At 44.1% G+C, this 576,716-nt stretch overlaps 8 protein-coding genes and 1 non-coding gene across 22 annotated transcripts in view; 3 read left to right on the top strand and 6 right to left on the bottom strand.

Moving 5' to 3' along the window:
* Nucleotides 1-22,051, top strand: part of STEEP1 (STING1 ER exit protein 1) — a 25,091-nt gene extending 3,040 nt beyond the window's left edge. Inside the window, exons 3-7 of one of the 3 annotated variants that reach the window (XM_059049695.2) lie at nt 12,607-12,648; nt 15,942-16,080; nt 16,938-17,027; nt 17,628-17,720; nt 18,932-22,051. In XM_059049695.2, coding sequence (XP_058905678.1) covers nt 12,607-12,648; nt 15,942-16,080; nt 16,938-17,027; nt 17,628-17,720; nt 18,932-18,994 — 427 coding nt within the window. In that variant the 3' untranslated portion in view covers nt 18,995-22,051. Of the gene's footprint in view, nt 1-12,606; nt 12,649-15,941; nt 16,081-16,937; nt 17,028-17,129; nt 17,226-17,627; nt 17,721-18,931 lie in introns of those variants that run through there. The other 2 variants (XM_059049696.2, XM_067023275.1) reach the window with 2 other exon arrangements.
* Nucleotides 7,094-7,168, bottom strand: TRNAK-UUU (transfer RNA lysine (anticodon UUU)). Its single transcript has one exon. It is a non-coding gene; the product is annotated as a tRNA-Lys (tRNA).
* Nucleotides 22,052-66,371: 44,320 nt separating the features above from the next.
* Nucleotides 66,372-69,284, bottom strand: SLC25A5 (solute carrier family 25 member 5). The gene is made up of 4 exons (XM_059049694.2): nt 69,055-69,284; nt 67,526-68,012; nt 67,185-67,325; nt 66,372-66,790 (listed from the first exon to the last, which is right to left on the bottom strand). The coding sequence occupies exons 1-4, from the start codon at nt 69,163-69,165 to the stop codon at nt 66,633-66,635; spliced, it is 897 nt and encodes a 298-aa protein (XP_058905677.1). The 5' UTR covers nt 69,166-69,284; the 3' UTR covers nt 66,372-66,632.
* Nucleotides 69,285-87,209: 17,925 nt separating this feature from the next.
* Nucleotides 87,210-123,323, bottom strand: SLC25A43 (solute carrier family 25 member 43). The gene is made up of 5 exons (XM_059049693.2): nt 122,964-123,323; nt 116,219-116,460; nt 112,456-112,628; nt 88,767-88,901; nt 87,210-87,943 (listed from the first exon to the last, which is right to left on the bottom strand). The coding sequence occupies exons 1-5, from the start codon at nt 123,236-123,238 to the stop codon at nt 87,743-87,745; spliced, it is 1,026 nt and encodes a 341-aa protein (XP_058905676.1). The 5' UTR covers nt 123,239-123,323; the 3' UTR covers nt 87,210-87,742.
* A 1,974-nt stretch (nt 123,324-125,297) lies between these two features.
* On the top strand, nt 125,298-376,071 carry KIAA1210 (KIAA1210 ortholog). The gene is made up of 11 exons (XM_067023153.1): nt 125,298-125,341; nt 341,578-341,648; nt 347,592-347,763; nt 354,153-354,279; nt 354,615-354,740; nt 358,470-358,625; nt 366,269-366,377; nt 368,117-370,801; nt 371,930-372,087; nt 374,089-374,191; nt 375,896-376,071. Exons 2-11 carry the CDS (start codon nt 341,621-341,623, stop codon nt 376,069-376,071), a joined length of 3,840 nt encoding a protein of 1,279 aa, XP_066879254.1. The 5' UTR covers nt 125,298-125,341; nt 341,578-341,620.
* LOC131747690 (A-kinase anchor protein 17B-like) lies at nt 200,284-235,409 on the top strand. 4 transcript variants are annotated; one of them, XM_067023144.1, is made up of 6 exons: nt 205,385-205,554; nt 223,718-223,780; nt 223,918-224,686; nt 226,033-226,163; nt 227,557-227,824; nt 230,865-235,409. In XM_067023144.1, the coding sequence occupies exons 3-6, from the start codon at nt 223,934-223,936 to the stop codon at nt 232,545-232,547; spliced, it is 2,835 nt and encodes a 944-aa protein (XP_066879245.1). In that variant the 5' UTR covers nt 205,385-205,554; nt 223,718-223,780; nt 223,918-223,933; the 3' UTR covers nt 232,548-235,409. The 4 variants fall into 4 exon arrangements, with proteins under 4 accessions (XP_066879243.1, XP_066879244.1, XP_066879245.1 ...); XM_067023142.1 differs by lacking the exons at nt 205,385-205,554; nt 223,718-223,780 and adding an exon at nt 200,284-200,355; XM_067023143.1 differs by lacking the exon at nt 223,718-223,780 and having other exon boundaries at nt 205,371-205,554.
* Nucleotides 237,560-246,206, bottom strand: PGRMC1 (progesterone receptor membrane component 1). The gene is made up of 3 exons (XM_059049697.2): nt 245,092-246,206; nt 241,573-241,728; nt 237,560-238,840 (listed from the first exon to the last, which is right to left on the bottom strand). Exons 1-3 carry the CDS (start codon nt 245,414-245,416, stop codon nt 238,737-238,739), a joined length of 585 nt encoding a protein of 194 aa, XP_058905680.1. The 5' UTR covers nt 245,417-246,206; the 3' UTR covers nt 237,560-238,736.
* Nucleotides 376,072-430,827: 54,756 nt separating the features above from the next.
* On the bottom strand, nt 430,828-470,018 carry LONRF3 (LON peptidase N-terminal domain and ring finger 3). 8 transcript variants are annotated; one of them, XR_010838745.1, is made up of 14 exons: nt 468,919-470,018; nt 466,161-466,279; nt 462,901-463,023; nt 458,959-459,114; nt 456,702-456,969; nt 455,925-456,015; nt 447,810-447,924; nt 445,470-445,591; nt 443,280-443,438; nt 442,510-442,690; nt 441,371-441,520; nt 438,208-438,362; nt 432,072-432,207; nt 430,828-431,878 (listed from the first exon to the last, which is right to left on the bottom strand). XR_010838745.1 is itself a non-coding variant. In XM_067024053.1 (13 exons), coding segments are annotated over exons 1-13 (2,457 nt in total). In that variant the 5' UTR covers nt 469,736-470,018; the 3' UTR covers nt 431,850-431,877. The 8 variants fall into 8 exon arrangements, 7 of the variants coding, with proteins under 7 accessions (XP_066880154.1, XP_066880152.1, XP_066880153.1 ...); XM_067024053.1 differs by lacking the exon at nt 432,072-432,207 and having other exon boundaries at nt 431,850-431,878; XM_067024051.1 differs by lacking the exons at nt 430,828-431,878; nt 432,072-432,207 and adding an exon at nt 432,237-432,643.
* Nucleotides 470,019-572,024: 102,006 nt separating this feature from the next.
* On the bottom strand, nt 572,025-575,391 carry ZCCHC12 (zinc finger CCHC-type containing 12). Of its 2 annotated transcripts, none has more exons than XM_059049690.2 (4): nt 575,064-575,391; nt 574,659-574,710; nt 574,288-574,428; nt 572,025-573,861 (listed from the first exon to the last, which is right to left on the bottom strand). In XM_059049690.2, exon 4 carries the CDS (start codon nt 573,750-573,752, stop codon nt 572,541-572,543), a length of 1,212 nt encoding a protein of 403 aa, XP_058905673.1. In that variant the 5' UTR covers nt 573,753-573,861; nt 574,288-574,428; nt 574,659-574,710; nt 575,064-575,391; the 3' UTR covers nt 572,025-572,540. The 2 variants fall into 2 exon arrangements, with proteins under 2 accessions (XP_058905673.1, XP_066879354.1); XM_067023253.1 differs by lacking the exon at nt 575,064-575,391 and adding an exon at nt 574,892-574,983.
* Between the last annotated feature and the right edge of the window lie 1,325 nt (nt 575,392-576,716).

A 576,716-nucleotide genomic window follows, 5' to 3' on the forward strand; every position in this document is an offset into this window, starting at 1 on the left:
TAGTTCTGAGGAGTATAAATACCCCATCTAGCGTGGAACAGGTCATCCATTTGGGGCCCAATACTTTGACATTTGTGGTGGGTCTCTAACTTCTGTTAATGCAGCCATATCTTTATTGTGCTTTGTTGAAGTGGTGCTGAGGTGTGATTCTGTTGCCATTTGATAGCTGTAATTTGGAGTTTTTTGCAAGTAGAATGAGTTCATTCAACCTGTAATCTCCAGCACACCAGGTGCCGGGCACTGAGCTAGGGACTGGATCTGCAAAGATAAATAAGGCACTGGTCCTTACCATTAAAGAGCTCATGGCTCAGTGAGGGAACAGATTACCTATTGTGATATGATAAAATACTGGTGTGGTGGACAGAAACCTATGAGGAAACAGACGGCAGCAAATCATCTTGCCTGAACGGTGGTCAAGAAAGACACCAGAAGATGGTGGCATTTGTGTTTGGCCTTGAACTAGGATTTCACCAAGTAGATGGAGGAGCATTCCAAGTGGAGGGACGCTGGAGGCATTAAAAGCATCAAATATGGTGTGCCTGGGAAATTTAAGTAGTCCCTTGTGGCTAGAGCCTAAGTTACTTTACAGGAAGGGGTTCATGCCTCCTGGGGTGAGGACAGAATAGAATGCTAAAGTAGAGAAGTTTGGACTTTATCTTTAGGCAATGGCCATCTTCTTTTTTTAAGTAGAGGAGTGACATGGTTAGATCTGTTTTAGATTTGGGAGTCCTTGGTGTATATGGGGAATTGAAACCTGGGAAGGGGTACAATTACATGGAAAGTGTGTGGAGCAAGAAGAGAGGATTGAAGACATAATCCTGGGAAACATTGATGTTTGAAAAGCAGACAAAATAATTGGAACATAACCAGGAGAACCTGGTGATGTGGAAAACAGGAGAGGAGAGAATTTCAAGACGTGAGGGAAGGGGGTGGCCATCAACAGGTGCCAAATGCCACAGAGAGGTCATCCTGCTCTAAGTCCATTCATTCATTCAGCAAATATTTCATTCATTGAGCTCCTGCTGTGTGCCAGGTACTGTCCTAAAAGTCTGGGATATACTAGTATATTCGTTTGTTAGGGCTGCTATAACAAAGTACCGTAAACTAGGTGGCTTAAAACAACAGAAATGAATTGTCTCACAGTTCTAGAGGCTGGAATCTGAGATTACTGTGTCGGTAGGGCCATGCTCTCTCTGAAGGTTCTAGGGGAGGAGCCTTCCTTGCCCCTTCCTAGCTTCTGGTGTTTGCCGGCAGTCCTTGACATTTCTTGACTTGTAGATGCGTCACTCTAGTCTCTGTCTGCATCATTGTATGGCTTTTTCCCTGTGTTTCTGTCTCTGTGTTTCTTCTCTTCTTATAAGGACACCAGTTATATTAAATTAAGGGAACATTCTGCTCATCTCTGTGACCTCATCTTAACTAATTATATCTGCAATGACCCTCTTTTCAAATAAGGTCACACTCTGAGGTTCCTGGAAGGACATAACTTTTTTTTTTTTTTTTTTTAGGACATAACTTTTTAAGGGACACTATCCAAACCAGTACAACCAGTAAACAAGCAAAGAACCTTGCCCGTACAGAGCTTATATTCTAGTGTTGAACCGGAAGAAGCTACAGGCTGACATCTAGTTATGTTTATTTAAGAAACCAAACTGTTATCAGCCCACACTAATGAAAACAGTTAGAAACTATTGCTAGGCGACATTCAGTACCAAATCAGGCACCACTGTGACAACTGGGCTTCTAGAATTATGTAATTGAAGAGAAAATTGCTTATATACAGGATACAAGTGGGGACACAGATTATAAAACATATGAAATTCACAAAGGCAGGCCCTCCAGGTAACATTGGGGAAGTCCTCCATTGTGGTATATAGGAAGGTTTATAAATAACATGCCCCATCTAAAGCTAATCCATTCTCTTGTGCTTTTTCTCCCTCTATTAACCTTTATTTAGGTTTCTGAGTTTGGAAATTCTCAACTGACTGTCTTTAGGATTGCTAAAATATTTATTACATGTATCATAACTATATATAACAGTTCTAGATAATATGTATTAAATGTATATATATATTAGTAAATACAGAAAGTAATCTAACAACACAACTAGGCCACAGGCTCCTATGGCACTATAAGGCAGTTGCTGTCACCTGTAGGCCAGAAAAGTGGGAGGCCCTAGACTGAAGTGGCAACCCTGGAATCCAGTCAGCCTGATCCTGGAAGTGAGCCAGCTTTGGGCCCAGCCTTAATGCCGGGTATTGCACAGGCCAGTGGCCTCTGGCCAAGTGACTCTCTTGGGCCACAGAGTTCTCAGAGTTTACCAACACGGCATGGTAGACTTCCCCCTTGGTTGACATAGTTCCTGCTCTAATCATGAACAGTCTTTCCAAGGGCCCACTTTAGCATTCTCCTTTCTTATCAGGGGTGAAATTTCAGTCTGATCTTACCCCTCCTATTCGTTAGCCAGATGAGTGTGGGAGCCCCAGTTACTGAAAATATGGCAGTCTGCGTAATGCATGCCCTGGAGCCTGTCACTTTCCACCTCCAAGTCTTCCATTCTAAAGTACCTCTCGGGCTTCCCTGGTGGCGCAGTGGTCGAGATTCCACCTGCCGATGCAGGGGAAGCGGGTTCGTGCCCCGGTCCGGGAAGATCCCACGTGCCGCGGAGCGGCTGGGCCCGTGAGCCATGGCCGCCGAGCCTGCGCGTCCGGAGCCTGTGCTCCACAACGGGAGAGGCCACAACAGTGAGAGGCCCGCGTACCGCAAAAAAATAAATAAATAACTAAAAATTAAAAAATAAAAATAAAGTACCTCTCCTTTGACTCTGTTGTTCCCTGGTACCTTCCTTCCCTCATCCATTGCTTCCCCAGTTGCCCATCCAGTGGGTGCTTTTCTATCTGGATCTTTGTTGACCATGCCTCCCTTGATGCTATCTCCTTCCTTGACTTCTGTGAAGCTACTCTTGTGATTCTCCTTCTACTTCTTTGGCTTTCTCAGTCTTCTGGATTCTTCTTCCTGCCCCTTAAATGTTGGCATTCCCCAGGGTTCTGACCTTGATTTTATCCCCTCTCTCTATATATACTCTCCTTGGCCATTCTCACCACCTCTCATGACATCAGTTACGCTTATATGCTGATGACTCACAAAATCTAGATCTGCCTCCGTTTGTCTCTTGTGCCCCAAACTGTATATCTAACTACCTGTTCTACCTCTTCACCTGATGTTCTACCTCAGATACAGCATGACTAAAGCCAAACTCATTTCTCTAACGTGGAAAATCCCACAGATTGGTTCACTCAGTGCCACTCCAACACTCTTCTGTTTTACCTGCCTATATACCAGTGCCTGTAAAGATAGGGTACATATTCCAGCTTCTCCCCACTCCAAAAACCCCCTAAGATTCTGAATGTGACTTAGCTTTTGCCAAGTAAAATAGACGGAAGTAGAAGTTGGTGGGTGGGGCTTCCAAGGAAAGTCCTTTTTACGCTTCTCATTCCTTCCTGCTTTTTGGAAAACGGGCGTGATAATTGGAGCACCAGCACCCATCCTGGGACTGGAAAGGGAAGGCCACAAGGATTGCAGAGTTTTTGCCATGCTATCCTTGGGTCTCAACCGTTACCAGGAACCGCCTTCCTCTACACTTATTTTACGTGAGCAGAAACTCTTGTGTTGAAGCCACTGCAGTCAGGTCTCTGAAGGTGTCAGCTAAACACAATTCCTTCTTTCTCCTTCTCCTACGATGACATCGCCATTCATGCAGAGGCCCAGGGCAGAAATCTGGGAGCCAGTCCTTTGTCTCATCCATCCCTGCCCCCCACCATCCCCTGCACACATCCAGTCACTCACCTTGTACTGTCGATTCTACCTTCTAGTCTGTCTTATGGCTGCCTCCTCCTGTTCAGCCCTGCCACACTGCCATCATTCTGGTACCTAACATCACTTGCTTGGGCTATCGAAGTGTCCTCTTACCTCCCCCCACCCCCGCTCTCCTCCAGTCTATCGTCTACTGCCTGGACGATCTCACATGCACGTTATGTCAGTTTCCTGCTTCAACTCTTTCAGTGACTCTTCATCACCTACAGCAGTGCCTTTCAAACGTTTTTAAACAATGAATTCTGTCTTCAAATGAAATTTTTACCAGAAGTATAAATAAGCAAGAAGCTTCTCTGATTGGGGAAGAGTTGAGCCCAACCCATTAAGGACTTCTCCCCTTTCTCCTATCCGATTTCATTTAGGGATCATTGTGGAGCGCAATTTAAAAAATCCTGGCTAGCAGGATAAAATCCAAGTCTGAAGGCTCTGTATGATCTAGCCCTAGCCTACCTGTTCATCCTCGTCTCCTGGTATTCCTATGGTTTTTTGTTGTTGTTGTTTGTTATTTTGAACAGTAAACATTGATTGTCTCATAGTTTCTGTGGGTCAGGAATTTAAGAACAGCTTAGCTGGATGGTCTCTCATGAGGCTGTGGTTAAAAGGTCGACCATGGGTACAGTCATTTGAAGTCTTAATTAGGGCTGGAGGTTCCACTTCCAAGGTGGTTCACTCACATGGTTGGCAGCTGAGTGCTAACTGTTGGGAAGAAGCATTCGTTCTTTAGAACAAGGATCTTCCATAGGGCTGCTTGAGTATCCTCGTGACATGGCAGCTGGCTTCCCACAGTGTGAGTAATCCAAGAGAGAGTGAGTTGGAAGCTATAATGTCTTTTATGACCAAGACTCAGAAGTTACACACCATCATTTCTTCATTGTCTTATTGGTGTCACAAGTCAGCTGTGTTCATTGTGGGAGGGCATTATACAAGGATGATTGACATTATTATGTCAATACCAGGGATCGAGAATCATTGGGACCATCTTAGATGCTGCTACCACAACCAGGGAGAATGTTTTATTTTGTCTTTGGCCTTTCCTATGTCACATATTACTAGAGATTAAGGACAAGAAAGAAAATAAAGGTCCATAAAGTCCAAATATCTAGCTCATATTAATCACTTCTTTATAATTGTACCACTTAAAACCCTTGTCTTATTTGTATTAGAGTCTCAATATCTCAAGAAGATGAACTTTTTTTCTTTTTTGGCTGTGCCGTGCGGCTTGCGGGATCTTAGTTCCCCGACCAGGGATTGAACCCATGCCCTCTGCAGTGGAAGCATGGAGTCCCAACCACTGGACTGCCGGGGAAGTCCCTGTAGCTTTTTGTGTCTGGCATCTTTCATTTAGTATATTTTTAAGATTCATCCATGTGTAGAATGACTCAATAAATCATTCTTTTGGGGGGTGCTGCATTGGGTCTTCGTTGCTGCGCGTGGCCTTCCTCTAGTTGCATCCAGTAGGGGCTACTGTTCATTGCGGTGTGCGTGCTTCTCATTGCAGTGGCTTCTCTTGTTGCAGAGCACGGGCTCTAGGTGCACGGGCTTCAGTAGTTGTGGCTCATGGGCTCAGTAGTTGTGACACACGGGCTTAGTTGCTCCGTGGCATGTGGATCTTCCTGGACCAGGGCTCGAACCCGTGTCCCCTGCATCGGCAGGTGAATTCTTAACGACTGCGCCACCAGGGAAGTCCTGTGTTGTTGTTTTTTTAAACTAACTTTTAAAAGTATTATGGCTAATGCTGCTGTAAACATTTGTGTGCAAGTTTTTGTGTGAACATGCTTTTGGTTCTCATGGGTGGATATGTATGAGTTGCTGGATCATATGGTAACTCTGTGTTTAACCTTTTGAGGACCTGGTAGAGTGGTTTCAAAAGCAGTTGCACCATTTTACATTCTTGCCAGTAGTATATGAGGGTTCCTGTTTCTCCACATCCTTGCCAATAATTGTTATTGTCTGCCTTTTTGATATAGCTATTCTAGTGTGTATGAGATGGTGTCATTGTGGTTTTGATTGCATTTCCCTGATGGCTAATGATGTTGAGCTTTTCATGTCCTTATTGGTCATTTATATATCTTCTTTGGAGAAATGTCTAGTCAAATTCTTTGTTCAGGGCGTCCCTGGTGGTGTAGAGGTTGAGAGTCCACCTGCCGATGCGGGGAACGCGGGTTCGTGCCCCAGTCCGGGAGGATCCCACGTGCCGCGGAGCGGCTGGGCCTGTGAGCCATGGCCGCTGAGCCTGCACGTCCGGAGCCTGTGCTCTGCAATGGGAGAGGCCACAGCAGTGAGAGGCCCGCGTACCACAAAAAAAAATAAATAAATAAATAAATAATAAATTCTTTGTCCATTTTTGGGCTTCCCTGGTGGCTCAGTGGTTAAGAACCTGCCTGCCAATGCAGGGGACACGGGTTTGAGCCCTGGTCCGGGAAGATACCACATGCCGCGGATAAGGCTGTGTGCCATGGCTACTGAGTCTGCGCTCTAGAGCCCGCAAGCCACAACTACTGAGCCCATGTGCCACAACTACTGAAGCCCGCTCGCCTAGAGCCCATGCTCCGCAACAGGGGAAGCCACTGCAATGAGAAGCCCGTGCACCACAATGAAGAGTAGGCCCCCCTTGCCGCAACTAGAGAAAGCCCACGCACAGCTACAAAGACCCAACACAGCCAAAAATAAATAAATAAAATAAATAAATTTTAAAAAAATTCTTTGTCCATTTTTTAAATGGAGTATATTGTTGTAAGAATTTTTTATTATGGATACTAGTCCCTTATCGGGTATATGATTTACAAATATTTTTTTCCCATTCTGTGGGTTGCCTTTTCACTTTCTTGATGGTATTCCTGGAAGCACAAAAGTTATTCATTTTAATTGTCCCATTTACCTATTTTTTCTTTGATTGCTTGTGCTGTAGGTGTCATAGTTTTAAAACCGTTGCCTGATCTAAGGTCTTGAAGATTTATACTTATGTATTCTAACAGTTTTATAGGTTTGATTGTTACCTTTTTTTTTTTTTTTTTTTTGCTGCACCTTGGTATATGGGATCTTAGTTCCCCAACCAGGGATTGAACCCACACCCCCTGCACTGGAAGCGCAGAGTCTTAACCATTGGACCACCAGGGAAGTCCCAGTTCTTACCTTTAAGTCATTCATCCATTTTGAGTTAATTTTTAAATTTTTTATTTATTTATTTTTTGGCCATGCCACACAGCTTATGGGATCTTAGTTCCCTGACCAGGGATCAAACCTGGGCCCCCTGCAGTGGAAAAGTGCAGAGTCCTAACCACTGGACCACCAGGGAACTCCCCATTTTGAGTTAATTTTTGTACATAGTGTGAGGTAGGGATCTAAAGTAATCCTTTTGTGTGTGGATATCCAGTTATCCTGGTACTATTTATTGAAAGACTATTCTTTCCCCTATTGAATGGTCTTGGCACCACTGAAAATAAATTTACCATATATGTATGGGTTTATTGTGGACTCTCAGTTCTGTTCCATTGATCTATATGTCTGTCCTTATGCCAGTACCACCCTGTCTTGATTACTGTGGCTTTGTATTAAGTTTTGAAATTATGTACGAGTCCACCAACTTTGTTCTTCTTCAAGACTGTTTTGTCTATTCTGGATTCCTTACAATTCCATGTGAATTTTAGGGTCAGCTTGTCAATTTCTGCAAAAAAGCCAGCTGGGATTTTGATAGGGCTTGTGTTGAAGTTGTAGATTCATTTGGAAAGTATTGCCATATCAACAATATTAAGTCTTCAATCCATGAACATGAAGTGTCATTCCATTTACTTAGGTCTTTAATTTCTTTCAGCGATGTTTTGTAGTTTTCAGTGCACAAGTTATGCACTTCCTTTGTTAAATTTATTCCTAAGTATTTTATTCTTTTTGATGCTATTGTAACTGGACTTGTTTTCTTAACTTCGTTTTTGGATTGTTCATTTCTAGTGTATAGGACTACCATTAATTTGTGAATATTGATTTTATATCCTGCAGCTTTGCTAAACTTGTTTATTAGTCCTAAAAGTGTGTGTGTGTGTGTGTGTGTGTGTGTGTGTGTGTGTGTGTATGTTTTAGGGTTTCTATATATAAGATTATATCATCTGCAAATAGAGATGGTTTTACTTTTTCCCTTCCAATCTGGATGCTTTTTATTTCTTTTTCTTGCCTAATTGCCCTGGCTAGAACTTCCAGTACAGTGTTGAATAGAAGTGTTGAGAGTGGATATCCTTGTCTTCTTCCTGATCTTAGAGGGAAAGGTTTCAGTTTTTCATCATTAAATATGATGTTAGTTTATGTGGCTTAGTAGATGTGAATTTTTCATAGATGCCCCTTATAAGGTAGAGGAGGTTCCCTTCTATTTCTAGTATATTGAAGGGGCTTTGAATTTTGTCAGATGCTTTTTATGCATCTGTTAAGATTATCGTGTGTTTCTCTTTTATTCTATTATTATAGTGTATCGCATTGATTGATTTTTTTGTGTGTGTGTTGCACCAATCTTGCATTCCTGGGATAAATTCCACTTGGCCATATGGTGTAAACCTTCGTTATATGTTGCTTGATTCGGTTTTGCCTGTATTTTTTAAAAATTTTATTTATTTATTTTATTTTTGGCTGCGTTGGGTCTTCGTTGCTGCGTGCGGGCTTTCTCTAGTTGCGTCAAGTGGGGGCTACTCTTCGTTGCGGTGCGCGGGCTTCTCATTGCGGTGGCTTCTCTTGTTGCGGAGCACAGGCTGTAGGCATGCGGCCTCAGTAGTTGTGGCACGTGGGCTCAGTAGATGTGGCTCGTGGGCTTAGTTGCTCTGCAGCATGTGGGATCTTCCTGGACCAGGGCTCGAACCCGTGTCCTCTGCATTGGCAGGTGGATTCTTTTTTTTTCCTTTCTTTTTTTTTTTTTTTTTTCGTTACACGGGACTCTCACTGTTGTGGCCTCTCCCGTTGTGGAGCACAGGCTCCGGACGCGCAGGCTCGGCGGCCATGGCTCACGGGCCCAGCCGCTCCGCGGCACGTGGGATCTTCCCGGACCGGGGCACGAACCCGTGTCCCCTGCATCAGCAGGCAGACTGTCAACCACTGTGCCACCAGGGAAGCCCCTGTAGTTTTTTGTTTGTTTGTTTTGAGGATTTTTGTCTGTATATTTTAAACAATATTGATCTCTAGTGTGTTGTTTTTGTTGTTCTTGTGATGTCTTTGTCTGGTATTGAGGTAATACTGGCCTCTTAAGATGAGTTGGGAAGTGTTTCTTCCTCTTCTGAAGTTTGTGAAGCATTGGTATTAATTATTCTTTGAACTTTTGGTAGAATTCCCCAGCGAAGCAACTGGTCCTGGACTTTTCATTGTGCAAAGTTTTTTGATTACTAATTCAATCTCTTTATACTTGTTATAGTCTTTTCACATTTTCTATTTCTTTTCCAGTGAGTTTTGGTAGTTTGTGTCATTCTGTCATTCTAGGAATTTGTCCTTTTCATCTAGGTTATCTAGTTTGTTGGTATATAGTTGTTCATAGTATAATCTTAGAATCTTTTTTATGTCTGTACTATCAGTAGTACTCCCTTGATTTTTTTAGGTCCCAAGAACATTAGACTATTTGTAATTCTGTGAATATGCTGTACTGTTTTGCCTTTTGCACATAGTTCTCCCTCTGCCTGAAATACCGTTTTCTATTAGGACTGTTGACTTAAACATCACCTCCACACGAAGCCTTCCATGACTGCCTCAGACAGACTTGGTGCTCCCACCTCAGTGTTCCCATTACACCATATACATTCCTCCATTTAAGAACTTACCTCCATGGTTATAGTTTTCCTCACTAAACTTAAATTCTTATAAGAATTCATTTAGTCAATATTTATTGCAGTACTGTGCTTAGCTCTGGGGATAGAGTGTGAGACAGGCATGGTCTCTGCTGACCTCTGATCTCATGGACCTTGCAGTCTAGTGGGATGCCAGAAAAGTAAAGTAATTATGATTATGGAAAGTCATATGAATGAAACAAAGGGTTCATACAGAATCACATGAAAACCTCTTTGAAAAGGTGTTCAGGGAAGGCCTCTATGTCTAGGTGATAGTTGAACTGAGACCAAAAAAGATGAGAATGCGACAGGCTTGGCAAAGTGGTGAGAAGAGCATTCCGTGCAGAGAGAAGAGTGTGTGTGAAAGTTCAAAGGTGGGAAAGCACTTGTTTGTTCCAAGAACAAAAGAAGGCTGGTGTGGAGAGTGCACAGTGAGGTGGGGAGGGAATGTAGGAGATGAGGCTGGGCCCCATTCTCTGCTCAGTCAGTGCCTAGAAGGCCATGGTAAGGAGTTTGCATTTTATTCTAGCTGTCTTGGGAAGCCACTCTTGCCTCTATTTAGAGGATGATTTAGAGTGAGATGGTAATGGAAGAAGGTTCTAGAATAAGCGATCAGAATTTTTATTTTAGATATGAATTTAGAGTGGAGAAGGCCTAACTATCATACACACGATTGATTTGACCACACAGAAATCTCAAATTTCCACGGGGGGAAAAAGTCAAAGACAACTGTCAAACTGGGGAAGAAATATTTGCAAGGCCCCTTAACGTTTGCAAGTCTCCATAATATAAAATAAAAAGACAATTCAATACACAAAAAATATGAACTGACAATTCACAGAAAAGAAAATACAAATGCCTCTTCAACATATGAAAAGGTGCCTGACTTCACTCTTTAAAATTATGAGATCACATTTTTCACGTGCCAGATTGGCAATAATACATTTTAATAACATACTGTGTCGGTGAGACTGTAAGGAAACAGGAAGTCTCACAGGGGTGGTGGGGGTATAAATTGCTTCAACTTCTCTAGAGAGTGATTTGGCTGTATCTATCAGAATTTAAAGTGGATACACTCTACGAGTTTATCCAGCAGGTAAAAGACATTTTGGTTCATTCATACAAATGGATGGAATGCAGCCCTTAAAGAGAATGAAACAACGCTTTATCAATAGATGGGGAAGGATCACATATATTTTTTAAGCAAGATTTTAAAGTGTGACAGAAAGATAGATAAGATGAAAAGGCAGAGGGCTATGTACCAGATGAAGGAACAAGATAAAACCCTAGGAAAACAACGAAATGAAATGGACATAGGCAATATTCCAGAAAGAGAATTCAGAAAAATGATAGTGAAGATGATCCAGGACCTTGGAAAAAGAATGGAGGCAAAGATTAAGAAGATGAAAGAAATGTTTAACAGAGATCTGGAAGAATTAAAGAACAAACAAACAGAGATGAACAATACAGTAACTGAAATGAAAAATACTCTAGAAGGAATCAATAGCAGAATAACTGAGGCAGAAGAACGGATAAGTGACCTGGAAGACAGAATGGTGGAATTCACTGCTGCGGAACAGAATAAAGAAAAAAGAATGAAAAGGAGTGAAGACAGCCTAAGAGACCTCTGGGACAACATTAAACGCAACAACATTCACATTATAGGGGTCCCAGAAGGAGAAGAGAGAGAGAAAGGACCCGAGAAAATATTTGAAGAGATTATAGTCAAAAACTTCCCTAACATGGGAAAGGAAATAGCCACCCAAGTCCAGGAAGTGCAGAGAGTCCCATACAGGATAAACCCAAGGAGAAACACGCCGAGACACATAGTAATCAAATTGGCAAAAATTAAAGACAAAGAAAAATTATTGAAAGCAGCAAGGGAAAAACGACAAATATCATACAAGGGAACTCCCATAAGGTTAACAGCTGATTTCTCAGCAGAAACTCTACAAGCCAGAAGGGAGTAGCATGATATATTTAAAGTGATGAAAGGGAAGAACCTACAACCAAGATTACTCTACCCGGCAAGGAACTCATTCAGATTCGATGGAGAAATCAAAAGCTTTACAGACAAGCAAAAGCTACGAGAATTTAGCACCACCAAACTGGCTCTACAACAAATGCTAAAAGAACTTCTCTAAGTGGGAAACACAAGAGAAGAAAAGGACCTACAAAAACAAACCCGAAACACTTAAGAAAATGGTCATAGGAACATACATATTGATAATCACCTTAAACGTGAATGGATTAAATGCTCCAACCAAAAGACACAGGCTTGCAGAAAGGATACAAAAACAAGACCCATCTATATGCTGTCTACAAGAGACCCACTTCAGACCTAGGGACACATAGAGACTGAAAGTGAGGGGATGGAAAAAGATATTCCATGCAAATGGAAATCAAAAGAAAGCAGGAGTAGCTATACTCATATCAGATAAAATAGACTTTAAAATAAAGAATGTTACAAGAGACAAGGAAAGACACTACATAATGATCAAGGGGTCGATCCAAGAAGAAGGTGCCCTCAACTGTAAAATGGGAATGATAACATGGCCTACCTCACAGGGTTGTTGTAAGGATCAAATGAGCTAGTACACATACAGTTCATAACAGCCCCTGGTACATAATAAAAGCTATACCAGTGATCGCCACTCTTGTTATTGTTGTCTCTGTTACTGTGACCCCAACTGCTGCTGTGACCACAGCTACTGCCGCGCCTCCTCCTCTGTCAGGGAGGTGCCTGCCCCATTTTAGGGGCTCAGTAAGTGTTTCTAGAAGGAAGGAATGCTTTAAAATGAATACATGTGTAAATAAGCAGCTGAGCTATGAAAGGATAACTTTTGAAAAGCCCTTTCAGCATTTGAAGAAATGAGCTAGTGAGGTTGGTAGCTTATGAGATTTGTTCGTATCTTTTTTTTTTTAACTTCCATTTTCTGTGCAGGCCTGAAGGCATTGAACGACAGTACAGGAAGAAATGTGCAAAGTAAGTATTAACAGTGTGGGTTTCTCCAAGCATAAGCAAGTAGAGGCAATGATGTGTTAGGAAAAGAAACATTTGGAGACAATTATCTGTTATATCTTTATCCCTATAATCTTACCTGCCTTCAAACTTCAATTATGCAAATGCCAATATGCTTCTTAAAGAGATGCAACTGACCAAGTTATGTCTCTGACCAGCTGGCCACAAAAATGGGTTTTTAAACGTAGCATTATTTTTTCACTGAGGTGTAACTTATATATAATAAAATTTGCCTTTCCTAAGTGTACAGTCTGATGAGTGTTGACAAAAGCATAGAACCATGTAACATCACCACTCCTGTGACATAGACGTTTCCAGTGCTTCTTTGCAGTCTCCTTCCTCACCCCTCCCGTCGCCAGCACTGATCTGCCTTCTGTTACCGTGGTTTTACCTTTTCTAAAATGTGATGTAAATTCTACAGTATGTGTTCTATTACCTACAATATGTATCTCCTACATCTGGTTTCTTTCATGTAGCATGATGCTTTGGGGATTCATCTGAGCTGTTATGTGTATCAGTAATTTGCTCCTCTTTATCGCTGAGTAGTAATCATTGCACCACAGTTTGTTTACCCATTGACCTGTTGAAGGGCATTTGAGTTGTTAATGGCTTTGGCTATTATAAATAAAGCTGCTATGAACATTCTAGTATAAATCTTGTGGGAACATGTGTTTTCTCTTGGAGTGGAATTGTTGGGTCATATGGTAAATGTAACATAGTGTAATTTTTTTTAATATTTATTTTTTATTTATTTTGGTTGCACCAGGTCTTAGTTGTGGCAGGCAGGCTCCTTAGTTGTGGCACGCGGACTCCTTAGTTGTGCCATGCAAACTCTTAGTTGCAGCCTGCCTGTGGGATCTGGTTCCGTGATCAGGGATTGAACCTGGGTCCCCTGCATTAGGAGTGCAGAGTCTTAACCACTGTGCCACCAGGGAAATCCCAACATAGTGTAATTTAATCCAAACTTATTTATAAAGTCTGTTATAGGACTATAGACCCAAGACCTTTAGAGACTATTATTTAAAGATACAGATGATTTCCAGCTTTAGGTTGTTAACAGTGAGAATATTAAAGTATAATAAGTTTAATCTTGTTGATGAATTACAGTTCAATCTTGGCTCTCCAAAGACTCAGACTAGAATTAAAGCAGGGAAATGGCTAAGAAGGCATTTTAGTTTACAGCCACATTAGATTTGTTAGACTACTTTAATCGTATCTTATGGGTATGGGTCTACTTCACTTAGCTGAAGAAGTATAATAGAAGTGACCAACCAGGATTTCCCTGGTGGCGCAGTGGTTAAGAATCCTCCTGCCAGTGCAGGGGACAAAGATTCAAGCCCTGGTCCGGGAAGATCCCACATGCCGCAGAACAACTAAGCCTGTGCGCCACAACTACTGAGCCCGCATGCCACAACTACTGAAGCCTGTGCACCTAGAGCCCATGCTCTGCAACAAGAGAAGCCACTGCAATGAGAAGCCCTCACACTGCAACGAAGAGTAACCCCCACTCGCTGCAACTAGAGAAAGCCTGTGTGCAGCAACGAAGACTCAAACCCACCAAAAATAAATAAATTAATTTTTTAAAAAAAGAAATGACCAACCAAAGAAAGTATGACGATTGCTACAGAGCTTAGTTGGCGGACCACTGCAGTGGAGCCTTTATGCTCCTTCTTTTTTTAAAAAAATATAATTCATTAATTAATTTTTATTTTTGGCTGAGTTGGGTCTTTGTTGCTGCGTGTGGGCTTTCTCTAGTTGCGGTGAGTGGGGGCTACTCTTCATTGCAGTGCACGGGCTTCTCATCGCGGTGGCTTCTCTTGTTGCAGAGCACGGGCTCTAGGTGTGTGGGCTTCAGTAGTTGAGGCTTGCGGGCCCTAGAGAGTAGGCTCAGTAGTTGTGGCGCACGGGCTTAGTTGCTCCGCGGCATGTGGGATTGTCCTGGCCCAGGGCTCGAACCTGTGTCCCCTGTATTGGCAGGTGGATTCTTAACCACTGCACCACCAGGGAAGCCCTATGCTCCTTCTTGACACTGCAAAAACAGAACTAGACAGTATCCCCAAACTAGTTACCCAGACTTCTGGGAATAATGGCAGTAGTTTTAACTGGAAAGCAATCAGTAGCAAGAGCCAGCGTTTCCCAAACTTCTCTAATTATAAGAATCACTTGGGATGCTAAGACGGATTCCTGGGCCTCACCCCCCCAGAGTTGATGAATCAGGATCCTCTGGGGGAGGGCCCTCAGAATCTGATGATCAGCAATTTTAACAAGCAACATCAGTGATTCAGTGATTCTCTATTATTTTTTTTTTTAGGGACAGTGTGTGATGTTCTGATTTCCCCCCATCGTTTTATTTATTTATTTTTTTAAACATCTTTATTGGAGTATAATTGCTTTACAGTGGTGTGTTAGTTTCTGCTTTACAACAAAGTGAATCAGTTATACATATGTTCCCATATCTCTTCCCTCTTGCGTCTCCCTCCCTCCCACCCCTCTAGGTGGTCACAAAGCACTGAGCTGACCTCCCTGTGCTATGCGGCTGCTTCCCACTAGCTATCTATCTTACGTTTGGTAGTGTATATATGTCCATGCCACTCTCTCGCTTTGTCACAGCTTACCCTTCCCCCTCCCCATATCCTCAAGGCCATGCTCTAGTAGGTCTGTGTTTTATTCCCTTCCTACCCCTAGGCTCTTCATGACATTTTTTTTTTTAGATTCCATATATTTGTGTTAGCATACGGTATTTGTTTTTCTCCTTCTGACTTATTTTTGGCTGCATTGTGTGTTTGTTGCTGCACGCGGGCTTTCTCTAGTTGTGGCGAGCGGGGGCTACTCTTCGTTGTGGTGCACCGCGGGCTTCTCATTGCAGTGGCTTCTCTTGTTGTGGAGCACGGGGTCTAAGCACGTGGGCTTCAGCAGTTGTAGCACGTGGGCTCAGTAGTTGTGGCTCGTGGGCTCTAGAGCACAGGCACAGTAGTTGTGGCGCACGGGCTTAGTTGCTCCGCGGCATGTGGGATCTTTCCGGACCAGGGTTCAAACCCGTGTCCCCTGCATTGGCAGGTGGATTCTTAACCACTGCGCCGCCAGAGAAGCCCAACCGTCAGTGATTCTTATCAAGTAGTTTTGGGGAACACTGGGAAGAGCTAATCATCAGTTTATGCCACAAACAGAAATATTCCGAGTGTAAGCACGCTTTGTGAAGCACCGTTTTGGGGATTTGGATTCTGAGGCCTCTGTGAGATTCACTCTGCTTTTTGCAGGTGCGGGCTGCCACTCTTCTACCAGTCCCAACCGAAGAATGCTCCTGTGACCTTCATTGTGGATGGAGCAGTAGTGAAGTTTGGCCAGGGTTTTGGGAAGACGAACATATATACTCAGAAACAAGAGCCTCCTAAGAAGGTAATTATCAGTGAAGGAGACAGATGGGTTAATATAGCTACAGATTTAGCCCTAGAATTTTACATAAGATTATGGTGCATGAGAAACTGCCCTTTATGGGTGGTCTCTTTATTAAGAGAATGCCATTTTTGTGTATAAGCAGATTCTACAAAATTGTAACATCTATTATGTGTTCTCTTTTCTTTCCTACATCTGCTCTATGAGTAAAGTTAGAAATTGTATGGTTTTTATTCACATTTACTTCCTTTGAAATTTCTTGTTTTTCCAGTGTGAACAATTAAAAATTGAATGAATAAGGCTAGTCTTTAAATATACTTTTAAAAACCCTTGATGGCAGATACTATAAAAATATAATGCAAGTTAAAAGATGGACACTTTTAGGGGCTTCCATGGTGGCGCAGTGGTTGAGAATCTGCCTGCCAATGCAGGGGACGCGGGTTCGTGCCCCGGTCCGGGAAGATCACACATGCCGCAGAGCGGCTGGGCCCGTGAGCCATGGCCGCTGAGCCTGCGCGTCCAGAACCTGTGCTCCGCAACGGGAGAGGCCGCAATAGTGAGAGGCCCGCGCACCACAATGAAGAGTGGCCCCCGCTCGCCGCAACTAGAGAAAGCCCACGCACAGAAACGAAGACCCAACACAGCCAAAAATAAATTAATTAAATTTAATTTAATTTAAAAAAAATAAAAGATGGGCACTTTTAGATAGGCCAGCCTGTCCCAAGGAGGTCCCCTGCCCCGAGGAACCAGGCTTGTACACTTGCACACAACACACCCACTCACACATACACACTCACACACACACGACTCACAGAGCCTCTTGAGGTGACCTAGACTGATTCCTCTTCCTGCAACTCCAGGTGATGATGACGAAACGGACTAAAGACATGGGCAAGTTCAGCTCTGTCACTGTGTCTACTATTGATGAAGAGGAAGAGGAGATTGAGGCTGTAAGTGCTTCTGCCCTCAGGGGGATTTGGATGCGGGGCGGGGAGAGGGGACTCTCAAACCAGAGCGCTGAGTAGTACAATAACTAGAAACTTCGCTTGTAGATCTTGCTCTGCTACTATGAAACGCTGTGATACCGGGCTGGTTCCTGTGTCCCTGGATCTCAGGGATATCTCTGTAAGATAAGGAGCAGGGAGTTGGACTAGGTCAGTCATTTTTTTCATACTGTTTTTTGAGATGCCTTAGGGGGCAAATCCCTCCTCATCCCTCTTCAGTTGAAAAACTGCTGGGCCCAGCAATTTCAAGTCCCTTCCAGTGCCGCTCTGTTGCTGTGGGAGTCTGTCCCTAGCAAGAGCAGCAATTACCTTTATGGTATTTCAGTATAATGATGTTTACAGAGAGATGTTATCTGTTATTTAAACGTGGTTTCCATTGAAACCTGACTCTCCCAGATTATGGAAAAGCTGAGGAGTTGAAAGGGAGCAGAGTCTTGCCATGTCAGTAATAATTTCATAATTCGAGGAGTATAAACTTCTCCCGGGGTCTCTGTTGCTCCTCTTTGGTGAGACCGCTGGCCTAAGGGTGCTTCTTTCTCCCCGCAGAGAGAAGTCGCTGACTCGTATGCGCAGAATGCCAAGGTGATTGAAAAGCAGCTGGAGCGCAAAGGCATGAGCAAGAGGCGGCTGCAGGAGCTGGTGAGTGGCGGGGGCAGCGGATGGCAGGCGCCGGTCTGGACTGTTTGCGTTCCTTGGTCTGAAAGGCCCTCCGGCAGGCAGGGAGATCCTTTCCGAAGCCTGTCCGGGGTTATGGTGCGGCTGGCCGCCAGGGGTCTAACCGTGGGCCGTGGCTGTCAGTACATACCCTACTCTGGGATAGTGACCACAGGATCCAGGCCCCAGATGTTAGTTCTTGTTAGCCAACCCTAACGAGAATGATAAGTTAATCTGCTACGTGTGGTCCAAGGTCAGGAGTTCAAGATCGGGGCTCATGGGCGCTCTCCCAGGGTATGAGGCATACAGTGGGGCTACATTGGGGCACCAGGACTGGGGCTGGTCGCTGCTTCTTAAAGCACTGCTTCCACCACCACTATCTGCACTATTCCTGGGCTCTCTGTTGAGCACACACGTCTATATGTGATGGTGCCTATGTTTCTGTTTTCCCGATAATAAGTTACATATGATATTTCTTTCAAATCAGACATCCCAGCATTGGTGCCTCATCGAAAAGTATACCAGTCTATTCTACTGACTGTAGAGGACTTCTTGGTGACAGAGGCAGTGGGTCTTGAGAGCTGCTTCACCTTGCCATAGTGATCTAGAGCAGTGCTTCTCAGATTTTCTGAGGTGCAGGACCAGTGCTTGCTTCTTGTTTTAAAATTTGTCAAGAGTAGATTTGTAATTTATAAAATGCAATAAAAGTGAATTTGCCTGAATTCTTCTTATGAGATTATTTTACTTTATTATTCCTCTGTCAAATTTCTATAAAAGTTTCTAAATGCTTACTCTCAATTTTTGTGTGTATCTTCATGGACCGCACAACTTTAAGTAGCACTGTTCTAGAACAGTGTTCTTCCTCCTGTTCTGCCACAAATAGGACACTGATATGTCATGATATTGATTCCTCCAGTCCTTCAGGAGTCCTGGAGCTGTGGGATTCCCTACACTGATAGACCACAGCCCTGTGTGTTTACCCCATTTTACCATACAGATATTATCATCTTCAATGTGTGTCATAACATCAGAAAGGTTGGAAAGCACTTGCTAGAGTTTCCTCACAATTTTAGAAACACGGTTCTAGTTTGTATACTAAATGAGCATGAGGGGATAGTGTTGGGGCAGTTAGAATAAGGTAGGAAAATCAGAATTTTATGTCATGTGTCAGGACATATACTTTTCTTCCTTTCCAGGCTGAACTGGAAGCCAAGAAAGCGAAAATGAAGGGAACCTTGATCGACAACCAGTTCAAATGATCAGGACCTTTCTGTGACCCCAGACTGGAGGCAAGCATTTAGATCAGGAGGAAAACGAGTGTTTTCTTGACTACATGGAGTGGTTCCCACCTTTATGCCCCAGCAGAAGGCTTTACGTGGCTTCCCAGTGATTCTCCTACATTCAGTGAGGTCTTTGAGTCCATCTGACCTGCTTTCTAGAGATGAATTTTTATCAATCTTTCTGTGTATAGGTCTTCTGTACTATTTTTTGTCCATTTGATGTAAACGTCTTCGTCTGTGTAGAAGCTCTGTGAATGGATTAGGGCTTCAGTGTGTCTAATTTCTAGAGGAGCTATTCTTATTCCTTCTTCAAAGTTAATAAAATGGTTAAAGATTTTTGAAAAATAATATGATGTCATAGAAAAAAGTAACATGAATTACATTTTTTTTTTTTTTTTGGTGGTACGCGGGCCTCTCCCTGTTGTGGCCTCTCCCACTGTGGAGCACAGGATCCGGATGCGCAGGCTCAGCGGCCATGGCTCACGGGCCCAGCCGCTCCGCGGCATGTGGGATCTTCCCGGACCGGGGCAAGAACCCGTGTTCCCTGCATAGGCAGGCGGATTCTCAACCACTGCGCCGCCAGGGAAGCCCCATGAATTACATTTAAAGTTACAGCAAGCCAGATTCTTTTAAGTGGCTCTGTCTCTGTTCTTAGACTGGCAGGTATTGGCTAGAGTTTGAATCTCTCTACTGTCAGAGAAAATCCATAACAAGCCAGAATCTGCATAAAGTTTCCTTTACCTCAAATGTTAAAACTCTAGGCACGCCAACCCTTATCAGATGTTGTACATACAGAAGGAGAAGCCAGATTCAAGTGAGGGGGTAAAGGGAAGAGATATGGGAACATATGTACATGTATAACTGAGTCACTTTGTTGTAAAGCAGAAACTAACACACCATTGTAAAGCAATTATACTCCACTAAAGATGTTATAAAAAAAAAGATAGCTCTGATCCGAATGAAAATGGGGGCTTGGTAAGCAACCCAAGGGAGCTACCATCCTGTCAAGCAGCTAAGAGCATTGCTTCCATGTGTGGGCACGTGGGAGGGAGACATGGTAGAGTAAGAAATGACACCGAGATAAACAAAAGTTATCTGTTGACTGTCTTTTCTTTCACCTTTGCTATTTGTGGAGGAGTGTCGTATACATAAATATTTAATGTCACACTGCTTCAGTGACATCAGTAGGTAGTGTTTGTACCCATGTTTTTATCTGTTCACCTGTATTGCAAGGTGTTGGGACAGGAAGAGTGTTTTAGCCTCTTTGTATTATTTACATGGCTTGGGTGCTTAGTAGGCACCCAAGGCATGTATGTGAGGTGCTGCTGGGAAACAGTAGGACATTTTTCTTTGCTTTTTTCCCCCTGATTTCTGAGTTTGGAAGGAAAAGTAGGTTGGAGTGGGGGTAGGTGTGAGCTAGCAAGAACTGGGAGAAAGAGGGGTGGGGAGTCCTGGGAAAGCCCGGTGTGGGGCTGTGTGACCAGCTTCCCAGTTACTCTCCTGCATCCACTGGGGGCTTTGCAACTGAGTCTTCCTCTCCACCTCATTTCCTGGTCCTCATGTTGAGAGATAATTAGGCATCATGTGGATAAGCAACCATAACCTCCTCACAATTCCTTGACCACAACTCCAAACAATGACCTTTACCTTCACCCCCCTTTAGCCACAAACTCCTTGGATATCATCTACACCACCTGTGAGAGCCAATACTCTGCTCTGACCACAGCCTCCTACCATTGCTGCTCTTTCATACTTACTTCCACTAAACCTGTTTTGTTTTGTTTTTAGATTTGAAGAGAGATTATTATTTTTTCATTGAAGTATGGTTGATTTACAATATTGTGTTAGTTTCAGGTGTACGACAAAGTGATTTGGTTACACATACATATGTGTATATTTTTTCTATTCTTTTCCATTATAATTTCTTACAAGATATTCAATATAGTTCCCTGTGCTATGCAGTAGGACCTTGTTGTTTATCTATTTTATGTATAGCAGCGTGCATCTGTTAATCCCATACTCCCAATTTATGCACCCGCCTGCCCCCCTTTGGTACCCATGAGTTTGTTCTCTGTGTTTCTGAGTCTGCTTCTGTTTTGTAAATGAGTTCATTTGTACTATCTTTTAGATTCCACATATAAGTGATATCATATAACATTTGTCTTTCTCTGCCTGGCTTCACTTAGTATGATAATCTCTAGGTCCATCCATGTTGCTGCAAATGGCATTATTTCATGCTTTTTTATGGCTGAGTAATATTCCATTTTATATATGTACCACATCTTTGTTATCCATTCATCTGTCGATGGACATTTAGGTTGCTTCCATGTCTTGGCTATTGTTAACAGCGCTGCAATGAGCATTGGGGTGCGTGTATCTTTTCAAATCATGGTTTTCTCCAGATATATGCCCAGGAGTGGGATTGCTGGATCATATGGTAACTCTGTTTTTAGTTTTTAAAGGAACCTCCATACTGTTTTCCACAGTGGCTGCACCAATTTACATTCCTACACCCTCTCCAGCATTTATTATTTGTAGACTTTCTGATGATAGCCATTCTGACTGGTGTGAGGTGATACCTCACTGTAATTTTGATTTGCCTTCCTCTAATAATTGTTGAGCATCTTTTCATGTGCTTTTTGGCCATCTGTATGTCTTTTTTTTTTTTGATTGGGAACAGATCACACTTTTATTCTGAGCCATCAAGTAAAGTGCAATGTAAAGACCCTTGCATAGAGGACTCCCTGTAGCAAATGCGTGGTTACCTTTCTACATATTTTCTGAAGTATTTGCCTTTAGATGATAATCCGGAACCATTTCAACATCTGGTTCAACTTATGTATTTTATTTCCTCTTTAAGACTGCAAATTGTTATGTTGCTAGCACCAAACAAGCATGTGCTCTTCATTGTGTTTTATTCTTTCATGTTGAAATAGTTATTAAAATAACATGACATAGTCTCTCTACTCTATTTAGTTGTACTGTTTTAGCCATAAACGCAGTGTTTAAGAGTTAGTATAAAGAGCCATATTGAAATTTTGGAGAGTCTTATTCTATTTTTTGTTTGGTTTTGCAAATTATTGACTGTGATAATATAGTAAAATGTTGCCACCACAATAACTTTACATTTGGAAGTGTAATTTTATTGTTTAAGAGAAATTGAAAAGCTATTTATTTATTTATTGGCCACACTAGGCAGCTTGTGAAATCTTAGTTCCCTAACCAGGGACTAAACCTGGGCCCTGGCAGTGAAAGCCTAGTCCTAACCACTGGACCACCAGGGTATTCCTTGAAAAGCTTTTTAAAAACTAGCTTGTGTCAATCATTTCAGGAGCCTTACTGCTGCAGACCACCTCCTTTTCTTAAGGGAAAATATGCCCTTTTTTATTCCTTTGATGTTTTATTCTGCTTCTTCACCTGACTACTCCTCTTTTTCCCTCAGTTTTAACAAAGCACAGTCCATTACACTTCAGCTTTTAATCTTTTATATTCCTCCAGGAAAACAAAAAGCAACACTTATGGTGAACTCTACCTGTTTTTATTTTGTATTATTTATTTATTTATTTATTTATTTATTTATTTTGGCTGCACTGCATGGCTTGTGGGATCTTAGTTCCCCTACCAGGGATTGAACCCAGGCCCTCAGCAGTTAAAGCGTGGAGACCTAACCACTGGACCACCAGGGAATTCCCTCAACCTGTTTTTAAACTTTATAGAACCTTGATCCTCCCGTTTTCTCCCAGTATTGCAGTTCTGTCCCCCTCTTTCTTCCTTTTGGCCCAGCCTGATCCTGTGATTGATGATCAGAATTCCTCTCATGAGCCCCTTTAACTCTATTTTTTATTTATTCTTTTGGCCACTCTGCGCAGCATGTGGGATCTTAGTTCCTGATGAGGGAACCCATGCCCCCTGCATTGGAAACATGGAGTCCTAACCACTGGACCACCAGGGAATTCCCACCTTGATTTTTCTTTTAGATTTAAAAAAATCTTTGGATAATTTTAGATTTACAGAAAGTTCCAAAAATAGTACAGAGTTCCTTTATACTCTTTACTACAGTTCCCCTAAGATTAACATCTTATATCAGGGGTCCCCAACCCCCAGGTCAAACAGCAGGAGTGAGCAGCAGGCAATCGATTGAAGCTTCGTCTGCCACTCCCCATCGCTCGCATTACCGCCTGAACCATCCCCCCGCCCCATCCGTGGAAAAATTGTCTTCCACAAAATGGGTCCCTGGTGCCAAAAAGGTTGGGGACTGCAGTATTATATAATGCTATGAGCCGAATTTTGTCCCCCTCCAAATTCACATGTTGAAGCCCTAATCCCCAATGTAATGATATGTGGACATGGGCCTTTGAGAGGTAATTAGATTTAAATGAGGTCATGAGGGTGGGACCCTCGTGACAGGATTAGTGCACTTACAAGGAGAGACCAGAGAGTTCTCCCTCTCTGTCTCTCCCAGTCTTTCTATTTCTCTCCACCTCTCTCTCTCCCACGTGCAGACACAGCAAGAAGGTAGCAATCTGCAAGCCAGGCGGAGAGCTCTCACCAAGAACTGAATCAGCCAGCACCTTGATCTTGGACTTAGTAGTCTCTGAAACTGTGACAAATGTCTTAAGTTACCCAGTCCATGGTATTTTGTTATAGCAGCCCTAGAAGACTAATATATATAAAACCATAGTACATTGGTCAAAACTAAGAAAGTAACATTGGTATAATAACGTTAAACTACAGACTTCATTTGGATTTCATCAGCTTTTCCACTGTGTCCTCTTTATGTTCCAGGATCCAATCCAGGATCTCACATTACATTTAAACGTTCATGTCTCTTTAGTCTCCTCTGATCTATGACAGTTTTTCAGTGGTATCTCATGCTTTTAATTTGCATTTCCCTAATGTCAGATGATGTTGAACATATTTTTCTTCTTTATTATGGTAAAAAAACACATAACATAACATTTACCATCTTGGGGGGAGATTGGTTCAAGATGGCGGAGTAGAAGGACGTCCTGTAACTCCCTCTTGCAAGAACACCAGAATCACAACTAAATGCTGAACAATCATCGACAGAAAGACACTGGAACTCACCAGAAAAGATACCCCACATCCAAAGACAAAGGAGAAGCCACAATGAGACGATAGGAGGGGCACAATCACAGTAAAATCAAATCCCATAACTGCTGAGTGGGTGACTCACAAACTGGAGAACATTTATACCACAGAAGTCCACCCACTGGAGTGAAGGCTCTGAGCCCCACATCAGGCTTCCCAATCTAGGGGTCAGGCAATGGGAGGAGGAATTCCTAGAGAATCAGACTTTGAAGGTTAGCGGGATTTGATTGCAGGACTTCGACAGGACTGGGGGGAACAGAGACTCCACTCTTGGAGGGCACACACAAAGTAGTGTGCTCATCAGGACCCAGAGGAAGGAGCAGTGACCCCATAGGAGACTGAACCAGACCTACCTGCTAGTGTTGGAGGGTCTTCTGCAGAGGCAGGGGGTGGCTGTGTGTCACCATGAGGACAAGGACGCTGGCAGCAGAAGTTCTGGGAAGTACTCCATGGTGTGAGCCTTCCCAGAGTCAGCCATAAGCCCCATCAAAGAGCCCAGGTAGGCTCCAGTGTTGGGACGCCTCAAGCCAAACAACCAACAGGGAGGGAACCCAGCCCCACCCATCAGCAGACAAGTGGATTAAGTTTTACTGAGCTCTGCCCACCAAAGCAACAGCTAGCTCTACCCATCACCAGTCCCTCCCATCAGAAAACTTGCACAAGCCTCTTAGATAGCCTCATCCACCGGAGGGCAGACAGCAGAAGCAAGAAGAACTACAATCCTGCAGCCTGGGAACAAAAACCACATTCACAGAAAGATAGACAAGACGAAAAGGCAGAGGGCTATGTACCAGATGAAGGAACAAGATAAAACCCCAGAAAAACGACTAAATAAAGTGGAGATAGGCAACCTTCCAGAAAAAGAATTCACAATTATGATAGTGAAGATGATCCAGGACCTCGGAAAAAGAATGGAGGCAAAGATCAAGAAGATGCAAGAAATGTTTAACCAAGATCTAGAAGAATAAAAGAACAAACAGAGATGAACAGCACAATAACTGAAATGAAAACTACACTAGAAGGAATCAATAGCAGAATAACTGAGGCAGAAGAACAGACAAGTGACCTGGAAGACAGAATGGTGGAATTCACTGCTGCAGGACAGAATAAAGAAAAAAAGAATGAAAAGAAATGAAGACAGCCTAAGAGAACTCTGGGACAACATTAAATGCAACAACATTCGCATTATATGGGTGCCAGAAGGAGAAGAGAGAGAGAAAGGACCCGAGAAAATATTTGAAAAGATTATAGTCAAAAACTTCCCTAACATGGGAAAGGAAATAGCCACCCAAGTCCAGGAAGTGCAGAGAGTCCCATACAGGATAAACCCAAGGAGAAACACACCAAGACACGTAGTAATCAACTTGGCAAAAGTTAAAGACAAAGAAAAATTATTGAAAAGAGCAAGGGAAAAATGACAAATATCATACAAGGGAACTCCCATAAGGTTAACAGCTAATTTCTCAGCAGAAACTCTACAAGCCAGAAGGGAGTGGCATGATACACTTAAAGTGATGAAAGGGAAGAAACTACAACCAAGATTACTCTACCCAGCAAGGATCTCATTCAGATTCGATGGAGAAATCAAAAGCTTTACAGACAAGCAACAGCTAAGAGAATTCAGCACCACCAAACCAGCTCTACAACAAACACTAAAGGAACTTCTCTAAGTGGGAAACACAAGAGAAGAAAAGGACCTACAAAAACAAACCCAAAACAATTAAGAAAATGGTCATAGGAACATACATATCGATAATTACCTTAAACGTGAATGGATTAAATGCTCCAACCAAAAGACACAGGCTTGCAGAAAGGATACAAAAACAAGACCCATCTATATGCTGTCTACAAAGAGACCCACTTCAGACCTAGGGACACATAGAGACTGAAAGTGAGGGGATGGGAAAAGATATTCCATGCAAATGGAAATCAAAAGAAAGCAGGAGTAGCAATTCTCATATCAGACAAAATAGAATTTAAAATATAGACTGTCACAAGAGACAAGGAAGGTCACTACATAAAGATCAAGGCATCAATCCAAGAAGAATATATAACAATTATAAATATATATGCACTCAACATAGGAGCACCTCAATACATAAGGCAACTGCTAACAGCTACAAAAGAGGAAATTGACAGTAACACAATAATAGTGGGGGAACTTAACACCTCACTTACACCAATGGACAGATCATCCAAACAGAAAATTAATAAGGAAACTCAAGCTTTAAATGACACAATAGACCAGATAGATTTAATTGATATTTATAGAACATTCCATCCAAAAACAGCAGATTACACTTTCTTCTCAAGTGCGCATGGAACATTCTCCAGGATAGATCACATCTTGGGCACAAATCAAGCCTCAGTAAACGTAAGAAAATTGAAATCATATCAAGCATGTTTTCTGACCACAATGCTATGAGATTAGAGACGAATTACAGGGAAAGAAACGTAAAAAACACAAACACATGGAGGCTAAACAATACGTTACTAAATAATCAAGAGATCACTGAATAAATCAAAGAGGAAATCAAAAAGTACCTAGAGACAAATGACAATGAAAACACGACCATCCAAAACCTATGGTATGCAGCAAAAGCAGTTCTTAGGGGGGAGTTTATAGCTATACAAGCCTACCTCAAAAAACAAGAAAAATCTCAAACAGACAATCTAATGGTACACCTAAAGGAACTAGAGAAAGAAGAACGAACAAAACCCAAGGTTAGCAGAAGGAAAGAAATCATAAAGATCAGAGCAGAAATAAATGAAATAGAAACAAAGAAAACAATAGCAAAGATCAATAAAACTAAAAGCTGGTTCTTTGAGAAGATAAACAAAATTGATAAACCATTAGCCAGACTGATCAAGAAAAAGAGGGAGAGGACTCAAATCAATAAAATTAGAAATGAAAAAGGAGAAGTTACAAAAGGCACTGCAGAAATACAAAGCATCCTAAGAGACTACAACAAGCAACTCCATGCCAATAAAATGGACAACCTGGAAGAAATGGACAAATTCCTAGAAAGGTATAACCTTCCAAGACTGAACCAGGAAGAAATAGAAAATATGAACACACCAATCACAAGTAATGAAATTGAAACTGTGATTAAAAATCTTCCAATAGGGGCTTCCCTGGTGGCGCAGTGGTTGAGAGTCCACCTGCCGATGCAGGGGACGCGGGTTCGTGCCCCAGTCCAGGAGGATCCCACGTGCCGCGGAGCAGCTGGGCCCGTGAGCCATGGCCGCTGAGCCTGCGCATCCGGAGCCTGTGCTCCGCAACGGGAGAGGCCACAACAGTGAGAGGCCCGCATACCGCAAAAAAAAAAAAAAAAAAAAAAAAAAAATAGGATTTGGAGAGAGGCATTCATAGAATCGTTATCAGTTAAGTTTGGAAAAGACCTTAAAAATCATGTGCTCTAATAATTGTCGAGCATCTTTTCATGTGCTTTTTGGCCATCTGCATGCACTGTCGTGGCCTCTTCCGTTGCGGAGCACAGGCTCAGCGGCCATGGCTCACGGGCCTAGCTGCTCCGCGGCACGTGGGATCCTCCCAGACCAGGGCTCGAACCCGTGTCCCCTGCATCGGCAGGCGGGCTCTCAACCACTGCGCCACCAGGGAAGGCTTATCTTTTTATATAGAGAAAGTAATTAAAGCAATGTGATATTGGCCCAGTGATAGGCAAATAGATCAATGAAACACTAGAGAGTCCAGAAACATCTGGACACATCCTGTAGAGATATAACAGATATACAACAAAGGTATCACTGGGAAAGGATTTAAAAAAAAAAAAAACTTTGCTGGGACAACTGTCTATCCATATGGCAAAAAGAAAACTTGACCACTACCTCATATCATCCACAAAACTCAATTCTAGGTAAATCATAGATCTAAATGTGCAAGGTAAAATATAAAACTTCTAGAAAATAATATAGCAAAATATTTTCATTATCTTTGGGAAATGAAAGACCTTTTAATTAAAACACAAAAGTACTAATCATAAAAGAAAAGATGAGGGACTTCCCTGGTGGCACAGTGGTTAAGAAGCCACCTGCCAATGCAGGGGACACGGGTTCGAGCCCTGGTCTGGGAAGATCCCACATGCCGCGGAGCAGCTAAGCCCGTGTGCCACAACTACTGAGCCTGTGCTCTAGAGCCCGCGAGCCACAACTACTGAGCCCGCGAGCCACAACTACTGAAGCCCGCATGCCTAGAGCCGGTGCTCTGCAACAAAAGAAGCCACTGTAATGAGAAACCCGCCCACCACAACGAAGAGTAGCCCCCGCTCGCCGCAACTAGAGAAAGCCCGCGCTCAGCAACGAAGACCCAATGCAACCAAAAGTAAATAAATAAAAAGTTCTTTAAAAAAAGATGGATACATTTGATTACATTAAAATTAAGAGTTTCTGTTATTAAGAGAGTGAAAAAGCAAGCCACAGAGTAGATAAAGATATCTGTAATGCAGAAAAGTATATACAGAAGCTCATAGCCAAAATATCTAAAGAACTGCAAATCATCTTTTAGGTAACAGAGGGTTTGACTTTCGACTCTTTGGGGACAGCGCAGGCCCCAGATCCCCAAAGGGAAGCAAGGCCACTTATTCTTTTTGCCCCTGAAGGTAGAGCCAGAGGGAGGGAGGGAGGCGGGAAAGCAGGACTTTGAAAGAGAATTTGCTATCTAAACACCCTAATTGAGAGTTTCTTTCCCCCAGAAGAACCAGAGGGAATAGGTGGCCACACCCCATCATGCCCTTCATTATAGCATCTCAAAGGACAAATGAGTGGAGTATTGTCTGGAGGTAGAAGGACGGACTGCACAAACTCTAAAGGTGAATTCTTTTTTTTTTTTTTTGCGGTACGCGGGCCTCTCACTGTCGTGGCCTCTCCCGTTGCGGAGCACAGGCTCCGGACGCGCAGGCGCAGCGGCCATGGCTCACGGGCCCAGCCGCTCCGCGGCACGTGGGATCTTCCCGGACCGGGGCACGAACCCGTGTCCCCTGCATCGGCAGGCGGACGCTCAACCGCTGCGCCACCAGGGAAGCCCTAAAGGTGAATTCTTAATCTCAGCTCAGTCCTGCTGGCTCAGCCCTAAACTCAGACCGAGGAGGAGGAGAACTTTCAAGAAAGCCCCTGTCTGTCCTCCCGGTGATGCCTTTGGAATGGAGCTGCAGAGAGCGTGAGTTATTAATAGGCATTCCTGTGGGGCCTCCCCTGTGAGTCCCAGCAGGGTTTGGAGGGCTGCCATGCCGTGCAGCTGGTTCGCTTCCCCCGCTCCTAGGCACCAGACGCAGTCTTCACTACTTGCTCCTTCATTGGGACCTCAGCTCCTCAGATCCCCCTCAGCTCAGTCTCCTCCAGCCACAGCGGTCTCCTCCCTGGCCCTCAAACCTGTCAGGCACATTCCCGCCCTGAGCCCTTTGCATTTGTTGTTCCCCTGCCTGGACCACTTTTCCCTCAGGTATCTGCATGGCTCATTCCCTCCCCTGCTTCAGGTCTTGACTTAAATGTCATTTTTCTCAGAGAGCTCTTTGCTGCCCGTCCTATCTAAAATTTCATTACCTTCTCCCATACCTCCTATCTTCCTTCCTTGCTTTCATTTCCCCCTAAGACCCTATATTTTTTTTGTTGCTCATTTTGTTTGTTTATTGTCTGGCACTCTCACAGTGAGGATGGATTTTGGGGGGGGGAGGGGGTTACTTTTGCATCCCAGAGCCTAGTAGTTCCTGGTAATGCAGGAGATGCTCGATAAATATTGGTTGAATGAATGAATGAGGTGTGCTAATTAGGTGTGCCTGATTAGCACCTAATGAATTAGGTGTGCCCAGCCTGTGCCGGGCACTGGGGGTAGGATGGGGAAAGATTCACGCCTTGGCGTTGCCCTCAGGGAGCTCGCTGTCTCTGCAGGGAAAGAGCAACAAGGGAACAGGTCTGTAGGGACACCCCAAACAGGAGGCAGGACACTTGTTTGGTTCCTGCGCTCCTGCAGTTCCTGATGGGAACCTCACTCACAGCGGTTTGCTTTCCAGGCTTCAGAGTGGGAGCTGGACCCACCACCAGAAATGGGTCCCCTCCTTCTTTCTGTTTGGCTCCTTTGAACCTGGGCCTGAGAAAGGAGTCCCTGTAACCTGTTGGCTGCTGCTCTGGAGCACAGCCATAGCGTCCCCACCCTGATCGAGGAAGTCGTCAGGATGTCCTCTGATTGCCTGTCAACTGCTCTGGGGCCAGTGCTAGAAGGTAAGCAGCTTGGAGGCGGGACCAAGTCAGTGCTGCTCCGGGCTCCAGCCTCTGTAGGTGTCCACTAGCCCAGTGCCTGCGGCACACTCGCCGCAGAGCATGGGCGCTGAGGGCCAGACTGCCTGAGTCTGAATCCCAGCTCTGCCACTTAACGAGCTGTATAACTTCGGGCAGATCACTTAATATCGCTTGTGCTTCAGGCTTTCCATCTGGAAAATGGAGACAATAGCAGTGCCCCTCTCATTGTGGTGTTCCGAGAATGAAGCGGGTTAATATTTGAAAAGTGCTTAGAACAGTGCCTGGCGTATGGTAAGTGCTTGGTCAGTAGACACATGCTAAATACTAGCTGTTGCTTGAATGAATGAACTGCAACCGCGGTTGCCCCCCACTGTGCTGAGCTCAAATGAGAATCCCACATCTCTCTGCTGAGAGCTCTGAGCTCTGGGACAGCTCAAATCGACTGCATTTCTGGTAGTGGAGGGCACACCGCAGCACCCAGCCTGGCCGCCCTCAGAGCAGGTTTCTGTCCGTGTCCTCTTGTATCCTTTCCTGACTTGATCTCCAGTTCTGACCTGTAGCAGTGTTGGCATCACCCTTGACATCACCAGTTTTCATCTGCTCTGCCGGGGAGCTTGATTACCCCCTCCTTCTCTGTTTTTGCATTCAGAGCACGGTGCCCTGATCTCTTTGTGAAAAGTCTTAGAGCTTTCTTATCATCTGTGAGCCAGGGCTGGGCTAGCCCACCAGAAACTTCATCCTGGTGCAGCGGATGGCACTGGTCATGGTACCAGGGAAAATGTGAGGTCACAGGTTACAAAGCCAGAGCATTCTGAACTTCAGCTGTGAGAGTAGCCCCGAAGCAGTGGACACGTGCTCTCCGGGAGGAAGCTGGGGGCCTGCTGAGCTAGGTTTGGAGTCTAGGGCAAGCTGCTTCCTGGACTAGCCTACAGCAGAGCTTCTTAGCCTGGGCTCCATAGAGTTCAGGGTGAACTTCAGAAAGTCCTGGAACTCTTTGAAAGTAGTATGCCGTGTGTATACGTGAGCAGGTGGGCGTTTTTCTGCAGAGAGGATTCATTCGTTTCACCAGATTTTCAGAGGGGCCCAAGACGACAGAACAGTTAGCAATCACTAGTCTAGTCCTCAAAATGTGGGAGGCATCATAGCATTCTGGGAAACATACAATCTTGCCATCAGATTGTTTGGGTGCCGGCTCTGTCATGTATTCCTTGTGATCTTGGACGAGTCACTTTACCTCTTTGTGTCTCAATGCCCTCACCTGTAAAGTGGGGATAATGACACTACAGGCATACTTTGGAGATATTGTGGGTTTGCAATAAAGTGAGAGTCACATGAATTTTTTAGTTTCCCAGTGTATATAAAAGTTATGTTTGCATTATACTGTAGTCTCTTAAGTGTGCGATAGCATTATGTCTAAAAAAATGTACATACCTTCATTTAAAAAGACTTTATTTCTAAAAACTGCTAACCACCATCTGAACCTCCAGCGAGTCATAATCTTTTTGCGAGGGTAACATCAAAGATCACTGATGACAGGATACAATAACAAATGTAATAATGAAAAACTTGAAATATCGTGAGAATTACCAAAATGTGACACAGAGACATGAAGTGAGCAATTTGCTCTTAGAAAAATGGCACCAATAGACTTGCTCGATGCAGGGTGACCACAAACCTTCAATTTGTGAAAAACACAGGACTTCCCTGGCGGTCCGGTGGTTAAGACTCCACGCTTCCACTGCAGGGGTCACGGGTTCGATCCCTGGTCAGGGAACTAAGATCCCTCATGCCGCGTGGCCAAAAAAAAAAAAAAAAAAAAAAAAAACCAACACAGTATCTGTGAAGTGCTGTAAAGTGAAGCACAATAAAACAAGGTCTGGTTTTCTCCGGTTGTATGCACAGGAGTGGGATGTACCCCAATGTTCATAGCAGCACGATTTACAATAGCCAGGACATGGAAGCAACCTAAGTGTCCATCAACAGAGGAATGGATAAAGAAGATGTGGTACATATTTACAGTGGAATATTACTTGGCCAATAAAAAGGAATGAAATTGGGTCATTTGTAGAGATGTGGATGAACCTAGAGAGTGTCATACAGAGTGAAGTAAGTCAGACAGAGAAAGACAAGTATCATATGATATTGCTTATAGGTGGAATCTTTTTAAAAGGCTACAAATGAACCTATCTACAAAGCAGAAATAGAGTCACAGATGTAGAAAACAAGCTTATGGTTACCAGTGGGTAAGGGTGGGGGAGGGATAAATTGAGAGATTGGGATGGACATATACACACTACTATATATAAAATAGATCACTAATAAGGACCTGCTGTATAGCCCAGGGAAATCTACTCAGTACTCTGTAATGACCTATATGGAAAAAGAATCTAAAAAAGAGTGGATATACGTATATGTATAACAGATTCACTTGGCTGTACAGCAGAAACTAACACAACATTGTAAATCACCTGTACCCCAATTAAAAACCCAAACCAAACCGCCCCAGAAAAAGCCAAGGTCTGCCTGTACCTACTGTGTAGGGTTCTTCAGAGGAAAACATGAGGTCACGAGGGCAAAGCCCTTAACAGACAGTCTGGAGCATGATAAAGTAGGCATCACCATGTGCTGTGCATGTGTGTTTCTGAGGGATGGGGAACAGTGGCTGGATCTCCTGGGACTCGTGCCTAGGTCTGCCAGGCTGCTGCAAGGAGCTGGGGGGTGATATTTGCTGGGAGCCAGCCAGCCCTGGAGGCTGTGGGCAGCCCCATCTCTTTTCTAAGGTACAGCTGGAAGCAGAAGCAACTCCCCTTGCATCTAGAATGATTTTAGGGTGCGGCAAGGCAGTGCTCCCCTATCCGTCTGCCATTCTCCATGAGCTAAAATTTCTACAATTAGAGAGTCGCTGATAGCTTGGGCAAAAAACATATGCTCAGCAGCAAATCTGTGCGGGGAAGCAGGGCGAGGGCCCCATCACAAATGTTGACTTTGTTCTTGAATTGGCTGTGCCATTGATTTCCCGGGAGCCATATTGCGACTGCCAGTGTTGCTACTCACCCACAGTTACTCATGGATGAGAAGCTGGTTTCCTGAGCAAGGCCCAGTTGGTTGCCTAGACCACACTCTAAGCTGAGTGAATTTTCATTCTAACCACTCCCCCTCGTGCGGGGACCCTCTCTTCTCGGAACAGCAAAGCATCGTTTTTGAATGACTATCCACATACTTCCTGTATGGATTTTAAAAGCTCATTTCATTGGGCAGTGTACTCGTGTTTTGTCACTCTAGTACCCGAGGAGCCACCTGTTCTTGATTTCATCATAGCAACGGTTTTTCCTTTGTGGCTTCATAATTAATTTTCCTTGCAAATTTCCTACATTTTGGACTTGCCTACTAATTAGGTTTCATCCTGACTCCTGTCATTGTCGTTCATCTGCTCATAGACAAGTGTTTATTTATTGTCAGATTGTTGCCATTAGCATAAGTAACTGTTGTCATAACAAAAATGAGTTAGAGGGGCTTCCCTGGTGGCGCAGTGGTTGAGAATCCGCCTGCCGATGCAGGGATCACGGGTTCGTGCCCTGGTCCGGGAAGATCCCACATGCCGCGGAGCAACTAAGCCCGTGAGCCATGGCCGCTGGGCCTGCGCGTCCGGAGCCTGTGCTCCGCAACGGGAGAGGCCACAACAGTGAGAGGCCCGCATACAGCAAAAAAAAAAAAAAAAAAAAAAAAAAAAAAAAAAAATGAGTTAGATACTGAAATCCTTGAATTTAGTTCTTGTTTAGGAAATAGTTTAGGTAAAAAGTTTGTGAGTTTAGGAACATGGTACAATAAAATATTCCTCTAAATAATATAGACGTTCTCTGGTACAAACTAGCTAAATCGGAGGGAGGGAGGACAGATCCACATGGCCGAGGATGAAGGAGCTTGAAGTCTGAACGCTATTTGGGCCTGCCAAAATGATCCCTTCTCTGGTTTCAACTAAAACCCCAACGCCACCTGGCAATCCTATCCTATGTCCCTGGGCAGCTCCTCTTCCGGGTCCTGAAGCAGCCATCCACTGCCATTCCACTTTCCTCCGGCCCCCAACTCCGGCCAGCCCCCCTTTTCAGCAGAAGGGCTTGTTTCCATTTCGCAGAGCGAAATTCAGGCCAACAGTGTAAACTTCAGCTGCAGCCTGACTGGCCCACAGATTCAACTCAAATGCAATGGCGCCCCCTTCCTTGCTGTCTCGGGCACTGTGTGTGCTTCCCTGACCCCCTTCAGGACTGAAGGACTCAGTGCCTAAGGCCACAGCCCTCAGCTGTCAGGCCCCCTTGGGGATTGCCTCAGCAGAAGAGAGCTGCTTTGCCCAAGGGCAAGCCAACTTCCTAGGGCAGCCCGTATCCAATGAATGACTGGTGAGGGGTATAAAGGCCCAGCCCCTCGTCCCAACGCCTGGCTTCAGAGCTTCCCATGGGGCTGGCTGAGGCCTTCGTGAAACCTGCACTGTAGCCCAATCCTGCTTGCATTCCTTCCCTTCCGTGGGTGGTGATCCTGGGAGCACTCCCTCATAACCCTCCTGCGTGCTGATCTCCATCTCAGACTCGACTTCTCAGCAAACCCAACATGCAACACCCTCTTCCCTACCCCCCACCCCTCCTCCTGCCCACAGCCAGGAGCCACCTCCTGCAGGTACTCATGTCCAGGACCCTGGCTTCCCCTTGCGTCTTTTAAAAAATTTATTTATTTATTTGCATTTGGTTGTGCTGGGTCTTAGTTGCGGCTCACGGGCTCCTCAGTTGTGGCACGCGGGCTCCTTAGTTGTGGCATGTGAACTGTTAGTTGCTGCGTGCATGTGGGGGATCTAGTTCCCTGACCAGGGATAGAACCCAGGCCCCCCTGCATTGGGAGCGTGGAGTCTTAACCACTGCGCCACCAGGGAAGTCCCCTCCCCTTGGGTCTTGCTCCATCACTTATGTCCTCTCTCTTTCCTGTAGCTTCAACCTCTCCCTCTCTCTCCATCTCTTCGCCTCAGCCTGGAAATTTGAACAGATACCTTCAACAAAACTCCCTCTGACACAGAGCCCCCTTCTAGCTTTGGTGGTCTCTTGCCCTTCACAGCCTAAGCTTCTGGAACCAGCCCTCTGCTGTGTGGCTCCTCCCTCCATCACGCTGCTGAAATGTCTCTCCTCGCGTTTCCACTCTCTTATTTGACGTCTCTGGTGCATCTGGCTCTGATGGCCAGTCTCTCCTCCCTTCATTGCTAGGACACGAGGCTCTTTCCCATTTTCTTTCCATTTCTTAAGTGCTTGTGAGCTCCAGAGTTCCGTCCTTTGTCCTCTTCTCATCTCATTCATGACCTTGGCTTCAACTCCCCTTACATACTGAAGACGTCCAAATTCGTATCTCCAGCCAGACCTCTGCCGCCGAGCGATGACACTTTTGTATCCAACAGGGTCTTAGACATCCCCACCTCGACGTTCCACGAGTACCTCACAGCCAGCATATCCACAGTGGCGCTTGGCTCCCTCCCCTGCCCCAGCCTGGTTCCTCCTTGTGTTCCCGAGCTCAGTGACTCAAGCCAGAAACCTGACACTTCTCTTGTCACGACCTCTCTCCCTTATCACCTACTACGTTCTGTTGGTTCTGCTTATTTAAGGGCTCTCAAATCCCTCCTTTATATCCTGCCTGCCAATGTCCTAGTTCAGGCTTTGGACCCATGTAACCCAAACGACTGCAGCGGCCTCCTCAGCAATGTCCCCGCCTCGACAGCCTGCTCTTCCCTCTGCTGCCAGAGCAGCGTTGCTTAATGGCGACTTGGATCGTGGTGCTCGCCTGTTCAGAGTGCCCCAGCGGCCCCCCATTGCCTTCAGAATGAAGTAAAAAACTCCTTTCGTTGGCACCTCTCTGATCTGGTTGCCGCCAGCCTGCCTGGCTTCATCACCCTCTACCCCAATCCCATCCGGCACTTTATACTCTAGCACAGCTGGACTCCTTGAAGTGCTTTGAACAGTGCCTCATCCTCCCCCATCTCAATGCCTCCTTTGTACGCGTCCTTCTCTCTGGAAAGCTGCCTCCTTATGCCCCAGTTACTCTTCCCTTCCCCACCCCCCACGTACTCTTCAAGTGTCCTTGCAAACTTTTTTGAGTCCCTGAGGCTGTCTTAGGCCCTCGCACCTTCCCTCCTCTTTCCAGGCACGCCCTATGCAGCGCCCCTCTTTCCGTGTCTGTCTTTCTACCAGACTGAGTTCCTTGAAGTCCACAGTTCCATCCTGTAGTCCTAGCACTTGGCATGGGGCTTGGCAGTCGGCTGCCACTCGTGAAGGGCTTTGGGGGGTCAGTGAGTCAGTGAGGCCTGAGTGTATCAGGAGGAGGAGAGAGGAGCAGCTTGCGGGACGACAGACAGCAGAGGCCCCGGCCCCACAGATATTTGCTCAGACTAGACACTGTGTCTTCAGTCTCTGCTCCACCCAGACTATCCCCAGGTGCAATCTGCTTTGGCCCAGACATCTGTGGGGTGGCTGTGATCTCTTCGCCTCTCTGCACCAGGAAAGGAGCACAGGTAAAGCAGAGCCTTCAGAGCTCTGCCTTGAGGCCAAGGCAGGCATATAAGACCCTTGCCCACTGCTCAGTGGCCATTCCCACCTGGACCTATGGTCACTACAGGGCCACCCACCAAACCCTTTGCTGGCTGTCTTGTATGGAAAGTAGGGAAAGAGAATCCTGACAAGGCTCACCACTGCTTCTGCGACAGGAACGCTGAGATGTCGACGCTCTCGGGCTTTGGGGGAGCTGGGCCGAGAGTGGGACAGCTCTTCCTTTTTATGCCAGTGTGCTAGACAAATGTCCTCTGTGTGCTGTGACATGAAAAAGGGTTGATTCACATTGTTAAGTAATATCTAATCGTTCTGGTCAGGTGCCAAGAATTTCATGCGTGCCCCCCTGGGGCCTTGGCATCTTAAATCTACCCATCCATTTGCTGCCAATTACAGCTTTTTCTCGGCTTTTAAAGTATGGCGGGGGCCTTTGTTTATCCCCATTTTACAGGTGAAGAAACTGAGGCACAGCGAGCTCAAGACCTACCCGCTTCAGTACTGGCCTAGACAAATCAACCTGGTAGGGGTAGCTGGCTTCCCCCAAACAGGAAGAGGTGGGAGCACAGCTTGGCTGAGGGCCAAACCCTCTAAGGCTGCCCAGCCAGCCGCGGTGCAGCTGAATTCTGCCCACAAGAGGTCAGTAGGTTCCATAGAAGCAGAGGGGGGTACCTGCAGGTGGCCGCGCAGCGGCAGGTGGAGCCCTCCTCCCTGGTAACAGCCCGGGCTGCGTGGCAGCTCCCTTAAAGGAAATCGTTCTACCGCAGAACTTCCGGGGTGTGCTCCGTCCCAGGACAGATCAGAGGTTGTGCCGGGCCAGGGGGTGTGCCTATCCCGGGAAGGCTGTGGCAGTTCCCAGGGGCAGCCGCCTTATCTTACGGCCAATCCTCAGGATACGATGAGCCACTTGTGGTGGGTAGTGCTTGTAGTTGGGGCAGCTGTCACATGTGCCCTCCGTCGGGAAGGCTGCAGCCATCTCCACGGGAATAACTCGAACCAAAACTATCACAGGGCTGTGTTTACTGAGCCAGAAGCTTCCTGGGCGAGGGAGCTTGAGGGGAGACTTGAAGAGCCATATACGGTATAAGCATCCCCAGGATTTAGAATCAGACAGACCTGGGTTTGAATCCCGACTCGTCCTCTTATTAATCATGAACTTGGGCAAGTTACTTAAATTCCTTAAACTTCAGTCTCCTAATTAGTAGCATGCTCATAATTAATAGCATGGGGAATAAAAATACCTGCTTTTCAGGATTATCCTGACCACTTATTCATTCATTCATCTGACAAGTAGCAGAGGTCCTATCCTAGATTTGCTACTAGGATCAGGGGATACAACGCTTAGACTCAACGCCTGGCACGCTGTTAAGTGCCGAACTGATGAAAACTTCTCTTTAAAGGTCAGGCCAGGGCTTCCCTGGTGGCGCAGTGGTTGAGAATCCGCCTGCCGATGCAGGAGACACGGGTTCGTGCCCTGGTCCGGGAAGATCCCACATGCCGCGGAGCAACTAAGCCCGTGAGCCATGGCCGCCAGGCCTGCGCGTCCGGAGCCTGTGCTCCGCAACGGGAGAGGCCACAACAGTGAGAGGCCCGCATAGCATACCGCAAAAAAAAAAAAAAAAAAAAAAAAGGTCAGGCCATAATTTGGACTCAAGATAGCAGGCAGTTGGAGGCATTCTGAACAGAACGGTAGCAGGAGAAAAACACTATTAGGGAAGGCTCCACTCTTATGTGCGGTGTGGGGCAGAATAGAAAAAGGCCAGCCTTGTCATTTCTACAGGGTTATTATGAACATCATAAAGTATAGGCAGAGCAAGAGGCCTAGAGCTGACTCATCAGGAGTTGAGCCCAGACTGCAGTTGGGGACCAGAAGTAGCAAGGCGGGGGAGGGGCCGGGAGGAAGCCTCCTCTTGGCCTCCAGGAAACTGCCGAGCTTCGTTTTCAGATCACCTTGCCTGTCTTTGGGCAGTGGTTTCAGGATGTGGGAAGAAGGTGTGGGCACGTCTGTGCCGCAGCGAGGACGTGAGCCAGGGTGTCTGAAAGACATGAGAACACAAGGGTATAAAAATGCCACCCTGCGGGTGAGGACCCCATTCCTCTGACTCAGACAAGGGCATCGTGGGATGCAAAGACCCGAGTGTCGTCCTTGAGTCCTTCCGTAAACTGTCAGCCACGGGCTTATCCAAGCCTTTCGGAAGCTGTAGTATTTCTTTTCAGCCTCCCTCACCAACTGGGATGTTTTCGATACGCTTGCTTACTCCTAAAGAGAAATCCTCTTCTTAAAAACACACCTTTCCCGGGACTTCCCTGGTGGCGCAGTGAGTAAGACTCCACGCTCCCAGTGCAGGGGGCCCGGGTTCGATTCCTGGTCAGGGAACTAGATCCCACATGCCGCAACTAAGAGTTCGCAGGCCACAACTAAGAGTTCGCAGGCCACAACTAAGACCCGGCACAACCAGATAAATTAAAAAACAAAACCCCCCAAAACTCACACCTTTCCCAAGCTTCACATGATGCCCTTCTTGTGTATCAGCCTTCCCCGACTCACCCACCCACCACTAGGCCTGGGTCTCCAGTCAGGGCCCTCTCTGCATAATATCTTGAGGAAGAAGCTAAATCAAAGTTAGTTGGCATAGAAGAACCATTCATTTCTTTTCAAGAACTGACTGAGCACCTCCTATTGCCAGGCACTCGCTAAGCACCCAGGAGGCCACTGTGAATGAGACAGGCAAAGTCCTTACTTTCATGGAGTTTAAAGCCTAAATGATGTTTTAGAAAAGATTTTTCTTTGTTTGCATTAAAAAAAAACCCAAACAAACCACGTAGATGTTTTTAGTCACGTGTCTGTCCTCTACCAGGTTTTGGACAGGGTTGGAATACCTCTTGGACCCTTCAACCTTGTGTTTCTGGCGCCAAAGAAGTTCTGAACCTTGGACCTTAACCAGTGGTGGGTTGGTAAATGTTTAACAACGGGCTCTCTGGGGGGAAGCGTATATATGTATATATGTACATAAGTTAATTATAGATTGTACTGATATAAAGGATGTAGAGCACACAAATTACACATAATAAAATATACAATATAATAAATGAATTATACGGTTCATATTCCTATTAATTAATAATATTAAGTGTATTTATTAATCAGTAGCCAACTGATTCCCACGGAATGCTTTCATTGATTTTTGCCACATTCTTATATCTGTAGCCAGCCTGTGGTTGCTTGCATCTGATGAAAAAATGTAGTTTTGACGTGAATGTTGGTTGATATTTTCACTTACGTGTGAAAGAACAAAGACATGTCAGAACCTCATTAATTTGTCAGTAATGTGAGTGACTTCTTTGTAGGTAGGACAATGGTTTTCAAACACTTGAAGATTATTTCCTCACTTCTTTTTGTATTATTCACAATGTAACAGTTACAGACATGGGTCACAGTTGAGTTTAATCTGCACTATTAATGTTTTTCCCCCTCACTTTCTTAGGTTTAGATAACCAGCGAAACAATAACTCAAACCCTGATTCATAGCATTTACTGATTTCTGAGTTGTAAATACTCTCACTCCGCCTGATTTCAAGCTGCCAACTTCACTGTGATGTTGGGAAGAGGTGCAGTTGCCATTTTGTTATACAGGATTTCAACCACACAGATATGATAGAAAATATATAACCTCAAGGGCACAGATAAAGTAACATGTAGTAAAATGAATAGGAAGTGATGAGTTTGAAGGTACTTGTGACCTTAGTTTTTGATAGAATTTATTTCACTGTAAGTATATATGTTTCTAAACAATAGCTGTGCTTAACAAGCACAGCGTTTCTGAAAATGTAGCGTTTGGCTCTCATGGGTCAGAAGGCGGTGGCTCCAGCAACCCCCTGGGCCTGACTATGCTGCCAGGTCCTGAATGACCCTCATCTCTACTACCCACTCCCCTCTGCCATTAATTCAGGCCCCCCAGCTGCAACCTTGAATGAGGGCCCTGGGGACAGATTGACAACAGTGGCTTTTCCATGAATGGGTGGCCTCTCTCTGCCTGAAAAAAAAAGCAGGGGTGGAAGAGAGCCAGGGACACTTGCCATGAGCCTGGAAGGCACATCTGGCAAGCACTCAACACTAAGGGGAAGAGGAAGGATGCAGGAATGAGGGCAGGGGAGCTGTGGCCCAGTCTCTTGTCCACTTGGCCCTGCTCCTAGCTGGGCTGTAGTTTACTGTTTTTTTAAAAAATAATTTTTTAAAATTAATTACTTTATTTATTTATGGCTGCGTTGGGTCTTTCTTGCTGTGCACTGGCTTTCTCTAGTTGCGGCGAGCAGGGGCTACTCTTCGTTGCGGTGTGTGGGCTTCTCATTGCGGTGGCTTCTCTTTGTTGTGGAGCTCTAGGCGCACAGGCTTCAGTAGTTGTGGCACACAGGCTTCAGTAGTTGTGGCACATGGGCTCAGTAGTTATGGTGCGTGGGCTTAGTTGCTCCGCGGCATGTGGGATCTTCCCAGACCAGGGCTCGAACCCGTGTCCCCTGCATTGGCAGGCAGATTCTTAACCACTGCACCACCAGGGAAGTCCCGTAACTTACTGCTGAAGGCTTTCCAGAAAGGTTCGTGACACTGGAGACTGTAGGCTGGGGAGGGGGGCCGAACCCTTCTCTCCTGCCTCTAGGATGTCAGCCAGAGTCCTGGAAGTGACTCCTGAGGGTGGTCCGGGGTTTGCCCTTGGGGTCTACACTTGAGGCCCTGTTTTCTTTTCAGCAGAAGGAGAGGGTGGCAGGGGGACTTTGGGTGTGGGATTGGGCCTCTTGCTGGCTGGCTCAGTCTGCTTTGGAACATGACCCTTTCTGGTGGAAGGCCCACCCAGGATTCTGGGCCATCCTCTGTGTGCAGGCCACGAATGAACCCTGTCTGCTTCCGGGCCGCAGGCACTTGTCTCCACTCCCCAGTTCACCCTGGGCAACTTAGCAGGCACAACTGCATCCAGCTGGTGCCGTGCTGGGATATTCTGCTCTGATGTCATTGCATGAATGAGTGTTCTGTGCTTGCACCTAGGCTGGTGGCTCTCCAAGGGCACAGTCCCCAGCCCCACTCCACCCAGCACTCAGTACAAAGACCAGCCCTCAGTGACTGAGTGAATCAGTGAGTACAAGCCTGGCTGCCATTCAAGATTTCTTCCTGGTGAAACGAGCTCATCGTGGACTCCTGTGTGGGAGTGCTCAGCGTGTCACCTTCTACCAAGAATGTCCTTTATTATTCCTAACACTTGGAGGGAGGGGAAAAACCCCAATCCCCCCCCCCCCACTTCCCCAGGCACACACAGGTTTCTGCTAGCTAGCTGTTCTATAACCAGGAAGTTCAGACGCCAATTGTTTCTCTTCCAAACTAGGAGAAAAGTCACCTCTGCCACCTTCCTCCCCCTCCGTCCCCTGTCTGCCCCCTCCCCCCCTCCCTCCACTGCTCCACCCCGTGCCTACCTAGGCCTGCGGAAGTGCTGACTGGGAGTGACTTGTTCTTGGCCTCAGCCTGAGAATATCCTGTGCAGCTGAGAGTGCGGTGCTGCCCTCCCTGTAGTACACAGGACGGGAACGGGACATGACGGGCTCACTAGGCTCCAAAAGGGGAAGGATCAGACAGATTTACAAGTATTCCTTCCCTGCCAAGCACCTAACACCCACCCCAGCATTCCCACACATCCTCCAGCCCATGCCTTCTGACAACACCATTCACAGAAGTTGAGGGGAGGCCTGCTGTGTAGCCTGCAGAGAGGCATGACTCTGGAGTTTCAGGACTCAAATGTCTCCGGGCCACTATTACTGTTGTCCTTATGATTACCCACAATGACTATTAAAGAGGCATTGTAAAACCACCGGGCAGGCAGCAAAGGAAACCATAAACAAGACCAAAAGACAACCCTCAGAATGGGAGAAAATATTTGCAAGAGAAGCAACTGACAAAGGATTAACCTCCAAAATTTACAAGCAGCTCATGCAGCTCAATATCAAAAAAACAAACAACCCAATGCAAAAATGGGCAGAAGACCTAAATCGACATTTCTCCAGAGAAGGTATACAGACTGCCAACAAACACACGAAAGAATGCTCAACATCATTCATCATTAGAGGAATGCAAATCAAAACCACAATGAGGTATCACCTCACGCTGGTCAGAATGGCCATCATCAAAAAATTTACAAACAATAAATTCTGGAGAGGGTGTGGAGAAAAGGGAACCCTCCTACACTGTTGGTGGGAATGTAAATTGATACAGCCACTATGGAGAACAGTATGGAGGTTCCTTAAAAAAAAAAAACTAAAAATAGAACTACCATATGACCCAGCAATCCCACTACTGGGCATGTATCCTGAGAAAACCTTAATTCAAAAAGAGTCATGGGGCTTCCCTGGTGGTGCAGTGGTTGAGAGTCCACCTGACGATGCAGGGGACATGGGTTCGTGCCCCGGTCCAGGAGGATCCCACGTGCCGCGGAGCAGCTGGGCCCGTGAGCCATGGCCGCTGAGCCTGTGTGTCCTGAGCCTGTGCTCCGCAACGGGAGAGGCTACAACAGTGAGAGGCCCGCGTATCAGAAAAAAAAAAAAGAGAGTCATGTACCACAATGTTTATTGCAGCACTATTTACAAAAGCCAGGATATGAAAGCCAGCTACGTGTCCAGCGACAGAGGAATGGATAAAGAAGATGTGGCACATATATCCAATGGAATATTATGCAGCCATAAAAAGAAACAAAATTGAGTTATTTGTAGTGAGGTGGATGGACCTAGAGTCTGTCATACAGAGTGAAGTAAGTCAGAAAGAGAAAAACGAATACCGTATGCTAACACATATATATGGAATCTAAGAAAAAAAACAACAAGGTTCTGAAGAACCTAGGGGCAGGACAGGAATAAAGACACAGACATAGAGAATGGACTTGAGGACACCGGGAGGGGGAAGGGTAAGCTGGGACGAAGTGAGAGAGTGGCATGGACATATATATACTACCAAATATGAAATGGATGGCTAGTGGGAAGCAGCCGCATAGCACAGGGAGATCAGCTCGGTGCTTTGTGACCACCTAGAGGGGTGGGATAGGGAGGGTGGGAGGGAGGGAGACGCAAGAGGGAGGAGATATGGGAACATATGTATATGTATAGCTGATTCACTTTGTTATAAAACAGAAACTAACACACCATTGTAAAGCAATTACACTCCAATAAAGATGTTAAAAACAAAAAACACCGTGCAGCGACTCTCTACACCTTCTTCTGTCAGCTTGCCCTGGACTGAACGACCTTGGGAGTATACCAGGTTGGAAGTTCTGGAGAGTGTGTGTGTGTGTGTGTGTGTGTGCGCGCACACGCGTGTGTGTTAAAATATTAAAACTTTCTGTTTGCAGGCCAGACTTTGCTTCTGTGCTCCAGACCACACACTGCCCCCTCAATCCAAATGGCTCTTGGCCAGCCCCACTTGGCTGTCACACAGGCAGCTCAAATTTGATAGCCCCAGGGACTCCCCTGGTGGCACAGTGGTTAAGAATCCGCCTGCCAATGCAGGCGACACGGGTTTGAACCCTGGTCCGGGAAGATCCCACATGCCGCGGAGCAACTAAGCCCGCGCACCACAACTACTGAAGCCTGCAGGCCTACAGCCCGTGCTCTGCAACAAGAGAAGCCACCGCAATGAGAAGCCCGCGCACCGCAACGAAGACGCAATGCAGCCAAAAATAAATAAATAAATAAATTTATTTTAAAAACCGATTTGATAGCCTCAACCGTACTATCATCCTTTCCTTTCCCCTCACACCCATGGTCTGTCCTGTCCGATGATGCCTTTCTGAATAAATGGCACCACCACTCACCTACATGGCCAAGCAGGAAACCAGGGCACTCCCTCATCCCACATCTCCATAGGTCCAGGCACCAAGTCAGGCCTGTTCCATCCTGCACACTTTGGCTTCAATTAACTAGCCCTGCACACCCTGGCAAGACTTGAGGTCAGGCCACCGTCTTCTAGATGTGCAGCCACGGCTTCTTGATGTGCTTTCCTGCCTCCAGCTCCCCCATCACCTCTACCCCACCCCCCTGCATTCTCCAGCCTGTCTATAAACCAGTCCTGGATGATGTGCCGGCCTGACCAAACAGGTCTTTCTCTCCAAGTCTCAGGGGCCTGAAGTTCTGGTCAATTCTGGGGACATATGCTGGCTTAACATCTAGCTTACTGTTGAACACAGCCCAGCTTATCTGATTTATCCTACTGACGTCAGATTTTCCTGGACAGAAAGGAAGGAACATGAAGTGAAAAGGAAGTTTTGACACCGATGAGAAAGTCGGGGGCAGGCCCAGGGCAGGATAATGTGCGTATCCACAGGGCCAGAGGGGATTCCTGGGATTTGGGGAAGTGGCTTCCAGAGAAGGGGTGGCCTCGGTCCTGCAGGCACCACCCAGAAGGAAGACTGCCCCGAGGAAGGGCCCGCCCTGGGGACAGAGAGGTCTCAGGTGACCAGCTCCCGTGGTGACTGGGGCTGTGCTTCCCTCCCTGGGTCTCTCTGGGGTGGGACCAATGAAGATTTCCCAGAGGTAGGATGCTCAGATCTCCCAGAACATGGGCTGGGATCTTCCTTCCAGAAAGGAGGGAGAAACCAGGGAGAGGAAATCGGGGGTGAGGCTGCAGAAGCAGCTCCCATTCTCCCCACTGAGACCCCTGGCCTGAGGAGGCGACAGCCCACATTTCTGCTCTGGTTCTGAGTCTGAAGGAGGCTTTTCAACTTGCTTTTGGTAATTCTTTACAGAACAAACATCTCTCTTCCCAACCCCCACCCTCTAGGCCAGCTGGAGAGACAGCCCCCCGAAGTGACAGCCCCGCCAGCCCCCCATAGGCCAGGTTGAAGCCCAGGCCCTCTCGTGGCTGCCCTGAGAAATCCAGGACACCACCCTGCCAGCCCTCCAGCAAGGTGACACCAGCGGACTTCTTGGGAAGGGACCATCGTGCTCATCTTTGTACCTCTAGGGTGAAGTGTCCTCCAAACATAACAGGCACTCAGAAAATTAGCCCTGCGCCCCCCTCTGCTCAGCCTGCAACGTGCTGCCTTTCCTCTGCATCCATGTACACCCTCTGAGGCCGAGCCCTCTCCCTGCACTCAGTTGAGAGTACGCCTTTACCGTCCCTCCCACACCTGTTATATGCACTGCATGTGACAGCTGTTCCAAATCTGTAAACTACCAAAAGCTACAAATTAGAAAACCAAACATGAATCACCACTGTGGTGCAAGGTCTTTTTTAAAAAATTTATCTGTTGTGTGTATCTCATTGTACTCAGGATAAAGTCCAGACTAAAACTGTGATGTTCAAGTCTCTTCAATATTTGGCTGCTGCCACATGGGGAGATGTTGGTCAAAGGGTACAAACCTCCAGGTATGAGATGAGTCAGTTCTGGGGATCTAATTACTGCATGGTGACTATGGCTAATAATAGTGTATTATATACTTGAAAATTGCTAAGAGAGTAGATCTTTTTAAAAAAATTAATTAATTTATTTATTTTTGGCTGCGTTGGGTCTTTGTTGCTGCGCGCCGGCTTTCTCTAGTTGCGGCCGGGGGGGCTACTCTTCGTTGCGGTGCACGGGCTTCTCATTGCGGTGGCTTCTCTTGTTGCAGAGCACGGGCTCTAGGCGCGTGGACTTCAGTAGTTGCAGCACGCAGGCTCAGTGGTTGTGGCTCGCGGGCTCTAGAGTGCAGGCTCAGTAGTTGTGGCGCACGGACTTAGTTGCTCCGCGGCATGTGGGATCTTCCCGGACCGGGGCTCGAACCCGTGTCCCCTAGCATGGACAGGCGGATTCTTAACCACTGCACCACCAGGGAAGCCCCCTTGCTAACACTTTTAACAGAATGAATGATCCTCATGTTGTTTGCCTGCTGTTTCCTCACGATTCGACTGGGGATATGCATCTCTGCTGGCACGCGGCTGCGTAGCTAATATGGTGTCTAATCTGGAGGCACTCAGTGGAGGTCTGTCTCTCATTGGTGATGTTAATTTTGATCACCAGTTCAAGGTGGTGCCCGATTTCTCTGTAGCTACTTTTAAATGTCTCCCTTGCATATAATAGTCTGTGGGGAGATACTTTAAGACCATGCAAATATCCTGCTTCTCATTAAAATCTCCACTAATTTAGCATCCATGGATGATTTTTGTCCAATCTAATCTTTACAATGACGATAGCCATAAAATGACGAGTTTCCAACTCCCACTCTCCCTCCATCCACACTTACCAGGGTCAATTGTATATATAAAAGGTGTGTGTGGAGAGAGAGAGAGAACCCAAATGATAAAAGAACAGGATCAAATTTTAATTTTAAAATTTACCACTCTAGCCATTTTGTGCCACTTTTGGTTCGTCACGCCTATTAAGCACTCTTGGCTAATTCCTATTCATCCTTCAGCCTGGGCTGCTGCAAATGGCGGTACACAACTCCAGGGGGCGCCATTTACATTGTAGCCATGCCAAGTGGCAGCCGTGGGTCTTGGTTTATCGGAACTGCCTGTCTGGAAGCTTTCCCAGATTCCCCAAGTGTGGTGAGGCATTCCTGCTCTTTGCTTCCAAAACTCTGTCTGCTAGGGCTTCCCTGGTGGCGCAGTGGTTGAGGGTCCGCCTGCCGATGCAGGGGACACGGGTTCGTGCCCCGGTCTGGGGGGATCCCACGTGCCGCGGAGCGGCTGGGCGCGTGGGCCATGGCCGCTGAGCCTGCGCGTCCGGAGCCTGCGCTCCGCAATGGGAGAGGCCACAGCAGTGAGAGGCCCGCGTACCGCAAAAAAAAAACAAAACAAAACAAAACAAAAAAAAAACAAAACTCTGTCTGCTGACCCCATCAACATCCTTGTTACATTATATTATCATTCTCTTCTTACTTCTCTGCCTCCATCATGAAGTTATAAGCTCCTCAAGGGTAGGACTTTCTCTCTCTTCTTCTCTGCTGTGCCCTGCCCAGCATATGTATTCAGCAAATGTCAAATCAGTTAAAGAGGTGGGTCTCATATTTCGGCTTGTTACCTATATGGCTGGCTTCTCCAGTAGAGGACAGTCTTTAAGGGCAAGGACCTCACTTAATTCATCTCTGTATCCTCTTCCCCTCCCCTCAGTGCTTGGCACAGGGCCTTGTTCATAACAGGCACTTGAACCTTTGCTGAATGAGTCCATACGTGTATACTGGTCGTTAAGGAAATGCTTTTGTTCTCTTTCCACAGAACTGCACTAAACTCTGTGGGCAACACCTATGCGCCAAGTGGCGTGCCCTTTGAACCCCTGCTGTTCTGGCACAGCTGGGCCCAGCCCCGCCTGATCACAAGGCACAGGACACGCAGGGGTATGTGGTCAGGGTCATCAGGGTTCCCATTACTGAGTGCGTCTCTGAGAGTGACCAAGGGCTGTCCAGGACCCATCCTGAGGCCTGAAGCCTTCCCAGACGACAGTCCCTGGCTCCTCCCATGAAACCTTCCCAGGAGCTCCTGGCTGAACTATACACACTCGGTGAGCTGACTTTGGATGTCTTTCAGGTGCTAGATCATTTGGAAGGCACGCCGCTCTGTGTCAGGCTGATGCAGAAGCAGGGGAGACCTGGCGAGAAGGCCTAGGAGGAGCTGTGCTGACCACCCCGCCCTCTGAAGAGCATGGGGCACCCCTGTTGTCTGGAGCATAGCCTGCCAATCCGGTAGAATGACCTCTGATGACTGCCAAGATCTGGACCTGGATTCCAGGCTGTCTTCTTGCTCTGCAGCCCCTCGGGGCCGAGGCCCATTGCCATAACAGCATACACATCTTTGGGGAGGCTGAGCGCTGCACACAGCTCGGCAGCCAGAGCAACTCTTCCCGGAAGGCACTGGCTGGGGAAGCTCTCGAGAGGGCTCTGCTCACCCTCTAGAGGCAGACAGGGGCCCCAGAGCAGCCCCAGGCAAAAGTCAGCATAGTGACACGACCCTGCCCTTATACTGAACATTTAGCCTTCAAAAGGGCTGTTCTTTCGGTTTTCCTCTCTAACACAGCATTCGGCTTTTTCCCAATAGGAAAATAAAAATGCACCAAGGGGCCCCAGATCAGTAAGTGAAACCCTGGAAACTTACAGCTAGGGAATGGCTAAATTCAGGAAAATAGATCTAACACAGGAACCACTAACATTAAAAGTTTTATTTTTATTTCGAAAGCATTTATATAGCATTTACCATATGCCAGGGACGGTTTTAAATGCTTTACAATCTAATGCATTAAATTCTCAAAACAATCTTTTAAAGTAGGTACAGGTATCATCCCCATTTTACGGTTGAAGAAAACTGAGGCACAGAGAGGTTAAATAACTTGCCTAAGGTCACACAGCTGCTAAGTGGCAGACTCAGGACCCCAGCCCACGTAGTGTGACCCCAGACTCTGTTCTCTTTACTCTTCTGCCCTGCTGCCTCCCTAGGTTTGCAAACATTGTGAGAACAGAGCAGGACAAGGAGTGGCCCTTCTCCTCCCCACTTTCCTTTCTTCCTTAGGTGCTTTCATCCAGATCAAGTAGAGTCCAACCTGTCCCTTAGTCACATGAGGAGGAGAGAGAGAGAGCAAGAGAGAGAGAGAATGCGAATGAGGGCACTGTCTGAATGCTTGGATGCTTCTGGAAAAGCCAGCTCTGGCAGGGGCTGAGGCATACCGCAGTAGTTCAGAAACTCCTGCACTTTATTTCCTGCGCCAAAATCCTGAGCTGAATGAGACTACCCGAAGATGAGCATGACATCAAAATCTCTTTAACCCTAGCCTCAGGCAACCACTACCACCAAAGAGCAGCCAGAGCTCAGCTTTGGCTTGACACCAAAGACAGCAGGGAAGAAAATGAATGCACCAGGATGGCGTTTCCGAGTTCTAACGTGAAAGATAATGAGTCGTTTATAGTAAGCAAGGCGCCAGTGGCCTCTTTGTAAATCTCAGTCCTGAGAAAGTACAGCCAGAGCCGCGAGCCCAAACAGGTAACTTGCTGATAGGCTCGTGGGAACATCAACCGGACAGTACGGACACCCAGGGCTGGGATGAGGGCAACAAACTTTGGAGCAAACAAACATGCAACCAACATACTTTTTTTGGAAGGCCCATGCGTTTGGCCCTCTGCTGGGCACCGGAAATACAAACGTGAGTAAGAATGCTACCGTTTGTGGGGCTTCCCTGGTGGCGCAGTGGTTAAGAATCCACCTGCCGACGCAGGGGACACGGGTTCGAGCCCCGGTCCGGGAAGATCCCACGTGCCGCGGAGCAACTAAGCCCGTGCGCCACAACGACTGAGCCCGCGTGCCTAGAGCCCGTGCTCCGCAACAAGAGAAGCCACCGCAATGAGAAGCCCACGCACTGCAATGAAGAGTAGCCCCCACTCGCCGCAACTAGAGAAAGCCTGCTTGTGCTGACGTATGTGTGCTTGTGTCTTCATAGCTGATCTCTGGAGGGGACCGGCGGAACGCGGGAACAGAGATTACATTACCCAGGGAACAGTGTTGGGAGGGTGACCACGTTGCCACCGCAAACCCTTTATGCCTTGTGAGTTTGGTATCAGAGACACGTTACCTGTATATCACCTCTGCGAAAAAGAAATGACGTAAGAGGGAAAGACAAACGTGAAGACATGTAAATGGGGAAATAAACAGGATAAGGGCTCACAGAGGCATGTTCAAAGAGCTTTGGGTTGTGGGCAATGGAAGAATCAGGACATAAAGACTGAACTTACCAATTTGTCTTCCTGGCTTGGGACACAGGCCAGGCTTTAGCCGTGCCAGTTATCTCCAAGAGGTCTTTTTACCATGTCCTCGCTAGGAAAAAACCCTGTATGTTTTCTAGGCTTTTTTTCCCAAACATGTCACATGAGGGAACTGCTAACCTGAGAAGCATTCGGAGGCAGGTGAGGCCGGCCCAAGGCAGAAGGGATTTGGTCTCCTTCCACAGGCTTTGACCTCCCCCTCCCCTCTTCACAGACAAAGGTGGCCGTGTGGATAACGACCATTCACCTGGCAAACACGCACCTGTCCCCAGCCGGGCCCGCCCCGGGCACAGAGAAGTGCTTCCCAACAGGCTCGGTGTCCAGCTGGTCGCCGGCCAACACCGCCTGCTCACCCTGACCTCAATCGGCTGAGCAAATGGCACAAGTCTGAGAACAAGGGTCGAGAAAGCAGGTTGTGGTGGTTTTCAGGATAACAAGTGGACACAGTCAGTTTTCTAGTGTGGAGTGTTTTTTTCTGGATTGTATGCTGACAGTTTTTTTTTTTTTTGCGGTACGCGGGCCTCTCACCGTTGTGGCCTCTCCCGTTGCGGAGCACAGTCTCCGGACGCGCAGGCTCAGCGGCCATGGCTCACGGGCCCAGCCGCTCCACGGCACGTGGGATCTTCCCGGACCGGGACACGAACCCGCGTCCCCTGCATCGGCAGGCGGACTCTCAACCACTGCGCCACCAGGGAAGCCCTGCTGACAGTCTTTAATCCTGGTCTGACGTTCCCTCACATGCCCGTCCCCCAGGATCCCTGCCGGCTTCCTTTCTCCAAAGCCCAACGGGTCTGCTGGGAGAATAATAATAACGTGAAGATCATTATGATCATCACCCTTACGGAATGCTTCCGTGGGCCAGGCTCGGGCTAAGTGCTTTACATGCGTTGTATTTCATGCAGTCTTCACAAACACCCAGGGAGGAAGGGACTCTGGCTCTCTTCGTTTTACGGATGAAGAAACTCAGCTTCAGAGAGACAAACAGCTAGTAAGTGGTGGTGACCAGACAGTGTGGTTATGAGCCCGTAACCACGGTGCTGTTAAGGCTTTTATGCACTGAGGTACTGCCTCTCATAAAGTTCATCTTATTTTCTATTTTATTTATTTATTTTTGGCCGCATCTGGTCTTCGTTGCTGCACGCAGGCTTTCTCTTGTTGTGGCGAGCGGGGCTGCTCTTCGTTGTGGTGCGCGGGCTTCTCGTTGCGGTGGCTTCTCTTGTTGCGGAGCACGGACTCTAGGCACGTGGGCTTCGGCGGTTGTGGCATGCGGGCTCAGGAGTTGTGGCTTGCGGGCTCTAGAGCACAGGCTCAGTAGCTGTGGCGCACGGGCTTAGTTGCTCCGCGGCGTGTGGCATCTTCCCGGACCAGGGCTCGAACCCCTGTCCCCTGCATTGGCAGGCGGATTCTTAACCACTGTGCCACCAGGGAAGTCCAAAGTTCATTTTAATATTAGCTAATCCAACCCTATTTAGGAAGGGAAATGTGCCTGCCAAAAAAATCACTTCTGATACCCTAAAGCTAAATATAAAAGGCTTTTCTATTGTCTCTTGTTCCGGGCTATTTAGGCCAAGGCTTCCCTCCAAGGGCCTAGGTAACCAAGGGTTATATGGGTGCATACCATTTGCGCACACAGGAAATGAGCCCAGCTCAGCTGGCCCTGAGTCAAGGCCTGAGAAAGATCTGCTTATAAAATCAGCATGGAAATGAAAGCCTTAGGCCAGGCCCTGGGATTTAAAAATGCCAAAAACCTCCTGCCAGTTTACTGCCCCTGGGGTGGGAGTGGGGAAGGTACCACCTGGGATGAGCATTTTGCAGCTAATAGCTGAGAGTTTTGTGGGTAGAAGCTGACTTCTAGGTCCCATTGGGTCATCACCTTGGAATTGTTGATACCTGTTTAGGGTCCAGAGCAAAGAAACTTTCTGACTCCCTTATTTCATACTCTCAGTTTAGTCCCACCGGGGCTGCCCCTGCAGGGAGAGAGCCCTGGGGCCCTTTTCTTCCTTAGCTTGCTGTCGTTGTTCATTTTGTGTCGACTAGGCTAAGGGATGCCCATTGTTTCTGGGTGTGTCTGTCAGGGTGTCTCCGGAAGAGATTCGCATTTGACTCCGTTGTAGAAGTAAAGCCAGTCACCCTCCCCGATGTAGGCAGGCATTATCCAATCTGTTGAGGGCTCCCCACCCCAAAAGAACAAAAAAAGGCAGAAAAAAGTCAAATCTGCTCTTTTTGCTTCATCCATCTTCTACTTCCCTCAGACATTGCTGCTCCTGGTTCTCGGGCTTCTAGACTTGCACCTGGACTTACGCCATCGGCCACCTGGCTCCCAGGCCTTCAGACTCCAACTGAGTTACACCACCAGCTTGCAGGTGGCAGGTCTTGGGACTTCTTGGCCTCCATAATCACATGAGCCAATGCCTATTTTATGTATACATTCTGTTTCTCTGGAGAACCCTGACTAATACACTTGCTCTCATGGGTTTGCTTTCCTCTTCTAACATGCTGAGGCTGCAGACCAAGAGGACTTCTCTAGCAATAATCACTGGAGGCACTCCCTCATATCACTTCCCTGGCTTCTTCATGCTGAGGTGAGGACTCAGCTGCCTCACATGCCTGGCCCACAGGTCCTGCTGCACCGGCCCCATCGCAGCAGCCTCCGTCCTTGCCAGTGTAGACCCGGCAAGCCAGCCGCATGAAGTCACCCGCCAACTCTGAAGACATCGGCTCTTTCCTTTTGCCTGGAATGCCCTCCCCACTCTGCTCTCACAACTCCTGCCTCCTTACCTTCAACAACTCAGGGTAAAACCCACCTCCTACGCACCTGCCATCGTGTCGTCCAAGTTTTTTCTATATTCAATATGTAGCGCATTGCTTTATTGTTACTTTTAACAATAACGAGGACTCCAGCTACCGTTCATTGAGTGCTAGTTTGTTAGGCTCTCTCTCATTTACACATTATCTCATTGAAACGCCACAACTGCTCTGTGAGGTGGGTGCTGTTATTACTCTCCCCATTTTCCAGATGAGGAAACTGAGGCTCAGGGAGGTTAAGTGGCTTGCCCTAGGACATGGAGCTAAGAAGTGGTAGAGCTGGGATCTGAACCTAGGCTGCTCTGATCCCAGAGTCATTCTCTGAACTAATGTGGATTCAGTTCATTAAAGGAGTCCAGGGCTTCCCTGGTGGCGCAGTGGTTGAGAATCCGCCTGCCAATGCAGGAGACACGGGTTCGTGCCCTGGTCCGGGAAGATCCCACATGCCGCGGAGCAACTAAGCCCGTGAGCCATGGCCGCTGAGCCTGTGCGTCCGGAGCCTGTGCTCCGCAACGGGAGAGGCCACAACAGTGAGAGGCCCGCATACCGAAAAAAAAAAAAAAAAAAAAAAAAAAAAAAAAAGGAGTCCAGAAAGCACTTGTATCCTCACTCTTTGCAGTAAAACCCACTTGGGAAGTCTCAGCATCTTTCTGACCTCATACTCGTCTCCCCTTTTATTTATTATTATTATTATTTATTTACTTACTTACTTACTTTTATTTATTTATTTTTGGCTGCATTGGGTTTTCGTTGCTGCACGCGGGCTTTCTCTAGTTGCAGAGAGCAGGGGCTGCTCTTTGTTGGATGCGCGGGTTTCTCATCGCGGTGGTTTCTCTTGTTGCGGAGCATGGGCTCTAGGCGCGCAGGCTTCAGTAGTTGTGGCACGAGGGCTCAGCAGTTGTGGCTCAGGGGCTCTAGAGTACAGGCTCAGTAGTTGTGGCGCATGGGCTTAGTTGCTCCGCGGCATGTGGGATCTTCCTGCACCAGGGCTCGAACCCGTGTCCCCTGCATTGGCAGGTGGATTCTTAACCACTGCGCCACCAGGGAAGTCCCTGTTTCCCCTTTTCGTTTGCAGCCATTTCCAGGCAGTCTCCTTTCAAAAATAACAAGTCCCCTTGCTTCTCCTCTTCCCATCATCCCTTTCTTTCCATTTCCACCGCCACCGCCCTAGCCCACCCTAAACCTCTCCCAGTTACAGCAGCCTCGCACCTGCACCTCCTCTCCTCTTGCCCTGCAGCCCACACCTCACCCCACTTTTTGCATATGAGGCTCTCGCTGCCTACAGGGAAAAAGTTCAAAGTCCCCAACCTTCGTCTCAGCCAAAAATACTGACTGATGGACTGCTGTACACAAAGCACTCCTCCGAAATCTGTGATCACAATGGCTACCGAGTGTCCCTGTGAGTTGCTGTGGGTACTTTGTACACATTCTGTCATTGAATCTTCAGGACAGCCCTGCGAGGTGAGTATTATCATCAGAAGGGAAAATGAGTCTCTGTGTCCCTCTAGTCTCCATTCGTCTGATTCGTGATTCATGGGAAGCTTTGGTCTCAACTTGGCCAAATTAATTCATCTCCCTCCCTCCCTTTCTCCCCTCCCTCCCTCCCCCCTTCCTTCCTTCCTTCCCTCCACAAATATTTATTGAGAGCCTACTACATGCCAAGGACTGTGGATATGATAGCAAAAAACTACCCGCTGGCACTTGCAGTGTCCAACCATTCCTTCCTTCCTGCCTCGCACCTTTACTCAGGCCATTCCTCTGTCTAGATGGTCTTCCCTGTGTTTCTTTACCAAAATCCAATCCAGTCCTCGAGGCTGATCTCGAGACTTGTGCCCGTGGTGGGGCCTCCCCTGACCATCTACCCACAGTGATTTCTGGAGTCATTCATTCGACACTTACCATCTGGATAACTTAAGTGTCTGGACAAGTCACTTGGCACATGCCAGACCTTCTTGTATCCTTAACTTCCATGTTTATGTATGGATCTTGTAACCTGGAGTTAGCTGCTCACCTCATCACCTGGGAAACATTTTCATCCTCCTCAAGAAGCATTTACCCGAGTGCCTACTATGTATTTTTAGCAGTGGAAAAAGTGATGAACCTTTGTGGAGCCTCTTCAATTTAACAAAAAGCTTTCATAAATATTTTATCATTTGATTGTCACAAAACGCTACCACTTCCACTTAATTTTTTTGACTTAAAAATGTAATATAAATTACTCAGTAAACAAATATATTCTCCTCATGAAAGTGGAAAAGTTATAGGTCTGGCTACAGTAGACGTTGATCACCCCTACTCCACCCCACTCCAGACCCTCTTAGAGATACGTATGAAGACACTGAGGCTCAGAGAGGCGACACGATGTGCCCAAGGTCACACGGCTAGCATGTGGGAATTTTCTGACTCTCCATCTCTTGTTTCCATTTTTCCACGCTGCCTCCCATGAGGGCAAGGACCCTGTTTATATCTCTGTGTCCCGGGTGCCCAGCACAGGACTCTGTACCTGAAGCCCGGGCTCGGCAAATGTTTCCATATCCGTGGGCTTCCCTGCAGACAGGTTTCCTCTGCACAAGGCACTGCCTCTGGAGGTGGGCTATACCAGTCCCACCCGGTTAGTGAAGGCTCAGGTGTCAAGGGAGGCCATGCAGGCATCCCGCTAGGCGCCCCATCTGCCAACCCTGGGCTCTGTTGGCAGACATCAGGGACCCCGAGAGTCTCCCTGGAGACTCATTACAGCGGGACCTCGTAGAGGCAAGTCAAGTGTTCGCTGGGCACTCGCTATGTGGCTACCGGTGCGCCAGGGGCCGCGTGTGGTGCGGGGGGGAGAAATACAAGGTATGATATGTCGTGAAGCCAAGACTTCCCAATACATCCGACACAGCGAACCAGCCAGCACATATCCGAGTTCTAAATTATGCAAGCGCGGATGATGCTTTAGGGGGTCAGGGGAGGAAGACTGTGGTCGCAGTGGTCAGGGCAGGCTTCTTGGAGGAGGTGGGTTGGCCCGAGATGGTTGGAGAGCTGCCTGCGTTTAGGGTGCCGCACTCGCAGCCGCCGGGCAGCAGCGCCGGGCCGAGCAGAGAAGCAGCGCGCCCTCTGCAGGCAGCTGCGAGGAGGCGGCTGAGCCCGGCGAGGCGAGTTCGCCATCGGCGGCGGCGGCGGCGGCGGCGGCGGCGGCGGGGGGTCTCCTAGCCTGTATCTCTCATCCAGCCTTGAGCTTCCAGCGGCTTTCAGTCGCCATCAAACCCACAGCAGCCGCGTTTTCACCTCCGGGTGTGCCCGGCCCTCCTCTCTCCTAGGTAGTTGCCTCCAGTCGCCCCCGTGGCGGGAGGGGACATATCTCTCTCTGCTACTCCTCCCCCACTCCCCGTCCGCAGCAAAGACTATTGTAGCTAACATGCCGAGAGCGCCCCCTACAACGTTTCCCTTGAAAAAACCAGCACCTCAAGGGACGAGGCCGGCGGTCTCCAGAGAGCCCCGACGTCGTTTAACACTTCAGCACATACTCTGTGCTAAGCTCTGTTCCATGCGCCTCGCGAGTACTGACTCATTTAACCCGCACTACAGTGCTCTTTCTGACCCCATTTTACAGCTTAGCAAGCGGAGGCACTGAGAACTTAGCACCTTGTCCACCGCCTGGCCTCACAGCTGGAAAGAGGGAGAGCCATCTTCTAAGCACTACACCAAGGCCTCTCCTGTTGCTGCAGACCACTCTCCTTCATCGGAACTCCCTGGTCATTTTCCAGGAGCCACATAATCCTGCAGTGCTTCCTGGCCCTCTCTTAAGTGGGGTGGGGGGCTCTGCTTTCAGGATTTTCAGCTGCAGGTGCTCTCTCTCTCTCTGTATATATATATATATATATATATATATATATGGCTTGCCTCAGTTATCCACATCTGGAAAATGGTAATCATAGCACCTGCATCATAAAGCAGCTGAAAGGATTAAATGAGAGAATCCCCGTACACAATTAGAAGAGTGTCTGGCCCACAATACGAAGCTGTAGAAATGACAATGGGTGAGCAATAAGAGAGCAAATCCCTGGGGGCTTCCCACCCACCTTCAAGAGAGAGCAAACCCACTTGCCTTCAGAGCAGATCAAAGAGGGTCACATTCACTCTAGGGTTCTCATCGGCTTTCTGTGGCTGGGTCTGTCTTAGAGGCTGGGAACATCAGGCCCAGGCACAGGAGTATGTCTGGCCTAATCAGCCCTAATAAGTCACGTGGGTGTGCAGTCGGTACAGCTCTGATGGCAGCGTCCTCAGGTGCCCCAGTAACATGCCTATTCCTCTCCCCGTGCGGTGGCCTGAGTCATCTTGTGTGACTGTCAGTGTTCAGCGTTGTCACCATCACAACCAGATACCCGTCAAGCACTTACTATATGGAGGGATCCATGTTTGGGGTTCGTGACTGAATAGGCAGCATATGTCCACAGGTTGCTAGGAGGACTTGCTGTGGAGTCATACCTATTTTTCACACAGATTTGGGGAGGGGGGTTTCTAAGACCCTGGCTCTAGCATGGACAATATAGCAGCAGTATGGGAACCCGGTGATTTCCAAACCCCTGCTATATCCAGAGCCTCCTTCTAAGCCCAGGAGCTGGGCAAACAATAGATGCCAATCAAGAAGGCCCTGTGCAATTGATTACTGCAGAGTCGTTCCCAGGGAACAAGACATAGCCCCTCATGGAGACAGACAAGTAAATACTTAGTCATCATACAATGACACAAACATTATAATTCATTTGCTTAATGATTTCTTGAATAACTACTATGTGCCGGGCACTGTTCTAGGCACTGGGGATACGACCATGAATTGAACAGACAAAATTCCCTGGCTCATGGAGCTCACATAAGTAGACTACTTTAGCAGTTCAAAGGAGAGGGCAGCGAGCACCGGCTAGTGGAGTCTGGGAAGGCTTGCAGAAAAAGGCGTGATGGCAACTGGGTCCTGAAGGACCGTGCCTCGACAGAGAGGTAGGGAAGGGCAGGTGGGGCAGGGGGCAGGGGGGTAACTGCGGACAAAACCGCCTGCCATTCTAGTAAACAAAGAATGTTGCCCGGGAGCCACTGCAGCTGCACCCCCAGCCCAACACGGCGCACCCTGAGGGGGAATTCAGAAAGGAGAAAAACAGGATACCGGCTATAGATAGTTAAGATGCATATCTAAGCAATGATTTCAATGAGCCCAGATTCTTGCATCTTCCCATATGTAGAAAAGTGCTAAAATCCTTAACTTGAGGTGCTTGTTTTTGTGATTAGTGGTAATCTTTTGATGTTCCACCACATTTGTTTTTCAGCAAAAACTCCTCTATATCCTGTCTCCTCCCTCGCCTCTTTGGAACAGTTCCTCCGAGCTGTCTGAGAGGCTGTGTCCCCAGGTGCGGTCCTCAGTAAGGTCCCCGAATAAAACATAAATCACAACTTTGAGGCTGAGCGTTTTTCTGTAGTCCCCACGATAGTGCAGCAAAGCTTAGAAATGTGAACAGGAGTGCCTGGTGTGGCAAGCAGCTCGGTTTGGGACTTCGGAGCACGAGCGGAGGAGTAGCACAAGAGGCGCAAGTTACTGTCTCTCCATAGCTGGTGCAATCAGCTAAAATAGACCACCGGCTGTCAGCATTTTGCTGAGACGCCCCCTCCCAACCCCTAACCCTGGCAAGAGGTGAGGGGGCGCCAAACACCACGTGGTCATGTGGTTGTGTTAGTTGGGTTGGGCCTTACCCAATGGCCCAATAACCCAATAACCCCAGCCTCAGGCAAATAACATTTAGAAGGGCGCTTGCTAAGCGCCTCTTTTTAAAAGGAGGGTCTGGGGGCTTCCCTGGTGGTGCAGTGGTTAAGAATCCACCTGCCGGTGCAGGGCGCACGGGTTCGAGCCCTGATCTGGGAAGATCTCACATGCCAAGGAGCGACTAAGCACATGAGCCACAACCACTGAGCCTATGCGCCACAACTACTGAGCCCGTGTGCCACAACTACTGAAGCCTGCACGCCTAGAGCCTGTGCTCCGCCACAAGAGAAGCCCGCGCACCCCACAAAGAGTAGCCCCCGCTCGCTGCAACTAGAGAAAGCCTGTGCATAGCAACGAAGACCCAACGCAGCCAAAAATAAAATAAATAAAATAAATAAATTTAAAAGGAGGGTCAGTCCTGAAAAAGCTAGGGAAACTTGAATAAAATCAAATGTAGCTTTAGGTTCAAGTAATTATTCTTAAACAATAATTCTTAAGTTGGCTGGAATAGTAAATAACCCATACTCTAAAAATGAACTCTGTAAACAGTGCTTTGGTTATTACAATTTCTATTTAATTGAATATTTGTCAGGTGGATTTTGTATGTTGTTGAAACTAGCCAGCTTTTATATTTTAATATATTTCGTGACTGAAAATAAGTAGTTGGACAGGATAGCCTTGAAGTTCTCATTGAAAGTCAAGGACAGCTCAGAGTACGTTACCTCACCTCTTTAAGCCTCAGTTTCATCAGCTGTAAAATGGAGCAGCTAATAACAATACCTACCTCTCAGGGCTGTTGAGAGGGTCAGGAGAGTCAATCCGTGCAAAGTGCTTAACACAACATTGTCATATAGGACATCAAAATAATTAGCTATGATCCTGATCCTGTAGTTTTCGAGAAATCATGGTATTTGGTTGTATCAATTGTTTAATCAGCAGAAGCAGGCTAGATCTAGAAATTCTGAAAAGGGCCACAGTCCTCGGTAGAAGACTTAAGAAATGATATTGTATCTGATTCTGTCAAAAAATTTATATATGTGTGTGTGTATAACTGAATCACTTTACTGTACACCTGAAACTAACATGACATTGTAAATCAACTACATTTCAATAAAAATTTAAAAAAAAAGAAACCAAATGGTATTGTAACCCAAACAAGCAAAGTTGATTCCCAGTCTTCCTGGTGGACAAACTGAGGCACTAACCCAGGATGAGGTGTGATGTGACCCAAGACAGACAGAGAAACATGGAGTTGAAGTGGGATTACAATTTCAATGGCCAAACTCCCAGCTTTTAAATCCTAATTGGCAGACAGAATGCTTTTACCCAGAAGTGCAAGCACTTTTACCCCCTGACCTTCACTTCTAGGGTAAGCCCACTACAAGGCTCAATTTTTGTAACAAAGGGACTCCTGATTCCTGAACTTAATTGCAAAAGTGAAAGGATATCTTTGGCTTCCAAAGGTCTTGGTGTGTTGACTCTCCCCAGCAGCTTCTTTCCCTAGGGAGTCACGTCATAGACTTGGGTAATCAGGCCGGGACCTCATGGACTCCTTGAAATACTACAAGAGCAAAGGGAACCCCGGTGATCACACAGTGCCCCTGGGCCAGCAGGGCAGTGGGGTCTGGGTATGAGGCAGGATGGATTTATTTTTGGCCTTTGCTCCCTTGAATAGTCAGTGTTGTAAAACAAGTGCTCTAACTTAAGAGTTCAGGATTGCCACTATAACCATGTTTCTATTCAGTCCACTCCAAGTGTCCTTTTCTTTCTTTACAACCTTTGCTTTGTTCGTGTGTGTGTGTGTGTGTGTGTGTGTGTGTGTGTGTGTGTGTGTGATTCACTGTCTATAGGACATGTGGCATTTTCTTAAGACTGTTTTAGAAATCTGTAGGTCAGGGATAAATCCATTATATCAGTCTCCCATGAATGAAACAAAAATCATTTGAAGCATTCCAATAAAACACTAACAGTCATAATAATAGCAAAACTGTGTAAAGCAGGTACCCACATTGTTCTAAGCACTTTACACATATTAACCTTGCTAATCTTCACACTATTCCTATAGGGTAGGTACTGTTGTTATCCACAAATGGCAGATGGGGAAACTGAGGCACAAAGCAGTTAAGTAAAAATTGGATAGCTGTCGGGAAGTCCCTGGAAGTCCAGTGGTTAGGACTCTGTGCTTCCACTGCAGGGGGCACGGGTTCGATGCCTGGTTGGGGAACTAAGATCCTGCATGCTGAGTGGTAAGGCCAAAAAAAAAAAATAATAATTGCACAGCTGTCAAGTGAGAAAGTTTGGTATTTGAAAATGAGACCTCTAGTCCAAAAGAGTCTCATGAGCGAGTCCTGAGTGGGAAGATGGGGAGCAGTGGGGAGACCAGGTGACAAGGAAGTCCCAGACCTGGGTGACGCCTCTGCCTGATGTACAGGGCTGCCTCCAAATTCCTTTATCTATTCCAGCTCCACCAGCAGGAGTAGATGCAGGTTTTGTGGGGATATCAGTGTATATAGTTATGTATAATCTGGGGGCCCTCTTTTAAAAACCACAAACCTATCTTTTGAACATTTTACAAAACCAGATGACCAAAGGAATATGTTGCCACGGTGCCTCCCAGGGCTGGAAAGGGGCCCGTGCAAGGGGTGGCTCCAAGGCCGAAGTGTCATTACGTTCGCGGCATGTCTCTCTCTGCCATGAGAGAGTACATTTGCTCCTCGCCCAGCAGGGCATTGAAGCTCATTTAGACGGAAGACTTTCCCTTTTCACTCCCAAACACAAGGCCCTCGGAAGTTGATCTGTCAAGAGTGGTCTAGCACAGACTTTGACCTGGTTATGTCTTTATGGCCACAACTATCTCCGCTGTGGGAGCGAAAATATTACAGACGGTGAAACATGTCGGGAGATTAGATCCCACAAGTTCCCTTAAATCTCAATAGTGCTAAATTTCCTCCCTGCATTACAAAAGTCACACAAGGAAATGAAATCCCAGGATGGACGCTCACCATCAAAATGAGACCTCTCTTCGACTGACAGTCATGGAAAAACCATGGATTAATACTCTTTTCATGTCACTCAGTTGTGTCTCCGAAGAGGGAACAGTGAAAATACTGCCCAGTCTGTCACTTGAACATTGTTTATATTTGTTGCCGGGATACTGAAGGCTCTTTTAAGCCTTTGGCTAAGAAGAACACCATGCATCTGAACTTGTTCACCTGCACTTAAAGCAAATGGCTGAAATGATGGGAAAGCTCCTCCAAACATTTTTTTTTTTTTTTTTTTTTTTTTGCGGTACGCGGGCCTCTCACTGTTGTGGCCTCTCCCGTTGCGGAGCACAGGGCTCCGGACGCGCAGGCTCAGCGGCCATGGCTCACGGGCCCAGCAGCTCCGTGGCACGTGGGATCTTCCCGGACCGGGGCACGAACCCGTGTCCCCTGCATCGGCAGGCGGACTCTCAACCACTGTGCCACCAGGGAAGCCCCCTCCAAACATTTTGAGTGGACCGCAAGGCATTTTTGTGTGTGTCCAGAAATTGTAGCATCCAATGTTGTTCCAATAAATGTCCACCTGCATACCGAAGTGCACATTACACATAATAAAATGAGGCTCTGAAAAGACCGAAGTTAATTATTTTGAGGTAAATCAGACCACCTTTGACCCAAACTCTGAGCTGTAATTTTGTTGCTCAGCTTCTTGGTCCCGAAATTAATGTAAATGTTTACATTCGTAATTTTATTTGCCAACGCCAACCCACCCACCCAGTCTGCAAATGACCGTTCTGAGTCAGAGACTATTCACTTACGGACTGTGTTAGATATTTTAAAATGTTCTCGGGAAGGATTCAATCACCTAATCCCAGTCCTTCCACAGATTCTGCTTTATGTAAAAATGATGGACCCAGAGAACATCTAAACTGGAAGGACTTTAGAGGAGAAATTAAGGTTGTGATGTGAAAAGTGACTTGCCCCCGCGTCACTCAGCGACCAAAGCTAAAAGTGCAAAGGAAAGTACTGGCTTCCTTTTAAGGTTTGAATAAAGGGTCACACTTAGAAATGCTTGCTCAGAGTCCAGAAGCTACCCTTTCCCTGCCTTTCTGCCTCTGACAGCGTCGGTGGGTCCTGATGCCCACAGACAGGTCATGCAGCTCAATAACAAAAAAGCAAACAACCCAATCCCAAAACGGGCAGAAGACCTAAATAGACATTTCTCCAAAGAAGATATACAGATCTCCAACAGACACAGGAAAGAATCATGCCATTTTGAATCCAAGCAGTCAGAATATGATTCAGATGAAAACAAATCAGCTACTCTTACAACAAGATGCATTACATTTTTTTTTTGATGGATAGACAAGAAACTGTTCATAATGGTTACTTTTGAGGAGGGGGATTAGGGATGGGAGAGGGAGGACGGGGAAATGTTTGCTTTTCATTTTATATCTTTTCTTTACTGCTCAACTTTGATGACCGTGTACAGATACTAGCTGTGTTGAAAACCTAAAAAACCAATTAGAAATACTATGCTCACAAACTTCACAGGAGAAATGAAATTTACCACAGGAACACGGACGCTTGAAAATCTAGCATCCGGTACAGCAATACTTTAAGATTTTTTTTCTACTGAAGTATCCATAATGGCAGAGAAGGCTGAAGGGTTTCCCCCTGGGGTCTGAGGGCAGTGCCAGAAATGGTCCTCTATACACAAGAACTCTCTTTGCAGCTTTAAAACACATTCAAATTGTGCAATAGACTCTCTAACATATCCGCATCTCTTTTAATACAAAAATAATGGCTTAAATGACTTACCATCCACGACAGCTGCCCCTGTGGGGAGGCACCCCTGGTTTCTTTCTCCAGCGGTTGGAGCACCCGGAGCACACTGCCTTCAGTGACTGAGCGGAGTGGCCCCGGGAATGGGGAGCACGGCTGTGTGCGAGCTGACCTGTATTCTGGCTCTCTCACCTGGAATCAGGCTTCACGGATGCTGTTAGGCTTTGAATAGTAACAAAACAACGGCATAAATTAGGGGGTTGCTAAGATTGTGTACCATCAATGTTCGCATGAGCATAATGGACATAATGAATTCTATAGCACTATCCTGCACAGCTTGGAGAGATTAAAACCACTTTGTCTTTAAATTAAATTTCAAAAATCATTGAACAACAAGAATAGAAAGAGAGAGGGAAAAAAACCACCTCATCTGTCAGCCACCCAATTGTAGGAAGCACCACTTCTTTCTTTCTGATCATTAATGCTTGGTCCTAGGTTTATTTTAATAGCTGCCAGCTCAGTGAGTCCACATCTATTGTAATAACCATAAAGGGGGCTTGGGTTCTCTTGTATTGTGGTTTGCAGCCGTAAGTGGAGAGCCTCTTATCCCCTTTCAGGAACAAATTCTCTGAAAAAGACCTAAGCTGAAGTTTATTTTATATAAATTCTGCAAAAAATAGTATGTGTAGGCTGTTGCAGAGAAAGAAAAGTGGATTTGAATTCATTTGTAAGTAGTGCTCTGCTTGGGCAGATCTTCATTCAACAAAATGGATGTCTGATTATGAAAAACTCACATCCGAGTGCTTACTAGATGCCGGGCGCCATGTTGATTGCTCTACATGCTTTATGTTACTTAACCCTCACTCTCAACACCCCTAGGAAATATGGATAGCACTATTACATCCCCACTTTACAGATGAGGAAACTGAGACCCAGGATAAGTGACTCGCCCAAGGCCATACAGCTAAATAAGCAGCAGAGCCAGGATTCAAATCCAGGTACTTCCGATTCTGGAGTCCCTGAAATCTTAACTGTCTCATAATGATTATCACAGTTATCATTTATAGAGTGTTTATTATGTATGTTCTATGGTACATGCTTTGCATGAATTCTTTAATCCTTGAAACAACCTTTGGAGGCAGGCATTATTATTATTCTCATTTTATAGATGAGGAAAACCGGGGCTTAGAGAAATTAAATAACTTACCCAACAGCAGAGTAAGTGGCAGAATCCAGGCCTGATGCCAGTAGAGTTCTAGGGTTTTTTTTTTAAAACAACTTTATTACCACACCTTTTACACGTAGACACTGTATATATTTAAGGTATATAACTTGACGATTCAATATATATATTCATTGTGAAGAGTTCTCAACAACTAAGCTATACTACAATTAAGGTGCTTAGCCAGGGGGCACATAGCAAACTCTACGGTCCCCTGGGCACCAACGCCTGTGATGCAGACCCCTTCTGAGTGGCACTTAAACATGCCACTGTGCGAGATGTTCCTCAGGAATGTTTTACCTGTGCACGTGGACAACCTATCCTATCACTTGCTACTTTGACATGTCGTGGCTTGACAGCCATGGTGCTTTATTCTTCATACAAATCTCATGTTACAGGTAAGATCCACTGGATTCCTGAGGCCTTATCACGAGCTACAGAAATTGCAAACACACTCTCACATGGATCCCAAGTTAAGGGTTTATCCAAAAAAAACAAACGTCCTCCACTGACTAGGCTTATTTGCATGTTAGGCAAGATGCAGATGCTCCATTTCCTCTTTGCAAAATGAGTTTCGAGGTCGTGGCAGCTCTCTGCATAATCTTTAACAGCACTGCCGTCTCAGCACCGTGTAACTATGCCAGCTCTAATCCTCTGCTTTGAACAGGATTAAATTAAAATGACTTGAGACTGGTGAAGATAGATGAGGGAAGGCAACTGGACAAAAGTTGCTAGCTGTTACCACCTTATATTTTACAATACTTCTGCTGAAATGAGGTGAAATTCATAGAACCACCATTCTAAAGTGAACAATTCAGCTTATTTTTCTTGATTAATAACCACAAGATAGGAAAGGTGGGTACAGAGTACTTTTTAGAGAAAGCTCATCAGCTATGACTGTCCACAGGCAATGGACCAATGGTTTTTTGGATGCTTTGGGTCTGAATTTCACTTTGCTAATGTATTGGGAATGTTGATGGGTCACACAACTGAGCTATTCTTTGCTAAGTGGATGGCTGAAGGTTGGCTTTAGAAGAAAGCTCTTCATCTTAGGAGATACTGTAGCATTTATTAAACATGTAGCATTTTACTCAAGCACAGCACTAAATTATAAAATGTACTTTTATATGAAAATAAACCACAAACAAAATTATATTTCATGTATTTTTTATTTCTTCAAATTTGTCATTTTATCAGGAGTGACTAAAATAAAAAACATAATTGGGTCCCATCATCGTCATGGAAATGGCTTTAAGAGAAAACCGGTCAGGTGAATATTATTGCTTCCCATTTTCAACCAGTAAATAGTTGCCATTGATAAATAGACAGCCAACAGTCTGTCAGGAATGCTCAAGATATGTTATATAATACAACATGCCTGTTCACAGAAGAAGAAAAACTTGGAAATAACTTATGTGAACTTCTTGATTTCATCATACAAGACAAGCACAAAAGCACCACCCATGCCTCTGAGAACATTGGACCACGCGCCCTTGAAAAAGGCTTTGGCTCCTTCGTCACGAGCAATCTTCCTCCAGCAGTCAAGTGTGCCTGTGTACATGATATCCGCTGCAAAGGACAAAGACAAGGAGCTGGTGACCTGGGGCTGATGAAAAATCCTTAGGTTTAACTAGACTAAACCAGAGCCCCACCTCTAAGAGTTAATGTCAGTTTTTAAAAATCCAACACTGACACATTCGTGTGGACAATACTGAAATCTTAATCTGGTGACTAGAGAACAACAGGGATACGTAGACTACCCGCTGGTCTTAACCTCTAATACCATGGAAGCCTCTTGGGCATAAGCACCCAAAGGGCCCACTCAAAGGCAACTGTGCAGTAGACACAGACCAACCAACCCCATCTGCGATCTCAACAGACTGCCATTTTCAAAGACAGGCATGGCTAGTTTGTGCCCACGCTCCATGCCCACAACTTCGTCTTCTGCTCAAGCGGAACTTACTTCCTTTGCGCCCTGACTGCATCATCATGCGGCGACGCACTGTGTCAAACGGATAGGAAGTCAACCCAGCAACCGCTGTGACGGACTGTGCGATCATCCAGCTGATGAAGATATGTGTATTCTTGGGATCTGGAAGCATTCCTGAGGATAGTAAAGAGACACTTTTACCAGAAAGCAGAGTCCTCCTGACTTCTTGTCTGCCACATCCTCTCATCCCCAACATCTCATCTGTACACAAAGGGCTGTACTGGGTGACCTTGGCTTCCGGAAACTTAGGATGGCACAACGATCTTATAAATGATCTGATGAGAACACAGTTTTGAAGCACACAGCAAACTTACCCTTCGCAGTGTCATAGATACCGAAGTAGGCAGCTCGGTAGATGATAATACCCTGCACAGACACGTTAAAGCCTTGGTACAGGCCCTTAATCCCGTCAGATTTGTAGATCTTAACCAGGCAGTCACCAAGGCCTCTGAATTCCCTTTCAGCTCCAGCTTTGCCCACATCGGCTGCTAGACGAGTACGGGCAAAGTCAAGAGGGTACACAAAACACAACGATGTGGCCCCGGCGGCACCACCTGATGCCAGGTTCCCTGCGAAGTAGCGCCAAAACTGGGTCCTCTGGTCCACACCACCCAGGAAGATCTGCTTGTATTTATCTTTGAAGGCAAAGTTGAGAGCCTGGGTGGGGAAGTATCTGATGACATTGGCCAGGTTACCACGCCAGAAGGACAGGACTCCCTGCTCCTTGGGGATACGAACCACGCAGTCTATGATGCCCTTGTATTGCTTATCTGCAGTGATTTGCTTGCTGGCGTGCTGCACCTGACAGACAAGGAGGAGGCCAACAGGGAGAGTTATGACCATGGAGAAGGGAAAAGGGAAGAGAATATATCATCTCAGTGGACACCCTTAAAGGTTAGCTGGCTCCCACTTTCCCCAAATCTAGTCTTCTATGTCACACAGGCTGGACCCCCCCCCCCCAAACCTCTGACGCTGTCACAGGTGGAAGAGGTGATCTGCATCCTTAGAAGCATTAAGCCTCCATCCCTTTGGATGGGGAGGAGGCACCCTCAAGCGGACCCGTGACCTTTAGGCCTGGGAGAAAAGTCATTACCCTCAGACCCAGGTTCAGAAGCATCAGGGCGAGGCCCACGTCGGGCGCAGTCACCTTGCTGACCGTGGCCTACGCCTCAGGGTCCCCGGAGCGGCTTCCCTCCCCCTCTGGCCCCCCTCCTCTCCTGGAGGTGACCCGTGGGCCACCATCCCTACGTCCGTGCAGGCGCGCCCTCTAGAGCCGGAGCGGGAGAGCGCGCCGCGCAGGACGCCAGGCCGCGGGGACGCGCCGGCGGCTGCGCGGGGGAGGACGCAGAAGGGACACGCGCTTCCCGGCGCCGGCTTCCGGCCCGGCTAGGTCGGAGCGCGGCAGCCGGCTGCGAGGCAGCTCCACCGGTCGCACGGCCTCCACGGGGCTGCTATCTCCTTGCCGCGACCTTGAGGTCTTCGGTAAGGGCAGGTGTCCCTCTTTTCAGTGCCGGCTTTCAGGCTTAGCCCTTGACCTCAAGGCCCGGGAGCCAGTCACCCCCGGGCTGTCCCATCCGAATTCGCTGCCTCCGGGATGCCCAGGCCCTGGGCTTCCTCCCCCGATCCTCCGCCCCTGACCCTTTCCTAGATCCTGAACTTCAGGTCACTAAAGCATCTCCCTCAAGTCTGCCTTTTGGTCCGACCCTGCGGCCACCCCTGCTCCCATGCTGCCACTTCCCTGGAATAGTCCGGAGGGTTCGTTCTCCCCAGGCCCTGGGGCACCGCTTCCCGCGCGACCCCCTCCCCCCACTTCCTGGTCGGGCTCTCGGATTCCGGGACGTACCTGCAGCAGCAGCTTGACCCGCTCGATGGGCGCTACGGCGGTCTTGGAGATGGCCGCGGCCACTCCACCTGCCAGGAAGTCCTTGGCGAAGGACACGGCGGCATCTGTCATGTTGGAAGGAAAGAGGAGGCGGGCGACTGCGGGAACAGCGAGAAACCGGCTTGGACTCCGGGGCTCTGGGGCGGAGCGACACAAATGGCCGATTTATATAGGGGAGGCCGGCGCCCGGGCGGCCGGCGTCGGGGGCGGGCGCCGAGGCCGCTGAGTGGCTCAGCGCGCGGAGGGAGGAGCCTTGGAGTCGGGCACAGGCCGCCCTCCGCGTCGACCCGGCTCGCCCGCAGCGCCTGACCCGGCCCGAGGAAGGGGTGGACCCAGAGAGTACCGGCCCGGACGCGGGACCCTGGGGGAGGCCTGGGGGCGCGGAGAGAGGTGGAGGTCACGACGTGCCTGGACAAGGGTGAGGCGTGATATTTAAGGGGACTCCAAAGAACAGAGAAACACCCCCCCAAACTTGGTAGTCAAGATAAATAATATTTAATGCAATATTTTAAAGAAAGATTCGTGTAGACAAAGTATGGCGCTCTGGCCGGTCGCCTGTTTTTGTAAATGAAGTTTACTTGGAGCCCCAGGGCTGGAATGAGGGTGAGGCAAGTGAGGCAGGACCCTACAAGTGCAAGATGGGAGCCTGTCTTTATTATAAATTTCGAAACGTTGTGCATCATAGATTTTTGTATTCCTTTTGATATTTAAAAATAGTGCATTAAAATAATCATTCGTCTTGATTACTGAATTGTTTAGCGCCCGCTTACACTTGGTACCAAGGCAAGTGCCTCACTGTCCTCACCCTAGACCTGCCCTGGAGCTTGACTGGTGAAGCTAGAGGAAACTGGGGAACAGCAAAGCTGGGACACTGTCAGCGTGCCCCAGACCCCGGTTTGCAAATGCAGTTTAACAGAGATCTTGCCGGGAATTGGCAGAGGAGAGTCCAAAGAACTCGGTGGGGGTGGGGAAATTATTTTAGCCAGAAGCCAAAGATAGAGGTTATACCGTTAAGGTTAAGAGGTTGTGTGAATTAGATTGGTATTTGGGTTCCTGGACCCCAGGTAAAGTGCTCTTGAGTTGAGTAGATTCCTGAACTCCAGAAAAGTTTAGAGGAATCAATAGAACTAGATTGACACCCATTGTGTCAAGGGACGAGTGCTTACTGAGTCCCTTAATCTCTTCACTGGGGGAGCATTTGCCACACATGTCCTTAAAAACCTACTTGTTAGCTTGAGTACACTCCCTCAGATTCAGAACAGGAGCTGAGAGTGTCATCACAAATCCTATGTAAGTAATCACAACCATGTTTATAAAAGTAAGGATAACTTGAAAACTCAACTGCAGCTGAGCCCTAGGTACCCAGCACACTGAAAACATAGGTGGCATACCCCTCACTTTACTTTCTTGCCTTTTCCCACCTTCTCCAGATCTGCCCATTAAAGGACCCAATTCTAGGATTCCTCCAGGAATGTCAGGTCCTTCCTCTAAGTATACTTTGCAATTCCTTAGTCGTCCCAAGAACCCCAGCAATCCGAAGTGTTGAGCACACACAGCAAGTGTTCAAAGAAGAGAAATTTTCACTCCAGCTTTGTTGATCCTGGGGGCTATCTTTGACCTGTATTCTTGAGAGGCCCCTACGCTCTTGTTAGCTGATTATAATAGAAATGCAGCTGGATACAGAAATGACCTTGCTGTGCAATTTCAGTGACAGAGTGTGTTCTCTGAAAGCGGTAGCCAATCCTCTACCTCTACTGTTGAGAGAATGAACAGCTAAAACAAAATATCTCTGGAGCATTTTGTTTAGAGGGAGGTGGGTTTTAGAATGCATTTCAAAATACAATTCAAAACCTTTCTAGTCTGAACTCTTGACATTCTGATGAATGCATTTTTATTCAAATATTAATTACTCTGACCCACCTTACCATCACTTATGTACCTTTTTCTACCTTTCATTGGCTACATCTGCTACTCCCTTTGAGCATGATGTCCCTACTATATTCTAGTCCAAAGCTCATTTACTGTTTCAAGCACCTCCACATTTATTGTTCTGTTAGATTTCTCTCTCTCCACAAAAAGATGATCAAATAATTACATAGAATTTGTCCCTTTTCAGTCTTTGGGTGCTTAAGTGTAGTTTTACTGAAGATGAAATACATTTAAAAGCGAGTCCATGTCATGACTTAGTATTTTGCTAAATCTACTGTGAGCTGGAGCTCTCCTGGTTGCCAATGACCAGGTGTACCTCAAGGAGTCAGATGTTCTCAAAAGTGTCAAGGTCATGAAAGACAAAGACTGAGGAACTGTCACAGATTAAAGGAGACTAAGGAGAATGACAGGCTAATGCAATGTGTGATCCTGGATTGGATCCTGGACCAGAAAAAGGACATTGATGGTACTATTGAAATTTGGATACATATCTATAGATTAGTTAATAATAGTCTACCAATAGTACTTTTAGTTACAGCGGTTATGTAAGATGTTAACATTTAGAGCAGCTGAGCGAAGGATACATGGAAATTCTTTATACTGGGTTTTTGGGGGCAACATTTTTATTTTTGAAAGTTAAAAAAATGAAAAAGTCGGGCTTCCCTGGTGGCGCAGTGGTTGCGAGTCCGCCTGCCGATGCAGGGAACGCGGGTTCGTGTCCCGGTCCGGGAGGATCCCGCGTGCCGCGGAGCGGCTGGACCCGTGAGCCGTGGCCGCTGGGCCTGCGCGTCCGGAGCCTGTGCTCCACAACGAGCGAGGCCACAGCGGTGAGAGGCCCGCGTAACGCAAAAAAAAAAAAAAAAAAAAAAAAAAAAAAAAAAAAAAAAAAAAGAAACCAGTAGCAAGAGTCCGGGGAAAATAGAGACTAATGCCAATGGTAATGATGTTGACAATGATATGTGGCTAGTCAATTCATCAAAAACAAATTCCTCCAGTGAGACATAGTGGGAGCTCTGTGTTAGTAACTATTGTGTTCTGGAAGTTGTGTAGAATACATGTATAATTAAGAAAGAAAAACTAAAGCTAAGGCAGTGCCTAGTAACTCTCAGAAAAAACAAGGAAGAGGGTCAGAAATGATACTTAAGGCCTCAGTTATCTATGTACTAACACACCCGGAGTGTGGGTAATAAAGTGAACATAAAATGTCAATACAAGCAAGAAAACACAATTTTATAGGTATTGTTCAAACTTGATGGAATGGGACTTCTGTCTGGCATCAGGAAAAGGAAGGGTAAACCTGGTTCAGAGAGATACCATATAGAAGGAGAACCATTCATTGGCGGGAGGGTGAAAAGCATTCCATGGAAATGAAAGGGAGAGATGAAAGTGATTGTCATTGTGGAAGCATATCTAGAGATTGCATAGGTAGATAAAAGCTATGAATAGTACTTCATAAAGCCATCACCTAGACTAGAAATGTTGATCAGGGACAAAAACCATCTGAATATCTGCTGTTGGTTTCATTATTCTGAGAGCAACACACTGGATAAATTCTTTACTCTCTGCTAATTACAGTTCTCAGAACACTGAAGAAGCAATGAGGTAAATTGCTAAACTAGGCTTAATCCTGATAATAAATAAGGAAGATCTGGTTAGCAAAGTAAAAGTGACAAGAATCTAAGGGAAACTGACCAAGACTGACTGGTCTGGATCTGTCCAACAAAAGAATGCTCGGCATAGTCAGATAGGTTAACTAACCTGTGGATTGTGTGTGTTAGACTTCAGAAGGATCAGAGAAAAGATAAATATGATCTCTTGGCCAAGCTCCAAACAGAAAGATAGCTCAGGAGGGTGAGAGATTCCCAAGATAAAATTCAGACCTGTACAATTTGGAAAAATTCCAATGAGAAATTAAAAAGGGAGAGATATCTAATAAATTAAATGCCCTTCCAGGTTATCCTCTGATGAGCTCAAATTTTTAAAGTACATAAATAGATGACACGGTGAGGACTAGACTTCCAAGGACAAAGACCAAAGAGTATCACAAACCTCTAGGAACTGAGTCAGAAGGGCTAAAGTCCAGAATAAACCCAGGCTTATAAAATGGGAAGGACCACAATAAAGGTTTCTAATGTTCTATTTAGTGCAGGACTTTTAAGGATAAGGAGCTAGACCATGTGTGTAAAAGAACTGAGGGTCTTACTTGACTATGAGTTGGCAATGCCAACAAATGCTAATGAGTCTTGAGATGGGTCAAGATGATGGTCATCAACAGGTCAGGGGACTTTTAGTCCCATTTGGGCCTCTGCTGGTCCACCCATAGAGCTTTTTTTTCCCCCAAGTTTTTATTTTTTTTAACTGTTTATTTTATATTGGAGTACAGTTGATTAACAATGTTATGTTAGTTTCAGGTGTACAACAAAGTGATTCAGTTATACATATACATGTATCTCTTCTTTTTCAAACTTTTTTCCCCAGTTAGGTTGTTACAGAATATTGAGCAGACTTTCCTGTGCTATACAGTAGGTCCTTGTTGGTTATCCATTTTCTTTTATTGTATATATATTTTTAAACATCTTTATTGGCGTATAATTGCTTTACAATGGTGTGTTAGTTTCTGCTTTATAACAAAGTGAATCAGCTATACATACACATATATCCCCATATCCCCTCCCTCTTGTGTCTCCCTCCCACCCTCCCTATCCCACCCCTCTAGGTGGTCACAAAGCACCGAGCTGATCTCCCCGTGCTATGCGGCTGCTTCCCACTAGCTATCTAGTCTACGTTTGGTAGTGTATATATGTCCATGCCACTCTCTCACTTCGTCCCAGCTCACCCTTCCCCCTCCCCGTGTCCTCAAGTCCATTCTCTGCCCATAGAGCTTTGTGCTTACTTCTGGATGCCATGTTTAAGAGGACATTAACAAACTGGAACATATTCAAAGAATGCAGTCAGGAAAGTGAAGTACCTGCAAATCACGTCATATGAGAAATGGCTGAATGAATGAGAGAGATTTAACTGGGAAAGAGCTTTGGGTGAAGGAGGGCCATCATGACTGTTGTCATAATTGAAGGGCTGTCAGGTGGAAGAGAATAAGACATTCTATATGGAATCAACACCGGCTGGTACAAGTGTCACAAAGGTAGACTTCAGCTGAACAAGAAATAACTTTCTAAAATATGAGCTGCTTGGGAATTCCCTGGTAGTCCAGTGGTTAGGACTCTGTGCTTTCACTGCCAAGGGCTTGGGTTCAATCCCTGGTTGGGGAACCAAGATCCTGCAAGCAAAACAAACAAACAAACAAATGAGTGACTTAAAGGTGGAATGGGTTGCTTTACGATGTGGGGAACTTCTTGTCACTGGAAATGTTAAGGGTTGGGGTAAAATGGCCACTTGTTAGGGACATTGTAGACGAGATTGCTATGTTGGCTGGGGAGAGAGTTCTGCACCCGTCTAATTCTAAGATTCTGTGGCTCTATTCCTTTGTATCTATAAGATTGAATGGATTGAGCATTTGAGTTTGGGAATCTGGGACAAAGTAAGAGAGAGGTAATTTGGCCCAGTGGTCAAGAGGGTGGGCTCTGCAGCCAAACCGCTAGAGTTCAGATACTGGCTCTGCCACTTGCTGTCAGGCCTTGGGTAAGTTGCTTAACCTCTCCAGACTTCCATGACGTCAGGTGTAAAATGGGAATGATAATGGTACCTGTACCTTGAAGGACTATAGGGATAATTAAATGAGATAATATATGCATAAACAGTCTAGTACATAGTAAGCATTCAATACATGTTAGATTTTATTAATACTAAGAAAAATACTGGGCTTCCCTGGTGGTGCAGTGGTTAAGAATCCGCCTGCCAATGCAGGGGACGTGGGTTCGAGCCCTGGTCCGGGAAGATCCCACATGCCGCGGAGCAACTAAACCCATGTGCCACAACTACTGAGCCTGCGCTCTAGAGCCCACGAGCCACAACTATTGAGCCCGTGTGCCACAACTACTGAAGCCCACGTGCCTAAAGCCTGTGCTCTGCAAAAAGAGAAGCTACTGCAATGAGAAGCTCGCGCACCGCAATGAAGAGTAGCCCCTGCTCGCCACAACTAGAGAAAGCCCACGTGCAGCAACGAAGACCCAACACAGTCAAAAATAAAATAAATTAATTTTTTAAAAGCCCTATAAATATATATATTAAAAAAAGAAAAACACTAACTTAGGTTGACTAACTCTGAGTTTTAATGAACAAATCACTCCATCCCTGCTTAAGTAGGGTGGTATGCCAGTTCTCTATCCCAGGTAAGGACCCTACTTATAATCTGGTAACCATATCAGAGACCATTTAAGGAGGATTTGAGTCTCTAAGACATACCCCAGAAAAATCACTCACTTTTTAGACCGGGCTTGCTGCAGTGTGGAAGCCTGTAACATCACACTTGTGTTTGCAGTGTAATCATTGAGGGGAATTCCCTGGCGGTCCAGTGGTTAGGACTCCAGGGCTCTCACTGCCGAGAGCCTGGGTTCAATCTCTGGTCGGGGAACTAAGATCTAGCAAGACACGCAGTGCAGCCAAAAACAAACAAACAAAGAAGCAAAAACCAAAACAACAACAACAACCCCCCCACACACACCAAACCCGTGTAATCACTGAGGAGAAAACAGTGCCCCTCGTTTGCTGGCCAATCTTCCTGTCTCTAGTCTCTCATTTCTATTTCAGCTTCTGGAACAATCTTGCTCACATCCAGTTTTCATCACATCACTGGTTTCCTCAAGAAACCAGTGATTCCCTTTTGCTTAGTGGATCAATCCTAAATTCCTCAGCTTAGCATTTGAAGCCCCCCTGCCCCCCAATCAAGGACTTTGTTTCTGACCCCTTTGGGCAGACTTAGAAAGCGTTTGATGGATTCCATCCTCGGGTAACTGCTTCAAACAAAACAAAATATCAGTCTTATTGAGGTATAATTATATATAATGAAAGTTACATAAAGTATAAAATTTGATACTTTTTAACATACATATGCACCTATGAAACCATCACCACAGTTAAGATAGTGAACAGTATCCATCACCACACTAAAGCAGCCACTAATCTGCTTTCTGTCACTATAGATTAGTTTGCATTTCCTAGAATTTCATATAAATGGAATCATATAGTATGGTACCCTTTTTTGGGGATGGGGGCACCTGGCTTCTCTCACTTGATGTATCAATGTATATACTCTGAGATTCATCTATGCTTTTTGTGTGTGTCAATAGTCAGTTCCTTTCTATTGCTAAGTAGCTCCATTGTATGGCCGTATCACATTTTGTTTAGCCATTCATCAGTTGATAGACCTTCAGGTTATTTCTACGTTTTGCCTATTATGAATGACACTGCTATAAACATCCCTGTACAAGTTTTTGTGTGGACATATGTTTTCATTTCTCTGGGGTAGATACCTAGGAGTGGAATTGCTGGGTCATTTGGTAACTCTGTGTTAAAACAGTTGAGGAATGGCCAGACTGTTTTCCAAAATGATCCTACCATTTTACACTCCCAACAGCAGGGTACAAGATTTTCAGCTCCTCCACATCTTGAGGCCTTTCCTTAGCCACCATCTCCTCAGTGTCATTTCTTGTTGCTTCCCCCTCTCCCAGGAGTTTCTTTCCATCCACTTCTTTGGTTGTGTCCTTCGGTTGTCTCCTTCAGTCTCTTGGCTTAAAGGCTATCTATCTGCTGACCACACCCAACTTTCTACCTCCAGCCACCACTCCCTCCTGAACTACAGACTTGTCCTGTTCAGCCAGGACAGTATAGGTTTATGCCTATTACCCTGACATCAATAGTGTTCTGGTGTACTAGTTTTCTATTGCTGCTGTAACAAATTATTGCAGACTCAGTGGATTAAGCAACACAAATTTATTATCTTATAGTTTTGGAGGTCAGAAGTCTGACACAGGTCTTACTGGGCTAAAATCAAGGTTTCTGGAAGGACTGCAACCCTTTCTGAAGGCTCTAGGGGAAAGTCTGTTTCCTGGCTCATTCAGGTTGTTGGCTGAATTCAATTCCTTGTGGTTGTAGGACTGAAGTCCCCATTTCCTTGCTGACAGTCAGCTGAGAGTTATTCTCAGCTTCTAGAGGCCACCCCCATTTCTTGGCTCCTGGCCACCTTTGTCTTAAAAGCCAGCCAAGTCCTTCTCATGCCCCATTTCTTCTGCCTCTTTTTGCAACCTCAAGTCTCTCTTCCACCTTCCTCTTCCACTTTACCTGGGCCCACCCAGATAAGCCATGATAATTTCTCCATCTCAATATCCTTAACCTTAATCACATCTGATAAGTCCCTTTTGCCATGTAAGGTAAATATTCACAGGTTCTTAGGGATTAGGGTGTGGACACCCTTGATGGGTGGGGGGTCATTATTCGTCTACCACAACTGGTTTGGACAATTACATGAACAGCCTATGCTCCAGTCAACTGTCTACTTGACTTCTCTACTTGGATGTCTCATGGGCATTTCAAATTTAACATGTCCAAAAGAGAACTTTAAATTCCTTTCCCACCAAAACTCCAGCCCTCACCAGTCTTTCCCACATTAGCAAATGGCAACATTATCTACCTTTTTTTTTTTTTTTTTTTTTTTTTTTTTTTTTTTTTTTTTTGCGGTATGCGGGCCTCTCACTGCTGTGGCCCCTCCCGTTGCGGAGCACAGGCCCCGGACACGCAGGCCCAGCGGCCATGGCTCACGGGCCCAGCCGCTCCGCGGCATGCGGGATCCTCCCGGACCAGGGCACGAACCCGCGTCTCCTGCATCGGCAGGCGGACCCCCAACCACCGCGCCACCAGGGAAGCCCTATCTACCTTTTTAATCAAGTCAAAAGAGAAAAACCTAGGTGCCATCCTTGATTTCTTTCTTTTATTCCCTACATTCAATTGCTCAGCACATCCTGCTGAGTCCAAACTCCAAAATATATCTTGAACCCATTCACTCCTCTCCATCCTTATTGTCACCATTCTAGTCCAAGGCATCATTTAAAAATTTAAAAAAAAATGTTTTGTTTTTGGCTGCGCTGCTTGTGGTATCTTAGTTCCCCGACCAGGGATTGAACCCGGGCCCATGGCAATGAAAGCACTGGGTCCTAACCACTGGGCGGCCAGGGAATTCCCCAGAAGCCATCATTTCTTACTTGGTCTTTGTAATAGCCTCTTAACTGGTCTTCCCACTCACTCTTCCCATCTATTATCCACACAGCAGAGGGATATTTTAAAAATGAAAATCAGATTATACAGCTTCTCTGCATAAAAACCTTCAATGACTCCCCACTGCATTTAGAATAAAATCTAACTTTTTACTAAGGGCCAAGTGGCCACATATGATTTGGCCCTCTCTCCAACCTCATCTCACCCATTCTCACTCACCACACTCTGGCTACGCTCACTTCTTTGCTGTTTACCAAGACTTTCCCATTACCAGGACCACTTTTGCATCTTCTGTACTCCCTGCCAAGAATGTTCTTCTCCCTAGTTCTTTATGTGGTTGGTTCATTCTTATTTTTCAGATCTCACCTCTCATAGTGGCTTTCCCTGGCTCCCTGATTTAAAATATTTCCTTTACTCCCTGCGTAATTCTCTGATAAAGCACCCTGTTTATTCCCCTCATAACATTACAATCTGTACTTACCTAACTTGTTGATTAGTTTTTTATTGACTTCCACCTTCACTAGAACGTGGGCAAGGACCTTAGCTGGCTTGTGTGCCACTGTGCCCGGAGTGCAAGCGGTCATTGAACGAATGCACGAAGCCAGTCTTCTCAGCTTATTCCAGATACCTTTTGCTTCCTTCCACCTCTGAGACACCGCGTATACCCTGCCTTCAACCTTCAACCTACTCTCCCTCCAACCTATTCTTCACCAACTATTATCCTCTCACGTCCCTCAAAACTTAGTTCAAGACTCATTCCCTCCCAAACTGCCTGCTCTCACCTGAGATTATCCCTTTAATCGTCGATTCACTAAATATATATGGAGCCCCTCGGTAATCTTGTAAACAGTAGCTGCTGCATTATCATGCCCTTGCTTGTATTTGCTTTGTAATTATAGTCACTTCATATGCGTAGGTATGTTTGTTCCTTAAGGCTGTAAGTTACTCCTGGGTCAATATTGCATCACACAGGCTTCCCTGGCAGCGCAGTGGTTAAGAATCCGCCTGCTAATGCAGGGGACACGGGTTCGAGCCCTGGTCTGGGAAGACCCCACATGCCGCGGAGCAACTAAGCCCGTGCGCCACAACTACTGAGCCTGAGCTCTAGAGCCCGCGAGCCACAACTACTGAAGCCCGCGTGCCTAGAGCCGGAGCTCCGCAACAAGAGAAGCCACTGCAATGAGAAGCCCGCGCACCACAAAGAAGAGTAGCCCCCACTCGCCGCAACTAGAAAAAGCCTGCGTGCAGCAAGCAAGACCCAACGCAGCCAAAAATAAATAAATAAAATAAATAAATTTATTAAAAAAAATAAAAAAATTATATATTGCATCACACATCTGTCCAATCCTCCTAAAGTACTTAGCCCAGTTTGGTGGTGCCCACAGCCAGCCATGAGGAGGAAAAGCAGAACACTTCCTTCATACCTCTGAGAAAATGCAAAGAGCTGGAAGTTCATTTCAGGAACAGAACTAGAGTTTTAAAATAATTTTTTGCAGCTTTCAGAATTTTTTAAGAAGTTGTTCACCTCAAGGAAAATCAAGAGTAACTAACATGAACGATTCACTCTGGGTTAAGAATTTGCTACCCTCTAAACTCTAACAGATTGGGTTACAGATGAGATTTTCATGTGTGAATTAACTGCTCTTCCCCATAAAACACAGTCTGCCCAGCGGTTGGAAAAATGAGTTATTTTGATACATTTCAATAGGACAGGTTTCTGAGAGTTTAAAGATTTTGACCAGTATATATAGATAGCCATAGTTTTACAACTCAGATTAGTAATAAATGACCAACATCATTTTTCTTTGGAAAATAAATTTAATAGGGAAAAATACTTTCAACATACTGCAAGTCTGTGTATAAATTAACAACTTAATATTAGATAGTTTTTTAATGCATAGATAGGCACTATTCAAAAGGTACAGTTACATAAACTTGACATAGAATCCCCAAGGTGGAATAAACCCGAAATTCGATTTTAAAAAATCTAGTAGAGATGATTAGACTGAAGTGTTTTTTGTTGAGTTACAGTTACATTTTGTGTGTGTGTATGTGTATGTGTATACGTCCAATGTTCTATTTGATCCTTTCTAGGCAACTGGGACATGTTGTGAGAATAAGTTGACTAAATAATTTATTTTCAGAGTAGGCTTGTAGTTAAAAAGGCAGAGAATTCAGGCCATTTGAACTATACATGACTTCAACTGAAAGGTCATGGTATAAACTACCTTCCAGAAACACAAGATTCTAAGCCTAGGATGCTTCAAATTAAATAAAGAAGGATGGTTCTATTATGACAGTGGTAACTTTTGTTTTGTTTTTTTGTTTGTAATTAATTTTTTTCTCAGTTCCCCAGTTTTACTTTTTATTTTTTCACATACACACACTGTACTTTATTTTTACAACAGATAGACTGACACCAAGCATTGTAAATGGATGACCACAACAAAAGCAGCAATGATTGCAATTACCAAACATGAAACACACTCATATGATGTCATGATGTTGACATGCAGTCCAGTAATCGGACACTGTAACAGCTCCTTTACTTTGCAGTGAAAATTGATTTGTATATTTTTTGCCTCTGAGTCCTTGTGGGATTTTTTTTTTATTCAAACAGAAAGTCACAAAAATTACAATCATCCTCATCAGTTCACTCAGTCCTATGTAAGTAATTTTTAAAATCTTGATCTTTTGTTAGCACTTTTATGAATTCATCAGTTTTCCATTAGAGTTCTGAAAATGCTTATTCATTCAGTTCAGCAGTATAGTCACTTATCAGAAACCTGTACTTGTCAGTCTTTTCCATGAATTCCTTGAAGATGAAACCCTTCTATAGGAACATTTTTGCAAAAGCATCAGAGTACACCCAGAACTGTCTGTAAATAACAAAAGACTTAAAAATGACCATGGTTAAAGATTTGATGGAAGTTCATAATAATGCAATTGACAAGGAAATTTAGTTATTTCTGAGATATACATTTTAAAGTAATAACTAGCATTATGACTTACGTTATACCAGAACATATAAGATTTTTAAGAATTTCATGTAATGTCTGAAACATTTATATTAACATATCTCCATACAAATAACCCAAAGAGAGTTTAGTATTAGTTGTTTTCTTGGTTTGTTTGTTTGTTTTTTATACAGCAGGTTCTTATCAGTCATCAATTTTATACACATCAGTGTGTACATGTCAATCCCAATCGCCCAATTCACCACCCCACAATCCCCACCCCACCACAGTTTTCCCCCCTTGGTGTGCATATGTTTGTTCTCTACATCTGTGTCTCAACTTCTGTCCTGCAAACCGGTTCATCTGTACCATTTTTCTAGGTTCCACATACATGCGTTAATATACGATATTTGTTTTTCTCTTTCTGACTTACTTCACTCTGTATGACAGTCTCTAGATCCATCCGTGTCTCAACAAATGACTCAATTTTGTTCCTTTTTATGGCTGAGTAATATTCCATTGTATATAGGTACCACATCTTCTTTATCCATTCGTCTGTCGATGGGCATTTAGGTTGCTTCCATGACCTGGCTATTGTAAATAGTGCTGCAATGAACACTGGGGTGCATGTGCCTTTTTGAATTATGGTTTTCTCTGGGTATAAGCCCAGTAGTGGGATTGCTGGATCATACGTAATTCTATTTTTAGTTTTATAAGGAACCTCCATACTGTTCTCCATAGTGGCTGTATCAATTTACATTCCCACCAACAGTGCAAGAGGGTTCCCTTTTCTCCACACCCTCTCCAGCATTTGTTGTCTGTAGATTTTCTGATGATATCCATTCTAACTGGTGTGAGGTGATACCTCATTGTAGTTTTGATCTGCATTTATCTAATAAATAGTGATGTTGGGCAGCTTCTCATGTGTTTGTTGGCCATCTGTATATCTTCTTTGGAGAAATGTCTATTTAGGTCTTCTGCCCATTTTTGATTTGGGTTGTTTGTTTCTTTAATATTGAGCTGCATGAGCTGTTTATATATTTTGGAGATTAATCCTTTGTCCATTGATTCATTTGCAACTATTTCCTCCCATTCTCAGGGTTGTCTTTTCATCTTGTTTATGGTTTCCTTTGCTGTGCAAAAGCTTTGAAGTTTCATTAGGTCCCATTTGTTTATTTTTATTTCCATTACTCTAGGAGGTGGATCAAAAAAGATCTTGCTGTGATTTATGTCAAAGAGTGTTCTTCCTATGCTTTCCTCTAAGAGTTTTATAGTGTCCAGTCTTACATTTAGGTCTCAAATCCACTTTGAGTTTATTTTTGTGGATGGTGTTAGGGAGTGTTCTAATTTCATACTTTTACATGTAGCTGTCCAGTTTTCCCGGCACCACTTATTGAAGAGACTGTCTTTTCTCCATTGTATATCTTTTCCTCCTTTGTCATAGATTAGTTGACCATAAGTGCGTGGGTTTATCTCTGGGCTTTCTATCTTGTTCCATTGATCGATATTTCTGTTTTTGTGCCAGTACCATATTGTCTTGGTTAATGTAGCTTTGTAGTACAGTCTGAAGTCAGGGAGTCTCATTCCTCCAGCTCCGTCTTTTTCCCTCAAGACTGCTTTGGCTATTCAGGGTCTTTTGTGTCTCCATACAAATTTTAAGATGATTTGTTCTAGTTCTGTAAAAAATGCCATTGGTAATTTGATAGGGATTGCATTGAATCTGTAGATTGCTTTGGGAAGTATAGTCATTTTCACAATATTGATTCTTCCAATCCAAGAACGTGGTATATCTTTCCATCTGTTGGTATCATCTTTAATTTCTTTCAGTGTCTTATAGTTTTCTGCACAGAGGTCTTTTGTCTCCTTAGGTAGGTTTATTCCTAGGTATTTTATTCTTTTTGTTGCTATGGCAAATGGAAGTGTTTCCTGAATTTCTTGTCAGATTTTTCATCATTAGTGTATAGGAATGGAAGAGATTTCTGTGCATTAATTTTGTATCCTGCAACTTTACCAAATTCATTGATTAGCTCTAGTAGTTTTCTGGTGGCATTTTTAGGATTCTCTATGTATAGTATCATGTCATTGGCAAACAGTGACAGTTTTACTTCTTCTTTTCCAATTTGTATTCCTTTTATTTCTTTTTCTTCTCTGCCATGGCTAGGACTTCCAAAACTATGTTGAATAAGAGTGGTGAGAGTGGAAATCCTTGTCTCGTTCCTGATCTTTGAGGAAATGCTTTCAGTTTTTCACCATTGAGAATGATGTTTGCTGTGGGTTTGTCATATATGGCCTTTATTATGTTGAGGTAGGTTCACTCTACGCCCACTTTCTGGAGAGTTTTTATCACAAATGGGTGTTGAACTTTGTCAAAAGCTTTTTCTGCATCTATTGAGATGATCATATGGTGTTTATTCTTCAATTTGTTAATATGGTGTATCACATTGATTGTTTTGTGTATATTGAAGAATCCTTGCATCCCTGGGATAAATCCCACTTGATCATGGTGTATGATCCTTTTAATGTGTTGTTGGATTCTGTTTGCAAGTACTTTGTTGAGGATTTTTGCATGTATATTCATCAGTGATATTGGTCTCTAGTTTTCTTTTTTTGTAGTATCTTTGTCTGGTTTTGGTATCAGGGTGATGGTGGCCTCATAGAATGAGTTTGGGAGTGTTCTTCCCTCTGCTATCTTTTGGAAGAGTTTGAGAAGGATGGGTGTTAGCTCTTCTCTAAATGTTTGATAGAATTCACCTGTGAAGCCATCTGGTCCTGCACTTTTGTTTGTTGGAAGATTTTTGATCACAGTTTCAATTTCATTACTTGTGATTGGTGTGTTCATATTTTCTATTTCTTCCTGGTTCAGTCTTGGAAGGTTATACCTTTCTAAGAATTTGTCCATTTCTTCCAGGTTGTCAATTTTATTGGCATTGAGTTGCTTGTAGTAGTCTTTTAGGAAGTTTTGTATTTCTGCAGTGTCTTTTGTAACTTCTCCATTTTCATTTCTAATTTTATTGATTTGAGTCCTCTCCCTCTTTTTCTTGATGAGTCTGGCTAATGGTTTATCAATTTTGTTTATCTTCTCAAAGAACCAGCTTTTAGTTTTATTGATCTTTGTTATTGTTTCCTTCATTTCTTTTTCATTTATTTCTGATCTGATCTTTATGATTTCTTTCCTTCTGCTAACCTTGGGTTTTGTTTGTTCATCTTTCTCTAGTTCCTTTAGGTGTAAGGTTAGATTGTTTACTTGAGATTTTTCTTGTTTCTTGAGGTAGGCTTGTATAGCTATAAAATTCCCTCTTAGAACTGCTTTTGCCACATCCATTAGGTTTTGGATCCTCATGTTTTCATTGTCATTTGTCTCTAGGTATTGTTTGATTTCCTCTTTGATTTCTTCATTGATCTCTTGGTTATTTAGTAACGTATTGTTTAGCCTCCATGTGTTTGCGTTTTTTACATTTTTTTCCTTGAAATTGATTTCTATTCTCATAGCGTTGTGGTCAGAGAAGATGCTTGATATGATTTCAATTTTCTGAAATTTACTGAGGCTTGATTTGTGACCCAGGATGTGATCTATCCTGGAGAATGTTCCATGAGCACTTGAGAAGAAAGTGTAATCTGCTGTTTTTGGATGGAATGTCCTATAAATATCAATTAAATCTATCTGGTCTATTGTGTCATTTAAAGCTTGTGTTTCCTTATTAATTTTCTGTTTGGATGATCTGTCCATTGGTGTGAGGTGTTAAATTCCCCCACTATTATTGTGTTACCGTCAATTTCCTCTTTTATAGCTGTTAGCAGTTGCCTTATATATTGTGGTGCTCCTATGTTGGATGCATATATATTTATAATTGTTATATCTTCTTTTTGGATTGATCCCTTGATCATTATGTAGTGTCCTTCCTTGTCTGTTGTAACATTCTTTATTTTAAAATCTATTTTATGTGATATGAGTATAGCTACTCCAGCTTTTTTTTGATTTCCATTTGCATGGAATATCTTTTTCCATCCCCTCACTTTCAGTCTCTATGTGTCCCTAGGTCTGAAGTGGGTCTCTTGTAGACAGCATATAGATGGGTCTTGTTTTTGTATCCTTTCAGCAATCCTGTGTCTTTTAGTTGGAGCATTTAATCCATTCACGTTTAAGGTGATTATTGATATGTATGTTCCTATGACCATTTTCTTAATTGTTTTGGGTTTGTTTTTGTAGGTCCTTTTCTTCTCTTGTGTTTCCCACTTGGAGAAGTTCCTTTAGCATTTGTTGTAGAGCTGGTTTGGTGGTGCTGAATTCTCTTAGCTGTTGCTTGTCTGTAAAGCTTTTGATTTCTCCATCGAATCTGAATGAGATCCTTGCTGGGTAGAGTAATCTTGGTTGTAGGTTCTTCCCTTTCATCACTTTAAATATATCATGCCACTCCCTTCTGGCTTGTAGAATTTCTGCTGAGAAATCAGCTGTTAACCTTATGGGAGTTCCCTTGTATGTTATTTGTTGTTTTTCCCTTGCTGCTTTCAATAATTTTTCTTTGTCTTTAATTTTTGCCAATTTGATTACTATGTGTCTCGGAGTGTTTCTCCTTGGGTTTATCCTGTATGGGACTCTCTGTGCTTCCTGGACTTGGGTGGCTATTTCCTTTCCCATGTTAGGGAAGTTTTTGACTATAATCTCTTCAAATATTTTCTCGGGTCCTTTCTCTCTCTCTTCTCCTTCTGGCACCCATATAATGCGAATGTTGTTGCATTTAATGTTGTCCCAGAGGTCTCTTAGGCTGTCTTCTTTTCTTTTCATTCTTTTTTTCTGTATGCTGTTCCGCAGCAGTGAATTCCACCATTCTGTCTTCCAGGTCACTTATCCGTTCTTCTGCCTCAGTTATTCTGCTATTGATTCCTTCTAGTGTAGTTTTCATTTCAGTTATTGTGCTGTTCATCTCTGTTTGTTCTTTTATTCTTCTAGATCTTGGTTAAACATTTCTTGCATCTTCTTGATCTTTGCCTCCATTCTTTTTCCAAGGTCCTGGATCATCTTCACTATCATAATTGTGAATTCTTTTTCTGGAAGGTTGCCTATCTCCCCTTTATTTAGTCGTTTTTCTGGGGTTTTATCTTGTTCCTTCATCTGGTACATAGCCCTCTGCCTTTTCATCTTGTCTATCTTTCTGTGAATGTGGTTTTTGTTCCCAGGCTGCAGGATTGTAGTTCTTCTTGCTTCTGCTGTCTGCCCTCCGATGGATGAGGCTATCTAAGAGGCTTGTGCAAGTTTCCTGATGGGAGGGACTGGTGATGGGTAGAGCTGGATGTTGCATTGGTGGGCAGAGCTCAGTAAAACTTAATCCACTTGTGTGCTGATGGGTGGGGCTGGGTTCTCTCCCTATTGGTTGTTTGGCTTGAGGTGTCCCAACAATGGAGCCTACCGGGCTCTTTGGTGGGGCTTATGGCAGACTCTGGGGAAGACTCACACCAAGGAGTACTTCCCAGAACTCCTGCTGCCAGAGTCCTTGTCCTCACGGTGACACACAGCCATCCCCTGCCTCTGCAGGAGACCCTCCAACACTAGCAGGTAGGTCTGGTTCAGTCTCCCCTGGAGTCACTGCTCCTGGGTCCTGATGCGCACACTACTTTGTGTGTGTCCTCCAAGAGTGGAGTCTCTGTTTCCCCCAGTCCTGTCGAAGTTCTGCAATCAAATCCTGCTAACCTTCAAAGTCTGATTCTCTAGGAATTCCTCCTCCCGTTGCTGGACCCTCAGGTTGGGAAGCCTGATGTGGGGCTCAGAACCTTCACTCCAGTGGGTGGACTTCTGTGGTATAAGTGTTCGCCAGTCTGTGAGTCACGCACCCAGCAGTTACGGGATTTGATTTTACTGTGATTGCGCCCCTCCTACTGTCTCATTGTGGCTTCTCCTTTGTCTTTGGATGTGGGGTATCTTTTTTGGTGAGTTCCAGTGTCTTCCTGTCGATGATTGTTCAGCAGCTAGTTGTGATTCTGGTGTTCTCGCAAGAGGGAGTGAGAGCACGTTCTTCTACTCCGCCATCTTGTTTTCCTCCTCAACCGTGGTAACTTTTAAATGTTAAATGTTTTCATGTAGTTTTTGATAAGGCATAATTTACACCATGGTGTGTGCACTCAGAAGTCAGCAAAGATTATGAGTTCCAGGACTGTATCAGGAAGCCTGGAGTGAATCTGGGTGAAACTAGGCTGCTGTGGGCTGGTGTAAGATGTGAGCCTGTGGCAGAGCTCCCGCGTGTTATCTGCCCAGTCACTTCAACTATATGTTGCTCTGAGGAGTCATGGCAATGCCCTTTCTTTGGTGTTGTGTAAATTGCCTACTTACATTCAGAGTGTAAATTGCACATTTCACTACTGCTAGGTTCTGTTGTAAAACCTGGTGGGCTGCCATCCTGCGACGGTCATGTTGGGAAAGCCTCGGTGGCGTAGGTGTTTACAGGGCCATCAGTTTGGAGCTCAGGTATGGCTGAATCTTCTCATTTCCGAGAGCAGCAGACAGGAGCACCCTCTTGTCACTCCACGCGTGCACAATTCTGAGGCTACATTTCTCTCTGATTGCAACACACCTTCAGTCAGTGCACTTCTAGCTCCATCCAGTTTTAAAGAGTTGGTTTTTTAGACTTTAGTTGTCCAGTTTTGAAAAACTTCTTTAATTCCCGTAATTCCTGGGGCTTCAAACTCTGATCCACCCCTGGGGTCAATTTATAGCTCAGAGGAGACACGATGTAACCATTTTGGTAAAGACAGATTCTCTTGCAGAACTCAAAGGTACCAAACATAACTCCAAAATATGGAACTATCTGTTTAAAAAGAAAATGAAAATCATGTTAAAATCTGAAAAGAAAACATCAATGCCCTGTAATCGACTTGGATCAGGGTAAACTAAGATAAAGGCTGTAGACAATACAGCATGGTCGTTCTTTTTTGGAATCAGGGAAGATGGCAAAATGCAAGCTGGCCCAGTGAGGCTTGGGGAGAGGAATGGAAGAACCATTGAAGGGCATACCCTGGCGAAGCCAGGGTCTGGGTTGATATGCATGTTGACACTGCCTGTCAACATATGCTTGTCCTTTTTTTTGGCTGCGCCTCGTGGCTTGCAGGATCTTAGTTCCCTAACCAACGATCAAATTTGGGCCCAGCAGTGAAAGCACCGAGTCCTAACCACTGGACAGCTGGGGAATTCCCAACATGTGCTTCTCTTGATTGGAATCAGGAATCACTTTGCATCAAGGTTAGTCCAAGGTTAGTCCACAGTTCTTAACTTTTTTTTTTGTCATGGAGTTCTTTGGAAAAATGATGAAAGTTATGGATCCTCTTCACAGAGGGATGCACAGATGCCCATATAGACACATTTTTGCATACAATTTAGGATAGGGGGTTAAGTTCCCTTTGGAGTCCATGAACCTACATGTTGGGAACCTTTACACTGAATGCTCAGCTCCTCTGTGATGGGGTGTCAGATGCCCCAACACTGCACAGGGTCCCCACTCTTCAGGGCTGACAACCAGCCTGCATTGTGCTAGAGGAGATGTTTCCACGCAGACTGTAGGGGAAGCGGCAAAGGCACAGAACAGGGTAGAAGTGAAAGAGGCAGACAAGCAGTAGACTCACCACTCCTCTCACCTTCAGTAAGTTGGCTGCCAATCCATTCCAAAGCCCCAGGACCCCTTGGGCTTTCACTATCTGCCGGAAGCAGTCCACTGCTCCTGAGAAATGGACATCTACTCCTCCACAGTGGGGAAGGTAGGAACTCTGAGCCTGGCAGGAAACAGAAGATGGGATGAGGTGATTTAGTCACTGGGAAATAACGGTTCTAGTCAAGTAGCCAAGGTCTCAAGTCTGGGCTCTGGATGCAACATCCTGGCCAAGATGATGATAAAGAATGGCTGCCACGGGGCTCTACCTGTTCCGTGGGCTTAGAATGAATATTAACATGCAGTAAAGCCATGACACCCCATTCACATATTTGTGGCTATTTTTTTCTTGGAAGGAAGCAGCCATTTGGGATGGACTCGACTTCACACTTAACATTGCCTCCCAAACTATGCCCGTTGGATGTGGTAGACACCTCTCAGGCCCTTCATCTTTTTTAAGTGCCTTCTGTTTCCTTGTCTTAACCGATTCCTCCTCTGTGAAGTTCTCAAGTGGGGGCTGCTCATCTCCCCACATCACAGATGTCCCAGGCTGGGGAGCAGAGGGCAGGGCATTCTTCCAGCTCCCTCCTTCTGTTCCCAGACCCTGACTCTGCTGCTCTCATGCTAAAAGCTCTCAGCTGGGGCTCGTGCCACTGAACCACACTCCTGGTCCCTGCTCTCAGCTACTGGCCTCCTGGCCACTCTTCCACTTTCACTGAGGCCGGTGACACCTGGTATCTCCCCATCTTCCACACTCACCACCGTCATAGGGAACTTCGGCACCTGTAGTCACAAGCCATCCCATACCTAGTTTCTGGACCTCAGCTTCAGTGATCCTCACCTTTACACCCCTTTGGCCACCCCATGGATTTCATCATCACCCCCAGTACCATCCTGACTGACCACCAAAATGCCCCATCTTCGAAAGTAACTTTTCTGTCCTGTAGAAAAACAATTTTATGATCAGATGAAATAACTTTTCAGTATACCATCTATATGCAAATGGACTCTATTTGTTCACTGTGAGGGGGACAGCCCCTCATAGCTGGCTTTCAGAAATGGTGACAAGTTTACCTCAAGCTACGCACCTACTTTGGTTCGTTTCTGAAATGTCTAGCTGAGGCTAGTATAGCATTTTATTGCAATGGAATCAAGCTCTTCCATGTGGGAGAGGCAGTAGAGTATACGAGTCGGAAAAGCATAAACTCCGGAGTTGGACAGGCTGGGTTCTAGCCCATGACTGCCCCCCCTTACTTACTGGCCATGTGACCCTGGGCAACTCACCTAACCTTTTTGAGACTCAGCTTTGTTATTTGGAAAATAAGAATAGTATCTGCTGTGAGAATGAATGAGACGTGCATGCAAAGCACTCAGCAGTGTCAGGCACATGGAAAGGATCAATAAATATGAGCTAGTGCTGCTATTACTATTATGTAGAAATTATTCTAAATATCAATCAAATCCCTTACCTGACCTATTAGTCCTCTGTCTCCACTTCTGAAATCTTACACTTCAGAACTGCTTGGACCAGTGTCCTCATCCATCCAGCACCCCCGCCCCCTGATGCCTCATAACTGTCATCATTCAGATCACCAACCCCTCTAGTCACACGCCCTCTCCCTTGTCTCCCAGGCCACCACTTCCCTGCTGGCTTCACAGTCCTCCTTTTTTGTCCTCCCAGCACTTCTTTTTGTTCCTAGTCTCAAAATCCTTTGTCTTTCAGCTGATCTCCATGCCCCCCTCCCCACCAACCCCTTCTCTGCTCCAAGTCGCTGAACATGAATCCACAAAGAGGCAGGTCGGTGCCACCAAAGCTTTGAGCTCTCTAACCTCTGCTGGGTCCTCAGACTGCAGAGCGAGCCCTGGAAGCATCCTTTCCCATTCCTCACAGTGGCTCTTCCCAACCTCACCACATCCCTCAATGCCCCACACGCCACACCGTGTCCTCCGCCCTAGACAGGCGACCCTGCCTCCCAGTTCGTAGGGAAAATAGATCATCTTTTCTCCCCACTGGTGCCCTGGATCTCACACCTTTCAATTCCTCTTGGGCACCTTTCCCAAGAGACCTGATTTCCCCCCCTAGCAGAGGAATAAACTCAAGTTCCTCCCAAATTAAAAATGACTCTTTCCTCCAATGTTTGTTCTATAGACACTGCCCAATCTCATCCCCAAAGTAACATACAGTAAAGTTACCTTGTTTCGGTGTAGAGTTAGTTATACGAGTTTTAACACGTGTATAGATCTGCGTGACCACCCTCACAATCAGGATACAGAACTGCGCCATCAGCCCCCAGAATCCTCCTGTGCTGCCCCTTTATAATCAAGGTCACCCCCAGCCCCGGGCAGCCACTGATCTGTACTGTCCCTATAGTTTTGTCCTCTGAGAATGTCATATAAATGGAAACATAGAGCATGTAACCTTTTGAGACGGGCTTCTTTCACTCAGCACGATTCCTTTGAGATTCACCCATGTTGTGTTCATCAATAGTTTCTTCCTTTTCAGTGCTGAGTCATATTCCATTGTGTGGATGTTTGGTTATCCATTCACCTGCTGAGGCACAACCCTTCCCACCTCCCCACTCACTGCTCTACCCACTCACTGTGGCATCTGTCTCCATGACTTCACTGAAGTCATTCTGACCAGGCCTATGTCTTTTCCCTGCCTTTTAATAGTTGGTGTAATTATTTACTTTCTTTACTGGTCTGCTCCTACCCCCAACTAGAAGTTCAGCTCTGTAGGAGAAGGGATTTCTGTCCTCCATCGGGGCGAAGGGTGAACTTTGGGGTTTGGCCTTCCCTTTGAGGTACAGTAACAACCAGGCACAGACTAGAGTATGAGAAACAGGATATGAAATGAACAAGCTGAGTCTCCAGCCTGGAGCTACAGGAACCAAAATGGTCAGAGGGCTTTGGCAAATGTCTTATTTTAAAGCATTTACCTTAGCACTGTTCCGACTCGGCCTCCTTTCCTTCTTACCCCATCGAGAAAGAACTGCTGTCAAACAGATATTAAGCCTCCTTTCCCTTAGAAAGAATCAGCCTAATCACAAGACTTGAAGCTCCTCCTGCTACTGTAAGACTGAAATATTGAAGAAAGGAGATTATGTTCATGCAGGAAATTAACTGTCTTATTCTGCTATGAGATAATATTATTGATTTGTTTTCTGCCGGTTTCCAGTAAGACTGCAAAAAGCCCCCAGTCATGAGTCAAGGTAATAATTTTGCAACCCGAGACCCCCTACCACAACTAAAACAGAAGACACTAACCAAGTGTCTAACTCATGCATAACTCATATACATGAGTTATATGACAGGTCAGTTATAATCAACTTGTGAGGAATCGGGGGCCATCTGTAGTCAATCTTAGGACCCTAACGATCTTCCAAATGTCTTTCCTTCACTCCACCTTCACCGCCAAGCCACCATCAGTGCTCACGTGGACCACAGCAGCAGCTTCCTTAGTAGTCTCCCTGGGACATCAAAAGTTTGAAACTCCTTGCCCTCCCTCTCTATAGAGCGGCTAGAGTGATTAAAAAAAAAAAATCAACTCATTTTATTCACCTGCTTAAAATATTTTAATGGCTTTATTAAAGCCACTTAGGATAAAATATAAAGTTCTTACTGTTGCCTGTAAGCTGCAGTGGTAATATAGTGGTAAATATTTAACAACTGGTTCTGTGGGCGGGGGAAGCCCTGAGTTGTAGCATTTGCTGACCTCAATGGAGTAAATACTCCCACCGTGGCAGATTGCAGGCTACCAACTGTGAGGTCAACCAGCTCCCAGATTTGCTGCAATTTAATAATCAGCTCTCCTGAGCCAGTAGGAGATGGCTGTAGCACACGACTCAAAGGCTCAAGGCCCTGAGTGACCTATCGCCGTACATATTTTCAGTTTCATTTTGTGTCACTCTCTTGCTCACACCCTACACTTCAACTGCACTGGCCTTCTTTCTGTTCTCCTCTGCCCCCCTCTCTCCTCTGAGCCACAGGATTGTGTAACCAACGATCTACTTGACATCTCCACTCGAAAGTCTAACAAACACCTCAAACTTTATATGTCCTACTCAGAACTCCACCCCAACCCTGACTGTCTGTAGTTGTCCTCAGGTCAGGAAATGGCACTGCCATTGACCTATTTGATCAGGCCCCAAACTGGAGTCACCCTTAAGTTCTCTTCATCTCTCACCTTCTGCTATCTCATCTCTCACCAGCTAGTTCCAAATGTGTCCCAAATCTGTCCACTTTTCTTTCCTCCCGCTATCATTGCCCTTGTCCAAGCCACATCATCTTTCACCTTCACCACAACCTCTGCTAGCTCGTCTACCTGCCCTTATTCCCCACAGAGCGGCCAGCGTGATCTGACCTGGTTACTCCTTGACTTCAACTCTTCAGGGTGCCCCTGCTGCCCTCAGAATGAAGTCCAGACTCTTCCATCTGGCTTACCAGGCCCTCCGTGACCTGGTCTCTGCCTGCTTCTCAGTCTCATCTCCTGCTCCTTCCTGCATTACATTCTGTGCTTCAGACACTTTTCAGTTCCACTGCCAGTACCTCTCATCTCTCTTGAGTGAGGACCAGACTTTGCTTACCCGTCCCTTCGTCTCCAGTCTCTGCCCTCTCCAATCCATCCTGCACACAGCAGCCAAGTACCACTCAAAACTCATCAGATGCTGTCATTGCTTTGCTTCGAAACCTTCACCAACCCCCAATCTTCCAAAGAAAGACTTCCAGAAGGAGTGTTTTCCTAAGAAAATTTAACAGAATTCGAAACTCCCTACAGTTTGGCCCCCACCTGTCTTCCCAGTATCATTTCCCACTATCACCCCGTGATGGTTAGTTTCATGTGTCAACTTGGCTAGGCCGCCCTCAGTACCCAGCTATTTGGTTAAATACCAGTCTGGATGTCACTGTAAAGGTATTTTGTAGGCTTCCCTGGTGGCGCAGTGGTTGAGAGTCCGCCTGCCGATGCAGGAGACGCGGGTTCGTGCCCTGGTCCGGGAAGATCCCACATGCCGCGGAGCGACTGAGCCCGTGAGCCATGGCCGCTGAGCCTGCGCGTCTGGAGCCTGTGCTCCGCAGCGGGAGAGGCCACAACAGTGAGAGGCCCGCATACCGCAAAAAAAAAAAAAAAGGTATTTTGTAGATGAGATTAACATTTAAATCACTAGACTTTGTTAATTTGATAAATTGGGAGTTTGGGATTAACATATACATACTACTGTATATAAAATAGATAACCAACAAGGAGCTACTGTAGAGCACAAGGAACTATACTCAATATTTTGTAATAATCTATAAGGAAAAAGAATCTGAAGACGAAGATATATAAAACAGAATCACTTTGCTGTACACCTGAAACTAACACAACATTGTAAATCAGCTATATTTCAATTAAAAAAAAGAATCACTAGACTTTGAGTAAAGCAAATGACCCTTCATAATGTGGGTGGGCCTCATCCAGTTAGTTGAAGGCCTTAAGAGGCAAAAAGACTGAGGTGCCCTGAGAAAGAGGGAATTCTTCCTACAGTCTGCCTTTGGACTTGAACTGCAACATCTCCGGTCTGCTGGCCTACCATGCGGATTTCAGACATGAGCCAAGTAACTAAAATCCATCTCTCTCTCTCTCTCTCTACATACATACATCCTATGGGTTCTGTTTCTCTAGAGAACCTTGACTAATACCTACCCCCACCCCAGGAACCCTACAAGTCACACCCATTACCTCCTGAACATTACGCATACTTTTTCTGATGGGCAAAATCCTCCTCACCCAGGTCCAGGTCAGATGCCACCTCATCTTGAAACTTCTTGCTGCTGCGATTGGAACTGCTTGTTTCCTTGCTCCCTCTCCCTTTGTCTCCCTCCCACCTTCTCTTGAAATTTACCTCTCTCTGTGTTTTTTGTTTGTTTGTTTTTTGGCTGCGCCATGCGACATGCAGGATCTCAGTTCCCCGTCCAGGGCCTCTCCCATTGTGGAGCACAGGCTCCGGATGCGCAGGCTCAGCGGCCACGGCTCACGGGCCCGGCCGCTCCGCAGCATGTGAGATCTTCCCGGACCAGGGCACGAACCCGTGTCCCCTGCATCGGCAGGCGGATTCTCAACCACTGCGCCACCAGGGAAGCCCCCTATTGTCTTTTTTAAAAACACTTTTTATTGTGGAAAATATCAAACATATACAAAAGTGGAGAGGCTAGTAAAATGAATGGAAAGTTCCACTACCCAGCTTCAACAATTAGCAGTGTACTGACAATCTTTTTTCATCTCTATCCCTTGCAAGACATCATTTTAATTTATCTGTTTAATTTACATTTAGTTATGTTTCTCGAAAATATAATGGCTTCTTCTCTAAAATATAAAATAAAATATATTACATATATAGAAATATATAATACCATTACCACACCTATGATATCTCCTTAATATCATCATGTATCTAATCAGTGTTCACATTTCCTTGATTGCCTTATAATTAGTTTATAGCTTCTTTGTTTGAATCGAGGTTCTTTTCCTGTTTTGTGCTCCCTTAGTTATTGGTTAGACCTCTGCTGTGGTCCAGCCTACCTGGTATGAGTTATCTGGATGCAATCTCTGGGCTGGCAGCCAGCAAGCTCATGGGAGCAGGCACTAGGCCTTCTTCACCATCCTAGCTCTTTGGGGTCTAACACCCTTCATTGCACATACTGGGCACTCATTAAATGTCCAACAAAATTCTGCTTAATATCAGGGTCACTAGTAGTTTTTCCCAAATACAACTGTTTACCTGTGACCAGGCTCAAGTAAGCCACATGGATGGCCAGGAAGTAAAATAATGGCCAATATTTACAGAGTGTTAGGTGCCAGGCATTACACTGAGCATTTGACATGTACCAGCTCGGTTAATCCTCACAGAAGCCCCATGCAATAGGTGGTATTATCTTATTCGCCCAATTTTATAGATGGCAAAATGGAGCCCGAGAAAGGATAAATCTCCCAAACCACAGACTGTATGAAAAAAAGCATCAACCGGGCTTCCCTGGTGGCGCAGTGGTTGAGAATCCGCCTGCCGATGCAGGAGACACGGGTTCGTGCCCCGGTCCGGGAAGATCCCACATGCCGCGGAGCAACTAAGCCCGTGAGCCATGGCCGCTGGGCCTGCGCGTCCGGAGCCTGTGCTCCGCAATGGGAGAGGCCACAACAGTGAGAGGCCCGCATACCGCAAAAAAAAAAAAAAAAAAAAAAAAGCATCAACCTGAATTTGGGTCTGTTCGACTCAGATTCAAGCTCTACCCCACTAAGCTACACTGTTTCCTGATGCCCAGGACTGAGATGACTACCTCAGCCCTCGACAGACTTGTTTCCACACATCGTCCTTGAATGTGGGTGCCACAGCATGCACACCAAATGAATTCTTTATGCTAAGGCTGGATCTCATGGTGTGGTTTGAATAAATGCCTCTCCAAGTGTCATACTAAACAGATACCCAGATCACAAAGGCAAACCATATTGCTGGCTGCCCCTTGGACTAAATGTTTGTGCGTCCCCAAAGTTTATATGTTGAAGCCCTAACCCCCACTGTGATGGTATTTGGAGGTGAGGGCCTCTGGGAGGTGATTAGGTCATGAGGGTGGAACTGTCATGAATGGGATTTGTGCCCTTTTTAAGGAGACACACAAGAGAGATAATGTCTCTCCCTCCACCATGGGGGAAACACAGCAAAAAAGTGGCCATTTGCAAACTGGAAGTGGGTTCTCACCAGACACCAAATCTGTTGGCACCTTGATCTTGGACTTCCCAGCCTCCAGAACTGTGAGAAATAAGGGCTTGTTGTTTAAGCCACCAAGTCTATGGATTTCTGTTACAGCAGCTCCAACTAAAATACCCCCAAAGAAAGAAGGAATGGTAAGGCTAAACAGCAGTGCTTTTCAACCTTTAGCTGCATGTTAGATGAAACAGGGAAGCTTTTCAAAACCATCAGTGATTGGGATCCACCCCCAGAGACTGAGATTTAACTGACCTAGGGTGAGGTCTGGACGTCAGCATTTTTGGTAAGCTCCTCACATGCGTCTGACATGCAGACAGGTTGAGGATCACTGGTGTAGGCCCTCCATAGCACAAGGCAGCTCAGGCTGAGACCTGAGCACATCAATCTGCTGCTGACAGTGAGAACGCCTGAGGAAAGCACATGGGTCCTGAGGCCAGACGGCTTAGATGGAGACCTCACTTTGCTACTCACTAGCTCTGGGACTTTGAGCAAATGCCTTGACCTTCCTGAACCTCAATTTCCTCATCTGTAAAATGGGACAATAATAATAACACGTACCTTATAGGATTGCTGTCAAGATTAAATGAAACATATGTAAGGTGCTTAGAACAGCATTTGACCTATAGTAACCACCATTATCATTATTATTTAGTATTTAAACTTGGAGAGGGCTTCCCTGGTGGCGCAGTGGTTGAGAGTCCGTCTGCCGATGCAGGGGACACGGGTTCGTGCCCCGGTCCAGGAAGATCCCACGTGCCGCGGAGCGGCTGGGCCCGTGAGCCATGGCCGCTGAGCCTGCGCGTCCGGAGCCTGTGCTCCGCAATGGGAGAGGCCACAACAGTGAGAGGCCCGCGTACCGCCAAAAAAAAATAAATAAATAAACTTGGAGAAGAGGGAATTCCCTGGTGGTCCAGTGGTTAGGACTCTGCGCTTTCACTGCCGAGAGTGCAGGTTTGATCCCTGGTCAGGGAACTAAGATCCCGTAAGCTGCTCAGCATGGCCAAAAAACAAACAAACAAAAATATCCCCCAACCCCCCAAAAAATCAAAAACCAAAACTTGGAGAAAAATATGCTGAAGACTAAACCAACCCAGTAGACTAGAACGCTAGACCGCCATTTGCCCGAACCATAGCTTCCTAGCAAAGAGACACAAAACATGTCAGGTTACTAGCTACAAGGCTCTGAAGTTAAATCCTCCCTCCACACAAACCCAGGCAACTATCCCATGGCGTCTAGTTCAGATCTGCAGCAGACATCATCTGAGAAAGCCGGGTCCTGGTCCTGGCTCTGCCACGATCTGCATAACCTTGACCAAGTCCTTTAGTTCTTTGAACCTTAGTTTCCTCACACGTCAGGTAAGGAGATTGGAACTAAATGAACTTGAAGGCCCTTTCTTGCTCCTCTAATCCATGCTGTTGGTCCTACTCAGGGCTCCTTCCTGCCCCTAGGACTTCAAACCTGCCGTTTCCTCTGCCTAGCTAAGTCTCTCTTACTAATTAGACTAAACACCACTTCTTCAGAGAAGTCTCCCCAGATCTCCAGCCTAAGTCAGGAGCCTAGTGAACACTTTGGGTTACCCTGTACTTCTCTCTCCTGGCACGTGACACAGTTTGTAATGATTTAGTGTATAATTATTTCTTTCATGTCTCCCCCCACCTCACAGACTATAAATACCATGAGGGCAGTGACCATGTCTATCTATCTTGTATGTGGTTTTAGCCCCCAAATCTACCAATATGCCAGGCATCCAGTATGTGCTTAATACATACTGAAGAAAAGGGGGAACGAACTTGCAGTTGATGGAAATGAAAGGTAAATTCTTCAAAGCAATGTGCTTGATTGTTTCTGTGATAAACTCCATAGAGGCCTTCCAACAGAGGCAACATTTTAGGTTGTTCATTCTTTCCGTGAGTTCTGAAATAATTAAACAATATTTATGAAGATGTAAAACTCATATACCCTTGACCAAAGCAATCCTATTTCTAGGAATCTATCCTACAGATATATTTGCCCCTGTGGGAAATGATGTGTTACGAGGATTTTTGTTGCAGTATTGTTAGTAACAGCAGCAAATTGGAAATAATCTAAATATCCATCAATAGAGGGCTAGTTAAAGAAACAGTACATCAGACTATGGAATACTATGTCACCATTTAAAAATACGTGGCAGCTCCATCTGGACTGATAAGGTGCCATCTCCAAGATACATTTTTAGGTGAAAAAAACAGTGCAGAAGGGCTTCCCTGGTGGCGCAGTGGTTGAGAATCCGCCTGCCGATGCAGGAGACACGGGTTCGTGCCCTGGTCCGGGAAGATCCCACATGCCGCGGAGCAACTAAGCCCGTGAGCCATGGCCGCTAGGCCTGTGCGTCCGGAGCCTGTGCTCCGCAACGGGAGAGGCCACAACAGTGAGAGGCCTGCATACTGCAAAAAAAAAAAAAAAAAAACAAAACACAAAACAAAAAAAACAGTGCAGAAGAGTATATGTAGCGTGCTGCTGATTATCTAAAAACAAAAAGAACATAAATGTGCACGTTTATGTGTATCTTTGCATAGACCACCTTTGGAACGACCAGGTAAGAAACTGGAAACAACCAGTGTTTTCTCTGCAGTGAACTGGGAGTCCCAGGGACAAAGGTTGGGGAAGGCTTACTTTTCAATGGACACTCTTTGTACCTTTTGGATTTTGTATCATATGCATATGTTACCTATGCAAAAGGTAGAATATTAATTTTAAAAGAGCATTAATTAAGACAATGAGAAGACAAGCCACAGACTAGGAGAAAATATTGGTGAAAGTCATATCTGATAAAGGACCGTTATCCAAAACATACAAAGAACTCTTTTTTTTTTTTTTTTTTTGCGGTATGCGGGCCTCTCTCTGTTGTGGCCTCTCCCGTTGCGGAGCACAGGCTCCGGACGCGCAGGCTCAGCGGCCATGGCTCACGGGCTCAGCCGCTCCGCGGCATGTGGGATCTTCCCAGACCGGGGCACGAACCCGTGTCTCCTGCATCGGCAGGCGGACTCTCAACCACTGCGCCACCAGGGAAGCCCACAAAGAACTCTTAAAACTCAACAATAAGAAAACAAACAACCCAATTACCACTACACACCTATTAGAATGGCCAAAATCCGGAACACTGATAGCAACAAATGCTGGTGAGGATGTGGAGCAGCAGGAACTCTCATTCACTGCTGCTGGGAATGTTAAATGCTACAGTCACTTTGAAAGACAGTTTGGTGGTTTCTTACAAAACTAAATATATTCTTGCCATAGGAGCCAGCAATTGTACTGATTACATTAGATCTTAGTATTTACCTAAAGTAGGTAAAAAAAAAAAAACCCTTATGTTCTCACAAAAACCTGCACACGGATGTTTAAAGCAGCTTTATTTATCATTGCCAAAGCTTAGAAGCAACAAGAGGTCCTTCAGTATGTGAATGGATAAATAAACTGTGGTATCAGACAATTAAATATCATTAAGCATGAAAAAGAAATGAGCTACCAAGCCACAAAAAGACACAGAGCAAAGCTAAATGCATATTATTAAGTGAAAGAAGCCAATCTGAAAGTGCTACATACTGTATGATTCCAACAATATGACATTCTGGAAAAGGTAAAATATGAAGACAGTAAAAAGATCAGTGGTTTGGGGGAGAGGATGAACAGGCAGAGCACAGAGGATGTTTAGGGCAGAGAAAAATACTCTGTATGATATTATAATGATGGATACATATCAGTATAGATTTGTCCAAACCCATAGAATATACACCACCAAGAGTGAACCCTAAGGTAAACTACAGACTTTGGGTGATTCTGATGTGTCAGTGTAGCTTCATCCTTGGTAACAAATGCACCCCTCTGGTGGGGGCTGTGGGTAATGGGGGAGGCCGCGCACGTGTGGGGAAGGGGTATATGGGAAATCTCTGCACCTTCCTCTCAGTTTTGCTGTGAACCTAAAACTGCTCCAAAAACCCCCCAAAGTCTTAATTTTTTAAAAAAAGCATTTAAAAGGAGAGACCAAAGAAAGAAAACAAAACCAAAAACAACAAAAAAAGAGAGTCTGCTAGTTGGAGCAAACAGCTCAGAACCTTTCACTTGTTATTTGGAAACAACTTTTATCTTCTGTAGCCATATGGGACGCAACCTGAAGACCATGTGGTCCACTTCCCAAGCCATCTGAGGACATACATGCGTGGAAGGCAGTTGTGGTAGGAGGCTTTTGTCCTTTGGCAAATCCCCAATAGTCAAACAAGACAAAAAAAAAAAAAAGCCAATGGTATTGAAGTAAAAGGACCTTTATGTCCTGTGAGCCACATGGCCCAAGTTTCTCTTGGCAGAGCTAGGTCCCCAAGAGTTATCCTCATACAGCCGAGAAGCACCCTGGCTCCGTGGTGGGGACGTCCACACAAACGGGTGCAGGCAGCTTCCCTGGGCTTGGCAAGCCTACAAGTTACCCCCCATCCTGGCCGAGGTGCCCGAGGACCTGCTCGGAAAGCCCGCAATGACACGGGGGAAGCGAGTAAATGGACCACAGGTTAGTATTTTGCTTGGGAAGAGAAGAAACAGTTCCCATGTGCCGATTGGGGGCGGGGGCGGGGAAATTAAAAGTGCAACCGGGCCAGAAAGCAATTGAGATGCATGCAAGCGGAGCAGCAGAGAGGCCTGGGAGCGCATGCTGAGCGGCAGTGGCCCAAGAGCCAACTTTTAGTGTCACCTTTTAAAATTTAATTTATTTATTTTTATTTTTTTATTTTTTTTTTGCGGTACGCGGGCCTCTCACTGCTGTGGCCTCTCCCGCCGCGGAGCACAGGCTCCGGACGCGCAGGCTCAGCGGCCATGGCTCACGGGCCCGGCCGCTCCGCGGCACGCGGGACCCTCCTGGACCGGGGCACGAACCCGTGTTCCCTGCATTGGCAGGCAGACTCTCAACCACTGCACCACCAGGGAAGCCCTAAATTTAATTTTTAATTTTTTTAACTTTTATTTTTTGGCTGCACCCCACGGCTTGAGGGATCTTAGTTCCCCGACCAGGGATTGAACCCAGGCCCTCAGCAGTGAGAGCACGGAGTCCTAACCACTGAACCCTAGTGTCACCTTGATTGGGAGTGAGACTGGGTGGGAAGGGTCCAGGAGAAGATTTGGCAGATGCCAGTTTTCTGCAGGATGGGAATACAGACATAGGCAGTATCTGCACAGGGTGGCCTCTAGGTAAACGCCTGTTAAATTAACCCAACGAATGAATGATCCACTCCCCTACCATCCCTGACCACCATTATCTATAGAGACGGAAGATCTTTTGAGGTCTTGCGATGCTAGCTCATTTGTGTGTTTACAGTGATCACAGGAAACGCATAAACACACCTGGCCCGGCTTTTATGGTTCTAATCAGGCCTTCAACGCCATGCGTAGATTCTGAAGAGATGCTTCAAGAACAATAAAAATAGTACCTCGGTTTTATTGAGTATTTATATTGAGTGTTTATCTTGTGCCTGGCTCTGTATCTGCATTAACCCAATTCAGTCTTCTCCATGGGGATATGAGCCAGGCATTAGGCTTCTCCCCGTGTTTTACAGATGAGGAAGACGAGGTTCAGAGAGGCGATGTGGCTTTACCCAAGTTCATGGAAAGAGTAAGGGACAGGGATGGCATCCAAAGCCCACACTCTGGACCAATGAGCTAATCTGCCCATGAAAGCTTTAAGATGAACACGGCTGTCAAAAACAAATGAACAAGGGCTCTGTGGAGGAAAGGAGGTAAAAACTGGTGCTGCGTTTCTAAAGCTGGCTTGAGGCCAGCGGAGGGAAGGGCAAACCCCAGGGCTCATCCCCTGACAGCAGGAGCCGCAGATGACTGCTCACAGCTGCGGGCCTTTCTTGGCTGACAGCAGGCCTTTTCTGGGACCTTTCTTTCCCTTTCCCCTACCTCTCTCTCTTCACCCCCACTCTGGAGGCAGGGGGAAGGGGAACGCCTGTCTTAGCTGCTGTTATTGTTTAGCTGGAGCTCAAAGAAGTCTGCTTAGCAGAGGGTGGCCATTTTGATACCCAGACTTCATCTCAGGTCAAGAGAAAGGGCGGAGTGATTTCACAATGAGTGGGATTAGGAAGGCTCCCCTCTACTCCCTCCTTTTGCCTGCCCTCTAGGGGACAGTCTCCTTTCCATGATCAACAACGGCCATCCCTAAAGTATTTAGGGCACTCTACACCTTTGGCAAAAAACAAAGGGGAGACTTTTCCTTTCCTTACACCTTAACGATGATGCTCAAACGAAGCCACCTGGCCTGAGGGATGTCCAGACATCTACCTGGATCCGAAAAGCATACTTTTTTCTCAGAATGCCAAGGCAATGCTACTGACTTAGGCAGAAGAAGTCAGTCCCCAGAGGGGCCAGCCCCCAGAGCAAGATGACGGCAAGGAGTTAAAAATGCAACGAACTAAAAAGGTAGGTTCTCCTCCTCTCCCATGACCCTGAGAGCTTAGAACCCAGCAGTGTTTGTACTTCAGGATCATCGGGCAAGTCGGCTGTGCTGGGGAAATAGAACTCTATTCCTACTGACGATAGACAACGATGTCAACCAAGAAATGTTGAACTAGGTGGTACATCTGAAACTCGCTTAGCGCTTCCTAGCAGGTGTGATGAGAACGATCTACTTTCCCCTCCTGGGGCTTTGCACCTGCTCTGCTAGGGGCTTGGTGAGCCGGAGGGGCTTTCTTCCCAGTCCGTCCGAGCGGAGTGGCCAGTCTGCAGCAGCCAAAGGTCCATGGCTGCTGAATGTTCTCTGCTTCTCGTTCCAACCTGCCAGCTTCAAGCCTTCCATTGTCAGGTTGCCAGTGACCAAAGAAAGCCAGAGCCGCTGACAGCCTGGTTTTCCAAAGGTTTTTTTTTTCTCCAACTTGAGTTAACCATTCCCTGGCCTGTTTCTGAGCTTGCTCACTACTGTTTTTTTCAACCGAGGAGGCCGAGTGCTCCCAAATCTCAAGGTTAGGTTTCCCTCTCCCTCATCCTCTACTCCCACACCCAGGGCAAGAGAACTGGAAAAAAAAAAAAATAACCGATTACCTAGCATCTAGGACCAAGCCCCTACAGTCCTGGTGGACAAAGCATGGGCCTAAAGGAGAGACGTAGGTTCAATCCCAGCCCCCCGCCCCGCTTGCTAGCTAAGTGACTGTTGGGCAAGTTACACTCTCTGTGCCTCATTTCCTCACCTAGAAACTAGGAATAATAACAATACTTAATAGGGTGGATAAAGAGGATGGAATGGGATGATAGCTGTATCACATGACCAATAAATGGTAGTTATTATCACATTATTACAATTTCTTATTCCCAGGGGGAACTTTCCTTTCGTTACCTCCTCCAGACATATTTTTGTCCCCATCCTTACCCCTGACAAACGCCTCCCCACCAAAGGAGGGCACAGATTTAGACCTGTTCATTCATATCACATTTACTGAAGTCAACAAACTGACGAATACAAGTGCTATGATGCTGATTCATCAGGCATTTCCAGGCGCTGTACAAAGCGGTGGGAGGTTGCCACGAAGAGGGGGGTGTACATCAAGGCTGTTTTACTCTGTCCTTTTAGCATATTTACTTATCTTGAAATGGTAACAGCTGTTGGAGCTGCGATACACAACTGGAGAGCTAAGGTAGGGGGTGGGAGATAGCGCACTTTCAGAGAGCGGATTGCAGGCAGTTTGAGACATGGGACAAGCCGAGGTTTCCCTAGGTCAGCAGGCCGGGGAAAGGGCAGGCTGTTCTTACCTTCAGCAGGGGCAGGGACAAGCACACAGACTTGGGGCTCACCCAGCAGCAGCTAAGGTTCAATTCTGTACTCACAAGGCAGTGAGATCTCAGAAGCCGGCCCTGAACTTCATTCATTTTTAAACAAGTATCGAGTGCCTGCTACATGAGGCTACGTGCTGTGGGGACATACAAATGTGTAAGACATACGTCCCAAAGGCAGAGAGCTCAAAGTCTAGAAGGAATAATGGACACAGAAGATTACGATACAAGGAAGCATGTGACATGGGCCTGAGAGCTATAGCGAGAGGGAGCTTTGGGCGTTCAGAATGGGGAGACTTCTTCCTCTTGAGGAGGGGAGAGAAGGCTTCAGGAGGGGGCTCAGACAGGGTGGACATGTGCTGCAGTGGTGGAGAGATGACAGAAGGTGGGGCACGCGGAGAAATGCTGCGGAAAATAAACCAGCTGGACCAGAGCACACATACCGGCTAAGAGCATCATTTAAAAGGGGCTGTTCACCCACAAAGCTTTTGGAACAAAATATGCCCTTGTGGGTGGGGTGGGAGTGACAGTGAAAACAGCATCTGCAGTTATCGGCAGAGCACCCTGTTAGTTAACCTTGATTCTCCTACCCCCGAATCCCCTCCGAGGCCGTGGGGAACACCCCCATTTGTGGTTCTACAGAGGCAAAACACCTGCCTTTATCCATCACGATAGGATAGCTGTTTGAGGGGTAGGAAAAGCCAACTCCTTTATCAAACGAAAGCAGCAGATGTGTGCTGTTGTACGTCAGAAGAGACAGCCACCACGAGGCAGATGTCAGGTGAGATGGAGGTAGATGCTCCAGGCAGAGGGGACAGGAATGTGTAATACACTTATTCTTCAGGGGGATGGGGGAGGGGGGCTAAGAGAATTTTGATTGAATTGGAGGCTGGAACAGAGCAGAGGTCAGAAAAAGGCATGTTCTGTTTAGCCCTGGCAGGATTTAACAATTTTTATTTGCCAACATTGAAAAATTGGGATCTTACATAAAAATCTGGATTTCAGGCTTCCTTGAAAAGTGGGCCCACATTTCTAAATGGCATCTATCCTTTGGAGAAGAGGAACTTGCTGCAGCCTCCCCTGTTCCACGCTGCAATTCATACTTAGATGCTGGTCACATTTTGCGAGCACAGTGCAGTTGGCGCTCCAGAATGCTTCTGAAAGCCAGGATGGCTCAGACTGCATCGGAATCCTTATTCTCTAGGGGGTGAGTGTTATGTTACCTGGGTTTCCCTACTTTCTCTTTTACCCGTTACTTCCAAGTTCCTGCCGGCATCTGATTTTGCGACTCCTGATATACGGGGCCTCTGTGCAACGAGCGCGGCAAAGTTGGTAAGGGCAGCCTGCCAGGCCAAGGGGCTCAGCCTTTATTCTCTCAGAGCAATAAAGGACATAACGCAGGCAGATCTTAAGAAAATTTGTCTGGCAGAAACCTGGGCTGGAGGGGACTGAAATGAATATTGGCCCTGGTGATAAGTCACATCTCAGGTTCCTCAGTGACTGAGTGCGTGAACCTGGGCAGGTTACAGAACCTCTCAGTGCCTTGATTTTCTCCTCTGTGAAATGGGCTTGATAAGCACAGTGCCCACCTGGCAGGTTTGTTGCCAGGATTAAATGAGATAATGAGCGCAAAGCCCTTAGCACAGTGCCTGGTACATTAGTACCCAATGCTTATGATCAGTTTTAGAGTTAATCCTGAGACCAATTAGAGGATTACTGCAGTCGCCTAGGTATGAGCTGTTAAGGTCCTAGATTAGCGCAGGGACAGTGACAAAAAGAAAGACCAACGTGGGAGCGTTAGGAATGAAGACCCAACTGGGTTCAAGGTTGACTGGGGGAGGGGGAAGAGAAAAAGAGTCAAAGACAACTTCCGGGTCTGCAGCCTGGGTGGCTGGGGCAATGACAGCAGTGAAATGCAGAACCTTGGGAAGACAGTTTGATACATACTTCGAGGTGACCCTGGAGAGGCGACAGCCAAATGGCAGTGTCCGGTAAACAATGAGAAGTGTGGGACCAGGGCTCGGGAAACGTGGCTCAGGGCTGAGGATGTGGAGCCGAGCGGGAGGAACCACGAGAGGGGCGGGGCGCCCTGGCGGGAAAGGATGAAGCTACGTGCGGTGCCCAGTTCAGCATCTCAGGCAGGTTCAAGCATCTGTCTGAACAGCTGGGGCCCTCTCTTCACTCAGGGACCGTGCCTTTTCTGCTCAGTCAGCTGTGCCCCTTGGATACTACCTCTGTCCTTCATCTTATGTGCTTTCAGTTCAAATGCTGACCTGGCCTAATCCTGCTTGCCTTGTGAGCCCTGATGGGGTCGAAGTCCCCTGGGTAGAAAGCAACAGGCTACCACTTGGTTTTATGTTTAATGAAACGGAGACACCTAATACGGGCTGCAGGGAGGGGGGTCAGGCAGAGCTGTGGGAGACTGAGCTTGTGCCTGGTGCCTCCCTCCTGATCCACATGAACTGTCCAGAGAACCATTTGCTCAGGACTCCCTGGTCCTTGTGGAGAGCCCACAGATTCATCAAACTAATCTCCATCAGTATTTTACTGTTCTACTTGTCCTCCCAATACATTAAGTGCTGCAAGCCTCTTTGGTCCCAAGCTCAGGGCCAGGTGTGGGAGAGACGAAAGTGGAAAGGCCGGGTATATACCTGGAAGAGCTCGAGCTGAAATGTGCTGAAGTGTGGCCAAGGGCATTTAGGCAGCGTGTTCCTGGGGGCCATGAAAGCGCCCCAGGTATGGGGGCACCTCATCCTATCTGTGCGCAGGGCTGACTCACCCCCTTCCCACCAGAAACCATCCCATCAAAACATGCACATGCATAATTTATTTACCTCTCCAGTCTCTAGCATGCCAGCCAGGAGCCGGGGTGAGAAAAAGAAAAGGGAATAAAATGAGTGTAAGCACGGTGAAGGAAGGGCTCAGCTGGTTAAACAAGACTTATGATTACTGTCATTAGTGTTCAAGAGACTTCCAACCTGATGCGGCATTCAACGGACAGATTTTGTGTGTGTATGTGTGTGTCTGGATAAAGCATACATTAGGAGAATGAGACATTCAGACAAAGTGGCCAGTCGGTATGTGGGTTCAGGAAATTCCCTGTCCGGCTTGTTATCTAACAGACACCTGACATTGATTTGCTTCCTGATGGACAGTGTAAGGAGGAAAGCCGATGGAATGCAAATGTTACCATTAAGTGTGTTCAGGTCAGAGCAGCCCGGCCGCCCTGCAAAGCTCTCTCCTTTTAAATTCTGCGGGCAAACACTGCCTGCTCCCCCACAGGGGGTGGCGGGGAGACTGTTATTAAAGGTCTCTCTTCTTGGAGAAGTTGGACTGAGTGCTCTGCAGGAACAACAGCCACAGTAGAATTTAGGGTTAGCCTGTTGTTTCTAGGTTCCTTACTCTCCGAACTGAAGATGTATTTTGAGCAGGGATTAGGGGGCTGTTAACTAGTCGGTGATCACCAGCTGCAAGGCTCCCATACCCTCAGGTAGTGCTCAGATAAGCCCCGTTACTGCAGCGACATCTAATGGCCAGAGAAAGTAACGCATGTTTGCATTTAAAAGCAGCCTGTGGTTCTGTTTTGCGGAGTTCATTTTTTTTAAGTAGGCGGGACAAGGTATTACTGAGTGTTTATTAACTCCTGTAAAATAACACTTTGATCGCAACCGTAAGATTTCGCTTCCCGTATCTTTGGATGGCATTTATGTTGTCATTCATAACTGGATGCTGATCATAGTTTGTGAAAACCATGCAATTGCCTCTCTGGATTTTTTTGTTTTTTTTTTTTTTTTTTACAACCATCATGACTTTGCACTTATTTGAAAGCTTCTTGTTGAAGCTCTGTGTATGCATTATGCATAAAGTTTCCATACCAGGGAAAATATGATCAAATTTACCCCCAAATACCCACTTCTAGTGTACAGCAGATTGTTGTGGTAGGTATATATTCTAGGGTAGAATGTAGTGGTGGCTAGATTACCCCATAAGAGGTCATTGTTCTAGATCTCAGGTGGAAAAAGGAAAGCTAAAAGTTTACAGAGAAGACTGAAACCTCCACCCTCACATTTAGATGTCACTGAATTTCATCTGAAACCCTTTGTCATATTGTGATGTATAATAAGAAATATATACTTGGTCTTCGTCCTCATTTCTGGCATAGAGCTTCTATAATCCTTGACATTACCTAAGTGATGAGAGCAATACAGGTGACTTGATATTCATAACAAACCCCTTTCAACCACGTCTGAGTTTATGTTAATACAGTGACTTTTGAAAAGCACCTAAGGATGGGGCCTGGTTGCCAGTAACCTACTTAGTCAACTGGTTTCCTGAGTTCTGTGAGACACTCTAGCTAATTAATTAAATCCAAGGATGGGGCTGTGGGAACCTCTAATTTATACTTCAGAAGCACAGGTGACAACCCGGACTTGACATCGGCATTTGAAGTGGGGGGACAGTCTTGTGGGACTGAGCCCTTGGCCTGTGGAATTTGATGCTGTCTCCGAGTAGAGAGTGTCCGAGTTGAGTGGAATTGTAGGACACTCAGCTGCCGTTGGAGACTTCCTTGGTGCAGGGAAAAAACCCACACACCAGAGTTGGTCCTAGACTCTTACCCTTTCTCACTGACTGCTCCAACCCCAAGGCTCAAAGCCCTGGGTTTGAGCAGGCTTGCTATGGGGAGGAAGTGAACTCACTAAACCTTGAACTCTGCATAAGGAACACTAAATTATAAGAGGTGCCAGAAAGTGCTGGCGAGACGCCTCTGGCTCTACGATTTCAAAAAGCAATCCTCAAAGCACGGAAGCCAGTGATATAAGCAGCCTTAGTTTCATCCACCTCCAGCGAGAGCCCATTCTCACTCCTGACAGGTAGATAAATTCCTAGGGCCAGGATGTTTAAAAAAATGAATAAAAAGCTTGTAGTATATCATACCTCCTTCCCACGCAACCTCACCTTTTTTAAGAAGCTATCTTTTTTAGAAAGAGCATAATTATCATATGAAGAAATCAACTTTTATAAGAGTTAACCATATGAAGTTGCCCTTTGGGTAAGTCAAAAAAAGGTAGGATGTTGGCAATGTCATATGGGTTCAATGTAAAGAAAGAAGACTGAAGCTATAGGGGAGATACACAGTATTCCTGAATAAAGACAGAATATTTTACATAAATTATTCCAAGTATATAGGTTGAACTCCAGTCATAATCACGAGGTAGTTCTAAAGTTCATCAGGAAGAACAAATGACTGAAAATAATCTAGGAAATGTTGAAAAGAGGAGGGGTGAGGGGGGTAGATGCCCTGTCAGACGTTACAAGGTATTATAAAGCTATAGGAATTGAACTAGTGTAGGACTGGCACGAGGACAGGCTGACAAAACTACAGCTCAGAATACACAGCCCCAAGACAGACTCTAGAACATATACAAATATCTAGGATGTGGTAAAAGTCGCAGCACGGAGTAGTGGGGAAAAGAGATTATTCCAAAAATGGTGCTTAAACAATTGGTAAACTATTTTTTTTTTAAAGTCAGATGACTACCTCACATCATACCTCAGGTAAATTCTAAATAAAGTGATAAGTGTAAAAATTACAACAGAAATATTTAAAGAACTATATAAGTGAATAGTCATATGACTGTGGGATGGGGTAGGCCTTTTACACAGAAGAGCAAAGTTAGAAACCCCCAAATAGTAATATATATATATATATATATATATATATTTGCATAAAAATTTAAAAATATGTATAATAACCACATAAACAGTAGTAGAAGCCAACTGTCAAACTGGGAAAAATGCATGCAGTGTACGACAAAGGGTTAATATCTTTAACATATCAAGACTTCTTACCAATTAGTAAAAAACGCTGACTAGCCTAGAAAAATAGGCAATGGACACAGAAAATTTACAAAGAAATACAAAGGACAAATTGATAAATGAAAAACATGCAATTTGCTTATAATCAGTGAAACTCAAATTAAAGTAACGTGCCAGCATTTTTCGGCTATTATTAGGTTCACAAGGATTTAGAAAGTGATAGTCATTACTATTTATGGGAGTTGAGATGGACCACCCTACCCACTGCTGGTGCAGGCGTAAACTTACAGCCTTTCTGGGGTGCAAACTTCATTAGGAGCCTTAGAATTGTTTTTATCTTGTGGCCTGTATTTCTAGGAATACAGCTAAAGGGTGTCATCACAAATGTGAAAAAATACAGGGGTTTTAATGTGGTGTTATCACACTGAAGAATTAGAAACAGCCTGAATATTAAAAAACAGAAATTGTTATTTATGGAAGGATGGAGCCAGAGATAGAAGTTGTATTGCCACAAACCAAGGAATGCTTAGGGCTACCAGAAGCTGGAAGAGACAAGGAAGAATCCTCCCCCAGAGCCTTCAAAAGGGGCATGGCCCTGCCAACACCTTGATATTAAATGTCTAGCTTCCGGAACTTTGAGGGAATAAATGTGTTTTTTATTTTTTTAAGTTATGGCACATCCATATGGTGCAATACATGTGACAATTAGAAAAGATGCTCTTAATACTTGATGGCCTGAGGCACTATCCATTATAAAATAAGTGAAAAAAAAGATATTCATTTTTATATACAGTAGGAATGCAATTTTGTGAAAAATAACTTTCCATATGCATATATTATATACTTATATTTATGCGCACACACATATGCATACACATATGAACATACACAGAAGTAAAACTATTAATCATCATAATGCATAGGTGTTGGGCTTATAGGTAATTATTGTTTTCTTTTTTGTATTTTTCTGCATTTCCCAAATTTTCTATAATCTATGTGCATTCCTTTTTTTTAAATTGTGGTAAAACACACAACATAAAATTGACCATTTTAACCATTTTTAAGTGTATGTACATTACTCTTAAAATGAGGAATAATGGCTTTTATAAATAAGCATGCACTAAGCAAGCTTTAAACTTGCATCTGTGTTAAAATTACAATAACGTGACAATTTAAAAAATGTGTTTGGACAAAGGACAGGAAAGGAACGCAACCCAGACAGATGAAAAGTGTGATGGGTTGGAGCAGCAGAATTGGGTGTAATTGTGATGTGTATTGTTCTGAAGGCAGCTTTTCTCTATAGGTTGAGATAAGTACTTGCGGGCTTTTCAGTGCTGAGGCAAGTGAGGCCTGGCCTGGCCTGGCCAAGAAAACCACGTGGAGAAGCCGGGGGCCACTGAGATAGCAGAGGGACAAGTTAGAGACATGGGGAAAAACAAACTCAGTGGGGACTGATCATTTAAAATTGGATCCAACTCCCCCAAATTAATATCCAAGCAGCTCTTCAGGAATACATCAATTGTATAAATCAAGATTTGCCCGGAAGAGGCCAGGGAGGCAGGCAAGCCTGTGGATGTGGAGTCTGAAGGGAGGCTGGCGGAGAGTGAGCAGGGTTCAGGGCAGATGCGAAGCCTTGCTTGATTCTGAGTCCACTGACTCCCACCCCTGCCCTGTGTGGACCTGCCTGTAACCCCCAACCTTACTTGGACTACTCTGATTTTTCTTGGATCAAAATTGGCTGATTCTAGGCTAAGCCAATTCCTCTCTTTGAGACTTCAGATATCAGGCTTTTGTCTCTGTGGTCTGTAGAGAAACTGTGAGTTTTCCTAGGTAACAATTAGGAAGATGCAGGGCCAATCCCACTAAGACACCGGCCCGTTTCAAATGCAGTTACTTCCTCAGCAGGGGAATCAGGGACTACTGGCCCCTTGTTATTGATAGTTCCTGGCTTATTTTGGTTCTTTCCAGTCTGTTTCACTGAAGTAAGGACAGGCTATGAAGGCAAGGGTGCCCTGTCCTCCTGTGGAGGCCGCCTTGATGTAATGGGCAGTGGCAGCTATGAAGAGAGGAAAGAAAAGTGCTTTATAAAAGACCTAAAAAAGCAGAGGATGAGAATGGGGAGGCGGCTTGGGCTCGAGTCCATTGCCCTGAGGTTAGCAGCAGAAATGCCACGGAGTGAGGGTTTGCAGAGTGTTTGTAGGAGCAGTCACGAGCTCCTTGGAAACCTGGCATCGCTCAGTCTCCATGTTCTTTGCTGTTGTTACCCACCCACAAACACTGCAAGCCATCCCTCCCACATACCCACAACCCCCCCCCCCCCAAACATAACTCTTCACCTGCATCTTTCTCTTCACCGTGTCGAAGGGAAAGGAGAGTGTCTGGGTCACCGCGGCAGCCAGGCAGACATTGGCAAAGTTCTGGAGGAGAGAGAACCGATCTCGAGGTCCATTCCAGATTTTCTCCAGGTTCATGTAAACTAGAAGGGAGCCAGCAGAGAAAGGGAGAGCACCTGAAAAACAAGGCCAGGGAGAGGCTGTGATGTCTCAGGAAACACTGGCTTGAGAACATAAATGCCTGTGGGGAATCCAGAGAAAGTAAACAGGACCGGCTCTGGGCTTGTTAAACAAGTCACTCCAACCGAAGCAGCAGGCACTTTCTTGGGTGATGATAATGTGCTATATTTTGATATGGGTTGTGTCATTGATCAAAATGCATGCATCCAAAGATTCCCTAAATATCTGTGTACTCTATGTCAATTTTACTTTTAAAAGAGCCATAAACAAATATTGAACTCCAGTTAATGATATGCATGTTGAAGGGTTGAGGGGTGAAGTGTATTGATGTTTGCAACTTCCATGGAAATCATCAAAAAATATATGACTGATGAATGGTTAGAGGGACAGATAAAGCAAAAACATTAATTGAAGGAGCTGGTATATGGTAGGTATATGGGTGTTTCCAATTTTTAAAATTATTTATTTATTTATTTTTGGCTGCGTTGGGTCTTCATTGCTGCAGGAGGGCTTTCTCTAGTTGCAGCGAGCGGGGGCTACTCTTCGTTGCGGTGCGTGGGCTTCTCATTGCGGTGGCTTCCCTTGTGGCGGAGCACGGGCTCTAGGCGCGCAGGCTTCAGTAGTTGTGGCTCTCGGGCTCTAGAGCACAAGCTCAGTAGTTGTGGCGCACAGGCTTAGTTGCTCCGTGGCATGTGGGATCTTCCCGGACCAGGCCTCGAATCCGTGTCCCCTGCATTGGCAGGTGGATCCTCAACAACTGCGCCACCAGGGAAGCCCCTCCAATTCTTTTTTAAAAAATTTATTTTAGGGCTTCCCTGGTGGCGCAGTGGTTGAGAATCCGCCTGCCGATGCAGGAGACACGGGTTCGTGCCCTGGTCCGGGAAGATCCCACATGCCGCGGAGCGGCTGGGCCCGTGAGCCATGGCCGCTGAGCCTGCGCGTCCGGAGCCTGTGCTCCACAACGGGAGAGGCCACGACAGTGAGAGGCCCGCGTACCAAAAAAAAAAAAAAAATTTATTTTATTGGAGTATAGTTGATTTACAATGTTGTGTGAGTTTCTGCTGTACAGCAAAGTGATTCAGTGATACATATATATTCTTTTTCATATTCATTTCTATTATGGTTTTTACAGGACATTGAATATAGTTCCCTGTGCTATACAATAGGACCTTGTTGTTTATCCAGGCTGTTTCCAATTCTCTTAACCTTTGTGGGTGTTTGAATTTTAAAAAATAGAGTGTTGGGGAAAAAAATCACTCCCATGAAAAAAATAGTTAGTAGGCGGTACTTAATCAAGTTTTGGAGACTAGGGGGAATTGATCTATAGCTGAGAAGGAAACATTCTGTGAAACCTGAAGAGTGAGATAGTATGAGATGTGGCCATATCAGGGCTCAGTGGGTACCCTGCACTGTATGGCAGCCTCACCTTTCTAGGAAAAGATGGTGAGCAAGTAGTGCAGTAGTTGGCACTTTGAAACTACCAGAAACTTTGGGAGCAATCTGAAGTTTACGCAGGGACTCAATTTCTCCCTCAAAATGAGATTTAAAAGAGGGGCTAACACTAGTGGGGTTGCTCATCTTTAGAAAAATGTAATATTTATTTAATAAACACATTAAAAATGACACACCAACCCTACATTTTCCTTCATTCAGAAAACATCTGTGGAGCTTATGCTATGTGATGGGCCCTATGCCAGGTGCCAGGAATATACAGAGGTGTAAGTAGGCTAATTCCTGGAGATGCTCACCATCTAGTGGGAGAGACAGACAGATGATATATGCCATAGTAAGGGGGCTATACAAAGTACTTTAGGTACACAAGGATCAGAGGGATTAATTTTGCCTGGGGGAATCAAGAAGGACTTCGCAGAAGAGGGAGCTTTTCAACTGGGTGTTGAGGAATGAGTAGGAGTTCATCAGACATTGGGAGAGCAGACAGAGGGAACAGCATGTAGAAAGAGAGTGGTGTTTCCAAGAAATGCAAGTATTTCTAGATGTCCAAAGCAGGAGTGCAGGTAGAACGTGACAGGAGATGAGGTAGGAGGGGCTGGCAGGGCCAGGTCTGAAGGATCTAGTATGCCACAAGGAATCTGGGCTTTTCCCTGTAGCTCACAGGAGTCAGTGAAGGCTTTTAAGGAGGGCAGTGGAAAGAAAGAGGTTGGTGAAATGATCAACTTGCACTTAGAAAGATCATCACACCCTGGCAGCAGGGCACAGGGCGGACTAGGGCAGCAGAGCCCCAAGACTGGGACTAGGTAAGAGCCTCTCGTAAGTGTCTGCAGGAAAGATGATGATGAGAGTGTGACCTATGGCAGAGAAGATGGGGATGGAGAAGGGGGCAGACTTGAGAGTTAAAAGAGGTGAAATTGACAACCCTTGTGATTGAAGCGGGCGTGGAGTGAGAGGAGGAGTTGAAGTTGAAGTGATTCTAGGTTTCTTCTGGCTTGGGCCACCGGGTGAAAGAAAGGCGGTCTTGTTCATTAGGGAATACAGGAGGGGGGCAGGTGTGCGACTAACGAGGCCATCAGGTTTACTCTTGACTTCAGTGAGCCAAGGGAGCATCAAGTGAGGGTGTCCAATAGCAGGCATCTGTACTGCCATTGGGAAGTGGTAGTAGTCAGTGGTTAAGAGAGAGGGCTCTGGGGTTATACTGCTAGATTCTTCCACTTTCTATCTGTGAGCTCGGGCAAGTCACTTAGCTTCCCCAAGCATCTATTTCATCTGTAAAATGAGGCTTAAATGAGGAACCGTATGCCAACCATTTAGCACAGGGCCTGGCACATAGTAGACTGCAATTAGTCATTGTTATTATAGAGATGAGATTGGGAGTCATTAGAGTATAATGATGCTTGTTCAAGCCACTAGCTTAGATGAGGCCACCCAGGGAGGGTATGGAGGGTGAGAAGAAAGCTAAGGCAGGAGCTGGGGGATAGTGACACACAGGGGGCTGGCATTGTCAGATGAGCCAGATAAGAGCGAGCTGCAGAGAGGTGGGAAAGACATTTAGGAGACAGTGGGGTCCTAGAAGCCAAGTTTCCAGAATAGAGTGATCAATCCCATCAAATGCTGCAACAAAGGTTGGATAAAAGGCAGAGGTCTACTGGACTGGCAATTGGGGGTCCTGGTGACCTGTGCATGTGTAGCCCTGGCAAAGGTTCCAAAGACCACAGAAGCTACAGCTGCCACCCTGGTTGTGCTCATATGTGTACTGATGCACGCGGAGACTCTTTCGTGCAGTCAGATGGGGAGTGTGTGGGACTGTCTTCCTATCAATTTGTGCTGAGCCACATGTACTCTGTCCTACTCCCTCCCTGGGATATAACAGACTAGAGTTAGGAGTGGGCTGTATGGCTATGGAATAGAATGAAGCTAATCGACTCTGTGTGGACCGAATCCATATGACCTTGAACTCGGTTATATGGATTTAACTGGTTACAAACAAAGGTATACAATACATTCATATACATATTTATCCCTTGAACTCAGTAAAATGGATTTAACTGGTTACCAACAAAGGTATACAAGTCATTTGCATGCATCAAAGAACACAGTCTTTTCTTGGACAAGGTGCAAAGTTCAATCTTACCTAAAATAGTAAGGGAAACCCCTCGATAAAGGGCCAGGAACCCTTCCTGTTGATAAATAGTAGAAAAAGCATGGAGGATCCCCCTGTAAGATGGTTCCAGCATGTTCTGCACAATTAACCGGGTTTTGATGAGGTCTGTAGGATATGTCACGATGGTGGAAACCATGCCCGCAAGACTCCCAGCCATGATGGACCTCCACTGGGAGATGTGGCCCAGGTCATCTGTAAACAGCACAACAAACCTGGGAGAAAATAGGGAGAAAAGCCCAAGGGAATCAGCCATGGATTGTGCTAGAGTGCTCGATGCCACTTATTGCAACATTTCCCTGCATTTGGAAATGCTTTACAAAATGAAAATTACTAATGTATTAGGATTAATGAATAACACATTCAATTATGTTCATATTCATGAATATAATTCTAATTATAGAAAATTAGCTGTTATAATTTATATAACAGCTATAAGGAAGAGATACCTAACCCTCTTATTTCTACCTACCCTAAGTCCTCACTTCATTTCAAGCATTTCCCCCTTTTATCTGCGTAACTGTCAACACTGGCTTGCCTGTGGGGTGTAAATGAACAGAAACACTTGGTAAATACGGAACTGGAATGTGCTCCTTTGATTCTGTTGCAACGTAAATGAAATTGCTTGAAACGATGACTTTGAGCATCCCCAGTAATTGAGTTTTTAAAAATATACTGGAGGGCTTCCCTGGTGGCGCAGTGGTTGAGAGTCCGCCTGCCGATGCAGGGGACGCGGGTTCGTGCCCCGGTCCGGGAGGATCCCACATGCCGCAGAGCGGCTGGGCCCGTGAGCCGTGGCCGCTGAGCCTGCGCGTCCGGAGCCTGTGCTCCGCAACGGGAGAGGCCACAACAGTGAGAGGCCCGCAAAAAAAAAAAAAATAAAAATAAATAAATAAATAAAAATATACTGGATGTGCCACCCCACCAACTGTCAGGGAAATAACAAATAAACACAATAACACAGTACCACTTCTCAACCAGCAGACTGGCAAAGATTAAAAAGTCTGATAACATCAAGTGATGGTGAGAAACTGTGGAAACAGGAACGCTCACCCACTGCTGTGAGAAGTGTAAATTGGTAGGTCACTTTGCAGTATCTAGTAAAATTGGAAAAATGCCTACTTTCACCCCGGCAATTCCATTTCTAGGTGCATGTCCTAGAGAAACTCTTGCACGGGTACATATGAAGACACATACAGCGTTGTTTGTAAGTGAAATCGAACCATCTAAATGTCCATCTGTAGGGGAATGGATAAATTGTAGAACAGTGATACAATGATACTTTAGTTAAAATGAATGTGCTTAGAACTATGTATTTACACGGATAAATCGTAAAAGCATAAAGTTGAGTGAAAATAGCAAGTTGTAGAGTGACCTATAGTGTATGATAACCATTTGCAGCCATCTCTGTATATCCACAGGTTTCAGGACCCCCTACGGATACCAAACTCTGCAGATGCTCAAGTAGTCGCTCATATAAAATGGCATACTATTTGTCCTCTCATATATTTAAATCATCTCTAGATTACTTATAATCCCTAGTACAATGTAAATGCTATGTAAATAGTTGCTGGAGTGTGGCAAATTCAAGTTTTGCTGTTTGGAACTTTCTGGAATTTTTTCCCCCCAATATTTCCAATCTGTGGTTGGTTGAATCCATGGATGCAGAACCCAAAGATACAGAGGGCTGACTACACTTAAATTAAGAAACACATCCATAAAACCATATATTATACTAATCATGGATAGATATAGATACATATAAAAAAGTATAAAATAGACCCCCAGGAAGGTGGAGAGTAGATGGGACTGGGAATCAGAATGAAGGGGACTTCAGCTTTATCTGTAATATTTTATTTCTTGTGTAAAAAAAAAGATAGTTGAAGTATCTTTTAAACTAATTCTCTTTCATGCTGTCAATTCTGCATGGTGGGTGTATGAATGTTTGCTAGACTATTCTCTGTGTTTCTCTGCAGTTTCACAATTTAGTAAAAAAAAGGGCTTTGGGGGCTTCCCTGGTGGCGCAGTGGTTGGGAGTCCGCCTGCCGATGCAGGGGATACGGGTTCGTGCCCCAGTCCGGGAGGATCCCACGTGCCGCGGAGCGGCTGGGCCCGTGAGCTGTGGCCGCTGGGCCTGCACGTCCGGAGCCTGTGCTCCGCAGCGGGAGAGGCCACAACAGTGAGAGGCCCTCGTACCACAAAAAAAAAAAAAAAAAAGGGCTTTGGGTGGACTTTTCTAAATGCAGAATAGAAAGCCACTCCGTTACAATCCCTCTTTCTGGAAGCAGTGCATCCCCAGTCATGAGGGCCCACCTCGGCAGAAATTGTTCTAAGGGGACTTTTACATGGTGCACGTTCCCTGGCCAGGAAGCAAAGGAATTTTACTCATTCTTGCTGATGAGGACAAATTTAATAAAAAGGCTTGGAAACCAGGAAAAATAATATTTTCTGTCGGAGGGTGGGGAGGGGGAGAAGGAGAGGGATAGCAAGGATTTGAATAAAAAGAAAGTGGACAGAGCTAGGCTAAAATAAAAGTATTGTATCTTTTTAAAAATGAGAGCATCCCCAGTTCTTTGGCTTTCCAAGCTCCAGTGAAGTTGTGTATTTCCCGCTCTTTCAGTTTGGCAGCAGGCCAGGGCCCCCTCTCTGATAAATAAGACGAGCCAGAGTTCAGGTGAAACCACTGAAGGGCTTCTAGGACCGCTCCTTTGCTCCCAAGTAAACACTGATCGATTAAAAACATCTCCTTCAAGCTGTAGGAAAGTCTGGACTTCATTCTGTCACCCTACCTTAACTGCACCAACTGAAACAGTCATTTGAGTGAACCAGCAACCTTTGAAAGATGCAGGTAACTAAGTTGGCATTCACCAGTGGGCCGTCTGCCTCGGTTTCGCTGCCTGCACACTCCCTCGGTCCTCCCTCCTCCCTCCCCTGGCCAATCAAGTGGCAGGGGAACCTTAGCCAGGGGAGGGGAGACAGGAAGTGGAAATGCTTGGCTGGAGGGGTGGTCTGCAGCAAGCGGGAACAATCAAGAAGCAGCAGGAATTCGAATGCCAAAAGAAACACCATTCATTCTCATTGCCTCCTCCTTATTCCCCATCCTGCTCGACACTCCCAGGGCATTAATGCATTAATGCATCCACACTGTGCCAGACACTGCGCTAGCATTCAGCATAGATCTTAAGAGAGTTCAACAGCCCTGCCAAAGAGATGACTGATAGGGGCAACAAGAGAGGCATTAGACCCTTGGTTCTCTGAATGACTTGATGAACTAGGAAGAGGAGTTCTGTCTTCTATGAGTTTGTTTTATAATGTAGGGTCTTGCTATCAAATATTCAAAATTAAAAAGAAGAACCAAAGAAAGTCCTTTTTCTCAGACTTTTACTATACAGAGACTACAAATCGTTCCTCTTACAATCAGAGTCAAGGCAGGGCACCCCTGATAGGCCATTAATTACATCATCCTGGTCCCCACATCTTAAGTGCTTGTCTGATTGGATGCAGCAGCAGTGTCCCCCTTCCTGCTCTTCCTCTCTCTTGTACACACTGTGCAGAAGCTTTTTCCAGCGAAACCGGCTAAGCTGGTGAACAGCAGTAACCCCTTCCTTTCAGGCACATGGATATTATACACACCCTGGATGTATGTAGGTAGAACTGTCAACACTACAACCTAACCCAAGTTAGCAGCCAAACACAAACTCATGAATCAATTACACGATAAGGAAATGGTGTTGGTTATGAGCAATTTCAGAGTTTCAGGGACCCAAACCAGTGTTTATACAGCTAGACAAACAGTTGTGGCATAAAGTTGGGTGAGGGTCTACTATTTGATATATTTGAAAGCCATCCATTGTGTTAGGTTTTATTTGTTTAGCACAAGGACCTAGCTCCTAATAGACTCTGCTGAGTGGATTCTTTTAACTGTAAATCCAAGTAAGGAGACACTTCAGCATCGCAATGTTGGGCAGAGCCCTGCACTAAGGAGCTCGAAGACCCGGTTTCAAGCTCCAGCTCTGCCGTTAATTGTGTTTGTGGACAAGTCACTGAACCACTCCATTTTCTGAACATTCTGGAGGTTTATGCTTAGTTCAAACCCATAATCATAGGCTGTACCATTACCCCCAACCAACTGTTTTGCAAATTCATGGTCAGGAGGTGACAACAATTCCTGCTGAATTGCTTTAGTCACAGAACTCCCCCATCAAAAATCCCCCACAGCTACCCTTGCATTCCAAGTAAAGTCCAAACTCCTTAATCTGGCCCTCTAAGATCTCATTCCAACCTGCTTTTCTGGCTGTATTTCCCATTACAGCCAGAGACACACCTTATGCTCCAGTCACGCTGCATGCCTTCCCACCTCTGTGCCTTTGCTTGTGGCATTATCTGCAGTATCTTTCTCCCCATCTTTGCCAGAAAACTCCTACTCATTCTCCCAACACCAAACTCCGATGGTTTTTCTCCACTGTGACATCTTCACATCTTCTCCTCCTCCTCCGTCATCAGAGGTGTGAATTGCTATGGCACTTTATCCTTAGTAATCACATGCTATGGACACACTAGTCTCATTCTTTTGCTCTGTAAGCTCTGGGGCACAGGGACCATGCCCCTTTCATCTTGCATCGTCCCCAGCATCATGCACACCGTGGTCACTTAATGAAGGCAGAGAGAAAGGCAGCATGAGGTAATAGGGCCTGGGAATTGGAGTCAGAAGGCCAGGTGGTGGAGCTCAGCTCTGTCACTGACGAGTGGCGTGGCCAATCTGAGCCCAACTGTGCATCTGTAAAGTGGGCATAATACTTCGTGCCCTGTGGACCTTACAGGGCAGGAGGCAGGTGTTGTAAAACTCCAACGATTTACACACACACACGAAATGGTAACTAGGTAGAGGTGATAGATATATTAATTAGCTTGATCGTGGCGATCATTTCACAATGTATACATATATCAAAACATCAAGTTGTACACCTTAAACATATACAATTTTTATGTCGATGATATCTCAGTAAAGCTGTTAAAAATCCAATGATATGCAGTCAGCCCTCCGTATCTGTGGGTTCCACAACTAACTGCGGATTGAAAATATTCAGAAAAAAAATTCCAGAAAGTTCCAAAAAGCAAATTTGAATTTGCTGCACATCAGCAACTATTTACATAGCATTTACATTGTATTTACAGAGATTTACATAGTACTTACATTGTATTAGGTATTATAAGCAATCTAGAGATGATTTAAAGTGTACAGGATGACTGTATAGGTTACATGCAAATACTACTCCATTTCCTGTAAGAGACTTGAGCATCTGGGGATTTTGGTTGGGGGGGCGTGTCCTGGAACCAATGCCCTTCCGGATACGGAGGGATGACTGTATATATTCTAGATGGTTAGCAGCAAAGCCTCAGTACTTAAACCAGCCTTTGAAGTTCTGCTTCCCTCCCCTTGGTACACATTCCAAAGGAGGAGTTCCATACTTTGTGGAGAGCAGAGTGAAGTGGGGAGAAACTGAGTCATTAAAATTCAGAGGAGAACTGTTTACAGACTGCAAGCCAGATGTTGCTGAGGGAAAGGGGGCTGGGGAAGAAAGAGAGCCTTGACAGAAATGCCCCACGACCTCACTACCCTCCCTTCCTAGAGAAAGAGAAAGCAACTCTATTCCCAGGCACAGGTGAAATGAGCATTGGCCTCGGGGACTCAGTGATAAGGAAGATTCCATCGGACTTGTTTGTCAGCTGTCAGGTGAGACTGCCAGCTCTGGCCTCCCAGAGCCAAAGGCAAAATGCTTTGACTGTTAGCCTCCAAGGCCTACCTACGTGGTCAAGACTGTGGGCTGTGTTTCTCTAATTCTGAGCCAAGGCCAGTCTTCCGAGTTGGCAGTGTGCCCAGCGAATGAGGAACACGGGGAACATCCCTCCAGCTGCAGAACTACCTGAAATGCCATCATTACCGCTTCATTATTTTAGACTTTGTTTCCAGTTAAAATGCAAGTATCTCTGAGCTCTTGAGGAAGCTTTGAGTCATCTGGCATTACCTCTTTAGATGTTTTCCTAAAATGCAGCTGTTTTGGGGGGATGTGTTAAAAGCCCAAAGAAGGAGTCCAGGGAGCAGCGAGGTTGCAGCTGCTTGCAGTTTGGGGAGGGGAAGCTGCAGCCTCAGTAGGACCCTAAAGTCCAGTTTCTTGGGGGGTGGGGAGCGCCGAACTCCGTGGCCTTTTTGTCGCAGTGGATTGGGCCCTGTGCCCCTACCAAGCACGTTCTTCTGGGGGCTCTGACACACTTCCATACACGCATCTTCAAAAGGGTCTCTCTCCCAAGCCAGCCAAAGCAAAATTTCCAAGTTGGCGGATGGTGGGAAGGATTAGGGGCCATCTTTCCGGAGATCTCTTCACTCCTTTCCCCCAAATCTCCTTTGCCCCCCTTCCACCTCCTCGCCCGACCAACCCGGTCAGCCTCTCTGGGCCAGAGCTGCGTCCCCACAAAACTGCACCCGGCGGGGCAGGAATCCTAAGAAAAGGTGAAAAGGAAAAGGTGGGGACTGCGCTTTGGAGGCCAGAGAGGTTGCCTTCTGGCCCGAGGGGCTCCCACGCGCTCCGGAAGGGGGCTGTGGCGCGCCGCTGGCCTGATCCCGGGCACCCGGGCGGCGTCGGGACGCGGGACCCCCAGCGGCGGCCTCCCGGGCCCCGGGCCCTGGGCCCCGCCCACGCCGCCCGCGCCCGGCTCTTACTTGCGGTAGGCGGCCAGTTGAACGGCGCTGCAGGGGAAGAGGCGCAGGCAGGCCACGGCGTTCCCCTTCCACAGGGCGCGGGGCCCCTCGGCCCGCCAGACGCGGAGCCCCGCGCCCCACGGCCCCCGGGCGCGGCCGCGCACGACGCCGACCTGGGCCAGCACGGTGGCGAGTTCCAGCGGCGCGGTGAGGCTGAGGCTGAGCGCCCCCGCCAGCCCCGCGCACAGCAGCCGCTGGCTGCCCGTAAGACGGCCGTCCCGCCGCCAAGTCGCCATCGCGCGTCCCCGGCCCCGAGCCCCTGGCGGCCCGCAGATCGCGTGTCTCGGGCCTGGGGCTCCCGGCCTCCGGTGCGGGGGGCGGGCCAGGCTCCGCCCGGCGTAGGGCGGACCCGCGGCCCGGACGGGAAGCCGGTCCGCGCCCCGGCCGAGCCGGCCTGGGGCCGGGGCGGGGTTGAGGATGCCAGCTCCGGGCTGAGGCCGCGCCGGTTTAATGTCTGCTCTTCGGCTGGTACGTTTCTGTTTGCAGTTGAGAAAGAGTCACCGCGTTCTCTCAAGGCCTAGCCTGCTCCACTTCTTGCGTCCTGAATATTCAGTGCCCCCCCACCGCCTTGTTTACCTCCTCTTTTCCTTTCCACGTTCCACCTTGCCCCCTTCCTCCCCTCGCCTCTGTTCTCATCCCTCCAACCTTTTTTTCTGCCCCAGGAAAAAGCCTTACAGATTTCCCAGTGCAGAAGGAAAAAAACTTTCTTTAACATACACACGATATCAGACGCTTGAATTAGGCTTTTCATACATTTACTCCTTTAATCCTCAAAACAGCCCTTAGTAGGTGTGTCCTCATTTATAGCTCTCAATCGGAGAGGCTGTAGGTGTGGTGGTTAGGGCCTGGACTCCAACATGCGTTAGAGTCTTGGCTCTGCAGTTTACCACCTGTGTGACCTTGGGGAAGTCACTCAACCTCTCTGTGCCACAGTTGCTTCATCTATAGTTTCTTCCTTTAGGGGTTGTTGTAAGTATTAAATGAAAAATGATGCAGATAACACTACAGATTTGCTAGCCATGATTAGATGTTATTTTACAGAAGAGGAGACCAAGACAGAGAGGTTGACTTGCTCTAGGCACAGCTGCTAGACGCCATCAGGATTCAAATCTAGTTCGATTTTATGCCAACGTCCACTACCAGCTACACTAACATGTCCACGGCGACTGCAGAGTGTCTCTCAAGTAGAGACATTTTCAGTGGTTCTGCGAGCTAAGGGGACAACAGAGGCAAAGAAGGGTTAAGAGTGACTTGGCCAGAGTCTAAGAAGGATTTTGATAAGTTAAAAAATTCCAAACTTCTCCCTGTTTTCTCTTCTTAAAAAGCCATATCAGTAATAATAGTGAAAAGGCAGTCTAGCAGTCCATTAGTAGAAGACATCCCAGGTACACAGTTGCTTTTAGGCTTGTATAGTTACTTTCTACATTTACCAACACATGATGATAAAGGATCCTTTTCTAAACGGCATTGCAGGGTTTAGATCAAGAGGACTTGTTCTACCCATTTATGAAACAAACAGGCAGAGGATATACTTGTGGTTGCCAAGGGGTATGGGGAGTGGGGGAGGGATGGGTCTGGGAGACTGGGATTGGCAGGTGCAAACTATCATATATAGAATGGATAAACAATAAGTTCCTACTGTATAGCACAGGGAACTATATTCAGTATCCTGTGATAAACCATAATGGAAAAGAATATGAAAAAGAATGTATATATGTGTATAACTGAATCACTTTGCTGTACAGCAGAAATTAACACAACATTGTAAACCAATTATACTTCAATTAAAAAAAAAAGAAATGGAAAAAGAGGACTTGTTCTAGTTACAGAAGCCTTGCTCTGCTCTCAACCACTGGGGATGCTTATTTTTCTTGTTTTGTGAATTCGCCTGTCTTGCTGTAAGCTAATTTCACGGCTGTGGGAGGTTGGAGAAAGTAGGTTGATGCCTCTAAAGACCAGAGGACACTGGACTTTAAGAGGGTTTGAATTGGAATTTGGGGACTACAGTAAGGGAATCTTCAGTTACCAGCTCTGTCCTAAAGCACTCCGTTGGACAACAGGACTAGATCCTAAAAGTCCTTCAGGGAGCTCTGCCTTGGGAATGGAACAGTTGATACAATAACCCCATTGTATGGAGATTGGCTCAATTGGGTTGTATTGGTTTTGTTTGGTTTTAAGGCAACTTGTGTGAGCTTTCAATTGCATCCACCTTGGGAACCAGGTATACCCTTTTCTTTAGCACTGCTGTTCTTTTTGTCTTCAGCAGGAATAAGATGTTCAAGTGAGCCAGAGGCAGGAAGAACCAGTTTAATCTTCACAGCTGCGGGCCAGGAGAGATGGTGAGTTGATGGTATATTTTAACCTCAAAAGTAATTTTTCACAACCGGAACCTTGCACAGTAAAATGAGTAGCAGCAAAGTACTTATTTGCTGCCTTCTGTCTTTTCATGATGATGTGCTAACGTAACAAGGTTTGTTCATATTTTACTCAGCCAGAGTCTCATTCATTTGCTAAGCATTGGGAACATTATGTAGATCGATCTTAAACATAAATCAGTCCTTGAGGGTGTCCTATATTTGGATTGTGATTTGTAGACTCAAGCTAATCTCATTACCTCTTTTTCATACTTGTTGAAAAGTCTGTGAAGAACATAGTAAGTTAAGGATCTCCAACTTTGGAAAAGGCACACAATGTGAAACTGGACCGCTGTGTTAAAAATAAATTTATGATAACTAAAAAAAAAAAAAAAGAAAAACAGGAAAGAGGCAGTAAGTAAAGTAATCTTAGAAGTAGTATTGTAATATGAGGAAAAAGGGTGACTGGCTGATTCAGGCCAGCAGGCAGCCTCCTGTCCTCCTCATCAGGCCTTGGGAGATGCTCACAGTTTTTGATTCTCCAACTCTCACTTTTTCTCTTCTCACTGAGTTAAATCTTCTGTTAGTACATTACCTTAGTTTAACTTGCTGATGTTTCTAAGATGATAGTTTATCTTGCTATATTTATGCCAATGTTGGTTGATTCCTGCTCTGTTAATTTATATTTTATTCTTTAACCTTATGGAATTTTGTAAATTGCAAAAGTAGAATATACCTGTCATACCGAGAAAAACAGTATAGAAGTGTGTTAAAGAAAATTAAGTCCCCCTGTGCATCCTCTGAGGTAACGTTAGAGCAACCAACCTTAAGAGCTTGGTGTGTGTTTGTGTGTGTGTGTGTGACTACATCTTTCCTGCAGTCAAATGCTCTACCACTGAACTCTACCCCCCTGCTGTTTGCATCTTTCCTCATCTTTTTTTTTAAGGCTCAGGCAAATATTCATTTGTATGGATTTTCCCCCTCTCTCCCTCCCTTCCTCCCTTCTAAAGAAAAAAGATAATTCCATTGGAAGGATATTAAAAAAACCCTGATAATCAGATTATCTCTAGGGAAGAAAACTGGGAGAGGTAGGAATAGAGGTGGAAGGGAGATTGACTTTTGACTGTGTGCACTTTTGTACTGTTTGCTTTTTCCCCTCTTTTCTTTTTACCACGGGTATGTATTATCTATTAAAAAAAAAATCTCTCCGCCATCATCAATTTTCCCTGAAACTTTCCCATTAGCTGCAGTGTTTCTGGTGATATTTGCCTTGCCATGAGGGAGGTGTTGGTTTTGAAATGTTGAACAACTTTTGGTGAAGTTCTGAATGAAACAAAATACAATCTGCTTTCTATTTACATGGTAATTGCATTCTTGGTAAATTCTGTGTACATAAACACTATGAGAAAAATGTTTTGTATTTTAGAGTTAAGCAGAGTTAAGTTTTCAACTCTGATAATTAAAAGCAGCTTTTCCACCTACATGGATGCCTGGTGGGATCTTTGAAAGCCATGAAGGATGCAGGACAGTCTGGTGCATTGCAGATATGCAACATCCTTGCCCTGCCCATTAAATGCCAGTAGGATACCCCAATCACTCTGGCTCCCCTCTCTCCCCAGTGTCCAAAATGCCCACTAGGAGACAGTGCCATTCCTTTTGAGAACCACTGCTCTATCTGCTCTCTCTGGAAATTTCTTTCCTCAGATATTTGCAGACCTGGTTCCTTGTCATTCCAAGCTCAGCTTAAATGTTATCTCCTGTTAGAGGGCTCGCCTGACCACCCAGTCTACACAGCTCCCCTTCACTCTTCCACATCGCCCCATTTCAATTCTCTGTATAGCATTTATCCCTATCCGCTCTTTTTCTTTTCTTGGCTTATCGTCTGTTTCCAGCTACCAGAATGTAAGATCCATGAGGGAAGGGATGTTGTCTCTTGTTCACAGCTGTGTCCCCTGTGCCTAGAACACTGGCTGGCACATAGTTAGTGCTCAGTAAACATTAGTTAGATGCATGAAGGATGGAAGGAAGGAAGGAAGAAAGAAAGGAAAGAAGGAAGGAAATCTTCTTCAGTTCTACAAGTTGGAAAAGATTAGCAGAACATAATATCTTCACGAAATTATTTATTTAGGTCATATATGATAAATAGCAAAAGATTAACTAGATTCACAAGATTGGTAGATTTATCAATTCCCAGTGAATAATATCAGCTTTGTCAGAAATTGCATGTTTGCCATTTTAAATTTCCAGCCACATCTGTAATTCTAAAGTGAACTGTGATATTTGACAGAGACTCTTTGTCCCCAGTCATCATTTTCACCATGTCTTGAGCAGCAGTTTTGGCAAGTGTGTCAACAATGACTTCAGCAGCTCTGACCTTTACAGTTAAATATAACACTATAAAGTGTGGCTTCCATAGCTTTTGCATTTCTCTCCCTTGGCACACTGTATTTAACTTTAAGCAATGCTTGAATTTCCTTGCATTCTGCTTCAAAATTTTTGATGATGTTGAGGCAGGAAGGTTCATATCAAAATGTGTGAGGCTTTTCTTTCTTTCATTCTCTCACTCATTTATTCATTCCACAAATGTTTATTGAATACTTACTCTGTATCAGGAACTGTGTTGGGGATACATATTTCACATAATGGAATTTAATTTGCTTCCATTACCAGGCTATGGTAATCCAAATTTCAATTTTTTTTTTTTACCTGGATGATAATGTGGTTATTTTTTTTAACATCTTTATTGGAGTATAATTGCTTTACAATGGTGTGTTAGTTTCTGCTTTACAACAAAGTGAATCAGTTATACATATACATATATCCCCATAGCTCCTCCCTCTTGCGTCTCCCTCCCACCCCTCTAGGTGGACACAAAGCACTGAGCTGATCTCCCTGTGCCATGTGCCTGGTAGTCACCTAATACTTTTAGTTTCTTTGCAGCTGGTATTTTTAAAGCACTAAGAGATGGTCCAGGTGATGAAATGATACACCTTTAATATCTATCTGAAGACTTAGGGCTAAACTCATCACATTTTTTTTTAAATTTTGGCCACATGGCATGTGAGGTCTTAGTTCCCTGACCAGGGATCGAACCCGTGCCCCCAGCAGTGGAAGCGTGGAGCCCTAACTACTGGACCTCCAGGGAATTCCCTAAACTCATCACATTTTAATCACCAGCTCAACCTCTACACTTTTTGCCATTTATGTACAGTAAAATTACCTTGTTTCAGTGTAGAGTTAGTTTTATGAGGTGGTTTTTTTTTTTTTTTTTTTTTTTTTCGGTACGCGGGCCTCTCACTGCTGCGGCCTCTCCCGTTGCAGAGCACAGGCTCCGGACGCGCAGGCTCAGCGGCCACGGCTCACGGGCCCAGCCGCTCCGCGGCATGTGAGATCTTCCCGGACCGGGGCACGAACCCGTGTCCCCTGCATCGGCAGGCAGACTCTCAACCACTGCGCCACCAGGGAAGCCCAGTTATATGACTTTTAACACATGTATACATCTGCGTGACCACCCTCACAATCAGAATACAGAACTGCTCCATCAGCCCCCAGAATTCTCCTGTGTTGCCTGTCTGTAGTCAAGGCCTCCCCCACCCCCAGCTCTGGCAGCCATTGATCTGTTCTCTGTTCTCATAGTTTTGTCCTCTGAGAATGTCATATAAATGGAAACATAGAGCATGTAACCTTTTGAGACGGGCTTCTTTCACTCAGCACGATGCCTTTGAGATTCACCCATGTTGTGTTCATCAATAGTTTCTTCCTTTTCATTGCTGAGTCATATTCCATTGTGTGGATGTACCACAATTTGGTCATCCACTTATCCATTGGTAGACATTTGGGCTGATTCCAGTTTTTGGCTATTATGAATAAAGCTGCTATGAACATTTGTGTACAGGTGCTTGCATGAAAATATCTCCTTTTATTACATGAAAGGTAATATTCTATAGATATATCTTTGGTACTTTGCCTTTTTCACTGTATACTGTATCCTAGGGGTTACTCCAACTCAGTTCATAGGTATTGTTGTCACTCTTATTTATAACCACATAGTATTCTATTGTATGGACGTACCATAGTTTATTTAGCCACGCTCCTAGGAACGAACATTTAGGTGGTTTCCAATATTTTGCAATTATACACAATGTTACAATGAACAATCTCTTGCATGTGTATTTTTGTATTGTTGGGGGTTTATTTGCATCCACTGTTAAACTTTAAAATCCCATTTGTAAATGCTGACCTATGGTGAGTTCAGTGGAAAACAAAACAGAAAAGAAGGAAGCACAGGCCTAATTCCTAGTAAATTATATGCGCCTTTACATAATTCCTGTACTAAAGGTTTGTCAGCTTCTGGAAATCATGTGTGGCTGTGTGAATGAAAAAAGTGCATTGATGTCCATGGACCTTCAAGATACAGGGCCCCATACTGCTGCTTCAGATTGTGAAGTGCTCCGCAAAATGGCAGTGATCGCCGGCAACGGGCAGATTGAGGAAATAAGAGGCCAGGGTGCTGGGTGGTTGACGGTGTGAATGTCGAAATCACTGAGAATGATGAGAGAAGTTGGGACAAAGAGGACAGATAGTCAAGAACTAAAGCCTTTATGAGTGAGGGCAGTGACCAGGAAGGTGACAGAAGACTGCCAGCAGGGTGGGGAGAGAGTGAAATAACAGGATGGTGTGAGTCAAGGAGGAGCCAGAGACTTCTCAAGAGTGGGGAGGAACGAAGATCAGGAAGTGGCCTCGGGGAGCAAGGAGAGCTCCAACTCCACCTCTTGGCCCTCTCTAAGGCATTTAGCTGTGGGGAGATGAGAGAATAAACAGCCTGCACTTTAGAGGGGTCAGCAGACAGCCATGGTTTCAGTTACAGCAGGATGTGGAGGGAACATCCCGAGGAGAGGCTCAAGGCCACTGGGACTTAGCCCATCACAGACGGGAAGTTCTAACCTTAATCCAACCCGAACACTAACTTAACCTCATCCTCACCCTAACCTGCTGGGAAGGTCCAGCCGTTGTCGGGGAAAGTGTCCCTTCTAGATCAGCTGGTGTTGGCAGCAGCAATGAAAGCAGCAGCAGCTGGCTGCAATGAGCTGTGTAGACCTTTGCCATTGGGGCACTGGGAGTGGTTTTCATTGTGTCTTCTGGAAGCTCTCCAAGATTGGGCCTGAGAGCCTGGTTGGAGGGTCACAGGGCTGAGCTCCTCCTGCAAGTGTGGCATGCACGGTTCTGGTGTTTAGTGTCCTCAACCAGAGACTAGCCGTATCGCCCACAATATTGCCATGCTGCTGCTATTTTGCATATAATTTGCATGAGGTTTGTTGCATTTTGAAGATGGCAAAGGGAAAAGCTGACTGACTAATCGGCCAGATTTCACAGGCCAGTAGTACCTTGGTGGGAGCCCCTGCTATCTACTCCTTAGCTTTGCGGATCCAGAAATTCACCGTTGTCAGTGTACCCTGCCATAAGCTGATTCTGGGGGCTGACTCTTGATAACTACTGGTCACTCCTTCTCAGTCTTCTTTGCTGGTTCTTCTTCATCTCCACAACCTCTAAATATTGGAGTGCTTCAGGCTCAGTCCTTGAGCCTCTTCTCTGTTTAAACTGATTTCCATGGTGATCTCATCTAGTCTTGTGGCTTTAAATACCATCTATGTCCTGATGACTCTCAAATATGTATCTCCAGCTTGTAATCCTCCCCTGAACTCCACCCCTGAACTCCAGATTCTCATACCCAGGTTCCTCCTTAATAGCTCCACTTGGACATCTAATGGGCATCTCAAGCCTAATGTGTCTCAAACCAAACCCCTGCTCTTCCCCATCAAATCTGCCCCTCCCCTTGTCTTCCCCATGTCAGTAAATGAAACTTTTTTTTTTTTTTTTGGTAACTCAGGTCAAAAATCTTGTAGTTGTGCCTGGCACTCATTTTTCCCTTTAAAATGTATTCTCTCTCCCTTACATTATTGGAATTTCCTCCTAACAGGCCTTTCTATTCCCACCACTGCCCCCTTCTCTGCTTTCTTTTTCTCTATAGAATTTATCACTATCTGACATACTATGTATTTTCCCTAAAAACCCGTCTTCCTTTAGCCCACTAGAATGTAAACTCCATGAGGGCAGGGGTTTTGTCTATTTTGTAAACTTCTGTATTTCTGGGTCTTAGAACGGTGCCATGACACATTGGCTTGTAGGCACTCACTAAATATTTGTTTAATATATGAATGAATGAATGAACCGAGTCATATGATACTGATAATATACATCAGAATGTCTGTTTCTTTTTTTTTTTTTTTTTTTTTTTTTTTTTTTGCGGTATGCGGGCCTCTCACTGTTGTGGCCTCTCCCGTTGCGGAGCACAGGCTCCGGACGCGCAGGCCTAGCGGCCACGGCTCACGGGGTTAGTTGCTCCGCGGCATGTGGGATCTTCCCGGACCAGGGCACGAACCCGTGTCTCCTGCATCGGCAGGCGGATCCTCAACCACTGCGCCACCAGGGAAGCCCAGAATGTCTGTTTCTTAATTGACTGTGAGAAGTATGACTGCTAAGCAGACCTGAATACTCACATTAGATATTCAAGGCACCCTCTTCCCTTTAGGGGAGTATTAATGAGCTATCATACTAGAATGAGAAGTTAGGGGAATATTAGGATAGATACTCTTTACAGGTAAATGTGGTAAACCCATATTCATTGTAGGAATATGCCTTCCTTTAAGACCATAATATTATGGAAGCTGATTTGGAATCACCCCTGCATTGGGCTCTTTGGCTCTCTTTTTTCTGCTTTTCATGTAGAAGAAACAAGGATAACTTCTAAATTTTTGACTTGAGTGGATGGGTGGATGGTGATGCAATTAACAGAGATATGGAAGGACATCATGAGAATAATTTAGACTAGAAGTGATGTATAAGGATAAAGTATGAAGGGTGTTAAAACTGTAGTAAATCCAACTTGAGGCCTTGTTTCAAGTATTCAAGCTGTTACACCAAAAGCAAAGTTCTATTATGGAAGAGATTGTACACCAGTATCCATGTGCTCGTCTGTATTTCCCCTTGGCTTTCCTTTTAGCCAAGTGGGATCATGTGGTTTTGTTCTGGCCAATGGTATGTGGATGGGATTGATAACTGCCACTTCCAGGCCTGGCCCATCCAATAGCCTTCATAATTTTTCATGCTGAAACTCTCTGCTGTTGCCACAGCTGGAAGCAAAGGACTTGAGATGGCAGAGCACAATGCAAGGAACCTGGATCTCATAGGACTTTGTGTGAGTGAGAAATAAATCTTTGTGTTAAGTCAGTGAAACTTCAGGGCTTGTTTGTTACCACAGCAGAGTCTAATCTACCCTGACTAACACATCTATCTACAGACTATTATCCACAGGAAAGCTCTCTCTACCTGAGCTACACATGGAGATTCAAGAGAAGCACTTAATGCTTGTCAGTTATGTTAAGGATTTTCTTCCTCAGCTTTATGAAGAGACGGGCAATGACTATAAATGACTACTTTTGCTCAAGAAAGTCACTGACTTTCATAAGGAAAAGTCATCTCTTGAGTAGTTGAGTGTCAAGAAAAATCTGTGTCTTTCTGGGAAAAAAACCTTCAATTTGAATGATCATAAGCATGACTAGGATTGACATTGAACAACCCAAATTTATGCTTTTATGACAAGCTTCATCATTGTAGTACCATGCAAGAGAAACTGAATGCAGTGATTGCAAAAACTGTAGCTGTAGCACATATGCTTTGATGGAGATTGTGAGCTTGGGGTATTAAATGATTTTCATTGTCTAGATTACCTAGTTGTGAATTCAACTGAAGAACTTGCTGAAAACATTTTGATCATAATGAAGAGACTCTTGAAATGCTTCATTAAGTGTCTTCTGCAGAATTTCTCAAAGTGGATGGCAGTGGTGAGTGGCTAATTGTGCTAATTTGGGTCCTCTAGGAAGCAGATGCTAATATGGAGTTAAGAATACAAGATGTTGACTGGGGATAATGCCTGTGAAAGCTAAAAGGGCAGGGAGCAAGCCTGGGCAAGGAAAACCCTTAGACCATAATGCAGATCTGACACATGAGAAAGGGTTGGGGGAGGAAGGGGAATTGGGCAGAGATAACTTAGGCTGCAAGGCAGATGTGACAAAGTCTTGATCAACCCAATGGAGAGTTCTGGAGGAAAGACGGCCTGTTAGAAGAGTCTGAAGTTGGACAGAAATGGCCAGGCCCTAGTATTGCCACCATGCTCTGTCATTGGCTGTAATCTTCCAAGGGAAAGCATGGTCTTGTCAATGATGCTGCAGCTGATCTTGGAAGGTGCTGCAGCTGGAGGCTATCAGCTAACTTCACTCCTTACAGATATATGGCAAATTCTTTCTTGACGAGTGATCTAAGCCGTGCACCTCCATACCTGCCCTGTTTTCCCGTTGTGTTGCCTGGATTCTCTTCTCCAAAACTGCACAATTTTCCTGTGAGCCTCTCTTTCTATGGGAAACATAGTAGAGGAGGTTAATGGGAAGAATTACACCTTGCTGCAGTTGGTCTCAGGGCTTCCACTGGTTGTCATCTTCTCCCTTCTCCACTATCCATTCTATATTCATATTGATTTTCTGTCTACTTGATCTATCAATTACTGACAAAAGGATGTTGAAGTCCCCAATTCTGATAGTGGGTATATCCATTTCTCCTTTCAGTTTTGTCAGTTTTTGCCTCACCTATTTTGATGCTCTGTTGTTAGGTGCATATACATTTAGGATTGTTATCTCTTCTTGGGAATTGACCACTTTATCATTATGTAATGCTCCTCTTTATGCTTGATAGTATTCCTTGTTCTGAAAGCTACTTTGATAGAAATGTAGCAACTCCAGCTTTCTTTTGGCTAATGTTTTCTTGGTATATTTGTGTCTATCCTTTTTATTTTTGACCTACCTGTCTTCAGATTTAAAGTGGGTTTGTTATAGACAACATATAGTGGGTCTTATTTTTTTATCCGCTCCAACAATTTCTGTCTTTTAATTGGTGCATTTAGACCATTCACATTTAAAGTGATTATTGATATAGTTAGATTAATATCTACCATCTTTGTCAGTGTTTTCTATTTGTTCCATTTGTTATCTTTCATCACCACCCTCTTTTTCTATCTTCTATGGTATTAATTGAGCTTTTTTTTAAAAAAAAAAAAATTATTTATTTATTTATTTATTTATGGCTGTGTTGGGTCTTTGTTTCTGTGCGAGGGCTTTCTCCAGTTGCGGAGGGTGGGGGCCACTCTTCATCGCGGTGCGTGGGCCTCTCACTGTCACGGCCTCTACCGTTGTGGAGCACAGGCTCCAGACGTTCAGGCTCAGCAGTTGTGGCTCATGGGCTTAGTTGCTCCACAGCATGTGGGATCTTCCCAGACCAGGGCTCGAACCCGTGTCCCCTGCATTGGCAGGCAGATTCTTAACCACTGCGCCACCAGGGAAGCCCTAATTGAGCTTTTTATATGATTCCATTTTATTTACTCTCTTAGTATGCCAATTCTTATCTTTTCTTTTCTTTTTGTGTTTCTTTATCTTTTATTCCTGTTAGTGTACCAATTATAATTGTTGCCCTAGACTTTATAATATACATTTTAAAAAACTTACTCCTTTTAAAAAAATATTTATTTATTTGGCTGTGCTGGGTCTTAGGTGTGGCACGCGGGATCTTCGTTGCTGCATGTGGGATCTTTAGTTGCGGCATGCGGGATCTAGTTCCTTGACCAGGGGTTGAACCTGGGCCCTCTGCATTGGGAGTGCTGAGTCTTAACCTCTGGACCACCAGGGAATTCTCTATAATATACATTTTTTTTTTTTTTTTGCAGTATGCGGGCCTCTCACTGTTGTGGCCTCTCCCGTTGCGGAGCACAGGCTCCGGACGCGCAGGCTCAGCGGCCATGGCTCACGGGCCCACCCGCTCCGTGGCATGTGGGATCTTCCCGGACCGGGGCACGAACCGGTGTCCCCTGCATTGGCAGGCGGACTCTCAACCACTGTGCCACCAGGGAAACCCCTATAATATACATTTTTAACTAATCTAAGTCCGCCTTCAAATAATACCATACTGCTTCATGTGTAGTACAAGTTCCTTATAACAGAGTATTTTTGATTCTTACCTCCCATCCCTCTGGCCTCCAGAGTACACTGCTGGCAGCTTATAGTTCAGTGGGACTCTTGCTGTGCCCCTGGTAAGAGTGCGCCCTCTTTGAGGACAAGTACCTCTTACAGTGCAGAGCTCAAAATTATGTTACTGGGAATGACTGTGTATGTGGTGACTTCTGCTTCCACTGCTTGGTTCCTGCACCCATGTACTTCTCCTCTGGGGGAGATGGTGCCATATAGAGGTCTCTGATTCAGCATTTACTTTGTATCCTGGAGGATGGTACCACATCCTTGCAGAGTATTGCTTCTGAGCTGGTGCTTCAGCTGCTGCACCTTCAGCAGGCCATTCCATTGCTTTATCAGGTCAGCTACTTCTGAATGGTGTGGAAGGTAACATGCCAGGGGGTCCTGTGGTCACAGGCACACTCCCACACTTCCTTTGAAGCAAGTCCCTGGTCAGCTGCTATGCTGTGTCAGATTCCATGGTGTGCACAGTCAGGCACTCCTTAGGTCCCTGGATACTGTGGTGGTGGCTGAGTTTCTGTGGGCAGGAAAGTCAAAACCACCAGAGTGAATTTCTGGTCCTTACTGGATGGAAGAGGCCTTGTCATCCCTATTGCTAGTTATGAGAGCAGGTCCGTGTTTGCCCCTCCTACTGTCCGCCCTGGCCTGCAGAGGAGAGCCACATGAACTTCTCAGTGGTGCTTCGCACCAGCACATTCCACATGGCCTTGGTGAACAGTGTGTTCCCTGAGCTGTTCTGTACAATATAATCCTCCGGTGGATATTCTGACCTCACATAACACATCCATTGCAGCATGCCCACCTCCCGGAGCCTTCTAAGCCACTGTCTGTCATGGCGGTTCAGGCATTTCTACCCAAAGTTAATATCAACCAACATGTTTTCTATGCTTCTAGGATCCAACCTTCAAGGTGTGTTTGCACCGTATTCCAGGGACCTCGCCAGGGTGTTAAATCCTGTATCCCAGGAGAATACACCTATATTTACAAACTATCTTTTATCCAAATTTGTGTTCTACCTCCCTATTTATTATTTGGAACCCCTTCCTAGAGAGACACTTTAGATCTCTGGGTATTAAATGTCTAGCAGTCCTCTAAATGTCTCCCCTTTCCCCAGCATACACTCACCGAAGTAAATGGCCATAGATCTCTTTAGGGAAGGACTGGAACTATGATTATGGTCTGTAATTACCATGGTGATGCAGTGTCCTTCCTCCTGGGGACCTAGCCACTTCTTCAGTCAGTGGGTTCTGGGTCTGAAAACTGACTCAGGTCCAGGAACTGGGCAGAGCATCATGGCTTTTTCGGGGGGTGTTAACCCTCAGCCTCTTTTCTATTGCTGCTTTTTAAAAATTATATAATTAAACAACATCCTTATTGGTTGTCCATATATTTGCCCCTAGGGGCACCATACTCTACTAATCCTCTTGACTCCCTGAGGGTCAAGCTCTCTTGGCTGCCCCTCTGACATTGCTAGTCGTTACACTTATTGTGGCCTCCTGGCTTTGGGCAGTTAAACGCAGCCAAGGCTGCGGTCCTTATTACCGTGGCCTCTATTAATGAACCCAACTCTGTGATTCCCTCTCCTAGCATCTCCCCTGGCCTGCAAAGAAGAGCCACCACAGAACTTCTTGGTGATGCTGGCCCCCCTCTCACCAGCGCATTCCTCTTGGCTGTGGTCAGTGGTACGTTTCCTAGAGCCCCCCCCATGCCGCATTACTCTCTGGTGGGTTTTCTGCTCTCAGGTAACATACCCACTCCAGCATGCTTACTTCTTTGAACGTTTGAATTCCTTTCTTTACCATCTACTGTGGCAATTGAGGCATTTTAACCTCACTCAGTGTGGTTTATCACTTTCTCCAGGCTTCTAGGAGCCACCATAGCAGTGGGTTTGTACCTACCCCTAGGGTCCTTGCCAAGGTGTTAAGACCTGTATCCTGTATCAAGTCAATAAACCCTCCCTTATCCAGTCTTAAGTTCTGGACCCAGAACTTGAAACACCCTTGAAATCCAATCCATGGGATCTCTCTGGCTCCTTCCAGCATATGTCGGGAAGGTCTGGCAGCCCTTTTGGTGTATATAGACCCTTTTCTTTCTTACAAAGTCCCGTACATCCCTGGCTGGGTTATACCCTAGTTATTGGCCTGATAACCAGGAGAAGAGGTGAAGGCAGGTCTTGTGCCTTATAGGGGAGAGGCCTTTTTACCGTCTTCCCTAAAGAAGTGAGGTGAATGCTAGCCCTTAATAGGGAGGAATGGGTTACCTCTGCACGCTCTGAGGATTCAGAGAAGTCCGGGGAGCCAAAAATCTTTGGAGGCATCTACTTAGATGTTCTTATGCCATTTGCCAGGATCCTGGGTTTTCCCAGCTAGAGCCCTGACCCTGGCATAACAGATCTGCTTCGGATAAGCATTCAGTTATCTTTGAAGCTTAGTGACTCTAATTATTAAGTTCTAAGTTTTGTCTTTAGATTTTTCTGCTCACTCATTGAAGAAGATAAGGGGGCTTCCCTGGTGGCACAGTGGTTGAGAGTCCGCCTGCCGATGCAGGAGACACGGGTTCGTGCCCTGGTCCGGGAAGATCCCACATGCCGCGGAGCAACTAAGCCCGTGAGCCATGGCCGCTGGGCCTGTGCATCCGGAGCCTGTGCCCCGCAACGGGAGAGGCCACAACAGTGAGAGGCCCGCATACCGCAAAAAAAAAAAAAAAAAAAAAAAGAAGATAAGGACCTCGTTGTGAGTTACCAAAGAGGCACCCTGGCTTTTACACTTAGTTTTCTAATGTTAGTTGCCCTCAGTAGTTCTATTATTCCTCCATAGGGTCTCAATGCAATTTAATAAGAGCCAACCAATTCCACTGTCCTTGCAAACAATGTTATCCACATCTTCTTTTCATTGCATCTGCCAGAACATTTTCTTTCACCAGAACATTCTCCCAACTCACTACCAGTGAAAGTTTTAGCAATTGGGCCTTGGCCCACATACCACTTGGGATGATGTTCTCATTTCATTTCATGTAGTAAATGATCCAGTCCCAAAGCCCCACCTTACGTCTGCTTTCTCAGACCAATCCTAGTACCAGCTGTCGTCAGTTCAGGTCCTCTGGGAAGCAGATACTGAGACAGAGTTCGGAGTGCAAGAGGTTTATTGGGGGTACTACCTGTGAAATACAAAGCAGGAGGAAGCAAGATTGGGCAGGAAGTGCCTCAGACCATGATGCAGACCTGACACTTGTCAACAGAGAGAGGCGAGGCAGGAGAATTAAGAAGGGTGAGTCTCAGATGACAATGCAGATCTGACAAAGTCTAATCGCAAAATGTTAGAATGCTCCAGGACTCAGTCCTTGGTCCACGTCTGTTCTCCAGCTTCGCTTACTCCCTTAATAATCTCTTCCAGTCCCATGGCTTTAAATACCACCTATACTGATGACTCAAAATAAAAATCTAGCCCAGACATTCCCCTGAGCTCCAAACTTGTATATTCAACTGACATCTCCACTTGAAGACTTAGTAGATTTCCGGTTCAACATGTCCAAAGTGGAACACTTGATTCTCACCCTGTTCCAATCTGTTCTTTCCAAGGTCTTCCTCACCGCAGTAAATAGCTATCACTGTTCACCCAGTTTGCAAGTTAGCCATCTTTGATGGTCTCCTCTCCTTTATTTCCCATGCATATCCATTTTATTAATAAGTTCTGCTATCCCTTCTGTTCTTCAGACGTGCCAAGGTATTTCCATATGCAGTTCCCTCTGCTAGCAGTGAGCTTCCTCTGTCTTCATATGGGGGTCCTTCTACTTCAGCTCTCAGCTTGAAGATTCTCTCTCCAGAGAGAACTACCACAAATGCTCTTATACTCTCTCATAGTGCCCTGTACTTTCCTTCATATCACGTTTTTGGTCCCTATATATTTGTTTGTCTCGTGTCTTTCTCCCTCATTAGCACATAAGCTCCATGATGAGAGGAGCCTGCCTGTTTTGTTCACTACTGTATCCCCAATAAGTGCCATATAGTAAGTGTGCAATACTTATCAGATGAAGAGATGGATTAAAAATATTTCCAACAGGGGCTTCCCTGGTGGCGCAGTGGTTGAGAGTCCGCCTGCCCATGCAGGGGACACGGGTTCGTGCCCCGGTCCGGGAAGATCCCACATGCCGCGGAGCGGCTGGGCCCGTGAGCCATGGCCGCTGAGCCTGCGCGTCCGGGGCCTGTGCTCCGCAACGGGAGAGGCCACAGCAGTGAGAGGCCTGCGTACCACACACACACACACAAATTCCAACCACTTGTTGTCTTCTGTCACTGAATAAAATCATTTAAAAAATTGTGGGGCTTCCCTGGTGGTGCAGTGGTTAAGAATCTGCCTGCCAATGCAGGGGACGCAGGTTTCAGCCCTGGTCCAGGAAGATCCCACATGCCGCGGAGCAGCTAAGCCCGTGCACCACAACTACTGAGCCTGCGCTCCAGAGCCTGCGAGCCACAACTCCTGAAGCCTGGGTGCCTAGAGCCCGTGCTCTGCAACAAGAGAAGCCACTGCAATGAGAAGCCTGCGCACCACCACGAAGAGTAGCCCCCTCTCGCCGCAACTAGAGAAAGCCCTCCTGCAGCAATGAAGACCCAACGCAGCCAAAAATAAAATAAATAAAATAAATAAATTTTAAAAATTTGTGGATTAGGGAGATAAAGAAGTACCCTTAAGGACATCTAGTTCCAGTAATATAGTGGACATGGTCAATGCTTCCCAACTGCATTAATAATATTAATATTAATATCACTAACACAGCAGCAGTAACAAAGTACCACAGACTGGGGGCAGACATTTATTGTCTTATAGTCCTAGGGGCTAGAAGTCTGAGATCAGGTGTCAGCAGGGTTGGTTTCTTCTGAGGGCTGTGGGAGAGAATCTTTTCCATGCCTCTCTCTTAGCTTCTGGTGGTTTTTTGGCAATCTTTGGTGTTCCTTGGCTTGGAGGTGCATTGCTGCAATCTCTGCCTTCATCCTTACATGGCATTGTCCCTCAGTCTCAGTCTCTGTCTATGTGTCCAAATTTTCCCCCTTTTTAAAGGATACCAGTTATGTTGGACTAGGGTCCACCCTAATGACCTCATTTTTAAGTTGATTACCTCTGTAAAGGTCTTATTTCCAAATAAGGTCACATTCTGAGGTACTGGGGGTTAAGATTTCAACAAACCATTTGAGGGGCTATAATTCAACCTTTAACTCCAGCCCTTTTGAGGAGGGGGGAAAATATGAGAATATCTATTTTTATCTTTAAATCAGGAAGTAAGGTATTAATATTTAACATGTGAATTTACATCATGAGCATGCTGACTTAGTCTTATGTCTGACAGTTGGTGTCAGAAACAGGATACAAAGTTCGTATCCTGAAACAAGAATGGGAGTTCCACAATACAGAGGGTTTGGCAGTGGTGTCATACTCCTCCTTTTACTTCTAGTGTATTGCAACGTTTTGCCATTTGCTGTGTCAAATTAAGTGAATTCATGAATGATGATCTTGTTTTAATTAACCCTTACAAAATGTAAAAGTAGATTAAAATGATTCCTGTAAAAACAAATAAATACCCCTGTGCTCAACCTCCCCACAAACCCAGCCATAGATTAAAAATAACACTAATACTTCAAGCTCAGAGAAGTAGCAAAAAAGAAAAAAAAGGAAAAATAGGGTAAGTAGAAAGCACAAATTAAAGTCGTAGAAAGAATTCCAATAAACTAGCAATGACAGGTGTAAACAGATGAAGCTTACAAGTTAAACAACATATACTGACAAATTGTATTTTCAAAGATCCAGCTATGCTGTTTATAAAAGATATAACTAAAATATAAGGACACAGAAAGTTTGAAAGTAAAAGACAGAAGAAAATATGCCCAGAAATTTATAACCAAAAGAAAACTGGTACCATGATATTTTTTTTTAAAGTTAATTAATTAATTAATTTTTGACTGCATTGGGTGTTCGTTGCTGTGCGGGCTTTCTCTAGTTGTGGCAAGCGGGGGCTACTCTTCGTTGCGGTGCACGGGCTTCTCATTGCGGTGGCTTCTCTTGTTGCAGAAAACAGGCTCTAGGTGCGCGGGCTTCAGTAGTTGCGGCACACGGGCTCAGTAGTTGTGGCTCGCGGGCTGTAGAGCTCAGGCTCGGTAGTTGTGGTGCACGGGCTTAGCTGCTCCGCGGCATGTGGGATCTTCCCCGACCAGGGTTCAAATGTGTGTCCCCTGCATTGGCAGGTGGATTCTTAACTACTGTGCCACCAGGGAAGCCTGGTACCATAATGTTAATATCAGACAAAATGAACTTTAAGGTAGAAGACATTAGGCATGAATATGGTCACTACATTATGATGAAAGGAACAATCCACCAGGAAGGTATAAAAATTCTAAACCTGTATGTAATCTAATTATATTATTGTAAAAAAGAAAAAATGGACAAAATTACAAGGAGAAAAGGAGAAGTACAAACAAATAGGAGAGACTTTAACATACTTCTCTTCATATTTGAGAGATTATGCAGACAAAAAATTAGTAGTGTATAAAAGATTTGAAAGCACAATTAAGAGGCTTTCTCTACTGGACATATATAGAAACTTACATTTATCAATTAGGTAATACATGTTCTTTTCAAGCACAAATATAACAGTTTAAGAAATTGATCATTAAATTGCAAACTAGCAAATACCAAAGAATATTAATCATGGAAATCATAGTCTCTAATCACAGTGAAATTATGTTAGAAATAATAAACAAGAACATAATTTTTAAAATAAATTTATTTATTTATTTTTGGCTGCATTGAGTCTTAGTTGCTGTGCACGGGCTTCTCATTGCGGTGGCTTCTCTTGTTATGGTGCACGGGCTCTAGGCATGCTGGCTTCAGTAGTTGTGGTGCACGTGCTCAGTAGTTGTGGCTCGTGGGCTCTAGAGTGCAGGCTCAGTAGTTGTGACACATGGGCTTAGTCGCTCCGCGGCATGTTGGATCTTCCTGGACCAGGGCTCAAACCCGTGTCCCCTGCATTGGCAGGTGGATTCTTAACCACTGCATCACCCAGGAAGTCCAAGAGGATAATTTTAAAGCCACATATACTTGGATATTTATAATCACATATCACATGGGTCAAAGAAGAAATTGTACTGGAAACTAGAAAATATTTAGAACTGAATGATAATGAAACTATGAAGTATCAGAGCTTGTGAGGGTGCAGCTAAGGTGGTCCTGAGGGGAAAATGTATAGTTTTAAGTTCTTATATTAGAAAAGGTGAAAGGCTAAAAAGTAACTCAAGAAGTTAGAAAGAAAACAAGAAAGTAGAAGGAAAGAATTTGAAAAAGTTAAGAGCAGAAATTAATAAAATAGAACACCAAGCCAAATCAAGAGGAACAACAGAATAAAACACTAGTTTTTATATAAATATAAAGATGACATATATACATGCTGGATATGCCAAGATAGGGCTTGATCTCATGTGCCTAACTGTTATGTTAACAGATAATTACTCTTGTTAAAGTTTGTATTTCTTCTTGTGTAATTTTATTCTAATAAATGTCATCGATTAAATAGAGAATTAAATGTGACTCAGTCTTTGCAAGTCTATCCTGTAAATGCATTTACAAATCAGAAAAAAATGAACACCTGGTTGTTTGAGAAAGATGAATAAAGCACACAACTCTCTAGCTAGATGAATAAAACAGACAACTCTCTGGAAAAAAGAGAAGGCACAGATAATAAAAACACAAGAGTTGTAAAGTAACTGACACACTAGATAGGATATTGAACATCTTTATGCCAATAAATTTGAAAACTTATATAAAATGGATAATTTCATATAAAACTACAATTTACCATAATTGACTCAGGAAGAAATGGGAAAACTGAGCACACATGATTATTAGTGAGACTGAAACAGTCATTAAAATCTACTAAGGAACCAACAAACAAGCACAATACACAGCTCACCACACACCCAGTAAATAGTTGGTTGTAAGTGTGAGTTCTAGCAAACATTCAAGGAGAAGATCATCTCAATACTATATAAACTGTGGCAGTAAATCCTCTCCAACTCATTTCATAAGGCTAGCATAGGGGCTTCCCTGGTGGCGCAGTGGTTGAGAGTCCGCCTGCCAAGGCAGGGGACGTGGGTTCGTGCCCCGGTCCGGGAGGATCCCACATGCCGCCGAGTGGCTGGGCCCGTGAGCCATGGCCACTGGGCCTGCGCGTCCAGAGCCTGTGCTCCGCAATGGGAGAGGCCACAACAGTGAGAGGCCTGCGTACCACAAAAAAAAAGGCTAGCATAACATTGATGCCAAACCAGGCAAGGCTATTGAGAAAGGAAAATTACAGGCTAACTTCATGAATGAATATACATGCAAAAATCCAAAATAAACTACTAGCAATCAAACAATAATGTATTAAAAAATACATTATGGCCAAGTTGCATTTATCTCAGTAATAGAAATGTTTTCAGATAAGAAAAATCTAGTAAGTCACCACTATAATAGAATAAAGGAGCAAAACTAGCACTTCTATTCAACCTTGTACTGTGGGTTCCAGTCAGTATAGTAATAAAAAGAAAATAAATGAAAAGTATCAAAGGTGAAACAAAGATTATTAACAGATGACATGATTGTCTATATAGAAAATACAAGAGAATATGCAGACTGTTGAAACAAATAAGGTTTGAGGATATAAGAGCAATATAAAAAAATCAACAGTGCAACAGTTAGAGCTTACAGTAGCAACAAAAACTAAAAGACACCCAGGAATAAATCTAATAAAAGATGTGTTAAGGCCTCTATGTAGAAAAGTAGAAATCTTTATTGAATGACATTAAAGAAAACCTAAGGTAATGGAGGGACAAAAATATGTTCATGTATAGGAGGCCTTAGTGAGTAATGGTGTCAAGTGTCCCTAAATTCACTTAGAGATTTAATTAAATTCTAATTAAAATTCTAAATAGGAACAAGAATAAAAAAGACAGTATTAAGTAGCACGAAATACCCTACCAGATGTCAACACTTCTTATAAGCTATAGTAATTAAGATATAGCACAGAAAAAGAAAGAGATCAGTGGAACACTATAGACCAGAAACAAACCCACAGCATAAATGGAAACTTGATACATAGCAATGCGGAAAGGAGGAATTATTTAACAGATGTTACTGGAACCATTGGTTATCCATATGGAAAAAAGTTAGTCAACTTAGATCCTGACTGCCCATTGTTTACAAAAACGAATTCAAAGTGGTTTTATGACCTAAATGTGACAAGTACTTGAAAACTTTTGGAAGATAATGCGGGCAAATATCTTTACAACCTTGTGGTAGGGAAGAATTTCTTAAACAAAATGCAGAGATAAACCGTAAGTAAAAGCTTGATAAATTCCACTACCCTGAAATTAAAAAATTTGTGGGTAAAGAAATGAATCATGAACAAAATGAAAAATGAAAAAAAAAAACAAGCCACAGCCTAGGAAAAATATTTGCAACATGCTTGCTCCTGCCTTAGACCCTTGGCACCTGATCTTCCTCTGCCTAGAACAATCTTCATCCAAATAGAGGTTTCACTCTCTACTTCAGTTCAGTAATGCCTCTGTTCAAATGTCACCTCCTCTATCTGACATTCCATGTCTATTTGCTCATTTATTTATTACCCATCTCTCCACTCCTTGAGAGCAGGGACTTTGTTTTGCTGACTGTCATATTTCTCAGACCTCAAACAATGTCTAGTGCATCGTATATACTAATATATACTTTACTTTTCAGGTGGATAATAAATGAATATAAATGACAAGGGATTACTATTCAGAATATGTAAAGCACTACAGATCAATTAGAAAACTTTGAACAAATGGCTCAATAGGAAAATTGTTAAGGGCCCTGAACAGGCAGTTCACAGAAGAGGACACCTGAAGGGGCAATAAAAATATGGAAAGATTTAATATCATTTGCAATCAGGAAAATGCAAAGTTAAATGATAACTTCACACTCAAGAGACTGGCAGAAACGAAAAGTCTGATAATGCTGGTTGTCAGAATGGACTTAAGGGGAAAGGAACTCTGTTCACAACCGTCCTGGAGAAGAATTTGGGAATATCTAATAAAGATAATCATGCACTTACCTTAAGACCCAGAAATTCTACTCCCAGGTAAATATGCTAGAGGTGCTTTTTCATATTTGAGTCAAGTGACTACACAAGAATGTTTACAGCAGCATTGATTTAATAGCAAACCACTGGATATAAACCGAATATATACCACCAGTAGAATAGACAAACCATGGTATAGTCATAAAATGGGATACTCTATAGCGATAAAAATTAACAAATTACAGCTGGACCTCCATAACCACCGATTCTGCAGATTCAAGCAACCTCGGATTGAAAATATTCAAAACGAAATTTCAGAAGGTTCCAAAAAGCCAAACTTGAATTTGCTGCACACTAGCAACTATTTGCATAGCACTTACATTGTATTTACAGTTATTTACATAGCATTTACACTGCATTAGGTATTATATACTTACATGATTTGAAGTACAGGGGAGGATAGTGTCGGTTATATGCAAATACTGCACCATTTTATATAAGGCACTTGAGCATCCATGGATTTTGATATATATGGGGGGTCCTGGAACCAATCCCCTGTGGATATGGAAGAACAACTGTATAACTACACACATCATTGTGGATGAATCTCATAAACACACAGAGCAAAAGAAGGAAATTGCCAAATACATGTTGTATAATTCCATTTATGTAAAGTTTCAAAATATGATAAACTGTGCCATATGTTGTCTATGTATAGATGGACATGTGGTCAAAGGGTAGTGGTTAACTCTGAAGTGGGAGGGAGTTGCGTGGGACTAGAAGAGAGTACAACAGGGGGCTTCAACTGTCTGTGTTTTTTTACTTTAAGAAGAAGCAAATATATTAAAGTTTGACAGAGATGGGAGGGTAGTGATCCTATCATGACATGACATGAGTAGTAATTTCATTATTCCCTTAGTGTGTGCTTGAAATGATTCATTTGGAGAAATTACCATTAGTTCAGTATCATCTGTGTTTGGGTATGTGTGAGTTAAATGCTTAACCAGTTTGGTAATGCTACTATTTTCCCACCCTCATGGCCTCCTCTTTCTGTTTATACTATCTCAGCTTTAGAGTTATTTGCTGAACAGGGATCACACAGTTCTTGAACTTGAAACTCAGCTTAATTTGGGGCAGGAGTCAGCCAACTTTTTCTGTTAAGGCCTAGCTCGTAAATATTTTCCGTTTTGTGGGCCACATGTTCTCTGTTGCTTCTACTCAAGTCTGCCATGGTAGCTGGAAAGCAATGTGGTGGGCAGAATTCCAAGATGGCCCTCAAGCTTCCTGGCCCCTGATGTACATACACTTTATCCCAGTTGTTCAATTAAACACTAATCCAGGTGCTGCTGTGAAGGGATTCTGGAGATGTAATTCAGATCCCAAATCAGTTGACCTTAAGACTATCCCTGGTAGGCTTAACCTAATCAGATAAGAGGAGAGACTCAGCTGTGAGGGAGAGGCTCTTGCTGCCTTTGAAGATGGGAGATCCATGTGGCAAGGAATGTGGGTGACCTCAAGGAGCTGAGAGCAGCTCTGGGCTGATGGCCAATAAGAGAAAGGAGGCCTCGGTCTTACAGCTGTAAGGAACTGAGTTCTGCCAACAACCTCATGAGCTTGATAAAAGACTCTGAGCCTCACATGAGGCTGCCGCCCTAGCCAAAGCCTTCATTTCAGCCTGGGGAGACCCCGAACAGGGAACCAACTAAGTCCTGTCCAGACTTCTCACCTACAGAAACTGTGAGGTCATCAAATGGTGTTGTTTTAAGCTTGTTAAGTTTGTGAGACTTTGTTATACAACAATAGAAAATGAATGCAAGGAGCCATAGACAATGGGTAAATGAATGAGCAAGGGAGGCTGTGTTCCAATAAAACTTTATTTGTGGGCACTAAAATTTGAATTTCATATAATTTTCATGTGTCACAAAATATTCTTCTTTTGATTTTTTTCAACCGTTTACACATATAAAAACCATTCTTAGCTCATGGCCTATACAAAAACTGTGGTGGGATGAATTTTGGCCTGTCGGTTATACTTGGCAATCCCTGATGTAGGAATTGGTGCATTTTTTAATCAAACCATCTAAACTTTTGATAATTTTTCAGATCTCATTAGAATATGGAAATGAGTCTCTAAAACATTCTTTAAAATTTGAAATGTGTTACATCTTATTTTCTTCACATAGCATCATAAGCATCATAGCTTTTCTCAAACATACGGTACATTTTAAAACAATTTTCTCTAATGGTCTAAGTCTCTTCTAAATATCAAATCTGAACTATAAAAGCATTTCATTTATACATCAATTTCTCACACTCGAATAGGTTCAAAGGAACATTGCCAACTATTTAATGAAAATATTGTAGTTATTTATTTATTTTATACCCCAAGGAAGCATTCTTTATTCTTTTGATTGTGTGATTCTAATTAGTTGATAAACATGCACGGCCTTTCTTAAGACATGTTAATTAGTATGGGCGTTGCTATAACAATCTTCTAGTAATTTACATTTTCTGAATATCTGGTATATCATGCATTTATTTTTAACATTTAATGAAATTACTAAATCAGGAATTTAGAATGCTGTGCTTAAGCTTTCTTTAATTAGAAATAGAGATATGAAAGCAGGTGGGACCCTTGCAAACAATGGTTTGATAGCACAAGATAGACATGCTTTTGGGAAAACTTTCTGGATTAGTTTCCCAGGGCTGCCGCAACAAAGTACCACAAACTGGGTGGCTTAAGGCAACAGAAATTTATTCTCGTACAGTTCTGGAGGCTAGAAGTCTGAAATCAAGGTGTCACCAGGGCCATGCTCCTTCTGAAACCTGTAGGGAAAAAATCTTTCATTCCCTCTCTCCTAGCTTCTTTCTTTTGCTGGCAGTTGACAGCTGGTTGGTGTTCTTGGTTTATAGGTGCATTATTCCAATCTCTGCCTCTAATCACCACACGGCCGCCTTCTCCCTGTGCCTTTCTTTCTTCCTTCCTTCCTTCCTTTCTCTCTCTCTCTTTTGAAGTTCCCCCTCTCTCTTTTTAAAATAAAACATTTATTTATTTATTTAATTTTTTGGGCTGCGTTGGATCTTAGTTGCAGCATGTGAGATCTTTCATTGCAGTGCGCGGGCTTCTCTCTAGTTGTGGTGTGCGGGTTTTCTCTCTCTAGTTGTGGCGCGTGGGCTCTGTGGTTTGTGGCACGCAGGCTTCTCTCTCGTTGAGGCGCGAGAGCTCAGCAGTTGTGGCTCGCGGGCTTAGTTGCCCCGCATGTGGGATCTTAGTTCCCTGACCAGGGATCGAACCCGTGTCCCCTGCATTGGGGGGTGGATTCTTTACCACTGGACCACAAGGGAAGTCCCCCTCCTTTTTTTATTAAACTAAAGCATGTGTTAAAACATCTTATTGGAAATGTTAAAAATTAATGCACTCTAAACTTTATGGTTTCCTTGAGGTTATAATTTTTGGCTGCTCTTAGTACTATTTCATAGAAAAAGCGTATGGACTAAGACCACCTTCCAGACACCCTGATTAAATACACTATATTTAACAATCGGTAGCTTTACTTTCAACTCAGCAACCTAAACCCAAGAAGCAGTGTGATTTTATATACGTTCTACTGTATTAATACAAAGTTCATTAAAGTCAATTAGAAAGTTTGTTTTATGAATAAAGAATAGGAAGTCAAAATTTTCAGGCTGCTATAAAAGAGAATGTTTCAAAATTGCTGTCAAATGCCCAAGAAGTCAGAAAAATAAGACTAAAGAATTTGTTAAAGGTTATTTTTTTCAGTTTGTGAAAATTTCAGGGTAGAAACGTTACTTCACGGTATATTATATTGAGTTTAAAAGGTATATCAAGTTGTTTGATAAGTTTTAAAAGTATTTTTGGATCACATTGATCTGCATGTTAACTTTGATGCTTCAGAAAGTTGTTTATGAAAGCATGATTATGAGTGTAAAAATGGAATGTATCACTTATTTTATGTGCCCATTGACCTATTTTCCCAAAGCTAAATGTTTCCCTGTGTTTCTGTATATCTTCTATTCTTTTTTTTTCTTTTTTTTAAATTGGAGTATAGTTGCTTTAGAATGTTGTGTTAGTTTCTGATATACTTTGAAGTGAATCAGCTATATGTATACATATATCCCCTCCCTCTTGGACCTCCTTCCCCCCCATCCCCCATCCCACCTAGGTCATCACAGAGCACTGAGCTGAGCTCCTGTGCTATACAGCAGGTTCCCACTGGCTTCTTATAAGGACACCAGTCATATTGGATTAGGGCCCACCCTAATGACCTTATCTTAACTTGATTACATCTGTAATTATTTCCAGATAAGATCACAGTGGTAGCAGGGGTTAGGACTTCAGCATATATTTTAGAGGAAACAATTCAACCCAATTATACTTTCCCAAAGAGAAAGACAAGAATGTAAGATAGAACCAGAATGTTAGAATAGGAATGATCTTAACATTTTTCTACAATGACCATTTAGTTTTACATTTGGAGAAACTGAGGCATAGAAAGATTAGGAGACTTGCCCAAGGTCACACATCTAGACAAGGACAGAGTTAGGACTGGAAATCAGATTACTGATTTGGGACAGGGAAATGTACAAAGCATGCAAATATGTTTCTGGGTTAAGCACCTGAAATATTCAAGGTTGGCCCTAGGAAAAAAGTGGAAATTAGGCAAAGTTTATCTGAGTCTTTCTTATGTTTCATTCATTCCCCTCTTCCTCCTTAGCTATACTCTCCTCCAGAAGCAGGTGATATTTACTGAGTGCTTCCTATGTGCTAGGCATTGTGCTAAGTCTTCTGTGGTACCATTTCCTTTAATTCTTGTAACATAGCGGTAAGTGCTATGATGATCCCATTTAAAAATGAGGAAACTGGGCTTCCCTGGTGGCGCAGTGGTTGAGAGTCCGCCTGCCGATGCAGGGGACACTGGTTCGTGCCCCGGTCCGGGAAGATCCCACGTGCCGCGGAGCGGCTGGGCCCGTGAGCCACGGCCACTGAGCCTGTGCTTCCAGAGCCTGCGCTCCGCAACGGGAGGGGCCACAGCAGTTAGAGGCCCGTGTAACGCAAAAAAATAAAAAATAAAAAAATAAAAAAATAAATAAATGAGGAAACTGAACCTCAGAGAGGTTAATTAACTTGTCCAGAGTCTCACAGCTTGCAAGTGGCCAGGCTGAGATGCAAACACAGGCAGAGGCCACATTCTTAACTATTTTGCTACTCTGCACCTTCCTTCTGGCCATTGACCTCTCCCCACCACCATGCTTGCACAACCTTTAGACTTTGCCCAAGGACCCTCCTGGAGGCCCTCCTTAAGCCCACCTTCCCAGAGAGGGTCCCCTATTTTAGGATCATCCCTTGGACTCTGCCTGTTGCATAATGAGGTGGTAAAGAAAGAAACCAGCTGATTGTACAAGCAGGGCCTCCAGGGGCCTAGGGTTTGTTTCTCAGATTCAAGGATTCAGAAACTTTGTCTTGTTGGCATCCCCAGGAGTGTTCAGGTCTAGGGTCAGAATTCCCCTGTCTGAATTTACAAGGGGTTGATTGCTAATCCGGAATACCAATTTGGGAATTTACACTGAGAAATATGCCTTCCAAGTGTTGTAAATATTGCCAAGAGAGCAATATTGGAAAGGAAGAGCTGCTCAGGCAGCGCCTTGCCAGGGGTCCTTTGGTGAGATTCTCATGCCCACAGTCTGGGTCCTGGTCTACCCCCGCCACAAAAGGGACCAGGGCACATGGGGTGGGAGTGGTGGCACAGGCTTGACTTCTGGTAGCAGGGTGTCAGGGGCTGGGTTGTCTCAGGACTTTACTGCAGCCTGAGGCAGAGGGCCAGGCACCATGTGGAGAAGAGCCAGGGTTCTGGCAGGAGAGCCAACATCGTGAATTGAATCCAAAGGATGTGGGAGGACAGAGAGGGGAACATGAGGAGGGAATTTGGTAGCTCAGAGGGACCTGGCCAGCGAGCTGAGAGGAAACACAATGCCAAATTCTTAGCTCAGTCTGACTCTTGCCTCCGACTCTTTGGATCTGGGCCTGGCGGAGGTCATCCTGGTGATCAGACCTCGGCTCTCTCCTATGGGCTTTTTAAAAACATTAATTAATTAATTAACTTATTTATTTATTTTTGCTGCACTGGGTCTTTGTTGCTGCGCGCAGGCTTTCTCTAGTTGTGGCGAGCGGAGCAGCTCTTCGTTGTGGTGCACGGGCTTCTCATTGCGGTGGCTTCTCTTGTTGTGGAGCACGGGCTCTAGGCACGGGGGCTTCAGTAATTGTGGCACGCGGGCTCAGTAGTTGTGGCTCGCAGGCCCTAGAGCGCAGGCTCAGTAGTTGTGGCGCACGGGCTTAGTTGCTCCGCGGCCTGTGGGATCTTCCCGGACTGGGGCTCGAACCTGTGTCCCTTACATTGGCAAGTGGATTCTTAACCACTACGCCACCACTTGACCTGATCTTCAGGTTCTTGGCAGCCTCTGCTGCCTCTTCTAGAAGCCTCACACTCTGGCTCTGGCCCCATAAAACCCAGTCCTCCCCAGGAAGGGAGGATTCAGACACTTAGCCACAAATCTATGGTTTCTAAGTTCCCCACAGCTGCCTTGGCAAGACCCTGCCCCTCTCTACTCCCTGAATCTGTGATGATACAGAAGGAAAATGCAGAGTTCCATGGGTGGGTTGCCACTTTGGCAACCCAGAAAGCACAAGGAACGGCAAAGTCAATTCCATAGTCGGTTCCCAGAGCCAGAAAGGCTTTAGGCAAAAGTTTTACGAGAAACATGTTGGATTTTTTCAAAGTTGCTTGCTTTTGGCATCATTAGATCCAAATTTTCTGCCTCTGACATGTTCTGTCTCACTTTTGGACATTCTTGTGATCAGCATTAACTTCTTATTTTATTGGTGGCCGTTAATCATACACACTTGGTCAGGGCCATATCAGCTGCTCCTGTGGCTCAGTCACTTTGTCTGACTGCTGCCTTCAGCGATCACCCAGGTGAGTGAGCTGCTTTGGATCAGGGCAAGTGCCTGGCATATAGTGGGAACTCAGGAAATATTTGTTGAATGATTGAGGAAATGAACACGTGATTGAATGAATCACTGAAGACTCATTTGTAAACTTTGCTTGTGATGTGATATGCCTAAACATTCACAAGAAAGCAGGTTGTAACTGCTCTTTCAGTAAAGTTATGAGCTTCTTCTGAAACAAATTACACAGGTACTACATGAATACATTCTCATCATAAAAGATTCAAACATTCTAGAAATATACAGAACAAAAAGTCCATGTTACCCTCCCTCCCACCATCTGAATACCAGTCCCTTGCTTAGAGGTAACCACTGTTATCAGTTCAGTGGGTGTAATTCCCACCTACTTTTCATATATTTACATACATGTGATGTATGTGTGTTCATATGAGCATATGACTTTCCTCTTTTCCATAACTGGGATTCCATTATGTTTTTGCAACTTGTTTTTTAGATTTAGCAATATATTATGAGCATCTTTCCACATCAGCGCATGTACTTCATTATTATTAATGACTGTTTAGTACTCCATAACACAGACATACCATATTTTATTTAACTAGCCTTATTTGGTAAGTATTTCAGGGGTCCACAGTTTGTGTCTAATACAAACATTGCTGTAATAAACATCTTTGCTATTTATATATATTACATATGCTTTAATATCTAGTAGACTAGTCTCCCCTGCCCCATTATTTTTCCTTTTCAGCAGTTCTCTGGTTGCTCTTCCTTGCTTATTTTTCCATATGAACATTAGAGAAGCTTCTTGAGCCCCCAAAGTAGGCAGTTTTCCTGGGATCATGTTAAATCTATAAATTAACTTAGAAAGAATGGACATATATATTTTTAAAACATCTTTATTGGAGTATAATTGCTTTACAATGGTGTGTTAGTTTCAGCTTTACAACCAAGTGAATCAGTTATACATATACATACATCCCCATATGTCCTCCCTCTTGCGTCTCCCTCCCTCCCACCCTCCCTATCCCACATATTTTGATGTTGTATCTTCCTATTTGAAAATATGGTATGTCTTTCTATTTAAGTTTGAGGCTTCTAAAAATATTTGGTTTAAACATTATTACAAATTAATAAATGTCTGTTGTAGAAAGTTTAAACCGCTTAGAACTGTATAAAGTAAAAATTAGGGCTTCCCTGGTGGCGCAGTGGTTGAGAGTCCGCCTGCCGATGCAGGGGACGCGGGTTCGTGCCCCGGTCCGGGAAGATCCCACGTGCTGCGGAGCGGCTGGGCCCGTGAGCCACGGCCGCTGAGCCTGCGCGTCCGGAGCCTGTGCTCCGCAACGGGAGAGGCCACAGCAGTGAGAGGACCAGGTACCGCCAAAAAAAAAAAAAGGAAAAATTAAACTCTTCTGTTCCCATCTCCTGCCCCATTCCCACCGCCCATGACTGTTACGACATCAGGTGGTGTTTTAGTCTCCCCTCCCCCTTCTTTTTTCTTTAATTAGAGTTGATTTACAGTATTGTGCTAGTTTCCGGTGTACAGCAAATGGATTCAGTTTTATATGTATATATATATATATATATATATTCAGATTATTTTCCATTATATGTTATTATAAGATATTGAATATTGTTCCCTGTTATACAGTAAGTCCTTGTTGCTTATCTATTTTATGTACAGTAGTTTGTGTCTGTTAACCCATATTCCTAATTTATCTGTCCTCCTCTTTCCCCTTTAAAAAAGTAAGATCATGCTTTTCATGTGATCTGCAATTTGCTTTTTCCACTTTAAATATCTCCTGAGTAACTTTCCGTGTCAGCATATACAATGCTTCCTCAATCTTTTTATTTTTTTATTTTATTTTAATTTTTTTTTATTTTTTTATTTATTTATTTATTTTTTTTTGCGGTATGCGGGCCTCTCACTGTTGTGGCCTCTCCCGTTGCGGAGCACAGGCTCCGGACGCGCAGGCTCAGCGGCCATGGCTCACGGGCCCAGCCGCTCCGCGGCATGTGGGATCTTCCCGGACCAGGGCACGAACCCGTGTCTCCTGCATCGGCAGGCAGATTCTCAACCACTGCGCCACCAGGGAAGCCCTCCTCAATCTTTTTAAATTGCTGCAGCACATTACACTCTGTGGATATACCATATATATATATATATATATATTTAAATGCAATGCAATGTGTTAGGTATTTGGGTATGTCTAAATTTTACTATTATAAACCATTTTATAATAAACATCTTATAAATATTGTTACATGAATTATGTGAATATTTTTGTAGGGCAAATTCCTAGCAGTGGACTTGCTGGTGTCAAAAGGTTTTGTGCATTTAGGATTTTGATTGATGTTGCCAAACTACACTCTCAAACCTTTTAACCAATGGTAAAAGGTTTTTTCAAAATAGTAAGGTTTTTTTCAAAACCTTATAACACTAGGGTTATGAATCTTTTTAATATTTGCTGATCTATAGTTTTCATCTATTTCTGAATTAAGGGTCAGGTTGAGCATCTTTTCATTTGTTTGTTGGCCGTTTATAATTGGTTTTCTGTGCTTTACCAATTTTTGTCCCTTACCAACTTGTCTACTTTTGTTTTGTCTTCTCTTACCTACTTATGGCAGTTCTTTGTGTATTACTAATGTCAGTCATTTGCTTTTCACATTTGTTGCAAATATTTCCCCCAATTTTATGCCCTTTGGCTTTGTTGATGATGTTTTGGCTGTTTACACTTTTAAAAATTGTATATAGCCAAATGTTTAAATCTTTTCCATTTTGGTTTCTGGATTCCAAGATTGTAAAAATATTATCTTATATTTTATTTTACTCCCTGTATTGTTTTATTTTTAAATTGAAACCTTAACTCTATCTGGTATGCATTTTTGTGTAGGAGGTAAGTAAGATAGGGATCCAGCTTTATGTTTCTAAATGACTAATGAGTTAAACATCTTTAGCTGCTAGTAAAGGAGCTAACTTAAGCTAACTAGATGGGAAAAAAGAAAATTTACTATGAGAATATGGAGTATTTCCCTGAAACCCTAGTTCTAGGGTGGAGTTGAATTTCCAAAAGCGTTGGAATCTGGGAAGGGAAAGGTGTCAGGAATGCAAAGAGTACTAGTTTCTTTCCATCTCTCATCTCTGCTGCTCTCTGAGCATTGGCTTCATTCATCTCTCTCTGTGGATTGGTTATCTCTGCTACTTGGTTCTGTGGTGGAGGCTAGCCATACTAAAGCTCAACAATTAAGGTTTTAGGCCTCCTCCCTTCTAGACACCAGCTCTTCACACTGGCAGAGACTCTGATTAGTTCAGCTTAGGTCAGGGGTTCACCTTTGATTTGATCAGTGACATGGGTCACTTAATATAAACATGGCTGTTGTGAACTCAATCCTGAGACCCTGTGGACTGGAATGGAGAAGCTAGAGGGTGGGCGTTCTCTAGGAGGAATCGTTGTGAATTGATTTGGGCAGACACGTCTACTACACCATTTGTCCCAGTGCCTTATTTGAAAAATGTATCTTCTCCCCACTAACGTCTCTCCCACTCTCCTGGGTAACTATATCACGTTCCATTCACAGTGGCAGGTGAACAGGGTTCAATTGCTAAAGGAGACTCACAGGACCCTATGGCAGTGCTTACAGATGTACAGTTTACTACAGAAAAAGGATACAGCAAGGGGTCCTCTTGCCCTCCTCTATAAGTGTGGTGGCCAGACATCTTTTCACTCGGACCAGGAGCCACTGACATGTGTGCATGGAACACCTCAGAACCAGGGAGTCAAAAATGGAGTCTTGTTTGGGGTTAAAAAAATTTTGTTTGCCAGTCATATGGACGTATTCCAGCCTCAACGGAAGAGCCCTGGGAGGAAGGGGCAGGTGTCATACTGAGGCCACGTGCAAACCATTAATCTCACTGTTATCAATACATAACGTGTACAAACCCCCTTACATCTCCTCAGATCCATGGTTACATAGCAACACCATTAATCAGTATGCTTCGTGCCTTGATGAGGGGTCAGTGCCATGCAGGAGCTTCAGTAAAACAGGTCAGGCCTACTGGACCTACTAGACCTACTGGCATTAACCTCACAGCCCACATAATTTTTCTTCTTTTAAGCCTCTGCACCCCCTCTCTCATCTTCTCTCCTTGCTTCCTATTTCACTGAAAAGATAGGAGCGATCAAAAGAGAACTTCCACAAGCTCTCACTGTCACACCTGCCCTGTTACCTACAACTCTGTCTGTATTCACTGCTGTCCTTCCTGATGCTGTAAACCAACTGTCCGTGACTCTGTGTACAGCCCCTCCCTCTGTGTGTGCACTAGATTTCATCCCCTTTCTCCTGCTCAAGGACCTCCCCCCAGCAGCTTCCCTCTCTCTCCACCTCATCAGCTTTTCTCTCCATTGTGTCATTCCTATCAGCGTACAAAGATGCTATTTCTACTCCCCATCTTAAAACTTTCTCTTGAACTCACTTCCTCCTCCAGTTACTTTCTCTGGTCCCCTCTAAAACAAAAGTCCTTCAAAAGTTGCCTGTTCTTGTGGTCTCTAATTCCTTTCTTCCCATTCTCTCTTCAACCCACTTCAGCTCACCATTCTGCTACAACTGCTGTTCTAAAGGTCACTCATTACTTCCCTGTTGCTGAATCCAGCGACCTATTGGTGACATTTGCATCATTGATTACTTCTCCCTCCTTGAACCGTTTTCTCCACCTGGCTCCCAGGACACACATTTTCCCGGTTTTCTTCCATCTCTCCCGACTTGCCTTTTAAGTTTCCTTTACCACTTTTCCTTTACCACCCCCTCCCATGCCATCCTCCCACACCTGACCTCTTAACATTGGGCTGTCCCAGGGCTCAGTTCTTAGACATTTCTCTGTCTGATCTACTCCCATGGTGATCTTATCTGGTCTCATGGCTTTCAATACCACCTATATGCTAGTGACCTCAAATTTATATTTCCATCCCTGACCTCTCCCATGAAATTCAGAGCCGTGTATCCAATCAACTGCATCTCTCCACTCTGATGCCCAAAAGACCACTCAAAGTCAACATGTCCAAAACCCAACTGTAACCTTCCCTCAAAATTTGCACCCCCGGGCTTCCCTGGTGGCGCAGTGGTTGAGAGTCCGCCTGCCGATGCAGGGGACACGGGTTCGTGCCCCGGTCTAGGAAGATCCCACGTGCCGCGAATCGGCTGGGCCCGTGAGCCATGGCCGCTGAGCCCGCGCGTCCGGAGCCTGTGCTCCGCAACGGGAGAGGCCACAACAGTGAGAGGCCCGCGTAACGCAAAAAAAAAAAAAAAAAAAAATTTGCACCCCCTGAAGTTTTCCCCATAACACTAAATGGCCACTCAACCCCTCAGTTGCTTAGGCTAAAATCCTGGGAGTCTTTTAAAAAATATATATATTTATATTTAATTATTTATTTTATTTATTTTTGGCTGCATTGGGTCTCAGTTGTGGCACGCGGGATCTTCATTGTGGTGCATAGGCTTCTCTCTAGTTGTGGCATGTGGGTTTACTCGTCTCTAGTTGTGGCATGCAGGTTCCAGGGTGTGTGGGCTCTGTAGTTTGCGGCACGCAGGCTCTCTAGTTTAGGCACATGAGCTCAGTAGTTGTGGCGCGTGGCCTTAGTTGCTCCGCGGCATGTGGGATCTTAGTTCCCCGACCAGGGATCGAACCCACGTTCCCTGCATTGGAAGGTGGATTCTTTACCAGTGGACCACTAGGGAAGTCCCTGGGAGTTATTTTTGATGCCCCTCTTTTATTCACATCTGTCAGCAAATCCTGTTGACTCTACCATCAAAATATATCCAGAATCTACCACTTCTCCTGACGTCCACTTCTCTCACCCTAGTCCAAGCCTTTTTTTTTTTTTTTTTTTTCTTTTTTTTTTTTTTTTTTGCGGTATGCGGGCCTCTCACTGTTGTGGCCTCTCCCATTGCGGAGCACAGGCTCCGGACGCGCAGGCCTGGCGTCCATGGCTCACGGGCTCACGGGCTTAGTTGCTCCGCGGCATGTGGGATCTTCCCGGACCAGGGCACGAACCCGTGTCTCCTGCATCGGCAGGCGGATTCTCAACCACTGCGCCACCAGGGAAGCCTCCAAGCCTTTTTGAGGCCACCAACACCTCTTCTCTGGCTTATCGCAATAACTGGTCTCCCTGCATCTTCCCTTGCTCACCTACAACCTATTCTCAACACAACAGACTGACTGGGTCTCCGAAAGTAGAAGACATCAAATCACTCCTCTGCTCAAAATCCTCCAATGGCTTTTCATCTCATTCTACATAAAAGATAAAGTCATCACAGTGTCTTACGAGGTCCTGTATGATCTGCCACAGACCACGCCCTCCCCCCAAATATATTACGTCATATTCTACTAGTTCTCTTCCCAGCCCCCCATCCACCTCGATCCTTGACCCATGCTCACTCCACTCCAGTCACAATGGCTTTCTTGCTGTTTCTTTAACATGCCAACTACTCTCCTCAGCCACTTGGGACATTTGCCCTCACTGTTCTCTCCAAACCAGAGGTTCTCAGTTGGGGGCCATTTTGCTCCCCAGGTCACATTTGGCAATGTTTACAGACATTTGTGATTGTCACACCCGGGAGGAGGGTAGCTACTGGCATCCAGTGGGTAGAGGCCAGGGATCCTGCTAAACATCCTATGATGCACATGATGGCCTCCCCTACAACAAAGAACCATCTGGCCCAAACTGTTAATACTGCCCATGTTGAGAAACCTCACCGTATCTGATCTACTCTTTCTTTAGGTATCTACATGGCTTATGCCTTCACCTCCTAGTCTTTGTTGAAATGTCACCTTGTCAGAGACGACTGTTCTATTTAAAATTGCAGTTCCCTCCAACTCGCATCTCTCTTTCCTGCCTGAGTTTTCTCAATAGCACTGATCACTGTCTGATGTACTATATATTTTATTTATTGTTTGTTTGTTGGTTGGTGTCTTGCATGAGAATTTAAGCTCCACTCGAGGCAGAAATTTTGAGTGTTGCATGTCTCCATCAGATGTAGCTCAGTAAATATTTGTTGAGTGAATGGATGCCAACTTTATCACATAGGACTATGTTCTCCCATATATTTAAGTCCCATTTCTGTACTCCATTCTGATCCATTAAACTGTCAGTTCCTGTCAATTCCTGTATCACACTCTTTTAATCACTGTGGCTTTATAATACACTTCACTATCTGGTAAGATTAATGCCCACTTATTACCTTTCTTTTCCAGATTTTAACATATTTTATGATGATTTTGTCAAGTTCTCCATCTCTCCCTTCAGAGAATTCCTTTCTAGAATTTTGGTTGGGTGTGTGTTGGATTTCTAGATCAATTTATGGAGAACATAAATTGTTATAATGTTGAGTCTACCTATTTAAGAATACAATATGTCTCCATTTATTGAAGTCTTATTTTATATCCCACAAGAGTTTTCTTTGTAGAAGTCCTCCTGCTCATTTCTTTTTTTCTTTTTCTTTTCTTTCTTTTTTTTTTTTTTTTTTTTTTGCGGTATGTGGGCCTCTCACTGTTGCGGCCTCTCCCGTTGCGGAGCACAGGCTCCGGACGCGCAGGCTCGGCGGCCATGGCTCACGAGCCCAGCCGCTCCGCGGCATGTGGGATCTTCCCGGACTGGGGCACAAACCCGTGTTCCCCGCATTGGCAGGCGGACTCTCAACCACTGCGCCACCAGGGAAGCCCCCTCCTGCTCATTTCTTGTTTAGTTCTAGATATTTTATGGGTTTTACTACTACTGTGAATGCGATAATTTATTCTATTGTAAGTTCTAACTGGTTATCTATTTTATATGATAATCTCAACCAGCCATCTCAGATAATAAGTATGAGGAAAAACATTTAAATAGAGAACATTCTTTTTCCTAGTTTGCTTCCCTAACAAGAATGCTTGAAGTGTCTGTTTCTGCATTCTGATAGTTTAACAACTTCACAGTTTCTTGTGATTTGAAAGATTTTGTGAACTTTTTTGGGGGGGCAATAATTGAGTCTAGATGCTTTATTTGGTTTTCCTTATTTTGGACACTTATTGAATTCAAAATATACCTCTGAAACACCTGCAGTACTTTGGGAAAGAAACAAGATTGAGGAGTCTTTCTTCTGTGGGTAGTTGACAGCAATTTTTTGAGTTGACTTGTTAATCATTAAGAAAATTACTGTTAACAATTCAGTTCATACTGAAACTCTTTTGTTTCAGCTTTTAGGTTTAAAGAAAGTTCAACTTGCAGTATTCAAATACTGTGGAAGCCACTTGATTTAATGGACCAGTTGTGGTTTCTAACCCATGCAAGGCAAAAACCTCTTACCTAAAGAGCTTTAAAAAAACCCATGATTAAAAAGTATTTTAGAATAGAAGTAGTTTATTTCAAGTGTGTTTTATATACGGAATTAACGGAAATGCCTTCAAACTTAGAAAACGCATTGCTACCATTTTATGCAAATTGCATGCTGAAAATGTTATATGTATTTTACAAAAGAGCTGAAAAAGCTCCTAATAGGCTGCCTTACTTGTGTTTGTTCTTGTGTTTGTTAGAGAAAGCACATGGTCCCATTTGCCCCTGGGTTTTGTGCGGCCAAATACACAGAAGCATTCACTGAATTCACAGAAGTCTCAATTAGGCAGTAGTCTTTGCCAACAACGTAAAGAAAAACATCTTGATTAAAGTTGGGGGTGGGAAGGGGTAATTTTGTCCCCATTACAGATGTCTGATTAGCTATGAAAAGAGAACGTGTTATCTCTAAGCTTTGGGTTAATAATCTTAAAATCTATTTCTGCTGCTCTTGTTAAAAAACAATCAGATGTGACATAGATGGCAGAAGCCACTAAACGAAAACAATGAAAGCTTGGGACACATTACAAAAAATGAAACAGAACCCCCCCCCAGAAAAACCAAACTCTATAAGAACACCATAAATAATTTAAAAAAATTTTTTATTTTATATTGGAGTATAGTTGATTTACAATGTTGTGTCAGTTTCAGTTATACAGCAAAGTGATTCAGTTATACATGTACAAGTATCTATTCTTTTTCAAATTCTTTTCGCATTTAGGTTATTACAGAATATTGAGCAGAGTTTCCTGTGCTACACAGTAGGTCCTTGTTGTTGTCTATTTTAAATATAGTGTGTGGGGACTTCCCTGGTGGTCTAATGGTTAAGACTCTGTGCTTCCACTGTGGTGGGGGCGCGGACTTATCTCCCACCTTTCCCCCGGTAACCATAAGTTCGTTCTCTAAGTCTGTGAGTGTTTCTGTTTTGTAAATAAGTTCATTTGTATCATTCTTTTTTAGATTCCACATATAAGTGATATCATATGATATTCGTCTTTCTCTATCTGACTTACTTCACTAAGTATGATAATTTCTAGGTCTACCCATGTTGCTGCAAATGGCATTATTTCATTCTTTTAATGGCTGAGTAATATTCCATTGTATATATGTACCATTCTGTATCCATTCATCTGTTGATGGACATTTAACACCATAAATAATTTTGCAGGTCAAACACATTTTGGGGAGAAAATATTTGCAACATTTATGACATGTTTCTGACAAATTGATTAAAATAAAAAGAAGACATGCTCAAACAGAAAAATGGCAAAGGCCCCAGTTATAATACAAAAGAAGGAATACAAATGGAAATAAATATGAAAAGCTGTTCTGCTTTACTGGTGATCAAAGACATGCAAATTAAAATAACATTGCTATTTAAAACACCTACAGGGTGGCAAAGATGAAAAGATTATTAGTATGCAGTGCTTTGAAAGGTGTGGGGAAGGAGCAGTTTTCTCATATTACTGATAAGAAAGTCAGTTGAAGGCAATTTTGCAGTCTGTGTGAGACTGCAAATGTGCACATAATCAGCCCTCCATATCCTCAGTTTCTGCATCTGTGGATTCAGCCAACTGCAGATAGAAAATATTTGGGAAAAAAATTCCAGAAAGTTCCAAAAAGCAAAACTTGAACTTGCCTTGCTCTGGCAACTATTTACATATCATTTATGTTGTATTTACAACTATTTACATAGCATTTACATTGTGTTAGGTATTATAAATAATCTAGAAATGATTTAAAGTGTATGGGAGGATGTGTGTAGGTTATATGCAAATACTGCACCATTTTATTAAGGAACTTGAGCATCCCAGGATTTTGGTATCCGAGCGAGTCCTGGAACCAATCTCCTGTGTATACCAAGGGAAAACTGTACTCTTTATTTAGCAGTTTCAGAATTCAGAATCTTAGAGGCATATTTTGCACGTGCAGAAGAATGTATGTTCAGAGATATTCATTATGGGATTATTTATAATCACCAAGATTAACAGCCTGGATGTCCATCAAAAGAGAACTGGAGGAATAAATTATAGTGATCCTTACACTAAAGAACTTTTTAAAATAATGAAATAAATCTATATATGCTAATAGGAAACAACCCCAAGAGCTTTTACTGAGAAAAGTCATTTCCAAAACACCAAGTATGACCGCTGTCTCTAGTTCTACTCCTTCCATACTCTGACTCACTCCAGCCAACTCTTGGCAAATTCTCTGTTACCTTGACCTCAATGATGCTAACATTGAACCTTAGGTCTAATCTCTCTCTCTTTCCTCACTCCGTATCCAATCTCACGGCTTTAAATACATCCCATGTACTGTTGTCGCCTTAATTTAGTTCTTCAGCCAGTCCTCTCTTGTGGGCTCCAGACTTGTATATCCAACTGCCTAGTTGATCTCTCCTTTAGCTGTCTAATAGACATCTTACACTTTTCCTATCCCAAACTGAATTTCTGATTTCCCCCCGAAACTTCTCTTAATCTTCCGTATCTCAGTAAATGGCAGCTCTACTCACCCAGTGACTCAGGCCCAAAACCTGGGCATCATTTTTTTTATTTTTATTTTTATTTTTTATTTTTTTGGTGCTAGGCGGGCCTCTCACTGTTGTGGCCTCTCCCATTGCGGAGCACAGGCTCCGGACGCGCAGGCTCAGCGGCCACGGCTCACGGGCCCAGCCGCTCCGCGGCATGTGGGATCCTCCCGGACCGGGGCACGAACCCGTGTCCCCTGCATCGGCAGGCGGATTCTCAACCACTGCGCCACCAGGGAAGCCCCTGGGCATCATCCTCGACTCCTCTCTCTCACTCCACATCTAGTATTACAGTTACTGTGACGCTAATGAAGCTTAAGCAGCCCCTCACTTGCGGCAGCTTCTTACAAGGCCCCAACAATGGGATAACACCGCTACACGCTTTTGTAAAATTTGCAAAAGTGAAATATTTTAATTGCCATCAGTTAAGATAGGTGTCTCGGGACTTCCTTGGTGGTCCAGTGGTTAAGATTCCGTCTTCCAATAGAGGGGGCGCGGGTTCGATCCCTGGTCAGGGAGCTAAGATCCCACATGCCTCGAGGCCAAAAAACCCAAAACATAGAACAGAAGCAACATCGTTACAAATTCAATAAAAACTTTAAAAATGGTCCACATGAAAAAAAATCTTTTAAAAAAAAAGGTAGCTGTCTCTTTCCACTCCAACTTCCCCTCTGTCATTCTTCCCCTTGTGGTAGGGTTGGTATTGGATGGCTGTGGACATTTTGGGGTCATACAAAGGAGAAGTTGAATTGGGTTTACATTTATTTGGGGTTTGATCAGATATTTTTACATGGCTTGCAGTCACTTCTATGTCACTGCTAGCCATCCCGGCATAAGAATGTCATCCGGGAAACACTCTTATCTCTCACTATGCTGACTAATGGTGTAGAGCCAATGATCATATCTTGGAACTAATGTGTCCTGCAGCACCAGCCCTGGAGATACATGTAGCTGAGAAGAAATAAGGTTGGGAATGTACAGAGCAAAAACCAGCCTGTGGAAAATCCTTCCGCTCACTGGACATGTAAAACTATATATGGAGGATTCAGTACTGCCTAGTCAGAATGGGACTCCTGTCACTCATGTGACAGAATATGCAATAATGTGGCATATGCAACTCAATGCACCATCCATTCTTTTAATTGTGGCAAGAACATTTAACATGAGCTCTTCCCTCTTAACAAATATTTAATTGTACAATACATTTTTTTTTTTTTTTTTTGCGGTATGCGGGCCTCTCACTGTTGTGGCCTCTCCCACTGCGGAGCACAGGCTCCGGACGCGCAGGCCTAGTGGCCATGGCTCACGGGCTTAGTTGCTCCGCGGCATGTGGGATCTTCCCGGACCAGGGCACGAACCCGTGTCTCCTGCATCGGCAGGCGGATTCTCAACCGCTGCGCCACCAGGGAAGCCCTGTACAATACATTTTTGATGACTGTAGGTACAGTGTTGTACAGCAGATCTCTAGGAATTACCCATCTTGTATAACTGAAACTTTATACCCATTGAAGAGCAACTCCCCATTACCCTCTCTCCCCAGCCCCTGGCAACCACCATTCTACTCTCTGCTTCCGAGTTTGACTATTTTAGATACCTCATATAAGTTCAATCATGCAATTCTTACCTTTTTGTGATTGGCTTATTTCACTCAAGGCTCATTCATGTTCTAGTGTGTGAAAGGATTTCCTTTTTTAAGGCTGAATAATATTCCATTGAGTGTGTGTATGTGCGTCTATCTCTTTATCTCTCTATCTACCACATTTTGTTTACCCATTCATCTGTCAATGGACATTTAGATTGTTTCCATAACTTGGCTGTGGTGAATAATGCTGCAGTAGACATGGGAGTGCATATATCTCTTTGAGATCTTGAGTTCAATTCTTTTGGATATAAACCTAGAAGTGGGATTGCTGGATCATGTGGTAGTTTTATATTTAGTTTTTTGAGGAGCTTCCATACTGTTGTCTATAGTGGCTGTACCAACTTACGTTCCCACCAACAGCGCACAAGGGTTCCCTTTTCTCCATATCCTTGCCAACACTTCTTATCTCTCGTGTTTTTGATGATAGCCATTCTAACAGATATGAGATAATATCTCATTGTGGGTTTCATTTGCATTTTCCTGTTGATTAGTGATGTTGAGCATCTCTTCATGTAACTGTTGTCCATTGTATGTCTTTTTTGGTCCAGCCTATTTTTAAATTGGATTTTGTTCTGTTTTGTTTTGGTTTTTTGCTATGGAGTTGTGAGTTCTTTACATACTTCGGATATTAACCCATTATCATATAGATGATTTGCAAATTTCTCGAATTCTGTAGGGTGCCCTTTCATTTTGTTGAATGATTTTTTTGCAGTGCAGAAACATTTTAGTTTGACATCCCACTTGATGATTTTTTTTTTTTTGCTTTTGTTGCCTGTGTTTTTGGTACCATATCTAAAAAAATCATTGTCAAGGCCCATGTCGAGGAGCCTTTTCTATGTTTTCTTCTAGGAGTTTTATGGTTTCAGGTCTTACATTTAAGTACTCCATACTGTTTCCATAGTGGCTACAGCAAGTTTTTCTGGGAATCTTGAAATAGAATTTATCAGAAATCCTGTTTTTGCAGAGCACCAGCCTGTAGCAGTACTACAAATTTGTGATTTTGTCTATGTATGAATTTGCATATTTTATGCATCTTAATATATTGGATCATGTTTTAGTGTATCTGACTCATCTTGTTCTGATGAAGTCTGGCAGTTTCAGATGAAATGGCACATGAAAGTATCATGGACACAGCAGCTAGCCTGAAGAAACAAGTTTTATTGTCACGAAAAGCCAAAACATATTAATCAATAACTCAATGTATGGAATATTGAGTGATTTTTATACAATTACATAACTCAATGTGGTGCAGTGTCAATTTTTAAATACATTCATATCGCTCATATAAATATCTTGTTTTCAGGTGAATTTTGTATTTGTTTTCTGGAATTTTTGTTGAATAAGAATTTAAATATCATAGGAAGGAAGTTAATATGTAAGAAAGAAAGAAGACTCACCTGTCAAAACCTGTCTTATTATTACCACAATGGCAATTAAAAACTCTAGCGATAATAAAAATGAAATAAAAGTATCAATAAAACAGAAATTTTATTTATTATTATTATTATTATTTTTGCGGTACGCAGGCCTCTCACTGCTGTGGCCTCTCCCATTGCGGAGCACAGGCTCCGGACACGCAGGCTCAGCGGCCCCGGCTCACGGGCCCAGCCGCTCCGCGGCATGTGGGATCTTCCCGGACCGGGGCACGAACCCGTGTCCCCTGCATTGGCAGGCGGACTCTCAACCACTGCGCCACCAGGGAAGCCCTATATTGGAGTATAGTTGATTTACAATGTTGTGTTAGTTTTAGGTATACAGCAAAGTGATTTAGTTATACATATACGTGTGTGTATTCTTTTTCAGATTCTTTTCCCATATAGGTTATTACAGAGTACTGAGTAGAGTTCCCTGTTCTGTTCAGTAGGTTCTTGTTGTTTATCTGTTTTATATATAGTAATGTGTATATGTTAATCCCAACCTCCTAATTTATCCCTCCCTCCGCCTTTCCCCTTTGGTAACCATAAGTTTGTTTTCTAAGTCTGTGAGTCTGTTTCTGTTTTTTAGATAAGTATTTATGTCAATCCCAATCTCCCAATTTGTCCCACCCCCACCTTCCTCCCTTGGCATCCATACATTTGTTCTGTACATCTGTGTCTCTATTTCTGCCCTGCAAACCGGTTCATCTGTACCATTTTTCTAGATTCCACATATATGCATTAATATATGATATTTGTTTTTCTCTTTCTGACTTAATTCACTCTGTATGACAGTCTCTACGTCCATCCATGTCTCTACAAATGACCCAATTTCATTCCTTTTAATGGCTGAGTAGTATTCCATTGTATACATGTGCCACATCTTCTTTATCCATTCATCTGTCGATGGACACTTAGGTTGCTTTCATGTCTTGGCTATTGTAAATAGTGCTGCAGTGAACATTGGGGTGCATGTGTCTTTTCGAATTATGGTTTTCTCTGGGTATATGCCCAGTAGTGGGATTGCTGGGTCATATGGTAGTTCTATTTTTAGTTTTTTAAGGAACCTCCATACTGTTCTCCATAGTGGCTGTATCAATTTACATTCCCACCAACAGTGTACGAGGGTTCCTTTTTCTCCACACCCTCTCCAGCATTTATTGTTTGTAGACTTTTTGATGATAAAATAGAAATTTTGATCAACTATGCTAGAAGAGAAAATTATCTTTCTGTTATTTTATAGAAGATATTATAAAATTATCATATGGACAGGTGAATAAATAGTATGCAACAAACTATATAGTAAAAGGCTTTATAGGGGTGTGTCAGGAAGTTAATATTATTTTCTAGACTTTCTGATGTTTGTAGTATTTGTTAGCTTTTATAAATTTGTAATATATTGTGATTTCTTTTCTCCTTTTAAAGAAATATTCATTTTGTATCTAATTTTGTATCCTTCTTCTTAACAGAGAACCCCCCAAATTGTATAAGCTTCAGGCCTCTCAAAGCCTAGATTGACCTCTGCCTATATCCAGCCCTTCAGCAAACACTGTTGGCGCCACCAGCCACATATGTACAGAATCTGATCACCTCTCCCCATCTTCACTGCCGCCACCCTGGTCTCAGCCACCATCATTTCCCACCTGGATAACTGCGCTATAGCCTCCTAATTTTCCTCCCTGCTTCTTGCTTTGCCCTCTTTCAGTCCAATCTCAGCGCAGCAGCCAGAGTAATGTCTTTTATGCTGAAGCCATATCAGGTCTTTCCTCTGCTCAAAACTCTCCAATGATTTCTATCCTCACTCAGAGTAAAATCCAAAGTCCTTTTTATGGCCTTCAGAGAGCCTCCACACTTCTCTGACCTCCGTTCCTACTCCTCTCCCCTCACTTACTCCCTTCCAGTCACCCTGGCTTTTCTCTTGTTCCTTGAACATGCCGAACCTGCTTCTGCCTTGGGATCTTGGCCTTGGCTATTCCCTCTGCCTGGAAAGCTCTTCTTTCAAGATGTCTGCATGGCTCGCTCCCTCATTTCTTTCAGGTCTCTGCTCAAATGTCACTTTATTAGTGAGGCTTTCCTTATATACAATTACAACCTCCCCATGCCTCATTATCTCCCTTCTTTGCCTTATTTTTCTATCATTTATCACCATCTGACATGATACATACTCTCCTGTTTGTTTATTTTCTTTCTTTCCTATTAGGAGTAAGTTCCACAAGGGGAAGGACGTTGTTTTGTTCACTAATGTTCACTAATGTGTTCTCAGCACCTAGACATGTGCTTGGCATATAGCGGGCATTCAGGAAATATCTGTTGAATGAATGAATGATGAATCCTATATGCCAACTTAAGCTGTGGGATTAGAGGGCTATCTTCCCTTTCTTCTTTTATTTAGAAGTTATTTATTTTTTAAATTATAAAGTATACACAACATGCAATTTACCCTATAAACCATCTTTTTTTAATTTTAATTTTTTTTATTGGGGTATAGTTGTTTTACAATGTTGTGACAGTTTCTACTGTATAGCGAAGTGAAGTAGAGCTCCCTGTGCTATACAGCAGGTTCTCATTACTTATCTATTTTATACATATTAGTGTATATATGTTAATTCCAATCTCCCAATTCATCCCACCCCCCTCCCCCCCTTGGCGTCCATACGTTTGTTCTCTACATCTGGGTCTCTATTTCTGCCTTGCAAGCCGGTTCATCTGTACCGTTTTTCTAGATTCCACCAATATGCATTAATTTACGATATTTGCTTTTACCATTTTTAAGTGTACAGCTGATTCGCATTAAATACATTCACATTGCTATGCAAATATCACCACCACCCATCTACAGAACATTTTTCAGCTTGCAAAACTGAAACTCTGAATCTCCTTTCTTCTATATACACTGGGTTAATGCCTGAATTTCTTACAACAAATATTTATCATAATGATGTTAAAAGGCCATTTCCATTTTGGGAACAGACTAATCAGAAATTTATATTCATTTTATAAAACGATTATTGAAAAATGACTGTGTTCCTATTCCTTGAGCAGATTAAGTGTGAAGCTGTCCGGCTTTAAAAATGATTCATTACTGTGTTCCTCTGGGAGTCTGAATATTCAGAACCAGCTGTTTTCCTTATTAATATTTGAATTTAATATTTTACCATAAGAAATCTGATACCAAAGGAACAGTAAATATTTAACTACTTACGATATTATTTTAATTTAACATTCTTTCTTTTACCTAAAGTTTAATTAGCAATATTATCGCAGTTATGCAACATCATTGATGCAGGGAAAGGAGGGAGGAAAGTGGTATGGATTGAGAGCCTACTAGGTGTCAGGGGCTTTGTCGATATGTCAAGTGGCCTCTACTTCCTCACTCCCCACTCACTTGTACATGCACTCAGGCCAGGCTGACTTTAACCATCTATATTTTGTGGACGTGCACTTGACAAGATCGCCTGTTACTTCCGTGTCACTAAATTCCAATAGACACGTACTTTTCAGTCCTTGTTAGCTTGACCGCCTAGCAGCAGTCAGCACAGATGACCACACCCTTCTTATCAAACGTCCTTCTCCTTTTGGTTTATCATCAGAGGTTTCTGATTCTACTTCCTAAATAAAAGGTCTTTCCACTTCTCTCCTATCCATTGTCACCATCCAAAATAGTCTGAGACACCATCGCCTCTTGCCTGAACTACTTCAATAGCCTCTTAACTGGTCTCTTTGCTTCCAGTCTTCACCCCTTTGCCCCCTCCCCCACCCCTGCCGTCACCATCACAGGGCCCCTTTTCTATACAACTGCCGATGATGTCTCTGAACTACAATCACACCACTCCCTTGGTTATAACTCCTCAATGGATCTTCCCTGCTCTGAACTTCAATATCCTTATTCTGGTCTACAGATTCCTTCCCCCTCTGGCTCCTGCCTGCCTTGCCTGACTCCAACTTGAGCCACTTTCCTTTCTGACCTTACTCCTTGAGACTTCTTTGAATTCCTTGAATAAGCCACACATCTTTCATCTCTGGAACTTTGCACATGCTCTTCCCACTCTTGGTTCATTCATTCATTCATTCAACAAATATTTATTGAGTACCTACTAGGTGCTAGACACTATTCTAGGTCTTGAGGATATACCAGTGAGTAAAGTTAAGATTCCTGTGCTCGTGAGCTTGCAGTCTAGGAGGAAAGAGGTGAAAGAGAATAAACATAACCAATAAGTAAACTTCCTAGTGTTTTAGGAAGGGATGAACACTACAGGCAAAGGAGAAGTGGAGAGCAGAGTAAGAGCGACCAAGGGCGCAAAGGAGGGCGGGTGGGCGCAATTTTAATGCAGCGATCAAGGTAAGCCTCACTGAGAGGGTGGTACTTAAGCAAAGACTTGAAGGAGGTGAGAGAAAAAGCCATACGGATGTCCGAAGGAAGGACTTTTGTGGAGGGGTGGGGAGGAGGAAACCTTGTGGGCTGCGTTTGAGGAACAGCAAGGAGCATGGTTTGGCTGGAGGGCAGTGAGCACAGAGAAGCGTGATTGGAGACGATGCTAAATCGGCCACTGGAGGCCAGATCACGGAGGGGCAGGCAGGCTGCTTAATGGAGTTTGCTTTTTCTCCGAGCAAGATACCTGAAGCTATCGGAGGGTTGTAAGCAGAATAGTTCAATAATCGAATTTATGTCATGAAAAGATCCTTCTGTCTGCTATGTGGAGAATAGACTGTCTGGGGTGGGGGAGGATGGGGGAGAAGCAGGGAGGCTGTCAGGAGGCTCCTGCATGCAGTAAGCCAAGTGAGAGACGGTGGCAGCTGGGGCTGGGGTAGTAGCAGTTGAGGTGGTGAGAAGGGGTTGGATTATGGATATATTTTGACAGTGCAGCCATCTGGACTTGCTGGTTGGATATAGAGTATGAGTAGCGCTGCAGTCTATATGTAGGGCTTGAAGCTTATAAGATTTGTGGGACCTTGTTTGTAAAAAAAAAAAAGTACAAAATTAAGTACGAAAGTGAGTATGTATTTAAACTGAGGGAAAAAAAATCACAACAATGAGTCAGGCTTTCTCAAGACAAGACGGATGGGTCACATACTCTAAGACATGATTTTGTGTGCTGAGATTCATCAAGCAAATATCACTTCACACACATGCTCAATGCTTGTGGTACTGCTACAGGTGTGTGCCCTACAAACATAGGGATTCTGGTCCATTTTACTTTCGTGGGATTTCCATCAAAAAGAAAAAAAGAGCAGGCTTCACTTACAGTTGTGTTTGCTGCATTATCCAGTATATAATTAATTAATTAATTAATTAATTTTATTTTTGGCTGTATTTAGTCTTCGTTGCTATGCACGGGCTTTCTCTAGTTGTGGCGAGCAGGGGCCACTCTTCATTGTGGCGCACAGGCTTCTCGCTGCGGTGGCTTCTCTTGTGGCAGAGCACGGGCTCTAGGTGCGCAGGCTTCAGTAGTTGTGACTCGCGGGCTCAGTAGTTGTGGCTCGTGGGCTCTAGAGCGCAGGCTCAGTAGTTGTGGCGCACGGGTTTAGTTGCTCCGCGGCCTGTGGGATCTTCCCGGACCAGAGCTTGAACCCGTGTCCCCTGCATTGGCAGGTGGATTCTTAACCACTGCGCCACCAGGGAAGTCCCTATCCAGTATATTTTTAACAAGACAGAAATTCCATCTTTTTTTTTTTTCTTTTTGGGTTCACGGCAAGTAGGATCTTAGTTCCCCAACCAGGGATTGAACCTGTGCATCCTGCAGTGGAAGCACAGAATCTTAACCACCGGACTGTCAGGGAAGCCCCAGAGAAATTCTGTTTTTTATTTAGACATCAATAAGAACCAAATACTCTGCATACAATTCTATAATTTGGGAGAATTCTCCATAGACTAGGTTCTGGCTGTGTACATATCAAACCTTGTGTCACTTCTATGACCTTTATATTGTCCGTGCCAAGTGCCATAGGACAGATTCCTATTCCAATATGACCTCTGGTCCTCCAGTGTTCTGTCACGACACCAGGTAGTGAATGCAAACCACATAAATGTACATCCCCAAAGCCCAGCTAAATGTGTCCCCATCTTAACTTCCCCTAAGCAGGATCCCCAAAATGTCCATGGTCACTCCAATACCATGCAACACAAGGGGAAATGTGATGGAAGGAAAGTTGGAGTGGAAGGAGACAGTGCTCTTAACTGACCGCAGTTAAAATATCTTTCCCAATTATACAAAAATATATGACAATGTGAACACATTCCTAGGGACGTGTCCAGGGCCTTGGAATGTGAGGGTCCCTGAAACTAAAACTTTTTCAGCTTCAAGAGAAGCTGGCACTGGATATGGGGTGTGACAGAGGGAAACGCCCAGGATGATTCTAAAGTTTTTGGCCTGAGGATTCAGAGGGATGGAGTTGCCATTTCTGATGTGGTGAAGACGGTAGGAGCAGGCTGGTCAAGTGGTGGGGGAAGGGAGGGGGAGACCAAGAGTTTGGCAGGATCGTATTGGGACTGAGATGCCAAAAAATGATACAAGTGAACGTATATACAAAATAGACAGAGACCCACAGACATAGAAAACAAACTTATGGTTACCAAAGGGGGAAGTGGGGAGGGCTAAATTAGGAGTTTGGGATTAGCAGATGTACACTACTATATATAAAATAGATAAACAACTAGGACCTACTGTATAGCACAGGGAACTATGTTCAATATCTTGTAATAACCTAATGGAAAAGAATCTGAAAAAGAAGATAAACAATATAACTGAATCACTTTGCCGTACACCTGCAACTAACACGACATTGTGAATCAACTATACTTCAATCAAAAAAAAGTAAAAAAAAAGAAAATATTATGCAAGGAAAAAAAAAAAGACTGAGACGCCTATTAAACAGCCAAGCAGAGATGTCAAGTGGCAATTCTCTCCATTCCTTTTGTGGCTTACTCCTACTCATCTTTCACAGCTCAGCTAAGTGTCGCCTCCTCATCCCAGACTCACTGTGAAGCTTAAGTCTCCTACATTCTATAGCCCCCGTACCTCTCTTTTTGCAAGACTTAGCAGCCGTGTGATGACGTTTTTAATGGTTGTCTCTCCTGCACTGCACTAGACAAACTGTGTACCACACTGCCTGGTGCTGAGGAAGTCCTCAAGAATTGTTGGTTGAGTCAATGAAGAGAGGCCAAGTAACTTTTCCAACTCACAACAAGAAGATGGCAGAGCTAAGATTCACAGAGACATATTTTTTCAATTTTTAAAAAAGCAAAGCCAAGCACATGGATAGGAAAATGCATGAAACACCAGTGGATTATCACCAGTTGAACACTCTTGGGTAACTAGCACTCAGGCCAAGGAACAGCACAGTGACAATGTCCCAGAACCCCTAGTGCCCCTCTTCTGAACCACTACCCCCTTCTTCCCCCAGATGACCACCATCCTGATTTCTGACATCATAAATGAGTTTTTCTTGTTTCAGAACTTTATACATATATATGGAATATCCAGGATCTATGCTTTTGTGTATGTGTGTGTGAAATTTATAAATGTTGTTGTGAATAGCAGTGGTTGATCATTTTCATTTCTGTATAGCAGTTCTCCAACTTTGTGGTCTTGGAACCCCTTTCCATTTATAAAAATTATTGAGGAACCTAAAGAACTTTTGTTTCTGTGGGTTATGTCTATTGATATTTACTGTATTGGAAATGAAAACTGAGAAATTTAAAAATTATTTAACTAATTAAAAAATAACCAATTCATTACATGTTAATATATATAACACATTTTAATGAAAATAGTTGTCTTTTACAAAACAAAAAAGAATTAGTGAGAAATGTGGTAGTGAGTATGACTGAGAGTCTTGGCAAATATGTCAGAACACTGACACTGGGTGGGGCTGGGAAGGCCTGGCTTCCAGAGGTTCCCTCCCTCTTGGACCTCCCCCCCACTCTCTCCCCCATTCCACACATCTAGGTCGTCACAGAGCACCGAGCTGAGCTCCCTGTGCTATATAGCAGGTTCCCACTAGCTATCTGTTTTACACATGGTAGTGTTACACCTACCGTATAATTTAGCCATTCCACTCTTAGGTATTTACCCAAGAGAAATAAGAGCCTATGTACATACAAGGACTTGTACAAGAATGTCCGTAGCAGCTTTATTTATAATAGCCAAAACGTAGAAACAACCCAAATGTCCATCAATAGGTGAATGGATAAATTGTGGTGTATCCATACAATGGAATACTGCATGCAACAATATGGATAAATCTTAAAATAATTACACTAAGTAAAAGAAGCTAGACCAAAAGAGTATGCACTATATGATTCTGTTCATATAAAATTCTAGAAAATGAAAACAAATCTATAGTAACAGAAGGCAGATCAGTGGTTGCCTTAGGATGGTGTGGGGAGGAGAGAGAGGCGCAAGAGAATGATTACAAAGAGGCATAAGCTAACTTTGGGGGTTTTCGATATGCTCATTATCTTGATTATCGTGCTGGGTTCATGGGTGTCAACATGTGTCAAGACATCAAATGGTATATTTTAAATATGTACAGTTTATTGTGTGTCAGTTATTTCTTAATACAATTGTTTAAAAAAATCCATTAATCTATCCTGCACTTCGATCAATCTTTTGCCCATGCTTGATTTTGTAACATTCTCTATTGGTCATTTGGAAAATATTGTTTCACTCAGGTATGCAGACCTTCCAAGTGTTGACACATTTTACTATATAGATTATTTTAAAAAAATCACATTTGTTAGTATTAGCGCAGATCTCATCAGCAAAGTCTAAGCATTTGGGAAGCTGTCAAGTTCATGGTGGTGGATAGCTTTTCCAAAATTTGTATTTTTATTTGAAAGCAAACACTGTCAGTTAAGTAACAGACTCACCTCGTTCATTTTCCAGGAACTATCTGCCAAAAGCCTTAATCTGAACAATTATAGTTTGTCTGTCAGTCCTCTTTTCAAGCAAAATTGGTGTTCCATGAAAAGAAGCATCTAGTTCAGCTCACAAAAACAAGTACTTTTCCTTTGGGCAATAATTGCACATTGATATGTAACAGATGTGCTTTATGCATGCTTCCCATTTTATCACATGGAAAATAATTTTTAAACGTACTAAATGGTTGAGATTTAATACAATTAATTTTTTTACTGTTTCATCAAGGACTTTGTTTATTGTGAGCATGTGGGGTGAAGAAGGCAGTGAATAGCAGTACAGTTGGTATCACTACCTTCATCTGTGCTAAGGCGCTAGCAGATTTTTTTTAATCTACCTTTGCTTTTGCACCATCAGTGCAAATGTCAATGTAGTGAAATAGGCAAATATCCTTTTAGTATTATTATGAGAAGAGCTTTGACCTTGAGGACCCCCTATGAGGGTTTTGGGGATTCCCCAGGGGTCCACAGACCACATTTTAAAAAAATAAATTTACTTATTTATTTATTTATTTTCGGCTGCGTTGGGTCTTCGTTGCTGCAGGCGGGCTTTCTCTAGCTGTGGTGAGCGGGGGCTACTCTTCCTTGCGGTGCGCGGGCTTCTCGTTGCAGTGGCTTCTCTTGTTGCAGAGCACAGGCTCTAGGCGCGCGGGCTTCAGTAGTTGTGGCACGTGGGCTCAGCAGTTGTCGTGCACAGGCTCAGTAGTTGTGGCGCAGGAGCTCTAGAGCACAGGCTCAGTAGCTGTGGTGCACGGGCTTAGTTGATCCGCGACATGTGGGATCTTTCCAGACCAGGGCTCGAAACTGTGTCCCCTGCATTGGCAAGCGGTTTCTCAACCACTGCGCACCAGGGAAGTCCCACAGATCCCATTTTAAAGAAGAACTGCTGTATAATATTTTATTGTAGAAATATACCACAACTTAGTTATGTTTACTATTGCTGGACATTTGGAATGTTCTGTTTTGAGCTATTACATATAGAAGTGTTAAGAGCTGGACTTCCCTGGTGGCGCAGTGGTTAAGAATCTGCCTGCCAATGCAGGGGACACGGGTTCAAGCTCTGGTCCGGGAAGACCCCACATGCCACCAGGCAACTAAGCCCGCGTGCCACAACTGTGGAGCCTGTGCTCTAGAGCCCATGTGCTTCAACTACTGAGCCCACACGCAGCAACTAATGAAGCCCGCGCACCTAAAGCCCGTGCTGCACAACAAGAGAAGCCACCGCAATGAGAAGCCCGCACACCGCAGGGAAGAGTAGCCCCCACTCACCACTCACCGCAACTAGAGAAAACCTGCCTGCAGCAACGAAGACCCAACGCAGCCAAAAAAAAAAAAAAAAAAAAACGGACCTCCCATATAAAAATCTGGGTTTCTCAATTCTCTTAAAAAATAAGTTCCGGCAGCCCTGGGTCTGCATCCTGCACCTGAGACACGCCCTCTAGATGAGACCTCACCTGTGGGTCACCAGCCCCGCCTGCCACCTTGCCTGGTCCTGGAGGCATTTATCTCCATGACACTTGCTAAAACTTTCACTATAGAAAAAAAAAAAAGAATCATCACTGGATGCTAAGATTAATGGGCAAAGTATGATGAGAAAAAGGATATTTACATAGTCTCAAACTATCTCCCCACAAGGAACTTATTAATTACAAAAGAAAAAGTAGTACCTTCACAATAGAGAAACCTAGCAGACACCCTTTAACCAAATGATCAAAGTGAACATCATCTGGAATGAGAATATTGACATCGTGTGCCTCCTGATATGACAAAGTGAGAAGGGCCTGCCATCACTTCTGTGGTTTTCTTCCCCAAAATGCATAACCTGAACTTAATCACAAGAAAACATCAGACAAACCCAAATGGAGAGCTCTTCTTCAAAATAACTGGCCATTACTCTTCAAAAGTGTCAAGATCATGAAAAACAAAGAAAGAGCGAGGGGCTGTCCCAGAACTGAGGAGAGTAAGGAAAAATGACAACTAAATACAAAGTAGGATCCCGGATTGAGTCTTGGGCCACAAAAAGAGCAGCAGTGGGCCAGCTGACAACTTCTGCATGAGGTCTGTGGGTTAGTCCAAAGTATCTTATCAATGTTAACTTCCTAGTTTTGATAATTGATTGTGGTTCTGTAAGATGTTAACATTTGGGGAAGCTGGGGGACAGGTATAGAAATTCTTTGTTCTTGTTTTGCGCCTTTTATATGTCTGAGATTATTTCAAAAACTGAGTTAAATATGAAAAAAGTATAACATATATTGCTTATATAATCAGGAAAAGAACCAAAAAGGAAAAAAAAGCACCCTATTTTTATTGAGAAAATAAGCCAAAATAGAAATAAGCCCTCAAAATTGAAAAGTAAAATTGTCTTTCCCTTCACCCTCATCCCTAGCTCCATTCCCTGGAGGTAACCATTGTTACCATTTTCTTGTTTATCCTTCTAGAAAACTTGCTTTATATACAAGCATATGGTGTGTGTGTGTATCCCTTTTAAACACACACACACACACACACACACACACACACACAAACACAGGAGATCATGTTATTTATACTACTCTGCTCCTGTTTTTTTTCTCTCACTGAACTGTATATTTTGACCACATATCAACATACATGTAGATGGATCTCTTTCTTTCATCATCTGGTTGAATCTTGATCAGTTGGCCAGTCCCTGTTGATCGCCATTTAGATTGGCTCCTGTTTTGCACTACTTCAAGAAATGCTCCAGTGAACACCCTCATCCACTGGACCACCAGGGAATTCCCTCTTGTGGCACTTTTGAAGTCATTCAGGGGCACGCCACGCACAGAGTGGCAAAAATTTGAGTTGCCAGAAGTGTACATTCCCAGCTGAGGTCAAGCAAAGCAATGCCTTCTTGTTTCAGCTCTCATGTTGTAAAACGAAAATGTCATTTCTGTGGTCTGTTTAGTGCCACATTTTTATTGGTGATGTTGCTATTTAAAATGACCCCAAGGGTAGTGCTGAAGTGCTGTCTCGTAGTCCCAAGTGCAAGAGGGCTTGATGTGCCTTACAGAGAAAGTCCATGTGTTAGAGAAGTTTTGTTTAGGCATGAGTTCAATGCTAATGAATCAACTGTATATTAAATAAGGTATCTTTTTTTTTTTTTTTTTTTTTTTGCGGTACGCGGGCCTCTCACTGCTGTGGCCTCTCCCGTTGCGGAGCACAGGCTCCGGACGCGCAGGCTCAGCGGCCATGGCTCACGGGCCCAGCCGCTCCGCGGCATGTGGGATCTTCCCGGACCGGGGCACGAACCCGTGTCCCCTGCATCGGCGGGTGGGCTCTCAACCACTGCGCCACCAGGGAAGCCCTAAATAAGGTATCTTTAAGCAGAAACACATAAAACAAGGTGACTTACTGATCCACTGATGAATATTCTTTGACCAGAGGCTAGGAGAAACCTAACCCTGTATTTCCCCTAGGGGCACTGGTTCAGGATTCATTAACTCAGCCTGCAGTGGTGACTCTATAGAACATTACAGTACTTCAACTAATGAGAACCAATTGTAATTCATCCCCAGAAGACTTGTTCCATAAGAAATATTAAAGGAAATTCTTCAGACTTACGGGAAATTATACCAGCTGGAAATTCAGAGCTACGTGAAAGAATGAAGAGCACTAGAAACGGTTAATATCTGGGTAAATATAAAAGGCTTGTTTTTCATTTAATGTACTGAAAAGACAGTTGACTGTCTTAAACAAAAAGAATAACAGTGTATTGTGGGGTCTGTAATCTATTTAGAAGTAAAAATGCATGAAAACAATGTTACAATGGGAAGGAGGAGTAAAAGGAAGTGTACTGTTATAAGGCTCTTACATTTTATGTGAATTGGTACAACATTAATTCAAAGTACACTGTGAGGGCTTCCCTGGTGGCGCAGTGGTTGAGAGTCCGCCTGCCGATGCAGGGTACACGGGTTCGTGCCCTGGTCCGGGAAGATCCCACATGCCGCGGAGCAACTAAGCCCGTGAGCCATGGCCGCTGGGCCTGTGCGTCCGGAGCCTGTGCTCCGCAATGGGAGAGGCCACAACAGTGAGAGGCCCGCATACCGCAAAAAAAAAAAAAAAGAAAAAAAAAACAAAGTACACTGTGATAAGTTACGGATTCATATTGTGATGTTCAGATCAACTACTAAAAAATAAAATAAGACATATGGCTAAAAAACCAAAATAGAGTACTAAAAATACGCAGGAGATGTTAAGGAAGGGAGAAAAAGAGGACAAAATGAGCAAAGAATAGGTAGAACAAATAGGAAAAAATACCAAGGTGGGAGACTTGGAAACAACCATATCAATTATTACAGTGAACGTAGTAAGTGCTCCAAATAAAAGCTAGATGTTGTCAGACTGGCAATAAAAAAAAAAAGCCTGCCCTATAAGAAACCCAGTTTAACAGTTTAAATGCTTGGGTTAAAGTAGAAGGACAGAGAATTTCCTGGAAGTCCAGGGGTTAGGACTCTGTGCTTGCAAGCCGCACAGCATAGCCAAAAAAAAAAAAAAAAAAAAAAAAAAGCCAAAGGACAGAAAAATATATATTACACAAACATGAAGCATAAGAAATCTAGTGATTATATTAACATCAGATAAAGTAGACTTTAAGGCAAGGAGTATTACCAGAGATATGGAAGGATATTTCATAACGGTGAAAGGCTCAATTCATAAGGAGACATAATTCTGAGTTGTGAAATATGTGAAGCAAAACCTGGTAGAGTTCAAAGGAGAAATAGACAAATCCACAATTATATTTGAAGACTTTAGCACTCCTCTCTCAGTAATCAATAGAACAAGTAGACAATCATTAAGATACCATCAATCAACTTTTCCTAATTGACATTTTAAATCTCTCTCTCCCTCCAACGACACTAGAAGACACAGTCTTTTCAAGTGCACGAGGAACATTCAGCATGAGAAACCATGCTGGACCATAACGAAAATGTTAATAAATTTAAAAGGATGAATATAATAGAGAGCATGTTCACTGACCATAAAGGAATTACATTAGAAATCGATAATTAGAAAGGTAACTGGGAAATTCCCTGTGTTTGGAACTTAAACTAATGGAGTGATAACTGGGCACTTTTGATTGACTTGACTGGAAGCCAGTTGCTACTAAAGTATATAGTCTCCCTCCTCCCTCTCCCCCAAACACCTATCAGTGTCTTTTTGTATCCACTCATATATGTGGGGTCTTCTGCTTTGTAACCAAGAGAAAAGAGCTTTTGGTGGTGAAGAGGCCTAGACAAACGTAAGAGGAGCTCTGAGGGGATAAAATGGCATGGATTCCTTTTCTGGACCTTTAACTTCCATGGTTAAGCAAATGAGAACCATGAATTGCTGGACTTGCTGGAGGGAGACTTTGAGAGACTGAACGAAAGCAGGGCTGTTTCAAGGCCCAGGTGACAGAGGATGGCACAGAGTTGGGAGGATACCCATCTAATCCAGAACCACTTGGGCACCCCAAGGCTTGCAAGCTTTGGGAGGAGCTACAGAAAGCACTGGTAGCATGGACATTGGTATCTCATCATGGACACTAAGCAGTCAGATTGCTCTAAGTAGCCTTGCAAGCAGAGGGGGTGGAGAAGTGGAAGCTGGAACAGTATAGGAAAAACATCCAACCAACCAACCAGGGTGGGGCTCCCAGAAACAAATGGGATGCGGTGGGACACTTGAAAGTGGTGTGTGGTATTACAGGTCTATGCTTACCTCATAAGCATATATAACTTACTGGGAGCCAAAGGTGGAATAGTCTACTTTTCTGGAATAAGTAACAAGATCCTTCAGGGGCCAGTCTTAGGGACCCTTTTGAAAATCTAAGGTTGTTTGAGGGTCTATGCAGAAAGAGAGGGATGTAGCAACTCCTGATTGCTCTGTAGCCTGGACTGCAACAGATTTCCCTGTGCAGAGAATTACTGTGCCTTGTGGATTCTTGATGAAGAAAGGTCCCTTACCTTCAGTCCTTAGCAGATTAAATTTGGAAAGGAGGCCCACAAGGCCACTGGTAAGTGCAGGAGGCTGGTATACACCTGCATAAACAGTGTTCAAAAGACTAAACACCAGATGTAGACCTGGGACTGTCAAAGAATGGTGAGGTCACCATAAAGAGCTTTTCACAAGTAATGTTAAGAGCAGGAAGATAATCAAGAAAGGGATACAGTTGACAATGATATAGTGATGGATGACAAAGACAGAGCAGAACTCCTCTGCGCTCACTTTGTACCTATATTTCTGTTAAGGAGAAATTTTCATACTGAAAAGTCTAGCCCAGGGCTTTTCAAACTTTAACACGCATATGCATCACTTCAGGATTTTGTTAAAATGGAGATTCTGACTCACTAGGTCTGGGTGGGGCCCAGGAATGTGCATTTCTAATAAACTCCCAGGTGACGCTGATGCAGCTGGTCTTCCAGCCCCTCTCTGAATAACAAGAGTCTAGACCAAACATTGGTAAAGGAATAAAAGTCCAGGATGGATAAAATGGTTATCTAAAGAGCATCTCATCGCTTTGGCCAAGTCCAATTCTCTAGTCTGGACAAATTACATCTCTCGGAGTATTGGGAGTGCTTGCAAATGAGACCCCTAAACCACTCTTGAGGCCACTTTTATTTTCATCAGTGTGGAGACTAGGAGAGGTGCTAGAGACCTGATGACAGGCAGACGTGATCATAGGTTTCAAAAATGGAAATGAGAGAGGAAGTGTAAGGGACAGATCAGTAAGTTTGATGCTGATTCCAGGAGACAATCTAACATGGATTATTTGAAAAGGATGGTTTGTGTTCACTGGACCCAGTGTGACTTCACCGAGAATAAAACCTGTCAGACAAGTTTCATTGTCTTTGGTAGGTTGACCAGAATGATAGCTCAGGGCAGCAAGTGAAATGTAGCAAAGCACTAGCTGAGGACTTTCAAGATGTTATTTGTGCAAAAAAGCACAGCAGTGACTGGCTGTGAAGGCAATGAGGGGGGTTAGTAACTGGTTGATCCCGTCTGCCTGGAGGGCCCCGATTAATGATTAATAGTCCCCGAAGGATAGCCTCTTGGACTGTTATAAGGCTTCATCGTACACCTGGTCTGTTTCAGTAATTTTATCACTCAACTGGCTTAGATCAGCCGTTCTCAAATGTTAGGGTGCACCAGAATCTCTTGAGGGCAGGGGATGCTTGTTAAAATGTTGGTTCCAAGTCTCCAGTCCTGGACTCTGATTCGGCAGGTCTGAATGCATTTTTAATACGTATCTCAAGGTGATTCTGAGGAAGGTACTCTGTGGAGCTCAATTTGAAAAAGCAAACAAACAAACCAACCCTGATGAATAGGAATGAACACAGGCAGCTCAAAACACTCTTTTTTTTTTTTTTTTTTTTTTTTTTTTTTTTTTTTTGCGGTACGCGGGCCTCTCACCGTCGCGGCCTCTCCCGCTGCAGAGCACAGGCTCCGGACGCGCAGGCGCAGCGGCCATGGCTCACGGGCCCAGCCGCTCCGCGGCACGCGGGATCCTCCCGGACCGGGGCACGAACCCGCGTCCCCTGCATCGGCAGGCGGACCCCCAACCACTGCGCCACCAGGGAAGCCCAAAACACTCTTTTTAAAGTGTGTATTTGGGGTTTCCCAATTGACTAAGGGATAGCAAAGCCAAGGGTAGTATTTCCTAAGAGAGAGATCCCTGGGTCCTGAGGCTGCCCATTTTCTTGATTCTGAATGAGGCTGAGAGTGGGAAAGTGGTTTTACCTTTGCCCTATATTGTTTGAATTATTTTTTTAAGTCCAGGACTTCTGCTTTCTAGAAGATGGAATACACGTACTTTTTGCTATTGCTCTGGTGAAATACAACTAAAAATTCTTGACATTGTATATGAAACAAACGTATGAAAACTCTGAAAGGTGGAGAGAAGGCAGATCATCTAGGGATTTTAGGACCCAGGGAATGATCTGGTGGTGAGTTCCTCAGGTTTCCTTTATGCCTCATATAGCCTAGACTTGGAGCTGAAGAGGGTGACAACCCAGAATGGCCTAGGAGGGCAACCCGGAACTGGCAATGAATGCAGGCAAAAAAGCCCCAAGAAAAGTGGGGCCTCTTTAGCCAAAGGCCAGAAAAGGGACAGCCTAGAATGACAGAAAATGTTTAGATAATAACTGCTTTACTCTAGCCAAGCGCTACAGAAAACAATGTGGCCTCGCCCCACCCTGATCAGCAAAGGCCACGTGGGGAGCTGAGATTTCCACCTCACCAGGTTGTAATGAAGCACCCCGAGCCCCTTGCCAGGGTGGTGTCAGAGGAAGCGTGGAGGAGAGTGAAGACTTTCACCGCTGCCCAGCAGTAACGAGGCTGCCTCTTCTCATGGTGTCACTAGAAGCCACGTGGAGGCCAGTGGCAAGGTATCTACACCTCTTGGCCAGGGAGGTATCAGCGGAGCCTGAGTGGGGAGCTGGGACCTCCAGCCTCACTCAGCAGCCCCTCCTCAGTTGTGAAAGAAGGCTCAGGGGTAACCTGGACTTTTACCACCACCTGGCAGGAGAATGACAGTATTTCCTCTCCCCCCGGCCGAAGTGTCACAGGAAGCCAGCTAAGACAGAGCATTTACATAGGATCCAGAGTCTCATAACATAATACCCCAAATGTCAAAGTTTCAGTCAAAAATCACCCATCAGACCAAGAACCAGGAAGATATCAAACCGATTGATTGAAGAAAGACAATCAATAGACACTGGATATCTTTCCCAGGGTGGCTGTACCATAGTATTACAAACTGCGTGGCTTAAGAACAACAGAAACTTATTGTCTCACAGTTTTGGAGCCAAGAAATCCAAAATCAAGGTGTTGGCACAACTGTACTCCCTCTCAAACCTACAGGACTATTTGAACAACCCTATAATTATTAAGGAAATTGAATTTATCATTTAAAAACTCCCAGAAAAGACATCTTCAGGCCCAGATAGCTGCAGTGGAGAATTCTACAAAACATGTGAAGAAGCATTTATACTAATTCTACCAATGCCTTCTAGAAAGTAAAAGAAGAGGGACTACTTCTCAATTTGTTTTATGAAGTTAGTATTAACCTGATGTCAAAACCACAGATATCACACAATAAACAAAAAACTAAACACTGATAACTCTCATAAATACGGATGCAAAAATCCTCAACAAGCTATTATTAAATAGATTTCCACAGTGTATAAAAAGAATCGTATACCATGACCAAGTGGGATTTATTCCAGGGATGCAAGGCTAATTCAATAATTCAATATTCAACAATTAATCAATGTAATCCAGCATATTCACAGAAGAAAATTTACATGATCATCTCAGTAGATGGAGAAGAGACACTTTTTTGACAAAATGCAGCACTCGTTCAGAATAAAAACTCTCACTTCACTAGGAATAGAGAGGGGACTTCCTCAACTTGCTAGAGAGCATCTACAAAAAAATCCCTGGAACCTGTCATCTCAGCTGGCAAAAGAGACTTTGTAGATGTCATTATGTTAAGGATCCTGAGATGGGAAGATTATCCTGGATTATCCAACATAATCACGGGGTCCTTATAAGAGGGAGACAAGAGGGTCAGAGTCAGAGAAGGAGCTGTGACGATGGAAGCAGAGGTTGCAGTGATGTGCTCTGAAGATGGGGTAAGGGGTCACAAGCCAAGGAATGTGGATGGCTTATGGAAGCTGGGAAAGACAAGGAAACAGATTCTCCCCTCTAGAGCCTCCAGAAGGAATGCTGCCCTGCTGGTATTCTGATTGTAGGACTTCTGACCTCCAGAACTGTAAGAGAATACATCTGTGTTGCTTTAAGCCACGAAATTTGTGGTAATTTGTCAGAATAGTGACAGGAAACGAAGGCAGAAATGATGGCCTTGCTAGTGGAGGTTTGAAAGCCTCTCTGGCAACACCCTTGGCTCCTGCCTGGCCTGTTGACTCCTGGAAGACAGAAGTGATGCAGAGCTGAATTCATAACATGTTTTCTGTCTTGTTCTTGTGGCTCTTAGCATTTGTTTCTCTGGATCGCATTAATTAGCCTCCGATTAGATGTGTGCTACTTGTGGACAACTTGAGTCAGCACATCGCACAGGAGGACCTTGTGTGCTTAGCAGTCAGGCAGTACTACTGCTTTGCAATTGTGTATTATGTTGGGGTCTCTAAAAGTTTCTCACGTGGGACACAAGCATCAGCATAAATTGAAAATCTGAGAGCGGGAATCGTAGGAGGTTCTACAGAGGAGGCTGTAAAAGTGACACTGAATGAAGGAGAGAGAATCCTTCCCAACTGGGGAAGGGCCAACTGCCAGGGAAAGGAAATGAACTCTCCTTCCCCTGTAAAACCTGGTGAAGGCTCACAACCTTTCAATCTTATCCTGAAAGCAAGCCACTGGCGATTAAGAGGTGGCATTGGGCTTCCCTGGTGGCGCAGTGGTTGAGAGTCCGCCTGCCGATGCAGGAGACATGGGTTCGTGCCCTGGTCCGGGAGGATCCCACATGCCGCGGAGCGGCTGGGTCCGTGAGCCATGGCCGCTGGGCCTGCGCGTCCGGAGCCTGTGCTCCGCAACGGGAGAGGCCACGGCAGTGAGGGGCCCGCATACCGCAAAAAAAAAAAAAAAAAAAAAAAAAAAAAAGAAAAAAAAAAAAAAGAGGTGGCATTATTCTGTCTACCGTGATTTTCCATCTCGCTGCTCTGGAGAGGCCATTTCTCTTCCTCCTCAACAGACGCCTTTCCCCGTGGCACCTCCCATATGCCCGGTGCTAGGCTTTCTGTTTATGTTCACTGTACGGATACATAAGAAACTTTTGGCTTTTGAATTTGTTGCTTTTCTCTTTTGCTTTTAGTTAGATGAGCCTCAGGATGAAGAAGTTGGCCCCAGTCCTCACTGGCAGGGTATCCCTGAGTGTAAACTAGCAGAGCCTAGGAGGGCTCCTCTCAGTCCTGAGATAGCTGGGTCTCATTCACAACAGAGTTTGAGGAGTGAAGCTGGTGGGTGTTCTGAAGTGGCCTGTCCCTGTGAGCTCATAGCAGTCAGTCAGGCCCTTGGTCTGTACCACCTCTAGCCTGCCCCTCCCACAGTCCCTTCCCATCTCAGTAAATAGCAAGTCCCATTTTCCAGCTTCTCATGCAAAAACTTTCCCCTCACATCTGACACCTAAATCATCAGCAAATCCTGTTGACTCTACCTGCAGGCATATATGCAGCGTCTAACCACTTCTTACATCTCCCCGCTACCGCCCTGGTCTAAGCCGCCATCACCTTTCTCCTTAGTCATGGCATTAGCCTTCTATTTGGTCTTCCTTCTTCCATCCTTGCCTCCCTTCCATTTATTTCCAACGCAGCTGCCACAGAGACCCTCTTAAAAGGTAGGTCACATCATGTTGCTCCTCTTCTTATAGCTCCAGTGGTGCCCCATCTCGTTCTGAGGACAAGGTGAAGTCATGGCCCGCAAGCCTCTGCACACATAGTCTGGCTCCCAGGTCCCTCTCTGACCTCGTCATCTACTCCTCTCCCCCTCCTTCCCTCAGTCCCACCCCCTGGGCCTCCTTGTTCCTCCTTGAACATAATAGATAGGCTTTTACTGTGGGTCCCTTGTTCCCTCTGCTAGGATGCTCTTCTCCCAGATTATCTGCATGGCTCTTCTCTCACATCCTTCAGATCGTTGCTTAAATATTTCCTTCTCGATGAGTCCTTTTCTGGCCACCATTTCCTCCCACCCCCTTTCCCTGCTTAATTTTCCTCCATAGCTCTATTCTCCATCTCACATATTATCTCTATCTACCTAGCTTTACATTATACAATAAATTGTATATTAAGATATTTTGTTATAGAAAGTATAATTTGTTAATTGTCTGCATCGTCCCCACCAAATGTAAATTCTCAAGGGCAGAGTTCTTTCTCTGTTTTGTTCATTGATGATTCCCCCAGTGCTTTAAACAGTGCCTGTCACATAGGAAAAGCTAATAAATACTTGCTGGATGGATAAATGAATGAGTTTTACACGTTCCTCACCATCCAGTCCCCCACTTACTACTTTCTCACCCAGCTCTAGCCTCACAAACTTCCATGCCTTTCACTGAGACAGGAGTTCACTTTGCGTCTTAAAAACCAATGTCCCCCCAGATTAGCCCCACCCTCACTGAGGGAGTTTCAGGTGTTCTAACCAGAAAGTTATCATTCTTGGACGATATCTCGGTTTGGGGACCAGGTGGACCTGGATGTGAATGCTGGCTCTGCCACTTGGTAGCTGCGGGTAAGACCCAGAGCAAGTTGCTTCATTTCTCCAAGCCCCAGCTTCCCCCATGGAGAGTGAGAATATTATCTGCGATCATGGGGTTGCTGGGGGGACTGAAAGTAGGCATGTGTTGCTTGTGCCAAGAGCAGGGCCCGGCACAAAGGTGAGATCATACTGTATACAGTGATCTGCAATTGGCGATCCCTGCACATATCAGTTTTGTACATATATCCTTAGATACTGGTCCTTTAATCCCTACAGGATAGATTCCCAAAGTGGGGTTGCTGACTGCAGTGGTGTGTATGTGCTTTAAAAAAGAGTAAATAAATGGCGCCAGATTATTTTCCAGAAACAGTTGTTAACAATTCATACTCCTGCCAACTGTGTGTGAGAATGCCTGTTTCCCCCCCCCCACCCTTACTAGTACCAGATGTTATCAGTCTTTTTCATTTTTGCCCATCTGATTGGGGGAAAACGGTATCTTGTGTTGATTTCCATTTCCTTTATCACTTGTAAAGTTGAACATCGTTTCATATGTATAGTATTCTGTGATTGCCTTTACTTGTCCAGTCGTCTTTTGAGTTACGTATTTTTCTTATCAATTTATAAGTTGGGGATATGGAGAGTGGCTGCTAATAGGTATAAGTTTCTCTTTGGGGTGATGAAAATGTTCTAAAATTGGGTTACAGTGATAGATCCACAACTCTAGATACACTAAAAAGCTTTGAATTTACACTGTAAACCAGTGAATTTTATGGTATATAAAGTCTATCTCAGTAAAGCTGTTAAATGAAAAAAATATATTTGAAAAGGTGACTTTAATAGCTGCATAAAATTCCCCTTTATGGAATTATCATATTTTATTTAATCACTTCCAATCGCTTCTAATTATTTACAAGATTTTACTCATAAAAAATTCTGATGAATATCTTTGTACATAAATATCTGCTTTTTCTTAGGATACATTCTTGGACAGGAATTACTGGGGGAAAATATATGATTTTTCATAAAAAATAAAATAGTTGACAGTGATTCCATGTCAATCTGAACACTTTAGAGTTTTCTTAGGTTCAGAACGCCATATACAGTACCTCAAAACTGTTGTTGGCAAGGTCCTTCCTGCTATGGTGACACCAAGTGCCACTATAATTGACGCTAGAAAACAATTTCAGGTTCAGTCACACAAAAATATACAGTGTACTTCTTACTTTATGGCCAGTTGTTTAGTTGTTACAAACTGATTGCTAGAAAAACAAAATGAGAAGCGAAATTGCTTTCCCTGGCCCAAATCCATGGGGAACAGAGGCTAATTTTTGCGTAATTTTTGGCAAAAGCAGGAAGCAGTGCCTATGTTGGTTTCATTTCATCTTGTTAACATATGCTGGAGAAAATGTAATAATAATAAGAGTAATAATAATAACGGATACTCTTGACTGGTAACTATAAGGTCCTTCTCTGGGCAGAAAAGAGCCTATCTTCTTGGTTAATTGTGCTTTATAATAAGAAAGAAATTCACCCAGAAGTATCATGAAGGAAAGAGCTTATATTTCCTACCTGTTCTCTAGACCCACCTCAACCCAAGCGCTTTCTCCATCATCGTATATTTAGATTTAGCTGGACAAATTTATTGATGGTGGTTGATGTGTTGATTTCCAGGACATTAGTAATACTTAAGAGAAGAGGCTCTGTGCTGTAATGGGAAGTTTATTGGGCTAGGAGCAAGAATCCTGGATTTTAGTCCTGACTCTGCCATTTACCTGTTACATGATTTTAGGCAAATCATGTGCCATATGTGGATCTTAGTTTCCCATCTCTAGTTGATTTCTAAGGGCCCTTCCAATTCTGACATGCTATGGTTTTAAGGAACAATAGAATTAGATCTCTTCCATTAAGGAGTAGGGCAGGGAACAAATTTGGGAGTTGAGGCCAGAAGAAAGAAATTGAGTCATGTCAGAAACCTAATACGATCTAGGATATTTTACGTTAGGTTCTTAAGATCATCATCAAAAAAAATACGTAAAAAATACATCATTAAAAAATACAACTCTATACATTTACTGAAAATCACAGAGCCATAAGCATACAATGCTGGATTTTGTAATATGTAAACTATACCTAGATAAAGTCTTAAAAATATATATTTGATAGTAATTTTATCTCCAGATAATCATGGGTAGGGTGTATCAAATCATGTGACTTGAGATTCTGCTCATTTACTTGCATGCGTGAAAGTGAGTGAGAGTCGAGGAAGATGTTAATAATCTTGGGAGTTTTGTTGGCCCAGAGAAGCTGCTGGGCTCTCGGGAGATTGATGGAGCTAAAATGTCATTGTCGCAAGGGAGGCAACTATTGATTTCACTGACAAACCATGTAATTATGGAACACAATGCCTAGTTACGTTAATTAGAAGGGAGTGAGAGAGTGGAGCTGGAGGCCCTGCTGGCAGGAGAGAGGAAGAGTGTAGATCAGTCTTCTCTAAGGCGTGGCAGGAGTGAGCAGGGACTGGAGAGGGGGAAGCTGGAAAGTAGGTTGAAGGCAGAAACCAGTTTCAAGGTCTCTATGAAAAAGGTATAAGATTTATTACCTTGAATTACATGTATTTTAAATAAAATCATATATTTAAAAATACTCTAAAATTGTAAAGCACTATATAACTAAAAATATTTTTAACAGGTAATACAGGCATATGGTAAAATTCAGATGGTATAAAGGAATGGCATAAAGAGATAGTGAAAAGTAAGTCTCCACCTACCCTTGTCACCCATTTGTCCTTCCCAGGAACATTCAGTATTTCAATTTTTTTGTGTATCCTTCTGGAGTTATTCTATGAATATGTGTATGTGTGTGTGTGTGTGTATATATATATATATCAATATCACAAATGACAGGGTACTATTCACACTGTTTTTTTGGTCTTTATTTGTTTTCACTTAACAGTATAGCTTGGAAATCACACCTTTATATTGATTTGCCTTATGCTTTTTTAACATCTATATAGTATTTCCTTGTACTGCAATTCATTTAACCAGTCTCCTTTGAAGGACATTTAATTTGTTTCAATGGCATCTGGTTTATTTTCTTAAATTAAAGTTCACTACTAAACAGCAAAACCAGTCCCCAACATGGTGTTATTGATGAACATTTTGGGGTTTTTTTGTTTTTCTTTTTGGTTAATATACCAATTTCTTTTTTTAATTTTTAAAACATTGGAGTATAGTTGATTTACAGTATTGTGTTGGTTTCTGGTATACAGCAAAGTGAATCAGTTACACATATACATATATCCACTCTTTTTTAGGTTCTTTTCTCATATAGGCCATTACAGAGTATTGAGTAGAACCAATTTCTTTTTATTTGTATTTTTTCAGTGAGTAATAGTCTTAGTATCCCCAAGACGTTTTTAAAAAAACTGTATTTTAATGATGCAATAAAGAGCTGCAGGTAAATCCTAGGACAAATCACTTCTAAAGAACTGATTTAGCCTGGCCAAATTGAGTCTGCCAGGCTGGGCAGAGGTTCCTACAGATTCAGGCTCCATTTTGGAAGGGGAGCTCAAGTCTTCAAGAACACTTCTTTGAAAGAGAAGAACCCAGAGAGGTAGCCCAATGTAGTAGAAAGATCTCAGGGTGTGGAGTCAGAAGACTTGAGTCCAGCACCAGTTTTGTCACTAACTAGCTGTGTGACCTTGGGTAAGTCACACCCTGAAAGTTTCAGTTTTTCCCCATGTGTTAAATAGAGGCAGAAATTTCAAACCCATAATGCTGTTGTAAGGATGGGATGAATTAACTGCATTTCATAAAGTGCTTTATAAATATTAATTATATGTATTACCTTAAGGGACAGAGGCATAAAACCAGAATAGCTAGAGCTCCAGTTAGGGAAAATGTGCAGACGTGCACAAATTGCAACCTGAAAGCTAAAAGATGCGCTGAGAAAGAAATAGCTCCTTCTTGGCTTGATATGTACTAATTCAGAACTTAACAAAGGGCAAGGTAACTCATTTTGAAAAAGTTCCTGTAGGTCTACAATTTGAATGTGCATCCTTGTCACAAACTGTTGGAAAGCATACTGCTCTTCTTTATAAACAAATACCTTCTTTTTCCTCCTTTATAGTTCTCTGCATTACAACCCATTGGCCAAGGATGGAAGCCCATAACTGTCAGTGAGCGTGAAAGAGGATTTGCAGGAAAATGCTCTCTATTTAGACATGCCAGTACAGAGAAACCCAGCAGGTGGTTTTAAGAATTGAACCATTTGACATTTCATTGGGATGAGACCTAGAAACAGTACTAGGAAGGAGAAACCAACCAGCATCCTGTGAGATGAGGAAAGGACAGGGTGAGGGAGAGAGACTAGAGTGTAAGTTTATTTATTAACTTAGTTGGTTGCACCGGGTCTTAGTTGCAGTGGGCGGGCTCCTTAGTTGTGGTGTGTGAACTCTTAGTTGCAGCATGCATGTGGGATCTAGTTCTCTGACCAGGGATCAAACCCCGGCCCCCTGCACTGGGAGTGTGGAGTTTTAACCACTGCACCACAAGGGAAGTCCCTTTTTTTTTAGAGAGTAAATTGATGTAAGATTTTTGGAGGATAACTTGACAGTATATATATTAAAAATCAAAATGCACATGCCCTATCCTTTTGCCTCACCTTCCTGAAAAATCCAGTCCTAAAGCCATTGGGTGAGGCAGAGCAAGGTAGGCATCCGTGGTGGGGAGTATGGGGGTGCAGACTGTGGTGTCAGAGACCCAGCAGGGTGAGGAGGTGTCCCTGTGGAGGGAAGATCAGAGTCCAAACAGGTGGATGGAGGTGTCATCATGGAAGAGAGGCCTGGTGTGGGGAGTCAGAGCCTGAGAAGGATGAGGAGGAAATCTATGTAGGAGAGCAGCTGGTGATGGAGAATGAGAGGCCCCAAGTAAGGAGAGCAGACATAGTGTCGGGGAGGGTGACAATGGAAATGGGAGAGTGGTTACTGTACTAGTTATCTATTTCTGTGTAATAATTTACCCAAAACTCAGTGGCTTAGAACAACAAACATTTAGTTTTTATTTTTATTAAAAGAAATTTTTATTTAGTTCTTGGCTGCATGTGGGGATCTTAGTTCCCTGACCAGGGTTCAAACCCGTGCCCCCTGCAGTGGAAGCATGGGACCTTAACCACTGGACCACTAGGGAATTCTCAACAAACATTTATTATTTCAGTTTTTTGTGTTAGGAATCTGGGCACAGCCTAGCTTGGTGCCCCTCGTTTAGAGTCTCTCACAAAGCTACCACCTGAAGGGTCAACTGAGGGAGGATTTGCTTCCAGGCACATTCATGTGGTTGTTAGCAGGATTTAGTTCTTCACGGGCTGTTGACCGAGGGCCTCAGTTCCTCCATGGCTCTTGGCCAGAAGCCTCCCTCAGTCCCTTGCCACGTGGGCCTCTCCATGGGGCAGCTAGCTTCCCTGAGAGGAAGAGAGAGAGAGAGGAAGCACATGAGGAATAGAGGGAGAAAGAGAGAGAGAGAGAATTAGACAGAAGTCTAACCTAATCTTGGAAGTGACATCCCATAATTTTTGCCATAGTCTATCATTAGAAGTGATTAACTAGATCCAGCTCACACTCAAGGGGAGGTGATTACACAAGTGGATGAATACCACCAGGCAGGGATTGTTGAGGGCCATCTTAGAGAAAAATATCTATACTACCCAAAGTGATTTATAGATTCAATGCAATCCCTATGAACATCCCAATGGCATTTTTTACAGAAATAGAAAAACAATCCTAAAATTCATATGGAACCACAAAGGACTGTGAATAGCCAGGCAACCTTGAGAAAGAAGGAAAAAGCTGGATGCATCACACATCCTGATTTCAAAACACATTACAAAGCAACAGTAATAAAACAGTATGGCACTGGCATAGGAATAGACATATAGACCTGTGGAACAGAATTGAGAGCCCAGAAACAAACCCACACATGTATAGTCAACAAGGGTGCTAAGAGTACACAGTGAGGAAAGGATAGCTTCTTCAACAAATGTGTCGGGACACAGGGAATATAGCCAATATTTTGTAATAACTTAAGGGAAAAAAGAAAAAAATTATAAACATCAAAAAATAAAACAAAGCAGTAAAAAATAAAATGTTTAAAAATTTAAAACAACAAGAACAAACCCAAATGGTGTTGGGAAAACTAGACATACACATACAAAAGAATGAAATTGGACCCTTATCTTACAACATACACAAAATCAACTGAAAATGGATTAAAGACTTAAATATAAAACCAGATACAGTAACTGTTAAAAGAAAACGTAGGGGAAAAGCTTCATGACGTGGGTCTTGGCAATCATTTCATGGATATGACACCAAAAGCACAAGCACGAAAAGCAAAAATAGACAAATGAGACTACATCAAACTAAAAAGATTCACCACGGCAAAGGAAACAATTAGCAGAGTGAAAAGGCAATGAATGGAATGGGAGAAAATATTTGCAAACCATATATCTGATAAGGGGTTAATATCCAAAATATATAAGAAACTCCTACAACTTAACAGCAAAAAAAATCAAATAATCAGATTATAAAATGGGCAAAGGACTTAAGTAGACATTTCTTCAAGGAAGATATACAAATGGCCAACAAGTATTTAAAAAACTGTCAACATAACTAATCATGATGGAAATGCAAATCAAAATCACCTCACATCTGTTAGGATGGTTATTATCAAAAAAGACAACAGATAAGAAGTGTTGGCCAGGATGTGGAGAAATTGGAACCCTTGTGCACTGTTGATGGGAATGTAAAATGGTGCAGTCACTATGGAAAACAGTATGAAGTTCCCTCAAAAAATTAAAAATAGAAGTGCCATATGATCCTGCAATGCCACTTCTGGGTATGTATCCAAAAGAATTGAAATCGGGATCTCAAAGAGATATATGTATTCCCATGTTCATTGCAGCATTATTTATAATAGCCAAGATATAGAAACAACCTAAGTGCCCATTGACAAAGGAAGGGATAAAGAAAATCTGGCATATATCTGTATATACATACATGTACAATGGAATATTATTCAGCCTTAAAAAATAATGAAATCTGCCATATGCAACAGCATGGATAAACCTTGAGGACGTTATGCTAAGTGAAATAAGCCAGTCACAGAAGGACAAATAATGCATGTGTCCACTTAGATGAGGTATCTAAAGTAGTCAACTTTGTGGAAAAATAGAGTAGAATGATGGTTGCCAGGGGTTTGGGGAGCAGGGCATATGGAATTGCTGTTTAAGGGTATATAGTTTCCAGTATGCAAGATGACTAAGTTCTAGCGATCTGCTGTACAACATTGTGCTTACAGATTACTGTACTGTAACCGTAAAAACGTGTTAAGAGGGTAGATCTCATGTTAAGTGTTTTTACCACAATAAAAAAAAGGAGAGAAAAAGAATAGTATGGTGCTTAGGAGGTAATCTACATCTTTGTTTGAACCAGGCTTCATTTTAACTAGCTATCCTACCTTGAGCAAATTAGCCTCGCTATGCCTCAATTTCCTTTCTAAAATGGGGATAATCATGCTTGTCTTGCAAGGTATACTGAGAATTAAATAAAATTTTGTCTGTAAAGCAGGTAGAACAGTGCTTGGCACATGAGAGGCAGTCAATAAATAGTAGTTATTATTAAAAAAGAAACCTCCCAGCACAATTATATAAGGGGGATTGATAAAATGAGAAAATATGTTCAGAATATGGAAAGGGAGAAAACTAGAATGAACCCTATGGTGTTGGCTGGGGTATTAGCAGAGTGAGCTCATGGCCAAATGGATAGATAGATAGATAGATAGATATGGATATAGATATAGATATAGATATATTATGTGTGAGTGTTGTGTGTGTATATAAGCACACACAACAATAAAAGAGTATAAAAGAAGCCTCTAGAGGGCCAGGGAGCAGCAACACACCTATAGCAATATCCACACCTAGTGCCCAGATTTGGCTTCTAAATACTATTTTCCATGAAAGAGAACCAAGTCTTCTCAGAAAAATGGCTGATTTCAGGACTGGATAAGTGAAAGTATGAGATGAACCTGGACCATCTTGTGCCAGAAAGTAAGGAAGTGCACAAAAATGATGGGGAAACATTAAAGGGACACAGAAGCCAGGTTGAAGGAGTCCCCACTGGTCAGATCTAGGACAACTTGATCGTCAAAGTAAACAATGATAGTAATGGATTATAACCTATTGAATAAAAGAGGAAGCCATAAGTCTATACTGATATAAATAAACAGGTGAACAAATTGAAAGTTTGATGGGAAATGGAAGATTTACATAGTCTCAAAGGACTTCTCCACAAAATATTTATTAATTACAAAGAATAATTTCACAGTGGAGAAGCCTGGCACATACCACTTTAGTCAGGTGATCAGAGTGAACTCATCAGTAATAGGACACACTGAAATCGAGCTCCACCTGACAGAATGAAGAGTACAGTGTCACTTCTGTCATAGGCCTGCCAAAGGTATGTAACCTGAATCTAATCATGAGCAAACATCAGGCAAACCCAAGTTGAGGGACATTCTCCAAAATAACTGGCTCGTAGTCTTCAAAAGTGTCGAGGTCTTGAAAGTCAACAAAAGACCAAGGAGCTCTTCCAGACTGAAGGAGATGTAGGAGATGTGATAACTAAAAGCACCATATGGGTCTGAACTAGATCCTTTTGCCATAATAGAGCCTTTTGGGACAACTGGTGAAACTTGAATGGGAACTGAGGATTCGATGTTAGTAATCTATTAATGTGAATTTCCTGATGTTGATGGTGGTGTCATAGCTAGATAGGAAAATATCCTTGTTGGGCAAAAAAATACACACGAAATCATTCAGAGATGATGGGGCATCAGGTTGGTGACTTACTCTCAAATGGTTCAGGAAGAAAAATCCAGGACATTCTGTATTGTACTTCCAACTTTTCTGTAAGTTTGTGATTGCTTCCAAAAAATAATAATAAATAATGAAAAGAATGTCATGGTCATGAAAGGCAAGGACAGCCTCAGGAACTGTTTCAGATTAAAGGAGGCCGGATAGAAATGACAAATGCAATGTCTGATCCTGAATTACATCCTGGAACCACCCCCCCCAACAAATTCTTTTTGCTACAAAAAATATTATTTGTACAATAGGAGAACTATGAATATTTTCTGTAGGTTAGATAATAGTATTTTATCAATATTAATTTCCTGATTTTAATAGTTGCACTGTGCTTATGTAAGAGAAATATTTTGTTCTGAGAGATACATGCTCAAGTATTTAGGGTTAAAGGATCATCATGGCTAAAATTTACTCCCAAGTGGTTCAGAAAAAAAAGAAATATGCATATATATTGAAAGGAAATGATAAAGCAAATTAATAAACTATTAACAATTGGGGAAGCTGAGTGAAAGGAACATGGATGTTCCTGCAACTTTTCTGTTAAGTCTGAACTTATTTTATAATCAAAAGTTATCAAAAAAGCACATACACTTTATCCTGGCAATTCCTTTGCTAAAAAAATACCCCACATGTATATAAAGGTACGTGGGTATTCATTACAGTATTATTTGAAATAGCTGAAGACCAGGCTCAAACAAACTGTCCATTGATAGAGGTTTTCCCACATCACAAAACACTGTGTAGCTGTTAGAAATAAGGAGAAAAAATCACCTCACACTCATTAGAAGAGCTACTATTTAATTTTTTAAAAACCCAGAAGATAACAACTGTTGGCCAGGATGTGGAGAAACTGGGAACCCCTGTACAGTGTTGGTGGGAATGTAAAGTGGCCCAGCTGCTATGGGAAACAGTATAGAGGTTCCTCAAGAAAATTAACAATAGAATTACTATACACTCCAGTAATCCCACTGCTGGGTATTTATCCAAAAGAATTGAAAGCAGCGTCTCGAAGAGATATTTATACACATATGTTCATAGCAGCACTTTTCACAATAGCCAGGAGGTGGAAGCAACCCAAATGTCCACTGACAGATGAATGGATAAACTAAAATGTGGTATATACACACAGTGGAGTATTATTCAGCCTTAAAAAGGAAGGAAATCCTGTCACATGCTACAACATGGATGAAGCTTGAGGGCATTATGCTAAGGGAAATAAGCCAGTCACAAAAAGACAAGTACTGTATGATTCTACTTCTATGAGGTATCTAAATTCATAAAAACAGAAAGTAGAAATGGTTGTTACCAGGGGCTGGGGGAGAGGGGAAAAGAAGAGTTGTTGTTCAGTGGTTATAAAGTTTCAGATTTGCAAGTTGAAAAAGTTCTAGAGATCTGTTTCACAAACAGTGTCAATATACTTAAACACTATTGAACTGTGCACTTAAAAATGGTTAAGACGGTAATTTTATGTTGTGTCTTTTATCACAATAAAAAAGGAGTAAATCTAGATGTTCTGCTATGGAAACATCTCCAAAAGAGATCATTAAGTGAAAAACCAAGGTGAGAAATTGCATGTATGCTATGATTCTGCATGTGCCTGCCTGTGTGTGTGTGTTTGTGTGTGTGAAAAAGAGGATATATGTTTGCCTTTGCCCTTAAAAATTCTGGATGGATACATAAGAAGCTGTAAACAGTGGTTACTTCTAGGAGTGAGGCTGGGGCTTAAAGAGGGGAAAAATATTTCTACTTTTTCATTTTACTTTTTATTTTAAAGTCTTCTGCACTTTTTTTTTACCATATGCACATATTATATTTCCAGTAAATGTTTAACATTTTAAATAATGGCTAATGATGGTGCCAGGCATTGCTCTAAGCACGTGCATGGAGTAGCTTATTTAATCTGGAAAGTAATTCTATGAAGTAGGTCCTTTATTAGTATTATTGCCATTTTATAGAAGGGAAACAGAGTCTCACAAGGGTTGAAGAACTTAGACTCTAAATCCCACCATTTTAACCACTACTCTATGCCTCTATGCTTCTTATAAAAAGGAGTCACTCTTCTTCCTTTTGTTAAAGACAAACTATACATATATACATATATGTAATATATATATTATATAATCTTTAACAAGCACAGTACATGATCATTAAATGTAAAAAAAAAAAAAAAAAGCTAAAGTGCAGGGGAAAATCTAACTCTGGATCCTGCCAGCTAAAGACCAGCCTGTTAACCTTCTGGTGTATGGCCATACAGTCCTCAACATATGCACTATTTTCTAGGCTAGTTGAGATTATATTGTACATACAATTTTGTATTCTGCTTTTCTTCCTCTCCATATAATGTCATTTTCCTTTTAAAACATCTCTTCTCAAGTCCTCTTATAAATAGTCATAGTGTTTTTAGAGCTGGTAATGAGGGCCCCAGATTCATTTTAGGGAAGAGGAAGAGTAATAAAATCCTTGGAAAAGAAAAGCATGGAAAAAAGTTGGGAAGAAAAAAGTGTGGGTCTGCAGTTACTAAGAAATGGCTTCTGTTTACTTGTTCATGACTGTGAAAGTCTAGATTCTATTTTCCCTTCTTTCTTTATCTTTATTATGTTTTTGCTCTATTCATATTTGGACAGTTTTGTTGGGGTTAGTATGCCTAAGTGACTGTGTCTGGGGAACAGGCAGACATTTTGGAAAATTTTCAAGGAATCCAGTTTTAGGAAAGCTGGAAAACCATAAGTAGATTATTGCTGTTTTAAGCTACTAAAAAAAAAATAGGATACAATGATGGTGAGTCCTAGAGTATTACAATGTTAGACCCAAAGTACAGAGGTTATCTAGCCCAATTCCCCCTCGTTTTACAGATGGAGAAATAGAGCCCCAGAGAAGTAAAATCAATAACTCTACTCACGAGCGACAACTACTGAGCCCACGAGCCACAGCTACTGAAGCCTGCATGCCTAGAGCCTGTGCTCCGCAACAAGAGAAGTCACCGCAATGAGAATCCCCCGCACCGCAATGAAGAGTAGACCCCGCTCACCACAACTAGAGAAAGCCCGCATGCAGCAACAAAGACCCAACACAGCCAAAAATATATAAATAAATAAATTTATTTAAAAAATTAAAAATTAAAAAATACTTAGGAGTTAACCAAAGATTAACTTATACAACTATAAGTTATATAATTAACTTATACAATGAAAACCACAAAACATTGCTGAAAGAAATTAGAGAAGACACAAATAAATGGAAATACAAACCAAGTTCATGGATTGGAAGACTTAATATTGTGAAGATATCAATACTTCCCAAAGTGACCCACAGGTTAAATATAATCCCTATGAAAATCCAAATGACATTTTTTGGCAGAAAGAGAAAAACAGTTCCTAAAATTCATATGGAATCTCAAGGGCCTCTGAATAGCTAAAACAATCTTGAAAAATAACAGAGCTGAAGGACTCACACTTGTTGATTTCAAAACTTACTGCAAAGCTACAGTAATCAGAACAGTGTGGTACTGACATAAAGACAGACATAGACCCATTAAACCGAGAGAACCCAGAAGTAAACCCTCACATGTATGGTCAAATGATTTTTGACAAGAGTGACAAGATCATTCCATGGGGGAAGAACAATCTTCTCAAGAAATGGTGCTGGGAAAACTGGATATCTACATGTAAAAGAAATGAAGTTGGACCCTTACCTAACACTGTGTACAAAAATTAACTAAAAATGGATCAAAGACCTAAATATATGACCTAAAACTATAAAATTCTTGGTGCAGAAGTTTGAATTAAACTCCTTAGTTCATGTCTCATAAGTTGAGCCTCAAAAGGTATATCTGTTGTTTCATTTGTTTATTCTTTTTTGCTTTATTCCCTGCACCCATAATCAGTTGAATGTATTTAATGACTAACCTTTTATTTATGTTTTTTTAAAAACAGTTCCATTTAGTTTTAATTTAGTTTTAATTTACATTTAATATTCACTCATTTGAAAATATATAATTCAGTGATTTTTCACAAATTTATGGAGCTGTGCAAACACCACCAGAATCTAGTTTTAGAACATTTCCATTACCTCCAAAGGATCCCTTTTGCCCATATGCAGTCAGTGCCCCTCCTATTACTAGTGCCAGGCAATCACTAATCTGCTTTCTGTCTATGGATTTGCCTTTTCTAGACATTTTATAGAAACAAATGACTGCAATATGTAAAAAAAATATCAATCAGTCTAGGCCACACAGCTATTAAAGGCAGAGTCTGCACTAAATTTAGGTCTCCTGATTGCTAGGCCACTGTTTTATAAAACTTCTGAAACCCTTTAAAATCAATTAATTAATCCTTGTAAGAACTCAGTGAAGTAGGTTAGTGTTATTTATTCTGACTTTAGAGCCATTTACTGAAAAAGTGATTAGATGTCTGGAAGCCAAAACTGATTCTACTGTAATTAAACATGTTTTTAATCACTCCAAAAAAAAAACCCAGACTATTAAGTAGGCTTATCATCTTAGGAATTAACTCTCAGTTTCTTGCACAACCAGTTTAAAGATCACCACTCTCACCTGGCATCTTAAATTCCTTTTATATTAGGTGTAAAGCCTGTATTTTCGTGGTAAGATTAGGCAAATGCATAGCCCTTAGATTAGCTGTGTCTCAGTGCTCCTCTAGTCCTCAGCAAATGAGTGAGCGGGGGATGGGGAGTGTGTCACCACTGGACTTGCATAAATTATTAGAATGCATCCATTTGCCTCTTGGTTTTCCTTCCAAATGACTTCCTTCGGCTGCAATTTCTTTTTGGCCCTTTTGCTATGTGGAATAAGCAGGGGACACACAATAGATTTCTTTATGTAATTTATTGTGGTAATTATGTCTGAATATGATAAAATAGTTTGCCAAAGCATACTTTAATTAAGATTTGCATAGAAGATTTTTTTAATCACTAAAGCAAATAAGTTGGGATGTTGAGTTCACAGTTGGAATGGCAGTGGCTGTATTATAGAGCTAGGGAGTAGGTGGGTTTGGAGTTCAGGGCCCCTTGTCTTTCCTTTCTCAGATTGCCTTGCTTCTAGTATTCACTGCTCTCATGCTGTCAGCTTTGGCATTCCACCAGAGCTTGTCCTTTCCAAAATGTATCTCTAGTGCCAAAATTATTTCCTGCCACCATGAAAATGCCCAGGCCCCCAGTTCCCTGATCTCAGCCAGCAGGAGACAAGGGATTAGAGACAGCTGAAAGAAACCTTGGAAAGCATCTCATTTGATTTTATAGATGGGGAAACCGAGGCCTAGAGTGGCATGGTCATGTGTCCAAGGTTAATAGCAGGGCTGGAATTCAAATACCCTGAGGAATGATTTAACCTAGGTGAGTCTTAGCTTCCTCCCCTGTAAAATGGAAATCAAGATATTTACTCAGGTTACTATGAGGATCAAATACAACAAAATAAATGAAAACACTTTGAAAACTGCTGTTTGTACAGGTACCTTAAATTTTTTTTTCCTATTAAGCTATACTGCTTACCTTATGCTAAGGGTTGATAACTAATAAACGTTAGTTAGCATGTGGATCTTCCAAGTGCAATCTGCATTTTGAAAGAGGAGGTCCTGAGGACCCATCTAACCCTAGTGGGAAAAAATGGACAGAGAAGCATTCCAGGTGCCCCTCAAAGCACTTAGCTGGGCAAAGCCATATATTTTAGCGGTAAGAACAAAGCCTGCTTTCAGAGGCCAGGGAGCTAAGAACTTTGTAAAGAACCTGAAAAACTGCCCACACAGTCATTCTAGCATCTAGGGTGGGGTTTGATTACATTAGCTTAAAAGCCCCCTTTAACACTGGAGTTCTGTAATTGTGTGATTCCAGTTGATTCATTTTTACAGCGTACAGTCCTGTTCATGTGCTTTCTCTTCAGACCCAGAAACATGAACACCTATAATATGTCACAAATTGCTGTCCTGATCCTATTGTATATACACTTTTTATTGAGATATAATTAACATATACACATATTGTGTAAGTTGGAGGTGTACAATGTGGTTTAATTTATCCTGATCTTAAAAAAAAAAAGAAAAAAGGACCCAACACACTCACACGATAAGTACACACACACACGCAGAACGCTTTAATAAGCTGGGTTTTTGTAAGTTAATGTAAACATGAAGGAAAAGGGCCACAACCTCTGGCCTTCAAACTGCCAACCTTAATGGAGTAAGTTTGAGTATTACTTAATGATACTTGGCAAGAAAGAAAATCCCAGTTTCAGTCTCCCCCAACCCTTCAGTTATTTGCATGAGATGAAGTCCAAACCAATCATTGCAATCGGTGGCCTGATGTCTGTGTAGCAATGTGAATGGAAGCAGAATTGTTACTTTCTACTTGGAAGTACCTGATGGAGGGATCAAATAAAATTTTTTTAAAAATCACATGTTTATGCCCCCTGTATAAACATGTGATTCAATGAATGAATAAAATACACCAGTGTGATTTACAACAGCGAAGACATAGAAGCAACCTAAGTGTCCATCAACAGATGAATGGATAAAGAAGATCTGGTGTATATATACAATGGAATATTACTCAGCCATAAAAAGAATGAAATGTTGCCATTTGCAGCGACATGGATGGACCTAGAGATTATTAAGTGAAGTAAATCAGATGGAGAAAGACAAATATGATATCACTTATATGTGGAATCTAAAGAAATAATACAAATGAACTTATTTATAAAGCAGAAACAGACTCACAGACATACAAAACAAGCTTATGGTTACCAAAGGGGAAAGGGGGGGAGGGATAAGTTATGAGTTTGAGATTAACAGATACATACTATTGTATATAAAATAGATAAACAACAAGGACTTGCTGTATAGCACAGGGAACTATATTCAATATCTTGTAATAACCTATAATGGAAAAGAATCTGAAAAAGAATATATATATATATATAAAACCAAATCACTTTACTGTACACCTGAAACTAATACAATATTGTAAGTCAACTATACTTCAATTTAAAAAAAAATACATCAGTGTGTTGTAGGTCAGGATTAGGAGGGTAGGAAGCAGGTTATTCCAGACTTTGTATCAAAGGCATAGAAGTGTTGGAGACCATGGCTCATTTGAGAAACAACAGGGAGTTTTTGACCTGAAGTGTAGAGTGCTCTGTGGTGGAGGTTGGAACCACTGGAAATGAGGCTGCAAGGCCAGATCACCAAGGGTTTTATATGCTTTGCCATGGGTTTTGGATCTTATCCTGATAGCAAAGGAGGGCAGAAAGGAAGTAGAAAAGGATTCGAAGCTGGGATGGGCTTTGAAGTTGGAGTGTGGTGGCATGATTATATTTGTGTTTTAGCGACAACTCTGGCTTCTGGTGTAAATTGAATGAGGAGAGGATATTTGGAAGGCCAGCCAGGTGGGTGCAAGGCTAGAGGCAAGCGGCCCGGTTAGGAGGCTCTTTAGCAGTTGTGCAAACAGGATGGGGCCGGAGCAAGGCAGTGGTAGCAAGCAGAGATGGAGAGAGATTTAGGGTAGAATGAGCAGGCAAAGAGGTCTCAGTAGAAGAGAGTGAAATTAGTACCCCCGCCCCCAAGCAAAACCCAATGACATTTACCAGCTAGTCAAATAAGAAAACAGACCCTTGTGGTAGCAGCAGCAGTGAGAAATAGCCCCAGGGTGAGTTGACAATAAATCTAATATGCATCAGCCATGTGATATGGCAGTCAGGGAAGCAAATGCCATCCTTAAGAAGCTAGAGTAGAAGAGTCTAGTGGCTGGACAAGGGACACGATCAGGCAGAAGCGTCTGTGCCCTGGGGTTGGGGCGATGGGGGGGGGAGGTTAGACTCAGTTCCTGCTTTCTACTTTTGAAAGATATAAGGGAATTGGCTTAAACTCGAAGCAGAGCCTTGAACCCAGGTCTTTGGAGCAGACTCTAGTCTGGAAGAATTGTGGGGCTGGAAGACTTGTCTTCAAATTGTTGGACCACCATGGGGAAGAGGGGCAAAGCTGGCTTTGCGTGAAGTTACCAGAGGGCCGGTTTCACTCAGCCTCAAGCCACGAGACAGAGACCCAAGCGGTGGTCTGTGGAGCCAGTGAGTCCTTGTCATTGGAAGTTGTTCAGACTAGAGGGCAGGGACCCTGTACGTGGGAGAACAAAACCAAAAGCCCAAAGCAAAAACAACCAGTGCGAGGATAGAGTCAATCGATGACCTTCGAGGTTCTTGCTGACCCTGTGATGTGTAAGTGCTGGCCAAGCGCGCGTACATTTCTCAGCAGTCCTGCCTCAGGGATGAGGTGGATAACGGTACCTCTCTCGTTCGCTTTCTTATACTACTTTATTCAAAGCAAATAGGTCGTGTGGAGGTCGGCAGACCAGGTGAGTTGCAGCCTCTAAATCACTGTAATTCCGTCCAGGGGTGGGGGGTGGGGGGAGCCTGGCAAAGCCTTGCAATCGTCCAGAGCAACAGCGCCGAGGGATAAACTTTGGCTGGGGCTTTGCCGCACGAGAGGGGCGGGGTTACTTGAATGGGTCCTCAGGAGAAGGCGATTGGCCCCGGGGGAATCGAAGGGGCGGGACTAGCCTATTGTTGCCATTGGTCCTGCGGGCAAGTTGAGGGATGGCAGCGAGGGGGGCGGAGCCCGCGAGAGGAGGCAGTTGACTTGGCGAGAGCCCACCGAGGGGAGCTAGAGGGCCGGCCGGCAGGCGACCCCGCAGCCAGGAGCCGGGAGCTGGGAGTCCGCAGCCTGGAGCCGGGAGTCGGCTGCGCGAGCTCGCCAGGGCCGCAGCGGGGCGAGGGGCGCACGGGGCGTTGGCAGCGGGACGCGCGCCTGCGTCGCCGACTTTGGATGCGGCGGGGACGCTTCTGCGCCCCGTGCGCTCGACGCGAGCCATTCAACAGCTGGCCTCGCGGGCTACAGTCGCAGGGAGCGACTGGGAGGTTTGCAGGTTGAGACTGCGGCGACTGGAAAGAGGCGGCGGCAGCGGCCGTCCGGGTACCCCAGCGGAGACCCGAGTGGAGACACAGCGGCTTCCCAGGCTCCCGGTAAATGCCCTCCGCTCTGCTTGCAGAGCAGCAGCCACGTCCCGCTGCGTCTCGGCCGGCCAGCCGGCCGGCCTGGCCTACGGGAGCTGGGTGCCTGCAGACAGGGCCACTCCAGACCCTCGGCGGGGATCGGGGAGGGGATGCTCAGGAGACCCGGGTCGCTCCGCCAGCCCCTGCAGAGTCAGAGTTTACAGAGAAGCACCTGGGCTCTTCCCCTGGTCCTCTCCCTTCACCCTAGACCTTGCCGCAAGTCCCCTGGTCCTGGCGCCGCACTAGGGGGCGCTCTGGCACCCACTCAAGGGCTCGCTTCGGCCGCTGCTCGCGCCGAGGTCACTCGAGGCATTCCCCTGGGGCACGCTGGCGGTGGCATCCCGCTAATGGGAACTGAAGGTACCCTCTCCTGTTTGGTCCACACGCCACGGGCCGGGCGCTCTTCTTCCCCCGCCCCCCCGCTCCTGTACACTCATCCAATTAATCAGCAGCAGGGCGCCGCCGCCCCCGCCGCCCTGTGACCCGGTCTTTGGCTTCAGGGATTTGTTGAGAGTCTCTCTTGAGGTTTCCAGCGCGGGTGGAATAAAACTGTTCCCAATCTGAGTGGGGTAGCAGGGCTCACCCACGGTCACGGGGTCCTGAGCTTGCTTCCAGGGAGAAACTGCCGTCCCCGAATGCGGGGCAATCAGGTAGTCTTGGTCCTTGGGACTCGCATCTTCTTTACATTTGGTCTCCTGCACTTTGCGATTTTTTTAAAAAGCCAGCCACTACCGGAGAACTTTTGAATGTTGCTATCTCCGAGGAGTGAGATTTATCGGAACACCGGGTTCCAGCATGAGGACTGGTTACCCTTTGGACTTTTTCACTTTCTCTGTATCTTTTCTAGATTGAGAATAAGGTCTCAAAGATCAGGCCCATTTTGTCCTGTTCCTCTGATCTAACTTTGGAACTTCATGCTGTTGAGAGCGTAAACTTGTGCAGGGATAGGGCTCACTCTTCATGCTGAGAAAACCACTCTTGGGGATAATATAGTTGGGGTCTCTCCAGTTCTGAATTTTTTGTTTGCTCTTTAAAGAATGTGGCATTCCAGTAGTAACATTTTTCTGTGCCCTGTTTCTTTGTTTGGGAGGGAGTCCCTCAAAGCATGGAGTGACTTGAAGCATGGAGTAACGGTGCATGAAGATATTTTTACTTTGGCTCTTGTTGAACACAGAGAAAGTGGCAAGTGGAATAGGCCCGCTGGCACGGGTGCCCAAGGGATGCCAGCTATCATGTACATCAGAGGATGGGTAGGGCTGACTGGAGGTGGAGTAACATGGGGGGGGGAGGGGCAGAACCAGCAGAGACCATCTTGGCTCCTGTGATGGGGCATGAGATTTCCATGTAGTCCCAGCCAAAGAGCACACCTGCAGTGTGGCCCATTTGTCTGGGTTCCCTGTCATACAGTCATGCAAAGAGAGTGGCCTTTGACTGGCTTCATGTGCCATCTTCAGCATCAGAAGGAAAGGCGAGGCACAGAGAGTTGGGAATGTGAAGGTAATGGTGGTGGCAGTGGTGGTATGTGTGTGTGTGTGTGAGGGAGAGAGATTTGTTTCAGATGCTGAAGCAGCTCTCTGCCACGGAGACTGGCTATGTGTTTGTCTTCCCAGCATGCATTTCTGCCTTCGCTAGAGAGAGGGACTTTCGCTGAGTTGTTCCAGAGCCAGTGTGGTGGTTACTTGTGCAACTCTCTCAGTGTCCCCTTTGGGCCTGTGTCAGTTTGATGTTATATCGAGCATGCTCCTGGAACTTTAAGATGCTTTCAAGCAAGCGGGAGGCTGAGGTAGACTAATGCCTGGGGCACAGTCTGAGCAGACGTGGACCACATGGAATCCAGTGGTGTTGTGCTCAGAAGAGACAGCGTAAGGGCTGGACCACTTACAGGGAAGGTCAGCCGTAATAAGCTCACCTTAACTGAGCATTTATGAGCATTAAATACTTTCTTGCATCATTTTCCTTAAACCTTCAAAAATTCTGTAAGGTAGGCACTATTATCACCTTCTAAAGCTCAAAGAGGTTAGGGAAATCACTCAGCTGGTCAATGTCAGAGGTGGAATTTGAACCCAGGTCTGGTTGACACCAGCCCTTGAGCTCGAAAGCATTTTACTGTTTCATGTCACAGAGGAGGTTTCATAAATGAGGTGGGATGTGAGCAAGGCTTTAAAGGGTGGGTGGGACTTACATAGAGAGAGAGGACATTTGGAGAGAGGGGGTGGACATGTCTGAAGGAACTCAAGGGAGACTGGCCCAACTAGACTGGGGGGTAGACACAGGACATGATGAACTAACTATAAGGCTGGTGAGGTGAGGTGGAGTCATGTTCTGGAGAGCCTTGAAAGGAACTTGTGACTTGATGTAGTAAGAATGAGGGAGAGGTTGAGAATTTTTGAGCAAAGAAGAGCAAGGCAAAGCCAGTCGTAATCCCTTGGTGTGCCCTACCTGGGTCCCTGAGCCCAGCCCTGCCTTGCTCTTTCTTGAGAACCTTGCCCAGTTTTTTTGTTTTTGTTTTGTTTTGTTTTGTTTGGCTGCATTGGGTCTTCGTTGCTGTGCATGGGCTTTCTCTAGTTGCCTAGTTGCGGTGAGCGGGGGCTACTCTTTATTGCAGCTTCTCACTGCGGTGGCTTCTCTTGTTGCGGAGCACAGGCTCTAGGCTTGCGGGCTTCAGTAGTTGGAGCATGTGGGCTCAGTAGTTGCGGCACATGGGCCCTAGAGTGGGCAGGCTTCAGTAGTTGCGGCACGTGGGCTCAGTTGTTGTGGTGCGTGGGCTCTAGGGCGCATGGGCTTCAGTAGTTGTAGCACTTGGACTCAGTAGTTGTGGCTTGCGGGCTCTAGAGCGCAGGCTTAGTAGTTGTGGTGCACGGGCTTACTTGCTCCACAACATGTGGGATCTTCCTGGACCAGGGATTGAACCCTTCTCCCCTGCATTGGCAGGTGAATTTTCAACCACTGCGCCACCAGGGAAGTCCAGCATTTTTAACTCTTGTTTTAAAATTTCCTGAACCTCTGGGGAGCACTGGGTACATGTAACCAAGAAGAAGTAGCAAGCTAGGGGTCCAGGGTCAAGTTCAGCCCTAGATGGATGTGCTTCAGCCTGTACAATATTTTAAAAAGCAATTGAATTAGGGACCAACGTTGAAAAACCAAAGAGCCCAATAAAAATCAGGATTTTCAGCTTCTCTTGAAATGGCAGAAGATTGGTCAGGGTTTCGCTAGGCAGGGCTGTGCAGTGCTGACTTCTTAGCCGGGGGCACGTCCCCCACATCCTGGGACACATCTGACCCTGTGGGTTCCAGACCCCTACTCTAGGGAAACAAGCCCCCACTCAGGAAGATGCTAATCCAGGATTGGCTTCTTTTCTTACTGTGTAATTAGGGAATCGTCAGACCTGCAGAAGAACTGAATCTGAAATGCAAATAGTCTTAACACACAGGAATGCTGTGGCCATGGCTGGGAAGGGCTACTGGCCAGGAACTGAGCATCGTCCTTACGTGGTACCTTTCCTCTGGGCTGGGGTTTCGAAGCCCACTCTGCTGGGTCCCCAAGAGATAGACTGGAGGGCCTTGCTTGGACTCAGGTTTTCTTTCCACTGAATACTTGGTGTGAATAGGACCTGGGTCAAAATGATGAAAAGAGTTCAGGGGCAAAATCCAACTCAAAAATGATGACCTAAGAAGCAATGTGTTAAAAAGGTTAATCTGGACTTCGCTGACGGCACTTCATATGTTCTAGAGGGACAGGTACAAGCCATTTCTGTGCTGGCATTTGGGGTGAGAGGTCTTCACTGTGCAGATCTGTCCAGGCCCTGCAGGACATTTAGCAAGTCTGGCCCCCTGCTCACCCAGTGACAGCGGTGCCTATCCCTGTGCCAGTTGTGACAACTACAGTCAACTGTAACTATGCACGTCCGTCCCGCCACTTTTGCAGGGCACGGTGCTAACGCATTTGAAAACCACGGAAGTCTAGTCCCAGGAATTCTAACACTCATTTCATGAGGAAGAGTGTTAAAGCCATTATCACTTCTTTGTGGCCCACAGTATCCTGTGCTTCCCATGGCACTCACCATTTTCTTCCTCAGATTGCAGTTGTCGGGCTTCCCTGGTGGCACAGTGGTTGAGAATCCGCCCTCCGATGCAGGGGGACACGGGTTCGTGCCCCGGTCCGGGAGGATCCCACATGCCGTGGAGCGGCTGGGCCCGTGAGCCATGGCCGCTGGGCCTGCGCGTCCGGAGCCTGTGCTCTGCAACGGGAGAGACCACAACAGTGAGAGGCTCGCGTACCGCAAAAAAAAAAAAAAAAAAGATTGCCGTTGTCTTCATTTCTTTCACTTTCTAGACACAGTTCTTTGAGGGTAACTCATCACTGTAGCCCCCAAAGTGTCTTAAATGGAGTAGCTGCTTGGTAGGTGCACTTGACTGATCTCCACGTTCACTGATTAATGTTAATGGCTTTGGGAGCCTTGAAAGAAAAAGCAGCTCTGTATTAGCATTTCACTATTCATCTCCATGTGCTATTATTAGTATTTTCAATATGGGAGCATCATCTTTTAACAAAAAAAATTGAAGTATAGTTTATTTATAATGTTTTATTAGTTTCTGGTATATAGCAAAGTGATTCAGTTATACAAATATGTGTGTGTGTGTGTGTGTATTATTTTTCAGATTCTTTTCCATTATAGGTCATTACAAGGCATTGAACATAGTTCCCTGTGCTGTACAATAAATCCTTGTTGTTTATCTATTTTAAATATAGTGGTGTGTATCTGTTAATCCCAAGCTCCTAATTTATCCCTCTCCCTGCCTTTCCCCGTTGGTAACCATAAGTTTGTTTTCTACATCTGTGAGTCTGTTTCATATGTAGTTGATGAGGAAATTCTTTGTTTCAGGTAAGACTTAGTATTGTTAAGTCCCTACCATGTGCCAGGCTCTGTTCTAGGCTCTGAAGAGAAAATGGTGAAGCAGACAAATACAGTCCCTACCCGCTCTCCTGGAACTTAAAGACTGGGGGGTGGGGTGGGTTTGGTTTTATTTAAGCCAAACATGTCTGCTTTTGATTTTTTTTTTAGGATAAGTGATATATATATATATATATATATATATATACGTTCACTTTTTAAATGTAAATGTTTAAAAGTAGGCAATTTATGTGTTTCCACAACTGACACCTGATGCAGACCTCATTCTTTCCCCCTCCTATTGGTTCTAATAAATGTTGCTTTTCAAAAAAAAAAAAAAGCAGTAAGCAAGGCCAATGTGACTTGGACTGAGAGGACAAGGACAGTAGGGGAAGAGCATACAGGATGGGTTGAAAGAGGTGGGCAGGGGTTGTATTTGAGGAGAAGCAGTTTGGATTTGGTTCAAAGCATGCTGGGGGACCACTGAAGGGTTTGTTTTTTAAAAAAATTAATTAATTTATTTATATATTTATATTTGGCTGTGTTGGGTCTTTGTTGCTATGCGCAGGCTTTCTCTAGTTGCAGCAAGCGGGGCTACTCTTCATTGCTGTGCACAGGCTTGTCATTTCAGTGGCTTCTCTTGTTGCGGAGCACGGGCTCTAGGTGTGCGGGCTTCAGTAGTTATGGCTCGCGGGCTCTAGAGCACAGGCTCAGTAGTTGTGGTGTACGGGCTTAGTTGCTCCGCCGCGTGTGGGATCTTCCCGGACCAGGCCTCGAACCCGTGTCCCCTGCATTGGCAGGCAGATTCTCAACCACTGCGCCACCAGGGAAGCTTGGCTGTTGCAATCATCCAGGTTAGAGACGATGGTGGTGCGGACCCAGGGGGTAGCCGCGAAGACGGAGATGGATTTGGAATGTACGGTCAAGGTGGAGTCGAATGGGCTTGCCGAAGGACTGAATCCGAGAGGAGGCAAGGAAGAACGACTGGTTCTGAGCCTGAGCACCTGAGTGAAGGGTGGCTCTATTTAGGGAGATGGGAGTCACTGGGTGGGGGAAGTAAGTCTGAGGTGGAGGGCAGGTTTGCAGGGGAGGGAAATTAAGGTTGAGATGCAAATGGAACATTCAGCTTGGAGACATTGAATAGGCGGTTGAATATCAGTGTCTGGCTTGGCTGGAGCTTCAACCTACAGGAAAATTAAATGCAAATTAGAGCCACTTTAAGTCACCACTATATACTAACAAAGGTAGCAGAAATCAAAACGATAAGGATCCAATGTGAACGGGGCTGCCAGGAAATCAGGCACGTTCACACTGCTGATGGCATGATAAACTGACTTTTTCTTCCAGGAGAACAACTTGACAATATGTAATGAGCCATATAAACGTATTCCTAGCCTTTGACATGGGAACATATTTTGAGGAAACATTTTTTTTTTTTTTTTTGCGGTACGCGGGCCTCTCACTGTTGCGGCCTCTCCTGTGGCGGAGCACAGGCTCCGGACGCGCAGGCTCAGCGGCCATGGCTCACGGGCCCAGCCGCTCCGCGGCACGTGGGATCTTCCCGGACCGGGGCACGAACCCGTGTCCCCTGCATCGGCAGGCGGACTCTCAACCACTGCGCCAGCAGGGAAGCCTGAGGAAACAGTTTTTTAAAAGATCTGTACAAAGATTTTCATTAGGGTTGCTTGTCCTCATACTAGCAGTACAGAGTGGTAGTGGTACTCTCTTGGAGAGAGTAGTGCTCTTTCAAAAGAAAAAAATTGGAAAACACAAATCCCCGGGAAGGGGGATAGTAACCCTATAGCGTTTCTATAGACTGTATCTCTATATAGAATTTCTACAGAAATTTCCTATAGGCACGAAAAATGAGAAATATGTTGATCACGTCAATATCTGGAATTGTTATTCAGCAGGTGCAGAACCCAGATTGTGATGGTCCATAAGTACCTGTGTAAACCTCACACGCTGTTCGTGCTGAAAATCATAAATATACAGTTGGCTTTTAAAACCACCTCATCTGCTTTTGACTTTGTCCCTCTTTCTCTCTGGCAGCGTTCCGTGGTCAGGATGCCACGACACAGTGGTCCACCATGAAGAGTTCACATGAATTGTGGCTTCTCCAATCTTTCTTCCCTTGATCTCATTTTCGCCAGAAGGTATTGGGTAATATCCTCTTCTGCAGGCCTTATATTCAAATACATTTACCTTGGGATTTTAAAAAGGTTGCGAAATACCGCGGTTCTCACAAACTGCTTAGAAGTGCAAAGTACGGTCCCATGTAAAGGTTGCTTTTCCCCTGTAGGTGGCGACTTGTGGGCAGGAATTTTGCTGGTAATCTTCAGAGAAGGAAAACACTGGTGACTTGATGACATGCATTTCCCACAAATAATACTCCGACTCTTCAGTGAGTGAGGCAAAAGTACAGAAGATAGCCACGTTCCCTTAAATCCCTGATAGCTTTTTTTTAAGGTGAAGAAGAGAAAGCAATGATTCTACTTTAGAAGCATCAAAGTAAATCAATCCAAGGTTTAAAGTGGTATTCCTAGCTGGAAGTGTCCAGAGAGAGGTGTTCTATAACAAAAACGTTCCTGATGCCAAAAAAAGGGGGCAAAAGACCAAAAGATTGGTGAGATGGGTCTGCCGACTGCCCTGTGCATATTTTAAAAAAATAGCTCCCTCTCTTGCAACCATGGAGTGACTCCTGTACTCACTAACAGTTATGTAAATGCAATATGCACAGAAAGGCCTAACACGAACCTTTCTTTAGGTTAATTTATTTTTTAATTGAAGTATGGTTGAGTTATAATATTGTGTTAGTTTCAGGTGTACAGCATAGCGATTCAGTATTTTTGCAGATTAGATTCCATTATAGGTTATTACAAGATACTGGGTATAATTCCCTGTGCTACACAGTATATCCTTGTTGCTTATCTATTTTATGTATAGTATTTTGTATCTGTTAATCCCATGCCTCTAATTTGTCCCTCCCTACCTCCCTCTCCCCTTTGGTAACCATAAGTTTATTTTCTATGTCTGTGAGGCTGTCTGTTTTGTATATATATTCATTTGTATTATTTTTTAGATTCCACATATAAGTGATATCATATAGTATTAGTATTTCTCTGTCTAACTTATTTCACTAAGCATAATATTCTCTAGGTCTATCCACATTGCTGCAAATGTCAACATTTCGTTCTTTTTTATGGCTAATTGGGTTAATTTATTTTTATTAGTCTCAGAAACACTTTGCTTTGACCAACATTACCGCATAAAGGAAACATTCGTATGATCTTTTAAAATAGGGAAACAAAAACAGGAAATTAAGTTGCCCAAAGAGATGACTTAACACAAATCCAGTTTTCTTCATTTCAAGATCAAAATTCCCCATACTAAACTCTACCTTAGAGCAGATTTTCTTTGAGTGCTGGTAGAAGAGATTCTCTCTCAGTAGGACTCCAGTATTTCATGGTCACAAATTTATCATTGCTGCAGGTCTCCAAAAGTCACTCCCTTTCTGCCCTGAAAGCCCCCAGTGCCACAATAAACCCTTTAGGACCATCTTAATTTGGGAATTTCATCCTTTGGGGGGGTCCTATATTGGTTGTATTCCACTTGTTGCGACACTGTGTGCTGCTCATTTTAATGATGGGATTTAAAGATTTTCCAAGATCAGAGCATATGGTCAGCCTCAGTTTTAAAATTGTTTGGGCTAATGTTGTATCAAAACACATGAAAGTTCATCCATGACCTCTTGACTGAAAAAGCAGGGAAGACTTCTGTTTGGTCAAGATTTACGGGGATTCTGTACTAGTTGGGAAGTTTGGAAATTGGTTATGTTGATTTGACCCAAATACATTTTGGCTGTCCCACTGACAATAAATATGTCGATATAACTTTATACATCTTAAATGCTTTCAAAGTGACTTAACTTTAAGGTTCAAAAGCCTGAAGAAAAAAGAAAGGCAGCAAAGGACTACTTCGAAAGAGGATACTGAGTTGTGCAGATGGTCCTGGTTTTTTTTTTTCACTGTTTTTAAAAAACGTGACTCAAATGCCTTTGCTAGCACTCTGAAGCAAATATTTATGAGAGTGAAAAAAAGGGAAAGAAAATGGATGAGGGATACTTTGCTCATGACCCAAGTGCTTTTTTTTTTTTTTTTTAACATCTTTATTGGAGTATAATTGTTTTACAATAGTGTGTTAGTTTTTCTTTTACAACAAACTGAATCAGTTATACATATACATATGTTCCCATATCTCTTCCCTCTTGCATCACCCTCTCTCCCACCCTCCCTATCCCACCCCTCTAGGTGGTCACAAAGCACAGAGGTGATCTCCCTGTGCTATGCAGCAGCTTCCCACTAGCTATCTAATTTACATTTGATAGTGTATATATGTCCCTGCCACTCTCTCACTTCGTCACAGCCCACCCTTCCCCCTCCCCATATCCTCAAGTCCATGCTCGAGTAAGTCTGTGTTTTATTCCCGTCCTACCACTAATCTCTTCATGACATTTTTTTCCCTTAGAGTCCATATATATGTGTTAGCATACGGTATTTGTTTTTCTCCTTCTGACTTACTTCACTCTGTATGACAGACTCCAGGTCCATCCACCTCATTATAAACAACTCAGTTTCATTTCTTTTTATGGCTGAGTAATATTCCATTGTATATATGTGCCACATCTTCTTTATCCATTCATCTGTTGATGGACACTTAGGTTGCTTCCATGTCCTGGCTATTGTAAATAGAGCTGCAATGAACATTTTGGTACATGAGTCTTTCTGCCCAAGTGCTTTTAAAGTTTTCAAGTCATAGTTCTGATCTAAAACACCTGAGGTGTAGCAGAGGCATCTCTCTAGTATCTTCTGAAATGAGAGAAGGTATTGGAGGAACTTTGGATGCAGAGCCCGTAGAATTTATTGAATTTTCACCGCAGGTTCAAACACCTGTTTTAGGCTTGTGGAAATATCTCAAAACTGTTTCCTTTTCTCTAATCTCTTATTGTACTGCTATTCAGTCAGCTTTGCTATTAGGTATAGAGGCAAGAAGATGAGGCGGACCCATGACTAGAGAAAGCAGCCACGTTTCTCTGAGAAGCTGCTAGAAATGTTCTGGCATTGAGAGCTGGTTGAGTGAAATGCTTTGGTAGAGCTATGTACACAAGATACTGCTGGAATGCGCACTGTGTAAACATTATCGAATAGCTCTAATTTTTGAAGGTTAGAGGAGCTCTCGTTTGCCTCTGCAAAGATGTTAAAGAATAAGTGATCTCAGCGGTGTTGCTTTTAATCACAAGACTCGAAGAAAGATGTGTGTATGTGTGAGGGGGCTGGGGAGGTCATAGTGGAACATACTAGAACATGGGACTAGTTGAAAATCTTTATTAAAATTCACCTTTTTGATAATTTATGGAGGCTGTACTTATGACACTCCTTGCCATCGGGGCTCAGTTTACATTAGGCTCTTAAACCTTTGCATATGATAGTGATTGGTAAAAATGATGGGAAAATTGTTAATGAATTCTACCATTACTGTCAGTTGAACCACAGACGTATTAAAAGGGAATTTAGCATAAGGGTCTCAAGGTCCATCCATGTTGTCACAAATGGCAAGATTTTATCTTTTTTTTAAAAATAGGGTATTATGCTATATAAAATAAGTCAGACAGAGAAAGACAGGTACTATATGATTTCACTCACATGTGGAATATAAAAAACAAGCAAACAGAAAACCCCCAAATAAATTAGCAAACTAAACAAAACAAACACGTAGATACAGAGAACAGAGTGTAGTGGTTACCAGAGGAGAAGGCGCAGCCAGGAAGGTGAGATGGGTAAAGGGGGTCAACTGTATGGTGATAGATAGAAACTAAATTTTTGGTGGTGAGCACACTGTAGTGTATACAGAAGTGGGAATATAAGGGAGTTCCCGGCAGTCCAATGGTTAGGATGCAGCACTTTCAGGGCTGGGATTCAATCCCTGGTTGGGGAACTAAGATCCTGCAAGGTGCGTGCTGCGCCCCCCCCCCCAAAAAAAAGTAGAAATATGATGTTATATGAATGGAATTTATATAGTGTTATAAACCAATTTACCTCAATTTTTAAAAAAGGGTATTTAGAGGGCAAATTAGGTCATTCTAAAGAATCAATTTTAGGGCTTCCCTGGTGGCGCAGTGGTTAAGAATCCGCCTGCCAATGCAGGGGATACCGGTTCAAGCCCTGGTCCGGTAAGATCCCACATGCCACAGAGCAGCTAAGCCCATGTGCCACAACTACTGAGCCTGCACTCTAGAGCCCGCGAGCCACAGCTAAAGAAAGCCTGTGCGCAGCAATGAAGACCCAGCACAGCCAAAAATAAATAATTTTTTTTTAAAAAGAATCAATTTTAAATCATATCCTAATAACTTGATCTCAGTAATTTCACCTATTTGGGTAGATATATTTTTATTAATATATATAAATATACATAAAATGTATATCTACTAAATAATATATCTAATTTAAGTAGATTACCTTTTTAAATTGAAGTATAGTTGGTTTACAATGTTGTATTAGCTTTAGGTGTACAGCAAAGTGATTCAGTTATATATATATATATAAAACTGATTCTTTTCCATTATAGGTTATTATAAGATAATGAGTATAGTTCCCTGTGCTATACAGTAGGTCTTTGTTGTTTATCTATTTTATATATAGTAGTATGTATCTGTTAATCCCAAACTCCTAATTTATCACCCCCCCTTCCCCTTTGGTAACCATAAGTTTGTTTTCTATGTCCCTGAGTCTGTTTCTGTCTTGTAAATAAGTTCACTTGTATCATTTTTTCTTAGATTCCACATATAAGTGATATATAATACTTGTCTTTGTCTGACTTCACTTTGTATGATAATCTCTAGGTCCATCCATGTTGCTGCAGATGACATTACTTCATTCTTTTTTATGGCTGAGTAATATATATATATAATGTATATACATATATTATATATATATAAATATATACCACAGCTCCTTTATCCATTCAGCTGTCAATGGACACTTAGGTTGCTTCCATGTCTTGGCTATTATAAATGGTGCTGCTGTGAACATTGGGGTGCATGTATCTTTTCGAATTAGAGTTTTTGTCTTTTCCGGATATATGCCCAGTAGTGGGATTGCTGGGTCGTATGGTAGTTCTATTTTTCGTTTTTTAAGGAACCTCCATACTGTTCTCCATCGTGGCTGTATCAATTTACATTCCCAACAGCAGTGTAGGAGGGTTCTCTTTTCTCCACACCCTCTCCAGCATTCATTGTTTGTAGATTTTTTGATGATGGCCATTCTGACTGGTGTGAGGTGATACTTCATTGTAGTTTTGATGTGCATTTCTCTAATAATTAACAATGGTGAGCAACAGATTACTTTTTGAACATGTTTAAACAGGGTTAAAAACAGAGATTGTATGGGGAGAAAAGCACAAACCTTTTTTTTTTTTTTTTTTTTTTTTTTGCGGTACGTGGGCCTCTCCTTTTGCAGAGCACAGGCTCCAGACGTGCAGGCTCAGCGGCGGTGGCTCACGGGCCCAGCCGCTCCGCTGCATGTGGGATCTTCCTGGACCGGGGCACGAACCCGTGTCCCCTGCATCGGCAGGCGGACTCTCAACCACTGCGCCACCAGGGAAGCCCCAACACAAACCTTTTTAAACCTATTTTTCAAGAGCAAGGTAGGGCCTCGTACAGCTTTAACTAAATTCAAGGATTGGTACATTTAAGCTTAGAGTTGAGAAACTCTCCTGATTTAGAAGAAAGCACCTGTGAAAGTTGAATATTGGACTGTAACTATGAGTATTTTCCAGGAACATCTGTCTGCTTTTGCTATAAATTAAATCAGTTAAGACTTAAACACTCTGCAGCCAAATCAGTGGTCACTGGAGGTGGGGGGAGGATTACAAAGGGGCACGAGGAAACTGAAGGGGGTGATGGGCATTTTCACTCTCTTGATTGTGGTGATGGGTTCATAAGTGTGTAAGGATATGTCAAAGCTCTTCAAAATGTACACTTTTTTTTTTTCCGGTACGCGGGCCTCTCACTGTCGTGGCCTCTCCCGTTGCAGAGCACAGGCTCCGGACGCGCAGGCCCAGCGGCCACGGCTCACGGGCCCAGCCGCTCCGCGGCATGTGGGATCCTCCCGGACCGGGGCACGAACCCGTGTCCCCTGCATCGGCAGGCGGACTCTCAACCACTGCGACACCAGGGAAGCCCTAAAATGTACACTCTTGATACGAAATGTGGTTTATCATATATCAATTATGCTTCAATAAGGCAGTTTTAAAAAATAACTTCTGCAGCCTGTCGTACAGCTAGTATTGAAGTGGCCCAGTGCTCCTTCATCACCCAAAGTCCTAGTCTGATCTCCCAGGCTGCAGTCAGGACTCACACAAACTTGGGTTATGGGTGTGGATGCCCACAGATGCCTGTGGGCATTTACAGTGGTGGCAGACAGAGGGGTGTCTTTGAGGAGAAAAGGGAGTTGCTCCTGTATTACTCTGTTTTGATTCTTTTCTGGGCCAGTTTGTATCAGCAACTGTGAACTGCTTCCTTTCAATAGTTTGTGATTATCACGTGAGTTTCCTCTTTTTAATAAAAAGTTTTAATACAAAATTAGCACGTTTATTGTAAACATTCAAAAATTGAAACAAGAATACTCCTAATCCATTTCCCAGATGAAATGTTGACAATTTGATGTACCTCCTTCCAGACTTTATAGAGAGGTGTGTATGTGTGCGTGTGCACGTGTGCCCACTATGCATGTGTGTTTATATTACTTTTATTACTTTATATTACGTTTACAAAAACAAGGTCGCATTGCACATTATTATCCTGCAACTTTCTTTTTATTTTTTCCTCTAAAAAATATCATGGGCGTCCTTCCATGTCAATAAGTACACACCTACGCCTCCCTCCCTCCCTTCCTCCCTTTCTTCCTTCCTTCTCTCCTCCTCCTCCTCTCCCTCCTCCCTCTCCCCCTCCTACCTGTATTCCTGGTAGGAAGTCTCCTCCCCCTCCCCCATCTCTTCCTCCTTCATTTTTTGTTAGTTTTGGCTTGAGACCTCTTTAAGGAAAAAGCATCGCAATAAGAATTCATAATTATCGTGCACCTATGCGCCAGGCACCATCTGGTTAATTTTCAGTGATCTGGCAGAAATTGCCAATGACATTGCTGTAGCATTGAAGCCATGGCATATATAAAAAGCTTACTTCTTGGTACACGGTAGGTCCTCAATATTAAAAAAAACAATAAGATTGGAAGGTTAGCTCCCTATTCTGGGAGAGTATTCAAAGATGAAATATTCACAAACATTTCATTTTAAAGCCTGTGACCAGCAGGGAAAGAGAGGAGAAGCAATGTCTAATTTGCTGCTGTTGCTGAAGTCGGGAAAGAGGAATTGGAATTGAGGATTTTAAAGGAGGCTAGTTTTTTTTTTTTTTTTTGTAATTTTGAAAACCAGTTGGGTCCTCTTGAGAAAGTCAGAAAATAACTTAAATGCTTCCGAATCGAGGTGTAGAGTCCTGTCACTGGGGGGTCGGGTGAGCAAACATCGACCCTAGAGCAGGGGCTGTGGGCAGGCACGGGCAGCAAGGCCTGCAGGTCTGTTTGTTTACACTTTGCAGTGCTTGTAAATTGTTTTCCTTGATTGCCAGCGTCTGAAAAATCAGATTTCGCGTAAGGACCTCAGTTTCTGGCCTCTCTGGATGAATAAGAGGATGCGGCCACCCCAGGCCCTCCTTCCCTCACGGGGGGTTCAGATGAGGCAGTGGCCTCCACCTCTGTTCAGTGTTTTTTGCTCGCTGAGACTGTCTTGCTGTCCACTGTGATCATCTGAGTTGTAACCTCTGCTGTAGAATTTACTGCTTCTTTTTGCTTCGGTGTGAGGTGGAAGTGATAACCAGTTTTGTTTTGTTTTTAATGTGAAAAATATAGCACATCAAACACTATAAAATACCATCTGACTGGTTTCCCTCCAAATTTGAGGAGAACCTTTATTATACTTCAGGAAAGCGGAGAGATCTGGCTAAAATATAGAAACTGTTTCGCTGTGTGGAAGTCACCCTTGTGAAGGATATGAGGCCTATCTTTAACCTCAAGAAGCTGATTTTTTTTTTTTTTTTTTGGTGGTACGCGGGCCTCTCACTGTTGTGGCCTCTCCCATTGCGGAGCGCAGGCTCCGGACACACAGGCTCAGCGGCCATGGCTCACGGGCCCAGCCGCTCCGGGGCACGAACCCGTGTCCCCTGCATCGGCAGGCGGATTCTCAACCACTGCGCCACCAGGGAAGCCCGAAGCTGATGATTTTTAGTGGGCTTTGTGAGGTTAATCTGAAGTAGAAGGAAAAATTGAGGTTTTTAATAAAATCCATTTATATTGACCATAATTTTAAATGAATGACTACAAGTGCATCTGTTAACACTGTAAGTCAGCAAAAAGCTTCTTAAAACCACTTTGCAAAAAATCATAATGCAATTCTGAACTTCATTCCTGTGTATACATAGTTGTGACAAAATTGTGTCTAAAATGACACTGCAATAAGCAGCTTTGAACATGTTTTTTTTTCTTATTTTTAATTCTTTCCTTAGCATGAGTTTCTAGAGCACCAAAGGGGATGAGCATATTTTATGGTTCTTGGTTGGTTTTGCCAAGTTATTCTAAAAAAAGATGTAATTAATTTTCACTATCTCTAGCAAGATATGAAGGTGCCTAGTTTTTCTTTCTTCCCAAAACTCTCTCAGGAATGAGTTTTTGTAATTTTTATTTATTTGTGTAAAAACTATTAAATGGGATTGTGTATCTTGAAACTAAGTAAAGTTTAGATGTTTATATCAGTTAGCTGTTGTCGTATAATAAACCATCCCCAAACTTAGTGGCTTAAACAAAAACCATTTATTATTTCTCACAAGTCTATAGGTTCTCAGGACTGTTCTGCTGATCTGTGATGGCTGCATCTGACCTTGACAGGGTTTGCTCATGTGTCAGCCATCAGTTGGTGGGTTGGCTGGGGGCTGGCTGGTCTAGGATAGCTCATCTGTCACAAGAGGGCTTTTTCATGTGGCCTTTCATCCTCAAGCAGGCTAGCGCAGGATTGTCCTCATGGTATGGCAGGATTCCAGGAGAGTGAGGGCCACTTGACACCTCGTCTTAGAACTGGCACTTGGACACTTCTGCCACATTCTGTTAGGGAAAAAAAAAAGGCCGTCTCAAATTCAAGGGCTGGGGAAAAATCGACTCTATCTCTTGATAGCAACAAGTCAAAGTCACATTACAAAGGGTGTGGATACAGGGAGGGGTGGAATAAATATCAGGATCATTTTTGCAACTGTTTTACTACAACAGTCAATATTGTCCTTCAAACTTGCCATCTTTCAAAGCTTTATACCTGTTCCAGCAATGTATGCACTAATTAAAAAAAATAATTAGAGCCTTTCTCAGAATCTCCTTGTAAGGGGGCTTATCAGCCAATTAAGAAAGTCAGTTTGTTCTTTATAGTCGTTCATTTTATCCAGCATTCTTGAGTCTAGATAATTTTTGATGATTTTGAAATATCATATGCACGATAAAAGAATTTCAAAATTGACCTCCATCAAGGCTATTTAAAAGAATGTAGCTCAGACTTTGAAATCAATCCAAGCGAAGCATTCCAAAGTGTTTAAAACAAAAGCAGTATCAGTGGAATAAATGGAGAGCATGGCAAACAGGTTACTTTGAAGTGATTAACTATTTTGTGTATATTTTTTCTGGAATATTTTTAAAGCCTTGCTTTAAATTAGGTTGTATAAAAAATACCTCTTGATTACAGATAAATTTGGGGGTTCAGTATATCTTAATTGAATATCAAATTAAATTTTCTCCTAAAGGAGTTTAGTGTTGACTCTTAGTTATGTTGCAAATTGCAGCAAACAGACTGGATTTTGTCTTCATCATGCTCTTTAGATAATGTTTTTGGAGAAGGAGCACATGTTTCTTCTCATATCATCCCGGTTCAGTGTTGCTAACATAAGGATTTCTAGAACCTAATATAAGATACTGCTTTTGGTGGCCTTTTTTTTTTTTTTTTTTTTTTGCGGTATGCGGGCCTCTCACTGTTGTGGCCTCTCCCATTGCGGAGCACAGGCTCCGGACGCGCAGGCCCAGCGGCCATGGCTCACGGGCTTAGTTGCTCCGCGGCATGTGGGATCTTCCCGGACCAGGGCACGAACCCGTGTCCCCTGCATCGGCAGGCGGATTCTCAACCACTGCGCCACCAGGGAAGCCCTGGTGGCCTTTTAAAAAACAGTTTATACAAACTTTTTCTCCTAAAGGGAGTTCATTTGGGTCGTCGTTCAGGGACAGTTATAAAAGAAGTACGTACCTATAAGGTTAACCAAGATTTAGTAGTAAATCTTGAGTTAGACTTTCCATCATCTGGCCATATATGTTTGGGTCTAAATCTCCTTGAAGTTGACATTAATGAGAAACTCAGGTGATACAGACTCTGAATACATCCACTTTTAGAAAAGAAAATAAAGTTGGGAAGTGCTCTTTGAAGTCAGCAAATAGGAGCAGAAATCCCTAATTCCCAGTATCAGTGATATTACTCGCCTTGGGACAGCTTAAGAGAACTTGTTCATATGAAATGCCAGCAAGCACTCATGTTTGGAGGGTTTTCCAGTCCCAAAGTAGAGGGCAGATTCTCTTTGTCACTCACTAGGAGAGGCTGTCTCCTCTTCCCTTGATCTTAGAGTTCACTTTAGTGAAAGTCGACAGACTGGAGGAATGAGAGTAGATATGTCCGTGTGAGACTTGGAAAGCAACCTGGACGAAAGATGCTAGATCAGGTGCCTGGGTTAGAACTGTCGGCTGGGTGTGTGTTCATGAATGTGCTACATGTATTTTACCCTGGCCCTGTTTCTGTGCCACCCGCAGCAGGTTTTTCTGGGACTTTACATTTGAGCTCAGTTGTCCAAGACTGGAGATTTGGAATCTTGGAGTGTCAATATATGGGCAAGTCATTTAATTTTCCTCAGTCCATCTGAATTTCCCCATCTCTAAAACAGGCATGAAAATACCTGCTCACAGGTTGCTTCAGGAACCAAATGAGACAAAGTAGTATAAATAATAGCCATAGCTTATGTTGATTGAGAACTTCCTGTGTGCTGGCCACTGTTCTAAGGATTTCACCTGTACTCACTCATGTACGCCTTCCTGAAATCATATTATTTCTATTTTACAGTTAGGGGAACTGAGACACAGTCTTTGGAAACTCGTTGAAACCTCTAAAACACATTAAACAAACGTAAGCTATTGTCTTAATTCTCGCGATAATATACGTTCCCCTATCAATTTGACGTAAGTCCAGCAAATGGCAGCATTCAAAATCCAAATCTGCGTTTTGCTCCATTTGTATCAAAATGTTCCCTTTCGCCCTCTAAGGTTTCCTGCTGATACCATGACGGTCACGGTGGTGTATGATAACTCAGAGGCAACGGAGCTCTGTGCGGCTCAGCACCTCTACCTCAAGCCCATAGCAAAGTTGATGATCAATGTACTGCTCCCTGAGAGCACGGAACCCACGAGGCCCTTCTCTAACTGGGAAGTTCTTGACCAGCTGAAGAGCCTGATTTGTCCTGACCAGTTCACCACAGTGCGGCTCTCCAAGAGCACTAAGGACTTCATCCGATTTGAGGGGGAGGCTGAAACTCGAAGTTTGGTTCAGATCCTGAAGGCCAAGTTACACGGGAAGATCATCAAGCTAAGCGGTTTGAAAACAGACTTAAGAGTAGTGGCCACAGATGCCCAGGGGGAGTGGGAACACTTCCCCAAAGAAAAGGGGGCGCCGTTGGGTGACGGGTCTGAAGAGCAGGACCACGATAAGAGCCCAGATTCCATATACTTCGAAGGCCTGCCCTGCAAGTGGTTTGCACCTAAAGGTTCCAGCGGGGAGAAGCCGTGTGAAGAGATCCTTCGGGTGGTCTTTGAAAGTTTTGGGAAGATCAAGAATGTGGATATTCCGATGCTCGACCCCTACCGAGAAGTCATGACTGGTGGGAGCTTTGGGGGGTTCAGCTTCGGCTTGCAGACGTTCGAGGCCTTTATACAGTACCAGGAGTCAACTGACTTCGTAAAGGCCATGGAGTCCCTCCGCGGGATGAAGCTGATGCTTAAAGGAGATGATGGGAAAGCTCTGGCATGTAACATTAAGGTAAGGAGCAGCCAGGGTTTTTTAAACAAAATTTCCCACTGTTCAGGTGGCCCTGAGTAAAAGCTAGGAGGAAGCATCTGCAACAAATTTCCTTAGACCCCAGTAGGCTCTGATCAATAGCTAATGTAAAGATTTGTGTTGTTGTTAATCAACGGCTTCTTGGGGGGCATCAAAGGATTCTTCATGGTCCTTATGGAAGTATCTCATATACTTATTCCATTTGACAAGTTGCTGGGAGAGAGGGCGACATGCAGCTTGAAACCACGAGGAGAGCAGTTTACTCCCTCTTTTCTGCTGGGGTCACAATTTATTATACTTTCATGTTGTCTGTCAGGTAAATTGCTAAAACGGAATCCCAACAAACCTGGATCCTTTCCTTTCAAAGTCAGCCTGTCTATCCAGGCATGTCACTTCATCACTGTCTGAATGCCTGGTCACCTCCTTCTTGAAGCCTTAATCCAGCAGAAGAAAAGATGCAGCTAAACGCTCCTTTTTCTCTAAATCAGTCTTTAGTGTGGATTTGGACTTTCAGCTTCGGTAGCTTTGTGTGTGTGTGCGTGTGCGTGTGCGCGCGTGTGTGTGTTATGTGGGTTAAAGTATATATTTGAAAATTATGAGCTATTCACTCCGACAAAAGATATAGCAAGTACTATAATGACCACCCATGTACCACTGCCCAGCTTAAAAAATAAAGCATTACCAGTGATATGAGAACTCTGTGTACCATCCTCAGTCGCGGGCCCCTCTCTCCTCTCAAAGGTAACCATGATGGTGAATTCGGTGTTTATCACTCATGCATATTTAAATAGCTACTTCTGCCTCCTTTTATTTTTTAGGCAAATTTATTTGTAGCACCTCAGTCTGCCTTCCACTTTATTTAGAGATTTGCAAAGTTGTTTAATAATCACTGCAGTCAGATCTTGTATCTCATTTGGTCAGTTTCCTTACATCTTCGCTCTCCCACCCTCCTCCCACCCATTTTTGGACTCTTTTTGTCTCTGGTGATTAAAAAAATACATTAACTCAGTTAATCACTATAACAAACCAGAGGCAATATACTCACATCCCTTAGAACTTGCATCCATCATGGCACTGTGGTGCCGCCTATGGCTGTCAAGTGAGCTCCTCAAGGGTTCTGCCAAAGAAAATTCTAGAGCCCCACAAGGACTGTTTGGCAGGTAACTGAGAAGCAGTGGAACAGTCTGGGTGCTGGGATGCAGAGAAGGCATTTTTAATTCATTTGGTTTGGCATTGCCATGTACAAATTAGTTTTATCTCTCTGGCCTTCAACACACCCAGCCAGCGGGCAAACTTTTCTAATGAAACTTTGAATTGTTTGGGGGCAGGTTATGTTTGATACAACCAAACACTTCAGTGAAGGAGCTATAAGGAGGAGAAATCAAGAAAGGCTGAAATTACAAGAGCTGGAGGAAGAAAGGAAAAAAGAAAAGAAGAGAGAAGAGGAAGAGGCTGAAAGGTGAGGAGACCGACTTCAACGAAGAGGGTTCTTTTAAACTTTTGATTTATGGATTTATCCCTTCAGGTGAATGGCTGCGAGGAGCAGAAATTAGTACAGTCTTTCCACTGTGCTGTTACGAAACCAAAAGAGAAAGCAGTTGAAAGCAAGAGACTTAAAAAGTATGCTTGTCAGGAAGAACAAGTAATGAAGAATAGTGGGACCAGCCAGATTAAGACGTCTGGGAGGAAATGGTCATTAAAGAGAAAAAAAAAAACGACCAGGAATTTTTAGAGTGAAAATTCTAGCAGTTTACCTAAATTTACCAAATTTTACCTTGCCTATCAATTGAAATTTTGGGGAAAAATTCTTTTTAGGTCTGGAAAAGATTATCTTCCATAAAATGATCAATAATCAATCTAACCCATAGGCCAGAAGGCAAGGATTTGTTGAGACTATTTTTCTTGTTGGCCTAAGTTCTCTCCGTGAATTTGAGGAGCCTCTGTATTTACTTCTTTGAGTTTATCATTGTTTCCCAGTTTAGGAGCTTGAGACTCAGAAAGGGCTATTGGATTGCCAAAGGTTTGCTAAGAAGGGACAAATGGTCCAGAACCACAGGGCTCCCCAAACCAGTTTTACCTCCCGGGCTCCTCCCCTTGCATGTTTATTCCTCCAGTCTTTTATGCAAATTATAGCCACTCAGAAGAGGAGTTTAAGAGTACCCTTCCATTTGCCTCTCACTAATTTTTTGGCTGGCGGAGTGCCAGGAGTTACTAGAGGTCACCTCTGTGAAACCTGGCCAGAAGCTGAGCCCCGTCAAGGTAACGATTCCCCCCAAATTTCCAGATTGACCATGCAGTTTAGCGAATCCTCCAGTTTTGGGCTAAGCCCTCCCTCAGGCCACTGTCCTTTTTTTCCCCCTTTTCCATGTTTCCATGAGGGCCTACCCCAAACAGCTGAAATTTGCAGAAAATGGCAGAAAAATAAGGCCGTATTCTTCTAAGCCAGTCTGTTTTTATGGCGGTGTACTCTGTTAAGTAGTGTGCACCAAAGTCCAGTTCTCACCTTTATTTTCTGAGTGCCTTGGCTTACTGTCATTTGCCACCAACTCACGGAAGGTTTTGATCTCAAGAGAAAAGGAATCTTCGCTGTGAAAGCTGGATCCAGTAGCCCCTGCTGAGGGTTTGAGAAGGCGGAGGCTAGAGGCCCCTCCTTTGAATTCAGTTGCCTTCTTCTTCTTCTTTTTTTTTTTTTTTTTTTAATACTCTCTGCAGGAGGTCTCCTGTACATGTTTCTAACTCATCAACTTAGTAATGCGACCTCGTCGGGCCCTGGCAGGGGGACGGGAGTGGGAAGAGGAGCAAATGACTGATAAATACCTTCTGAAGGGTTGACTCTGTTAATCATTATCCAGAAAGAGAAAAGAGGAGGAGAGGAAAGCCCAGGAAAAGAGGAGAAAGGCCAGAGTCAGGAGGCGCGCCCTGAAGGAAAGGGACAGACACCGGCAAAGGAGACCGAAGGACAGTGCCAAAGCGGAGGCCCGTCAGGGGCCCAACTCTTCCGAGGACTGGGAGGAGAGGAAGGGCCTGCTGGCCCGGAGGCGGCTGGAGGCCCTCCGCCTGCTGCGGGCACTCCTGAGGAAAATCGCAGTAAGGCTCTTGCCGCATTGTTCTTCGCTTTGGGTAGGTACTGACCTTTCTGAGACACGACCTTTACTTTTAAACAATGGCCTATCCTTTAAGCAGCACACGTGGAACACTCACTGTATTCATTAGGGTTTATTTTCAACAGGCTGATCTCTAATAACCCCAATTGTGCATTTACCGAAGGGATACCCAGATTTTCTGAAGGCTTCGGGTCTCACCCCCCCCTTCCCCGCCCCTCCCACCCCAACCATCTGGCACGCGCACACTTTGTGTTTCTAAACTTTAGGATGGTTTCACCCGGGGGCAATATAGCTCGTGCATCTACTTTTCTAAGTTCCTAATTGAGATAACAAAAAATGCACGGGGGAAGAAATGGATGGTGGGGGTGTCGGGTTTGTAGGCCTCCGTTCATTTTCATTGGCCATTCATCTGTGACAGGTTTGGATGGGAAGGGAGAACCTTGAACAGAGACCTCTGTGGAGCAAGCTCCTGTTAGTCTAGTCCTTTTTAAAAATATTTATTTATTTATTTTTGGCTGCGTTGGGTCTTCGTTGCTGCGCCCGGGCTTTCTCTAGTTGCGGCGAGCGGGGGCTACTCTTCGTTGTGGTGCGCGGGCTTCTCACTGCGGTGGCTTCTCTTGTTGCAGAGCACGGGCTCCATGCGTGTGGGCTTCAGTAGTTGTGGCGCGTAGGCTCAGTAGTTGTGGCTCGCGGGCTCTAGAGCGCAGGCTCAGTAGTTGTGGCGCACGGGCTTAGTTGCTCCGCGGCATGTGGGATCTTCCCGGACCAGGGCTTGAGCCCGTGTCCCCTGCATTGGCAGGTGGATTCTTAACCACCGCACCACCAGGGAAGTCCCTTAGTGTAGTCTTAAACTATTAGCTAAGGAATGTCTCACATCACAGGCCAATTGTTTTGTTTGGAGAGTTTACGTTTCGGAAGTTTTTTGTTCTCCCACTTACTGGCCTCCTAAAGATAACCAGACTCAGCAGATGTCCCAGAGTAAAGGCCAGAAAGGCCTCCCAAAGTGTTAATTTAAAAAGCCATATTCAGTGTTCTTAAATATGAAAAGTGAATGGCATTCGTTTTATTTTTTAAAAATTTATTTATTTTATTTATTTATTTTTGGCTGAGTTGGGTCTTTGTTGCTGCACACTGGCTTTCTCTAGTTGCAGCGGGCGGGGGCTACTCTTCATTGTGGTGCGCGGGCTTCTCATTGCGGTGGCTTCTCTTGTTGCAGAGCATGGGCTCTAGGCATGCGGGCTTCAGTAGTTGTGGCACACAGGCTCAGTAGTTGTGGCTCACGGACTCTAGAGCGCAGGCTCAGGAGTTGTGGCGCACGGGCCTAGTTGCTCCGTGGCATGTGGGGTCTTCCCGGACCAGGGCTCGAACCCGTGTCTCCTGCATTGGCAGGTGGATTCTTAACCACTGCGCCACCAGGGAAGTCCCGTGGCATTCATTTTAGATAGAGTTCATTGTATGTGTATTTGCCATCTCAGCTTTTTGTTCTCATTGGTGTGGCCCATTAAACTACATGAAATCAGGATCAGAAAAACCTCCCATTTACCTCTACAATAAGGTGAGCTGGATCTTTTTTGGTTGGCTTAGTGACTGCCAAGGGTGATTCGTCTTGAAGAATTTCTCTTTAAATATGTGTGGTGCCTAATTCTTGGCCTCATCAATACCTTACACTGATTATGCAGTCCGCAGGTTCTAATCCCAAGGCCTGGGTAAGCTCTGTGCCCTGATTTGTGCCAGGTGTCAGTGGGAGCTCAGTACAAACTCTCCCAGCGAGGTAGGGCCCATGCGCAGGACCTTTCACCTGCCCTGCAGTCGTGCAGAGCAGAGAGTACCACAGAGAGAACCACTGTCACAGCCTTATTTTCTACTTGCTGTCTTGTTTCCAACTGGGGCGGGTGAGGTGGGCAGCTCAGGGACACCCCCCCCCCCTGCAATTCATGGGAAGAGGCTGGACTATACCCCAGAAAGCCCTTTGTTTATCTTTTACGAAGGCAGCTGACCCTTTTAGACACACATTTCACCCATCAGTCTTTTCTTGTTCTAGGCTTGTAGCCCCAGGGAGGGCTCTAGAGCATTTCTTATTCCTCTTCATGTCTCCAGCCCCTAGCACAATACCTGGAACAGTAAGTAGACTCATCCATTTGTGAACAAAGGAAAAAGGGTCATGTGCTTTTTAAAAAATTTTTTAAAAATTGAAGTACAGCTGATTTACAATGTTGTGGTAATCTCTGCTATGCAGCAAAGGGACTCAGTTATATCCATACAGACATTCTTTTTTAAAAATATTCTTTTCCATTATGGTTTATCACATGATATTGAATCTAGTTCCCTGTGCTATACAGTGGGACCTTGTTGTTTAGCCATCCTATATATAATATTTCATATCTGCTAAGCCCACATTCCCAGTCCTTTCCTCCTCCACCCCCCACCCCCTTGGCAACCACCAGTCTGTCCTCTGTGTCTGTGAGTCTCTTTCTGTTTTGTAGTTGGTTTGTTTGTGCTGTATTTTAGATTCCACATATGAGTGATATCATATGGTATTTGTCTTTCTCTTTCTGACTGACTTCACTTGGTATGAAAATCTCTAGTTGCATCCATGTTGCTGCAAGTGGCATTGTTTTGTTCTTTTTTGTGGCTCAGTAATATTCCATTGTATATATGTACAACATCTTCTTTATCCATTCATCTGTCGATGGACATTTAGGTTGTTTCGATGATCTGGCTTTGTAAATAGTGCTGCTATGCACATAGGGGTGCATGTATCTTTTTGAATTATAGTTTTGTCCGGGTACACAAAGGGTCATGTGCTTTTGAAGGTATGTAAACCAGGGTGCCTTCTAACATAAGGACGGGCACAGACCTAGTAAAAGCAGCTCCTGTTAGACCGAGACATTTAATTTAGTACCTCCTGTTTCTTCAGTGTGATATTTTTCCTAGTTTCAATCTATCCTAGATGTAGTTAGAAACCTCTTCAGATTAATGCTAGAAAGCCCAATTTTCTTCGAAAATTTTAGTCTGTTTAGTTTTTCATGTGAGATTTTTAACCTTTTTCTTTGAAGGGGTCTATACAATTTAACCCACGGGAGGTAGATGTTGCAGGCTCCAAAGCTAACCGTGCTCCGGGGACCACACTGGGAGCTCTGAAGAAAGAAGAGTTAAACACTCAGTATCTTCAAAATCAGGAGGAAATGCCAAGGTATCAGGTTTCCAAGTCAGATAACAAGCGAAAACAAAAAATGAAGAAAAGAGCTACGGCTCACTTACGTAAATCTTCCCACCACCTTGGGGAAAAAAAATTAAGATATTCAGCTAGAAAAGAAAGAACTGGAAAATTATTAACCAGTGAGTACAATCACAGTTTGCTCCCTGATCGGAATTCTTTGCAAATTGCAATGACTGAAGGTCAATCTCTTGAGAAAGAAGACTGCCATGGTTCTAATAAATCCTGTTCTTCCAGATTAGTTGAGAGAGACCATGGCAGGAAACAGAAGATCTATGAAACAGATGAATTTATTGACTATCTTTTAAACTATTATCAAACTCCAAAATATGCCCGTATCTGCCTGGAACCAAGCCACATAACAAGCACATGTCAGTGGCAGAGGGCCGTCCATGCGAAAGGAAGTGGATTTCAAATCAGTTTGAGAAAACATAAGAGTCATTTTACCAGTTTGAGCCAAATGCAAAACCTAGATAGGAGAGAACAGGTGCAAGAAGACGATTCCTGGACAAAGATTTGTACTCAGGATCCTGAGCATAAACCACAAAAGAGGGGAAAAGTGGATTATGCCAAAGAATGTAGAATGTTTAAGGAGTTTAAACATCATTGCAAGGACACAGTATGTGAAGCTGGTGATCGGCCATCCCCAACTTTTGGAAAGAGCCATCTGTTGGAACAGACTCGTGCTTACCAGGTCCAAGATTCCATATCCACAAGTCAAAGCCAAGTTTCCTCGCCCACCAGGTCAGCAGACTTTGATTTGGAGTTGACAGATTTCTTAGAGGAAATTAGCAGTGATTCTGAATGTTTCAGTGAAATCCTTAGCATAAACAAAGAGGAGAAAGAGAAATCTGTGGCCACATGTGATAGCTCCCCAGAAGAGGGATCTCTTGACACTGATGAAATCATCACTTGCGACTCAGAAATTAGGTCAAGTCAGCAAACCTTGTATTCAGAGTGGAAACATGAGGAGGAAAAATACTCTAAATACGAGCTTAGGAAACCAGGCAAGAGGTCAAATTATGAACTGAGATGTTCGTGGCTTGAGGGTGAAAACAATTCTATTAGAGATGAGAAGAGCAACAGCAGAAAGAGGGAAATATTGGCCCCCAAATACTTATTTGATGAAAGCTACCACCACGAATCCAGTGCCAGTGATCAATTAGACACTGTCACAAGAAAGAGGAGGCGGTTTAGTGATAGTACATTTGACCAGAAAGTGAACTATAGGCCCTTTCATGTGCCAATAACATCATCAAAAAGTGCTAATGCTTCCTCTTTGGGGGATTTTCCCAAAAGAAGAGAGGCTCCACGGAAGTCAGAATATAACCAGGATGCAAGGAGGTTTAAAAGATATGAGAGTTCTGAAGATTTCATGCTGAATTCTGATAATTACTATATCAGACGTAACGGTCAGGAGCACATTGACTACGGAAGCTATTTAGGAAACAACCACACTAGTTCTTTATATTTTCAAATGTTTGGAAGGTCTCTTCGATCAGGAAACTCTTACTCACAATAAAAATGTGCAAGAAGAAAATTTCAGACCAAATGTAGCTATGTAGTTAGCAACTACAGAGCAAGAGAGCAACACCTAGGAGCACGAACAAGGTCAGATGCAAAACCTTGTTTCTCTTGCCAAAGTATAAAGCATAGATCTAAGTGTGTGTGTGTGTGTTGCAGGTGTGTTGGCAAACTTTAGAAACACAAAACATCCAGATTCTGAAGGTTGGTAAAACAATGTGCTTGCAAAACCTCCTTATCCAAGGACAGGCATTTCTACAGTTCGATTGCAACTTTAATTTGGTGCCATCAAAGGAGCAAATTAACGTCGAGAGGAGTTAAGATAGCCCTCTATGGCTCTTCCGCTGTCATAACGTTATCATTTAGCATCATTTATCTTCAGAGGGAATGGCAGTGAATGAATAATGATCTTTTTACTTGATCTTTAATTTGGTCAGAACACCATGTGCAGCAACAAACTTTCTTGACTTTTATCTAGAAATACCTATAGATAAAGGAGGAGAGATGACACCTAGAACATCTAATAGACTGCTTCATGACATTAGACAGTTCCATGAGCATCCACTGGAAAGAAATTAATCTTATCAATATGTTCATAGGACTCAAAGAGTTGTCCTTTTAGAAACAAAGCCTTGGAAGAAGAATCTAGAAGGGGCTCAGATTGTCCTTTGAGGTTTACACAGATAGTGGACCATTAGCAGAGTTGTTTTTTTGGAAGAACCCCATGTCATTCCATCCTAGAAAAGCAACAGGATTGAAGCGACATAACGTGGGATTTGCCAAAGGAAATATTGAACGATCCTGGGGCACCAGTAATGGCACTTGGGAAGAGAGGACGTGACAGTATTCCATTTCAGGTTATGTAATCCTTTCACTCAGGGTTGGGTGACATCAGTTTGTAAAAAGCCACTGAATATCCCCAAACTGACTTTTATAAAACAGTAACAAGTGCCTCCTCAATCCTCAATAATGCCATGGAGTTAGGAAGAGTCATGGGTAAAGCCCATAGTTTTCTAGCGGGGGAACAATTGTATGTGTGCCGGATTTGTAAACTCTTAACATAAGCAATTTATCTTTTTACCTACTGGTTTTGGACTCGTTGAATATGTTTTTAAATTGAGATATTTTATAGATTCGTAAAGACATACACCTTAATGCAGTGCATGTTCTATTGAAAGCTCGGCTGATTCATTCTGCCTTATATTGGATTTAGGACCTCAGGGGGCAGTAGATGACTGTTTTTCTTCCAACGAAGCTATAGCTGACATGGCAGTTGAAGACCTCAATGAGATTAGATTGCCTGCAGTGGGGAAAAGGTGATTTTAATCCACTGAAGTAGTGGAAGGCACCATTTTCATATGACATGATTCATTTCAAACAGTCCTAACTTGATAGTCCGTAGAAAAGTACCAGCTGGTAAAGCCAAGGTAGGATGCCAGTCATTGTGGTTGCCCAGAATGACGAGGCACGATGTGTGCTCGTCACCGCCCTCCCGAGCAACCTGATATCTGAAATGGCTCTAAAACCTTCTAATTGATCTAAAGTAAGAGCCACAAGTTGTTTCATTGATCTCCTCTAATCGCATCTAATAGAGGTATGCCAGTACAAGCAAAAGTCCAGACATGAATGTAACATAGCAGATTGATTATATTTATTATCAGTGAATGATTTGTTGGCTCCCTTATATCCAGTTCCACTTGCAAGCCAGTGACTCTGCCATCAAAACCAGGCTTGGCTTGTCCGATCTGAAATCATCGCTCCTAGGGCGAGTGCCTTTTCTCCTCTGAGGAGAAGTACTGTTGTCCGGAGTAGCCTTTTAAACTACTAACAGCTTGTATTTTGTCAGACAACTTTTGGTAACCAGGTATTATTCTCCTCCAATGAGACCCCACCTCCTTATTTTTTCATGTTTCTCGTGCCCTTGAAACAAACAGCATTATGGGTTTGTAATGGAAAGCAGCTATGCTTGTTTTGAAAAAGAAGAAAAACCAACTCAATCTCTTCTGTCATTTGATAATTTTTCTTTGCAGAGATTTTAGGCGTGAAAACAATTTGCTGGTCAGTAACCAGACATAAAAAAATAAATTGCATTTTACAGCATGTGCAATTAAAAAAATTTTTTTTTTGTATAATAGAACTGGTGCTAAGTCACTTCTATATAATATTTTGGTCTTGTTTTGTTTGCTAAATACCATCCTGGGACCTAGAAGAAAGTAAAAATACTGGTTTTATGTTTACTTTCCGTACAGCCTTGGATTTTTATGTCTCGTGGTAATGCGTTCTAGATTTGAGTAAACCTCTTTTTTTTTTGGTGTGCGTAGGCCTTAAACAAGGAAGAGAACAGTTTATCCTGAACTTTTCAAATGAATGGCTTAGTAAGGAATGAAATAGAGCCGAAAATGTTGTAATCACTTTCTGTTAATTAACATTGTTATTCTTTGTTGTGCTGTTGTTTAAGTGGTGCAGAAGTATTTTCTCATTATCTTTTTCCTATGTCCAACTAAGTGAGGGCCTGAACTTTAAGCTGTGTCTTTTAAAATAGGTGTTTTTATGTTTTTCCTTGTACGTGCTGCTAATAGTGCTTTAAGAAAGCTAAAAATCTGTCAGTGTGTTTTTGTTCAATTTGTTTGAATTTCTCAGGTAGAAAGCCATGTAACCTGGTAATTTGGAAAATAAGAACCAAATAAATGTATTTTCATTTGTTGCAAGACTGTTCAAGATGTTAACTTTTAAATAAATGCTGATAATTCCACTTTGGGGGGTTGGGATTTCTACCCGTAGTATGCTGCTTTGCACTAACGTTGCTGATCCTTTTTGTCATTTGCATTGGTAGAGAAATAATACATATTTGATTTTCACATACATTAAAAATAAAGTCGTAGAGTCTTTGCTCATTGACCGCGTGTACTGGCTAGAAAGTTGCACACCTGCAGTAAGATTCTCTATGAAAATATACGTCTGGTTTCAATATTGTCTCGAGGCAACTTCCCCAGTTTATGGTAATTGCCTGTCAGAGCTCACGAAGCCACAGTTGTCTTTTCATCTTGGATAAATTAAAATCATGGTATTTGGACTTAAGACTATTCTCCCTTCAGCAAAGGTTTTATCAGTTCTTTAAAGGTAGCAAAACGGATTCCACAGAATTTCATCTCATCCCTTCAGGCCTTGGTAGAAGTGTTGAAGTTACTCAACATCCAGACACAAGTCAGAGACATGAAGGGCTTCAGTGATTCAGTCTTTGACCCTGCAAGCTTTAGCTGTATTTTCACATGAAATGTACAGCAAACCGCCTCTAAGCATCCCTAACAAAGGCGGACTGTACCTTAGAGAACAACTGGGCACTTTAGAGCTGAAAGGGTTCTTGTTGGGTTCAAAGAGCTCTTTCTGAGACAGCAAGGGCTGTTCTTGCTTGTTCTGGATTGAGGATTTGCATGAAGTTTGGCCCTCTGAGGTAAGGTGAACAGGACATTGTGTAGAGAAGCCACAGAGATGCCACAAATGCGTAGTGAATGCTGCTTCTGACCCATAGATGCTGGGACTGAGAACAGCGTATCTGGGCAGGGGCCGGAAGCAAGCAGGTGGGGAGCAAACAGCTTACCCTTCCCCCACTGTAACCACCACTCCCTCATCTTCTTTTTGGGCCTCTCACTGCTGTGGCCTCTCCCGTTGCGGAGCACAGGCTCCGGACGCGCAGGCTCAGCGGCCATGGCTCACGGGCTTAGTTGCTCTGCGGCACGTGGGATCTTCCCGGACCGGGGCACGAACCCGTGTCCCCTGCATCGGCAGGTGGGCTCCCAACCACTGCGCCACCAGGGAAGCCCCCTCATCTTCTTAAATGGCCTTTTTCATAATATGGCTTACGACTATGCGAACTGGATTTGAGAAGTTTTTCGATCAAAGTCCTGCCTGATAGTAATATCACTTTACCTGTAATCAATACAATGTTGATTTAGTTCTGAATGGAGGGGAATCCGGCTATTTGGGATTGAAGCTTTTAACCAGGCTCTGGATGTTTTCCTCCTGGCACCAGACAACTGTTTAACTTAGTAAAGGGAATAGCCTAATCTTCGCATCTAAATGAGATTTCAGGCTGCAAAGGTGGCCCAATTTCTCTCTCCCTCCCCTTCCCCCATAGCATATGGCCTAACAGGTTGCTTGGCACAAAACAGGCAACTCGAATATTTGTTGAATGAAAACTAGTGGGGGAAAAGGACACATTTAAAAACAACAAAAACAGGCAATATGGTTTGAGAACGTAAAAGCTGGAAAGCTTTTGAGCCCTCTTTGATTCAGGGAGTACCTCCTTTGTAAGAAAAGTCTGCCAATTTTAACACTGAAATGGCAGAACACTAATATCCAGGGTAATAGGTTGTATGTGTTTATACACCGAACTGCACGTGCAAATCTGATATCCTTCTTTCGGCACAAAGTGAATCAACTTTGCTACTATAAGGATTCCTGAACACTTTACTAATCCGATGATACATTACAGCAAAAACAAAACCTGCCATGGCACTCGGTAACAATCTTCACTAGAGTTACTCCTTAGTGACCTTGCTGTAGACCTCAAGGTGGAAGTCTGCCTTGGAGTTTATTAAGTTCTGACTTAAAGAGGCAGAATTTGACAAGTCACAAAAAAGAAATTCCATTTATCTTTTTAACAGGACAAGCTGGTATTTGGTTTGTGGTGTGAGGCCTCTGTAAAGTTCTGCCCCTTTATTTGTCCCTTTTGGAATACAAAAAAAAGTCACTCAAAAGTGAAACTCTTGGAGCTGGTTACTCAGATTAAGGTATAAAAAAAAACAGGGCAGGGCTTCCCTGGTGGCGCAGTGGTTGAGAGTCCGCCTGCCGATGCAGGGGACGCGGGTTCGTGCCCCGGTCCGGGAGGATCCCGCGTGCCACGGAGCGGCTGGGCCCGTGAGCCATGGCCGCTGAGCCTGCGGATCCGGAGCCTGTGCTCCGCAACGCGTACCGCAAAAAAACAAACAAACAGGGCAACCCACCACACTATACTGGGTAAAACCATTTTATTAACTGACCAAAGCACTTCATTTTGTTTTCTGATTTGAGGTAAAACCATTAAACACAGTTCACAAGAAAATACAATGACTATTCAACTACAAGAAACCTCACTAATTGTTCATATAATACTTTTACAAATTCATACAACTGTACAGTCTACTTAAGCTAAGTTTATTGTTAACCAAAAGACCAAGACACTTGACTACTACTCTTGCAGTGGCTATAGTTTTGTAACAACAGAAGAATAACTGTTACTTTATGAATACACTTTAAAAACCACTTGGCTAGTGATGTATATACGGTTTCCTCATCCTTCAGGGGTGTGAAGGCTCCTAGGAGAGCAATCACCTGTTCCTGTTCTGCATGCCCCTCTCTCACGTCCAACCACGTAAACCAGGAACGTGGGGATTGGGAAGATAGTCCTACAATCTTATACATGTATTTTAGGTTTTTAGGCAAGCCAGCTGATTTTTTCCAAAGCTTGCTTTCGAATGTTCACATCCTGTTTTAATCCTCACTGTAGATTACTGTGTTAGTGAGGGCGTCTGAGGGTCCCACGGAGGACAAGGACAATGTTGCAGACTGGAAACAAAGAAAGTAGATTTCTTGCAACTGAGCCCAGCTTTGAGATTTCGTTTTGTTACTGGACACCTCTCTTTAATCAATACCAAAGCCTGTGGAACACTGCAGATTTGCTTTAGAGGTAGATAAAACAGAAATCATGCAGTTAGGTCAATTGAGAAATAAGGGATTTGCTGTCTTCAGAGAACATCATGACTAAAAGTTGATCCTTTGTTCCTTGATGCTTGAAGGACTTCGCACGTTTAACATTTTTACCTGTTCGGGGCAAATACCCACGTCTTACCTGTCTCTCAGGAAAAACAAATTCAAATGCAGCCTGTACTGACTACAGATAGAAGAAAAACAGTAATGACATTTGTATTACAGCACTGCAGTTCACTTTCTGGATTTGTGACACACGAACATATCATGCATTCTAAGACAGAAGTTAGCTTTATCAGTGCCACTAGTGATGTTAATTTAAAAAATGTACAGCAAGTTCAAAACTTTTCTAAATATTGAAATCACCATGTTTTAAAGACAGACTGGGATGTTACAAATGATTCTGCAAAATACAAAAATAGATATGCGTCCACTGCAGGCTTTAATCGTTTTTCCGAGCGCTCTCATCCTTTGGCTCCTCCTCATCTGAGTACACGGTGCGCTCCTCCCCTTCCTTCAGCAGCTTGCCCACGTGATGATACTTGACTGGAAGGAGAGAGGAAGACACAATGGTCACTTCCCACGCCTTCGAGAAAATCATGACATTGCATTTGAAAGCACTTGTGGAGAGGCCTACAGATGACACAATAGCATGTTGGGCTTCTTGAAGGTCGTTTATACTACAGTCCCAGCCAAGTCCCAGGGAGTTAGGGTTTTGTTCAGCAGACAGAAACATAGAACAGGGAGCGATGCCTGACAACAAGTGTGCAAGGTAATGTCAGAATGAGTTGTGTTTGTGCATAGGAGGTTTAGCAGAGCAAGGGCTTGTTGTGAGTTAGGCGGAAGGGTTGCAGAACACTTCGTGGGAGAAGGATATGCTTTGGAAAATGTGTAGAAGGACTTAGGGAGGGAGGGGTTTCCAGAAAATGCAAATACCACACACAAAGGCATGCAGGTGCGACCGAATGTATCTGGGGGAGCAATAAAGAGACCAAGTTGGCAGGAGTAGACTGGGAGTAGCGCTGGCCAAACCGGGTGGGGAAATCCTAAGACAGATGTGGAAAGCCAGCCTGAGAAGTCTGGACTTAATCCCATAGGTGGCAAAGGGCGTTGAAAGTTTACGACAAAGGAATGACAGGGTAAAACAGTGCTGTGGCCACAACGGGATCACTGTGCATAGAGGGCAGGACAGATTACGGTTAGGAGAGCCCAGGAGCAGGGTGACCAGGAGGCCAGCGGGTGGCTCCACATGCGGGGGAACAAGAGCCAGGAGGAGGGGGTGTCCGTGGGGATGGGAAGGGAAGGATATGAGACACGTAAAGGAAGCTGGAGACACGAGTTAATGAAGTGAAAACTGGAGATTCCGTGGACCGAAATGGGGACTCTGGAGAGGGAGCCACTCTGGAGGGGCACGTGACTGAAGACTGACAACAGGGACTGGAGAAGTGAAATTAGTATTGGCAAGAAGCAGGTCCCTGGAAACGTTTGAGAAAGAAGGTTCCGTGGAATCGTGGGGGTAGAAACCATACTGCAGGGAGCAAGGAGGGATGGAGCAATGGTTAGGGACAACCACGGATTACTAGATGGTTGTCTGACAGTGAAGGGAAGGAGTGATAATAGTCTAGTGGGTGAAGGGGAGAGCGGGAGACGGGATTCTCCCCCAACACGGGGCAACAGCTATACGTGGTTAAAGGGAAGTGGTAACAGAGGCCAGAGAGCACTGGAGATGTTGGAGAAAATAGATTTAAGAGGGCAACCAGAACGTAAGGGACCTGAGAAGGCACGGAGTCAGCAGACAACCACCATACTGCCTGTATTATTAGGGCCAAGCTAACGTAGGGTTAATCATCTCAATGTCAGAGGCCAAAAGAACTCCTCTTTGTAATTATCAGTGGGTGTTCGAGGAGTAGCCAATCTGTTTAACCAGGCAACCGGAGCTACTTTGGTGTGAAATAATCGGCAGGAACAATAGGAACTTCCCTATTTGAACATTTTATAAAAGTCCCTAAGATGCTTGGGACTGTGCAAGACAAATACAAGCCAGGTGGCGCCTCAGAAACCTGCCTTAAGGGGAATCCACACCAGCTCTGAGTGTAGCTGAAGTGTCACAACAGTATTTGGGGCAAGCCTTAGTTTAAGGGGTTGGGGGAACCACACTTTTTACCCCACTGATGAAGGCAAGCCCTAGAAAATAGAGCTTTTAAAGTTATGAATTACGACTCATTGGTTTCATATAGAAGAATCTATTGTTACAAAGGCATCCTGAAGATGCAAAAAATGAGGGACTGTTAGATAGCTGAATTATGATTTCAGAGTAAAAAGACCTGCCTCTGGACTTGAAAGCTATTAGTCTGCCTGGGATCCAAACTCTAAAGGTAGAGCCATACCTGGCTAATTATTAATCGGGAACTCTCTGAAGTCAGCATTGTTTTCAAAGAAAATGGTTGGATTTAGCCAAAAATGCCAATAATATTTAACAGATTATAGAGAATGGTAAATAGAAAATGACATTTACAATGAAAAATCCCCCTCAAGGAAATGGTCGCTGTCTTTATATACTGTTTCAAAGCTGGGAAAGATTATTATTCAAATTCTTAGCAGTGAAATATTGCTAAAGTGATCATCAAACACTTGGGTTGGACAACAGTTCCCCAATTCTCAAAATATGAACTTAACCCCCGTCCTTACTTCCCCCCAAAGACCTCAGCCCATACCATAAGCCAGGAAACAAGTATCTCCTTTTTGCTTTCTTCTTAAAAAGGCAGACACCATTGTTGCTGGGCAGATTATAAGCATCATTTGTAGATGAGGCCTATAGTTAGGCTCAATTAGATTCAAAGAGAAGCTGTTTTGTAGAATACAAGTCTCTCATTCTTTAACAGAAATGTGGGTTGCTTTTAAACGGCAAGTTCTACAAGTGAGGGCTTATGAAAATCCCTCTTTCTGTAGCCAAGATGGCCACTCTCCTTTCCCCTGCACACCAAGCACCAAATCCTATTGTGAAATCTATGCAAACCTCTCAAAAATTTAAAAAACAGAAACCCAGGTTTCCACAGAGAACTAGCTAGAAATTGGTATGCAATCACGGCAAGTGACTCAGCACTGCTGCAATTACTTCAAGCCATGAACTTGATCCGTCCAAGATTCAGGAGCCTATCAAAATGCTTCCCAGTTGCAGCCTGCTTAGTAATAACTATTGTACTGCCGTGAATCCCATTAGTGGTAGAAATTTGATCCAGGCACAATTAAAAAAAGAAAACAAAAAAACAACCGCTTACAAGTGAACTGAGAGTCCCAGTCATTCAGGGTCTCCTGCTGGGCAGGAGTGAGGTCAGAAAGGTCATCGTACTCGTCCTTCAGTGCTTCCTTATCCAGGCAAAATGTGGCAAGGCCCCTGGATGCGTCTCTTCCGGCAAAGACCCCGTATGGCCCCTCTTTAAAAACAAAACAAAACAAAACAAAACCAGTCGATTATTTATTAGGCAGTCAATTTCTCTGTGGTTCACACACAGAAAATGGCTTCCTTACCCATTAACATGGAGAGCCCGCTTTTTGAATATCAAATTCCATTTGGAAACCATAAGTGATTTTGATCCTTTGATCATTACCTAGTGGATACTGAAAGACCTGTTGTCATTAAACTTTTAAACAACAAAACTAAATCAAAATGCTATACATTAGCATTCATTTCTTGTGATTTTCAAAGAGCTAATAAAAAAGCCATAAATGAATATCTCCTGGGGGGTAAAGTGTTAGTCGGGAATGATCCAAGATAATAGTGAGTTCGTGGGTCAGAAATCAACTTCTGGACATTGAACCTGGAGCCTGGCTCTGTTCTAGGCACTTGGGCTGCATCAGTGAAAGTTACGGATTCTGAAGATAAGAAACACTAAAGTGTAAATGAAAACATCTTATAAACGTACTCTGATACGATTTAATGAGTCAAAAGCGTCTTATAGAGATCTTTGGTTGCAAGAATAGACTGTATTAAACATTAACATGTGGTATCTGCAGGAGAAATCATTTTATGAATATCAGTGGTTCACAGATCTATCCACAGGTTACATAATCTTCAGTGTCAACAAGGAAGAGATGGCATGGGGCTCAGATCTGTCACCCTGTTTTGGGTGGGCTTGAAGACTGTGAAAATTCTGTAAGATATCTGAATGCTATTATACATAATATTATGCTATTATATATGCTACTAAATTTTTGCCTAAGAGAGCAGTGAATTATTCTGTAGGTACTTAAAGTGGATTTTTAGACATATTTAAATATTGCACAAGTAAATGAAGAGAAGCCAGTGTACTTTAAACAATGTGTTGTTTCCCCAAAGGTGGACTGAGTAGCAAGTCTGACATGAAAAAGTTTGTAGGTAACCACCATGCCAAGTAGGAGAACAGATCAAGTTTCATTACGACCTGGCCACCTGAAACCTCAATCCACCAGGATTCTTTTATTTTTACAAATTAGACAAAATTTATGATCAACTTTTAAATGCACATACAAGTCCAAAGAAAAATGGTTATTTTAAATCATCATTACATACTACCATTTCCACTAGAGAAGGTAAATAGGCCAAGTGTACGGGTTTGGACCTCACCATTTCAGAATTATGGTCACAGAATACTTAAACAATCTGAGGGGAGCATTGAAAGTCTTTGGAGTATATATATATTATTCACCAGAATGTATAGTCACTAGAATGTAAGCTCCAGGAGCAGATTTGTGCCTGTTTTGTTCACTGCTATATTCCCAGCACCCACAAAAGTGCGATGCATACAATAATATCATTAAAAATAATGAATAATTTTTAGGAATCCTTTATAACATCAGGTATAATTTCCAAATGATGTTGTCACATATTCATGGCCTCACTGGACAATTAGTGCAGGTAGAGACTGAGAGTTCTCACAATGGTCCATCCGTATCATTTTAAAGAGGAACAACTAAGGCCCAGAGAGAACAATGCTTTGCTCCAGGTCACACAGCTGGTCAGTGATCCAACCAGGCGGAGAACCCAGGTTGCCTGACTCCCAGTTTCGGGCTCCGTACATAGGCCTACATTCCTCTCAATAACTTTGCAAACTACAATCATATGATGACGCTCCAGGCACATGTTTCAATTGCTTTATGGTGTAGCTCAGTAAGAACAGATATTGACATGATTATGCTTATTGATAATGCCTTTTGGTATGCCACTGTAAGTGACAAATGATGTAGGTGTGGTTTTCAAATTATCTTGACCGTTACATGCCTACAGAAAGTAGGTCTTCTAAAGTCCTCCACGAGGAAAAACTGCTAAGTGGGAGAGTTCCTTAAGAACCTTAGCACATCTGATTTTGATGAGCTGGACTGGGAGAGTAAAACAGACGAGGAGCGGGGATGAAGGCAGGTCACTGCCTGCTATCCTCTTCCTCGTCTCCAGACCAGTGGCCATAGTCCCTGAACCCCCTTAATTTTAGAGGCATCCATATTGGAGGAGCTAAAATCTCTTCTTCCTCCTCCGATCCAAACATTCTATAAAGCAGAACTTTCCAAACCTGGATTCTTCTCGAATTTGCCTGGGGGGTGGGTGTGTTAAAATGCAGATTCCTCGATCTTCCCCCCCTCCCGCGATTATGGAGATTAGGCCAGGAATCGGTATTGTACCTCAAGCGCATCAGGTGATTCTGATCCGCATCCAAGCTTGGGAAAGCCTCATCTCCAAGGCCCCGTCAAGCCTGTCCCCCTCCAACAGCTTAGCAGTCACCCACCCCTCATTTCCCCTCTGGTTGGCTTTTCCTGAAATCCCCACACCCAGCGGCCGTCATAGCCCTACCCGTCTTGTTTCTCCGGATCCTCCCACTTCTCCCTCCCTCCATTTTAATTTTTTTTTTTTTTTGGCTTCTAGTCCTTTCTCTCCTGCTACGGAGTATAATACCGTGTTACCTTCTCGTCTTGCCACATTCCTGTCGTCCGCTACATTCTGCCTTCCTCATCCAGCTCCCTTCCCCCATGGAGCCTCCCTTGTTCACCTCCCAGCTTTCCCCTTCTGCCACACACAGCACGCGCGCGCACACACATACCAAACACATGCCACACACATACCTGACACATGCCACATTCCTAGCGCACGCGCGCTCACACACACACACACACACACACACACACACACACACACGACTGACAAGCCGCATACACTGAATACGCACAAACACATCACTCACCACCACGCACAATGCTCCTACCTGCTGCTAATCCCATCTCCAATTCCCTTCTCCCAGAACCTCACATTCCACCATGGCTACTCCTGGCGTCATCGGCCTTCGCATCCCCTCCAAGGCTGGACCTCCCTACCTCCTCCCGCCCTCCCCCACATCAGGTTTCCCTCGAGACACCCTCATTTCCTTTCTCCAGCCGGACACCATCCCCTCCTTCCAGGAACCCTCAAACCCGATACCTTCGAAACCCCCCAACACTGCGCTCTGATGTGCCACCACCCCCAGCCCCCGCCTTCCAGCCTCGCGACCTCACCCACCCGCCCCCGGCTTAAGCGCTTCAGCCGTCTTCCTCCAGCCCACGCCGGGGCTGGCGGCGCGGACCGGGAATTCTGCGTCCCCCACTGGCCCGCAGCCCTTCTAGGACGCCTCTTGCCCCCTGCCCGCCCGGGGAGCCGCCCTGCCCCGCCCTCCCCGGCTTGCCGCCATTCCGCCCCCACCTCCCCGGGGCGCCCCGCTCCCCCTCGCCTCTCCGGGACCCAGCACCGTGCCGGGGCCCCTTCTTTTGTCTTTGGGGCCCCCGGCCGGCCGCCGTACCAGGCCCGTAGAACTTGCGGCCTTTGGTCACGTCGAACACCTTGCCGTTGATGGCCATGAGTATACGCGGGTCCTGGACGCCGTCGAAGCGCCGCAGCTCGGCAGGGGTGAAGTCGCGCCGCTTAAGGCGGGGCAGCGGGGGCGGCTCGTCGTCGTCGCTGTCGCTGGCCGTCGGCTGGTCCCCGCGCACGATCTTGTAAAGCAGGAAGATGCAGAGGCCGAGCAGCAGCAGGTTGAGCGGCGACGTGAAAATCTCGTGCAGCAGCCCGCCGCCCTCTAGCTCGCTCGGGTCGGCGCCGGTCGCCGCCACATCCTCGGCAGCCATGATCGCTAGAGCAAAGGTTGGGCCGGGATAGGGAGGGCTCCGGAACTGGCTTTCTCCTCCCTCTCCGCGAGCTAGTGGCGCGCAGGGCCCGGCGGACAAGGACTAGCCAGCGGAGGAGGCGGAGCCAGGCGGTGGCGGGGCCGGATGGGCGGAGCCTCTCAGCTCCGCCTCCCCGCGGCCTCCGAAGCTCCGGGCGCTGCTCAGTCGGGCCCAGCCTAGCTCAGGCCCCCCACCTTGCCTCGGGGTGGTGGCTCCCCTCCCCCAGCCGGATCCTGTCTACCCCGCCGCCGAGATTGCGGAACACACCCCTCAGCAATACCTGCGAGGCCTGGCCCCAGCCTCACGCCATCCCCACGCCATCATCCTCTAGCTAACCGCGACGCAGCACGCTGCCCTCCTCCGCACCCCCAGTTGCTCGTCGCACACCGACCCGCTCGGCCTTGCCAGGTTCTGTGTGAGGCCCCGTCCGCCACCTGATGCGAGCCAAACACTCCGACTCCATTTCCCCTGCTTTAAGCTTCTCCCCGCCTTCCAATCCGAAGACTCATCTTTCCCCGGCCAACCCTCGGGACCACGAGGCTCTCTTAGGAGACGGGAAACTCACTCCTTAGCTCCTTTCCCACCCTAGAGACCCAGACTACCCATTTTCACCTTGGGAATCCCCATTCGCTGCCCTTGACGACCTTTCTCCAATCCTCCCCCTACCAGATGCTGTGGGGCAGACACCCCCGGGATAGCTAAAGTCAGTGCACAGGCCTCATCTGACAGCTCTCCCAATATCTGGGGAAACAGATCGGATCGTCCGATTTGCTTTGGGTTCGTTTTTGGAACACTAAATCCTTTTGCAGTCACTGATTTGCTCAATCTCATTGCAATCACCGATTTGCTCTTGCATCAGCTAGCAACATTCTGTTGAGTTTTTTTGTTTGTTTGTTTGTTTTTGTTTGTTTTGCTCAGAATAATGACCAAAGTTTCTTTGTTTGGCAGCGTTCTTGTATTTGAAGTCGGTAGAGCTATCCTTGGCAGTCACAATAGCCCTGTGCTGGAGCCCAGAGGAAGGTGGGAGTTTGGAAGGATCCTAGGTTTGGTCCCTTCGTTTCCTCGGTATTTCATCCGGCCTTTGATGTGCTAACCGGCTGTACAGGAGCGGCCTTACGGAGGAAGCAGAGTCTATACCCTTCAGAGTCCTAATCTGGCCGCCCTCTTTATGGTGGCAGGGGGAAGGGAGCGGAAGCAAGGATAGAGAGAAGGGGGAAAAAATAATTAAAACCAAGCCATGTACACATCTGCAGCCCAGAGCAGTACTTTTCCACCAAGAGTTCTTGCACAAAATTTACTCCCCCTCCCAACAGGCAGGAGACTGGAGAGAATTGGCTTCTTACCTCAGAATTTGAAAAATTTCTGGCACAAACTGCTTCCATCCCTGCCCCCACCCCATCTTCTTAAATCGTTTAAAAAGTGCATATGAACTGAACAATCTTTAAATCGGGCCCACACACTTTTATTCACAGATCTAAATTTAGGATTAGCTGAAATGGCCTTTCCAGATCTTTTGTCAAACCTCTTCAATTTAATCAAGGGGAAACAGGCTGAAACTGGGGGCACTCGGCTGTAGTTAGAACCTAATTATCTAAAAAAAACCTGTGTACGGCCAAGACATTTAAAAAACCAAAAAACTTATGAAAAATATTTACATTTGCAGCAAATATGACAAAGCGTTAATATCTTTTAAGAGCTCATTTCGATTGACAAGAGAAACCTAAGAGTCTAGTCAATGAATGGGCAAAAAATCAAAATAGGGAGTTCACGGAAGAAGGGATACCAATGGTGAACAAGCATATGAAAAATGTTCAGTCTCAGTAGCAATGAAAAATGGAGATGACACTGTCACCTACCACTTTCCTATAGAAAGGATAAAAGACACACACACACAAAAGGTTGGGGTGATATACAATGCTGGCCAGAGAGCTGTGCGCTAGACTCTTGCACACTGTGGGGGGAGTAGAAATGGGTATAACCTTTTGTTATCCATAAAAATATTTTCAATCCACTGATCCCACTTCTGGAAATCTACTCTTTGGTTCAGTAATTCCACCGCTAGGAATCTATCCCAAGGAAACATTTAGAAATGCAAATGAAGATTTCATTACTAAGATGCTCATCAAAGAACATTTGTAATATGGAAATACTGAAAACAACCTAAATGTTCAACTTTAGCTGACTAATCCACTTGGATTGTGACAAAACCATAAAATGGTGCATGATGCAGCCATCCAAATATTATCATGACACAGGAAAATGCTTGTGTTTTAACCTTAAGAGAGAAAAACAGGATACAAAACTATACACAGCATGAACTCAACTATGTAAAAAAAACATGCATAAAAGGAAGCCCAAAAGGAAACATGCTCAAATGTTAACTGTTGTGATTGTTAGCTTCTTTATATTAGTCTACATTTTCCAGAATGAGCACATGTCCCTTTTAGCCTCAGGGGGAAAAATGGTTTACTATTTCTTCTCTGAAAAAATGTAGAATGTATTATAATACATGTTCACTACAACAAGCCTAAACAATATGTAAGTGTATAAAGTAAAAAATGAAACTCGTTTCTTCCCCTCCCAGCTCCCCAAACAATCTTTAAATCCGGCCCACACATTAGCAGTTTGGTCTATATGCCTGCAGACATATGAGACACACACACACAGATTTTGTTTTACAAAACTACGGAAATTTTTAAAATAATAAATGATTCTTCAGGGTTTTTTTTCCTGACAATCAGAGATACAAAGTGAAAAATAAGAGCAAGCCATTAGCTCCCACCCAGATAAACCATGTTGGACAGTTTTAAAAGTCATATTTGTTTGTTATAAAATTCAAACTATGGAAAGATACAAAAGGTAAATTAAATCCCCTTTTCTCACCCCTGGTTCTCTCTCCTCAAAGGTAACCGCTATTAAAGGTGGGGAAAATGTCAGACAGAGAAAGACAAATACTGTGTGATATCACTGATATGTGGAATCTGAAAAAAAAAAATAACAAAACAAAACTAAACTAAACTTAAAAAAACAGATTGTGGAATGATGGTTACCAGGGGCTGGGGGTGGGGGAATAGAAGAGATGTTTAAGGACACATATTTGCAACTAGTAGATAAATAAGTCCTGGAGAGCTAATATGCAGTACAGTGATCATAGACAAAAAAATCATATTATAAACGTTAAACGTGCTAAGAGACTAGATCTTAATTGTTCCCACCACTAGAAGAAATGATAATTATGTGAGGTGACAGAGGTTTTAGCTGACACGACAGTGGCATTCTATAACAATATGAATGTAAGAGATCAATATGTCATACACCTTAAACTTACACAATGTTATATGTCACTTATATCTCAATAAAAAGCAGGGGGAAATGTTTTTATGGAGGGCTAGGGGGGTTAAAAATTTTCACTTATCACAGTCCAGTGTCCTTCCTGCTATACCTCTGTAGCCGGGTACACCATCGGAGGGTTAATGGATTAAAGTCCTACTTCATACAGAGGTTAGAAAATTTGTGCCGTTGAAAACCTCAAGAAGTGATACAGCTTGAAAATATAAATGCTTTCAAAGCAGATTTGATGTTCAATAAAGCGGGCTATTAGGTAAACACTGGGATTTGAGATTGTTGAAGGCAAGCCTCCTACCATTCCAGCTCATGTCACAGCACTCGGTGGGAAGGCCTCGTCCAGAGTGGCAATTCTCAAGTTCTCTGGAAATAAGCCAGCTGCTCCTGACTAAAAAGCCCTCTCCAGAACATGAGAGTCGCATTATATATATTCTTTTCTGCAAATCAGTGTCTAAAGCCTATGTATTTGACCTGAGGACTACTTATTTCCCAAGATATATGTTAAGTCTTTTAATGTTTCCAAACTTCTTGCCCCCTTTAAATTATTTTCAAAGGTTTTAAAGAACTCTTAAAGAAAAATAGGCCAATTGGCTGATTAGCTAGAAAAGGTGTGGGAAGGGATTCAACCTCACTCATAATCAAATAAATCCAAAGGAACGTAATAGCAACATATCATTTTTCATCATTCAAATTATTGGAGCATTCTTTTCTACCTTTTGTTGCTTGAAGCTTAAGAACTTGGTGTTGGCAAGCACTCTGACACAATGCTGACTAGAGTGAAGTTGCTAGGATGAAAGAGTCATCTTGTTCACCAGTATATTTCCTGTCTGCCGTGTAGTAGGTGATCAATAAATATTTGTTGAGTTAGATTATATTGTAATAAAATAGATAACTAATGAGAACCTACTGTATAGCACAGGGGCCTCTACTCGGTGCTCTGTGGTGACCTAAATGGGAAGGAAATCCAAAAAGGAGGGGATATATGTATACGTATGACTGATTCACTTTGCTGTACGGCAGAAACTAACACAGCAGTGTAGAGCAACTATACTCCAATGAAAAAAACTGATTTTAAAGATCAAAAAAGTAAATTACATTGTAAGTGGATGCAGACTTTCTAGAAAGCAGTCTTGGCAATATGCAACAAGAGCCTCAAAGTATTTGTACCCTGTGACCAAAGAATTTATCTTCTAGAAATTTTTCCTAGGGAAGTACTCAGAGATATGAGTAGTGATTTGTCCAGAAAAATCACAAAACCCGATATATGGTAGCAAAGAACTGGAAACCATGTTAAGTATCCAGAGATGCTCTCCATCTCACTCAGAATAAAAGCCCAAAGTTCTTACAGCCGTCTAAAGGCCCTACAGCGTTTGCACCGCCCCACCCTGCCTTTACCTTTAAGACTTTAGGACCTCATTCCCACTTGCTTCCCTGGTCACTGTGCTCCAGCCACAGTGGCCACCTCGCTGGTCCTTGAAAAATCAGGCATATTCCAATTCCTCCGTACTTATGATTCCTTTTGCTGGACTGTTCTTCCCCAGATAGCCTCATGGATCATTCCCTCACTGCTTTCAAATCTCAAAACACTCTCCCCCAACTCTGCTTCCTTCCTTCTCAAATTTGTTTTTCTCCATCGCAGTATCATTTACTCACTTTTTTGGTTATCTCCTCCAACGTGACTGTGAGTTATATGAGAACAGAAGTTTTGTTTATTTCCTTTGCTGCTGTATCCCCTGTGCTTAGACTAGTGGCTGGCATATAGTAGGAGCTCAATAAATATTTGTGGACTTGATTTGTTTTTTTAAATTTTATTTTCATTGAAGTATAGTTGATTTACAATGTTGTGCTAATTTCCGCTGTACAGCAAAATGGCTCAGTTCTGCACATATATACATTATTTTAAAATATTCTTTTCCGTTATGGTTTATCCCAAGAGATTGGGTATAGTTCCCTGTGCTCTACAGTAGGACCTTGTTGCTTATCCATTTTAAATGCAATAGTTTGCATCTACTAGCCCCAAACTCTCAGTCCATCCCTTTCCCTCCTCCCTTCCCCTTGGCAACTACAAGTCTGTTCTATATGTCTGTGAGTCTGTTTCTGTTTTGTAGGTAGGTTCATTTGTGTCATATTTTAGATTCCACATATGAGTGATATCATATGGCATTTGTCTTTCTCTTTGACTTATTTCACTTAGCATGATAATCTCTAGTTGCATCCATGTTGCTGCAAATGGCATTATTTTGTCCTTTTTTATGGCTGAGTAGTATTCCATTGTATATGTACCACATCTTCTTTATCCATTCACCTATCAGTGGACATTTAGGCTGTTTCCATGTCTTGGCTATTGTGAATAGTGCTGCTATGAACATAGGGGTGCATGTATCTTTTTGAATTATAGTTTTGTCCAGGTATATGCCAGGAGTGGGATTGCTGGATCATATCGTAGCTTTATTTTTAGTTTTCTGAGGAACCTCCATACTGTTTTCCATAGTGGCTGCACCAACTTGCATTCCCACCAACAGTGTAGGAGGGTTCCCTTTTCTTTTGTGGACTTGATTTGAACATGGCAACCCATTATGTTAAATATACATGTACAGGAAAAAATATGAAGGAAATACACATAAAAGTTAATAACAGTTATCTCTGGGTTGTGAGATTATGGGTAATTTTTGCTTACTTTTTTATATAGTGAGCATAAATTTCTTTTATTATTATAAAAAGCAATACAAAGTTCAAACTTTTAAGGGATAAATACAAAATTCCAAATCAACTATACATCAATAAAGTTTTTAAAAATTCCAAAGTTGCCAACTATGTCTTAAGTAATAGGAGTATATGGATGCCATACTTTCAATTTCAGAGACCAGAGTAGGCAGCACTTGGTGCTGAGATTCTAAAGAGACCCCAAAGGGGTCTACCCGTCACATCCTCTTGACCATCCTCTCTTGAACTCCTATTTCATGCTAGGCTCTGTGGTAGGTGCTGGGGATTCAAAGTCTTTGCCCCCAAGGAAGGAGCTCACTGTCTAGTAAGGGGAGACAGACAGCCAAAGTGTTATAGATGCTGTGATCGTGGTCTACACACGGTAAGAGGGAGGTAGGCAAAGGAGGGATGGGAGGTCTGACCCAGGAAGCTTTTGTACAAGAGGTGACGTTTGAGCTGAGTCTTGAAAATGTTTGCCAGATGGACAAGGAAATTGAATGAGTTTTCTAGGGAAACCAGTGGTTCTCAAGGTTTGGTGAGGCTCGGAATAATCTGGAGAGGGGAGAAGGTACTTATAGAATGTCTATTCCTAGGATCACCCCTCAAAGATTCTGATCCAGTAGGTCTAAAGTAAAGTCTGAGAATTGCATCTTTAGTAATAGCTAACATTACTTGGGCACTTATTTGAGCACTTATTATGTGCCAGGCAATGTTCTAAACCCTTTGTATGGAATAACGCTTGTGCTCCTTTTTTTACTGAAATATATTTGACTTATAACCTCGTGTAAATTTAAGGTCTACAGCAACGTTAATTTGATACATTTATATATTGTGATATATTTGCCATTGGAGCGATAATTAGCACCTCTATCTCGTTGCCTAATTATCATTTCTTTTTAGTGGTTGGATAACTCTTGGGCTTTGTATAAAACACTCTGAGGCAGATGGCGTGTGGGGCCCTCCCTGCGGGAGTGACTGACGCTGTATTGTGACCTCACCTCAGCTCAACTTCTCCCTCTGCCTGATCCTGCTTCTTGGCCTGACCATTCAGGCACAGAACGCAAGAACACTCACCAATAAATTTCCTTTGCACTAACCTCCATCACGGAGCCTGTTTTCCCAGGGACCCCAACTTGAGACTCTAACCTTCCATGATCTGGCCTCAGCCTACCTATCTCCTGCTTTATGTCTTTCTACTTCCTCCTTACCCTCAACACTCCAACTTTACTGAAGCTAGGACGTGGCCAACATCGCAGCTAACATGTGCATTTATTAATTATTTTTTTGTAAAAGAAACTGCTTTTATTTATTTATTTATTTTTGGCTGTGTGGGGTCTTCGTTTCTGTGCGAAGGCTTTCTCTAGTTGCGGCAAGTGGGGACCACCCTTCATCGCGGCGCGCGGGCCTTTCACTGTCGCGGCCTCTCTTGTTGCGGGGCACAGGCTCCGGACGCGCAGGCTCAGTAGTGGTTGTGTCCCACGGGCTTAGTTGCTCCGCGGCATGTGGGATCTTCCCAGACCAGGGCTCGAACCCGTGTCCCCTGCATTGGCAGGCAGATTCTCAACCACTGCGCCACCAGGGAAGCCCCATGTGCATTTATTGAGTGCTACAAACAGTTAACAAATATTGCCTCATTTATCTCACGACGAATTAGGTTCTACTATCATTCTCTTTTTATAGATGAGGAAACCGATATACATAGAGGTGAAGTTACTTGCCCAAAGTCACACAGTTAGTTAAGAGGCAGAGCTGGGATTTAAACCCACAAGCCTGGCCCAGGCTTTCCATGAGATCATTTCACTTTTTAGAAATATCATACCGGTAGGACAATTGAGGATGCACTGGAGGGGCGAATGCTAGAGCAGGGACACCAGTGAGGGGCCTAGCCGCAGGAGAGCACGAGGGCATCAGTCGAGGCTGTGACAGTGTGGACACACATGCGGGGATGAATAGGATCGATGTTAAGGAGTTGGATGGGACAGAGCTTAGGATTCCTCCTGTACTTCTCCTACTCTCTTGACATCCAATTTATGTCCCCAACCCTTGGTTGGGTGTGTGGACAGAGCTCTATCATCCACCAAGAGGAGGCGTGCGTGGGGAGAGCAAACTTGCAGAAAGGACCTTGTCTTCAGATGGGGGCTGTGTCTTCAAGTGTGATTCGTGGACCAGCAGCGTTGCCTGGGAGCTTGTTAGAAATGCACGATCTTGGGCGGTGTCCCAGACCCACCGAATCAGAATCTCCATTTTAACAAGACTCCACATGAGTCACCTGCACGTTTATGTTTGAAAAGCACCGGCAGATATATTTAAAATAGATAACCAACAAGGACCGACTGTATAGCACAGGGAATGCTGCTCAGTATTCTGTAATAACCTAAATGGGAAAAGAATTTGAAAAAGAATAGATACGTGTATATGTATAAGTGAATCACTTTGCTGTACACCTGAAACTAACACAACATTGTTAGTCAACTGTGCTCCAATATAAAATTTAAAAAATTTTTAAAAATACAAAAAAGAGAAAAGCACAGGCAGAAGGAACATGCTGGAGAGATCCAGTAATGTAGCCAGTGGAGTACTGGGGCTTGGAGCTCAGGCTAGGGGTCTGGACTGGAGAGATAAAGGCAGGAGGGAGCGGGCTGTGAGTGGGAGTTGAAATAAATCACTGGCGTTGAATCGGATCACCAGGGAGAACATAGGGCAGAGGTGCTGCCAAGGTTCAATGCACAGTGTGCTAACCCAAGGCTGAAAATTGTTGGCCCTGTGACAAGAACTGGCTCCAATCCATGCTTATTTGACCCTCGCATTTCTGTTACTTAAAAAAAAATTAGATGTAAACACTTAACCAAAAGATTTTTACGTAAAACCTGTATTTCTGACTTCTCTGAAAAAGTTGGACAATCTGGAGATTCCTTAAAAAACTGAAAATAGAACTATCATACGACCCAGCAATCCCACTACTGGGCATATACCCTGAGAAAACCATAATTCAAAAAGAGTCATGTACCAAAATGTTCATTGCAGCACTGTTTACAATAGCCAGGAGATGGAAGCAACCTAGGTGTCCACTGACAGATGAATGGATAAAGAAGATGTGGCACATATATACAATGGAATACTACTCAGCCATTAAAAGGAACGAAATTGGGTCATTTGTAGAGACATGGATGGACCTAGAGACTGTCATACAGAGTGAAGTTATACCGTATGCTAACACACATATATGGAATCTAAAAAAAAAAAAAAAAAGGTCATGAAGAACCTAGGGGCAGGACAAGAATAAAGATGCAGACGTAGAGAATGGACTTGAGGACACCGCGAGGGGGAAGGGTAAGCTGGGACGAAGTGAGAGAGTGGCATGGACATATACACACTACCAAACGTAGGGTGGATAGCTAGTGGGAAGCAGCCGCATAGCACAGGGAGATCAGCTCGGTGCCTTGTGACCACCTAGAGGGATGGGAGGGAGGGAGATGCAAGAGGAAAGAGATATGGGAACATATGTATAACTGATTTACTTTGTTATACAGCAGAAACTAACACACCATTGTAAAGCAATTATACTCCAGTAAAGATGTTTAAAAAAGCAAAAGTTGGACGATGTGGCATTAGATCCGTGTGTAGCAACAGTTGGCAGAGCCGATTGGCAGCTGCCTCCCTCAGAGGGCACACCTACAGGAAGCCCACTGCTCCCTACTGTATCCTCAATGCCGAGACCAAATATCAGTCATCTTTTAGCATATTTTCTCTGTTTTTCTTAATAGTAAAGAGGATAGTCAAATTTTTTTTGTACCCATGACTCCATTGAAAATGGAAGGTGAAAGATAGAGAAGAGGGGAAGAGGGTTGTTACTATTGCTTCAAAAACAATAAAAGGAGAGAGCAGGTTTCTTTGTGAATTCCAGCACGTACTACATTGTGACGTATCCACCATCCTCGCGTGACTCATTCAAATTACTTGCCTGGCATCTATAGGTTGTTAGCCAGGTGTAGAAAGAAAATGAGGGCCAAGGTAGAGTCTTGGGGGAAGACTGCCATTTTAGGGAGAGGTAGAGGAAGAAGGACCCACCAAGGAGATTGAGATTAAAAACTCCCAGTGATGGGGGGCTTCCCTGGTGGTGCAGTGGTTAAGAATCCACCTTCCAATGCAGGGGACGTGGGTTTGATCCCTGGTTGGGGAACTAAGATCCCACATGCCGCGGAGCAACTAAGCCTGCGCGCTTCAACTACTGACCCCGCATGCTCAAGAGCTCGTGTGCCACAACTAGAGAGCCTGCGTGCCACAACAAAAAGACCCTGTGTGCTGCAACAATAAATCAATCAATAAGTAAATAAAGAAATATTTTAAAAAAATCCAAACAAACTCCCAGTGATGTACAGACGACTAGGAGAGTGTGCTCTGACAGAAGCAAAGGGAGGGGAGACAGTTTCCCGGAGGGAGAGGTTCACAGTGCTGCAGGGCGATCAAGCAAAATGAAGACTAAAGAGTACACTGGACTAGGCCACCTGGAAGTCCCAGGTTACCTATGCCACAGTCCTGTGAGTGTGGGAGCGTGAGACGGACCAAAGCCTGGTTCCAGGAGCCTAGGAAGTGAGTGGGATGTGAGGATTGCGGAGATGCAGCTCTCAAACAATCAGCTTGAGGAGCTTGACTAAAGGGAGGGGGATGGACGACAGAGGACAGTTGGATTTCTTGGTTTGATTTGTTTTTCTGAGAGCTGTGAGAGACTCAGGCTGGAGTCACAGAGCTAGTAGGTGTTTAGAGGTTGAAAAATACAGAAGAGAGAGGATATTAACCAGCCCTGTGGCAGGAAGTGAGACAGAAGAGGATGAAATCCAAGGGGACAGGGGTACGAATCGGAGGCAGGGATTGTACGTCATCCTTTAAGAGGAGGGAGAGAAAGATGTGGGGACCTCAAGGCAGGGGGAATTCACACCTGACAGCCTCAATGTTTTCCATGAAGCAGGAGGCAAGGTCAACTGCTGGGGGAGTAAAGTGGGGAGTGGCGGGGGGGAGAGCAGGGACTTGAGTGTTAGCCAAGATTAATATTTTCACCGTTCCTTCCATAGGGGCTTTTAGAAACAGGAAGAAACAGGAGACATCCAGGCATTATGTTGCCTAGGAAACTCAGTGGTTTGCTAAAGCAACAGTGGGTTGTTTTTAATCTCGTTAACCCATTCGCATCCATTGTCACTTAAAAGAGAACTGGTGAGTAGGGGTAGAAACAGGGAGAGTTCTGCTTCACAGAGCACACAGCGGGCATCCTCTGTAGCTAAGGGAATGTAGAGGGGCAGGAGTGGCCCTGGGACAAGAGACTCCAATAAAATGGGAGGAATCCTCAAATAAGTGGCAGACAGTAGGTGTCAAAGACAAATTTCCTTTATTTCCTTGTGCTTGTGTGTGCCTAAACCCCCCCCCCCCCACTCCATACCTCTGCATGTGTATAGGTGTGATTCCACTATACCACCAACCGGAAATATATAGTGTTAAAATGTGGGAATTATCCCCTCTTTGATTTTTTTTTTCTGTGTGGCAGCATAATCTAACTGTTGCCTGTTTTCTCTGCTGTAGTAGCTTCATCACTACATAAAATTTATTTTTCTCTCCCTTACTCAATCTTGCCACAAAGGGTGGCCAAGGCCTGTGACATGGAGGTCTGGACAAGTAAACTTGCCTCAGGAGGAGAGTGAACAGGCATTTGTTTTCAAAAAGCCTAGGTTATTGAGAGCTTAGAGCCGGATTGTCTGAGGATGGAGGGCTCTGAGGTCGGGGTGAGGCATGAGTGCAGGCCAGCCCCGGAGAGTGCTAGATCCCCGCAGCCTGGCCCCACACTGGGCATGGAGGCAGAGTCCTAGAGTATCCAGGATCTAAGCCCTGGACCCCGTCACTTCCCAGAAGCCTGCAGCAGGAGGTGTGTAAATTGTACTGAGGGAGACTTTCCCCCCAGGCTCAGTTGGCCTCCCCAAGTTTATGCGGTGCCTTTAACATCCACATTGCTAACCCATCCCACACCTCCCCTCCCACTTCCTTGATGTTCTTCAGCTCCAACGACCTTTTCCTCTACCACCCCCCACCATCAGCCACGCTCTCTCTCTCTCTCTCTTTTTTTTTTTTTTGTGATACACGGGCCTCTCACCATTGTGGCCTCTCCCTTTACGGGGCACAGGCTCCGGACGCACAGGCCCAGCAGCCATGGCTCACGGGCTTATCTGCTCCGTGGCATGTGGGATCCTCCCAGACCGGGGCACGAACCCACGTCCCCTGCATCGGCAGGCAGACTCACAACCAGTGCGCCACCAGGGAAGCCCCACCCTCTCTCTTGATCACACACTAGACCTTTTTGAAAGCACAACTCTGGTTAAACCCAATCGTCCCCTTATTCCCTAATTGCACATAAACGACTGGACGTTGTAGCAGAAGGCATCGTACTCTAGTGGCTGGTCTCACTTGAAAAAAATTTGTTTTGGAAAATAAGAAGTAAAACTGTTTTTATTCCCAGATGACACAATCATTTGTATAGAAAATCCAATGGATGCTACAAATAAGCTCCTAGAACTTATGAGTGAGTTTAGCAAGGTTGAAGGATACAAAATTGACAAATAAATCTCAATTTAGGGCTTCCCTGGTGGTTCAGTGGTTAAGAATCCGCCTGCCAATGCAGGGGACATGGGTTCGAGCCCTGGTCCGGGAAGATCCCACATGCCTCGGAGCAACTAAGCCCATGTGCCACAACTACTGAAGCCTGCGTGCCTAGAGCCCGTGCTCTGCAACAAGAGAAGCCACCGCAATGAGAAGCCCGTGCACCACAACGAAGAGTAGCCCCCGCTCGCCGCAACTAGAGAAAGCCCGCGTGCAGCAACAAAGACCCAATGCAGCCAAAAATAAATAAAATAAATGAATTTATGAAAAAAAATCTCAATTTTATTTCTATATAATAGCAACAAACACCCAAAAATTGAAATGAAAAAGTTATCATTTGCAATAGCATCAAAATATGAAATATTTGGGGACAAAAAGGCATACATATGATTCCATCAGTATAAATCTCCAGAAAATGCAATCTCATGTATAATAGCAGAAAGCAGATCAGCAGCTGCCTGCGGGTGGGGAATGGGGAGGGGCTCACTTGAAAAATTTTGACTATAATTCGCAAATGGACAATGCAGTCCACCAGTTATGTTCTACAGTCACAGCCACTCTCCTTCTCCTACTCTCTCACTCTCTCCCGCTCTCATTCTCCGGGAGCGCTATCTCACACCACCTCCACTCCTCAAACCTCCCATATTCCCTCTCTATTCTCATTCTCCACTGATGACCTTGCATTGTATTTCAGTAAGAAAGTAGAAGCAGTTAGATGGAAATTCCATCATCTTCCCACCACTAACCGCCCCATCTCTATCTACATTCTCTGTTTTCCTCGTTGGTGCAGCGCAGTGTCCTTCCTCCTATCAAGGGCCTTCCCTTTGGACTCTGAATCCATTTCCCTCACATACTCTCAAGACCTTGGCTCCCACAGTTATCCAGCCCCTCTTTCCTGCATATACATATCATCCTCTCTACTTGATCATACCTCTGTGCAAATAAACATGCTCTGGTGTTTCTTCTCTTATCAAACCCCTTTCCTTGACCCCAGATCTTCCTTCCAGCTACTGCCCCATTTAATCTGCTCCCTAGATCTCCAAACTTCTCACAGGGGTTGTCTGTTCACACACACCATCTCCACACCCCTGCCTCCCATTCTCTCTTCCACCTACTCCGTTGGGCTTTTGCCCCCATCCCTCCTTCAAAACCATTCTTGTCTACGCTCCCAATCCCAGGGACATTTTTGTAACCTTGACTTAGTCTCTCAACAGCATTTGACAGAATTGATCTCTGCCCCTCAAGATGCTGATGGTTTTTCTCCTTTCTCGCTGGCTACTCCTTCTCAGCCTTTTTTTTTTTCTTTTCTTTTTATGATTTCCACCTCTCTCACGAGATTTTTTTTTAAAGACTTTTTTGATGTGGACCATTTTTTTTAACATCTTTATTGGAGTATAATCGGTTTACAATAGTGTGTTAGTCTCTGCTTTATAACGAAGTGAATCAGCTATAAGTGTACATATATCCCCATATCCAGTCCCTCTCGCGTCTCCCTCCCACCCTCCCTATCCCACCCCTCTAGGTGGTCACAAAGCACAGAGCTGATCTCCCTGTGCTATGCGGCTGCTTCCCACTAGCTATCTAATTTACATCTGGTAGTGTGTATATGTCCCTGCCACTCTCTCACTTCGTCCGAGCTTACCCTTCCCCCTCCCCGTGTCCTCAAGTCCATGCTCTATGTCTACGTCTTTATTCCTGTCCTGCCCCTAGGTTCTTCAGAACTTTTTTTTTTTTTTTAGATTCCATATATATGTGTTAGCATATGGTATTTGTTTTTCCCTTTCTGACTTACTTCACTCTGTATGACAGTCTCTAGGTCCATCCACCTCATTACAAATAACTCAATTTCGCTTCTTTTTATGGCTGAGTAATAGTCCATTCTATATATGTGGATGTGGACCATTTTTAAAGTCTTTATTGAATTTGTTACAATATTGCTTCTGTTTTTGTGTTTTGGTTTTTTTTTTTTTTTTTTTTTGGCTGCGAGGCATGTGGGATCTTAGCTCTGCATTGGAAGGCTAAGTCTTTTTTTTTTTTTTTTTTTTTTTTTTTTTTTTTGCGGTATGCGGGCCTCTCACTGCCGCGGCCTCTCCCATTGCGGAGCACAGGCCCCGGATGCGCAGGCCCAGCGGCCATGGCTCACGGGCCCAGCCGCTCCGCGGCACGTGGGATCCTCCCGGACCAGGGCACGAACCCGCGTCCCCCGCACCGGCAGGCGGACTCTCAACCACTGCGCCACCAGGGAAGCCCAAGGCTAAGTCTTAACCACTGGACCACCAGGGAAATCCCTAGCAGATTTTTAAATGTTGGAGTGCACCAGGTATGTCCGGGGCCAGCATCTGTTCTCACTCTCTCCCTAGATAATTTCATCCATCATCCAGTCCTACGACTTAAAATGTGATTCATAGACTTATGACTCACATACTTAAACTATTTACTCTGGTCTTATCCCAGACTTCAGATTCTTCTATCCACTTAGGTATACCTGACATCAGTAGGCATCAGAATCGTTCCATGTCCCAAACAGGTCTTTCTATTTCATGCTTGTATTAGTCAGAGTTCAGTGGTAAGAAACAGACACTGTTTAGTTATTTTGAAAAAGGAATTCAACACAGGGAATTAAGTGCTCACAAAATCACTAGAAGAGTTGGAGGAATAGGGCGGCAGGAATGACTTCCAGGATGCTGCAGCTACATATGCCCACCAGGGGTGCCTCTGCCCCAGTCAGGGAAGTGGACAATCAGGAAGCCTCTACCAGGACTATTTACCTCAAGAACACAGCCCCGTAGCTGCAATCCAGGGAAGCTGAGCCACTGCCATCACCGCCATAAACTGCTTCCCAACATCCAAGAGACTTGCTGAGATATAGGAACACTGAGTTGGGTTGTCGCCATTATTACAACTTTCTCTTGACCACCATTTCTCTTCCTTTCTCTCTCTCCCCAAATGCATGTGTGCGCGCGCACACACACACACGCACACACACCAGCTAATACTTTGTGTGTGCAAGGTACCATTCTATGTTCTGTCGTTATATTATCCCCATTTTACTGATGAGTAAACAGATAGAGGTTAAGTTGCTGAAGATTATCTAGCTAGTGAGTTATATCTGCAATTATCTGGCCTGCTTTTATCTCTGAACATTCCTTTGTCAGAATTTTCCACATAGCTAAAATGACTGTATAAGATACCATCATATGTATTAACCATAATTTATTTCACCATTCTCCTAGTTGCATATTTAGGCTTATTTCCAATTTTTCTTTATGAATGATAACTCCGTGATGAGCACTATACATACAAATTATTTTGCCTATTTCTGATCATTTCCTTAGGATAAATTCCTTAAAATTCAACTTCTGGGTCAAAGGCTAGGATGAGTTCTAAAAATAGAATTATTGGGTCAGAGGTTGTGAATATTTTTAATGCACTGGGTGTGGTGGTTGATCTTATGTGTCAGCTTGACTGGGCCAAGGGGGGCCCAGATTAAACATTATTTCTGGGTATATCTGTGAGTGTTTCCGGATGAGATTGAATTTGAACTGGTGGACTCTTCGAAGCAGATTGCCCTCCCCGGAGGCAGTGGGCATCATCCAATCCATTGAAGAATAGAACAAAACAGAAGAAGGAAGGATTCGCTCCTCACCCCACCCCTTCCTGCCTGCTTGAGCTGGGACACTGGTCTTCTTCTGCCCTTGAACTGAGATTTACACCATCAGTGCTCCTGGTTCTCAAGCCTTTGGACTCGGACTGGAATTACACCACTGGCTGTCCTGGGTCTCCAGTTTGCAGAAGGTAGATTGTGGGACTTCTCAGCCTCCATAGTCACGTGAGCCAATTCCTATAATAAATCTCTAATATACACATTGGTTCTGTTTCTCTGGAGACCCTTGACTAATATACCTGGGTGTACTAATGCATGCCCCTACTGGCAGTCAATAAGAGTACTTGTCTCCCTCCTCACTCAAACTAGGCATGATTATCTTCTGAAGTTTTTGCTCTCAGTATGCAATATTTGCATACTTATACTAAAAAAAAAAGCATTCTTTTTTTTCCCCTGAATTCAAATTTAACTGGGTGTCCTGTATTTTATCTGGCAACCCTCCCTGAGGTCACTCTCCAAGCCCTCTTATTCTTCTTGAAAATTTTTTTTTTTTTTTTTTTTTTTTTTTTTTTGATATGCGGGCCTCTCACTGTTGTGGCCTCTCCCGTTGCGAAGCACAGGCTCCGGACACGCAGGCTCAGCGGCCATGGCCCACGGGCCCAGCCGCTCCGCAGCACGCGGGATCTTCCCGGACCGGGGCACGAACCCGCGTCCCCTGCATCGGCAGGCGGGCTCTCAACCACTGCGCCACCAGGGAAGCCCTGAAAAATTTTTTTATTGGAGTATAGCTGATTTCTAATGTGGTGTTAGTCAAGCCCTCTTCTTTTTTGAGGTAATCCCTCATTGTGAATCTGGAAAGCAAAGCCTCAACTCCCACCATGGGAACCAAGGGAAGCATATATTGCCTCTTCATCCATACGCCTTGGGGCAGTTAGGGCACCAAAAGGGGACTCAGGCTCTCATCAAAGACTTTGAATCCTGAGAGATTTATACAAAAAGTGGAAGTTTTGAATTTATTCATAGAAACTGCATCTAGCAGAGGCCCCAGCAACCAACGTGGGATCAGCGGAGTCCAGAGGCAGCAATGATTTGTGGTGATGGTATCTAGAAGCAGTGGCCATAGCTGTTGCCAGGAGTAACATGCTAGCCAAGCTGGTCCTGTGGCCTGACCTTAGCTGGGGTCCCCACTGCCAAGCCTCCCTGGCTTTCTGCCCATTTCCTTAGCTTGGTTCATCTGCCTTCCTGTTGTTTCTGTGAAATGCCCAATAATTTGTTTAATTCAGTCAATCTGTTGCTGTTGTTTGCAGTCCACAATTCTGACTGTTATAAATACAAACCCAGATAGACTAGAGAAATATTGAAATCAAGATAAGATATTTCAAAAAAATTTTTTGGATTCCTAAAAATGGTTCTTTTTTTTCCCTTTAAAATATTCTCTCAAGCAAATGACTGTTGCTTAAAGGATAGATGTGGAGTCTCCCCAGATAAGCACTAGATGGCGCTATAAGGTAATACAGTCTTGATTGTGTAAGTGGCCAAATAACTAGGTCTAGGACAGTAAAACCAGTACCAAGGGTACCGCCAACAGGAGTAGCTAACATTAACTGAGTGCCTAATATGTGCCAGAAACCGTTCTAAGTGTTTTCTAGAATGAACTCATTCCTTACAACCGGTGAAGCCAGTACGTTCATTGCCCACATTTTGCAGAAGAGGAAACCAAAACACGTTCAGGTTTAGTAACTTGTCCAAGATCAGAACATTAATTAGTGCTAAAAAGATAAAATTTGAACCCAAGAAATCTGGCCCTAGAGCCTGTAGCCTTTTTTTAATATAAATTTATTTATTTATTTATTTTTGGCTGCGTTGGGTCTTTGTTGCTGCGCTCGGGTTTTCTCTAGTTGTGGCGAGCGGGGGCTACTCTTCGTTGTGGCGCGCGGGCTTCTCATTGCGGTGGCTTCTCTTGTTGCGGAGCACGGGCTCTAGGCGCACGGGCTTCCGTAGTTGTGGCACGCAGGCTCAGTTGTTGTGGCTCGTGGGCCCTAGAGCGCAGGCAGAGCCTGCAGTCTTAACCCATTATGCTATCCTGGCTCTCATAACTATGCTATAGCTGCCATTTACTGATTACCTACTCTGAGTCAGATTCTGGGCCAGGCATTTTGCATAATGAGGTCCTTGCTGCCATTTTACAGTTTAGGGACCTGAGGTTCAGAGAGGCTGAGTAGCTGGTTCATGTTCCACAGACAGAGCGTTTATATGTGTAATTCCATAATGTGGATAGTAAAATTAAGATAAATTAAATAAAAAATAACCTGTCCCTTGAGAGAGTAATTCCACTTTGGAGAGAGGGAAAAGTAGACTTTGAAAGGAGTGGGCATGGTGAACTATTCCTTTTCATTTCAGCTCTTCAGGCAACTGTGGCCAAAATCTTCTTCCCTCTTTAGATCTCTCCCTCTAGGAGGTAAAGGAGGTATGAAAGCTGAAAGCACAATTGGAGCCTGGCTCATGTGGGCTCTTGCTTTGTTCATGATGAGGATGCTGTTTAATGATCGAAGTAGGTGAATTAGGCAGCCCCCAATTCATATAACTTACATGGGCTCTGGGAAGGAACCGGCCCTCCCAACAAAATGTAATATTTTTCTGAAAAGAAAACTAATATGAATAGCTAACAAAAGTTCAAGTCAGAGGAGTAATGCTATCAAAAACATATTATAAAACCACAGAATTAAATAAATAAAATTTTGTTTGTCAAAGTAGCATCATCATTCTCATTGAATTCTTTTATAAGTAAACATCATAAAATTTGAACTAAAAAAGAAATCTAATAACTGTTATATATTTTTTTAAAAAGACAAACAAAAAACCCCCACAGCATTTAAAACAGTGTGACTGTAGTGCAAGAAGAGACAAATCAATGAAACAGAATAGACAGCCCAGAAAAACGAAACAAAAATAGATGTGTGTACATATGTATGCATACATATATATGAACTTATAAGGTAAAGGAAAGATCACAAATCAATGGGAAAGGGAAGGATTATTCAATAAACAGTGCCAGGGCTTCCCTGGTGGCGCAGTGGTTGAGAGTCCGCCTGCCGATGCAGGAGACACGGGTTCGTGCCCTGGTCCGGGAAGATCCCACATACCGCGGAGCAGCTGGGCCCGTGAGCCATGGCCGCTGGGCCTGCGCGTCCGGAGCCTGTGCTCCGCAACGGGAGAGGCCACAACAGTGAGAGGCCCGCATACGGCAAAAAAAAATAAAATAAAATAAACAGTGCTGGGATGATTTGCAATTTTGGGAAAAATAATCACATCAAACACTGAAATAAATTCTGCATGTATAAAAGATAAATTTTTAAGAGGGAGGAAATGAGATTACCCATCTGATTCCTGGGTGGGGAAGTGCTTTTAGGCATACATAGGATAGAAGAGCTCATGAAGGAAGAAATTGATTGGTATGCCTACCTAAAAATTAAGCCTCTGGACACCAAGAAACAGCATATACAAATTTAAAGGCAAACCCCCCCTGAAAATTCTTGCAATAAATACTGAAGATAATTGATAAAGAGACAATACAAATCAATAAGAAAGACACTAAAAGAACAAAGACAAACAAATGGATAAAGAACTGAATAGATGAATTGCATATGAAGAAATACAAATGTGTAATGAAATATTAACAAATTTTGACCCCACTTGAAATTTTAAAATAACAGCTCAGAATAAGATGGCATTTCTCACCCATCAAATCGGCAAAGATGTTTTAAAAATCACAACCCCTAACATTATAAAGCACTTGCATGCACTGATGAGAACAACAAATTGGTCTGACCTCTGGGGATGGCAATTTGGCGAGATGCATTAAAAACCTTAAGGAAAGTTCAGCCTTTTGTCCTAGAAACTCCTTGTCTAGGGATTTATCTTAAGGAACTAGTAATACAGACAGAGATTTTGTACAGAGACATTCATTTCAGCTCTGAATAACCTGTAGAGAACCATTAGGAGAACGGTTAAATAAAACATGGGACAGCCATACAATAGAATACTATGCAGCTATCAAAAATGATACTTACAAAGGACTTTTAATGACACAGGAAAATGTACAATAATGAATTAGACAATCTAGATGAAATGGACAAACTCTCAGAAACACACATATTACCAAAACTGACTCAAGAAAAAACAGAAAAGTTGAACAGACCTATAACAAGTAAACAGATTGAATCAGTGATCAAAAGCTTCCTCTTGAGGGGTGGGATAGGGAGGGTGGGAGGGAGGGTGACAAAAGAGGGAAGAGTTATGGGAACATATGTATATGTATAACTGATTCACTTTGTTGTAAAGGAGAAACTAACACACTATTGTAAAACAGTTATACTCAATTAAAGATGTTAAAAAAAAAAAAAAGCTTCCTCTTATCACACAGGCCACTCCTACTCCCCATTAATACCTTTTATAAAGAAGAGTCATTTTTCAATGAAATGATTTATATATAATTTGAGGTTCAGGTTCTGGACCAAGGCAACACTGGAGATGGATAAATTTCGTCTTCACCTCCCTCTTCACATGCTTTTGGATCATCTCAGGGGCACTATTTTCTCTCTTCAGTGGCCTCTTGGTATCATCACGTTCCCCTCTAGGCAAAGTTTTCTGTAATGCAAAGAGTAAGTAAATGAACTTATACTCAATTGTACTTGGCTTATAATACATACTATTCCCAGGAATATTTGCATGTTGATAGAGGCCAAAGCCTTAGCCGACAGGACGAATCCCTGAGCAGCCTGGCATTCAATGCCGTTCCCTACCTCCTCCCACTAATCTCCTGTCTTGCTACCCTGTGTATGACCTGAGCTATGGGAACAGTCTCTTGCTCTTCCAGCCAAATGGAGCTACTGGCTGTATTCCCCCCAAGTGCCTCATGCAAGCTCAGGTTTCTCAGGATTTCCTTCCATTTGGAAGCCTTCTTGCCCACCTACTCAATTCTTAACCATCTTCTGGGGCCACCTACATCCCACATCGCTCCTGAATTCTTCTTTCATTTATTCATTAGTTCAAAGACTATTTCTTGAGCACCTGCCATCTTCCAGGTACAAGAGATATAATGGTGTTGAAAATACACATGGGCCCTGGCCTCATGGAGCTTAGTTTCTTGGGAAATACTGGCACCAAGCAAATATACAAATATATGTATGATTACAAACTGTGGTGTGTACACTGAAGGAAGAGAACAGGGTGCAGTGAGAGACTAATGAGTTCAGGGGAAGCAGCTTCCCTGAGTAGCCCAGCTGACCCTGACCCATCCCTAATTTAAACCCCAAAAGCCTTACTGAGTGAACCACTCACTCAGATATGTATCTGGCATCCTTTAAGGTGCCAAGCCCTGTGTAATAATAATACCAAGTACCACTGACTGAGCGATTACTATATGCCAGGCACTGTGCTCTCTGTGCACTTTCTATATAGCCTCGCACTTGATCCTTAAAATGACTCCGTGAGAGAAGTACTGTTATTATTCCCATTGTAGAGATGGGGTGACTGAGTCACAGAGTGGGTCAGTTATTTTCTGAAGGTCATTCACTTAGGTAGTGACAAAGCTGGGACTCAAACTTAGGCCGTCTGAATCCTGAGCTCACCCAAGTAATCACAATACTGTACTCTGTAAGGTGTGTGTGTGTGTGTGTGTGTGTGTGTGTTTGGGGAAAGTGCACAATTGAAGAGATGGGTCCAGCTGGGGAGTCCGCGCTGCATGCATTGACCATATCTTGCCATAGCCCCGTCCTCTCCTTGGTGCACAAGGGGACGGGAGGGAAATCCAGTCTGCTGAAGTATGTGGGGGCACGGGTGATCGGGGTTCACAAGATGCAGCGACAGTATTTGAGCGGGATCTTAGCTGAATTTCAAACTTGTCTGTGGAGAAGGGGAAGAGAGTGAGAGGCCTCGACAACAGCCTGTTCAAAGGCACAGACATGGAAAGAACACGGAGTGTTTGAAGCACGGGCAGTCCACTCTTGACCCCGCTCAGGGGCCAGGGCTAGGGCTGGGGCAGGGGAGGGGGAGGCTGGGGGCAGGTGCCATCCTGTCTTCTTCCTTCCATGTTTGGAAATACATATTCTCTTTTCCCAGGGAAGGTGTCCATTTCTTCATTTTGGAGGCAAAGCTGGGCATTGAAGGTGCACGGAGACAGGAGGTCACATGCTACCCCTCTGCTTTCCAGAGAGTGAAAGGTGGTCATTGCAGGAAGCACGATAAAACAGCTGAAGGCACATTCAGTCTCCTACATAAATTACAAGAGATGAGTTATGGTTCTCTTTTTTTCTGGGACAGTCAAGTCTAAACATCGAAAATTTATCCTCAAGCTAGAAAATGAAATCTTACCAGTTGCAAACTATCTATGCTCTCCTTCGGTTCTTGCAGATCCTTTCAGTGACTTTATCCTAAACAACCGACACAATTTTTGTTCACAGAACCATTCCAGATTTTCGGGAATCTACTATCCGGTATCCCCCCCAGAGTCCCTGGAAGAGTGCTGGACACAGACTAGGTGCCTCAATTTCCTCATCTGTTATTACTGTGGTAAAAGCCCCTAGCCCAGAGAGTTAGTGGGAGGATTAAACGAGATATTGGATGGAAATGAAGTTCTTAGCAAAGAGCCTCGCACACTGTAAGCCTCTCCCCCCATGAATGTTACTATCATCTTGAGATTTGTTGATTGCATGTGGGCTTTTCATCTTGCTTTGTTTTGGTTTTGTAACAGTAAGCTGGGGAAAGAGGTATTTGATGAGGGCAAAGGAGTCTTTATGTTCCCCACACTCCTAAACACAGACAACATCTAAGGTCAACCCCTCTGGGGTTATTTTGACCATTATGAACTTAAGAAGTTTCTAACCAGTCACCCAAACAAGCCCCATTTCCCTTGGCTTGCTTCTTAATCCAGGGCAAGCAGAAATACCGCCTCCGGCCCCAGATCATCAGCTTATTTCTCTGTGGAAATCAACCTGTAACTGAATCTGTCACAACTTGTTTCCTCCTGCCCATTTTTTTCTTGGTCTCTGGGAGGTATCCCACTGACTCCCAAGCCTGGTCTCAGTGTTAACCCCCTCCTGGCTGCCCTTCTAGGTTGCTACACCTCATTGGCTATGGTTCTATAAACCGTAAGATGGCCACGTTAGAAAAACCCGTAAAGGGGACTCCCCCGGTGGTGCAGTGGTTAAGAGGCCGCCTGCCAATGCAGGGGACACGGGTTCGTGCCCCGGTCTGGGAAGATCCCACATGCCGCGGAGCACTAAGCCCGTGCGCCACAACGACTGAGCCTGCGCTCTGGAGCCCGTGAGCCACACCGACTGAGCCCACGTGCCTAGAGCCCATGCACCGAAACAAAGAGTAGCCCTCGCTCGCCGCATCTAGAGAAAGCCCGTGCACAGCAACGAAGACCCAACGCAGCCAAAAAAAAAAAAAAAAAAAAAAAATTAATTAATTACTTTAAAAAAGAGAAAGACCCATAGATAACAATTACTCACACTCTTCTCCCTCATTTTACAAAGGAGATGCACCAGAGGGGCAGAGTGGTATGATTTAGTCAAGGTCGCACATTGAGTTTGTGGCAAAGCCATGCCAAGGGCCTGGGAGCTTTGTCAATACAGCCTTGCATTGGTTTTATAAGTTCTTGAGGCAGACGCCAGAGTTGACAGCAGTGTCCAAATGACTGGCCAGGCACGTCTCCTGGGTACAAATTAAAACCACCAAGTCATGACAGTGGTCAAGCACGACTATGAAGTGTCCCGCAGAGTTGTTTCAGGACTCTCAGCCTGACCCAGCAGCAGAGCTAGCCTGGGACAGGAATGAAGCCTGATTCTGGCCCGTGCTCATCATGACTTTCCCTTTTCACTGGAGCATTTTGGCATCCAGTAAACACTGCTCTGGAGAGAGATTGTGCAGCCAAGGGAAGAAGATAGCCTGAGGAGCCATCTTGTTCTTCTGGGTGCCCTGCACTTGGCAGGCACTCAATAAACATTTGCTGAGCTGAATTTCATGTAGCTCTGAGGGGAAATAGTCATTGCAGTGTGGATGAGGATGTATGCTGACCGGGCATTGAAAACACCCTTGATAGCACATTCAAAACGGGGAGGTGAATGAAATGTCAGCCAGATGTTGAGGAAAAACATGTTCATGCCTAGAATCCCGGGGAGATGGGGTGAGCACAGTTCATCCTTATGGCAAGATTCCTCTGCAGTATTGCCAAGGGCAATGAAACCTTAGGTTACCTGAAGTGTACACACTAATCACTTTCACGGGGTTCCTTGGGCTTTGGTTTTGTTGTGGTAGGTTTCGTTTAATCCTTTTTTTTTTTTTTTCCAGTAGTCTCATCATCAGAGAAAACAGTCCTCCACCCACCCACCTTTATCCCATCCCTAGGGTTTCTTAGTTTTAGCAAAGGAGCATTTAGAAAACATAAAAGCAGGGCTTCCCTGGTGGCGCTGTGGTTGAGAGTCCGCCTGCCGATGCAGGGGACACGGGTTCGTGCCCTGATCCGGGAAGATCCCACGTGCCGCGGAGCGGCTGGGCCCGTGAGCCATGGCGGCTGAGCCTGCGCGTCCGGATCCTGTGCTCCGCAGCGGGAGAGGCCACAGCAGTGAGAGGCCCGCATACCGCAAAAAAAAAAAAAAAAAAAAAAAAAAAAAAAAAAAGAAAACATAAAAGCAACGGCTAAATATTAATATAGTATACCAACTCTTAAGAGCAATTTGACAGTGAAAATCCAGTTACCCCTCAGTGTGTATATATATTTATGGGCTTCGTATGTGACGTGAATACAGACGTCTATCTGGTCTTTTTTTTTTGGCTGCCCCGGGTCTGAGTTGCAGCTCGCCAGATCTTCATTGTGGCACGTGGGATCTTAGTTCCCTGACCAGGGATCGAACCAGGGTCCCCTGCCTTGGGAGCATGGAGTCTTCACCACTGGACCACCAGGGTTAAGATGATTTCTTTGAAATAACAGCTTGATTGAGAAATAATTCACCTCTCGTAATGTTCATTCCTTTAAAGTATATAATTCAGTGGGTTTTAGTATATTCAGAGTTGTTCAGCCATCACCACTATCTAATTCCAGAACATTCTATCCCTCTAAAAGGAAATCCTGTACCCATGGGCAGTCACTCTCTATTCCCTCCCCCCAGCCCCTGGCAACCACTAATCTCCTTTCCGTCTCGATGGATTTGCCTATTCTGGACCTTTCATACAAATGGAATCAGACAATATGTGCCCTTTCTTGTCTCATGTCACGTCCCTGTAATGTGCCTCTGAGCACTTTTATGCACATCATCCTCTAGGCAACAAGCCCAGGAGAACATGCCACTCAGGCCATCACGACGGGGGAGTTAGAGTAATGAGGACTTGAAAAGTTGGTAGCATGGAGGGTATCGCTCTCTTTCCCAATCCAGAGAGACCAGAGATGATGGAACCACGGGGCTGCCCCCCGGCCAGTGCTCACCGGGCAGTGTGGTGTAGCTGAGCCCTTCCAAATCCTTCTCCACAAACTGTCAGGAAGCAGCCCCCTGTCTATCCCTCACCTGGTTCAGACTATGAGGCAAACAGAGCTGCTCAGAACCTGTTACCAGGCAGCACAAAGCAACGCAAACCTAAAATATGATTGATGGTAAAAGCATCGTACCTTCCTCACCATGGCAATCCAGACAGCCCCTAATATCAAATCACCATTTAATGACACACGTTCTGCTTCTCCCTCTCTCCTTTTCGGCAGATTTCTTCTGCTGAATACATTGGAGGATCAGAAAACTGCAGAACTGGCCCAGTGTGACCTGCCCTATCTCAGCATCCCCTAAGGCTCAGCAACCTTTCCAGTTGTATTCCTTTCATTTACGGGAATCACTGTCAAGCTACCTACTTCAGTAGGTTTTGCTTCAATTTGGTGTCTTGCTGTCCCAAGGACACAGCTGGCACATACCACCCTATTTTTTTCCCTCCAGACTGAGCCCCCTTCCTTCTTCTCTTAAAAGCAGTATCACAGGTCCCCTGGCTGGAAGCCCTTTGGGCACCCTTAACTCATCCCTTTCCTCTATACCCACCAAGGCACCAGGCCTCAGAATCTGTCACCTTGATGACAGTCTTTACTGGACTCTCTGCCTCTGGTCCTGCCTCTTTCCACACCAGCCCCCACACTGCTCTTCAGTGACCCCCGCTGAGCATTAATTTTGCCATGTCATGATTATGTTCATAATCTGTTAAAGATCCTCCACCCCATTTCCTGCCCTAGTGGTCAACTGGAAAGCTCAACCCCGTGGATTCAGCATCAGCTTCCACATGGACGTAAGGCACCCATCTGGTCTCTCCTGCGGCCCTGTCCCTGCTCGCACCCCTTAGAGCTCATGAACTTAACTGTCAGTACTTCTTACACACACACACACACACACACACACACACACACACACACTCATACATATACACACAGTCCTTGTGGGCCCAAGTTTCATGTAGATACTCCTACAAATAAGTACAATCAATCCACTTTTTGAGTATCCACTTCATGCCAAGTGCTGCATCTTCACCATCTCATCTAATCCACTAAACAAGCCCATGGTAGCAAATGATTATCCTTATATTACAGTGCACCCCATCTGCTCTAGCCATTTATTTTGGATGGGTAGTCTCGTGTCCCCAACTAACAAAGAAGATCCCTCGGGTCAGGACAAAGGCTTTACTCATCTTGGGGTCCTTCACAGGGCCTAGAGCAGGGTACAAAGCATTAGTTCTTGTGGAAGAGAATCAAAGTGCTTAAAATGCACTCCAAGCAATAGCAAGCCATGCAGAGCAGTGCTTTGCAGAGGAAAGACTTGTTTTGTGACCTCTGATTACGAGTGAAGAGCAAGCCCTTCCGTGTTTGCAGGAACAAACTAGAAATGCAGAAAAAAATATTCCCAATCTGAACTTGGAGAGGAGGTAATAAAGAATGAAGCAAAGTGTCAATGGAAGGACATAGAAGGAACTGGTCCTAGTGTTTGCCTCAGGTGAGGGACCCCGAGTGGGACAGACGCAGGAGGGAGGCTTCTCCCTGGATGCTCTTTTGTACCTTTTGAGTTTTCAACCGTAGAAATACTCTCACAGTTTCAAAAGCAAAGGAAAATGTAAATTTTTAAAAAAGAAAAACTGCATCGCTGAGTGAGATACAGGGTGGTATTTCAGCTCTTGTCCTGAAACGGTTTCATTTACTGCACGCTGTGAAACGGAGCCCTTATCTGGCTCCAGGGTCTGAGGCCAGTATCCTAAGGTACAAGGTATATGTCCCAAACATTCCAGGGCATCACAGTCTCCAACTGCTTCCCCCAACTTGACCACAGTCTTTGTTTATCCTTCAGGGCCACTAGAGCACAGAAGCCAGCATGTGGTGGAAGCATACATACACAGGCAGGAATCTGATGAGATACCCAATGAATCTTCAGGGAGATGGATTCTTTTGTCGCCTTAAGAGGTACCTCCAAGCCCCAGGAGACAGAGCTCCTTGGCTACAACTACTTGTATTTGTCTGGGCCTGAGCAGGAGCCTAATGTCTAGGATAATAGTTACTGAATGATCTGAACATGGCAAAGGGAAGAGAGAAATGCATATCAGGCCTTTGTTCTCACTTAGCCACAATCCTTGGAATGTTCCCTGAGAAAATGCTCACTGGGCTGAGAGGTGAGATGGGGCAGGAGAGCCAAGTCAATTTTTTTGTTCCTCTTGCCTGCTAAAACACAGGATGTTCTTGGTTTGAGAAAGCCTGAGATGCATCAGTTAAAGAGTTAAAGTAAGTGACATCGTAAAATGATGCAAGATGAATTTGATCTTGGGGTTATTACATTGCCCCTGTGGGGTAAATAGAAGTTACTTTAACAGGGATTCAGAGCCCCCACCAAACCCTTTTTTTCCTCCCCTCACCCCTCAAGCCCTATAGGGTACGTTTTCTAAGTTCCTTTAGTACTGCGACCAACTTCAAGCGTGTAGCAACCTTTCACCCTTGTAACTTACTCCTTATATCTTACTTTGCACATATCTGAAGTCATGGAAGATATCCTAGGCATCATCATCTGTCTCCAGACATAGTGATACCTAGAAAATCAATGGGTTTTGCATCCTGGAAACAACTCAAATGGCTAAAACCCAAATGGCTAAGGACTGCAAGTACAAATCAATGAGATCAAAAGTGGGCTGAAGGACATGAAACTAAGAGAGAGAGAATCATTCTTTCATGATCAAATGCTAGGTGAATAGCTAGCTATGGCCTTCCTGTCTGCCTACTGTCTTTAAAAAAATTGTGGTAAAATGCACAACATAAAATTTACTATCTTGACTTTTTTTTTTTTTTTTTGCGTTACGCGGGCCTCTCACTGCTGTGGCCTCTCCCGTTTTTGCGTTACGCGGGCCTCTCACTGCTGTGGCCTCTCCCGTTGCGGAGCACGGGCTCCGGATGTGCAGGCTCAGCGGCCGTGGCTCACGGGCCCAGCCGCTCCGCAAGCATGTGGGATCTTCCCGGACCGGGGCACAAACCCGCGTCCCCTGCATCGGCAGGCAGACTCTCAACCACTGCGCCACCAGGGAAGCCCCATCTTGACCATTTTTTTGTGCATAGTTCAGTGGTATTAAATACATTCACACTGTTGTGTAACCATCACCACCATTTATCCCCAGAACTCCTTTCATCTTGTAAAACTGAAACTCTATATCCATTAAGCAATAACTCCCAATTCTCCCCCTCCCCAAGTCCCTGACAACCATTATTCTATTTTCTTTCTTTGTGAATTTGACTACTCTAAGTACCTCATATAAGTGGAATCATACAGTATTTATCTTTTTATGATTGGCTTATTTCACTTAGTATAATCAAGGTTTATCCATGTTGTAGCACCTTGTAGAATTTCCTTTTTTTAAAAAAAGTTTGAAAGATATTCCATTGTATGTATATACCACAATTTCCTTATCCCTTCATCCATCAATGGACATATGGGTCGTTTTCACGTTTTAGCTATTGTGAATAATGCTGCTATGAACATGGGTATACAAGTATCTCTTCAAGATCCTGCTTTCAATTATTTTGGGTATATACCAAAAGTAGAATTGCTGGATCATATGGTAGTTCTTATTTTTAATTTTTTGAGGAACTATCATACTGTTTTCCACAGTGGCTATACCATTTTACATTCCCACCAACAGTGCACAAGGGATCCAATTTCTCCACATCCTCACCAAAACTGCTTTCTGTGGGTTTTGTTTTGTTTTGTTTTTGACGATAGCCATTCTGACAGGTGTAAGGTGCTATCACATTGTGGTTCTGATTTGCGTTTCCCTGATGATTAGTGATGTTGAGCATCTTTTCATGTGCCTGTTGGCCATCTGTATGTCTTCTTTGGAAAAATGTCTGTTTAGATCTTCTGCCCATTTTTGAACTGGGTTTCTTTTTGTTGAGTTTTAGGAGTTCTCTCTATATTTTGTATATTAACTCCTTATCAGATATATGATTTGCAAATATTTTCTCCCATTCTGTGGGTTTCCTTTTTACTCTATTGATAGTGTCTTTTGATGCACAAAATTTTAAAAATTTCATGAAACCCAGTTTGTCTTTTTTTTTTCCTTTTATTATCTGTGCCTTTGGTGTCACACCCAAGAAATCATTGCCAAATCCAATGTGATGAAACTTTTGTCTTATGCTTTCTTCTAAGAGTCTTATTGTTTTAGGTCTTACATTTAGGTCCTTGATCTGTTTTGAGTTAATTTTTGTATATGGTGCTAGGTAAGGGTCCAACTTCATTCTTTTGCAAGTGGATACCCAGTTTCCCAGCACTATTCAGCACTATTAGTTGAAAAGATTGTCCTTTCCCCCATTGAATGGTTTTGGCACCCTTGTCAAAAACCCTATATGCAAGGGTTTACTTTTAAACTCTCTATTTTATTCCATTAGTGTTTATGCCAATACCACAGTTTTAATTACTGTAACTTTTTAATACATTTTGAAATCAGGAAGTATGTCTTCCAGTTTTGTTTTTATTTTTCAAGATTGTTTTAGCTATTTGGAGTCCCTTAAGACTCTGCCTATTGCCTTTTGTCATTGGATATAACATCTTGGCTACTCAAGAAGATGGAGAGGAGAATGCCTTGTGGGGGGGGGGGTCAGAGAGAAAGGAAGCTTTCTGCCCCCTGAAGGGGAAGAGGGACATACAGGTTGCCACTTCCTCTAATCTAGAAGAACTTAGAGTGGGGCCCAAGGATTACTCCTTAGGTAGTTGCAAACACCCCAAAACTGAAGGCATAACTGTGGGTCCATCCCAGGGACATTTTTTTTTTCTGGGAAGGAAGTCCAAAACTATTTTATCACATTTTCAAAAGACTCTGGGACCCACTGATGGTTAAGAACCACTACCTTTGATTGCTTTCTCTTCTGGTCTCCACCTCCCCTTCCTGTACCTGGCTCCTTAGGAGCCCATATCTTTGTTCCAGCCATACTTTGGGAGGAGGAGTGGAGAGATCTGGCTAAAAGTTGGGGTTCTCCATGCACCCCCTCACAATTTCTCACACTGTTGCCCCCACCTTGCTGCTCCCAGGGAAAACTGCAGTTGGGGGTGTGGGGCTGGGGGCTTGTGGGGTCCATGCTCAGAGAGGAGTAGAGGGCAGTGTGCTCCTTGGGGCTGGAACAAGCAAACAGTACATGCCAGGAGGAAATCGTGGCCCTTACTTGTGCTGCCCCAGGGAAGAAAGGAAGGAAGGTGCTGTCTTTGATCCTTTGGCTTTGACTTTCCAGGCTACCTGCACCCCCAGAGAACTGTGCTCAGATGAGCATGGGCATTGGGCTGGGGAGGACCATCCTGGGGTGGAGGCCCAGGCCAGGCCAGGCCAGTTGAGGAACATCTAGGTTTCCTTCATTCCCACCTGTCCTATGGGAGCTGCCAGCATTCTGAGGGCCTTCCCACCAGGCTCCTCCAGGCCCACAGAGCCAGGGGGCAGGTCTTAGGCAAAGCTGTAATAGAAACAATTATAATAGAAACTCCAGTGTAACGCTTCCCCTGCTTGTGCTCCCTTCCCCCAGTCAATACTCTCTTAGGGGCCAACCAATCTCTACATCCTGCTCTGTGGGTGGAAAAGACTTGATCAGCTAAATGTAGCTAATCCCAAGTGCTTCATCCCAGGGAACATGGAGCTTTAGGTCAGTGAAACCATTACATTCTGCACTTGTGTGGGAGAGACTTGGGGTCAGGCAGTCCTTTTTCCTGGTGCCCTTAAATCAGATTTTCAACATCCTCTACTCAGTCCCCAGAGCAGTGGGTCTTAAGTGAGGGCTACATTTCATTTCCCCAAATCTGGTTTAAAATGTTGATGCCTGAGACAAAATCAGCAAGGGTATAGAAGAATTCAACATCATCAACCAACTTGATCTAGTTGACATATATAGAACATTCCACCCACTCCCACAAAATACACATTTTTTTCTAGTGTACATAGAACATGCACCACGATGGGTTGTATCTTGTGTTATAAATAAACCTCAGTAAATTTAAAAGAAATTAAATCATACAGAGTAAGTTCCCTGATGACAATGGAATCAAACTAGAAATCAATAACAGAAAGATAAGAGGAAAATTTCTAAATACTTGGAAACTAAACCACAGATTTCTGAGTAATCCATGGGTCAGAGAATAAGATTCAAGGAAAATTAGAAAATATTTTGAACTGAATGAAAATGAAAGTACAACATATCAAAAATTGTGGGATGCAGCTAAAGCAGTGCTGAGAGGGAAACTTACAACATCACATTCTTATATAAGAAAAGAAGAAAGGTCTCAAATCAATGATCTAATCTTCCTCCTCAAGAAACTACAAAAAGAAGAGCAAAATAACCCAAAGCAAGCTAAGTAAAAAGGAAAGGAAATAAAAAATGAAATTGAAAACAAACAAAAAAACAACAGAATAAAAGCAATGACAACAAAAGCAGATTCTTTGAAAAGATCAGTGAAAATGACAGACATCTAGTAAGACTGACAAAGAAAAAGAAAGAAGACAAATTACTAATATCAGGAATGAAATGGGATACCAATACAGACACTGCAGACATCATAGGAATAATAAGGGAATACCTCCAACAATTCTATCATAAATTTGACAATTCAGGTGAAATGTTCCAGTTCCTTGAAAATCACGAACCACTCAAACTCACCCAAGAAGAATTAAATAGCCTGAATAGTTCTATAATTATTAAAGAAATTTAATTACTAAGTTAAAACATTCCACCAAGAATAGCCCAGTCCCAGATGGCTTCCTTGGTGAATTCTACCAAACATTTAAAGAGAAATAACACCAGTTCTACCTAATTTCTTTCAGAAAACAGAAGAGAAAGGAACACTTCTCAACTCATTTTATGAGGCCAGCATCGGCCTGATAACAAAACCAGATAAAGATGGTCCAAAAATCAATCAATCAAACTACATACCAGTATTCCTCATGAATATAGACGCAACAATGTTCAGCAACATATTAGTAAATAGAATTCAGCAACGTGGGAAAAGAAGAATATGCCACAACCAAGTGGAGTTATCTGATAATGTAATGTAAGGCAGATTCTAATTTGAAAAGCAACCAATGTAATCCACCATACTAACAGTGTAAAGAAGAAAACAGAGATGCCTGGGCCTCAGGTTCAGACCAAGTGAATCAGCACCTTTGGGAGCAGGAGCAGGCAATCTGCATTTTAACAGGTTCCCCAGGTGTTTCTTGGGGGTGTTTCAAGACCTGCAACCCTTCAGGCTAAAGAACGCCCTTCTTAGCTTGGCACACAAGGCCCTTTGTGAGCAGGCTCCTACCTACCACTCTGCCCTCATCTTTTATTTCTTCCCTCCTGAAGCTGGGGAAATATTCAACAACCTGGGGTAACTACTACCTTCCACACACAGACCATGCTATCTCCAACCATCTGCTCTAGACCCCTCTCTGGCCTTGGCTTAGCCCAGCCCAGCCTAGCCTAGCCTTTGTCTTGCTAACTCCCATTCTTTTTTCATAACAGCAATAAATGTCACCTTCTCTGGGGTCCCTTCCCTGGGCCAGGCACCCTTCTCGGGGATCCCACAGTCTCCATGGGTTTTCCTCTCTCAGATTCCTGGTCACACTGTATTGGGATTGTCTGTTCGTTGTCACCTTAGCCTTCTCTTTAACCCAGGGCCAACACGTAGTAGGTGCCCAGTACTTAGCACTTAGCTGGGAGGCAAGGGCTCCCTCCTACAATTGTAGGGTAAAGGGAGTTAAGCAATGGTCACCTCTGAAAATCCCTCAAAGGCCAAGGGGCCGGTGACAGAGAGATGCCTGGGAACCCTCCTCTATTGCAGGAGGCTGATTGGGGGTTTGTTCTGAGCCTCAGTCTTCCAACTGTGCCTTGGTTTTATGTAGCCCTTTCACCTGTGTGGAGGCAGCAATAGGCCAGGGTCAAGACTACAGACGACTCTCCATTGTCTCTTTTAAGTGAGTGGGGAGCGGAGGTGAAAGCGATTAGAAGTGCAAAGCATTTAGCAAGACTCTGGGCTTAAAACATTGATTTTCAGCTGGATGATTCTGCCCCCCAGGAACATTTGCCAAAGTCTGGAAACAATTTTGATTGTTACGTGAGGGCTGGGTGGGGAAGGGAGGTGCTACTGACATCTAGTGGGTCGAAAGCACGGATGCTGCTAAACACCCTATAATGATGCACAGGACAGACTTCCCCAACCCCCAGACAATGATCCCGCCCCAAATGTCTACAATGCAAGTTTGAGAAACCCTGGATTAGAGAGGATTGAGAGGCTCAGGCCTGAATGGTGAAGAATATCACCATCATTATCAAATTACTTGTCTGCCAAAATGGCCTGAATAACTGTTTTGATTCACAGGCCTTTGCCCCACAAATCAACTGAAGAACCCCGAAGGTAGTTGGTCTCACTGTTTCTGAATAATTAGTAGATGAAGGCCCCCTACAATAGTAAAAAGTCCAATTCATAGACTGTTTAAGAATAAGTTATCTTCAAGTAAAACAGGAAACTTAACTAATGCCTAACAGGATATAACTAAGTAGAGGTTAACCTTGACCTTTGCTAATGAATAGGTAAGGTAATTAGCACATAATTGCATGCAAATGATGCTCCTTCCAAACTAGTTGAACTATCTCCAGCCATTTATATTCAGATGATTAATTTTCATAGCTTACTCATTTTTTTTTAATAGTTGGGGCAAAGGTAAATTTCAGCTGCCTGTACTCATGTACTGTGAATTATGGCTCTTTCAATTAATGAGATTTTACTGTTTTTCAGAGGTCCAACCAAGGCTCCATTTTAATGTTAAGTGACGAGTTTAAACTTAAGACCAAATCATGTAGGAGAAAACTATATGTGTGTGAGATACATTTATATCAACATTTATGTATTTCTTTCTGTCCATCTACATATCACACGCGCGCACACACACACACACACACACACACATTCAGCACTCTCCAGCAGCAAGGAGCAGTGTGCCCTATGGGGAGCCATGGCCATCTCAAGAGGAGGGTGTTAGAATGTCCCTACAGGATATGGGCTTGTGTTCTGTGATTTGGGGAGGGCTTAAGGAAGCCAGGGTTTGCTCTAGATGGGGTGCTATTAGGAAGCAGAGCCACTTCTGTGACTGAATAGTTCAATAAATTTTATCTAGAAGGAGGGCAGACTAGAGAGATGCTGAAGCTGTAATTGGTAAACAAGCAGCAGTCACTCATATTAGCCAGGAGAGGGAGATGTTTGGTCATTTCTGTGGTTTGGACAAGGGTCATGTTTTGCCTGGGTTCAGACACGATTAAGGAGTGGTCATATTTCTGCCTTGGTCCATCACTGTCACAGAGCGGCCTTGTCTGATGTTGTTACCGAGTCCAAGCTCGCCCTGCTCGCCGCATGACAGGCCAATAAATCAGAGACGAGGTGTTGAGGCAGGGAATAGGACTTTATTTGGAAAGCTGGCAGAGCAAGAAGACAGCACACTACAGTCTCAAAATAACTATCTTGTCGGGGTTTGGATGTCAGTTTCTTTTATAGCACAGAGGAGATGAGGAAGTAAAATTAAAAGCCCGTAAGATTTGCAGATGTCCCCTGGAATGGCCAGCCTCGGGGAGGGAATGTGTTAATTTCTTCTTTCTTGCAGCCATCCACAAGGGGACAGGGTCCAGATGTTTCCCTGAACAAAGGCACTTTGGTTTAACATTCAGGCAGAGGGGCAGGGTCTCCCGAGGCAGGCCATTATGTATAGACAGTATCCTTTTAGTGAACAAAAGCAATGGGAAGCAAAGGTTAAAGTAAAAGAAACTGATCCAACATGCAGCCAGATTTGGCTCCTGCCTGTTACAATATTACTGTTCATGAAATTGTTTATATTCAACAGGAGAAGAACAAAGCCGAGCTGTGAGTGCAAGGCCAGCTCCTGGATGGTGGGGAATGCTTCTCCCTTTCTCCGTATATCATATCATATCATATCATTATATCATATCATATTGTAATCCTATATTTTAATATATATATACATATATATGTGTATATATGTGTGTGTGTGTGTGTGTGTGTGTGTGTGTGTGTGTGTGTGTGTGTAGAGAGAGCCCGCCATATCCATAGGCTCTCCATCCACAGATTCGACCAACTGTGGATGGAAAATATTCAGGAAAAATAATTCCACAAAGTTCCAAAACGAAAAACTCGAATTTGCCAGGCTCCAGGCAACTATTTACATAGTATTTACATTGTATTAGGTATTATTGGCAATCTAGAGATGATTTAAAGTATACAGGAGGGGGCTTCCCTGGTGGCGCAGTGGTTGAGAGTCCGTCTGCCGATGCGGGGGACACGGGTTCGTGTCCCGGTCCGGGAAAATCCCACATGCCGTGGAGCGGCTGGGCCCGTGAGCCATGGCCGCTGAGCCTGCGCATCCGGAGCCTGTGCTCCGCAAAGGGAGAGGCCACAGCAGTGAGAGGCCCGCATACCGCAAAAAAAAAAAAAAAATAAAAAATAAAAATAAAGTATACAGGAGGATGTGCATATGTTATATGCAAATACTATGACATCATATAAGGGACTTGAACATCCTTGGATTTTGGCATCCACAGAAGGTCCTGGAACCAATCCCGCTCAGGTGCCAAGGGGAGACTGTATATGCATATATATCATATTCCCATAACCTAGCGTCAACTAGTATTAACTTAGTGTTGTTCCCTCTGGTCATTTCTTCAGCGCCCAGGTTTTCATTTGCATGAAGACTTTATTTTCATAAACAAACACTTTTCTTTTCATAAAAGAAAACCAATTTTTATTGGTTTTCTTTGCATAAAGACTTTAAGCCTGCTCTTTGGCTACTTTAGGAGACACTGATTTCTCCTCTGAGACACCCACAAAGTTAGGACACTCCGCCACCATGATTCTTCAGGCCTGCCCTCATCCCAGTATGGTCTTTCTCCCTTCCAACCCGACCATCTCTCTTATCTCCACAACCGCTGAAAGCTTTTTCGTACTTGAGATTCACCTTGAGAACACTGTAGCACGCACCCTCTCCTGGCAGTGGCGGGGAGGTGCATTTTGGCAGCTGAGGGGACCTAGCTGGTCCCTACCCCACACAGGAGAAAACAGCCCTAAACTAAAGGAAGGATGGAAGTTCAGGTTTAGCAAATTGTGTGTGGGGGGAGGAGGCACCCTGAAATTACACCACTCAGATTTTAGGCCACTTAGGTTTCTGGGTGAGGGTTGGGGGATGCCCGACTTGATGGAGCGGGAGGTTTGAAACCAAACATGTAACTGAATTGGGGTCCTGATCGTCCCCTGGCTCTTTAGCTGATCTCCATCTTACAGCCTGTCTCCAGGGAATTGGGAGCCTAACAGCTGTGGATGTGCAAGTACTGGCTGAGTCCCGAGGATGGAGGGGTGTCTGGAGAAGATTCCTTTGGACCCTTTCTCTGGAATGCCTTCCCTGACCCCTCCTATTACAGTGTCTTTCAAAGAAGTTCTTTAGGACCAGACTAGACCTGGAATCTTAACCTGGGTATATCAAGCTTCTTGGCCTCTCTGAAGCTGTTTCTACATCTTTATTTAGTTAGTTAGTTTATACATCTTTAAAGAGATGCTAAAAATAGTATCCTCTTTGTAAAGTTTGTTGTGAAAATGAGAGAAAACGTCTGCATCGTTCCTGGCACATAGTAGACCCTTAAAACATGGCAGCTCAGGCCTCTCACTCCGCCTCGCTGCCCTGAGCTCTCAGCAGTGGGTAAGAAGGGTGAGGAATGCGCCCTGACCAGCTGAGCTATCCACAAAGGCTGAGAAGGGAAGACTTCTCCCCCTTCTTACCTGTATCCTGCGTTCCTTTCTTCCCTCAACTGAGAGCTGGCAGTCTCCTCTGATCAAAATCTATTCTTAGGTAAGATTAGGGCTATAACAGGGAGTCTGGCCTTAAGCTGGAGGTTGTAAACTCTGAGGGGGAAATACCAAAGCATCAAGCAGTGGATGGGAGAGAACCGGATGGGGAGGATTTGCTTCAGTGCCCCAGAAATCCCAGCTCACCCCAGACACAAGAAAAAAGGCTGTTTCCGTCAGGAGGTGTAATTAAAGAAGTCACATGGCCCTAGTAAGATACAGTCATTTCCAGCGACATGCCACCAAGGGGGCTTCCAAATGCTAGGATTGCCCTGACCGTCTGTTCTCAGACTTTGGGTTAGAGTTAATGATCTGTAAACAAAATCATAACTGCAGGCTGCTCTTTCAAGACCTTGAAGGATACTCCTTCTGTAATCCCAACTTCTAATTTGCCTAATTGGTACTTCTAATTTAAAAAAATAGCTCTCATGGATTCCCTTCTCCTCTCTGCCCTCCTCCTGTCGCCTCTATTTAACATAGCCCCAGTCTCCCAGACTCAGAATGTCACCCTAGACACAAGCTCTTTTATTTCCCTGCAGCAGGGCTGAGCTAGAGGCTCCCTGAAAACAGGAGGCAACATCTGGTTTTAATAGTAGCTACATTTCAACAAATGCTTCTACATGCCAGGTACAGTGTGTCTCTTTTTTTTTTTTCAAACTAAAAAACAATTCACAGGAAGTTGTGAAGATTGGACAGAGGGTTCTTGTGTATTCTTCTCCCAGTTTGTCCCGATGGTTAAATCTTACGTTCCTCTACTACAGTATCAAGACCGGGAAATCGACACCAGTACAATGACCACCACCTCAGTCAAGATCCAGAACTGTTCCAGCACCACGAAAATCTCCCTCTAGCTATCCCTGTATAATCACATCCGTTCACTTCCCATCCCCCTGTCATCCCTAACCCCTGGAAGCTACCCATCTGTTCTCCATCTCTATAATTTTTTGTCACTTCAAGAAAGTTATATACATGGAATCACACTGTATGTAGCCTCTAGAGGTTGGCTTTTTCCATTCAACATAACGCCCTTGATATCCATCCAAGTCATTGCATGTGTTGATAGTTTGAATCTTTTTCTCATCGGTGGCTAGTGCTTTTGGTATCTTGTTTAAGAACTCTCACAAGCTCTTGGTTCTGAAGCTTTTCTCCTGTGTGTTCTCACCCACCACTCTAGAGAATGGGAACAAATCCTCCCTTCCCCGAGGCTCCACAGCCGATCCACCACGATGGCCTGTTGATTCTAACTGTGCCTGGAGCCTGCCCACCGCTTTCCAGCTTCACCACCCGCGCGACGTGAGGCTTCTGTCATCACCTCCCACCTGAATGCCTAGAGCAGCTTTCTAACTGTCTCCCCATTTCCACTCTCGGCCACCCCCGAAGTCAAGGCAAACCTGATTCTGTGTCCCCTGCAACCCAATCCTTCTCATGGCCTGTGAGGCCCCGGCTCTCTGGTCCCTCCGTGTCTATCCTCCAGAACTCATCTGAGCCTGTCTTCCTACTTCCCTCAGCCCCAATGCCTGGCTGGCTTTCTGTTCTTTGAGAGTACACGCCATCCGGCCTCTGGGCTTCCATGTGCTATGTCCCTTCCCGCCTCTCCACCTGGCCAAATCCCGCTCATCTTTTCAGGTTTCAGCTTTAAATGTCACCTCCTCTGGAAAGCCTCCCCAGACCCCTCCACAGAATGAGGGCCTCTCTATCAAAGCATTTAGCACAGTTGTAATTCGTTAGTTATTCATGAAAGGAATTAACGTCCGTCGCTCCCATTGACTAGACTCTAAGCTCCCAAGGAGGCCGTGGCTATCCAGTTCACCCTTGCATCTCCAGTTCCCAGAGAAGGGTCAGCGCTTTGTGGCTGTTCAGCAGATTCTTCTTGAGTACGCGGATGAAGGAAAGTCGAACCAACTGGTCCTGAGTTACTGCGACTTTAAAAGACAGGGAGGGACTTTGGAGCTACTGGGAGGCAGGGATTACTGAATGGCACACTGGCTGAACAGCTGGTTGCTCAGGAGGCCTCCTCGCTGTAACCTCATCCTCCTCTTTCTTCCCTCTTCCAGCCTTCCTTTACGGGTGAGAGGCCCTGAGAAGGGAGAAGGTTTTTATGAGGTGCTAGGGACCCATGTCTGCAAAATGTTGGCAGTTTCCTCAGGACACTTAGATTTCAGGTTTGGCAGCGCTAACTGGAAAGTATCCTGGGATCTTGAGGAGGTGGGGTGTGGCCTCGTGGTAAGAGAGGCCTCTTTTAAGTACCCTATCCAAACAAGCCCCCCTGCCCCTCTCTCCTCCACTAGGCTGTAAGCTCCAGAAGGGCAGAGAGCCTGCCCTGTTCACCACTGTGCTTCCAGGGCCCAGCATGTCATAGGCGCAGCATAAATATTTATTAAGTGAAGGAATGGGTAAAGAGTCAATGAATAAAGGAACGAATGAATGGTTAGGTGAATTTCTGAAGGTCCAACGAGTTGCCTGGAAGCCAAAACTGTCTGGCCTGATTATATGCTCTGGTCCTCGTGTCTTCCCTGGGATCTCTGCCCTGTCCCCTCCTCCCAGACGGAGAGCAACCGGAGGGCAGGAGCGGTGGCCTCTGGGCACAGCTGGGGCCAGACCCAAGGGCGTCCTCAGGAAGGGCTGGCCCAGTGACTTGCTGACAGTTCAGGAGTCCTTGCTGCATCTCCCCCTGCCTCGAACCCCCCCCCCCGTTCAAACCTCCCTGGCCTCAGAGCTGCTCGGCTTTCCAAGTTGGCAATCTGCAAATGGATGAACTAATCCCAGAACATAGCTTCCGGTTCTCTGCCTCCCAGGCAGCACGTGCACTTTCAGATTTCAGTTTTATCATCAGAGACCTTGTGGGGCACTGTGGAGAGATGGGGCCCTTGGGGAGAGCATCCAGGCCAGCCCCCAGCCCGGCGGGGGATGGGGCACTGCTACCTCCCCCCAAGGACACTGGGCCTGCGGGGACAGATAAGAAGAAAACATCCTCCCACCTCACTGGGAAGGCCCTGGAGAGCCACCTGTGGGAGACACCCTCTTGGGAGAGACCCAAACCCCAGACTGGTTTCTCTGCCTTTAAGTAGGTCACTGAGAGCTCCGAGCTGGGAGAAAGGGGAAGCCAACCTCCCTGAGCAGCACCCCGCAGAGACCGCCAGGCCCACTGTGACAGCAGCTCCTGCAGATCAGAAGTTGTGGGGAAAGACCTGGGGAGGCTGGCCGCAATTCCCTCAGGAGAGGCTCCAGGTCGGGGTGGGGTGTCTTAGCTTTTCCATCTGGTTCCCCAAACTGGCAGCTGGCCTGTTCCATGGGCCCGGGCTCTCCATCCCATGGCATCTCGGGGTGGAGTTTTGCCCAGGGCAGGGAGCTGTCTACGTGGGATGCTATGAAGGGCCCTTCAAAGTCTCACCTGCTGGGCTCTGAACCTTCCTTCTCCCCCCGCCGCTGGCGCTAACCCCTGGCTTTACCCCTTCTGCCATTATCAGCATTGATAAGCACTGACTAAACACCTCCTGGCACAGTCCCCTCCTCCAATCAGTAGCAATGAGGACTGGAAAGGTGGGAGAGAGGGAGGAAGACCTTCCGTTTTGTGTACTGCTCTACAACTTACCCGGTGTTTTCACACTTTCACTTAATCTTCAAGAGTGATTTACAAGGATGAAATGGAATCTCAGAGAGGCTGAGCAATTTGTCCAAGGTCACAAAGCATATTAAGACCGGGCCTCAAGGTGTCCTGATTTTAAAGTCAAGGCGGTTCTATAAAAAGTTGCCCTTCTGTGATCTCCAGAAGCCCTTGTTGAGATGTAATGGGAGATGGGGATAATTTCAGTGCCCTGACTACCCACTAACACCTCAGCGTGGATTACTGTAGCAGGGTCCAAGGGAAGGGGACAAACAGAGGAACAGAAGGGTCTTTTCTTTTTAAATTAAACTTTTTTTTTTTTTTTTTTTTTGCGGTACGCGGGCCTCTCACTGCTGCGGCCTCTCCCGCTGCGGAGCACAGGCTCCGGACGCGCAGGCCCAGCGGCCATGGCTCACGGGCTTAGTTGCTCCGCGGCATGTGGGATCTTCCCGGACCGGGGCACGAACCCGTGTCTCCTGCATCGGCAGGCGGATTCTCAACCACTGCGCCACCAGGGAAGCCCTAAATTAAACTTTTTATTTTGAGCTAGGTTGACATGCACTTGTAGGAAATAATACAGAGAGATCCCATGTACCCTTTAGCCAGTTTCTCCCTGATGGTGTGGAATTGTCAGTTTGCTTAACCATTCACCTGCTGGAGGACATCTGGGCTGATTCCAGTTTCTGGCTATTATGAACAAAGCTACTATCAACATTCATATACAAGTCTGCTTCCCAGAGTAGCCAAACCAATTTACAGCCTTACCAGAAACATACGAATGCCTCAGTTCCTCTAGATCCTCACCAACTCTTGGCGTTGCCACTATTTTCTTTCATTTTAACTTTTCTGTTAGGTATGTCATTGTGATTTTAGTTTTCATTTCCCTAATGGCTAGTGATATTGAGCACGTTTTCATGTACTTATTGGCCATCTGTATATCCTTTCTGGTGAAATAACTGTTCATGTCATTTTGGCATTTTCTAATTGGATTGTTTGTTTTTCTGAGGTTGAGTTTGAGAGTTCTTTATATATTCTAGATACTAGTCCTGTGTTGGACATGTGCTTTGCAAATATTTTCTCTCTCTAGTTGTTTTTTCATCCTTTTAACAGGGTCTTTCACAGGGTAAAAGTTTTTACTTTGATGAAGTCCATCTTATCCATTTTTGTTAATGGATCATGCTTTTGGTGTCAAGTCTAAGAACTTTTGCCTCGCCCTAGATCCTAAAGATTTTCTTCTACATTTTTTGCCTAAAAGTTTTTTAATTTTACATTTTATTCTTAAATCCATCATCCATTTTGAGTTAATTTTTTTTTTTTTTTGGTCTATGATGCCTATTTGCTCCAGCATCATTTGCACCTTTATCAACAATCAGTTGGGTGTGTTTGTGTATCTAGTTATGGGCTCTCTGTTTTGTTCATTAATCTATGTGTCTATCACTCTGATTCCACCCACTTGTTATTTTTCAACATTGTTTTATCTATTCTATTTTCTCTGCCTTTCCATATGCTGTTTTGAGTAAGCTTGCTGGGTTTTGCATTAAACATATACATAACTTGGAGGAGAAATGACATTTTTACTATGCTGAATCTTTTAATTCATGAACATCCCTATGTCTCTCCATTTATTTAGATCTTTGATTTCTTTCATCAGTGTTTTGAAATTTTCAGCAAACAGGTGTTGTATATATGTTGTTAGATTTATACTTACATATTTAAAATTTTTGAGGGGTTGTAAATGGTATTGTATTTTTAAAATGTTGTGTCCATGCATTCATTGCTAACATATAGGAATATAATCGATTTTTCTATGTTGTATCTTGTGACCTCACTAAACTCACTTATTAGTTCTAGATTTTTTTGTAGCTTGCTTGGGATTTTCTATTTATACAACCATGTAATCTGCAAATAGGGACAATTTTATTTCTGCCTTTTATATCTGTGTGCCTTCCCATGTGGCGGTGCCTTATTACTGTGGGGCAGCAGTGAAATTCCTCATTTTCCACTAGGCCTCCTCTGAGGCCATCCTGGTGGGAGGGTGGAAGTGTGGGATCCCCACTAGGCCTTTGCTGCCTTTAATGGGGATGGGGCCACGGTTTTCCTGTGGTGTCTGGCTGGAGTAGAGTATTTACTTAAAATTTGTTTTCTATCTTACGGCCTCTCGTTTTCCTGGTTCTTTGGCTAGGGAGAGCAGGCTTTTCCTGGGGCTTTTTTTGGACTGCACCTCTTGTCCTTTCTCAGTTGTTGGCTTCTCCAGCCCAAGTCTGAGATATGTGAGGCAAAAAGAAAGTCCAGGGAACTGACCGCTATCGTTGTTCTTCATGTCCTAAGGCCTCTAGTCTGTCTTCTCCTCCTCCTCCTCCTCCTCTTCCTCCTCCTCCTTCTTCTTCATAATGTCCAGTGTTCTTATTTGTATTTAGCAGGGGGAATAGGGAAAAGTACATCCACTCCATCTTCCTGGAAGCAGAAGTCTCCACAGGAAGGTTTTATTTGGTAAGGGAGGCCGGAGAGAGAGAAAGATATCTGGAATTCCGATTTTATAGCCCCACCTAGGTATTGTGGGCCTGCCTCTAGGCCAGGTACCATCATGGGTCCAGGTTAAAGTTATGCCAATGGTCCTGGTTGCCTGAGGTAAGAGGTATTGAGAAGGATGCATAAAGGGGCAGGTGCGAGGTCCCCAAACATGGCCCACACCCAAGTTATCCAAATGGATCACGCCAAGGCTTCAGAAGGCCTGGGCAGGCCCCACAGCAGCCTTGACCAGGATGCCTGAGTGAATCGACCAGACTCCCAGCAGCCTGTAGGTGGCACCTGGCATCAAGGAATTCCGATGTGGGCCTTCCAGGGAGTCCAGTGACCGTGGCCATGACTGGTTGGCCCCAAGTGTGAGCTCAGCTGATTCAACCAGTTCTCCTTCCTCTAAGCCCACAGGGCCCTGCAGTGAGACTGAGCTCCTACCTCAAAATGCTGAGGCTACCCTGGACATGGCTGCTCAGAAAGTGGGAGCTTCTCATGAAGTATTCTTGGGTAACTAGTGGGCAGGAAGCAAGAGCTTTTTATTTAGGTTTTTTATGAAGGTTTGTTTAAGAAAAACTCTGGTTCATTGAAAATTAACTCATCAAGCACCTGGAGCTTTTGGGCGTGGCCGCCCTTCATTCATTCATCAGCTATCATTGTGTACCAGGCACAATTCTAGGCACCATGGACAGAAAACAGACAAAATCACTTCTCCCAAGGAACTTTCCAGTGGAATTATTTTTTGGAAATCTTTCCCTTCTCGGTGAATAAGACTTAGCACATGTCTGCTGAGTGGGGTGATGCTGCAGGCCTTGAGGCCAGGGTTCTGAATGACAGTGGAGTCTGGGGGGTTCTCAACCGGGGCTGCACCTCTGAACCACCCGGCAGGGGGCTCTTGTTAAAAATGAAGCTTCCTGGCCCTTTTCTAAGATCTACTGAAAATGACTCTCTGGGCCTTCCGTCTGTCTGTCCTTCTACCCTGGAGTGAATCAAACACTTTCCTATCTCAGCATGGTCTCTGTACGTGCTCATCCTTCTGACATAACACCCTCCCAATGGCCGACTCCTGTTCACTCAGGCCTCAGTCAAATGTCACCCTCTCAGAGAGGCCTGCCCCGATCACCGGCTCTAAAATCACACCCCCATGCTAGTCTCTCCATATCACATCCATATTGTATCTACCTTATAGCATTCATGGATTTTCGCAATTACCTTTTCTCTTTCTTGCCTATCTCATCCACTAAATTGTCAATTCTTTGCGAACAGGGATTCTGTGTTGTTCACTATTGGATCCCTAGTGCCTATAACAGTGCCTGGCATGTAGTGGTATTCCGTGAATATTAGCTGACCATCCAACTGAGTGACTGGGACGTTGCCTGTTAAACAAGTGTCCCGGTGATTTCGGTGCCACTAAAATTTGACAACCAATGGCCAAGAACATTGTGGATGTGCTCAAAATGTCCCCCACTTCAAACATTTCCCCACTGTCTTGTGATTTGGCCCATTTCCCTATAAGGGGCTAGGGCAAGCCAGGACAAAATTGCTGATTATTTGAAGTCGCTGGTCAAGACAGTTTTAATTCATTGAGGCTCAGGTCTAGCCCCGAGGGAATTGAAATAGTTTTATATTTCAGTCTGAGAGTTTGTTAGAGCACATCTATGCCTTTCCAGTCCATTCCTGACTTACACTCACAACAAAACCAGTGTGATCTCCCTGTGTGCACTGCAGTCAGCAGTAGAGATTTGGGCATCAGAGAGAAGCTAATCTAGAATTGTGTTTTTTTGTTTTTTGGGGTTTTTTTTTTTTGGCGGTATGCGGGCCTCTCACTGTTGTGGCCTCTCCCGTTGCGGAGCACGGGCTCCGGACGCGCAGGCTCAGCGGCCACAGCTCACGGGCCCAGCCGCTCCACGGCATGTGGGATCCTCCCCGGTGGGGGCACAAACCCGTGTCCCCTGCATCGGCAGGCGGACTCTCAACCACTGCGCCACCAGGGAAGCCCTAGAATTGTTTTCTTTTAAAGAAATTGCTTTATTTTTATTCCCCCCCTGCAGTTTTATTGAGATATAGTTGATATACAGCGCTGTATAACCTTAAGGTGCCCAGCACGTAATGATTTGACTTGCATACATCATGAAATGATTATCGCAGTAAGTTTAGTGAACATCCATCATCTTATACAGATACAAAAGTACAGAAATAGAAGAAAAATGTTTTCCTTGTAATGAGAACTCAGGATTTACTCTCTTAACTTTCATATGTAACATACAGCAGTGTTAGTTATATTTACTATGTTGTACATTACATCCCTAGTAAGTGTTTATCTTTTTTTTTTTTTTTTTAGTGTTTATCTTATAACTGGAAGTTTTGACCTTTTGACCACCTTCATTCAGTTCCCCTCCCCCACCCCCACCCTCGCCTCTGGTAGCCACAAATCTGATCTCTTTTTCTATGAGTTTACTTGCTTGTTTTCAAAGTATAATTGACCTGCAGCACTATGTTAGTTCCTGGTACACAACATAGTGAGTTGATATTTCTGTATATTTCAAAATGATCATCATGAGAAGTCTAGTTGACTTCTGTCACCCTACAAAGATATTACATAATTATTGACTAGGTTCCCCACACTGTACATTTCACACCTGTGATAGAATTATTGTTTTTTGTTTTTTGTTCTTTACAAATTGGTCTTTTTAAAAATTAATTAATTAATTTGTTTTTGGCTGCGTTGGGTCTGCGTTGCTGTGCGCGGGCGCTACTCTTTGTTGTGGTGCACGGGCTTCTCCTTGCAGTGGCTTCTCTGTTGTGGAGCACGGGCTCTAGGCGTGCAGGCTTCAGTAGTTGTGGCACGTGGGCTCAGTCGTTGTGGCTCGCGGACTCTAGAGCGCAGGCTCAGTAGTTGTGGCGCACGGGCTCAGTGGCTCCGCGGCACGTGGGATCTTCCCGGACCGGGGCTCGAACCCGTGTCCCCTGCATTGGCAGGCAGATTCTTAACCACTGCGCCACCAGGGACGCCCAGAATCATTGTTTTAAAATTTGTCATAGTGATCTGCAAAGCAGACGAATCCCATCTGCCTAAGGAGAAATGGACTTGGCTGCATTTCTTGCCCAGCTGTGTGCCTTTCCTCATGCTCCCCACATTTATAGCTGGATCCAGATTGCCCAGAGGAATCTGCTGCTTCGCTAACATGTGGGTTTCTTGTTCCGCTCCACAGTGTGGCTACTGCTTTGGCATCTGGCATCAGGCTCGGGGTAGAGAGGCAGGGATATAAAAAGGAATCCAGAGACAATGGACTGTATGGCGGGGAGTAAGCTGGTGGCCGAGTGGCTCCTCAAAAGGCAAAGAGCCCTGCTCTGTTGCCACAGGGGTCAGATGGCTGGGGTGCTGAGCGCCCCTGCTGTAGCACCCTCTGTAGGTGCAGCCCAGAGTGCATATGCCACCATCTCCCATTTGTGGTTTCTCACAGGCTAGAGCCTGCCCCTGAAACCCTGGGTCCTGGGCAGAACAATGGAACTGGGAGAACAACAGGGCCCGTGTCACCCAGAAGGGCTATTGTTGGAGAGATAGTAATAGGCTCTTTGGGCTCTGGCTCCCACACAGTTTGTCATCTGTTGACCCCTGCTCACCAGGCCCCCAAAGCCTGTGGCTCTTTGCAGATGTGGTCTCCAGGGTCCCAGAGGAACATGGCTGTGACTAATGGCAGTGACTGTGGCAGTGGGGTCTGTTTTGTTGTGTAGCTGGACCTGCCCTGAGCTTGCTAGTCAGTCTTTCCCTATAGTTTTTGCTACGTTTCCTAAAGCAGGGTTTGTTTCTATTTTATTTTTTTTAATTTTTTTAAATTTTTATTTATTTATTTATTTATTTTGCGGTATGCGGGCCTTTCACTGTTGTGGCCTCTCCCGCTGCGGAGCACAGGCCCCGAACGTGCAGGCCCAGCGGCCATGGCTCACGGGCCCAGCCGCTCCGCGGCATGTGGGATCTTCCCGGACCGGGGCACGAACCCGTGTCTCCTGCATCGGCAGGCGGACTCTCAACCACTGCGCCACCAGGGAAGCCCTGTTTCTATTTTTAAAAATTCATCCAAGAGACCCTCAAGATTCTATGTCGGGAAAATCAGATGCCCCATGTTGCTTATTTCCTAGGAGTTGCAGAGGTTTCTTTCAGTCTTGTTTGTTAAGCTGGCATTCTTATTAAGTACCACTCCCAGGAAATCAAAATAAGGAGCAGGGTGTATGTGTAAGAGCAGATTCCAGGGCTCCGCTTACAGAATTGCAGACTGGTTGGACTTCAGAGGGCATCCTTAGAGGGTTGGACTGCTTCAAAATGCCTTAATACCATTCTGGATAGAAAAAATTGTTTAAAGAAATAAAGTTATTAAAAACAAAACTAATTATAATTAAAGCAAGAGAATAGCGAAGAAGTAGGTTACAGGATGAGGCCATCTCTTCTCCGTTTGTAGCTAATGTATGACTTCCATTTGGAGAATTCGAGGAAGGAATTAATTGCCATTTGACCACGAGGTGCTGATTCACTGTAATCCATCACAGTTGGTTATTGCACTTGAAGTGCTGGCCACTGGATAGCCCACCCTGAGTGAAGACTGGAGTGTCACACTTTGGTCACTTCCTCTCGGGCCTAGAGCACATCCACATGAGCTCCGGGGGACTGGCTTGTAGTGGAGCCATCCAAAGAAAACAGCATGAATGAGGATAACATTTACTGAGTACTCCCTCTGTGCCCAGGCCCGGTTCCGAGGGCTTTACCTAGATACAGGCACGCCTCAGAGGTATCTCCAGTTTGGTTCCAGACCACCACAATAAAGTAAATATCTCAATAAAGCGACTCACACCAACGTTTTTGGTTCCCCAGTACATATAAAAGTTATGTTTAGGCTATACCATTGTCTATTAAGTGTGTAATAGCATTACGTCTAAAAAACAATGTAATACCTTAAGTAAAAACTACTTTATTGCTAAAAAGTGCTGAGCAAATGCTGTTGGAAAAACGGCGCCCAGAGACTCGCTCGAAGCAGGGTTGCCACAAATCTTCAATTTGTAAAAATCACAGGATCTGCAGAGCACAATAAAGTGAGGCGCAATAAAATGAGATGTGTCCGTAATCTCATGGAAACCTCACGTCAGCCATCGTCATCCCCATTTTACAAAGAAATTACAGTGACAGAGGGACCCATGCTGTAAAACATGAAGGTGTGGCTAGGCCAGCTCTGCAGATTGCTGTATGTTTAGTCACTTCCTCAAGCAAAGGCTGCAGCATTTGGGGGGCCCACGGGAGGAGGCCGCTTCAGGCTTCATAAGTACGAAGCGGGCTGAGCAGACTCTTTGCAGATGTTTGTATATAGGCAGCGGGGTCACTCCTCAGCCCCTCGCCCCACAGGCTTCTGTATAGAAAGCCTGTTGGTGATTACTCTGCGGTCTGTCTTGTTAACAAGTCTCATGGCCAATGGTTAGCTTTAAGAACTATCTTCCTTTATAGAAAAAAAAAAAATCATTCAGGAAACCTCTTTCTTTCTTTTTTTTTTTTTTTTTTTTTTTTTTGCGGTACGCGGGCCTCTCACTGTTGTAGCCCCTCCCATTGCGAAGCACAGGCTCCAGACGCGCAGGCTCAGTGGCCATGCCTCGCGGGCCCAGCCGCTCCGCGGCACGTGGGAGGGGCACGAACCCGCGTCTCCTGCATCGGCAGGCGGACTCTCAACCGCTGCGCCACCAGGGAAGCCCGAAACTTCTTTCTTACTGCAAGCTTTAGACAGCAGGGAAGCAGGCCTGTTCAGGGGATGTCCGCTACATTTGTTTCTCTTTGTAAAGTGCTCGGAACATGGAATGTAAGTGATAATTATTATTATTGTGCTCATTATTAGCAGAGTAACGCCTATTACTAGAGGCAATTAGGTCTCCAGCTTGTGGCCCTTCATATATAGCAACTAGCTAGACACCCTCCCCCCTCATCCTCCCCACCTCACTGTGGCCTGCTGGGGGCCGTTCCTGCCATCTTAGCAAGACCAAGAGATCTTGACTAACTGTTCTGTTGCCTGAAGGAACAGCCAGAGGGAAAGTAAATGTTTCTCTCTTGGCCTTTAGTGTGTCCATTGGCATATTTAGGCAGGTCTAGAACAGTAGGTTAGTTTAAAACGAACAAACAAAAAAAACAGCTTTATTGAGATATAATTTACATACCATGAAGTTCAACTTAACTTTTTATAGCTTTTTATTATGGCCATTTCTTTTTTTTTTCTTTTTTTTTTCTTTTTTTTTTTTTTTTTTTTGCGGTACGCGGGCCTCTCACTGTTGTGGCCTCTCCCGTTGCCGAGCACAGGCTCCGGACGCGCAGGCTCAGCGGCCGTGGCTCACGGGCCCAGCCGCTCCGCGGCATGTGGGATCTTCCCGGACCAGGGCACGACCCCGTGTCCCCTGCATCGGCAGGCGGATTCTCAACCACTGCGCCACCAGGGAAGCCCTATTATGGCCATTTCTAAACTTCGACAAAAGTAGAGAGAAGAGTGGATGAATTCCCATGTACCCATCTCCTAGCTTCAACAGTGGCCAATCTTGCGGCATCCATCCTGACACCCCCCCCACACACACATACCTTGGAGTATTTTTTTTTTTTTACATTATACACCATTGGCTTTATTATTTGTGCTCGCTGTCTATGTATTTATATTTTATGTTTCCTAATTATTATATATAATATTTTTAATCATTTGAGGCTAAGTTACATACATCAAAGCTCTGTACTTTTGAATGCCTCATGTACATGTATGGGCTTCCTAAGAATCGAGATTTTCTCTCTTCATAAGCATGTACACTTCAACTTTAGTAAGGTTAATATTGATCCCATACTTTCATCTACTCCACCATCCATGTTTCAGTGATGTCCTTTGTACCCTGTTTCTCCTTCAATACAGCATTCAGAGTCAGGAGTTGCATTCACTTGTTATGAACCGTAGGCTTTTGAGGTTTGATTCTATGAAGGAATAAAGCACTTCCTTTATAGTTCATCTCCTGGGAGTATTTTAAAACAAATCCCAGAAAACACATCATTTCACCTATAATACTCCATTGTGTACCTCTAACACAGAAAGGATGAAAATAAAATAAAACCACAGGAGCTAATCTGGGTTCAGATTTCTAGACTGGAAGCGTCTGTAATGTGGGGTCCTTGGGCTGGGTGGGTGGTCATGCAGGGGCTTCAGAGAATTGCCGAGCAATGTTGGGCCTGGTGTGGGGGCTTTAGCATTCCGGCCTACATTGTATGCCACCTCAGGAAGTGGCAGAGTGTCGAGCGGGGCCCTAAATCTTCCCAGTATCTCAGAACCCCTTGGCATGGCATTAGGCATGCAGATTCCCAGGCCCACGCTCCAGGATTCTGTCAGTAGATCTGAGATGGGGCCTGGGAATCTGCTCGTGTTTACCAAGCTGTGGCTTTGAGAAGCACAGGTGCGGCGGCTAAGAGCATGGGCTTTGGAGTCCCACAGCCCTGGGCCTGAACCTTGGCTCTGCCTCACATCAGCTATGTGGTCCTGGGCAAGTCATGAAACCTCTCTGATGCGGGCCTACTCATGGCACCTCTGCCCTACGGTTGTAAGAGTTCAGTTAGATAATACACGGAAAGTATGCGAGCGGTGCCTTGCATGAAGGATGGTGCTCAATTGGATGGTAGAACTTGTTCTTCTTTTTCTTGTTAAAATGTCCCAGAGTGACAGACCTTGGAAGGGCTCCCCTTACTCCCCCCAGGATTATAAGGGTTTACTGTCCTTCTCATAGAATTGTCTAGATCTAAAATGTGTCCAAAAGTTTATATGATCCATGGGTCCTCTGGGCTCTACTGACTTCAGCTGACAAGAATGAAGCTCAGGGGGCTTCCCTGGTGGCGCAGTGGTTGAGAATCCGCCTGCCGATGCAGGGGACACGGGTTCGTGCCCCGGTCTGGGAAGATCCCACATGCCGTGGAGCGGCTGGGCCCGTGAGCCATGGCCGCTGAGCCTGCGCGTCCGGAGCCTGTGCTCCGCAACGGGAGAGGCCACAACAGTGAGAGGCCCGCGTACCGCAAAAAAAAAAAAAAAAAAAAAAAACAAAAAAAACAAACCACACACAAAAAACAAAAAAAATAAAAGAATGAAGCTCAGTAAACTGATGGGCTGAGGTATTGTCAAGCTGCGTGGGGCTGGGTGGAACTGGAGTGTTTCTTTCCCTAGGCGCCTTCCTGGCATTGGTGGTCTTGTTATCTCAGTCGTTTGGTAAGTGGTACATCGGTTGGGAAACCCTCCATAGCAAAGCCATCCCGATTTGGTGAATTGGTTTCCTTGGCCACACGGGAGACTCCAGGATAGAATGTGGATGACTCAGGGCTAGACCCTCTCACTTGTAGGAAAAGAATTCAAAGCTCACATCCAGCTGATGGGGGACTGGGGATGAGGGCTTGACATCCTCTCACGTGCACGAGGCCTCAATGGGATGCCAATGGCCTTTTCTAGCTTCCAAACCGTGGTGGTCTCTGGGGACACAGGGCTGGAAGGCATCAGTGGCTGGGTCTGGATTTCTTTATGTGAGGGAAAGGCCCTTCTAGGCTAAACTCTATGAGGACAAGGCCCCGTCTAGGCCTCACCAGAAAATTGTAGCATCTACCCAGCTTCCCTGGGCTTTTAAGGCAGGATGATCTGCTCATGAACCCTGAGGCCTCAACTCAGCCACCCCCAACCCTTTTCCAGGTAATTGGACTTTCTCACTTGCTGCCACCCTTGTTTTCCAAGCCTACCTCCATTCCAGTGTCTACCTGGTGTCTGACTTTTCAGGTCACATCTTTTGTTGCTGGCTCTGCGTGAGCCCTTGGAAATTATCAACCAAACGTGGCCTTTCTCCCGCTGCTCCCCCCACCCCCGCCCCCACCCCCCCACCCCCGCCACCGCCCCGCCCAACCCCCGCAGACCCTCTGCTCTCCCAGGACACAGCTCATATTTTTTTGGGGACTTCAGGTAATTGTACTGCCTCTGGGCCTCCTGCTCAAGGGAGCTTGCCTGGTCACTCCCATCCCCAGGGCAGTGGCCAGATAAGCTGTGGATGTAAATGAGCAGTGATGGGCTCCAGAGAGCACGCGCTGTCCAGGTTGCTGTAAGTGGGTGGCTAGTGAGGGAGGGAGCTCCTGCCTGGGCAGCTGTGCTCACAGATCCAGGGACAGGCCAGTGGCCTTTTGTTAATGGAAAGAACTTTGGGGCCAGGTTGCGGCTCATTCCATGGCTGTTCTCTGATGGCTGACAAGCAGGTAGGCCACTTTTCTTCCCAGGGTCAGTGGAGCCAGTGGGGAGAGAGCCTGAGCTATCTCTGGCCTTCTCGGCAGAGGGAAACCTTGACTGGTCAGAATCTTGGGGAAGGGGCTTTGTGGGAATTTCTGGGAAACTGAGGCTCAGGCAGAAAGCCTATTTTGTCATCCTCCCCGTTGAAAGAGTTACCAAAGTGCCTGAGGCCTTCTTCCTATTTGTGATTAAGCTTCCTGGCTTTCTGGGATCATGGCCTGGGCTGAGGATAGACACCAATAGAGTGTAATATTGTGACCCCAGTAGATGTCCGGGTAATCATGCGTGTGTGTGTGTGTGTGTGTGTGTGTGTGTGTGTGTGTGTGTGTGTGTTTTGGAATGTTGATTTTTTTTCCCTAAAGGAGAGTTAAGGAAAATGTTTGAGGGGGTCCAAGTAATTGACCCTTTGTCCTCCTAGGAAATAGAATCCTCTAACCTGAAATCATTTTGGTCAGGGATGACTTGGAAAATCAGACAGAAAGCAGCATTTGGGGAGGGCTGCCGAAGCCACCTCCTCCTTGGTACCCTCGGCTACACTAAATGCAAGTTGGGTTTCTATGTTTATTTGAGTTTTCTCATGGAGAATAGCCCAGGGGCTTATCACTGCAGAAAACTTTATAGGGCACTACTGTGCTGAGTGTTCTGGGAGACACAGAGAGCTAGGAAGAAAGAGCCTCTGCCATCAAATAGCCTCTTGAGGAAACGCCAACAAACATGTAGCATAGGGCAGTTTGGGGCTTACTCAGAGCCTTATTCTGATTTTATGGGTCCAGGAGACTTGGAATCTCTGGCAAGCTACTGCTCTCGCCAAGCCTCAGGGCCCTGGGAACAATGAGACAGTCAGACCAGATGATCTCCTGGGGTTTCTCCTGCTCTGACATTCTGAGATTCCCTGGAAAGCCAATTAACTAACCGAACAAGCTGGTCTATAATGGGTGCCAGACTTACCCAGGAAAATAGCCTTTCTAGGAGTTCAGAGGAGGGGGAATTCCTTGTCGAATTGGGGCGAGAATGACCTTTCTTCACGGAGAAAGAAGCTCCAGATTAGGCCTCAAGGGACGGAAGGGAGATTTGGAGAGTGTGGAGAAACTATGTGACCAAAGGCTCAAGGCTATGCAGCACTGCTTCTCTGTTTTCCTTTGTGCCTCTTATCTGGGACTGGAGATGGAGGAGCCGAGTTGGGGATAAGAAGTCACACTGAGCACCAGTCAAGGCCAGACTTCAAGTCCCTTGACATTTTTCAGATTCTGTTCCTGCCCAAAGTCAGGGAAACTTCATTAGGTACTGACCTGTTGTTATTGGGGATAGAGATTTAGGGAGGCCATTAATTCATTCCATAAACCTTTACTGAATGCTTACTTTGGGCTAGGCCTTTTTTTGAGGTATAATTGACATATAACATGATATTAGTTTCAGGTGCACAACATACTGATTCACGATATTTGTATATGTTGCTCAATGATCACCATAATGTCTAGTTAACATCTGTCACCACACACAGTTACAAATTTTTTTTCTTGTGATGAGAACTTTTGAGATCTAATCTCTTAGCAACTTTCAAATATGCAGTATGGTATCATTAAGTATAGCTACCATGCTATACATTACATCCCCAGGACTTATTTATTTCATAACTGGAAGTCTGTACTTTTTGATCTCCCTGACTAGGTCCTGTGTTGACTGCTAAAGATACATAGATGAATAAAATACTATCTCTGTCCTGGAGAGGCCTTAGTTTGAGCAATTACAATGATGGGTGTGTCCAAGACCTTATATGGACATTAGTGAGCAGAGAGGCTATTGTTGGGGAGAGGGGACACGGAAGACCTCACAAAGGAGGTAGATAAGATTCACCATGTTGGGGGAGGAAGGGGGGAGCACTTTTGGGTAGAGGTGGTAGAGAAGTGAAAAGTAGTATGGCACACAAGTGATGAATTAGCACAGCTAGGCAGCTTGTAGGGGCCCGCATACCACACACACAAAAAAAGTTTATCAACTTCCCATCGCCTCCCACAAAAGTGTTGCCCTGCAGACGTAAAGACGTGGGGGATGGAATCCCAACTCGCTCGGCTCCCAGACTACCTTGTCATGGAGTCCTCATAAATCAGAAGGCAGCCCTTTCTGCCGGGTCTGTATTTATCTTTGCAGATGAACAGAGGTGCCAAGTTATGGAGGAAGAATCTCTTCTTGACTCCCCTCTGGAATCTGCCGGAGGTTCCCACCTGCCTCCAGTTAGGCAGGGCTTAGGGACCGTGTGGAGAGCTGTGTGGATAGCCCAGGATACGTTATGCCTTGACTCCAGAGGGAGGATTCCGGGTGCTTCCCTCCCTCCTCCCCAGCCCCTCACCCTGGCCTTTTCGCATTCCAGGTCCACAAGAGTTTGCTATCCATCCCTGGCCTTCTGGATCCTGCATTATGCTTATTGGGCTAAGGGCTTGCCTCACTCTCAATGGGCATCAGCAGAACGCACCTCTGATGTATGCGGAGGTGACACCCAAGGGCCATGGGACTGGGGAACAAGTAGGGGTATGGCGGGACGGATGCAGATTGAGTTTCTATGAACCTGTCCCACCTAATCAGAAGGTAACTGTCTTAAGAGAAAAGGGTTTTGAGGAGCTTCAAGACCTAGGGAAACATCCCACTGCTTTTATTTGGGATCCTTAAGATCAGAAATCTGTACTTTGGAAACTTAACTGTATACACTTTTGATTTTTTGTAAATATCTTATTTTGTTCTTTCATTCATTCAACACATATTTGTTAAACTCTCTACTATGGCCAGCACTATGCTGACTACACTGATGAGCAAAACTACACATGGTCCCAGCCCTCATGAAACTTATAGTCTAGTTAATGTCTAGCAAGCTAGACATTAATCACATAATCACAGAAATGAATGCTAAAATACAATTGTGAAAAGTTTTAGAAAGCAGAAGTGTATGCTGTGAGAGCTCATAATGGGGGAGTTCTAATTTGTTAGGAGATCAGAGAGGGCTTCCTTGAGGCAGTGAGGATTTTGCTGAGACCTGAGGGATGAGTAGACTTTAACTAGGCAAAGAATGGAGGGAAAGGTATTCCAGGCAGAGGGAACAGTATATGCAAAGGCCCTGTGGTAGGCCTAGAAGAAGGTCAGTGTGGTGGAGCAGAAAGAGGATTACAGGGATGCATGGTGGGAGTTGAGACAGCAAAGGCAGCAGGCCTTCAAGGCCAAGCCATGCGGGGCCTTGAAAGCCTTGCTAAGGAGTTTGATCTTTATCATAAGGCCATAGGAAGTTCTTGGTCAAGTTCTTTTTGAAAATGTCAGCCTGTTGGAGGGGTTAATTTACTACTGAGGAAAGAAAAGAAAGGGTTGTTTTATTTCTTTGAACATACATGAGTGCACTGACACATAAATAAAGCTCATTTCCTACTTTTTGGGGTTCCAAGAGGAAAAATCTTCCTGAAATGGAGCAGAAATCTTTAGCCTGGGAATAGCCTGACAAGATGATGAGACCTATGGCCTACTGGGATTGTGGGTCTGGCTCTGTTCCTTTAACAGCACTTTCCCAATTGTGATCCTGCTTTTATACTCTGTCAGTCTCCCCTCCAGCCACTCTACTACATTCATTTAATTTTTTCAAAGCTGGGGGACTTCCCTGGCGGTCCAGTGGTTAAGACTTCGCCTTCCAATGCAGGGGGTGTGGGTTCAATCCCTGGTCAGGGAGCTAAGATCCCACATGCCTCGTGGCCAAAAAACCAAAACATAAAACAGAAGCAATATTGTAACAAATTCAACAAAGGCTTTAAAAATGGCCCACATCAAAAAAAATCTCTAAAAAAAATTGGGATAAAATACACATAACATAAAGTTTACCATCTTAACTGTTTTTAAAATGGATTTCATAACTAATTAATTAATTTTTAACATCTTTATTGGAGTATAACTACTTTACCATCTTAACCACTTTTTTTTTTTTTTTTGTGGTACGTGGGCCTCTCACTGTTGTGGCCTCTCCCATTGCGGAGCACAGGCTCCGGACGCGCAGGCTCAGCGGCCATGGCTCACGGGCCCAGCCGCTCCGCGGCACGTGGGATCTTCCCAGACTGGGGCACGAACCCGCGTCCCCTACATCGGCAGGTGGATTCTCAACCACTGCGCCACCAGGGAAGCCCTACCATCTTAACCATTTTTAAGTGTACAGTTCAATGGCATTGAGTACATTCACATTTTGGGGCTACTATCACCACCATCCATCGACAGAACTTTCATCTTGCAAACCTGAAACTCAGTACCCATTAAACACTAACTCCCCATTCTCCCCTCCCCTAGCCCTTGCTAACCACCATTCTAATTTCTATCTCTATGAGTTTGACTGCTCTAGGTACTTCATATAAGTGGAATCATACAGTGTTTGTCTTTTTGTGACTGGCTTATTTCATTTAGCATAATGTCCTAAAGGTTCATCCATGTCGTAGCATGCATCAGAATTTCCCTCCTTTTTAAGATTGAATAATATTCCATCACATGTATATACTCCACTTTGTTTATCCATTCATCTTTTGATGGACATTTGGGTTGTTTCCACCTTTTGACTGTTGCAAATAATGCTGCTATGAACAAGGGTGTACAAATCTCATGCTGAATCACATGATAGCTCTATTTTTAATTTTTTGAGGAACCACCATATTGTTTTCCATAGCGGCTGCACCATTTCACATTGCTACCAACAGTGCATAAGGATTCCAATTTCTCTGCATCCTCACCAACACTTGTTACCTTCTGCTTTTCTGATAGTAGCCATCCTAATGGATGAGGTGGTATCGCACTGTGGTTTTGATTTGCATTTCCCAAAGGTTAGTGATGTTGAGCATCTTTTCATGTGCTTATTGGCCATTTGTATATCTTCTTTGGAGAAATGTTTATTCAAGTCTTTTGCCCATTTTTCAATTGGGTGGTTTATTTTTTGTTGCTGAGTCGTAGGAGTTCTTTATATATTCTGGATATTAATTCCTTGCCAGATATATGGTTTACAAATACTTTCTCCCATTCCATGGGTACACTCTTTTTTTTTTTTTTTTTTTTTTTGTTTTGTTTTTTTTGCGGTACACGGGCCTCTCACTGTTGTGGCCTCTCCCGTTGCGGAGCACAGGCTCCGGATGCGCAGGCTCGGCGGCCATGGCCCACGGGCCTAGCCGCTCCGTGGCATGTGGACTCATTTTTATAGAATGACTTTTCTTAGAACAAGGGTCCCAGTCCTGTTCCTAGTTCCACAATTGACTAAAATGGGGATAACACACCCCGCCCTGCCCAATAACAATAATAACAAACATTTATCAAGCACTTACCAAGTGCCAGGCACTGTTCTGTTTACACATATTAACTCATTTAATCTTCGAACAATATTGCCACGTAGGTACTGTTTTATTTTCATCCTTATTTTATGAATGAGAGAACTTGGTTATGGAGAGTATGTGACTTGCCTAAGGCCAGTAGGTGCCAGAGCTGAGATGCTACCAAACAGCCTGGCCTTAAACCCCACACATTCACCCATTTAGCCAGGCCACCTCCCTTACTCTGCTCTTGTGAGGAAGGCCTGCGAACTGTTAAGTGCTCTAAAGAGACAAGAGAGGTTTTCACTTCTGGGCATATTCAGAGAATAGTGAGGGTTCACTGACGTGGACAGGCCACTTCTGGGGCACACTAGGATCACGAGGAGTCAGGGAGAGGCCTCTGCTAGGCACAGGGCCTTTGGTGCACACAGACCATGGGCTTTGAAGCCCAGCCACAAGACACGAAGAATATGAAAAGATGTGCCCTTCTCATTGGCCTCTCTCCACCAGGACTCCCGTTGTAAATGTGTGTCCCCTAAGAATAGCTCCTTGTATCTACATAACACTTAAAAGTTAAACAGAGCTGGGCTTCCCTGGTGGCGCAGTGGTTGGGAATCCGCCTGCCGATGCAGGGGACACGGGTTCGTGCCCTGGTCCGGGAAGATCCCACATGCCGCGGAGCGGCTGGGCCCGTGAGCCATGGCCGCTGAGCCTGCGCGTCCGGAGCCTGTGCTCCGCAACGGGAGAGGCCACAGCAGTGAGAGGCCCGCGTACCACAAAAAAAAAAAAAAAAAAAAAAGTTAAACAGAGCTTCACACACATTATTCCATCACGTCTTTATAATGACCAGTCAGCCAGGAAGGGTTGGGAAAACTGAGACTCGGAAGGCTTCAGTGCCTTATCAAAAGCCCCAGTTGGTGGCAAAATGAGAAATAAAACAAGGATCCTTGAATCTTTTCATTCATTCGTCACTAAATCTTTCTGCACACTCCTCAAAGTAGGCTATTCCTTCCCCAGCTCGTGGGCCACATGGGCAGGAAAAGCTGGGTGTGCTGAACTCTCTGGGACCTGAGCCAGAGCCTGACCCACAGTTCCCACATGAAAGCTCTGATTGTGTTTCCTTTTCAGCCCACTGGTCAGCAGGGGCGTTTGACTAGGACCCAAGCATTTCTACACCTTTCTAGGTCAACAATGTCTCCCTCCAGAGATGCTTCCACCCCATAGATGTGAAAACCGAGGCCTAGGGAGGATAAGTAACATGCCTGAGGTCATGCAGCTAATAAATGCTGGAGTATCTGGCTTCAATATCAATCTCTTTTATCACTACAGCAAGATGCCAGAAGGCCCGGGGGTGGGGGAGGGGACTTAACCATAAAAGTGCTGTATCACTTCTATGATGTGGTTGTGACATCTCAAGCGTGCCAGGATAGACATTCTGGGCTGCCCTGGCCAAGAGCACGTAGCAGGCTAAAGCAGGTAGCCAGCCATGTGGTGTGACGTTGTGGAAATAAACAAAGACTACCCAAATGAGAACCAAAGACGCCACTGCTTCAGCGCTTACTACACCAGGGAGCCAGCCACCCTCATCTGGCAGAGACTCAGTGGGAGGCAGGGGAGTGGGAAAACTTTACAGTGCAAGAACAGGGAAGGCTTCAGGTACCACCTGATTGGAGGCTGTTGTCATGGGGAAGCTGGAGGCGGGCTAACTAGAAGCAGGGCATCCTATATGATCGGTTTGTGGAGCCTATTTGGCTCCCTCCGGCTATTCCTGAGCTGGAAGGGGTGAGGGGGTGGCGGGTGGGATAGCAGCAAAAATAGGGAATCTGAGCTGATTACTGAGAGCTTGTGGTTTGACTTCCCTGCTGGTTGTTGTAAAGGTGTGGGTCAGAGTTCTATTGTCATATACGGTCTGGCTATTGTCTGTTTGTATATTCAGCCTTGAGTATAAGGGAGTGAAAAAATCACCCTAACTGAAAAATCTATTGCAGTGGCTAAAACATCCATTACCAGAATTAAAGAGAGAGAAATGACTTCCGTAGGTCCTTAAAAATACGTCTTTTCCCACGGGTTTAAGGCACTGTGATTCTGGAGCTTTTTAACACCAACCCTAACAGGGTTTTCAATATTCGATTGATTTTGATTGACCCATATGTGCCTGTCACCATCATGCATCAGAAAGTAGTTTGCTGTGTATGGGAGAAGAGAGTTCAGATAAAAATTTTGGTGGCGGGGAGTGGGGTCAAGGTCTCGGCTTCTGGGGCTCTGCTCAGTCTAATAATACCAGGCTGGGATTGGAGGAGGGCACTCAAGAGTGAGTGCCCCCCAAATTAAATGGGATGGGTGTGAAAGAGCCTCCGAGACATTTTTTCAATTGCAGCCTACCCTCTGCAGCAAATCAGTAGTTTTAATTCCCCCGGTGCCACCCCCCCGCTGTGACTTTTTCCCATTAATTTAAATAATTAATTAGTTTGTTTATTTTTGGTAAAGACTTCCTTTTTTAAGAGCAGTTTTAGGTTCATAGCAAAACTTAAAGAAAATACAGAGCTTTCCCATATTCTCCCACTGCTACACATGTATAGCCTCCCCCATCAACATCCCCCACCAGAGGGGTACATTTGTTACAAGTGATGAACCTACATTGACTCATCATTATCACCCAAAGTCCATAGTTTACATTAGGGTTCACTCTTGGTGTTGTACATTCTATGGGTTTGACATGTATCCATCATTATTACTATCATGTAGAGTATGTTCACTGTCCTAAATATTCTCTCTGCTCTGCCTGTTCATGGCTCCCCCACTCGAATTCTGGCAACCACTGATCTTTTACTGTCTCTAAAGTTAGCCTTTTCCAGAATGTCATATAGTTGGAGTCATACAGGATGTAGCCGTTTCAGATTGACTTCTGTCTTAGTCCATTTGGGCTGCTATGACAAAATTCCATAAACTGGGTGGCTGATAAACATCAAACATTTCTCACAGTTCTGGAAGCAGGAATTCCAAGACCACAGTGCCAGTATGGTTGGGTTCTGGTGAAGACCCTCTTCCAGGTTGCAGACTGCCAACTTCTTGGTCTGTCATCACATGGCAGAAGGGACGACCTAGCCTTGGGGCCTCTTTTATAAGGGCATTAATCCCATTCATGAGGGCTCTAGCCTCATGAACTAATCACCTCCAAAATGCCCCACCTCATAATACCATCACCTTGGACTTTAGGTTTCCAACATATGAATTTGGAGGGGACACAAACATTCAGACCATAGCAGCTCACTTCACTTAGTAATATGAATTTGAATTTCTTCCATTCTTTTTGTGGATTGATAGCTCATTTCTTTTTAGCATTGAATAATATTCCATTGTCTGGATGTACCACAGTTTATTTATCCATTCACTTACAGAAGGACATCTTGCTCGCTTTCAAGTTTTGGCAATTTTGGATAATGCTGCTATAAACATCTCTGTGCAGGTTTTTGTATGGACATAAGTTTTCAACTCTTTCGGGTAAATACCAAGGAGCAGGGTTGCTGGATCATATGATAAGAGTGTGTCTAGTTTTGTAAGAAACTGCCAAACTGTCTTCCAAAGTGACTGTACCATTCTGCATTCCCAAAAGCAACGAATGAGAGTTCCTGTTGCTCTACATTCTTACCAGCATTTAGGGTTCTCAGTGTTCCAGATTTTGGTCATTCTAATTGGTGTGTGGTGTTATTTCACTGCTGTTTTAATTTGCATTTCCCTGAAGACGTATGATGTGTAGCATCTTTTCATATGCTTATTTGCCATCTGTATCTTCTTTAGTGAGATGTCCATGAACATCTTTGGCCCATATTTTAGTCAAGTTGTTTGTTTGCTTATTGTTGAGTTTTAAGTGTACTTCGTATATTTTGGTTAACAGTCCTTCACCAGATGTATCTTTTGCAAATGTATTTTGTTAATCTGTCGCCTGTCTTATCATTCTCTTGATGATGTCTTTGACGGAGCAGAAATTTTTAATTTTAATGAGGTGCAGCTTATCAATTATTTCTTTCATGGATTATACCTTTGGTGTTGTATCTAAAAAGTCACCGCCATACCCATGGTCATCCAAGTTCTCTCCTGTGTTACCTTCCAGGAGTTTTATAGTTTTGGTTTTACATTTAGGTCTATGATCCATTTTGAGTTACTTTTTGTGAAGGGTGTAAAGTCTAGATTCCTTTCTAGATTCCCTTTTTTGCATGTGGATGTCCAGCTGTTCTAGCACCATTTGTTGAAAAGACTATCTTTGCTCTGTTGTATTGCCTTTGCTCCTTTGTCAACAATGAGCTTACTGTATTTATGTGGGTCTATTTCTGGGCTCTCCATTCTGTTCTGTTGATCTATGTCTATTCTTTATCCAATACCCCACTGTCTTGATTACTGCAGCTTCATACTAAGTCAGGAAGTAGGGTAGTGTCAGTCCTTCAACTTTGTTCTTTTCCTTCAATATTGTGTTGGCTGTTCTGGGTCTTTTGCCTCTCCATATAAACTTTAGAATCAGTTTGTTGATAGCCACAAAATAGCTTGCCGAGATTTTGATTGGGATTACATTGTATCTATAGATCAAGTTGGGAAGAACTGACATCTTGCCAATATTGAGTCTTCCTCTCCATGAACATGGAATATCTCTCCATTTATTTAGGTCTTTAAAAAATTTCATTCATCATAGTTTTGCAGTTCTCCTCATATAGGAAACTTGAAGACCTTGTATATATCTTGTTATATTTACAGCTAAGTATTTCATTTTGGGGGTGTATAGATGTAAATGGCCTTATGTTTTTAATTTCAAATTCTACTTGGTCATTGCTGATATATAGGAAAGTGATTGACATTTGTATATTAACCTTGTATCCTACACCCTTAACTATAATTGCTTATTAGTTCCAGTAGTCTTTTGGTCAATTCTTTCAGATTTTAGACCTAGACAATCATGTCATCTGCGAACAAAGGCAGTTTTGTGTCTTCTTCTCCAATTTGTATACCTTTTACTTCCTTTTTTGTCTTATTGCATTAGCTAGTACTTCCAATACAATGTTGAAAAGTGGAGGTGAGAGAGGACATCCTTGCTTTGCATGATCATCCTTGCCTGATCTTAGTGGGAAAACTCTGAGCTCCTCATCAGGTATGATCTTGGCTGTAAGTTTTTTGTCGGTATACTTTATCAAGTTGAGGAAGTTCTCTTCTATTCCTAGTTTACTGAGAGTTTTTACCATGAATGGTGTTGGATTTTGTCAAATGCTTTTTCTGCATCTATTGATACAATCATGTGATTTTTCTTTTTTTAGCCTGTTGACATGATGGATCACATTAGCTGATTTTTGAATGTTGAACTAGCCCTGAACACCTGGGATAAATGTCACTTGGTTGTGGTGTACAGTTCTTTTTATACGCTGTTGGATTCTCTTTGCTAATATTTTGTTGAGAATTTTTGCATCTATGTTCATGAGAGATATTGCTTTGTAGTTTTCTTGTAACTTCTTTGTCTGGTTGGTATTAGGGTGCTGCTGGCCTCATAGGATGAGTTAGGAGGTAGTCCCTCTGCTTCCATCCTCTGAAAGAGATTGTAGAAATCTCTTTCTACAGATTCTCATAATTTCTTCCTGAGTGTTTGGTGGAATTCACCAGTGAACCCACCTAGCCTGGAGCTTTCTGTTTTGGAAGGCTATTACTTCAATAAGTAATTTCAATAATTAATTTCTTTAATAGATATAGGCCAGTTAGATTATCTTCTTGTATGAATTTGGCAAATTGTGTCTTTCAAGGAATTGGTTCATTTCATGTAGGTTATCAAATTTGTGGGCTTAAAGTTGTTCATGGTATTCCTTTATTATATTTTTAATGTCCATAGGATCAGTGGTGATGTCCCTTGTTTCATTTCTGATATTAGTAATTTGTACCCTTTCTCTTTTTTTTCTTAGTTAGCCTGGCTGGTTTTAACTCTCAGAGTTGTCCACATGAAGCCTTCAGTAATTTGTTCAGGTTTACCTACTTGGCCACCGGTTCCTGCAGCAGTTTTTGCCTGTGAATCTTGGCGTTGGGGAGCCATGACTCCCTATATTTGACTCCCAATCTTGGGGGCAGCAGTTTGCCCTGAGTCCTCCCCTCTCTTATGGATCCAGGAGGAGTTGTTGATTTTATAGTTTGTTCAGCTTTTTACTTGTTGTTAGAACAGAGTGGTGACATCCCAGCTCCTTGTGTGCAGAACCAAAAACCAGAAGTCCTACTCCATGATTTTTTCCAGTTATATTGAGATGTAATTGACATATAACATGTATAAGTTTAAGACGTGGGGTGTGATGATTTGATACGCATATATATTGTGAAATGCCTACCACAATAAAGATAGTCAACATCTCCATCACCTTATATAATTACTTTTTGTTGTTGTTGTTGAGAACATTTAAGACTTACTCTCTCATCAACTTTCAAGTATATAATACAGTATTGTTAACTATAATCACTATGCTGTACATTGGATCCCCAGAACTTATTCATCTTATACTTGGAAATTTGTACCGTTTGACCAACATCTCCCCATTTCTCCTACTTCCCAGCCCCTCACAACCAGCATTTTACTATTTCTATGAGTTCAACATTTTTAGATTCCATATGTAAGTGAGATCATACAGTATTTGTCTTTCTCTGCCTGACTTATTTCGCTTAGCATAATGCCCTCAAGGTCCACCCATGTTGTCGCAAATGGCAGGATTTCCTTCTTTTTTCATGGCTGAATAATATTCCTGTGTGTGTGTGTGTGTGTGTGTGTGTGTGTGTGTGTGTGTGTGTGTGTGTGAGAGAGAGAGAGAGAGAGAGAGAGAGAGAGAGATTTTCTTTAGCTATTCGTCTGTTGGTGGACACTTTGGTTGTTTCCATGTCTTGGCTATTGTGAATAATGTGCATGAGGGTGCAGATATTTCTTTGAGATAGTGATTTCATTTCCTTTGGATATATACTCAGTGGGATTGCTGGATGATATGGTAGTTCTATTTTAATTTTTGAGGAACTTCCATACTGTTTTCCATAGTGGTTGATTTCATTTATAAAATAATTCTGTATGATTTTATTTATATAACATTCTTGTAATGACAAAATATAGAAATGGAGAACAGATAAGTGGTTGCCAGGGATTGAGGTGAGGGTTGGGGTGGGAGGGAAGTAGATGTAACTGTAAAAGGGCAACAGGAGGGATCCTTGTAGTGATGAAAATGTTCTATATCTTGATTGTATTAATGTTATTTCCCTGGTTGTGACATTACACTATAGTTTTGCAAGATGTTACTGTTGGTAGAAACTAGGCAAATGGTACATGGGATCTCTCTGTATTACTTCTTACAACTGCGTGTAAACCTAGCTTAAAATAAAACGTTTTTTAAAAATTTTATTTATTTATTTATTTTTGGCTGCATCGGGACTTTGTTGCTGTGCACGGGCTTTCTCTAGTTGCGGTGAGTGGGGGCTACTCTTTGTTGCAGAGCACGGGCTCTAGGCGTGCGGGCTTCAGTAGTTGTGGCTCTCAGGCTCTAGAGAGCGGGCTCAGTGGTTGTGGCGTATGGGTTGCTCCGCGGCATGTGGGATCTTCTCGGACCAGGGCTTGAACCCGTGTCCCTGGCACTGGCAGGCGGATTCTTAACCACTGTGCCACTAGGAAAGCCCTAAATAAAAAGTTTAATCAATAAAGAAAAGACCTTTCTGTTCCTCTGTTTATCTCCTTCTCCTGGGCCCTTGTTTGGGTCAGCACTGATGTATAAAAGCTAAGTCAGGGCTTCCCTGGTGGTGCAGTGGTTGAGAGTCCTCCTGCCGATGCAGGGGACGCGGGTTCGTGCCCCGGTCCGGGAAGATCCCGCATGCCGCGGAGCGGCTGGGCTCGTGAGCCATGGCCACTGAGCCTGCCCATCCAGAGCCTGTGCTCCGCAGCGGGAGAGGCCACAACAGTGAGAGACCCATGTACAGCAAAAAAAAAAAAAAAAAAAAAGCTAAGTCATCTTGAGGCTGGTCGTAATTCACCAGAGCACGGCAGTCAAGCAGGTGGCATACAGGAGGTGGCCTGAAAATCAATATCCTTTCCTTAGTCCACCCCAACTCAAATAGCTTCTGCACCGGACCTGCCATGATACCTAAACCTCCCACCATTGACACCACTCTTTGGGACTGTCTCTTAGCAGGCCTACGCTCTTTGTGGCTTGAGAGAAGCAACACATTTGTTGACATGATTACTGTTATCAGCTATTGTCACCTGCCACACAGCAAGCTACTGAGGAAACAGGACAGACTTTGGGAGTGAGCAGTTCTCAAATTTTCATTCCCAAGGATCAATTGAGAGTCTGTTGGTATGCAGTTATCAAAGAAGGAGGGACACCTCCTTGGCCTGGCAGGGGGAGATTGCCAAGATTGCTTATTAGGTGGAAAAAAAGCAAATGAAAAAGCAGTGTAGCGCGTGATTCATTTTTGTTGAAACAGCAGTGTAGCGCGTGATTCATTTTTGTTTGGTGGCTGTTTTTGTACACAAAAAGAACCAAAACTATATATGCATACGACTCTTTTGTTTCCTGGAAAGAATCCAAGAATGAGGATATGGACTTGTTGGGTATGAAGGGTAGAGAGGGGCTTTCAAGTTTCATCATGTTATACCTTTGTGTGCCGTTAGAATTTTCAACCATTTTTTTTCTTTCTTTCTTGGGAGTTCTTGAAGGCCAGCTGCCCTGGCTACATGCCTTTACTTGTCCAACTGACCAGTCATTTGACTCAGGATGCCAGTGGCCTAGGAGGGAGGATTAGGAGCCCCTTCTCCAGGATGTTAAGTAATGAAGGAAATAAAATGACAGCAGGAGGCTGTTGAGGTCAGCCAGTGTGAATCACTGACTCCAGACCTGGGGGGTCACTTCCTTCTCAGCTGTCCGGGCAAGGAAGCCTTCATTCTTAGCTCTGGGCTAAGTAAACTGTGAGTGATAAACGTGTGTGCTTTCTCTTTCCTGGTGATTTTCAGGTTGGAGATCATTATTTTGCCCACGGGGGAAGCAAGGAAAAAGAAAATTGGATTCCTCCTCCTTCCTGAGCACTGTTCCATCCTCAGGCCCTTGAGGGCTGGGGAGCTGGGGCAGCAGTGGGGGGAATCATTCTAGAGTTTTCACACAGCCAGGAGAAAGGAAATGAAGGCATCCAGCAAGAAACTGGCAAGGATCTCCCACTTGCTTGCACCTTCACTCCCAGAATCATTGGCCCCATCTGAGCTCCAGTTTCCACTCAGGAAAGGGAAAATCTGAGACACAGGCAAACCAAGCAGGCAGGCAGATGGACGGGTGTGCATTTAGAAACATTTCACAGTGGCTATTTACAGACTCTTCTCATCTCTGCTCAGTCAGGAGGGTCCCCTAGGACCACACCTGGAGCCAAGTTTGTGTTATTGGATACAGAGCCTGAAAGTAATAAAACTACATCCTAAACATTCTATAGAATACAGACTTCCTCCAAGTCTGGCTGCTCTCCTCCACCACAAGAACAAGCCTGGAGTGTGGCAAGGGATGGTGACTTTCCTGGTTGTCCCCTCCCCAATCCAAGGTGTCGAGGCAGAAGGAGATGATCAATGGCTCTGAAGACTGCCTGATAGAGGAGGAGAAGGAAAAGGGGGAAGAGAAGGAAGAGGAGGAGGAGGGAAAGGGGGAGGAAGGTTTGAAGGAAGAAGTAGTCAGGACTGCGGTCTACAATTAGCCGATGGCTTTAGAAGCCTCATTATATAGGCATTCCTCCCTTTCAGCCCTCCAATCCCAGGGAGGCATCTTTTCTTCGCCACTCTCCCATCACAGTATCTTATTGGCTTTCTCTTCCCCATTCCTACCTCCTCTGCCCTGAATGTGAATTTGCATCAGACTTGACCTGTTTAAAAATGTTGGGGACTGGGGAGGTCCTTGCCCCACCAAGTGCAGTTTCCCCCAGTTCAGCTCCCTTAGAGATAGCTCTGGCTCTGTTGGTTTTTAATTCCTGAATCTCACTTGCCCCCAGACTCCCTAGGGTGTTGTGAGGGCAGATTTTCTGAAGGTACTCTGAAATGTCTGGATCAATGGCTCCATAGAAGACATAAATCAGCTCTCTAGCTTATCCTCCCAGGCTTTCTGAGATGTCACTCCATCTGGGATGCTGTGATCAGCAGGGTCACATGGATTCAGACACTAAACTGCTTTGTGTTTCTCATGCCTAACCCCTAAACCCACCATTTCTTTGCCGGCCTTTAATGGGAACTCATACAATGAGCCTCAGGAGGTAAGCTGAGGGGAGAGGGAAAGGGGAAAGAGGGGGACAGAAGCCACAAGCCACAGGACTGAGAGGAACCTTCTGGGATGGTTTGCATCTGCTCAGAAGTGAGTCTCACCATTCTCTGTTTCAGGCTCTAGTGATTACAGATTTTTTTTTCAAGAGCCAGATGTTTAAAAGTCTTGGCATGGTTTTAAAGTCAGTCCTGAAGGTTTCAGCTGAATTTACCCTGCATGTTTTAGACTCACTGGAATGACTGATTAGAGCCAGGAAGCTCAGACTCCCTCCAAAAGCAATGGAGGCATTTATCCAAGAATGGGGGCAGTCACTTGCAGTGTTTGCATGCCCCCTTTTGTTGGGAGGGAGCAGTTGTACCCTGCTACCTCTGGAAATCTGCCTTATTGGCCTGGCATCCTAAGGATGTGCCCACCTTGCTTAGTAGAGGCCATCTCCATCCTGAAAGCCAAGTAATGGAATGTATGCCTTTCTGGCATTTACAAAAGGCGATGCTTTTCCCAAAAGTCTGGATGTGCATGAAGGTATCTACCTTCAACTTTAAGAATTAAAAAAAATCTATTCCCCAAAATAGTTGTTTTTGTAGTCCTATCTTCTTACCCAGCTCCCACCATGCAATACTAACATTCTCTTCTACTGGTCTGTCATAGACAACATGCCTTTGGGCATGTGATCATTTTCAAGTCATGTTATGACCGACCTCAGATCCCACAGAACAGTAACCTCAAAGTCAACTCAACAAGGCATTCTGTTCATTACCTATGATTCACAAAGTGCTGTGCCAGACACTATGGTAGATACAAGAAAAATAATGTAAGAAATGCATTTTAGCCTCTGAAAGCTTAAAAACCAAAATTAAGGAGATAGGATATATGCATTTGAAACACCTTAAGAGCAATAAAAAACAGCATATAACCGAATGGTAAATGACAATGGCATGATAATAGCAATTCCGCTCAGTTATTGAGACCTTCCTAAGAAACAGTCACCACGCTTAGGGCATTACATTTGTTATCTCATTTTAATCCTCCTAACAACCCTATGGGGTAGGTTCTATTAATATCTCCATTTTAGAGCTGAGGGAACTCAGATTTGCAAAGAGTAAATAATTTGCTGCTATATATTTGATAAAGGCAGGCAGGCAGAGCTAAGATTTTGCTCCCAACTTTTAATTTTAAAGACACTTCAAAGCTACAGGAAAGTTGAAAGAATAGTATAATATTCATATGCTTCACCTAGATTCACCAACTGTTAACGTTTTACCATATTCTGCTTTATCATTCCCTGTCTGTCACACACACACACACACACACACACACACACACACACACACACACCCCTACACATTTTTTTTCTGAACTATTGGAGCATAAATTGCAGACATCATTCCACTTCACCTCTAAATACTTCAAAGTGTATCTCCTAAGAACAAAGATGTTTTCCCACAAAATGCCAATGCAGTTATCACATCTCACAAACTTAGCCAGAGGCAGCATTTGAACCCAGCTCTCACTCCAGAGTACAAATGGCAAGTTCTGTGAGAGTTCAGCAGAAGGAGCCATCAGTGCAGTCTGGGAATTACAGGATGGATTTTTTGTGGACCCTTACTCCTAATTATTCATAGCAATGGAAGAAAGGAGTTGGCCAAATAATCACAAAGTGTGCATAATCAAAAAACCAAATTCCATGGTTCTCGGATAGTGTTCTATTTGGGTGGGAGGGGAATGACACAGATTTGCCTTCCTAATTAGTTTCTTCTCTGGCCAATATTAAAATTGGTCTTTCCCAACCACCCACTGACATTACAACTGGGGTAGCTACCCCAGAAGTTCTTTGATTAAAACACAATAGCAGAAGCGGGAAGCAGCCACACAGCACAGGGAGATCAGCTCGGTGCTTTGTGTCCACCTAGAGGGGTGGGATAGGGAGGGTGGGAGAGGGAGGGAGACGCAAGAGGGAGGGGATATGGGGATATATGTATATGTATAGCTGATTCACTTTGTTATACAGCAGCAACTAACACACCATTGTAAAGCAATTATACTCCAATAAAGATGTTTTTTTAAAAAGCACAATAGCAGAAAGTCCACTAAGTAGGTAAGCCATATACGAATAATAGAGAACTGACCACAAATTCCAGCTGAAAAGGAATTCTAGCTAGAAATTTTAGCCACAGGTCAGGGTTCAGTATCCACAATATAAATCTAGTCCTTGGTCAGTTATATTAAGAGAGAGTTCCATGCGCTCCCCTGCTCCAGAGGCCCAAGTCTACTCACCCAAGGAAATTCCAGAAGCAGGGTGTTGCCCACTGCAGCCTGAAGGAGAAAGCAAGCCCTGTGCTGCCGATCAGTCAAAACCCCCCAAGGGGCTCTGACCTGGCTTTCTTCTTTCTTTTTATTCAGGGAAGCCGGATTTAGAAAGGCTGTCAGAATAGCCCAGTCCTGCGGTGCTTAATGACCTCGCTGAATGCAGTCACAGGAGAAATCTTGACCTTTAAAAATCCTTGATTTTGCTCAGTAATTTTCAGAAGCTAAAGCCCGCATCTGCATTTGCTTTGCTTTTCATGCTTTCACCAGACACTTCAAAAGTGAAAATCTTGCGAATCTCTGCGTCTCAGATGCCAAGGCAGGGACACCCCTTCATCGAACTGGGACTGGGAGAGATGCCCTACTGGACCTTCCGGGTAGCCAGAGTTAGGTCACACTTTTGCGCTCTCTCCAGACCTTTTGGTTTGGGGCAGACACAATCTGATCAGCAGTATCTCTGAATTCATGTAAGGTGAGCCATGTTACGACTGGGATCCACTGTGTATACGATGCGCAACCTTTGGTGGGGACTTTTATCTCATGGACATCCCTTGAGATCGCACAACTTTAAAGACATTCTTGCTCTTTCTGTTTGTGACCCCGGACTTGCTTAGGGAGTAAGTCGTTTCCCTTGAGATTTAACAGGAACAAACGGGTCAAAAAATAGTGTTCAGGTTGAGGTGGGAATACTTGCAGCCTTGCTATTTAAATTCCCTTTGAGGCTTCACCTCTCTCTCCCTCCCTCTGTTCCTCCCCGCCCTCAGCCTGCAGATCTAAAATGCCAGAAAAAGACTCCTTTACATCTCCTTCCCAGAGCTGCTGAGTGTCCTTCCCCGCCTGGATCAAAGTCTCTAACTCCTCAGGGCTTCCCTTCCAAGTTACCCCTCTCACTCGTCAGTCCTGCAGGGACACAGGGAGGCTAAGAAAGAGCATCTGGTATTTTGCACTAAGGATGCTGTGGTGGCGGGAAGTTGGAGGCAGAGGAAAAAGGGAGAGTTAGTTCCTAACCATGTAAGGAACAAGCTCAGCCCTTTTGGGAACTAGTTCAGAAGACAGCGAGAGGCCTCCGAGAAGAAACTTTATCTGGCTGGTGATTGCACGGGCCGGTGGCTTTGGGGCTGCGTGCGTGTGGGCGCTCGGCGTACACAGCTGCCCGCACGTGGCAGCCCCCAAGGGCAGCCCCACAGCGCGGGCTCCTAGGCACCCCAGGGGACAGGGCGCGTAACTGGCCTCCGGCTGCCTGAGAGGCACCATGGCTGGGTTTTATGCTTGCCTGAAGACTCCAGAGTAAGTGGTGGGCGCAGTAAGCACTGCAACTGGATTGCACCGAGTGCAGAACGCCGGCCGCCGGTGCGGGCACCGCTTCCCGCCCCATCGGGGCGCCCGCCGCGAAGAGGAGCAACTGTGAGCCAGCCGAGGGCGCGCGGCGGGGAAATCGCCGTCTCCGGGGCTCGAACTCGCGACGACGCGCCTGCCACGTGCGGGCGGCCCTCTCCTAGGAGGGCTCGCGCAGGTGTGCGTGCGTGTGCGCGTGCGTGGGTAAGCGGCGGCGGTGGCGGCGGGGGCGGGGGCGCGGGCGCGGGGTGCGCGCTTCCAGGACTCGGCCGGCCCGGAGGGGCGGGGTGGCTGGACCCAGAGGCTCCCGACTTGCAGGCTTTCTGCTTTCCGCCGCTGTCTCCACCTGGCTCACCTGAGTCCCCGGGAGCGTGGGCAAGAAATGGGAGAAAGAGGAGGGAAAGGAGGAGAGAGGGATGGAAAGAGAGGGAAATTCGGGGGAGTGGAGAAAATCACCTCAAATTTTCGGAGTTGTCTTAATTTTCTAAATCTGTTCCAAGCTGTACAAATACGCAGTCTCCCACTTATTTGATGTGGCGTTAGCTCCAGTTTATGCTCACTACGTGTCCACGGAGGTGTTTTTGGATGTCGTGTGTACGGATTTCAAGCAGTGACAACAGGAAGAAGCACAATAGATCTAGTCATATGGTTGATTAGTGGGTGTGCAGTTATTTTCAATTTTCGTTCATGAAGCTAACACTCTTCTCCCTCAGCTATCACAATCTGGAATCATGCCAGAAACTCACCTCACTCATTGCAGGTCTCCAGCAGTCGAGACTTGCACGGGTTCGTCTGGTCCCTGCAGTTCTCTGCCTTCATGGAAAGGCACCACCGTGGTATTCCATGTGATTTTTCATGGCACCTCATTTGAGGAGCCAGAGACGGGAGGTTCATGCATGGAGGTGTGAGTAGGGCTGGCTACCCCTCCGCGGCTTCCTCACCATCGGGTGCCAGAGCGCGCTCCGGCTCTTCCGGTGGGGAATGGGCCTGGACTCTTGAAGCTCGAAAAGCGGCCTTGCAACGATTTTATCCACCCAGCTCCCGGGCTCACTGTTGTGCCCTCAACCTATGGCCTCGGCTGGATGCTGTGGAAATTACAGGCTTTCTCTGCGGAACTCGCCATAGCACCAGATGACAGAGAGGTAGACGGTGAAGCCTTTGGGGGGAGGAGGGAGGTGACAGTTATTACAGTGGGAGATGCTAAGCTCATTGCTGCTGCTCCCAGGTGGTGTGCAAGCCCTTCCTCCCTGGCGTTCAGTGCTGGCTTCTATGAGATCCTCCTGCTTGCAAATGCAGCAGGGGCCCTTCGTCCTAATGTCCGCTTTCCATGCAGGGGATCTGGGGCAGCCTGAGGTCTTTGGGGGTGGCAAAAGGAGACTCAGTGGACCAAATGGCCACTTCCTGTGGCCACCGTTATAGGCCCGAGCTCATCTGATGGTTTATGGAATCTGGGCTGAAGGAATAAGAGAAATGATAAGAGAGCACTTGAGGAGATTATTATAGAGTCGAGGCTTCTATAAATAAGAGGCTTGGAGTCCCTCGGAGGACTAGACGGTATGGAGACTCAGTAAGCATTCAGAAATATTGTGCACCTGCTCTGTAGCAAGCTTTGTGCTGAGCATCGTGGAAGAAACTTATGCTTTCCTTTCTCGGAACCAAGAAAGCACAGTGCCTGCCACCAATATTTGTTGAAGGAATGTTGTTGACTGAACCAATATGCCCTTGAGGAGCTTGTCTTTTTAAGGAGTGGCCAGCCCAGTCAGCAGCAGTTTGCAGGAGGTGGGGTGGGAGGCGTAGGCTCAGTAGGACAGAATGTCAAGGAGGACAGGAGATGGACGGGCCCGGGGCGAGAAGTGCGAGAGAGGCCAGAAGAAGGAGGCGACAGGAATGGAAACAAAGTTGCCTTCATTTTCGAAATTCGTTCCAACCTGTACAATATGCAGTCTTTCAGTTATCTGATGTGGCGTTAGGGTCCCTTCTCTGAGCTTTTTTGAAGGGGTAGTGGGAAAGGAAGACCAGGAGGGAAATTGGGCTGCTGGAACATTCACTGCTCCCCCCGTGAGCCTTGGGTTTCCTGCCACCCTCCATCCCCTCAACACCCCCCCTAGAGGGGGGTTTCCTAGAATCACAGCTTGGCCACCTCAGGAGAGTTGCACCCTTTCAAGGAAGCCCAGCAGGCTTTGAAAGTTGAATTTGGGTGGAAACACAGTATTGGTTGTTCACAGTTTCCTCTGCACATCACAGTTGCATTCTAGATTTTATATACAGGTAGATACATTTATGATATGAGTGGGAGCTGTTTGGCCAGTGGCGGAAATATGTTCAGAGACATCCATATCCTTGTAGGCTTGACTCCATGCCACTAGCCCCACTGGCCCCTCACTGTAACCAAGTGAGTTGCTAGGGTACCGGTTTTGGTGTTTAAATTCGGAACTAGCTCTTGTTAGATATAGCTCTTGCTTAAGATAACTAACTGTTAAGTTCTGTTCTTTTCATAGACATAGAGTGACAGCAGGTGACAGGCAAATTATCAAGGGATCAATTAATATGTGTATTGGTAGAAGGGAGAAAATAGTAGGCTTCTTGAGTTATGCGAGACCGTTTTGTACAAGTACATGAGGAGATGGAGGAAAAGCCCAAGAAATGTCTTAACCAGACAAGATCCTGTAATGGTGGGATGGGTGAAAATGTCTTCATTTTAAGTGAGGAAACTGGACCCCAAAGATGTTAAGTGATTCTCCTTGGGTCACACAGTCAATGACAAATGTAAGATTAGAGTCCTGGGTACCCTGTCTTCTGGTGTAGAGCTGCACAGTCTGGGAAAGAGGCAAAATCATCCTCTGAGCAAAGGACGAAGAGCATTCATCATGGGATACAGTGGCCCCTCACTGGGCTGCTGCAGATGTCGATTCAGCCCAAGGCAAAATAGTGAGCTAGGACAGCTTTGGTTTTGGCGACCTCAGTTTCTCCTGTCACAACCCTTTCCCATTTCAGCCCCTTCCCTCTCCGGGTGCTCTGGGCCCGAATCTTGCCCTCCTCTCCCAGCCTCTGGTGTCCCAAGTTGTGGACTCCCCTTGGCTAACACATTGCCATCCTGTGGCCCAGGGGCTAGCTCTTGGCCAGACTGGCCGACGGATGCTAGGTTAGTGGGCCTGGATGGATTACTCCAGATGACGTGCGTTTCGATATGACCTGGATGCATTTGTGTCGCTCTGACGCTCGGGGGTCATCTGGGGGGAGTTTGCAGGTTGATGGGTCCCTCACATCATGCTGGCCAGCTGCTTCTACTCTAAGAACAGGATGCAGGAAGCTGAGGCTGAGCGCTTCTGCCACAAGCCCTTGACCCCCAACCAGGGAAGAACTATTGTAATTGATGTTCCAGTCTTCTCCCCTTGGCTGCAAAGCTTTCCTGATGCCCCGCAAAGCAGTGCAGGCTGCTATTTGAGATCAGAGGACACACGTATTGACTTTTTCTGAATTCCAGTTGTTGGTAGTCAGGGGGCCCATGCATTCTTTCTTGGCCCTGGGTAGCCCCCTGGCACCCAGATGCTGGAGGAGACGCACCCCCAGCTCCTTCCAGTGGCTGACGGTTTCAGGGCTATCTCCCCTCCCACCTGCAATCTGTTCTCCTGAACCCGAGGCCGACCTGCATCCGGGGAGCTATGATGAACCTGAAGCCTGGCTCCATTTGACCTTCCAGCTGGGGAAAGCAATCATGCACTAGCAGAAAGCACCAGAAATGTGCACGTAGCTGCATCCACTCAGCCTGCCAGCTCAGACCCAACCTCCACCCCTTACTGTTATTAAGAGTGTTTAATGTGGTCACTAGAGATCCCCGTGGCACTTTGCATCCTTCTCTCCTTCCCTTCTTCCGTTTTTGTTTTGTTTTGTTTTGTTTCTTCTAGTTTTAGAAGAAAAGCTATTAACGCCAGTTCCCCTGGCAAGGGGCCCAGACTGGCTATTGCATTTTGCTAACCTGCATTCACCCTGTGGCATCTGTCTGAGGCACTGTCCATTCATGAGCGTGATAAGGGAGCCATGGGGTGGCAGGTGCCTACCCAGGAGGCGCCACCCTAGGCCCCCAGCCTCACCCTCTGCTGGGGAGGTGGGGAGAAAGCCGGCTCTCTGGAAAGTTCTTGAATGAACTACTTGCCATATTTACCGGTTTACCGAAACTTTGTCTCCTTTGACTGTAACATCATTAAAATATTTAACTCTTTGTGAAAATTCATTCAGGAGGGAATGGTTATAAAAGCTTTCAGAGATTTCTCTGAAGATGCAGTTGACAAATTCCATTTGGTCTTTAGCAGCTTTCTAAGGAGTGTGCCATTTGTTGCAAGGAGCTTTAGCTTCCTTGGGAATGTATGAAAAATGTGGAAAAGTATATTATTTCATCAGTAACCAAAATTTCAGCATTTTGTATGGGAATGTTTGCACTAGTTTCTTTTTTGACTCCCTTGAAAGCCCATATTCTGTTGGGCCAACTTTAGCATTTGGGGGGTTCTTTCACCAGTTTCTCAAATAGCACAATATTTTGTTATTTCTGGAAATTAGTGGCCAAAATGCAGTAGGTGATGTCATTGCTCCCGTGGTTTCCTCATTGATTTTCTACGCTGACATTCCTTTAGCTTTTTAAACCAATTCATTTCTTATCCTTCCTTGGCGATTTCATAGTTATGGTTAATGGAGAGCGAATTGGAGGAACGAATCGTACAGTACATTGTAGTGATCTCTACTTGGCATCTTCGCGCTCAACCTGCTGCGTTAAATGGTCTTACTCTTTCATGAAATCTTCAACAGCTTTCAAACCCACTCATTCACTGCTAATTAGAAACTAGAAAAAAATGAGTGTCAGTGAAATGGCTTGTTTTCAGGAGGCTAAGGTAAGGTAATGATAAGATTTGCCATTTGATTCTTCAAATACATACGCTAACCTTAACCCAGAGGTTCTTAGCAGAGGGTGTGGGGAGCGATTTGGTTCCCCCAGGGGATGGTTGGCAATATCTGAAGACTTGTCCAGTCATCAGAACTAGAAGAAGCAAAAAAATGGAAGAAGGGAGCCAGGCTTCAGGTTCATCATAGCTCCCCGGATGCAGGTCGGCCTCCGGTTCAGGAGAAGAGATTGCAGGTGGGAGGGGAGATAGCCCTGAAACCGTCAGCCACTGGAAGGACCTGGGGGTGGGTCTCCTCCAGCATCTGGGTGCCAGGGGGCTACCCAGGGCCAAGAAAGAATGCATGGGCCCCCTGACTACCAACAACTGGAATTCAGAAAAAGTCAGTACGTGTTTCCTCTGATCTCAAATAGCAGCCTGCACAGCTTGGCGGGGCATCAGGACAGTCGAAGTCTGAGGAGGACCACCCTTAAGTGTTTAGAGCAGCACTCTCCAGCAGAACTTTCTGCGGTGATGGAATGTCCTCTCTAGCCACGTGGGGCTATTGAGCAAATGTTGTGCACCCAATGTGACCGAGGAACTGAGATTTTCATTGTATTTCACTTTAACGAGTTTAAAGTTAAATAACCCCATGTGGCCGGTGGCTTCCATATTGGACTCAACTTTGGAGGCGCAATAGTCTAGTGGAGCGTGGTTCTGGGATCAGACAGTCCTGGGCTTGGGTCCCCTGTCTACCACTTCCTAGCTTTGTTGCCTTGTGTATCTTCCTCTAAGCCTTCTGAGCCCCAGTTTCCTCAGCTGTAAACTGGGGGTAATAATGGGACCTAGTCCTCGAAGGATTATGGTATCCACTGAGAAATAATGCATGAGAAATGAAGCATGTAGTGCAGTGCCCAGCACAGTAAACGTTTGAGAGATGTTAGTAATTATTGCCAGAGATTTATGATTAATATAGTAATTGTCATCATGTAAATAGGGCTTCTGCAGGGCTTACAAATGGGTCCTCCCCTGGGGTATTAGTTAAAGGTCACTTCAGAAGCACAGCCCTAACACTGAGCTCTCACAGCATTACCATAGATGTGTCCCCATGCCTTTTGGGGGCCTTGGTTTTCTTATCTGTAAAATGGGAGTAATAAAACTAATAATGTCGCTTCCCTGTTTATGTCACAGAATTGTCTGGACGGTCAAATGGATGTGGAAGTTCTTTGAAGAGCACAAGGCCGTCTATAAGTATAAGGTTTATGTTATAAGTTTGCACACAAGTGTGCTTTTGTTCAGATTCGGTGCAAAAGTTCTGCCTTGGTAGAAGCATCTTAAGTTCAGAATGGGAGCGCCCGAATCGCGGAGGTTGTATTGGAGAGCAGCAGAAGTTAGGAGCTCTTCACAATGTCAGGCCCTCCTCTGTCTGACACCCAGCCAGTAATGTGGCGGGAGAGCCCAGGTACCACTTTAAAAAGGGTACGTGGAAGTTTGGCGTTTGGGGTTGGGAAACCGGAGCAGTGTATGGACCAGCCTGGCCCCCGGGCTGCTAATGAAGGAGCAAGGCATCTGGCCCAAAAGGAGAGAAGAGGGCGCCTCACAGCAGCTTACGGTGTGCTATCGAAGGCCACGCTGCCTCAGGGCCCAGCCACCCGGCATAGTGTCTGGCCTGAGAGATACACACGTACAATTGCTGAATGTATTTGGCACCATATAGAGAAATGAGTACGGGGCTTTGGAGTCAGACATGGGCTTGAATCCTCACAATGCTCCTTACTAGCTGTGTGGCCATGGGTGACTGCCAGAGCCTTCCTGGGCCTCAGTTGTCTCATCTGTAAAATGTCACAAGGATTCAGTCAGGTAACTGACAGGCACATAGGTTGCCCTTCGTAAATGTGAGTTCCCTTGCCGCCTAATGTTGATAAAAAAAGAACACCTTTGAACCAAGTAATGAGTCATAATCCCGTCTTTGTTCTTCTGGGAGGGAAAAGGAAAATGAGAGTTTTCTGCTGGTGGCCTGGGAGAACTGTTTAGATCTTTCTTGAGAAGAGGAAAGGGGGAAAGGATTCTCCTTGCTGTGCTGCTACCTGGTCCGGAAGAGCAGTCTGAACTGTTTAGGGACGGACTAAGGGTGAAGGATAAAGCACAGTGCTCTGAGTTAGTCATGATACAATGTAAATGAGGAGCCTCAACAGCCTCGCCTGGGCTCAGGAGTTCCCCTGAGAGAAGTCACCATACTCTTGTGTGCCCAGAGAGAGGCTTTCTGGGGACAGTGGGTTTTCCAGGCATTTGGAATTTAAACTCAAGCCATATCCGTAGCCGCTTGACCCAGTGACAGCTAACCAACAAAGGACACAAGCTGGAGAGTGTGGATAACACAGGGAGTCTCATCCCCTGCTTTTGGGAGACCAATGAAGACATAGGGGGACATAGGTCATTAACACCAGTGTAAGGACAGCCTTCCCATGGAGAAGGGAGGGTAACAAGGATAGTAGCTACCATGTATTGAGAGCTTACTATGTGCTACACCTCATGCCAAGAGCTTTATGTGAGTTAGTTCACCAAACTGTCTGTGACAGCGGGCCCTTCTCTGTTTTGAGCACTATTCTGATTTCTTCTCAGCACATAGTAGGTGCTCAACAAACAGTTATTAAGTGAATGAGTCCTCACAGTTAGCCTACGCTGAAGGCACTCTTAGCCCCACTAGACAGATGAGGAAATTTCATTTCTGAACGGTTCAGTGATTTGCCCAAGATCACAGGCTGGTCATTGACAAGAGCCAGAATTCACACCTAGATTTGCCCCACTCCGTAGCCTAATCCTTTTGCAACTGCATCCTGCTTCCTCCTCGGAAGGTCAAGGTGCCATATTTCTCTTTCTGTGACAAAGGAACTACTGGATCAGAAACTACTGGATCCGAGACTCAAGAACACTGCACAAAGACATGATACTGTGACATCCATACCTCCTTCATCCCACCTACTCCCTCCATCTCCCCAGTTCTGTCCCCAGACAGGTTCATTTTGTGGATAAAGAAACTGAGGTATGAAAAAATTATATGACTTGTCCAAGGTCACACAGCTTGTCGGGATCTTTATTAGTTTGATGTTCTAGCCCTCAAAGAACTCAGAGCCTGATGGGGGGGGGAAGGGTGTCATCTACTGGGGCCAAGACTAAATGGGAAAAAATAAACAAAGGGTCCCATATTATTAAAGCAACTTGCTTGAATTTTTTAAAAAGTTGAAACATAAAACAGTGTACACATCTTATTTGAACATTTGGAACTGTATTCCTTGTTATGAAAACAACACATTATAACAATACAATTCAGTTATCTACTACAGCTTATACAGTAGATGTTCAAAATGAGGAATGGAAACAAAAAAGAAAAAGAAGAGATACAGGCATGGGAAAGTCTAGATATGGATAGGAAAAAAGCAACAAATGGTAGGCACTGTATTTCAGAAAAGATTCTACTAAAGATTGATAAAGTCATGTTACATTTTCACATCGACAAGGTCATTATGCCTTTCCGGGGGGCCTCATGGCCCAGGGACCAGCCCATCCTGTAAGCTGTGGGTCATGGTTACTTCCCCTTATTGCATCCAGATCTCCCCTTTCCATAAGCCCAACTGTTCTAGAAGAATGGAGAGGAAAGTAAGTCAGAGGGAGACTCTTCTGAGCCCCATGGAGGTTAGGGAACAGAAAGGGTCCTGGGAACCCAGGCATATCTGCCTGTTCACATTTTGAGCAGATCCCAGTAGGTAAGGCAGGAAAAGTCTACTCTCCTGGGTTTGCATAAGACGTATGAACAGAGGTTTCCGGATTAGTTCACTATTCATTTGTGATACTTGGAGGGGGTCTTTAGAAGCCCTTTAAGGGAATGAGATGGAAAAAAATCCCCACTAAACTTTCACCTTCAGTGGGTTTTTTTGTGGTACACGGGCCTCTCACTGTTGTGGCCTCTCCCGTTGCGGAGCACAGGCTCCGGACGCACAGGCTCAGCGGCCATGGCTCACGGGCCCAGCCGCTCCGCGGCATGTGGGATCTTCCCGGACCGGGGCACGAACCCGTGTCCCCTGCATCGGCAGGCGGACTCTCAACCACTGCGCCACCAGGGAAGGCCCATCTTCAGTTTTTGAAGGACATAATTTTACTTTTACTCGTGGAGAATGTTTGTTCCTTCTGTGCCTGTGGTTTCTGAAGCCAAATGTCAATGATCTGAAGACCTTATTTCATGTAGAAATGGCCTATGTTTGCTTATTCAGAATTGAAGGAAACTCTGAGATATTAATTCTCTGATAGGGATGAACTCCTGATTTGAAAAAAAAATTTTTTAAATTTCTTTCAAAGGTGAAGAAAAAATTAATGGTGGATTTTAAATCAAATCTCCTGCAACCCTGTGCATTTTTTTAATGGGAAAAATAGCTTAGGTTTCTAAACAAGCTAAAAGTAGGAGCATTTTCTGAAAATATCAACAGGCTTCTGAAGGCTGGTCCCCTGATGGCCAACTCAAGCAAGGCTTATAAGGGGCCTCTTCAAAATCTGGCTTCTCGGGCTTCCCTGGTGGCACAGTGGTTGAGAGTCCGCCTGCCGATGCAGGGGACATGGGTTCGTGCCCCGGTCCTGGAAGATCCCACATGCCGCGGAGCGGCTGGGCCCGTGAGCCGTGGCCGCTGAGCCTGCGCGTCTGGAGCCTGTGCTCCGCAACGGGAGAGGCCACAACAGTGAGAATCTGCTTCTCTAGGGATGAACTGGGAACTTCAATTGTCTCGATGAATCATAGGATCCTGGAATGCCTGGGCTAACAGGACCCCTAGATCCAAGTCCAGCCCAATCCCTTACTTCTTAGGTGAGGAAACCGTAGCCCAGAGAGAGGACTCAGTGTGCCCGAGGCCTCACAGCTAATTCATAGCAGGGCTGGGGTGTCAACTCTCCATCAGCTGCTCTAGGACTCATTGGAGGTTCAAGTCTTAGAGACGTTCATTAGAAAAACAAAATGCCTTCCTTTGAGGCCACACTTCTCTCTAGATGTCATTCGAGTTGCTTTTTCTTCACCACCACATCCATTTCTTATGGCTCCCATTTCAGCTTTTCTGTTCCAGCCAGGCCCAGTAGCCAACATGATTTATAGCAGGGTCTCCTTAAAGCGGGGTGTTTGGACTCTGTACCTCAGTATCACCTGGAAACTTATGGAACATGCAGATCTCTGGGCCCCGCCCCAATGGAAGAATCAGAATCCCTGGGGGGGAGGTCCCCGGAATCAGTGGTTGTCACGCAGGCTGGTGACTTACAGCCTTCCTCCTCGAACCCATTTCTCGCACCATTGTCCATATATGTACTAGTAGTTTTAAAAATCCTGCTATTTCTTTTCTTTTTTTAAAATTGAAATATCATTGATTTACAAAGCTGTGTTAGTTTCAAGTGTACAGCAGAGTGATTCAGATATATAGAGAGATGTATAGATATATTCTTTTTCAGATTCTTTAAAAAAATTATTTATTTATTTATTTTTGGCCACACCTCGCAGCTTGTGGGATCTTAGCTCCCTGACCAGGGATCAAACCCGTGCCCCCTGCATTGGAAGCACGGAGTCTTAACCACTGGACTGCCAGGGAGGTTCCTCAGATTCTTTTCGATTGTAGGTTATTACAAGATACTGAATATAGGGCTTCCCTGGTGGCACAGTGGTTGAGAGTCCGCCTGCCGATGCAGGGGACACGGGTTCGTGCCCCGGTCCGGGAAGATCCCACATGCCGTGGAGCGGCTGGGCCCGTGAGCCATGGCCGTTGAGCCTGCGCGTCCGGAGCCTGTGCTCCGCTACGGGAGAGGCCACAACAGTGAGAGGCCCACGTAACGCAAAAAAAAAAAAAAAAAAAAAAAAAAGATACTGAATATAGTTCCCTGTGCTATACAACAGGTCCTTGTTGTGTATCTATTTTATACATAGTAGTGTGTTTCTGTTAATCCCTATCTCCTAATTTATCCCTCCTCCCCCAGCCCCACTATTTCTTGAGTACTTACTTTGTACCAGGTGCTGTGCTGTTTTTCATGCATCATCTCATGTATTCCTCAGATGCTGGCTGCGTGCTCCCCTCTCACTCTCCAGTGGACCACAGAGCAGTGTCCAGCCTGGGGAGGGGCCGGCCACCTCCCACGGCCATGTAAGCACCCCTCCCGGGCACTGCTCCCAGGGTGGCTTTTTTTTGTCCCCAGGCCATTCTGACTAGGGATTCTTACACCTTAAAGTCGAAGGAAGCCTGGTAGCTTTCTTCCTTCCTGGGTCTCACTGCAGCTTTTCTTTTCCTATGAGGTTGTTACCCGGGTGGGAAGAGCCTTGCACACATCACTGACTTCTTCAAAGTGGCGATCCTTTGCCCTCCCCTGCCGGGAGTGACGGCAGCCGAATCTCCTTTCTGCCCTTGGCAATCTGGACCTTTCTCTCCTCCCCTACCAGCTGCCATGTAGCCTGGCCCAGCTGTAGGCCCTCTTTTAGGGGGTCCCTCTTTCTCCACCCTCTTGGTGTCCTGTCTAGCCCCAGGCCCTGGGACACTCCATTTTCCAGTCTGCTGCTATCTGGTGTCCCTTGTCCTGGAATCTCCTTCCTGTGGCTTGTCAATGTTTCTCCAGAAGCTTCTGGCTTCTTTTGCAGGCACTGGACCAAAGAGGTATGAGAGTCAGGTGTGAGAGCAGACTTGACCTTGGGCAAAAGGGATGTAGGTGAGCCAGGTACCACCCAAGCCTCAGTGCCCCAAGCACACGGTTCCGGGCCAGAGTCCTCAGGCTCTTCCTGGTCACTCGGGGTTTGTGGCTGTCACCTGCCCTTTCTGCCCGCATATCCCCAGCTCACCTATGCTGACACTCAGTGCTTCAGGCCACAAGCTGTCAAACTTTTCTGCCTAGCAAATGGCCCTTCTGAAGGTGGGCTTCTCCTCCCAGGCCTTTCATTATGACTCCAGCCTACACGGAGAGGTCCCTTCCAGTCCCTTTCGCTTTAAACGGAGCCACCAACACAAGCGCCCTCCAGAACCTCCTGTGGCTGTGCTGCCTCCCATCCCCCAATCCTCCTATCTGAGGCTCCCCTTCATTCTCACCTCCCCTCTTCCTTGACCTCATTTACAGCTAGATCTCAGTGTTCTAGCCCTGCTTTGCTACACCCTGCCCAGCTCGGCTTGGTGATATGTTTTGGCCACACTTCTCCAGCTTAACTTTGGCTCTCTGCCTCATTTCTGCCTCCCAGTCCCCTGTACCACACGCATGCGTGCAACACACACTCTGGCTTCCTGTGCCGTGACGCTTGGCCCCTGCACACCCCTCCTATATGGAGTCAGTACCCAAGAGTTTAGCCTTTGAGTCCTCATCTTAAAATGAATACTTGTCCTAAAATATCATAAGAGAGCACACGACAAGTTTCTCTCACCTCCTCATTTTACAAATGCAGGAACTGGACTTTCCCAGTGGTCCAGTGGTTAAGACTTTACGCTTCCACTGCAGGGGGCGTTGGGTTCGATCCCTGGTCGGGGAACTAAGATCCCACAAGCCACACGGTGTGGCCAAAAGACAACAGCAACAACAACAACAAAAGAACACAAATGCAGGAACTGAGACCCAGCGAGGAGCTATGTCTGGGGCAAGGCCACAGGGATGATCTGTAAGAAGGGCACACCCAGGACCCAGGCCTTCTGATTCCCAATCAAGCACTGCTCTCAATTTTTCACGTGTCCGTTTTCCTTCGTCATCAGGGAGTGGATTGTTTTAGCATAGCACTTAATGGGCTCTGGAGTCAAACTACCTCAGTTTAAATCCTGCCCTCACCATGTACTTGTGTGTGACCCCGGGCAGTTACTCAGCCTTTCGGTTTCCTCATCTACCAAGTGGGGGAGGAGTGAAAATAAATAGTACCTACTGCACAGGATTGTTCTGAGGATTAAATGAGACGGTGTATGCAAAACACTTCAGTGTCTGCACATATTAAATGCCCAGTAAATGTTAACTGTTTTATCTTGTCATTGTCTCCATGGCCCCTAAAACAGGACTGGGTATATAGTAGGTGTGCATGAAGATTTTGGAGTGCAAAGAGAGAGGCCCTGGGAAATAATGTTCTGGCTTTGCTGTCTGGTTCTAATGGTGGGCTCTAACTCTAATGGTCCTAATTCTAATGGTGGGTATTTTAGGCCATGGAGAAAGGGGGAGATCTGGGGACCAGAGAACCTTTGGAAAACTCTTCCCGCAACTCCAGATAAACAGCTGCTTCTTTGCCCTGTGGCAGGGCTGTCTGTGGGGTTAAGGGCTAAGGAAATCTGAGGATTTAAAGACCCTTAAACATGACCTTGACTGAGATCGGTCAGGGCTCTCAGATTCTTGGAGGCATGTTTATTTCAGCGGGCCTGGCCCCTTGGCGACAGTGGCACACCCTTTCTTCTGTCTGTCACCTCCCTGAGGTGAGGCAGTTCACTCTGAGACCTCTCTCTGCTTCAGCCTGGAACCGGGAGACCAAAGGCTATTCATCATAACCATGAGGTGACTGCCTCTCCAGCCCCTGCCCTCCCTGTGGGCTAGAGGACCTTAGATAAAACCCCAAAAGTACAAGCTGGCTGCACTAAAGTCACAGATAGTTCAGCTTGGGCTGGGGGCACATTCTTTTTTTTTTTTTTTTGCATCATAAAGAATTATTATTATTTATTTATTTATTTTTTACACACACACACTGTATTTTATTTTTACAAGAGATAGACTGACACCAAGCATTGTAAATGGACGATCACAACAAAAGCAGCAATGATTGCAATTACCAAACATGAAACACACTCATATGATGTCATAATATTGACATTCAGTCCAGTAATCCTCCACTGTAACAGCTCCTTTACTTTGCAGTGAAAATTGATGTGTATGTTTTTTGCCTTTGAGTCCTTGTGGGATTTTTTAAAAAATTCAAACAGAAAGGGGGGCACATTCTTGTGGCTGAGCTCTCTTCCTCCTTTATCTCCCCTGTGTCTCCTGCCAGAATCTAACCAGCAATGTAGAAGTCACAGCCTGCCTCAGCACCACCAACCTCTTTTCTTCTTCTTTTGCCTTTTTTCCCTCCTTGGAGATTTTTTCCCCCACCCCCAACTGATGGCTTGTTGACTGCTGGGAGCAGTGATAACAGCAGCCACAACAAATACAGGATAAAATAAAAAGCCTCAGACATACTCTGCTTGGGACGGACTTGAGAGCTGGTGGAGAGTTTGGGTCTGTCTAGAGCTCTTGGCATCCAACATGCACTTAAAGCTGTGACATCTATCCTCAGGGCCCCTCACCTCAATTCCGGTTCTTCCTTGAGTCTCTCAGGGTCCCCATGCTTCTCACGCCCCTTGCTGGTACCCCACTTCAGCCTGGCCACCCAAGGGGCCCATGCTATAGACCTATCCCCTCTTAATATTGTGTGATCTCTCATCACAATATATGTGTCCAGTGAGCCATTTTTAGCAGGACTCTCTATTGGTAAAATGGCCAACAAATCTTTGGCAAAGATATTAGGGGCTGATAATGACCTGGCGAGTTATCCTGCTTTCAAGTCCTATAATGGGCTAATACATGAGATTCTTTGGGGTAGGAGTGAGTGCTCATTAATACTTAGCAGATTTTGCCAAGTAAGGAGGGAGCAGAGGGTAGTGGTCAAATCATGGGCTCTGAAATCCTCCAGAACTGGATTTGAGTCCTAGCTCTATTACTTGTATGGCCTTGTCCGGATTACCTAATTTCAGTGAGACTCGGTTTCCTCATCTGGGAAATGGGGCTGAAAATAATAAAAACGAAATAACAAAGCCTACCTCATAGGGCTCTTGTGAGATTCAATGAGATAATGCATGGACAACCATTTTCACAGTGCCAGGCTGGCACAGAGTTAGGACTCAGCAATTTCATTCATTGTATTAATTGTGTAATATGAATTGCCCCTGACTGTGAAAGAGCAGAGCTTTTAATTAGAGGCTGTGTGGATTAACAAGACAGAATAGGACTCCCCATCAACAAGGCTCTGAGGCCGCTAAGGAGGCCAGAAAGAACCTTTGAGGACAAGTTCTCTGCATTACTAACCCCAGCCCCCAGCAGAAGATCTAAGGGGTTAGGGGTGGCATGAGTTGGGTCTTTCTGCGCTTCTCCTGGTTTACTCTAGGGGTGAGGTACAATGAGGAGGAAGGGAAGGCAGAACTGGAGGCAAAACCAGAGCCCTTTTATTTTTATTTTTTTAACATCTTTATTGGAGTATAATTGCTTTACAATGGTGTGTTAGTTTCTGCTTTATAACGAAGTGAATCAGCTATACATATACATATGTTCCCATATCTCTTCCCTCTTGCGTCTCCCTCCCACCCTCCCTATCCCACCCCTCTAGGTGGTCACAAAGCACCGAGCTGATCTCCCTGTGCTATGCAGCTGCTTCCCACCAGCTATCTATTTTATATTTGGTAGTATATATAAGTCGATGCCACTCTGTCACTTTTTCCCAGCTTACCCTTCCCCCTCTCTGTGTCCTCAAGTCCATTCTCTATGTCTGTGTCTTTATTCCTGTCCTGCCCCTAGGTTCTTAAGAACCATTTCTTTTTTTTTTTAGATTCCATATATATGTGTTAGCATTCTTCTCTTTCTGACTTACTTCATTCTGTATGACAGACTTTAGGCCCATCTGCCTTACTACCAATAACTCAATTTTGTTTCTTTTTATGGCTGAGTAGTATTCCATTGTATATATGTGCCACATCTTCTTTATCCATTCATCTGTCGATGGACACGTAGGTTGCTTCCATGTCCTGGCTATTGTAAATAGAGCTGCAATGAACATTTTGGTACATGACTCTTTTTGAATTATGGTTTTCTCAGGGTATATGCCCAGTAGTGGGATTGCTGGGTCGTATGGTAGTTCTATTTTTAGTTTTTTAAGAGACCTCCATACTGTTCTCCAGAGTGGCTGTATCAATTTACATTACCAGCAACAGTGCAAGAGTGTTCCCTTTTCTCCACACCCTCTCCATCATTTATTGTTTGTAGATTTTTTGATGATGGCCATTCTGACTGGTGTGAGGTGATACCTCATTGTAGTTTTGATTTGCATTCCTCTAATGATTAGTGATGTTGAGCATCCTTTCATGTGTTTGTTGGCAATCTGTATATCTACTTTGGAGAAATGTCTATTTAGGTCTTCTGTCCATTTTTGGATTGGGTTGTTTGTTTTTTGATATTGAGCTGCATGAGCTGCTTGTAAATTTTGGAGATTAATCCTTTGTCAGTTGTTTCATTTTCAAATATTTTCTCCCATTCTGAGGCCAAAATATAGCAGAGGGAGGAACACTCCCAAACTCATTCTACGAGGCCACCATCACCCTGATACCAAAACCAGACAAAGATGTCACAAAGAAAGAAAACTACAGGCCAATATCACTGATGAACATAGATGCAAAAATCCTCAACAAAATACTAGCAAACAGAATCCAACAGCACATTAAAAGGATCATACACCATGATCAAGTGGGGTTTATCCCAGGAATGCAAGGATTCTTTAATATATGCAAATCGATCAATGAGATACACCATATTAACAAATTGAAGGAGAAAAACCATATGATCATCTCAATAGATGCAGAAAAAGCTTTTGACAAAATTCAACACCCATTTATGATAAAAACTCTCCAGAAAGTGGGCATAGAGGGAACCTACTTCAACGTAATAAAGGCCATATACGACAAACCCACAGCAAACACCAATCTCAATGGTGTTTTGCAAATATTTTCTCCCAGTGTGTGACTTTTCTTTTTCTGTGTGTGATGTTTCGTTTTCTTAACTGTGTCTTTTTTAAAAAAATAATTAATTTATTTATTATTAATTAATTAATTTATTTTTGGCTGCATTGGGTATTCGTTGCTGCATGCAGGCTTCCTCTAGTTGTGGCGAGCAGGGGCTACTCTTCATTGTGGTGTGCGGGCTTCTCATTATGGTGGCTTCTCTTGTTGCGGAGCATGGGCTGTAGGTGCGTGGAGTTCAGTAGTTGTGGCATACGGGGTCAGTAGTTGTGGCTCGTGGGCTCTAGAGCGTAGGCTCAGCGGCCATGGCTCACGGGCCTAGCTGCTCCGTGGCATGTGGGATCTTCCCAGACCAGGGCTCGAACCCGTGTCCCCCGCATTGGCAGGCGGATTCTTAACCACTGTGCCACCAGGGAAGCCTGAGGTTCCTACTTTCTTGATAGCTGTCAACCAAGGGTTGATCTCAGCCACTGCCATTCTCTGCCACTTGGTCCTCTCCACAACATGGCACTTTGTTCCTTCAAGGCCTACAGGAGCATGTCTGCTGCAGCTCTGAATCTCTCTGACTTCTATATCTGACCTCTACACCCTCTTTTAAAAGAGCTCACCTGTTTAGGCCAGGCCCGCCCACACTCAAGGGGAGGGGATTTACAGGGCATACAGACCAGGGAGGCAGCAACCTTGGGGGCCATCTGCCTACCACAGACTCTATGAAAAACATTTCATCCTATCAGATTTTTTTTTAAAAAATGAGGCCAGCCGCTTCTCGTTAGCATTCCCCACTCTGGGAAGGCAGAAAATCTGTCAAGCAAAGTCTTCTGAATCCTTGAATCTGAATCAGGCTGTGATTAAAAAATTTCAACAACCTTGGAAGACAGGCCTTTTTCCTTGTATTTCTCTCTTTTTTTTTCCCCCTCTAGAGCCCTTGTTCAGTCCTTCAGTCAGTTTGAGAAGGAAAAGACAGTTCTGGGGCTTAAGCCCCTGAGGTTGGCCTAGAGAGAGCAAGCAAGCGTTTAAATAATGACTGATAATGCAACTTTATATCTCAGTGGGGCCAGACTTCCTGATGACCATTATTACAGGACTTTATGCTCTTTGGAAGTGGTTCTGGAGGCCCCTCATCCTTTACTGGATAAAAACGTACATTATTTCCTCTTTCCTTACACAGCGTGCCAGCTTTTTCATGGGACTTCGTGCAGAGGGGTCTTTTGCCGCAAGTGTGTCTTAGGTTGTCCCTGTATATTTAAAAAAGGGGGTCGGGCTTCCCTGGTGGCGCAGTGGTTAAGAATCTACCTGCCAATGCAGGGGACACGGGTTCGAGCCCCGGTCCGGGAAGATCCCACATGCCGCGGAGCAGCTAAGCCCGTGGCCACAACTGCTGAGCCTGCGCTCTAGAGCCTGCGAGCCACAGCTACTGAAGTCCGCACGCCTAGAGCCCATGCTCCGCAACGGGAGAAGCCACCGCAATGAGAAGCCTGCGTACTGCAATGGAGGGTGGCCCCTACTCGCTGTAATGAGAGAAAGCCCGCGTGCAGCAACAAAGACCCAAGGCAGCCAGAAATAAATAAATAAATAAATAATAAAAAAGGGGGTCATTTCCCCACTGATGCCTATTTGTCACTGCATGCCTCTCCCAACTCCTGCATTCATCCATCCGTAAAAACGCACAGTGAACACCTTCCACAAGCCTGGTGTCGTGCTAGGTGCTGGGGATCTCCAGATACATGAAACGGGGTCCCTGTCTTCAAGGGGATATCAGCTCTGACAGGGACACGTACAAGGGGTGAGAGCGTGAGGCAAGGGTGGTAACCTTTGAGCTGGATTTTGAAGAATGTGTGGGATTTCAAGGATGTGGAGCTGAGGGAGGCGAGGTTCCGGGCTAAGTGAACAGCCTGTACAGAGCACAGAGAATGCAAAAGAACATGGTGTGTTTAAGGAATGACTGGTGATTCTGGGGGACCAAACCATGAGGGTGCGAGTGGGGTTGGACTGCTGGAGAAGGGAGGGGGTCAAGGGGCACCCGATCGCTGAGAACTTTGTGAAGAACTTGGCTTTTGTCCTGCAGGCAGCAGGAAGTCGGTGAACTAGTCTAAGCTCATGGTCAGATTGGTATTTTAGAGAGAGCGTTGTGACTCTTTTTTTTTTTTGACATACCACTGAGGTGACATTTTGCTAAATATCATAAATAAAAATAGAGACCAGCCTGGAGGCAGCGCCAAGGCCGCTATTAAAGAGCCCTGGTATAATTAAGGAACCAATTCGCTTTAAACTTATATTAGCCATAATGAGACACATGAAAGAAATACAGTCTTTTGTTCTCTGTGAGGAGATACTGGAGAAGCAGAGCTCTGGTTAATAAGTCAGCCTGGGGTAAATGGAAAGAAGTTTTGCCAGTGGTGGCGTCTGTTCCTGAAAACTCGTCTAGGAGGATCTGGGCCTCGCCCAGCCGAGTGGGGCTCCACACGCAGGAGTCTCGTGGCTAGGACACCCGGGAGTAGGCTCTCTGTGACAAGGACAAGAGGGGCCCACCTTGCTGGGAGGGAAGTCAGGTCCTGCTAAGCTGGCAAATAAGGAGCTTCCCCCCGCCCCACGACAAGTCTTCCTTTGTGTCCTGTAGCATGCCTCGACTTCTAAGAAATTTCTGACCACAAAGATGGCTCTTACGTTACTTCTCCTTCTTTCACTTCATTGAACAAACATTTAGCAAGTGCCTGACAGATGTACCAGGTACCATTCCAGGTGCTGGGGGATCCAGTGATGAACAAAATGGACAAGGCCCCTGCCCTAATGGAATTTACATTCTAGTAGAGGAGACAGATAAGAGACTGTAACTAAATTAATATAGAATATAATTTCAGACATCAATGAGTGCTACGAAGATGTTAGTCAAGGATAATGTGATGGAGAGAGACTAGACACTTTAACTAGGATGATCATATGAGGTCCTCTCTGGGAGGGACCCTTTGAGCTGGCTTGAATGCTATAAAAGAGGCAGCCATGCAGCTAGCTGGGGAAAGAGCCCTCTGGGCAGGGTAAGCAGCAAATGCAAAGACCCTGGGATTGAAAGGGGCTGTGGCTGTGCTGGGAATTAGCAAGAAGGCCAGTGAGGCTGGAGCACAGGGAGAAAGTAGGAGGGTAGCAGGATGGGTGGTCAGTTGGGGGGCGCGGGCATGGGGCCAGAGCACGTAAAACCCAGGAGGAGTGAGTGTGAGGGGACCCAACCGGCCGATATGCACTGTTAGGTGGAGATGTTGGATAGACAGTTGACTATAGGAATATGGAGTTCAGGGATGAGATCCAGTCTAGACATAGAAATTTTGGAGCTCAGTGTCTAGATAGTATTCATAAGGGGTGAATGAGATCATCTAGAGTATGGTGGTCCCTAGCCCCATGTGACTACTGAGCCGTTGGAACGTGGCTAAGTCCGAATTGAAATGTGCTGTACGTGAAAAATACAAACCAGATTTCAAAGACTTAGTATGAAAAAAAGAACATAGAATATCTCATTGATATTATTTTTTATAATGATTACATGTTGAAATGATAATATTTTGGTTCTACTGACCTAAATAAAATATATTATTAAAAGCAACTTCACCTGTTTCTTTTTGCTTTTTTGAATGTGGCTACTAGAAAATTTAAAATTACCTATGTGTGGCTTCCCTGGTGGCGCAGTGGTTGAGAGTCCGCCTGCCGATGCAGGGGACAAGGGTCCGTGCCCCGGTACCTATGTGGCTTGCAATTGTGGTTCACGTTAACATTTCTATTTAATGGCTCTGGTCTAGGAAATGACTGTAGGTAGAGAAAAGGGCCAAGGGTAAGGAGAAAGATACAGCAAGGGAGGTTGAGAAGGAACAGCCAGTGAGGTAGGAGGAAAATGAAGGGAGTGTGATGTTCAGAAAAGCAAGTGATAAAATTATTCAAAAAAGGGGGAGTGTCACATGCTGCCGGGAGGTCAAGTACCAGATGGGTGGATTGAACGAGCGCAGTTTTAGTGGAGCGGTTTGGAAGCAGTTGGATTTGGAAGCAGTTGGAGAGAGTGCAAAAGAATAAGAAGTGAAGACATAAAGGTAATAAATATAGATAACTTTCAGAGTTTGGCTTTAAAGAAAGGCAGAGAAATGGGTGGTAACAGGAAGAGAGTTTTGAATCAAGGGAAGGTTTATATGTTTTGTTGTGTTTGTTGGTTTGTTGGTTTGGAAGAGGAGATAGCTCAGCTGATGGTTCTACTCTCCTCAGGGCCTGCAGTCGGGGACACAAGGTAAGTATGGCAGAAAGAATTTGAGACAGTGTAAACTCAAAAGTTAGTTAGAGCCAATGATTCTATGAGCGCTCCAGGGATGCAGATGCCGCCATGATGCCCTCTTTCTTTGTTCTCCCTTTTGTCTTTCATGTTTTTCTCTTTGGTTATCATTCCCCTTTCTTCTTCTGCCCCTGACAGTGGTGGGTCAGGGGCAATGTTAGCCTGCTGTGGCCTGGCATTTTGGAAAATGGGCTCCTTTTCCACGGGCTTCTCTAAAGCTCAGAGGTAGCTTATTTCCCCAGTGTCTAAGAAGCCTTTCTTAGTGGCAGGGGCTGGGGTGCTGCCAAGTTTATTAAGATGGCCCAGGGACTCGTCAGTGATGTGAATTGTTCCTGGCCCAAGGAATTCTCCTGTTCTCCCGCTGAACTTCTGAGGGCCTTCTGAATTTCCCTACCCCTTTGCTCTGTCCGGATCTCCAGATGGAACTTGCGTATGTGTGTGTATATGTGTGTGTGTGGGTAATTAGCGAGCATTGTGTGGGCCTGGGGTTGTCGTCTTCGGGTAGAATTATGATACTGGCTCATAGAGTTTGAGTGACTTGAATAAAGTGTCGATACCTTTCAGCCAAAGCCCTCCTGCTGTTGAACGAGCTAGGTTTATTACTCATTGCAGCGAGAAAGAACATACACTGTGGAGAACCATAGGACTTCTCAGTGAGAGGGTCTCAAGCCATCTTGACACCAGGCCCCTGTCAGCTCTCCCTGTCGTTTGGAAGCTTTTGCTTTCCAAGGCCTCAGTCACTCTCAGCGGGTGACCTCTCAAATCCACCTTAACCTCAGAGCCTATGGTCACCCCTCTCTAGCTCCAGAGAAGTATCAGGGGCTTAACGGCTAGAGGGCAGCACAGGATGGGCCTGGAGCCCATCCATGAAACAGCAATGGCAGCTTGACTGTTTCTGGGAGCAGGACAGATCTAGTGTAGGGAGGGGGGCTCCAGAATCTACTTAATCCAACTTGATGGTACTTAAGTCAGTCACATCAAGACCCCAAGGCGAGCTAAGATGAGGGTAGTCTCTGCTTGCCTCTCCGCAGCACTCTTGCTCCTTTCTCTGGGTCTGCTGATCAGATACCCCTCCCCTCCACCCACAAACTCCCATCAGAAATGTCAGCATTGGGCTTCCCTGGTGGCGCAGTGGTTGAGAGTCCGTCTGCCGATGCAGGCGACACGGGTTCGTGCCCCGGTCCGGGAAGATCCCACGTGCTGCGGAGCGGCTGGGCCCGTGAGCCGTGGCCACTGAGCCTGCGCGTCCGGAGCCTGTGCTCCGCAGCGGGAGAGGCCGCAACGGTGAGAGGCCCGTCAGCATTGATTTATAAAGGTTTTTTTTTTTTTTTTTTTGCTGTACGCGGGCCTCTCACCGTTGTGGCCTCTCCCGCTGCGGAGCGCAGGCTCCGGACGCGCAGGCTCAGTGGCCACGGCTCACGGGCCCAGCCGCTCCGCGGCACGTGGGATCTTCCCGGACCGGGGCACGAACCCGCGTCGCCTGCATCGGCAGACGGACTCTCAACCACCGCGCCACCAGGGAAGTCCAATTTATAAAAGTTTGATTATCAACTGACATGCTTCCCTGGCTAGAAGGCTAGACTGAAAATGTACAGTAGGCTCTCAATTGATTATCTGCACTAATGGAAAGGAGCCCAGGGACAGATAATTCTCCCGTGATATGGAATCAGAGTCATGGGAGGATTATCTTTTTGATGGTCACTTTGGTTGTTTCCCGCTTTGGGCTGCTTAAAACAATGCTGTGATAAACATTCCTGCATATATATTTTTGTGTACACATGTGAGTATAGCTACAGGGTGAAGTTCTAGTGGTGATGCTACTGGATCAAAAGGTATGTGTATTTTTAACTTTTGATACTGCAAAATTGTTCTTCAGAGAGCAATTTACACTTCATAATGTATGAGCGTGTCCATTTTTCTCATCCTTGTCAGCATGGAATATCATCAAAATTAAAACTTTCGGACAATCTGATAGGCAAAAATGTTAACTTGATACTTTGATTTACATTCCTTTAATTATGAGTAGGACTGAGCTTTTCTTTATGTGTTTCTTTTTCTATAAACTTCCTGTTGTATCCTTTGCCCCATTTAATATCCAGTTGTTTGTCATTTATTGATTTATATGCACTCTCGACAAGTTACGAAAATTGGCACCTTTGTCTATATTTGTTGTAAGTATTGCTTCCTAGTTTGTTATTCTTTCGTAGACTCTTTACTCTTTTTGGCCAAAAGTTTAACATTTTTATGTAGTCAAATATCTCAATTGTTTTCTTTATGGCTTATCAATACAGTTTTGTCTGCCTGGGCACACCCATGAATAGTAACAGGCCTCCAAATGTAACGGGCCCCAACACAAAGCAATAGAGCAGGTTTTGTGCATTTGTCTTTTATATTTTGGTAACAGCTTTATTGAGCTATAATTCACATATTACACAATTCACCCATTTAAAGTGTGCAATTCAATGCTTTTTAATATGTTCAAAGATTTGTACAACCATCACCACAATTAATTTGAGAACATTGTCATCACCTCAAAAAGAAACCCTGTACTCTATCACTCAAAAAAACCACCCTCGTCCCTCTAGCCCTAAGCAAGACACTTTCTGTGTCTATGTGCCTGCCTATCCTAGACATTTCATATATGTGGAATCATTGTCTTTTTTAAGGAAGAATAATTCTCCCTAATGGCAATTCCCTTTGTATATCTTTTCTTGCATAGTTTAAGAATGTAACTGGAGGATAAGGAGCAGGGTAAAATGATTGTATTATATCCTAGATAGTAAATGATTTTTTGTTTTTTGCTCTATATTTTATTTTAGTGATTGAACTATAGCTGAATCACTAAGTGCAATTTCTGGCAGTATGGAAGTTCTGGAGGCCAGTGATGAGGGTAAGTAACCCAATACAATCTTGATAACTAGAACTAGATTTGTTTAATGTGTTTAACCCCTAGAAAAAAGAATCAAGTCACAAGAAAACAAGTTCATATCAAATTTCTAATGACACTAGACTCAGCCCATATTTAGTTTTCCATCTTCTAATCTCTCCTCTTTCATCTCAAACTCTGGTAGTCAGAAGAGTTTTATCTAGGCCCTGCAATCTTCTTTGGGGATGGTTAGCAGATTCCATTTACTAAGGCAGGAGAAGTATTTCTGCTTAATCAGAAAAAAAAATAAAAGAAAATCAGAGCAGGCCAGGATCTGAGAGATTCATCTGAGGTTTTGCTGTAGAGAGTAATCCAGACTTAACCAGCAGATAAATTTGTAATTTGAGGAGTAAAGGGGGGATAGTAACAAAGAAGCCACCATAGGCTTCTGTTAAATGGGAATCAATTTACAAAAATTTCTTTCACAAAACCTATCCGTTGCATAAATTATGGTGCCACCTGTGAATGATAGGAGACCATGAGTGGGGTAATAGAGAGGCAAAGGTCACTAAACAATGATAAGCTTTATTGACACTGAGAAAAGGTGGGGGGAAGGGGAGGAACTTATCATAAGACGTAAGATGAGCCATTGAATTTAAAGGCAGAACTGAATTTAACAGTTCACTGGGTTGTTCTTCAATGTTTGCTGAGTTTTCTTAGTGTGGTGCAGAAGACTTGGTCTGGAAGGACAGAGAGAGGGGAACCTTCTTGTGGCTTCCCGGAGGCCTGACTTCACTGATGATGTGAGTTGGGGAATCTGAACATGGTGCCTGGATCCTTGAGGGCAGGGCTTGGCTCTTCATCTCTGTGTCACCATTGTTCAGTATTGGGTCTCAGAGAGGGTGATTAGACACTCAAAAGTTTGTAATGAATAAATGAATAAATAAATGAATGATAGGCCTCCTCACCAAATAAATGAACTGATCTATCTTTCTGGATATGAGCTAGACAGGTGCCTAGAAAAAAAAAAGGTGTCAATGCGCTGCATCTTGATAAAGAGTGGAGGTAAGGAAATGCCCTTTCTCTGTTCCCAAGATGTTTTTCTTACAGAGACCAAGCATTTGGGTACATGTTTAGTATTAGTCATTGCCAGCCAGAGAATAAGGTGCTGTTGGGAGGTTGAGGAAGACAGGCTAGTTAGAAGAGTCTTCTTTCCAAGCAGCAGCACAAGAGAACAAGGTCACCATTATGCGCGATGCATTTTGAAAGCTCAAGTTCAGCCCAGAAGGGCTGCCTGTGTGCATGGTAAATAAGCAAATATACAACCCAAAGCAATGATCTCTTCATTGGATTTAAGTGTGTTCTTGTCTGGGGGAAGGGGAGAGGACTGCTTCCACGGGCTGTTTTCTGGTATGTGATGCACTGCAGGCCCGCGGCGGATGAGGATGTTGAAAGCTACTGCCTGTTTGGGGATATGTAGTCCTTGGACTTGGACAGGGAAGTCAATGGATTTGTTACAGGAGAAGTCCAAACAGCTGTCAGCTCACTGGCCACCAATGCTGTGCCTTGTGGTGGCATAAGTTACCCAGTGCATAGGTGACCTCCATAGACATCGCTGGATACAAATGAGGGTTTTGACCCAAACCTGCTGTCTAGGTCTATCTACCCTTTACACTTTCAGCAACTTTGGAAACCAGCCCACACAAGGCTCAGCTGCTGGCAATATTTTTTTTTTAAATAACTTTATTTATTTATTTATCTATCTATTTATTTTTGGCTGTGTTGGGTCTTCGTTGCTGCGCACAGTCTTTCTCTAGTTGCGGTGAGTGTGGGGGGGCTACTCTTCGTTGTGGTGCACGGGCTTCTCATGGCGGTGGCTTCTCTTGCTGTGGAGCACGGGCTCTAGGCAGGCAGGCTCAGTAGTTGTGGCTTGCGGGCTCTAGAGCGCAGGCTCAGTAGTTGTGGCGCATGGGCTTAGTTGCTTCACGGCACGCAGGATCTTCCCGGACCAGGGCTTGAACCCGTGTCCCATGCGTTTGTAGGCGGACTCTCCACCACTGTGCCACCAGGGAAGCCCCAAGCTGCTGGCAATTTAAAGGCACCCCTTTGCAAAAGAAAGTTTGAAAGGCCAATTTACACCAGTGAATATATGGCAAGTGTCTCGGATTCCATTAGGGTTTCGAAAGTAACATAGCACGTGGACAGTTCCCAGCTTTGTATCTCACTCGCAGGGTCTCCATACATGGGGTCTGATGCTGTCGAGCATGGAGAGCTCTCCTAAGCCAGAGCAGGCTGAAGACTTGCACTCTTGCAGCTGAGCTGGATGTCTGGCAATGGGTTGCTTAGTAAGGCTATGTCCAATTTTCAAGTCACTTCCCCAGATCAATGGGCAGCCCACCCCACCTCTTGGTGTCTCCCCAACTCCCTACCAACGAAGCTATACCCCCACTATACCCAGAGCTACCCCCGAGGGAGGAAAGGAAACATTCTTTGCCTCCTAGTGGCCAAGGTTGAAAGAAACATGCATTGCTTAAGGTATTTTAAATCCTCGTGGGAAAATAAGTTGTTTCTGCTGAGCAAAAATGGAAGACTGGGGAAACATTGGAATATATGCATACTTAATTTTTAACACCTTTTACAGTTCTATAGTCGCTAGTCGTTTGGTTAATTTAGGAACATAAAAATGTGTTAATGCATAATTTGGTTTGCTCATACAATGACTATGTTTGTTTGGCACATTCAGTTTTACAGCCTGAAAAGTTTATTAGAAGTGTTTTTATTCAGTTATTAAGTGTTTGTGGATTGTGTCACAGATTGAGCTACCGGCTACTGATTCTGTCCCCTCTGTCTTTGCTGGTTTGTGAGAAGCAGGTTTGCAACTCCACATCGTCTAGCTTTGCCCTCCTCCCTTCCATTCTGGGATTGCAAAGCAAGAAGGGAAATAATCATTACGTTTCCAAACACTCCGAGCAGAAAGTTGTTTCAGATCAGAAAGTTGTTTCAAAGTCTTGTTTCAGGAGGCCAGAAGGAGATCCACCTGTCAAGAATCAATAAATGTCATTCCTTCTGTTTGAAAAATGGCAGTGCCTGCAAAGGCTCCTTCCCGTTTGTGAGGGGACACTGCCCAGTTCATCCTCAATGGGCAGGAGTTATTTAGTGGTGTGTGGGAGCTACCTTACACTGGCTTGGGAGGCTGTGCACATCTATCCCTAAATGTCATGTTAGTAGCTTGAAATTGACCATGATGGGAGGATTTACACCACAGAAGTAGGCAAATATTACAAATAAGGGCATTTTCCCCAGAGATCCAGTTGGTAAATACATCCCAGCAAAAAACGGATTATAGTAATTCGTATGGTATAGTAATCAGGATTTTACCAAAAAATCTCACTATTTCATGGATTTAAGAACTCCTTTGGGGGTCGGAAGATTAAGAATGAAGGCTGGAGAGCAAAATATAGATAACTTTAGAGCCAGCCTACTCCATCCTGTATACTTTTCAGCACTTTCACGTTGAATCCTCACAGTGGTTCTGTGGGGTCAAATATCATTTAAAATGACTTATTATCATAGAAATTAGTTTAATTTTGTCCTTAAAAAAATTGAAGAAGGAAGCTTGGGAAAACATGTTTCCTATTGTACCTTTGCTCTTTATTCTGTCTATCTCAAGGTAGACTTGCCAAGTTTATCCTAACCATGACCCTACCTATATAGGTACATCCTAGTAGGTGAGAAATTCCTCAAATCATTCAAAACTGAAGTTACTTAAGCAACGATTACCAAGCACACAGGCCTACCATCTTCTTGTACTGCCCCAACCCGCGCTGGCTTCTGCCTCTAATCATGTATATTTTAGAGTTCACTATTGAGTTATAGATATGGGGTTCTTCCCCTTATCGCTAGATAGATAGGGTAGATGGATAGAATTGATAGATCAATTCTCCAGGTAGAATTGAATCGGGTCTTAATAGACAATGATTGATTCCCTAATTTTAGCTCACGTTTATTAGCATTGACTACATGCCAGATCCTATGCCAAGCTCTTTACCACATTATTTCTAATTTATGTCAACCCCAGTAAGGGCCAGTGTGTAAATTATAGGATGCTTAAGGATGGCTCTGCTCAGTGATCTCAATTTACGGGAAGTGACAAGCTGCGCTGGTATTCTGCACCCCTCAGTGGACTCAGTTGTCTCTTGAGTGTCACAGCGTGCTTTGCACTGTGCTAGTTGCTAAAGAGGATGCTAAAGAGGGCCCGCCTGCAGCCTAGATGTGGGGGACAGTAGCTAAGACGTAGAACCCCGTATCTTACTCCTTTCTCACTGATACCCAAAACATAGTAAGTGCTTGACCTTAATAAACGTTCATTGAATAGGTGAACGAATGAATGAATGCGCAGACTAGTCAGTACACAAACTGGCCATAGCATTCGGCGCTAGGAGGAGCCCTACTTCTGCATTTCCCTCATTGGAGAGACAACACCGTTACCCCGTTTCCTGGCACTTCACCATACACATAGGCATGCTGAAGTTTCAGAAGAGTCTTGTTGCAAAGCACACCCTTAAACTCTGTTTAATCAGCATGTCCCAGATTGACGAGACTGCAGACCCCCTTTTCATGCAACAGACCTATAAGTATCCCTCTGAACATACTCTGGGAGATGCTGATTAGTGATCCCCTCATTTTCCAGCTGAGCCCCAGAGAGGCTGAGTGACTTAGCCGAGGTCACAGAGCTAATCGATAGCAGAGCCAAGCCCAGGATTCCAGAGTTTTCTGACTCTTGGGTGGTGCTTTCCATCACACCACTAAGTCCTTCTAATGGCAGCCTTGTCGGCGATTCCCTTGGCTGGGCCCTTCACTGCCACTGCAGCACTGCCGTGCTGACAAGAGGCCTTCCAGAGACCAGGCTGTCGGAAGTTGAAATGAGACACCTGAGTTGGTAAATTATTGCACGCGAAGCAGTAAGAGTTGGTTCCTTCCATCTGAAGAATGCAGTGCAAATTCACCTGCCTTTTCCCCTCTTCTACTGAGCCCCGATAAAGATATATGTGCTTATTAGGAAGCTCAAGAAAGCCCAAACAGAGCCTGAGGAGCATTTAAAGCTCGCATTCCTCACTGCTGCACTGGTTTTTATTATGATGATAGAGCAAACTTTCAATTGTCTGCATGTGCAGAGGGCATCAGCACTGTAGATAATCTGAACCAATCAGTAATAATTGAAGAACATACACAATGCACATAATACACACACACACACACACACACACACACACACACATACACACTCTCACATATCCTCCCTTGCAAAACTCTTTGGTAGGTGATTTTGTCATGTCTTTTGCACAGGGAGCTTCTTTGCGCAGCAGCCCTTTCACCCCCATTTCCAGCCCTCTCCCTTGCTCATAAATCCCTTCCTTGAGGACGTCTTCCCTGACTGCACCAACCCCGCTGCACTCACTCCTTGGGTCTGCGTCCTTTCAGTGCACAGCTTGGGCAGTACCAACTCCCACAGGGATTTCCAAGGGTCCTGAAGAGTTTGTCACATGTGGAAGCTTTGCTCCCCAACTGGATCACCATGACTCCAGCGACCGGGGTACCAAGTGCTTCTGTTGGCTCAAGAATGGCTGCATATGAATGAACTTCTTAGGGCCAGGAAAGAGATGTGTGTTAATAGTTGAAATTGAGTGGCAAGCGAACCCAGGGTGAGCTGAGCCAGAATAGAGGCTGCCCAGAGGCCACAAGCTGGGATCTGAGCTTCTGCTTTCACCAGAAACTCAGCTACTTTGTTAGTGAGTTACTAAGAGGAGAACAAACCAGATGAATGGTGCTGTGGGCACTGGGGACAAGGGCCGAGACCTGGAGGGCCTCTGGGATCATATAGTCCTCATTCCTGCAACGAAGGCCGTTTCCTCTCCTGCCTTCCTTTCCACCATCACACTCTGCCTCACTTTCAATTCTAACTTCCAGGAAAGGAGAAATCCAAATTTAAAAGCTTCAAGAGATTTTTTGGGAAGAAGAAGAAAAAAGAGCCTGAAGATGCCCAGGAAAAGAGGAGGCTCAAACCAAGCTTGTCCAGTGACAGTATTAACATCTCTTCTGTGAATCCAGTTTGGGAAGGTCAACAACAAACCAAGCCTAGGTAAGCTCAGGTGGGGTGGGGGGTGGGGGCGGGGCAAGGGGCAGGTTGCTAGATCCAGGTGCCCCTTTGGCAGCTGAATCTCCAATGCGCCTTTGGTCCCAGGGTCTGGGCTGCACAGCTCAGTGGGTTGGATGGAGCATGACAACTGCATACCCCCTCCCCCAAGAGTGCTGCATGAGAGGGTACGGGTAGGTCAGGGCAACCTGCGCTGTCACAGCTACAATGAGATGTAGGGGACCTACCATTAGTTAGGAGCCGGAGGACTCTGTTTCATAAAGTAAGGATGGCCTCCGTCGTTTAGGAAGCTTGAGGTGGTTTGCTTGCCCAGCCCTCAGACTCCAGATCTCGTAATGTGTGATTAAAATCTTAGATAATGAAGCCATCTAGCTGGGTTGGGGCATAAGGATGAAATCACTGTGTTAATGTAAAAACAAAAAAGCAAGCAAGCAAAGAACCCAAATTCATTTCTCCCTCCATCCCGGGAGACTGGGGGAAATGCTGTAACTGGTCACAGAAGGTTGGGGAAGACTGTTTCTCAGCCACCTTTGCCACTCCTATTCAAATTTTAATCTTTGAAGCCTCAACTTCCACATCTTATTGTGGAAAATCTGGACACCCAGTACCTGCAGCTGTTCCTGGATCAATTGGATTCCTGTCTATGGAGTTCCACTTGGGTCTGTTCCCCTGGCTTTAAACTCCAGACTTATCTGGACTCCCTACAGAGCTCACGTGTACTGCTACCCATTCCCTCAAGGCTTTACTTGGAGGTAATGGGACAGTTAGCAAACATGTTATACTGCCCACTAACAGCACGTAGGTCTCCTTAAAAGGACCTTAATGAGTGCATCGAATGTGAGGTATTTCAGATAGCTTTACTAGCAAGGGAGATGGTTTTGCAAAGGGGCTTGCCTCATACCTCACAAATCATACCATTATAGACCATTGCATTAGAGGTCTAAGGAAAACTAAGGCTAGCCCGACAAAAAACTCAGAGGGTGAGGTGGGAGAGGGAAGTTTGGGTTTATTCTGCTTTGCCTCTACAAATTGGCAAGGGCTGTCTCTACTGAAGTTCTACCTTGCCTCTTTTTACTTGCGCCTCTCCCTCCAAAATGGTCCACTTAGTCTGATGTATTCTCCAGACTAAGAAGGTGTGTGCATGCGCGCCTCTGGGGCGGGGGTGGGGGGGCAGGGAGGAAGGGAGAATGAGAGGGAGTGAGTATAAGTGCATGAACGAGTTCATACATGAGGAAGGGTGTTTTACTAAGGACCTGAGATTGGTCTTTTTTTTTTTTTTTTGCAAGGAGCGTAAATTAATTAAGAATATACCTTAGGAGGCCTGAAGTTCACCCCTGACCCGAACCTCTTGCTTAATTGCTATGGGAGAAACCCTGGAGAATATCACTAGGGAGTTAGGGAGATCAGCTTATTTCATCCATTGAAGCGATCGATTATAACAAAACTTATGGCCAGCCCTCTCCTGTGCTGTACAATAGGTCCAGTATCTATTTCCAAGAGTGTTTTAAGCTGTATCTGATAGAACGGACAAATCTCATTCCTCTATTTGATTTTTTCGTGGGTGCTACTACACTTTATTGCCTTTAATTAAGGCCAAGATTTTATTTGGATTTTGGATGTGTTTTCTTTTCTTTGCCTCCAGGCAGTGGACAGGAGGTTTGGTTTGCGACAAACCTGACCACAGCTGGTGCTAATGTAATCCTTTGATCAGGGAGATCTTGACACTAGAGAGCCAGTTCGTGGTTATACTCTGGCTGACTCACAGCATGGAAATGACAGAGTTTCTAAGCCCGCTTATGACCTAAGATTTCCTTGCAGTTTTTCTGCACAAAGCAGGGGAGGTGGAGTAGTCACAGATCCTACACTGGTCTCGAGCCTGATCTGAGCCAGCAGGTCATAGAGAAGCAGTGAATGGAAGTGTGTTTGTGTGCATAATGAGGGAACGTGTAGAGATGCTTTCCCAGTGCTGCATCAGAAACAACTCCATTGCGTTTCTCTAGAGTCATGTTAATTTTCTGCTATTTTCATAAAGCAGAGAATCTTGCCTTCACCACCAGGGCCACCTGGGTAGGAGAGTTTTAGGGAAAGTGTGGGTAGGACTTTACTACAGAGTGGCAGACATCTGCCTCCTCTCCTCCCCTGCTGGCCCACAAGCCACCTTAGCGTGGGCGCCATTTTAATCCCCAGAACACCGCACTGTCCTTGGAGTGTGTCACAATCAAATATCCCATGTGCTCATGCCCCAGCCAGGCAGGCTCACGATGACAAGGTGGGCGCTTGCCCTACACTGCCTGAGCTGCTACTCTCGTTACCATTTACAGATTCTTTTAAAAAAATGCCAACCTACATGTATAATTTGGTAATAAAGATAATAAATGGAAAAAAGGTATTTGAAATATTAAAAGTTACTTTAATTTAAAAACATTTTCATCCTTCCCTAAAAGAACCCCTGTACCCATTAGCAGTCAACCTCCATTCCTGCCTAAGCCCAGTCCAATCATTGGTGGCCACTTATCTACTTTCTGCTCTACAAATTTGCTTATTCTGGATATTTCATATATATGGAATCATACAATGTGTGGTCTTTTGTGACTGGCTTGATTCCCTTAGCGTGTCTTCAAGAGTCATCCATGCTGTAACATGTATCAGTACTTTATTCCTTTAAAAATTGAATTGTATTCCACTGCATGGATATACTACACTTTATGCACTCATCAATTGACAGATATTGGGTTATTTCCACCTTTTGGCTATTATGAAGCATGCTGCTGTGGAGATTTGTGTATAAGTTTTTGGATAGATAGATTTTTATTTCTCTTGGGTATATACCTAGGAGTGAGGTTGCTGGGTCACATGGTAATTTAATGTTTAATTTTTCAAGGAACCACCAGACTGTTTTCCAAAGTGTCTGAATTCTTTCACATTCCCACCAGAAGTGTATGGGGTTTCCAATTTCTCTACAACCTTGCCAATACTTGTTATCTTAGTTTTGTTTCTAGCCATTCTAGTGGGTATCAAGTGGCACTTCATTATAGTTTGAATTTGTATTTCCCTGCTGACTAATGATGTTGAGCATCTTTTCATGGGTTTGTTAGCTATTTGTATGCCTTCTTTGGAGGAATGTTTATTGAGATCCTTTGTCCATTTTTAATTAGGTTATCTGTATTTTTATTTTTTATTTTTTGAATGAAAGATTCTTTAAATTCTATCGTGCTTTACAATTTTCAAAAGTTTCACACACATGATTTCATATAATCCCATAGTAACCCTTTTGCCCCCTTTTACCCCTATATTGCCCTTCCACCTTCCCTCTTCTCACTGGCAACCACTAGCTTGTTCTCTATATCTGTGAGTCTCCATCTTTTTTGTTTTATTCACTAGTTTGTTGTAGTTTGTAGATTCCACATATAAGTGCTATCACATAGTACTTGTCTTTTTCTGTCTGACTTATTCACTTAGCATAATGTCCTCCAAGTCCATTCATGCTGCTGCAAATGGCAAAATTTCATTCTTTTTTATTTTTATTATTGAATTGTAAGAGTTTCTTATACATTCTAGATACAAGTCCCTTATCAGGTGTACAGTTTTTCTCCCATTACGTGGGTTGTTTTTTGAAGTACAAAAGGTTGTAATTTTGATGAAATCTATTTATCTGTTTATTTTCCTTTTGTTGCTTAAGTTTTTGGTGTCATGTCTAAGAATCCATTGCCAAATCCAGGTCATGAAGATATACCCCTATGATTTCTTCTAAGAGTTCTGGCTCTTATATTTCGGTCTTTGACCCATTTGGAGTTAATCTTTATATATGGTATGAAATAAGGGTCTAACTTCATTCTCTTGCATGCGGCTATCCAGTTGTCCCAGCACCATTTATTTAAAAAACTATTCTTTCCCACTTGAATGGTCTTGGCACCCTTCTTGCAAATCAGCTAACCATAGATTAATGGGTTCATTTCTGGACTCTCCATTCTATTTCATTGATCTATATGTCTATCATGCCAGTACTACACTGTCTTGATTACTGTAGCTTTGTAGTAAGTTTAAAATTGACAAGTGTGAGTCCTCCAACTTTATGCATCGTTTTCAAGATTGTTTTGGCTATTTGTGGTCCCTAGTACTTCGCTTTGAATTTTAAGATCAGCTTGTCCATTACTGCAAAAAAAAAAAAAAAGTAAGGCAGCTGAAATTTCTAAAGAGAATGCATTAAATCTGTAGATCAATTTGTGGAGTATTGCCGTCTTGACAAGATTGTCTTCCAATTTGTGAACATAGGTTGTCTTTCCATTTATTTAGGTCTTCTTTAATTTCTTTCATCAGTGTTTTATAGTTTTCAGAGTATAAGTTTTACACATCTTTTGTTAAATTTATTCCTATTTTATTCTTTTTTATAAAAAAATTTTTAATTGAAGTATAGTTGACATACAATATTATGTTAGTTTCAGGTGTGCAACATACTGACTTGATCAAATACATTATGAAATGATCACCATGATAAGTTTAGTAGCCATCTGTCACCACACAAAAGTATTACAGTATTATTGACTATATTCCTTATGTTGTATAGTACATCCCCGTGACATTTATTTTATACCTGGGAGTTTGTATCTCTTAATCCCCTTCACCTATTTAGACCAGCCCCCCACCTCCCCTCCTCTCTGGCAACCACCAGTTTGCTGTCTGTATCTATAAATCTGTTTCTGTTTTGTCTTGTTTTTTTGTTTTGTTTTTTAGATTCCACATATAAGTGAGATCATATGGTATTTGTCTTTCTCTGTCTGATTTATTTCACTTAGCATAATAATCTCTAGGTCCATCCATATTTTATTCTTTTTGGTGGTATTGTAAGTGGAAGTGTTTTCTAAATTTCACTTTTGGATTGTTCATTGCAAGTATATAGAAATACAATCAATTTTTGTATATTGGTCTTATATCCTGCAACTGAACTCATTGATTAGTTCTAGTAGTTTTTAATGGGTTCCTTAGGAGTTTTATACACAAGATTATGTCATCCGTGATTAGAGATAATTTCACTTCTCCCTGTCCAGTATGGATGCCTTTTATTTCATTTTCTTACCTAATTTCCCTGCCTACAGCCCAGTACAATGCAGACTAGAAGTGGTGAGAGCAGACATCCTTGTCTTGTTCTTGATCCGAAGGAGAAAGCATCCAGTCTTTCATCATTATGATATTAGCTGTGTGTTTCTCACAGATGTTCTCCGTCAAGGTTGAGTGTATTTTTCATGAAAATGTGTTGGATTCTACAAATGCTTTTTCTGCATCTATTGAAGTGACCACGTATGTGGTTTCTTCTTTTTATTCTATTGATATTGTATATTACATTAATTGGTTTTCATATATTAAAGTAACCTTGCATTCCTTGCAAGTCCTACTTGGTCGTAGTGTATAATTCTTTTTATATGTTGCTGGATTCAGATGGCTAGTATTTTATTGAAGATTTTTGCATCTGTATTCATAAGATATAATGGTTTGTAGTTTTCTTTTCTTGTGATGTCTTCGGTTGAAAATTTTAAAAGGTGAATATATATTCCCATATCCCCAAAGGAGTGTTTTGTGCCTTTAGCTTTTCATTTGCTTCTAACTTTCCCCTGATTTGTCCTAACGTAATTCTTATCAACCTGGTTCCATTCCCAATCAGAAGGTGTTTCCATTTGGGTTTAGCAAGCTGGAGGTGGGTAGGGTGGGTGCATAAGATGACTTTGAAAATAGGACAAATATATTGCAGAACCCTGTGTGAAAGAGGAAAAGACCTGGTGAATGAAAGTATCCAGCATCTGGGCACATATGTGATATTTTTAATCAAAACAAAAACACTAGAGACAAATTGGGTGTGAAAGATCTTTTATAACTCTCATCTTAATAATAGCAAGATTCAGGGTATTCCCTCCCCTTCCACAGTGCTGCCACTACTGAACTGTATACTTTCAATGGTGAATTGTATGGTAGGTACACTATATCTCAGTAAAAGTAGAGCTATTATATAAAAAAAGATACATGTTGATCATTTTTAAAAATCAGAATTATGCAGAAGTACATAGAGTATAAAATGAAAATACCCCTCTTGTCCCTAGTGCCATTCCTCAGAGGGAACTACCACTAACAATTTGGTGGATATCCTTCCAGACTTTTCTCTATGAACACAAACTACATATGTATGTAATACATGTATATGTATTAAATGGGACCATACTATTCTTTATTTTTTTCACTCTATATCTCACGGACAACTTTCTGTGTCAGCACATATGCTTCTGAGGTGTCTATGGTAGGCCATATTATAGCCATATTGATACATGTGTCTTTGGTTCCTTTGGTTCCCTTGGCTGCTTTCCTAAGACTTTTTCCTTCCTGTCCAGGGCCAAGAGCAGCATGGGGAACAAAGCCCTGTCCCATGAAAGCATCTTCATGTTGGATTCTGAGTCTGAAAGATCAGAAAGCATAATATCCTCCTCTCCAGAGGCCCAGAGCAGCAGACTGCATCAGGTAATAGTGAACTCAAGCATCAGTGCCTAATTGGACTACTCACCTTCCATTCCCGACTCCTCTCCTTCCATTCCCGACTCCTCTCCTGTCAAAAAACAAGGAGGGAGGAATTTGGACCTGCTTCTCAGCTGATTCTACCTCACTGTTGTAAACATTGATGAGAGAACAAATAAATACATGATGTGCTTACCTAGTTCCAGGCACACAGTGTTGGCCGGTATCACCATATTCACTTCTGTTTACACACCCCAAGAATGCTTTAAGTATTTTGACCGTGACATTCCACTGTTAATGTGCAGACATTCCAACCCCCATGTTTTTTCTTTCTTCCACAGAAATCTCATGATTTTAGAACTCTGACTAGAGTTTGGACTGACAGTACGCATGGAGCTGTGTTTGGAGCTATGCCGCAATATGTGCCCGGAAGTGGAGTCTGGGTTGCAGGCACCAAGCTCACTGAGGTAATAGAGGAGAATTATTCAAAGTCGGACAGATAGACCTACACTTGAATCCTTGCTCTGCTACTTAGTGGCTCTGAGACTTTGGGCTGATTGCTTAACCTCTCTAAGCCTTCCTTTCCTCGTCTGCATTGGTTATAATATTAATATCTACCTCAAAGGGTTGCTCATGAGGATTGAATTAACGATTCAGAGAGATTAAAGAAATTGCTCAAGCTGACCCATGTAGTTAGTGGTAGACCTGGAACTCTGACCCAGATGTGTTGACCTCCAAACCCATAGTCTTTCCCTTACACCAGTCTCTAAGATACTGAGCTTCTCTGGCCCTGCCTCCACAGGAAGGAGGGTACATCTTTAGTCTCTGTAAAATGCAACACATATGTAGAACAGTCTCTTACCTCCAGTTACCCCTGCCCATTGCTCTGTTAGACTCTTCTCCACTACAGAGCTGCTTATTTTGCATTTGGCAAGAGGTAACTGGGGCTTATTTCTCACATGTCTGCTTAAGACCCCCTATCTCTCGCTCTGGTTTTCATACTGTGTGTGGAAGTTCTGCTGGGTACATTAGCCATGAAGGGTGGAGAAGCAAACACTGAGATGGTCACCAGTAGCGCTGATCTTATGGTTGTAAAGCAGCCCCTAGGTCAGCAGACTGTTGGCTTCTCGCACTACAGCAGGAAAAGTCAGTTCCCTGGACTTTCCAGTCTTCAGTTTTAAACATCAACACCAGCTTTCACTTGTCTCCACAGCTGTACTCCCTTGGCATCCAGTGGCAAAAATCCGGGTACACGTGACCAAATGCCACGGGGTTATTTCTCGTATTCAGAAAGGGGAACACTGTCTCCTGGATTCCTCCCTCTCTCCCTTCTCTCAGTCCCAGAAACAAAGAGACTCTTATAGAAGAGATAGTCCATTAAAATGAAAAAAGATAAGAAAAAGATTCTAGGGGCATTTCTTCCCACAATGAAGGGGGCAGGGAAAACCACAGTAGCCCAAAGACAAGTTTTCTTAAGTGTCTCGCTTGGGCCCACACCTCATACTTTTGGTTTGCTCCCTTAGTCCCTCCCCTGGGAAACAGGGCTGAAGATGGAGTAGGGTGTTAATAGAAGCTGAGTCATCAACAACCAGATTGATATTTGTGGGGGAAACTTCCCTTAAGTGCCAAGGTGACATTCCTAAATGACAGGGTGGTTGATAGCGTTAAGTCAAGGGTCCTGACATGCAGTGTTGCATAGAAGCTGGGGTAAATACGGACTTGGCCAATGGTTCGGTCCCTTGAAGGAGCAGGATTCTTTTTTTTTTTTTTTTTGTGATACGCGGGCCTCTCACTGTTGTGGCCTCTCCCGTTGCGGAGCACAGGCTCCGGACGCGCAGGCTCAGCGGCCATGGCTCACGGGCCCAGCCACTTCGCGGCACGTGGGATCTTCCCGGACCGGGGCACGAACCCGTGTCCCCCGCATCGGCAGGCAGACTCTCAACCACTGCGCCACCAGGGAAGCCCTAAGGAGCAGGATTCTTAATGGGTTAAGTGACACTCAGAGCAACTGGGAGATTGCAGGAGAGGAAATCCAGGCATACAGTTTTGTTAGAAATACCAAGACCGAGCCAATTATTTGTTTTGATCTGATAAATGCACGCATCTCCCACCCACCCCGAGAGGAGGTGTCAGCGCCCATCGACATGTATGAGCTCTAGAATTACCACAGTTATCGAATTAGGAGAGGAGTGAACGGCCAAAGGAGCCATCAGTGATTTCATGAGCCATTCGGAGTTTCACCACCCCAGCTGTGCATACTTAGACCTGCATGGATTCATCTCTGACAAGCATATGCCACTGGCAAATTTTCACCTGATGTCCTATCTGAAGTGTTAGGAGTATGGGTGCCTAGATTACTCTTTCAAGATGCTTCAAGTTCTTTTTATTTGAGGGCAAATTGACAAGAAGAGGTAATAGCAGATTATTAGCATCTTCTTATTGTTGGATCAAACTGAATTCAGTAATTTAAAAACCGAGACTACAAAGCAGCTTTTCTTATTGCTCACAGACCCAACTCTCCCTCTGCAGCCCTTCTTAAGGAAGCAGGCACACCACCTCTTCTGGCTGTTGCCTTTAAACTTCCTGAACTTGAGTATGGGACATCCTCTTCCTGGCCCTTGTGGTTAGGAGACAGGAGTGCGGATTGGTTAAGAACGTAGGCTTAAAGACAAGCAGACCTTTTCAGATGCTTGCTCTGCCACTGTGAGAGTCAGGGCCAGTCATGTAATTTCTCAGACCTGGTTTTCCGCATCGGTCATATGGAGGCCACAAGAGCAAATGCTTTCAAAGAATTGTAAGGTTCGAATGAAATACATCTACGGAGAGCACTCCCTGCCTGACAGGGAGAAAAATCTCAAATCAATAACCTAACTCTCCAGATTAAGGAACTAGAAAGAGTAAAGCAAGCTAAACCCAAAGCTAGCCAGGGGAAGGGAATCATAAAGATTAAAGCAGAGTAAAGCCTTCAGTAAAAGTTAGCTGCCATTAGTATAGTGATTATTATCACAGTTGGGCTTGGGGATGGTAGTAATAAGAGGGCACCTGAGACACTGGCTGGGAGTGCCCCACAGGCAGAAACTCATGGTGGCCCCTTTTCTTTGGCTTTGAGAGTTTGGTGGCTGTCTGTCCTGAGCAGAAGTAGAGCCTAGGACAGAAGCAAGCATGTCAGCTCCATGGCAACAAGGATTTTGTTCTGTTTATTGCTGTAGGCCCACTGCCTAAAATGGGCATGGTACACTGGACATGCTTAGCCAGTATTTGTTAAAGATAAAATCAGGTATTCTCGGGGCTTCCCTGGTGGCGCAGTGGTTGAGAGTCCGCCTGCCGATGCAGGGGACGCGGGTTCGTGCCCCGGTCCGGGAAGATCCCACATGTCGCGGAGCGGCTGGGCCCGTGAGCCGTGGCCGCTGAGCCTGCGCGTCCGGAGCCTGTGCTCCGCAACGGGAGAGGCCACAACAGTGAGAGGCCCGCGTACCGCAAAAAACAAAACAAAACATCAGGTATTCTGATCCACATCAAGAGGGCCCCGGCAGGGACCAGTGCCTCAAATTCAAGTGCACCATGAGCTTCAAACTGGAATCAACTAAATCAGTCTGCTGAAGCTCAAGGTAAACCCAAATGATCAATTTTATCCACTTCAGAAAACTAGTAAACCAGTTCTAACCAGGACTAGTTCTGTAGATTTTCTAAAAATCCCAGAAAATCAATCTTGACGGGCTTAAGATAAGCAACCAACACGGTCAAGATCTGATCCAGACAATTCCTGGACTGATAGAATGATAGAAATCAGGATTGGAGTTTGGATGCCAAGCCCCGATCATAACTCAAAGACTCACCTTCACAAGATCTGGACTTCCAAAGACAGGGCCAAGATCAAAACAAAGATCAGACTCAAATAAGATTTATAGTTGGCAACAGTAGGAGGTAACGCCAGGATTCTGGTTTTGATCAAACAAGCAATTTGAAGTTTCCGTCTTTGGGGTTTGGCAAAAGTGTGCAGCAACCCAGAGAGTGAACCAAGGCTATTCGTCTTTGGTTTGAGTACGTACTGGAAGGGAAGACAAGGAGGTAGGAGATTCTTTCCTTGGCTCATTGTTTTCACTTTGGGTTCTTAGCTCTTCGATCATGAAGCAACAAGTAATTTGGAGGAAGGTACACAAGTTTTAACTTTTTCCTTCTATCCTCCTCCTTGACAGATCCCACCATGGCACCCACGCCAACCCAGCATCAGCCCACCTCTTATTCAATCTGACACAGTCTCTAAGGATTTTGAAGAAATCTCTGTTGATGATGAGTTACCGAAGAGCCCACGAAAGAAGCTTTCATCACACATGACCTTGACATTGAAGAAGGCAAGTGTTAGCTCCGTGCTAAGTCGCAGGTTGTGGGGGACGCTTTTATTCCTGCTGTAGCTCAATACTAGGGGGATGTCTGGGGAAGGAGCTGCCATTCTTGCTTTTGATTTGCCTGGTGGTTTACATTTTCTGTCCAATTCTACAAAACAAATAATCAGCACTGTAATTTATAAGCAATGGAAGACCGTATTTCTGAAAAAAAGTTTGCGGATGTTTTCAGTTATTTCACGAAGGAAACAATAGAGATTTTTATGGAAGTAAAGCCTCTACAGATTCAAATGCCAAAATCTCAAAGGTTAGGGCATGTAGTATTGTTTGATAGACACATATTTGTATGAAAAGTCATTTGACACGAGAGGGCAGGTATGTGTATTTCATATGTCTAGCTTTGCCAACCCCAAAATACCCATCAACAATTGGAAAATCAGCAGATTGTTCTCACACCAACACTTCCGTTCTCATACTATTGTGTGGTTCAATTGATTGGTTGTTTTTGAACTTGAGAGGGCTTTTAGAGTGAAGTAGAGTTTAGAACAATTAACCCCGGGGACTAAAAAGTATACAGAAAGGTCATTTATGATGAAGATAATTGTCCAGTCAGCGCAAAACTCTGTTTTGATGTTCAAAGATTCCATGGAGGGAAGCATTCTTCAGTTAGATATGGCAACAAAAAACCAACTTGGTTAGGACCAAAGTTAAAGCACAGGCTTTAACATTCCTTGTTGCCATGGAGCTGACACGCTTGCTTCTGTCATAGGCTCTGCTCCTGCTCAGGACAGATGGCCGCCAAACTCTCAAAGCCAAATTAGGATGCTCACTGATTGGTGAATTTCGGTTACGACAGTAGCACTAAGTCAGACAAGTTGGAACAGTCTGAATTGGTGGAAGGATTGAATTAGATAACATTTTTTATCATGGTAAACATAAAATTCATCAGGTTTAAGTGTACAATTCAGTGGCATTAAGTACATTCACAATGGTGTGCAACCGTCACCGCTCTCCAGTTCCAGAATAGCTTTGGTTCCTGCATAAGGAAGCCCCAGGCCCACTAAGCAGTCACTTATCATTCCTCCTCCCTCTCAGCCCCTGGTAACTACTAATCTGCTTTCTGCCTCTGGATTTGCCTATTCTGGATACTTCATGTAAACGTAATCATACAATATATGGCCTTTTGTGTCTGGCTTCTTTCACTTAGCATAATGTTTTGGAGGTTTATCCATGTCGTAGCACAGATCAGTACTCCAGTCTTTTTTTTTTTTTTTTTTTTTTTTTTTTTTTTTTTTTTTTTGCGGTACGCGGGCCTCTCACTGTTGTGGCCTCTCCCATTGCGAAGCACAGGCTCCGGACGCACAGGCTCAGCGGCCACGGCTCACGGGCCCAGCCGCTCCGCGGCATGTGGGATCTTCCCGGACCGGGGCACGAACCCGCGTCCCCTGCATCGGCAGGCGGATTCTCAACCACTGCGCCACCAGGGAAGCCCATCCAGTCATTTTTATGGCTGAATAATACTCCATTGTATGGCTGTCCCATGTTTAGTTTAGCTGTTCATCCATTGATGAACATTTGGGTCCTATCTACCATTGGCTATTGCTGCTGTGAACATTCATACACAAGTCTTTGTGTTTGAACACCTGTTTTTAATTCATTTAGGTATATACCTAGAAGTGGAACTGCTGGGTCATATGGTAATTCTATACTTAACTTTTTGAGGACCCACCAAATTGTTTTCCCCAGCAGCTACACCACTTTACATTCCCACCAACTATATATGAGGGTTCCAATATCTCTACATCCTGGCTAACACTTGTTATTTTCCTTTTCTTATATACAGTGTTTCTAGTGGATGTGAAGTATCCCACTGCCGTTTTGATTTGCATTTCCCTAGTGACTAATGACGTGAAGCATCATTTCATATGCTTATTGGCCATTTGTATTATCTTCTTAGGAGAAATGTCTATTCAAGTCCTTTGCCCATTTTTAAATTGGGTTGTTTGTTTTTTCGTTGTCAAAGTTTTTTTTATACATTCTGGATACTACACCCTTATCAGATATACGATTTGCAAAAAATTTCTCCCATTCTGTGAGTTGTTTTTTAACTTTATCAAGAGAACAAAATTGGACAAAATTTTAAAATTTTTGTTGAAGTCCAATTTATTGATTTTTGTTTTTCTTTTGGTACTTGTGCTTTTGGTGTCATATTTAAGAAACCATTGCCAAATCTAAGATCATGAAGATTTACCCCTATGTTTTCTTCTAAGAGTTTTAGCTCTTATGTTTAGACCTTTGATCTAGTTTGAGTTTAGTTTTACATATTGTGTGAGATAAGGGTCTAACTTCATTCTTTCACATGTGGCTATCCAGTTGTCCCAGCACCATTTGTTGAAAAGACTATTCTTTCCTCCATTGAATGGTCTTGCCACCCTTCTGCAAATCTCTTAACAGTAGATGAATGGGTTTATTTCTGGACTCTCAATTCTATTCCATTGATCTATATGTCTATGCTTATGCCAGTACTACACTGTCCTGATTACTGTAGCTTTGTAGTACAGTTTGAAATCAAGAAGTGTGAGTCCTCCAATTCTATTCTTCCTTTTCAAGATCGTTTAGGCTATTCGAGATCCCTTGAAATTCTGTATGAATTTTACAATCAGTTTTTCCATATCTTCAAAAAGACACACTGGGATTTTGATAAGGATGGCACTGAATTTGTAGATCACTTTGGGCAGTATCACCATCTTAGCATTAGGTTTTCCAATCCATGAATATGAGATGTCTTTTCATTTTTTTAGTTCTTTAATTTCTTTCAGCAATATTTTGTAGTTTACAGTGTGCAAGTCTTGAACCCCTTAGTTAAATTTATTTCCAATTAGTTCATTCTTTTTGATGCTATTGTAAATGGAAGTGTTTTCTTAATTATCTTTTTGGGGTTGTTCATTCTGAGTGTATAGAGATACAACTAGATTTTGTGTGTTGATTTTGTATCTTTCAACTATGATTGATTCATTTATTAGCTCTAACAGATTTATGGGGATTTTTCAGAATTTTCTTTTTTTAAATTCGTTAATCTTTTAATTTCTTTTCTTTATAGTATGTCATTTATATTGACTTCTCTATACAAATTTACTTGGCATCTTCTTCTGCTTTCATGAGTATGCAAAATCTATCTGGGAATTTTCTCCCTAGACATTGTAATTTTCATATGTTCTGGGAATTTCTATTTGGCTCCTTTTAAAAATAGTTTCCATTTCTCTTTGAAATCCCATATGTGATCATTCATTATAAGTATAATGACTATATCTATATACAGAATTTTCTGTACATAAGATTATGTCATTTGTAAAGAGGGATAGTTTAACTCCTTCCTTTCCAATTGGTAGGCATTTTCTTTCTTTTCCTTGCCTAATTGCTCTGGTTAGAACTTCCAGTAGACTGCTGAATAAAAGTGGCAAAAGCAGGCATCTTTGTCTTGTTCCTCATCTTAGGGGAAAAGCTTTCACCATTAAGCCTTTCACCATTAAGTATGATGTTAGCTATGGGTTTTTCATATATGCTTTTTATCCCTAGTTTGTTAGGTACTTTTAGCATAAAGGGTATTGGATTTTGTAAAATGCTTTTTTTACATCAATTGTGATGATCATATTATTTTTTCTTTCTTTCTATTAATATGGTATATTACATTTGATTTTCATAATATATTACATAATTATTTTCATATGTTGAACCTCCTTGCAATTCTGGGATAAATCCCAGTTGCTCATAAAGTATAATTGCTGTTGGATTTGGTTTGCTAGTATTTTGCACATGTATTCATGAGGGATGTAGGTCTATAGCATTCTTTTCTTGTGATACCTTTATCTGGCTTTGGAATCATGGTATTGTTTGCCTCATAGAATCAGGAAGTGTTCCCTCATATTTTTTTTGAAACATTTGTGAAGGATTGGCATAATCCTTTAAAAGTTTGGTAGAATTCACCAGTGAAGGCATCTGGTACTGTTTTTTTCTTCGTTGGGAGGTTTTGATTACTGATTCAATCTCTTTACTTGTTATAGGTATATTCAGATTTTCTACTTCTTTTTGATTCAGTACTGGTAATTTGGATGTGTCTAGGAACTTATCCATTTCATCTAGGCTATCTATACAGTTATTCATAGTACTGTCTTATAATACTTTTTATTTCTATAAGGTCAGTAGTAATTGTTCCCTTTCATTCTTATTTTAGTAATTTGTATCTTATCTCTTTTTTTCTTAATCAATCTAGCTAAAGATTTGTCAATTTTGTTTTACTTTTCAAGGAACCAACTTTTGGTTTCATTGATTTTCCGTATTTTTCTGTTTCCTATTTCATTACCTCTGCTTTAATCTTTGTTATTTCCTTCCTTTTGCTAGCTTTGGGTTTAGTTTTATCTTTCTAGTTCCTTAAGGTGGAGAGTTAGGTTATCGGCTTGAGATCTTTCTTCTTTTTTAACAAGCATATACAGCTATACATTTCTAAGGACTGCTTTTGCTGTATCACATAAGTTTTGTTATGTCGTGTTTTAATATTAATTCATGCCAAAGTATTTTCTAACTTTCCTTTTGATTTCTTCTTTGACCCATTTGTTGCTTAAGGGTGTGTTGTTTAATTTCCACCTATTTGTGAATTTTCCAGTCTTCCTTCTGTTATTGATTTCTAGTTTCATTCTGTTGTGGTCGGAGAAGATACTTTGCATGATTTCAATCTTTTAACATTTATTAAGATTTATTTTGTGGCCTAGCATATGGTCTGTACAGGAGAATGTTCCATGTGTATTTCAGAAGAATATGTATTATGCTCTCGTTGAATGGAATGTTCTGTATATATCTGTTAGGCTTACCTGGTTTATAGTATTGTTTGAAGTCCTCTATTTCCTTATTGCTCTTCTGTCTAACTATTTATTCATTATTGAAAGTGGGATACTGAAGTCTCTATTATTGTATAACTGTCCATTTCTCCCTTCAATTCTGTCAATTTCTGCTTCATGTATTTAGGAGTGGGTCAGTTGTTTGGTGTGTATACATTTATGATTGTTCTATCTTCCTGATGGATTGACCCTTTTATCAATGTATAATGTCCATCTTTGTCTCCTATAACAATTTTGACCTGAAGTCTGTTTTGTTTGATGTTAGTATAGCCACCCGACCTCTCTTTTGGCTACCATTTGCTTGAAAACCCTTTAATCATCCTTTCACTTTCAACTTATTTGTGTCTTTGGATCTAAAGTGAGTCTCTTGTAGATAGCATATAAATGGATCATGTTTTTAAAATTCATCTTGCCAATTTCTGCCTTTTAATTGGAGAGTTTAATTCATTTACATTCATAGCAATTACTGATAAGGAAGGACTTCTTCTGTTTTGCTCTTTTTTCCCTATATATCTTACATCTTTTTTGTACCTTAGTTCTTCCATTACTACCTTATTTGATATTTAATTAATTTTTTTCAGTGTACTGTTTTCATTCCCTTCTCTTTTCCTTCTCTATATATTTTAAAATTATTTTCTTAGTGGTTACCTTGGGGATTGCAATTAAGAAAATTAATATTTTAAGACATGTAGTTTTCTCTTTCTATTAATTTGAGTAAGCTAACTATGTATTTTATAGGTTAATGAATAGAGTTAAATTATTTATAGTCAATATTTCCTAACATCAATCTAAACATTTGTCCTGCTTTAATGTAATAAACTCTCTATTAGTAAATGCAAGAATTGAATCGGGTTGTTATAGGTTAAATCTTGGGCTTGCAGGCAGAAAGTCTAATCTTTGGTGGTGCAGTTAAACCCTTACCATCCCCAGGCATGAGAGTTTCTCAGCTATTTCTGCCATCCTCCCTGGTTTATTAATTCACTAGGGTGACTACAAGGGCGGCAGGTGGCAGCAACAGTAGCAATAGCAGCAGCAGGGCCACACTGTATCCAGTGTAATAGGTCATGTTCATTATTCATCCAAATCATCAAGAAAAGTTGGACTATATTCCCTGATCCCTATTTAGGAAGATAGGGAAGTAATGCCTTTGGAAAATATTTTTAATAAAAGCTGTTAAAAGCTGTTGATATTTTAAAGTATGTGTCAGTTAGCTGGAAGATTCACTTTGGTGACTCTTTAGTCTCAGTGACTCTGGGCTATAAGTAAAGGGCTGTAAATCAGAGCTGGAAAAGATGAAAAGATTTCATAGTTAACAAGCATTTTACAGGGAAGGACAGTAAAGCACAAATAGATGCCCAGGTCAAACACTCTGGTAGTGGCAGAGCTAGGACCAGAACCCAGTCTTTTGACTTCCAGCCCAGTATCCTCTTCACCCCATCATGTTGCCCCTAGCTTAAACATTACAGTTTAGCTTTAGAAGGAAAACAAAGTATAAGTTGAAAGAACAGTTGGTAGGGTGGCCAGCCTAGGAGGGCGTTCTGGTGGCCCTGAGAGAATCTCTTTGGTTTGGTGTCAAGCAGAGGCTGATCAGTTACTATGCACTAAATCCTGTATATGCATGATCACCTGGAAACCTCACCACAAACCTGGAAGACAGGGAATGTTGGCTCAGGGAAACTTAGTGTGACCCTTCTTTCTGACTTTCTTCCTTCTGCATAGCCTAATTGAGGAAAGGCCTGGGTAGCGCTCTCTAACAAGGCCAGGACATATACTTCTTCCTTGTGACTCTCTCCCTGACACATGGATGAATACAAAAGAGTCCAGGAACATTTATGACACAGAGGCTGCTGCCACTGGCTCCCTGCTTTGGAATCCCTTAGGTCTGCAAGTCCCACAGGAGGTTTCCCCTTATCCTTAATTTATAGATGCGGACAGAGATTTAGAGGATAATTTGCCCAAGATCACACAGAGAGTAAATGATGGAGCAAAGATCTGAATCCAGGTCTATCTGACCTCATTCACTCAAAAGTAAATAATTTTGAGCTGTGCCTGTTTACATAGGCACTTCGAGTAGGAACATAAAGAGTTGTATGTTTGCCTCTAGATGCATATCACAAAGGCTTACACAAAGCTAATTACAGACACTGTTCAGTGCAGTGCAACTCTGACATTTCCAAAGCTGCACTGTCATTATCTGAAAACCTTGATTATACTAAACCAATTTCACCCCCTTTCAGTGTGAGGGCTGAGCCCTTCATCTTTTTCTCTCTTGCTTCCTAACCAAACCCCAATCCTTCTTCTTCTTTTGAGCTAGAAAGATATAATTCATGCTTTCACTAAATTCCCTGAAAAGAAGCCAAACAGGACTTGAATGTGGCTCCTAGGTCTGGTGAAGCAAATTTAAGAATTCCAGTGTTGCCAAGAGTATGATTGTTGTTAGGTCCGGCAACCCCATTTTCAGATTTATGGCCTTGCAGTGTGGGTCAGTGGTTTCTGGGGTGTTTTCTAGAGTTCCCTGCAGCATATCACTCAGAGATCAGAAACTTCAAATCTAGGTGAACCACTGCCAATAGATAAAATGATCACCAGGTTATGGACGCCATTGGAAATAATTTCCACTGTGAATTGTATTATTATGCTCCCAACAGAGCCATTTGGATAGCAAGGACTTTTTTCCTGATGCTTTTTTCTTCGGCAACCATGCAGGGGTGGGTTCAGAGCACTTAAGTCTGATTCTAGCTCTTTCTTTCCCTTTTTTAGGCAAAACCAAAGCAGGGGAAGCCAAGCCTTCTACTGGCTTCTGAAGAAGAGGAAAGCACGACCAAACCGAAAGAAGCTGCCCAAAAGAAGCCGAAAAAAGACAGTACAGGTTGGCACATCTTCACCCTCACCCAGAAACATGTCCTCGAGCTTAATGGCATGGTGCTATGTGACAGGAACCCAGGCCTGCTGTTGTTGGTCCTCAGAGAGCTTTCAGTTTAAGATGTATACGAATGTGGTCCAAGTTTATCCATCTAAACTACCCAATTAATACAGTTGCCACTTGCGTGAGATTTAGGTAAAGGGTCATACCTGGATTCCTATTGTACCTAAATGAATTTCCAACCAGAGAGGTGTTTTATGTTTGTTTGTAGGTTTGTTTAATTCTAAGTCTAATGTACATGCTGAGTTCCTCAGTGAGCCCAGATATCTGAGGGCAGCCAGTGATTTCCCCTTCAGCATTCCCCCTCAGCAACAGAACCAGACAATAATAACAGAACTGGTGAAAGAAAAACCCTGGTTTTTTAAAGTTGCTCTTCTCTTCCAGTAGAGAGAAAAGGTCTTGTGTTAATAGTGAGACCAGTTCCCATATCCATGGGCAAAGAGGGCTTGGGCAGCTGCAGACAGATGTCCTTGGCAGCCAACACCCATAAAATCCCTAAACAACAGATACCACTGGGGTGAAAATCTGTGTGTGTGTGTGTGTGTGTGTGTGTGTGTGTGTGTGTGTTAGCTCCATCTGATGGCAATCTAATTTCAAGCAATACTTGATAAACCAAAATTCCTGTTCCACAAATTAAGTCAAACAACTAATTTCATATTTTTGCCACAAAGGATTTCACACGTGGGTTCAAAGGCAGGATATCCCTAATTACGTTTTCCCATGAAAAGTAACAAAACCACAACACTCTTCTGCATAACAACAACAAAACAAGAAAGAAATTAAATAAGTAATTTCTTTTGCTGTCTTTTTATCCTCTTTTCATATTTATTTTTAATAGCTGTCACTTTTACACACAGAGGATAAAACATTCAGTGTCCATGAGGGCAGATACTTTGGTTTTCCATGTCATGGGAGTGGTTTGGAGCACAGCACTCCATGCTCAGCATTATATGCTGGATGTGAAACCACTAGATGGAGCTAGGGACCAGTGGATGATGAGGGAGGGGAGGCCCCCGAGGGCCCTCCCACGTGGGGATTAAAATAAGTTCCTTAGTAAAAGTACTAGAGAGGAGAGGAGCAGTCTGTAGAGCTGCTGTCTTGTGCTTGACCTGAAGCCTGTGGACCAATGCAATTGTTAAGGCTTTTCCAAGAATGGCTTTGCATGTATATTGCATCAGATTATTTTAAAAAAGAGAGTTGAAAGCAGAAGAAATGGGGGGGGGGGGCATAACCCTACCTTCCAGATAACCCCTGTTGACACCTTTCTAAAAAATAAAGCAATACTTGCATGTTATATAAAAATTAAGTAGAAAATATAAATACTGAGTAGGAAGTAAAATTTCCCTTCATCCTGCCCCAGTCCGTTTCCTAAAAGGTAATCGTTGTTGCAAGTTCCAAAATTGCCTTTTGCTGTGTCTCACATCTAATGGCGGAACAGAGTATTGATATAATGGTGATGTGCCAACCTTGGAATCAGTTCATGAAACCGGATTTCACTTTGATTTAAAAATTTCCCACCACAGAAGGCTAATAGTGACTAAGTTGTTCTCTGTCTTCCGAATAGCTGCTTCTCCACGCTAGGGAATTCCATAGCAAATAGGTACCCATTGGGCCAGGGAGGAGTATTCTTATTTTACAAAATCAAAAGTACACATCTTTCCTTTCCTTACTTCTGTTCGGTACAGGAGCCTCAGGCTGGGAACAGAGAAACAAACCTGGGATTTATGAACAGAAGACAACAGATCAGGCTGCAAACAGAGATGCTGCTGAGAGTCAGGGCTACCCATTTCCAGCAGCATACAGAAGACAATCTGGGAGAAGAGGCTCAAGTACTTCAGAAACCAGTGAGCATGGATCCAAAGGAAGAAGCTTGAAACCATCCAGTCAAGCACTTGGCCTAGATAATGGAGCTGGGTCCCCACCTGCCGGTAAGACTGCCAGGGATTTCCTTTCCTGGCACCTGTCCTTGGAGAAGCAAGTCATGGAGCAGCCCCCAACGGCACAAACAGAAAGCGCTACTCCTCAGGAGCTGCTTTCCGATAAAGATGACATGGGAAGGAGAAATGCCGGTATAGACTTTGAAGCCGGAAAAGAATCAGCATCACAACCCATACCTGAAGACATGGAAGAGTCCAGGGTTAGTGGTCTGTCACCATCCCATGAAGATGAGGCTTCTGGAGCCAAGAAGACAGAAGCCAAAGCTGCTCGTTTACCCGTGGCGGGAAGCCCTCCTACAACCCAAGATATTTTCTCAGTGACACTGAAGGATCAGGTGTTCATGGATCCTTCTCATAGCCAGCCGGAAGAGGAGGAAGAGTCCAGCTTTGATTTGAAAAGTGTCCAATTTAAAATGAAGTCAGCTCAAGATACCTACAAAGAAAAGTCTCCTGGAAACGTTCTCCAGGCCTTAACAGCAAGCATTTCAGAGACCGTGGGAGCTTTGGCGGAGGGAGGTATTTCTGCAGAGAGTCTGCCTCCCACAAGCCTTTCCCTGTCCTCGGGGAAGCTGAAAGCTGAAGCCGTTGCCTCAGATTCAGAGAGTTCTTCAGAGGCGGGTAGTCATTCTGAGCAGCAGCTGTTCGCTCTTAGATATTTTTTCCAGCCCTCCAAGAAGCACAGAAATGAACAAGAAGGCTTCCCAGAATCAGAAAGCTCAGCTGCGGAAGTGAGCGGTCCTGATCAGCAGCAGGCTCCTGGGCGTCCTTCGCAGGCCTTGGGGAAGCCAGAAGTGGAAGCCCTCTTCTCGTGTTCCGAGAGCGCTTCCGAAGAGGGGAGTGGCTTTGGGCAGCAGCGGGCTCCCGAGCACTCTCTCCAGCCTTTGAGGAAGTCCAAAGATGGCCAAGAAGTCTTTGCAGAATCCAGTTGTGTCGTGCAGATGAGCCGTTCTGATGAGCAAGTGATTTCCACATGCGCTTCCCAGGCTTTGGGGGAGCCTGAAGATGAAGTCTCCGCAGGATCAAATAGTTATGTCGAGAAGTACAATAGTGCTGAGGGTTGGAGCAGCTTTGAGGAAAACCTGCCTCCCAGACCCCCTTCCCAGGCCTTGGGGAGGCCCAAAGACCAAAAAGAAGTCTCCTGGGCTTCAAAGAACGTACCTGGAGTGTGGGGTGCCTCCGTGCAGAAGATGCCTCCCAGGCACCCTTTCCAGTCCTGGCTGGACCCTACCTCCGAGCAACAGGCCTCTGCAGGTCCAGAGAGCGCTGCTGTGGAGTGGGGCATTGCCATGGAGCCGCGGCCTCCCAGAGTGACTTCTCAGGCCCCGATGAGACCAGTAGTCAAACAACCAATGCCTGCAGGTCCAGACAGTGTCCACATCGAAGGGGGTGCTTCTACCAAGCTGCTGCCTTCCAAACCTTCGCGGTCCACTCTGAGACCTAAACTCCAGCAAATGTCAAGTTTTGAGGGTGCTGCTGTTGACGTGGGCATTTCTGGGAGGTCACTGCCTCCCCAAAATCCTGCCCAGCCGGTTAAAAAGTTTAAAGTTGAGGAAATGTCCTCTCTAGAGAGCACGGCAGTTGAAGAAGGCGTATCTAAGGAACTGGTGCTTTCCAGTCATCTTTTCCAGTTGTTCATGAAGTTTATGGTACAGCACATCTTTTTAGAGAGCCCTTCTACTGAGGAGGGAATCAACGTGGATCCTCTGTCTTCAAATCAACCTTCCAAATCTTTGTCGAGGCCTAAAGTCGAGCACCAAGTTTTCTCAGGCCACGAGGGTACCGATATTGAGGGAGGCATTTTTTTGAAGCAGCTGCCTACGAAAAGCCCTTTACCGTGCCTGGGGAGGCCTGAAGGCCTGCAAGAAGTCTTCTCACGTTCCGAGAGCACTCCTGTAAAGTGGAGTAGTTCTGAAGAGCAGCTGCCTCGCAGACACCCTGGCCAAGGCGAAGATGAGGCTGGATTTCAGCCACAGACTTTCTCAACAGGCCCAGTGAGTGCACCCGTGGAGTGGAGAGGCTCGGAGGAGCACCTGCCTCCCAGACCCCCTCTTCAGGCTCCTGCAGCCCCTGAACATCAGCAACAGGTTTATTCAAGTCCCATGAGTGCTGCTGCCGAGGGAACCATGTTGGAGAGCGACCCTAGCTGCTGGTCCCTACCGAGAGACCCAGCTTCTCCAAACAAAACCAAGAAGCACAGCCAAGGCTCTGAAGACCTCATTAAGAACATCCTGATTCCTGCTACCGAAACTGTGAAGATCACCGATGCTCCTGTCTGGCAAACATCCACTTCTGAGGGCGCTTACTCCAAGGAGGAAGTTCTTGAGAGTGGTGATCAAGATAACAGCCATTCAACTTCATCCACCAATCAGGCTGATGTTGAAAACGTTTTTGGAGTCCGACTGAGAAAAACCTCTTCCTCACAGAAGTATAAGGGTGAGAAAAAAGATTTTACCAAGCTTCCTTCTGTTTCCCAAAGGGGTCCGCTCTGGACATTTGTCCACATTCTGTAATGGACACATAACCATCTCCCCATCCCCCTTTCCCCATACACCTTACATGTAGATTATGCTCCCCTCAACACCATGTAGGTTTTAAAAGCCAGCTCATTAATAGAGCACTATGTTCAGACTCTCAGCTTGAAATCTTAGTTTATTGTAAATGTTTGTACTTCCACAGCTTCTTAACCCACCTGAAATGTCTAAGAATCCAGAGCTAGGTGATTTTTTGAGCACTTATCGCCCCCAAAGCCTTTGTACCTTCAGACTCATCATCACACAGTCTTGTACATGCCTATAACCGTATCCATTTAACCACACACTTGCATGAGACACAAGGAAGTAACAAATGCAATAAGATTTTCCTTGGAGTTAGAGAAATGACATCAGTGACCTAAGGGTCTGGCCTCCTAGGAATTTTCCCAGCCCACCTGGCAACCATCGTCCTTCCCTGAAATGGGGGTACGAAGAGGGATGGACAAGGGAGGCAAAGAGACCAGTAAGGGGATGGTTTGCAAACTTTGAAGTACAGCTTCTTATCTACTCAAGGAACTCCTGCCTTGCCAAGTTGTGGGGAGGGCACGAAAGAAGGGGGCCCTTCTCTATATGTTATCTTTTAATTTTTATTTGGCAGTTAACAAGGATCCCCATTTGGGACATTATTGTGGGTAGGTCCCAGCCAGTCTCAAGACCCTGCCTGCCTCACTTTATTTATTTATTTTATTTATTTATTTTTGCCTGCATTGAGGGGGGGGGGGGTCTTCGTTGCGGTGCGCGGGCTTCTCACTGCGGTGGCTTCTCTTGTTGTGGAGCACGGGCTCTAGGTACATGGGCTTCAGCAGTTGTGGCATGCGGGCTCAGTAGTTGTGGCTCACAAGCTCTGGAGCACAGGCTCGGTAGTTGTGGCACACGGGCTTAGCTGCTCCGCAGCAATGTGGGATTTTCCCAGACCAGGGCTCAAACCCGGGTCCCCTGCATTGGCAGGCGGATTCTCAACCACTGTGCCACCAGGGAAGCCCCTGCCTTACTTTAGTTCTAACTTCTTTCATTCCTTTCTCCGGAAAAGCTCCTGGTCAACAGTCAGATCCTGCCACCTCAGAGCCAGCTTGGATAACCATGATAAAGCAGAGGCAGGGGAGTCTCCAGGCCAACATTCCTGTGAAAGAGCCGAAAACCAAGAATAGAGCTGGAGCCAAGGCTGAGACTAAGGAACCTACATATGGGGTAGGACCTCGAGCAGCCCACAATACACTCCAAAAGGGTGCTGGAGCCAACTGATTAAGCTTACATTGGGAACTTTCCCAGACATGCAGCTCCCCAGCTCTTTGGATGTATTAATCAAGGCAAGGGAACTCTTTGGGGGAAAAGACTTGCTTTGTACTCATAGAAATGTGCTCCACTTTATGTTCTTAAAGTATTTGTGAAAAGTAATGAATATGAGAAGATTCTGTAAATCAAATCCTGTCCTAAATATTCTAGAGCAGGATTCCATGAAATTGGTTGAGAAATAAGTAGTTATTAGAAATCTCCAAAGGGCACCACTGGGGTGAGAGTTGAGTAACTATTCTTACAGATATTTTAGGCCTATAAACTATACATATTATTTTTCACTTATTTTATTTCTGGGCACTTTTCCATATCAGTACATAATGATTTAACTTTATGTAAATAAAGGTAATGTTTGGTGTTTGGGTTTCCATATACTGATTTGGTTTGGTCTGGCACCTCCCTATAGGTTAAAAGAGAAGTTATGTGATGAACTAGGCTAATGGTACCACATGTGGATCAGGCACGCTGGGATGATGTCTTGCTTCCAATGTCCCATTTTCAATGTCTTTGGAAGTTTTAGAATGAGAACCCCTCTTGTCAAAACTACACAAAACTGACTCAAGAAAACTCAATGAAATTTACATATGGAGATGTCTAAGTTCCTATACTTTTAGGTGCTTACTGAATTTGTTGCGGGATCATGTGAAAATCTGTTTAACTCTTTGCTTTAAAGATCTTTTCATTTCATTATTAGTATTTTTAAGGGAGCAGGATCATACAGGGGGCAAAGTGCACCTTGGTTAAAGCTTTATCAGAGGGAAATACACTAGAGTATATAAACTAATATTAATTTAGACCAGTTGTGGAGAGGTTAATTTGAAAAGCTTAAACTGTACAATTTTGAAAATACCTATTGTTATATCACTTTGTAATGCAAGGAGTGCACGTCAGATGTAAATAGGTTTTTAAAATTTATTTATTTATTTATTTTTTAACATCTTTATTGGAGTATAACTGTTTTACAATGGTGTGTTAGTTTCTGCTGTATGACAAAGTGAATCAGTTATACATATACATATGTTCCCATATCTCTTCCCTCTTGCATCTCCCTCCCTCCCACCCTCCCTAACCCACCCCTCTAGGTGGTCACAGAGCACCGAGCTGATCTCTCTGTGCTATGCGGCTGCTTCCCACTAGCTATCTATTTGACATTTGGTAGTGTATATATGTCCATGCCACTCTCTCACTTTGTCACAGCTTACCCTTCCCCCTCCCCATATCCTCAAGTCCATGCTTAGTAGGTCTGCGTTTAATTCCCATCCTACCCCTACTCTCTTCATGACTTTTTTTTCCTTAGGTTCCATATATATGTATTAGCATACGGTATTTGTTTTTCTACTTCTGGCTAACTTCACTCTGTATGACAGGCTCCGGGTCTATCCACCTCATTACAAATAACTCAGTTTTATTTCTTTTTATGGCTGAGTAATATTCCATTGTATATATGTGCCACATCTTCTTTATCCATTCATCTGTTCATGGACACTTAGCTTGCTTCCATGTAGAAATCTATGGAACTCACGTCAGTTAACTGATAAGATTTGTTTGTGACCACTGCATTTCTGTTAGCTTTCTGTTAAGTGCTGGTAAAGTCCTAGAGAAGAGGTTGTTGTCAAGTCACATCATTCTCAGGTTAACCTGTTTACACTGTTTGTAAACAGTGTAAACAGGATCACTCAGAAAGGTGATAAAGTTGAACCAGCTTAGATTTTGTGAACCTAAATTCTGAACCAAGGTGCTTTCTGTGCTGTTTCTTTCCTTATCTCTCTCTTTCTTTTTGATTAATGTTGAACTTATAATACCTAGGACAGGACTTGCACCTTGTGATCTGAATAAGTAATTTGCTGTTTTCATGTCAGGACTTACAAGCTTGCTGTTTTCATTTTTGTATTAAAGAGAACTGGCCCTGCAAATGAAAACCAACCAAGGAGGGTTTTCACTTCTGATGTCAACAGACAGGAGAAGATGGCACCGAAGCCACCGAGGTCTACCAAAGCAGGTAAAAAACACCCCCCACCCCCCACTCCCAAAATAGCCCTGGCATAAGTTGTGAAACTTTTGCAATTTCAGACAATACATGTCTCTTCCCCCAAATCAGCTTATGATTCTCTCATGGTTCTTCCATTAGATACAGATATTAGCTTGTTTTAGGAAAACCCAATCATTATGACTACTATAAGTCAGTCCAATGTATAATTTTCAGAGGGTCTTCCAGTCTTTTACCCCATCGATGAAGCTGTATCGGAACAAAATTGTGATCACTCACTAGAACTTTCCTGTGGCTGGTATTCAAGAGGAAAGAACCAAGCCACTTTCTAGTCCATAGCAAAACGATATTTTCTCACCTTCTACGTTCCCAGTGAAACTGTGGAAAATAATCCACTATAAATGCCCGATGGTATTGAATTGTTTTTTAACTATTTAAAAGGCTTGTTTCAGCCCCTCTGTATTCTGAGCAGAGGTATGAGAGGTGGGGAAATGTTGAAAGCGGAAAAAAACACTGTGCTGTGATAGAATAGAATGGGGTCTCATCAGTAGAGTCATGTGCCAGAGGGATTTTTTTTTTTCAGAAGGAGCAGGGGGAGGGGAGGATAGATTTATATTGAGTCATCTTTGTTCTCTGCCTTAGTCCACCTCATGAAGAAATTAAACTAGGAATTTAGGAACCCACCATCTGGCCATGATATAGCAGCACTTGACCTGCTTATAGCTGTGAATAGTCTCATGGGCACGGTAATCCTCTCAAGTGGCTCTCAACTCTCACTGTGCATTAGGATCACCTGATGTGCTTTTATTTATTTTATTTTATTTTATTTTATTTTATTTTTACGGTATGCAGGCCTCTCACTGTTGTGGCCTCTCCCGTTGCGGAGCACAGGCTCTGGACGCGCAGGCCTAGCGGCCATGGCTCACGGGCTTAGTTGCTCCGCGGCACGTGGGATCTTCCCAGACCGGGGCACGAACCCGTGTCTCCTGCATCGGCAGGCGGATTCTCAACCACTGCGCCACCAGGGAGGCCCCACCTGATGTGCTTTTAAAAAATTATAGATGGCCCTGGATCCATTGCTAGAGATTCTAATTCAATGAGTTCAGGAAATCGCATGTGCATTTGTATTTTTAAAAAGAGCCCTAGGTGGTTCTAATGTGTGGCCAGGGTTGAGAACCACTGGTTGAGTCTAAGCCACTAAGTCAATCAACCCTTAGGCAGGATGAGGGAAGGAGTAGAACTGGGGAATAGTGAAGTAGGCTGCTAGGTAGGAGTAGTTGATATAATGTTATTTAGCATAGACTTTTACTGGGTGTATCTATTGAGTCATCAACAATCATTTCATACAACATAATGGATTGGCAAAACAAAAACAATATTACCTAATATGAAATTTTGAAAGCTGAACAGATACTGTACAACATGTTTCCTCTCTGGTCTCAGTTCAAAAATGTAAGACAATCCAATAATAACCACCCAAAGATTGGCAGTTATAGCTGTAGGTATTTTCTCTCAGGCCTTCCCATGTCAGGCCCCTGTGGCTCTAGCCATATTGATGTTACCCTTTTCGCATACCACCCTATGGCACTGCCCATGCACTGACTTTTAGAAGCCAGAGGAAACCTGAAAGGAGGAAAAGTTTTACTGCATCCCATAAACATACCTCAGTATCTCTGGGGCTTCTTACTGCTTGTGTGTTATTTGCTATGGTTCCAGTAGGATTCGAAGATGCGAAGATATTTCAAGTACCTTCTATGGAAAAAGAAACCGGAGGGTCTTCAACTCCCCCAGCCATGCTACAACAGCCGGCTGAGCCAGCTGAGCCAGTCTGGTTCTCCCTGGCCAAGAAGAAAGCCAAAGCATGGAGCAGTGTAGCAACAAACAAGCAATAAATAGCTCCTGGGTGGAGTGTATCAGCATTTTAAATGATAATTGCCAATAGCTGTATTAGTGCCACGTAGTGAATTATTTACTGTAACCATTTTTATTAAGCATAAGAGCCTTAAAAGGGGAATTAAAGCTAATAATTATTTGAATGAAACAGACGCCATGAATGCCTAACCTTCAGTACGGTCACTGCCAGCATCTGAAAACCCAGCATCTCCTCTATAAGAACTATGTAAAATGTTTGCACTGTTGTCGAACTGCGAAAACTTTAACTTTGAACAATGTGCTTTAGAAGGGAGAAAGCTAAAACATTTTGTTGGCGCAACTATCAGGTGGTCATTTCCCTTGATCAAGTAAATTCACTCTAATGGAAATGTCCAGACGATTTGGTCCAAGGATCGGCTTTTAGGCTTTATGAGCCTAGTTAAATGCTTCAGTTCTTTGGTTGCTGCTCCAAACTTTGCAAAGCCCCCTAAGAGGAGGTGGCAGAAGTGAAAATTCTGGGTCTCCAAGAAAAATTTTGCACAGCCAGTCCCCCAATCAGCCCACTGCCCTTTGAAACACCTTCTTTGTATCCCTGAGGGCTCCCAACACCTGCAACTTATACAGAGCTCTCTTTGCACGTGCCCCATGTCAACCTGTCACAAGTCTGGCAGCAGTGAGCACCTTCCTATGGGACATAACATTCCTTGGGGATTATTATTAGTCCATCAGTGTTTGACCTTTTGCCCCAGTGCCACTGTGACCCTCTCTAGTTGCTCAGAAGTGTACTGCACTTCATACATATCCTATTTTTAAAGCACTTAAGACCCTGCTGAAATTCAAAATTCTGCAGATTCCAAAAGCTGTGCTTTCAGTGGGGCAGATGGGAAGCCTTCCACAAGGAAGTCTGGGGCCACTCGAGAGCTGTCTTATGCCCTGGCTCCAGCCTTAAGGTGGAAACCTCCGAGTAGCCCAGTTTCTTGTCCGTTTCCCTCAGCAGTCTCTGCTTCAGAAGATTTTAACCTAAGACAAGACTGCGCCCTCAAAGCCACAGAACAACTAACTTTCTGCGAACGGGAAGCCTAAAGTGATTGAAGCAGCCTTTCCCTGCCCTCATTCCTAGAGGCACACACACCTCAACAGTCACTAGGCTGGACAGCCCCCATCTCCTCGGTGAACCATTCCCCACCAAGTCCTTCCCCTCTATTCCAACCCCAAACACACTAAACACTAATGGAGAGCTCCCTTCAGATGCCTAGACAGTACCTAGCTCATTTTCTCAGGAAACCCAGAAGTGCCTTGGTATACCTTTCACTGTGTCTGCCTCTGTCACCTCGGGGCTACTTTGCTTAAACAGAAATGCAGACCTATACATAACAGTGCCTTTAAATCCCAAGTAGGGTGCTGCCTCATGCAAAAAACAAATTCAGAGGGGCTGTGAGGTGCCAGAGCTAATTTAAACCCTTGGTGCTTGGTTTTCCTGATGATGGTATAATGTGACATTGTACAATCACATGCTGGCTTTGCGTTTTCTCTGTAAAACATCTATTTTTCCTCATACTGTATCTTTGCCTTTTTGATAATGCTAGGTTTTTGATTGATTGATTTGGTTTGATTTCCTTTGTATTCCCATAATGAACAGTTCATTAAGGTAGATGCCCTTTACCCAGGCAATCCTGGTAGATTAACTGTTATACCTCCCTTCCCCCTTTTCTCAGGGTGGACCATTGTTAGGTTATTGTCACTCTAAGAACTCTCCATTAACAATTTCCTTTTCACAGTTAGCAACAAAAATCTGTTTTCAGTAAAGAGGTTAAGTCTTTTTTTAATGCCTAGAGGCACATTCTAACAAGTTTTCAGCTTCTTATAGCATTCTTTTTTTTAAAAATAAAACCCCACATTTGTTTATTTGGGTTTTTTTTTTTTTTTTTTTTTTTGGCTGTGTTGGGTCTTCGTTTCTGTGCGAGGGCTTTCTCCAGTTGTGGCAAGCGGGGGCCACTCTTCATCGCGGCGCGCGGGCCTCTCACTATCGTGGCCTCCCTTGTTGCGGAGCACAGGCTCCAGACGCGCAGGCTCAGTAGTTGTGGCTCACGGGCCTAGTTGCTCCGCGGCACGTGGGATCCTCCCAGACCAGGGCTCGACCCGTGTCCCCTGCATTAGCAGGCAGATTCTCAACCACTGCGCCACCAGGGAAGCCCCGGAAGCCCCTCTTTTAGCATTCTTGATTTCTGCTATATGCAAAGCAAATAAATTCAATAAAGCCTGTTCTGTAGTCTGTCTCTGTCTGTCACATGGGGAGGGGAATTGAATATGTTATTGATAACTTAGACCCAAGGGTTGCCAGAAAACCAAATTGATCTTAAGAGGTTGTGTGGAGCAGAAAGGACCCCTACGCAGGTGTGCCTGACCAAGCTGATGGCCTCCAGGTGGGTATCTGTATGGGGGAGAGGTGGTATTGAAGAGGAGGTTTTCATATGTGTAAATACCTGGGGAGCAAAGAGACGGGTGGGAGAGAAAATGCAGATGGGGATGAGTAGAGGGGACAAGATGGTGGTTGTACTCCAGCCTGGCCCCGGGACTAGGTCTGAGTCCTACTGCAAGATGGGCTACTGGAACAAGCCAGTATCAAAAGGAAGGGGCCCCACTATGCTCAGGTAACAAAGTTCAACACAGAATGTGCAAGGGGAAGGGGTGATAGAGTGGATATTTAACCTGGCCCTCCTGTAACATTTGTCATATTTGCAGGGTTCAGAAAAAGAGTTCAGTTAGGTATCCACATGTCTAAAAATATTTGAAATGTTTAAATCAACGAATAAGCCATTAAATAAAATAAGTTGTATCTCCTTCCATGACAAATGTACCATCATAATGACCTGAAAGGCCAGGTTGGGATTTAGAATTCTCCAACTTCTCTAAGTTCTGCTCCAATGGTGTGGGAACAGCTGCCCCCTCTCCCCTCCCCCTGCCTATGCCCTGGCTCCTAGGCCAGGCCCCATCCCCTGTTCCGGGCATACAATCCCCCCTCCCCTCGGGCCTGGGAGCACATACCCCGGCAGTGCAGTCAGCCCTCCCCAGGAGAGCTCTAAGAGGAGCACACGGGCCCTGGAAGCAGGCTTGGGACTGTTGAGGGGTGCCTGGAGCATGGGCTAGCAGAGACACACCCCTTGTTCCCATGGGCTGGGCTCCTGGCCCTATAGGGACGGGTGTGGTTGGAAGAAGGCCAAAGTGGGCCCTCTGAAGCATAGAGCTCAGGACAGAGGTCCCTCTTGCGTGGGCCTAGAAGCAATACTATATTAACAACTAGCACGGCATAAACACTAACAAATCAGAACCAGTTTGAAGCCCCTCAAATCACCCTATATGGAAAACTGTCTATTGGCTTGCCCTTTCATTTTGAGTAATGATGACAAGGGGCCTGTGCCTCTGTCTCACCATGTGGTTCTAGCCATAAGGAATACATGCTAATACATTTTAAAATATCAACACTGGTGACAAAAAAAAAGATTGTGGGAGTGTTACGTTTACTTTAACAGGCATTAGTGGAGCACCTACTAAGTGGAAAACTCAATGCCTAGGACTTTGGCAAAGAAAGATAAAAGCTTTTAAGGCCCCAGCCATTCAGAAGTTCACAGTCCTGGAGGTGGTGGGGTGGGGGCAGTAGATACACATATATATAAATAATGCACAAATACTTGGACATGAATGTTCATAGCAGTGCCATTCATACAATAGCCAAAAGGTGGAAACAATGCAAATGTCCATCAACAGACGAATGGATAAACAAGTTGCGGTATATACATACAACAGAAATATTATTCAGCCATAAAAATGAGGTACTCATACACGCTACAATGTGGATGAGCCTTGAAAATGTTATGCTAAGTGAAAGAAGCCAGACACAAAAGTTCACATACTGTATGATTTCGTTTACAGGAAATATCCAGAATAGGTGAATTCATTGAGATGGAAAGCAGATTGGTGGTTGCCAGAGAATTGGGGGCTGGGGAAATGGGGAGTGACTGCTTAATGGGTACAGGGTTTTGGGAGTGATGAAGATGTCTGCAACTAAAGAAGTGGTGGCTGCACAAAATTGTGAATGTCATTTAATTGTTCACTTTTAAATGGTTGCTTTTAAGTGAACTCGTCACCTCAAATAAAAAAATAATGCCAATATAAGTTAGAATATTAGATGTGCTACCACAGAATATGACAGAAGGTATCAGTGCTACCCAGAGAGCACTGAGGAAGCCTTAACTAAATGCAGAAATGAGGCTGTCTAGTCTCAACTCCCCAGGCCCTTCCCTATCTCTGATCCTCTGAGCAAATATGACTTAACCTTTTTTCCCTCTTAAACAGAGTCTAGACATTAAGCTTATTCTCTCCCTTTCCTCTTTTAATTTTTCTCATTTTTAATTATGAAATATTTCAGACCTACACAGAGGTATAGAGAATAATACTATCAACATCTATGTACCCACCACCCAGCTTAAGAAATGTAACATTACAAATACAGTTAAGGCCCCTGTGGAGCCCTTCCCATTAGGATCCCCCTCCTTTTCTTTCCCCAAGGGGTAACCACCATCCTAAATGTGGTGTTTATCTTCCCACTGCATGCCTTTCTATATGCGACATTTGCATACATCTTTCACATGCATTGCCTGTTACTCTCCATATGTATCCACAATCAATATATGCTGACTGAATGTTTTCTTAGACTTCCTATACACAGTATCAGGTTTGCTTCCTTTTGGAACCAGCTTGCTAGCTATTTATTTATTTATAACATCTTTATTGGAGTATAATTGCTTTACAATGGTGTGTTAGTTTCTGCTGTATCACAAAGTGAATCAGCTATACATAAACATATATCCCCATATTTCCTCCCTCTTGCGTCTCCCTCCCACCCTCCCTATCCCACCCCTCTAGGTGGACGCAAAGCACCGAGCTGATCTCCCTGTGCTGCGCGGCTGCTTCCCACTAGCTATCTATTTTACATTTAGTAGTGCATATACGTCCATGCCACTCTCTCACTTCGTCCCAGCTTACCCTTCCCACTCCCCGTGTCCTCAAGTCCATTCTCTATGTCTGCCTCTTTATTCCTGTCCTGCCCCTAGGTTCTTCAGAACATTTTGCTTTTTTAAAAGATTCCATATATGTGTGTTAGCATATGGTATTTGTTTTTCTCTTTCTGACTTACTTCACTCTGTATGACAGTCTCTAGATCCATCCACCTCACTACAAATAACTCAATTTTGTTTCTTTTTATGGCTAATATTCCATTGTATATATGTGCCACATCTTCTTTATCCATTCATCTGTCGATGGACACTTAGGTTGCTTCCATGTCCTGGCTATTGTAAATAGAGCTGCAATGAACATTGTGGTACATGACTTTTTGAATTAGGTTTTCTCAGGGTATATGCCCAGTAGTGGGATTGCTGGGTCATATGGTAGTTCTATTTTTCATGTTTGAAAGAACCTCCATACTGTTCTCCATAGTGGCTGTATCGATTTACATTCCCACCAGCAGTGCAAGAGGGTTCCCTTTTCTCCACATCCTCTCCAGCAGTTATTGCTTGTAGACTTTTGGATGATGGCCATTCTGACTGGTGTGAGGTGATACCTCCTTGCAGTTTTGATTTGCGTTTCTCTAATGATTAATGATGCTGACCATCCTTTCATGTGTTTGTTGGCCATCTGTATATCTTCTTTGGAGAAATGTCTATTTAGGTCTTCTGCCCATTTTTGGATTGGGTTTTTTTGTTGTTATTGAGCTGCATGAGCTGCCTGTATATCTTGGAGATTAATCCTTTATCAGTTGCTTGTTTGCAAACATTTTCTCCCATTCTGAGGGTTGTCTTTTCATCTTGTTTATGGTTTCCTTTGCTGTGCAAAAGCTTTTAAGTTTCATTAGGTCCCATTTGTTTATTTTTGTTTTTATTTCCATTTCTCTAGGAGGTGGGTCAAAAAAGATCTTGCTGTGATCTATGTTAGAGTGTTCTGCCTATGTTTTCCTCTAAGACCTGTATAGTGTCTGGTCTTACATGTAGGTCTCTAATCCATTTTGAGTTTATTTTTGTGTATGGTGTTAGGGAGCGTTCTAATTTCATTCTTTTACACGTAGAGGTCCAGTTTTCCCAGCACCACTTATTGAAGAGGCTGTCTTTTCTCCATTGTACAGTCTTTCCTTCTTTATCAAAGATAAGGTGACCATATATATGTGTGTGGGTTTATCTCTGGGCTTTCTATCCTGTGGAACCAGCTCTTTCCCTTATGCATTTTTCTGCTGCCATCACCCATTCTTAACCTCTCTGTGTCTCAGCCCCTGTGAGTTCTAATCTCCTCTCCAGTCCAGCCCTTGCCATCCTGTTTAGTTTACCTACAACAGTCCCAAGCCAGTGAACGAAGGCTGGTCCCACCATAGGTGGGTCTCAGCTTCTCCCCATGTGGCTCTAAAGAAGTGCTTCTCAAACCTTAGCTGCATCAGAGTCCCCTGGAGGCCTTGTTACAATACAGGCTGCTGGCCCCCACTCCCAGAGTTTCTGATTCGCAGGTCTTGGGTGGAGCCTGAGAATTCCTGAGTGATGCTGATAATGCTATTTTAAGGACCAAACTTTGAGAACCAGTTTTCCAAATCAGTGTCTGGGCTCAGGCTCTGCAGCACCATCTGGCCTCCAGGCAAGCTGGGCCATCCATCAGGTTTCCTTCAAAAGCTCACAGCAGTACTGTGAAATACACATATAACACAAGTCATGTGTAATTTTAAATGTTCTAGTAGCCACATTAAAAAAGTAAAAAGAAACCGGAGGAAGTAATTTTAATGTTATATTTGTTTAACACTATATTGTCATTTCAACATGTAATTAGTTATTAATGAGACTTTACAGTAGTTTTTACACTTACAGCACATCTCAACTCAGACTAGCCACATTTTGAATGCTCAGCAGCCACACGTGGCTAGTGACTAATGTAGTAAAGAGCACAACTCTAAAGGCTCGACCTCCATTTCTGTCTTCACAAAAATTGTTTTAAACTTGAAATTTTAATTTATTTGGGGCTGCAGCAAAAGAATTTAAAACAGGCTTACCAAATGGTAGAAAGTGATGCCTTTCAATGAAGGTAAAGTGGGTTAAAAAAAAGGTAAAAGAGATTCGAGTCAGGATTATTTATGTAAATAAAATCTGCCTGCATTTCAGTTTTTTAACATAAAACAAACTTATATTTGACAGCATTTGTTCTAGTTAAAAATAAGTGTAAAAGAAAACAGTCATATGTTATTGGATATTGCTTTTTGGGTGATGAATTTAGGAATGGAATCAGTGTTAATAACATTCCCGTGGGCTTCTGAAAAATGAAAATCCTAAAAATTGTGAACAACAGATCCTTTCTTCTTTCTTCATTTGCTTCCTATTCCTCCCAACTGCATGAAATGAGTTGGATGAAATGAGAGAAAATTAACAATTATACAGCACTAACCAGCACCAGAGACTTTCTAAATCTAAGAAAATGGTCAGCCCTTTGTGTTAGGTGCTGCATTTGAGGGCTCTATGTAAACCAGTAGAGAAGAACAACACGTTTTCCTCTTGTAACCTGCACCTTGGACACACAGGGTGCTTGTACAACCGATGGCTTCAATCATGTGATGCCCAACAGCATAAATGCTTTTTTCCCCCTTGAGAGGCGATTCTGGGATTGAAATCACTCTCTCCACCTTTAAAGCCTATGCTCATTCCACAAATGATACTCCCTTACCCTCCCAGACCTTCAGTTTCTATATCTACCATATGAGAAAGAGGCTATTACCATGAAATACACAGCTGTGAAAATGCAGAAAAAAATGTCAATCATTTAAATACACTCAAAGACAAGATATACCTTAAGACTTCATTACCAATTCAGTGATAAAGAATTTAGTCATACTGTGACTAAACTGCTCTTCTTTTGACGGTCACATAAAATACAAAAGTCTACACCCGAACAAATGGTTAGGTATTAGTCACTAAATGTGGTCCTACTTGAAATTCTGAACGTTTTGCTATTTGTAAGTAGTCACATTCTACAGGTTGTCATCTCTTAGTACAGGACACGGCACTTCTGTGGCCAAGTAATGAAGGCCCCACGAGTGCACAGCCCAGCTACTTTTGCTGCTGCTTCTAGTAACTGTTTTCTAAACAAAGATTGGTCTTAGGCATTGATACATTTACAACTTGTTAGTAGTCTAACAGGTGCAGGACAAAAGACCTCACAAGAACAAACGAGTAGCCATGAAGTATATTTCAGTATATAATGCATTTTATCTTACTAGGTGCATGAATGTTCTGTTAACATTCTAAGTAGGTAAATTTGAATTGTTAAACTAATTTTAAACAAATTTTTTCTTAATTCACTGGGAGAATTAAAAAACGAAAACAAAATTGGCAAGCGCCTGGGAACCTCTGGGTTATTTTCAAAGCTATACACAGCTACCTGGATTTTCTGGGTCTGTCCTGCTGGGTTCAGATCCTTTTCAGGTTCTTGTTTTTTTGTTAAACTTCTCTCTTTCCCCCTCACTTTCAGCACCTTGGGCCTCTTCATTGGCGTTCTAATCCTGATATTTAGTTGTTTCTTTAGTGAATAATAATAGAGACTTTGGGACGAGACATTCACAGAAAAAGAATCCCAATTCAAAAAGAATAGCAACCAACATCCAGTACTCTACCCTCAGTAGACGCAGAAGGATAGGAGCAACTAAGAAAACAGTAGCTGGGCACCTTCCTTCTCGTTGCTGTAACACTTCCATGGCCCTCACTTTTCTCCTGCTTGATCGTTTTCACAGTGACATTATTTCTCTTTTCCAGTAAATCTGTCACGGAATGGATCAGAATCGCCGGGGTCTGATGCATTCTGTATGTTTTGGTCAGAACTTTGTTGCAAAAACATGTTTTGCCTCGATGACAAAAATCTGTGGTGAAGCTCATTGGTTCCTAACCCCGCCCCCCCGAATATTTCACCGTGACCAAGTGCTCCCATATCAGCTCATAATGTATTGGGATCAACTTTCTAAGAACCTTGACATTTTTAAAAGCCAGGATCCAAAAGCCGTTTGCTTGTTCTTTTCTCTTCCATCTCCTCCCAAGCTCCCTCCCGAACACCTGCCTCCACTGACCTTCACCTGTGGCTTCATAAACGGCACCGATCATCTCAGACCTCTTACCAGGGGTTGGCAGAGGGCAGCTTATTTCGGAACCCCGCCGAAACTGGAGAGGTCGCTATAGAGTTGGGCTTCTAGTGGGCCCCTCTGGCCTTCAGCTCCTGGAGGCCCCGACTCCTGGCTTCACCTCCCGAGGCCTCCTCCTCCTCCTCCTCCTCCCCCTCCTCCTCCCCCTCCTCCTCCCCCTCCCCCTCCTCCTCCCCCTCCTCCTCCTCCCCCTCCCCCTCCTCCCCCTCCTCCTCGCCCCTGCCTTCCAGGGCCGCCTCCCCAGCACCCCGGCGCCGCGTCGCCCCCTCGAGGCTCCGAGTCACGGTCCACCCGGTCGCTGGCTCTGGCCGCCTCGGCCTGGGCCCCAGCTGCGCCCGCGGGGCCCTCTGGGCCTCCCGGGGCCGGGTCTCCATCCCCCGTGGCCGACATGGCACCGGGCAGTTACCTCAACCAGGCGGGTGTCGATTGCTGTGGCAGCGACGACGACCGCACGGGAGGCTGAGGGCTGTGGCTGCCGGATGGGGAGGCCAATGAGGGGACGACAGAGGAGGCCCCACGACAGGGAGGGCAGGGGGCCGACGGCGGGAGCGGCCCACCGAGCCTGGGCCTCACATGGCAATGGGCCAGGCCTTGTGGGAAAGATTCCTCTAGGCCGCAGACGGGGGGCGGGGCCAGAAGAGTAGACAATGGGCTCTGCCCCCTCGTCACGAGCTCCAAGCTTATTTGCTGACAAGCGAGGATTGACGTGCCCTGTGCCCAGCAAACGACCAAGGCACTTCGGTTGTAGGATTGCTCACAGTCGCCTCCCTGTTCTTTTTTTAAAAAATTGGAGTATAATTGCTTTACAATGGTGTGTTAGTTTCTGCTTTATAACAAAGTGAATCAGTTATACATATATCCCCATATCTCTTCCCTCTTGCGTCTCCCTCCCTCCCACCCTCCCTATCCCACCCCTCTAAGTGGTCACAAAGCACTGAGCTGACCTCCCTGAGCTATGCGGCTGCTTCCCACTAGCTATCTGTTTTACGATAGTGTATATATGTCCATGCCACGCTCTCACTTTGTCACAGCTTCCCCTTCCCCCTTCCCATATCCTCAAGTCCATTCTCTAGTAGGTCTGTTCTTTGACACCTCAGGTTTTACCCTATGTTCAGGTTCACAAGGCTCCTGTCCTTTTAATTTTATGGTTGTCAAAAAAACCATAGTGGTCCAATATATTGATAACCTGGGTTGAGGAAACTTCTGTAAAGGGAAGAGAGTTGACATTTTGGGTTTGGAGGTGCTCAGGGGTAAAATCGAGATTATTATGTAGGTACTTACATAACAGAAGAGAAAACAAATGTCCACAAATGTTTTACTGTTGAAACTAAAAAATATTAATCGCATACAATTTTTAATAATATAGGTCTATTAATGAGAACAATGGAATTCTTTTGGGAGAATAACATTTTGCTTAATTGACAATCGGAGTTAGTGTTCTCTATTATCAAAATAGCGTATGTTCATCTGTTGTTCTGTAATGAAGTTTTATGTAGTTCACCTTTGCAAATGTCTTTTCACACAGATATTGGCAAATATTGATATCAGTCCATGAGATAGGTACTTCTAAATACTGGTATCAATCCACAAGCATATGATTTTAATTTAGCATATTCATCTCTTGGAAGGGAATTGTAGAATTCTATTAGGTTCTTCTTTTGATATTTGCCTTTTAGCATGTCATTACATTGCAGAATAATCGCTTCCAATTGAAGTTTATGTGGAAGCTCCTCAACTGCAGAGTTAAGTGGGTCTGTAATATGGAAATTTCCTTCGTACTTGCATAGAGGTCAGAAAAAAAAGCTGCTGGAACTATAGTCTGAGCTTGAATATATATCTACTGTAAATTTGTATGGGAATAGAGATTTGCTTCTTAGTTTAACTTTAGAAAGCATGTGAAGAGTATAAAGCAGCCTGACATTACTTTGATTCAAATAATGTTAGTTGTCATTGAAATGAGTTTACCATGGTAGAAGTTTTGTATATGAGCACTGTTTGCCTTGTAATTTTAGGTTTAGTTCATTAAGAAATATTATCAAACCTACAACAAAAGCTAATTTCCAAAGCCATTCAGTGTTCAATAATAACAATTGAGGGAAAAATCTCAGGAAAATCTCAGGCAGGTCTTGGAACTCAAATCTCTCCCAAAGTAAATAAAAATGGTAATTGACTATCTGACTATATCTCTCAAATCTGTTAAAGAAGTCTCATAGCTCTGCCACTTGGCACCCCAAAGACAAGCTCATTAGGATGCTGCCAATGAAAAACAGCTATGAAATGACCAGGATTACTGTGACTAATCATTTCAGAGCTGAGTCCTAATTCACACATAAAGAACAGTAGTACCGGTATAGGATATGATGCTAAAATAGTGCTTCTGTCCATACAATGAAAGGTGATCTTTCATTTGGAGTTCAAGCTACCTTCAAGCCCCTTATTGATCACCCCAATTTAACGAAAAGCAGCTACATAGCTTAACGCCATCAGAGTCAAGTCTCTGTGACACTCAATATGAAGTAGACACAGCAGCTAAATCAAAGACATTCAAGGAATTCAGACAAACCATTGTCAAAATACTTGGTAATAACTGTCCACTGGTAGAAAAGCATGAGGGGTATGTGGGCCTTTGTATAGTGGTTTCTGCCGTTTCTCTTTGTGATATTTTACTATTGATAAGTCTAGCTGGCAAAGATAAATATTTTATTCATGAATGAGCACACTGCTTCACCACTTCCAGTTCATCAGAAAGTCTCTCTACCTCTTATGATCAGACACAAGAAGGCTGGCAATAGTTCTATGGATTTGTTAGGAAAAATCCAGTCCAATGCAGTCTGCCCTTCATAAAACTCATATATGAAGAGAGTCCCAGAAAAACAATGTAAAAACAACAATTCGGCATTGACTCCTTAAATAAACAGCAACAGCCTAGCAACATTAATACCATCTGTTGACCCATGAAGTTATAGGACATACACTACAGATCCTAGCCATTCAATCATTCACCAGGTAAGTATTGAGTACCCACCTATATACCCAGGGTTGTGTTAGAGAGGCCTCACTCACAGATGCCTAAGTCTCATGACTTGCTCTAGTTCATGGTCTAGAGGCAGACAGTTAGACAATGATGACACAAGTGTCAAGTGCTAAAACAGGGTTGAACACAAAGTGCTATGGGAGTATGAGAGAGAGAATGATTAACTGGGACAGGGGAAGGAAGGAAGTGGGTTGGTACCTGGGAAGGTACTCAAGGGGAGGCATTTCACCTGGACCTTGAAGGATCACTGGGAGTTTACCTAGCAATGAAGGATGGCAGGGAAAGGGGAAGGAGGTCTCTGCATGGAAAGGAAACAGCCTGCGTAGTAGAAGAGATGTGTGTGCATGTGTACGTGTCCAGGGAATGAAATGGCTCCAGCATGGGCAGTGTGGCAGATGGGCCTGGAAAGCAGATTGAGGCCATACTTATTACTTCTAATAATTATTGCTACTAAAATTATTACTAAGAAAGTCTTCTACCTCCTATATAAGCACATATTCCTGTTTGTGCCACCAATCCCTTCCTCTCTTGCCTAGCTCAGTGCCCTCCCATCCTTTTCACCTCCTAACCAAACCTATCAGTTTTATTCATTAAATCATGCATTTACACATCTACCAAATGTATTGGGTAACTTTCAATGTACCAATGCCACTTGCCATTGGAACTGTCATTTGTATCTGTTCTTGTTTGACACATGAAACTCAAAGATGACAGAACTGTCCACAGTCCCCATCTTACTGTCTGCCCCACCATCATTCCTGGGCCCTTCTTGGAGGGGTTGGCTGAGACCTCTAGAAGCTGGGCCCTCCCAGCTGCACACAGTGTTGGTGTTTCAATATATTTGCCAAGATTCTATTGCTATTTATACTCAATCATATCCTCTCCAGTTGTCTCCTCTACTTCTCAGCAGGGCCGAAACACAACATGATGACTGCTGTCAGTCATGAAGGCTCTGGTAACAAAGTGTGCACCTAGAGCCTCTTCTTTGTGAAGGGAGGTGGGACTGGGCACTGGGCTTGCCATGGAGAAAGCTATTGTCACGGAGCAAGCTGTTGCCAATGAAAAACTATAGCTATGAAATGACAGGAGTGAAGAGGACCCTGGAGGAGATGGTGCTTTTGCAGCGGCAGCAAGCTATCTCCCTAGGAGGTTGGAGTTGGGTCCAAGTCCCTGGGAGTGAGAACTAATTGGCACCAGCAAACAAAGAAGAAAAGAAAATGCTGAGCGAGTGTGCCTTCAGGAAATACCTAAAGCAAAACTGAGGGAGAGTCTCCTCCCAGATCTGATATTAGGACTCTCTTCATGGCAAGTACGTGACCCAGAAGCCCATGGGTCGGTCTCCAGGGCCTCAGCCATCTGCCTGAGCCTGCCCAGGCGTGCAAACCCATCCAGAACATCCCACTCCCTATCACTGGTGTTCAGTTGCTGCCTGCCCTCCATCTCCAGCCATCCACCCATAACTTCGGATCTTCTCCGAGTCAGGAAGTTGGCACAATCCAGGATTTCAGATTTCCTTAAGGAAAGGTGCTCTCTTTCCCCACCCTACACCCTGTTAGTCAACAGAAGTGGCCACGTCTTCTCCCTTTGCAGATCCATCATCAGGGTCAGGGGGGACGGGGGAAGGACCCAAGGCCACAACAGCTGGAAGAGGTTTTCACTTCCTGCCGGGCATGGCAGGGCACACTCCCTGAAGACCAGTCCAGAGCTCTCCTTTACAGCCCAGCCCCCAACTCGCCGCCTCCGGGAAGCCTTCTCTTCTGCATCTGCTGCCCCTGCTCCCCCCACAGGCTCTCCTGCTTGCACTGGGATGTGTGGACATTGTTTGGCTCCCCTAGAAAAGCACAGGCCCTTTAGGGGGACGGTCCAGATCTTCTCCAAGTTTGTGACCCCTGTGGTGTCTGCGCAGGTAGGTGTTTGTTGACTGAATCACGAGGGCTTTGGAATCACTCTTCTCACCCTCAGTGGTGCTTCTCTTCTACCTGCCCGGGGCCTGTCGACAGAGGGCCTTCCCATCCTCTTCCTGTCTCTTTGGCTCCTCTGCAGGCCCTCCCGGGAGGTTTCCGCTCCCACGGCCACGTGCGATGCTTGTGGCGCTGTGATGGCAGATACAAGGAGGGACTGCGCCCCACCCCCCCGGTGAGGCGCCGCCCCCCCCACACACAGGGAGTGACTTGTCCTGTCCCTGGCCTCCTAGACCGCCGTGTCACAGCCAGACCGGGCTGTGGGTGCTCACCGAAGAGAAGCACCCACACAGGGGTGCCATCTGCCTACAGGAGCCAAAAGCCCTGGGGTGAAGGGCACAGGGTCCTCAGGCCCAGCACCTCCTGCTGTTCGTGGAAGCCACGGGAGGGGCAGGGGACGGGCAGGAGTGCCGGGGTCTCAGGACTTGATCTTGCTTGCACATCCCAAGGGGGTCAGTGCAGAGGCGTGTGACCCGGAGCCCAGCCCCTGGGAGTGGCGTGGAGTATCAGGGCTCCATCCCTCCTGTTGAGCAGGGGCTGCAGTCCTGCCGGATCCTGGTCCTGGCTGAGTTGGCACCCACAAAGGCCCCTTTGCACTCACAGGCTCCCCTAGCTTGTGGGGTTTACGTTTTTTCCTCAAGGCTCAGCTGTCCTCCCCAATCTGCAGCTCATTCATCTTTCTTGGTGACTTTAACATCCACTTGGATCACCCATCCCACACCCTAGACTTTCACTTCCATGACTTCCTTTTTATGAGTTTGTGGTGAAGGCAAGTACAGCATTTATTGCAAGGTGCCAAGAAAAGAAGAGTAAGGGTTGGCTAGTGCTCAAAAGACCTGAACTCCCTGATGGCTTCAGGGAAGGGGTTTTATTTTTATTTATTTATTTATTTATTTTTTATTTTTTTGCGGTATGCGGGCCTCTCACTGTTGCGGCCTCTCCCTTTGCGGAGCACAGGCTCCGGACGCGCAGGCTCAGCGGCTATGGCTCACGGGCCCAGCCGCTCCGTGACATGTGGGATCTTCCCGGACCGGGGCACGAACCCGCGTCCCCTGCATCCGCAGGCGGATTCTCAACCACTGCACCACCAGGGAAGCCCAGGGAAGGGGTTTTAAATGCAAGGTGAGGGAGAGGGTCGCTGGGAATGTGATCAGCTCGTACACAGTTCTCTGACTGGTGGGTGGTGAGGTAACAAGGTGAGGCCACAGGGGTTAACATACCAATCGTCAGGCCCCAGCCCGTCTGGGGACTATGTGCTCAGCACCCTCCGTCTGGGTGGGGTCTGGTTTCTGCAAAACAACTCCGAAATGCATCAGCTGCTTCTTGGTCTCTGAGGTACGTTCTTTAATTTGTAATTCTACAATTCTGCTGATCTTTGAGAGTGTCCTGGAGAGGCAGGAAACAACCGCAGTTCATCCTGGGAACACAGACACTGGTGACAGCCATTCCCGGGAGCTCCCTCCACTGTGTGGACACCAGTGCCAGCAAGCACCATCGTGGAATCCGCCCTCTAGCTCATCAGCGCCAAGATCCCATGACTGCTTTTTTTAAAAAATTGGAGTATAGTTGCTTTACAATGTTGTGTTAGTTTCTACTGTACAGCGAAGTGAATCAGCTATACATATACATATACATATACATATATCCCCTCTTTTTTGGATTTCCTTCCCGTTTAGGTCACCACAGAGCACTGAGTAGAGTTCCCTGTGCTATACAGTATGTTCTCATTAGTTACCTATTTTATACATAATAGTGTATATATGTCAATCCCAATCTCCCAGTTCATCCCACCCCCATATGGTGTCCATACGTTTGTTCTCTGCATATGTGTCTCTATTTCTGCTTTGCAAATAAGATCATCTGTCCCATTTTTCTAGATTCCACATATATGCACTAGTATACGATACTTGCTTTTCTCTTTCTGACTTACTTTACTCTGTATGACAGTCTCTAGGCCCATCCATGTCTCTGCAAATGTCACAATTTCATTCCTTTTTATGGCCGAGTAATATTCCATTGTATATATGTACCACATCTTCTTTATCCATTCGTCTGTCCATGGGTATTTAGGTTGCTTCCATGATCTGGCTATTGTAAATAGTGCTGCCATGAGCATTGGGGTGCATGTGTCTTTTTGAATTACGGTTTTCTCTGGGTATATGCCCAGGAGTGGGATTGCTGGGTCATATGGTAGCCATGACTGCTTTAGCTGGTCTTTTCTACAACTTTACATCAGATATTACCTCTGTGATATGATCCTACACTAGCCCTTTTCATCACCAGAAACTGCTCCATTTTGAAAATTTCTACTGTAGTGCCACAGTCCTTCAAACCCTTCAGATTACTTCTCCAATTCATTGATTCCACCACTTTTTTACTCTTCATCTGCCCACCGTTTTCTCCATTTGCCTCCTTACCCAGTGTAGAGTCCATCCATTAACATTGTCATAATCACTCTGTCGTTGGGAGAATGATGATCCACCCCCACCACCACCAAGGATGTCCACAACCTAATGCCTGAAATCCTGTGAATATTTTAGGTTATATGGCAAAGGGAAATTAAGGTTGAAATGGAATTAGGGTTGCTAATCAGCTGACCTTAGGATAAAGAGATTATCCTGGTTTATGCCGACAAGCCCAGAGCAATCACAAGGGTCCCTAAAAGCGGAAGAGGGCATTAGAAGAGAAAACTGGAGAGACGGCAGCATGAGAAAGACTCAGCCCAACGTTGCTTGCTTTTAAGATGGAGGAGGGGGCTATAAGCAAACGAATGCAGGGAGCCTCTAGAAGCTAGAAACGGTTCTCTCCCAGAGTCTCCTGAAGGAATGCAAATCTGCTGACACCTTGATTTTAGCCCTGTAAAACACATTTTGGGCTTCTGACCTTCAAAACTGTAGTATAATAAACCTGTATTGTTTTAAGCCACTAGGTTTGTGGTAATTTGTTACAGCAGCAATAGGAAACCAATACACACTCCCTTGTTAAAGTCAGTCCACTTCCTTTCTCCTCTTAGCTGCCTATCATATCCACTAGGCAAAACCCCAAGCCTACTTGAACCACATGGCTCTTTGTCTATATTGAAGCAGCTGAAAATATTAAAAATTGCCTGACTGGTTTGGCCACAAATTTGTGATCACAAGCACACTCAAGACTGTCTGGCAACCTCAGTACACTTCCTCTCCATCTCAAATCCTCGACAACTTCACCATTCAACACCCAAGCCTCTCTGTTCTTAGCTTCCTCGTTTCCAATGATTCGTCATCTACTACCAGTGCGACACCCAGGGTCTCAGACCTTTCTTAATGAAAATTGACATTACTTCCAAAAATCTCAACTTCTAGCATCCCACTCTTATTTTTCCAGTCTGGTCCTCTTGTTCTTATTATGATCCTCAATGACCACCATATGGTCAAAGTCATGGATCACTTTTCTAATTCTTATCTTTCTTGATCCTTCAGCCACAGCTGTCCACACAATTCTTCTTGAAATAGTCGCCTTTCGGCACTTCTGTGGCAAAAGTCTGGTTTTTTTTTTCCCACTTTGGTCACTGTCTACCTGATTCTCTCAAACTGGAGTTTCTCTGGGTTCTGTTCTGAGACTTACCTCTCTGCATTTTCTTTCCCTGAGTGATTTGATCCTTTTTCATGGCCTGAAAAATAGCCCAAATGATGATAATTTCCAAATTTATATATCTGAACCAAATTTCTCCTCTGAGCTACAGTGTCATGACAAACTCTACTTGACATCTCCACTTGACTATCTTACACATATATCTTTAACCTGAAATGGCTAAAATGGAATTCTTTTTAAAAAATTGAGGTATAATTGACATATAACATTATATTAGTTTCAGGTGTACAACATAATGATTTGTATATATTGTGAAATGATCACCACAATAAGTCTAGTTAACATTAATCACCATACATAGTTACAGATTTTTTTTCTTGTGATGAGAACTTTTAAGATGTCTCTTAGCAACTGTCACATATGCAATACAGTATTATTAACTATAGTTGCCATACTGTACATTACATCCCTGTGACTTATTTATTTTATAACTGGAAGTTTGCACCTTTTAACCTGTTTCACTCATTTCACCCACCTATCATTCCCCTGCCTCTGGCAACCACCAATCTCTTCTCTGTATCTATGAACTTGTTTTATTTTAAATTTGGATTCCACATATCAGTGAGATCGTATGGTATTTGTCTTTAACAGTCTGACTTATTTCACTTAGCATAGTGCCCTCAGGGTCCATTAATGTTGTTGCAAATGGCAAGATTTCATTTTTTATGGTTGAGTAATATTCCATTACATGTATATACCACTCTTCTTTTTTTAAAAAAAAAATATTTGGCTGCACCAGGTCTTAGTTGCGGCAGGCAGGCTCCTTAGTTGTGGCATGAGAACTCTTAGTTGTAGCATGCATGTGGGATCTAGTTCTCTGACCAGGGTTTGAACCCAGGCCCCCTGAATTGGGAGCATGGAGTCTTATCCACTGTGCCACCAGGGAAGTCCCAATACCACATCTTCTTTATCCGTTCATCATCAATGGACATTTAGGTTCTTTCCGTATCTTGGCTATTGTAACAAAATGGAATTCTTGGTTTGCTCCTTCTCACAATTTGTTCTTCCTCCTGTCTTCTCCATCCTAGGAAACAGCACTTCTTCCCACCCAGTGGCTCTAGTCAAAATCCTGCTATCCTTCATTCATTCCTTTCCACAACTTACCTCCAAAATATCTCTTAAATCTGTCCATTTCTCACCTCTTCAACTGCTGTTGTCCTAATCCAAACCATCACCATCTCTGATCTGACTACTCAATAACCTCCTAATCCCTGGAACTCTATGAGTATGTTAGGTTGCGTGGCAAAGGGGAATTAAGGTGGCAGGTGGAATTTGAGGTGTTAATACTGGAGGGGTCTTGCCCCTCCAGTAGATCCTCTGCACAGCAACCAAATAGATTTTCTTAAAATATAACTCAGATTATTTCACTCCTTCTACTTAAAAACCTTCACTGCTTCTCATGGATTAAATAACATACAAATTCCTTATTCTACCTTTTATAAGAACCTGTGTGATCTGGCCTCTGCCTGCCACTGGTCTCATAGTTTCTAGAACACGTGAAGTTCTTTCCTGCACATGCAGTTCCATCTGCTTGAAGTTAGCCATGGGAAGAGTTGAAGCTGGGTCCTTACTCCCCACTCCCATCTAAGACTGTGCGTGTTGTTCTCTACACAAGGGTATCCAGCTGAGGTGTAGAGTGAGCTGAAACCTAGTCCACAATCTACTGTCCAAGCTGTACGCCATGGTGTGGGACTGTAACTCCCTAGAGAAAGTGCTTTATCTCTTGACCTCAAAGTGACAGTGAGCACTTAACACAAGTCAGCAGCGCTATGTGTGTTCAGAGAAGAGTTAATTTTTCTTTTGGAACAAAGACACTCTATGGGCTGGCAGAAGCCCTGCTTCAACTCTTCCTATAGTTGACTTCTTTTTTGTTAACTGAAATATAGTTGATTTACAATATTGTATTAGTTTCAGGTGCACAACAAAGTGATTTTTATAGATTATACTCCATTTAAATTTATTACACAATAATGGCTATATTTTCCTGTGCTGTACAATATCCTTGTCTCTTATTTATTTTATACATAGTATTTTGTATCTCTTAATCCCCTACCCCTATCTTGCCCATCCCCACTTCCTTCACTATTTTGTTTTCTATATCTAAGTCTGTTTTTGTTTTGTTATATACATTTGTTTATTTTCAGATTCTACATATAAGCAATAACAGAGTATTTATCTTTCTCTGTCTGATTTATTTCACTAAGCATAATACTCTCTAGGTCCACCTATGTTGTTGCAAATGGCAGAATTTCATTCCTTTTTATGGCTGAGTAATATTCCATTGTATATATATACCACATCTTCTTTATCCTTTCATCTGTTATTGGGTACTTAGGTTGCTTCCATATCTTGGCAATTGTAAATAAGGCTGCTATGAACATTGGGGTGCATATATCTTTTCAAATTAGAGTTTTCCTCTTTTCTGGGTACACACCCAGGAGTGGGATTACAGGATCATATAGCAGCTCTATTTTCAGATTTTTGAGAAACCCCCATACTGTTTTCCACAGTGGCTGCATCAATTTACATTCCCACCAACAGTGTACGAGGGTTCCCTTTTCTCCACACGCTTGCCAACATTTGTTATTTGTGTTCTTTTGGTGATGGCCATTCTGACAGGTGTGAGGTGATATCACATTGTGGTTTTGATTGTCATTTCTCTAATAATTAGTGATGTTGAGCATCTTTTCATGTGCCTGCTAGCCATCTGTATGTCTTCTTTGGAAAAATGTCCATTCAGGTCTTTTGCTTATTTTTTGTTGTTTTTTTAATTGAAATATAGTTGATTTACAATATTTTGTTAGTTTCAGGTGTACAGCAAGGTGAATAATTTATATATATATATATTTTTTTTTCCATTATGGGTTATTACAAGGTATTGAATATAGTTCCCTGTGCTATATATTAAATCCTTGTTCCCTATGTATTTTATGTATAGTAGTTTGTATCTGTTATTCCCATATTCCTAACTTATCCCTCCCCTCCTTTCCCCTTTGGTAACTGTAAGTTTGTTTTCTATGTCTGTGAGTCTGTTTCTGTTTTGTATACAGATTCATTTGTATTATGTTTTATATTCCACATATAAGTGATATAATATTTGTCTATGACTTACTTTACTTGGTATGATATTCTCTAGGCCCATCCATGTTGCTGCAAAAGTTCTGCCCATTTTTTTAATCAGGTTGTTTGCTTTTTTGATATTAAGTTGTATGAGCTGTTTATATATTTTGGATGTTAACCCCTTATCAGTCATATCATTTTGAATATTTTCTCCTATGCAGTAAGTTGTCTCTTCATTTAGTCGATGGTTTCCTTTGCTTTGCAAAAGTTTTTTAAAATTATGTCCCATTTGTTTATTTTTGCTTTTGCTTCCTTTGCCTTATGAGACAGATTCAAAAGAATATTGCTATGATTTATGTCAAAGAGAGTTCTGCCTATGTTATCTTTTGGGAGTTTTATGGTTTCAGGTCTTGCATTTAAATCTTTAAGCCATTTTGAGTTTATTTCTGTATGTGGTGTGAAGAAATGTTCTAATTTCATTTTTTTACATGTAGCTGTCTAGTTTTCCCAGAATCACTTGTTGAAGAGACTTTTTTCTCCACTGTGTATTCTTGTCTCCTTTGTTGTACATTATTGACCATAAGTGTGTGGGTTTATTTCTGGGCTCTCTATCCTGTTCCATTGATCTATGTGTCTGTTTTTGTGCCAGTTCCATGCTATTTTGATTACTGTAACTTTGTAGTATAGTCTGAAGTCAGGGAGCATGGTACCTCTAGCTTTGTTCTTTTTTCTCAAGATTGCTTTGGCTATTCAGGGTATAACTGACTTCTTATTCTCCAAGTCTCAGTTCAATGTCACCTCCTCAAAGAAGTCTTCTCTCACCTCAGTCATTTTCCATCTCAACACCATGTCCATTTCCTTCATAGAACTTATCACCATCTGTAAGTGCAGATTTGCTTATCTTCCTCACTGTAAGCTCCATGAGACAGAATCCTTGTTTGTCTTGTGCAGTGCCATATTCCCAGCACCTAATACACAATCCCTTACTGAGAAATGGCAATTGATGAGAAAGAGTGAAACTCCTGGGGAGAGAATGTAAAAAACAAAGTGATGACCTAGGTTAGCACCTTGCCCAGGTACCACCTGCCATCCTGATTGGCACCAGAAAAAGTCTCTGTGTCATAGGGGGAAATGCACGTTTGGCCAGCCATTCTCAAATACAGCAGCACATTAGAATCCCCTGAGGATTAAAAGATAATAACATGGCCACTCCTCCCTGCCACGTCCAGGTACTGATGCAGTCTGGGTGGCTCTGGCAGACATTCTCAGTGCACTACCTCAAGACTGCCACCGGGTGGAGCGGTGGGACTGTGTTTTGGAGTAGAGATTGGGCCTTGCTATAGGTAGAGAGAAGACAAATTACAAGTTTTTGTGGGTTTTTGTTTCGGGTGTTTGTTTGTTTGTTGGAAACTCTTACCTCAGATCTTATTCCAGGAGGCTTGGCTAGGCAGTGCCTCCAGGAAAGTTCTAGTCCTGGATTCTTTTCCTTGTCCTTCCAGGTTCACAATAAAAAAAAAAACTACCTAAACCTTCCCTCACCTCTCCTAACCCACCCCCACAAAACTCCACCAGTATTCTCTCACTTTGTCCCTCCACTTTCCTTTTTTTCCCCCAGCTTTATTGAGATACAATTGACACATAACATTGCATAAATTTAAGGTGTTCAACATGATGATTTGACAAATGTATATGCTGTGAAATGATTACTACAATAAAGTTAGTTAACACCTTCATCACATCACGTAACTACCACTTTCTCTCAGAACATTTAAGATCTATTCTCTTAGCAACCTTCAAGTATATAATACAATATTGTTAACAATAGTCACCATGGCTTACCTTAGATAGCCAGAATTTACTCATCTTATAATGGAAAGTTTGTGGGCTTTGACCAACATCTTCCCATTTCCCCCAGTCCCCAATCCCTGGCAACCACCATTCTACTCTCTGTTTCTATGAGTTTGGCTTTTTTAGATTCTACATATAAGTGAGATCATACAATATTTGTCTTTCACTATCTGACTTATTTCACTTAGCATAATGCCCTCAAGGTCCATTCATATTGTCATAAACGGAAGGATTTCCTTCTTTTTATGGCTAAATAATATTTGTGTGTGCGTGTGTGTGTATCACATTTTCTTTGTCCATTCATCTGTCAATGGACACTTAGGTGGTTTTCATGTCTTGGTTATTTTGAATAATGCTGCAGTGAACATGGGGGTGCAGAAATATCTTCCAGATAGTGATTTCACTTTCTTCAAATGTATATCCAGAGGTAGGATTGCTGAATCATATAGCAGTTCTATTTTTAATTTTTTGAGGAATCTCCATACTGTCTTCCATAGTAGCTGTATCAATTTACAATACCACCAACAGTGCAAGAGGGTTCCTTACTCCACATCCTCAGATAACCCTTGTTATTTGTTGTCTTTTTGATGATCCCATTCTAACATGTGTGAGGTGATATCTCATTGTGTTTTTGACTTGCATTTCCCTGATTATGAGTGATGTTGAGCATCTTTTCATGTACCTGTTAGCAATTTGGATGAGTTCCCTAGAAAAAAATGTCTACTCAGGTCCATTGCCCATTTTTCAATTGGATTATTTGGTTTTTTGCTATTGAGTTGTATGAGTTCCTTATATATTTTGGATATTAGCTCCTTATCAGATATATGGTTTTCAAATATTTTCTCCCATTCAGTAATCTGAAATTCCTTTTCATTTTTTATTGTTTCTTTTGCTGCACAGAAGCACTAAAAAGTTTGACATAGTCCTACTTGTTGATTTTGGCTTTTGTTTCTTGTGCTTTTGGTGTTTTATCCAAAAAATCATTGCGAAGACCAATGTGAAGGAGATTTTGCCTTATGTTTTCTTCTTGGAGTTTTACAGTTTCAGGTCTTACGTTTAAGCCTTTAATCCATTTTGAGTTAATTTTTGTGAGTTGTGTAAGATAGGGGTCTACTTTTATTCTTTTGCATGTGGATATCCAGTTTTCCCAACACCTTTTATTGAAGAAACCATCCTTTCCCCATTGAGTATTGTTGGCTCCCTTGTCAAACATTAGTTGACCGTATATGGGTTGGTTTATTTCTAGGCTCTATTTCTATTTCATTGACCTATGTGTCTGTTTTATTCCAGTGCCATGTTATTTTGATTACTATAGCTTTGTAATATAGTTTGAGACCAGGATGTGTGATGCCTCCTACTTGGTTCTTCTTTCTCAGGGTTGCTTTGGTTATTTGCGGTCTTCTGTTGTTCCATATGATTGAATTGTTTGTTCTATTTCTGTGAAAAAAATGCCATTGGAATTTTAATAGGGATTGCATTGAATCTGTAGCTCTACTTTTCTTTCTTTTCTTTTTTACCTTTTTATCTTGTTTTCCTCTCTTCTTTTTGGGAACCGCTCTGTGCTGTGGTTTCCTTACCTGTAAAATCAGGATAAGGGTAGCATTGTGTGAAAGTCTAAGGAGATACCACCTGCCAAATTGCATTGATCTATCTTCATAAACCCTCACAATGCTATCCTAATCCACATAGTAGTGGTAGCTCTTCTGTTTAAGCCAACAGTTTTATTAATGTCGATTTTCAAGAACATGTATTGATATTATGTAGAGTGAATTATACCTGAGAAGTATTTGGGGAGAAATTCTCCATACATCACTACCCTGCCTTTTGCTATCCATCATTAACCAGCCTATTAGTGAACTGGATGGAGAAGGGGCAGGGGAGGTAGCAGAAGAGCTAATAAGAGGTGTTTTGTTTTCACCTGAAAAATGGAGATAATAATAGTGCTTTATAGACTTGTATTAAATGAGTTAACACATGTAAAAACTTAGAACAGAGCCTGGGACATAAAAAACATGAATCTCAGCATATGATCCCTGCCCTCAAGTAGCTTAGGGTTCATTTGGAGAGATAAGACTCATGCAGTAAAAGGCAACTAACAGTGCATGTTACCTCTTATCACTACATACATAGACTGCATGTAATGTTAGGCCCTAAAAGTGTCAATAAAATAGAGAAAACTATAAAAGCACCAAGATCCGAGCAGCAAGAAAATCCTTTGGAGTGGAGTGATCAGAAATGGTTTCATGGAAGATGTAGGACTTGGGGTATGCCCCAGAAATATGCCAGGGGATGAGTAGGTGGAGCTAGAGCAATGCAGTGGAAGCAAAAGAATGTGGGCTTAGATACAGAAATGCCTGTGGGGTGGAGGGGGAGGTCAGGCCTCTTTGAAATGATTTAAGGAAACCCCCTTGCACATGGCCTACTGGTAAAGCACCAAACTAGAAAGAGAAAAGCATTTCCTAACATACAGGAGCTGGCCTGGTACTATCGGCTAGCCTTGGTGTTGCTAGGTGCTGGCCTGGCACTAGTATCAACACTGAACTAGAACTTGGTGTTCTATGGAACCCAAACAATTTCACAGGACATCAATATCGGACAAGGAAGCTCTGCGACGATGATGGATAGTCACAGACAAAATATGAACATTGTCCAAACCACAGAAATGACCGAATATTTCTCCTTCCTGCCTAATATGAGTGACCACTGCTTCTTTACCAATTACAGTGTCAGCCTCACTCTAGTGTGCCCCCAACTCCAGATAAAATTTATTGAGATAATCACAGAACTGCTCTGCTTTCTGCCAGCACCCAACCTAGAGTGAACCACGGCTTCCTTTGACCCTCCCCCAAGTCACCCAACCAAAGCTCAAATCCTATAATAAGTTTCTTTCGCACCCTTTTCTTGAGATGCCCCACAGTTCTCCATGGTGTACGTTCTCTCTCTCTGCAGCAAGTGACAAACCCAGCTTGATCACTACATGTGTGTTCCTGGGAGTCTTTGGCTAGAGGACGTTGATATTATCACTAAAATGACTGAGGGCTATGGTTGCAGACCTGCCACTCGGTTTCATTTCAAGAATCCCCAGACACAATCCAAGAAATGTCTGAAACATTCCCCAGTACAACACAGCACGATAAATGAAATGACAGAGGTAATCTTAGGCACTGTAGAGACAGAGGAAGACTTCTTTTAGTAACAAACCACAATCCCACAATCCAGCGTGCATCGTACTTCCTTTTGTCCTGATCACGCTCCAGTTAGGGAGATGACTCATCTCCTCTCTGCTGTTGTTCCTACACCGACACCTGGACAGTGTCTTTTCACTTCCCAACAAGACTTGCAGCCATGGCTGGTTCTTCCCTGTAATCTCTGGCTAAGAGCCTAGGGGAGCCAGGTCCAAACTTCAGGGTGGTTAAATTCAGAGCCCAACATAATTTGTTAACTAATTCTCATGCAGGAGCCCTCTTGTAGCTATTTTTAAAATGCTATAGAGGAACATCGACTTTATGTTGATGACATCCTCCAGTTCATTCTCAAGTGTTGTTTTTGAACATTCGTTTGGTTCCAAAGTGTTCTGACCTACTGAGGGGGTGGAAAAGGTGGTATAACTAAGGTATCTGATGCTAACCTTATTCTCAAGGAGTGTACCACCTGACCGGAGAGACAGCAAACAGAACAAGAACATGAACACAGAAGAATATGCTAATTACACGGTTCTTTGAATGCCACCTGAGCTTGGCCCATAAATGCAGGAGGAATTCTCACAGGAAGAGCTCACTGAGGGTCAAGTGTGCCTAAGAAGGCTTTGCGGAGGAAGAAGGGGGGGTAAAATACACTTTAGAGCAAAGGGTTTTTTGGGGGGAGGGGGAGCATTTTCATGCTTTGATTTATCTTTAGTATAAAACGAATTGGGATAATTAATTAATTTTGAAGGCATTGTGCAATGCTCCTTTAAGACCATTGGAGCCAACCCAGGATCTCACAAAAACAGTGCTAGAAATGTTCACTTTTTACTGTAGTTCTAACTCTTCTGAGAAATGTTGCCAAGCAGCTAGCTATCTGCACATTTCATCAAATATAAATTTTCTCACATTTGGAAAAACCACAAAATCACAAGTGTGTAAAGGCCTGCAACTTCTGATTTGAAGGGCTGCCAGGGAGAATTCCTCTATCACTGGCATCTGCAAACCCCCAGTTGTCGCATGTGATGGATATTCATCATCACCTGCATTCTTCGTTGTCATTTTTAAATTTTAGCCATTCCGATAGGTATCGTATACCTCGGTCATATATTTATTTGTATAGAGAACATTTCATATACTTTGTTCCCATGTATGTCTCTGTGGTTTCATTTTTTTTCAATATATCATACATAGGATTCCATATAGTGTTTTTTTAATATGTCGTGTTTCTGATTGCAGTATAATTTTCTTTAGTTATACTAATGAGATATCTTTAGAGAAATAAAAGTGAAAACTTCTTTCCAGCGTGGTTGTTAACATCATTCTTTTTTTAAAGATTTTAACAAATTTTTATTTTATTGGGGTAAGACCACTTAACATGAGCTTTACCTTCTTAACAAATTTTTAAGTGTGCAATACATTATCGTTGACTATAGGTGCAATGTTATACAGCAGATCTCTAGAACTTATTCATCTTGTTTAACCAAAACTTTATGCCGATTGGTTACTAACTTCCCATGTCCCCCTCCCTGCAACCCCTGGCAGCCATCATTCTACATTTGATTCTATGTATTTGACTGTTTGTGATACCTCATATAAGTGGAATCATGCAGTATTTGTCTTTCTGTGACTAGCTTATTTTATTTAGCATAATGTCCTCAAGGTGCATCAGTATTATCATATATTGCAGAAGTTCCTTCTTTTCTGTTTTTATAACCCTTCTTGTTTACTCTTTTTATTTTTTAAATTTCTTTATTTTTTTACTTTTAATTTTTAATTATTTATTTTTTTATTGGAGTATAGTTGCTTTACAATGCTGTGTCAGTTTCTGCTGTATAGCAAAGTGAATCAGCCATATATATATATATATATATATACCCTCTTTTTTGGATTTCCTTCCCATTTAGGTCACCACAGAGCACTGAGTAGAGTTCCCTATGCTATACAGTAGTTTCCCATTAGTTATCAATTTTATACATAGTAGTGTATATATGTCAATCCCAATCTCCCAATTCATCCCACATACCCCCTTTCCCCCTTGGGATCCATATGTTTGTTCTTTATGTCTGTGTCTCTACTTCTGCCTTGCAAATAAGATCATCTACACCATTTTTCTAGATTCCACGTATATGCGTTAATATACGATATTTGTTTTTATCTTTCCGACTTACTTCACTCTGTATGACAGTCTCTAGGTCCATCCATGTCTCTGCAAATGACACAATTTCATTCTTTTTAATGGCTGAGTAATATTCCATTGTATATATGTACCACATCTTCTTTATCCATTCATCTGTCAGTGGGCATTTAGGTTGGTTCCATGTCCTGGCTATTGGAAATAGTGCTGCAGTGAATATTGGGGTGCATGTATCTTTTTGAATTATGATTTTCTCTGGGTATATGCCCAGTAGTGGGATTGCTGGGTTGTATGGTAGTTCTATTTGTAGTTTTTTAAGGAGCCTCCATACTGTTCTCCATAGTGGCTGTATCAATTTACATTCCCACCAACAGTGCAAGAGGGTTCCCTTTTCTCCACACCCTCTCCAGCATTTATTGTTTGTAGATTTTTTGATGATGGCCTTTCTTAACCGTGTGAGATGATATCTCATTGTAGTTTTGATTTGCATTTCTCTAATGATTAATGATGTTGAGCATTTTTTATGTGTTTGTTGGCCATCTGTATGTCTTCTTTGGAGAAATGTCTATTTAGGTCTCCACCCATTTTTTTATTGTTTTTTGATATTGAGCTGCATGAGCTGTTTTGGAGATTAATCCTTTGTCCGTTGATTTGTTGGCAAATATTTTCTCCCATTCTGAGGACTGTCTTTTTGTCTTGTTTATGGTTTCCTTTGCTGTGCAAAGCTTTTAAGTTTCATTAGATCCCATTCGTTTATTTTTGTTTTTATTTCCATTTCTCTAGGAGGTGGGTCAAAAAGGATCTTGCTGTGATTGATGTCATAGAGTGTTCTGCCTATGTTTTCCTCTAAAAGTTTGATAGTGTCTGGCCTTACATTTAGGTCTTTAATCCATTTTGAGTTTATTTTTGTGTATGGTGTTAGGGAGTGTTCTAATTTCATTCTTTTACATGTAGCTGTCCAGTTTTCCCAGCACCACTTATTGAAGAGGCTGTCTTTTCTCCACTGTATGTTCTTGCCTCCTTTATCAAAGATAAGGTGACCATATGTGTGTGGGTTTATCTCTGGGCTTTCTATCCTGTTCTTGATTGATGTTTTTAGATTTAGTTTCTTGAGTTACAGTCCTCATGAGAGAGAAAGGGAGGATATCTGTGTTTGTCACTTCTATTATATATGTCCAGTTTTTTTTCCAGAAGATTTGAGCTGCTTAATATATCCACCAACCACAAAAACAAGTTCCTATTTGGCTGTAGTTAATAAGCTTTATTGACTCTTTAACTTTATTGTAGACACGTGCATTAAATCCTGTCATTATCTTTTTTTTTCCTGTAAGCATAGGACACATAAATTACTTTATATATGCAGCATAAGTCCCATTTTATTTTTTAAATGGCTATAAATTTATATGTAAAGAAAAAAACTAGAAAAGATGATGGTGGTTTCTGGGTAGTGGGATTATGGGAAACTTTAATTTTCTTCCTTATAATTGTCTAAATTTAATTTTCTATGATGTGTATATATTACCTTTAAAATCCTAAAAATATTAAGGTAAACCCAATATAATGTATGGGGAAAGGAACATCACATAGTAAGTATTAATACATGTTTATAGAATCTAAAATATAAAATATTTTGCATATTTTATAGACTTTAATTTCATTTGTTATGAAATAAGTGTTAATTTATCTTTTATGGATGATGATTCTATATTTGGCTTGTTAATTTCAATTTTAAGTAATTTAAATTAATTTTACTGTGATTTATTTCCAGCATAATACTAGTAAAGTTTTGGTTTGATTTTCAGTTTTTTAATATTGTCCCATTTGTTTTTCCCTTTTGTTTAGCATAGTCACTTTTCATCAGTGTCACCAGTATCAAAATAACATATAGACCAGAAAATCGAAAGTGGGTACAAAATAATTGTTTAGCGACAAGGTGTTCCTGCATAAAAATATTTTAGTTTTATTTCATGTGCCTACTCTACATTGAAGAAACATGCTTACATAATACATTGTCAAATCGTTTTCTTAAATCTAACTATTAACACATCTCTTGTAGAAGAAAAAGCTAAACTTTTACTTAATTTTTTCAAAGATAATAATCTCATTATGTTAAGTGAAATAAGTTAGACAGAGAAAGACAATATGTTATCACTTATACGTGGAATCTAAAAAATAAAAAACAAATGAATATAACTGTCAATGAAAAAAATTAATCAATAGTCAATCTAAGAAGGAAATGGAAAATTTTATCCGAGCCAACCTGAGGATTGTAACCCAGGAGACAGTCTTTCAGAAAGCTCTGAGGTCAAAGCACAGTTACATAAGTTTTTGGGACAAGGGGTTATGCATCAAAAGGTTATACATCAAAGTAGCATATTGACAGTTTACATAGTCCAGCAGGTGAGTAGTGGGTCATTGTGACCTATTACAGGATTGAGAAGGGAATGTTATTTCCCAAGGAGTTGCTTTGCTGGAGACAGGAGAAAATTGCTTTGTGTGTATGTGTGTGTGTGTGAGCAGGACTTTCTGTGTCTTCAAAGAGGATCTAGTTCATGTATAATGCAGATACACAATGCATACTAAAGAGGAGGGGGTAGTGGCCCAAATGGGCAGAGAGAGAATTTTATGCTTAAAAATTTTCTTATCCTATCCTAAAAATAATTTTATTTCCTCATAACAAAACAGAAACAGACTCAGAGATATAGAGAACAAACTAGTGGTTACCAGCGGGGAGAAGGAAGGGAGGAGGGGCAAGATAGGGTAGGGGATTAATTACTATGTATAAAATAAATAAGAGATCAGGATATATTGTATAGCACAGTGAAATACAGCCACTATTTTATAATAACTTTAAATGAAGTACAAACTATAAAAATATTGACCCCCATGTTGTACACCTAAAACTAACATAATATTGTACATCAATTATGCCTCAATTTGAAAAAAGATAAGTAGGGACTTCCCTGGTGGTGCAGTGGTTAAGAATCTGCCTGCCAATGCAGGGGACATGGGTTTGATCCCTGGCCTGGGAAGATCCCATATGCCATGGACCAACTAAGCCTGTGCACCACAACTACTGAGCCTGCGCTCTAGAGCCCACAAGCCACAGCTACTCAGCCCACGTGCCACAACTACTGAAGCCCACGTGCCTAGAGCCCGTGCTCCGCAACAAGAGAAGCCACTGCAATGAGAAGCCCGCGCACCGCAACAAAGAATAGCTCCTGCTCGCCGCAAGTAGAGAAAGCCCACGCGCAGCAACAAAGACCCATCACAGCCAAAACTAAACAAATTAATTAATTAATTTTTTAAAAAGATAAGTACTTGAACTACAGTTCAAAGCAAGTTAACTCTGATTACAGCTACTGAACATATCTTCTTTTAAAAAATGTTCTCTTAACATTTTGATGCATCACCTTTTCAATTAATAATATGCTGACAACATTTTTCTAAAACTGAGTATAGTATTTCCTTAGTTATGAATAAATCACAGACCCACAATAACAAATTCAAATTAAAATTCATACTTCTGTACCAATTATCTCTGAAACTTTAAATTTAGATCCCTACTTGCACACGAGCAACCCACTCACTGCAACAACGTGGAGAAAGTCTGTGTGCCATGATTTTGGAAACTTCTGATATATATGAAGTATCCTTACCAAAATGTTCAGTCCTATTATCTTTATCTCATTGTTGAGTCATTAACAGAAATCCAGTTCTGAAGGACCCCAGTCTCTCGTTATTCAACCTTTTCAGTTGCTTCACATCATTTCCCATATTTTCCCCCCATAGAATTGTCTCTTGATGAGTTTCTCTGGGTGACACAATATAGGTAGGAAAGGTGTCACCTGGCGATGTGCATCTATTCCTATTGCATTAAATCCAATCTTTCTTTCCAAACTGAAGCATGGAGCAATAGAGATCTGATTGCCCTAGAAGTACTTGAAAGCCTGTTAAGATTACTAACACTGAAACACTCAGCAAGTGTTTTTGAATTTGGCTGGTTAAGTTTGAAATGTTAACATATACAGCGTTGTATTGAAGCTAAAACTGGAAGCAACCAAGGTGTCTTTCAATAGATACATGGATAAACAAATTGTAGTATTTCCATACAATGGAATTCAATGATACAAGTAAAAAACTACTAATTCAGGCAATAATATGGATGGATGGATTTTAGATGCATTTTGCTAAGTGAAAGAAGTCAGACCAAAAATGCTACATAATGTATAATCCCATTCGTATTACATTCTGGAAAAGGCAAACTAGAGAGATGGAAAATGGATTAATGGTTGCTAGCAGTTTGGAGAGGAGGAGAGTGTGACTAGTGGAAGCACAGGAGATATTTTTAGCATGATAGAGGTAATCAGTATGCTACTCCAGTGGTAGATACATGACACTATGCATCTGTCAAAACTCTTGGAACTTTACAGCACAAAAAGTAAACTTTAATATATGAAAAAAATTTTTTTCTAACCAACCAGGAAGTCGGAGGACCCCAATATGAGATGCAGACTAATGAATCTAGCTGTATTACAAATATATGACATAAACTCCCTAAAGGGAGTGTGGAAAATGATGCTTACCTAAGTAACTTTGCGAATGGTATTTTGACTGGCTAATGTAAAGCTAAAGATAAGAGAGTACATAAACATTCTACTCTACTTGGTAAAGGTGTTTCTCATGGAGGTACAGGTGCAATTCTAAAATTGCTATACATGTATACATTGGCCAATTAAGTAAATGGATGGCAGATGGTGGGAAACAGATTCCGACCTGTAGTGGGAGGTTGTAGTGGGAGGCTACAGATAAGCAAGGGGAGGAAGCCAGAATGACACATGTGATAACCAATTAGAGATGTCAGTTTGAACTCATGTCCATCTTAACACAGATACAGATGAAGAGATAGAGAAATAATTCTTTTTTTTGTTGTTGTTGTTGTGGTGGTGGTGGTGGTGGTACGCGGGCCTCTCACTGCTGTGGCCTCTCCCATTGCGGAGCGCAGGCTCTGGACACACAGGCTCAGCGGCCATGGCCCACGGGCCCAGCCGCTCCACGGCATGTGGGATCCTCCCAGACCGGGGCACGAACCCGCGTCCCCTGCATCAGCAGGCGGACTCTCAACCACTGCGCCACCAGGGAAGCCCGAGAAATAATTCTTGATATGCAAGTATACATGGGTTAGTATATATGCATATATCTCCTAGCTCTGTCACTGAAGGGGCCTAGAAGCAACAACACTCCAGTAGCAATGAGCACACCCAGTCCCCGATATTGGTTTCTAATGTAATTCTCCAATAAAGAGAACCAGGTCTCCTTGGAGAAAAGGCTGATTCCAGGACTGGGGCAGGGAATACATAAGATGAGTCTGGAGCATCTTGTAGTGACAGCGAATAAGAATGTGCTAAAAAAAAAAAATCCCCAAATGATGAGGGTATATCAAAGAGACACAGGAAACAATATGAAAGAGTTTCCAGTGAATAAAGCTGAAATAAGCTGAGCCAAAAAATACATAATGAGAATATTGGATTATAACCCAAGGTATAAAATAAATATCCATGCATCCATACTGATGTTAAATAAATAAATAATAAATAAATAAATGGGGGAGAAGAGACAAAGCTCCTGTGCTGAAGAATTCCAAATAATTTATGTAGGTACTTTGCCTTCAAGGAGGTGGAGTTTAACCCCGCACTCTTTAAGTGTGGGCTGGGCATAGTGACCTCCTTCTGAAGAGTGCAGTATGTAAAGGTGGGGGTGGGGTGCTGGGAAGAGTAATGTTACAGTGGAGAAAGCTGGGAGACAGTACCTCCAGCCAGGTGACTAAAGTCAACATCAGTAATGACAAATTACATTGATAGCATGTACCCTTGATATGATGTGATGAGAAAGGCACTTGAGGTTTTCCTCCCTCAAAACCCATAACCTCATGTTAAAAGCATCAGGAGACCCCAAACACAGTAAGTCAAGCAAAATGACAAGACAAAGAAACACACAGCAGATGAAGGAGCAAGGTAAAAACCCACCAGACCTAACAAATGAAGACGAAGTAGGCAGTCTACCTGAAAAAGAATTCAGAATAATGATAGTAAAGGTGATCCAAAATCTTGGAAATAGAATAGAGAAAATACAAGAAACGGTTAACAAGGACCTAGAAGAACTAAAGAGAAAACAAACAATCATGAACAACACAATAAATGAAATTAAAAATTCTCTAGAAGGGATCAATAGCAGAATAACTGAGGCAGAAGAACGGATAAGTGACTTTGGAGATAAAATAGTGGAAATAACTACTGCAGAGCAGAATAAAGAGAAAAGAATGAAAAGAATTGAGGACAGTCTCAGAGACTTCTGGGACAATATTAAACACACCAACATTCGAATTATAGGGGTCACAAAAGAAGAGAAAAAGAGAGGGACTGAGAAAATATTTGAAGAGATTATAGTTGAAAACTTCCCTAATATGGGTAAGGAAATAGTTAGTCAAGTCCAGGAAGCATAGAGAGTCCCATACGGGATAAATACAAAAAGAAACACGCCAAGACACATATTAATCAAACTATCAAAAAATAAATACAAAGAAAGAATGTTAAAAGCAGCAAGGGAAAAACAACAAATAACACACAAGGGAATCTCCATATGGTTAACAGCTGATCTTTCAGCAGAAACTCTGCAAACCATAAGGGAGTGGCAGGACATATTTAAAGTGATGAAAGGGAGAAACCTACAACCAAGATTACTCTACCCAGCAAGGATCTCATTCAGATTTCACAGAAAAATTAAAACCTTTACAGACAAGCAAAAGCTAAGAGAATTCGGCACCACCAAACCAGCTTTACAACAAATGCAAAAGGAACTTCTCTAGGCAGGAAACACAAGAGAAGGAAAAGACCTACAATAACAAACCCAAAACAATTAAGAAAATGGTAATAGGAACATACATATTGAAAAGTACCTTAAATGTAAATGGATTAAATGCTCCAACCAAAAGACATAGACTGGCTGAATGGATACAAAAACAAGACCCGTATATATGCTGTCTACAAGAGACCCACTTCAGACCTAGGGACACATACAGACTGAAAGTGAGGGGATGGAAAAAGATATTCCATGCAAATGGAAATCAAAAGAAAGCTGGAGTAGCAATTCTCATATCAGACAAAATAGACTTTAAAACAAAGACTATTACAAGAGACAAAGAAGGACACTACATAATGATCAAGGGATGGATCCAAGAAGAAGATATAACACTTGTAAATAGTTACGCACCCAACATAGGAGCACCTTAATACATAAGGCAAATACTAACAGCCATAAAAGGGGAAATCAACAGTAACACAGTCATCGTAGGGGACTTTAACCCTCCACTTTCACCAATGGACCGATCATCCAAAATGAAAATAAATAAGGAAACACAAGCTTTAAATGATACATTAAACAAGATGGACTTAATTGATATTTATAGGACATTCCATCCAAAAACAACAGAATGCACGTTCTTCTCAAGTGCTCATGGAACATTCTCCAGGATAGATCATATCTTGGGTCACAAGTCAAGCCTTGGTAAATTTAAGAAAATTGAAATCGTATCACGTATCTTTTCTGACCACAATGCTATGATACTAGATATCAATTACAGGAAAAAATCGGCAAAAAAATACAAATACATGGAGGCTAAACAATACACTACTTAATAACCAAGAGATCACTGAAGAAATCAAAGAGGAAATCAAAAAATACCTAGAAACAAATGACAATGAAAACACGATGACCCAAAGCCTATATGATGCAGCAAAAGTAGTTCTAAGAGGGAAGTTTACAGCAATACAATCCTACCTTAAGAAACAAGAAACATCTCAAATAAACGAACTAACCTTACACCTAAAGCAATTAGAGAAAGAAGAACATAAAAACCCCAAAGTTAGCAGAAGGAAAGAAATCATAAAGATCAGATCATAAATAAATGAAAAAGAAATGAAGGAAATGATAGCAAAGATCAATAAAACTAAAAGCTGGTTCTATAAGAAGATAAACAAAATTGATAAACCACTAGCCAGACTCATCAAGAAAAAAAGGGAGAAGACTCAAAGCAATAGTATTAGAAATGAAAAAGGGGAAGTAGCAACTGACACTGCAGAAATACAAAGGATCATGAGAGATTACTATAAGCAACTATATGCCAATAAAATGGAAACCTGGAAGAAATGGACAAATTCTTAGAAATGCACAACCTTCTGAGACTGAACCAGGAAGAAATAGAAAATATGAACAGACCAATCACAAGCACTGAAATTGAAACTGTGATTAAAAATCTTCCAACAAACAAAAGCCCAGGACCAGATGGCTTCACAGGCGACTTCTATCAAACATTTAGAGAAGAGCTGACACCTATCCTTCTCAAGCTCTTCCAAAATACAGCAGGGGGAGGAACACTCCCAAACTCATTCTATGAGGCCACCTTCACCCTGATACCAAAACCAGACAAGGATGTCACAAAAAAAGAAAACTACAGACCAATATCACTGATGAACATAGACGCAAAAATCCTCAACAAAATACTAGCAAACAGAATCCAACAGCCCATTAAAAGGATCATACACCATGATCAAGTGGGGTTTATCCCAGGAATGCAAGGATTCTTCAATATATGCAAATCAATCAATGTGATACACCATATTAACAAATTGAAGGAGAAAAACCATATGATCATCTCAATAGATGCAGAAAAAGCTTTTGACAAAATTCAACACCAATTGATGTTAAAAACCCTCCAGAAAGTAGGCATAGAGCAAACTTACTTCAACATAATAAAGGCCACATATAACAAACCCACAGCCAACATCATCCTCAATGGTGAAAAACTGAAACCATTTCCACTAAGATAAGGAACAAGACAAGGTTGCCCACACTCACCACTATTATTCAACATAGTTTTGGAAGTTTTAGCCAAGCAATCAGAGAAAAAAAAAGAAATAAAAGGAATCCAAATCAGAAAGAAGAAGTAAAGCTGTCACGGTTTGCAGATGATATGATACTATACATAGAGAATCCTAAATACTCTACCAGAAAACTACTAGAGCTAATCAATGAATTTGGTAAAGTAGCAGGATATAAAATTAATGCACAGAAATCTCTTGCATTCCTATACACTAATGATGAAAATCTGAGAGTGAAAGTAAGAAAACACTCTCATTTACCATTGCAACAAAAAGAATAAAATACCTAGGAATAAACTACCTAAGGAGACAAAAGACTTGTATGCAGAAAACTATAAGACATTGATGAAAGAAATTAAAGATGATACAAATAGGTGGAGAAATATACCATGTTCATGGATTGGAAGAATCAACATTGTGAAAATGAGTATACTACCCAAAGCAATCTACAGATTCAATGCAATCCCTATCAAACTACCACTGGCATTTTTCACAGAACTAGAACAAAGAATTTCACAATTTGTATGGAAACAAAAAAGACCCCGAATAGCCAAAGCAATCTTGAGAAAGAAAAACGGAGCTGGAGGAATCAGGCTCCTAGACTTCAGACTATACTACAAATCTACAGTAATCAAGACAGTATGGTACTGGCACAAAAACAGAAATATAGATCAATGGAATAGGATAGAAAGCCCAGAGGTAAACCCACACACATATGGTCACCTTATCTTTGATAAAGGAGGCAAGAATATACAATGGAGAAAAGACAGCATCTTCAGTAAGTGATGCTGGGAAAACTGGACAGCTACATGTAAAAGAATGAAATTAGAACACTCCCTAACACCATACACAAAAATAACTCAAAATGGATTAAAGACCTAATATAAGGCCAGACACTATCAAACTCTTAGAGGAAAACATAGGCAGAACACTCTATGACATAAATCACAGCAAGATCCGTTTTGACCCACCTCCTAGAGAAATGGAAATAAAAACAAAAATAAACAAACAGTACCTAATGAACTTAAAAACTTTTGCACAGCAAAGAAAACCACAAACAAGACAAAAAGACAACCCTCAGAATGGGAGAAAATATTTGCAAATGAAGCAACTGACAAAGGATTAATCTCCAAAATTTACAAGCAGCTCATGCAGCTCAATATCAAAAAACAAATAACCCAATCCAAAAATGGGCAGAAGACCTAAATAGACATTTCTCCAAAGAAGATATACAGATTGCCAACAAACACATGAAAAAATGCTCAACATCATTAATCATTAGAGAAATGCAAATCAAAACTACAATGAGATATCATCTCACATGGTTAAGAAAGGCCATCATCAAAAAATCTACAAACAATAAATGCTGGAGAGGGTGTGGAGAAAAGGGAACCCTCTTGCACTGTTGGTGGGAATGTAAATTGATACAGCCACTATGGAGAACAGTATGGAGGCTCCTTAAAAAACTAAAAATAGAACTACCATACAACCCAGCAATCCCACTCCTGGGCATATACCCTGAGAAACCCATAATTCAAAAAGAATCATGTACCAAATTGTTCACTGCAGCTCTATTTACAATAGCCAGGACATGAAAGCAACCTAAGTGTCCATCGAGAGATGAATGGATAAAGAAGATGTGGCACATATATACAATGGAATATTACTCAGCCATAAAAAGAAACGAAATTGCGATATTTGTAGTGAGGTGGATAGACCTGGAGTCTGTCATACAGAGTGAAGTAAGTCAGAAAGAGAAAAACAAATACCATATGCTAACACATATATATGGAATCTAACGAAAAACAAAAGGTCATGAAGAACCTAGGGGTAAGACGGGACTTATATATACTACCAAATGTAAAATAGATAGCTAGTGGGAAGCAGCCACATAGCACAGGGAGACAGCTCGGTGCTTTGTGACCACCTAGAGGGGTGGGATAAGGAGGGTGGGAGGGAGACACAAGAGGGAGGAGATATGGAGATATATGTATATGTATAGCTGATTCACTTTGTTATAAAGCAGAAACTAACACAACATTGTAAAGCCATTATACTCCAATAAAGATGTTATAAAAATTAAAAATAAATTAAAAGAAAAGAAAAAGAGAAATTAAAAAAAGAAAAACAGAGGAAAGAGGTATAGGAAATGTAGAGGTGAGATTTTTAAACAGGAGGTCCAAGGACAACCTCACTGAGAAGATCACCAATATTAGGACAAGTGCAGGAAATTTTGTAAGGGCCGAAACATAGTAAATTATGCATTCTATCTAACTCTCCGTTAATCAGAATACAGATCCCTCAGGCATTTTTGTGGTTGGTTTCCCTGCACTGTGCTTTTTGACTGATGTTCCTAGAACATCTTTTATCCATTTGGACCCCCTTTCCCAAAGATTTTTGTTGGTACCAAATAAAGCAAAAGAGAATTGCAGGAATATAAGGAAAGTTGTGATTATCAAGCGATTTTAGGATTTTTTAAACTTTTATTTGTGGTAAATTTAGGAAAGTAAGTAAATATGACTTCAATACAAGAAAATAGTGGATAACTCCTGAATTAGGAAATCCATTTTTTTGTCCCCTTTATTTCTAAGAACATCTGTGGCCTATATTCAACTATAAATTTCACCCCCTGTTGGTGAAAACATTCTTAAGCCTCATCAGATGAAGCCACTGATGATAAAATGGGCGGTTTCTATTTCTGTATATTATTATATTTCTGTATAACTTGATCAGATGGCTAGAGATCATGTCTTCTAAATTAGGAAATCACAGGCTTCAACATTAGTATTCAATTTTTAGAAAAGGGACAACAGAAAGTCTAAAATAAGTCAGTAAACAAAATCAATCTGTATAAGAGCAAGTTAATACATAATAAAGTGCAAACTATTTTAATTGTGATGATGTCCAAGTTATCTAGTTTTTCTTTGGCTGCTTGTGCATTTGGTGTCATACCTAGGAAACCATTGTCTAACCAAAGTCACAAAGATTTACATCTATATTTTCTTCTAAGAGTTTCAGCTCTTACATTTAGGTCTTGGATCTCTTTGGAGCCAATTTTTATATATAGTACGTGGTAAGGGTCTAACTTCGTTCTTCTGCATGTGGATATCTAGTTGTCCCAGCACCATTTGTTGAAGAGAGTATTCTTTCTACATTGAATTGTCTTGGTACCTTTGTGGAAAATCAATTAACCATTGATGTATGGGCTCGTTTCTGGACTCTCAATTCTATTCCATTGGCCTATATGTCTATCCTTATGCTAGAATCACATTGTCTAGATTACTGTAGCTTTGTAATAAGCTTTGAAATTGGAAGCGAAAAGTCCTTCAACTTTGTTCTTCTTTTAAAATTGTCTTGACTATTCAGGGTCCCTTGCATTTCCATATGAATTTTAGAATCAGATTGTCCATTTTGTCCAAAAAAATACAGCTGTGATTTTGAGAGGGATTGCCTTGAATCTGTAGATCAATTTGGGAAGTATGCCATTGAACAACAGTAAGTCTTCCAACCCATGAATATAGGATGTCTTTCCATTTATTTGAATCTACTTTAATTTCTTTCAACAGTGTTTTGTAGTTTTCAATGTACAAGTCTTACCTCCTTGGTTAAATTTACTCCTAAGTATTTTATGATTTTTATGCTATTGTAATTAGAATTGTTTACTTAATTTCATTTTTGGAATGTTCCTTGCTAGTATAGATAACTACAACTGATTTTTGTATATTAATTTTATTTCTGCTATGGAAAGCTTCTGCCCAGGGGAATGACTTCTTAATGCTTAATTCGGGAAGCATTATATCAGAGCTTAGTTTGGATAATCCCTGGGTTTTTCTAAGCCCTGTGCTTTTAGGGCTAATGAGGTCTTGAAATTGGAACAGTTGAAATGGAGATAAAGAAGTGTTTATGAGAGAACTTTGTTTTATTGTTAAGAGATTTTCCTTGTCTATCTCCTCCTCTTCTCCCTCAATACCACGACTTCAATCCAGGCCCTTATGGTCTTTCTCTTGAAATTTCGGTAACAGTGATTTTCTAACTGGTATCTCCCGGTTTCCAATCTTGCCACCATCTCCCATCCACTCAAATGCCTTCTCCATGCTGACACTAGAGTGATCTTTTACACCATAAATCTGATATATTGCCAAACCTAGCAGTCATTTCTTCTCCCCTCTTCCATTACCTTTTAGCAACATTTAACACATTTGCTCACTCTCCTTCATGAAACACTCTCCTTTCTTCACTTCTGGGAAAGCGCTCTTCTGATTTTCTTCATACCTCACCAACTCCTTATTTTATAGTCCCTTTTTTGGATCCTACTGGTCTGCTAAATCTCTAAGTGTTGGGTCCTGTCCTGGGACTCTTGTTCCCCATACACTCTCTCTAGCAATTTCAGCCAGTCCCATGGCTTTAAATACTGTCAATACTGATGACCCTCAAAAGTTTATCTCCAGGACTGACTTTTTCCATGAACCCCAGACATGTGTATCCAGCTTTCCACTTGTATGGCATTTCAAACTTAATATGTCCAAAACTGTACTCTTGATTTCCCCCCACCTCCAGTTACAGTGTTTCCCACTTCAGTACCAAGTTGCTCAAGCCCAACGCCTAAAAGTCATCTTTGATTCCTTCCATTCTTTTACCTCTCACCTGAAATCTCTTATCAAGTCCTATTTCCTCTACCTTCAAAACATGTTCGAAATCCATCCACTTATCTCCATCTCAACTACCACCACGTTAAGCTAAGCCACTATTATTTCTTTCCCAGATGACTACAATGGCCTCCAACCTGGTCTTTCTGCTTTAATTCTTCACACACACACACACACACTCCAGTCTCCATACCAGAGTTATCTTTTAAAAACGTAAATCAGATCATGGTCTCAGGGCAGCCAATGGTGTAATTGCAGTCTGAAGGCCAAAGACTTGAGACCCAGGAAGAGCAAATGTTGCAGTTGAATCTAAAAGCAGTAAAGAGCTGATGTCTATGCTTGCAGGCAGTCAGGCAGGAGAAATTCTCTCTTACTTAGGGAAGGGTCAGCCTTTTTGGTCTATTCAGGCCTTCAACTGATTGGATGAGACCCACCCACAGTGGGTGGAGCAATCTGCTTTCCTCAGGCTACCGATTCAAATGTTAATCTCATCTAGAAACACTTTTACAGACACACTCAGAATAATGTTTGTCCAAATATCTGGGCACCATATGGCCTGGTCAAGTTGACACATAAAATTAACTGCCACAAATGATAATTTGCATTTGCATAACCTGTAACTTTTCAAGAACATTCACATATTTCTTCTCATTGTCTTTATAGCCACTCTGTATGTCGGAAAGGTAGGTATTAAACAGCCTAGGGGAAACTGAGCCTCTGAAAGGATAACTGAGACTAAAGTCCAACTCTCCAGATTACCAACTCCATCTACCAGCTCAACCTCTACTTCCAAGGAACAGTAAAATGTTTAGATAGTGTCATGGAAATAATAGGGACCCAAGTGATTTGAATGGAAACTGAAAGAGGTATTCACTAAATAATCAGACAGGTCCTCATAACCTTTACATCCTAGCATGGTTTCTCTTGTGGGTTTTTTGCCCATATGAGGGATTAAATGAGTTGCTTCAAAGTGTTGCTTTATGGTTTATCTGGGTGCTGTAGAGGGTACCTAGTGCTCAGTTGCAGAGGAGAAGTAATGTGGGAAGTGTGCATGAAGACTTTTTGTGGGGGAAAAACCAGATAGGTACAAACACAGAGATAGATCCATTACCTCAAGTGGCTTTTATTCAACCAAAATTCAGTGGGAGGAGATTTATGAATAATTGGAAAAGACAAATGGAATAAATGGATTTATCCTTTCCAAACATCCCAGGATACCTATTCAATCAATATTTTAATTCTTCAATTTTTGCCTTCCCCCTCTTAATTCCAACCTGTGCACATTTGCAAGGGCTTATCACAGTGGTGAATGTCAATGAGAGCATTCAGAAGGGAAGAGAACCTCCTAGAAATAGCTTTGTAAATGTTAATGCAGGAAATTATCTTCTCAGGGTACAAATTAACAAATGTACAAATCAATTCTGACATTTTGCCTTATAGAGTCTGGTCAACATAAATATCCCCTCTAGTCTGAGTACTCTTCTTCTTGGATTGGATTAGTTAGTTTAGTAAATTAAATATTAAGAGAGTTGTATGATGTGATGTGTAACCTTGGCTCAGTTACTTGATCTTTCTAAGCCTCCATCTGTCTCTAAAAGTGGGGAAAATATAAGTCCCTACTTCTTAGAGTTGTTTTGTGGATTGAAAACGATAATGTGCTTAACACAATTCCTGGCACATAGAGAGCGGTCAAAAAATATTAGCTGTTATTATCTAAGGTAAAACAAATGCCAATACAGTGGAAAGTACATGTTGTCCCGGAAAGAGCACTGAACTGGATTCTAGTTCTGATTCTGCTACTAAATTGCCATAATGGCCTTGGGTAAATGACAAAAATCTCTCTGGACTTTATTCACTTGTAAAAAATGAAGACCTTGGACTAGATGCTTTCTAAGGACCTGCCCAATTTTTAAATATCATTGCATAAGTCCCCTATGACAGAAAAGTCCACTCTCTCTGCTCCCTACCAGCCCAAAGGTAAGAAAAACTAAAATGCATAAATTACCGGATTTAAGAATCTATCCATGAGATGATCAGAGGAAAAGTTGCACAGGCTCCTCAGCAGCACTGCAGAGCTTTTCTGCCCATGGCTGTAGTCTGTCGTGAGGGGTGGATGACAGCAGGAGCCCTGCAGGAACCTGCAGGAGAAGGTTGGCACCGTCCAGGGGTGCATCATGAGGAGCCTGTGTCTTATCATCGACATTTATGTGCCTCTACCCTTCGCATGTGAAGCACATGGGGGTGCTTCAGAGGCACCCACATAATAGTTCTTTTATGACTGTGTCTGGAACAATTAAAACATTGCACTGATCTTGCCTTTGGCTTTGTGTGTACGAACCATTACCGAAAATTTATTCCTGAAAAAAAAAAAAAAAAAAAAAAGCTCTCTCCAGAGCCTGGAAGCCTGTCGATTTCTCATGACTACAATCCGGAATTGAAAGTCTGTGTGGAAAATTGGTCCTTATTGATTTGGGGGCAGGATATTAAAAGCACACCCAGTCCTGAAATGGTCTCTCTGCCCCTGTTGTAGAAAAGACTAAGCGACATTTCATAGAAGCTCTCTTGCAGACTTCCCTTTCTCTGGAGGAAATAAAACTAAAGAAAAAAAAAAAAGGTAAATGTAGAAGTTTAGAGGGAAACATCTCAATAATGTAATGTGCTGTTTCCAGAGAAAGAAACTATCAAAATAGCCTTCAGTTTGAGTGTTGGTCAGTTCCATTGGTTGAGTGTGATGTCCGGGCACCCAAGGGATACCCATAAGGGATGTGAAGTGTGCAGGGAACCCAGGGGGCACCCAGGTGGCCAAAGGACAGGTTCTACTGACAGTGAGGAAAAGCATCATGTCTCTATGTGGCTTGGACAAACCATTCCATTAGCAAAAACATGGAGAAACCTAGGACACCACTTCCCCTCGCAGAAGTCTAACAAGCGGGAGGTAGTTACTGCATAATCCGCTCCTTACCGTGTACAAGAGAGGCGCAGAGAGAAGGCCGTGTGATGTTTCATGCACAACTTTGTGGGGTATGTGCCCTTTGATGTGGTCAACACACGCTTAGGGTCAGTCCTTCGCTTGAGAAGTTAGATTGGATCACTGCCTCTTCCTCCAGGGTGATGAGGTTTTGAGGAAATGATTCTCGATAACCAAGCTCATAAGAGAGAAACTTGCAAAAATATTTCCAAAATAATTTGGGGGAATGACTTAATAATGACTCACACTCATTCAGTACTTATGTGTGACAGGGACTCTGAAAATGTCTTTATATGATTGATCTCGTTTAAACTTCACAATAATCCTCTGATATACACCATGAGGTACTATTTTCTCCCCATATCGTAGCCAAGGAAATTCAGCCTCAGACAGCGGAAGTCATCTATAGGTAGTAATGACAGATCTCTGTGACTCCAAAGCCATCATGACTTTTGTCGTAATAGTAATAGAAGACACAGCGCCTTCCTCGAGTAGCTACAAAGAATATGGGCAGGGGATAAGGAAGAAGGCTTGTAAGAAGCAAGCACATCCTCTCTCCTTGTGCCTATGACTCAGCTGCAGCTGTGACTCACAGAAGACTTCAGTATTAGAGCCAACACACGAGCGCCGTGACACTGGCTGTTATTCCAAACTGACCTCCCTCACCACCACTCCCACGGAATCAAACATTCTTCCGTCTCCCACGCCTGCCTTCGCTCAGACAAACGTGATCAAAGACACAAATAAGGTGCCTGATTGTGCTGTTTGGGGGATGCGGAGGGCAGAGGTGGGTTCTGAGACACCAGGGAGGTTGCCACAGAAGCAATTTCCAGGGTCCAAGAATTGGGCAGCGCCCCAGACCAGTCTCTCAACATTCACGTAGCTGGTGAGAATGGAGACTTTGACCCCCTCTGGTGGGGCTGATGTTGATCAGGTGATAGACTTTCCTCCCACAGGATGCTGAGAAAATAGAATGCATCTCCTTCTGTCTCTCTCCTTCATCGTACTACCCAGACTGGGAACAGATTTCTCTAAGTCAAACACCATTCTCATCCACAGGTGCCAAATAAAGTAGCTGCCTTAAAGGAGGCTCTGCGATTCCCCACATTTAGCAAAAGTAGGTTCATTCATCTATTTACATCTGGTTTGCAGAGGCGTGGCTGAGATAAAAGAAACTAATGGCGGGTAGTCATTTCCAGCAGTTTCTATACTTATCATCAATTTCCTACCTGAGCATAAATGGGAATTTCCGGTTGTTGTCATAGGTTTGGGATGGGGGAGACTGAGGGCTGCAGGGGACGTGTCTACTGTGCAATTTCGCCCTTTTTAACCTTGGTAAATCCTCAGGTTCCCAGGCCTAGGTTTTTTGTTGTTGGTGCTTTGTTCTTTGGTACCCGCCAGCGTGCCATCCTGGTCTTCCTGTGCTTTCTTGCCCACACATCACTTTACTCTCAAGTACATCTGGCTTGTACTCATCTCCACCCACCCTTCCCCCCCCAAAAAGGAGGCCTGCCCGTTCTTGCCAGGGAACCAGACCAGCAGGGATTACCTAGTCTGAGAAGCACCAAGCTTTTCAGAACGAAGCCTTAGGCTTTCTGTTTTCTCAGGCACTCCCCACCCCCCATTCCTGAAGACATGTACACAACATATATACTCCCAACCCCCAGCCCCAACCCCAGGTTGAAGGCCTTCCTAACAATAGGGCCGGATTACACAGCCTCAGGCTCCTCCTTGATAAGCGGCCTGAAACCCTCACTTCTTCCAGTTATATGACCATTGGCCAGCCAATTCCCACAAGGCCCATCTCAGACTTAGTTGCACCTCTTAATTTAATGATTTCATAGGTTACAAGAGGCGTGGCTGCCAGGTTGCCATAGAAACACTTGCGCCACTGACCTTTTTTTTCCCCCTAATAAAATGTTAAAACAAAGTTAAATCAACTATCCAATAAGGGATTGGGTATATTTTAAGTATAATGTGCTCTTCCACACCGGTGAATGCTTGAAAGCCTTTTACCTCAGACAAATTCAATTTGTCTCCTGGGTTTTTTTTTGTTTGGGGTTTTTACACTTTCAATCAAATAATCCTATTGAGTTCCCCCAAAGGAGAAATAATAACCTGAAAATTACCCTTAATTGTGTATGCTCTTGCCAAAGGACTGACTTCGATGTCATGCCTAGACCCCACAGGCTGGAATGGAGAAGGAAAGACCAGGGCATTTATAAGATATGGCAAAGAAGAGTTGGAGGTGTCGAAGTCTGGCAAGCCTGAGGTCACACCGCAAACTGATCAGCTAAAACTATGTTCTAGGCCCAAGGGATTAGGCCACAAAAGCCCTGAGTCCTGTGCGTGGGAGGCCAATGAGCAGAGGTAGGGGCCCAGGCAACCGGAAGTCAGGCCCCAGGCAGGTGGCTGAGGACCAGTGTAAGTCCCTAAGAGCAAAATGTAACTGGGGGCTGAATAGCTGCCTTCTGGTATAATGTTGGGGACCATAGATGCCTGCTGTCCAGGAGTGGTGGCACCAACTAGTAGCTTGGGAGAGCTATATAGACCCCCTCATATCCGTCTCCCAAAGTTACCCTCAAATACAAATATTAAAAGCCTTCTTTGATAAGGACAACCTATATATATATATATATATATATATATATATATATATATATATATATATATATATATATATATTTTTGCAGTACGCGGGCCTCTCACTGTTGTGGCCTCTCCCGTTGCGGAGCACAGGCTCCGGACGCGCGGGCTCAGCGGCCACGGCTCACGGGCCCAGCCGCTCCGCGGCACGTGGGATCTTCCCAGAGCAGGGCACGAACCCGAGGACAACCTATATTTTAAAATATTGGGTAAAAGTTCCACAGGATCATATTTGAAGACTTCTGGTTTTCCGCTCCTCTACCATGTACCACCTAAATAGAAGTAGTGTGCTAGTTATATAAACTCAGTTTCAAGACAGCCCCCGGCCACACAGAGTGCCCCTGCTTCTTGGCCCAACTCCCCACCTCCCACTAGTAACTATTTGTTGCCCTTAATAGATATATAGATATTCTTTCTTTATAGATATTTTAGAGCTGCCGCTTGGTCTCAGGATGACCCTTGGTTTCCAAGTAACAGAGAATCAAAGGTTACACAAAAATAATGTCGTATTTTCCTTATTTACCAGTCTTCATGGCTGACTTCAAGAAGGGCTGGGATAGGGCAGAGGGGGACGCATTCTAAGGCAGCTTTCATTCCCAAGACAGCCCAGACTAAGCAGGGCTCACAGCCTCCTTCTCCCAAGGGCCCCACTTAGGGCTGAACAACGTCTGTGGGCTAGCCAAAGTATTAGCTAAGGACGAGGAATGAAAAGGAAGGAACAAAAGGAAGTAGGAAAGACAAAAGAAAAGAGCACCTCAGGTCAGGTGTTCCTCTTGAGAGCATCTCCGATGGCTGGAGCACTGCTCAAAATTATCTCAATCCTGGGAACTCTGAGGCCATCACCCATCCAACTTTGAATGTTCCTGACACCTAGAAACTTTTGCAGTTGAATTACTCTCAGGTTACAGATGCAGATCTGGATCATAGAGGTCAGTGGTCTTAATCATAAGCCACAGAAGCCATCTCTAACTGATATAGGGAGAAAATGTATTTATTTAAAGGTTCTTGGTAGCTCACAGAATCCCTGGCAGAGCTAGGGAGCCAAGCTAGCTGTAGAGCTAGCCCGCCCAGGACATTCCTACAGTTGCCTTCAATGGGCACGAGACATGGCAGCCTGACCTCTTAATGCTCTCAACGTCGAACTCCATCTTGATGCAACCATTGCTGCTGCTAGAGAGGCTCTGCCTCCCCCAAGACTCATCAGTGGGGACTTCCTCAAATATTGGAAGGGGGTTTAGAGTCTGGGGAGTTCAACAGAAAGGGGGTGGAATTCGTTCACTAAGGCTGCCATAACAAAATAACACCGATTGGTGGCTTAAACAACGGAAATTTATTCTCTCACAGTTCTGGAGGCTAGAAGTCCAAGATCAAGTGCCGACAGGTCTGGTTCTCCTGCGGCTTCTCTCCTTGGCTTGCAGATGGCCACCTTCTCACTGTATCCTCATGTGCCCCTTCCTTTACTTATAAGGACACTGGTCGGATGGGACTGGGACCCACCCTAACGGCCTAATTTTAACTTAATTAACTCTTTAAAGGCAGTATCTCCAAATACAGTCACATTCTGAGGTACTGGGGGAGGGGTTAGGGCTTCAACATATGAATTTTGCAGGGGACACAGTTCAGCCCACATCAGGGACACATGTTTATTTCCCCAAGTTTGCCACCCTGCACTATTAGTTTGGGAGGACTCACTACTCCATCCCCTTGACCCTTCTAGGGGCAAACCAGATTATCTTCCCCTCCCGCAATCTTATCTAATACTAGCTACTTTTCCTTCTCTACCAGTCCTCTATTGAGGTCCCAGCAAGTTTTGTGGCTGTACTTACCCAAATTAATACATCTGGACTTCTTAAATCTCCTGCTCTGATATTCTTCTAGATGAACCATTGAACTTCAAACTCCTTCCTCTAACAGCGGCTACTTCCTATATAAGGTATCAACTCATGTCCCAAGGACCAGATGGGTGGGGATATCCAGGAAGATATGACGATCATGTTCCTCAAGATAAGCTCTGAAGAAAATGATTTAGAATGTGGTCCCATTTTCCTTAGAGGGATCACAGTGTATGTGCACCACTGTTAACCTAAGAAAGGTTAGGTACAGGGGCCATGTTTTCATTACCAGAAATACACTATTTTCTTTGTGCAATGAATGCACTTCTAGGTCAACGAGGAGCGTTAACCCAAGAGTTTGCCTATCTAGTGCTCATTTTGAAAAATTCCATAATCCCATTTTGTAAATTGGTAGTCCTTCATTTCCCCCAATGGATGGCTATTATTAGAAGTGACCTAGCTAAAATTCTGTTTGAAAAGAGTAAAATGAGCTGGTTTTATTTGTGAGCCCCACATATACATCTCTGGACTCAATGTGATGACCACTTTTCTTTAGCCATATAGACAGAATGTTCTACCATTTAGCTCCACAGCTAAGGGATGGGAGAGGTGGGGAGAGGTGTAAGGCTACTCCTGGAAAAGGAGGGTTTTTGAATGGTGGAAGCCAGTAGAGGATAGAAGGAGAGTCGGAATGAGACTTTTAAAAAATATATAACATGGCTTCCTGAGGTGTGGGTCTTGTTTCTCTTCTGGCAAAGCCAAAATCCATGGGCATCATAATCAAAATGCAAATGTATATTGGGAAGCCATAAGGAAGCTCTTCAGGAGAATAAAGCAAAGGCCTGTTTGTGGGAGATGCTGCAGACCATGAGGGGGCCAGGCAGAGGATGACGAGGCCCACGGTGTTCAGAGGCTAATGGGGAAAAAGGGAAGCTGAGACCAAAAGACCAGAATGGTGTAATGCGAGCCTCAGAAAATAAGGGCTAAAGGTGTAAAGGAGGGAAACCAGGTGGAAATATAACTATGGATCCAAGATGGGAGCGCTCAGGTGTGGTGGGGCAAGGACAGAGACTACCAGACGAATAAAACAGGGGGGAAACCAGGAGGTGAACGTCCAATTGGCTTTAGCTTAGACCCTAGAGTCAGAGAAAGACTATTTCAAGAAAGGCCCAGGTCAGAAGGCAGAGAGTAAATAGAGCTGCCTATGGTCCTCTAGGCAGGATGGTCCATAAATGCATGTCAGGGGGCTCTAAGAGCCCCCAAATATATGTACCTATGTATATGGCTTTTAGCAGATTCTCAAAGGCAGAACAACTTATATACATTTTCTGTTTACACAGAATGGCCCCAGAGAGATTCAGTGAGTATCTACATTCGCTTGTTTTCTGGGTCAATTCTCGGCTGTCGCCAAATAGCATGCTGGGGACACCAAGTCAGAGGGAGGTGTGGGGTGCAGTCCTTAAACTGGTCAAGACAAGGGAAAGTTGGTAGTTTGGGTCCTCATACTGGTCAAACTGGGAAAGTTGGGAGTTTGGGTCAAGTTCAAATTTAGCATGTTGTCCTGATATGCTGAACCACCACCAAATCACTGATATATTATGGGGCTCTTACGTTAACCTTGGTGACCTCAAACAATTATGGCTTAGAACTTCCTATTAAAGAGTGTGGACTTTACATTCACACTCATAGTGAAAGCCAGGCCTATCCCTAAATCTGCAGGGTCCAGAGCAAGTGTACCAACAGAAGTATGTGTATCATGTTTATACATATTGAAAAGTTGCAGATAAAGCTAACAGAAGGTTAAATAAAATAATATTCTCCTACCTTGACAACTATTCCTTTATAGTGATAAAATCAAAACTTTATAGCTATGGTTTTCACATGCGGAAAATTAGTAAAATGCCAAAACCTAAAAAAAAAAAAAAGAGTGTGGATTTAGTGTGTAAAAAGTTCTTAGACAGAGAGCCCATGAATGGGCTTCATTGATTCCGAGGAGGTCTGTAAACTGTATATATGCAAAGTGTATTCAAAATAGTGTGTACGCCTTTTTCTAGAGAGCAGATACATAAAGTTATGCATTTGTGTGTGACACAATAAAGGTGATAACTAGTGAGATTCAGCAATATAAAAAATGATGAAACAACAAGGTCCTACTGTATAGCACAGGAAACTATATTCAACAACTTGTCGTAGACTACAATGGAAAAGTATCTGAAAAGGAAAAAAAAAAAATATATATATATATATAGCTGAATCACTTTGCTGTACACCTGAAACTAACACAATACTGTAAATCAACTACACGTCAATTTTTAAGAGTTACAACAAAGGAATGACGAAATAAAGTTAAACTATCTGCTTGAATGACCAAAAAAGTCGGGACAAGGTTGTTTCAGTCTGGAAGGGTTTTCAAGCTTGTGCAGTCCCTCTGGAAACTACAGTGCAGTCAGAGGTGTGGAACCAAGTATGAAATTGACAGTACTTGTGAGAGGCCCTCTGCTGCCAGAAGCCTTATGTCAGGTCAGGGCAAAACATGGCCGGGGCAGCTAGGAAAGTCGTTTGATCAAGGCCTTACATTCATGACCGACTTCAGGGTTTGAGGTTATCTCACAACGAGGCTATTTTTCATACGTTCACAGAGTTTCACTGATAGGTCTGGACAAAGACAACATTCATCATACAACTTAAACCTTGTGTCCCATCTTCAGATGACATTGCATATAGTGCAGCACAAATTAATTTTTATATAAATACTGGATTTACCTTGTGAGTAGTAAAGTCATACTGTATTAAACTGCTCTGTAATTAAATATGTGAATGTTACCACAAATGTTGTAAGCTTATCTTTGGGGTTTCCTTGTTTGTTTGTTTTTTTTCCCATATACTCACTATAAGATTTTTTTTTTTTTTTTTTGCGGTATGCGGGCCTCTCACTGTTGTGGCCTCTCCCGTTGCGGGGCACAGGCTCCGGACGCACAGGCCTAGCGGCCATGGCTCACGGGCTTAGTTGCTCCGCGGCATGTGGGATCTTCCCGGACCAGGGCACGAACCCGTGTCTCCTGCATCGGCAGGCGGATTCTCAACCACTGCGCCACCAGGGAAGCCCAAGATTTTTTTTTTTAATTGTGGTAAAAAGCACATGACATAAAACATACCATCTTAATCAACTTTAAGTGTAAAGTTCAGGTGTGTTAACTATATTCATATTGTCATGCAACAGATTCTTAGAACTTTTTAATCTTGCAAAATAAACTCTGTCCTCATTGAACAAACTACCCACTTCTCTTGTGAATAGCAAAATTATATTGCATTAAGCTCTGTATTAAATGTGTGAATGTGTTACCACAAATTTTGTAAACTTATCTTTGGCATTTCCTCATATTTTTGTTTGTTTTAATACATTGGAAGGATCATAAAATGGAAGTGATCTGGGACTTTCTCAGCTTCTGTGATTTTCTCACTTAAGGGTCAAGTTCAGCCATACATCTAAGCCCCTAGGTGTGCCATCCTGTAATGGGCAGGGAGAGAGAATAAGCTGGTCAGAGAGAGGAGGGGATGAGTCCCAGCCAAGCCAGGGGAAGAGCCATGAGGACACGTCTGATGGGAGAAAGCTCCCTGCCACGGGGAGAAAGCAGCACTCTGGAAGCAGACTGCCTGGATTCCTATCTCCCTCCACAGCTTCATTGCTCTGTGCCTTTGAGCAGGTTCCTTAACCGCTCTGAGCCTCAGTTTCCTCTTCTATAAAATGGGGGTGGTAATGGTATTTGCCTTCCAGAACTCTCGTGAGCACTAAAGTGCACTGCCTGGTACATAGTAAGCACTCAATATATATTACCTGCTTCTGCTATTATTATATTATTATTATTATTATTTACCCTCGTGTAGTGGTGGTAAAAGTGAATCTCTCTAGCTAGGAGCTCCTGGGCTGAGGACCTGTCAGTCCATTTTGTCATGACCTTAGTGGGATGAATGATGAGGATTCAGCTGCTTAATTCCACAGAAATCCTAGGCCGAGGGAATAGTTTCAGGCTTGTGGTTTGAAGGGGGTGAGTGTAGAGGGATGGCCTCAAACAAAAGCATAGAGGGGATTGTTGTCTATTATGTCCATTTCAACAGCCGCTGAAAAGGTTGGTCTGAAAATGTCTTGTCAATCACACCATCTTGGAGTCCCCAGAAGACTCTGTTAAAGCATGAATAAATTATCTAAGAGCCCAAACCAGAAATCTGGACTCCTAGCACTTTGCATGTCCACGTGAATTAGTTTTCAGGATTGCATTTTCCTGAAAACAGCTATTGGCATTTGGGGTAAGCTGAGAGTTGGAGAAAGGAAAAAGACCCAGAGCCAGTGCTGTGCTGGTAAAAATGTAGCAAACGGCTCCCTGGGAGAGGACCCCTAATTTCCAGTGTGCTGTACATCACACACCATGGCTGGTTTTGGCTACCAACCTGAAGTCACTGATGAGAGTGAAAAGTAGTACAACAATTAGGAAGTGATAAACTTTGAGTATCCATTACTTTGTTTTTAACGTAATCTATTTAATTGTAAGTTTAGATAACTCATTTAAAAATAATGGCCATGTTTAACAGCCACCTTATAAAATTTCTGAAATCTTAACAGTTGGCTTTTGTGAGACAGGATGAGCCAGCTCCAGCGCCCCACAGCTGGGGCCCTGGTTTATGTTTGGTTGATCAAGGTGGGGAGATTCATCTGGGCCCATTGCCCCAAAGCCTTCAGGTCTTATAAATCACAACCCTCCACTCCAGCCCTGCCAACTCCTTTCCCCACTTCTGAAGGTTCCAATCACTCCGCAAAGCATGTCCAACCCACAAACCCTCACTTTTCTTTCTCTCGTCCAAACCCTAACGGGGCTCCTGGGCTCAGCAGCAGGAGTCAGGCTGTGCCAAGAGGACTCCCGTGGCGGTTACCCCAGGAACCCTGACTTGGCTGGCAGGCTGGGCTCTCACACGCTAGCCCTCCAAGAGAGCAGCTGGTGGTTTCAATCAGAAAAAAACAAAAGTGTGAGGCACTGGGCTCTGCTTCCCTGTCAGGAACCGCCGTGCGTTGAACCCTGTGCTCTGCTGGGCTGAACTGCTCACAATATTCCACGCGATTGGCTGATGCTCTCCTCATGGACCACTAGATTTTTTTTCATGTGTTTCTTCTGCCTGGAATGTTCTTCAACCCCTCTCCAGTCTTTCATCTGGAAAATTTCTCATCCTTCAGGATTCAGCTTCTGCATCACCTCCTCCAGGAAGCCTTCCCTGAATACCTCCCCAAGCAAGATTAGGTGATTTTCCTTTGCGAAAAGTAATGCTCTGTATGATGCTCTGTGTTTTCTTCCCTAGGCTGTGAGCCTCTCAAGGAAACAGACATGTTGTGTTCTTCTCTGTAGCCCAGTGCCTAGCATATAATGTGTCCTGTAAATACTTGCTCCATTAATAAGTGAATGAGTTGGAGGTGCTACTGCCCTTGCAGGACCTGGACTAAGAATTACCACTGTCGCTGAGCCTCTGTTTTGCTGCCAGTTCCTATAGGCAGAAAGTCCTCTGGTGAGCACCCTCCCATATGAACTTTGAAGTAGAGGTGAGCATCAGAAGACCCCCCCCCTTTTCCACTTATTTATTTGTGAACACACGTCAAAGATTTTATTTAACTCATAATTAATGAGGGAACCAGTAAGATGTCACAACCTGTTCTAGGGAGAATTCAACTTAAAAAATCCCTTCATCTGTGGATTTATAGCCCTGTATTGCTGATGGCCAACAAAACCCCTCCCCTTCAGGCATCTGGCCCCCAGCGGGAAGGACTAGCTAGACAGCCTTCTTTTCTTTGTGAAGCTGTTTCATTAATAATGAGGCTTTAAAAACATTCAGGAAAGATGGAAGTGGACCAGGCACTTGATGGGATTATTGGACCTATGAACCAACCTTGAAATCTCTTGCTTCTGGTCTTCCTGTTAAGGTAGATAAATGTCTCTTGGTGGGGGTGGGGAGGCAGTGGTGGGAATACAGCAAACCCAAGGCCCGAGGAGTGAGCGCGGTGGCCTTCATGAGAGTCTAATGACTGTGGAGTGAGACAGCCTGGATCCCAAGCCCAGCCTCCCTGCCTCCCAGCTGCGTGGCCTTCAACAAGTTGCTTTATTTTTCCAAACCGCAGCATCCTCCTCGTAAATGATGGGTGATAACAGTACCTACCTCAGGACCAAACAAGATAATGTGAGGCACAGCACCCAGCACATCGTTCACATTCGGTGAATGGGAACTGCTCTTTTGCTGTCCCCCTTACTGCAGGTTCCCCAACCGAGTATCTACCAGCTGAGTTGTTCTCCTGGGTCTGTAGCACCGCGTGGTGGGCAGCTCATAATAGCGGTTAAGGGTGTGGGTTCTGGAATCACATTGCCCAGGTTTTAGTCTGTATGACCCTAGGTAAGTAATGTAACCACCCTGTGCTGCAGTTTACTCCCCTATAACATGGGACTAGAGATCTACTTCCTAGATCACAGGGAGGATCCCACAAGAAGCTAAATATCTAAAAACCTAGAAAAGAGCCTGGCATGCAGGGGACACTCAGTGCATGTGAGCAGGGTCTTTGAATGCCTAAGGGTTTAAGAACGTGACAGTCATTGCTTCCTGAAGACATGACTGCAGTCTTGGTTTGGACATAAGTGGCATCCCCAATCAGGAAGGAAGATCAAATCCAGTCACCATGAGAAGAGGATGCCTGAAGTTCTGTCTAGAAGGCGGTGAAAAGGAAGTCACTTCATTTGTCATGATTAACCATTTCCACACCCTTCTCTCCCTCCCTCCTTCCCTCCCACCAGTTGGAACTCATCCCTGTAGACTGCGGAAACTGAGGAGCTTAACTCCATTTGTGGACTTCATCCTTCCCTAGCCCTCCTCCCTGGTCCTCTTACGAAAGTGCTCACTGGGGCTTGCAGGAGGAGTACGTGGTCCTGAGGATGCAGTTGCATGCCAGGTGTGGCAATGGGCGTCCTGATGGGCCAAAGGGGCAGTGATCTCCCCTGTTCCCGAGACAGTGCTGAGTATTTCCATAATGCACCTCTAAAATCCAAGAGAAGCAAGATTTTTATAGAGAAACTGGACTTCTGTTAAGTAAGCTATTGGGGGACTTAATTTCATTGCACCTGTGGTATCCAGAAATTGTTGATATTGACTTACTGGGAGGCAGGTGGTGTTCTGCAGGAGGGCTAGAGGGCAACACTTCAATAAGCAGAGGAAAGGGTTTTTCAGGGCTTTCTAATGCAACAATGACACTGGCTAATACATGCGTATGAGTGGGCAATAAACATGGTTGGCCAGTCAACGGGAGGATCATTTGAAATGGGGAAATCAGCAGAAAACGAGAAAGGGTGGGAGAGGTGGGCTCCGAGATCCAGAAGCAGGGCTCCTTGGGGCCTCCGCTCTTCTGCCTTGACCAGGGCATGGCTCTGCAATGGTCTGACCATGGACAAGTCTGGCTGGGCAGCTTCTGCATTGCCTGGAAGAAGCCAATATGGAAAGTATTGACACCAGCCCCTTCCCATCCCACCTCAGCCCCTCCTGGAGTTAAGAACTCCTAAAACATAAGAGGAGAAGGAAATGTTGAAACATCTGGGAGCCTGTGGATTTAGGGCATTTGTCCTTGCCTTCTCTTGCTCCTATCTTATTTTGAGACTGGGAGTTCCTTCTAGGGAGGCATCTTTGGCCCTGGAGAACTCAAAGGGTGGATCCCAGAGGAGAGGAAGCAGAAAGTGTTGGCTTTGGCTTTGCTCAAACAAGACCTTCTTTTTCGATGATCCAATCTGGTTCTCCAGAAAGGATTAGGCGGGCATTCTGGGCAGAAGAACTGCCTCGGAGGGAAGATTGTACCTTTGGCCAGTGTGTGCTCTATCTCATGAGAACCAGACAGTAGCAGACGAGGCACAGAAGGGTGAAGTCCAACAGAGCCAAGCATCCCCTCTGGGCCCTGGTTGGCAGGAGTTCTGATTTTTCTCAACTACCCGAAAGATCCTGTTACAAAGAACAAGGTCAGGCCCAAGTGGAGTGTTCTATCATTTCGGTGTTTTTTTTTTTTAAATCGTTCTACTCCTATGTCTTTTTTTCTTCAGTGGTAAAATAGAACCTGTGTTAAGTCCTCAGTGGCACGAGACTACCATCTATACTGTAAAGGAGGTGAGACGCTGCTGAAGCCCTCGTGCCAGAGTCAGCTCAGTCAATATGGCTCATTGTCCCGGTCAATTTTACCAACCTTCCTGTCGAAGGGTTCATGCTGTGGGCCTTAGCTTTAGCCTATTGTTGAGAAACCATTTAATTGAAATAAAACGTGTAATTTGCTTTCATGAACATTTTATCATGCCAGAGAAAACAGAGTAGGTAGTGCGCTCTGCTTTAAGCAAACTCAATATATGAATGGATTGACAAGTAAAGTAGGGGCAGATTATTAGCAAAAAGTTTCGACATAATTAGTAACAACAAGCTTTTCTGGTGCATTTTTAAACAATTAGTTGAATCAGTTCACACCTGCCTCACTGTCACATACGTAAGAGCTTGCTTTCTGAGTGCAGGTCTATTTCCTTGGAAGATCTTCAGGTCAAATGTATTACAACCAATCGGAACAAGAACAAAATAGACGTTCCGATCCCTTTCCCTTCTATTCAGCTTCCAACAAAAAGATACTGAAGTTATTTGGGCAATTCTTGCCCTAAAGTATGGGTAGAGTTGTGTTAGATACAAAGTGAGACAATAGGAAACATTTTTTAATGAACAACAAGCTTTCACAGAGACTGTCTATATCACATTGTTATTACAACATAGATGAGCTGAAACTTCTTTTGTACAAATTTAGAGGAAAGAAGACCCTAAAGCGACATCAAGCATATAGAGGTAGTTGAATAGCAATATGGGAAGAAACAAAAGGCGTTATCTTAATTCCCCTTTCAGTTCATTACAGTGCAAGAGTAAAATGGCTGCTTAACAAACAACTGGAATTACAAACACGAAGACACATTTGCCACTGTTTAAATGGCTTGCTGGATATTTTAACCCTGGCATTATTGAGAACTGCATAAAATGACGGAACTAGTTTCTCTAATAAGCCTACGATGCCACATTGAACTATTTGCTCTCCTTTGATTTTGTTGTTGTTTATTATTGTTGCTTTGACTATAGATAAATGTCAAGAAAGTCTTAAAATGATGCATAAGCTACAGTGTTGCTTTGTAAACTTTTAATGGCTACACAGTCACGAAGCAAAAGCTTTAAAATGACACCAGGAACAGAGATTACAGGCACTTCTCTCTCAAGGTTAATTTAGCTCATTTGAAAATACCCATTTGTAAGGGAAAATGTCTTCATTTCACCTCTGGATGTGCATAATCCAGATTATTAAATAGTCGAACAGTGAGAGCTATCATTCTAAGAGGAACCAAATGTGTACATTTTACTTGGCTCCTTTTCCTTCTTTCTGCACTCAGGAAAGGCCACAAATTACAGCCATTGCAGCCGGCTGCTTCTCAGAACTGTCTTCTATCAAATCAAAACCTCATTCCTCAAGACCAAGAATGGGCTGAAAATCTGTCCTTTTCCCTTATTTGGGCCGCCTTCTATTTGCATCTCGATTACATATCTCTGCTATGATTCTGCCTCAGGAAACAGAAATGGATGCAAAGTCAACATGTTGGGAACTCAAGGAATGAGTCCCTGAATAAAACTCCTATCTTGGAAATGGAGTTGGTGAGGGGAAACACAGTCCCCAGCGGGTTCCAGTCCACCAACAGTATGCGATCTATTGACAGTAAGAGACTTCTGAGTGCTGTGAACCAGCCTCAGAGCTCCACTGCTCCAACAGCCAGTCACAGGGGACTATCTGAGCCCAGGCCGGCTCCACAGGCAGAACTGGAAGTGCCACATGTGCAGTGATTCCACGAGTCCCAGCATGCTGCAGCAGCAAGGGGTTAGAAGCAGTCAGCCTTCAGAAAAGGCAAATTGTTGACACAGTCAGTTCTCTACCCCACTGAGTAAGGAGCAAGCACTCTTTTCTCCAAGTTGTCTACAGAAAATTAGTTTTATCATTTTTCATTTTCTACATTTTGCTGGTTATTAGCTAGCAGCAATAGTACAGTACGAAGCAGAAAGGCATAATGTCTGCTTGGTACCTAATATATATACACACATGTACATATATACACAAACACACTCATATATATATATATATATACACACACACACACATCTATATACATCTATACACACACACACACATCTATATACATCTACACACACACACACACACACACACACACACACACACAGAAAATAACCTACTAGGAAAAGACTAGGTAAATCACAATAAACAGGAAAATTAGCTGAATAAATGGCACTAACCATCAAGGGGGAAGTCTTGTCCTTCTGGCCTAGATTTAACTTTATGTTTTTCCTGTATATACTCTTTATTCCCAAGCTTTGCAGCAAAATCAATTTACAAGCAGTGAAATGGTCATGTCCAATTGATTACCCCCATTCAAGTACATATCAAAGAAAGCCAAGGCTTAGCCTTGCACTTTGCCTCCCACCACTACTGAAACAAAAGCTTGCTGTAAAACAGTCCAAATGTGTATCCAGGCTACTGACAGAAAAGTGCCATTCTGCCTAGCCAAGCTACATTTGCTGGAGTTAGGTCCTCTCTTATCAACGTGAAATATTCTATGATGTGGAATTTTATACATTTTGGAGAGCAGGAAGTGATGAGTTGGTTATTCTAATGGAGCTAGAACTTAAGGCTTTCATTATATCAGAAATCCTAGACCTCCAAACAACACTAATTTTTAGCCCTCTTGAAAGAGGAAAAATTTGCTGGCATGGGATTCTCCCTTATCTCTGACCCTAATTTGTTTTCCAGTCTTTTCATTTTCCCAAACAGACTTGACCCCCAAAGGAATTACATGTAAATATTTCATCAAGTTATGGCTTGAAAATCAGAGGTGTGGATTCCCCCAACCAAGTTTAAAGGAATTGGAAATGGGTATTGTGTGTAAAGGCAGGGTTTTATGCCAATGTAGTCCCCTGATGATATTCTGTAACTATGAATAATCTAATCATAGCTATTATTTGTTGAATGACTCCTATGTGCTAGGCACTCATGACCCTTTTCTTTGTTGCATTTACACTAGATAGTAGGAAATTACTGTCCTAGGACTGTGTTATGACCACATGGTTGGGCACCAGGTGGGAGAGGGAGCCTTTCATTTCCTCCTACCTGAGCCTTGTAGAGTTTGCTTAGGCAGTATCCACGCCTATGCTTCCGTTCTTTACCAGCCCAGTTGGGCTCCAAACATCAAACCTGGTAACGTAATGTTTGGACAACACGGTGTTCATTAAGAAAGTGCAGAAAAGGTTATTTGGTTTCTGCTTACATGAATCTCTTTTTCGTTGCCTGTATCATCTCATTCTCCCTTTTCTGTTTCTGGCCACAGGTGGTGATGGAAGAAGTCAGACTGATTACTTGAGGCATTAACCTCGAGCGGGAACAGAGTGGATGGGCTGTGTGACTCTCGCACTGCAGCTGTCCAAAGCCACATGGGGGGAGGATAATTTGCATGAAGGTAGGAACAACACGATTCACTTCTTCGCTGTCCTAATCTTTTCACTCTGTCATTATAACACGCCTGTTTTCAGGTTGTCCTGGCACTAAAGAAATCAAACTGGCACTAAGCAAGCTAAACAAGACCTCACTCTTACCCCCTTACCACTATTCTTCCCCTGTATTGAAATCTTTGGCCCATCTCAGTGTGGAGGAAAGACCGTGTTTAGATAAAATCATGGATTAATTGCTTCCTTTGAAAAAGATTTAAAAACCAAAAAGATAGTTTGAGGGTTTCTTAAAGGGTTCTAGCCTCTTTCCTGGCTTCTTTACACTTTTAATAATGAACCGTCCTTCATCAAGTGTTTGCACACATGCTAGCCAGGCCCTGATCCTCAGAACCCTGAGAAGAGGTGGGGCATGGAGGCTAGCTGGGCATGGCTGTGACATGCCAGGCTGAAAACCATTACCTCAGAAGGGTTAAATATTATCCTGCCTAAAAGTCCCATTACTAACTGCACTGGGGAGAAATTAAGATATAATTAGATTGCTGAAATAAATGCCTATAAGAGATTGTAATAAAAGACACTCCTCTAATTCATCTCTTGATTCCAGGAAAATAATTCCTTCATCCTGGCTCTATATGACACATAGAAAATGGATTACTTTTATTGTACCCTGGCTTATTCCACAACCTATGCCAAATCCCTTAAGTATTTTATATTGTTGGATTCCAATTGAAAGCAAAATAGAATCTGTAAGGATAGATGATCTTGGCATGATTCTGAACTTCCTTTAAGCATCCAACTGGATAGATACAAAAATGGTTCAAGAACTGGGATCAAATGTAGCAAAAACTGTTAAAGCAAAAATCGCACATTTCTAGTATTGTTACTCCCCCCACGGTAAACCACAACAATAAATAAAGCAGTATTTTTCAGTAATGTACACTTAAATAGTTACAAACATACATGTAGAAAAAATAATGCAGTGCAGAAAATAAATTATTAAAACAGAAGGAAGTATGAACATTATTTTACACAATGCTATATAAAACATGAACCATTTGGAATGACACCTCAAAAGTCAGTGAAATAATGCAGCAACATGATTAGTAACTGGGCATCACATTACAACCACACAGTCATTCATCTATGAAAGACAGAAAATTAAAGCAAAATCACTTTAAACTTTGAGAAAATTTTATGTCAAAATCAAAAAAAATTTTTTTTTCTTCTGGGCTCTTAAACAACCTCTGCTGTGCATGTAGTTGTGCAGCATGTCAAGAAGCATCTTAAGAAAGAAAGTCTCAAACAGATCACATCTTTTGGTCTTTCTACTTAATTTCTTTCTGATCAATAGCAGGATAATGCCTCTGTTTGATACTTCCTTCTAAGATGTTATTGCAATTAGGTATATTTACAAGAGGACTCCCCCACGGTGGTGAGGGGAGCATGGGAGCTCCTTTTCAGCAATCCACTCACTAGTTTTGGTTTCGGGATATAAAGGCCAGGACTCGCCGAATACCGTTCAGTCTATCCTTTAGGGACCTCATTGCTAGGAACGGGAGCTGAGCTCGGCTTTCCAATGGAAGAACCGCTAATGTCCACCAGCACCAGGCCGGGCCATTGGGGTTGATCTGCAAGAGAAATGCAATGGGTTTGTCTTATTCCTGCGGAAGTGATCCTAGCCTGTAGGCTTCCAAAGTTGCCAGGAAACATCCCAGGCGGAACTGCTTCTGTGTGTGGCAGGGACTGCTAATTACCCCCCATCTCTATTTCCCTTTATCTTAGCTGGGCATACAGCCACACAGGGGGTGGGGGTGGGGGGGGGAAGGCTACATTTCTCAGCCTCCCTTGCAGCTAGGTGAGGCCATAAGACAAAGTCCTGGCTAAGGAGATGTAAAGGGCAGTGATAAGTGTAACTTCTGGGCCATGCTCTGGGAAAGGGGCATGTGCCCTCACTTTCCTCTTTCTCTCCCCTTCCCCTAGCTAGAACATGAACATGCTGATGATCAGCCTTCTTCAATCAGAAGGATGAGGGCAACATTCAAAGGATGGTAGAGCTTTGTCAGGAAGGAGCCTGGGTCTGAATGATCTCACGGAACAGGGATGCCCTAGCCCTCCATCTCTATGACTTACACTCTCTGTCTAGTTTAAGCTACAGTTATTTTTGGTAGTGGTTAAAGCAAACACATCAATTTCCTAACAAATATACCATACCTTCTAGCCAGTGTGATTTTACAAGCTGAACCATCTACTACAGTCGGCCCTCCATATCCATGGATTCAACCAACTATGGATCAAAATTGGTTGGTTGAATCTGTAGATGCAAAACCTGTAGATGCAGAGGGCTGATGGTACTCATTGCACTACATAATTTTATAGAAGGGATTTTGGTATCCATGAGGCCTCCTAGAACCAAACCCCCATGGATACTGAGAGACAACTACTCAGCCTCTTCCACATCTTAGATTCTGTTTAGGCCCTTTGGCCTGATGCATAGAGCATATGGGTCTTCAGTTCTCATGACCCCTTAGGCTTTGCATGTCTCTTACCTCCATTTCCCTGTTTCTGGCTGAAGGCAACAGAGTCCACCTATGCCAGGTCACTAAACGGGGCCACGGCTAGTTTCTCCCCTAAAACCAGAGCTTATGCTTCACACCCCCAAAGCACAGCAATCCCACTTTGCAAAAATTCCAATTGGAAAACACAGTCACATAGAAATATATTCCATCCCAGGTTTCCTCTAAGAAAGAGCTTTCCTATCCTGCACCAAAATTCTGTTTGTCAGCAGCGTCCCAGGTACACATTGTAGACATTGATGACTTATTTCCTACTAAGCCCCAAATGAGCTTTCTGCTCACACCCTTCAGAAGGTTGGCTTTAGGACTGCAGAGAATCACATTCTCGCAGAGAACCACATTCTACACGGGGGACTGTTTGCTTCCAAACTGGTCACCTGACTCTCCCCCCAACCTTCACTGCCTCTTTGCTTCTCTGTGCCTCTAGCTCCATTTGGATTCTTTTTGTCCCTCGCTGCAGTCTGTAACGTGTTATCCCTCCTATGACGAGTTCTGAATGTTAGATTGACATATCCTGAACTGTATTTCCCAGGAGCTTTAACAAAGATGTTTAAGCTGATGTTAATACATGTGGTGGTTCCTAAGAAACCTCCTGCGGAGGCTTAGAACGTTCGTATTAACGGGACCACTGGGGCTACAGCATTGACTGGATCAAACCGGATGGGTTTTATTTTTTCTGCTGCTGCTGCTGCCACCAAAGCAACAGTCCTAATAAGAAATGAAATGAAACCCAAGATTTCGGCTTTCTGTGTCACTGAGCCCTTATGAATCACACAGTGGCACCTGTGTTTTCGCTTGTGGAAGATGCTGTTACCACTGCTGATCGCTATCTTCTGCCTGACTAGGGGAGAATGCTTTCCAGAAGGTGAAGGGGAATATTCAACTTGATCATGAGCTTTCTCAGAGCTCTGCCGTAGTCCTGAGTCACAGTGGCCCAGAGCCAGGAGCTGGATCATCTGGAAGCAATGGGCTTTCTCCCTCCAACATTCACGATGCCTTTGAATGGGGGCGGGGAAAGGAGCCACCTTTGTGGCCCGGAGAAAACAAGACACTGCAGAGCATTAGGGAACAGACTGGTGTTTTACAGCCTCAGAACGCAAGAGGAAGAAGGGACTTTAGAGACCTCCTCGTCTACTTCCCTCACTTCAGAGATGGGTGAAAAAGTCAGAAAGGGGAAAGGACTTACCCAAGGTCACACAACTAGAGAGGTAAGTAGGACCAGTTTTTTGGCATGGAAGTCAGAATATACATATTCTATTTTACTATTGTGATAAAGTCAGGAATGAGTACAGGGAAAGAATCAAGGAAGTTATGGAGGCGATTACGTAGGAACCAGGTCAGAATGTGGAAAGGTTGATCTCTCAGATGGACCTGTCCCTGTCCCTCCAGGAAATAGACGGATCCAGTAGAACCTAATGACCTCTTCTCTAGTATAACTCAGCCAAGCGTAAATTTAAGGACTGGGTCAGTTGTCTCAAGAAAGCTTGTTCATCCCTGATGAGGACAATGGCAAGGGTCTAGACCTGGAGGGCTAAGCGTGGAGGGACCTGGGGCTGAAAGGTTTCTGTGACCCTGCGGTTGGAATCCTGTAAGGCGGCTGGCCCTAGCTCCTCACTCCTCGCTCCTGCAGCAATCAGGGAGAGAGTTAGGAAGCCTCCAGGAAGTGGCAGCCTTTGGCCTCAGCTCCCTAGGTACCCTTCTCTTGAGCCTGGCCTTTTGTGAATCTTGTCGCCCTAACAGATCATCATGGTGGGAATCTGCACTCACGTTAAAGGTTCTTCTGTTGATGGTGCCTGTGTTCCAATCCTCTCACTTAACGAATCTCTTAAAACCTATCTTGGATCCAAGTTCCTACTGCTTGACTTGAGTTACTCCAATTCTGATTTGGGGTCCTTTTGTTCTTACCCATGATGCCTACTGCCCGGCCAAACAAGTCCAATTTGGATCCATCTTCCTCTCTACGCTAAATTTGCTGGATGGAAACCACACACGTATCTAATCACAAACCCCAGGCTCTCTCATCTGGTGGGGGTGACTGATTAGAAAGAGACATTTTTATATACCTGGGGATCAGCATCTTTCTCTGGCATTGGACCAAAATGGTTGAGTATCCGATTCTTCAGAGATGGTTTGAGTGAATGAAACCATGATGACGCTTGCTCATAGACACAGTTATGTAGTCCCATGAGCTCAGCACAATCCTCTCCTTGAACCTGAAAGTATCAAAGTGGAAGTGAAGCATTCTGTACCTTCTCCCTCATGCCTAGAGCCCCTTTTGACACCTGCCTATTTGAGCATCCAGCCTGTCACCCTACGGGAAGACTCGCCCTTCTGGCTTTCTCCTGGGTAGTGTGTGAAAGGCTCCTCAGCCAGATGATGGATTGTGTGTAAATATTGCTGAGGGCGGAGGACAGAGAAAGGTTCAGCTGGGTAAATGAGCTGAAACAGCCAGACATCTAGAAAACCAGTGATGCTACCTGGCCTAGGCTGTGCTTGTTGACGCCTCTCTCCTTTTCATTTTTTACATCTGCTTCCCCACTGCTCCCTGGGAAGAGAGGGAGCAGTGTCTGTGTCTCCGTATGTAACTTTATCTTCCAAGTCAAATACATTTATTCGTTGAGCAAATGTTTATTAATCTTGTACTATGTAGTGAATGTAAATATAAACACTGATGGGATTATTTACCTCTTCTTCTACCCGTTAGTTCAGAAAACCAAGGATTAACTGGACATGTCATCTTTCTGCCTTATGGGATGATGGATTATTGGGAAGGGCTCTTGGCCAGGTTGCACATTTAAAAATAGACATGTGCATGTGAATCTACAATTATCTCAAAAGAAAAAGGTTTAAAATATAAATAAAGCAAAAAATAAAATACATATGTATAGATCCAGCTCCAGATCTTGGTATCCCTGGCAGAGACCTACCTCCTATGCTGAATGGGCCCCAGGGTTGGTCTGGCTTGGCATCTCTTATGCATGAATACAAATCAGCAACCAAGCAGGGAAAGCCCAGACAAGGGGCGCAATCACTGCCATTCCACAATCGAACAGCAACCTGGCAGCATTCAGTGTGGCAGCAGCAAATCGGGGAGGAATCCCAAGGCCCTCATCCATGCCCAGAAATCCTTTCGCGATCATCTTGTTCTGCCAAGCTACAGGGCTAGCTTGGCTTCAGGATTCTTGGCACTGGCCACCCTCACCTTTTGGTCTTCAATGTATTCGATGTCAGCTGTGTTGTAACCATCCCGCTGGCCCTGATGGAGGACCTTGAAGCGCCTCTTGCCTATGCTGTCGACCACTGAGCGGCCATCAGCAAAGAACTGAACGTTTCTGATCTCTAGGATGCAGCCATATTCCGCAAACCTGTTTATGGGGAATGGACTCAAGAAAGTAAATTCTTGATGAGCTGTTTCCCTGGCCTGTGCACCTCCCGCCATTTTTATAACCCCCTGTTGTGCCTTGAGGGACTTCTGCCTTCTTGCCTGTCCCAGGGTCTATAGCTGCAATAACACCACAGGCAGTGCCTGTGTGAGAAAAAATTTTAATGTGTAACTGCTACCATTTATTGTACTGTGCTCAGCACTTTATGTGCATTATTAACTCACCAATCCTCCCAACGAACCCAACGAGGTAAGCACTATTATTGTACCCACTTTACAGATAAGGAAACTGAGTCACTGAAGGTTCAGTAACTTGCCTGAAGTCAAACTTGCTCCAAGGATGGAGCCGGAATATGAACCCAGGCAGTTTGACTCCAGGGACCACACTCTTATAAAACACATCTTAGAGTATATACCATCTGTTTAACAAAAGGTTGATCCTGGGGTTCCTTTAAACAGGCAGCCTCTCACACGGTAAACTAGGGGCCAGAGGGACCCTGATCCTTACAAATGCCCCTGGGAGGGCCCCAAAGTAAAACAAAAAACCCTTTCCACCCAACCTCCCTTTACTTGCATAGCTCCTCACTTACCTTTTGACAGGATCTCCAAGGCACATGCCAAACTGTCGTGTGCCTGTCTCAATGCATCTACGAATCATCAGACGGTAACAAGGCTCAAAGATGTGCAGGGGACAAGGAACCGTGGGATATGCCATGGTACACACGAAAATAGGCACGTTCTTATTCAAGCTGTCAGGAAGAGCAAATGACATGCATCTCACAGCATTGAAGCAGAACACAGAAAGGGTGGTCAAATTTCACCATGTGGTTCCCCCGCAGGAAGGCAAGGAGACATCAAGTTGAGGCTGATAAAAAATACTAAAATGCATCTGGTGCTGTGGGCTGAATCCCATTATCCGGTGCACAGGTGAGCCTAAGGGCTATGATTAAAATTGACATTCTACACATTCTAATTTGGGTAATGAAGTTCTCTAGTCCCTTAACATTGTCGGTGATAGTTATACCTCATATTTTTCTTTCTTTCTTTCATGCTCTCCACTCCAAACAGTCTCTCCAGGTGTCTTGCTGGGGAAGAGTGGTAAAAGTGGACCCAGCTCTCCAGAGGAATGGTGGGAAAATCTCTGCCAAGAGCCCCGTGGACATCTCACGTATTGGCAAAGCCCCCAGAGGATCTGCATGGCAGGCCCAGCTGGGGGGAGGAGGGAGCAGTGGAGAGGCAAGAGTAATCTAGCCCAGTGATGCTCAAGTGCTCCTGTGCATCGGAAACACCGGAGGCCCTTAAACGCAGACAACAGGCCACTGCACCCCTCCAGAGACACTGGTGCCGTAGCTCTGAAATCGACACCTACGAGTCTGCCTCTCAACATGTGCCCACGAAGACTCAAGACACGTGGCCCGATGGGGAACCACCAACCGGGCCAGCTCCTCCTGGATCACTGTTCTTTTATTTGTCTAGTAAATCCAATAGAGGGACACGTGAACAGAAACCTACCAATAGATATATGAGATCATTTGCCCAAATCTCAAAAGGATTAAATTTAGGATTCCTTTAAAGAGAAATCCACCTAGTATATTCCAGTGTTTGTTAATCAGACATTAAAGGGTATTTGAGAAGAGGGCCCAGAGAGACTCAAGGTGAACTTAAGAATCAGAAATAAAGATAAAGACGCCTTGAGTAGATCTAATATGTTAACGAGCAAAGAACGATTTCATTTCTGGCTCCCCAGCACAGCGTGTTATTCAAAACGAGAGGCACAAACAAACTGGTGGCAGTTTAGAAATGTTCTCTACAGGGTGAGCATAAAACCAGAACAGCTTTTGCCATCGGGAACTTTGCCCCTAGAAGGCCGTGAGAACTCCAGTCATGGGATGGGGAGATGGTCAGCAGTATGAGAGACAGAAATGAGTGATTTCCTCCTGCTTTGTCTGCTAGGTGAGTTGTTCTTCCGGCCAGGCAGAGAGCTTGGAGCCTTACTTCTTTCTCCACCCCTACTCTCTACCTCTCACAATACCTGCTATTATCCCCAAGTTACAGATGAGGAGACTGAGGCCCAGAGACGTTAAGTGACTTGCCTAGGGTCATGAAGTATACTCGCTTTGCGGCAAAACTGCATCATAAGCCCAGGTCTGGCTGATATCCAAGTTCTTAACCTCGTAGAACCTCCTTATGTACCTGCAAACCGTCATCTGGATACAGCTGACCCTTGAACAACACGGGGGTTAGGGGCGCCAACCCTGTGCCCGGGTGAAAATCAGCATATAACTTACAGTCGCCCTCAGTATCCGAAGTTCCTCTGTATCCGCGGTTCTGCATTCGTGCATTCAACCAACCACGGATTGGATAGTGTAGGACTATAGTATTTACTACTGAAAAAAATCCACGTATGAGTGGAACCACGCAGTTCAAATCCATGTCGTTTAAGGGTCAACTGCACTTCATTAAGCCCCCCCCGATTAAATTATTCCAATAATTTGGTATCCGTGATATCCAGTTACTAGTGCCAATATGTGACCTGGTCAGTGGTTCGGCTTAGGTTTCTTCAGTGGGTGCTGGTAAATGAACAGCTGGCTTTCTGGGGATGGAACGGGTAAGCCCTTGTTACAGCATTTGCCAATTTCTGTGGTGTAAATACTCTCACTGTGGCCAATTTCAAGCTACCAACATGGTATCACTAAATGAGGAGTTAGGAGGGAATGTACACTTTCAGTTCTATGACCTGGTATGAGTGAAACTGAAAACAGCAATGTGCATATGCATACTTAGAAAGTTCTTCCATTTCCTCTTCATAAAGCCTCCTTCGTTCCTTGAGTTCTTCTGGAAGGAATTTAGCTATTAGCTCTTCCATTATGACATTTTTACTGTATTTTCTTGATGCCAAGCACTATACGGGGAACAAGGCAATTAGATATTATGCAGTCATCAGAAAAACACAAAGCACTTCTGATGTAATCAGTAGAACAGTTAAATGACCCACATACTGGAGTAATTTAGACCCACATATTGGCAGCTGATACTATCATAATGTATATATTCTCTGGAGGTGAGAGTTTAGCTTAAAAAAAAACCACATGCAATGAATTACCTTTATAATTAGAAAAATTATTTTAAAAAGGGAAAAAGACCTGCAGTGGATTTTTAAAATGTCATAGCTTTCCTAAAACACTGAAATTGATTGAGATCATGTTCTTGTCAAAAAAGGGAGAAAATCCTTTCCTTTCCTTTTTCTGATTATTGTGTTTATAAGCTCCCAGAAATGGTCTCCATCTGGGATATGCTGAAAGTCCGTGGTCAAAAGGTTCAGGGAACTAAAAAGCAATGTTCAATTATTGATCCTTTCCTGCTATGCCCCACTCCCAACCTCACCCCAATGCTTGGGCTTCGGGATATTTCAAGTCTATATATTATACATAGTTTTTTCTCCTCTAACTTTAGTTTTAAAAAGAAAAGCTATACTGGTGATTTCATGTGCCTATTTTTTAAAATTATACCGTCTAGGTATCACTGGATTTATGTTATAAACCCTGATTTCATAACCTAACTCGGGCTCAGTTGTCAATTGTCACTATTACTCTCCTCCCAAACACCCCTAGTCTGTGCATATCCAGGGATCTGTAAGGAGTGGGTGTTTGCGTGAACCAGACAATGGGAACGAAAACAGCTGCAGAGAACTGCTGGCTATGGAAATTACCCACATAGACCCAGCAGGGGGAGCTCCTGAGTATAACACGGCAGGCTTCAGACATTTTTTCCTTTCCAAGTACAGGCTACGTCTGCCTATTCCGCAGTGAACATGACCGGAATAAGATATTTCTCTCTCTGGAAAATGGTGCAAGTGTGACCCTGTGTGAAGACACAGAGATAGATGGGAATATCTTCTAGCCCCTAAGTCCAGGACCTCACAGCCTCTGCCTCCACGATGCCTTCTCAGCCACTGCCATTGCCTGGCTGCAGGAAAATCGGCTGCTTTGCCCAGTCCCAGTCTTTGGGGAAAAGCAATGACTCCGGAGGTAGCCTCTCCAAGAAGGAGGTGACTCCTCCGCTGATGCTGAAACGAAAACCCAGTAAAGGTACCTACTGAAATTTTAACGGTAGATGTTCCTTCTTTCTGTTAATCTGAATGTTGTAGTGTTACCACAACACAAATGTATTATTGAAGTATAAGGACCATGGGCTTCTCACCTACAATCAGGACAGCAAATACCACCTCTTCACGTAGGCCAGATATGACACTGACCCTGCCTCCCAGCCCAATGCACGGCCTCAGGGCTATCCTGGATGATTATTTCACTCCCTTCCCTTAATTTAAATGTTGGGGTGTTGGGAAAGCTTGACACATGACTCCTCTAGATCGACATTCACCTAGAGATAGTCTTGCATCATCTCCAACCTCTCCTCAGGTATGACAGGGGTCAAGGAACATTTATACTCATTGTAAAATCTGGCACACAAGTCCCTGGGGGTGGGGGTACAAGATGGATTCCCAGATCTGCTTGTGCTATAGAAAATTACAGCAAGTCCATTTGAAAGACAAAGGTGGCAGTTTGTGTGATTCATTTTAGAAAATCTGGAAGCCCCAGAGATTTTCCAGCAGACAAATGTCTGCTAATAAGTACAGTGGCAGCTGAGAAGTGGGGCAAGGACCACAGTGAAGGTCTGTGAGGTTTTCCTGGGGACCTGGGGGTGATCTCTTCAAACCACAGAATAAACATTGATGATAAGGGGACATCGGAGCTCATCTAGTCCAAGCCCAGGGAGGACAAAAGATTCACCCAACATGACAGTGAATCAGGTGCCATGATGGGATTAGAACAAGGATCCACGTTTATCATCATTTTGATATGTGCTTGTCATCCTTTTGATACTTTTGTTTCCAACACAAATTAATTTCACTACTGACAGTTCATAAAAAGCTAGATGTTGCCTCATTTCCCTGGAGGACTTTGTGGAGAGGGGAGGGGTGGCTCTAAGACAGGAGAAATAAATGTTCTGAGGGGGTGTTTTGCTCTAGCACAGTGCAGTGGCTTGGGATCCAATAGGATGCTGTCTTCGTACCCAATTCCCAATAAGCTAACCCAATCAAGAAAGAAAGAACGTTTTACCTGTGAAAGACCATCTTTGCACAGTGGACACTTCGCATTGTGATCTAGGCATCTTTCAAGGCATTTTAAGCAAAAGGTGTGTCCACAAGGTGTTGTGACTGGCTCATAGAATAATCTGAAATTTAGGAATCAGAATGCAAGAAAATTGCAATCAGACCAAACATGAAAGACAGAGCTATTCAATGTTCAGGTTTTATAGTATTATTTGGGAAATTCTATGTGCGGGGGTGGGAGGGGGTTCTTTTTCCTTTTTAAAAAAATAAAACCCCTGCTGTTGTTGCACTTCAGAAAAGCATTTGCTTTTTATTTCTGAGCTGGATTTAAATGCATTAAATTATGCATTTATTAAAATTTAGGACATAGCCAGATCATTTTGTAACATTAGTTCTAGTCAGTCTCTTTCAGGGCATCCACATTTTTTTTCCCTGTCAGGTCCTAGAAAAATGAAGATGAATGCCCAGAGTGTCTTGAATAGATTCCATTCTAAAATACTTAGCCAACCTGTTCACCTGAATATATGTAAACACATAGATAAACCAACACACACTCCCATATTTAAGTACTTTATATCATATTACAGTGGAAAAAGACTAGGCTTATTTGCTAACCTTGATTCCATTTTTCACCTAAGCAATGTTTACAGCCTGAAGGATCTCAAAATCGCACCTGTAACAAACATAACTGCCTTTTATATGGATGGATCATTTTCCTAGGGACAACAGAGCACTATTATTAATGTGCTTACTGATGGATAGACAGACAGACACATACATATATACATGTGTATGTATACACATACTTTAATTCGATCCTATTTTAATTGTTTTGCAGGAGCTGTCTATTTTTTCAAAGCAATCTGAGGATCTTTTTAAAAGCTGTTCTGTACATTCAGAGATTCATGGATTTATTTTTCTTAAAGAAAGGCTCACCTGCAGCAGGACCATTGGATGGGGGCAGCTGAAGATGATGCTTCAGAAGCGGAGCTCGCACTCACCAAGAGGACAGAAAGAAGGGAAAGACGCCTGACCAGCCTATTTTGACCTCACAAGAGTGTTCAGTTGAGAGGAAGAGGCTGCAGGCCGCACAGCCCCCTCGTGTGGCCAGGAGGTGCACCAGCAGCCTGGCCCGCAGAGCCAGGCTGAACAGAGGAATCAGAGCGTCAGAGCTGAAAAGTACTTGAGAAAAAAATTGAACCCACCAATCAGAATGAAAGTGAGATCCAGAGGGGATGAAGTGGCTGATCTAAGAGTACACAGCCAACTGTTGGCAGATGAAATGGAAAAAGAAAAGGTACACGACTTCCTCTTCCAGTAGTGTGCCTTTTCTGTTAGAACAGTGATTCTCAGCCACTGCTGTGTGTGAGAACCACGTGTGTTGCTTTTTCTTTAAATAGCTTTATAGATGGATTATTGACATGCAATAGACTGCACGTACTTTAAGCGTACAACTTGAGAAGTTCTGACACACGTACACACCTACGTATAGGGCCACCTCCACAACCAAGATAATGAACATTTGTCACCCCCAAGTGTCTCCTTGTGCCCCTGAGTAAACCCTTCCCTCTTGCTCCTCCCCAGACCACCGCCCTCCCACCATCACCTGGAGAAATTTTGAAAACTACAGAGGCCCAGGATCTCACCTACAGAGAAGCAGATCAGTTGGTCCAGCGTAAGGGCCAGGCATCAGGATTTGTCAAGCTCCTGGGGTGGTTTTAATGTGTAGCCAGGGTTGGGAATCACTGTATTACACAATCCTAATAACCTCTGCGTAGGCGAGTCTACTCTATCGGTCTCCAAACCTAATTATCAGAGTCCCAGGTGGAACTTTAAAAACGCAGACGTCGCAAAGTCTCACTGGATAGTTTACAATTCAGGAGGTCAAGGGGAGGAGCAGAGATTTGATATTTTTAACAAGCCAATGAAGGTCTGGACTAGGAGAGAGATTTTTTTCATATATTTACTGTTTTCTACTTTTTAAATGTTATCAACCTGTTTAAAAAGCAGTTAATTTGTTTAACCGAGTTAATAAATTTTAGTTACTAAATTGGTCAAAAAGTAAACTTAATTTTCAAAAAACCTCTTTGATGAAGGTTCTAACCATTGTACTAAGGCAGGGAGAAAAAAAGTTTGAGGACTTAAAAGGGAAAAAACAAATCTGTTGTTATTCACAAATGGTATGATGATGAACTTAGAAAATCTCAAAGAATCTATAGAATGATTATTAGAATTAATAAGAATTGATAGAATTAGCAAAGAAGCTAGAGAAATACACACACACACACGCGCACACACACACACACACACACCATTCAATTGTAGCTCTATATACCAGCAACAAGCATGAGAGAATACATCTTCGCAAAGATGACATTTACAATTGCTTTTGAAAATTGAGTGCCCAGGAATAAATCTAACAAAAGTTTATGAGACCTCTATTGAAAGAAACTGTAAACATTTCATTGAAAGAAAGTAAAGAAGACCTAACTAAGTCCCAATAAAAACGCCAGTGGGTTATTTTACTTGTTTGTTTGTTTTTGTGGAACTTGGCAAGTCGATTTCTAAACTTTATAAGGCAAGGCAAAGGGCCAAGAGGAGCTGAGACACTTTTGAATAGCAGCAATGTAGGAGGACATGCTCTACCAGACATCAGAACTTATTATAAAGCAGCAGTGATTAAAACAGAGTAAGACTAGCACAAGGACAAATAGAAAACCCAGAAATAGACTGAGACCCAGATTCTTTTGGTTTTTTTTTTTTTTTTTTTTTTACGCGGGCCTCTCACTGTTGTGGCCTCTCCCGTTGCGGAGCACAGGCTCCGGACGTGCAGGCTCAGCGGCCATGGCTCACGGGCCCAGCCGCTCCGCGGCATGTGGGATCTTCTCGGACTGGGGCACGAACCCGTGTCCCCTGCATCGGCAGGTGGACTCGCAACCACTACGCCACCAGGGAAGCCCCCAGATTCTTGATTTATGACAAGTGAGGCACTTCAAAGCGGAGGGAGGATTTTCAATACATAAACAGCATTCTCAATAATGCTATGTATCTGGGATAGTTGGCTATCCATAGGGGGCAAAGAAGTTGGACTGCCTCTCACACCATACACAAAAAGCAATTCCATGTGGGCTGTAAAAATAAATGTGAAAGGCAAACAGTACAGCTTTTAGAAGACAAGATAGAACATCTTTCTGACCTCAGGGGGGAAAAAAAGATTTCTTAAACAGGACACACACACAAAAAAGGTAACTGTAAATGAAAAGATTGATCATTGTTACTGCATTAAACTTAAGAACTTGTTAGTGCGTCGAAAGGTGCCATTAAGAAAGCAAAAAGGCAACCCAGAGCGGGAGAAGATATTTGCAGCACACGTGACTAACAAAGGACTTATATGTAGAACTTACATAGAGCTCCTACAAGTCAGTAAGAAAAAGAGAGATAACCCAATCAAAAATGGGCAAAGAGTTATATATGTACCAGTAGACATTAAAAACTGTTCATAGCAACGCTGTCCATAATAGCCCTAAACTAGAAACAACCCAAATATCCATCCAGAATATAACTGATTTTGGTTGATTCATACAATGGGACACTATACACTAATGAAAATGAACAAACTTCACCTACATGGAATAACATGGATAAATCTTCATCCAGAGGAAAAGAAGCCACAAAAAAAAGAATCCGTTCTGGATAATTCAACTTATATAAAGTTTTTTTAAAAATAGGAAAAACGAAATTCCACAGTTTAGAGATACATACAAGGGTATCAAGATAGTGGTTTCAGGGGCAGTGGGGGGGGGTCCGTGATTTGGAAGGGGCACACGGGCAGCTTCTGGAGTCCTGGCAATGTTTTATTTCTTGGGCTGAGAGGGGCTCCATGAGTATCCTCTTTACAATATTTTGCTAAGAGAATATATTCATATTTTTACATACTTTCCCACTGTGTCTATTTCACAATTTAAAGTGTTTTGCAAAATTGAGATTTGCAGGCTGATTTGGGGAACTACTGCTGTGATCTAACTACTAGAAGCAGCCAAACCAGATGATCTCATTTCCTCAGTAATTTGAGACCTATGAATATGAATGCTTTTTATACATTATTTGACGACGCTAATGGTGAAGACTGATTGATGAATCTGTATCTGCAAAACTATTTTTCTTGAGAATGTCAAGCCTTTTGTTCATTGAAGAATGTAATCCACATACAAATAATAATGATATAGCTAGCCAATTAATTGCAATAAATACTGACAATTCAGGAGCAGATGAATGAAACAGACACAAAAGGATACAGCAACTCTTAGCAAGAGCTATAATTAAAATGCTCCTGATTTGAGTGGTCACAAACAAGAATGCTGCCACAGATGCTGCATAATTATTGCTTTGAAATAATTCAAGGTTCAGATGCTTAGAATATATCATCTTTCAATACTCAACCCACTTCTATATTCAGGCTGACTGAGTAAAGTGACTGGGGACATATAAATTAACTTTATACAGTCACAGGCAATAATTTGACTAGCTCCATTTTACTATTGAGGAAATTAAGACTCAGACAAGTTAAAGAACTTACGCAAGGTCACATAGCTAGCTAATAAGTAGCAGGGCTTGGGATGTGAAGTCATATGTGAGTCACAAGCCCATCTTCCTTCTCCACTATATGACACAGCCACGATTGTGTGTTCATCTATATCTAGAACACATCCCATCCGTGTCCATGTAGATGCACACACTCACACACACACCCTTTTCTCTCTCCCTCTCTGTCTCTCTCCCTTCCTTCTCCCCACTGCCAGAGAGCGAGAGAAACTCTCTCTATGTAGATAGAGCTAGAAATAGACATATACTCAAATTCGCCTCCCTTTTATTTACCAGTTTAGGTAATGATTTCGGAAAACACTTCAGGGGGGCACTTATAAAACAGAGTAGGGCCAGATTTTCTCACAAGAAAGCATTTTACATTGTCACAGTGATGGAGTAAACAATAGTCATAATAAATGCTTTCAGTTAGATGTCAGCCCGGATAAAATGTTTGGCTTGTCTGGAAATAGCTATCTTTTCCCACCAGTTACATCCTTGTATTGTGCTCTTTTGCTGCTATCAAATGAGAGCAAAGAGGGAATGACGAGGAGGGAGGGGGCGGGGGGGGAGAGGGGGAGAGAGAGAGAGAGAGAGAGAGAGAGAGAGAGAGAGAGAGAGAGAGAGAGAAAGTGAACTGACTCCTTAACACCCAGCTACTTGAGCAGCTAAAACTAGGTTAAATATAAAGCTTTTCATTTCAATTGACAAAGAGGTCACTGGGCCATTAGGTAACTGGTTCAAATATCAAACATTCTGCTCCACATCTCAAAATATCCTTGTCACCCCAAAAGTGCTGCTCCACAGCAGCCCCAGAGGTGGCCCCCAGGGCGAGGATATCTGGAGCAGGTAAATCCCAAGGGAGGATCTGCAGCCACTAAAGACTGAGGGGCAGAGAGTGACTTCCCCCAGCAGAGCTCTCCCCGTCCAGCAAGGGAAACTCGGACCGGATACTGCTGTTCCATTCACTCTCTCCACCATTTTCCCTGAGGAATTTATAAGCCGCTCCTGATTTTCCCTCTAGAATCAGAACAAATAAATTCACACTCTTAACTTGTCTTCTACCAATGCAGCACCACAGCACTGGATTTCATTCTAGAAACCTGCACAGGAGGTACAAAGATCTATAGTTTCACGACCCGGCAGATTGTTTGAAAATATCTACCCTTAAACCCCCTCCACCAAAGACACATGAGGGGCATAACAGAACATAATAATAATCCTAATAACGATTTTAAGAAGAAAAACACTAAAGAGAGGTAGAAAGAGAGGAGTGTTTCCAAGACTGCAATCATTCAAGCTAAAGCATATATTTGAAATGGCCTCGGTCAACATGTGATTTCTGACTTGGAGACAAGCCCTGTAGGAAGGGGAAACTACATGCTTTTGAACTAGGGCTACAGTTTTAAGAGCCTTGCGATCAGAAATGTTCTCTAGACTTGGCAGGCTTCTTTTCACCGTCAAGCAGCTAGAGTCCCTCCCACCCACCCCACCCCCGGCCCTGGTAACTTACCAGCCCATACAATAGCTTCTCCAGGCAAAGATGGGTTTTTGCTTTGAAGTCTCATTTAGAACAGAGGGGCAGGATAAGGGAAATAATGGCTTTTAAACTCAGAGCGAGCCAACTAGAAGGGGGTCTTATCCTCTTGGTGTTTATTTCTTGGACCAAATTTCTAACCCTTCTCTGAAGCTCCCTGTTGAGATCAGGGACAAACAAGATGAAAGGGAGAAAGCAGAGGAAAGGGAACAAAAGAACTTCAACCTCAGGATTCTTAGCCCTCAGGGAAAACACAAACAGGATGAGTCTGTGTGTTTGATTTTGCATCCCCGGGATGCCGGGATGCCGGGATGCCGGGAGGAGTGTTAAGGAGGATAAGTACACCAAAGACCCAGGCTTTCTGAGTAAGCTGAATCAAGTCTATCAAAGTCTGACATCTGAAGGACCATGGCTCACATCACGGGCTGAGAGCCACAAAGGCGTTATTACCTGTGGAGGCCCATTTGTCTGCTTGGAAGCAGACAGAACTGGTTGTACAGCCCATCCTACCCTCGCCCACTCCACCTAAACTCAGACAGTATATGGAAGGCGTTCTTCGAGTGCTGCTACATTCTTTATCGAGTCTGTCTGACCTTATGAGCAAATCTGACAACTCTATTTTTTTTAAGAGAGAGAAGAAGTATGTGTTCGGGTAATGGCTACCTTACTGATTTTTATTCAGAGGACAAGAAAAGTCATTCCGAGTACAAATGCCTGGGATTGACATGGAAGGCATATGTGCTTGTAAAGGGAAAGAAAACCTCTGAGGAGCCTCTGTTGGCTGGATCCATCTGTGTGTCAAGAACATTTTTCTTAACAACTTTTGTGCAAATATCTCAGCCTCCTTTTAAAGCTCTTTTGGGGGGAAAAAGGCACATCTGAGAATCTACTGAAAGCTGTGGACCTTGTCCTGGAAAACTCACGCACACGCACACAGTCACACACACACACACACACACACACACACACACTTTTACATATAACTTCAGGGAATTCTTAGATCTATTAGAATCCATAGATAGAACCCCCTCAGGGGTCCATGGACCTAAAGTTAAAGAACCTCTGGTCTAGGAAAAAAAGTTAACATTTATTGAGTACTTACTATATGTCAGGCACTATTCTAAGTGTCTTAAATAGATTTTCTCAATCATAACAACCCCATAGAGCAGGTACTACTGTTCTCTATTTTACTCATGAGAAAACAGTGGCAGAGAAAGTCACTTGCTCCAGGTCAAACAGCCAGTAAGTGGCAGAGCCTCGGTTGAAACCCAGGCACTCTGGCTTTGGAGCAGCTCCTCTTAGCCACAAAGCCACAGCTGTGAAACGAAACAAATGAAAGTAATTTCTCTGCAGAGACCACGGCTGTAGCAGTTTCCTTTTTGTGTATGTTGGAGGGTGGGCAGGCATGTGGATAATTTGTGTGTCCAGAGGTCTGAGAAAGTGGAGATGATGTGGCAGTGGGTGGAGGAGAGACGCTTGGCCAAGTGGTACATGCCCACTACTGACTACTGTGCAGGGAAACTAGTCAGGCGCTCTCTTGGCTTCCAAAGAATAGGCCTGTGGTGCTGACACTGGCCCTTGAGCTTTGAGATCTTGATCAAGTAGCCAGTTGAGATTAGTTCCAGGGTCACAAACTTAAACGCCTACACGGCGCCAGGAAAGCAAAGCAAATGTGAGAGGAAGGCTGGTGTAATGCAGCCACAAGCCCCCAGGTCCCGTGAAGGCCGAACAAAAGACATCCAGCCTGTGGGCCATCAGTTTGTGACCTCTGAGTAGACTGTTTCCTTCCCACTCTCTAGGTATTTCCAAGTCAGGAGTGCGGGGAATGCAGTCTGTAAACAAGGGACACAAGCTAGCCCGTGACGACAGTTAACGGCGTGATTTCCATTTTGTTAGAACCACGCTTTTCCGTGCTAGCCAACCGAGCAGTAGTTCACCAGCAGACAAGTCCAGACACCAGGAGAAGGGCAGGACACTCAGGCAGTGACAGTACACATCACATACCTCATACAGAGGGAGCATTCAAGGTCAGAGGCGTCAAAAGATGCGAGTGGAACACTGAGAGCAGGTCTGGCTCCCGGAGCAGCCGGAGGATCTGTGGTTTAGAGAGCAGACGTCAGAGGTGAACCAACCCTGGTTTCACAAACAGCACTTCTGCGGCAAAAGAACCCAGTGATCTTTTCAGTGTGCCACTCTCACCACCTCCCAGGGGATTGACTTAGTGCTCACGTGAGCCGCTGAGAATGGGGTACCCTGAAACCGGCGCTCACAGGCTTCCAACAGTCCCATAAAGAGACGCACAGGCCAGGGACCGTCCGGAGCCCTGGGGGCTTCCTTCAAATGCAACAGGTGCCTGGCTCAACAAGCGGCGGCGGCAGCAACTCCGCGGACTGAGCCAGGCCTTCAGAGCTGACACTGAATCTTGGCACTGCCAGCTGCTCTGGCTGCCGCTTCTCAGATGCCCGCCTACGGGAACACGACTGCGAATGAGCGGAGTGAGGTCTGATCGCGCTGCCCTCGTCCTACCTTCCCGGAATGGGGATGGGGGTAGCCAGAGGCTGGCCTGGAAGGAAGTGACACCATCGAGGGCAGGAGAGGCCAGTACCTGACGCTGTGCTCTCACAGAAACCCCACAGGCACCCCGGAGGCAGCAGGGCTGAGAGCTGGGCCGCGTGCAGAGCCGCGGAGCCCTCCCGTGGAGGGTGAGGGAACCTCCACATACTGGTGAGCCAGGCCCTCCTCCGAGCCGCTTGCCCCCCTCCACCCGGGTAGAGTCCGCACCTGGCTTAGATGCTTTCCTAGGCACCTCTGGGTCTTGGGGTTCGATTTGGCAGCGCTTCCTTTTCTTCTCCTGGCATTTGCCAGTCTTGCTGGAGGCAGCCTGGGGAGAGGCAGCGGCCCCCTCCTCCTCCTCCTGGTCCTCCTCCTCCTCCTCCTCCTCCTCCTCCGCTCCGGCCTGGTCTTCCAGGCCGTCTGGCTGCCTGCTGCCTCTGTGCCCCCTGGCTGCTGCCCCCTCCTGACTAGAACAATGTGGACGCTCCAGCGTTTCCTGGAAAGGGAGAGCCAAACATCAGGATCTACTCACGACCAACATCGTCCTCTGACACTTCTCCCCAGGGGCACGATGAGAAGATACCCTACAGTGCTGATCAGCTAGAGGGCGTGTAGCTTAACTGATGGGCGGTCATAGGGCACAGGCAGGCCCAGCTGGGGCGGAGCAGAGGAACCTCTGTCTGAGGCAAGGACAGAGAGGTGTGTGGGGAGAGGGTCCTTGGGCCGCGCTTAAGGGGAGAATGGCAAGTGCAGTGCCAGGCCCTGCTCCTCTCCAAATCAGTCCCCAGTCACCACCAGAGGGAAACCAAGACATGCAGTACAGCGAGGGTACATCCAGCCACTCAGTACTTCCTCTCACCCTCCCTGCCATTCCGGGCCATCCTCGAGCCCCACACCCAGCTCCCGAAGAACTTTTGGGAAGGCTCTGGCACAGGTGTGTTCACAGGCCTGCCGAGTGCCCTCACGCTCCCGAGCTATGTATTACACTGGTCAAACAAACTAGGGACACATTAGTCTTTTCACTAGATTTTGGGTGAAAAGTCTGAAAAAGAGACAAGAGCATTTGGCAAAACGATCAATAACGTCTCTCGCCTTTTAAAGAATTTTTGTCCAGGAGAAGGATCTAGAAAAAACAAATCCAATGACAAGGTGTTTATGCAGGTTTACCCTAGAGAACCCCTCTCTACTCCACATCCACAGCACGTGGGTCAAAACGCTCATGCCGTTTTCTCCCCTCCAACTCCAACCAGAAGAAAATGGTAGAAAGATGAAAAATGGGCATCGCACAGCTGGGAGAAAATGATGAGGTAAGGAGAAAAAGGATGTGGGTTTTCTGAGTCCCTAACCTGGGGAGTTCAGGGTTTTTTCAGCACTATGGCACTGCCGCATCCTTTCCACGAGCCCCAGGCATAGTCTACACGGTACGCTGCTTTGCAAGGCAAAGTTTGGGTGGAAATCCAATCCCTGCTCCCCAGCTGGCTCACATGGGAAAGCCAGGGGTGCTATTTTTCTTCATTTCAGATTGAGCTGCCATTAGAAGTCACTCCAGACACTTTGGTTCAGTGTTGGGGTTCTCAATCCTGTAATAATGATCTCAAACAAGTATTGAAATGCACTAGGGGTGCTTTGATTTCAGGAGATACTCTAAGTTCTGCCCCCCCCCCTTTTTTGAGTCAGGTACACCTGCATTTTATTCATTCTCCAGAGCGGGGAAAGAAGTCAGGGAAATGTAAGATTCTCACCTGTCAGAGAATACAAGAAGCCACAGAGACCCCAGGGCTCACATACAGGGGAGGAAAACAGATCACAGATGGAGGGCAGGCAGATGTCCCGAGGTGCCTAGATCTTCAGAGCTCAACTCTGCCTTCACGGCTGCCCTTCTGAGCCCCAGCCTCTGGCCATTTGCCCTCCGCTGGGAAAGCTAGGGCCTGGAGACCATCGTTTTCAAAGACTCAAATACCTGCGACTTCCTAAGTCACTTCCCTCTCCCCGGCTCCAAGTATGTACTCGAAGTCTACTTACGTGTAAGACACGGTGCAGGCATATGAAATTACCTCCCCTTGGGGATCAAATGGAGTTGTCTTTGCACAAGGAACTTAGCTGGTGCTCAAAACAAAAAGCAGGAAAGGAGGGGCTGTCAGGCCCTCTTCCCAGGCTCCGCCCCTAAGCTGATAAAGCCACCCCGACTGAAGGGCTCCAGGGGAAGTGGGCCAGTTCCTTTCTCGTTCTGTCAACTCTCTCTTTCAGCTGGATCTGACGAAGAACTGAAAACTGAACGTAATAAATCATCAACCCCGGGCCCCTGCCTAAAATCCAATGTCATCTTCAGGAAATAGCCTTCTAGCAAAGAACGCAGCCATGAGCGACTCCATTTCTTCTTTCTCAGGAACCGAATGAGGTAGGAGGGTGAGGGCTCACTCCCCATGTTTGCCCACAAAACAGCCAAACAAAGCGTCACGAGCGAGCTGGGTGAGTGGAGTTTTACCTGTGACAACTTTGGTAGATTATGGCTGGTGCCTTCAGTAGCCAATGACTCTACGTGTTCCTTTAATCTAGGGTGAGGTGCCAACAGCTTCAGGATATCGGGAGAATGTTCCTGAGAAGCCCCCGGGAATGATGGTGAAAAGAAACTAAGGAGAAGCTGTGACATAAAACAGAAGACTTCACTACTTAAGTTTCTACAGGTGCTTGGGTGGGGGGAGGAAGGGGCAAAGGGCACAGCTTGCGGGGCCAAACTCCAGGGAGGAAGCCTTGGACCAGAGACCCTGACACAGTGGGGTAGGGGTCCTCACTTCAGCGCGTCGGAATTGCCTGGGGAGCTTAGGAAAACTCCAGGTTCTTAGTTCCCATGCCCGGCTCCCCGAGGTCTGAAGTGTGGCCTGAGAATCTGGATTTTGCAAAGACACTACAGGTGCCTCTGTCACCCTAGCCAGAGGTACAAACCACCACTCCGCTGCTACCATTCCATAGAAATATCTGCAGGGGCATTTCATAACCTACGTAGGAGGAAAGAGGCAGAGGTGAGGATGGGAGAGAGACATCAGCTGGGGGACCTGGAGTCGTGTCCGCCACACCCCCACGGGTAGAAGGTGACAAATGTCATCGAGGTTCCTCGATATTTCTTCCCACCCTGCTCATTTTGCTTCCCTCCTCCATCAGCCCGGATCACGAATCCCTTCAGCGGTGAGATGTTAGGAAAAGCAAAACCCAACCTTCCCTCCCTCTTCTCCTCGTCTCTCCTCCCCGTTTCTGGCCTTCACTTTCCAGAGAATGTCAGGTATCTTCAAGGACTGGGAGCAGACCGGTTCCAGTCTATGGCTGGCTTCCTGCACAATTGAGAAGCTGGGGGCAGTGGTGTGGGGGCAGGCAGGAGACCCAGAAGGGGCTGCGAGTCAAAGATGTGCGGTCGCGTGGACGCTGCGCCATCAGCTGCCCACATCCTTGTTTCAATTCTCCCCTGTGAAAGCGCCAATTATCAACATACATATGTATCTATCGTATGTAACACAACACAGGAAGGCAGGTCACTCACTTCTAAAACATATTCACAAGTTTGCCGCTGAGACCCACTAAAGGGTGCTCCACCCCTTGTTCTGGGTAATAGGGTATTAACTGATCAGGAGAATCTGACCGAAACTCTGACCAAACTCTCTCTGGTTTGATTTGCTCCTTTGCTGGCCCCCAGCAGTTCCTTCATGATGTCCCTTCTGAATGCCAGCACTTTCCACATAGCCAAGCCCTGCTCATCCCTCAAGGCTCAGCTCCAGCACTACCTTCCCCTACTCCCCTAGCCTCCCTGATCTCTCCTGTCCTTCCGTGTTCTCGACTGCACCATAAGATAGCACCTCACACTACACAGTCTTGTGTCAGCCTCAAACTGCGTTGCAGATGTTAAGTCTTTCTCTCTAACCAGATGGTCACCTTCTGGAGGGCACGTGACAGATGTGCAATAAATACTCACCACACTGGATGGAACTGAATTAAGACACTAGCCATCCCAGGGCCCAGGGAGAGGCCTAGGGTTCAGACCCCAAGTCTTCAGACAGATGCCTCTATCTCCTCCCAGCTGTAAGTTGGTAAAGGAGTGAGGTGGGAAGGTACTCACAGTACCCAGGGCCATAAATGCCAGCTTTCAGAGGCTCCTCTTCCACAGGAGCCAAAGTTGGCTCTCAGAAGCCCTCTCGAATGGCCCACCAGGACCAACCCACTTCTGAAGCCATCTCCCTGGAATTCTCCCAAACAGAGTACTAGCAGCCACAGGGCATCCCAGGGCACAAGGGAAAAGGGGTAGAGTGCGGTGAGAGGGGAAGAGAGGCAGAGAGGGAGCTCAAAGGAAGCGAAGCAGAAGTGACAGCAGCACTGACCTTCCTCCTTTAATACCTAAGGTCTCAGGCTAGGCCTTCGCAGTGGCTTCGGAAAACAAAATTTGGGGTCAACTCTCAGTAAGAATGAGCATTCCACATATGCATGGAAGTCAATTCCGCTTCAGTGTCAGCCTTCGAAAGGCCCAAATGGGTCAAGAGGGCAAAAAAGAATCTGAGGTAAATACAAACATCAAAAAGAAACCCAGGCCTGTGAGTGGCTAAGGCAGCTAATGAAACCCCAGTGAGCCTGGACCATCTCCATCATACCTTTATCCCTGGAATGGGAACAATCCAGTAAATTAGCACAGCGGAGGGTCCTCAGTGTTCTTAAGTCATGCCCTCGCCACACTCAGTGGAAATTTGCCTCTAAATTCTCACCCCAGCTTCAGAACTCCGGAACACTCATCACAGGCAAATGCTCGCTTGTATGGTCTGAAATTTATATTACACTATATAACAAGGGCAAGATTGTAAGGTAGGTCCTTGAGGAATGACACTGTGGCTTATGCCTCTTTGGGTCTCAGAGCTTAGCACAATGTGTTGCCCTGCCCTGCTGAGGCAGCTGTGGCAATGATACTAGGTGGTCTGTAAAATCAGGCTGTAAAGAGAGATCAACCCAACTGATGATACCAGAGCCTCTCAGGCCAACTGGGAAATGGACAAATGAGAATAAAGAAACCACTCGCTCCTGAGCCCAACACCTGCCTCTTTTGGCCTTTGCACACTCTGTCTCCAAAAGTCAAGGCTCTTCTAATCGCCTTTGTCCACCTATCCTAGACCTGGATAATTCCGTTGCTGCTCTCCCCCCAGCCCCAGCAGCGGGTACTGAGACTCCTGACAAGGCCTCCTGGGACAGCAGGATGGTGGAGCAGCTCACAAGGCAAACTCTGGAAGCAGCTGGAGTTGGGTTTGATTGCTCTTTCACCAATCACTAGGTGTGTGACCTCAGGAAAGTCACCAAGCCTCAGCTTCTTATCTGTCTCATCTGTAACATGGGGATAAATAATAGTACCTACTCTCATAGGGACATTGTGGAAATTACATTATATCTTCCCCATAAAGCCCATAGCACAGTGTGGGGTGCATAGGAAATGCTCAATAAATGTTACCTATTATTATTATTATTATTACTCACACTATGGAGTACAGTTAAGATTTGGGAAAGGGTCCACAGCTTGGAGCAATTCTCCGCCACCAGTGCTCTGACTAACCAGGCCAAAGCAACTTCCCGGAAAAGAAACCTTCTGTGAGAGGCATAACCTCCAGAGCTCAGCTTCCCCTAGTTCATTGATTTTGCTAAAGGTTCCTTTCTGGAGCCTTCAGAAACCACTCCTGTCTCTTGCGCCCTTTCTTCATCCACTGCTCTGCCAAACTGTACTGGGACAGAGGCACTTGGAGAGTGGTGGTGAATAGGGAGTGGGAGAGCAGAGGCCACCACTGATTGCTAGCATCCAACTTCCAGGCCAATTAGCCAGACACCGTGAGCATACATTGCAGAACAGTAAGCAACGAAGTCCACGAATTGAGGATGCTTGAGCCTTCACTAATGTGCCCAGGATTTAAAAAATGACATCCACATTCTCCCAGGACTCAAGAGTTGGAATGACTGTTTGGATTATATTGTAATAGTCCTTGACTTATATTCTGTATGTGTTTTATTTCTAGCAAAGGAGCTGAAGGTTGGAGTTCTGCATATGGCAGGGCAGATGGGCCCCAACATCCCTTCCGAGGAGCTGGCTGCCCTGTGTGACTGGTGAAGCTGCGACTTAGCCAAAGAAGAGTTCTACAACTGCAGGCAGCCTCACACCCGGGACCTCTTGCCAACAGCCAGAATCTCCTCAGTGGGCCTCCATCCCCATGTTAACTTATTTGGTTTTATTTTGTTTTGTTTGCTTCTGGGCCATCAGTTGGCACTTGCGTCTCGCTCCTGTCCCCTCAACCCAGGGAGCCACCCACTCAGGACCCCCAATCCCAGGAAGGGCAGTTCTCTCACTCCTCCCACCCCAGAGAAGACAGAGGGCTGGGGCCACGGGGCAGCTGGACCTGACGTCATCTCAACTCACCGTTTGGGCTTCAGCTCTTGCTCTTTTGTTCTTTCCATCGAGGGACACACAATATAGAAACTCCCTTAGTGCTTCCTCCACCTTGCCTAGGGTGGCTAAGGCTTGCGCTTTTCTGAAGTGTGCCTGGAAGAAAACATGAGCATTCAATCCCATTCTTATCCACCTCTTGATGCTGCTATCATTCATAACACCAGCTACCTGCTTCGTGGGTTTTCATTGTCACGTGAAGGGTTTGAAAAGGACTATCTCATCTATAGCCCTACTAGGTAGGCAACTGTTCTGAAGCCCATTTGCAAGGAGATAAAACTGAGACGCAGAAATGACTCGCCCAAAATAACCCGGGTGGGAAATTGTGGAATCAAGTTTTGAGCCTGGGACTGACCGATACCGAAGCCCAAATTCTCAACCACTGTGCCTCCGCCTCCTCCTCTCCCGGCCCCACCACTGTATTGGAGGAGGCACCAAATGTAGCAAGAACCCCCATTTGAGCACATACTAACCAGGTTTCAGGACCTGCCTGGATGGGCCTTCCTGGTAACTGGTCAGTCAAGCAGAGACCTAGTCCATCTTACCGGCTGAGTGACCACCTACACTCACTGATCATTTATCAGAAGAGGCCCAAGTAAGCCAACGCATGTGATCTCTCCAAGACCTGGAAGGTAGCTGGTAGCAAAGCTGCAACTAGAACTGCGCCCCTCCCCGCAAAGCAGACCGCCCTTTGGAGGGCTAACCAGGGCCTGCGCAAACACTTCGGCTCCGGTGGGCTCGGCTCACGTCTGCTCCCTCGCCACGTCTTGAAATAGTATAAGAAGTTTTAGGGCTCCTCGGGGTCCAAAGCCCACCTGCCCTGGGAGAGAAACCCTAAGGGGTAGGAGAGGAGCATCCTGAGGAAGAGGGAGGAAAAAGAAAAGAGGTGTGAAGAGGGCTGCCTTCTCTCCGTGCCTTAGGACAGGTGCTCCTGGCAGCTTGGCTTGGAGGCTGCCCCTCAGGGGCCAGCTCCCCACTCCCCCAGCTCCACGGTTGACCCCGAGTGTAACTTAGTGCAGGAAGCAATCCAAGGTGCAGCTGCTGGGCACTCTAACATGAGGGGCCTCCCCTTCCGACACGCCTCTGCAGGCCGCAGTGCCCTCCGGCTCGGGCCTGGCTACAGGGGCCAGCCGGGATCAGCCCTCTTGAGCAGTGGCCCCTGCTCCAAGCCTCTTGGGGGCCTCCCCCGGAACTCCCCCTCCTTCTGGAGCCGGATGCATGGCTTGTTGCATGTTCCCAGCAGTGCTCCAGGGGCCCTCAGGAGAAAGGCTTGTGTGACATCTCAGGACGGCTAGAGGGGATACGTGCTGGGAACCTGGAGAGGCTTTGGGGATCTGAGCAGTCATGCCAAGCTCAGGGCCACCAGCTCACCCTACTGGGAGCTGTACCTCCTGCAGGAGAGTTTGAGAAGCACGAGCCCTGGCTGGGTGGCCGGAATAGGGCTGCGCGCGGTGAACTCCTCCCACAGGGGCGTTTCATATAGAAATGGTGGGAAATATGCAAATCGGGGTGTGAGGCAGCTCTGAATCAGAAGCACCTGTTCAAGTCTTCTCTCGACCCCCAAGTCAGCAGAGTTCCCTCTTCACTGCCTCTCTGCTTACCCCAGCACTTTGGGGAAATGAACTCCTGTTTAATATTTCCACCAACTCTTCCTTCACTGTCGGGAAGTCACTTTTTCTGTTTCATCCAAAATGGTCCACTGCTTACTCAGCCTTGTTTCCCACTGCACTGTCGAGGCCCCAACCCTTAGGGGGCCTACGCAGAAACAGCAGAAAGAGTTTGCAAGAGAAGTCCTCTTACGCCCAGGCAGCTCACTGGCCTGCACCACTACAAGGCCTGAAACGCTGCCACTGAAGCTCCTGTGGGCTAAGACTTTGGTGACTTTGAATAGACTGTAATTGTGCTCCTTGGGAAAGAGAATATACTAATCCACCGTCACTCATGAAAACCCTCTCATGAAAGAACATACGAGATTCACTCTGACATTAATGGCCTAGTATGCAGCCCCACAATGTTTTATCTGAAGTTCCCAGATCCAGAAAACAGTCTGATAATCCAATATTTTCATAAGCTTGACATCAAAATCATTAGGTGGCAAAACCTGACCTAAAATGATGTGTGTTACAGTCTTTGTCCCACTTAGTGTGTATTTTCATGTAATATCCTGCAGAAATAGTGTGTGTGACTATGGGTTACTGTCCAGAGCTAAAACTTGGTCTTTGTGAGATTGGAAACATTCTGGATTCTGAACATATCTGGCCCCACGGGATTCAGATAAGGGATCACAGCCTTGGATGAGTGGGGGTTGTGTAGAGAGAGCACCACACCAAGAGCCAGCGTTACAGCTCACAGAATGGTCTCTTGGCCACGCTCACCTGTAACCCTCACTGCATCCCTGTGAGGCGATCCGGGCGGACAGCAAGATCTTCATTTTGCAAACTAGGACACTTAGGGTTCAGAGAGTGAAGCGACTTCCCCATGGTCACTTAGCTTGCAGGTAGTAGAGCCCAGGCTCAAATCTAATCTTCTAAACAAAATATTGAAATGTGGCTGAGGGCCAGTCCTGAGGCCTGACAGAGATGCAGAAAGTGACACTTTGCACCTCGGCATCTTGGAGAGCTGTTGAACCTGCCTCTCTCCCCACCCCTCCACGTGACCTACACGTTTAGGGGGCCCGGCAGGCTGACTGACTACACTAAGGACTTGAGATGGCAGAACGAGCCAGCAATACTTCTCTCTCCCTCCTCTTTCTACTGTCCTGGGAAAAGAATGATGCTGATGATGGCAGACACACACAACGCTATGTGCCAGGCATTGCTCTAAGTATGTGCATGCATTTGCTCATGCAATCCTCACAACAAACCCTGTGAAGTAGATGCTTTGAATATCCTCATTTTATAGATGAGGAGATGGGGTGCAGGGAGGTTAGGTAATTTGCCAAGGCCGCACAGCTAGTAAAAGTAGCAGAGCTGGGACATAAACTCAGGCAGTCTGGCTCCCAAGTCCATGCTTTAGAGAGTCGCAAGGCCCAGGCTGCTCTGCGGGTCATCAGTGGAAGATCAGATTGGAGAGGAATCCGGCTACCTTGCAGATCCCTGAGTCACCCTTTGTCAAGGGACCCCCCCCAGCTCCTTTGAAGAGCCTTCTCCCTGCTCTGAGTGAGGGAGGCAGTCCTTCCTGCCAGTTCCTGTCTACAGTACAATTCCTTCCCATCCCCCCAATCCCACACTCACCTTAAACCCCATGGGGCGGAGCTTACATGCTATTTCTGCGTCATGCAGTGCATCCTCATGAGACTCCAAGGTGAAATAAATTTGAGACCGGTTGCTGTAAAGCAAGTGGTCATTTGGAGCTGCCAAAATGAGAAAAAACAAACAAACAACAACAGCAACAAAAACCTTGAGCAAAATGGCAAGTTATCTAGGACTTTTCTGCTAGGGACCCAAAGGGGTAAGCTCGATCTCCAGCCCTAATATTGCCCTGCCTACCACACCCCCCAGCCACTGTGGGTCTGAGCTTCCCCAACTGTAAAGAAGTCATTTTTCCCCTCCTCTCAAGCAGTTCCTTAGAGGGCCTGTGGTGTCAGTGCTGCATTAGCAACTTTGACATACAGGAAACTCTCGCACCCTGCTTCATGGCCGTGGCTAACAACCGACAGCCTGGCTTCTGGGTGAGGTATTGCCCCCAAGGAAACAGGCCAGGGAGGAAGGAGAAGGGGATGGCCAGATGTGACCCCCAGCCTTGACCAGGAAGACAAGTCCAAGTTAGTCTCCCGGTGATATCAGCGACATCTCTGTCTACAAACCCCAGCACACATGAAGTTCTTCTGAAGAAAATAGAAATGCACCTGCAAGCCTCCATCCTCTCATTACAGATAGGCAGATGTGAATGGACAAGGCTTCTGGGCATAAAGTGAGGTTGGCTCTCACCAATACTCTGAACCACTAGATGCCAGGGCTGGAAAGGCCTTTAGAGATCATCTGGCTCAACCAACCCATTCTTCAAGGAAAATCAAGCCCACAGAGGGGAAGGCATCTGCTCAAAGTCTAGCTAGCTGGCCAAACTCATTGCTAACTGGCCAGACTTTGAATCTGGGGTGGGAGACAGGTTCCTTTTTTTTCCAAAGGGGAGTGTAGTACTTCGAATAGTAAGGAAGAGAGACTGGCCATCTTCCGGCACAAAGATACTCTTTGTTGGGGAGGTCCCTCTCCTCTTAGAAGGGTGAAGAGGTCTTGACAGTTTTCACCTTGACTCCTCTGGTGGTGCAAGGAAGAACCCCCAGGGAAAAGTGGTGACAGCAACAAAGGGGGAGGACGTGGAGGGCAGGAAGGGGCTTTCGTGGCCCTTAGGGGTCGGCTGAAAGGAATGGAACCTCCCTTGGAGACCTGGGCTTTAGCGGCCGCCACCTGTCTACTTCATACTGCCCTGCTCTTCCCCAGGGACTGGGCTCCAGCTTCTGCTGTGGGAACAGCCTTTGTTGGGGTTTTTCCCCCAGGGGTGTGCAGAGGTTTCGCCTGAGTGCCCGTTACTTGCTCTTAAGACATCAGTCAAGAGTTTGCAGTCTCCTCTGTCCCTTTCCTTGAAGCACACACTGTGCTTTGCTTGGGCACACGGGGTCTCGTTCCTCCCCCTCCCCCATTACCTGTTGCAAGCTCGAGTGGAGATTCAACACGTGGAGACGCCAACCCACCCGCTCCTCCACCCATCCGAGTGGGGCTCAGGGCACCCTGGGATGCCAGAGCCCTGTCTGCCCAGCCCTGTCGCCTCCTCCCCGGCACGCTTCGCCAGACACCGCGCCCCGCCGCCGAGCTCCTGGCAGCCGGCCTGAGCTGGGCAATACCCGCGGCTCGGCGGCCACTTCCTGGGTCGAGACGCGGGGGGTCGGGGAGGGGGGAGTCGTTCCCTGAGGGAACTCGGGCGCCCTAGTGCGGCCCGAGGCGCGGGACTGCCCACATCGCCCTTGAGGCCGCCAAGACCACCCATCCCTCCTCAGGCGGCACGGGAAAGCGGGACACAGGCGGCCCCCTTGGCAGCCAGCCCACGGTCCCCGGGGATCCCCGAGCCGTCGCCTGGCCGGTCGCCCTCTGGGCTGGCGGGCTGGCGTTCGAGGCGACAGCGCAGGCTGCAGGCGGTCGGGCGGGGGGGGGGCATCTATTTCAGCCGAGGATCGTGTGATAGGAAGCGGTGACAATGAGTCACAGGGCGACGGGGCTCGAGCGCTCCCCCCACCCCGCCCGCACACGCTCCCGGGATGGTTTCCGAGGCGAGCGTGGCCCACTTCAGCTACCTCAGCCGTTACACAATCTCGCCCGCCCGCGCGGAGGAGGGGCCGCCCGGCCCGGCCGCTCGCGGCCCCTTATGCAACCAGTGCTCTCCTGACCTAATTCCACGCCGGACCCACCCCACCGGGAGCCGCGGCCCCGGAAGGGACAACTCCCGGCAGCCACGGCGGCCCCAGGCCGGGAGGGGGCGGCAGACGCAGGCGCCGACCGAACATCCCAGGCTGGCGGGAGCCCAGAGGCCCCGGCGCGCGAGTGGGAAGGGTGCGAAGTTCCCCTGCTGGCCCGAAAGCTACGGGCAGGTGTTAAGAGGGGCCCGAGCGCGCAGAGACAGAAGGAGAAGGCGAGCCCGAGAAACAGACGGTGACACCGAGCAAGAGCCAGAGTGACAAAGATACGGAAAGAAAGAAAAAGACGGAGAAACAGAGCGACACAAACAGAAGCAGGGACTGAGACACGCAGAAACACACAAGCTAACAGGAAACACAGAAGAAGACAAAGGGCAAGGAGATAGACGGAGACCCAGAGAAAGGGCGATGAACCAGTAGTGACAGAGAAAAAGTCGGAGACGGAACTCCAGAGCCCCCCTCCCCCACTCCGGTCGCGGTCCATCGCAAGGTCCGTGCGCCCTCCTCCGCCCGGGTCCACCCCGCAGCTCCCCGCCGGGCTCGTGCCCCCGCCCGCCCCGGCCCCGGCGGCGCGGTGGGCTCACCCAGCCTAACTGCCTCGTTGTACTTGAGCAGCGCCGCCTCCACCTGGCGCTCGCGGTACAGCCGGTTGCCCTCGTGCCGGAGTTGCGACGCCCTTGCCGGGCCCGGGAACAACTTGCCGAGGAGGCCGCTGAGCACCACGTTAACCCGCAGCGGCGGCGGCGCCTGCTGCCCAGCCCGCCGGGCCCCGCGCGCCCGCCCGGTGGCCACCATCAAAGCGGAGAGTTTGACCCCGCACAGCGCACAGCGCCGGTCGGCTGCCCGCCCGCGTTCCAGGCACAGTTTACAAAAGGTGTGTCCGCAGGACAAGGACACGGGGTCTGAAAGAAATCCATGGCACTTCCGGCACTTGAAGCCGTCCCACACCTCGGTGGCCTCGGCGGCCGTCGCCGCCCCTGCCTCTTCCGCCGCCAGCGCGCAGCTCGCTCCGCGGCTCCCGTCCGGGGGCTCCGGCGCCGGCTCCTCGCCTTGAGGGACTTTCTCGGCCAGACAGCGCACCAGCTGCTCCAGCTGCTCGGCCACCAGCTGTTGCCGCTCCGAGAGCTGTCGGTACACCTCGAGGGCTTCCCGGAGGCGCCCCCCAGACGCCAGGGCGTCGGCCTGCGTGAGCAGGACTTTGCACTCCGGCGTCGAGGCCCTCGGAGGCCGCTCCTGCGGCGGCGGCAGAGTCGGTAAAGGTGCGGGGCCTTCTGTAGCCGCCTCTGGGTGGGGGCCCGTGTCTCCGCGGGCAGGTGATGCCGCCGGCTCCGCCAGCTCTAAGTTGTTGCTGCAGAGCTCGGCGGGCAAGCTCAGCATCTGTTCAGTCTGAAATGAATCCATAGGGAGAGGGACATGCGTGGGGAAGAGGCGTCTAGGGGCCGGGGACGCGGAGCAAGGAGCGGTGGCTGGAGGGAACCGGGGCTGCCACGGCTGCCGCTCTGCCTCTCGCCGGTCCCTGCAATGCCTCCACGAGCTCCATGCCGGCCGCCCCGCGCCGCCTAATAACTGTCTTGTCTCAGCAAAGTGTTATATAAAACGACACCACGTGACACGCCGCCACGCCGCTCATTGGCCGGCGGCGGGGCGATTGTTACAAAACCAGACAGTTTTGTAACAGTGTTGCGCTTGCTTCTTTGGGCTTAGCTTTTCTTGGCTTCTTTTTGCGGTTGTTTGTGTTTACACTCTGTCTTAGTTCCCCCTCGCAATGTGGTTCCTTTTCGGAAGACGGGGAGGGAAAGAAAAAACCCAGCGTCTCCTCCTGGACTTCTCCGTCTCCAAACCCTACCCCATCCCACCTCCAAACCCGTCAGCAAACAGGTTCCCTCTGCCAGCCGCCCGCTAGCGGTCCCCTCTCCCCTCGAGAGGCCGGTACCTCGAGGCGCGCAGTCCGCCAGATCGTTAGGGACGCCGGAGGCTTGCCCCCCCAGGGGCGACGGCGGCTGTCTGTGAAGGGAAGCGGGTTGGGAGGGTCCCCGGGCAGCCCCCACCGGGGTCGCGGCCCCGGGTCCTCACACCCGGGGTCTCTGGCCACCTTCCCCATGGAGTCCCCCAAAGGTAGTGAGTGCGGTTATCCGAGGGCGCTTAATCTCCTGTGCCGGGAAAGACTCGGAGCAGCGGGCCCGGTGGGCTCAGCAGCTTGGCGGCGCTCGCTGAGCGGAGAGGGACGTGCGGAGAAGATGCGCTCGCCGGCTAGCGCCCGGAGGAGGCCCCCCGCGCGCCCCGCTTCCTCACCTCTCTCTCCTCCAACGCTGGAACCTGCGCTGGGGCGGGAGGCCGGCGCCCCGGCCCTGGGGGCCACCGGCAGGATGGGCGCGGCCGCGAGCACAAGGCCTGCTGGGGTCAGTGGGCACTCCGGGGGCGTGGGAGAACGGCGGGCGGAAGGCGGGAACCCAGAGCGCCGCTCGGGAGAACGTCCGCGAGTCCCGGCGCTCACTGCCGCTGCCTGCCGGTCCGCCGCTCCAGAGCGGAGACTTCCGACGCAGGCGCGTCACCGTGGGGGGCTGCGCGCAAGCCGCGATGCTTGGTTCACAACGGCTAGGGGCCTCAAGGGTGCCCCGCTTTCTTCCAGAAGGCCAGAGTGAACCGCCCACCCCACGTCTCCCTCCCACCCCCACACTTCGGACGGGAGCCACTCGCGCAAATAAGGGTCCCGCTGCTCCAAGCAGGGAGGTGGGGTCTGGACTTGTCTCCGGCTCAGTGGGCCTGCGGAGTCGGCAGGCTCTCGGTACTGCCTGGAGCCACGACCGAGGTAGAGTGCCGTCGCAGAGGCCTGAGGACCTACGGTGGGCGCCTGCTCTGGCCATTTCTTAGCTGAGTGACCTTGGGCAAGTGATCTAAAACTGTGGGAGCCATCGTTTTGGCTTCTGAACCAGTGTCAAGGATGACTAGTTATGTTTCAGAGCTGGGAACCACCGGCTCCATCCGGGCTGTGTCTCTTTAGGTCATTAATCCCCCTTGAGTGAACACCAGGGTCCCAGAGAACAGGTACTGTGCAGTTATCCTTAGAGCCTCCCTCTGAGACAGGACGGGGGGGAGAGGGTCAGAAGGGAGAAGGGACACGGGCACATAGGGGAAAGGGACCAAGAAAAGAAACAGAGGAACTCAGGATGTAGCGAAGAAGGCACACATCGGAAAACTTGGCTTGCAGCCCTGGCTTTGTCATAACTTGCTGTGAGACTTTGGGCAAGTCCTCCCACAAGGTCTTAGTTTGACAAGGTCTTGTCCTAATGTCCAAGGTTCCCTCCAGCTTGAACCTTGACAGCCTTCTATCCTAAGACTAGATGTCATGATACCTAACTCAACTACTTAAGTACAAAAGGCTAGTCCAGATGCTGTGGGAGATGGTGGCTTGGACCAGGGGGTGAGGTCAGCAGTAGTAGTGGAAGGGCAGGGGTGGCTAGATGGCTGTCCTCTTCTTCAAGGTCAGACCTGAGCTAGAGTTTGAAGCTGGGGAAGTCAGGAGACTGGCCAAGAGGTGGAGGAGAAGACTATGCCGGGCAGTTGGGGAGAAGCTGGAGCTCCTGCTGACTTGCTGTCTAAGGGGAGCTCCTTTCACCTTCAGTTTCCCCTGTTATTGAATGGGGTCTATCAGTCCAGTCCGTTCAGGCTGCTATAATAAAACATCACAGACTGGGTGGCTTATAAACAACAAACATTTATTTCTTACAGAGAAATTTATTTCTGGAGACTGGGAAGTCCAAGATCAAAGTGCTGGCAGATCCAGTGTCTGGTAAGAACTGCCAGCGTGTTGCAGGGTGCAATGGTGCAAAAGGCAGCACCATCCACTCACTGACCAGAGGCCACGTGAGAGTTTTACATTGCATTTTCAAATCAGGACTGCCTGTAGGATAACACCCAGTGGGTTTCTATTGAATACTGGAGATCATTACAATGCTTGTCTTTCCTTCTTTCTTTAAACAAACATTCCATTGATATTCATTTGTGGACCAACTCACAAATCTCCTACTCAAAACTTCTTCTCCTCCGTCCTTAATAATTGAAGTTCCCTGGAACTTGACGATGAGGGGAGAGGAGAAATTGAGAACGCTTTTTCAGATGCAAATATTCCCTTTAGAGGGCTGGGTCCTTCCAACCTCCATTTATTTTGCCAGCATCCCCTCCGGCTAGGGTTAACCAAGAAAAAGAGCAAGAGTTGATCGGCCCCTCCTTTTCAACTGACTTACAGCAAGTTTTCCAACTGGGCTCAGGATTCTCTCTGGGGCCCAGAGGAGACAGCAGGCAGGGTTCGACTCTAGCTCCCTTCAACCAGGGCAACCTTGCACCCACCTGTTTCATGTAGTGAGCTTTGGGGATGATTTCATTGAAGAAAGGCTTTCCCTTCCTTAAAATTAAAAAGTTTGAAAACTGTGGCAGTTTTCACCTCTTTTAACATATTTGCTGAGCACCTTCTATGTAACCAGGCACTGTTCTAGGTATTGGAGATACAGCAAAGCAGCACTTGGCTCCCAGGTCCTCCCTTATATATGGTGGCAGCTTTTCCTCACACATTCTTGTCCCGGCCTCCCAGGTCAACTAGAGGGCAAGGACTACTGTCTTATGTCTTTCATTTCCTCCTCAGGGACAGTATTTGAACAAACTGTACTGAACACTGCAGTGGACATTCTGACCCTACATGGGAGTGTGCAGAGGGACAAGAGGAAACCCAGCTAGAACATGTCATACCTTTGCCCTGTGTTGTTCACAGAGAGAGTGGGCATGCAGATAATTAAGGGTTAACAGTCCTACACTTGAGAAGGACTGGTAACAGCTCTGGGATGGAAGAATCCAGTCAAAGCCAGGGAGCTGCAGTGAGGAATGAGCGACAGCGCCACACACACACACACACTCTCTCCCTCTCTCTTTCTCTCTCTCTCTCTCTGTCACACACACACACACACACACACACACACACACACACACACACACACACTCATGCTATGCATGGAAGCTTGGCCAAAGCATTTACTTGTTCTTTACTTGAGTTTCTCACTTTATAAACTGGAGGTGATCCATCGATTATGTAGTCCTTAGAGGAAAAAAAAATTAGGCGTGGTGGGCATTAAAGACATTGACATGAAAAAGGCTGCCCCTTGCTATCTAGAGCAGCCAAAAAATCCAGAGCTAAAAGCAACTTTACAGATCGGCCCTGGTTTCACAAGTGAGGGAATCGAGGGCTAGAGAAGGCAAGCGACTTGCTGCAGGTCACGATGGGAGTTTGTGACAGAGCCAAGATTGGAAGTTAGGGCTCTTGCCTCTTTGTTTAAAGTTCCTTCCATGTGACCAGAAAGCTTCCAAAGGACACAGAATGTCTCCCAAATAAATAAGAAATTATTTCAGATTTCCGAATTACAAGATTTGCCATACAACAAACATTTATTGAAGAGATACTAGGTGCTAATGGAGCTGGCATTTGCGGGGCAATAAGAGAAGGGTAGGTCATGGTTTTTACCCTCCAGTAGCTAACTGAGGAAACAGGAGGCAAAGATCTGAAACAGTTAAGTAAAAATAACAAGCAGTATGTGAGAAGTGCCAAAATTGGGGGAACAGTGAGTCCAAGGGAGAGCTCAGAGGAGACAGAACGCAATGCTTCCCATCTCGTAGCAAAGGTTCCTTTAAGCTGAGTAGGAGAGGATTTACATAGAAAAGTTAAAGACCACCCCGCTGCTTAAATCAAGGGGGTTCCCTTCACCCTGGGGGCCACTTGGCCAGAAGAAAGGAGAAGAAATCCAAGTAAGCCAGGCTGGGCAAGGCCCAGGAATTTGTATTTTTAAAGGCCACCCATGTGATTATCATGCTCAGCCAGGTTTGAAGTTCACCCGTGTAAAGGGTAATGCAGAATAGATTGGATAAGGGCACCCCACTCCTCTCCCTAGCTCATCCAGTTTCTCTGGGGGTAGGCACCAATAAATCTGTCTACATTTTACTGAAGGGAAAACTGAGGGTCCAGGAACTTTCGATGATGTGTTCCAGGTCATTCAGTAAGTAGGGGGGACTCAGTTTCCTGCCAACCAGTAGAAACAGAAAGATCATAATATACCATCCCGAAGAAAAGTTTGCTTCATTTCTCTGTAAGACAAGTCAGACCCGCTTGGTTAGCTAGAGAGTTCGTTGCCCAGAGTACAAAAAGGAGCAAGTCTCTGGAGCTGCCAGGTGTGGGGGACAGAGCCCAGGGCGACGTTCGTTGCTGGGAGATCGGAGTTCTAACTTTGCTGTGTGACTCAGCCCAAGCCACTTCCCCTCTCTCTTTGTCCTTCACCTATTAATAATGATGCCCCATGTCACCGTTGGGATAACTACCAGTGATGGAAAATGCACAGCGCGGTTAGTTCCGATGTGATTCCTGGGAACAGAAGGGATCCACAGCCATCTGCTGACTGTTGTGAGTAAAATATGTGCTGGCTGCCTTCAGAGCAGAGGCATTTTCTTCCCAGGAAGAGGGTGGGCTAGAGGCCTGAGGCTGGACTCTGCCCTCTTCAGGGGCATTGACCAATGTGAGGCTCTAGAGATCCTGGCAGAGAGCAGTCTGGTCTTAGGAGGAAAAAGAAAGAAAAGGCGGGTTATCTGGAGGGAAAGCAGCAAACATTCATCAGAAGGAAATTATCTGAAGACTTGGGCAGGACTGGGAAATGGTTAAAATCAAGGCTCGGATCCTCTTTTATAAATTGTGGTAAAATATACGAAATGTAAAATTTACCACTTTAGCTATTTTTAGGTGTACAGTTTACTCTTAAGGTCATTCACATTATTATGCAACCATTACCACCACCCATCTCCAGAACTTCTTTTCATTTTGCAAAACCGAAACTCTGAACCCATTAAATAACAACTCGCCGTTCCCTACCCCCTCCAGCCCTTGCCAACCACCCTTCTATTTTCTGTCTCTGTGAATCTGACAACTCTTGGTATCTCAAATAAGTGGAATCATGTGGTATTTGTCCTTTTGTGACTGGCTTATTTCACTAAGTATAATGACCTCAAATGTTCATTCATGCTGTAGCATGTGCCAAAATTTTCTTCCTTTTGAAGGCGGAATAATATTCTCTTGTAGGTATATCCATTTATCCATCAGTGGACACTTGGATTGCTCCCACGTTTTGGCTATTGTAAATAATGCTGCTATAAACATGAGTATGCAAATATCTCTTCTAGACCCTGCTTTTACTTCCTTTGGATATATACCCAGAAGTGGAATTGCTAGATATATGGTAATTCTATTACTTAATTACTTACTTACTTATTAATTAATTAGGTTGCACTGAGTCTTAGTTGCAGTAGTTGGGCTCCTTAGTTGCGGCTCATGGGCTCCTTAGTTGCGGCATGCATGTGGGATCTAGTTCTCTGACCAGGGATCGAACCCAGGCCCCCTGCATTGGGAGCGTGGAGTCTTAACCACTGGACCCCCAGGGAAGTCCCGGTAATTCTATTTTTAATGTTGAGGAACCACCATACTGTTTTCCACAGTGGCTGCACCAATTTACATTCCTACCAGCAATGCATAAGGGTTCCAATTGCTCCATATCCTTGCCAACACTTGTTATTTTCTGTTGTTTCTTTTTTTTTTTTTTTTTTTTTTTTTTTTTTTTTTTTTTTTTGCGGTATGCGGGCCTCTCACTGTTGTGGCCTCTCCCGTTGCGGAGCAAGGCTCCGGACGCACAGGCCCAGCGGCCATGGCTCACGGGCTCAGTCGCTCCGCGGCATGTGGGATCTTCCCGGACCAGGGCACGAACCCGTGTCTCCTGCATCGGCAGGCGGATTCTCAACCACTGCGCCACCAGGGAAGCCCCTGTTGTTTCTTTTTATAATAGCCATCCTAATGGGTGTGAGGTGGCATACCATTGTGGTTTTGATTTGCATTTACCTAGTGACTAGTGATTTGAGCATCTTTTCATGTGCTTATTGGCCATTTGTACATCTTCTTAGGAGAAAGTCTTTTGCCCATTTCAAAAAAGGATTGTTTGTGGCTGAATGAAATTTTTCCATCTGCAACAACATGGATGGACTTGGAGGATATTATGCTAAGTGAAATAAGTCAGACAGAGAACGACAAGTACTGTATGATCTCACTTCTATGTGGAATCTAAAAAATACAACAAACTAGTGAATTTAACAAAAAAAAGCAGACTCACAGATATAGAGAACAAACTAGTGGTTACCAGTGGGGAAAGGGAAGGGAGGAGGGGCAACATAAGGGTAGGGGACTAAGAGGCACAAACTATTAGGTATAAAATAAGCTACAAGAACATATATAGTACAACACAGGGAATATAGCCAATGTTTTATAATAACTATAAATGGAGAATAACCTTTAAAAATTGTGAATCACTATATTGTACATCTGTAACATATAATATTGTACATCAGCTATATTTCAATAAATAAATAAAAATTTTAAAAATCGGGTTGTTTGGTTTTTTTGTTTTTGAGTTTTAAGAGTTTTCTATATATTCTGGATATTAATCCCCTATCAAATATGTGATTTGCAAATATTTTCTCCCATTCTGTGGGTTGCTTTCCACTCTGTTGATACTGTCCTTATCTGAAGACTTTGGCAGAAGTGGGAGATGATTAGAATCAGGGTTTGGATCATAAACTCGAAGTTTCTGGATTCAAAATCTGGCTATTTGCTATTGGGAAAACTAATTAACCTCTTTGAGCTTGCCTTACTTTTTTCATCTGAAAAATGGGGATAATGCTTATAATAATACCTAGCTTGCTATAATGAGGAATAAATGAGATCACACATCTAAAATCTCACCACAGAATCTAGCCCAGGTTAAATGCTCAATAAGTGGTAGCCTTTATTAGTAATGGGCATAATAAGGAACCAGAATGATGTAATCGAAATATGATATTAGTTACGATCAAATGGGTGAGTAGGCCAACAATATTAAATAACCAACCTGAACACAGTAATATTACATAATACTTATTAACACTGGTGTAAAAAGTTGCAGTTTACAAAGCATTTATTTTTTTCCCTTTCGCTTTTTTTTTTAAAAAAGATCTTTATTGGAGTATAATTGCTTCACAACACTGTGTTAGTTTCTGTTGTACAACAAAGTGAATCAGCCATACCCATACATATGTCCCCATATCCCCTCCCTCTTGAGCCTCCCTCCCATCCTCCCTATCCCACCCCTCTAGGTCATCGCAAAGCACCTAGCTGATCTCCCTGTGCTATACTGCTGCTTCCCACTAGCTAACTATTTTACATAGTTAGTGTAAAATAGGTAGTGTTACATAGTGTTACATTTTACATAGGTAGTGTATATGTCAATGCTACTCTCACTTCGCCCCAGCTCCCCGCCTCCCACCTGGTGTCCTCAAGTCCATTCTCTATGTCTACATCTTTATTCCTGCCCTGCAACTAGGTTCTTCAGTACCATTTTATTTTTAGATTCCATATATGTATGTGTCAGCATACGGTATTTGTTTTTCTCTTTCTGACTTATTTCACTCTGTATGACAGACTCTAGGTCCATCCATCTCACTACAAATAACTCAATTTCGTTTCTTTTTATGGCTGAGTAATATTCCATTGTATATATGTGCCACATCTTCTTTATCCATTCATCTGTCGATGGACACTTAGGTTGCTTCCATGTCCTGGCTATTGTAAATAGAGCTGCAATGAACATTGTGGTACACGACTCTTTGAATTATGGTTTTCTCAGGGTATATGCCCAGTAGTGGGATTGCTGGGTCGTATGGTAGTTCTATTTGTAGTTTTTTAAGGAAACTCCATACTGTTTTCAATAGTGGCTCTATCAAATTACATTCCCACCAACAGTGCAGGAGGGTTCCCTTTTCACCACACCTTTTCCAGCATTTATTGTTTCTAGATCTTTTGATAATGGCCATTCTGACCAGTGTGAAGTGATACTTCACTGTAGTTTTGATTTGCATTTGTCTAATACTTAGTGATGTTGAGCATCTTTTCATGTGCCTCTTGGGCATCTGTATGTCTTCTTTGGTGAAATGTCTATTTAGGTCTTCCACCCATTTTTTAACTGGATTGTTTGTTTTTTTGATATTGAGCTCTATGAGCTGTCTGTATATCTCGGAGATTAATCTTTTGCCTGAGGGTTGTCTTTTTGCCTTGTTTATGGTTTCCTTTGCTGTGCAAAAGCTTTTAAGTTTAATTAAGTCCCATTTGTTTATTTTTGGTTTTATTTCCATTACTCTAGGAGGTGGGTCAAAAAAGATCTTGCTGTGGTTTATGTCAAAGAGTGTTTTTCCTGTGTTTTCCTCTAAGCGTTTATTTTTGTGTATGGTGTTAGGGAGTGTTCTAATTTCATTCTTTTACATGTAGCTGTCCAGTTTTCCCAGCACCACTTATTGAAGAGGCTGTTTTTTCTCCATTGTATGTTCTTGCCTCCTTTGTCATAAATTAGGTGCCCACATGTGCGTGGGCTTATCTCTGGGCTTTCTATCCTGTTCCATTGATCTATTATTTCTGTTTTTGTGCCAGTACCATACTGTCTTGATGACTGTAGCTTTGTGGTATAGTTTGAAGTCAAGGAGCCTGATTCCTCCAACTCTGTTTTTCTTTCTCAAGATTGCTTTGGCTGTTCGGGGTCTTTTGTGTTTCCATACGAATTGTAAAATTTTTTGTTCTAATTCTGTGAAGAATGCCATTGGTAGTTTGATAGGGATTTCATTGAATCTGTAGATTGCTTTGGGTAGTATAGTCATTTTCACAATATTGATTCTTCCAATCCAATCCAAGAACATGGTATATTTCTCCATCTGTTTATGTTATCTTTGATTTCTTTCATTAGTGTTTTATAGTTTTCTGAATACAAGTCTTTCTCCTCCTTAGGCAGGTTTATTCCTGGGTATTTTATTCTTTTTGTTGCAGTGGTAAATGGGAGTGCTTCCTTAATTTCTCTTTCTGATTTTTCATTGTTGGTGTATAGGAATGCCAGAGATTTCTGTGCATTAATTTTGTATCCTGCGAACTTACCAAATTCTTTGATTAGTTCTAATAGTTTTCTGGTGGTATCTTTAGGATTTTATATGCATAGCATCATGTCATCTGCAAAGAGTGACAGTTTTACTTCTTCTTTTCCAATTTGTATTCCTTTTACTTCTTTTTCTTCTGTGATTGACATGGCTAGGACGTCCAAAACTATGTTGAATAAGAGTGGTGAGAGTGGACATCCTTGTCTTGTTCCTGATATTAATGGAAATGCTTTCAGTTTTTCACCATTGAGTATGATGCTTGCTGTGGGTTTGTCATATATGGCCTTTATTATGTTGAGGTAGGTTCCCTCTATGCCCAGTTTCTGGAGTTTTTATCATAAATGGGTGTTGAATTTTGTCAAAAGCTTTTTCTGCATCTATTGAGATGATCATACGGTTTTTCTTCTCAATTTGTTAATATGGTGTGTCACATTGATTGATTTGCATATATTGAAGAATCCTTGCATCCCTGGGATAAATCCTACTTGATCATAGTGTATGATCCTTTAAATGTGCTGTTGGATTCTGTTTGCCAGTATTTTGTTCAGGATTTTTGCATGTAAGTTCATCAGTCATATTGATCTATAATTTTCTTTTTTTGTGATACCTTTTTCTGGTTTTGGTATCAGGGTGATGGTGCCTTCGTAGAATGAATTTGGGAGTGTTTTTCCCTCTGCAATTTTTTGGAAGAGTTTGAGAAGGATCGGTGGTAGCTCTGCTCTAAATGTTTGATAGAATTCGCCTGTGAAGCCATCTGGTCATTGTTTGGCTCCCTTAGAAAAGCACAGGCCCTTTAGGGGAACGGTCTGTTTATATTTTCTAAACAGATAGGTCTATTTATATTTTCTATACTTTCTAATTCTTCCTGGTTTAGTCTTGGAAAATTGTACCTTTCCACGAATTTATCCATTTCTTCGTGGTTGTCCATTTTATTGGCAGATAGTTGTTTGTAGTAGTCTCTTATAATCTTTTGTATTTCTGCAGTGTCAGTTGTGATTTCTCCTTTTTCATTTCTAACTTTAATGATTTGAATCCTCTCCCTTTTTTTCTTGATGATTTAAATATTCACCATTCATTCAACAGGCTCCGCTGGAAACATAATGATGAGTAAGACAGTCCTGCAGAACTGAGTGGGAGAAACCAACAAGGCAAAAGGCCATTTCAATCAGGGTGATGAGTGCTAAGACGTCAGAAGCATGGGATGCTGGGGCGCACTGAGGAGGAGGAAGTCAGACTCGGGGAGCACTTCCCCTACAGGATTACAGGGTTAGGGGGAGGATGGGGTGTGGGGAGGGGCTGAGTGTTCTAGCTAGAGGAAAAAGCTACTGCAAAGGCTGGAGGTGAGAGAGGCTGGCTCATTGGGGAACAGCTACTAGTTTATTATGGCTGGAACTTAAGAGAGAGGAGTGGAGTGAGATAAGCCCGGAGAGGCAGACAGGTGCCAGACCATGAAGGGCCTTGTACACCAGGGCAAGGGTTTGGATCTTATCCTGAGAGTAATGAGAAGCTATTGAAGAGTTTTAAGCAAATTTGCCATGTAACCGGCTTTGCCTTCTAGAAAGATCTCTCTGGATCAGTGTGTAGAGTGGAATGAAAAGGACACAGCCTGGGGCACACGAGGTAGAAAGACGAACTAAAGAAGGAACCATGAGGACAGAGAGAAGTGGAGGGTTCAAGAGACATTTAGGAAAAAATGGAGCAGATATGGGGACTGATCGGATGACCTCAGTTGACTATTTGGGAATAACTCAGGTATTAGCATCATTTCTTCATTTGAGATGAGCCACAGAGGCTGAAGAAGGTTAAATGATTTGTACAAGGTCCCAGAGCCGGAAAGAATCTGATCAGGATTCTGTCTTTCCACCCTGACATCTCCTGTTCACCCCTCCCGAATATGCTGTTAGCCTAGTTCCTAGTTCTTTATGTGTAAATCCCCTTTCAGGAATTCAAATCCTGTTTCTCCATTGACTGCTTTGCAGCATGTAAAGGTGTGAAACCTTAGTTACACCTTTGAGCTTCAAGATATTCTTTTCCTTCCATTCCACTTAGTGTTTTTTTTCTCTGCACAAATCTTTTATTTATTTATTTATTTAACATCTTTATTGGAGTATAATTGCTTTACAACAAAGTGAATCAGTTATACATACACATATATCCCCGTATCTCCTCCCTCTCGCATCTCCCTCCCTCCCACCCCTCTAGGTGGTCACAAACCACCTAGCTGATCTCCCTGTGCCATGCGGCTGCTTCCCACTAGCTAGCTATTTTACGTTTGGTAGGGTATATATGTCCATGTCACTCTCTCACTTCGTCCCAGTTTACCCTTCCCCCTCCACTTAGTGTTTAAACAGCAATCTGGAAGCAAACCTTTCCATCCCAGGGAGGCTCAAATGAAGAGTCCGGGGCTCAGAAAGAGTGAGCCCAAGTCCTAGGCGTGGCCACTAATTAGCTGTGCGATGGAATGAGTCACTTTCTACAAACTCGTATCTGAAAACTCAGGGGAAGAGAACGAACAAATGCCTAGTCACTCGGATTCAACAACTTTAGAATCTCTTAAAATAAGTATACCTTCAAATTGTGAAAAGCCACTCTCTCATGAGTCTGTTTGGTAAAGTGAGTTTCTGACCCCGTATGACGCTCATAGATATTAGGGATTTTCCCTGAAACTCAACTGTTTGCTCACCAGGGAGTATGTCCCTGCTCTGTAGTTGCCGAGCACGGTGTTATCAGACTTAAACTGCCGACCAAGATGCATGGGTATGTTTGGTTTTCTCTCAGACACTTGTACTGATAAGCCTTTTTTTTTTTTTTTTTGGTGGGGGGAGGTGCGATTCTCTGTTATAAAACCAGCAGGAAGAGAGAAAATGAATGAAGAAGGTGAATTTACAGTTTATGGAAAAAGCCCACCATGCACTCTGCCTATCCTGAGGCATGGAGGACATGGTAAAGGAGCAGTGTCTGTAAGTGGCAGGGCCCTGCACCCCAACCGTGAGATGAAAACATTATTCTTGCTTCAAACCCCACAAGCTAGGGGAGCCTGTGAGTGCAAAGGGGCCTTTGTGGGTGCCAACTCAGCCAGGACCAGGATCCGGCAGGACTGCAGCCCCTGCTCAACAGGAGGGATGGAGCCCCGATACTCCACGCCACTCCCAGGGGCTGGGCTCCGGGTCACACGCCTCTGCACTGACCCCCTTGGGATGTGCAAGCAAGATCAAGTCCTGAGACCCCGGCACTCCTGCCCGTCCCCTGCCCCTCCCGTGGCTTCCACGAACAGCAGGAGGTGCTGGGCCTGAGGACCCTGTGCCCTTCACCCCAGGGCTTTTGGCTCCTGTAGGCAGATGGCACCCCTGTGTGGGTGCTTCTCTTCGGTGAGCACCCACAGCCCGGTCTGGCTGTGACACGGCGGTCTAGGAGGCCAGGGACAGGACAAGTCACTCCCTGTGTGTGTGGGGGGGGCGCCTCACCGGGGGGGTGGGGCGCAGTCCCTCCTTGTATCTGCCATCACAGCGCCACAAGCATCACACGTGGCCGTGGGAGCGGAAACCTCCCGGGAGGCCCTGCAGAGGAGCCAAAGAGACAGGAAGAGGATGGGAAGGCCCTCTGTCGACAGGCCCCGGGCAGGTAGAAGAGAAGCACCACTGAGGGTGAGAAGAGTGATTCCAAAGCCCTCGTGATTCAGTCAACAAACACCTACCTGCGCAGACACCATGGGGGTCACAAACTTGGAGAAAATCTGGACCGTCCCCCTAAAGGGCCTGTGCTTTTCTAGGGGAGCCAAACAATGTCCACACATCCCAGTGCAACCAGGAGAGCCTGTGGGGGGAGCAGGGGCAGCAGATGCAGAAGAGAAGGCTTCCCGGAGGCGGCAAGTTGGGGGCTGGGCTGTAAAGGAGAGCTCTGGACTGGTCTTCAGGGAGTGTGCCCTGCCATGCCCGGCAGGAAGTGAAAACCTCTTCCAGCTGTTGTGGCCTTGGGTCCTTCCCCCGTCCCCCCTGACCCTGATGATGGATCTGCAAAGGGAGAAGACGTGGCCACTTCTGTTGACTAACAGGGTGTAGGGTGGGGAAAGAGAGCACCTTTCCTTAAGGAAATCTGTTATCATTGTCCAAGTGTCTTCCCCTCTAGACCATGAACTAGGGCAAGCCACGAGTCTTGGGCACCTGTCAATCCCCAGCCCCTAACACAACTCCCAGTATATAGTAGGTGCTCAATACATGCTCAGTGAATGACTGAACAGCTAGGGTCTGGAACATTTGTCCTGTAATTTCAAGTGGACAAGCCAGCTTTTTCAATGACCTGAGAAGACACTTGTTTTCCTGTTAAAAAAAACCTGTCTGCCTGGGAGCATTTGATTTTGCTGTAGGCAAAGGAGCTGACCTGTTGGTCACCCTTTTCACCACAGGACTTCCATCAAATCCCCCAGGTCTGCCCTCAGGCTAGGACAACTTCCTCTTTCTTCCCCCACCCCAAGACAGGCTTTTCTTATCGCCAAGGACCCTCTGAGGCCTCAGGTGCACTTTAACACACACCCTGTGAAGACAACATCCTGCCTTAACGGCCCTCACTCAGTCAGGGGATGCTGCCATCTTTTGAAACTCAAGTTGAAAGCCTTTCCTGGGAAAAGCCTGCACACTGTGACCCCTCCTGCCTCTCTTGCTGCACAGTTGAGTGAGTCATTCATTATATTATAGGTAAACATGCTTGAGTCATAGAGATGTTTCATGTGCAGTCTTTTCTCCCAAATAGATAGTGAGCATCTTGTTGCCAGAGATGGTAGCACCTGCTTTTCTGTCCCCAGGAATGTCTCCCAAAAGGTAATGCACACAGGTGTGCAGTAAACACTTGCGGATTGAGGAGAAGGCAGAGAACTGATCTGGACCTTTCAGGGATCCTCAAGCCCCAGACATTCACTTTGTCTATGACTGGTTAACTGGCCTTCAGCTCTCAAGTTGCCCCAGAACCTGGATAGGCAAGAAGCAATCCTGTTTCAATTTCGGACTACAGATTAGGAAATCCTGGTTATAGACCTGACTCTGCCACTAACTAGCATGAACTTTGGTAAGCCAGTTAGCTGCTTTTGGCCTCAGTTTGCGCAATTAAAAAAATGGGGAGACTGCTACTTCTGGCTAAGATGATGTGGTAGAAATTGTATGTGCCCTCCTGCATGAAACAGCCAAACAAAAAGCCAGACAATATGAAGCAACAATTTTCAAGATACTATGTATTAGGCAACAAAGGACAGTGATCTCAGAGAGATGGAAAGCAAACAAGATGAGCCCTATGAGTGACCAGCTTATTTGTAAAGCAGCTTTATTGAGATATAATTCATATACCATACATATTATAATAATTATAATTCACATCCATCCATTTCAAGTGTACAATTCAATGGTTTTAAGTATATTCACAGACGTGTGACCATCACCAATTTCAGAACGCTTTCATCACCTCAGAAAGAAATCCTGTACCCTTTAGTTTTCTATCCCCTAGTCCCTCCAGCCCTAAGCCACTATTAATCTACTTTCTGTCTATAGATTTCTTTATTCTGGACATTTCAAATAAATGGAATCTTATAATATGTGGTCTTTTGTAACTGGCTTCTTTGACTCAGTATAATGTTTTCCAAGATGAATCCATGTTGTATCATGTATCAGTAAGCACGTTGCTCCTTTTATGGCCAAATAATCTTCCATTGTATGGATATAGCACATTGTATTTATACATTCATCAGTTGATGGACATTTGGGTTGTTTTCACCTTTTGGTTATTATGAATAATGCTGCTATAACGAGTGGTTTTTTTTGTGGACATATATTTTCCTTTCTCTTGGAAGGAAGATATTCTCCAATTCTTGGAAGAGAATTGTTGGATTATATAGTAACTCTATGTTTAAACTTTTCAGGAACTACCAGACTGTTTTCCAAAGTGGCATTTTACATACCCACCAACGATGTACAAGAGTTCTGATTTCTCTACATCCTCGTCAATACTTGCTAGTATCTGGCTTTTTTATTATAGCCATCCGAGGGGGTATGAAGTGATATGAAGTTCATTGTCGTTTTGATTTGCATTTCCCTGATGATGTTGAGCAACGTTTCATGTGCTTATTGGCCATTTTGTATATCTTCCTTGGGGAAATAATCATTTCATATCCTTTGCCCATTTTTTAATTGGGTTATTTATGTTTTTATTATCAGGTTGTAAAAATTCTTTATATAGTCTAGATACAATCCCCTCATCAGATTAATGATTTGCAAATATTTTCTCCCAGCCTGTGGGCTGTCTTTGCACTTTCATGAATGTCCTTTGAAGCACAAAAGTGTTTTATTTTGATGAGGTCCAATTTATCTATTTTTCTCTTTTGTTTTTCATCCTTTTGGTGCAATAAATAAGAATCCTATGCCAAATCTAAGGTCATGAAGATTTACCCCTATGTTTTCTTATAAGAGTTTTATAGTTTTAGCTCTTATATTTAAGTTTCGGATCAATTTAAAGTTGATTTTTGTATATGGTGTGGGGCATGGTCCAACTTTATTCTTTTACATGTAGTTATGCAGTCGTCTCAGCATTATTTTTTGAAATAACTATTCTTTCACCATTGAATGAACTTGGCACTCTTGTCAAAAATCAGTTGACCATAGACACATGGGCTTATTTCTGGAGTCTCAATTTTATTCCATTGATTTATATGTCTATCTCTATGCCATTTCCACACTATCTTTTTTTTTTTTTTTTTTTGGTAAGTGGGCCTCTCACTGTTGTGGCGTCTCCCGTTGCGGAGCGCAGGATCCGGATGTGCAGGCTCAGCGGCCATGGCTTACAGGCCCAGCCGCTCCGCGGCATGTGGGATCTTCCCGGACTGGGGCACGAACCCGTGTCCTCTGCATTGGCAGGCGGATTCTCAACCACTGCACTACCAGGGAAGCCCCTCCACACTATCTTGATTATCATTACTTTGTAGTAAATTTTGAAACTGGGAAGTGAGAATCCTCCTACTTTGTTCTTCTTTTTCAAGATTGCTTGGGCTATTCTGGGTCACATACAATTCCATATGAATTTTACAATCAGCTTGCCATTTTCTGAAGAGAAGCCAGCTGAGATTCTTATAGGGATTGCATCAAATCATAGATCAATTTGGGAAGTATTACCATCTTAACAATATTAAGTCTTCCAATCCATGAGCATGGAATGTGTTCCCATTTATTTAGATAATTAATTTCTTTCAACAGTGTCTTACAATTTTCAGAGCATAAGTTTTACACTCCTTCACTTAGCTTTATTCCTAAGTATTTTATTCTTTTTGATGCTACTGTAAATGGAATTGTGTTTGTAATCTTCTTGGATTGTTCATTGTAAGTATACAGATACACAATTGATTATTGTATATTGACCCTGTATTCTGCAACCTTGCTGAACTTTTTAATTAGTTATAATAGGTGTTTTGTTTTCTTTGTGGATTCCTTGAGATTTTCTACATACAAGATCATGTCATCTGCAAATAGAGATAATTTTACTTTTCCCTCTCCAGTGTGGATGCCTTTTCTTTCTTTCTGTGGCCTAATTGCCCTGGATAGAACTCCAATAAAATGTTGAGCTGCAGACATTGTTTTGTTCCTAATTTTAAGGGTATAAAGCATCTATGCTTTCACCATTAAGTATGATGTTAGCTGTGGGTTTTTCATAGAAGTCCTTTGTTAAGTTGAGGAAGTTCTCTTCCATCCCTAGTTTGTTGAGTGTTTCTGTCATGAAAGGTTGTTGGATTTTGTCAAATGCTTTTTTGCATCTATTGAGATGATCATGTGATTTTGTTTTTCATTCAATTATTATGATGTATTACATTAACTTACTTTCAGATGTTAAACAGACTGCGTATTCCTAGGATAAATCCCACTTCTCATAGTGCATAATTCTTTTTATATGTTGTTGGATTCAGTTTGCTAAGGATTTTTGCACCTATGTTCATAAGAGATAATATTCTGTAGTTTTCTTTCCTTGTGATGTCTTTGGTTTTGGTATGAGGGTAATATTGGCCCCATAGAATGAACTGGGAAGTGTTCCAGCCTCTTCTATTTTTGGAAGAGTTGGTGAAGAGTATTATTTCTTTAAATGCTTGTTAGAATTCAGTGGTGAACCATCTGGGCCTGGGGTTTTCTTTGTGGGCAGTTTTTAAAAAACTACTAATTCAGGCTTGTCACTTGTTATAGATCTATTCATACTGCTTTTTGTCTTCTTGCGTCAATTTCAGTAGTTTGTGTTTCTCTAGGAATTTGTCCATTTCATCTAATTTATTGGTATATAATTGTTCATAGAATTCCCACATAATCCTTTTTATTTCTGTAAAGTCAGTAGTAATATCCCCTCTTTCATTTCTGATTCTAGAAATTTGAGTCTTCTTTTTTTTCGTAGTCAATCTAACTAAAGTTTTGTCAATTTTGTTGATCTTTTCCAAGAACCAGCTTTTGGTGTCATTGATTTTCTTGATTGTTTTTTCTGTTATCTAGTCCAATAATTTCCACTCTGATCTTTATCATTTCCTTCTGGCTTGCTTTAGGTTTAGTTTGCCCTTCTTTTCCCAGCGCCTTAAGGTGGAAGATTTGATCCAAATTAGTGCCTTCAGAAAGTTTCCAGGATAGGACATGGGGAAGGGGAGCTGAGACAGAGCTTGGAAGACTCCCTGGGTTGCGGACACCGATCTCAGAGTTCAGGGAGCCAAGTCAGGTAGAGCTTATACATTTTGTCTTGTTTTTCGGTTCTTTAAAGTAAGAGGGTAAATCCAGTCTCTGTTACTTGGTCAAAGCGGAAATTGTGCAAAGTCTTCTTAATTACCAATAGAAAGCTTTATTTAAATCTCAGAATGGCCTCTCCAAAAAGAAAGAAAGAGAGAATGAGAGGATCAAAGGAGGGGTGGGGCAAGCATTTGTGGTGCTGGGCAACAGAGACAAGGCTGGTGCGGTCATCAGGTGGTCGAAGCCATCAGATACGCAAGGTTCCAAGTTACAAAAAGAAAATGTATTGTTTGTCTCTCCTTATTGAGATATAGTATATACACACATAAGACTATTTTTTTAGATTTAGAAAGTCACTGGTGCAGGTTAATGTTGTATAATTGTTCATTTTCTCTTATTTTATTCTGTAGTTGGGAGGAGTAGAAAGAAAAGGATGGAGGAAAAAAGAAAGAATCTGTTCTTCATTCTTTAGGTTTATTGTTTTTTAGAAGCCCAGCGGAATTTTATCAACACTGATATCACTCCAGAGTTCATCCCCCAAAAAGTGATATCCACTGATATCTGACTTTTATCCTACCTTCTACATATATATTTGTCAGCATTTGTTCAAGTTAAAAATAAAAGTTTACTTTCAGTAAATAAGCTTAAGTATGAACAGATTTCTCTTTGGTAAATAACACCAAGTAAAGTTTTTCCTTACATTATTTGGTTTTGTTTTGGGCCACCTTACCTTTGAAAGCCATCACTTTCTATCACTGGGTAAGCCTATTTTGAATTCCTTTATTGGTATCTAATATAATAAAGCAGAAACTAACACACCATTGGAAGGCAATTATACTCCAATAAAGATGTTAAAAAATAAATACATAAATAAAATTTTTTAAAAAATTAAAATGTCAAGTTAAAACAATTTTCGTAAAGAGAGAGATAGACATCTAGCCTCTGGAATCTTGTTACTAAATATGGGGTCTATGTATCAACAGCATCAGCAACACCTGAAAGCTTTGTGGCTATGCAGAATCTCAGGCCCTCCCCGGACCTTCATAGTCACATCTTAACAAGGTTCCCAGGAAATTCCTATGCACGTTAAACTTTTAGATGAATACTGCTCTAAAAAGCACCATTATCAAAGAAAACCCCAGTGACGATCCAGATTGGCCTAGAGGCCCATGTAATGTCGAGGTTTTGGTTTAGAGAGCCATATGCGAAGAAGCTGGGCTTCACCTAAGGTAGGACCAGGCTTAAGTCACCAGTTTGGAACTACTGCAGGTAAACGGAACAGGACAGAAAGGGTTGGGCTGGGGTGGAGCCTAGAACTCACAGAGGCTGAGACACAGAGAAAGACCTAGAGAGGCAAGATGGAATGGTGGCGGTGGAAAACCGAATAAGGGAAACTCTAATTCCAGAAGGATACAAATACTATAATATCATTTATATGGATCTTAAGAACATGTAACACAATTACTATATATATATATATATATATATATATATATATATATATATATATAGTAATTGTACGTGTGTGTGTGTGTGTGTGTGTGTGTAGGCATACATGGGAATGATACATATAAATGTAGCATACACATAAAGACATGTATGGGAATGATAGCACATTTAGGATAGTGGTTACCTCTTGGAAGGTGTATTAGTAATTGTGTAGTATAATAAATTACCCCCAAAACTTAGCTGCTTAAAACATACTTTCAGGAATCCAGGCGTGGCTTAGCTGGGTCTTCTGCTGCAGGGCCTCTCGCAAGCCCACAATCAAGGCGCTGGCCAGGGATGTCACCTCATCCGAAGGCTCCACTGGGAAGGATCTGCTTCCAAGTTCAGTCACATGGTTGTTGGCAGGATTCCATTTTTCACAGACTGTTGGACAAAAGATTCAGTTCCTCATAAGCTGTTGGCTGCAGGCCTCCTTGAGTCTCTGGCATGTGGGTCTCCCTATAGAGCATCTTGCAACACAGCATCAAGCTGCATCAGAGTAAGTAAGAGGGCAAGAGAGAGTGCCAGCAGTATGGAAGTCACAATCTTTAGTAACCTAATCACAGAAGTCCCATCCCAACATCCGAACACCTTTGTCATATTCTATGCATTAAATCAAGTCACTAAGTCCAACCTAAATAGAAAGTTCTCCAAAGAAGACATACAGATGGCCAAGAGGCACATGAAGAGATGCTTAACATCATTAATTATTAGAGAAATGCAAATTGAAACTACAATGAGGTAACACCTCACACCAGTCAGAATGGCCATCATCAAAAAGTCTATAAATAATAAATGCTGGAGAGGGTGTGGAGAAAAGGGAACCCTCCTACACTATTGGTGGGGATGTAAACTGGTACAGCCACTATGGAAAACAGTCTGGAAGTTCCATAAAAAACTAAAAATAGAGTTACCATATGATCCAGCAATCCCACTCCTGGGCATATATCCGGAAAAGAGCAAAACCCTAATTCGAAAAGATACATGCACGCCTATGTTTATAGCAGCGCTATTCACAATAGCAAAGACATGGACACCTAAGTGTTCATCGACAGATGAATGGATAAAGAAGATGTGGTATATACGTATATATACACACACACACGCACACAGATGCACACACACACATATACAATGGAATATTACTCAGCTGTAAGAAAGAATGAAATATAGCCATTTGCAGCAACATGGATGGACCTAGAGATTATCATACTAAGTGAAAGAAGTCAGGCAGAGAAAGACAAATATTATATAATATCACTTATATGTGGAATCTAAAAAATTAGTACAAATCAACTTATTTACAAACAGAAACAGACTCAAAGGGGTTACCAAAGGGGAAAGGGGAGGGGGAGGGATAAATTAGGAGTATGGGATTAGCACATACACATCACTGTATATAAAATAGATAAACAAGGATTTACTGTATAGCACAGGGAACTATATTAAATATCTTGTAAGAACGTATAATGGAAAAGAATCTGAAGCTGTACACCTAAAACTCACACAATATTGTAGATCAACTATAGTTAAATAAATGAAATTTTTTTTAGAAAAAGAAGCGCACCAGGGATTATAGCAGCTGTAGTGGTGAAAAATTCATTTTCACAACCCTTGGGAAGTTCCAGGTGAGGTTGGAAACTCTCAGCATTATTAGTGTCCAATAAGGGTGTTAATCATACACATGCTCAGAATGCAGATTTTCTTGCCAACATCAGTATACTTTATGATTGCTCTACTCATGACCCGCATAACAGAATAAAATCCTTCACTTTAGGACCAACTGTTAATAGCCTTTGGGGCAAAATGAAGATGACAGCTGTGTGCTCGTTCTGTACAACTTGGAATGGTATCTTGTCCATAAGCAGGAAATTCAGTTCAACTGAGCAAACCTGGAACAAATGCCAAGTATAGCACTCGGCTCCAGTTACCACTGCCGTATTCTCTCTCCCTTTCTTAAGAAAACACGTCTGTGGCTCCATCACCGGTCTCTTAAGAATTGGCACCTCTTGCTTGCCCCTTGGGCCCAGAAGCACAGAACATGCCATGGTGGAAAGGTTGCAGGCCCATGCTGTCTGTTTGCAATTACTTTAATTCCCCCAAATAATCCCTTGACTTTCAACTTCTCAGAAGGGAAACTGAAAAGATGAGGAGAGGGCAGAAACACATAACCACATTGTCTCACATTATGCTTATTACCTCAAGCCCATTTTCTTCGCAAAGTGAAGCTTTTGCAGAATTCATAAAGGAGGGCCTTAAGCAGACTCTGAGTTTTAAAGTACTTCTTAAAAATTACCCAAAATAGGATTTACCAAATGTTCAAAAGTAATTATGATGAATCACAATCATAAAGAAACAGTTTTCTGTCTTTATTACAAAGTTATTTATAAAGTGTTTCTTCATGAATCATACAAAATAACTGATTGCAACATCAACTCATTTTTATAACTATTTCTTTTTTTAAACATCTTTATTGGAGTATAACTGTTTTACAATAATGTGTTAGTTTCTCCTTTACATCAAAGTGAATCAGTTATACATATACATATGTTCCCATATCTCTTCCCTCTTGCGTCACCCTCCCTCCCAGCCTCCCTATCCCACCCCTCTAGGTGGTCACAAAGTACCGAGCTGATCTCCCCGAGCTATGCTGCGGCAGCTTCCCACAAGCTATCTAATTTACATTTGGTAGTGTGTATATGTCCCTGCCACTCTCTCACTTCGTCACAGCTTACCCTTCCCCCTCCCCGTATCCTCAAGTCCATGCTCTAGTAGGTCTGTGTTATAACTATTTCTGAAAGAGGGAAACTCTGGTTTAAAACAAGGCAACCAGTCTTTTAATTGAAAAAACTAATTTCCGCGCAGTAAAAGAAATGATACAATAATGAGACAATGCATCCCCAAGTGTAAATTATATCATTATTTAATGTTACTATTCTTAAATTTTGGTGCAATTCTAATCCATAGTAAATCTCTAAATTCTCTTGGTAAAATGGCAAATCCTTCCAGATTATTCCATCCTTTCGGGATCAGAGAAACACTGTCTCTTAAGTTTTTGAAACTGGAACCAATTTTTTTTTTAAACAGAGAGACATATTGATGATAGAGTCCATGAGTTCTCTGCCCAGACGGGTTCCTATTCGGAGTGAAGTAAGGAGCACTGAATACTGTCACAGGAACTGACACCACATACCATTCCTCTGTCTTTTCAAAAACATGGAAGTATTTTAGTAAAAAAGTGTGATCTCTACTCTCAGGTCCTTCTGTTCTCATCACTACCATGAACATCAATATCTGGTCGTACTGACACTTCTATTCTCAGGACACAATGTTCTGAATGGAGTGGAGGGCATGTGGTGCTTATAGAACTGTACTGAGATGCTCTCGATACTAGACCCTTCCCCATGTCATCTGGTCCTGCCATCCTGACAGTTGGCATTTGTGAGAGCACCCGTCACGTTGTATGATGACATAAATTACATGTCTGTATTTCCCATTAGACTGTGAACTTCCTGAGGGAAGGGATAGGCCTTTTTTAAAAAAAGTATTATCTTTAGTATTTTCTCATACAGTGCCTCAATATGATCATAAAGGTAACAATGATAATAGCAACCCTTAGTGAGCACTTACTATGTACCGGGCCCTATATTCTAAGCACTTGATGTGATTAATTCAACTAATCCTCACAATGACTCTGTGTGGGAGGTACTATCCCCATTTTACAAATGAGGAAACAACAGGATGAGCAACTTGTCCAAGACCATACGGCTAACTTAGCTGCAGAGGCAGGACTGGAACCCAAGCAGTCCAGCTCCAGGGTAGGTGTTCGATAACTTTCTAGACAAATATTTGTTTGATTTTTCTCGAAACACATATTCCAACTGAAACGTATAAAGGAACATAGTGTTTCAACGATATTGCCCTGGGAAGCTTCTATTGCTCAAAACCTTTGGCAGTTCCTTCTTCGGAATTGTTTTCAGAGCCAGTTTATGAATTGCAGAAGAAAAGTAGTCAATACATTGTGATCACAGCTCATTTTTAAATAGACAGTGTTATTGAGTTTGATGAATACCTGATTTGCCCAACATGTTTCCGAATAACATCTGTTTGCCAAAAATCACATTCTCCAGTAAAAGAAGAAAGATTTGCTATCGTGGAAGACGGTCCAAAAATATGACGCAGAGACTTTTTCCAGTTAACAAACATTTACTGAGCAACTGCTTGGCCCCAGGGATACAAAGTCAAACAAGACATCTTCCCTACCTTCAGATAAGGGAGACATACAATCCAGTGTGAGAAGTGCTTTGATAGATGTAAGCACAGGAGGCTCAGGGAACCCAGAAGAAGAGCATCATACCCAGACTTGAGGGTGAGGGCCGGCTCCCTGAAGGAGGAGGTGAGGTCTAATTTTAGTCCCCAAAGACAAGTAGTGGGCTTCCCTGGTGGCGCAGTGGTTGGGAGTCCGCCTGCCGATGCAGGGGACGCGGGTTCGTGCCCCGGTCCGGGAAGATCCCACGTGCCGCGGAGCGGCTGGGCCCGTGAGCCGTGGCCGCTGAGCCTGCGCGTCCGGAGCCTGTGCTCCGCAACGGGAGAGGCTGCGGCGGTGAGAGGCCCGCGTACCGCAAAAAAAAAAAAAAAAAAAAAAAGACAAGTAGTTGTGGCCACACCGACAGAACAAGGGCTCAGACTCTCAAGATGGCTACACTAACTGGGAGATTACGTCTTTGGATGGGTACACCCTCTCAGGTTTATTTTTGGAAGATAACAATCCTATTACTTTAAGTTCACACCTGGTACTCAAGTTGGTTTTGCTTTTAAATGAAACCTGGAAACATGTGTGGATGGTAGTTTGAAAGTTGCCTAATTTTAGTTATTTATTTATTTATTTGCCGTACGCGGGCCTCTCACTGTTGTGGCCTCTCCCGTTGCGGACGCGCAGGCTCAGCGGCCACGGCTCACGTGGCCCAGCCGCTCCGCAGCATGTGGGATCTTCCCGGACGGGGGCACGAACCCGTGTCCCCTGCATCGGCAGGCGGACTCTCAACCACTGCGCCACCAGGGAAGCCCGGAAGTTGCCTAATTTTAAATGTTTGAGTGTTGTTTGCTTTTGTTAGTGAGCCATTTACAGTTCTTCAAGTTTCCCTGAAGAATTCTGCTGATGGAGTAAACAGAAAACAACCCAATATCTAAGGAAGTCCCTGTTATCACAATCTATTTGTATATAGTGGGCACATGATGATGATTTGTTTAACAAACAAAGAAGTAAATCCTTAATACTGATTCTCCCTAACTGAAACAAAATAGTTTGTTTCCTTTATTTCCTATGAGCCAAGGTAGGACAGGATAACCCACACATGGAGAGAAATGGATGCTCTGGCAGAAGCTTATACTTTTCTCAATATATCAACTTGGAAAACAGTGGGAGACACGGTGATCCAAGAAGGGCTTGCTCTACTTTTGTGGCTTACCTGCCCTTAAAAACCAAACTACCCCAGGATCACACAAAATTGTCCTCAGAGAGGGGAGAGGGGGCTTGGGAGGTGGGTAAGTACTGTCCACCATGGGTGGGCTCGGTGCTTGGAGATGACGAGAGAGGGAGGAAAGTGCTATGGATACCCTAGTTGCATGCTGAGGCAAGAGTTTGAAGGCTCTCTTCTCTGTAATCCTCATCCACTAGGTGGCCTGACCCTAACTCTGTGGAATCGTTAAAGAAAGCAAGACAGGACACATAATGAGGAAGTTCAGATGAGGCATGGGATGCTGCCTGTGAAGAACAGGCCTTTCTGGGATTTGAGAGTGAAACGATCATGAATAGGAGGACACACTGGGCACTCGGGAGACAGGAACACGTGGTGGGCAAAGGGCACCAAAGACAAACGTGATCTGCTTCACAAGTCTGTCTAGAGCTGGGCCAAGTGAGCTCAAAAAGTAAGGGGCAAGAGATGGTAGGAAGGAAAAGATATCTGCCCACCTATCACTTATTTACTCATGTAGCACATGAGATGTTTAAAGAACTGTGAGAGACAGCTGAAGGAGCTACAGAAGAGAAAGTAATACAGTTCCTGCCCTCAAGCAGTCTGTCATCCCAAGGGAATCCAAGGCTGTGCAGAACTTACGCCTTGCTGCTAAGATACAGAACAGTGAGAGAAATGGGAAAATGTCCTTCTCTAGACTCGCCACACCTTCTCCCCAGCACTACTACTATCCCTGGGGGCAGAAGGTTAGATCAGTTTTCTCTGGAAAGTTCCCTCTCAGTCTTACAACTCTACTTCTTCTAAGAGGCTGCAGAATCAGCATTTGTTTCGTTTTGTTTTGTTTTGTTTTTTTGGCCACCCCGCACGTATTGCAGGATCTTAGTTCCCCAACCAGGGATTGAACCTGCGCCCTTGGCAGTGCAAGTGCGGAGTCCTAACCACTGGACGGCCAGGGAATTCCCAGAATCAGCGTTTTCAAGCATGGCCTAGGAATCCTCTAGATTTTACGAAGAATGCAGGAATATTCTTTCAAAAGATTTCCCTATGTGTTTCTAGTTCATTGGAAAATAAAAAAGTTAAATTTATATTCAATTTTTCAATAACTTACTGTGGTGGTTAACTTATGTGTCAACTTGACTGGTTTAAGGGGTGCCCAGATTAAACATCGTTTCTGGGTGTGTCTATGAGGGTGTTTCCGGATGAGATGAGCATTTGAATTTGAGCATTGAGGACCTGAATAGAACACAAGGTGGAAGGAAGAATTCGCCCGTTTTGCTCCTTGTCTGCCTGAATGAGCTAGGACATTGATCTTCTGCCCTTGTACTGAGATTTTACACCATTGGCTTACCTGGTTGTCAGGCCTCCGGACTTGGACTGGAGTTCATCCATTCTCTAAGAATTATACCACTGGCTTTCCTGGGTCTCCAGTTTGCAGATGGCAGATCTTGGGACTTCTCACTTCCGTAATACTGTGAACCAATTCCTCATTATATTATATTATACACACACACACACATCTATCTATCTATCTATCTATCTATCTATCTATCTATCTATCTATCCTACTGGCTCTGTTTCTCTGGAGTACCCTGACTAACACATTTACTTATTGTATAAAGTAGTGTTATTCAAACTTTTTTTTCTTATTAGGAGTTGAATTCATTTTGCAAACAAAGTTCACAAACAATATCCACACATAAAACATAAAACAGAACAATTCTGACTAAGGTAGGGTGAGGTCCAAAGCTTCCACTTCACAGCTCTTTCATCCATTACTGATAATAACTCTCAGCAAACTAGGAATAGAAGGGAACTTCATCAACCTGATAAAGAGCATCTATGAAGAACCTATACCTAACATCATACTTAATGGTGAAAGACTGAATGCTTTCCCTATAAGAAGATCAGTAACAAATCAAGAGGTCCATTCTCACTCTTTATATTCAGCACTGTACTAGAGGTCCTGGCCAAAGCATTTGGTCAAGAAAAGATGTGCAAAACCTGTATGCTGAAAACTATAAAGCTTTGCTGGGAGAAATTAAATAAAATCTAAATAGCGATATTTATACCTTATTCATGGGTCAGAAGGCTCAATATTGTTGAGATAACAATTCTTCCCAAATTGATTTACAGATTCAATATAATCCCTTTCAAATTCCCAGCAGGAATTTTTATAGAAAATCACAAGCTGATTCTAAAATTCATATGTAAATGCAAATGACCTAGAATTGTCAAAGCAACTTTGAGGAAAGAACACATTTGGAAGGTTAACACTACCTGATTTTAAGATGTATTATAGGAAATTCCCTGGCAGTCCAGTGGTTAGGACTTGGCACTTTCACTGCCGGGGCCCGGGTTCAATCCCTGATCAGGGAACCAAGATCCTGCAAGCCATGTGCGTGGTGCAGCAAAAAAAAGAAAAAGTATTATAAAGCTACACTATAATCAAAACAGTATGGGATTGATGTCCAAACAGAAAAATATATTAATGGAAGAGAACAGAGAGCCCAGAAATACACTCACACAAATATAGACAACTGATTTTTTTTTACAAAGGTGTAAAGGCAGTTCATTAGAAAAAGAATAACCTTTTCAATAAATGGTCCTGGAAATACTAGATATTCATATGCAAAAAATAACTTGGATTAATACCTTGTACCATACACAAAATGGATCACAGTATTAAATATAAAAACTAAACCTGCAAAATTTCTTGAAGAAAATTTAGGAGAAAAATCTCATGACCTTGGGTTAGGCAATGATTTCTTAGATATGACACCAAAAGCATAAGCCATTAAAAACAAATTGATAAGTTAGACTTACAAAAATTAAAAACTTTTGTTCTTTGAAAAACACTGTTAAGATAATGAGAATGACAATTCATAGACTGGAAGAAAATGTTTGCAAAGCATATATCTGATAAAGGATTTGTATCCAGAATATATAAAATACTCTAAAAACTCAAAAATAAGAAAATAGACAACCCAATCAATATAAAATGGGCAAAAGATTTGAATAGACACTTCACCAGAGAAGATATTCAGATGGCAAATAAGCACATGAAAAGAGTTTCAACATCACTGATCGTTAGGTAAATGCAAGCTAAAACCAAAATGAAATAACACTACACATCAATTTGAATGGGTAAAATTAAAAAGAATTGTCATAGCGAGTGTTGCTTAGGATGCCAATAAACTGGAACTCTATCACATGGCTGGTGGTAATATAAATGGTACCACTTTGTAAAACAGTTTGGTAGTTTTTTAAAAAGTTTAACATACACACCTATGAAATGATTCAGCCACTCCTCTCATAGATATTTACCCAAGAGAAAAGAAAACATTATCCATAGAAAGTCTTGTACACAAATGTTCACAAAAGCTTTATTTGCAATAGCTAAAAACTGTAAATCCAAACATCCATCAACAGGTGTATGAGTAAACAATTAGTTGTATATATTCACACAGTGAAATATTACTCAGCAAAAAAAAGGAATGAACTATTGATATGTGCAACAACATGGGTGAATCTCAAACTAATTATGCTCAACAAAGGAAGCTGGAAAAAAGATGTATGATTCAATGTGTGATTCAAATATAAATTCTAAAAAATGCAAACTAACCTAAAATGACAGAAAACAGATCAGTGATTGCCTGGAGACAGAGGGGAAGGAGGGATTACAGAGGGCACTTGGGAACTTTACAGTATGTTCATCATCTTGACTGTGCTGATGGTTTCATAGGTGTATACATATGTCAAAACTTAATTGTATGCTTTGAACATTTGCAGTTTACTCTATGTCAGTTATACCCCAACAAAGCTGTTGAAAAGAACTGACTCACATAAATATACCCACTGATTTTTTATAAAGATGAAAAAGCAATTCAGTGGAGCGTGAGGAAAGACTAAGGTCTGACGCCTATGGCCAATGAAAACACAATGAGCCCTTTTTGGATTCAGATTATTACTTACATGGAGAATGAAAGGAAGAGTAGCCAAATGTACCAGCAATCCATGCTCCCTGTCCTACATACCGGAAAGGGGTGACCACAAAATAAAAAGTGCCTCCCATCCTCTTGTGTTCCAAGTGGATCACAAGGAGTTCTGCTAAGACTCAGATAAATGCAGGTCAAGTCTTTGCCTATGTGATCAATTTCACCAGACTGCTATGACAGGGCTGTTCCCCTACACAGAAAAGCCACAGATCCCGAGTCTTGAACAGGCTTCCCAGGGCAAAGTCATTCCACACCTGTAGTTCACTGATAGAGAGAAAGCACATCCTTGTGTGGCTTCAGATGGTTCAGATGACCTCTCTGAACTCTACTGAATGCATATATTTTTCCTATCACTTTTGGTCTGTAGCCTTTGACGTAATAAACCTTAGCTGTGAGTAAAGCCTGCGATTGAGTCTTGTGAGTCCATCCAGTGAACCATTGAACCTCGATGGTTATGGGACCCCAGAAACATGGTAATTTTTTTCAATAAATGGTGCTGGTAAAATTGGACATCCATAGGCAGAAGTATAATATAATAAACCTAGACCTAAACCTCATAACTTACATAAAAATGGACTCAAATTGGATCACAGATTTAAATGTAAAATTATAAAATTTTAGAATGAAACATAGCAGAAAATATTCATGACCTAGGGTTAGCTGAAGAATTCTTACACATGACACTAAAAGCACAATACATAAAAGAAAAAAATCAATAAATTGAACTTCCTTACGATGAAAAAGTTTTGCTCTGTGAAAAACCCTGTTAAGAAGATAAAAAGACAAGCTATGGACTGGGAGAATATATTTGCAGATCACATCTCTAACAAAGGATTTGTCTACAGAATATATCAAGAACTCTTAAAACTCAGCTGTAAGAAACCAACCACCCACATTTTTAATGGGAAAAGACTTGAACAGATACTTCACCAGAGATGATATACAGATGGCAAATAAATGCATGAAAAGAGGTCCAACATCACTAGTCGTTAGGCAAACACAAATAAGAACACAATGAGATGACAATACATACCTATTCAAATGGTTAAAATTAAACACTGATAACACCAAATGTTGACAGGGATGCCAATAAACTGGATCTTGCTACCACTGTTGGTCAGAATGAAACATGGTACAGCCACTCTGGAAATCATTCTGACAGTTAAACATAGAGTTACCTGTGACCCAGCAATCACACTCCTGGGCATTTATCCCAGAGAAATGAAAACTTAGGCTCACACAAAAACCTATACTCAAATGCTCACACAGCTTGAAACCTGAAAACAGAGCAAATGTCCTTCAACAGGTGAGTGGTCAAACACATTGTGGTACATCCATACTATGGAATGTTATTCAGCAATAAAAAGGAACAAACCACTGATATACCCAACAACTTGGATGGCTCTTAAGGGCATTATGTTGAGTTAAAAAAAAAAAAAGCCAATTTCAAAACATTACATACTATAGGATGACATTTATATAACATTCTTTTTCTTAAGGAATTATTTATTTTCTTAAATTTTATATTGGAGTATAGTTGATTAACAATGTTGTGATAGTTTCAGGTGTACAGCAAAGTAATTCAGTTATACATATACACGTATCTATTCTTTTTCAAATTCTTATCCCACTTAGGTTGTTACAAAATACTGAGCGGAGTTCCCTGTGCTCTACAGTAGGTCCTTGTTGGCTATCCACTTTAGATACAGCAGTGTGTACATGTCAATCCCAGACTCCCTATCTCTCCTCCCCACCCTTCCCCCCGGTGACCCTAAGTTCCTTCTCTAACTCTGTGAGTCTGTTTCGGTTTTGTAAGTTCATTTGTATGATTTCTCTTTAGATTCCATTTATAAGTGATATCATATGATATTTCTCTTTCTCTGTCTTACTTCACTCAGTATGACAATCTCTAGGTCCATCCATGTTGCTGCAAATGGCATTATTTCATTCTTTTTAATGGCTGAGTAATATTCCATTGTATATATGTGCCACATCTCCTTTATCCAGTCATCTGTTGATGGACATTTAGGTTGCTTCCATGTCCTGGCTATTGTAAATAGAGCTGCAATGAACATTTTGGTACATGACTCTTTTTGAATTATGGTTTTCTCAGGGTATGTGCCCAGTAGTGGCATTGCGGGGTCGTATGGTAGTTCTATTTTTAGTTTTTTAAGGAATCTTCATACTGTTCTCCATAGTGGCAGCACCAATTTACATTCCCACCAACAGTGTAGGAGGGTTCCCTTCTCTCCACACCCTCTCCAGCATTTATTGTTTGTGGATTTTTTGATGATAGCCATTTTGACCTGTGTGAGGTGATATCTCATTGTAGTTTTAATTTGCAATTCTCTAATAATTAGCGATGCTGAATGTCTTTTCATGTGCCTCTTGGCCACCTGTATGTCTTCTTTGGAGAAATGTCTATTTAGGTGTTCTGCCCATTTTTTGATTGGGTTGTTTGTTTTGATGATATTGAGCTGCATGAGCTGTTTTTAAATTCTGGAGACTAATCCCTTGTCGGTCACATCATTTGCAAATATTTTCTCCCAATCTGTGGCTTGCCTTTTTGTTTTGGTTATGGTTTCCTTTGCAGTGCAAAAGCTTTTGAGTTTAATTAGGTCCCATTTGTTTATTTTTGTTTTAATTTCCATTACTCTGGGACAAAACTATAGAGATGGAGAGCATATAAGTGGTTGCCAGGGGCTCAGTGTAGGGGAGGGGGAGAAGTAACAAGAAAGGGCGAGCATGAGGAATATCCTTTGTCATGATGGAAGAGTTCTGTCTCTTGATTGTGGTGATGAAGTGGTTATAAAAATCTGTACGAGCAATAAAATACCATACAATCACAAAGACATACCAAGAAATACGTGCATATAAAAACTGAGGAAATCTGATTAAGGTCTGTAATCTACTTAATTGTGTTGTGCCAATTAATTTTCTGGTTTTGACAATGACTAAAATCATGGAAGATGTCACTCATGGGGGAAGCTGGGTGGTAGGTACATAGAACCTCTCTGTAGTATTTTTTGCAACTTCTTGTGAATGCATAATTTTTTTCCAAATATAAAGTTACAAATTGATACTCAACTCAGTTATTAGAAAACTTTTATGTATGTTTGGAACAACGTGAGCTGGTGAATCTATATTTTCAACTGTAAATTTTATGAAATCTAAGGCAGATCAAGTATTTCTGGTGAAATTGACCCTCCAAATTGAAATGTGCTGTAAGTGTAAAATACACACCAGATTTCAAAGACTTCATATAAAAATATCACCACCATTTCTTTTTACTTTTTAAAATGTGGCTATTAGAAAATTAAAAACCAGTATTCACATTATATTTTTATTCGATATTGCTGCTCTAAGGTTTCACAAAGGTAAAAACTGCAGGAAGCAGCTATTACCCTTAGGCAGCAGGGCAGGCGGCAGGGGCCAGTGGGAGAGAAGAGGTTGAATTACTAAAACTTGGGAGAGGGGGTCCCTGGAGCTAAACCTCAGACTTCTGAAAAGGGGGCACTTGCCAACTGGTACTGAGACCTCTGAGCTTGGAGGAAGGTCAAATCTGGGTGCTGGACCCAGATTTCTGAATAGGGAGGCACAAGATGGTTGGTGGTGTCTCTCAGCAGACACAATGAGACTGATTCGTCCAAGTGGTGGAAAAACTGCAACCAGATTCAGCTGACGCTATAGGAAGGCACTGCTGTTTCCAGGGTGACGACGCAAGGCTGTGGTGATACAGGAATCACAACAAGCAGATAGGAAAACCCATGGTAAGCAAACAGGTAGGAGTAAGTCTCTTCCTTCTCCAGCTTTGCTGTTTCCCTCTACTGCCCCCTATAGAGTCAGCCAACAAAGCAGAAATGTGGTTTGTAGTGCCCTACTGCCAACATCACAAAGCAGGGTCTGGAGGTTTTGGAGCTGAGACAAGAAATTAGTAACTGCCACAGTACAACTGCGACAAAGGCACTTAGCTAGCCTCCAAATATCTGTACTGCCCTTCCATCATGCTTGAGTTGTGGTTGGGCAGTGGCTCTGTAGACAGAAACTACCATTTCTCAGTTCCCTTTGCATCTAGGTGGGGCCTTTATGACAAATCTTCGCCCACGGAATGCTGGTGGAAGGGGTGTGGGTGACATTCAGGCCAGTCTAAGAAGCTCACATGCCTTCTCTACTCTTTCTCTTTTCCCATCTACTGGCTGGTTGCCAGCATCCAGGGTGACCTTGGATGCCATATGTTGAAAATGACAGAGCTAATGTTACCTTAATGGATACATAATTCTGCAGACACCATGTCTTGGCCCCTAGGTAGAAGGGGGCATAGTATCCTTAGTTGCCATGCGATTGCCAAGGAGGTTTTTAAATCTACCAGCAGGGAGTTCACAAATGCTCATCAAAACTCTACTCCCACATATATGCCATATTTCATGTAAGAAGAAATATTCATTTTACCTTTTGAACTGAAAGATTATTTAGCTGGGAAAATGGATATTCTTCTCAAGAGTTTTAGAGAATGTATTCACGCATTCTAAACTGGAGAATACTTAGCATTGATAATGCTTCTGGTATAATATTGCAATTATGTTATAGCACACTGTTAAACTTGTTAAGAAAATCTGTGTGATTTTATGTAAAATACACATTTGGGAGGAGGGGATGAGGATGAATTCTAGTACCTCTCTTCACCAGAAGTGTTTTGTTTTTTAAATGATTCACATGCCAAATTATTAACAAGCGGTCATCTTCAGTCTCCAACTAAAGTCATATGTTAACACACAGACTTGAACTTCCACCAACCCCTTCATTCAACACAGGTGTAAAGGGAATGGCTAAGGGAATGGCCCTTAGGCACCAATGTTATACTGTATAAACTATAATCAGAGTTCTCTCAGATATGCAGGCTAGATTCAAGGAGATGAAGGAAGGAGGATTTTTCTGGGCTAGTCAAAGAGAACAGTTGCTTTAAAACCTTCCATGCATTATAAGAGGAAGCCTGGAACCTCCGCAACTGTGTCATAACATTGCCTTAAATTCCTTTTTAGATTGTTACAAAGTTTAGAATTTCAACCTTCAAATTTTGAATAGCATGAAGAAACTGGTTAAATATGTTTTTAGAAAGGCAACCAGGGGCTTCCCTAGTGGCGCAGTGGTTAAGAATCCACCTGCCAATGCAGGGGACACGGCTTCGAGCCCTGGTCCGGGAAGATCCCACATGCCGCGGAGCGGCTGGGCCCGTGAGCCATGGCCGCTGAGCCTACACTCTAGAGCCCGCGAGCCACAACTACTGAAGCCCGTGTGACACAACTACTGAAGCCCGCACGCCTAGAGCCTGTGCTCTGCAACAAGAGAAGCCACCACAATGAGAAGCCTGCACCCCGCAACAAAGAGTAGCCTCCGCTCACTGCAACTAGAGAAGAGAAAGCCCGCGTGCAGCAGTGAGGACCCAATGCAGCCAAAAAGTAAATAAATGAATAAATAAATAATTTTTTTTAAAAAAAAGAAAGGCAACCAGCAACCTCTCATGAAATTCATGTTGAGTGTTGGCTAAAGAGGTCAAAGAGAATGGAAGGAAGAGCTGTACTAGTGTCTCCACTAGTACATTTTAATAATAGTATCTCAGTAACATATATATATATATATATATATATATATATATATATATATTTTTTTTTTTTTTTTTTTTTTTTTTTTTTTTTTTGCGGTACGCGGGACTCTCACTGCCGTGGCCTCTCCTGTTGTGGAGCACAGGCTCCGGACGCGCAGGCGCAGCGGCCATGGCTCACGGGCCCAGCCGCTCCACGGCACGTGGGATCCTCCCGGACCGGGGCACGAACCCGCGTCCCCTGCATCGGCAGGCGGCCTCTCAACCACTGCGCCACCAGGGAAGCCCTCAGTAACTTATATTTGATGGATATTTGTAAGCTTTCACTGAATCCTCCCACCAGCTCCGTGTGGTAGTCTGATCATATATCTATCTCTATCTAACTGGCAAGAAAATGGTCTAAAAAAGGTTTACACAAACTGCCCACCATTATGGGACAAATCAGTGGTAGAACCAGGATCAGAGATCATAGCTCTTCACTTCTGGCCCAGTGCACTTTCCTAGAGTGAACATTTCTGATCTCCGTGTTTCTGGAACCTCCGTGGTTTATTTCTGACCATCTGGACAGAAAAAGAGAAGGCAATTCCAGGCTTTACTCTAAGCATAAAACCGCTGGCCTCGCCGCTAGTTTATTACAGGCGCTGTGTGCTCTGGTTCGTGCCCAACCCCTCTTCCTCGACTCGGGGAAGCCCTTGCCATCGAAACTCTAGCAGCCCTTCGCCATCCGGCTGGAGACCTTCTCCAGGCAGCCTCTCCTGACCAACCCACACTCCAGTCATTATTCCCTTAGCACTTGAGAATCCAGAACCCTCAGCTAGTTGGACGTTTTTGTGTGTTAGGTGGTGGGGTTCTTGTAAAAAGGAGAAAAATGACAACATAACAATCAGAGTAAACGTTTAATCAAACTGCCAGATTATAGGCTATAACCAGGATTAATACTGATGAAATAAACATTCACATTTTAAGTCAAGAAAAATGTAAACATAAATTTTTCCTCTACCCTCTGGCCTCCTCCCTCCCCTCTAGTGTGCATTGTGTATCTGCATTATGCACCAACCAGACCTCCCCAATGGCAGAAATACCTGCTCAACCATAAAGAGCGATGTTCTCCTGGTACCAGCAAGATCACTTCTTAGGAGACAACATTCCTCCTTAATCTTGTAAGAGGCCACAATGACACACTACTCGATAATTCCTTAGGGGATAACATCCCTTCTTAACCCTGTAAGGGGTCACAATGACCCACTACTTTGTACGTGCAGATCTGAATTGTGTAAACTATCAATACGTCTGATGTATAACCCTTTGTCTCAAAAATGGATATAACTGTGTGCTTTGACCTCTAATGGGCAGAACCGTTCTCAGAGCTCTCTGAGAGACCGTCTCCCAGGTTATAATCCTCAGGTTGGCTTGAATAAAATTTTCCATTCCGTTCATAGACTGACTATTGATTTTTTTTCATCAACAAGACGAATTCAGTTCAGTTTCTTCCACTTTGTCTCTCTACTTAAAATTCTGAAAAGTGATTGGCCTAGAGATCTTGCAGAATCCACATGGAAGAAAGAATCGGTGGTCATTAGACTGTCCTCCTTTATGGAGGAAAGTGGGTTCAGATATTGTAGAAAGATTGGCCACCTGAACCCAAATGAGGTTTCTCCTTAGCCCTAAGTTAACCAAAAGATTCTGCCTTAGGAGCTTCCGTTCCCTTAGTATTCTGGGGTTGGGGGGTGTATTATTACCTGGATGTGATATACATGTTTTATTTCAGCTTTTCAAGTAGCATCTTCTACTGTCCTTGGGTGCAAAAAGATGGGTACTTAATTGATACCTGAGACATTTTCTGTCACAACACTATCCAAAGGTGACTTGAGCGTGTATGATAACTGTATTTTTCACTCATTTGACAAGTGAAATCTATAACAGAAGGGATCAAAGCTCTGGGATACTGGGAAGGAAATTTGCATCTCTGACCGAAAAGGTCAGAGATCCTATGAGATTGGATAGCCCTGGGGAGTTCTGAAGCCCTTGTTCTAAGAAAAGGAAACCAAATGGAGTTCTCTTTCATTTTGAAGGACGATGAGATGACTTGGGATAACAACACTCGCTTCAAAGTGATGAGCCATCCTATTTGAGCTTCAGCTACAGTAAAACTAATGGCTGCAAGGACCACAATGATATGCTTATTAGTTATATGACTGGACAGCTCCAGGGCCATCGAAACTTCGGAGGTAAAACTCTTATGGGTGCCCCAGCAAAGTAAAGGTGGCACATCGTGCTTAACTACAGGGGACCATTTCTGAAGTCGTACACACTAAGATATACTTTAGATATCTATGCCAGTCTAAAGATTTCCACAATAGTTCAGTTCAACAAGTATTTCTCCAATGTCTATTTTCCAAGCACTGTGGTAGTTGCTAGAGATGCAGAGATAATAATAACTACTTGTGATAATCAAGCATTACCAAGACATTTTTGTTTTGCTTTGTCTTTCACTATGTCAGACCCACTGCTAAGTGCTTTATCTTTTTTTTTTTTTTTTTTTTTTTTTTTTTTTTTTTTTTTGCTGTACGCGGGCCTCTCACTGTTGTGGCCTCTCCCACTGCGGAGCACAGGCTCCCGACACGCAGGCTCAGCGGCCATGGCTCACGGGCCCAGCCGCTCCGCGGCATGTGGGATCTTCCCGGACCCGGACATGAACCCGCGTCCCCTGCATCGGCAGGCGGACTCTCAACCACTGCGCCACCAGGGAAGCCCTGCTAAGTGCTTTAGATACATCATCTCATTTCATTCTTTCCACTGCCCTGGGAGGTATTTGTATTCTCACTGTACACATAAGGAAAAGGAAGCATAGAAAGGTTAAATAATTTGCCTAAGGTTACACAGCTAGTACAGAGCAGAGGTGGGACTTAACCCCAGGTATGTCTAATTCCAAACTTCATGATCTAACCACTATACCATACTTCAGAGACTATTGAGCTTTAATACCCTGATGGCGAAGCAGCAGACACATAGCCAAAGAAAGAATTTCAAACTGTTATGCTAAAGGATGAGATAGAGGTATGCATACCGTGCTATGGAAATACAGAGCATAGCGTACGGGATTTCTATAAGCACAGACTCCGGAGCCAGACAGCCTGGCTTTGAAATGTGACTTTGCCACTTATCAATTATGTGAATTTGGAGAAGTTAAACTGCTACGTGCCTCAGTTTCCTCATTTGAAAAGAGGGATAATAATAGAACCTGATTCATAGAGTTGTCATTAGGATGAAAAGTACTTAGACTAGTGCTATTCATATGTTAAATAAAATAAATGAGCTTAACTCTGAATCGGGTTCCAGGGAAGGCTTCTTCAAAGGACTGATGCCCAGGGCTTCCCCGGTGGCGCAGTGGTTGAGAATCCGCCTGCCGACGCAGGAGACACGGGTTCGTGCCCCGGTCCGGGAAGATCCCACATGCCGCGGAGCAACTAAGCCCGTGAGCCATGGCCGCTGGGCCTGCGCGTCCGGAGCCTGTGCTCCGCAACGGGAGAGGCCACAACAGAGAGAGGCCCGCATACTGCAAAAAAAAAAAAAAAAAAAAAAAGGACTGATGCCTGAATTGAGTGATAGAGGATAAGTAAGAGTTAGCCAGGTGAAGGAAAGAGGGAAAGGCGGGCTAGGCAGGTGGGGAGAGCATCACTGGTGAGGCTTCACTAAAAGCAGCTTGGTAATTCTAGACTACAGTGTAAAGTGCAGAAAAGAAAGTGGTAAGAGGCAGGTCTGACAAGGCCCTGTATGTCACTTGAAGGAGCGTGGACTTGATTTTATAGGCAACAGGGAACCATGAAAGGCAAGGGTTTTATGCAGGGGAACAATATGGACAGATGTACATGGGAGAGGAGATTTGTTATATAGCCTGAAATTTACTTTAAAAACACTCAGCACAGGGACTTCCTGGCTGTCCAATGGTTAATACTCTGCGCCTCCACTGCAGAGGGTGAGGGTTCAATCCCTGGTCCGGGAACGAAGATGCTGCATGCATCCCGGCTAAAAAACAAACAAACAAACAAACACAAACAAAAACTCAGCACGGACAGTGCGAGACACACACACACCTATATGTGTACATGAACATACATACATATACTCTAGGGACAGTTAATATCTGAAGCACCTCAAAGAGGAACACACTCTAGCAGTGCTTCGTGTGCATCTGGAAGACTCTAATTATGAGTCCACAATCCAGATGCAGCTACTGGAAAGCTTCAACCAGCCTACCTAAATCTACAGTAGAGGGTTTGCTCATTTCTGTAGTGGATATTACCCTGAGAAAACCAAAATTCAAAAAGAGTCATGTACCACAGTGTTCATTGCAGCTCTATTTACAATAGCCAGGACATGGAAGCGACCTACGTGTCCATCATTGGATGAATGGATAAAGAAGATGTGGCACATATATGCAATGGAATATTACTCAGCCATAAAAAGAAACGAAATTGAGTTATCTGTAGTGAGATGGATGGACCTAGAGTCTGTCATACAAGAGTGAAGTAGGTCAGAAAGAGAAAAACAAATACCGTATGCTAACACATATATATGGAATCTAAGAAAAAAAAAGGTCATGGAGAACCTAGGAGCAGGACAGAAATAAAGACACAGACGTAGATAATGGACTTGAGGACACGGGGAGAGGGAAGGTTAAGCTGGGATGAAGTGAGAGAGTGGCATGGACATATACACACTACCAAATAGATAGCTAGTGGGAAGCAGCCGCATGGCACAGGGAGATGAGCTCGGTGCTCTGTGACCACCTAGAGGGGTGGGATAGGGAGGGTGGGAGGGAGACGCAAGAGGGAGGGGATATATGTATATGTATAGCTGATTCACTTTGGTATACAGCAGAAACGAACACACCATTGTAAAGCAATTATAGTCCAATAAAGATGTTAAAAATATATACATAGAAATAAACTTTCACTGGTTAAATAAATGGTGTTCCAGATTTATGGACTGACACTTTTGTCTGCCCATGCATGAATGGGGCCTAAAACACTGGTGATCCCAGAGTGGCATTCTAGGTCTAGGACTCCATTGGGTCCTGCCTCCTGACACTTAATGGATGAGTCTGTTGCCTGACCTGACCAGAAGTGTAGGTAAAATGCTACTGCTGGAGAACTGTTAGATGTGCTTCAGGTGAACCTTTCCTGCACGGGGCTTAATGGATCTTATGAGGACAGGTAGCAGGACTGTGCCTAACTGCTAATAAATGTATGCTTGGCAGAATTGGGTCAAAGCCCTGTTTTCAGTGGAACATGCCACCTGGTATGGAGATTGTGAGGAATGAGGACTGCAACCCACAGTTATCTCTAGTCATTGGAATCTACTGATATTCAAAGTACCTGACGGTGTGAGAGACTAAACGGGCTTAGATCCGTTGGCAGTAGAATTCAACGGGGGCAAGTATAGAGGCAGGGAGATGAGTTAGGAGGAGGCTGCGGCAAGTGGTTCCATCAGTAGAGGATGAACATCTAAACTAGGGCAGTGGCAGTGAGGAAGAAGAAAAGAGAATGGAGCCAAGAAATATTTCAGAGGTAAAATCAGCAGGCCTTGGCGATCCATTGGATGGTAAGTTCCCGCAGCAGTTTGTGATAACCTGCGGGTTTCTTGTTTGAGTAACTGGGTAGACGTTGGTGACATTCACTGATGTAGGGGCAGCATAATAACCAGAGGAAAAGAAAGTCTGGGGTAAGGGCAGGAAGAAGCATTTTAATTATGCTTTGGATACTCTGGGCTTAACACCCACACGGAGATGTCCAGCAAGCGTTTGGATAATATAGGCCTGAAGCTCAGGGGAAAGTCAGGGCTGGAAATGTTGATGGGAAGTCAGCAGCGCACAAGGGCTACAGAATACTTCGAGAGTGGGTGGATCCTCAGCTACCGTAATACAAAGTCAGTAGATGACGTTTAAAAAGTGTTTGACAGGAAATAGTAGAATGTGGAAAACAGCATGGTGGTTCCTCAAAAAAAGCAAACACAGAATTACCATATGATCCGGCAATTCCATTTCTGGGTATATGACCAAAAGAAATGACAGCAGAGACTCAAACAGATATTATACACTTGTGTTCATAGCAGCATGTTTGTAATAGCCAAAGATGGAAATAGCTCAAATGTCCATCAATGAATGAACGGATAAACAAAATATGATGTTGTGTGTGTGTGTGTATAAAATATAATATTATTCATCCTTAGAAAGGAATGAAATTCTGATATATATATATAACAACTCAGACAACCCTTGAAGGCATTTGCTAAGTGAAATAAGCCAGACACCAGAGGACAAATATTGTTTGATTCCATTTATATGATGTGCCTCGAATAGTCAAGTTCATAGTGACAGGACCTAGAACAGTGGTTACCAGGGGCTGGCGAGGAAGGGAGTGAGACGTTATTGTTTAATGGATACAGAATTTCAGTTTGAGATGATGAAAAACTTCTGATGATTGTACAATCATGTGAATGTACTTAATGCCACTGTACACTTAAAATTAGTTAAAATGGCAAATGTTGTGCAATGTGTATTTTACCAAAAGAAAAAGAAATAGCAGGATAATCCTATTCTTTTAAATGACTGATGTAAACACCTTAAGAAACACTTCAAAGAGTGACTGCAGGAAACGGGTGGGCATAGGGTCTTCTACTTATCACTATAAGCCTTTGGTACGCTTTTATTTCTTAACTATATGCATGTATTACATTGGATAAAAACATTTTAAACTAAAAAAAAAGTGGATGAGATCACTGAGGGTTGCAAGAAACAATAACCCATTAAAATAAGGTAAGGAAAGGAGAGGGTTGTTACAGGGATACAGGGAATCACACAGAAACGTAGTCCAGTAAGCACAGTGGCACCTCACAGGCACTCCAAAGTCGTCTGGGTGCCCGCTCTCATCACTCCCCTGTCTCCCTCCTATTCCTCTCACAACTCTCGCCCTCTCTCTCCTCCTCTGTCTGCTACTCCGCACCTCTCCCCGGCTCATGATCCCTTCCTCGGTTCTCAGGGAGTGTTGCTTTTATTTCCCACACCTGCTCCTCTGCCCGGCAGTGTCTTCTAGTCACTCATCCACTCCCACAGCCACAACTGTAGCATCAGCCCCTGAGCCTGTGCAACCTCTCAGCCTGGTGCCCTGCAGCCCACTTCCTCCATCTCACCGCATTCCTGGGGGAGAGAATGGACTCCCGCAGATACGGTGTCCACTTCCCATTAGATAGCCATCCCTAGGCCCATTGGCTGTGTCCCCAGATTTACCATCCCTTCCTGAGAGATGACAGGTTGGGAAGCATTGCAGTAAAGGAGATTCAAGCTGGGTGTGAACCCAAGATATAACTACTATCAACTAAGATCCTTGAGGAGCAGAGGAGTAGGAGAATCTGGAGAAGAAAAACCAGGGAAAAGAGAGTTTCAAGCAGGCGAATGGTTGAGCTCTGTTAAACGCTGCAGAGCAAGAGCCCTTAAAGACCAAAAGGTGTCCGCTGAGTTTGGCGTTGGGGTGAATAAAAAGGAAGGGTTGAGAACATCGAGTACAGGCCATTCTTTCAAGAGGCTTGGCTGACAAGGGAATAGCTGAGGGGGGGACACAGGTTGAAAAGATTTTTCTGTTTATCGAAACGAAACAGCGGTTTTGTTGTGGTTACAAATGCAGCAGGGTATAAGGGAAGAGCAAAGAATTGTGAAGAGAGGAACAGGTGAAAAGGTGGGTGTTGCACTGAAGAAGGGATACATTATCTGCTGAGATAGGTGGAACATCCTAAGAACTGCAGTTGTAGCTTTTCAATTCCGAGTCAGTCTTATATTTGCCATACAGACCAACCCTAACTGTGGAGCTACTCTGAAGAGAAGAAAAGAGGGCCAAGGGCAGAACCTAGGAGAATGCCAACACTTAATGCAAGCGAGGGTCTCCTCCAAATCTGATCATCCAGGGTGAATATTTAGTCTGGGTCTAGCTTTTCCCACTACTGTATGGCTCTGGATCCCTTCTTAACACCTAACTGGCTTCATGCCCCAGAAATGCAACTAATAACTTTTAAAACTCATAATTCAAAAGGAAAGTATATAGCAATAAAGTCACATTCTGGAAAGAGGACAGGAATGGGAAGCATGAGAGCTGCTACCTTCCCTCTCTGGGTCTCTGTCTCCCTGTGTGTAAAAGTGAAGGGCTGGCCCCAGTTGTTTCTATGGCTTCTCCGGTTGGAACACTCTGATTCTCTGACTTCTGGCTTATCTCTACTTCTCTTGTAGCTATATGAATGCTCTCCTACATTAATACAAATGCGTGGAAGCTGACCACATTCTTTGTCAAGCTCGTGATAACAGGAAAAAAATCTGAAGAACGTGGACAATCACAAAATATGATAAGTAAAAGAAAAGGAGGGTCAAAAGGAAAAAATACGATTGGCCTCTTGCTACTAATGCCAGTGCCCAGGGACTTCCCTGGTGGCGCAGTGGTTAAGAATCTGCCTGCCAGTGCAGGGGACATGGGTTTGATCCCTGGTCCGGGAAGATCCCATATGCCATGGACCAGCTAAGCCCGTGCTCCACAGCTACTGAGCCTACACTCTAGAGCCCGTGAGCCACAACTACTGAGCCCGTGCACCACAACTACTGAAGCCCGCATGCCCTAGAGCCCGCACACCACAACTACTGAGCCCATGTGCTCTAGGGCCCTCGTGCTGCAACTACTGAGGCCGCATGCTGCAACTACCGAAGCCCGCGTGCCTAGAGCCTGTGCTCGGCAACAAGAGAAGCCACCGCAATGAGAAGCCCACACGCCGCAATGAAGAGTAGCCCCCGCTCGCTGCAACTAGAGAAAGCCCGCTCACAGCAATGAAGACCCAACGCAGCCAAAAAGAATTCACAGTCACTTAAAAATAAATAAATAAATAAATAAATAATGTCAGCACCCAGCTGTGCAACAGTAAGCCTGTTCCCTTGAGATCAAATCAATGGCTCAGAAGTGGAAAACTCAATCCACTTTTTTTCTCTGGTCAAATCAAGATTTCCTACTCCAGTATAAAATAAAAGTTTAAAAATAAAGAAGAAAAAAAATCAAGATCTACTCCCTAACCCTGCTAACTTTTCAGGAGATAGTGAATATTTTCCTCTCTTCATTAACACCCCTCACAGTTGTCATAAGCATTAAGAATATTTTAATACACGTAAAAGAAAGGGTGTTTACTGTTCTCAATTCACCAACTATTCCTACCAAACTTTCAGAACTTCATGGGGGGTGGGGTGGGGAATTAGACTAGGGACAGTGTGCCCTGCCCACCTTTTCCCACACTGCCAGCTAGGAACAATTTACCAGTGTCAACGCCTAGGTTCCTCACTCCTATTCTGAGTTTAAAAATACTTTAAGAGTGGGATTGTGAGGAAAGAGCATGCTGTCGTTTCTACCAAAAGATGGTAGAACTGATTTGTGTGTAAATCATATCCTTTCAGTTCTTTTTCCAGGGTCGAGGATGGGATTGTTCATTCTCATCTACACCCTCTCACCCTCTTGTGACCAGATGGCTTTCATTGGTGCCCGAGTGGCCAGGAATAGAGGTAAAAGCAATGGCCAAGAAATTAACCTGTTCGTTTATATCAGACCCAGGACCATGAATCAATCACACACGCCTGGAACCTCACCACCGTGAGATAATTAGCGTGCAGTCCCACAGGCGGGCAGGGTATCGAGAATGAACAACTGAAGTGGAAAATCAGATGAACAAAAATGTAGAGGAGGTGGAAAATGTTCATGCCTCACCATGAAAGGCTCCGACTGCACCAGCTCTAAAGATGCATTTCTTTCCCATTCGCATTTGAGTCTCAAACATTTAACTAGCTTCCTAGGTGCACTTTATTTCTGTTATTTCTCAGAAAGCACTTCCTCTGTGACTATTACTTTGCAAAGGTTTGTACTATCTTACTGCTCAGTTCTCCCACTCCCTGGGCCACACCTCAGCACACCTGCTTGGAGCACAGGGGCCGTGGCCGGAAGCCCTCAGGAAGGCCACTGCGCCTGCCCCAGTGCCTCTGCCGTCCATCTGTTGCTCCGCTTATTTTTTTGTTTTGTTTTGCGGTACGCAGGCCTCTCACTGTTGTGGCCTCTCCCGTTGCGGAGCACAGGCTCCGGACGCGCAGGCTCAGCGGCCACGGCTCACGGGCCCAGCCGCTCCGTGGCATGTTGGACCTTCCCGGACCGGCGCACGAACCCGTGTCCCCCGCATCGGCAGGCGGACTCTCAACCACTGCGCCACCAGGGAAGCCCTGCTCCGCTTATTTAACCACGGGCTGCTGTCATTATATGGTTTGAATCTGTTACAAACCAAGTTGATGAACCGTACTTCTGATTATTCCTTTGTTGTTTTAAGCATCGTTTTGATGCACTAAGAGCCACTTACATATACATAAAATAAGCAGCTGTCTCTTTTATGAACCATCAGATTGAAAATGTGTCAACTCAAGCACACTCTACCAATTTACTGATTGTTGGCCTATGGCTAATTAACAGAAATGAGCTATGTTACTGGCAGGCACACCGACCGTTACTTCATTAACTGTATGTGTCTGTGTGTGGCGGGAAGTTGTAAAATAACACTGGTGAAGAAGACCAGGGCCCTGGTTCACCCCGGGGCAGAAGGGGCGTTCGCTTCCTAAATGCAGCGTGCAAGGGTCGTCCTCCTGTCTTCAGTGCCAGAGCAAGCCCAGCCACCCTCCCTCACAGGAACCGGACTCGATTCACACACCACCTGCAGTCTCCCATACTTGGCAGTCAAGTGCCTTTCACAGGTAGGACTTCAAGAGTGGCCTGCCTTTGGGGAGAAAGATAAAAGGCTATAAACACAAAAGAAGGGGAAACTGAATAAAAAAGAAAGCTCTCCTTTGATCAGAAGGTACCTTTCTCCTTAGTTAAGTACACTGGATTCATAAACACTCTTGCATTGAATTGGGTTTCAGAGTTTTTACTTAGTGTTGACTTACCGGGTAGATAAGACAGCAACAAACAAGGCATCCTTAAAGCGTTACCTTCTAGGCAATTGTACTCGTTCCTGTGCATGGGACTGGTTCTAGAATCATACGGAGGTTCCTGGGCAAGAAGCATATGTCTAGAAGTCCACCGGCCACTGCTGTCCTGGTAGATTTCTCAAGTGGTGAGAGAAGTGATTTGAGAACAGTTCAGGCAGTCAGGGGTGCTGCTTTCTGGTTTTAGAACTCTATAATGCTTGTTTAGAAATTATTACCTACTTCTTGCCTCTCTACTTTTTTTTTTTTTTTTCACCAGAAGAAACAGATTAAGAACTGGATAAGAGAAACATTCATAACTGTCAGTCATTTGACCAAAGGTGAGTTCACTGCACACAGATTACAGTGTTGCTGCACTATTACAAAGCCTGCTTAGAGAACTAATCGACAAAAATTGGAGAGCAATTCTTAAGAAAAACGGGACCTTAAAATGAACTACTGAGAGATACAACAATGTGATGAATCCCAAAGACATGATGCTGAGTGAGAGAAGCCAGTTTCAAAGTTACCTACTGTATGATTCCATTTCTATAACTTTCTCGAAAAGACCAAACTATAGTGACGGAGAACACATCAGTGGTTGCTAGGGTTTTGGGGTGGGGGTTGTGTGTGTAACTACAAAGGGAGTTTGGGGGGATGAATCCAGATACAGTCTGTATCCTGACTGTAGTGGACTACACGAAACTATACATGTGTTAAAATTCATAGAACTGTATACCAATAAAATCAATTTTTCGATATATTAACTTAAAAACTAATATTAAGGGAAAATGCACTTTTCCCATTGTCTGTTTAGTCCTCTGTGAAATCGAGTTTCACCTCTGTAAAATCAAGTGATAAGTTCAAGGTGCTCCAGGTCTGAAGAACAGGCATGAAAAGGGCTCTTCGGAAAAGATCATAAAAACCCTCTGAGCTCCTCCTAAGGAAGGTGCTGAATCTAAGAAGGCGGCGGAGCATACGTTTGGAGGCATTGGCCGAGCAATGGAATGGGGTTTGCAGCCCATCACCCACAGCTTCTCATTCCCCCTCAGAATTCCTCTTGTGGTCTGAGCCCGCTGGCTTACTGACCAGGGTTAGGGGTGGCGACTGTTCACAATACAGAGTTAACAGGCCCATTCAGGCCTCACATATTGGCTCCATGAACAATGATCAGGCCAGTGATTCCCATTTTAGAAGGTCTAGGGTGGGGACAGGTTGGAGATACCCTGTTTTGATTTCCTAGTGCAGCCCTCTGATATGAAGACATCTAGCAAATGCTTGCTTTTTCATGGAAGTGATTTGCAATTAAATTTGATTACTGAGAATTTCCAGAAGGTGAACAATACCTGTTTGGATTATCAGAGGCTCCCGAAGGGGCTGCATCCCCGGTCTGGGGGAGTCACTGTTCTTTATAACCATCTAGTCTGTAGCCAGATGGCCAACTAGTTCCATGCCCGCGCAACGAGCCAGATTCCTTAGCCCAGCTTCTGGCAAAATGTTCAAGGGCTCAATTTTTTGTCTCCATCTTCTTTTTAATTGAACTTTTTATTTTGAGATCATTGTAGAGTCACATGCAATTTTAAGAAATAATGCAGCAAGATACCACATACTCTTTAATCCAGTTTCCCGAAGGGGTAACATCTTGTCAAACTGTAATATAATATCACAATCAAGGTATTGACGCTGCTGTGAACCGTTGATCTTGCCCAGATTTCCCCAGCTTTACTTGTAAACATTTGTTTGTATGTGTCTGTGTATTTAGTCGTATGCAATTTTATCGCATGTGTAGGCTCACGTATCCACCGACACGATCAGAACTGTACTATCACCAAAAGGTTTCTTCCTCTGCAGCCACACTCACCTTCCATCCGCCCCATTCCCTAACCCCCGGCACCCCCTAACCTGTTCCCCATCGCTACGTTTTTTGTCATTTCAATAGTATTATATAAATAATCATATAGTATGTAACCTTTTAAGACTGGCTTTTTCTCACTCAGGAGGATTCCTGGGAGATTTATTCAAGTTATTACATGAACCGATACCCTATTTCTTTTTATTGCTGAGTAGTATTCCATGGCACGGATGTGCTACAGTTTATTTAACCTTTAATCTGTTGAAGAATACATGTATGAGTGATTCAGTTTCTCTGCATCCTCACCAGCATTTGGTGTCACTATTTTTTTATTTTAGCTATTCTGAGAGGTGTGTAGTAATACCTCACTGTGGTTTTGATTTGCACTTTCCTGATGACTTACGGTGTTGAACATCCTTTCATGTGTTATTCGCCATCTGTATATCCTCTTTAGAGAAATGTCTGTTCATATCTTTTGCCCATTTTCTAACAGGATTGTTTGAGTTTCCAGAGTTATTTATGTATTCTAGATAAAAATCTTTTCTCAGATATGTAGTTTGCAAATATTTTCTCCATTCTGTAGCTCATATTAATAGGATCTTTCATAGAACAAAACTCTGTAATTTTGATGAAATCCAAATAATAGTTTTTCCTTTTATGGATCACGCTTATGGTGTCAAGCCTAAGAACACTTTGCTGAGCCCTAGACCATGAAGAGTTTCTCCTGTGGGCTTTTTATCTACAAGTTTTATAGTTTTACACTTTAAATCTGTGATCCATTTTGAGGTAATCTTTGTATATGGTGTGATGTTTAGGTCAATGTTCACTTATTTTGCCTATGGAAGTCAATTGCTCCTGCACTATCTGTTGAAAAGGCTACCCTTCCTCCATTGAACTGCTTTTACACCTTTGTCAAAAATCAATTGAACAGATTTGTGTGAGTTTATTTCTGGGTTCTCTATTCTGTTCCATTTATCTGTGTGTCTCCCTTCCACTACTATCATACTAGCTTGATTACTGTCACTATATAGTAAGCCTTTACACTGGTTTATTCTTTTAAAAAGTTTATTCTTTATAAAAATCATTTTAACTACTCTAGGTCCTTTGCCTTTCCATATAAAAAAATTGGGGGTGGCTGGGGGGAGCTATGCCACGTGGCTTGTGGGATCTCAGTTCCCCGACCAGGGATGAATCCGGGCCATAGCAGTGAAAGCCCAGGATCCTAACCACTAGGCCACCAGGGAACTCCCTCCACAGAAATTTTATAATAAGCCTATCTATATCTACAAAAATCCTTGCTTGGGTTTTGATAGAGATTTCATTAACCTATAAATCAACTTGGGGAGAACTGATGTCTTAGTATGTTGATTGAGTATTCCAATCTATGAACATGGTCAGTCTCTCAAATTACTAATGCCTTAAGTTCTTTCATCGGTGTTTTGTAATTTTCAGCATACAAATCCTGTACCTGTTTTGTTAAGTTTATACCTAAATATTTCATTTTCTTTGGAGCACTTATAAAAGGTGTTATTGTTTTTTGTAGATTTCCAGTTACTATATAGAAATGTAATGGATTTTTGTGTGCTGCTCTTGTATCATATGGCCTTGCTGAATTCCATTATTAGGTTAGAAGGGGTTTTTTTAAGATTTCTTGTGATTTTGTATGCAGATGATCAAGTTTTCTGCAAATAGAGACAGTTTTACTTTGTTCTTTCTAATCCGTATGTTTTAAAATTTCTTTTTCTTGCCTTGTTACACTGTCTAGAACTTCCAGTACAATGTTGAATAGAAGTGGTAAGAGCAGACATGCTTGCCTTGTTCCAATCTTAAGAGTGAAAGCATTCAGTCTTTCACCATTAAGGATAATGTTAGCTGTATGTTTTTTGTAGATGTTCTTTACATGGTTAAGGAAGTTCCCCTCTAATTTCTAGTGTACTGAGAGTTTTTATCACGAATAAATGTTGAATTTTATCAAATGTGTTTTTCTGTGCCAATTGATATGGGCATATGAGTTTTGTTTAGTCTTTTGATATGGCAGACTATCTTGACTGATATTTAAAATATTGAACCAGGCTTGCATACCTTGAATAAATCCCACTTGGTCATGGTGTATAATTCTTTTATACATTGTTGGTTTCATTTTGCTAATGTTTTGTTGAAGATTTTTCTAAGTTCATGAGATACTTGTCTATAGTTTTCTCCCTTTTCTGCACTGCCTTTGTCTGGATTTGGTATCTTTCTGGGACTCTGATATGAATGTTGGATCTTTTGTTATTTCCCACAGGTTTCTGAGGCTCTATTTTTTTCCAGTCTATTTTCTCTCTGCTGCTCACATTGAGTAAGTTCTATTGGTTTATCCTCAAGCTCACTGATTCTATCATCTGTCATCTCCACTATACTACTGAGCCTATATAGCAAGTTTTGAATTTCTATTATTGTATTCTTCAGTTCTATAATTTCTTTTTGGTTCTTTTGTATAACTTGTTTTTCCTTTGCTCAGATTTTCTATTTTTTTCATTTGTTTCAAGAGATGTTGCAATTGCTTATTGAAGCATTTTTGTGATGCTGCATTAAAATCCTTGTCAGATAATTCTAACATCTGATTCATCTTGGTATTGATGTCAGTTGATTGTCTTTTCTCATTCAAGTTGTGATTTTCTGGTTCTTGGTATGATGGGTGATTTTTCATTGTATTCTGGATATTTTGGCTGCTATGTTAGGAGACTATTTAAATCTTTTATTTTAGCAGGCAGTCAATGTTTAGGTTTAGCACACAAGTCCTAGCCTACTTTTGTAGGCTGTGATTTCAATGACGATTTACTTTTCAGAGCCTCTGTGGTGCCGTTTTGGTCTGATTGGTCAATGTGGTGCTGATGGGGCCCTCACTGGTCCCTGCTGGTGTTGCCTGAGGGAGCAGAAGGTGCTTCACCAGGCTGCATTGCCTGATGTCTCCAGGTAGAGGAAGTGAGTGAAAGTCTGTGGAAACAACAAATCTTCCCTGGCTTTGCTTACTCTGGCGGAACCCCCGCCCCCCACTTGCCAGTGCTGTACGCCCTCCTGGTATCTCTTTTGGGGAGAGGGGATCCTTAAGACCATGGGGACAAAGGCTTCCTGAGCCAGACTGCTTGTTGTAGTGGGATTTCCTCTTGATGGTGCCGTGGTTGCACAGTATCTTTTGGTGGGGTAGGGGAGTCTCTGGCCTGGTGGGAAAGGAAAGCACTTCCCCTGGCTGCTTATTGTCAGTGGGGTTCCCTGTTAGACTCCCTTTGCTGGAGTTGCCATGCTCACTTGGTGTTGTCAGCAGGACTCCCATTCAAACCAGAGGGAGAAGGAGTCTATCTGAGCCACTGTTGCTAGGTTGGGAGCTGGGAAATGCTGGGCCTGGCTTGCCTTCTTCTGTTGGGTAGTAAGTCATAAGGCTACCATAGTGGTCCTCCAGTCCTGGAATTCCTAACCATTCTGCCGTCCGCTTTACATCTTTTAGAATACTCCTTTGGTTGCCTCTTGAATTATTTCTAGGATTCATAATTATACATAGCTGGGAGGAGCAAGGAGAAATGAGTCTATGCCATCTTGTCCAGACCAGAAGTAGAAGACCAATTCTGCACTGGTTTCTGCTGCTGCTTCTCCTGGGAATGACTCAGGCTTTCATCTGCCACCCTTTCCTTGGCAAAGAGAAGCTCAGGAGGCTTTGCCTTGGTTAATATAACAAGCTCCCAGTTTGGGGGGGTTTGTTTGTGTGTATATGTGTATGTTATTTGTTTTTAAGAAAGGCTGGCAGAGATCAGCCCTGAAGGAGCAACTGTGTTACAGTGGGGCAAACACTCTTGATAGGACGCTGAGTCAGCTGTGGATCTGTCTTGCCTATAAGATACTCCTGTGCCACTGTACTCACAGGATCATATTTTGAGGAGTCAGAACAACCAAAGTTTGGTATTTCCAGACAGGATGGAGGCAGAAAATAATATTTTAAAATATTCTCCTTCCTTTGCATAAAACCTTGGCATATCAGTGTGTGGCATACTCCCTGCAGCACTGGTCCTCAAGGAAAACAAGATGCCACTGGAGAACAATGCCTGTTATGGTAGGCTGAATCATGATTCCCCAAAGATGTCCACATCCTAATCCCTGGGATCTGTGGAAATGTTACCTTACATGGTAAAAGGGACTTTGCAGGTGTGATTAAGTTAAGGATTTAAGAGGGGGACATTATCGTGGATTATCCAGGTGGGCCTATTCTAATTACAGAGTCCATGTAAGAGAGAGACAGGAGGGTCAGAGTTAGGGAAGGCAATGTGAAGGAGGGGTCAGACAGTGAGAGAGAGGTTTGAAGATGCTATTTGCTGGCTTTGAAGACGGAGGAAGGGGCCAGGAGCCAAGGAATGCAGGTGGCTTCTAGAAGCTAAAATATGGCTGATTTTTTAAAAATAAATAAATTCATTTATTTATGGCTGCATTGGGTCTTTGTTGCTGCATGCGGGCTTTCTCTAATTGCGTTGAGCAGGGGCTACTCTTCACTGCGGTGCACAGGCTTCTCATTGCGGTGGCTTCTCTTGTTGCGGAACACGGGCTCCATGTGTGCGGGCTTCAGCAGTTGTGGCTCGCGGGCTCTAGAGCACAGGCTCAGTAGTTGTGGCACATGGGCTTAGTTGCTCTGCGGCATGTGGGATATTCCTGGACCAGGGCTCGAACCTGTGTCCCCTGCATTGGCAGGCGGATTCTTAACCACTGCGCCACCAGGGAAGTCCCAAAATGGCTTATTTTAAACTTCCGACCTCCACAACTGTAAGATAATACAGTTGTGTTGTATTAAGCCATGAAGTTTGTGGTAATTTGTTATAGCAGCAACAGGAACTAATACACTGACAGAGGGCGAGTGACATGATCAGGGTAGGAGGTCAGAGGGTATCGTAGAGTAGTAGGAACATGGCTGCTGCACAAGAACATGCTGAAAACATGAGACTTCAATCTGGAAAGGGGAAACCTTAGAGGATACGGATTCAAAGTCTAGACCACTGCTGAAAAATAGAACTTTCTGTGATGATGGGAATGTTGTGTATCTGCATTCTCCAGTACGGTAGCCACTAGCCACATGTGACTACTGCGAACTTGAAATGTGGCTAGTGCTACTGATTTACTCAATTAATTTATATTTAAATTATAAAAGCTTCATGTACCTAGTGGCTACTTGTATTGGACAGAGAAGGTCTCTACCATTAAAAAGAGTGTGGATAAGGTAAATACAAACTTATTCATTAAACTCTTCAATGCTAGAAAACTAGCCCCAAATAGCTATATCATATTAAAGAAGCACCAACACTTCTCTGGAGATCAGATTCCTCACAACCTCTGCCATAATATAACCACAAACCTAGAAAAGAATAAAACATCTAAACAGCATGTCAAATTGCCATCATAAAATCCATGAACTTCACAGGAGGTGTATGGGGTCAGTCCTTGGTCAAACACCTGTACATTAGAAGAACCCAGAATACGCTGATCTCAGCCTCTGACACCAAAAAGAGTAAAGCTGGAAACTAAACGACATAGAATTTCAAAAGCACAGAAATCTGGGACCCATTTAATAGGGAAAGACATATTCCTACATGCCTCAAAGGGCCAGGGCAAAAGCAGATGGTCATAATGGCCATTCTGAGTCACAAAGGAAGGTTATATGTTCTGATTTATCTGTTTAAGAAGACAAACAGTAAATGATGTAATCCTTTTAAAACATCTTTATGGGAGTATAATTGCTTTACAATGGTGTGTTAGTTGCTGCTGTATAACAAAGTGAAGCAGCTATATGTATACATATATCCCCATATCCCCTCCCTTTTGCGTCTCCCTCCCACCCTCCCTATCCCACCCCTCTAGGTGGTCACAAAACACCGAGCTGATCTCCCTTTGCTATGCGGTTGCTTCCCACTAGCTATCTATTTTACGTTTTGTAGTGTATATATGTCCATGCCACTCTCTCACTTCGTCCCAGCTTACCCTTCCTCCTCCCTGTGTCCTCAAGTCCATTCTCTGTGTCTGTGTCTTTATTCCTGTCCTGCCCCTAGGTTCTTCAGAACCATTTTTTTATAGATTCCATATATATGTGTTAGCATACGGTATTTGTTTTTCTCTTTCTGACTTACTTCACTCTGTATGACAGACTCTAGGTCCATCCACCTCATTATAAATAACTCAGTTTCATTTCTTTTTATGGCTGAGTAATATTCCATTGTATATATGTGCCACATCTTCTTTATCCATTCATCTGTTGATGGACACTTAGGTTGCTTCCATGTCCTGGCTATTGTAAATAGAGCTGCATTGAATATTTTGGTACATGAGTCTTTTTGAATTATGGTTTTCTCAGGGTATATGCCCAGGAGTGGGATTGCTGGGTCGTATGGTAGTTCTATTTGTAGTTTTTTAAGGAACCTCCGTACTGTTCTCCATAGCGGCTGTATCAATTTACATTCCCACCAGCAGTGCAAGAGGGTTCCCTTTTCTCCACACCCTCTCCAGCATTTATTGTTTGTAGATTTTTTTAACATCTTTATTGGAGTATAATTGCTTCACAATGGTGTATTAGTTTCTGCTTTATAACAAAGTGAATCAGCTATACATATACATGTATCTCCATATTTCCTCCCTCTCGAGTCTCCCTCCCACCCTCCCTATCCCACTCCTCAGCACCGAGCTGAGCTCCCTGTGCTATGTGGCTGCTTCCCACTAGCTATCTATTTTACATTTGGTAGTATATATAAGTCCATGCCACTCTCTCACTTCATCCCAGCTTACCTTAGAAAAAAGAAAGAAAAACTCAACAAAGGAAATGGGTAAATGCAAAACAAAACTATCTTTCCAGTGTCATGCAAAACCCGTACTTTTAAGGTTCCAGCCACTATGCTATACCATCCACTCCAGCTCCTCGTCACTGTCACTTACACAGGAATGATATGCACCAGGGTTGATAACTCACTTCAAGAACTCTCTCACCATTACCATCAACACCATTCTCACCTCATCCTCCTGCCTTACCTGCCACACAACTTCCAAATTTGGATCAATGCAACCATCGACCACTGCTGTTCCTATGTCCATTCTGCTGAGCCCTGGGGGAGGAAATAACACAACAGTACAGACAGGATCATCTTGAAAAGCACGGTCTCTGTGGAATATTACATAGCAGTTATACACACAAGAAACCTATATGTGCTGATATGGAACAATATTCAAGGCACCTTAAATTAAAAAGCAAGTGATATCACACCCCTGAGTATGGCAATCACCAAAAAGATAGATTGTAACAAGTGTTGGTGAAGATGTGGAGAAACTGGAGCCCTTATAGGCTGCTGGTCGGAATGTAAAATGGTGCAGCCACCTTGGAAAACAGTGTGGCAGTTCCTCAAAATGTCAAACATAGAGCTACCATATGACCCAGCAATTCCACTCCTTGGTACATACTCAAGAGACATGAAAATATACGTCTACACCAAAACTTGTATTTGAATATTCAGAACAGTATTATTCATTATAGCCAAAAGGTGGAAACAACCCAGTGTCCACTAACTGAAGAATAGATAAACCAAATGTGGTCTACATGGTACAATGGAATATTATTCAGCAATAAAAAGAATGAAGTTCTGATTCATGCTATAACATAGATGAACCTCAAAAACATGTGCTAAGTGAAACAAGCCAGTCACAAAAGACCACCTATTATATACTTCCATTTATATGAAAGTCCAGAATAGGCAAATCTGTAGAGACTGAAAGGAGATTAGTGGTTGCTTAGGGTTATGGGTGGGGATTGTGGATAAGGGGGGGAGAGCTAAAGGGTACAGAGTTTCTTTTAGAGGTGATGAAAATGTTCCAAAAACTGATGATGGTGGTGGTTGCACATATCTGTGAATGTAACTAAAAACCACCGAATTGTACACTTTTAATGTGTGAATTGTATGTTATGTGAATTATAGCTCAACAAAGCTGTTTCTTTTTAAAAACAAGCAAGTGCTAGAATAATGCATGTACTATGAGTTCATTTACATAAAACCCCAAACTACATATGCATGTAATATAAACATTTGTGAATGTATGTAAATATATAGAAGATGATTTGGAAGGCTACCCACCCATCTGTTAGCATTGGTTACTTCTGGAGAGGGAAACAGGATTGCCTTCTGTACTATCACACTTTGCTGTTTCTCCTCCTACCACCCTAGTTGTTCCTTCAAGTCGCTTTTGTAAGCGTTCCTTCCCCTGCCCATTCTTTTGAATCTCATTCTACTCTTCAGGCTCTTCTTGAAGTAATCCTGAGACCATACATTTCCCATGGCTTCCACAACCTCCATCCATATCCTGACTCATTCATTCAGCAAATATTCATTGAGCACCTACTAGGTACTGTGCTAGTACCTTTGATTCCTTCCTCTCCCTCATCTCCCATCCGTCATCCAGCAAATTCCACCAGTCCTCTCTCCAATAAACATACTCTGTCTCTCTACTTCTCTCCATGTCCGTGGCCTCCACTGTAATACAAGCTACTGTCATCTCTCCCAGATCACTGCAACAGTCTCCTTCCCGGTCTCCCTGCTTGCATAGGCCATTCTCCACACAAGAGCCAGAGCCCACTTTTAAATATATAAATCAGCTCATATCAGTCTCCCTGCTTCAAAGCCCTCCAAGGACTTCCGAATACACTTTGCATAACATCTAAGCTCTTTACTTTGACCTAGTAAGATAGAGCCCTTGCCTAAATCTCTGATCTCATCCCATCCTTGTTTGCTGCGCTGCCAACTATAATTTGCTCCCTCTTGAGGGTCTTTGAACTTGCCTAAAATGTCTGTCATCATCCACGTCTCAGCTCCAGTGTCAGCTCCTCAGTGAGGCCTTCCCTGATCATCCCAACTAAGTAGGCCCCAAGCCTGGTCAGTGTCTCATCGCATCTCCTGTTTTACTTTCTCCCAGCACTTACTGTCATCTGCAGTTGTTTCATTTATTGGTTTGCTTGTTCATTATATGCCTTCCCTGCCACTTGAATGTAAGCTCCATGAGAGTGGCAACTCTATTAGCCTTGTTCCTGCTGAATCTCTAGCACTTAGAAGGTACTCAATGAATGTTTGCTGAATGAATGAGTCAGGAGATGGATGGAGGTTGGTGAAGCCATGGGAAATGTATGACCTTGGGATTACTTCAAGGAGAGCCTAAAGAATAGAATGAGATTCAAAAGAGATGGGCAGAGGAAGAAATTCTTACAAAGGCAACTTGAAGGAACAACCAGAGTGTCTGACCCTCGGGTTTTTGGCTGAGGCAACTAGACAGATGGTGGGTGCCATTCACTGAGACTGGAAGACAAGGGGAGGAGCAAGCGGGGTTGAGGATTGCTTCAAGAACTGAGTTCTGGACATGTTAAATTTGAGATGTGTGTGAGTCACCCAACTGGAGATCCTAAGTAGATGGCTAGTTATAGAAGTCTAGATAGACTTCAGTGAGGTGGTCAGGGCTAGAGATGGAAGTTTAGAAATTGAATTCATCAATATAGATACAGTATTTAAAGCCTGGGAATAAATAACCTAGGAAGAAAGCAGAGAATGAGAAAAAGGGGGCCTGATGCAGAGTTCTAATGTCTCCCACATTTGTATCTCCAGTCCTCACCTCCTTCTTCCAGGAGTTCCAGAACTACTATCAAATGCCTTACATAAACCCAGTGTGTCCCAAAATGACTCCATCGACTTCCTCTTCAAAACTGGTCCTCCTTCTGTATTCACCAGTCAGTTGGACCTCTTTGTAACATCTCCAGTACTGTTCCCCACCTTTCCATCCCCATGACAGTTACCTTAGGTCATCAATCTCATCATCTCATGCCTGGATGACTACAATAGTTTCTTAGCTGGTATCTCTGCCTCCAGTATTGACCCCCGACTGCTGCCAGTAGGGTCCTTCTAAAATCCCTTGATCATGGTACTTCCTTACTTAAAACCTTTCGATGGTTGCCCATTATTCAAGATAAACTACAGGACTTCCCTGGTGGTGCGGTGGTTAAGAATCCGCCTGCCAATGCAGGGGACACGGGTTCGAGCCCTGGTCCAGGGAGGTCCCACATGCCGCGGAGCAACTAAGCCTGTGCGCCACAACTACTGAGCCCGTGTGCCACAACTACTGAAGCCCACACGCCTAGAGCCCATGTTCTGCAACAAGAGAAGCCACCGCAATGAGAAGCCCGCACACCGCAATGAAGAGCAGCCCCTGTTCACCGCAACTAGAGAAAGCCCGCGTGCAGCAACGAAGACCCAATGCAGCCAAACATAAATAAATAAATTTATTTTCAAAAAAAGATAAAGTACAAATTCTTAAACCTAATGTATAAGGTCTTTCAGGACCTGCTTCCTGCTGACCTTTTCAACCCTGTCTTCTGCTTACTCCCTCTCCCTTACATCCTAGGCATAGCAATTTATCAACTGCCTTTAGTTCTCTGGATGCATCGTCCTTGTTTATTTCTACAAACATGTACCTGCGATGCACCCCACCACTACCTGTTCTCCAGCTCTATGAAAAGTTTTGCCCTCCAACCAAGCCAACTTGCTCTCTTCTTTCTTGATGTCCCCTCAGCACCCTGAGCATCTTCCATCTTTATTTTCTGTAGTATCTTATTGTATTTCTATGTTCATGTAGCTCTCTCCCTCTACTAGCCTATAAGCTTAATGAGGGCAGGGATGGTACTTCCTTATCTTTGTTTTACCAGCACCTAATATAGTGGCTAGCATATAGTAATCACATCAGCCAATATTTATCAAGTGCTTATCAGTGCCAAGTAATTCTATAAGTGCTTTACATGTATTGATTCATTTACAACAACCCTATGAGGCAGGTAGTATTATGCCCAATTGACAAATAGAAAATAAAGACAGAGAGATTAAGTAACTTTGCTCAAGTTACACAGCTAGTAATGGATACAAGCCCAGTCAGTCTAGCTCCAGAGTCTGTGCTTGTAAACATTAGTTTCTCAGCAAATGCCTGTTTAATGAATGGGAAATTGGAAATGTGGGACATATGACTTTTTTTCATGTTATTATTCTGACCTTGACTATTTCATCTTCTCTTTCATTAAAAAATCTCATTGCATTCAGGGCTCAGACACAATAAAGTTACAAAATCAAATAACAGATCCTGTGCTATGGAGCTCAAAGGAGTCAATAAGGGCAAATGTCATTCTCCTCACACCTCCAGGCACTTAGCAAGTCAGGTTGATTTACTGATGTTCAGCGACTAGGGCCAAAGCACAGAAAAGTAAGATAGGATGAAACATCGTAACATCTTAACATCAAAACATCCTGACAGCAACCGTTTACTGAGAGCCTCATAGATGCCAGGCACTTTGTTGAAAGTTTTACATGGATTACCTCATTCAATCTTTCCAACAGCCCTCTGTGATGTCCATACTGTTAGGCTCCCTATCTTACAGATGAGAAAACAGGTTCAAAGAGGTTGGATAACTTGTGCAAGGTTGCAGAGTTAGTAAATGGCAAACCAGGATTTACGCCAGGGCTGCCGGCTGCAGTCCGTGCTTTATTTTTTTTTAACATCTTTTTTGGAGTATAATTGCTTTACAGTGGTGTGTTAGTTTCTGCTGTATAACAAAGGGAATCAGCTATACATATACATATATCCCCGTATCTCCTCCCTCTTGCGTCTCCCTCCCATCCTCCCTATCCCACCCCTCTAGGTCATCACAAAGCACTGAGCTGATCTCCCTGTGCTATGTGGACCGCCCCACTCACCCTTGTCAACTGTGACTCTAGGGCTGCACTGCCCCCATTGGACAAACACTAGCCATACACGGTTAGGTCAATTTATTTATTTACTTTTAAAATTTTATTGAAGTATAGCTGATTTACAATGTTGTACTGATTTCTGCTGTATAGCAAAAGTGACCCAGTTATAGATATAAATATTCTTTTTCATATTCTTTTCCATTATGGTTTATCACAGGATACTGAATATAGTTCCCTGTGTTATATAGGACCTTGTTTATCCATCCTATATATACTAGTTTGCATTTGCTAATCCCAAACTCTCCATCCATCCCTCCCCCACCCCCTTTCCCCTTTGGTAACCATAAGTTTGTTTTCTATGTCTGTGAGTCTGTTTCTGTTTTGTAAATAAGCTCATTCATGTCGTATTTTAGGTTCCACATATAAGTGATATCATACCTATGATATTTGTCTTTCTCGTTCTGACTTAGTTCACTTAGGATGATAATCTCTAGGTCCATCCATGTTGCTGTAAATGCCATTATTTCGTTCTTTTTTATGGCTGAGTAATATTCCATCGTATACATGTACCATACCTTCTTTATCGACTCCTCTGTTGAAGGACACCTAGGTTGTTTCTATGTCTTGGTTATTGTAAATAGTGCTGCTATGAACATTGGGGTGCACGTATCTCTTTGAATTATGGTTTTCTACAGATACATGCCCAGGAGTGGGACTGCTGGATCATGTGGTAGCTCTATTTTTAGTTTTTTGAGGAACCACCATACTGTTTTCCATAATGGCTACACCAACTTACATTCCCACCAAGAGTGTAGGAGGGTTCCCTTTTCTCCAGACCCTCTCCAGCATTTATTGTTTGTAGATTTTGGGGGGATGGCCATTCTGACCGGTGTGAGGTGATATCTCATTGTAGTATTGAGTTGCATTTCTCTAATAATTAGCAATGACGAGCATCTTTTCAGGTAGGTCAATTTAAATTAATTAAAATTAACTACAACTAAAAATTCAGTTCCTCAGTCACATCAGCCACATTTTAAGTGCTCAAAAGCCACATGTGGCTAATGACTGCCATATTGGAGAGCACACACAAAGCACATTGCCCTCATCACAGAAGGCTGCATAGGTCAGCCTGGCACCAGAGTGTGCTGGCTATGACAGGGTAGGTTCGGTGAGCTTCTTCCACCTGCTGCCCCCCTTCTCTCTACCCTGCCAGTCTGGCTCTTCTCACTTCAGCGTCTTGGGGAAACTTTGAGGCATATGTTAAGGTAATAACTTTCATTATCGTCCCCTCCATCATTCACCTCCTCAGTAATATCACCCTTTCTATCCACTGCCTGCAGTTCACCCTCGTGCCCCATCCCAGTCGCGCCCTCCCCTCTCCAGTTCTGGGGAGACAGAGGTCCTGTTGTTATTCATTCTCATTGTGCCTCCAACCAACCCAGATGATCCAGTGCAGGACAGGCACTTTACAGCCACAGGAAGCAGAGATCCCTGACCGTCGTCCGCAGCCACACCCTGTCTCCCGACCTGCTGCCGGCTCAGCTCTCCAGAGGGAGGGGCTCAGCCTAACCCTGGCCAAACCGGCTGCTGAGGTGCAGCCTCCTGTGGCCACCACGACTCCAATATGATTTTGGAGCTGGTGAAAAGGACCTGGAACCTCTCTAAAATCACATGTTACCCAATGTCAATGAAATCTTATAGGATGCCAGAAGGCAGGCTGGTTATATATGATCTGCTCTGCACACAGGGATGAGTTGGGAAGATAGGAGACAAAGCAGCCAGGGATAGAGGAGCTAAATAAGATACACTCAATTACCCATGGTCATGGAGAACAGCCATGGCAGCTTATTAAAGCCAGTCAATAATCCCAAAGGCACTCTGGAATTCATCATGCGACGCAGCCATAACCTACCTCTGAACCCCAGCGGATTTAGCCATCTAATTAATTTTTCTCAGACTGATATTAAAATGAGTATATATTTTCCAAGCTGATTCTAACTGATGTCTAGAGAAATGGGCAATGGCATGCATGCTAGAAAGGGTAAAGACAGCCTAAAATGATTAATTCGCCACCAAAACTCTCAATGTATGTATTTGAGAGTCACCTGTACACACCGTCCAAAGAAGAATTCTGTCTGTCAAAGCAACTAAAGAGTTGAGCCACCTAAGACTCTTCTCGGAGGCCCACATCAAAGATGGAGGAAACGGTCAAGTCAAGCTGGATGTCTCTCAGTCCATAATGCCCCCAGTCACAAAATCAGAGACACCCTGCTGATTCCCCAAAGGTTCTCATGCAGAAGCCACTTCACTCCAGCGCATGCCACCTAACAGCAGGGGCTATAGTAGGGAAAGGAGGGGTGGGTACGCTCTGTCCCCATCCCCGTGATGTGTGGGCCGCGCCACCTCTGAAAACACAGCCGTAAAACAGGGACAGTAACCAACTCTCAGGGTTCTGCTTCAGTCACGCTTGAAGTGGGTAGAGCCGAGTGATAATGGAGCATGGAAAGGACAAGGGGCCAGAAGACAGAATCAACGTTCCTGAAAGCAAGAGTACTCGCGAGACATGTATTGGTTTCTGTTTTCCCTCTGAAGGGGAGAAAGTAGGTCAACACACTCAAAGAACTGTGACCGGAAAGAGTGGGACTGAGGGGGAGCCACTGGCTGAGCCCCGCCAAGGTGAAGCAGTGAGACACATGCCTTTCACCTTCAGGCATTTGTCTCAGGTCACTTGGCCTTGGGAAAAACTCGGGCTGTGAATCCCTTGGTGTGTATTCTCTGCAGGCCCTCGGGGTTGGGTGCAAGGGGAGCCTCGCATTTTAAGACAGACGTCTGAATGATTGGCTGGCGAGAGCTGGCAGGCACAGGAATGTTTATGAGCAAACTGCCTGCTTTGGCTTTCTGACCAGGTGGACAAGGCTCGGGGCAGCGTGACTAAATATAGACAGCACAGGGGGCCCAGAAAGCAGGAGAGCTCAGTTTCATTCCCAGGTCTCTCGGTTAACCTGGGGTAAACTCCCTGAGTGTCTTTCTTTCACGGACTGATTCGTTCTTGGTAAGGCAGGAGCACAGAGGAAGCTTTCCCAGGCCTATAGAGCAGGGGGTCTCACTGAGTCTGCGGCATTTTCTTGCCTCATCTTCCCTCAACGACCCAAGTTTGGGGAAAAGACCGATTGCGATCAGGTGGGAGGTGGAGTCGCTGGTTCACGTATGGAAAGAGGACAAGCTGTGATGACCCACTGGCGGCCACACGAGGCCCCCTCAACAACGTTGCTGCTCAGTCAGAGCCAGAAGGAGGCTGCCTGACCCCTGGTCTAAAGGTAGAGGTGGCAGAGAAGCATACCAGAGGCGCCACATCAGAAGTCTTGCCGCATAGCACACAGCTACGAGGCAAGAAGCGTGAAACGCAGGAATTTAGGTAGGCAATTTTAGGAGGAAGTTCCAAACCCAGGCAGTTCCTGCCCTCTGTCACGTTCCTCAGGAGGACGCTACTTGTGCAGAAGCAAAGAACCCAGACCAAGGCGGCTGCTTGTCCAGTCCAGTTAGGGGACAGTGTTCTTAGGAAAAACCTGGACTAGCCATGGAGCAGGGGAGGCCAAGTCCAAGGAAACTCTTCAGTATTTCCCGCCCCAAGGCCCTCGGCCCTACCCTCATTCCTGGATACTTCCTCCGGAAGTCAGTATATCCCTGGGTGGCAGGAATACCTGGGAGGAGCTGCTATTTTTTTTTCTGATTATAAAACTGATTATTGTATTATAAAAGTGATTATTGTGTAAAATTGAGAGCATAAAAGAAAATAGAAACTAGAACATTTAAAAAATCACTATAATGCCATCACCTAAAGATTACTACTGTTAACAGCCTTTATGTAAATTTGGAGTAGTCAGGCCTGGATTCAAGCCCTGGCTCCATTGCTTACTTACAGTGTGACTTTGGGCACGTTACATAAGCTCTCTGAACCTCAGTTTTCTTATCTGCAAAATGAGAATAATCATAGCGCTCACCTGAAAGTGTTGTTTCAAGGATCCGAGAATTCCCGTGAAGAGGTGTAGTCGCCCCTGGCAAATAGTGAGTGATCAATAAGTGCTGGTCATCAGAGTCCGCCTGCCGATGCAGGAGACACGGGTTCGTGCCCTGGTCCGGGAGGATCCCACATGCCGCGGAGCAACTAAGCCCGTGAGCCATGGCCGCGGAGCCTGTGCTCCGCAACGGGAGAGGCCACAACAGTGAGAGGCCCGCATACCGCAAAAAAAATAAAATAAATAAATAAATAAATAAAAATAAATGCTGGTCATCATCACCATCATCATCATCATCATCATTCTATGTGCCTGTATTCAAAACCCTCCATAATGATGGCTGCATAATATTTCACCTTGTGATGGTACTACTTCCTGAGTGTTAAACATCTATGTTGCTTCCAAGATTTCGGTGTTACAAAACTGCTGCAAGGAACATTCTTGCACATAATCTCTGATCATTTCCTTAACATAAATCTCCTAGAATTTTTTTTTCCCGGTACGCGGGCCTCTCACTGTTGTGGCCTCTCCCGTTGAGGAGCACAGGCTCCGGACGCGCAGGCTCAGCGGCCATGGCTCACGGGCCCAGCCGCTCCGCGGCATGTGGGATCCTCCCGGACCGGGGCACGAACCCACGTCCCCTGCATCGGCAGGCGGACTCTCAACCACTGCACCACCAGGGAAGCCCAAATCTCCTAGAATTAAGTTTACTGGGAAAAAGAATATGAAAAATTTTTAGGCCCTTGTTCCAGACTGTAAAATGGCTTTCTCGAAAGGCTGTACTCACTTACATGTCTACCAGCAGGGCATTGGTACCTATCTCTTCATACTTTCACCAACACTGAGTAATAACATTTTTTAAAAGTCTTTGCCAATTTGATAAGGGAAATGGTGTTTTGTTTTCACTTGTAGGACTTTGACCATAAGTGAGGATACACATTTTAAGCTAACTCTCTGTTAAAGTCATACAGGAACTCACGTGTTCCCAGAGACAAAGTCCATAATGAAGTCTTCAGGGATCCTGAAATGAAAACACATGAGGGACATCTGCATTAAAATAATTTACAGTTGAATAGTTGATACACTTAAACACTTTTGGTTGTAAAATCTAACACTTAGAAAACTGCGGATCTTAATAGAGCATTATAAAGTCGGCACCTCCCTGCTCTCATCTAGGTCAGAAAATAGAGCCTTGCCAGCAACCTCAGAAGCCTGACACACACCCCATCCCGATCCTAAAGGCAACCACTATGATGACTTTTACGGTAATCCCTTCCTTGCTTTCTTTTAGTTTTCTTTCTTTCAGTTTGCACCAGAGCTGCAACCTTAAGCACAATACTTTAGGGTTTTTTTGTTTTTTTAAAATTTATTTTTGGCTGCGTTGGGTCTTCGTTGCTGCGCGCGGGCTTTCTCTAGTTGCCGCAAGCAGAGGCTACTCTTTGCTGCGGTGCGGGGGCTTCTCATTGCAGTGGCTTCTCTTGTTGCAGAGCAGAGGCTCTAGGCGCCCAAGCTGCAGTAGCTGTGGCACGCGGGCTCAGCAGTTGTGGCTCATGGGCTCTAGAGCACAGGCTCAGTAGTTGTGGCGCACAGGCTTAGTTGCTCCACAGCATGTGGGATCTTCCCGGACCAGGGCTCGAACCCGTGTCCCCTGCATCGGCAGGTGGATTCTTAACTACTGCGCCACCAGGGGAGTCCCTATACTTTAGTTTTGTTTTCTTAAAATATTTTAAGTCTCTTTCCCTTAGTAACTGACATACTTGTAATAAAAGCTATGCTGGATTATAATAGCATATAACTGAAAGAAGCAAATGCTTGCTTTTTTTTAATGGACCTGTACATACACACAAAAACATACATAATTTTCCCCAGGCATGTGAGTAAATAAATTACTCTGCCTCAAACATAGCACATCACTTGGATACAGTTACATGTGTTAGTTCAATTTCGAAGTCATGCCCCCAACGTCAGTATAATTTTAACATTCTCCATTCAAGCTTAAGTGTCAGTTATAAGTTAGGATTCTGATTTTCCATCTTCCCCCCCCCCCCGCAACCTGTTAGATAGGTCAGAGTTCTTAGTTGCAAACTACAGAATCCACCCTGACTAGTTTAAGCAGAAAGGAAATTTATTGAAGAATATTAGACAGTTCCAGGATCTCTTGAGAGCCATAAAGCCATGCTCTGAAGAAGCCAGAAGCATGGTGCAATTACAATGGGAGCACTGCTCTGGCAAAAACACCACTGCCCCTACCCTGCAGAAGACAGCAATGCCCCATGATCCTTGTCTTCCATTTGGAGTTTCCAGGCTGCTGGTATCTCCCTTCCAACAGCCCCTAGAAGCCCACCAAAGAGAGCAATGGGCTGGAGAGATTCGAGCCGCTCCATGGGGCCCCTCTGTAGTCTGCTGGTTTCTACCGTCCAGGACAGCAGGACTGACATGCCCTATGTTGGATACCAGAAAGCACAGAGAAGTTTTCTGCATGTTTTGCTGGTTCTCACCCAACTTTCCAGTAGAATGTAAACTTTTAAGGGCAGAGACCGGCTCATCACTTTTAAGTAGTCACATACTGATTATTTATTCATTATCTGCTCCATGCACCAACAAATAGTTCTGAATGCCTACTCTGAATTTGCCATAGTGCTGGGTGCTTGGGATATAAACTGTGGACTAGATAGAAAAGCATCTTCTCTCACAAGCTTACATTCCAGCCAGCGTTGAGTGACAGCAAATATATTCACAATCATGACTTCAGGTGAGGCAAGGGGCAAGGCTACCTTCAATAGGGTGGTCAGAGAAGGTCTCCATGAGGGGCTGACGGTGGGAATAAAATGCTAAGGATGAGAAGGAGCCGAGCATTTGAAGAGTTAGGGGAAGAACAGTGCTGGAAGAAGAAATATCACGCAAGGAGGAAACAGACCGACTCACTGGCTCTGGGGCTGGAGCGTGATGAGCGAGCAGGGGAGACAAATGTTTGCATTTTAATCCGAGCACATGGAGAAGCCACTGGAGGCTGTGAACGGCAGGGAGTGACAACATCTGGTACACATTTTGAAGGATCACTCTGGGTGGTGAGGGGAGGACACACCATACGGGAGACAAACAGAAACATTAAGAAGGTGAGTAATCCAGATGAAAGACGATGTTGGATTGGAGTAGGGTGGTCGAAAGAATGGGAGGTGGTCACATTTGGGATACGCCTCAGAGTTAGAATCAACAGGAACTACAGATTGGCTGTGGGAGGTGAGAGGAAGAGGAGAATCGAGGATGAAGCCCAGATTTGGGGGCTTGAGCAATAGAGCAAATGATGCTGACAGTTACTGAGATGGGGAAGAGTGGTTGGGGGCGGGGCGGTTCGAGTGCACATTTTGACAGGTTCACGTGCCAGTGTCTACGGGACTGGACGGGGGGGAGTAGACGGTGACGTGTCACTTTGCCCTCAAGGGGGTTTAAGCTTTAGCTAAAGAGGAGAAAGGAAGAAACGTGAAGCAACAGTGACCCAAGCAGGACAATAGATTTATATAGCATGGTCTGCCCGAGGACAGGGACTAAGTCTTTATTCATCTTTGTATCCCCCAAAGAGGGCTGGGGAACTGCAAGGGCCTCAGTGAAAGTTTGCTGAACTTCATGCAAGAGGTGGAACTTCCTGGATGGTGAGGATTTTCAATAAGCTAAGAAGAGAGGGAAGGCCTGCCAATTGGAGAAAACAACTTGATGGAGGCCCAAAACCAAGAACAGGCAGGGTTTGTTTGTAGAAAGCTGTCCTCTCAGTCTCCCTGCTCCACAATGCCTGGCTCAGTCACCAAACAGTGGGCATTTAATAAAGTCGGCCACTTGTCAGGTATCTGGGCCCAAGTTTGCTGCCACACCCTCTCCAGCCTCCACCCCTGCTTTTCTGGGCAGCGCTAAGGATGAGAGGTGAGGGCACCGCTTATTCCCCCTGCACCCGCTCAAGTCACTTGCAAGAGAGTAAACTGCGGCTGAGATGTCTAGTTCCAAATCTTACTGCAGCACAGTTAGCTGGGCTCATCTCCCTGTGATTCTGAGATAAATTTCCAGATAGGACTACAATACCTCTATTAATCCTGAATTCTATGTCAGTTCCAAAATCAAAACTCCCAGAACTTAGGCATCTCTAATACAATCTTGCCCAATTCCCTGGGCAGCTTTGGAAAGAAATAGATTCATAACTTCTTCACCACAAGAGAGACTCGGGTGAAGGGAGATATGGAGACCAAGGAAAAGAGAAGGCACTCTCAAAAATGGACCAAAACATTTCTGTCTGTATGAACAGGAAAGAGAATGGAAGGATGAGCACTTGTACTTTATAGAGATCATCGAACGCAACCGTTGCCCCATCCCCTCTGGCAGATGAAGAAGAGATTTGTCTAGCATGGAAGCAACCTAAGTGTCCATCGACAGATGAATGGATAAAGAAGACGTGGCACATATATACAATGGAATATTACTCAGCCATTAAAAAGAAATGAAATTGAGTTATTTGTAGTGAGGTGGATGGACCTGGAGTCTGTCATACAGAGTGAAGTAAGTCAGAAAGAGAAAAACAAATACCATATGCTAACACATATATATGGAATCTAAGAAAAAAAGAAATGGTTCTGAAGAACGTAGGGACAGGACAGGAATAAAGACGCAGACGTAGAGAATGGACTTGAGGACACAGGGAGAGGGAAGGGTAAGCTGGGACGAAGTGAGAGAGTGGCAGGGACATATACACACTACCAAATGTAAAATAGCTAGCTAGTGGGAGTCGCATAGCACAGGGAGGTCAGCTCAGTGCTTTGTGACCACCTAGGGGGGTGGGATAGGGAGGGTGGGAGGGAGGGAGACACAAGAGGGAAGAGATATGGGAACACGTGTATATGTATAACTGATTCACTTTGTTATAAAGCAGAAACTAACACACCATTGCAAAGCAATTATACTCCAATAAAGATGTTTAAAAAAAAGAGAGAGAGAGATTTGTCTAGGACCACTCAGCTGATCCAGGACCAGAACCCAGTTTTCCTGATTTCCAGTCCAGTGCTTTACCACATTTTAGTGGTATTCAGCCCTATTCAGTAGTTCTACTGCCATAAGAATCATCCCCAAAGAAGGTGGATGTGTTAAATTTCCAAATTAGCAACCATCCCTTGGTGAAGCACGTTAAGGGCCAGCACAGGGGAGGGAGGCAAGAGGCTCAGCCAAGGCAGCACAATTGCAAGGGCTAAGTGAGACATGTTTCTGACTGCTTTACAGGCTCTGCAGCCTCACTGCTTCTTTGCTTTGAGCCAAGTCAATCACGCTCTGTGTCATGGGGTGGGGGGTCAGGCAGGGAGAGGAGTGAACAAAACAGACTCTCCTGCCGGCAGAGGTGCGTGGCCAGACTATTAATCGACCAGCAAAAGGAAGGAGGTAATTGCAGATGCATATGACGGCAGCAGAAAGCCCTGGGCCGACCAGCATCCCTCCCACCCAAGGCCTGCCAGTTCACAGCAGCCGGTCAGAAAGCTCATGGCCATGAGAACGGGATAGGTTGCCAGAGTGGAATCTGCACATCAGCCTCTGCGCCCTGCCCAACTTCTGACTCAGAGGTGGTGACAAAGAGGCTCGGCTAGTCCAGCAGCACAGTGAACCCAGACGACAGGCTGGCAGTGACTTCTTTGAGGATTGAAGTCACTTCCTATTTGGGACCCCCAGACCCTGAGCTGCACTCCCACACAGCTCGGGCCTCCACGGAGGATCACAGGTGGCTTCTAGGCCAATTGCAAAAATGTCAGAAAAAGCCTAGAGGTAGTTAAGGGAGCCTTAGATAAAGTCTGAAATATGACACCTCTACTGAGTACCAAATCCGAGAATAAATGAATTCAGGATTCAAATCACATTCTTACTCAATGCCTGAATCACTCTCACAAAACAAGACTTAGTGGGCTTCCCTGGTGGCGCAGTGGTTGAGAATCCGCCTGCCGATGCAGGGGACACGGGTTTGTGCCCCGGTCCGGGAAGATCCCACATGCCGCGGAGCGGCTGGGCCCGTGAGCCATGGCCGCTGAGCCTGCGCGTCCGGAGCCTGTGCTCCGCAATGGGAGAGGCCACAACAGTGAGAGGCCCGCGTATCGCCAAAAAAAAAAAAAAAAAAACAAGACTTAGCTTCAGGTCCTCTCAGGGCTTCAAATCCTCATGATAAACAAGCATTATATTGTCATCACAGGAAATACCCCATAATTCTAGCTTAGGTGAGGTATGGCAGAGTTAGAAATAACTGGATTTGTACAGATAACGGAATCGTATCCTTTAAACACCAAAACATTTAAACAGTATCTTTGATGACATGAAATATACGTGTATATATTACACGCTTCCCAGATTTCTTAATTCACTCAATGTTTTTCCCGCTAACTCAGAGTAATCAGAATCAACATGCTTTATTATGTTATGCCATTTTGTTTTTCTGTCTCTTTTCAGGATATCAGGCCTTCAGCCAGCACTTCCTCTGTCAATATCTCTGAGCTTCTTCCCCCCCACCCCCCACTCCAACATCTCTTCCTGTTCCTTCTAATCTGTACAGCTAGGAAGCAGATTACAAAACTCTTTATAACTATGTTACAAGCAAGGCACTAGAAAATAAAGTGCCTTGGGGAATAAAGTTTGTGGCTTTAGTACTATCTCTGTGTATTTGAGAGAGTTTGTGGCTATTTCTTCTTTCCAGGTTTGGGGAAAATTTCCAGAGAACAGAAGTTGCCAGAAACCTGGCCTGGGGTTAAGTTCTGTGCTACTGAATATCTGCCTGGGATCACGCCAGGCCTCAAAATCCCCTGTGCCCACACCAACTCTCTGGCTCAGACAGCTCTGAGTGACAGAAAATTGGGAAGAATAACCAAGAATAAACATGAGGCCGTGCCAGATTCTTCTTTCAGAAAATAAAGTGCTCACAAAGTAAGGGCAACAAGGGCTCGGGGAATCTGCTCTAACCTCCAACAGAGGAGCATCCCTGCACTATCCCCAAAACTGTGAAGCACTGAGGAAATTAAAAAGGTGAATTCTCAGAACTAGAACAAAAAAAAAATCAAAGCAATCTTGAGAACAAAAAATGGAGCTGGAGGAATCAGGCTCCCTGACTTCAGACTATACTACAAAGCTACAGTAATCAAGACAGTATGGTACTGGCACAGAAACAGAAATATAGATCAATGGAACAGGATAGAAAGCCCAGAGATAAACCCACACACATATGGTCACCTTATCTTTGATAAAGCAGGCAAGAATATACAATGGAGAAAAGACAGTCTCTTCAATACATGGTGCTGGGAAAATTGGACAACTACATGTAAAAGAATGAAATTAGAACACTCCCTAACACCATACACAAAAATAAACTCAAAATGGATTAAAGACCTAAATGTAAGACCAGACACTGTAAAAGTCTTAGAGGAAAACATAGGAAGAACACTCTTTGACATAAACCACAGCAAGATCTTTTTTGACCCACCTCCTAGAGTAACAAAAATAAACAAATGGGACCTAATGAAACTTAAAAGCTTTTGCAGAGCAAAGGAAACCATAAACAAGACCAAAAGACAACCCTCAGAATGGGAGAAACTATTTGCAAATGAAGAAATGGACAAGGGATTAATCTCCAAAACATACAGACAGCTCATGCAGCTCAATATCAAAAAAACAAACAACCCTATCCAAAAATGGGTAGAAGATCTAAATAGACATTTCTCCAAAGAAGATATATAGATTGTCAACAAACACATGAAAGAATGCTCAACATCACTAATCATTAGAGAAATGCAAATCAAAACCACAATGAAATATCACCTCACACCAGTCAGAATGGCCATCATCAAAAAGTCTACAAACAATAAATGCTAGAGAGCGTATGGAGAAAAGGGAACCCTTTTCCATTGTTGGTGGGAATGTAAATTGATACAGCCACTATGGAGAACAGTATGCAGTACGGAGGCTCCTTAAAAAACTACAAATAGAACTACCATACGACCCAGCAATCCCACGACTGGGCATATAACCTGAGAAAACCATAATTCAACAAGACACACGGGCTTCCCTGGTGGCGCAGTGGTTGAGAGTCCGCCTGCCTATGCAGGGGACACGGGTTCGTGCCCCGGTCTGGGAAGATCCCACGTGCCGCGGAGTGGCTGGGCCCGTGAGCCATGCTGGGCCCGTGAGCCATGGCTGCTGAGCCTGCGTGTCCGGAGCCTGTGCTCCGCGCAACGGGAGGGGCCACAACAGTGAGAGGCCCGCGTACCACACACACAAAAAAAATTTAAAAAAAAAAAAAAAAAAAAAAAAACAAGACACATGCACCCCAATGTTCATTTCAGCACTCTTTACCATAGCCAGGTCACAGAAGCAACCTAAATGTCCATCAACAGATGTATGGATAAAGAAAGACATGGCACATGTATACAATGGACTATTACTCAACCATAAAAAGGAACAAAATTGGGTCATTTGTAGAGACGTGGACGGATCTAGAGCCTGTCATACAGAGTGAAGTAAGTCAGAAAGAGAAAAATAAATATCGTATATTAACATATATACATGGAATCTAGAAAAATGGTACAGATGAACCTGTTTGCAAGGCAGAAATAGAGACACAGATATGAAGAACAAACGTATGGACACCAAGCGTGGAGGGTGGGGTGGGATGAATTGGGAGATTGGGATTGACATATATACACTATTATGTTTAAAACAGATAACTAATGAGAACCTGCTGATTAGCACAGGCAACTCCACTTAATGCTCTGTGGTGACCTAAACGGAAAGAAAATCCAAAAAAGAGGGGATATATGTGTACCTACAGCTGATTCACTTCTCTGTACAGGAGAAACTTTCACAGCATTGTAAAGCAACTGTACTCCAATAAATAAATAAGTAAATAAAACACGTGCATATACAGATTTTACCAGAAAAATAAAAATAAAAATAAATAAACATAAAAAGGTGAATTCTCATGCTTAGGCAGATCCAGAGAGAAACCCAATGACATAAAAAAATGCACTAATCAATTTTTAAGCACATGATACCTTACTGTTAACTATAGTCACTACATTGTACTGCAGATCTCTGGAACGTTCTCATCTTGTACTATATATCTGTAACTTTATACCTATTGAACACCAACCCCCTCCCCATATCCCCATTCCCCCCATCCCCTGGCAACCACCATCCTTACTTTTGACTATTTTAGATGCCTCATATAAGAGGAATCATGCAGTACTTGTCCTTCTGTGACTGACTTAGTTCACTTAGCATAATGTCTTCTAGGTCCATTCACGTGTCCAAACTCACCAAATTATATACATTAATTATTTGCAGTTTTTTTACATACCAATTACACCTCAGTGAAGTTGGAGAAAAAATAACTAAGCCATGGGCTCTACCTTCCAGCAAAATAAAAATGCACTAATCAGAAGTAAGGTAAATAAAGTGAATTTTGAAGTTTCTTAACTATGGTAATACTTGAGATCTTTGAGGTCTTTCTTTAAAATCCTGGGAGAAAAGCAACACATGCAATTTATAATGTAGTACCAATAGCCATCATGTGTTTCATGTTTTTACAATTTAGAAACCATTTTCATAGCCAATACTTCATTGATAAACTGCAGAGAAGGCCATTCTCTCTCGCATCCTCAGCCATCACTTGTTACTTTAAGAAGCAACATTTGAAATTTTCTACTGTCTATAATATTATTGACAGCTAAATCCTCACTGTGTCCACATCCTCTGTAGATGAGGATTACCACAGGGTCCTGCTGGGAGAGCTGGGTCAGGCCCCAAAGGCCCAGCTACGCACAAGATATAAAAGGAGGATTGCCTAGATGCTGGGGTCCCTGCCTTCTGGGGACCTATAACCCCAGAGTACTGCCTCTGCCGGACCATTAACACCCACACAATGCAGAGCAGTCTCCTTCAGCCTGTCCCAGTGTCCTTTTTAGCCCAGGATGGAGGTAATAATGCAGAATCCGCAGGTCAGCATTTGATTACTTTGGCCTGGACATCAAACAACCAGCAGGATGATGACAAGGCTCATCTCTGAAACTTGATTTGACCATTCTTAAGATAGAAGGGATAAAACTTGCCTCTACCTAGTTCCCAGATATTTGGAGATGATAAATGAAGTACTACAATGAATGACATATTTTAGTTTTTAAGGTGAATTACTTTGAAGTCCTTGGAAAGATCACAGAAGTCTGAGAGAGTCTAATTGGCTCAAAGTTAAATATCTTCGATCACTTAACAGTTTTACTAGAAATCATACACAACATCTCAAACTAAAGATATGGAAAAGAGAAAAAAGCTTAGGTTTTGATGTTGGGAAGTAGGAGGAAACTTAGTGAGGAAAGTGTCAATCAACAGCAGGAGTGTGAAACAGGAAGAGGAAGACATGAAAAAGTCAAAGTGAAGAATTAAAATTTTGTTTCTGGGAAAGAAAGGGGGGAATGTAAATAGCAACCATCAAACGATGTTTTCCCATAAAGAAAACACAAAGAAATTTTTTAAAGTGGTTCAGTCTGGAATAACTGATAACAATTAAAAACACATCATAAAGGACATAATGCTTATATGTGTGAAATAAATTTAAATGGAAAACTCCAACCAAAGTGAATGCTGTACCTGAGTCTTAGAAATCTTTTAACCATAATGAGTTTGGCAGTGATTCTAGAAGGTAAGGGGATGTGATTTGTATCTCAGAACTGTCTATTTGGGTGAGTCTCATCCAGATTCAAGCTAACAAGACCCACACAGAGTATCGCAATGAAGCCAAAGGAGAGAAAGGAAAAACTAATCATCCTGCCCCTCTTTCAGATACAGCCCTGCCTAACCCCTGCCTCCCTATGTTGCTGCCCCTTCACACCCTTCTAAGCCAACCAGCTAACCAGCCAAGCAGTCACCCTGTGGCTAACTTACTTACATCTGGTCTAGGGCCTACCCTGCAGAAAGATACACATGCCAGAGGCAAGAAAGCTGAGCTGCAATTCTGGCAGATGTGCACTCCTTGGATTGGTCTACACTGATTCCAGCCACCCTCTTCCTCTGGAAGACACTAAAGGCAGTAAGAGTAAATTATTATTTCCTTAGTTTGCTCATGCCTGTGATTCCAAGGGAAAATAACAACAACGGAAGAAAATTGTTGCAAGGGCTGGGCAACCGAAGTCACCAAGTACCACAGGATCGATTTTTATACACACACACACAGACACACACACACACACACAGACACTCTAGTATACTCTAGTGGTTATGGTTCAGCTAAATACGCTAAGTCAGGACAGGAGAAGGCAAACACTTTTTTACTCTCAGGTCCCTTCTGTGAATTTGGTCCTCACTTCTAGTGAGAAATCTGGAAATGGCTCCACTGGTCATCTTCCTCCTGGGGGAAGGACCACCTTAACTGTGGAAAACTTGGCTTTGGGAGGGGAGTGAGTTCCCTATCTCAGTGATACTCCTGGACACTTGGGGAATTCTGCTCCCTCAATCTTGTCGGAGGGTTTGCCGTAAATTAATTTATGGTGACTCAACCCTGGGGCATTAGGACCACTAGAGACATGGACAGCCTGCCCCAACCTTGTGAGAACTTCATAAACCAACTCTTGCACTTTCTCATCAAACACTCCCGCAGCTCCAGTCAGACCTGGAACCTGGGACTAGAGTGACAAAGGTGTCTGACCTGGGGGCAATTCTTATGTTCATATGAGTGTGACTCTCAGGACAGAGCAGAAGTAAGAATGTGTGCTTCGTGGTGAGCGACAAGGGAGGACAAGGAAAAGGGCTGTACCTGTCAAACAGGTGAGCGCTGCCCGTCCTGTCCCCTTTCCTTAGAGAAAACAAGCGCTGTCTGTCAGGTTGGAGAGCTGGTTTGGTGTTCACAGTCCAGTCTGTTACAGAATTAGAAAATCAGCATCACTTATACATTCCCTGAGAGAGTGGGGTGGGAAGTTAAGGGTCAGTTGGTACCCAGGGGACGTAGCAGAGACTGTTAACAGCCACCAAATACACCAAGGATGCTTCTACGTACCCCTTTGCAGTTAGATTGGGGTGAAGTGATTGGTTCTTGCCACTGAAATATATGAAGTGATGTGTGTCAGGGCTGGGCTGAGGCAACTAAGGCATACGGGCTTCCAGCTGTCTTCTTCTCTGCCATGATGCCCTTGGAGGTCACGTGTGCCAGATGGCATTGCAACAAGATTAAAAAGAGCCAACCAGTCTGCATCAAACCTTATTTACATGAGCAACAAATAATCCTGTGTTGTTTATTTGTTACTGCGTCAGAGTCTATCCTATCCTGACTAATACGGGAGCCAAGGTAGCGGCCCATCCCCAATGCCAGAGACTTTAGTACACTAAGTTTAACCTAGTCACACTCACAAACTCTATGAGGATGATTGGATCTCACATGTTTTCCAAGACTTTCTTCAACAAAACATTGTCTCTGAGGGAGGATGGTTCAGCCTAAAACAGTAACTTCAAGTGTAAAGGCCACCTTTCCCAAGACATGTGTCTTCAAAATATCATAAAGCATCTAAAACTCATTCAACGGCTCAGGAAATCTCTTCCCAGGCACCTATAACCTCCTGCTGTTTCCCATTTTACTAACATCACTGGACACAAATCCTGGCTTGTAGCCTCTATAAACAAAAGTTCCTCGTAAATTCAGGTTCCCATAAAAATCAAACAAGAGAAAAGTGAAAAAAGAGCCACCAGTAAGTTTCTCTCTGTCGAGACCATCTCAGTTTCGTGAGGGCCCTGGCTCAATTCACTTTTAAAGTTTGGAATAGGAAAAAAGAGGAGCTTCCCTCACTCGCTGTCTCTAAAATGTCTGGATCTCTCTTGGAGAGCCAGTAAGGCCAGCAGGAGGTAGGAGGCACATTGCTTTAAAGCTTGAACTGAAAGGGCTGGGGATGCTTCTGGCTGGGCACTCTTCACAAGCTGCTGAAAGCCCTACCTTTCAGAGCACCTACCTACTCAGATGACAAGGACCCCGTATATAACTACTTGTTGTACATGACCAAAACATGTCTTTAAAAACACGTCTTTCAAAGGCAGGTCACATTATCAGTGTAAGTTTGAGAAATTACACACATATATTTTTCTTGGGCTGGGACTGGATGGAAATGTTCATGTATTCAACCCCTAAGAGAAGGCCTGTCTGCTGGTTAGGGGCTGCACAAAAGCCACGGCCTGGGCCCGTGCTCCGCACCCAGAATCTTCTGGCGGGAGGGGATGGTCAGAGAAGCCCTTACTCTCTGACCCAGAAGGCCTCTTCTGAGCATTGCCCAATGCTCCTGTTATACAACATGCAAAATAAATAACCAACCTTAAAAGTCAGGCAGCCAAAACTCTACTCAATAATAAGCCCTTTTACAAGCTGCTTATCACTTGCCAAAATCAGCTCCAGAGGAACACCAGGAACTCTGAATTCTATTGTTCTTATGAACTACTTGGGGAATATAGACAAGCTTCACTGGCTTTATTGGTTTTCTAAGAGACAAAAGACAAAGGTTTTCATCTACCCATACTCTGACCTTGATCTCAAGAATGTAAATATAGCCCCATCCCACCATCTCAGAGAGGTCCCTATTACAAGTGTGAGTTAGAAAGGGGTCCTGACCTTTTCTTAGAAAACACGCAGCTCTCTGCTTTCCCTCTCACCTGATTGTTGGGCTGAGGAAGGGAAGATAAATGCCAACCTTTTCAGAAAATTCACTGGGAGGGAGGGAGGGAAGGAGGGAGGGAGGGAGGGAGGGAGGGAGGGAGGGAGGGAGGGAGGGAGGGAGGGAGGGAGGGAGGGAAGGAGGGAGGGAGGGAGGGAGGGAGGGAGGGAGGGAGGGAGGGAGAGGGCAGGACAGAGGCATCTGGAATATAGTCTTCTGCTTGCGAGGGCTCTCTGGCTTAACTACAAAAGGAAAGAGGAGTTGTGCTCAAGGAAAACTGTTCAAAACCATTTTTGGTACACTTAGGTTGGCCTGATGATACGTTGTTGTTGGCCCAGAATGGTTTCTCTGGGTTTCCAAATACACGGTGGAGCCGCTCGTTAAGGCGTCTTGTTAAAGAAATTGATGGGAGAAATCTGTTATAAAACTCATTTCTGATGAACCACAAAAGGGATTTTGATACCCATTTGGCATTCTTATTCCAGGATCCTCAACCCACAGATGCAAAGCTCAGGATGTACCTGCTCTAGAAAACCTTACTGCCCTCTCATTTCCCCTCATTGCTCCCTTCCTCCGCCAGGCTCTAGACATACTGACTTGTTGCCTTCACTAGCTGAGAGGTTTTCTTAGAGCAGGAACCAAGCCATACTCCCCTCTGCACCTCTACTGTCTAGCACAGTCCACGGAACATGGTACGTGTTTACTAAATCATTTAATTAACGATAGGATTAATAATAAATATAGTTAATATCTGAATATTCAGTAACTGTGTTTAACTTGCTATATTTTTTTCTCATTTTCCAGATGAGGAAGCTGAGGCAATGAGCGGTTAAGAAGCTAATAAGTGGCTAAGCAACGACACAAACTAGGCCATCAGGCTCTAGAACCTTCGTTCTTAACCGCTACGTGGAGCAGTACACAGCAATAAATAAGTGAGCTGATGAAAGGGCTACACACATACGAAACCGTTAAACACAAACCTGGTTTAGTCACACAAAAATGTATTAGGCAGCTAGCACTCTGTGCCAAGCCCAGTGCTAACATAAGGGCATCATCTTATTCCTCAAGGAGAAGACAGACAAATAACGAAAGCTTATTGAGCACTTACTACATGCTGGGCGCTGTTCTAAGTACTTCACACATATTCTTTCCTCTTTACAAAATCCCTATGAGGGCACTACTACTACTATTATTATTATATTGAGATGAGACAGGTGAGAAACCGAGGCACAAGGAGATTAAGCAGTTTGCAAGAAGCATGATTGAAACCCAAGCAGCCTAGCTCCAGAGCCCGTGCTCTTATCCACTACACTCTGCCGCCTTTCCTGCTTACAACCACACACAAGTCAGTGTCACGTGTGCGAGAAGAGAGAAAGAGAAAAAGTGGTATAGAAACTCAGCGAAGGAAATGGTTCATTCTGCCTGAGACGGGGCTCCCAGAAGGCTCTGCCGAACAAGTGGCACTTGAGCTGGGCCTTGAAGACATGAGAATCGGAAACAAGTTCAAATAGAAACCGGACATGGAGACCAGTAAAACTTGTATGTGTTTTCAAAGCCATCACTACCAAAACACAGAGCTAAGAAGCAAGCCTGGCCCGACAATGGCTTCTGCTGCTGAGGCCACTTCTTGCCGAGGAACAGGGATGTCATTTGTGGAACTGTGACCTCAATTTTTATGTCACTTTTCCCACTTGGTTCAAACTTGCTAGGGTTTTGTCATGCTCACAGTATCTATAGAAATTTCTTTTCCTCTCCCTTCTGTAGATAATAAGAGATAATAATGTTTCTGGAAGTGGATCTACAGGCTGTCTCCAGTGTAACTGAGGCCAGATCCTTCAAGGTTGGCAAAGGAGGCTGGAATCACCCAGTGGACGTGGCGGGGGGGATGGCTAGAGCTCATGGCCCCAACCATTTCCACTCGTGGAGATAACTCTCCCTTTCCCTAACTGCAGAGGGTCTGAGTCTAGTCTTATTAAAGGCTGTCCACAGGTTTCCACAAGAGTTTGTTCCAGTGAAACCTACTGGCAACTTCCCCTCCCTCAACATCTAGCTTCTCTGAGGATTACTGGCTACTATGCCCAGAAACGCATGTGACTATGGACTAGTGAACTCCAACGACCAGTGAGTACTCCCGGGGCAGACGTTCCATTATTTCTCCCATTCTGAGTTTATTTTTGTGGATGGTGTGAGGGAGTGTTCTAACTTGATTGGTTTACACGTGGCTGTCCAGCTTTCCTAGCACCACTTGCTGAAGACACTGTCTTTTCCCCATCATATATTCTTGCCCACTTTGTCGTAGATTAATTGACCGTAGGTGCGTGGGTTTACTTCTGGGCTCCATTTCTCCCATTCTGATACCTTCTTTTGACCCCCCCTCTCCCACACACCACTCCAGTTACCGCCTCATCTCCCTCCTCTTCTTGACAGCAAAACTCTTCAAAAGATTTGTCTATACTCCCCGTGTACAATTTTTCTCTTCCCCTTCCCCCTTGAACCCACTCCAATCAAGCTTCTGTCCACTGAAGAGGCTTTTATCCTGGTCACTACTGGCCTCTATGTTGCTAGAGTCCACCGAATATTCTCGGTCCTCATCTTGCTTGGCCAACCAGAAGCACTTCTCACAGCTGATCATCCCCTCTTCCCGGAAGCACCTTCTTCACGTGGCTTCCGGGGCACCATTCTCTTCTGGTTTTCCTTCCATCTTCCCGGCCACTCCTTGTCAGTCTCCTTTGCGGGTTCCTCATTGTCTTCCTAACCTCTGGCTGTTGGGAGTGCCCCAGGGCGGGGTCCGCGGTCCCCTTCTCTTAACTATCCTCACTCCCAGTGATTTCATCCGTCTCACAGCTTTAAAGACTATCTAGATGCCTGTGACTCAAGAATGTTTATCTCCAGCCTGTGAGTGCCAGGCTCATACATCCCACGGCTCACTCCTCACCTCCACTTAGATGTCTAACTGGCGTCTGAAATTCAACATATCCCAAAGTCAACTTCCGATATACTCCCAACCCTGTCTACCCACAGTCCTTTTCACTGCAGTCAGTGGCAACTCCATCGTTCCAGCTGCTCAGGATGAAAACCTTGGCGTCGTCTCGGACAAAAACACTGTGTTATACAACTCCAGAGGGCATGAGCCACATTTTATGCAATGCTATTGGTGTTATGTAACATGGTGACCCTGTTTTCCTTGATTCCTCATTCACATCCCACCTCTGACCTGTTAGCAAATCCAATTGGCTCTACCTTCAAGATATACCCCCAAATCCAACAACTGCTCCCAAATTCCACTGTTACCAGCCTGGCCCAAGCTTATCCCCTTAAACGTAATGTATTATCCAAAAAACAAGAGTGATCCTTTTAAAACATGTCAGATCACATCATCCTTACTCAAAATCCCCCACTGCTTCCCATCTCACTCATAGTAAAAATCAAAGTTCTTACAATGGCCTTCAAGACCTTGAATTATTTGTTCTTTTTAGCACTTATCCCTATCTAATATACTACATGTTATTATCTATCTAACTTACTTATTATCTGTTGCCCACATATGAAATAAGCTCCATGAGGTCAGAGACTTGGTCGGTCTTGTTCACAGATGAAGCGTCAGCATCTATAACAATATCTGACACAAAGCATATGCTCAGTATTTATCTGTAAAAGAAGTAAAAGACTGGCAAGAGCAAAATCTTTACACATGGGCCAGAATCATACCAAAACCCAATATAACAAGTGAAATAGCATTTGGGCCAACTGGTGCTAAGACCAAGTCAAGTCCCAAGAGATGTTATGTACAGTTCCTACTTCCTATTATTTGTTTTCCCATTGCTTTGATATTTTGCCTGATGAAGTCTCCTTTTGCCTCTAAAGAAAAAAAAAAAAATTGACCTAGCTCTAGTAAGGAGCTCCCCCTGGTGGAAGCAGCTCCATCAAAGCAACGGCAAAGAAAATCATAGAAAACAGGTTTTAAGTTACAAAGGAGATCGCTGGAGACAAAGGAGTGACTCCAGCATTTCACAGGAAAAGTCCTTACTAGAAACAAGAGAAACTAAAGATTAGATTCAAGGTACATGGGGGAACTTATCAACTTATTTTACTGCTGAACCTCTTTTGCATCTGATGATGAGAAAGAAAATAATTCATTTAAAGTTGAACAACCTAAGTACCTTCCCTCAAGGAATTTAAAATCTGGTAGAGGAGGTAAGTCATGAATACAAGAAAGTACAGGGGCTTCCCTGGTGTTCCAGTGGTTAAGACTCCGCGATTCCACTACAGGAGGCACAGGTTCAATCCCTGGTCGGGGAACTAAGATCCCACATGCCACTCAGCCAAAACAAACAAACAAACAAAATAAACAAATAAGTACAAAGCAATGAGTATAACTGTGAAAGAGTGAATGGGGGCTAAATAAAAGGAATAAACTAAGAGCTATGACTTACCTAGGAAAAAGAAGGATTACTTTAGGCTGAGTAAATCCAGGAAGACAACTTGGAGGAGGTGGTTCTTGAACTGAGCCCTGAAAAACAGACAAAATTTTATTGAGCGTAAATGTAGGGAAGGGCACATCATGTGGAAACCCAAGTTGACCAACGGGACCCTGTAAAGGTCACAATTTGAGTGACAACACAGAATTCAAACTCTTTCTTAAAAAGAGCAGAGAGGGATTCTCAAGAGAAAACTCCTTGGCAGGGGTAGACACAGGAGGGAACCAAAGAAAGCTCCTTTCCTTGTTTTCCCTTGGGTGAGAGGAACACTATTAAAAACTATGGAGGAGGGCTTCCCTGGTGGCGCAGTGGTTGAGAGTCCGCCTGCCGACGCAGGGGACGCAGGTTCGTGCCCCGGTCTGGGAAAATCCCACATGCCGCGGAGCAGCTGGGCCAGTGAGCCATGGCCGCTGAGCCTGCGCGTCCGGAGGCTGTGCTCTGCAACGGGAGAGGCCACAACAGTGAGGGGCCCGCATACCACACACACAAAAAAAAAACTATAGAGGAAAAAGAAGATAAAATGCAATCTCCATGATAAATGGTCCAGCTTCCATACTAGAGGATTTAGAATCCACAAAACTAATGAAAAAGCCCATATAGACATGCAGGGTCTATTCTGTTCTATACTTTATCTGAAGGTAATGTGCAGAGAACATCCTTTTCAAATAAGGCTGGTCTCCCTTCTATTCCCTCCTGTGCAATGTCCTTCCAGTGGAGATGCCAAAATGCATGCTGAATCCATCCATCCCTCTCAATTTCCCCTGCCATCCCCCTAGTCTGAGCCACCATCATCTCTCCCCTGGTCTAGTGCCACAGTCTCCTGACTGGTCCCCCCACTTATACTCTGGCCCCTCTGTAAGCCACGCTGCTCATGGCAGTCAGATCACCTAGGGATATTTGGGGGTGAGGTAAATAACGCATGTTTCATTTTCTTTTTTTAAAATTTATTTTTATTATTTATTTATTTATTTATTTATTTATTTATTTATTTATTTGGCTGTGCCAGGTCTTAGTTGCAGCAGGCAGGCTCCTTAGTTGCAGCACATGGGCTCCTTAGTTGCGGCATGTGAACTCTTAGTTGCGGCATCCATGTGGGATCTAGTTCCCCGACCAGGGATCAAACCCAGGCTCCCTGCATTGGGAGCACGGAGTCTTAGCCACTGGACCCCCAGGGAAGTCCCTCATGCTTCATTTTCAACTTTTCATTTTGGAAGTACAGACAATGAAAAAAGTGGCAAAATAGCACAAAGAATTCTCATATACCCTTCACTCAGATTCTCCAAATGTTAACATCTTCCATAACCACAGTACAATGTTATAAATCAGGAAATTAACATTCATCCAACACTATAACCTAATCAACAGACTATTTTATTTCCTCCAATTGCCCCAACAATGTCCTTTTTCTAGTCTAGGATCACACCTGTCTCTTTCAGCTCCTTTAATCTGGCATAGTTCACTAGCCTTTTTTTTTTTTTCATCTTTCATTACCATGACACTTTTGAAAAATACTGACTGGTTTCAATTTTGGGTTTGTCTGATGGTTCCTCGTGACTCAATTTAGATGATTTGTTTTGGCAAGAATACTACAGATGTGATGTTGTGTCCTTCTCAGTGCATCCTACCAAGAGGCACATGGTATCAGTTTGTTCCACAACTATTGATCTTAACTCTGATCATTTGGTTAAAGTGGTGTCTGCCAGGTTTCTCCCCTGTGAAGTTACTATTTTGCCCTTTGTAACGAATAAGCATTTTGTGGGGAGATACTTTGAGACTATAAACATGTATACTGTTTTTCATCATACATTTGTCTTTTGTGTGGAGAAAAGGGAACCCTCTTGTGCTGTTGAGTGGGATTGTAAACAGGTGCAGCCACTATGGAAACAGTATGGAGGTGCCTAAAAAATTAAAAATAGAACTGCCATATGATCCAGCAATTTCACTTCTGGGTATTTATGTGAAGAAAACAAAAACTCAAATTTGAAAAGATATATGCACGCCCATGTTCATTGCAGCATTTACAATAGCCAAGATATGGAGGCAATCTAAGTGTCCATCAACAGATGAATGGATAAAGAAGATGTGGTGTATACACGCACAGACAGACAGACACACACACACACACACACACACACACTCACACACACACTGGAGTATTACTCAGCCATTAAAAAAGAATGAAGTTCTGCCATTTGCAGCAACATGGATGGACCTAGAGAATATTATACTAAGTGAAATAAGTCTGACAGAGAAAGACAAATACTGTATGGTCTCACTTACATGTAGAATCTAACAAACAAAACAAAAACAGACTCACAGATACAGAAAACAAACAGGTAGTTACCAAAGGGGAGAAGGGTGGTGGGAGCAAAATAGGAGGAGGGAATAAAGAGGAACAAGCCTCTGGTTATAAAATAAATAAGTCACAGGGATGTAATATACAGCATAAGGAATATGGCCCATAATATGTAATAACTTTGTATGGGGGCACATAGTTACTAGACTGAACATGGTGATCAGTTCATAATGTATGCAAAGGTCGAATCACTCTACGGTACAACTGAAACTAACATAATATTGCATGTCAACTATACTTCAATTAAAAAAAAAGAATTCCAATCTTGTAAGTAACTTAGAGTCATCTGAAATTGGGAATACTGACACATGCTAATAAAGCTCAGAAGAGAATGAAGTTTATAAATTACAACATCAATTTATTAATTTAACTGTAATGTGGGCATTCTTTCCCCACAGGCTTGCCTACTAAGATAGTTTTCTGGTGAGCCTAGAACAGGGATCCACAAACTCCTCCTTTTAAAGGGCCAGAGAGTACATTGTTTTGATTTTGTGGGTCATATACTCACATCTGTCACAATTACTCAACTCTGCCACTGCAGGGCAAAGGCGATAATAGACAATAAGTAAACAAAGAAGTATGGCTGTGTTCCAATAAGACTTTATTTACAACAATAGACGTCATGGTTTATAGACCCCTGGCCTAAGATAAGAATAAGAGGAGTAGTAGTTACATGATTCAAATGCTTGATCACATCAGGCTTTTGTAGCCTGATGTGTCCATCAATGGAGGAGATAAACCTGTCTCCGCTATCAGATTAGACACGCTGCTTAGCTGGCACTGCCAACGTTTGCCTCTCTAGTCCTCCTTTTTTAATGCCAGCCACCCTACAAAAATCCCACCCCATCCTAAAGCCTTGAGTATAAGAAAGTTCCACTTACCAGTAAAACTCTAAGGGAAATGCCAGCAGCCTCAGTTTACATTCTGCAGCTATTTCACGGAGAAAGCCTTGATCCTTTGTTACCTTCGGGGTGGGGTGGGGGGGAAGAGCACCCTCCATTCTTACTTGTGTTCCCCTGGAAAAAAAGTGACAGGTTTGGCAATATTAATACTTATAAGAGGCACTAGCGTGTAAGCTCCATGAAGAGAGAGATTACTTTTTAAATGAGAAAGAATCTCTTATTTTTACAAGAGCAGCATATGTTTGTTCATTGTGGAAAATTAGAAAATAAAAATTAATAGAAACATTACATTTCTACCACCCAGAAATTACCACTGTTAACAGCTTAGTATACATCCTTCCAGATCTTTTTCTAAGTATATATAATATGTATATGTACTTTCTACCAATATGAGGTAATGCATGTGCATAATGCTTTTTCTCAATTAATGCCCTCCACCATTCCATGTTAAGAAGCTTTCATCTCATCTAAGACCCATCCATATTCACATCCACTTACTTTTCCCCAAAATGTCCTATAAAGCTAGTCTGTTCAAATTAAGATCCAATCTCAGACCACACATTGCAAGCTAAGTCTCTTTTCATTTAGAACAGTATCCTTTTTTCAGGACAGGAATTTTGTTTCCCAATGTATCCTCAATGCCTTTAACAGTTCTCGGTACACAGGAGTAGATCAAATATTTGCGTAATTAAGTAATTAATAAAAAACTTAGGAGATGGGGGGCTTTCGCCCTCGAGCTTATCTTATCCACCCAACACCCGTTATCTTTACTTTATAGATAATAAAAATCAAAGCCGGAGAAGTAAAGTGACTTCCCAAGGTCACCCGGCAAGGACATGGCAATTTTTCGGTTTCTTCTGTTAAACCAGGAGTTGGCAAACTTTTTCTGTGAAGGTCAGATAGTAAATACTTTAGGCTGTACGGGCCAAGAAGCAAAATTGAGGATATTATGTAGGTACTTATATGACAGAAAAAAATTTCCATAAATTCTTTACTGATGAAACCCAAAACATAATAATAATTGATTATATGGTTTTATAATACAGGTCTACTAACGAAAAAATGGAATTGAAGAATAATATTTTGTTTAATTGTTGTTGAAACTTAGTGTTCCCTATCATCAAACTGATTGTAAATGTTCATCTGAAAAAACATTCTTAGCTGCCAGGTCATAGTGTGCCAACCTCTGTCCTATACTATGCTGCTTGTCTGTGATTTGGCTTTTTCTTTGAAAGTCTGAATGAAAATAACATTCTTCCTAATTGACAGTTGTAATTGGGTTCTGGCTTATTGAAGTTATATGGTACGAAAATACCAATGAGGAAAACAACTCCTTGGCTGCTCCTTTAAAATGTATATCTTGTCTTACTTCAGTTACTGTGGTACCTAACTGTTGGTAATGCCTGTCTTCTTTCATTTAAACGGTAAGGTAGGTTGCACTGTGACCGTGGCTTTCACGATTAACCATGTGTTAATATTAAATGGGGCTGGGACTTCCCTGGTGGCGCAGTGGTTAAGACTCCGCCTGCCAATGCAGGGGACACGGGTTGGAGCCCTGGTCCGGGAGGATCCCACATGCCGAGGAGCAGCTAAGCCCCTGTGCCACAACTACTGAGCCTGCGCTCTAGAGCCCGCAAGCCACAACTTCTGAGCCCGCGTGCCACAACTACTGAAGCCCGCGCGCCTAGAGCCCATGCTCCGCAAAAAGAGAAGCCACCGCAATGAGAAGCCCGTGCACTGCAACGAAGAGCAGCCCCCGCTCGCTCCAATTGGAGAAAGCCCGCGCACAGCAACAAAGACCCAACGCAGCCAAAAATAAATAAATAAATACAAATATTAAATGGGGCTGACTAATTGATAAAGCACTACAAGTGAGGATGGTGATTGTTTGGCCTATGTCAGGGCTGATAATTTTTCTTCTAAAATAAAAATATGCTATGCTATTTAAAGATATGGAGGTAAATATCCAAAGAGTTAAAAGAACAGAAACTATTGGTTTGGGGAAAGCAGGGAATGGGGAGGAAAGCTGGGGACTCCTCTTTTTAAAAATAGCCAACCTTGGGCTTCCCTGGTGGCGCAGTGGTTGAGAGTCTGCCTGCCGATGCGGGGGACACGGGTTCGTGCCCCAGTCCGGGAGGATCCCACATGGCCGTGGAGCGGCTGGGCCCGTGAGCCATGGCCGCTGGGCCTGCGTGCCTGGAGCCTGTGCTCCGCAACGGGAGAGGCCACAGCAGTGAGAGGCCCACATACCACAAAATTTTAAAAAAATAGCCAACCTTGTAGAAGTATATGACTTTTTAAAACTATGTACATGTGTAATTTTGATAAAAATACACAAAAGAAAACCAAGGCACATTAAAGCGCCTTCTAGAAAAGGCTTTTTTAATACTTTCTTATACACAAAAACAAACTCAAAATGGCTTAAAGGATTAAATATAAGATATGACACCATAAACTCCTAGAAGAGAACATAGGCAAAACATTTTCTGACATAAATCATAGCAATATTTTCGTAATTCAGTCTCCCGAGGCAAAAGAAATTAAAGCAAACATAAACAAATGAGATCTAATCAAACTTACAAGCTTTTGCACAGCAAAGGAAACCATAACAAAACAAAAAAGACAATCTACGGACTGGGAGAAAATATTTGCAAACAAAGGCTTAATTTCCAAAATACACAAACAGCTCATACAACTCGGTATCAAAAAAACAAACAACCCAATCAAAAAAATGGGCAGAAGACCTAAATAGACATTTCTCCAAAGAAGATATACAGATTGCCAACAGGCACATGAAAAGATGCTCCACATCGCTAATTATCAGAGAAACACAAATCAAAACCACAATGAGGTATCACCTCACACCGGTCAGAATGGCCATCATCAAAAAATCTACAAATAATAAATGCTGGAGAGGGTGTGGAGAAAAGGGAACCCTCTTGCACTGTTGGTGGGAATGCAAATTGGTGCAGCCACTATGGAAAACAGTCTGGAGATTCCTTTAAAAACTAAAACTAGAGTTACCCTACGGTCCAGCAATCCCACTCCTGGGCATATATCTGGAAAAAACCATAATTCGAAAAGATACATGCACATCAATGTTTATAGTAGCACTATTTACAATAGACAATAGCCAAGAAATGGAAGCAACCTAAATGTCCACCGACAGATGAATGCATAAAGAAGATGTGGTACATATATACAATGGAATATTACTCAGCCATAAGAAAGAATGAAGCACTGCCATTTGCAGCAACATAGATGGACCTAGAGAATACCATACTAAGTGAAGTAAGTCAAACAGAGAAAGACAAATATTACATGATATCACATATATGAAATCTAAAAAAAAAAATGATACAAATGATACAAAACAGACTCACAGACGTAGGAAACAAGCTTATGGTTACCAAAGGGGAAAGTGGAGGGAGGGATAAACTAGGAGTATGGGATTAACAGATACATACTACTACCTATAAAATAGATAAACAACAAGGACTTACTGTATAGAGCAGGGAACTATATTCAGTATCTTGAAATAACCTATAGTGGAAACGAATGTGAAAAATATATAACTGAATCACCTTGCTGTACACCTGAAACTAACATAATATTGTAAATCAACTATACTTCAATTTAGAAAAGAATACTTTCCTCCATCCTCCCCCCTAGACTAGGTTAGGTGTCCCTCTTCTCTGCTCCCCATAGCATCCCTTGCTCAGCTCCATCAGAACACTTAACACACTGTACTGTAATTATCTGTTTCTCTACCTGTCTCCCTGAAGGAACTATATATATGAGCTCCTTGCAAGGAGGGACCATGTTTTATTCATTTCAGCTTCTAGATTAAAATATAAAAATAGGTATTCATTAAAGTGAAGTGAAACTAGCTAAATACCACTCAGTCTAGGCAAATTAACATCACAATGAGATACGAAACAAAAAGACAAAACAAGTGTTGGTGAGTATGTGGAGAAACTGGAACCTTCATACATTTACCACGGGAATATTAAATGGTGCAGCCACTTTAGAAAACAGTCTGGAAATTCCTAAAGAAGTTAAACATGCAGTCACCTTATGACCCAGAAATCCCACTCCTAGACCGGGGAACAGGTGAACATGGTCCTTGCCCTTTCCAATGTAGAGACAGAGAATGAACCCAAGCTTATAGGGCAGTGTGTTAAGTGTTATGACAGAGGTCTGCTAAGGGCACTATGGCAGCACCCGAGCAGGGCAGTGAAATCAAGAGAATTGAAAACATATGTCCTCACAAATGTTCACAATAGGATTACCCATGATAACCAAAAAGTGGAAATAAATGTCCATCAACCGATAGATGGATAAACAAATGCGGTATATACCCATTCCATGGAATCTTATTCCGCCATAAAAAGCAATGAGGTACTGATACATGCTACAGCATGGATGAATCTGGAAAACATCATGTTAAGTGAAAGAAGCCATTCACAAAAGACCACATATTGTATAATTCCATTCACATGAACTGTTCAGAAAGAGCAACTATAGAGACAGAGGGCGGTTACATGGTTGCTTAGGAGTAGAGGTAGGAGGAGAGATTAACTACAAACAGTCTTTGGGGAATTTGGGGAGGGGTGATAAAAAATGCTCTAAAACTGGATTCTGGTGATGGTTACACAACTCCATAAGTTTCGTAAAAACAAGTGTACATGTAAAATGATTGAATTTAATAGTATGCAGAGTATAAGGCTCTTTTTTAAAAAAAAAAAAAAAACCCTCAATCTATTACATTATTTAGTTTCTCCCTAAATTAACTTTTTTCCTCCATGACAAGACCTGGTAAGAATTGTGGTAAATGAAGTTTCTGAGGCATTTTTGTCGGTTGGTGTTTGGGGTTGTGCTGACAGAAACATCAAAGTCAGCCTCTCTGAATATTGCGTGATGAGGTGTACAATGCGTTTCCGGTTGGGTGATCCCAGTGTGTAATCTGGACAATCCGTGGTCTGCCAGTTTAAGTGTGAGTGCGCCAGGCCCCTACTCCAAGCAATAAACTGTAGTCAGGTAACAAATTCACTTCTTGCAACTCTCAAGCCTCGTTCACAACCAGGTGAATTGTTCTATTACCGCATATCTGTGAAAATGTTAGGGTTTTTTGTTTGTGTGTTTGGGGGTGCTTTGGCAATTTGGTCGGTGCTTACTAGGCAAGGATGTCCTGCCAGAACAGCTGATAGATACTAACTCCACCCCTCCAGACCCGCCCCCTGGGATACTCCAGAGGAAAGCACACCTATCTAAGGGCCATGGAGGAGGTGCCAGGGGATGTAACAGCACCTCTCCGAGCTAGGGGAAAGTCCGAGTCCCTCCTTCTTTGCGTTGCGGAATGGGCAAAAACTGCCACAAAGTCAGGGTCAGGTGTCTCCTCCCAGGGCCTCCTGGTGCCCGGGAAACTCACGCGTCTGCTTGTCAGGGTCGCCAGGAGGTTACAGATAACTGCGTCCAGACCTCAGTCTCTTTCGCCGCTACAGTCCCACCGTGTGGTCCGCGCACAGCGAAAGAAGGCGATGGAGGAAGGCAAGCAGCCTGAGCAGGCTTGCAGCCGTCCCGAGTTCCAAGCCGCGGTCCCCTACGCCCCAGCGCTCGGCTCCCTGACCACGTGAACGCCACCCCTCCCCGCACGCGCGATTATGTCGTGGCGCCCCCTGGTAGCCGGAAGCGGGCAAAACCGGCGCTGTTGTCACCAGCTGGTCGGAGCATGCGTGGACTGGCGAGTGGCTTCCGGTCCGCGGGGCAGCCCAAGCAGAGGCGGAGGCATCTGCGGCGGAAACGGCCGCGCCGCTGGCCCAGGGCGAAGCCGCGATGCCGAGGGGAGCTGACCCAGATCCAAAGTGGAGTAGGTGGAGGCGGCCTGCACCCCTTCCTCCTTTCTCCCCAAAGGGAGAAGGACCCCAAAGAGGACAGAATGGTCAAATAATTATCTCGAACCTGGATGCCAGCTCCCTTCTGCAAAAACGGAACAGAATAAGGCAGCTTTGTTGAAGATGGTCTTTGTTGACGTTCCGAAAAAATGCATTTGTAGCCGCATTGATGTGAGCTAATTATTACCTCCGTGAGCCTCCGTTTCCTCCTCTTATAAAATAGGGATAATAATAGTACCAACTTCACAAGGTGTTTGTGAGGATTAAGTAAAATAATCCACCCAAAGGGTTTACCAGACTGTTAAAGCTAGCTCTTTAGTTTGTTTCTCAGGATAAGAGTAGGTATTATCTTTCCTCGGGATTCAGAGAAACGAAGGGATTTTGACACTACCCAATAAACGCATACCTAAGGTGAATTATTCATAAAAATGTTTTGTGTATGAGGAAACAGTCCATCCCCACGCTCAGCCTGGACACTGAGAAACAAAACCACGCCAAACTATGTACATAAACGTGTCTTGCTAATCCACTGTCTTCGTCGGCATTACTTTTCCAGGACTCCCCTGTCCAGGCAAAATAGTTTCTTCACTACAGCAACGTCCCCAAAGATCCATCAGTTCTTCAATGGAAAGCAGCAACAGTTTGCTCTCTGAAATTCTTTAAGTCCCTCTCCTCAAAATCTTCCCCTTGCAGCTTCCACCAGCCCCAGACTGTTGGTGTCATGATCCTTACCCGATCCTAATCAAGCCCCAGCGTTGAAAGACCCTCTGCCTTAAACCATGCTTTCATTTCTCAATAAATTCTGCCCTTTCCTTCCTCCCTGAAACACTGGCAAAGCTTTGTGAGGTGAGGGTTCTCCCTTACAGAGGTAAGGGATAAATTCAGCATTGTCATCTCAACAGGTGCATTGGTGATATTTGGGGAGCCAGCACTTGACGGTTTTGAAGTCCCCACTGACATCCAGTGCCCCTGAGACCTCAGCACCACAGCTCAAGACCTTCAACTTGGAAACAGTGTGCTCCTCCCACCTCTTGGACCTCCAGCTGGGGCTCTCTGACCACAACGGTAAGGTACGTAGGTTTCACATTGGTTAGAGCTCGGATCCCTTTGAGCTCCCAGTTGCTGAGGATACTAGTCCTACAGCCTGCACATGACCCCCTGTGAGAAGCCTGACCCCGCGGATTATAGGGCCCTCCTCTGTGTTCTGACTGTCCCCTGGCTCACCCCTGCCGTGAGTCTCACCACTCTTGTTTTATTCCGATGAGCTACTGCACTTAATAGTAAGCCAAGTGGGGCAGAGGATCCCTGCATTGTAATTGTGAGGTCAGCCTGTGATGTGGCTGGGGCCTGGGTGGTTTTATGAAAATGTCTTCCTCTACATCCACCACGCTCACCCACCATCCTCTAGCTGAGCTTCAGTTCTCTCCTTTCATTCGTATCTTCTAATGGTAAAAAGAGTTTTATCATCTTCTTTTCCTAAGCCTTTCAGGTTTTACATTAACGTCCCTCATTTTATTTTCAGAAACGTTTCCACCAATTCTTTGGCTTTGTCTATGAAAATAATCATACTTACTACAATTAATGATCATTATTTGTCAGCCAGTAACAGCACAGTGTTTATTTCTTGTATTTTTTTGGGGGGGGGGTATGTTTTTATATTTGCTCAGGGTTTACCACCCCCTTACTTCTCTTTTTGCCAATCTTTATTTTCTACTTTTGAAATTATTGCACTTATTAACAGAAAAAGAACAAAATTTACTCAATAAATTGTACATATATCTACACTCACTCACAAAGTTAGAAAAAAGGGTTTAAAAGAAATATGCCACAATGTTCAGTATTCACCTATGGTTTATTTTTTCTTCCTGTATACTTTTATGGCTATTTAAATATTAACAATGTAAAATCTTTTGTATAGTTTTGCGACATTCTAAATACTCTACTTTTATAACAACTCTAAAATTATTTAGTGATTAAAATAGTTTTACCAAGCATTCTGGCAGACAGAGAAGGAAAAAGTTTATGTGTCATTTCTTGAGTTTCAGAGACCAGTGATACTATAAAGACATTCTGTTTTCAATTATGTTTCCGTGAGCTAAATTAAATCTTGGTCCATTCAGGATATTTAAAATCAACCTCCATCATGTTCCCTCTAGTAAAATTTAAGTTCTTTTACTTACAGATTTTCAAACAGCTTTAACCTGTGCTTGATGAACAGGAAATTGATCAGATGTTCATATCTGCCTGGTACCCCTGCCCCAATAACTGATCTTCAACTGTGATACAGTTTTTCTCATTAATGTCAACACTTCTACTTCAGATATATGATGGAAAGTTCATAGGCTTTGGTGCCAGACTTACCATCTGTTTACTGGCATATAACACCTTAATCCTGTTGCTGTCTCTTACTGAGACCCATTTATTGCCTCTAAAGTGGGGTTAATAATTCTTACTATATTATTGACATGTTCAACACATAGCGAATGAAAATAATATTCCTTTTTTTACTCTTGTTTTACATCTTAGGTTATTTATTTATTATGCATGCAAGTCTTACATATTTTTATTGAAGTTAGTTGATTTACAATATTGTGTTAGTTTCAAGTGTACAGCAAAGTGACTCAGTTATATATATATTTTTCAGATTATTTTCCATTATAGGTTATCACAGGATATTGAATATAGTTCCCTGTGTTACACAGTAAATCCTTGCTGCTTATCTTTTTTATGTATAGTAGTTTGTATCTGTTAATCCCGTACTCCTAAGGTATCCCTCCCCCGTCCCTTTCCCGTTTGGTAACCATAAGTTTGTTTTTTATGTCGGTGAGTCTGTTTCCATTTTGTAAATAAGTACTATTTGTACAATTTTTTAGATTCCACATATAAGTGATATCGTGTAGTATTTGTCTTTGTCTGACTTCACTTCGTATGATATTCTCTAGATCCATCCATGTTGCTGCAATTGGCAACATTTCATTCTTTTTTATGGCTGAGTAATATCCCATTGTATGTGTATATATATAGCACATCTTCTTAAATCAATCATCTGTTGATGGGCACTTGGGTTGTTTCCATGCCTTGACTATTGTAAACAGTGCTACTATAAACGTTGGGGTGCATGTATCTTTTTGAATTAGAGTTTTCCTCTTTTCTGGATACATGCCCAGGAGTGGGATTGCTGGATCATATGGTAGCTCTATTTTTAGTTTTTTAAGGACCCTCCATACTGTTTTCCATAGTGGCTGCACCACATAATTATTATTCTTAATTATCCTTTAATAAAAGGGAAAGAGCAAACACTACCCAAAACATTCATATTTTACAGGGCAGTTGTCTTTAATATTTACAAATGCACATGGAGTGATTGGGACTTTGAAACACCTAAACCTAAGGTCTGATGATGTGACAGGTATGTAGCCACAAAGAAACCCATCTCTCACTTTCTGCCATGCTAGGAGTGAATGGTCCAACTAATAAGTGACAACCTGGGAGAGTGAGAAGCAAGCAATTGATCTAGAAAGTCTCCCAGGTTTCTGATCTCAACTAGATGGATGGTGGTTCAGCAGTGTACACTGTTCTCTCCTTGACTGACTCCCCTCCGGTAAAATTTGTTCCAGAAGAGGAGCAATAATGAAGGCTGCCATTCGCTGAGTGCCTACTGTGTGACAGGCACTTCATTCATTCCAGCCACACACATTTATTGAGATCCAGCTTATGTTCCAGGCAGTGTTCTAGGGGCTGAGGATACACCAGTGAACTAAGCAGGCTAAAATGTTTATAGTCTAGTGGGGAGAGACGGGAATAAACAATTAACATAATAAATCAGGAAATTATGTAGTATGCTAGAAGAGAGGCACGTGATGGGCCAACAGAGCAGGGAAAGGGAAATGAGAATGCTGGTCCAGGTGTGCAGTTCTATTTATTTTTTTTAATTGAAGTATAGTTGATTTACAGTGTTGTGTTAATTTCTGCTGCACAGCAAAGTGATTCAGTTATATACAATTCTTTTTTATATATTCTTTTCCATTATGGTTTATCATAGGATACTAAATATAGTTCCCTGGGCTCTACAGTAGGACCTTGTTGTTGATCCATTCCATATATAATAGCTTACATCTGCTCACCCCAACCTCTCACTCCATCCCTCCCCAAACCCCTCCCCCTTGGCAACCACCAGTCTGTTCTCTATGTCCATGCGTCTCTTTCTGTTTCGTAGATAGGTTCATTTGTGCCATATTTAGATTCCACATATAAGTGATATCATATGGCATTTGTCTTTCTCTTTCTTTTTTTTTTTTTTTTTTTTTTTTTTTTTTTTTTTTTTTTTTTTTTTTTTTTTTTTTTTTTTGTGGTACGCGGGCCTCTCACTGTTGTGGCCTCTCCCATTGCGGACGGAGCGCAGGCTCCGGACGCACAGGCTCAGCGGCCATGGCTCACGGGCCCAGCCGCTCTGCGGCACGTGGGATCCTCCCGGACCGGGGCACGAACCCGCGTCCCCTGCATCGGCAGGCGGACTCCCAACCACTGCGCCACCAGGGAAGCCCTTGTCTTTCTCTTTCTGACTTACTTCACTTAGTATGATAATCGCTAGTTGCATCCATGTCACTTCAAATGGCAATATTTCATTCTTTTTTATGGCTGAGTAATATTTCACTGTATATATATATACCACATCTTCTTTATCCATTCATCATCGTGTCGATGGACATTTAGGTTGTTTCCATGTCTTGGCTATTGAATTAGAGTTTTGTCTGGATATATGCCCAGGAGTGGGATTGCTGGATAATATGGTAATTCTATTTTTAGTTTTCTGAGGAAGCTTCATACTGTTTTCCATAGTGGCTGTACCAACTTACATTCCCACCAACAATGTAGGAGGGTTCCCTTTTTGCCACACTCTCTCCAGCATTTGTTGTTTGTAGAGTTTTTAATGATGACCATTCTGAGTGGTGTGAGGTGGTACCTCGTTGTAGTTTTCGTTTGAATTTCTCTAATGATTAGTGATGTTGAGCATCTTTTCATGTGCCAATTGGCCATTTGTATTTTTTCTTTGGAGAAATGTCTATTTAGGTCTTCTGCCCATTTTTTGTTTGTTTTTTTGTTTTTGTTGAGTTGTATGAGCTGTTTGTATACTTTGGAAATTAAACCCTTGTCGGTCGCGTCATTTGCAAATATTTTTTCCCATTCTGTAGGTTGTCTTATTGTTTTGCTTATGGTTTCCTTTGCTCTGCAGAGCTTGTAAGTTTGATTAGGTCCCATTTGTTTATTTTTGTCTTTATTTCTATTGCCTTGGGAGACTGACCTAAGAAAACATTGGTACGATTTATGTCAGAGAATGTTTTGCCTATGATCTCTTCTAGGAGTTTTTTTTTTTTTTTTTTAATTTTTTTTTTAACATCTTTATTGAAGTATAATTGCTTTACAATGGTGTGTTAGTTTCTGCTTTATAACAAAGTGAATCAGTTATACATATACATATGTTCCCATATCTCTTACCTCTTGCATCTCCCTCCCTCCCACCCTCCCTATCCCACCCCTCTAGGTGGTCACAAAGCACCGAGCTGATCTCCCTGTGCTATGTGGCTGCTTCCCACTAGCTATCTGTTTTACATTTGGTAGTGTATATATGTCCATGCCACTCTCTCACTTTGTCACAGCTTACCCTTCCCCCTCCCCATATCCTCAAGTCCATTCTCTAGTAGGTCTGTATCTTTATTCCCGTCTTACCCCTAGGTTCTTCGTGACCTTTTTTTTTCTTAGATTCCATATATATGTGTTAGCATACGGTATTTGTTTTTCTCTTTCTGACTTACTTCACTCTGTATGACAGACTCTAGGTCCATCCACCTCACTACAAATAACTCAATTTCGTTTCTTTTTATGGCTGAGTAATATTCCACCGTATATATGTGCCACATCTTCTTTATCCATTCATCTATTGATGGACACTTAGGTCATGTCTTATGTTGTCTTTAAGCCATTTTGAGTGTATTTTTGTGTATGATGAGAGGGTGTGTTCTAACTTCATTGATTTACATGTGGCTGTCCAACTTTCCCAACACCACTTGCTGAAGAGACTGTCTTTTTCCCATTGTATATTCTTGCCTCCTTTGTCAAAAGGTTAATTGGCTGTAGGTGTGTGGGTTTATTTCTGAGCTCTCTATTCTGTTCCATTGATCCATATGTCTGTTTTTGTGCCAGTACCACAGTGTTTTGATTACTGTAGCTTTGTAGTATTGTCTGAAGTCTGGGAGGGTTATGCCTCCTGCTTTGTTCTTTTCCTTCAGGATTGCTTTGGCAATTCTGGGTCTTTTGTGGTTCCATATAAATTTTAGGATTATTTGTCCTACTTCTGTGAAAAATGTCATGGGTAATTTTATAGGGATTGCATTAAATCTGTAGATTGCTTTGGGTAGTATGGCCATTTTAACAATATTCATTCTTCCAGTCCAAGAGCATGGGATATCTTTCCATTTCTTTGAATCATCTTCAGTTTCCTTTATTAATGTTTTATAGTTCTCAACGTATGTCTTTCACCTCCTTGGTCAGGTTTATTCCTATTTTATTTTGGGGGGTGCAGGTGCGCAGTTTTAAATGGGCTGTTCAGGAGGAGGTACCATTTGAGCAAATGCTTGAACATGGTGGGAGTCAAGGCACAGGGATATCTAGAGGAAGAGTTACAATAGCCAGGGCAAACATGTGAGGTGAGAGTGTACCTGGATTCTGTACCAAATTATTGAAAACTCCCTGTGCTCTGCACAGGGGTTATAAGCCTCCTGGGGAGGACAGATAATTAGACAAGCAGTTACAATAAAAAGTGCTACTTAAGCTGTAAAGAATGACCTTTAGTGGAGTCAGAGCAAGCTGTCCCGAGGGAGTGCCAGGGGAGATGATACTAGAAATTTGACAAGAGTTTTGCCAGATGAAGGGGAGGACCAGGCTGATAGACACAGCACATTGGGAGTCACAGATAACACAGAAGCCCTGGTGGACTGATGGTCTTCTAAGCCCTTTTCTAGAGAGGCCACTCTTCATTTGTCTGGTTAGGCCCAATGATCTGAAAGCACTCCCAGAGTTTTAAAAGCATAGCATTCCATTCCAAGTGTGGAGCCTACTTTATTCAGCCGAACTTTACTCGTGGTCTTTCAAGTTGTTTCCAGTTTTCCACTATTACAAACAAATTAAAAAGCTAGAATAAAATCTTTGTTCATAAGAATTTTTACACTTGTTCAGTTACTTTCTTAGCCTCAATCTCGGGAAGTTAAACTGCTGGATTCAGGGTTTTCACATTCAACCTTTGATACATTTTCCCCTTGGCCTTGTAGAAAGAATGTGTCAATTCTCAGTCCTGCCAGCAGTGTGGGAGAGAGACTGTTGCCCACGTCCTTACCAACAATTTGTTATTTTTAGTATCTTATCCCAGAAATTGGATATAAAAATAAATATGAGGAGAAGATGGTTCCAGGCTCTGAGATGGAAGTTTCCTAAAATGATAATTTTTCCTGCCTCATTCAGTAAAAGAAATGAGACCAAGGCCATCCTACTGTGCTTAGGTTGTGAGTATGACAATTCAGAAATCCATACCCAGGATGCAGCCAATAGAATGATCAGATGTCTTGTACCTGTTACCTTAGGAATGACTTTACAACACAATGGTAAAGACTACAGTCTCTGGGGAGGGGCAGATCTGATGTTCAGTTCCAGCTCCAACTTTTACTAGCTGTCTGATCTTAGGCAAGGTCCTATAACCATGTGTGTGTCAACGTCCTGGTCTGTAAAGTGGGGATGGTGAGCATGGTACATATCTGAGAGAGCAGTTGTGAGAGGCCATGATAAACTGTGACCTCTGATGTGAGATGAGATGCTGCAGCTGGAGATCCATACACCCTGTCAGGATGCGGTGGGAGACCCAGCCCCACTCCCTTTGCCTCCTTTTATCCTGTCCCTGAGATCCCTGGTAGTGACAGGATTGGGGGGGTTACCTGGATCGTAAAGGACTCCTCAGACCTCAGTCATGTCTCCTTCCAGCCACGCACTGGGGAGCCTGTGTGACCCTCTGAGATCAGCTCCCCTGACCCCTAGCTCCCATCTGCTGCTCAGGGGAGTTGTTTGAGTGGGGGAAGACTTGGCTGGTCTTGACCTATCTGAAAGGATAGGAGTGCCTCTGACATGTGGGGGAAGGAGACCTCCTCTGGGGACACGCAAAACTAGGAGAAATCCACCTCGGCATTCAGTAAGTGTTCCCTTATCATCCCATCATCAATCAATCATCATCATCATCAACATCATTACCACCATCATCACCATCACTAATCACTCAGGCATTTCTGAATCCACTCTTGTGCCTGTCAGGGGCCAGGTTCGGCGAAGCTCCTGGAGCCCAGCTGTCATGGTGTCAGATTAACACTGAATAAGCACTGCCTGCATAGCATGGACTGCATTTAATTTTCCCCGTCCTTCCTTCTGTAGCAGAATAATGCATTCTAGCCGAGTAATAATAGCTACCATTTCTTGAGAGCCTACAATGGACCAGCCCTATGCCAATCACTCGTACACTGGGCACCTGGGGAAGACAGGTCTTATTCTCCTGAATTTACAAACCTCAGTTTCCTCATACTTCATATGCAGATAACAACACCTACATCGTAGTAGGGTGCTGTGAACACAGGAGAGCTAAGACGAGTAAGAAGCATAGCCTTCTCACCTGGGAGAGTGACCTCTGGCTCCACCACTAACTAGCTGCATGCCCCTAGGCAAGTTTCTTAACTTTGCAGAGTGTTTCCTCATCTGAAACATGTTCTAATAGTAATACCTATTTTATGGAGTTGATATGAGGATTAAAGGAGCTAATGCGTTTCAAGGACTTGGTACAGGGTGCCTGGCACTCAATAAGCTCTTAATAAATCACAGTTTTAATGATTTTAATTTCGATTACTATTATGAAAGGATCAGGAAGAAGAAGATTCAGCAAAGGAGACTGAGAACGGGGCAACAAGAAGGTCAGGGAGTGGGGAACCATGAGAGAGGCGTATCGTGGAAACCAAGGGAAAAGAGTGCCAGGAAGGAGAGACACATAATGCAGAAGGGTACTCGGAGGCCAGTTTCTTCTGACAAGACAAAAGGGTGATTTTCATCTCTTAGCGACCAATGAGAAATGAAGGCAGAAAGGAAGAAAAGAAGCCTATAGTTTGAAATGAAGCCTTTTTTAGGCTATAACCCCATTAGTCTGATCTGAATGCCCAGGTCTTGGTTCCATGTCTCCTAATTAGGGAGAATACATATTTCTTGAGGAAAGGAAAAGCCAGTGTCACACAAAGTGAAAAAAGAAATGTCAGATTACATCAGGTTGGCGAAATAAAAATTTAGACAATCTCAAATTCATACAATAGAGAGGAGGCTGGAGGAGGGAAGAAAAGGGGGGAGAATCACAGAACAAATTTTCAAAGCAGTGGTCTATACTGAACTCCCAAGCTAACTCCAGTGAAAAGGAGGGTAGTGAAATGGGCAGAATTTATTTCTCATTTCAGGTTTCTCTTCTACCTGGTGCCAGAAAGAAATTATGGCAACATAAAGTGGGTCTTTGGGCAAATATTCAACAAGTGTTTATAAAGTAAAATTAAGAAAAGACGAGCAGAAAGGGAGAGGTATGAGGAATTAAGGGTTAAAAATCTACGTGAGCTGGGAAGTGGTGGTGGTCCCTGTGGCTTTGGGGGCCTGAGTGCAGCTGCCTCTTGCCTGAAGGTGATGGGGGGGGATCCTCTTTGGCTCTGGGGGTGGCTACCAAGGTCCCAGGGGTGCCATGGATGGATGCAAGGAGAGGGCCTCTGGAGTCTGCACTCCTGGCCAGTTCTCAGCTAAAGGGTCCGAGGCAGAGAGGCCCTCCCAGTCTCCCTCTGGCCAGGAGGGTTAAGGAGGCTGAGGCTTAAGGCAAACCTGGGATGCTAGGGGTGGGGGAGGAGTAATGGCAGAGCTAGGGAGGCTGAGCCCCCCCCCACCCCTGCACCGAGAGAGAGTGTGTGGTGGTGTGGAGGGGGGACGGGGAGGTGTCTTTCAAAGCAGGTTCAAGGCGTGGCAGCCCAGGGAAGGCTGCACTGGCTTCTTACAGTGCCTGGCATCTCCCCCTCCCTCCCCCCTCAACTGCTAACATAATTAGAAGCCCACTCTCTCTCCCTGGGCACCTCAACCTGTGCCATTCCTGGTACACACAGCCCAGAGTTCGGTATGAAACCCTGGAATCCATGATTCCCACCAGGCTTCCTGTCCCTGTCAGTCTCCATGCGAGTGTCCCTGGTCATCGGGCCCTCAGCCACTCTCCTCTTGCTCTGTGCTTAGCCCCTGACACACCACCTGCCGCTGCTGCGTGCGCTGTCCTCTCGGCTCTGTGGAGCACCGATTTCCTGCAGGACAGCTGCTTCAGGTCCCCAGGTGTGCACGTTCGTTTCGCTCCACCCCCTGGCTTAAATGCAGTCATCCCCCTCCACCACCCACCCCCAGCCCTGTCCTGCTCACAGAGGTAGGAATTTATACACCTGCAAGAAACATAGGGATCCTCAGGGTCTGAGGTCAGATACGTCCTCTTACCACCCTCCGATATGAGATCAGGAGAGGGGACAGGGCAGGTTCCTGGGAAGGTTCTCCGCCCCACCCCCCGCAACCCCGTCCTGCCTCTCCAGGCCATGAATGCCCTCCACTCCACTAAAATAACGTGGAGGGCTTCCAGGCTTTCTGATCCCCGTGTTCCTTCATGCGTCCTGGCAACTATATTGCTTTTCGCTCCTCCCCAGCTATACTCAGTTCCTGGGTTGAGTGGGGTTGGGCTTGGAGTCCTCGGGCTGCCCGTGTCCTCTAACATGTAGCTTCAGGGCTTCCAGGCTGAGGCTCAGGGCGCTGTCAGGAGCTGAGCCTCCTGGTGCTGGGCTCCCTTTCCTTAACTGGGGAGTGGGAAGAGGGCCGTGTCAGCCCCCAGGAGAGATTCCCGGTTGTGACCAGGATGTGGTGAAGCGGCGGCAGCAGTGATCTCAGAAATCCACCCAGAGGAGGGAGAGCTGCCCCTCCCCAAAGTGGCCAGGAATGGAGCCACTGGGATCCTCATTTTGGGCTATTCAGCACCAGACTCCCCCGCTGTGAGAATCTTCTGGATACATTGGAGAAGAGAGCATTAGCGTGTTGTCAGCTAGTGGGTGCCATAGTTTGGCTCTGTGACCTAAGGGACAGGTCAGTTGTGGTAAAGGGCCTCTGTCCATTTACCTTTGGGGACTATGTCAGCCCATTTCTTCTTCCTTTTTCCTCATCTGCAAAGGGAAGTTAATAAAAAACCCCACCTCAGGGTATAACCCACCGTTTATAGCTTTTTACTATATTTTTCTTATTCCTTTTTCCTTTACTTCGTCCTAAAATAATATCAGAGACATTAAGATAGATGCTGATATATATTTATTGACATAGAAAGAAGCCCACAACATATATTATTTGGTGAAAAAATACACTTTAGAACAGCACTTATATTTGATCACTTTTTTCTATACATATATCTATCTGGGTACATAGGCATAGGGAACTATCTAGAAGGACATTCATCACAGGGTTGACGGTGGTTATATAAGGGTTGGAGGGTTTGGGGTTACTTGTACTTCCCTTTATTGTTTTAATATTTAACAATGAATTATACCAGTTTCACAAAGAGAATAAAGCCATCAAGGAAAGGGGCACACACAGAGAAGGTAGACCCTTGGGCAGCAGGGGACCAGAAGCAAGGACGGAAGTCAGGCCATCTCCCTCCACTGTGCTAATATTCAAGACCCTTTGTCTTCCACCCGAAAAGAAAGCCACCTTGTGGATTAATTCATGCAATTAGAACCAGCACCTGCCAGTTTTCCCATTGCTGGACTCTGTATATAGGTTAGGGTTCATTGAAAGCTGGGGGCTAGCACCTCACTGTGGCTCAGAAGGGTCACTGGGTTCGCCAGGGGCTTCTCTTGACCCCTCCTCCTCGGTATGTGTCAGCTCCTGCAGGGTGATAATCAGGTTCTCAAACACATGGGCCTTGTTGCTCTCATTGTCACAGGTTTCCTTTGAGTGGCCCTCCTCTCCACAGTACGAACAGCGGATTGTGTATTTTCGCTTCCTGGTTCTATGCATATCCCCAGGACCATCATTCTTATACCCAGAACCCCCGCTGGTACAAGGAGACTGAGCCCTGGAATTGTTGGGGGACTCAATGACTAGCACTTGATTCCGAGGTCTGGCCCTGCGTCTGGGGGGAGGAGAACTCGAGAATGCAAGTGGAGGGTTCTGAGACTCCACCAGGATCACATCCTCATCTGAGTCATCGTCGGGGGTATCATCTATCTCTATCACGTTGCAGTCGGCATTACCGATCACTATGGGTGGGGAGCCCCCAAATGCCACTGGGCTAGTTGCCCTCTCCACCATTGACTCAGATCTCTTGGCCCGCTTCCGTTTCATAAAAGTGTCATCCCAATCCTCTTCCTCCCTTATCATTCTGATTAACTCCAGGAAACTGGGGAGACGCTCCTGCTCATTTGCATACATCCTGAGAAGATTCTTCAGCCTGAAGCGCAGGTCCCCATTCAGCTCAGCCCCTAAAAGGAGCTGGTGCAGGCGACTCTGGTTTGCATCTTTCTGAGCTATGATCCCTGCCTGAATAGCATTCTGGAGCTGCACCTCTAAACGGATCACGTAAAGGGAGGCTTTCTCCCCTGGTGCCTGCAGGGTGTTAAAAAATCTACCATGAGCGGTCACACTGCTTTCAGACTCCCCAAACACCAATTTCATGGCGTGCAAGAAATCTGCCACACTTAGATTGGGGTTGGCCGCCTGCAGCAAACGCATGACCTCCCGCGCAGGGCCCCTCAGGGTTTTTATCAAGCGCTTGAGCTTTTCCTCCTCAGACATATTCCAATCTGGTAGGACCCCATGGACTTGGGTCAGCCAGTTTTCAAAGGTTTCTTCCCCCTGGGCTGGCACCACCCTCCCCGAGAACAACTTCATGTTTCTCTCTGCCATGTTGGCCATTAAAGGACCAAGACTTCTCTCCAGGGACCTTAGCATAGAATGGGCCCAAGGTGGCAAGCGCGCGCTCTGCCGCCTGCTGTTACCCACACGCGCAATGATGCTGGCCATGACGGACGATGACCGGGTTTCTGAATGCAACAAGATGCTCAGGCTTTTTAGAAAAGCCTAATCTGCAGGCGTGCTGGGGGGCTCTGCCTTCCTCTTATCTCAGTAGGAACTGTAAAAAAAGAAAACAAAACAAAAATTGGCAAGAGGAGTTAATAAGGGACCGGCTGCAGCTGTATTCTCTCCCTTCCTGAATATCCTGCAGTACATTTTATATCTGCCCACTGCCCTAAAAATATCCTCCAGAAGACTGGCAATTACAACCTCACGGAGCCAGCCGGTGTCTCCGTGTTAGCAGGGTGCTTTTTACAGCCTCATCCATCCCCTCCCGCCCGTCCTTCAAGAGGGACTGCAACTGTTGCTTCTAATTCTAAGTGTAATAGTGTATGGAGCTGATATTGGGCTCTCAAAATAGAGCACAGCGGGCACAGATTTGTGGGAATAAATAAGATCTCATTAACCTCTTGGTCTCCGGTCTCAACCACACCCCTTTCTTAAAGTCCCCTCTCCCCCGCCCCATTATTTTTCAGATTCTTACAGGAGCTCAGGAGCAAGCGCGCGCCTTTATTTCACTTCCAGCTTCTGCAACCAGCGGCCTCCGTGAGAAAGCTCGCCTCTGGGGGTACGGTCGATCGCTGTCCACCGGGGGTCGCCGATCCGGGACCTTAGGGCGTCAAGACTGCGCCGCCGCAGAGGGCAGGGCAGGGAGGGAAGGGAAGGGTCAGAAGCAGCCTCATCCTTCACCCCGCTCCCTCCCACCCCGCGCCGCCCCCGCCCCCTCCCCTCCCCTCCCCCCTCCTCCGGCGGCCTCCGTAGTACCCAGACGGAAAATTCCTTCTCCCACCTCTGAATACAAGCCAAAGCAAGCCCCCCCCCCGTTACATTTCCCCAGGGAAATCGTCGCCCTACCAGCTCTGCCATCAGCCGCACAGAATTCAAGTTCGGATTCGGCTTTGGTCGCCTGCCAAGGAGAAAGGGAATGGGAGCTGGACGCTCACACCCACGTATTCCTCCCCCAGGAAGGGATGAGGAGATGCAAAGGGGTTCAAGGCAGACACTTTGCGATTCTCCCCCCAATAACAACGCGCCCCTTGCCACTTCCCCCCGAAAACGCGCCCCCTCTCAATCCAGGCAAATCCTACCCGTTCGGCAGCAGCCAGTGGAACCCCACTTCCTCCCTCAGCGCAGCCGGGCCGCGGGAGTGCTCCTCCCCCTGCCGCACAGTCCTCGATTTCCCAAACGGGGAGCCGCCCAGTCCTGGTAGGGCTTCCCCCTCCTCTCTCCTCGCGGGGCAATCGCGCTCCCTTTCTTTACCTGTGCTCGGCTGGTGGGCAGCGGACGCTCCGGCGTTGACAGCTGTGATTCCGCCTTCAGTCTCCGCGGCCCTGCAGGGGGAAAGGACGGCCGCCTCCTCGGCCGCTGAGCGACTCGGGACCGCCCGACGGAGCTGCTACGCACGGCCACCCAGCGAGTGGTAGCGGAGTCGAGGCAGCACGGTTCCCACGGCAGCCGCGGCTGCTATTATCCTCTGCCCCCTCCGAGACAAAAGAGCGTGACGATCTGGCTGGCGGGGCCAATCAACGGAGCGCGGGGGCGGACTCCCCGCGCCGCCTCGGGCAGGATGCAAATGTGCGCCGGCGGCCGAGGGGCGGGGGGCGGTGACCAGCGGGTCCCCGGGACGTCAAGTGCAGCTTGACGTTGCGGGGACCGGAGGAGTTTTCGAGTCTTCCCCTCTCCCTCTCTTCCTCGCCTCAACCCTGGGCCTTGAAGCCAGGTGCATTAAACATGAGGCGGAATGGAAATCAAATAAGTAATAAAAGTTCTTCACCTTCGTAGAGGCGGAGTGGAGAAAAGAAAAGAGCGTTAGCGCTTTCTTTGTGCAAACAGCTCGCACAGACTTTTTTTTTTTTTTTTTTTTACTGTGAAGGAGGTGGCAGTACCACATCCATTTAACAGTGAGGGGACTTGGGCACTCCGGCTCTTAACCAATACTCACTAAAGTATGCGTGCAAGGCTGGCTGCCTCAATCATTTGGGGGAGCTTGTTGGAAATGCAGATTCCTGGGCCCGGCCTCTGGGAGATTCTGACTGACGAGGGCTAGAGCTGGGGGGTAGGATTTTGTATTTTTAACCAGCACTGTAGTTGATTCTGAGGTGTCAAGAGGATGGTGGATAATAGACCTGCCTCCAGCGTATCTGTTCACAGCATACCTATGGTGAAATGCAACGCCAGGGCAGATGTTCCTCCTGGAGTCCATGATCTTCCTGAAATTGTATGCAAAGATTTTGGACTGTGTAGGAGGCTGAATAATGTCCACCCAAACATATCAAGTCCTAATCTCTGGAATCTGTAAATGTTACCTTATCAAGTAAAAGAGTTTTTGCAGGTGCGGTTAAAGTAAGAATCTTGATGTGGAGGAGATCATCCCCAGAACTGACCACAAGCGTTCTTATGAGAGAGGAAGAGAGAGGGCTGATAAACACAGAGTAGGAGAATGTGACGTGAAGACTGCGGCGGACATTGGGGTGGCGTGGTCACAAGCAAAGGAATGCTGGTAGCCACCAGAAACTGGAAGAGGCAAGGAAGAGAGTACAGCTCTGCCCAGAGACACTGATGTTGAACTTCTGGCCCCCAGAACTAGGAAAGAATAAATTTCTCTTTTTTTAAACCACCAAGTTTGCGGTGATTAATTTCAGCAGCCATAGGCAATTAATACAGACTCTGTATTTTGCCGAGTCCATAGCTTTGTAGATGTTTTTTAAAATATTTATTTATTTATTTTGGTGGCGCCAGGTCTCGGTTGCAGCAGGCGGACTCTTAATTGTGGCATGCGGGCTCCATTTCCCCAACCAGGGATCGAACCCGGGTCCCCTGCACTGGGAGCACAGTCTTAACCACTGGACCACCAGGGAAGTCCTGTAGATATTTAAATAGTGGTTAAAAACCATTCCCCTACAATCTTTCTTC

Source organism: Kogia breviceps, chromosome X (genome assembly GCF_026419965.1).
Source record: "Kogia breviceps isolate mKogBre1 chromosome X, mKogBre1 haplotype 1, whole genome shotgun sequence".
Lineage (NCBI taxonomy): Eukaryota > Metazoa > Chordata > Mammalia > Artiodactyla > Physeteridae > Kogia > Kogia breviceps.

Coding starts and splice junctions, on each gene's coding strand:
- KIAA1210 (XM_067023153.1), top strand. CDS start 341,621: ATGGAAGTTCTGGAGGCCAGTGATGAGG. Junction 354,280..354,614: donor AGAGCAGCAGACTGCATCAG/GTAATAGTGAAC, acceptor TTTCTTCCACAG/AAATCTCATGATTTTAGAAC. Junction 354,741..358,469: donor CAGGCACCAAGCTCACTGAG/GTAATAGAGGAG, acceptor CCTCCTTGACAG/ATCCCACCATGGCACCCACG.
- PGRMC1 (XM_059049697.2), bottom strand. CDS start 245,416: ATGGCTGCCGAGGATGTGGCGGCGACCGGCGCCGACCCGAGCGAGCTA. Junction 241,729..245,091: donor CCGCAAGTTCTACGGGCCTG/GTACGGCGGCCG, acceptor TTGTTTTTAAAG/AGGGGCCATACGGGGTCTTT. Junction 238,841..241,572: donor CTGGGACTCTCAGTTCACTT/GTAAGCGGTTGT, acceptor CTCTCCTTCCAG/TCAAGTATCATCACGTGGGC.
- SLC25A5 (XM_059049694.2), bottom strand. CDS start 69,165: ATGACAGATGCCGCCGTGTCCTTCGCCAAGGACTTCCTGGCAGGTGGA. Junction 68,013..69,054: donor GGGTCAAGCTGCTGCTGCAG/GTACGTCCCGGA, acceptor CTTGTCTGTCAG/GTGCAGCACGCCAGCAAGCA. Junction 67,326..67,525: donor TATCTATGACACTGCGAAGG/GTAAGTTTGCTG, acceptor TACTATCCTCAG/GAATGCTTCCAGATCCCAAG.
- SLC25A43 (XM_059049693.2), bottom strand. CDS start 123,238: ATGGCGACTTGGCGGCGGGACGGCCGTCTTACGGGCAGCCAGCGGCTG. Junction 88,902..112,455: donor CGGTGAAGAGAAAGATGCAG/GTGAAGAGTTAT, acceptor GTTTCCTGCCAG/GCTCAGAGTTCCTACCTTCC. Junction 87,944..88,766: donor TGGCAGCCAACTTACTGAAG/GTGAGAGGAGTG, acceptor CTTTTTAAACAG/ATAGTTCCATATTTTGGAGT.
- LONRF3 (XM_067024053.1), bottom strand. CDS start 469,735: ATGGATTCATTTCAGACTGAACAGATGCTGAGCTTGCCCGCCGAGCTC. Junction 456,970..458,958: donor ATCTACCAAAGTTGTCACAG/GTAAAACTCCAC, acceptor CTCCCTTTCCAG/GAAACGCTGGAGCGTCCACA. Junction 438,363..441,370: donor AGAAAGATGCTGATCCCCAG/GTATATAAAAAT, acceptor TTTCTCTTGCAG/ATCAACCCCAATGGCCCGGC.
- ZCCHC12 (XM_059049690.2), bottom strand. CDS start 573,752: ATGGCCAGCATCATTGCGCGTGTGGGTAACAGCAGGCGGCAGAGCGCG.
- LOC131747690 (XM_067023142.1), top strand. CDS start 200,330: ATGTCTCATAAGTTGAGCCTCAAAAG. Junction 200,356..223,917: donor CATAAGTTGAGCCTCAAAAG/GTATATCTGTTG, acceptor TCGCCCTCTAAG/GTTTCCTGCTGATACCATGA. Junction 226,164..227,556: donor GAAGAGGAAGAGGCTGAAAG/GTGAGGAGACCG, acceptor ATCATTATCCAG/AAAGAGAAAAGAGGAGGAGA.